General features: G+C 41.6%; 3 protein-coding genes and 6 long non-coding RNA genes across 16 annotated transcripts; 5 read left to right on the forward strand and 4 right to left on the reverse strand.

The window, feature by feature from the left end:
* The first annotated feature begins 7,428 nt into the window (after positions 1-7,428).
* LOC125635617 (uncharacterized) lies at positions 7,429-199,291 on the forward strand. Of its 4 annotated transcripts, XR_012668119.1 has the most exons (6): positions 7,429-7,706; positions 13,106-13,175; positions 23,753-23,872; positions 49,743-49,850; positions 75,738-75,893; positions 195,515-199,291. It is a non-coding gene; the product is annotated as an uncharacterized LOC125635617 (long non-coding RNA). The 4 variants fall into 4 exon arrangements; XR_012668120.1 differs by lacking the exons at positions 13,106-13,175; positions 195,515-199,291 and adding an exon at positions 151,375-151,708 and having other exon boundaries at positions 7,434-7,706; XR_012668117.1 differs by lacking the exon at positions 13,106-13,175 and having other exon boundaries at positions 7,435-7,706.
* Positions 69,253-75,111, reverse strand: LOC125635616 (myb/SANT-like DNA-binding domain-containing protein 7). Of its 2 annotated transcripts, XM_048847511.2 has the most exons (3): positions 75,027-75,111; positions 69,898-70,306; positions 69,253-69,309 (listed from the first exon to the last, which is right to left on the reverse strand). In XM_048847511.2, exons 1-3 carry the CDS (start codon positions 75,099-75,101, stop codon positions 69,263-69,265), a joined length of 531 nt encoding a protein of 176 aa, XP_048703468.2. In that variant the 5' UTR covers positions 75,102-75,111; the 3' UTR covers positions 69,253-69,262. The 2 variants fall into 2 exon arrangements, with proteins under 2 accessions (XP_048703468.2, XP_074983441.1); XM_075127340.1 differs by lacking the exon at positions 75,027-75,111 and having other exon boundaries at positions 69,898-70,589.
* On the reverse strand, positions 158,778-229,032 carry LOC125635618 (uncharacterized). Its single transcript, XR_007356319.2, has 5 exons — positions 228,826-229,032; positions 200,487-200,570; positions 160,450-160,598; positions 159,561-159,658; positions 158,778-158,921 (listed from the first exon to the last, which is right to left on the reverse strand). It is a non-coding gene; the product is annotated as an uncharacterized LOC125635618 (long non-coding RNA).
* On the forward strand, positions 184,244-193,138 carry LOC125623804 (uncharacterized). Its single transcript, XR_012668116.1, has 2 exons — positions 184,244-185,092; positions 190,445-193,138. It is a non-coding gene; the product is annotated as an uncharacterized LOC125623804 (long non-coding RNA).
* A 9,018-nt stretch (positions 229,033-238,050) lies between the features above and the next one.
* Positions 238,051-244,120, forward strand: LOC125635619 (uncharacterized). The gene is made up of 3 exons (XR_007356320.2): positions 238,051-238,360; positions 242,903-242,997; positions 243,586-244,120. It is a non-coding gene; the product is annotated as an uncharacterized LOC125635619 (long non-coding RNA).
* Positions 244,121-306,344: 62,224 nt separating this feature from the next.
* LOC125635621 (uncharacterized) lies at positions 306,345-322,494 on the reverse strand. Its single transcript, XR_007356321.2, has 3 exons — positions 321,889-322,494; positions 317,874-317,930; positions 306,345-307,538 (listed from the first exon to the last, which is right to left on the reverse strand). It is a non-coding gene; the product is annotated as an uncharacterized LOC125635621 (long non-coding RNA).
* Positions 322,495-343,294: 20,800 nt separating this feature from the next.
* On the forward strand, positions 343,295-354,213 carry LOC142071899 (uncharacterized). Its single transcript, XR_012668121.1, has 3 exons — positions 343,295-343,381; positions 348,585-348,744; positions 354,141-354,213. It is a non-coding gene; the product is annotated as an uncharacterized LOC142071899 (long non-coding RNA).
* Positions 354,214-355,829: 1,616 nt separating this feature from the next.
* On the reverse strand, positions 355,830-378,180 carry GASK1B (golgi associated kinase 1B). The gene is made up of 5 exons (XM_048847513.2): positions 377,924-378,180; positions 376,040-377,318; positions 368,085-368,299; positions 359,870-360,096; positions 355,830-358,330 (listed from the first exon to the last, which is right to left on the reverse strand). The coding sequence occupies exons 2-5, from the start codon at positions 376,998-377,000 to the stop codon at positions 358,123-358,125; spliced, it is 1,611 nt and encodes a 536-aa protein (XP_048703470.2). The 5' UTR covers positions 377,001-377,318; positions 377,924-378,180; the 3' UTR covers positions 355,830-358,122.
* A 17,965-nt stretch (positions 378,181-396,145) lies between these two features.
* On the forward strand, positions 396,146-425,999 carry TMEM144 (transmembrane protein 144). Of its 4 annotated transcripts, XM_075127767.1 has the most exons (13): positions 396,147-396,472; positions 397,458-397,608; positions 399,955-400,155; positions 401,766-401,888; positions 403,013-403,112; positions 403,631-403,711; positions 405,419-405,500; positions 406,655-406,731; positions 408,094-408,212; positions 409,852-409,971; positions 412,213-412,310; positions 422,233-422,286; positions 425,315-425,999. In XM_075127767.1, exons 3-13 carry the CDS (start codon positions 400,017-400,019, stop codon positions 425,396-425,398), a joined length of 1,077 nt encoding a protein of 358 aa, XP_074983868.1. In that variant the 5' UTR covers positions 396,147-396,472; positions 397,458-397,608; positions 399,955-400,016; the 3' UTR covers positions 425,399-425,999. The 4 variants fall into 4 exon arrangements, with proteins under 4 accessions (XP_048703527.1, XP_074983868.1, XP_048703526.1 ...); XM_048847569.2 differs by lacking the exon at positions 397,458-397,608; XM_075127768.1 differs by lacking the exon at positions 397,458-397,608 and having other exon boundaries at positions 399,958-400,155.
* Positions 426,000-565,299: the final 139,300 nt, after the last annotated feature.

The following is a 565,299-nucleotide window of genomic DNA, read 5'->3' on the forward strand; positions in this document are numbered from 1 at the left end:
GGGAACCTCCCAAATATATCTTGGGGTAGAACTGGGTCACTGACTAAACTTGCACTCCCTTTATATTGTAGGTCAACATCATCTCTTTTTATGGGCCTGATCTAAAGCCCAATGCCTCCATGGGGGTCTTTCTATTGACCTCAGTAAATTTTGAATCCTTTTATTCTAGTTACATTTTCTAACATTTTCTGAATTTAGGCCACATGTCTGCAATGTGATATGCAACCGATATGCAACTGAATGCTCTTATGATCAAATAATAATAGTCATAATACAGCTATCACCATTAAAAGTTAGGATTAAAATTACCATGCAACAATATCTGGAGTACCAAATTTGGGTTCAGTCCTGCTCCAATTGACATCAAATGGCAAAACTCCCACTGACTTCACTGATACAGATTTAAGCTCTTATTGTTGCCTATTCTACGCATAGAGAAATAAGTGCAGTATCTCACATATGGTACACGTGGTAACGGTTAGCAAATGTTGACTTTTCAATACCGACCACTGTATAGTTCAAGCACCACAGCTGCTCTTTTTGAAGGTTATATTTTAAATATAAAAATAATAAAATACCTTTACATTACATTAAAACCCCCAAGATACAAACAAAAACCTAAAGGTGTGATCATAAAAATGTATCTCATAGAGAGGTCAAAGAGCAGAGAATAATTAAAACAGAAAACATCTCTGAAAATTGTGCTTTCCATCCTTTCTTATGTGGGGAGAGATGATCTGATGTAGATGTTCTGGATGAATTAGTTTCAAACTTCAGGGATCAAGAAGTAATATGAGTTGAGAGGCTACGTCTCCTATTGTAAACATCTTATGGCTTGGTCATCCACTCTGCTGCCACAAGCAAAGGTGATGCAAATCTAGGACAGGTGTGGAAATGCAAATTCCATGGCATGCTCCCTTCTTGTCCTCAAAGGGGGAGGAGTATCAAAAGGAGACAGTGAAGGAGCAGGTCTATAGGAAAGAAAAGAACTTGGAGAGCACTGTGTCTGAGATCAAAGGAGGAGAAAGTGTTCTATTATATCAAAGGTGGTAGATGTGTTGGATGAAAGAATGAGGATGAAAAAGATGTCTTGCAGCTTGGCCAGAAAGAGATCATAGAAGAATGCAGTCAGGGGAGGTGCTTTAATGGAGTGGAGGGTGCAGACATGACTGCAGGTGAACAATGAGAGAGTTAGTAGGGTGGAAGTTGAGGCAGTGGGTAGAGACAGCAGGTGTACTTTCCAGCACTGTAGAGATTATACTTAGAATTCAGTTATTTTCAAGAGTAAGAGTGCATTGCCCGTGTATTTTTGAAATAATGTTTGTGCTTTTTATTTTGATGGTAAATATGCCAAGAAAATGTGAAAATGAAATTTGTTTCCAAAGCCTAATTTTGTATCCATTGTACACAAGGATATTGGTTGCTTATCATAGGGTTGCTCATGAGGGACCTTCTGGCATTAACTTCATTGAAGAAAGTGGAGAACATTGTTTAAAGTAGATTTGAAGGACTTTGCATCCCAGAGTTTTCTATCCAACTTCCAAGTTTTATACTACACTAATCATCATGCTAGCTAAGTGACAAAAAGATGTATAAAAATAGGTCAAATTTTGGACCTGTCACTCTTGACAATTTTCTTTACAAATAAGATAATTTTAAATATTTTTCAATATTTTAGTGATTTATTTACTCATTTCAATTCAATTCACAGCTGTCAATATACATTTTGGGCTACTTTACTATCTTCAAATGGTGGGGGGGAAAGTCCACCAAATTTCATTTTTCTGTTTCTAAAACACTAGACTCTTGTCACATTGCCAAAATTACTAAACAATATAAAATACCTTTGAGTTTTACTTGAACTTTTTTTTGCACGTGTTGTTGATTTTTGAATTTGTTTGAAAACACACAACCAAGTAATTAATTTTGTTAAAGTATTAGAAAATAAATCTTTTTGGAATATATAAATCTATTTTTTTTTGCAATCTCCTATATATTTCTTATATTGGGCATTTATCATTCTCTTCACTCTACTTATTTAACCTCTTCATCAACTAACCAGCAGAATCTTTGCCTCACTAAAAGAATTTGGAAGCCACTTAATAAACACAGTAGGAAATGACAAGGAAATGTGAGGCTCTTTGGTAAAATCCTGGCCCCACTGAAGTGGCTGGCAAAACTTCCATTAACTCAGATAGTCCAGAATTTCACCCGAGATGTTTACTAAATAATAAGCTAAACAATCTTCCTCAAAAGGGACAATTCAAGCTAGGGCAATAATTGTTATTGCCAGATGCAAAAGATGGTTTCTTGGGCCTAATAATTCACCACTCATTTGGGTAAAGATTGCACCTTACTTTCCACTAGGAAAGTAACAACTCCGCCAACAATGGATCCAAATAACCTGCCAGTTTAACTAGATATAAGGGTCATCAATCCAATTCATACCACAAGGTCCTACAGAATCTCTGTGGGTGAAACTGGCCAAGATTCATACACCTGCTTTTAGCTGTGGTAAGGACTATTCTGCACCTCTTGCTGCCATGGTCTGGCACAAGTTAAGAGTTTAACTGATCGACATAGACAATAGTGAGGCAAACATATCTCTTTGTTCATTAATAGATTGTTGAAATCAAAATCTCCTATGTAAATTCATATATAAACAAAATTTCCTCACAATGCACATATGACAGTAGCATCACTCCCAAATAATTGCTAGTCACAGATTAATTCTGTGGTGTTAAATTTGTTCAGTTCCTTTCCAAAATGCAGAAAATAAAGCAGATGATGATCTTCTTTTCAGAAGTAGTGGGAGAAATCCTGGCCTCACTGAAGACAGTGGAAGAACACCCATTGACTTCAATTGGAATGATTTAACTTAAAAAATTTTATTCACCATGGTGGCTGTACTTAATTGATACACTTGTTTGCCTCAAAACTGACTGATCTCAAAAACACTTGTGATTCAGTTTTGTCCTTTATTGTTCTCCCCTCTTGTTCTAGAAGAACTGATGATGTGTGATTAATTTATTTTTCTATAATATTTCATTTTAAACTTTCCATAGGAGGAATCTTTCTAATTTGTACTTTTAAACATTGTATGAGCAAGATAATGCTGTTTGTGGAGAGAGCTCTATTCCTGAGATCTTTTGAGGACTGTCTTTTTTTTTTTTTTTTTTCATATGGTGATTTTCTATGTAAGCAGGGGGATTATGTTTTGCTAAATTATTTTTTGTAGTATTGGTATGGTATTTTATGCAGCGTATACACAAATAACATCATGTTATTTATCAATTTTTAAAAACTTACTTTTATCTCATTTACACCAATGTAAATCAGGAGTAATGACAAACAGTAAAGTTACATTAGTGTACAACTGATGTAAGTGAAGGAAGAATCTAGCCTACAATAATTTATTTTCTCATTTTTCTTTATAATAACTTATATTTAAACTATTTCTAATTAGAAATAATAAGATGACCAAAATAGGTGAATTAATGCAAAACTAGCATAATTGTGAATTCATATAGGTTTGGAGTGAATTATTATAAATGATGGCATCAATTACAGAATAACACTGGACCTTGAGTACTTGCTATGTATTGGAAACCATTAGGCGAGCCAATAGATTTTCAGGATACACATTACAATGAACATACTCTGAGCTACTGAAGTCTCTTAGTGGACTTATAGAACAGATTCTGTGTCATTTAACATTTGGGAGACTGGCTAAATTCCAGGAGTTAGCTATTGCAGTCTGTTTTGTAGAACTTTTATGGGTGAGGCATAGGGCACAACTGCAGGAGTTAAGTGTAGGTTTCCTTCAACACACCTGGTTGTGACTCATGCTTGCGGGCTGCTTGAATCAATGCAATTACAAATCTGGAAGTAGAAAAGCCTTGGTAGCTCTTATTTCAACTTTTCATCAAAAAAAGAGAGATTTTAGTTTTCAGCTGAAAACAAACAAAAACATGTATTTGAAATGCCATCAAAGTACTTTTTGTAGTTTGGCTGACTCACGCCCCTGTTTTCTATGGGCAAGGTTCTCCAACCAGCCAGTCTCCCCATGGTGTATCATGGGTGTGGTAGTCTGGCAAGGGATCCCACGCTATACAGGAGAATGAGGACCTTCGGCACCATGGCACCCTTTCTAAATTGAAATTTTTGCTTTTCAGCTACAAGTTTTTGGTTTTGGAATTTTTACAGTTCTTTTTGTTTGTTTTCATTGAAATTTTCTGTGTCTGGGCATGTGTGGGCCAAGGAGAGGGGACATTTTCCAACCAGCTCTAACCTACAGGTTTTATTGCATACTTTGTAATATTCTTATTTGTATGGTTGCCTTTGCATTGTTTCCGTGTGTGTGTGTGTGTGTTTCTTTCTTTCTTTATTGATGTGGGGGTCAGATTGGAGATGGAGAGGTCTGTGCTTGTTTTACTTTATGTAATGAATGTTTTCTGACTGTAGTAAGCCTATTACCTATATTTGGATGTGATTCTTCACTTGTTTTGCACAATTCTGTATCCATTGGTGGTGTTAAAAGGACATTGCTGACTAATTTATCAATTGACTAATTTTAAAAAAGTTCAGTGTCTGACAGAAGACCCTTATAATTGTCTGGAAATTTCTTTGAAAAATGCTTTTAAAAAGTGACTCCCTTTTTGCTGCTTATAAGTACCCTTTCAGCAAGGGAGAAACTGACTACAGGCTCTGATCCTGTCTTTGGATTTTGATTAATGAACCCCTGTACCAGAGCTCCACACAGGGACAAGGGTCTGCACATGTGGATTCATTCACAGAATCAAGGCCTGACTGACTGTGCAGAGAAGTAAATGTGTTTAAAATGTGCTGTTAAATTCACAAAATAATCAAACTTCAAAAATAGAAAAAAAATATTTTTTCTTTTTTCCCCCATTGAGTTTAGCAATCTCAGTTGTTACTTCTATAGTTGATATAAAATGTTCAGATGTGAATATGAAAATCACATTCCTAACACGGGTTCTCTAAGCAAACTCATTTGGTTGTCCAGTCTTCAGTTATTAACTGATCATGTGTTAGCCCGGTGCATAAAGCACTGTACTCACGTGTCCATCAGTTTGTGGAGCTTGACAATATATTGGTTTATTGTTACTCCAGGTACTTGAACACCGTTCTTAAAAAGATCGCATGATATGTATATATAACTTTTAGGCTTGAAGTGCATATAGTCTGTTGGTCCCCTTGGTACACAAACAGTACACAGAAATGCTGCTGAATCATGGGGAGTTCTGTTTCCATTACAGACAGTCATGCTGCAGTGAGTATTCCTTTTTTTCCTTTTGATCTAGTCCTGGTATAATTTCAGAATGCTCTCAAGAATGTCTATTTGTGACATCTACAAGCTCACCAGTTCAAGGTCTAAAATCTAGCTTGTTCTATATTGTTATTTTAATATATGCATTTTTGTTCATTTTATTGTTTTTGTGTTTGCAACATCTCACCTATTTTATTCCTAATTAAGAACTGAAAGAGAATTGGAGCATGGAAACTCCACATATGCATTCCTGAAACTTGGTGTGAAACTGCTATCAGGTGTGCATAGATTTGATTAGCAATTTACTGTTTGAATTCCTCTAAAGTCCCTAAAGCTCACACAGTGCAAGTCTCTCATGGTTTGCTATATCTCCCCCTGGTGCTTGGGAAGCTGTTTTGTAACAAACATGCCTAGTTAACCATTAATTAAAAATGAATAATGATGTCGTTCAGATATAATGTTTAATTTACACATCACCATCGGGAATGCATAGTATTTTACAGGCATTTTATAGATCCCTAAGCTGATGACTAAGCTAGATGTAACACAAGAGATGACAAACACATGGAAGGTATGCAAGGATGAAAATCATTACAAGGAAATATTGTGGGTTGTGAGCATTGTTGTGAACATATATTTTAGTTCCTCTGTTGTCATTTTACATTTTTTTCATTTTGTTTTTGTTTTGTTTTGTTCAGTAATTTTTCTTTATTAAGATGCTTAATCACAGAGTACACAGCTAGAAAACAACAATATATAACCACTGCTCCCATCCACTGATGTTAATTGTTTAAAATAATTAAAACTATTTATCCTATCATGGCACTACCCAACACAGAAACAACCATTTCTCCCAGAGGACTTTAGCACTAGTGACTTTACTCAGTGTAGAATTTCCGCTTATTGAACCTTTTCCCCAGCATGCTTTTTTGGGAGCGTGTGCTTTAAGTTTGGCAGAGACATGCAACTACAACCCTAAAATTGCAACTACCTGTAGCTTATGATATCAACCTCCCTTTTGTCTGATAAGAATCCATAACTCGGGTGCCCCTTAGTTTTCCTGTTCTCAGTCTTGAGGGGATAACATGTTTTCATCCTAATTAAGATCCCAAATCAGCATCGGAATCATATGGCCAGCCTTAAAAATAGATACATTTGAAATCATATGTGAAGATGAGGTCATTTATTAATAACCTGTCAAGATCTGAGTTCAGGATCCTGTTTCCTCAACAATACATGATGCACTCAGCTCTGCTTGAGCTGTTATGTCATGCATGACTACAAGGGAAATATAAAATTAGATTATTCCAGGTTAAAAAAGACCTTTTAAATTCACTTATAGAATATTTTGTGTGTGTTTGTGCTAGATCAGCCATGGCAAAGTGTCTGTTTCAAGTGCATTACGTTATAGTCAGGTCTGTGACTTCAGCGCTTTCTTGGAGACTGCATTAAATAAATCATTTAGTGAAATACACTAAATTAAATCTTTCTGGTGGTGTCACTTCACGAAACTCTTTGGGCCTGAATATCTGGTTTAATTATGATTCTCTTTAGCAGAAAACTGCCAGAAGATTAGAGACTGTTTTGCTGCCTGGTCTCTGCGTTGATACTACCTGTGCACAAACCATTTGTTTTTTTAAATTATATACACAACTTTTGGGGGTAAATGAGTTGAAATCATAAGAAAAGAGTTTACAAATTTGAACAATTATATTTTTGTGAACCCAAATAAACCTTGTATTTCACTAAGTTGATAAAACTTCATACTGTTCTCCTCCAAGTTCATCTACCCTTATTTCTAAGGGTTAAAAGTAATCTAAGGTAGTACTGCAAATGATGAGTAATTATTTCTGGTGTACAATTTTTAGAGCAATCCTGAAAGGGTTGACACTTTTGATTGAAGTTCCCTTAAAAGATGCTCACATTTGATGATGAAAAATATAGATCAGCTGTAATAAAACCACAAGTCTGCAAAGTAGGGATGGATGATTAATATTATTTTTTGTTCAGGGCTTCTAAGCTCTACTATGATACAGACACATCAGGACCCCTTTGTGCTGTAGCAAGAAACAAACCCTGCCTGCAAAAGCTTACGGTCTTATAGACAAGACCCAATATGGGAGTGAAACAAAGAACTAGTGTAAGCAGGGGAGGGAGGGAGGATTAGGACTAGCCCATTACTTGGAAACTGGTGATATTTGTATTCAGGACAGGGAATATTCGGAAGACATTTGAACACTGAGGCTCTCCTTTGTCCATCAATCTATCCTTCACTCCATGCTTCATGGGAAGGAATGGAAGAAGGAACCCACCCATTCCAATAATGGAAAAACTCCTTTCCACTGTCTCACTTTGAGAGATGGAAGAAAGGGAACCCAGGCCTACAAGGCATAGTGAGTAGAAGCAGAGCAGACAGGTAAGTGGCATCTGCATAGTGTTGTTGTGAACTATTTAAATATATTTCAGAAATTCACTGCTCAGAGATACCACTGTAACAGCATTGACTGACACTTTCCATTTCAACGTGAATCCAGCAACAGGATAGTCCTTTGCAGGATTTTATGCTGCATTTTCTCAGTTTTCCTAAGCTTCTCATTTCTGACTACCGGTGTTTTGTTCTTAGTAAAACTGTGCCCTGCCTTCAAAGTTCATATCCAGCAGAATCATAATGAAAATATGAATACAAGAGAAGGGGGAGAAAAAGGAGGTTTTTACTTGACCAAATCCACTGACATAAATGGGCACAATTCCAGTGGTTTAAGAATGAGTACAAGTTCCCCTTCCTTTATAGTGGCCTGAAGTTGGAATACCCTGGGTAGGGACTCACAATCTAAAAAATCCAAAGTACTCAGTGTAAACAGGAAAGGAAATATGCTCAAGAGGAATGATTTCACATTGAAAATTCTATGCCAATGCATGAGGTCTGGCACTTTTAGAGAAATGACATATCTGAGATCTCTGACCTGCTTCATTGGATTTGTGTTTGGATTTTATGCTGCATTTTCTCAGTTTTCCTAAGTTTCTCATTTCTGACTACCGGTGTTTTGTTCTTAGTAAAACTGTGCCCTGCCAAGAACATTAAGTTGGCAAAGAGCAGCTTGCATGTCTCGTTATGCTGTTGCCAAAGAAGATGTGATTTTGAAGGCCCCTTGTGGGGGGCCTGGAGGCTGTTACTGCCAATTTGCTCTAGTATTCAACATTGCAAGAATAAGCAGAATCAGGATTTCTCTTTTAAAAACTGCTTCAAGCTTCTCTATAAGTGTATTGAGTAGATTTTTAACAACAATTTGTACATATAAAGTGTGTCTCATTTGAGGATCTCTGTTTACCTTTTTAGGACCATGGCTGTGCTAGGTGCTATACTAAACAGATAGAATTCATAATGTGTGTTTGCCTTAAAAACAATTTGTAAAGTTGTGCTTTTTAAAAGCTGAGTGAATAATGCAATAGGGCTGAAATCCTACAGCACCTTAATATATAGACAGCATATACAAACTTCTCATGGATCTTCCTAAATGCATGAACAGAGATATATAAACTACATTCGTTCTCTAGAGGGATGAGGAGTTATTTTAGCCTCCTTATTCATTCTGTCCTGAGGACATTTTCAATGAACAACATAAAATTGTACTGAATGGTTGGCAAAATTATACCTAGCATGTGGTTTATTTAAGTCTGTGCTTCTAATTGAGGTCTGAACAGAATAGGAATAGGCCTCAAAATTCTTTTAACCTTTGAATGTTGGGAAATGAAAATCAGTTACAATTTATTTTCATGGAGGAATATGAATTAGATAAGAATATGAGCTGGACATGGAATTCTACCCTGAGTCCTGTATTGAGCCCAATAACTTCATTTATCTTTTAGAAAAACATCCGGTCTTGACCAAAAGCCTCCAAGTAATAAAGAATTTGCCAAATCTCTAGGTAATTGGTTCCAATGACTAATTATCTTCACCATTAAAAATTTGCATCTTAATTCCCATTTGAACATTGTTGACTTCAGCTTCCAGCCACTGGATTGTGTTATGCCTGTGTCTGTGAGATTAAAGACCCAGCTGTGATGGGTTCTCCCAGGGGCACCACTTGGAACTGGGATCCACTGAGCTCGCCTGACCCACCAGCCTGGATTCCCTTTTCACTGTGCTGCTGTAACAAGTTCTCAAACTCCTTTCCAGCACACCCACACTGGTAGGAATACACCCAGCTGCAATTTCACAGAGATGCTGAGATCAGCTCTGCATAGGAAAGCTCAGCTAAGGAGTTGCCCAGATACTCAAGTGGACACCCCCCTCTAGAGTGCAAACCCAAAATTACACTATCTTGAACTTTACAGCATAGCTCATGAAATTCGCTCCCTCCCTCCATGTGAAAAGTGATATGCAACAGCTTTTTGCTCCCCAGTTATGAATTCCACACACTGGGTTAAGACAAAATAGAACAAGTTTATTAACTACAAAAGGTAGATTTTATGTGATTATAGGGGATAGCAAACAGATCAAAGCAGATTACCTAGCAAATGAAGCAAACATGCAAGCTAAGCTTAATATACTAAAAGAAACTGGTATAACTAGCAAATTCTCACCCTAAATGTTGTTTTAGGCAGATTGCAGAGGTTCTTGAAGGCATGCAAGTCTTGCTTGCAGCTTAAATCTCCAGGTATTTCTTTCACAGACCAGACACCTTCTAGCCTGGGATCAGTCCTTTCTTCCCCAGTTCAATCTTAGGAGTTTATAGCAGCCATCATGGGCAGGGAGACAGTGAAGAACAAACCACGATTATATCACTCCCCTGCCTTAAATAGATTTTACATATGGCCAGAATCCTTTGTCTTCCAGTGTGATTCCCACCCCTGGCCAATGGAAAAATACTAGTTTTTAACATGGAATCCAGTATCAGGGGACATGATCACATGACCCTGCAGCCATAACTCAAAGTCTATTTGCAGCATCCACAGGAAGGCTTTCCAGGAATGTGGGTGATTAGCATCTTCAAAGACCTATTGTTCTACCTAATGGCCCATTGACTTGTTCCCAGCTAGCCCTCTGGACTGATTGTATTCTGTCTAGTGGGCATTCCCCATGTATAAACACAATTTATAGTACACATACATAGTCAATATTTCTAACTTCAGATACAGAAATGATACATGCATAGAAATAGGATAATCATATTCAGTAAATCATAACCCTTCCAATGATCTCTTACATGACCCATGTCACATAAAATACTTAGTTATTCCATAATTACATTATAACAATATCTCTATGAAGAATATGGGGGCATAGTGTCACACCAGCTACTATCAGATTTCTTTTCCCTGTGTAGGTATTTTTAGGTTATGTTTAAATGGCCTCTTAGCCTTCTCTAAGATAACCTAAACAAACTGAGCTTCTTTATTCTTTCACTAACATTGTTTTCTAGACCACAAATGATTTTTGTAGCTCTTATCAACCATCTCCAGTTTTTCAGCATTCTTTTTAAAAGGTGGACATTAGAACTGGACAGAGGTACTATCCACCTCCTTGTCCATATTCCCCAGTTAATATATTAAATTATTGTGTTAGCTCTTTTTTGCCACCTCATCTCAGTGGGGTTCATGTTCAGTTGGTTATTTACAATAACCTTACAGATCTTAGAATATCCATGGGAGGGATGACCTTCCCCTCTGCTGACTGTGGGGAGGCAAGTCTAACCTGAATGATTTGGAGAGAGATCTGCAACCTTAAGGCAACAGATTTTGCTACCTAACTTTGGTCCTCTGGTGGCTTCTTGTTCTTGAGGGCATGATTTCAAAGAGCACTGGATACAGAAAACATGGAGAGTCCCTGCTGACTGTTTCTTGGAGCGTTAATGTTTGCCACCTCATTACCTCCCTAGAATTGAGATGTTATAATAACCTTCATTTGTAACAGCAGCCCTGTTGGAAAAGGGAGTTACAATCCCAAAAAATAAGTCACAGGGCCCCATCCAATTAACAAAAGGGGATATGAAACAGAAACCTTTTAAAATATCTTATTTTGGTGAGAAGAACAGTTTTGACTCTGCCCTTATTGAAAATCCTAATCCAAATCAGACTGTAAAAATTCTTGTAACATAAAATGCATCTTTCAAAAATTTGGATACTGTCTAGAGAAGGGACATTTAAAGTTCTCTGTAATATTTATTTATTCCCATTCTGAATGGTTAGTATTTTTACATCAATTTAGCACACATGTAAATTATCGCACAAGGTGCAAGTCTGCTTCTAGTGCTCTGTATTTGTGTCAGACTAGCAAGGGCTAGGAATCTTTGTCAGTTTTAATATAAACCAACTCAAATCTACTAATTAGCCAAGTGAGGGTCTGTTTATTACAGCTCTAATTCATGTACTATAATTAGTTTGAATCTATAATATTGATTTAGTAGTAATTACAGCTGTGTGAATGTTAAGATTATGTTTCAGAAACCTGTCTAGATTTTGGTTCCAGATAATGAAGCTTTCATTTAACTGCTGTTTAGAAAAGGCTTTGAAATATAGTAAAATACATATTATAGATAATGGAAAAGCATAAGCCAACCTCCCCCAACATTTTATGCTACCTGTTATAAATGAAATATGTTAGAAATAGCCTAATAATGAATGGACAATCACCATTTATATTCAGCTATCTAGTTAGTGATATAATAGACCTCATTGAATATACTCTCCCCAGGAGGTACGTGTATAACTCTCCTGTTAGCGTTAAAGTATTAGTTAACTACATGCACATTGAGAGAGGAAGACAACCCATGAGTTCAACATTGCAAATTAGCTTCAATATTTTGTGGATATTGTAATGTAATTTTGAGAAATTTTCAATTCAGTGTGCACACATAATGTACAGTCATTATACTACGAGTCAAAATTGTAGCACTGAAGAGTAATATTACTCTGGTAATGATAGAGCTTTCAACAAATTGTTTAGTCTGTTTTTAATCAAATTGTGTTGGTGGTAAACTTGATTTCAAATATCTACAGGCAAAAACAGAGAATACCCATTCAGATAACTCCCTTCCCAGAACAGTCGCCTAGTTTGCAATTAGCATGGCAATCAAGTCACCAGTTTTATATTAACTGAAATAGTAAATCAGAATGAAAAGCAAATTAGGAATGTGAATACTTGCAGCAATAATCATGGCAAATAGTTCACAAGCAAACACAGACTGAAAGATGTCCATATAAACTAGTGGTGACCAACCTGTAGCCTCAAACTGTGCCTTTCAGAGCAACTGGGCTAAAAAGAAAATACACATTTGATTATGCATTTAAAATACATCAGCTGAGCCCCACCTTATGAGTTTCAACCTCACATCTGAACCATCCCCATCCCTATGGAGAGGCAGTAGGGGGCCTTGATTCCCACTTATCCCCATGTAGCTGCAGGAGCATTGTAGTGTAAACCAGGAGCCCTTCGACTAGATGCTGTCCCCTGCAGCAGTTGCTCAGCAGGTCCACTACGGACTGCCCGCTGCATTGCAGGGGAAAGAGAAGAACGCTTTGGATCCTCCATTGCCTGTTTCTCTTCCAAGCGAGGGTGAACCCTGGGGAGGAGCAGAACAGAAGTTTGTCTGGCTCTGCCTGACCCTGAGGAAACATCTGTGAAAGGATGACTCCCTCTGTCCCAAATATCCAACCAGTGCAGCCCAGGAGAAGGGTAAAAGAGGAGAAGCTGAGACGAAACACCTATTTATGAATTATGATCCACCGATTTATATAAATATGTTATGTTTTCTGTATTATTCATTATCCTATTTCTTAGGCAATCTAACATCTCATTTACTTTTTTGATTGCAGCTGCACATTGAACAGAGTATTCACTGTGCTGTTTACAATGGCATCAGATTCCTTTCTTGAGTTGATACAGGTAATTTAGAACTGTGTAAGGTTTAGAAAAACTTTAAAATTTTCCCTCCAATGTGCAGGCCATACTTTTCATTTATTGATATTGAATTTCATATGCCATACAATTACCCATTTACCTAGCTTGATCATTTTTTTCTGAGGTCCCTCAGTGACTTCTCGGGTGCTGACTAACCTAAATAATTGTGTGTCATCTGCAAATTTTCCTGCCTCTCTACTCAGGACAATATTTTGTCTCTTGCCCAGGACTTCTTTAGTAGCCAACAGACTCAAAACTTTTATTTTTATAAAAAGGTTTCTATCTAGCCAACCTGGTTGCAAAGAAAAATATGAAAACGTGCGTCAAGTGTAAGTGATGCAGTGGTATCTACTTGAGTCTGCAGACAGCCTGAAACGATTACTTTGAAAGAGGTGAATTGCCCCCTGCATCTTAATAAAGTGTTCACTCCAAGATGCACTGCACTGGAAGTCCCCACCAAAATCCCCCCAATGGAGGACTCTGTGTGTGGCAGGAAAAGCGTGTAGTGGGGCTGACCCACACGCGGAGATGTACCCCAGTTGCTGTTCCTGTAGTGAAGAAATGCCACTGCAGGTGAAGGGTGGGTCCTAGGTTGCACAGGTGGGACAATGCTTATATAAGTTATTGGTTGAATCATGCTGAATAACAAACAAATTCATAAAAATTGTAGGTCCACTCTGGAGATGCTAAATGGGCCTACAGCTGGCAAGCTGGAACCTGGAGCTTTCCAGCAATTCCAAGCCCTGCTGAAGGACATGTCCAGGGAAAAGGGGTACGGCTTGGGGGAGATAAGTAAAGAGAGGCTCTTACATTGTGTTAGCTGTGCAAGGGCCTGGCCAGTGCAAACTAACCTCAAGATCTAGGGGCTGCAAAGCCACTTTTGCCACTTTACCCAGAATTGCACCAAATGCAGCTCTGTTCACCTAAAGGTTGTGTGAATAGCAGTATGCTCTAACGTGCTGCACTGTATCTCCCTCAGGTGGACACTGTGGGCATGAGCTGAAAGGTCCCAAAGAGCCCAAACTGCAGGACAGTATAGTCATGCCGTAAGAGTGTCAAATTTACAGTATCAGTGTAATCAGACTTGGATTAGAACAGTCTGGGGCCTTTAGCACACCCCTATCTGGCACCAAGGACACCACCTTCATTCTGGAACTATGCCTGCTTGGGGTGTGGAAGGTAGGGGCCAACAAGCTGATCCATCTGCTGAGTCGATGAAGGACCTACAACTTCTCTTGGTGTAAGTTGGGGGCCCCCTGTTCCCTGGCCCACAGCTTCCTGTCATGAGGTAGGCTAGGATCTGTCTCGGGGAAGGAATTTCTCCACACATTCCCCTCCCAGGGGTGGGAGCTAAACCTGCAGGCAGTCTACTCCATGTGTACTTCTCTGGCTAGCTGTAGTGACATGACTGACACCAACATGTGACCTCCAAATCTGGGAGTGATGTGTACAAAGCTATAGTGCACAATGGTCAATCTAGCCCTGTGTGGAATTTTCTATATACAAAGACAACAGATAACAGGGCCAGGATCATTTGTTCTGGCTGCTTTGCACTGCTTCAGATTGTAAAATAGCTTTACATGCAATTTAACTAGTTATATTGGGTTTACACCTGCTTTGAATCAGTGGCATGCAAAATGTCAGAGCATATCAGTAAATCTGACTTGATTTTACTCTGTTAAAAAAAATCCTCTAAAACAAAATTGAAGGATTTTCAAAGATTCTGTCAAAATACTTTCAAAGCTGGAGTGGGGGAAAACAAAGGGTTCTCTCTGTCTGTATGTGTCTTTTGCCGGGACCAGAGCAGGAATGCAGGTCAGAACTCCTGTAAAGGGTTAATAAGTAATCTCGTTAGATGTGCATTAGATTCTGTTTTGTTTAAATGGCTGATAAATTAAGTTGTGCTGAATGGAATGTATATTCCTGTTTTTGTGTCTTTTTGTAACTTAAGGTTTTGCCTAGAGGGATTCTCTATGTTTTGAATCTGATTACTCTGTAAGGTATTTACCATCCTGATTTTACAGAGGTGATTCTTTTACTTTTTCTTCAATTAAAATTCTTCTTTTAAGAACCTGATTGATTTTTCATTGTTCTTAAGATCCAAGGGTTTGGGTCGGTGTTCACCTATGCAAATTGGTGAGGATTTTTATCAAGCCTTCCCCAGGAAAGAGTGTGTAGGGCTTGGGGGGATTTGTGGGGGAAAGATGTTTCCAATTGGGCTCTTTCCCGGTTATATTTTGTTAGACGCTTGGTGGCAGCTATAAAGTCCAGGGACAAAGGGAAAAATAGTTTGTACCTTGGGGAAGTTTTAACCTAAGCTGGTAAAAATAAGCTTAGGGGGTTTTTCATGCAGGTCCGCACATCTGTACCCTAGAGTTCAGAGTGGGGAAGGAACCTTGACAACTTCCATAGCAAATATGCTCATTTGATAAGAAAAAACATGAGACCAATTCTGCTATCTCAACCTCATATTCAAGCTCATATTCAAGCTCAAAGCTTCCTTTAAACATATCTTCATAATAGCAAATCAGGCCCTCATTGACACCTATGCAACCCCAGTGGTTCCAATTAGTCTATTTGCAGCACCTGTGCTACCTCTAGTCCTTTCATGTGGGAGTCGCACAGTAATTTAGTAAACAAGATGTAAGAGAAAGACAAAACCTAGTTCACTCTGACTTAGTTACAGGGCTAAAAGGGCTGAAAAGCAGCAAAAGCTTGTATTAGTTGCTAAAGTCAGCAGCTATTTCTCTGAATAAACAGAGAGGGACAAATCCTCCTGTCTGGTCATGCTGTTTGGTGCAAGATGAGGGGAAGAAAGAAAATGTTAGTTTTAAGTCACCTTTGCCTCCCACAGATCCTGTGGCTGACCTGCACCAGTCTGAGCCCCTGAGAGCTGCTGTAACTTACACCAGCTGCCCATGGCAACCAAAGTTCACTAGCGTGTAGGAATGTCTTGTCTATGCTGCCTTTTCCAATACACAGCCCCTGCACTTGGTTCAGGACTGTACTGGCCCATGTAGAAACTGCCACCATATGTATAGTCTACATGAAGAAGCCTTTGACCTTAAAGAGCTGGTTAAATCACAGCAGTACAAAGCAGCCAGTTCAGGTCCAGGATCAAGGAGTACAGTATGTATGTTTGAGAAAGAAGGGTCCATTGTTACATATTCACATTTCAGACTACAACTGCACTTAATATGTCTGAAAAAGATACAAGGAAGTGATTTCATTCATTCTCAGAGTAATAAGTATTTTGAATTAAATAATGAACAAGTTCGAATGATAGAAGATTCAGGAAGAACTTATAGCAGCTTCCTAAGGAACATATTTTATTCAGAAAAATAACCTTAATGAATATTTATTAAAACTATTTTTATAATAGGGGCTTCTGGTAAATCATCATTTCAACATAAATATCAATAGTGAACTACAACAATTGTTGTCTATCACACCAAGTATAAAAAATATATGCAATCAAATTTAGAGAAGTTTTAAAAGTATTGTTCTAAAATCTAATAACAACAAAGCTCAGAAATCAATATTGAAAGAAACATTACACAAAAGACAGTGTAAAGCAGACATTGATAAATGCTGAGGAAGAGAAGTTTGGAACAAGGATATTACCTATTTGGTAACAAAAGAAGAACAAAGAAAACCAGGGAAACAAACTAGTTAACAGAGAAAAGCAAACAAAGAACACCAGGTGATGCTTTGCATCCAAGGGAAGATGAGGGGAAAAAAGAAGGTGTTTGAGTGATTACATTTGCTTTCTTTGCTTAGAAACCCACTACTCTTGTAGCCATGTAATCAAGATGGTCATTTGAATTATCTCTGGCTATAATATGAGTCATGCTGTAATGTTGGAGAAAGATCGCCTCCCAGAAATAACCCCATCTTCTGCAGGAAGTGTTCTAAAGATGCAAAGTCAATGGCAAACTTTGTTTCCTTCATCTCTTCAGAAGGAAGTAAGAACTGAAATGCCAATGGTATCCATCACAAAAGTGCCTGTGTGCAAATGAGTAGCCCAAAGTGCTTGGAAAATTAACTTGAGCAGTTTTAGGCCTATATATTTAAAGAATTTTGTAGGATCTTAGCAGAATTACTCTCATTAACTTGATGATTTAAAAATAAAATCAAAAAACCACCATATTTTAATGTAAATCAGATTTTTATTTACACTGAATACAGTTTTTTTTAAATAAAAATTTACAATTAAATTGAAATTATATTAAGGCCTAACTTTACTATAATCTATTAAAATCATTTAAATTAAACTTAAAAAGTATTGAAACAGTATGTTTACTGCTGAAGTTTCAAAGAAATTCAAACTACTGAACTGATGGAAGTCAATGGTTAAACTCCAGGAACCACAGTTTGCTAAAGGCCTAAACTAGCTTTTGACCGCAGTACCCTCTTGCATGGTGGAGAAAAAATATTTTCTTGTTTATCTCTGCCAATAAAAACTAGATGTAACAGGATGAGATCTACTAGTTCTAAAAACTAAAGACCAGAAACAATCAGTTCAATTAATTAACTACAGATAATGCTTCCTTCTTTTTAAATAAATCAGTTAGTTTTAATAAACTTACCTTTTTTCTTATGTATCCAGCATAGGCATCGACACAGAAAAAAATTAGTGGGTGTTTGGCATCCATGGGCATCCAACTCGAATACTGTGTGCAGATGTCATTGCCCCATCTCAAAAAAGATATATTGAAATTGGAAAAGGTTCAGAAAAGGGCAACAAAAATGACTAGGGGTATGGAATGGCTTCCATATGAGGAAAGATTAATAAGCCTGGGACTTTTCAGCTTGGAAAAGAGACAACTAAGGGGGGATATGATAGAGGTTTATAAAACCATGACTGGTGTGGAGAAAGTAAATAAGGAAGTGTTGTTTACTCCTTCTCATAACACAAGAACTATGGGTCACCAAATGAAATTAATAGGCGGCAGGATTAAAAGAAACAAAAGGAAGTATTTCTTCACACAGCACACGGTCAGCCTGCGGAACTCTTTGCCAGAGGATGCTGTGAAGGCCAAGACTATAACGGGGTTCAAAAAAGAACTAGATAAATTCATGGAGGATAGGTCCATCAATGGCTATTAGCCAGGATGTGCAGGGATGGTGTCCCTAGCCTCTGTTTGCCAGAAGCTGGGAATGGGCAACAGGGGATGGATCACTTGATGATTACCTGTTCTGTCATTCCCTCTGGGGCACCTGGCATTGGCCACTGTCAGAAAGACAGGATACTGGGCTAGATGAACCTTTGGTCTGATGCAGTATCGCTGTTCTTATGTTTTAATGGCTACCACCCAATGAGAATCAATCTTTGTTTAGGAAAATAACTAAAAAGTACAAATGCAAAACAAGATTAAATTGGATAATTTAAATAAAGGTTTCTGTTTACTGATTTAAATCATGATTAAAATCAGTAATTTAAATTGGTTAAGTTTCTTTAATTGTCAGTAAATCCAGTTCTTTTATTCAAGGTTTTTTTTCTTTATGAGCTTCAGATCCAAATTGCATTAATTCACTTTTTCGCTATAAAAATCCTTTAGCCATTTGGTAGATCAAACCCCTAACGGACATAGAAGCTGCCATGTTAGGTCAGGCCATGGTCCATCTTGCCCAGTATCCTGACTCTGGCAATGGCCCATTCCATAGCTTCAGGGGCAATGTATAGAACAGGGCAGTTATGGGAGGGATCCACCTCACTCTTCCACTCCTGTCTTCTGGTAGTCAAAGGTTTAGGGTTGCCCCATGCATGAGCTTGCATCCCTTAGCTAATAGACATTTATGGGCCTATCCTCCCTGAACTTAGTCAGTCGTTTTTTTGAACTGGGTTCAAAATTGCAATGATTTTCACAAGTTAGTTGTGCATAGCATGAAAAGTACTTCCTCTTGTTTGTATTAAACCTACTGCCTATTAATATCATTGGGTAACCCCTGGTTTTTGTATTGTGTGAAAGTATAAATAACACTTCTCTATTCACTTTTTCCACACCATTCATGCTTTTATCAATCTCTGTCATTTTCCCCTGTAGTTGTCTTTTTCTAGGATGAACAGCCCTAATCTTTTTAGTATCTTCTCATATGAAAGCCATTCTATACCTTTGGGTACTTTTGTTGCCCTTCTCTGAACCTTTTCCAGTTCCACTATGTCCTTTTTGAGATGGGATGACCAGAACCAGTATTCAAGGTGTTGGCGCACCATCAATTTATGTAGTGGCATTATGATATTTTCTGTCTTATTTCCTATCCCTTTCCTAATAGTTCATAACATACTATTAGCCTTTTTTGACCACTGCTGTGCATTGAGCTGAAGTTTTCAGCAGACTAACCACAGTAATTCCAGGATCTCTTTCTTGAGTGGTAACAGCTAAATTAGAAACCATTTAGAATGCATAAGTATGTTAATAAATTCTCCTGAAGGTGACTTAAGTCACTTAAGATATTAAATACATTCCCAGATTAGTGTTGCCAGCTACATTTTCCTTTCTATAGGCACAGCCCTGCTCTAAGTAATTATTAAGACAAACTGGAAAGGCCCCAACTCTAACATTCCCAGCTACTGTAGTTGTTTTTCTTATTATGTTTTCAGCAATGAGGCTCCTCTCTTGCATTATGTTGTGGACACTATTCTCATTCTAGCACTATGTAACTCCCTGAACGGTTGGCCTAATTTTGCCTGCACTTAAATGGGGGCAAATACCATTTAAGTAAGTGGGAGCTGAGCTTGTGTAAGCAAGGATGAAGGTTACGACTTAATGTCTTCACCCCTGTCATATCAAGGATTTATACACAATGAAATTATTTTCTTTTTTCATTTCTATTTTAAGGATTTAGCTTGGACTGTAATTCACATCAGCCTGTAACATCAGGGAGAAGCAAAACTAGGAATTTGTGGACAGCTATCTAGAAAAGGAGTCTGAGGCATGATCTACACACAGTATAAATATTTTGGATAAGGGGTAATATATTTATTTATTTTTAATACGAAAATAGTTATACAAGGGAAGCCCCTATTGTGGACCCACACATACTGATACAAAGATGCTTTATGCCAGTATAGCTTATTCTTGGGTATAGTTAAAGTGGCACAGCTTTTATGTGTACACAAATCCTGAGAAAGATGTACAGTTAAAATGTAAAACAAACTATCTGTTGGCAGCGTACCCCTATAAATTCCTCCAAGCCATGGAATAAATTGAATTTATCTGCATACTGTTCCACTACTCTATCCCTCTTGGAATTCAGTTGCATTGTATAAAATAAATTTCTCACAGCAACAAAACAAACAAAATCCTTCTGCCCTTTTCCTGTGACAGCCAGCCTGAGTTAATTTGAGTCTTAAGAGATCAAGAATGCTCCTTAACTAGAAGCTGAGTGTCCCCAACTCTCCAAACTTTTCTGACCTTCCACTAGGGTTTTTGGTGGTCTTTTCAATTGACTGAGGAGAAAGTCTTGATGGGTTAGGAATATTTTTGTCACTCATTGGTAAACTAGGCATTCAAAATTCCTGCTATTAAAAAAACTTTAAACTGCATCCTTTCATGTGATATATCCTGTAAAAATAGGTAGATAGACTATTCTATTGTCTAATTGCTAACAGTGGAGCTGATCAAGCATCATCAGCCATTGCCTTTGGTTATTCAAGAAATGGTTAGATCAGCACTTGAGTCCTGCCGGAATGCTCTGGAATGCCATTCTGGCATTTTGGGGGGAGCCAGAACAGCATTCTAGTACTTCTTATTACCTAGCCACCAAGTCTACTTCTGGAGTGGGGCTCTGGGTCTGAACTCAACATCCCCCAACCCACCCTCAAATTCCAGAAGGAGAGATGGTGACTTAGTAACCTGGGTGGCCATCTCTCCTTCCACAGCAGGCGCAGAGGAGGTGGGGGACGCAGCATGAGGAGATAGTGCCCCTGCTTTGAGATATACTTGGCCAGTGCCTCCATGAGAGCACTGGTCAATGATTGGACAACAGCCAGTCAGTTTGATTGAATTCAAGCCCCTCCCTGCAGCAAATCATCATTTTCCTCTCTCCCCTTCGACACCCTTCTCTCTAGTTTTAAATCCAAGTCCATGTAACATTCCCTGGGAGACTCACAACAAACACTAGTGCCCTATGGTGATTAACTCCACAGCTGGCACAGAAACACACCACCAACATCCTAGTATCTCAAGAGGATATTAACAATAGCTAATAAAGTTAGACACCCAGTATGTCTGGATAACATATAACCAAAGAGTTTAAAAAAGAGCTGGCTGAGGAGCTTGCTAGACCACTTTTTGAAAAGTCTTGGAACACTGGGAAAGTTCCAGAAGTCTGGAAAAAAGTTAATGTTGTGCCAGTATTTAAAAAGGGTAAATGGGATGACCCAGGTAATTATAGGCCTGTCAGTCTGACACCAGTCCTGGGCAAGATAATGGAGTGGCTGATATGCGACTTGATTAATAAAGAATTTTAAAAAGTAGAACAAAATTAATGCCAATCAGCATGGGTTTATGTAAAATAAATCCAGTCAAAGTAATTTACTATACATATTTTTTATGAGATTATACATTTGGTTAATAACAGTAATAGTGTTGATGTAATATACTTAGACTTCTAGAAGGCGTTTGATTTGGTACCATACAATGTTTTAATTAAAAATCTAAATCAACGTAAAATTAACATGGCACACATTAAATTGATTAAAAGTTGGCTATCTCAAAATGTAATTGTAAATGATGAATTATCATTGAGCAGGTGTGTTTCTGCTGGGGTTCCACAGGGATTGGTTCTTGGCCCTGTACTATTTAACATTTTTATCAATGACCTGGAAGAAAACATAAAATCATCATTGATAATGTTTGCAGATGACAACAAAATTGGGGGAGTGGTAAGTAATGAAGAAGACAGGTCACTAATACAGTATGATCTGGATTGGTTGGTAAACTGGGTGCAAGGAAACAATATGCATTTTAATTCAGCTAACTGTAAATGTATACTTCTAGAATAAAGACTATACTTACAGGATGGGGAACTCTATCCTGGGAAGCAATGACTCTGAAAAAGATTTAGGAGTTATGGTGGATTATCAGCTGAACATGAGCTCCCATTGTGGACACTTGTAGCCAACGGGCTAATGTTATCCTTGGTTGCATAAACAGAGGAATCTTCAGTAGAAGTGGAGTAGGATGTTGTATTCGGTACTGGTGAGACCACTGCTGTCCACAATTCAAGAAGGATGCTGATAAATTGGAGAGGTTCCAGAGAAGGTCCAGACAAAGGTCCTCTTTGCCGGGACACAGAGTAAAGGGTGGGCCCAGGTCCCACAAGCAGCCATTGGAGGAGTGACACAGTTGGGGCAGTAAAGGGAAGGTCTAGACCAATAGGAGGATTGGGTCAAAAGAAATCTGCACTTGTCCTTGTTGAACCTCATCAGAGCCCTGCACTTAGGATGGAAGAATCCTATGCACTGCTACAGGTTGGGGACCAATTGGCTAAGCAGCAGTTCTGCAGAAAAAGACCTGGGGATTACAGTGGATGAGAAGCTGGATATGAGTCAGCAGTGTGTCCTTGTTGCCAAGAAGGCTAACGGCTTATTGGGCTGCATTAGTATGAGCACTGCCAGCAGATCGAGGGAAGTGATTATTCTCCTCTATTCGGCACTGGTGAGGCCGCATCTGGAGTATTGCATCCAGTTTTTGGCCCCCCACTACAGAAAGGATGTGGTCAAATTGGAGAGAGTCCAGCGGAGGACAAGGAAGATGATTAGGGGTCTGGGGTACAAGATTTATGAGGAGAGGCTGAGGGAATTGGGCTTATTTAGTCTGCAGAAAAGAAGAGTGAGGGGGAATTTGATAGCAGCCTTCAGCTACCTTAAGGGGGGTTCCAAAGAGAATGGAGCTCGGCTGTTCTCAGTGGTGGAAGATGACAGAACAAGGAGCGATGGTCCCAAGTTGCAGTGGTGGAGGTCTAGGTTGGATATTAGGAAAAAACTAATTCACTGGGAGGGTGGTGAAGCACTGAATGTGTTACCTAGGGAGGTGGTGGAATCTTTATCCTTAACGGTTTTTAAGGCCTGGCTTGATAAAGCCCTGGCTGGGATGCTTTGAGTTGGTGCTGGTCCTGCTTTGAGCAGGGGATTGGACTAGATGACCTCCTGAGGTCTCTGCCAACCCTAATTGTCTATGATTCTATTATTAAGAGCCCCAAGAATGATTAAAGGATTAGAAAATCTGCTTTATAATGATAGTCAAGGGGATCAATCTCTTTATCTTAACAAAGACAAAGTTAAGGAATTCCATGGGCAGGGGTCATGTTGGATAGCATTTGATTCTTCTCATTGAGTGGAGTTGCTACCACCCATTTTCCACTTCTGCAGGTCCACAAAACCTTGGCTCCATAGCCGTAAAGAAAGATACGAAAGTAGCTCTGGGAGATCATGTTGCATATAATTTGTTTTCTCATAATTTGAGCAAAAATAGCGTTTTTCAGGTGTTTTTCAATATAAAGTATGTTACTGTTGTTCTTGAGGTTGAAATTCAGATCCAGCACTTGTTTTTTAGGACTCGAGCACTATGTGAGATGGAGCACTGTTGTGAAATGAAGTAAGAAGAGACAGAATAGATTATCTAAATGGTCTGCTCAAGGACAACAATATTTGACCACCACATTTAACACTTAGAGTAAGTAAATTTGTTCTTGTTCTGCTGATAGCAGAGTTATATATAAGAATTATATGCATTCATCCAGCTGAGGAAAAAGAGGAACAAAATTTTGGAGTTACAGCTGATCAAATAATATAAAAAGTAATTCACAAATATTTCAATGAGTGAAAAGTCATAAGTTTGGTTCACTGTTTTTGTGGGGTCATAATGATCATTATTCACGGATAGTAACATAACCATAATTATTAATCCTCCTAGAAAAGTCTTAGTCTTCCAATCACAGCAGAATCAACACAATGCATCTTAGATGACCACATCACAAATAATGCAGAACTGGTAGTCAAAGTAAATAATTCACAAATGGCCCATAGTTTTGCAATATTTTCATATGAAATATGTGATGAATGCTTATGAACCTGAACTATAGTTGTAGAAACCAAAATCAGTTTGCAAGCAATTATGAAGAGAAAAGAGAAGGTAAATTCACAACGAATTATTTTACAGCTCTTTGAAATATTTTCCCAGAGTGTAGCTGGAACAGAACCTATGTAGCTCTCAACGAAGTTTTCTTTTGATGGGTAGTATTCCAGTAACGCTGGGAAGAATGGTAGTGGCAAAGGTGGTAATTGTATGATCCTTTGTTGGTTTTTCTGGTTCATCAAACCGTTAAATTATGTGATTTTTTTTCTTCTTCGCTGTGTTTCACATTTGCTGAGAACTCATTTTTGTAATTTAATGGTCCATAGCAGTAGTTAGCTTCAAATATTAGATTCCACTGCGGTGCAAAACATATTGAAAGACAAAAAACTTAATTAAGACAGAGTTAAGGTTTTATATATATCAGTTAATTAGAAACAGCATTATGATGGATAGAATTTGGGATGACCACATTTTCTAATAAAGTCAAAGCCACAACGGAGTTATGCAGGTCATTTGAAATGAGTGCTAAATAATCTTTATACCACATCACACCATGATGTATCCTAGTTGTAACCCACATTTTAAAGAAAAAGCTATTCTTGAATGGTTTAGGGCATTGATTTTGGTACTATTTTAAAATAGCTATAACCTGTTTCTACAGTTTCCCCAAATCAATTTATGGGAAAATATAAAGTAACATTACGGTTGGAACTGGTAGTGCTGGTAGGTAAGGTCACCTGACGTTCCCACGATCAAACCCTGTTTTCAGTAGCTTATAATTTTGCCAAATATTAACCCTTTGGACTTCTTTGGGGAAAATTTATTTTATAGTCATGTATTAAATACTATCATAATGCATAAGCACAAGGAAGCTGAATTAATATTGCATGGGCAACCTTAATTTTGTCATTTCCTAACTTTGAGAGTTTGACTTAAGAATTTTAACATTATTTTAATGTAACTTTTGTGTGTAAAAAATGTATAAAATGTGTGATTATAGTGAGAAATCTATTAAACAGTAGTGGAAACATATCTGTTCCACCCCACACAAGACCTGGAGGGGTTAAAATGGCTAAGTTAGCCAATTAACTGACCAGGCTGTACCTGGGGAATGAGGCAGGCAGCAGGGATTTAATTAGAAGAGGCTCAGCTGGGCAGGAACAGGCAGGGCCTATATAAGCCAGGGAACATAGTGTGCTGCAGGGAAGGAGTCTGCAGTCATTTCTTGGGAGGAGATGGGAGGTGTATCTGGGGCTAAAGACAAGTAGCCTACAATTATTTCCTTGGAGAGGGGGAAGTTTGGGCTGGCAAACCAAGAGAAGAGGAAGAGCCAGAGAGGTAGGCAAGTGTCGGGGAAAAGCAGCAATGTATGGAGGAGGTCAGATCTTGGCTGCAGATGAGAGGGCCTCTAAGCTGGGACCCGGAGTAGAGGGTGGGCCCAGGTCCCCCTAGCAGCCGTTGGGGCAGTACAGGGAAGAGTGCCATTTTGTATGGAGGGTCTTTGATATACCCCTCCACCCTCAAAGGGGAAACACGTGGTGAACTGGCTAGAGGACCAAGTCACAAAGGGGGAGCCCCCTGAGTGGCAGATGGTGAGAGCAGAGGTGAAAGTAAGCCGATACAGCGTACCGGTAAGAATGTGGCCGAAGCATTCAGTACAAATGGGTAAAATAGGCTAGGTTTAACTGTAGAAATAACAAAAAATGAGATTTATTGCTTGAATTAAATATATTTTACATTCTCTAGAAACAAAATGCTCCCCTTCAGTTTTCAGTCTTTACTTCTTGTCGGGTGGAAGACATCCATGTGATTGCGAACGTTAGCTTTTGCGTGCCATCACGGGAACCGCTAACAGCTTATTGGTCAAGTTTGTCTTGTTAGGCGCACAATTTACAGTAGAAAGCACCCAGTGTGACTGTCCCCTCCATTGGAACAGTGTAATTAAATGTAGTTGATTGCAGAATCACACACTGCATAATTCAACCTTCATTAAAATGGAACAACTCACCAGAGCGGAGATGTTGCTGGAAGGAGCCCAGTGTTGTGAAATCCATGAAGGCAGAATGGATTGCTACAAACATCCCTCTCTGCAAGCAAACCGACCATCCCTAAGCATAGTTGGAGAGGGAATCAGAGTTGACCTCGGAGATTAGGGGAGCTGAAAGGCGGCAGGTGGGGGGGGGGGTCTAAGGAGCTCAATGCGAGCAGGACACAGGAGTGTGATTGTGCAGAAAGCCCCTTGCTCCCATCCCAGCTCACTCTTGAGCTGGTTCTCCTGCGGGCCGCCTGCTCTTCAATGTGCAGATCCACACACACGGGCCCTTGGGGGATGAGGCAGCTTTGGGAGTGAATATTGTGTGCACACTGCAGGACGGAGGGGTGGCTTTACACTCCGTGCCCAGGGCACTGCGCTCTGCTTCCAGCCCTTCATTATTCAGCCAGCTGTGGGAGGGAGAGCTAACCTGGCTGCAGTCGGGGAGTCTCTTCACCTGTTGCAGACGGATGTGGGGTGCCAGAGGCAGGAGCCAGCAGCGGGGGAGGGTCAAGGTGTGGGGCTTGGCAGCGCGCGAGCAGGGTTCTGAAGCAGCTGGTGCTCCGGGTGAAACCTCTCCGTCTCGTGCCGCTTTCCCACTAGGGGGACTTGCTGCTGTTTGCTGGTCTGTGACACCCCCCAGGCCTCTGCCCATCTTACTTTTATGTTTAAACATCCGCATTAGTGTGTGAGGAAATGGGGGATTGTCAGTCAAAAAGAACAGTGACAAATGAAAAAGCTGAAAGTCATCGACAAAAGGATATGTCTACACAGGCGATGCTGAAGCTCTGCCATGGCAGCACTTCAAAGTAGCAGTGGAGTCGTGGCTCCAGCACTGGGAGAGAGCTCTCCCAGCACTGTAATAAAACCACCTCCACCAGGGAAATAGCTACCAGTTCTGGGAGCGTGGCAGCACTGTCTACACTGCCACTTTACCATGCTAAAACTTGCATCACTCAGGGCAACACTCTAGAATAAAACTAGTAGACAGCCGCTGTATCAAAGTCGTGAAAAGGGATCCATGCAGTTAAATGTGTAGGAGTGGGGGTGGGAAGGGAGGTTACAATATGACCATACCGGTAAGAAATTTCAGTTACTTTCACCCCTGGGTGCGAGGATGATCAGGGAGTCACTGCCAGAGGAAGGGGCAACACCTTGCCAGAGCTAATCCCCAGGACAGCCATGAGGAGGCGCCACTACTGGTGAATGCATCCTGTGACAGAGAAAAAACACAATTTTTGCTTCTCATCTGGGAGGTTTGTCTATATGGGGAAAAAGCCCACAGTAGCCAGTGGGCACTAAGTATTCCACACTCTGTGGACACTCTTACAGTGCACTAAGTGTTTTGTGTGCATGAGGATGCCCTTAGAGCATTGTAAGAGTGTCCACACAGGAAGCTAAGGTGGAGTAGTTTGTGCACTTTAAATTCACACTCTAGCTCACTGCGTACTAACTTCCCCACATATACAAGTTTTGTCCAACAGAGAAAGAAAGTACATAACAAAGACCAGTCCCAAAGGGAAAAAATACAAAATGTGACTCCTAATACATTTTTCAGAGAATAGCCCAAATTACTAAGGCAACAAGCAGCCAATAGGTGGTACCTCTGTATTAAAATATTTGTACTCTAAGTAAATGGATAGTTCTCATTAAAATTTTCAAAGACTGGTTCAGAACATGTGTCACTCTATCTCTCACTTTACAAATGTGGTACGAAAGCAAAAGAGAAAAAAACATCTCTTTAAAGGAGTGGGATTATTGCTGCACATACAAAAGAAACAGCCACCCACACACTGGAGCCCTTCAAGCAGAAAGCACCTGACAGGAATTTCTAAGTGGTTTTTCATTGGGGAAGTCTGCATAAATCTACATAAAAGCCTTTCTCTAAGGAAGGGTATTATGAGATATGAATTGGATGAACATGTTGCATTCTGATAATTATTTTTATGCTGCTAGCTGTAGAGTCTAACGTTTTTATCATGATCAAAAATTGTTCACACAGCAGCTCAAGATTGGATGGGGATATGGGATGATTAAATGGAAAAGAGAACATAGTGCAAATAATAGATATTTTTCAATACAGCAATACCTTCCAGCATTCAAAATGTTGACTTTCAGTCATTAATTACAATATGGTAGTAGCCATTTATTATTCTCTTTTTTTAAAAAAAGCATTTACTAAGTGGTTAGTAAACATTTATAAATGTTTATTATTTGTCAGATGAAACAATAAGCATATATATAAGAATATCTTTGTTTCTTTTCCAGCTTGCATTCTAAGGAGATGGCACACTTATTACTATAATAAAAATGTCAAACAAACAAATGTTGTTCTGATAAGAATTCTATTGGTTCTTCTAACAAGTCTTTTCAGGGTCTACATATAGAGGTCTGTGGACCAGTGGGATTCCTAAATTCCTTATCCTCCGAACTACATGGACACATTAAAAAGACTTTAGTTTCTATGATGGTCATCTTTTGCTTATGAGTTTAGAGAGGAACAGGATGCAGACATCTTAAAATCTTACCATAATTTTGTATCAGCATTGCATGTCTTATGCGATCTAAATTCAGGTGTGTTATATTTTTATCCTGCTGTCTGAAAACTGAAGCTGAGCAGTAATTCATGTGTTTATTTTTGTTACCTTTTCATCATAAACAACAAACTACTAAATGTCCTGCTGACTTGTAATTTATTAGAGACTTAATCTGGTAAATGATCTCACCCAGGATTCAGTCCAGAGCCTGATTCTGATCTCCCATACACCTATTTCACGCTAGTATAATTCCAGTGACTGCAGTGCAGTTACTCCTGATTTACACTGGTGCAAAAAGAAGAAAAAGAATAGGCTTCTTAATCTGCTGTATCAATTACTAAACCTTCCTTCAAAGTCTTCAGTTTACTATAGGATTGTGTGCAATGTCTTAGAACAGCAGAGATTTCTCTTCCTGCCATGTCCAGTATAAATTAGCCCCTAAATAGCTGGTGTTTATTCTCTGCTCTTTGAAATTCAAATCACTTGTACACACCTCTTCAGTCCAGCCTCTCCTTTGAAATGCTGAATACGTGCAACTGGCTATTCACAAGTGCTGGGGTACACCCTTTATGAATAATCACCCATTAATAAGGCAAAGATGAATAACTCAGCCAGGTTAAACCTAGGATAACAATTAAATAATAGTCTCTCAAATTTCAGACATTCATAACAAACTGCTCACTGCATGTGCCATATTCCATCTTTATTTGCTTATATATATTTCATAGATGTGGAGTATGTATAAAGTACCACATACCTCAGTGTATTTTACCTCCTGTGGGTATATATTTCTTGATGGAACAAAATAAAATATACCTGTCTTAGCTGGGTAAATAACTGATTTTTTAAATTTTTGTCTTGACAGCAGTTCTGGAAAAAAAGATCAAGTTTAGGTTGAACCAACTCTGAACTTTTTTGGAATTTTTTGTTAATTAAACAAAAAAGTCTGTTGCGAGTCAAGTGAAGCAATTTGTTCAATTCAAAACATTTTGTTTCTGGGCATTTGTAAAGCACTACATGTTCAAAATGGCTGGAGGAGGCAGCGTCATCGCCCCTATAACTTTTAGCCTAGTGGCTAGGGCACTCACCTGGGCTATGGGAGAGCCAGGCTCTATGAATCTCTCCAGACAACAATGTTCCACTTGGTATAAATAAATTATTTAGAGGAACACAGACCTGAATTTTGGTCTCCCCACTTCTTAGGTGAGTGCCCTAAATTCCAGACTATACAGTCATTTGGACGCATTCTCTTTCTTGGTCCAGTAACTATTCAAATATTTTATACAAAGCAGAACAGCTTCAGCAGGAGACACTGAGAGAGACCCACACCAGAATACCTTAGAGCCCACCAATTGGGCTATTCTTTTGGGAAGTGGGAGATCCAAGTTCAACTCCCTGATTCGTTTCAGGTTGAGGTCTCCCACATCCCATGTGCTTGATGAGTTTATTTACCTTCTGTGATTATTCAGTGGATATCACATGCTTCTTAAGAATGGAAACTCTTAACTGGTAATGAACTTTAAGACTGGTTCTACATTAGATAGCTAAGTGAAGTTGTATGTAACATTAGGTATCTAGCAGCTTTCCAAAGCCTATTCATTAAACCCACACCTTACCTCACACAAACCAATCCTAAAAACCAATTCTGTAGTATTACTCACAGAAAATATTTGATTACACTTTAATTTTTGAAAAAGGAGGATCAGATGAAAACATGACAATATATAAACCAAATAAAGGCTTAATCACATTGCTGATCATGATCAGATTTTTTCTTAAACACTTCTCCTCACTGGTGTATGAGATATCATCTGTTGTCTTTCAAGTTCATTACAAATGGTTCTGGCCTTGCAGTTGGATCCCTGAATCCACATGGAAACTCACTGCCTTTTAGTGTGTGATCTTATTATAACCCTCATGCTCCTTTTCACTCCTCTCATGTCTATGACCTTCACTTGCTGTGACATTCAATTTAGACTATATGGTTCCTTGCTTATTTTGAGACACTCCTACTGTATTTTGGGCACTTGAAAAATAATTCTCTCTCTCTCATGTGGATTCAATGGAGTAGGAAAAGAGAGTGCTGTTAAGCAGGCTTCCCCCAGCAAAAGACATGGCATTTACACTGAATAGGAGTTATGCATTTTTGACTTACACTATGTTGATATGATCAATTTATTTGCAACCAAGAGGTTCAGGTTGTCCTCAAGAGCACACAGGAACCTAATTTACAATACCCAGGACTCTATGTCAAGAACACTTCAATGAACTGGAAATGGATTCTCTCCTGCAACTAGTGTCAAGAAATGGACAGTTTTAAATGCCTCAACAGAAAAGAATGGAAAAAGCAAGCTCAAGAATACCCTAAAGTGCTGATGACCATTCTTTCTTACTGAGATGAATTTGCATTTCTTTTCTTTTTCTTCTACATGGTATATTGTAAACCATTAGTTTATTCCACACATTCTTGAAAATATTAGCCCAGATCGTTTGCCCTGCCGAATTCAAATTCTGTTTGACTCAGATGAAGGGGGTGAGGTGAAAGTGATGTTAAGGCACAGTTTATAGTCTCCAAATTCTTGCATCAACTGAGGGGCTGGTCTCAAGGAGCATCATAGTACATTACATACTAGGCACCCCCCACTCCTGCCCCCTATGCTGTGGGGGCTAAAACAGAGAAGTGTAGAACTTGCCAAGCAACTTGTGTCACCTAGGGATTGTTTTAAGGCTGCTTTGCATCAGTATTATCAGAGCCCAGAATCTGGCCCATTGTAACAAGTTGCCATCTCAACTCCTGTTTCTTTACATCTCATACAGCCCCTTAACCATGGTACTTTTATTGTTAAGTATTGAAATGGGTTGAAAGCTATAAATTTGTAGGACCAAATTTTCATTAAATTGACCTAGATAAATGAAACCGCCTTTGCTCTTGATTTTCTGTGTTAATACTGTCTTGCTTTCAGTGCTACTGTGCTTTCAGAATAATCATGCATTCATCATTTTGTCTATTTTTATAGATGAAACCTTGGCCAGGCTTTATATTGTAGTGTACTTTCATATGCTCCCAAGGATTTTGTTTGTTATCAAGTGGAAGTAGCCACTCCATATTTAATGTACAATCTAACATCCTATTTTAAGCCTTATTTTCAAACCACTCTATGCCTAGCTTCCCAAAAAGAAACCATTCCCTTGTGCCTCATAGAATCATAGAACTGGAAGAGCCCTCAGGAAGTCATCTAGTCCAGCCCCCTGCACTCAAGGCAGGACTAAGTATTATCTAGACCATCCCTGAAAGGTATTTGTCTAACCTGCTCTTAAAAATCCCCAATGATGGAGATTCCACAACCTCCCTAGACAATTTATTCCAGTGCTTAACCATTCTGACAGTTAGGAAGTTTTTCCTAATGTCCAACCTAAGCCGCCCTTGCTGCAATTTAAGCCCATTGCTTCTTGTTCTATCCTCAGAGGTTAAGAAGAACAATTTTTCTCCCTCCTTCTTGTAACAACCTTTTATGTGCTTGAAAACTATTATTGTGTCCCCTCTCAGTCTTCTCTTCGCCAGATTAAACAAACCCAATTTTTTCAATCTTCCCTTATAGGTCATGTTTTCTAGACCTTTAATAACTTTTGTTGCTCTTCTCTGGACTTTCTCCAATTTGTCCACCTTCTTCCTGAAATGTGGCGCCCGGAACTGAACACAATACTCCAGTTGAGGCCTAATCAGCACATAGTAGAGCGGAAGAATTACTTCTCACGTCTTGCTTACAATATGATGTTTGCTTTTTTTTTGCAACAGTGTTACACTGTTGACTCATATTTAGCTTTTGATCTACTATGACCCCCAGATCCCTTTCTGCAGTATTCCTTCCTCGGCAGTCATTTCCCATTTTGTATGTGTGCAACTGATTGCTTCTTCCTAAGTGGAGTACTTTTCATTTGTCCTCATTGAACTTCATCCTATTTACTTCAGACCATTTCTCCAGTTTGTCCAGATCATTTTGAATTTTAATCCTACCCTCCAAAGCACTTGCAACCCCTCCCAGCTTGGTATTGTCCGCACACTTTATAAGCGTACTCTCTATGCCATTACCTAAATCGTTGATGAAGATACTGAACAGAACCAGACTCAGAACCGATCCCTATGGGACCCCACTCATTATGCCCTTCCAGCAAAACTGTGAACCACTGATGATTACTCTCTGGGAATGATTTTCCAACCAGTTATGCACCCACCTTCTAGTAGCTCCATCTAGGTTATATTTCCATAATTTGTTTATGAGAAGGTCATGCGAGACAATATCAAAAGCCTTACTAAAGTCAAGATATACCACATCTATCGCTTCCCCGCTATCTACAAGGCTTGTTACCCTGTCAAAGAAAGCTATCATCTCATCCCAAAGTAGAATTTTCCTCCCTCGCTGTTTCTTCAGTGAACTAGCATCACAGCTGTTATATTTAGACTTAATTTAGGCCAGCTAGCTTTCAGCCGGGGTTCTATCTCAATCAGGCATTGGGGAAAATAGAGGTTCTTTTAAAAAAAATCATAATCACAGAATCATAGAAATGTAGGTATGGAAGGGACCTCAAGATGTCATTAAATCCATCCCCCTGCACTGAAACAGGATCAGGTATACCTAGACTAGCCCTGACAGGTGTTTGCCCAAGCTGTTCTTAAAAACTTCCAGTAATCCGGATTCCACAGCCTCCCTTGGAAATCTATTCTGATGCCAAACTATCCTTAGAGTTAATTTTCCCCCTATTTAATTTAAATCTCCCTAGCTGCAGATTGTTATGTGGGTGAAGAAGTTATATTTGGGTATGGTGGGTTGGACATTGGCTTCGGCCCTATAATAAAGCAGATCACCATGTAGAGTTAGATTTTTGCTGTGCACTTTCTACCATCTGACCCATCAATTTAGTGAGGAACCTAGACCATCGGAATCATTGGCATGCCAGAGAGAGCAAGAACTGGTCCTTTATTCTTACCACCATGTCCTCAAGGAAGGGTGTGATTATGCAGAGCTAAGGATTATGCAAAGAATGAAATCACAGCTAGTCCCAATGCTGTAGTACTCTTACATGTTGATGTGGCTTGGAGCTTTTCTGTTCATTATTCTAATAAAGATATCTAAGGCTTTGCTTCGCCTTTATTGTGAGTGTCCTTGTCATAGACCCTGATGCTCCCGATAACATATTGAACTAATTGGTTTTAACTCTATGTACTCTGATTCTGGGATAGAACCGCATCACAGTCAGATCAACTGGCCATCAATACAAATATTATTAACCTTTAAAAAGGATCAGGCAACACATCACACCTTATCCCCTGTATTATGGTACAGTTACTACCACACCATAATTATGATTTTATTACACAATGCAGTTTTAACAGGCTTTTTAAACTTTTAAATTGTAAAATTCTCATTGGGAAATGGGAAAAACCTTAAGAGCACTGGAGTGTGTCAACAACAGCACTGTGGGCAATATGAAAATGGAAAGTAATGTACAAGTCTGTCCTCCTAATTTTCCTTACTTTTAAGATTTATGGTGGATGCAGTGTGTCATCATACAACTTGTACTGGCACTAAATGTAGTTCTTACTTGCTAATTTACAATGAGATGGCTGGCAGAGATCTGTTGTTTATGCTGTTATTGTAATATACTGTTTTACAAAATTAATTAGTGCTGAGATGAGTTAATAGCAGCTCTTTATCGGCTTTGTCATGAACATGTTTTGCCACTGCAATACGAAAAATAAGAGAAAAAAAAAGTAGCAGAATTCAGGACTTTCCAGGTCAGATTCATGGCTGGAGCAGAAATTGGTGACCAAGAGTAAAATATCTTCTTAATATAAGTTGTTTGTTTACAAAATGTTACAAGTCTTGATCACTGAAACATGGGTGGTCATAGACTGCAGACAGTCAACTCCCTCTTGCAGAAACCTGGGGTCAAGCACCACTTTTCTATCCCCATAAATAGCTACATTGTGCCTCTATACCAAACTCTCTGCTCAACACACAGTGCCATCTTCTGTCTCCAGTCCTTGTATTTTATGTGTGGGAAACCCCTCGGCCAAGGCTGCCCACTTAGACCATCCTGGAAAGATGAACCTGGTCATCTAGTCTCCTTTATTTTGCAGCTGCTCTGCAACACTAAAGAACCTCAGAGGTTTAACAGCCAGACAGAGAAGCGTGCTTAAACACAGCCAATAGCCTTAATGCATTTCTGGGTGCTGTTACTGCATGGCATCTTCAACTCTTTCTAGGGGGAGTTTCATCCTGGGTGCTTATAGATCCTTAGCCCCTAATGTGCAAACCATATTATTATTTCTCCCCCAAATGTTTGCAAACAAACACACAAGTAAAGTGAGTAGCAGCACTAACTGAAAGTCGTTCGTCAATCCATTGGTGGAATGGTCAGTAAAAATATCTTTTAAAAATTGTCTTTAGTTTTTTTTTAATACATGTTTGGGGTATCTTCTAAGAAGCTAAAAGAAAAATAATGGGTTATCCTTCTTCAGGAAATAATCTTTTGTGGCTTTTAATATTTCACAGATTATATGGGAGCAAGAACAAGGATGATTCTAAGTAAGGTCAGCAAAATCAAAGAAGAAAACCACTTCAGGCTGGCAATATTGCTGAGCACTTTATCTTCTGTATAATTAAAGCCTTAATATAACATACTGCAAGTAGGCCAAGGCTTATAAATAGGCTTGACTATTGTATAACTAATGGATGAATGTGCCTCTGTTCTGAGAAAGCTGAAGATTGTATACTACAAAACACAAGCATCAACTCAGTTTCTGTAGGAGTATGTAACCTTTTGTAAACTTTATGTTGAAATATTCCCAATTAATATTATGTTGTTAAAGATAAGGGTGCAACAAAACCCAACTTAGTTTGAACCTCTAGGTTTGTTACAGATAATTTATTTAGTAGAGGCCACTAGGCAACACTTTGAATGACCCAACCAAACTTTATTAAAAGAAAAACGATTAGTTAAACAAACAGGCATGCAATTACTATTTACACAAATGTTACTGTTATGCTCATCCTCAAAGATGAATTGTGTATTAATGGGCGATCAGTCCACTGACAACGGTGAAGTATAGCCTTACAATCCTAGGAACTAACGGTACTCTTTGGATGCTAATTGGAGCTTTTCACCTTTTATATTCCATTATAATACTAATTAACTTTAAACTAGCCTTTACTGTAATTATATTTCTGCCACCTTCTTTTTGGCTCTTTACATTATGTATCATTTAAATTAACATCTGCACCAATGTCCCGTCCCCCCCCACACACACACAATCAACATAGATAGTATTTTAATAAAACATTCACAATTTTCAAAAACACTTATTAAAAACCTTGCTTAAACCAGTTATATCCAAAACATAATGATCACATAATGCTGCGTCATGTCCTTGCTAACTCTTACTTACTGTCTCCAACATATCTCTAAGTTTTCTCACACTAGCAACTTCAATTTCCCATACTTCGCTACACTCAGGTTTTGGGCCTAAGTTGCCTAATGTCTACTTATTTCTTAGGCTAAACCATCCTATAGGCTACAACTGTGAAATTAGTGTTTCTTTGGTATTCAAACTCTAGTAGCTTGCATATTAATAAAAGGGTAAGTAATCAAGAAATAGTAGACAAGCTGGCTTAGAAGAGCTAATTGTGATGCTGCAGTCCTGAAGCCTTCAAATTGTTTCAGTCCTGCAAGGTGAATTTCATTGAAAAGAACTGAGTTCCAGGCAAAAGGCCACTTCCTGTCTTTTTAAAGCTTCAGGATTGTAATACCTTGCTGACATACTTAGTTCATGTCATCATCACTGCAACTAGTAATAAGATTGCTTGCTAGAGTCTGCAACACTAGCAGGCTCATACAGTAGATGAATCTAGGAGAGCCATCTGGATTCCTAAACCATGGGCCTTGTTCACTACACACACACAGAACCTAAGGATCTGGGCTTTACGTGATGGAGTGTGCAGAGGCTGGGGAGGTGAAATTCTCCCTTCCATCCAGGACAAGGGTGCTGGGTTACCACACAGTCCTCAGAAGGCCATTATTCCAGCCTACATAATCCCTTATACTGCACACCTTCTGGCTGCTGGTTGTGTGGTTTACCAGTGCCACTGGATTGATGTATAATGGACACCACTTAAAAGATGCAGAGTGTCTCATCCAAGCTGTCTACATTGGGGTGGATTTTGCTCTATATAAAAACCAAAGAGAGACATGCAACATGGAGACCACAAGGACTATCCTACCTTGAGAAATCTTCTTTTTTTTAATTCACTTTAAATCAAGGTGTTCAAACACATTAGTCATTATGGCTGATAGAATAATGCCATCAAACATCTATGTAAAAGTTGGAATATTTTGGTTCAAAGTGGTCCACGTGAACTTGTTGTTGTTGTTAAAATCATAAGGACTTGCACCCCTTGATTATCACTTAGGGTTTCAGGTGTGAATAAAACTTCGCTGAAACCACTCAGTCTTTGCTCTGAATGTTTACATCACTACACAGAGACAATATAGCTGGAAAACAAGAAGAAATACACCTTCAAAAAGCAGAAGTTGAGATCCATATATAAAGATAAAGTCTTGATACTTTTCCAATTCTATTTGTAAATTAGAAGTAACTCCACAGAAGGTCATGGAGCTACACTGGTGTAAAAACAGTGAGGGATAAAAATCAGGCCCTCTGTTTGCAGAATTGATTTATGTGTTCAAATGCAGGCGTAGCTCTCAGCCTTTCTACCTTTTTTGAGTTTATCCCATAGTATCGACTCCTCCATTCTGCTTCATAAAGGTACATAGAATCACATCCCTATTCATGCAGAATGAAATTATCTTTTTAAATCTGTGCATTCTATAAAGAAAGCCTGAAATGTACAGCTTTAGCATTGTGTTTAAAAAAAAACAAGGTTTTTTGATAGTCAATCACAATTCTGCTTCAGACATTGGAGACTTGCCCCATTGCCCATTGCAGTTTTATTTAAAAAGAAGCCAACAATTTGCAGTCATAGGTGAACTGCATCTGCTTTTAAATTAGCTCCAATCAATAACACAGTTCCTTAAGGGTCTATTCAATCCTCTTTGTAACATATATTAATGATCTCCTTTTTGTCTGTTACTGATCTTCTATTTACATTCATACTATGATGACAACCAGCCTTCAGGATTTGGTTAGACTGCTTTTTAACTAACACTGCCAAATAATGAATACTAAGTTAGCAAAATACGCTATCAGACTGGAGATATTAAAACTGCCTACAGTAATACACACTTGATAAAATGTGCAAGACAGTAATAGATCTTATGCATAGATACAGACAGGATAAAACAGACTAATGATAAAGTATTGAATATTTCAGGCTAATTTTAGACTGTTGTTTATTATTAAACTGCAGATCTATAAAGAGGCTGGTATTCTATTGTGCATGTAGTTATAGCTTTTCGTTCATATTTCATTAACTTAAAAATTGACACAATAGTTAGTATTGTTCTTGCTTATTTTTATTTAGTTGTATTGTTTTGCTGTATTCTCACAGTCAAGTTTATCCAGAAAGCCAATGGAATTTTCCCTTGCAGTATCATACTAGGCTTCAAGTCTGTTCCAGATTTTCCCTCATTATTTCTGTCAACTTGCTAGTTGGCAAAATGTCCCTATTATGGTCTTAACTTCCATCTGGAAGGGAATATTTCAATTTTTTAAATCTGAAACAGCAAATCTGTGGGTTAGCCACTAATTGCCAAAGAATGGTGTGGCAGGTATCCTCCCCCAGTTCTGTGCACTTCACCTTCAAGATGTTCCTAACCACCCAATAGCCCAAGTTAAGATGCAAAGGTTGCTACTTACCATGCATCAAGATTGCAGTGTGAGAATGTTTGATGTGATGTGATGTGATTATAAGCATACCACCTTGGGCTAGCCTCTTCTCTGGTCACAGAAACCAAGTAGTTTAACTTCCAAAGAAAACCAAGGGGCTAGTCAATGGCCCCTTGATGCCTAAACACATTTATCTTATATAATTTTTAAACTATATATTGTGGCAGGCATGTTGTTGCTGGTGACTCAGTACTGAACTAAGCATGGTGCTGGTGATTCTGAGCTACTTTCTTTTGGTTGAAAAATAAAACACAAGCCTTTGAGGTAGTTTAAACATTACACAATATTGTTTTTTTTCAAGTGTAGGGATGGTTTCATTCCATTTACTCCTGTAGTGCCTGCTGGATGGAGTAAGCTTCCTGGGCTCCTAAAACACTGTTTACATAATATTGTTGATGCATAGGTGAACACAGACCCAAACCCTTGGATCTTAAAAACAATGAAAAAGCAATCAGGTTCTTAAAAGAAGAATTTTAATTAAAGAAAAAGCAAAAGAATCACCTCTGTAAAATCAGGATGGTAAATACCTTACAGGATAATCAGATTCAAAACATAGAGAATCCCTCTGGGCAAAACCTTAAGTTATAAAAAGACACAAAAACAGGAATATACATTCCATTCAGCACAACTTATTTTATCAGCCATTTAAACAAAACAGAATCTAACGCATATCTAACTAGATTGCTCACTGATTTTTTACAGGAGTTCTGACCTGCATTCCTGCTCTTGTCCCAGCAAAAGCAACACAGACAGAGAGAACCTTTTGTCGTCCCCCCCCCCGCAGCTTTGAAAGTATCTTGTCTCCTCATTGGTCATTTTGGTCAGGTGCCAGTGAGGTTATCTTTAGCTTCTTAACCCTTTACAGGTGAAAGGGTTTTTTCCTCTGGCCAGGAGGGATTTAAAGTGGTTAGCCTTCCCTTTATATTTATGACCCCTCTGAACAACATACTAACCCACAGAATCCTTCCTTCCAACACTACAAAAAGAAGGATTCTGCATGGACTCCTCCTGAAGGTCGAGACAATAGACTGGACTTCTACATAGAGTGCTTCCATTGATGTGCACAGGCTGAAATTGTGGAAAAGCAGCATCACTTGCCCCATAAACTCAGCCGTGCTGAACACAACGCTATCAACAGCCTCAGGAACAACTCTGACATCATAATCAAAAAGACTGACAAAGGAGGTGCTGTCGTCATCATGAATAAGTTGGAATATGAACAAGAGGCTGCTAGGCAGCTTTCTAACTCCACATTCTACAGGCCAACTGAGGATTACCAAAAGAAACCACACCATCTGCTCAAGAAACTCCCTGAAAAAGCACAGGAACATATCTGTGCAAACACATGCCTAGAACCCCAACCAGGGTTATTCTATCTGCTGCCCAAGATCCATAAACCTGGGAAGCCTGGACGCCCCATCATCTCAGTCATTGGCACCCTGACAGCAGGATTGTCTGGCTATGTGGAGTCTCTCCTCAGGCCCTACGCTACCAGCACTCCCAGCTATCTTCAAGACACCACTAGCTTCCTGAGGAAACTACAGTCCATCGGTGATCTTCCAGAAAACACCATCCTGGCCACTATGGATGTAGAAGCCCTCTACACCAACATTCCACACAAAGATGGACTACAAGCTATCAGGAACAGTATCCCCAATAATGTCACTGCAAACCTGGTGCTTGACCTTTGTTACTTTGACTTCAACTTCTCTGGCCACTCAGTAAAAGCTTTAAGGGTGGCAATTTTGCAACAGAAAAGCTTCAAAAACAGACTCCAATGAGAAACTGCTGAGCTTGATTTAATATGCAAACTAGATAGCATTAACTTGGGTTTGAATAGAGACTGGGAGTGGCTGGGTCATACACATATTGAATCTATTTCCCTATGTTAAGTATCCTCACACCTTCTTGTCAACCATCTAAATGGGCCATCTTGATTATCACTACAACAGTTTTTTTCTCCCGTTGATAATAGCTCATCTTAATTAATTAGCCTCTTACAGTTTGTATGGCAATTTCCACCTTCTCTGTATGTGTGTATATATATATATATATATATATATATATATATATATATATTCTTACTATATGTTCCATTGTATGCATCCAGTGAAGTGGGCTGTAGCCCACGAAAGCTTATGCTCTAATAAAGAACACAAGTACTCCTGTTCTTTTTGCAGATACAGACTAACACGGCTGCTACTCTGAAACCTGTTTGTCAAGTAATCTTTCTTTTTAATAGCTCTTGAGAAATGGAACCTTGGTTTCTGATAGTAACGCTCCAATATTTTCATATGAAATGAAAGAAGAAGTAATGACATAGTCGTAATTTCAAGTTTGTTTCTCAAAGCCAGTGTTTCAGCAACACAGGATTATGGTGAGACTAAATGAGTTGTAGCATAGCTGATGGAGAGCCAAATAGTGAAGACAAGTTACATGTGACCTCAAAGAGAGTTACAAATTCTGTTTGCTAGCACTCAATGTCTTATAATGTACATTAGAGACTGAGGGCTAAGGAGGACCATGGAGAAAATCTATTCAGAGGTGACATTTCTGGCATGCAAGCTAGAGTTGCACATAAACATTTCCCTGCACTTGAGTACAAGCCCCTCTTATATGTACAGATTAGCTGCCATTTGTTTGGTATGTTCCTCATTTGAGTCCATTGGGCTTATGATGGAGAGTAAGCATTGAAATAAATAGATGCCAAAAAATCTAAGCTTTGCAGCCAACATCAACATGCTCTTATTGTGAATATGAGTTTTGCTTTGATGTGTGTGGGATGAACTTTTGGCTAGACTGGTTGACAAATTTGTTCAAACTGGATTTCTGTCTGTCTCTGTGGGCTCTGCTAAAGTGAGGCAAGGGACACAAAGTCAGGATAAACCAACAGACTGTATTTTTAAACCTATCTACTTCTAACATACCCAGCACAAATGGATTTGATTAGTCCCTACTGTGAATGGCAACAGAGACTCATAGCAATAAACTGACGGCAGCATTTTTGCTCACTGTCTACCAAGATTAATGTCTCTACTCTTCTCAGAGTTTGCATCATGTCTCTGTAGGAAGTGGTCAGGCAGACAATTCTGCCACCCTAATTTCCTTTTGTGCAATTAAATTGTGTTTGCTGCTTCAATCTTTGGCAGCTATTAAATTTTTATTTATCTTGGACTAAATATTTGAAGTTCTTATTAAGTTTATCACAGGCAAACTGCCATTGATTTTTGGTGAAAGTTTTACTGTGTAAAGACCTCAGGATTTGGTTTGTTCATTTACACTGCACTCAGAAGAAGGAAAATGGGTTTCAGGTCTTGATTATTGCAATCAATAGTCAAACATGCTTCAATTCTTGGACTGTAACATGATTTACATTTTTTAAATAGAAAATAAGAAAGTTTTCCACAAAGGTACTGCTGCTGTTCCTGCTATGGCTATATATAATGATATATGGATTAATTCAGCCTTAAAATGTGAACATGCTACTGGCTTCATCTGGAAGTTGTGCATACTTACATGAGGGAAAAACTTGGGTGATTTCCAATGAGTGGTGTGCAATGTCATTTAAAGATAACATTTAAAAACTCAAATGGAATCAACTGAACATGAATGGTAACTAGTGTTGGAGAAAACAGCATGACAATTATCTCAAAGGGACAATAGGTGATGAGGAAATTCTATTAGCAAGCACATTTGAAGGCCTACTGGTGAATGAATCTTCATCAATATTCATCAATAACATGCCCTGACATGTAAAACTACAATACACATTTCAGATTTTATAGGTGGTGTAGCTTATAGAAAGCGTTCCATCCTGCTGGTAAATTGCCACATCTTGCTGCACAGCTGCAGGCATGACAATCGAAGAAGGAGACAATTATTCCAGCACCTCACCTGTATAATTGTAGCAGGCACCCCAAATTATACAACCTAAGTTCATGTAAGTAGGTTTAGTTTAACCACCAACTTAAATGATGACTCTGCAGTAGCTAATTTTCAGCATCTGATTTGATGATTGTTTCTTCACAGAGTTGATTTTTTTTCCTGTATGGAAATTACAGCACAAGAGTAATGGCTGAAGAGCTGCATTAGGCTTTGCTATTTTTCTTACCCATTTGGAAAACAGGCTTACTAACTGTATTATTTTCCTCATTTAGTTATGGCTGTATTGTAATACAGAACAACATTTATGGTTACATTGGGAGGCATGGAATGTGAGAGTCTGTATATGGATAGGTAAGAGGGGAATGGAGGAGGAGCTGTATTTTGGCAGTCCCTTGGGAAAAGACTAAACAAAGCTTACATTACAGTATGTCTATCACTGTGATATTTGTTTTGCTGTTTATAGGACAGATGGGTTCCCGCTTTTCTAAATGTCTAGTTTCACTTCCCACCCAACATTCTCGATGCTTAAATATATCTAGGGTGACCAGATAGGAAGTCTGAAAAATCAGGACACGGGGTGCGTGGGGGTAATAGGAGCCTATAGAAGACAAAGCCCCAAATATCAGGACTGTCCCTATAAAATGAAGACATCTGGTCACCCTAAATATACCTCATTCTTCTCATGAGTCCCCATAAGTTCTTCTGAAATCATTTTGAATAGACAATGATGTTTAAGGCCTTTGTGGCCTTTAATAGACAAATTATTTTTGTATTTTAATTTCTCTGCTTGTTAGGTTGTAATGAACAGGCAACCGAGTGTCTTATTAAACTTGGAAAGGTAGCATTATTAAAGATATTCCCTCTCACTTTCATTATTTTGGCCATGAACTTTCTCCTTGCAATTATCATAATTTATTGTGAGGGACGATAGAACATATTGTCACAATGTGGTTTCAAAACCAAGCATCAATTTTGTCTGTGTTTGTAACCATACAGGTGTGTTATGTGTCTCTCCTCCACTGGCTGGTCAGCATAAGAGACTAAGAGTTAACTCCATTAGCTCGTAGCAGGGGTAATTTTTTTAGCTCAAGAGACAGAGACCCATGTTTAAGCACTGATGGTTCCAAAGCTTCAATCCCTGCTGATGAAGGGGCTGTGACACATGCACAAACTTTTGTGCTAATATCTTCAAAGTAGACATTTTCAATTGCACGTGCAGATTCCATTGCATCATACAGGCAAGTACTCATGCAGAAAGTGGAACAGCATTTGAGGTACAAAGCCTTTTATTGTGCAAATGAAACCTCCCCACAATCTACATGCTACTTAGTGTCATTGCATAAATACAACAGTTAATTGAATATATTAGCACACTGGAACTGAAGATAGGAATATTGCTAAACAAGAGGATCTAAAACCTTTAATCTGGACCCAGCCTTAAATATTTGATCAGTGTGATGTGAAGCAACAGTGAAATGTAAAGATGTGAGCAGAAGGCTGGATGGATCATGAGGTATTTTTTAGATTTTGGGGAGTGGGAGAAGAGAGAGTAAGAAATCAGATTTAGGCATTCAGTTAGAAGATCTTGTGCTCATGTTAATGACATTTCCAGATGTAACCCACAACCGAGTATTGTAATGGCTAACTAATCCTTTATTGATGATACAGATAAATGGGGAGGGCTCTGTGCCCTTTGACTAAGATCTTTCATCCAAGGACTTTGAAACATGGGGTCTAGTACTAGGCATTCGTTTGACTTGCTTTGATGCTTTATGATTGAAAATGACCATTCCTATCATTGCTGCTACTGCTGTTATGCAATTGCAACAACTCTTATACAAAGTATATCATGTAAAGTGTCAATGGAAAAGTTACAATCAAATATGATTATCCTAGTTAAATCCATGTATCATCTTTGTACCTAATGTAATGAATATAGGCTTTGTATTGGTATCTCAGATGTGCTTGTTCCTGGGTGACACCTTACAGATAGGTTTACAACAAGCTGTGTGTTGATGTCCCATTAAGGACACTTCATTCTAACAACAAACAATAGAAGAAACTCATCCAACCCAGATAGCTCTCCCTAAGAATGTCTCACACACCTAGGAGCCAATGGCCATGTCCTGCCAGCCAGCCAGCAAACCTTGTAAAGACATGTAATATGTTCATGAGACCCTGGACTCCATCTTGGGCCAGTAACTTTCCACAAACAGGGGCTGTGAGCTTTGTTTGGGACAGTAAGATTCCATGCACATTGCTGAGGATATAAAAGACCCCTGAGATATCTCCATTTTTAATTAATTCCTCGGGACTGAATTACTAACAAGGAAGTTCTAAACAAGGACTGATGACCCCCAGTCTGCTTGGGTGATTCTGGAGAGACTTTTGCAGGCTATCACTTTATTCTATTACTGCTGTGATCCTGATCTATGAACACCAAAAATTACTTATATTCTTTAACGATTCAATAACTCTCTTTTCATCCTTTTTTATATTATTAAACCTTTAGTTACAAAAGATAGGCATCAGTGTGATTTTGGGTAAGATTTGAATTATATATTGACCTGGCTAAGTGGCTGATCCCTTGAGATTGGAAGGACTCTCTGTCTGATGAAACTGATTTTCCGTAATCACTCATCATAAAGTCTAGTGGCTGGGTGGTGAGCCAAGGACTGGAATGCCTAGAGAGACTGCATTTTTGACCTCTTGTTAACAAGTGTGATGAATCAGAAGTTCAATTTTGTTACTGGATTGGTATAATCTAATGATAGACTAAGCAGCAGTTTAGGGTGAGTCTGTCCCATTTCTCAGCAGTCTGTCCTGAATTCAGCATCTTCAGCTGTGACCCACTGAGGCACGCTGACACTTACCAAGTATGTTTTTCTTCCTTTTGCTTCTCTGCTTTCACACAGATTTCTTACTATAACTCTCTCCTATACAAAAAAGTCTATTTTAAGGTTCTATTTTCTCATCAATACACAAGGTGATTAATGGGTGTTCTGCTCAAGAATCCTTTGTGCATTAAAAGGCAAACAGAGTAAACTTATATACTGAACTGCATGAAAAGGAATATTGTAAGTAATTAGGAATAATATAGAAAACAGAAACTGATGAAAAATGAACATTAGCAGATTGCCTTTCACTCAGAACAAGTGCATCATTGTAAAAACATTGTTTTAGGGTTGAGAATGGATTGAAGAAAATTGCATAGTATGAATTACCATCAAGAGGTGTTATAATGGAAAATTTCAAGAGCATTTGAGCAATCACTTAACACGGTAGAGTTTTTAAATTAAGATTCCCAATTATCTTAGAGCAGATTTGATGCGATGACAGTTACTGTATGTTACCATTAATGTAATATAGTTATCTAAGATTAATAACCAAAACTAAACATATCATGTAATTGGTTGCAAAACATCCTAAAACTAGCTGCTTAAATCCACTAATCAGGCAGGCTACTGTCATGTCTTAGGATTGTTTGCATCTTACCTTTACGCACCACAAAGTGGTCTCATGGTTCTTTTCAAGTCCTGGTATTAACTTTTCAGGCCTAGTCCATACTCACATGTTTTCTCAGCATAGCTATGTTGGTTAGAGGTGTGTGTGTGTGGGGGGGGGGGGAAATCAATCACATCTGTAACAGACATAGCTGCGGAGGCAAAAGATCTAATGTAGATGCAATTATACCATCAAAAAAGTCCCTTTGTCAGTATAGTTTATTTTGTTTGTTGAACTGGTATAAGCTATACTGGAAAAGAATTATTTTGCTAGTATAAGCTGCATTCACTAGGAGATTTTACAAGTACAGCTATACTGACAAACCCTGTCTAATGTAGACTAGGCCTCTAACCACACATTAATCATTCTGCTTTGTTTACCAAGTCTTCAGCAAAACAAGGTTTGTTTTCCTTTTCCTAACTAATAGCTAGTCACAATCAACACACTTAACTGTGAGTTTTGTCAAGTCAGTTTCCCCCCAAAAAAACAAAACAATCACGTAGGAAATGGAAGGAAAAAACCCAGATGTTCCATTTGTGGTCTGGTGGGAGTTGGAGGAGGACAACTGGCAGGGTGGAATTTGGGGTTTTTCCCTAGGCAAGCAGAGCCTGGTCCATCTAAAGTCAGGCTGGAAATACTAGTTTGGAGATGCAATCATGTTGCTGGCTGAAGTTTCTCCCTCTCTCCCAAGGGTAGGAATCAGTAAAATCCATGAAATGAACAGGTGGAACCAAACCTCAGACCACCCAGGGTCTATTGGTAACATCTGTAAATGCCATGATCTGAGGTGCAGTAGGCTGAATGCTCACTGGACACAATCTGGAGTGGAAAATAAAGACTTGTTTAGGAGTACACCAAAAAAAAAAAAATTACAGAAACTGATATTTGCTTTACCAAGAGAAATGCATGTTCCTTTAAAAACTTCTACTGTGTGAAAAGCATTACAATTAACTCCTTTTTACTTTGTTCCATTCATACTGATGCAATCAAAATGTGAACTAACTCCCCCCCGTAAATAACAATAGCAACAAAATTGTGTATGTCTATTTTCAGATGGAAAAAGCTGCTGTTTATGTAGTTGATATAAAACAGGCCAATTTGGAAGTGAGGTGAAGAGTCTGTGAGGGAGAGGGCGAGAGAGGGTTAGCACAACCAGCAAATCAGCACAGGAGAGAAAGTCCAGTCAAGACTCTTGATAGTTGTCCGAGATGTCCAAAGATTCCTGCTTTGGTGGCTTCTGCAGCTGCTCCTCTCTGCAGTCCCCCCTGCCCCCGGCAAACCTTCTTAGAGACCTAAGCAGCAAGGCATCAATTTGGCTCGTCTAAACTATTGCAGCTGGTGCTTTCAGTGCTGCTGTACTTCAGCCATTGCACCACATTTTCATCTCCTTAGGATAGCTATTAAAAGTTTCATTTAATTTTTTAAAAACTAATATTTTCTTTGCTTTCAGGTATATCAGATGCTGCTGTTTGCCCAAAATTAGAAGCACTCGTCAGTATTTGATATTTCCTATGTACTCAGTGTCCACTCTTCAAGTTATACTGTTTCAAATGTTTAACATTTGCAGCAAAATTGCCAATTTATATAATGGAGAATTCCACTAGAAACAAAACATTAAAATTCATACCATAGTGAAAACTACTACTACATTTGCATTTTAGGCATGATTTTCACTGCAACCTATATTCGTAATTCCATTTTAAAAGGGTTAGCATAGCGATATTGTGGAGAAAGTCTAAACAGGAGGGTCTTCGCTGCTCTGGAGTGCCATTGGGCATTCATTGTTGATAATGGATATTTCATTTAAAGGGAAGGTCATGAGAAGTTAAAATCACTGAGCAGTTTTGGGGGATTAATAATGGGATAACACAATTTTTAATTTCTCCTTGAAGTTGCTGGTTTGAATCCAGCCTTTTGTTGGCAGAGACTGAAATGTGTTAGCATCTGATGGCTATTTGGTATTCTCTGTGAAAAAACAGAGTTAGTGGTGTCAATCCAACTCCTCCTGGAAATGTGTCCACATGACAAAACTCACAGCTGTAATTAACGCTAATTGGCACTAGTTAACCGAAGCAACATTTGTTAGTTTGTTTGAACAGTGTAAACAAAAAGTGTGCAGCACTGAAGAATGGCCAAAAAATTTTGTATCCAAGAAGAAAAAAAATAAGAGTATCACTTAATGAAGCATTATCTATCTGAAATTCTTTATAATAATGAAATAGTGCTTACATAATTTCAGATAGATAATGCTTCATTAAATCATACTCAGTATTTTTTCCTCTTCTTGGGTACAAGAATTTTTGGCCCATTTTCAGTGCAACATGCATATATCATGGCATTGAAAATGTACTTGCATTAGTTTGAAAACACCGGAGATCCATTAAAATTAACTCTGCGCACAGAAATAGTTTAACAATGATGTTTCCCCCACCCCCAAAGTTAAATACATTGATATAAAACAAGGAATTTTAAGAACCTCTCTGCTCACTTAAATGTGCTTATTATTTGAATGGGGCAGTTTTTGTTTAATGTCTTGTTTATGTTTGACACTTTGATCTTCTGTTTTAAAGTGCATCTTCTGCCCAAAGGTAGACATTTTAAATTTATGCTGTCATTTCTGCACATTTGTTTTGCTTAGAGTGTATAAGCAAATTAACAAATCCTGGTTGGGATAAAATGGGAGATGTTACTTATTACAGGACAGTGATGTGATGGATTTGAGTTTATTCTTGATAGCATAAGTGCAGGGAAGAAAGAATTAATCCCAGTAGCCAACTACATAAATTAGTGATAGCAATGGGGGAAATGTTAAGAGCTTTGTTCTGTTCCAAAAGTGCAGCGCTTATCCACATCTTTTTAATGTCCATGCTGAACAGACAGTTCTTTAAAGATCTCATATGAATAACCCCCACACAGTTAATTGCTTGAACCATCACTTCAGTATTATTTAGCATTTAATCCCTTCCAACAAGCATTACACTTCCTTATTTGTCGGTAGCATAACTTCAGTACCATATAAATAATTATTGGAGTGTTTTTGGCTAGGGATTTTGGAAATCAGGGTGGGTATCTTATGAAATTAGGTTTTCACTTGCAATTTCAGTACTTTGCTTCCTGGCCATGCCAGAAATATCCCAAGAATCTGTTTCCTAACAACAACAACACACAGCATTCCTCATGATATTTCAGTATTGCCATGTCTAGACCTTGCTTAAATAAGGAAGTATAGGAGTTCATGTGTTAGAAAGCTAAATAGCTAAACCTCAGAAAAAATAGTTTGGATCATTTTGAACTCTGGGTGAAACTCTGGACACATTTTTATTTTATTTTCTGATGAAATATACCCAATTCAAGCTAATATCATTGTGCTGCTAAGAGGATAGGATGAAAAGGAAAAAATGAAAGAAAAGCCATATAGTAGTGATGTACATCAAAAGCACTTTCTATTACTACTTCTTGTGACTGATGTTCAAATACCAAAGCAACTAAAAATCAGTTTATATCACATGCAAATTTTATAGCATTCTGCATGAAAATTGTTCACTGGATTAGTCTGTAAACCTTTGCCAACGTTATGCACTATTACATTTTTCCTTTGAATTTTAGGCTGACATTCCCCATCTGCCACAAACTAGGTAAAGCAAGTGAAACAGCAGTTCAAGCTTCCTTTGCACTCCTCCATCCATGTGGAGGAATCATCGACAAAGCAAGAAGGTAGGGGAGTCAGCATGTCCATTAAATCATAATCCTGGCTCATTAGATTGCCTGCAAGATGCCAGATAATGTGAGTTATGTTGCCAATAAGAACTGGATTGAAACCATCAGATTTATTTCACCTATGTAACCAAACTGCAATCGGATGGCAACACCAGATGGCTACTCATTTGAGCTGGGTTCAAACAGAGTGCCCTGGAGATACAAGAGTCTGTATGCTTTTATGGATGCCTAAGTCATCCATTGCTATAAATTGTATGTAAATTTGGAAAATGTTAATAGTGGCTAGTAAATATTAATCCTTTATTCCTCTTTTTTGTGTATATTAAATTCTTTGCATATTAACTATTTCCCCCAGAATCTTTTACAATACTAGAAAAAAAAAAGAGTATGTCTGAATTCTAAGGCTCAGAGTGTTAGTTCTTAACCTATGAGTGTTCAATACTCAGGAACTTCATGTGATCAAGTACTTCATTATTGCTCGTGCTGCCAAGTCTGTGGGAATATAGATGTCTACGGAAAAGACCCCTCAAACTGATAAGTGTCTATAGAAGTATGGAATAAACAAGGGTTTCTATGATTGATAAGAGATACTTATTGCATGTTTTCTGTAATGGATGAAATAAGGATCCACTGAAAGATGTTTATAACTCAATAAGAACTGCTGGTTGTTACAGTTGTCAGTAATAATGACTGGATGAGAATTACCTTTAGGTTTACAGTTATGTAACCTAAAGATATCATAAAAGTAGTAGTTAGGTAAAACAAAATGAAAAGGAGTACTTGTGGCACCTTAGAGACTAACCAATTTATTTGAGCATAAGCTTTCGTGAGCTACAGCTCACTTCACGAAAGCTTATGCTCAAATAAATTGGTTAGTCTCTAAGGTGCCACAAGTACTCCTTTTCATTTTGCAAATACAGACTAACACGGCTGCTAATCTGAGACCTAGGTAAAACAAAAACGTCAAAACCAGAACACATCATGAAATTAATCACAGGAAAGCAATTTTCCCTCCAAAAATGAATGTCTGTTTTACACCCTATAAAAGGCAGAGGGCTTGAAAGTTAGGGAATACAGACGGCTGGCATCCCACCAGAAACAGATCAGAGAGACAGAGGCCAGCTCTTTACCTTACACCAACGGTAGTCATGTATCTCTTTGTTCTGTATAGTGCTGTACTAATCTCAAATTGTTCCATCTTGGATTAAATAATTCTATACAAGCCTGTTATTTGAAAATCTCAAATTGTTAGCTTCAAGCATGCAAAAAAAAGCAACCCCATGTTTTTTCTTCAGAACATTTCAGAGTCTAAGTAGGATTTTCAAGAGTGCTCAGCATTGGCCTAACTTTGACTCCTTTTGTAAGATCATCTTTGTGTGGATATTATGGTGCACATAGGACACAACATACTGGGCTTTCTTGGGATTCACCATGCGTATTAAAGCTAAGCATGGTTAAAGATTTAGAAGGATAGTAATGTCCTTGAATTACTCGAGGAAGTAATCTTTTAAATATGTGAGGTCGCAGAGTGATAATACAGCACTAGCCAGTCATCATTTGGTTAATGCTGTGATGTAACTCCTGGATGACAGCAGCCAATTCTCTAGAGGTAGTTCAAAAGGGTAAATAGTAAGATACTGTGAGGTACCCACCAGTCTTCATAGGTACTTGAATCTAACTACAAATCAGAAGCTCTGTTTGGATTCTCATTACTTATAGAATAAAATTAAGTAAGGGCCCCATTAAAAATTTAGGTCACTACATAAACAAGTTTTAAGATGGGAAAGTATGGAAAAAAATGTAGACACTGCCTTCTTACATTTCTATTTTTCTGTACACTGTAGTCACTGTATTGATTGAAAGGAGCTTTTGATACTGGTACAATTTTTTGCAGGCAAAGTAAAGGTTGATATAGTGGGCAAATACCTATTGAGCTCTTGTGAACTAAAGAATTTACAAATAATAGTCTCCAAACTACAGAAGTGTATCCGTTTGAATGTTTGCTATCTTTTAAAATGTGCTTTTCATAATGTTTATAACAGGAAAATAGAAAAATGCTATCAGCTATAAAAATTTTGGTTTACTCACTCTGTGGAATGCTGCTGGAAGAAGAGGAAATGTAATAAGGCAGGTGATTTAGAGGTTACGTGAAAAGAATAAAGGGATTAATGTACCCTTTAAATGATTATACCTGTTATACAATAGAGATGGCTCGACACATTTGGCAATGACAGAACATGTCACTGATAACCAATAACATGGCTAAGATTTGAGACCACCCAAAGGCCAACAGTGCTGACTGAAATCTGTGGATGCTACTAGGGTAGGGAAGCAATCTTTCTTCAACCTTATGCACAGCCACATCATAACATTTCAAAGAATTCTTTCTTCTATGATCATCAATCTGGCACAGAGCAAGACTTCCATCACCATTGTTCTAACCATCTTCCCATTTGTGTTGTGAGTGTACCATTATGAACTGTGTGGATAAAGCCAAGGAGGGAGAACATTTAGATGGTGTAGAACAGATCATTATGATGTCCCTAAACACCACTGGCAGTTCAGCACAAGAGTATTCAGCCACAGAACCCTCTGAAACTCAATAGTGTTCATTCACTTCTGAGGGTGGATCACCAAAATAGGTCCTTTGTCCAGACATACAAGAACTAGATCTATAGAGATATGTGGTCAAATTCTGCTTTCTGTTATGTGGTGCTATCCCACTAGAGTTCAACTAAACTGGAGGAAATAGAAGAGAAACATTCAGTTCATTACTTTTAAATCATCTGTCTCATATCAGTCTGGTGCTTCATTAATGCTGTTACACATTGCAAAGGAAGATACTGGATATTTATACATTATTTAAACATTAACACAGAAATTTGATCGTCCCAAATGAGATTGACTCTAGTACATCACTATATTTTCAAATTCAACAGAAAATAATATATTGTGGTAGATTTTATATAATTCATTATTCATGAAATTGCTGAATATCCTTTTTTTCCATTCACTGCTGTCTTTTGTACTTCTTATTTTAGACTCTTAAGAAGAATGCTAAATAATATTTTTAAAATAATTCTTATTCCAAGTAAAAGTGGACTATGTATTCTGAAAATCATTCTCTTGTAATGATATACAGTACATATTTGTTTTTTTATAACAAAAGTAGCTAAACTGTTACTGGATAATCTGTCTTTTATATAGATACCACTGAAATTAGTCTTCTCAATAGTGTGACAAAGCTCTGTCCTTGTCTCCATGGGTCCCACGTTTCCTGGTGGATTTTGCTAGCCTCAGGGGCTCACTGTGACCCTCCACATAGCCCTTCTCTATCTAGGGGCAAGGGTCACAGCTTACAGTCTCCATTGTCTACCAGTCTCAGTGAGTAATCAGGGAAGGGAGGGGGAGCCCAGGCTCACCCTCTACTCTAGGCTCCAGCCCAGGGACCCTAATAGTAGCAGCTACGGTAGCTGACTTTTTGGAAATAGGACATGTACAATTCTATGGGCCACTTCCCCACAGCAGCAGCCCCCCCAAATATCTCCTTCACCATTACCTCAGGGCCTCCTTCCTTGCACTTGATATAGATTTGTGCTGCTTAGTTCCTCCAACTAAGCATACCATTTCCTGATACATACCTCACTGACTAACTGGGAGGCTTTTAACTAGTTCCAGCCAGCCCTTGATTGGCTTCAGGTGTCCCAATCAACCTAGCTATACCCACTGCTTTCTAGAAGGATCTTAATGGGCCCCAGGTGTCTTGATTAACCTGGAGCAACTGCCACTTGGTTACCATGGTACCAGGGATTTGTTTAGCCTGGGGCTAACCTACCTGTTCCTCACTACTTTACTATAGCCATCTGGCCTTGCCCTGTCACAATAGTTTAATTTGGTTATTCTAAAACATGTACACATATTCACAAAGGTTGGTGCTGCAGTATTAGAATCTATCATTCTTTCGCCAGCACACCCAGCTGAAGGCTGTAGCATTAGTGTTATGGCAAATCGATACAAACAGAATGACAGCAGTGGTGCTTGGAAGTGGTGGTAGTATTATTCTGGTCTGGGCATGTAGAGGGCATAACAGAAATGTGAAGAGGAAACCAAGGGCAAAAACTAGAACTGAAATAAAAGAAACTATATAATAAAAGTTTACATTCAAAATCTAACCTATAAGAACTCTTCAGCCAAAGACTGTAAAGTGGTTACATATAATTTTCTCCATAACAGAAAAGGGGAAACTGAGGCACATTAAATGATTTCCTCATGGGCACATAGCCAGTCAAGATACAGAACACAGTCCTGACTTCCAGACTCTAGTTCTAACTACTAGGCCATTCTGCTCTTTTACTGTATATATACAGAACAATCTACCTATGCAATGAATCAGTAGATGATCTTTCCTTCCCTACCTTTGTGCAGTTAAGCATCTCAGTGTGCATTGCACTATGTTTTCCTGGTGACTTTTCTCAGGCATTTACTCTCAGTGATCTTTGCCTTGATGAACTATTATGGGACAGCAGCCCAGATTTTCCTAGAATACACTGGTTCAAGCGTGGTTAGGTAGCAGATTGCTATGGATATGAAATTACTGTTGACACTTAGATGTGATGCGAAAGAAAGTTACTCTGGGGACCTGACTCTATCATGTTTGTTTTATATCAGATCAGTTGAAATTGTCATGACTTGATAAAAAAATTCCACTTGTACTTGCAGTCCAGCCTTGCCTACTCCATATTAGTTCACATTCTATTCTTCAGATGCATGAAGAAAGAATACTTTTTATAATCAAAATCATATGAGTGAGTAAGGAAACTCAATTCAGTAAAGTAGATCTTGGCCAAAGGCATAGGAGGAGAGAGGGAGAAAAACAGGGAAAAGGACATGGTGTAATAATGTACAGCTTGGGGAGAAATAAGAAGCCACAAAACTTGAGGGAGAAAGACCTCCTAAAAAGGAATTAAGTTGGAGTGGAAAAAAGGTTGGCAAGGTGAAGGAAAAATGAGAAATGAATGGAGCAGGAGACTATAGGTGTGGCAGATAAAGTTAAGAAGGGAGTAGGATTAACCATCATGAATAAAATTATTAATGTGTCTAGACTGGTAAAGGACAGTACTTTGTGTTCAAAGGAAATTTTCAGAGGCTGCCAGGCCCCTTAAGAGGAGATGGGTCTAGCCCCACCTGTGACATACTTAGCTCACCTTCTCAGATAGAGAAAATGACCAACAGAAGTTTATGGAGAACCCAGGGAAATCCAGATAGGAAGCCCAAGGAGACTTTGTTCTGAGGAGACTCAAAGGAGTATAGGTGAGGCTGAGGAAGGAAGACAGACTTGCAGAAAGGAGGGGCTGGGCTCAATTAGAGACTGGACACTTCTGTGTTTGTTTTGGACTTTGATATCCCAGCAGAGGTGGACTTTTATTTTTAAAAAAATGACTTAGCTGGAAGGCCGAGTTACTGCAGTGATCAAATGTGATCAAAGTGATCAAAAGTGATCAAAAGTGATCAAACTTCAGATACAAAAGTGATCAAAAGTGATCAAAGTGATCAAAAGTGATCAAACTTCAGATACAAAAATGATACATTCATACAAATAGGATAATCACATTCAGTAAATCATAACCTTTCCAATAATACCTTATATGACCAATCTTGCATAAAATACATTATAGTTATGCCAGTCCTATCATAATAATATCTCTATGAATAATATGTGGTGCAGGGTCACAGTGGGGTTAGGTGAACGGTACACTTTTATCTGCAGGGTAGTCCCAGACATCTAATAATACAGTAGTGGCCAGATTAAACCCATGTCAAATGTCTCCTGTCCTTTGAGAGAGCAGCTCAGGTTCTGAAAAGACTGTGAGGTCCCAGCCTCGAGAGAGGCAGAAAAATACTAAACAAAACGCTCCCATTAGGAAAGGGGTCATTGGCAAAAATGAACTGCAGGCCAGAACCAAAGCACCTGCAGCAAGGTGGCCCAATTTCCGCAAAAACAGAAAGGGAAGGGGCCACCTTCACTGGAGCACAAAGAGAGAAAAACAAATTTTTCTAAAGGCATAGAGGCAGTAGGTGGGTGGGTAAGGAATAAAGCAAGTGCTTGTAAATATTTAACTAAAAATATTTCCCATTATATCTCCAGAAAGAATAGGCAGTTGTGTGTTGTATCAGGGCTTGTCAATAAGTGTTTATTACCAAGTGAATTTCTTCGTGTACCTCATAGGGTATGTCTACACTACGGAATAAGGTCGAATTTATAGAAGTCGGTTTTTTAGAAATCGGTTTTATAAATTCGAGTGTGTGTGTCCCCACAGAAAATGCTCTAAGTGCATTAAGTGCATTAACTCGGCGGAGCGCTTCCACAGTACCGAGGCAAGCGTCGACTTCCGGAGCGTTGCACTGTGGGTAGCTATCCCACAGTTCCCGCAGTCTCCGCTGCCCATTGGAATTCTGGGTTGAGATCCCAATGCCTGATGGGGCTAAAACATTGTCGCGGGTGGTTCTGGGTACATATCGTCAGCCCCCCGTTCCCTCCCTCCCCCCGTGAAAGCAAGGGCAGACAATCATTTCGCGCCTTTTTTCCTGAGTTACCTGTGCAGACGCCATACCACAGCAAGCATGGAGCCCGCTCAGGTAACCGTCACCCTATGTCTCCTGGGTGCTGGCAGACGCGGTATGGCTTTGCTGCACAGTAGCAGCAACCCCTTGCCTTCTGGCAGCAGACGGTGCAATACGACTGGTAGTCGTCCTCATCATGTCCGAGGTGCTCCTGGCCACGTCGGCTGGGAGCGCCTGGGCAGACATGGGCGCAGGGACTAAATTTGGAGTGACTTGACCAGGTCGTTCTCTTTAGTCCTGCAGTCAGTCCTATTGAACCGTCTTATGGTGAGCGGGCAGGCGATACGGACTGCTAGCAGTCGTACTGTACCATCTTCTGCCAGGCAGGCAAGAGATGAGGATTGCTAGCAGTCGTATTGCACCATCTTCTGCCAGGCAGGCAAGAGATGGGGATGGCTAGCAGTCGTACTGTACCATCTTCTGCCGAGCAGCCATGAGATGTGGATGGCATGCAGTCCTTCTGCACCGTCTGCTGCCAGCCAAAGATGTAAAAGATAGATGGAGTGGGTCAAAACAAGAAATAGACCAGATTTGTTTTGTACTCATTTGCCTCCTCCCCTGTCTAGGGGACTCATTCCTCTAGGTCACGCTGCAGTCACTCACAGAGAAGTGACTAGCCATGTATCAATCAGAGGCCAGGCTAACCTCCTTGTTCCAATAACAACGATAACGTAGGTGCACCATTTCTTATTGGAACCCTCCGTGCAGTCCTGCCTGAAATACTCCTTGATGTACAGGCACCCCCTTTGTTGATTTTAGCTCCCTGAAGCCAACCCTGTAAGCCGTGTCGTCAGTCGCCCCTCCCTCCGTCAGAGCAACGGCAGACAATCGTTCCGCGCCTTTTTTCTGTGCGGACGCCATACCACAGCAAGCATGGAGCCCGCTCAGCTCACTTTGGCAATTAGGAGCACATTAACCACCACACGCATTATCCAGCAGTATATGCAGCACCAGAACATGGCAACACGATACCGGGCGAGGAGGCGACGTCAGCGCGGTCCCGTGAGTGATCAGGACATGGACACAGATTTCTCTGAAAGCATGGGCCCTGACAATGCATGCATCATGGTGCTAATGGGGCAGGTTCATGCTGTGGAACGCCGATTCTGGGCTCGGGAAACAAGCACAGACTGGTGGGACCGCATAGTGTTGCAGGTCTGGGACGATTCCCAGTGGCTACGAAACTTTCGCATGCGTAAGGGCACTTTCATGGAAGTTTGTGACTTGCTTTCCCCTGCCCTGAAGCGCATGAATACCAAGATGAGAGCAGCCCTCACAGTTGAGAAGCGAGTGGCGATAGCCCTGTGGAAGCTTGCAACGCCAGACAGCTACCGGTCAGTTGGGAATCAATTTGGAGTGGGCAAATCTACTGTGGGGGCTGCTGTGATGCAAGTAGCCCATGCAATCAAAGATCTGCTGATATCAAGGGTAGTGACCCTGGGAAATGTGCAGGTCATAGTGGATGGCTTTGCTGCAATGGGATTCCCTAACTGTGGTGGGGCTATAGACGGAACCCATATCCCTATCTTGGCACCGGAGCACCAAGCCGCCGAGTACATAAACCGCAAGGGGTACTTTCGATAGTGCTGCAAGCTCTGGTGGATCACAAGGGACGTTTCACCAACATCAACGTGGGATGGCCGGGAAAGGTGCATGATGCTCGCATCTTCAGGAACTCTGGTCTGTTTCAAAAGCTGCAGGAAGGGACTTTATTCCCAGACCAGAAAATAACTGTTGGGGATGTTGAAATGCCTATATGTATCCTTGGGGACCCAGCCTACCCCTTAATGCCATGGCTCATGAAGCCATACACAGGCAGCCTGGACAGTGGTCAGGAGCTGTTCAACTACAGGCTGAGCAAGTGCAGAATGGTGGTAGAATGTGCATTTGGATGTTTAAAGGCGCGCTGGCGCAGTTTACTGACTCGCTTAGACCTCAGCGAAACCAATATTCCCACTGTTATTACTGCTTGCTGTGTGCTCCACAATATCTGTGAGAGTAAGGGGGAGACGTTTATGGCGGGGTGGGAGGTTGAGGCAAATCGCCTGGCTGCTGGTTACGCGCAGCCAGACACCAGGGCGGTTAGAAGAGCACAGGAGGGCGCGGTACGCATCAGAGAAGCCTTGAAAAACAGTTTCATGACTGGCCAGGCTACGGTGTGAAAGTTCTGTTTGTTTCTCCTTGATGAACCCCCCCTGCCCCTTGGTTCACTCTACTTCCCTGTAAGCTAACCACCCGCCCCTCCTCCCTTTAATCATTGCTTGCAGAGCCAATAAAGTCATTGTTGCTTCACATTCATGCATTCGTTATTCATTCATCACACAAATAGGGGGATGACTACCAAGGTATCCCGGGAGGGGTGGTGGAGGAGGGAAGGAAAATGCCACACAGCACTTTAAGCACAGCACTTTAAAAGTTTACAACTTTAAAATTTATTGAATGACAGCCTTCTTTTTTTTGGGCAATCCTCTGTGGTGGAGTGGCTGGTTGGCCGGAGGCCCCCCCACCGCGTTCTTGGGCGTCTGGGTGTGGAGACTATGGAACTTGGGGAGGAGGGCGGTTGGTTACAGAGGGGCTGCAGTGGCAGTCTGTGCTCCAGCTGCCTTTGCTGCAGCTCAACCATACACTGGAGCATACTGGTTTGGTCCTGCAGCAGCCTCAGCATTGAATCCTGCCTCCTCTCATCACGCTGCCGCCACCTTTGAGCTTCAGCCCTGTCTTCAGCCCGCCACTTACTCTCTTCAGCCCTCCACCTCTCCTCCCGGTCATTTTGTGCTTTCCTGCACTCTGACATTATTTGCCTCCACGCATTCGTCTGTGCTCTGTCAGTGTGGGAGGACAGCATGAGCTCGGAGAACATTTCATCGCGAGTGCGTTTTTTTTTCTTTCTAAGCTTCACTAGCCTCTGGGAAGGAGAAGATCCTGTGATCATTGAAACACATGCAGCTGGTGGAGAAAAAAAAAGGGACAGCGGTATTTAAAAAGACACATTTTATAAAACAGTCGCTACACTCTTTCAGGGTAAACCTTGCTGTTAACATTACGTACATAGCACATGTGCTTTCGTTACAAGGTCGCATTTTGCCTCCTCCCACCGCGTGAACGGATTTTGGTTGAATGCCAGCAAACATACACTGCAATGCTTTGTTCTACAGTGATTCCCCAGTACGTGTTGCTGGCCTGGAGTGGTAAAGTGTCCTACCATGAAGGACGAAATAAGGCTGCCCTCCCCAGAAACCTTTTGCAAAGGCAGAACCGCAAATGCCAGGGCAAAGTAGTCCTTTCACATGCTTGCTTTTAAACCATTTATAGCATTTTAAAAGGTACACTCACCAGAGGTCCCTTCTCCGCCTGCTGAGTCCAGGAGGCAGCCTTGGGTGGGTTCGGGGGGTACTGGCTCCAGGTCTAGGGTGAGAAACAGTTCCTGGCTGTCAGGAAAACCGGTTTCTCCGCTTGCTTGCTGTGAGCTATCTACAACCTCCTCATCATCATCTTCTTCGTCCCCAAAACCTACTTCCGTATTGCCTCCATCTCCATTGAAGGAGTCAAACAACACGGCTGGGGTAGTGGTGGCTGAACCCCCTAAAATGGCATGCAGCTCATCATAGAAGCGGCATGTTTGGGGCTCTGACCCAGAGCGGCTGTTCGCCTCTCTGGTTTTCTGGTAGGCTTGCCTCAGCTCCTTCAGTTTCACGCGGCACTGCTTCGGGTCCCTGTTATGGCCTCTGTCCTTCATGCCCTGGGAGATTTTCACAAAGGCTTTGGCATTTCGAAAACTGGAACGGAGTTCTGATAGCACGGATTCCTCTCCCCAAACAGCGATCAGATCCCGTACCTCCCGTTCGGTCCATGCTGGAGCTCTTTTGCGATTCTGGGACTCCATCATGGTCACCTCTGCTGATGAGCTCTGCATGGTCACCTGCAGCTTGCCACGCTGGCCAAACAGGAAATGAGATTCAAAAGTTCGCGGTTCTTTTCCTGTCTACCTGGCCAGTGCATCTGAGTTGAGAGTGCTGTCCAGAGCGGTCATAATGGAGCACTCTGGGATAGCTCCCGGAGGCCAATACCATTGAATTGTGTCCACAGGACCCCAAATTCGAGCCGGCAACGTCGATTTAAGCGCTAATCCACTTGTCAGGGGTGGAGTAAGGAAATCGATTTTAAGAGCCCTTTAAGTCGAAATAAAGGGCTTCATTGTGTGGACGGGTGCAGGTTTAAATCGATTTAACGCTGCTAAATTCGACCTAAAGTCCTAGTGTAGACCAGGGCATAGATTGTAAAGACTGAAAGGACAATCATGTGAATCTAATCTGATCTCCTGCATAATACAGGCCATAGGACTTCCCTGAATTAATTCCTGTTAGAATTAGAGTATCTTAAAACATCTCATCTTGATTAAAAAATCTCCAGTGATGGAGAATCCACCACAAACCTTGGTAAATTGTTCTAGTGGATAAAACCCCTCACTGTAAACCATTGCCCCGTATTTCTTGTCTGAATTTGTCTAGGCCCAATTTCCAGCCATTGAGTCTTGTTATGTTTTTGTTTGATTTGAATATCCCTCTGCTGTCAAATTTATTTATAAGTAGCTATTTATAGGCTACTTATAGACTTCTGGAGCAGATGACACATTGATGATGTCAGGCCTCACTCCAGATTTGAAGAAAATGTATGAAAAAGTTTGCTCGGATTTGTTACCCTGTCAAATGAAAAGAAATGCCCTCAGAATATCAAAAGGGAACATGAGGATACAAATTTCAATGTTAACTTCAACAGAAAAGCTCAAAAAGAAACCCCCCCCACACACACAAATCCTGAGCAACTCTGACAGATTGAAACTGAGAGACTGCTGCAGAAGGTAGCAGTAGATAAGAGGCATAATTCTTTAAAGAGAAGGCAATGAAAATGGGGATATCTCGCAAAGTAGCATGTATAAATACTAAAACAGTGTAAACACCAAAACTGGACAGAAATTGTTTAGGGAGCTAAATTAAAGAAAATTTAGGTTGACTATCAAAAAAATTAAGTAGAATAGTGTCCAAAGTAAAACCCCTCTGACTGGGAATTTTAAAACTAGACTGTATAAACCTCTAGAAAATGGAAATGAAATGAATGATCTAGTAGGTGTATTCCACCACTAATTCAATGATTCCTTGTAACACCTGCTGACAGAAAAGCTTTTTCCCAAAGCCTCAGATTGTGGCAGAAAACCAATTTTCAGGTACTGAGGATTTATCTTTGCTGTAATACAATCTATGCATAAAACATGCATATCACTCAATTTCAAACTTGTCATCCAAGTTTCACTCCTCAGACCTATTATGAAAATATAAAAATTCTGAAAATACAGTTCAAACATACTGTATTGTAAATTATAAACGCCCCACTATCATAATACATACAAAGATGAAAGCAATCTGTGTAAAATATACCTTAGTTTTCAGTCTCCACCAAAGACTAATTATAAAGTAAGGTTGTGAAACTGAATTAATTTTTGGGACAAAGTATAAGTTTGTTACCTATTTTATCTTTCAGATTAATCTTTATTTTAAAACAATTTAAAATGATAGGAAGGAAAATTCATTTGGTTGATCTATTAACTGCATTTATTTTGAAAAAAATAAAATTTGAAAAATAACTTTTTAAAATAATACAAACAATAACTTTTTTAAAAAAATCATCCATTAAACACGTACAAGATTTTTAAGGATTTATAGGACAAACAAACAGACAACTGTCTTAACCTTATGGGAAAGTGGCACTAAAAATTCAAAGATTTAGCATAGTGTCCTGACTTCACAGGATAGCTTATGTCACAGAAGACGGAATGCCTTCAAACTGTGGCCAGATCAGCTTCAGGCTGTTTATTTTCTGAGCATAAACCTTGAAGTGAAATTCTTTTCTCATTCTCCCCTCCCTTCCCCCCCAGCAGTTCCCTACAAATTCCAACTATGAGCACACAGGTTGACTTGAATAAACCTTTCTCTACACCATCTCACTTTCATAATTTAATGTGGCATGTTATTCAGTCAGAATAAATCAGCTTTTTCATTTGCATGTATTCACCAGTCAAACACAGTTCACAAACTCCTCTTAGAAAGTAACTAAGTGCTAGGTGAGAACCAAGAGTATTTTAGAAATACTTAGAGGGGAAAAAACCCAGCTAGTTAATGCACTGAATGAGGCTTGTATTTGTGTACTTATGTGAGGATAACATTACATAATTAACATCATTGTAACTAGCTCTTAAAATTTGAAATGTGCATGTCTACGCTATTACTAAAATGAAAGGGGAAAAGAAATAGTATCAGTATAGATTAATTATCCTTACCCTTACTGCAGCTGTGGATCTGTCTCAATGCTTCTTTATACTCCTGAAGAAGAGTTATTGTGAAACAACTTCAGGCAGTATAACATTCTTGCATTGGGATTACCTGATGATTTGGAATTAGTTTCTTCTGATAAATCAATTATGTTTTTAGCATTTATATTAAAAATTGAATTTATTCCTCCTCTCCAGATTGATAAATATTTGCACATTCCATTTAGGAAAAACACAATCCACGCCATGCCTACTTCTGTTGTTTTAAGTAGAATTTTAAGTGTCCCTTTTGTATCCATTACTTGATAGATGGTGTCAAAGTGCAAATGTGTTATGCAATAAAAGGAGACATGGCCAGGGTTACTCAGGCATGCTGAAAAATATTTTTTCAGTCTGAGTTTCTTTTACTGGGTATCAATTCTTCAATATTTTTTCTGGCCAAATTCTATGTTACTGTTGAAATGCAAGGATGTTGTGTACTTTTTTCCAAATGGATTTCAAAAGAAGAAGAAGAATGATAAAGAGTTCAGGCTCATTTCTCAGCAGTGTGAGAGCACAGCTCATTGTATCTGAATGAGGGTGGTGTTAAAGATGTGAGTAAACCCTTTGATCCTGGAGCTGAGTCATTCAGGCCTCTCTAAATTCTTTCCCCTTTGGCCTGCCCCAGTGCTTCCCTCTGCATTGGAAAGGCATCGCCGGCAGAGAGAGTCACTTCTTAGTGTGAAAGAGGTATCTAGGCTCCCCTATGCACCAATGCATTGGCTCCTTCTCTTCCCAGTCTCACAATGGGGTTTACATGTTTTGGAAGAGAGGGATAAATAATAGTAAGATAGAAAATATCATAATGCCACTGTCTAAATCCATGTTACACCCCCAGCTTGAAACTGCATGCAGTTTTGTTTACCCCATCTCAAAAAAGATATATTAGAATTGGAAAAGGTACAGAGAAGGGCAACAAAAATGATTAGGGGTGTGGAACAGCTTCCATGTGAGAGATTAAAAATATTGGAACTGGTCAGCTTGGAAAAGAGACTGCTAACGGGGGATATGATAGTCGTCTATAAAATCATACTGGTGTGGAGAAAGTGAATAAGGAAGTGTTATTTACTCCTCCTCCTAACATAAGAACCGGGGTCACCTAATGAAATCAATAGGCAGCAGGTTTAAAATAAACAAAAGGAAGCACTACTTCACACAACACCCTCAGCCTGTGGAACTCATTGCCATGCGGTGCTGTGAAGGCCAAAAATATAAAAAGTTCAAAAAAGAATTAGATAAGTTTATGGTCCATCAATGGCTGTTAGTCAAGATGCAACCCCGTGCTCCAGGTATCCTAAGCCTCTAACGGCCAGAAGCTGGGAGTGAATGGCGGGATGGATGACTTGATAATTGCCCTGTTTTGTTCATTCCCTCTGAAGCACCTGGCACTGGCCACTGCTGGAAAACCGGATACTGTCCTGGACCATTGGTCTGATACAGTAGGGTCATTTTTATATTGTTATGAGGCCTCAAGATATTTTTCATTTTGTCAGAAATAAGAAGTACTCAAATAAAAATATTCGTGTACCTTTTTTTCCTATTGAAGCAGAAAATGTACAGAGGTAACTCCCAGTAACAGTAATGGAATTACATGCATAAAATTTCTCATACATCAGTGTGAGAACACATACATCAAGATTGTTCAATGAGTCATGTATTTTTTACACTCAGATATGATATCTGCCAGTATATGAAAGCATTGGCAGAGTATTAAATGGGAGTACAGATCTCTTAAATATGTAAATCTTATCTTGTATATATGTGAAAACTTTCAGGTTTGTTTGGTCTGAAGTGTTTTCAGATGATTTCTGTGAGGATTTGCCTTGTGCAAAGCTCCTTAATGTGTGATGCCATGTATACTGTTAAAATAATACCACAAATCCTCATGGTTTTCTTATTTGCAATGTACTTGTGAAAATTATTTGTTCTGTTCCTATATAACCTTCAAATTATATTATTTATAGTAAATAAAATTCTATCAGTCTAGAACAGATATTAGTAATATCAGTGATATTCACTTTAATTCTTTTTGTAATTATTATTATTCAGCTCTCCCTTCTTATTTCTGTCTTCTCACTACTCTCTAAGAAAAGCGTTTCCTTATAGGATAGCCTGGACAGCGTCAGCAATGATTAACACTAGCTAATCACTGTGTCACCTCTGGCAAGGAATAAACAGAAGGAATGGGAACAGGAAAGGAATAAACTGTCCAAAGTATTTTGTTTCCAACATGTCCTTTTTCATCATCTCTTTAGTTTAACCTTTTGCGTGCACCTGTGGGCCAAATGGCATATTCTGTGCCCTAAACACTTCCCTTTTAAACATGTTTAACCACTCTTTAATACCAGGTTAGTATTTGTCTACAGTCTTTTCTAGGAGTGTCTACAGTAGAGAACAGACTTATTGCTCATTGAGTTGGGATGATTGAACCAATGCAAATAACAGTACAATGCATTCAAACTAGTCATCCTGTTTTGTGTGCAATTCTGCCCTAACTCCACACAAACATACAGCTCAAGCAGTGCAGTTGCAATGCCCCTTGGGTACCATACCACAATTCCCAGCCCAGCTCCCTGAAGCAGTGACTTTTCAGAAATTTGGAAGAGAATTTGTGAAGCCTAAGGTAATTGTGGGAGAAAGCAAGCTTACATAACTTCCTGAGAAGCACAGCCATTTATTTCTGCATCATTGTCTCAAAAGGGAGACTAGGTCCAATGATCAGAGATCAATGTTTGCTCAGAGAGTCAGTTTCCTACTGCTGTTCTTGAAAAGCTACCATGACCATCTTACGAGTGTCAGGCATAGAAGAGGAAGGTGCTCTGGCAGTACATATAGAGCAGTGGTTCTCAAACTTTTGTACTGGTGACCCCTTTCACGCAGCAAACCTCTGAGTGCGATCCCCATTATAAATTAAAAACACTTTGTAATATATTTAACACCATTATAAATGATGGATGAAAAGCAGGTTTTGGGGTGGAGGCTGACAGCTTGCAACCCCCAATGTAATAACCTTGTTTGAGAATCCCTGATATAGAGAGCTAGAGACTGAGACCCTGTGAAGTTATTTACAGTATGTGTATTATTCACATTGGGGTCAATTCTGCTCTCAATTATATGGGTCTGTCACAAGGTAGCTAGTTCCGGTGAGCAGACCAGGCCAAGCTCCCCTGTGTCAGAACAGAAGGGCCCAATTGAGCTATGTCTACACTACGGAATAAGGTCGAATTTATAGAAGTCGGTTTTTTAGAAATCGGTTTTATATATTCGAGTGTGTGTGTCCCCACAGAAAATGCTCTAAGTGCATTAACTCGGCGGAGTGCTTCCACGGTACCGAGGCTAGAGTCGACTTCCGGAGCGTTGCACTGTGGGTAGCTATCCCACAGTTCCCGCAGTCTCCGCTGCCCATTGGAATTCTGAATTGAGATCCCAATGCCTGATGGGGCTAAAACATTGTCGCGGGTGGTTCTGGATACATATCGTCAGGCCCCCCTTCCCTCCCTCCCTCCATGAAAGCAAGGGCAGACAATCGTTTTGTGCCTTTTTTCCTGAGTTACCTGTGCAGATGCCATACCACGGCAAGCATGGAGCCCGCTCAGGTAACCATCACCGTATGTCTCCTGGGTGCTGGCAGACGCGGTATGGCATTGCTACAGAGTAGCAGCAACCCATTGCCTTCTGGCAGCAGACGGTGCAGTACGACTGGTAGCCGTCCTCGTCGTGTCCGAGGTGCTCCTGGCCACGTCGGCTGGGAGCGACTGGGCAGACATGGGTGCAGGGACTAAATTTGGAATGACTTGACCAGGTCATTCTCTTTAGTCCTGCAGTCAGTCCTATTGAACCGTCTTATGGTGAACAGGCAGGCGATACGGATTGCTAGCAGTCGTACTGTACCATCTTCTGCCGGGCAGGCAAGAGATGAGGATGGCTAGCAGTCGTACTGTACCATCTTCTGCCGAGCAGCCGTGAGATGTGGATGGCATGCAGTCCTTCTGCACCATCTGCTGCCAGCCAAAGATGTAAAAGATAGATGGAGTGGATCAAAACAAGAAGTAGACCAGATTTGTTTTGTACTCATTTGCCTCCTCTCTCATTCCTCTAGGTCACACTGCAGTCACTCACAGAGAAGGTGCAGCGAGGTAAATCTAGCCATGTATCAATCAGAGGCCAGGCTAACCTCCTTGTTCCAATAAGAATGATAACTTAGGTGCACCATTTCTTATTGGAACCCTCTGTGAAGTCCTGCCTGAAATACTCCTTGATGTAAAGCCACCCCCTTTGTTGATTTTAGCTCCCTGAAGCCAACCCTGTAAGCCGTGTCGTCAGTCGCCCCTCCCTCCGTCAGAGCAACGGCAGACAATCGTTCCGCGCCTTTTTTCTGTGCGGACGCCATACCAAGGCAAGCATGGAGGCCGCTCAGCTCACTTTGGCAATTAGGAGCACATTAAACACCACACGCATTATCCAGCAGTATATGCAGCACCGGAACCTGGCAAAGCGATACCGGGCAAGGAGGCGACATCAGCGCAGTCACGTGAGTGATCAGGACATGGACATAGATTTCTCTGAAAGCATGGGTCCTGCCAATGCATGCATCATGGTGCTAATGGGGCAGGTTCATGCTGTGGAACGCCGATTCTGGGCTCGGGAAACAAGCACAGACTGGTGGGACCGCATAGTGTTGCAGGTCTGGGACGATTCCCAGTGGCTGCGAAATTTTCGCATGCGTAAGGGCACTTTCATGGAACTTTGTGACTTGCTTTCCCCTGCCCTGAGGCGCATGAATACCAAGATGAGAGCAGCCCTCACAGTTGAGAAGCGAGTGGCGATAGCCCTGTGGAAGCTTGCAACGCCAGACAGCTACCGGTCAGTTGGGAATCAATTTGGAGTGGGCAAATCTACTGTGGGGGCTGCTGTGATGCAAGTAGCCCACGCAATCAAAGATCTGCTGATATCAAGGGTAGTGACCCTGGGAAATGTGCAGGTCATAGTGGATGGCTTTGCTGCAATGGGATTCCCTAACTGTGGTGGGGCTATAGACGGAACCCATATCCCTATCTTGGCACCGGAGCACCAAGCCGCCGAGTACATAAACCGCAAGGGGTACTTTTCGATAGTGCTGCAAGCTCTGGTGGATCACAAGGGACATTTCACCAACATCAACGTGGGATGGCCGGGAAAGGTACATGATGCTCGCATCTTCAGGAACTCTTGTCTGTTTCAAAAGCTGCAGGAAGGGACTTTATTCCCAGACCAGAAAATAACTGTTGGGGATGTTGAAATGCCTATATGTATCCTTGGGGACCCAGCCTACCCCTTAATGCCATGGCTCATGAAGCCGTACACAGGCAGCCTGGACAGTAGTCAGGAGCTGTTCAACTACAGGCTGAGCAAGTGCAGAATGGTGGTAGAATGTGCATTTGGACGTTTAAAGGCGCGCTGGTGCAGTTTACTGACTCGCTTAGACCTCAACGAAACCAATATTCCCACTGTAATTACTGCTTGCTGTGTGCTCCACAATATCTGTGAGAGTAAGGGGGAGACGTTTATGGCGGGGTGGGAGGTTGAGGCAAATTGCCTGGCTGCTGGTTACACGCAGCCAGACACCAGGGCGGTTAGAAGAGCACAGGAGGGCGCGGTATGCATCAGAGAAGCTTTGAAAACCAGTTTCATGACTGGCCAGGCTACGGTGTGAAAGTTCTGTTTGTTTCTCCTTGATGAAACCCCCCGCCCCTTGGTTCACTCTACTTCCCTGTAAGCTAACCACCCGCCCCTCCTCCCTTCAATCATCGCTTGCAGAGGCAATAAAGTCATTGTTGCTTCACATTCATGCATTCTTTATTCATTCATCACACAAATAGGGGGATGACTACCAAGATAGCCCAGGAGGGGTGGTGGAGGAGGGAAGGAAAATGCCACACAGCACTTTAAGCACAGCACTTTAAAAGTTTACAACTTTAAAATTTATTGAATGCCAGCCTTCTTTTTTTGGGGCAATCCTCTGTGGTGGAGTGGCTGGTTGGCTGGAGGCCCCCCCACCGCGTTCTTGGGCGTCTGGGTGTGGAGGCTATGGAACTTGGGGAGGAGGGCGGTTGGTTACAGAGGGGCTGCAGTGGCAGTCTGTGCTCCAGCTGCCTTTGCTGCAGCTCAACCATACACTGGAGCATACTGGTTTGGTACTGCAGCAGCCTCAGCATTGAATCCTGCCTCCTCTCAGCACACTGCCGCCACATTTGAGCTTCAGCCCTGTCTTCAGCCCGCCACTTACTCTCTTCAGCCCGCCACCTCTCCTCCCGGTCATTTTGTGCTTTCCTGCACTCTGACATTATTTGCCTCCACGCATTCGTCTGTGCTCTGTCAGTGTGGGAGGACAACATGAGCTCGGAGAACATTTCATCGCGAGTGCATTTTTTTTTCTTTCTAAGCTTCACTAGCCTCTGGAAGGAGAAGATCCTGTGATCATTGAAACACATGCAGCTGGTGGAGAAAAAAAAAGGGACAGCGGTATTTAAAAAGACACATTTTATAAAACAGTGGCTACACTCTTTCAGGGTAAACCTTGCTGTTAACATTATATATATAGCACATGTGCTTTCGTTACAAGGTCGCATTTTGCCTCCTCCCACCGCGTGACTACCCCCTCAACCTTCCCCCCTCCCTGTGGCTAACAGCGGGGAACATTTCTGTTTAGCCACAGGCAAACAGCCCAGCAGGAATGGGCTCCTCTGAGTGTCCCCTGAAGAAAAGCACTCTATTTCAACCAGGTAACCATGAATTATATCTCACTCTCCTGAGGATAACACAGAGAGATAAAGAACGGATGTTGTTTGAATGCCAGCAAACATACACTGCAATGCTTTGTTCTACAATGATTCCCGAGTACGTGTTACTGGCCTGGAGTGGTAAAATGTCCTACCATGAAAGACGCAATAAGGCTGCCCTCCCCAGAAACCTTTTGCAAAGGCTTTAGGACTACATCTAGGAGAACCGCAAATGCCAGGGCAAAGTAATCCTTTCACATGCTTGCTTTTAAACCATGTATAGTATTTTAAAAGGTACACTCACCAGAGGTCCCTTCTCCGCCTGCTGGGTCCAGGAGGCAGCCTTGGGTGGGTTCGGGGGGTACTGGCTCCAGGTCCAGGGTGAGAAACAGTTCCTGGCTGTCGGGAAAACCGGTTTCTCCGCTTGCTTGCTGTGAGCTATCTACAACCTCCTCCTCATCATCATCTTCTTCATCCCCAAAACCTGCTTCTGTGTTGCCTCCATCTCCATTGAAGGAGTCAAACAACACGGCTGGGGTAGTGGTGGCTGAACCCCCTAAAATGGCATGCAGCTCATCATAGAAGCGGCATGTTTGGGGCTCTGACCCGGAGTGGCTGTTCGCCTCTCTGGTTTTCTGGTAGGCTTGCCTCAGCTCCTTCAGTTTCACGCGGCACTGCTTCGGGTCCCTGTTATGGCCTCTGTCCTTCATGCCCTGGGAGATTTTGACAAAGGTTTTGGCATTTTGAAAACTGGAACGGAGTTCTGATAGCACGGATTCCTCTCCCCAAACAGCGATCAGATTCCTTACCTCCCGTTCGGTCCATGCTGGAGCTCTTTTGCGATTCTGGGACTCCATCATGGTCACCTGTGCTGATGAGCTCTGCATGGTCACCTGCAGCTTGCCACGCTGGCCAAACAGGAAATGAGATTCAAAAGTTCGCGGTTCTTTTCCTGTCTACCTGGCCAGTGCATCTGAGTTGAGAGTGCTGTCCAGAGCGGTCATAATGGAGCACTCTGGGATAGCTCCCGGAGGCCAATACCATTGAATTGTGTCCACAGGACCCCAAATTCGAGCCGGCAACGTCAATTTAAGTGCTAATCCACTTGTCGGGGTGGAGTAAGGAAATCGATTTTAAGAGCCCTTTAAGTCGAAATAAAGGGCTTCATTGTGTGGACCGGTGCAGGTTTACATCGATTTAATGCTGCTAAATTCGACCTAAAGTCCTAGTGTAGACCAGGGCCTAGTGTAGACCAGGACCTAATTAAAAGGGGCAGGGCAACACCTGGGGCTATGAAGGCTTTGAAGGTCAAAGAAAAGGAAGAAGAGGCATAATTGGGACTGGCTGTGGAATCACATAGCTAATAGTGGGTCCCTAGAACAAGGGAGCAGCTATTCAGTGAGGTAAACCTGAGGTTGGTGTCCCAAAAGGGGAGTAGAGCTGGCTAGGACTGGGAAGCTGCAAGAAGCAGGATTACCTGGGACCACTGCAAGGGGAGGCTGTGGAATCTTAGGACAAATGGTGAGCTGAGGAACCGTATTTTGTTTGTTATGTGCTCATGTATGGGGACAAGTAAACCTACTTAAAGGAGACCAACTATAGCAGTGAATACTTGTTAAGCTGGGGAAAAGGCCTTCTGCATTACACCTTCCACTGAAACCCAAGGGATTTGCACCAGTGCAAGTGAGGTCAGGCTTGACTTTAATCACCTGCTGTAGTTAAATGCTCCACTTGAAATAGCATTGGTTCATTGCTCTTTCTCATAGCAGTACCATTTCATAAAGTATGGGGTCCCAGAGAAGGAGGGTGTACAGTGTTACAGAGCTGTTGGTCACCTGCAACATGCACAAATTTCTCCTTTCATTTAAGGGTCTGCCTGGAAGGATCTGATCCCCTGTACTGTATGGATTTGTAGCATGTTTGCATGCAAACCAGGACAGGTTGTATGATCTGTGGGTTGTTCAGTCACTCTGCTAGATAGATTACCAGAAAATTTAATTAAGTGAATGCATGATTTGAATTTTGCTCTGCTTTCCTGTGGTGTTAACTGGTATGTCAAGTACTGTCATTATTTTTATATGATAGTGCAGCAAACAGGTTAACTATATTATCTGTATTAAAGAACACTTAATGCGGCAACTGGGCAGGAATGACCAAGACTTTAATGGTAACCACTGTCTGTGTTATGTCCTTGTTTTTTTTATGTGTGATCTATCTTTGGTAGTTCTACTTTAAGAACATAAGGAACTTTTAAATCCTTTAATAGTTAGAAAAAACCCTGACAATCTGCTCTCTATTTTGTGCTCCAGCACAATCCTAGTGAAGCCAAAGAATTTACACAAATATGCCTTATTTAGCACCTTGTTACTTCTTGTTGTGCCATAAAGACAACACTTTTGTTCTAAGGGACTTTTTTTTTTTTTTATGGTACCAAAAACTGTATGAGGAACTTCACAGGTGACAAAGAAATAAAATGTTCCTGTCTCAAAGCCCAGATCCATAGAGGTTTTTTAGGCATTTAATTATGGGGGTCAGACACCTAAGTTCCATTTTTAGGCACCACAGCAATCACAAAACTCCTGCTCAGGTGCCACCTAACCCTGCAGGTGCCTAAATTCACTTGGCACATATGGTTTTTGTTTTTTTTTTTGCAATAAAAGCTCCATAAGAGGCCTATGCTTTTGCCTCTGGGCATGTGCACTATTGCCTTATTCCAGGTGTCCAGCTACTCATCTCCCACCTAAAGTTGAGAGGAATCCACAAAGCCAGGCAAGATGGATTTATTTATTTTTTTGCCTGCCTATAGCATGTATGGGGCCTGATCTGGAAGGCAGTCTCTGAGCATGTCTGTTAGATCAGACCCCACTCAAAAGTGTGTGTGTGGGGGGCCCTTATAACTCTTGGACTGGTGTTTAGAGCACTCACCTGGGATGTGAGAGACCAAAGTTTAATTCCCCTCCTGAGGTAGAGGGGGAGAGAGGACTTGAATAGGGGTCTCCCACCTCTTAGAAGTGCTCTAACCACTAAGCTATGAGATATTCTGATGTCTGATTGAGAGAGCTCCACCTACTGAAGTTGTTCCACATTGGATAAATTTTAAAGGGTTACTGGGCCCCAGAGTGGGAGAATGTGACTCTCTAGTCCAGTGGTTATGGCATCCAGCTGGGAGGTGGGCACCCAGGGTCCAGTCTTCCTACTCCAATCATGCTCTCTAATATTTATACACTGTGGAACAGCTTCAAGAGGAGGGACTGAGGCAGTTCCACATCAGAATATCCCATAGCTCAGTAGTAGAGCACTCTCTTGAGAGAAATCCCTATTTAAGTCCTCTCTTCCCCTCTGCATGCTGGGGAATTAAAACTGCATCTTCCACATCCCAGGTGATCACTGGGATAAAAGTTTTCTAATGCTGGCACTGCAACCATGACACTGTGAAATGAGACATGAGCCTAGCTCATTCTCACAAATAATGACTTAGCTGCCTGACTGATTCCAGGAGAGTGATTTCCAGCTGTAGAGACAAATCAGAAATATGTGCCTCCCTAGAGCCTAGACATATGCACTGACCTCTGTGAGAGGGGCAGATCTTAGGACATATTTCTCTTGCCAGCATCTCCTGTTGGCTAGTTTAGGCAACTCCTCACATAGCATGCAGGTTTCAGTGCCTTAGAATACAATCCACCAATCTCTTCCCCATTCATTATATAGGGAGCCAAGGTGACTAACTCAAGCTTTGTAGATTGCATTGTGTTCCTAAGTCCCTTTGGATGCAGGCAGAAAAGCTTAAAATGTAAAGACTAGATCTTGCACTGAAAAGAGGGAAACAATCCTGTTGAAAGGCACCTTAATCTGCATGTAGTACCATTGATTTCAATGCAGCTTCTTCTGGAGTATTGTACTCATTGATGGGAGTAAGCATCTCAGAATCTAGCCCTAAAAGATTGTATTTTTTTCACTTCTACAGTAAGCGGGAGCAGAACATGGCCTAGTATATAACTCTGAAACTCACTAACATTTCTGAAGAGTCAAGTCCTGCATACTGTTTCCCTGTAAGCCCTAAAGAGATGTGTATTTTGGCTTCATGCCAGTCTGAACAATCCAGAGAACACTTAAGGCTACTGAAAAAGGGAATAGCAGATGGGCTTTGGCCCAGATCCACAAAAGTATTTAGGCTGCTAACTTTCAATATTTGTTCTTCTTTCCCTCCCTGGCTTCTTTAATAATGCTTTTTGATCTAACTCTGTGCTCAGGCAGAGTAACATCACACATGTACACTGAGGGATACATTTATAAAAAAATATTTCCACTTCTCCACATGGTGTTTCAAAAGGCTTCAGTTCTCCTCCTTAGCTGACACTCCACTCTAGTCAGACAGGAAATGTGATTGTTGGGGGCAGAACCCACTTAAGGGTTCCTGGCTGAAAGGCAGCACCTTCTTCCTCCTTTCCCTCACCCATATTCTTGGAGCCTCCCACCTCCAGGTGCCTGAGAGGCAGGCTGACTCCATCCCCTGTGGCCAGAGGCAAGTCTGGGCTGCTGTAACTACTGTGTACAGTGGTGCTGGAACAGTCTTAATGGCAGAAACAGTCTTAATCTGCTGAAGGCAGAAATGATGTACGTGGGTAGTTGTTACTACTTGAAGCCAGCAGGTGCAGCAGCTATGCCTGTGTAGCTGCCAGTGAGGTAGGGAGCCCCATCTCATAACTCAGGCAGGCCTTTATGTTAGTGTATATAAAAGATTCTCCAACACTTACATTTTCAATTACTTACATTTTCTGTAATTTTAAATATATTATTTCAGGTAAGAAAATGCATTAATTATCTTTTGTTTAGTTTGTGAATTTTCCCTATGTAAGAGGTAGTTTTATTCCTGTTTTTTGTAACTGTAAAGTTGAGTCCAGAGGGGAGTCCTCTGTTTTAAACCTTTTATTGCCCTGTAAAGTTACCTTTCATCCTGATTTTGCAGGTGTGATTCTTTTACGTTTTTCTTTATTATAAAGTTCTCCTTTTAAGAACCTGATTAATTTTAGTGACCTAAAAATAAAGGGTCTGGTCTGTACTTATATTAAAAGCAATTGGTTGGTATATTATTCTCAAGCCGCCCCAGGAAAGGGGGTGAAGGGAAATATTTTGGGGAAATAGGGACACGAAGTGGTCTTTTTCCCGAATCTTTGTTTAAATCACTTGGTGGCATACTGTCCAAGGACAAGGAAAAGATTTGTGCCTTGGGAAAGTTTTTAACCTAAGCTGGTAGAAATAAGCTTAGGGGGTCTTTCATGTGGGTCCCCACATCTGTACCCCAGAGTTCAGAGTGAGGAGGGAACCCTGAGACCTGGGTTATGGAGCAGGTTAGACTACATGATCACAGTGATCCCTTCTGTTCCTAAAAACCTATGAATCCATAAAATGTCCTGTTTTCCAAAAGTTACTTACCCAGCAGTGTTCGTTTTCTTGTTTTTCTCTTTTCTTTCTGCTGTCACTTCCCTGTGACTTGAGTAAAATCACCATTCCATGGGAGACAATCTGTCATTTTAGAGACAAAGCAATTTCCCTTGTGGTGGAAGGAAATGTCTTTTTCCTCTAAAACATATCCAGTAAAGGAAAACATTCTCTGGTGTTTATGCTGATCTCCCTGTGATGGAGTGTCCATCCCAAACAAAGCCTGAAAGGGTTAAGGTGGTTAGTTGGGCCAGTTAACTCCCTGGGCTGCACCTGGAGCAGGATCCAGGGAGCAGGGATTAATTAAACAAGGCTCAGCTGGGTGGGAATGCAAAGGGCCTGTATAAAGCCCAGGATGTGAGAGCAGAAAGGGGTTCAGTGAAGTAGTCTGCAGTTGCTCCCTGGGCAAAGGTGCGTATGTTTAGGACTCTGGTGTGTAGTCTACAGTCCCTCCCTGCGAGGAGGGAGTTTAGGCTGGCAAACCTAGAGAGGGGGAGCCAGAAAAGTAGGAAAGGCTCAGGGGAAAAGTAGCCAGTTATTGGATAGTGCAGACCCTGATCAGAGGGTCCCTGAGCTGGAACCTGGAGTAGAGGGTGGGCCTGGTTTTCCCCCAGCCAGCCACTGGGGAAGTGGCATACTCCAGACAGTGGGGAGTAGACTGCCTGGGACAGTTTGCCCTGAAAGACTTTGGTTCTCCCCTTCCAGGGTATTCTAGTGACCAGGCTGGAGGGCCAAGTCGTACAGAGGAAGCGGGAGCAAAAAGGGCTGCAGGGTGAGAGAAGATGAAGAGAATGCCAGAGGAGGGTGCAGCCCCTTGAAGGAACTAAGGCCTAGAGTGGTAAGGAAGAGGCACCCATAGTGGTGAGTGCTCCTGTCATGCTCCCCTTTTTTGTATTGTTAATGTGAGCTTTGTGAAAGTTATCTTGATGTCACCCATTATGGCTTTCATAGCTTATTAGGCATCTGTGAGCTAAGAGCACAAACTCACTGAGTCACATTCATGTCTGATTATAGAAGACTACTTTCTACTCTCCTTTTACACCAGTGTAAATACAAAGTAAATCCCTCATTGTCAACAGAGTTGCTCTTAGTTTCTTTGGAAAAGCCAGAGCAGAATATATCCCACTGTAGTCTGAAAAACACCATTCAGATGCTTTTTTCTCTCTTTAATCTTCAGGGATTATTTTTCAGTTTGATTTCCAGTTTATTCTATTTTTCTACAAAAGAAGAGAAAATAAATATATATTTACGGAGTCCTAAAATTCCTGTCACGCAGTAGCTTTTAGAATGTTAAAGTGAACCCACAAGGACACTTCTATCTCTGGTTTATAATACCCCCTTTTTTAAATCATGCCAACATTAACTGCTTCACGAATAACTGTCTGCACCTATGGAAACACTACACCAAGAACATCTGCAATCTGTTCAAAGTAGCTATGCTGCATGTTCACCAGAAACTGAAATATTGTTGGGTTTTGCAGATTTTACGTAGGCTTCCAAGCCTAGATGGGAACAGTTTTTTTTATTATTTTTTTCAAATCACTTAGCTTTATTAGCATAATCTAGTTCTGGATTTGAGATGCATTTTATGTTTAAAAATATTGGCTGTGAGTGTTCATCTATGGATATTTTCAAGAAATAGGAAACTGTTACTTTATATGTAAGCCAGAGGTGAACGTTTTGGTAACAGCCCTGTGCTTTGCTGTACTGGCAGATGAGTAATGTGGAAGGAGCAACAAAAAGCCTCCCACAGCTGCACAAACAACCAAGGCCAGACAGAGTGACACAGAATGCTTTAAGCCTGACCTGTTCACCACAGCCCCAGGTGCCTAGTCTGCAGAAAGCTAGCTGGGGCACTGGAAATGTCAGTCTAAGTCATATGTAGCAGGTAGAGTCGAGCTGTAATGTACTTCCTGACATATATGGCACAGACTCACTATGAGAGATTCTGCTCTGTGCTTTCAAAATACCATTTTTGAGACAACACAGCCGTCTACCAACAGCTCTCACCCTCCAGGTGGCTGCTTTCTACACAGTCAAGATTTAATTTGGGAAATCTTTACTGGCAAAGTAGTAGACTAGTAAATTAGTGTGTGCTTTTAATAAAGGCCAGATGCTATATTTTTCATCTGACTCTCAAATTCCATCTAGCGTTTCCTTGCTATACGGCTGCTAGGGGAGAAGGTCTGAAACGCTACTTGTTTTTTCTCTTTTCTTTAATACTATCCTATATGATTATTTTTTTCCCCCATACTCAAGACCTTTATGCTTTTCCATGTTTGGGCTACTTTTAAAGTGAGTATTAACAGGAAAGTGTTCTCAGTGTTCAGTTAAGTACGAACATTGTCCTATAAATCTCAATTATACAGTATTGACCTCCTTCTGGAATATAATTCTACTATCTTGACAAAAGCAAGCCCTCTAAAGATACATTTAGATTTAATCTCACTGTAAATCATAAGGCGAAATTGTTTTTTGAACAATCTGTATTTACAAAGGTATCTTACAGTGATAGTTTTATGTATCAACTATCTAGAATAACTGAATAGTAAATATTCAGAATTACTGCTATTAATAATTACTATGTTGGTCACTACAGTTGATGACTTAGTAAAAGCAGAACATCTTACTTACAACTTGATAGAAGGCTACAGGAACATTCTGGGGTTTTTTTTCTTTGGATTGTGTGGTTTTGTTTTTGTTACAAAACAGTATAGAAATTTGAAACTTTCTGCAGTGAGCCATTATTTGACTAATACATAAATATATTGATGAACTAGAGTGGATCAGATACCAAACTTCTGCCCATTGTGAAGGTGGGGGAGGACCATTTTCAGATCTAGTATTTCAGTTCTTTTAAAGGCAATCTTCATGCCTCTTTCAGCGGTAATAAGTTTGTGATGTGTATCTGTCCCACCTGCCATTAATGAAACAGGAAGTTTTTCCTGTTCATGTTCATAGATTCCAAAGCCAGAAGGGACCACAGCAGTCCTCTGGTTTGACCTCCTGTATAATACCGGCCATAGTATTTCCTAGAGCATCTCCTTTAATAATAAGAAAAAAATCTTGATTTTCCATCATTGGCAGTTTTTAAAATCCATCATGACCCTTGGTAAATTGTTCCAATAGTTGAGTGGTTGGTGTACTCTTTGAAGTGTCCATATTCCAGAATGCTTCTCTGGTCTGGCTTTCATTGTTCAGAGATGTTCTTGTGTCCATTTTAAAATATATATATATATATATATATATATATATATATATATATATATATCTTGAAGATACACTGAGAAACCAGGTTGACTTTTCATGGCTAATTTCATCACTGGCCATATGGTTCCCTCTTCTATCAAAACCCAGCGAGAGGAACAAAATAATCCATATGCTATATCACATTTGGAGTGTAGCCACATGACACTCAGTCACATTGTAGCGGGACCAGTGGGCAAGCAGAGTGGCTTGGTGGTGAGACCACAATGAACGGAGGTCAGGTTCTAAGCCCTTGTGAAGTTGTGGAAATCCAATCCTCTAAGATCTCTAGAGCATAAGCTGCATTCAATTATCCTCCTTTTCATATGGAATTTCTTTGTAGAAGAAGAAAAACATACTGCCTAGACCATCTGTCCCCTAGCTGTATCCCACCATCCCAGATACTCACGATTTATTTCCTGGGGATAAATCATCTGTGGAAGGGAAAGTGATGGTTTGATATATAAAATGTTCTTATCCTCTTATAGTCTCTTTACAGAAGACAAAGTACATTAACTTACAATGTTGAGGGGAAGGGTATGAAAAGGTGACAGACTAAATTAGTCCAAACAAAAAAGCCTACTAATATAGCTCCAAAGACCATGTTAACATCATGCTTGATAAACAAGAAAATGTGGATCCAGAAACTAACGAACCAAAATTGGTGTCAAATATTAAGCCTAATTGGTGGGGAAAAAATGAGGGGATGGGCTTCTCCACCCATCACTCCCTTCTTGGGTCATGAAAGAAAAAATCCCCCCCAAGTCTTAAAAATAAATAGGCTACTGGAGCACGCTTCACCATCATAGTTGCCACACCGACAGTCTCCTGGATCCTAGACCACCTTTGCCCTAATCCTGAGGGACGTCTTGACCAGACTAGGCCCAAAAGAGGGTTCTGGATGATATCACCACCCTTAATCGTTTCAGCTGAATCCCAAACACCACCAGAGATTAAACGGATTAGCCTTTAACAATGGCTCCAGCATATCTCAACTAACTTCTTCTCTCTTCCCCAGAAGAACAGTTACCACCATCTTTAACCGCACTTAGGAGACTGTCAAACAAGGGAGCTTTCTCTTCTACAACTCTCTCCAGCTAATGGGAACAAAAAATGCTGTTAAAATGAAAGCTGTACTTCAGATACTTTTAACTGTTTTCCTCTTTCTGTATCTTTTAATAAAAGTTAAAGACTTTTAATGCTGTTTCAGCCGCATTACTAAGCAGGCTGAAGTCATTGTATACTGAACCCCAGAATTTGTTGAACACTGTTTAATGTTGGACAGTGGCTGAGTTTTGTTTGGTTTTTTTTTTGGCCTATTTATTCCATCTAAATTAATATAACAGACTTTGCTACGTACTTCAGCCTAAGTACAAGATCTAGGAAGAGAAACATTTGCAAAATTTACATAATTAGCTGTTTTTTTGAGGCTGGGTCAATATATAACATACTTATGGGAGACCTGAAATTGATAAATCCTTCAGAGAAATGCTGTTTCCTTGCCTTATTTGCCCTCCATCTTAAATACGATTTTAATAGCCTTGTTTTGTCATACAGCAGAATTTTTAACTTCACCTGCAGCTCTAGTGAGATGTGATATTCTGCTCCTTATACTTTAGTGGCTATACTGAATGGGGGAGAGTCTCTTTATCAAATGGATTAAAAATGATCTTAGTCTTTGAATGCCATAGTCAGTGAAAGGTGAGATTTCTGTATCTTCTGCAGTGGTTCATTTATCAGAAGTACTGTAGATGGTTTATAATAGAAAATCCTGGTATCTGTTAAAACTTTGTGGAAAGCAGACAGATTTTTGTAATTCCTCAAGCCTGCTTTCCTTCCCTCTCCATGTGGAAGAGTAATGATTGCATTAATGCACTACTTTTAGATTCTCTTCCTTCTAAAGCATTCTGGGAAAAATGTATTCCTATTGTGAGACTGCATTTCAAAAACAGCAATTAAATGCTCACTCCCTCTTGTCCTTGCTAATGTTTTAAACAAGCAGTTCCAGCAGACACAATAAGAGTGCTTCCCTTCTTCAGTTTGCTCTTTATCCTTGAAACATAGGTTTTTAACAAACAGTATGAGCCTGCATCCTCACTGCTTTGCACTTTATGGATTTATTTCCATCTGTGCAAGATGATGTAAACCACTGGCCAATCACCACCCTGACCACTCTACTTATTTGTACAAGTTTTCTCAACACACACACTCCATGTTGTTTGACCTATTCACACTGGCCTCTTTAAAATTTACGCTATTGCTACCACCAGTAGACTCCAGTAGTAGAAGTAACTATGGGAACAGATTGCTAGTGTTGGCCACCACTGATACCTTGTCCTCCATTGGAGCTTCACTTTTGGTAGCAATTATGGGAAGCTTTTAAGAAAAAAGGCTAAAATTGACCGTCTTTGTCTGCTATTAGATTGTCAGCTCCTTGAGGATGGAGCTGTTTTCTTTTCTGTTTGGAAAGCTCCAAGCATGTTATTTCCAAGTACACCCATAATCTTAACAGTATTTTGGCATTCAATTCAGATTTTACAGAGGTGATTTCAATTTTTAATTTAACTTCAGTGTATAAATTCACAACTTGTCCCTGTTCCCAAAAAATCAAACCCAGCATGATCTGAACCAGTTTTGTACTGTCCATCTGAAAACAGAATGTGATAAATCATTAACAATAAATTTTAATTCCTTTAATTTTTCTATGCTGCAGGAGCAGCTGTCACCCCTACCCTGCAACCTTGAGTACCTTACAATTCCTTGTTGAAGTAACTCCCACCTGGGCTACTCAAACAGCCTTCCAGCATGCAAGTCACAGCCGGAGTGTCTGTGTAACTGCAGCCTGCCAGCCACATTTGGTTAGACTGCAGGGTGACAACCCCATGCCCCCAATGCACACCCAGTCTTAGATTTTTTTTTCTACCAGAAATGTCCTGTTCTATCCAGCTCTTCCCTGGACAATACAAGACTTTTATTCCTTTGAGAATAATATACACACAACTTGTGACCCCCAAGTAGAGTTTCCCAGACACTTCAATTTAAACTCCTTGGATTAGACAAGACAATAAAATAAACTTAAACTAAAGTTCTCTTTGACTTTTATGCTTCATTACTTATACTCACTCCAAATCTTTATAAGAAAAATAAAGATAAGACATTTGCTAATCAACAAACTATATCATATTCAAGCAGAGTTTCTCACCACTTGCCTTCAGCAGTCTTACTGACCAAACCCTGTATGTCAGGTAAGGACCCACCTCAGAGTCCAACAAATTCTTCAACTGCTTCAGGGGCAGTAAATACAAAGGGGAGAAGAGAGGGGTGCTTTGAAGTGTTTATCCCTACTTTTTTTTTTATTATTGCTTCAGTTCCTCTCTTGGAAAAACATTTCCAGCTGGAGACTAGTAGACAATCTATGTGGAAGGATGTTCCCTGCTGGTTTTTTCACCTGTATGAACTTCCTTTCTTTCCTTCCTGCATGTTGACTCTGTTAGCTTAATTTGCATTTAAGCAATAGAGCACACCATTCTATTGTTTTTGCTAAAATTCTGTTTGGGCAGGGCTGTCACCAGACAGGGAGATCTTGTAACTTTACAACTATGTTGGGGCACACATTGTACCGGGAGAATACTTACCAACAAATTGCCTTTTCAAATATTACAAGGCATACTCTGCACAAAGATTATTATAGTAGTGTCTAGGGTGTGAATACAGGTGTATGATCTGTCATAGGATAAGTGAGATGAAGTCAATGGGAGGGAGAACTGTAGACACTCAGCACAAGTTCAGGGAAAGTGTAATACATGTCATTTTACAGTAGCCATGCCAAATTAGCCTTTTGGAACCACCAGAGTTATATGGGGGGAAACACATCCTAATGCTAAACATTAATTTGTGGGATCTGAAAATTGCCTGTGTTCTAAGAGAGAACTATTTCTTAAGTGTTTATTTCAAGAGCGATCTAGAAGACAGTTGAAGAGCTGCAAAACCTAAAAAAATATAGACTTGTCAGTCAAATCATCAAAAACAATTTTACAAATAATCCTGTGGAAAATAGACCACCATATGGCATCATAGGGGAAGGAGATGTGACTGAAAGGGTACAGTGGCAAAAAACTGATGTGAAGAGAAAAGAATGAAATAATTAATCTTTCGGAATTAAACCATGAATACAGGCTAAGCTTGAATATGAATGAGTAGTAAGCTGGCAGTTTTCCCAAGTTGAAAAATACCAGTTATCTTATCTTTTAGAAATGATGATCAATCAACTCTTCTGTTAAGAATAAACTGATGTGCAAAGGTGGTGTGATATAATTAAAATGTAATTTAGATTTGTCATATGACCATGTCCACTGAAGTCAAAAGCATAAATGTTAGGCTTGTTACTTATCACCAATGAGTTTTTCAATTAGTCAATATTAAAACCACTGCACATCTTTTCCTTAAAGATATGCTATCACTAAAGTGCCTGCAAATGGTTGGCTTTGGGTAAAGGTAATGTGTCCTTCCCCTTCTCCTAAGAAATTAATAGCTTAGGAGCTTAGGAAGGCTTGATAAAAATCCTCACCAATTTGCATAAGTGAACACAGACCCAAACCCTTGGATCTTAAGAACAATGGAAAAAGCAATCAGGTTCTTAAAAGAAGAATTTTAATTGAAGAAAAAGTAAAAGAATCACCTCTGTAAAATCAGGATGGTAAATACCTTACAGGGTAATCAGATTTAAAACATAGAGAATCCCTCTAGGCAAAACCTTAAGTTACAAAAAGACACAAAACCAGGAATATACATCCCATTCAGCACAACTTATTTTATCAGCCATTTAAACAAAACAGAATCTAACACATATCTAACTAGATTGCTTACTGATTTTACAGGAGTTCTGACCTGCATTCCTGCTCTGGTCCCGGCAAAAACAGACAGACAGAGAGAGAGAACCCTTTGTCCCCCCCGCCCCAGCTTTGAAAGTATCATGTCTCCTCATTGGTCATGTGCCAGCGAGGTTGTCTTAGCTTCTTAACCCTTTACAGGTGAAAGGGTTTTTCCTCTGGCCAGGAGGGATTTAAAGGGGTTTACCCTTCCCTTTATATTTATGACAAGCTACCTTGGCTGTTTTTCCTAAACATCTTGTTCCTTTTGAGAGCCATCTTGTGACAGAAAATTCCCTTTGTCTTTGCACAGTGAATTAGGTAGTTTTTAGTAGAAGAGAATTGACAAGGAGACACATCTTCCCTCTTTCTGTGGACAGATATGCAACAAGATAGCATTCAAATCAAGCAGCTATCAGTTTCAATAACAGGGATGGGTGAACTCAAATGGTGCTCAAACTGAGTCTATGGCTTGGATACATAAAGGAACTCAGGCATTGTATCATTTAGCAATTCAATGCCTCACTTCTAGGCATCTTGAAAGAAAATCATTGGACTTCGCAAAGCCTGGACTAGGCACCTAAGCTCCTCATTCAATGTTTGGAGAGTAATAGGTGCCTGATACTACCAATGTATACACAGTGTGCCTAGCCATTTGATGGCATTGTCATGAGTCAGGGGAGCCTGCTGTCAAAATAAGTCAGTGGGTACTTGTGAAGGATCTGTGACATAGTCTGAAATTGACTGCAGCTGCATCATGGGTCATTAAAAAAACCCTTGTTTACAGAGATTGACAGCACAGTTGCCCTGCCCTGTTCAAAACTGGGGCAGAGTTGACCACAGGTGCTTAGGCATTAGGCATGCAACAGTCTAATTTAGCCAATGCTGATGAGAAGGGTGTTTCCTAAGCCACTCCCCAGCCCTTTACAGGAAGTTAGGGGCCTAACTCCAGGTTGCAGGGAGTTGCTGATCCCTGCTTGTCATCCACAGGGGTCATGGCTTAGGCCTTTTCTTGTAAGAGGTGTGTGCTGCCATCATTAACTCCACACTAAACATAAGTGGGGAGAGGTAGCCTCCCTTACAACATTTAGTCCAGTGGTTAGGGTACTCATCTGGTCCAATTACCCTTAACTAGTTAATACAAAGTGGAACAGCTTCAGAAAGAGAGATCAAGAGCTCTGACCACCACAGTGCAGTGGTTAGGGCACCTCTCTTGGGAGGTGGCAGATCCCTGTTCAAATCCTCTCCCCACACCAAGTGGAGGCAGGAATTGAACTGAGGTTCCCCACATCCTATGTGAGCGGTCTAACCGCTGGGATAAAGGTTGTAAGAGAAGCCTCTAGCTCTTCTCCTCACCCCCAACTATTTTATATAGTTAGGTATCTGAGTGCTCCTACTGTATCAAGTCCCAGAGGTTAGTGAATGAACATCTATGTTCACCTGCTTTGAGGACTGTGCTGAGGCTTAAGCATTACATAAGCAGGCATCCAGGCCTGAGGCACCAGTGTGCGTGCCCAGGGGCAGAAACCTAGGTAGCATGAGGTCATGGGGCCATAAGCAGGGAACCAAAGGGGGTCACTGAGCAGAGAAACCCAGACAGCACGCACTGCTCCTCAAAAGTGTCTAGGGAGCCAACGGATGTAGCCCAGAGGCACTCTGCCTGGCTGCATGATTGAAGGGAGGAGCAGAAATAGGTCCCACAGTTACGGAGCACCTCTGTCCAGCATCCTCCTCCAGGTTTTATAGAGGGTCAGTGCCAGGAGGAGGTTGATGAGGAGGTGTCTCAACTTTGTGGTGCCACAGACAGGGTATGCATAGATCAGGAGGTGTGGGGGTAAAGTGCAGCCAGAACCTAAGGGGAAGGTCCTGGAGGAGCTGGAAAAGGGGCTGCAACCTTACACGTCTGTCTGGAGTGTACGCTGGGGTCTCCCTGATGCCACAAAAGGGGCAGGTGTCAGGGAAGGAAGTACACGCCTGTGTTCATGGCTCCATGAAGGAGCCACCAGCTGATATCCCTAGCGGGCCATGGAACCAAGGTGGAACGCAGACTGGTCCACCAGGTTTCCTCACCCTCAACAGATGGCAAGAGGTCCCACCACTTTGTATCAGAACAGGACACGAGGGTGAGGAAATGGACTGTATGGAGCACGAGCATGTCCAGATGCGCCCTTGGCTGCGGTTTGGAAATGAACTGGCTGCAAATCATGCAGCTGGCTCAGGATGTGAAGATAGATAGTGGGCAAGGGGCGCTCATGATGAAGGGACCCTTTGAAAAATGCCAGGGGCAGCTGGGGAGCACCATCTTGCAGGACCTGTTCAATATAGCCCTGAGACATGGGCAATAAGGCTGTCCTCGCCTCCTGGAGTACATGCCGGGGTATAAGGAGTGGAAAGCCCATGCACTAAGCAAGCACAAGGGGATCCACCTAATCCACCTGGTCATAGTCCAGGAGGTCTCAGATGCTGATGATTCCTGCCAGAACCAACCTCTGGTGCACTGAGGAGGACTCCACCACCTGCACACCAAACTGAGGGTTGTGTAGCATGGGCTCTGCGAGGAGATCTACCCCCTCTGAGACTGCTACAAACCTGATCACCAAAACCAGCTTCCAGGTCCAGAGGAGGTCCTGGTAGAAGACTGGAAGCTCAGAGCGGTCTCAAGGAAGACCCCTCAGATGAAGATAAGGGCTGCTGGCTGCATTGGAAATGGCAGAGGAAGGCAAGCACCAACATGCTCCACACTGGACCTGCACCATAAAGGAGTCTCTGCAGGGCCTGGAGGTGGAAGACATGGACCTGACTGTGGAGGCAGAGCAGGCCCTGTCCTCCCTTCTCCAGGGGAAGACTCAGAACCCCCACAAAGATCCAGTGCAGTCCTGGCCAAAAGAACCCCAAAGCTAACTTCTGGAGCAGGGCCAGGATACCCAGGGCCAGGCTCAGGGTGTTGAGCCAGTGCCAGAGCATGGACAGGACCAGCTGGTTGAGCACCAGTGCCCTCTTCTGCAGGGAAAGGCACCGCAGCAGTTCTGGCCACCTCCACAGGCGCTCTGCCTCTTGGCCCTCTAAATGTTGCCAGTCCTCCGGTGAGAAAGGATGGGTTGTGGAAAGGTAAATGTCCAGATAGTGTAGTGACCCCATGCTCCACTGGATGGCCTGAAGTGTGGGTGGGAGGGAGTTCACCTGCCACCCTTCCCCAGCCATCAGGCCAGAGCTCTTGATCCAGCTGAGCTGGGCAGAGGAGGCTGCCAAGTGAATAGCTTGGTAGATCTTTACCTGCACCTGGTCACCCAGGTCCTGGACCACAAGGAGTAAGTCATCAGCATATGCTGACATGACCACCCACAACTCTGGATTATGGAGCACCAACCCTGTCAACTGCCTTTGAGGAGCCGGAGGAAGGGCTCGATGTACAGCTGGCCTGACAGCAGACAGCCTTGATGCACCCCTTGACCAAAGCTGACAGGTTTGGTCAGGGTTCATTTGAGCTTAACTAAACACTGTGTGCAGAGGAGTATAGCACCTGGAGAAAACCCACAACCTGGGCCTGAAGCGGACAGCCCACATTCCACTTCTTCTATGATGAAAAGGCACACCTCTGCCCTCACCAGGCCAGCCAGAACTCCTGGAAGGATGCCATGAAGTCCACGTCCTCCAGCAAGCTGCTATTAAAATGTCAATAGACCCACCCTGGTCCCTCCATGCTGACAGAGGCTGTCACCACCACTAAGTGGTGGTCCGAGAATGAGGCTAGCCAGTTGTTGGAATGGGGCTGTGAAAGATAAATGCAGCCCAACTGTGGGAGCGGCACAACTGATCAACCTCCTCCCAAACATAAGTGAAGGTGGATTCGTTGTCTGGGTGGTTATAGATGTGCATTTGTGTGTGGGGCATGTTAATTTTTTTGTTTGTTTTTTTGTTTTTGCTTAGCTTGGTTTTGTTTTCTTGCCAGTACTTTGCACTTGTTGTCTTTGAATTTCATCTTATTTATTTCGGATCAATTCTCCAATTTGTCAAGGTCATTTTGAATTCTAATCTTGTTCTCTAAAATGCTAGCAAACCCATCCCAGCATGGTGTCCTCCACAAACATTATCAGCATACTCTCCACTGTACTCTTATCCAAGTCGTTAATGAAAATATTAAATAATGACAGACCCCTGCCGATGCCCCCAGATACCTTCCCCACCCCCAGAAAACCATTGATAACTACTGATTTTTTTTCCAACCAGTTGTGCACCTATCTTATAATAAATTAATCTAGACTACATTTTCCTAGTTTGCTTATGAGAATGTCCTGTCAGGCTGTGTCAAAAGCCTTAGTAAAATCAAGATATATCACATCTACAGCTTCCCCTCCATCCACTAGGCCAGTAGCCCTGTCAAAGAAGGAAATTAGGTTGCTTTGGAATGACTTGTTCTTGACAAATCCATTCTGGCTATTTCTCATAACCCTATTATAACCTCTAGGTGCTTACCTGAAAAGATATTGGAACAAATTATTAAAAAGTCAATTTGTATCAGGGTTAGGCTTGCTGATCTTCCATGCCTAATTATAGATAGAAAAAGCGTTGTTTAAAACCACCTAAGGAATTCTATAAATTTCCCTGCTGAAATTTGGTTAATTTTATAAACACATGAGTGTTCATTCATTTAACTTTAAAGAAAACTTGTACAGTTGGGCAATGTGCTGGTTAAATCTAATCTCATGTTTCCTTAAATGCTTAAGATGTCATATTCTTTTGAGATGAATATTTGCAAATATTTTGTATCTAAATGAAAGTCTCATAACATCAGGAAGTTATTATAAATAGTGAAATGCATGCATCAGTATAGCAAGGTCATTTGCTGTTTATAACTATTAATGTAAGAAGCCATTTGAATATAGAAGTATGGATATTAGTTGGAAAATTAGTTATCTGGTAATGATTAAGTAACTAAAAGACAAAAAGAGGCTTTCCAAAGATTGACACAATGCCTTATTTGATTATTTAAATGTAAAAACACTTAATAATTTTTTTTAAAAGTGACACAAAACCAAAGCTGAGCACTCAGAATAGTTCTCCTCCTTCCCAAACCACAGAAGCCCCCTACTGGATTTGAGATCCATAGATGGGGAGGTTGTCTATCTGGGCAGCCAACCTCCACAACATAATTTCCCCCTCCACCAACCCAAAAGTTGATTTATATAAATCAACATTCACTCACATATTGTTAGCTTAGGCATTGTGGAACCTGAAGCGGGAGAGGAGTCAGAGCTACTGGGGTGCTCCATGGTAGTGTGGCTCCTATATAAAGCATGCCACCAAGGTGCTGGTGCGTGGGATGTTCAGTGTGGTCCCTGTTCATCTGGTCTTGGTTTAAGAAATTCCTTCTAAATTATCAGACTATTTCTGCTAGGTGCTTTCCAAACATATATATGAAAACACCATTGCTTCTCCAAAGCACTTACAATCTAAGATAGAACTCAAGGGAGATGTTTGGGTTTTGAGAGTCTAAATCAGAGGTCATCCTGGGTGTGCCAGGCAAAGAATTCTCCACTAAGGAAACAATTAAATGGCAACTCTGAGTTTCTGATGAATCTGAGAACTTACTGTCTTCCTATACCAGTTTTATCCACCTAGGAAATGATTTACCCCAAAGAATTTAATGGTATTGGGAAATACAGTCCATTCTGAATAGCCACAAGACTGACTGTAATCCCCTGGATTTCCTTAATATCAGTCTATGCTACAAGGTACTGATTATAACTCCAGGTTTGGGGGAATGGCCCTCATTAAATCCAGTTCCAACCATGACTGAATATAATGTATGAAACAGCAGCTTGTCTTGCTAATTAATTAAATTACCAAAGTTTTTTTTACCATTTGAACAAATTATTTCACAGATGGCAGAAAGATATGTCATTGTCTCAATATGCTGCACAGTAAATTTCATTTTTCTACTCCTTCATATACTATAGCTAGTTTATACAGCCAGTCAGCTGATGACCAAAGCCATAACAGTACAAACTAAGTGACCCGAATCTGCCAACATAAATTGGAAACATCACTGTAACAACTTGCCCGATCCCTCTCCTCTCTATTCCTTTTTAATAGGAAAAAAGTGGGAAGGGGGAAACAGTCTTTCAAAATCTCCCGATAGAGACTATTCATTTTTAATTAATTTACCTTACTCTGAAGTTTTTAGTTCTTCACTATCTTCCCTTAGAGATAGCAAATAGTTCTTTAGCCCCATCATTCTATGTAACCACAGTGTTCACTCTGAAGCTCAACATCAGTTCATCACAAGCCATAATTGCTCATTGGTGCTATCTCTCAGATCTCTGTTGTTATACGTAAGACATAAGCAGTTAGTTAACAGTTTAACAATAACTGTTCATGAACATAAATTTAGGACCCGAGCCTGCACTCTTTGTTCAAACCAAACTCTCTGGTAGTTATGCCTGAGCAGGGAATGACAGGTCAGGTCTTAATATAGTTATTTGTTCCTGGAAGTGCCCATAATGAGTTAAGTACTGTACAAACATAAAGGTCTATATCTGGATGAGCGTACAGCTTAAGACAAAGGGCAGGGGAAAGCAGTGCGCTGTATAAGTAAAGTTCTCAAGGTGGTATAAACGGTCACATCTTGATAACACAAAGGCTTATTGCACTGGCTTCAGATCAGGCAGTGACTGACACAGGAGTTGATTTAGGGCTAGTCTACACTGGCAATCAAACAACTGTCTACACTGGCGCTTTACAGCGCTGAAACTGAAACTGTTTTTTTCACACCCCTGAGCGAGAAAGTTGTAGCGCTGTAAATTGCCAGTGTAGACAGTACAAAGAAATCTGGTAGTGGGCTAGCTAGTGGGAGAGATCTCAGGATTTTTGTCTGCTTTATGTAAGCAGACATGTCTCGGAGTCAGGAAATCCTGCAGTTTAATCCTAGTTCTACCATGGGACAAGTCATGTGCCTATCTCTCTCTTTCTCCACAGATAAAATGGGAATAATAATAGTTACCCCATATCCACCGCAGAGGAGTATTACAATGAATAGCTAATAAAAGAAAGCATTTTGAAAATGTCAGTGCTACATAAATTGTAAACATTATTACTGTAAGATTCTGTAATATACCAATGAATACCTTGCTAACCACCTATGAACCATCTTATCCACTAAACATGTTTCCAACTGGCCCAGAAGGCAATTAACTTATTCAAAGCTTGCTCTCTGATGCAAAGCAAATCCATTTGTTGTGTACACTTTCTGTGAATTTCCAGCCCTATTAGCAGCCCTTATAGTTTGCTTTGAACTATAAGAAAAGCACAACTGCATCCATGTCACTAGTTGGATAAAAAAACAAACTCAAAACATCTAAAAATATGCTTTAATGAAAACTGCAGCTTACATTTAAATATTTTATGGTATTTTAAAGTACAATACCACTTATAACAATTTGTCTCACAGAGGATGCTTCTACCAAGATCTGAGGCCTTGGTTAAAGGATTTAAGAAGAGAGTTGAAGACTGTGCATTAGAAAGCCTATAAGGAAAAATATTAATTAAACTATATTAATTGGCAGTGAACTTAATTTGAGTCTTGGAGGTTCTTTCTGAGCAAACCAACATGTTCTCTCCTGCTCTTGATCATAGGATGACAATTAGCCACCAATGTGATGTGGCTGTGGAAAAAGGCAAATGCGATCCTAGGATGTATCAGGCGAGGTATTTTCAGGAGATGTACAATGGCCTTAATACAAGGTATTGGTCACACCTCATTTGGAATATTGTGTACAGTTCTGGTCAACCATGTTTTGAAAAAGATGAGTTCAAACTGGAACAGGTGCAGAGAAGAGCTACTGGAATGATCAGGGGAATCTTTTATATAAAGAGACTAGAAGAGCTTGACTTGTTTAATTTAGCAAAAAGAAGGCTGAGGGGTTATGATTGTTCTCTAAATACATCAGGGGAATAAATATCAGGGAGGGTGAAGATCTATTTAAGCTGCATGGTGGCACAGCAACAAATGGGTATAAACTGGCCATGAACAAGTTCAGGCTGGAAATGAGGAGAAGGTTTCTAACTGTCACAGGAATGGAGTTGTGGGGCAAACAGCTTTATTAGTTTTAAGAGAGAGGTGAACAAATTTGAATGTGATTGTATGATGGGGTTGCTTGGTGATGGTAGGGGGCAGGGCTCAGCAGTCTTTGGGCTCACTTCCGGTTTATCTTGTGTTCCTAAAAGCGCATGCTTCAGGGTTTGAGCCAGCCACTTGCAGGGATCAGGATGAAATTTCCCTCTGTGTTGTGCATGAATGTGCGCGTTGTGCCCATCTCCTTCCTCTGAAGCATCAAAGATGGCCATGGCTGGAGATGGGTCACTGGATGGGCCAATGCTCTGAATTGGCACTTGGTTGGTTCTTGCACATATGCTCAGGGTCTAATGAATCAACGTATGTGGGTTTGGGAAGGAATTTCCCCCCAGGTTAGATTGGGAGTTACCTAAGGAGGGGAGATTTGCCTTCCTCTGCAATGTGCAGGTGACTTGCCAGGGTTATCTGGATATATTTCACTTAACCATTTCCCTGTCATTCCAAGGGCCCCGGGCATTGGTATCCTTCATTCTCTACCTGTGCCACCTAAGTGTAGCCTTCTCTGGGCTATAATATTTGGCATGGGCGGCGGGTATCGTAGGCAAGGGAAGGCATACACTACCCTAATAGCCTAGCATGGCCTTGCCCATGCTCCACCCCCAGGTCAGGCCCCCTCCTGCAGTTCCCAGAGTGCTCTTCCTTGGCTGGCCTGGGCTGGCTGGCCTGCCTCCCGCAGGGAGTCAGGGTGGGCCGTGCTGCCTGGCACACGGGGGCTGGCCAGGAGCACTGTTGGCTGGGAGTGCTTGAGGCCGTGGTGGGGGTGCTCTGGGTTCCTGTGGGGGAGGGGGAAAAGGAGGGAGCAGATAGGGGTGGGGCTTTCAGCACAAGGGGAGGGGCTGGGGGCTAGCCTCCCAACTGCTGGGTTACCAGCCGCCCATGATACTTGGTTTAATTTTGGTTGTTGGGTTTAGTGTGCATGTGATACACTGGAGGTCAGATTAAATGATCTGATGATCGCTTCTGACTAAAATCTCACAACTGCTATGCCACCAGCAAGAAGTTCACCTAATACATGGAACATCAATAAGTACACCGGCTTAAATCTGAATAAAGCATGTCCTGTTTTCCTGCATGTTTTCCTCCCTTTATTGTTATGTCATGGGTAAAGGCGAGAATGCAAGCTTCTTATGGCAAAGATGTGTCCTCTGTACTCTGTAGAGAGGCCAGGAAACTGGAGTACGGTAAAATAATGTAATTGATTTCATTGTGATTTTTGCCTAAGTGAAAACTGAGAAAGAACCTCCATGTTTGTCTCTAGGGAAAATACATGTATAGCTTCTGAAGCCCTTTAGGTTGAAAGGTGGCATATAAATGTAAAATATTGCTGTTCTTGTTGTTAGCCAAAAGATAAGAGTATCGGTAGGTCCGTTAGTGGAAATGAATAGTGAAACCCTGTTGCTAACATCCAGGCTTCACTTAAAATGTAAATCTCATCCCTTTAAAAAGAAAAGGGGGTTGGGGAAACTTTGTCTGTGCAGGCTAGCATAAAATTGCTCCTTTTCATTGCTAACATCATTTGCATCCCACTGCACGCTAACCCTCTCTTTTTTTCCTCCAATGCCTTCTCACAGCGAACAACAAAATCCTCAATTAGCACTAATGTGCAGGAAGGGCCTACTAGGAACCCAGAAGTTTTGAAATGAATGACATTTCTGGCTAGCTTATCACCTTAGTGCCAACATTGGGCTTCATTAGTAAGCAGAAGCCCTCTCAAAGTTAGCTGAAATTAACACCAGTTGGTCTCGAACCCACCATGTTTGATTCATCATTAATTCACACTTTTTGACTCAAATGTCCTGTTGAAGCAAAACTGAATGCCTTTAATATAAAACTAGTGTAAACCGGGAAGAAAGGAGAACAAAAGTTCTACAAAGAGATGAAATGGAATGTTCAAAGTCTCCTCTTTGCAAGTTCCCTGCTTTTATATTTTTTGCAAATTAGATTTTCAGCATTTTTTTACACTTAAAAAAAAAAGTCCTCTAATAGCTGGAAAAATCTTGCATCATATTGAAGAAAGAAAAATAAAATATCTACATTTTTAGACACACAGTGTAGCTTTTAATGCATTGATAAGCTGATCCTGAGACCCAGCTTGTATAGCATTAAAAACAAATATAATGCATTCTTCTATTAGAGTTTGAAAACAAGGATTTCACTATTATCATGAAAACTGTTCAGCAAAAGCACCAGGAAGCTGGGTTTCTAGTCTCGCAAAGAACATAGCCAGAATAGTCTTATTTTAATTTCAAAAGGTATTTCTCATTCAACTGTTGCTTAAGGCTAATGTTTTCAAAATGTCTTTGAAATAGGCAATACCTCAGACAGAAATTATGTGAGTAAAATTGGACAAAACAAATCCAAGGCATTGTATAAATGCCACAGAATATACTGCTGGGTGAAAGAGATTCTTAGTGGCTTGTTCAGTAAATATTATGGTCAACACCGTAGGTCGAAGGTGTGGCAGGAGAACTATAATGGTATCTTGTAGCACCTATAGCACCTTCCATCCAAATGATCTCCAGCTCTGTGGTAATATACTGATAAAGTAAGCCTCACAACACTCCTATAACAAGCACGGTTATGCCAATATTTTTGGATGGGGAAACTGAGGCACGGAAATTAAGTGACTTGTCCAAGGTCACTCAGGAAGTCTGTGGAAGAGCAAGGGCTTGAACCCAAGTCCCTAACCACTGAACCATCTTTCCTCCTTATGTCAGTTTTTCAACTCTCATAAGGTGAATTGTGGTTTTGCCCTGGGTAAAAAACATCAGAGATGGATGTATGTGTTTGTTACACAACTTAAATTATGGTGCTTTAAAATGCAATCATTTTTATAGTGATGTTGAGTGCAAGACTATGGTTGTAACAGGTTGGGTTATATATTTTCTGGCCTTTCCTAATGTAAAAAAGCCAGTGTTACTACTCACTTGTGCAATTACAAGTTAGTTTAACTTTCATAACTTAGCCTGTATTACATTAGCAGTTAGTAGAGACCCCAATCAGATTGGAGCGCTATTGTACTGAGTGCTCTTCAAATACATAGCAAAAGATAGTCCCTACCCTGAAGTGTTTCCAAACTAAAATGATGACATCCAAAAAGCTACTTTAAAAGAAGGTAAAAGTTGCAAAGTCAAGCACTCTGAATTTAGAAAATGCCAAAATTCAAGTTGCCTGTGCATCTTATCTTGTCAACTTTGTGCATGTAGATTGATAGTCTTTTTTTTTAATTACATCATGATGTTAATCTTTCTAGAAGACCCCTGCTTCCTTCACAGCACAGGAGAAATAATGCTCATTGAATGGGTAGCTGTTCTATCTATCTCTATCCTTTTGTTTAAATATATTCTCAAATGCATATGCCCAACCCTAGGCACATGCATTAATGCACAAGCATTTATTTTCATAATATCCATGTGAGGTATAATATTATCCCCATTTTACAGAGGAGGAAATGGGGTACTGAGAAGTCAAGGTCAATACCACCCACTATCGTTGCATGTCCAGTTTAAGACACCTAGTGCCTGGTTTGGGGGTGTGGGTGTGATAGACCCAGGCCAACTGGGTATAGCAGAAGGCAGATATACTGGCCACTGGCTTAGCAGTTTTCTGTTCCCTGACTGACTAGAGCAGGGGCTGCTCCAGGCTAATGAGAACACCTGACTACAATTAACCTGCAAAGAGTCAGGTGAGGCCATTAAGCTAATGTGACCACTTGACTCTAATTAAAGCCTCTCTGATAATATAAAAGGGCTCACTCCAGTCAGGCAGAGAGGAGCAGAAGTGTAGCTGAAGGGCTGGTTAATGAAGACACCCTCAAGTCATTGGTAAGGGAGCCCTAAGGTAAGGGAAAGGCAGGAGGGCTGTGGGGAAGTGGCCCAGGGAAATGTAGCAACTCTGGCAGGAAAAGGTTGGCTGTCAACAGCTGCTACCATTAGGTCCCTGGGCCGGAACCCGGAGTAGAGGGCGGGCCTGGGTTCCCCCCAGCCCACCACTACAGAAACACCTCCTGGGAGGGGAAAACAGGCCCCTGTCAAAACAAGAGGCTAAACTGTTTTGGCATGAGGCTGTAGGAGCAACAGAGACTGTGGGAGCTCTCTCACCAACCTCCATTGCTGGCTTATGATGAAAAGGACTCCATACACTGTATCCCTGGCCCTAGAGAGAGAAGGGCTATGTGGAGGGTTGCAGTGAGCCTCTGAAGTTAGCATAAACCACCTGGAAGCACGGGATCCATGGGCACAAGGTCGGAGCTCTGCCACAAAATAAATACATATAGTATTTTATAGCATTTGATGTGTTTAGAGTAGATCTCCCATTGAGTTTGCTTGGAGTTTCCAGTGTTCAGCACTTCTTCAAATCAGAGACTCCAGTCAGACATCCAGAAAATGAGAAACATGCAATTAGTGGCCATCTGTGTAAAGTTGGATTGACTTGCACAGCACTACACATTAACTCTGTCAAAGGCAGGAATAGAATCCCGTTTTCTATTTTGAATAGAATCCAGTTGAATGCCATGCTGGCATTCAACTTCCTTAATTATAAAACCATCATTTCTCTTCCTGCTGCCCCTGGCATCATTATTACACACCTTCCAACTTCTGCAGTAACTGAGGGAAAGATCCTAATGACAACAGCTTCCTTCCCTACATGTTCCTGACTTCCTCTCCAGAACAGCTTCCTCCTCTGCACTGAATGGCAACCTTGCCCATCTCTTCTCTTGCATATCTTGAGTAGGTCCTGCAGGTGGATTGCTCCCTACCCACCCCAGCCCTCTGGAGCTTGTCAATGGGCCCCTGCCTCTTGACTCCCTTCCTCTTCCCCCATCTAGCCCACCTGCGATGCACCACCTAAGCAGACTGTCTGCCATCCAGTTGGTCTGTTTCCAACCTATGTTCCACACCACTCCTCATGAAAAACTTCAGCCCAAATTGTTAGTCTGGAAAAATTATAAGATCATGTTTACAGTTGTTGATAATGGAAAGTATTAAACAATCTTCACTGTCAGTGTTGTAATAAGGTACCACAAGTTGCTGTAAAAACAAACTGAGGGTGTGAAAGAGGGAGAACAAGGGTAACAGGAACATATAGTCATGGTATCTTGTTTAATGCACAGTATATTGTGTATTTATATCTTTAATGGCTAGGCAGTTGCCTAGCCATTATCAGATGGTAATTAGCACAGACATCACAGCAAAAGATGCTCTTGAGGAGGATTTGAAGGAGGGCAGGGTTGCTGCTTTACAGATTAGTTCTGGGATATTCCATGAAGAGGGAGCAGCATGTAAGCATGCACAAAGGTATGTTTGTTCTGATTTTGTTCGTGTTGCATCTCTCTGGTCGGTAAGCACCTATTGGCTCTGACTCAGAAGATTGGTTGCAAACATCACGTTCATTGGTTTTGATTTGCAGTGTGTGAATGGATTATGCTCATGACCTGTTTATTATGTGTTCGTAATATGCATAGAAAAAACTGACTGGAATGCAGTGTTGCACTTCTGGGAGGCACAGCTCCAAAAATGACATTCTAGGGGGAGGTAGGGGCTAGGGTTGTTTTTAAAGCCACCCCAGGGATTCTGTATTCATACAAGGGGCTAGTGCACACTCCAAAGCAGCTCAGACACTATATAGCAGCTCACCCCACTATAGGGACTTCTTTCTCACACCCTGCCCTACTTCCAAGCACCTTTACAGCTGTCCTATGCAGTGTATGCACTGGATAAATCTCCCTTAACTGGCTGCAGGGCTCTTGTGGACCTGTAAGCAAGTGCAGTGGGCACAGGGCCTGTGGTGGAGGGAAGAATCCCTCCCAGTGAATTTTAGCACTCATGTCAGAGAACAATTTGAAAACACCGGATAGGGCTGGTCCTAGATGTGTTGCCACCCAGAGTGGAAAAAGCTTTTGATGTGCCCCACCCCACTCCACCCAAAAGCAGAAATACAAGGATTTGGCACTCCTGAATGGGACGATTTGGTGCCCCAAATCTTGGCACCTAGAGTAGCTGTCCTGATGGCGTGGCGCTGGCTAGAGCTTCCACTCTTCCAGTCTTTTGGTATCTGCTGAGCAGAGCCAGCCAGTCATGTCTATTCTATACAGTACCACGCTCCTCGTTGTAGTATCTGAGTGCCTTGCTATAGGGCATTAAGCAACATGTCTAACATCTGTCAGGTACATGTTCTCTCCTCCTGACTTCTGTGGGAGAATAGTGTGCGGTGATGATTGCTGTGTGGGGGGGGAGGGGTTGTGATGGTTGTTCTGGGATTTATTTGTACTACATATATTGAGATGTGAAAACTTGGAAAGTGTGAAAACTTCAAAGACTATTATATTGAGATGTCTGCTGTGGGCACACAGACTATCGGGTCAATAAGTGGTATGTGTATCTTTGTGTTTCTGGCTTCCTGTGTGTTTCCTGTGGAATCTGGAATCACTAGTGGGTAAGCAATGCAAAACCCTAGACAGATGAACAAGACTGTAAAAATCCTACCCTTCAGGGAAAACTGCTTATAGTGGTTCAGACAGTATTCAAGGGGCTCAGCAGACAAAGAACAAGAAATGGTATAAAGAATGAGCCTGACTCAGGGATGACATGCTGTGGAACAAAGAACTGACAGACTTGTGTACAGACCTACCAGGATCACATGTGGATGATGGGCAACGCAGTATGTATTTTAGATTGTTTGTTCTGCTTTATCCATAATGCGTCCGAGAAAGCTCTGTCCTGCACACAAACCAGCTTTATGCTTATGGTAGAGAGCTCTGTTGTGCCAGAGGAACAAAGCTGTCAACCACAGTTGTCATCCTGGAGTTTTAGGTAATCTTTTACATACCTTGGGCCCAGGCCATTGAGCACCTTGAAGATAAGGACTGAGATGTTGAACTTTATTCAATATTCTGCATGAAGTGTAGAGAGCAGAGGACAGGTCTGATGTGCTCACAGTACCCTACAAGCGTCCTGCACTAGTTGGAATTTCCTAAGAGCTAAAGGCTTCATGCCCAGATACATTGCATTGTAGTCCAGATGGGAGGTGACCAAAGAGTGACCTGGCCACAGTGGTACTGAGTCCTCTACCCAACCAGAGATATGAGAAAGCATTATTCAGAGGTTGCTATGTGAGTGCTTAGCATCAGTGAGGAATCTAGGAGCACTTCTAAGCTACAGACTGAATTGACCAATGGTGGGTGTGTGCCTCCATCCAAAGGAGACTGTATCATGGCTGCAAACTCCCCAGAGTGCTCTCCTCTTGCCCAGCTGCATTACCTCTGTCTTGCTCAGCATCAACATTGATTGACTATTCATCAGTGAGCTGATGTTGCCCAAGCAATGGACCATATATGGGTAGTGGAGTGGTGTTATGTGCTGAAGCATAGGTAGAGCTTTCTCTCCTCAAAATAACTGGGGAAAGCTCCTAACTATGCAAATCTATGGGTGACTGTTTTCGTGCTACTTGATAATTAGATTAATGCTTTGACTATTTAGGGTTTGTTTTTTCAATTCAAGTTCATTCATGCACTTTGCTCTAGATTTTTGTGACCTGTGTTATCCCACAGGGGTATGACTATTGGGGATTGGCAGTGGACTGGAACACACGCTTGACATGCAAGTTTATTAAAACAGTTGTGCCCTTAACATCCACTAAAGTAGGATGTGGGGGAATGTGTAAAATATATTTTATTTTGCTGTTCAAAAGTTCCTTTCTGAAAAGAGATACCTCTATGTGCCCTAATTTTCAGAATTAGTCCATTTTATAGTTTAGCAAAAAGTTCAATGTAGCATCCTCGCAATTTCACCCAACAGTTCATTTGACCAAACTACCTCTCTTTTCATTTTATGTTTGCACATTTTTGTCTTGAGCTGATTCTGCATGTTCTATACTTAAAATTTGATAGGATGGTTGGTTTTTGTTTTTATGTGCTGCTGACTTGTAACAAAGCTTCAGCTAGATCTTAAATTTTGAGAAACATGGGGTTTATTCTTCTAGGCTCTGGGTTAGAGAGTCATACAATTTCTCTGCTGTTTATGGCCAGTGTCTCTCGTCCCTCTAGTCTCTTAATGCCCATAAAAACTGCATCTCTGGAAGGACCTCGTCGTTAACAGTGGATTTGTATAATTGAAGAATCCTCTCATTTTCTCCTATGAATTACTTAAAAAAACCCCTACAAATAACTTCTATAAAGAAATCTGAACATCCGACAGAGGTCAAACTCTTAACCAATTTCTGATCCATGACAGTATAGTTGGGTGGCCTCCTTCTTAGTTAGCACAGCAGGCTGAGTCCTGGGAATGATGACACAGGCACGAGCTCAGTAACAACAAAACATGTATTTATTATTGTACGAGAGAACAAAGGCAGCTTCCCTCTTACTGCTTCTGACTCCACAAAACATTTTCCCTTTTCTGCAGGCACCACGCCCCGACCTTCCTCTCAGGATTATTTCCTTTACGGTCTGTTGTGATGTGCCACGCGCAGAGACCCAGCCAGCACAGTAAATTGGTTACAATACTTTACCTGTCACCTTTTAGTGACTTAGGCCCAGATCTTTCATTGTGAGCTGTAATGTAACGGTACACCCCTGCCACAGCACAGACCTACAAAAGCCAGTGGGGCTCCACACACACAGGCACCCACACAGTTCTCCTTGTAGAACTGGGGCTATAGTTTCCTTAAAAGCCTCTTGTGGGGTTTATGAAAGTTCCACCCCCCCCCCCAACCCCCTGTCAGTCTGCTCTGAACGTTTTTAATAATCTTCTAAGAAAGAAGGCAAGGTGTGATTTGCCTGTCATTGCAGACTGAGACACAATTCTGTAGTGTGGAGGGGGTGGGAACCTATAAACTCTAGTTAGGTCAGGGTTAAAAGAGTAGAAGTTAAGCCTCTGCTTACTGAGCTGCTGCTAGGCAACAAGTACCATTGCTGCATTCAGAACTTTATGGCCGTGTGACTAATTGATTCTTGACACAAGTCCCTGTTGGTTTGTGGAAATTGAGAACTGTTGCTGGAAGTACAGCGAAACCTCAACATGAATGTCTGCTTCAAGAGCAAACTTGTTAAGGGATATTTGCTGTGCATCGCTTCCTACAGAAAATGGAATTAACTTCTATAGGCAATTACATCTATTTAAATTAATACTTGATAAATTAATACAATTGTTAAATCTCACATCAGACATTAAAATACAGTGGTATTTTGTGTTTGGACATATACCCATTAAGTAAATCTGTTGTGCTCAGACGTGTTTTGAGGTTGCATATAAAACTGAATAAACCAAGGAAAAACAACCTTCCTTTCAAGAGTAATATATGGCACATACAGCACTAAGTGCAATATTAAAGTGGCCTCCACTGCATATAAGGTTTAAAAGCTCACAAAGGGGAGTGCTTGAGCTATAAACAGAATGGGATTTATTTGGGCTTTGATATCCTGGGGGAGTCAGGCAAGGAAGGAAAAGGGGAAGCTGCCTGCAGGAGAAAGGGAAAAAAAACTAGCAAGTGCCTGAGCATCAAAATCCTCTCTTATAAGAGGTTCACTTCTTAGATAAAGAGAGGATGCATTATGGTATTGACTATATGCCAAATCCTGATAGGATCTTACTCTCATTACTAACTGCAAGAATTGTCTAGGGACCAGGCATTGTAAGAACGGCCTTATGAATTAAGAAAAGGAGTACTTTTAGTCTTTAAGGTGCCACAAGTACTCCTTTTCTTTTTGCGAATACAGACTAACACGGCTGCTACTCTGAAACCTGTCCTTATGAATTAAGCTATTGTTCCTCATAAATAAACTCTGATTCCTGTTTCCTCATACATAATTTATTTCCTTCCTCTTTCTTGGACTGCCGAGGAATGTAAAGGCAGGGAGGGGAAAAGCTGAATATTTTGAAAATATTATGTGAAACCTGTATCAGCAGTTTGGTGGAGACTGCCTATTGTGACACTGGCACATGTTACGTGTATAGAAAGCATGTGCTAAATATTACGTGACATTTTTTTGCTTCCCTTTTTGTCATGTAAGGGAAACCAGTAAAGTGTGCCCACGCTCATGCAGACTTTTTCTTTTCTGAATCACAGTATTCTCCCTCACTTCTGTTCTCTTGATTGTTGTAATGCAGCAACTCCATATTCTGTTGGATAGCAACTGAGTTTCTGCTTAGGTCAAGTATTGTTTCTGTAAGCAGGTCAGAGATTGAGACTTTTTTTTCCCCTTTTTTTATTCTTTTAAAAAAAAAAATTCAACCATTTCAGGAGCCAGATAAGATCGTGTGCAACTACCTAGTAAATCCTTTGGAAAAGGTCTTCCATTTCATGTTGCTTTATGCATAGCTGCAACTAAATCTTTATTATGCTGGTGTGTGTGTCTGTCTGTATTTTGATTTATTAAAGGATATATCTGCCCATCACATAAGTGTCAATGGTAGACCACAAGCCAGGCGGAAATATTTTTGGGTCTTTTCTATACTGCAGTCTGTTACATCTGTATATCTATTACAGATATATGAACCGGGGTGAGTGTAAACTAGTGTCCTTTTTGTAATGTGCTGGATTTTCACTTTTTTTTTTAAACACCTACCTCTTAGTACCTTCCCTCCCTTTTTTACACTAAAACAAGTCTATTCAAAACAGCACTTAGCAATAGAATACCAGCTTGTATTCATGAGCCACAGGACATGCATAGTAGAATGAGAGGATACCCTGTGTATATTCTCATTTTAAAACAAAAAAGTGTCCCAGAAATTGTTAAGCGGAATTGAAGTCTGACCTTCTGCTATCTAGAATTCCTAATGGGAAAAGCTAAAGTGGAATGTACTACCTGAGAGAGTACAAAGAAGCTGAGTGAAAAAACAAACTGATATACTTACTCATTTTAAAATTATGCCCAACTCTCTCTTGACAAGTCTTGCAAAGTGATTATGCTAGTTTCATAAAGAGGCCAGAGTAGAAATGTCCAAATATCTCTTGGTGAACTTTACTCCTCCCCTTTTCCCTCTTTCTTTTTACAAATTATCTGCAAACACATTTATGATTAGCTAGCCATTACAATCTATCTGGGCTATAGACTGTTCATGAACTGTTCACAGCCTTTGAGTATTCAGAATTCATTTTATGATCCTTGAGATTGCTCACCTAAATTGCATGGTAAGGTTTCCCTTGCCTTATTGCATGGCTTATCTTTTTAAATAGGAATATCTGGCAAAATCAGTGGGGTGTTGAATCTCTTGGGGTGGGGGGAAATTGGGGAGCACTTTAGCGGGAAAGGCAAAAATGGAGATGAGCAAATTTATCCCTTCTGAAATTACACTGACTTAAGAGGGCTCACACTAAGGATGAATTAGGCCTAGTATATTTACTTTTTGTTAGATTTTTCTCTCTTGATCATTCTCTTCTTTTTTTGTTTTTTCCCACAATTTCTCCTGAATACATTGTTTCAAAAAACAAAGTATGGGTCCCTGTTGTGGCTTTCAAAGTTCAAAATTTGGCAAAATGGGTATATCTTTGCCTTCTGTAGAAGCACAAAGACCCACAATCAAACCCTAAAGTGCGTAGCACCGTTAGACACAATCATTGACTCCAAATTAAAAACAAGAAAAAGAATAGACACAGACCTTAACTGAGCATGAAACTGTCACCCTTTGCAATCAATTTATTCCTGGATTTAACAGGATAATTACCATATGCATTTTCTTGAGTCATTTTCAAGTATTAGATATTGTTGCTTTTTAAAGAAATATCATTTGTACATTTAATTGTTTTGGTTTTTTTTAATACTGGTGCATTGGCAATACAATGCAAAATACAGACTTAAATGTGTGAAGAAAATTTTGTTGCACGTCTTCTTTATTACAGAATCTTAAATAGGAAATAATTGTGATGATGAATTGAGGTAACTTCAGCCTAATGAAGGAATTGTAATTGCCTGTGTCTTGAATTCTAGCAAGGCAATAATATCTGCTGGGTTTCACCATCCGTGTGTAAGCAGTTGTGATGCTTTATTTATGACTGCTCCTGGCAAGGTTGTTATATTATTCTCCAAGGCAACTCTTAATGAAAATTCTGTCAGCAATCAGATGAAAATCTAAAAATATTTAAGTGAGGGAAGGTTTTTCACCTTCTAGACATTATCAGCAAGAAAAGATGCCTGGAGTTTCATACTGAGTCTTTATTAAACCCTTTTACATTGTTGCTTGCTCTGTGAATTGTTGCCACTGTGCAAAAATATACAGGCTCCCTATATTTTTGATTCACAAATATTTTCCATTGTCTGTTTTTTCCATATTTTGTCTTTTTAGGTGAACACTTTCAAAAAATGATCTCACCTAAGCCATTTTAGATGCTTTAAAAAGCCAAGATAGGAAAAGAGTTGGTTCAGCTGGGAAAAGAGTTGGTTCAGCTGTTTAAACTACAACATTAAAAACAGCTATGATATAGCTGATTATTTTGAATGTCGTGCCAAATTTTCAGAAGTGTCCATTAATTTTGGAGGCATTCACTTTTTGTGTGCTCAGTTGACAAGATCTAGGTGTCACTTAGAAAGGCTGAAGAACCACAACATTGAATTTAATTTGCAGTTGAGAATGCTCGGCACATTCAGAAAATCAGGCCCCAGATGTCTGAAGTTGGGCCACCAAAAGTTGAGAGAGCCAAAATGAATGGACCTTTTATGACCTTTAATTTAATTTTTTATGACCTTTAATTTCTGTGATGTTGTGGTGCTTAATGTGCTTTATAAACATTATATATAAAGATCCTCAGATTGATCGCACTATAGAAGGTAAAAATATTAGTAAAATCTACCTGAAGATCACACTTCTTGAATATTTTGCTGCTTCAATAAAATATGCAAAGAAGAATTTTCCTTCACATTTGACAATGAAGTGCTCCTTTAAAACCAAACTCAGATGATTTCTTTTTTGATGTTACAGTGAATGATCTGACTGTAATAAAACACACAATCTAATTCCAATGCTCGTTATGCTACGTTGTGTAAATTATAATCCCATATGTGTCTGGGTCACTTAGTGATTTCTGTAACCATTTATCTGTGTAGGGAATTACTATGTTAAACTAACCAACTTCTTCTGGTGGAAGGGACCTGCTTTCAAGCTTCGGAGAGATCCTCCTCTTCAGGGCTGAGCAACGTCCTGAGTGCCCTCAACTCCCATTGAAGTATGCTAGAATTTAGGGTGCTTAGCAGTTAGGGTGAGTTGGAAGAATGCAGTAAACTACTAGTATTAAGTCATCAGGAGCATTAACTTTATAAAATACTTCTATAAAATACAATCCAAACTCCTTGTATATTGTAGAAAGTAAATTAAAAAAATGAAATTGCAAACAAAATCAGAGATGGTAGAGGTATTTCCATAAAGATGTAGCCTTGTAATTTATAGCTTGTCCAAAAAAAAAAGTTGGGGGGAAATCGCATGGGGGGTGGGGGGTAATTTCCGGCAGTTTTAAAAATATCAAACTTCAAAATTTTGGATGTTTTGAGACAATCATTGGTTGAAAAGCAAGGGGGGGGGGGGGAGTTGGAATGTGAAATGTTTAATCAAATTTTTCTTTTGTTTTTCAAATGTCTAGTTTTCAAAATTAGAAATTTTAATCAATACTGGTTTCAGAGTAGCAGCCGTGTTAGTCTGTATTCACAAAAAGAAAAGGAGTACTTGTGGCACCTTAGAGACTAACAAATTTAAATCTATCCCTGTTTGCTGTAGAGGATGTTAGTCTCTAAGATGCCACAAGTACTCCTTTTCTTTTTAATCAATACTAGGTTTTTCCCCACACTTCAACCAACCAAACAGTTCTATTGGTAACCATTGGCATATCTTTCACTTCTGACATCTTGACACTTGCATCTCTGTAATTATAACTGTCATTCATTGGTGGCTGGTGATTGAGGTAAGTCCCACCAATAATTGGGGTTGGGTTGGGTTAGAAGGTGCAAAGGGGACTTTGGGAGGTTCTTAAGTGGGAGGAGATTGGGTTGAGGTGGTAGGTAAGAATGAAGAGGATATGAAGGAAATGGTGATGTATACGGTTTGTGGGGGAGATGGTGGGGTGAGAATTTCATTGGAGGGGACAGATTGCAACTAGGAGAGAACAGTGAAAGAATCAGAAATAAAGACCATTTTTACCATTATGAGTCTTACCCCAAGATGTCCCAGTTTTTTTTATTCAGAAAGCTAGAGAGAATGGATGAAGCATGAGGGCACTGCTTTTTCTTCTCACTTCCCCATCAACGTTCATTATCCCTCTCACAAAAAGCTTCCCAGTGACACTCTTGACCTCTGAATCACAGCTTTTCACTTTGAAAAGTTTGCCACATGCGGCTTCACCACTTATTTGGGACACCAGCCACTACTGTGTTTAGTACTTCAAGTAAATGGTATCTGAACATGGTGAGGAGAGAAACCGATAAATTTCTAGTTCTCTAAAGGCTCCAAATCTACTGGTAAATCACTTTAAAGTAGGGAAGAGTACACCTTAACTAACTGCCTATTCCCTGATAAATTACATTTACTTATTCTGCCCCATAAGGTATAAGTCTACTGGGACTTTGGAAACTTGTAAAAAATATCATCAGTGATGTGATGAGAAAAAGAGGGGAAATTCTAGAATGACCTTCTCAAGCATGAAACTGAGGGCCATTGGTTGAAAGAGCTGCTCAGCTACCAGTGTGTTTCAAAAGCTGAACTTTATTTCAGAGATAATACAACAGAAATCATTAGAATTGTACTAGAGATTTTTTTTTCCTGAATGGCTTCCTGTAAGTCAAAAAGTGAGGTTAAGCTAACGTATACTTCTATTTACCAGATAGCAGCTGTGCTTCTTAAAATGCATACAACCGCATTTTAAAAAGCAAGTTACCTTTTAGCAATAGCTGACAACTTTTATATAATTCACAGGCTCTCATCCTGGGAGTGACAACTACCCTCCATTTCTTTATGGCTAAATGGGATTGGAGGCCTGAATCTTTCTTCTACTTGTAAAATGGGGCCACAGTATGAAAAAGGTTGAGAACTATAGTTCCATATAACAGCTGTAAATGTTTTTGTACAAGTAACTATTCCACATATCACAGATATGTGCCTTCAATGCATCTTGATGGATTATAATCTGATATTGTACGAACAGGGCCATGCAAGAGTGCAATGAGCAGCTGTAGGGTATGCTGAGTAGAATGCACTTCTGATACCAACATAGCAGATCCCATCTATTGGTCTGCACCCTGCATTTTGGGGTTACACTTGGGTTGCAGTAGTTAGGGGGTGGGGGAGGTTTGGGGGAATATTTGCCATGCACCTGCAGATCATACTTGTGTCGCATTTCTTGGATTCATTTACAGCCATGGTCATGCAATGCTGCACATCTTGGCCTATATGTAGAGTCTAGGGAACCCAGTTCCACATTCTGTAGATGACTGTACATTAAGTGGAAACCCTGTTTATGAAGGTGCACGGAGATCATTCTACACCATGATCTCAATTACTGTATTGTGTGCTGGATGTGATTTATGGGCTGGAAGGCAGACCTTTACTTGATCCTTTTAGCTCAAGTCCCCACCCTTTTATTTGTGTAAGTTTGAATGTAATTATATAAATTTTGTATAAACTTTTTAAAAAAAAAAAATTATGGTGCCCCTATGTCATAAATATAAAGGGAAGGGTAAACCCCTTTGAAATCCCTCCTGGCCAGGGGAAAGCTCCTCTCACCTGTAAAGGGTTAAGAAGCTAAAGGTAACCTCGCTGGCACCTGACCAAAATGACCAATGAGGAGACAAGATACTTTCAAAAGCTGGGAGGAGGGAGAGGAACAAAGGGTCTGTGTCTGTCTGTATGCTGCTCTTGCCAGAGACAGAACAGGAATGGAGTCTTAGAACTTTTAGTAAGTAATCTAGCTAGGTATGTGTTAGATTATGATTCCTTTAAATGGCTGAGAAAAGCATTGTGCTGAATAGAATAACTATTTCTGTCTGTGCATCTTTTTTGTAACTTAAGGTTTTGCCTAGAGGGGTTCTCTATGTTTTTGAATCTAATTACCCTGTAAGATATCTACCATCCTGATTTTACAGGGGGGATTTCTTTATTTCTATTTACTTCTATTTTTTATTAAAAGTCTTCTTGTAAAAACTGAATGCTTTTTCATTGTTCTCAGATCCAAGGGTTTGGGTCTGTGGTCACCTATGCAAATTGGTGAGGCTTTTTATCCAACATTTCCCAGGAAAGGGGGGGTGCAAGTGTTGGGAGGATTGTTCATTGTTCTTCAGATCCAAGGGTCTGGGTCTGTAGTCACCTAAGCAAATTGGTGAGGCTTTTACCAAACCTTGTCCAGGAAGTGGGGTGCAAGGTTTTGGGAAGTATTTTGGGGGGAAAGACGCGTCCAAACAGCTCTTCCCCAGTAACCAGTATTAGTTTGGTGGTGGTAGCGGCCATTCCAAGGATAAAGGGTGTAATATTTTGTACCTTGGGGAAGTTTTGACCTAAGCTGGTAAAGATAAGCTTAGGAGGTTTTTCATGCAGGTCCCCACATCTGTACCCTAGAGTTCAGAGTGCAGGAGGAACCTTGACATGGTGGCACAGTGGTGGGATTAACCTGAAATCATCTGAGATCCAGTTGAGATTTTTTGAACTAGAAATACAGATTTTAAAAAGGAAATTTTTTTTTCTTTGGAAAGAAAGTCCAGAAAGCAGCTTTGAAACTGAAAGCAGCTTGGTTTCTCTCTGCTTTGTGGCCAAGCAGAGACAAAAGGGGATTATCTTGTGAATTGCAGGTTTTCTTTGCCTGGAGGCAGGGTACTTAACTCCTGCAGGGAAATTCACAGTCTTCCAACCCAGAGGTTTTTTTTTTCTCTTTTCTTCCTAAAAGTAAATAGGGGGTGTGTGTTCTACCCATTTGCTTTTTCTTTGGGCTGGGTAAGCAGGTTTCCAAGTAGTTGGAGGTTTTTTGCTTTAATTTGGGCCCAGAGCAGAGACAAGGGAATTGTCTTTTTCTGTAGGCTGACAATCACTATCAGAGAATAGGTATTCTATTCCAGCACAGCAAAATTTTACAGCCAAGTTTTGTTTGTTTATTTCTAAACCTCAGGTGTAAAGTTAGTAAAAACAGAGAGGTTAGAATGGCAAAATCCGCGGCTCGACTACAGCTCGAATTAGCCAAATTTCAGGCTGAGGAAAGACAAAGGGAACATGAAAGACAGATAGAACTCATGCAGCTGAAGAAGGAACAAGAAAGGGAGGCCGAACAACACCAAGAGGCTGCCCACAAGAGGGAAATGGAAGCAAGGGACAAAGAAATGGAAGCAAGGGCCAAAGAACTGGAGGAGAAGGAAAAAGAGAGGAAGCATGTGGAGGAGGTGGAGAAGATAAAGGCCCAGCAGAATATACCAACAAACCCTAGCAATCCTTCTCCAGGTACCACTTCCCATCCCAGAAAGTTCCCCACCTACAAGGCAGGTGATGATACTGAGGCCTTCTTAGAGAACTTTGAAAGGGCCTGCCTTGGGTACAACATCTCTACTGACCAATACATGGTAGAGCTGAGGCCGCAGCTCAGTGGACCCTTAGCTGAGGTGGCAGCTGAAATGCCTAAAGAACACATGAACAAGTATGAACTGTTTAAATCCAAGGCGAGAGTCAGAATGGGGATAACACCCGAGCAGTCTCGTCGGAGGTTCAGAGCCCTAAGGTGGAAACCAGACATGTCATTTACCCGACATGCCTACCACATTGTGAAACATTGGGATGCCTGGATATCAGGAGCAAGTGTTGAATCTCCAGTAAATTTTCCCTTCCTAATGCAAATGGAACAATTCTTAGAGGGTGTTCCTGAGGAAATAGAAAGCTCACCCTATAACAAGGAGAGCTATACTTCACAGCACTGTCGTGAGCTCCCCAAATCTTGTTCCTCTCTCTGTAACAAAACATTGCTATGGTATCATTTCTATCCTAGCCGCTCACAATATTTTTCAAACTTTGAAACAAATGTCTGCATTTGGGCAGGCTGCATTAGCCCCCACAAGATGAATGTTTTGGAAAATTTGAGTGTGTGAAAATTGAAATCTTTGTTTTGAAATATTTGTAAGCATTCACTTCAATATATTTATAACGAAATAAGAAGTATTTACAATTAGAAATCCAGTTAAAAACATGCTAAATTGTTCTTTGAATTCTTAAGATCAACAAACTGAAACAAAAACAGTGAGTTTTCCAAACATATATAATCTTCAGGAACAACCCATTTCCCCCCACTTTGACCCGCCCTCCCAAAACATACAACCCTACAACAATTCTACATTTTAGTATGAATTATCCATTGTAAATGTTGCTCAATTTCTTATTTTGTCTTTTATGTTCTGCATTTCTTCCTTTTGAACATTTCCTCTAGCCATCTTCAGCTAAAATACAGAAAGAACAGGCAAAATGAAAATTTGACAAAAGGTATCCAGCCTCTTCATATGCAGGAACAGAATTTGACTCTATCGGCAAAAATCACTTTTAATGAGATCACATCAATTAATATTTGGGAGAAATGAGATGATACTGTAGCAGTTCCTATTCAAGTTTGCTTAATATTTGTTATCAGAGCCATTCATTTTCAAACATATTAATGATTTTTGAAAGAATCTAATTAACCAGATTAATTATTACCGCACTATCTTCAGGGATATTTACTAACCTAGGCGATTCTCAAAAACCCAACATTCATTCTTTTCCCTTGGCAAAGTACCATGTTTAATATGAATTTTAGATTGAAGGACATCCTTAATTTAATGAAAATTAATCTCAAACTATTAAACGTATTGAGAGAATATAACGTAATAATCATGAGTACTTTGGAGATAACAAACACCGCTTTGATGGCTTTAATACTCAGTTAAGTATAATATGATCTTGGTCCTAGAATAAGAACAACAAGATTTAGGGCTAATTAAGTACTGTGGGAACATGAAGTTGTGTTAGTTTTGCACCCATCATCGTAACACATCACCTATATATGTGTGTATGTATACACACACACACGTACGTTCCACTGTCTCTTTCTCTAAAATAATTTTCTTTATTCAAAAATCTACTGCCTCTTTGACAGCATACATCAAAAGTTCCTAGTACGTAGTCTTAGGTCTAATGAGCTATACACTGACAGGGTGAAACAGGAGAATGGGAAGGAACATCACTTCCCCAGACTTGCATTGGTCCTTTTGTGTTTTTCTCCTGATCCTCTAGTGCTACTTTCTTCAGCTGCTCACTGTACTGCAGAGTAGAGGAAGCAGAGCCCTGCTGAAGCAAGACTACCTGAATGTTTGGCCCTATTCACAGTATCCGTTGCAGGGAAAGAGGAAACACTGCATCACTTACGTTTAGATAGGCATGAGTTATCAGAGTTCAATGCAGTACTGTATAAAGAACGCTGTTGCCTTGTGAAGGAGTCAGCAGGACTAGGATCACTTGGCAAAGGTGATTTCAGATGTTTGTCATGGAGGGAGCCTGGGGAGCATTTGGATTCTGACAGGTGAGGGGCCCAGGGAAATAATTAACATTATTTCTTTATGGCCATACCCAGGATAAGATATTGAGGATGGGTATATTTATCCCATGTATCTTCCAGAAAACACTCAAATGTGTATATTTGTAGCACTCTGGAGGGTAACTAGATAAAATACTGAATATGTATATACCTTCCGTAAAACATCGGGGAGTTGGCAGGGCATGCATTATGCATTACGTAGGAGGTAAAAATAAGAGGTAGCTGCTCAAATAGTATGAGTATGAGAAACAATTGCAGAAAATGTCTTTCTCTTGCAGAGCTGTTGAATAGACAGCTGATCAAAACATGTCAGCTCCGTACAAAAATCTGCACTTCCCACTCCATAAAAAATTCAAACCGCAGCAAACCATAGGAGGCTGATCTATAGGAGTACATGCTGCATCTGACTAAGTGTTTGATAAGCTAGCTGTGGGAGGTACATTTGTGAGGCTCTATTGCATGGTTGCTAAGAGCCTAAATGAAGACAGCTGTGATGACTTACTGCTAGCATCAGCAGGAGCTTAAATTCTGTCTGCTACATCAAAGCTGTTGTTGACATCTGAAACTAAAATATCACCGAGATGCCTAAAGTAGATCTGCATTCCTTTTTCATTTTGCCCAGGACAATGTTTTTATTTTTATATATATTTTAGATATTATTTTCTGTGTGTATGTGTGTGTATATATATATATAATATTCTCTCTCTCAGAAAATAACATCTAGAATATAGAAAAAGCAAGTGAGATCAAGACTATAACAGGGTTCAAAAAAGAACTAGATAAGTTCATGGAGGATAGGTCCATCAATGGCTGTTAGTCGGGATGGGCAGGGATGGTGTCCCTAGCCTTGAGTTTCCAAAAGCCGGGAATCAGCAACAGGGAATGGATCACTTGATGATTACCTGTTCTGCTCATTTCCTCTGGGGCACCTGTCATTGGCCACTGTCAGAAGACAGGATACTGGGCTAGATGGACCTTTGGTCTGACCCAGTGTGGCCATCTAATGGTCTTATAAGATAATGAGAATGTACTGGAATCAGAAATACTGTAAAGTGTGTGTGTGTGGGGGGGGGGGAAATCTTAAAGTAATGAGCATACTATTGAATTGGCATAGCAATGTGCAGTTATCAAAATTCCATGGGATGCAATAATCTGATTTTTTCCTAATATAATATATGGGGCCACATCTTCAAAAAAATCTCTCATTTTGTACATACAGTGAGTGAGTGTGCAAATGTATCCGTAAGGTGGTACTTTACAAAGTAGCTGGTATCGCCCCCAGTCCCTCAGGAGGCTGTACAAGGGCTGATTCAGTCTTTACTGTAGCTTATAGCAGCCCTGACAGATGCTCTGAATTGCACCCCAGCTGCAACAGCTCCCAATAGACCTTTCACTAACCAGAGATTGCTAGAGCGCAATGTGCTCTGTTCAAACTTCTTCTCAGATCTGGCATGTTCCCCATGCCAGGGGCTGAGTAGGAAGCTAATAGGGGGGTGTGACTAGAGTTGCCAGCTGGCTTTTTAGCTAGTCAGGAGCTATGATGGGGCCAAGGATTGAGCCCTATATATCTAAATCATGGATGACAATAATAGGTATTCACATCCACTCAGATACCCCAATACCAATGGCATATGGTTTATGTCTACACTGCAGCTGGGAGGTGGGATTCTCTGCACAGGTAGACAGACTTTTCCTAGCTCTGCTCAAGCTAACCTGCTAAACTATCAGCGTAGCTCTTGCAGCACAGGCTAGCCTCTTGAGCTTGGACCTGGGAGGGAGGTGGGATCATACTAAGGCAGCGAGCCTGAGCTCCCTTCCCTGCAGCAATGTCCACACTACTATTTTTAGTGTACAGACTCTCACTAGCCCTGCTCTACCTGCTCTGGGAATGCCTCCTCCCAGGTGCAGTGTATTAGGCTCTGTCTACCCTACAAACTAGGGGTGAGATTCCCCTGCTCATGTCCACGTTCCCACTGTAGCTCTCATGGAGTCAGAGCAAGTGTAAATAGCAGTGTAGCTGTGGTAACGCTAGCAGCAGCCGTGGAAACACTGCTCAACCATGCCTCCACTGGCACTACCTTTGCTACTGCAACTACGCTGCTATTTATACTCAGGAGTATATATGCACATGAGCTGGGGAATCATCGCTCCCTTTGTTTATAATGTAGCCCTAGCCTTAGAGGCAAACTGTGCTGTGACGGCTTTTATAACAAAGCCTTCAAAATAGTGGAAAGAGAAAATCCTGGCCTATAATAAATACCCCGAGTCTCTTCGATGCATAGTTCAGTAATTAGGCCCCAGAGTTCTGATGGGTTTTTGGGCATTGGATCCAAAGTATAGCAGAGCAATGAAGAATACATAAGAGGCATACACTTGAACAATGTAAATGTCCCACCTGTTAGAATGGTTAGTTGAGATTATAATAATCTTGTCATAAACCAAATGAAATTTTTGTTAATATATCACTCATGAAAGATTCAGAAATTACTGAAATCCTTTCTAGCTACACAAGAGAGAGGCCTGTCAGAGGCATATGATCAGCAATTCATTTAATGAGTTAATAAACCATTTCTGTTCACTACCGCTATGGGCTGGATTCAAATCCGCATTCTAAGGATGAAATCCCTTTTACAGTTCCTGAGCCATTTAGGATGAATATAGAGGCAGAATCTTACTAACTGTTGATTTGTCAGAATTCTCCCTTATTGCTATAAAATGGCTTTTTAGATTAGGACTTGAATAAATAAAGTGCACTTGTTTAACATTCCAGTGTCTTTTCCCTTCCCCAACCACCAGTTTTATATGAAACTCAGATTATAATCACAGTCCTGCAGAGGGTATATAAATCTTAATTGTGATACTATGATAAGGAATACTGTATTTATACAGTTTTTATTATACTGTTCTTACTCTGGTCTTTGGGCATTAATATAGTACATGTTCAAATTAACAGAACTTTGTCTATAAACTGGCACAAATCCCAATGAAAATCTGAGCCCCATTTCTATCCAAATCCCCTGAAATAATTTTTAAATCCAATTTCATTCATTAATTAATTACTCCCATTTAGGCTTCATGTTGTCCTCAGGAAAGGCACTATTTTATCAGTATAAAACTATAAGGAAGGATTTTATTGTAGCATTTACGTAACAACTATCAAGGGAATATGCTATTCATGTATCTGGTTTCAGTGATATTTTGAATAGGATTATCTTGAGGGGGAAGAATGGTTTTTTTGGTATTTTCAAGGGGATAAAAGGAATAAACATGGCCTAGTGGCAAAAACTGAGAGAGCGTGCAAGCGATCCCTTCAGTGAATTCATTGGGTCTCAGCCTGCTGGTAATTTCACTTTGTTACATAACACTTTAATCATAGCCTTATCACAGTCACTGTATAGTTCCTTACTGTAACAATAAGGGGACTGTGAAAGATTCTCCAGATCCAGAGAAAATATTTTCTTTTTACAACAAGTGGCATTTTTTGTTTGTTTTTGAGAAGTGCTTCAGGAAAGCACTTTCCAACTGACATTTTATGAAATTACAAATCCTGGTGACAATGGGAAAGGAATGCAGTGCCAAAGATGATAATATTGCTGGAAACGCATGCAATGACAGTGGCAATGTCGAAGATAAAGCCAGAAGTAATTTTCTCAAATCAAATATAAACACATTTGGGGAGACAAGCTCTAAATCAAGACCAGCAGTATGTAGTCTCATTTTCTGTCTGCCTAATCTAATATTAATCTTATATAAAACATTAGTATCTGAGAGCCTCAGAAAAATGATCCCAATAACAAAATTAGTCCTGCAAAGGTATAGTTTAATCTAGTTTTCTCCCTACTTCACTTAAAATCCTGATTCCCTTATCTGCTTCCTCCTTCCCATTGAAGAGACTCAGGGATGATAATGTTATGAGCCAATACAAACAATTCTAGATTTTTATTCCAAAAAGAGGGTTTTCTGTTCCCATTGTTATCCAGGATAAATATTGAAATATATATATATCCTTAACTTAAATTGCTCTGTTTCATTTAGCAGTGAAGTAGTGCATACACTTTCATATGCAGAGCTTCTAACCCTCAGATCCGTATTTTTCACAGTTCTGCCTGTATTTCTCTTCCCCTTGCAGTCAATGGTGGTAAACCATTTATTTGCCTAGGACATGAGGTGCTAAAGCATAGTATTCTATGTTATATTATACCAGTGGGTGCATAAATGTTGTAAATAGGGCTGTTGATTAATCATAGTTAACTCATGCCATTAACTAAAAAAAATTAATTGCGATTAAAAAAATTAATCATGATTGATTGCTCTGTTAAACAATGGCATACCAATTGAAATTTATTAAATATTTTCGAATGTTTTTGTACACTTTCAGATATATTGATTTCTATTGCAACACAGTGTACAGTGCTCACTTTATATTTTTTATTACAAAAAACTGTAGTGCAATCTTTTTATCATGAAAGTATAACTTACAAATGTTTGTTTTTGTTATATAACTGCACTCAAAAACAAAACAATCTAAAACTTTAGAGCCTACAAGTCCACTCAGTTCTACTGCTTGTTCAGCCAATTGCAAAGACAAACAAATTTGTTTACATTTATGGGAGATAACTGCTGACTGCTTCTTATTTGCAATGTCACCTGAAAGTGAGAATAGGCATTCGCATGGCAGTTTTGTAGCCGACGTTGCAAGGTATTTACATGCCAGATATGCTGAACATTCATATGCCCCTTCATGCTTCGGCCACCATTCCAGAGGACATGCTTCCATGCTGATGATGCTTGTTTTAAAAAAAAAAAAGTGTTAATTATATTTGTGAACTCCTTGGTGGAGAATTGTATCTCTCCTGTTCTGTTTTACCCACATTCTGCCATATATTTCATGTTATAGCAGCCTCGGATGGTACCAAGAAGGTACTAAGGTGAGATTTCTAGGGATAGATACAGCACTCAATACAAGGTTTATGAATCTGAAGTGCCTTCCAAAATTTGAGAGGGATGAGGTGTGGAATATGCTTTCAGATGTCTTAAAAGAGCAACAGAACAAAACCACCAAAAAAGAAAATCAACCTTTTGCTGGTGGCAACTGACTCAGATGATGAAAATGAACAGGCATCGGTCTGCTCTGCTTTGGATCATTATTGAGCAGGACCCCATCATCAGCATGGACGGATGTCTCCTGGAATGGTGGTTGAAGCATGAAGGGATATATGAACCTTTAGCGCATCTGGCACGTAAATATCTTGTGATGCTAGCTACAACAGTGCCGTGTGAATGCCTGTTCTCACTTTCAGGTGACATTGTAAACAAGGCATGGGCAGCATTATCTCCTGCAAATTGTAACCAAACTTGTTTGTCTGAGCAATTGGCTGAAGTAGAACTGAGTGGACTTGTAGGTTCTAAAGTTTTTTACATTGTTTTGTTTTTGAGTGCAGTTATTTTTTGTACACAATTCTACATTTATAAGTTCAGCTCTCATGATAGAGATTGCATTACAGTACTTGTATGAGGTGAATTGAAAAATACTATTCCATTTGTTTTTTACAGTGCAAATATTTGTAATCAAAAATAAATATAAAGCGAGCACCGTATACTTTGTATTCTGTGTTGTAATTGAAATCAATATATTTGAAAATATAGAAAACATCCAAAATATTTAAATAAATGGTATTCTGTTGTTTAACAGTGTGATTAATCGCAATTAATTTTTTTAATCGCTTGACAGCCCTAGTTTTAAATCAACCTAACTGATGCACAATTTAAGCTTTTTAAGATGGTTTGAAAGGATCTCCTCTCAAAATGGTTGGTTAAATCCTGGAGGCAATTCTGTTGTTTTTAAGTCATCCAATTTAAGTCAACTATAATACAGAATAAAACTTCTTTACTCTGTAGTGGGTCAGTGAGTCATAACTGCCTTGCCTGGTGTGATTTATGATTGTAATTCATTAATGACCTTGAGAATAATCAAATTAAATAATGTAAACATACAGAAGTTAAACTGAGATGCTCCATATAAGAATATTCAAACACTTTATTAACTTTAGAAACTGTAATATTCTTCCTAATATAGCAGTACTATAAAGGTATCAGGCATTTATAGAAAAACATTTTTAGGAAATTGTATATAAATGCCATCCATTTACAAGCAGATGGTTATGGTTCACAGAGCTGATCCTGTAAGTTGATGAGTGAGAAGCAGGCAGGCATAGTCTAATAAAGTTAAGACTCAGGCTGAGCACCGGGAATTCTTAAATTCTAAACCTGGCTCTAACACCTATTCCCTTTGTAGCCTGCTCAAGTTGCCTAACATCTCTGCCTACTTTTTTCCATTTCTAAAATGGAAATAATAATACTTAGCAGCTCCCATGAGAGGTAGCTTATGTAGGTAACTAGTGTGTGTAAGAATTTTGCAAATGCAAATGTCTATAAAAATGCTGAATAGTATCATTATGGAGGCTCCATAGGAAAAGCTTATAAATATATTTGAATGTTCTAAACATGTTGTGTATCTAACACATTATAAACCGAGACCAAATTGCTTTTGGGAATAGTTGCTCTTTTAAGATTCTACAAATATTACTACGGAAAGTAATTTAATTCAGTTTGTATTCTTTGTAGAGATTAAAGAGCAATGTTGGTCAACAGAATCTTTCAATATTTGGTGGCTTATTACAGCACTGAGTCTCTGCTTTCCCAGGCAGAGATCACACAGGTACATGCTTGTTACTCTGATTAAACTGAATAAAATAGTTACTTTTAAAAGTACTTATTAGACACAAGTTCTACAGTAATTTAATGTTGCATAATTAAAGACCTTGGGTTAGACCTATGGCTTGGCTCCACTGAAGTCAGTGGAGGCAGGCTAATTAGCTGAGGCTCTAATCCCAAACCGAAATGCCTAATTGCAAACACAGAGTTGAGGTTAGCATTCAACCATAACGTCTGTATTTGCCTGCTTGTATGCTTAATTTCTAAACTTAAGAAGGCAGTAACATTTGGTTCTCCCCCCCCCCCGCCATTTCCTTATACTTAGTGGAAATGCAACTTAAAATATCCAATAGTGCAGCAACATTTAAAAATACATTGTAATGTAAATTTGTTAAGCCTCAATTTTCTAGGTTAGATGATTATTGAATTTTAAGATACAAATCACCCAGGTGTGGAGGAGTCATGCTGCAGGAGGAATTCCAGCTGACTCAGTCCAGTGTGTCCACATAATGAAATAGCCATAATATGGCACATCTATGTAAACTTAATTTTAGCCCATTTCCAATGGCTTAACACAAACAAATACTCGGCATGCAAATGATCATGCAGACTTGTGATTTGCCATGAAGTCTCATGGTGATTCCACTGTGCTTGGTTTACTTAATGGAACAAAATAGTATTCTAATGAGGTTTCACAGTTAATCTTGCATGGTAATTATGACGTCTATTTACTTCATCACAGTCTGTTTGAAATTGTATTTATAGGTTCATGAGGCATTTATTGGGTTCCAACAGCAATCCAAAAATCAATCTTCTCTGGACAGCAATACTGTCTTACCAGTACTGATATTTACCAATACTTACCAGTGATACTGGTAAAGTAATACCCTTTGTGGACAATTCCCAGTCTGTCAGCAAAGCATCTGAAAGTTTGGATGGTTACCTGAATCTCTGATTTCTGCTTGTTTCGTTTGAACAAGCAAACTGGAAAGTGCATTCAATCAATAACTAAGTCTCTATAGAAAGGTGAGGTAAAATAAGATAAAGATTTCCTTATACCAGCAATGTATTTTCTGAGAGAGAGAACTAAAATAACAGTAGTCTATCATTTGGTCTTTCCTCTATCTTTCTGAGGAGAAAAAGTTCAAAGAAAAATATCCCCAGGGTTTGTTATGCTTTTTATATTACTCTGAACAAGACTAATACAGACTTATCAGAAACTCTAATTTAGTGAATCTATTATCTTTTTCCTTCTATGGCACTATAGTGAGTATTATGATTTGAAGTGCCAGCCTCAGATTAGCAAATAAACCTGTATAGACAAATGATATTGAAAGATCAGAGGAGAGTTCATTGTGATCATGCTTTGTTGTCTCCCATATTCTTAAATTTTAAAAGATACAAACCTTAAATACAGAAATAAGAGAACTGTCATTCTGGTCTCTAAGGCTTCTGCTACAATTGGTCTCCATTCTCTAGCCAAATCTGACTGGAACTCTAGAAGAGATGATCTCTTATTTGTTGCCTTTTGACATGCTTCTACCAAAACCCCTCGTCCCACTGATTCAAAATCTGATCTTGCCTGCTAAATTGATGGAAGAATCTTTACAGCAAGGAATATTTGAGACTCTCTCCCCAAATAAAGACAATGTGGCTTCATCAAGCTGCCTCTTCCCTACAATTCCACTTCTCAGGGCTTTGTGGATGCTGATCAACAAGAAAAACCTCTTTGAGGTCAGCTAAGCTACGATCAGGGTTTTCATTAATTACTTTTGCCACAATTGGTCAAACTCAGAACACAGCTCTTAAAACTAGTCTGTATATCTTGGTCTCTTGTGAAGGGGTCCAAAGTGAGGGAATGTTTTAAGGCTACCATAATGGGCAGAGGGGAAACTCTAATATTCAGTCAATGGTCATCAGCTGAGCTGATTGAATTGGTTGGGTTTCAGATAGGCCCCTTGCCCTGATTAGAGAGAAGACGATCTGTGGCCTCAAATCAGAAAAGGTAAGGTGTGACCATAACAAAAGTCTAATGATTATCCACTCAGATACCCAATCTAGCAGCAAAACCAGATGGAAATTATTGCTGGTTTTGTGTGCTGAGCTAGAAATCACCCTGGGCAGTTCCGCATTGACAAGCTGACCATTAAAAATATTAATCATCTCAGAGGGAAATCTAGGGTGCATCCTATTCACCAACACTAATAGTGGGGAGATCCTTAAAATAGGATGACATGTAAAATGGGAACACCTAACAGGCATCGATTGCTACTGCATCCACTGCAATGGATAATTTCTACATAATTTCTTAATCTGATCACCAATGTCATTAATCAATACTGCTTATGAAAGACACTTTGAAAAAAAAACGGATACCAACTTTCAAGTTCTGCAGAAGTCAGCAGCTTCAGTGTTCAAAAGAATGAAAGGAGGAGTTAACTGCATAGATATCTAATATTTTGTTACTGTTGCTTGACTTTGACTTGAAATTAAAGGAGAGAAATTAGGAGGAAACACTTAACTGGACTATTAGCTCACTCAAATATTGGGTTCCAGTCCCTCTCTTCCTGAAGCAAAGTACTGTACTGAGCCTATACGTCACATGGCCTTTTGGGACCATTGAGCAAACTTCCAGGCAAAAATAGATGTCTGACACGTATATATTTAATCTCCTAGCTAGTTGCAGATGTGAGAGGATCCCCACAATTATTGCACAAGGAGAATCTAGTTGATATCTCTTCCTCAAGCTGAGTGCAGCATCTACTCTTCCTGTTCTCATCCCCTGATTCAGAGTCTTTCTTTGAGTCTGCTGCAGTTGTATCTTTGGGAAGCTTAATGTACATTTAAGATATATTTAACATCTTCCATTAGATAAACATCAGTTATTTAGAAACCTATTATGCTATCAATATGTATGGTAATCAATAGCTGATAAGTATTAATGAATGTTTTTATCATGGCACAATATACATTTATAAACCATTTTACATACTGTGCAGAATCTAAGTTCTTCGCTGTAACTGTTCATCTCTGAGGCCTGGAAAGGGGGAGACCTAGATTCAATGTTCAGGTCTGCATCTGCTTCTCTGTATGATCTTGGGCAAACCACTTAAACTCTCTGTGCCACATGTAAAAAGGAGTTGATTCATACTGTGTACAATATAGTAGCTCTCAAAGTACTTTTACAAAGATGAGTAAGTATTATCATTCTGGTTCACTATGGAATAAATCCTGCCCCTTCCTCTACAGCAGTGGAAGGCTTAGCTTTGCAGAGAAGGTGGAGTTGCTGTTTTGGGGCCCCATGCAAAGGATGTGCAACTCCTACACAGCACAGAACCCTGACTCATCTTTACAGGTGATGGGTGAGGGTAGACCATGGATAAGTGTAGAGAATTATGATATGGATCTTCCAATCCATCCGGTAGCAGGGGCCACACCAAGGGATAAAGAGGCTACTCCAGCCACTAGGCTGGAGCCTCCCTGGAGCTGCTCTGTAGTGTAGAGAGGATTCCTTACCCCTTCATACCCCACATACACCTGTTGAGATGTACTAGCTAGGAATTGGGCTATAACAAAGTTATATTAATAGTTAATCATTCAGACAGTCAAGCCACAGTTCATATGCTTTAATTTACAGGGAGCATGTTGCTTTTATTACATATGGTATAGTCCCATATTGGGAACCTGTCTCTAGCAGCTGATATCCCATATGAACTGAAATATATCAAGGCATGATAGATTAGCTAAGGCTAGTTTCTTAGCTAAGGCTTTTTGGGAGTGGAGATGTTCATCTAAACAATATGCACTATTTCAGTACCAAAAAAAGGAAAGAACACTCCTTGGTTCCTATCATGTTCAAATCCCAAAGGGGTCTGTTTTTTTTTTCTTTTTAAGGAAAAAGACTTCAATACTGCAGCTATACTGTACTGGGTAACAAGGGCCTTGAATCAGCAAAGTATCTAAGCACATGCCTAACTTTTAAGCATGTGAGCAGCCCCCATTAACCTCAGTGGAACTGCTCCAGGTAACGAAAAGTATGTACACGTAATATATAAAATGTGTTTTGATTCTTCAGTGCCTTGCACCTTATATAGCTTAGAATGACTTGAATTGGAAAAATGTGTCCATATAATTTTGAAAAAAGTCAGAACAATTCTGACATTTCCCCTCCCTCTTCTACCACCTGTGATGAAGTCACTAACAATTATGGAAACTTGAGGACAAAGTGGGTTATTTCTGATTGGGTTGGGTTTTTCACTTTGCTCAAGTGAAAATGACTGTACAAGGTGCAATGGGGTGCAGAACTGGGCCTATAATAAACTATATATTAGGTCTGATTCACCACTATTACTCTAGTTTTATACCTGTAACTACAGAGAAAGCAAGAGTTAAATGGTGTAAAATTGGTGTAACTGGTGAATCAGGCCCACTTTATATATAGCAAGGTTGTGAGGGACAGATCTCTATCTTCTGAAAAGAGGGCAAGAATTTTATTAAAATCCATTGACAGTACCCGAAGTACAGTATTTATATAAAATGCATTCATTAACACTAACTTGACTATGGAGAGTTCACTATCTAATACAAGGTTTCAGAGTAACAGCCGTGTTAGTCTGTATTCGCAAAAAGAAAAGGAGTACTTGTGGCACCTTAGAGACTAACCAATTTATTTGAGCATGAGCTTTCGTGAGCTACAGCTCACTTCATCGGATGAAGTGAGCTGTAGCTCACGAAAGCTCATGCTCAAATAAATTGGTTAGTCTCTAAGGTGCCACAAGTACTCCTTTTCTTTTTATCTAATACAACTAAGTTTTATTTTATTCTTGGGCAACATTTACGATCCTACCACTGAATTTTTGTTCAGATTGAAAGCATTTGTTGGCAACATCAGATAAGGAATATTGGTAGTGATATAATCCAAATGTGGCAGGAAAATAGGTATTTGGCTTGTAAGTAATAGGATAGTCTTGTACTCTGGGGCATGAAACATTGACAAGCATAGGAAGCCCACCAGGTATGTGGATTTGAGCAGGCTGATGTCTGTTGGCTGTGCAGAAGTTTTCAGGAAATGTGCTGTGTGTCAGGTCTGGTGTAATAGTTGTTTAGCGGGATTACATTTGGAAATAAAGCAAGTTTATTTTTCTGTATTAATTTTCCTGCTATACATAAAATGAGGAAACTGCAAGCTTCTGTATCATTCCAACTATAGGTAATGGCTAATCTATAAAATATGGGATGGTAGAAAGTCTCTCTGGTTCATATTTAGTTAACTTATATTGGTTGGGATTAGATTCTACAAGGGTTTCATTACAACACGTATGCACCACTTACATAGAACTCTCTTTTATTCGCTATGGAATAAAATGTCTACCACTAAATGCAAATGAACAAAAATGTACATTTTTTTTTCTGATTTAAACTTAGCTCCACTTACTTCTTCTGAAAAATCTTTGTATCATTGATGACAAGAGAATATACTATGCTGTCAATAGATACCTGTGGGTTCTTCAAGTTTAGAAATTAAATAAAAATGTAATCTTTCAAGTTTTAACTCAATAAAACTTTAACAGTGCTCAAGTGAAAAGCAGGTTTCAGTGACTAAGGGGAAGATCTAAATTACTGAAATATGGTTATGTTGGATTTACATTTTTCTCAGTGGATGTAGGTTGATGTGAAAAATGTTACCAGCATCAGTGAGAGATAAATCACAGCATGTAGAATTTTATCACTAAAGCGGGGAAAAATTGGCATTGTAAATGATTTATACTTCAAATCATAAAGTGGATTTCATGAAGTCACGCCTAAACTTACCAGTGACTTGGAAATCATGCTATTGTTAAAGTCAGGAGATGACATTACAAAATGATGTACTGCAGTAGTGTGGGGTTTTGGTTTTTGTTGGGTTTTTTTGCGCTGTAAATCAATTAGCATTAGTGTTTTCGATGGCAGGCCTTTTATTTATGAAAACCAAACACTCAGCTCTCTCCTGATTAACAAACTCATTATTTGAACTGGGAGATCATGGTGTGTAACACGTTGTCCATTTCTTTACAAGACTAACAGGGTTGTAAGATGTCGTTCCACTATGCGGCTTGAGTAGGTCTCCTCTCCTGGTAGACAAAAGCAATTCTGCTTTGCTGGTCTGAATAAGAGTGTTGTGCCAAGTATGGAAATCAGGCACATATGGGCTAGATCCACAAAGGCATTTATGCACCTAACTGACCCTTTTATGCCTAAATACAAAATTTAGATTTTTAAAACCCCTGCTCAACTGCCACCTAACCCTGTAGGCACCTAAAACTTCGGCACTTACACTTCTGCTGCAAAAGTCCCTTAGGTGCCTAAAAATCTACTACTCAGCATGTGCACAGCCACCTGAGTCCTGATACTTAAGCCCTGGCCTTCTCCCATGTATTGGGCTGCAGGGCCCAATCCTGCAGGGGGTCTCAGAGCCTGCCTAATGAATTGAGAACTGCACAAAGGGGGTAATGGTGATGGTGCTGCCACTCTTATAGCCTTTATCCAAGTGGTTAGAGCACTCACCCAGAATATGGGAAACCCACGTGCAATTCCCTGGTCCAATGAATATTTAATTATTCATACAAAATGGGATATCTTCAACAGGAGAAATTGAGAGCCCACCCTTATAAATCCTGGACTAGCCCATAGCCTGGTGGTTAGGGTATGCTCCTGAGAGGTGGGAGACATGGGTTTGAATCCATGCTCCAAATCAAGCAGAGAGGCTACTGGAAATCTCTCCCTCTGTATAAGTGCTCTAACCCCTAGGCTAAAGGTCATACGGGGAGGGGCACTGTCCTCCTTTTTTGAGAGAAAGGGCTTAGGCTTCTGCAGGAGAAGGTGAATCCTGAGTAGAGACAGGCATTTAAGTCCCCTTGAGGGGCTGAGCTTAGGACCCATCCTTCAGCATTTCCTACTGGATAGCTCAGGCCACTGCCTGATCAGCTTGCTGAGTTTTGTGGATCACATTCTTAGGCATCTATCTTTCCCTACGCATTATGTACAGATCCTGGGCGCCTAACTCAGAGCTGTGGATTCTGTTAGGCAGCAGGGCACCTAAAGTTATGCATTGCAACACTGAACTTAAATCCATATTATGGACCAAGTCCAGTGACTTCTTTCATCTGGGGAGAGAACTGTATAAAACTCTTCAAGCCACTATGTTCAATGCTTTATGTGGCATCCAAGTGGAAAAACAATTAATTTAATTACAGGTTGATATGCAAAGCACTTGTGGCTTGTTCTTTCCCCATTGTGGTCTTTGGCAAGAAGCAGCTCTGACTTAAGGTGAATTGCCCTGACCAAGTTGGGATGTTTGCATGGTTCTTGTCATTCAGACAGGAGTAGTATGAATGATGCCTCACTCTCATGACCACTATCTCCCTTACGGAGCTGGAGTGTTTGTGACTGTGCTAAATGTATTAATAAACAACATATGTGTAAATATAAAAGAGTTCCTATAGAGTGTGTGTGTGTAGCAACTGTGCACATTGGGGTTCCCAACTATATAATAATTTAAATATTGGACCTCATCTTGGGACAAGAGCCTGTCAACTCTCAAAGTAATAACTGGGGATTCTTAAGTAATCAATATAATTGGGCAACACTGCTCCAGGGCTAGAAGGAGAAAAAGCATGATTTGTGTAAATGTTTCTTTCCTCAGCTGTTTAAAAACATGACTCAGCCTTCCCAGAATAGCAATACATTCTTTCTTTAAACTGAAGAATAAATATCGGCATATAAAACAGCAAAAACTGCACACCATCTCAGAAACACCCGAGATGGAACTTTTTGTTATATCAGGAAAAAAAAGTATTTATCTCATCTGGAAACTACTATCGTGTTTATTCCCATACCAGTTTTGATTCAGCTAAAATGATAACCACAGCTTACCTTATTAGTTTGCAATTATAAATTTTAGGCTTTCCTTTGTAAATAGACACTATTCCAAAAGTATCCTAAAAATAGTTTTGAAAAGTTGCAAGATGGCTCTGAGGACATTGCCTACCACTTGTAAATGCTTCTGAAAATAATTTATACCCCAAACTGCTTAAATATCAATTTTAAGGCTAAAATGTTACTGAACTTTTTGGGCGGGGAACTACTCTCAACACTAAAAATGCTGTTTTGTATATTAATCAGACAATAATATTTCCTTATCTAAAGTATTTCCTCAGGTCATTTTTACAGCAATGTGTGGCATGGGCCATAATCTTTAAATGGTATTGGATGAGACATTAGTTCACTTTAGGCAAGAGTACCCCCTTCTGTATTAAAACTTTCAGGGGCTTATTAAACTGGTAGAAATCTCAGCAGGGTTCACCTTGTGGAGGTTCTCCCTGGTCATTCTGCCAGATGTAAGATTTGCCCCCACCCCTACTTTCTCCATGGACCAAGTTGCAGGGCCTGCTGCCAAACATGGAGAATCCCCAGGGATCTACATGGATTTTATGTGATCAGCAGTAAACTGAAGCCATCCATACAGAGACCCATGCCAGCCAACACCTCTGACGGCTCCTACCCTGTTCTTTGGCTGTGCAACTCCAATGGTACCCAGGATCCCACTGGCAATGGCTTTCCCTTCATTTATTGTTCATCTATTGGTTTTTAAACAATTTATCTATTGTTTTAAACAATAGATATCATAGGCAGCATATGCTTGAAGATAAGGTTGCTTGATAACATAGCATATATATGCTATGTTAATTTAGTGGGTTATTAATCATTGCACTGTATCAGAGCTATGTTGTTACCCAAGAACCACTCAATGCCCACTGGCAAGGGGGCTCCAGTAATATGTTGATTCTAGTATGTACATTCTGGTTCACCAAAGAATCTCATATGAGGTTTTAAATGAAAGCTGAGGGGACACTGATCATCAGTAGCACTGTAAAATGTATGCACAGATACTGTATAAGGAGTTATTTACACATACTAAAAATGTTTTTAAAGTCTGAATCGAGACAGTCACCAGCAGAGGTGAAAAACAGGTTTTCTTCCAGAAAGGAGGTATGAAATGTGTGTCCCGCTGTTGGAGGCTCAGATTAAGCATTGTAAGCTAACACAGTGCATGCTCATTTACATATCAAGTCCAAACATTAACAAAGATGTAACATCAATATAGAAGCAGCATACAGGAAAAACAAGCCACAGGTAGTAATCCTGTCTCTGAGGACTGACAATAAACGATGAGTGTATATGTTGAAGGCAAAGATAACACCCCCTCATCCTGCACCTAGGCAGTAAACGGTGTATTTACTTCATGAAAACAGGGTCTCAGCCAACCTTGGCTGAAAATGCTGTAGAAGACTTTGGGTGAGAAACTTTAGACAGGAGGTTAAGGTTACATATAAAACAAAATCATAACATGCTTTTCAGAGACTAAACTTATATTTCCAGTATTCTTACTCATCTCCAAATCTCTAGTCTTTGATGATAAACTCATTTATAATGGGGGGAGGGGTGTCTCAGTGCTGTGGTGTTAAGCCAAGTTCTGGTCCTGAGCTGAATCTGACTATCTGGTTTGCACACTGGTCCTTTGGGGACCACAGACCTGGTATTTCTGTGAGTAGTTAGTGTAGGATTCACAGCGGAATGTTTCAAAGGGACTGGAGTGAACCGGTCCTTAATCTACAAGGGAAGGGCTGGTAGAGCCCAGAGGAGAGTGCTTGAGTGGCTAACAAGCTGGTGCCATTAGGGAGCTGACATTCATCTGAACACAAGCAAGATTCTCTCATGTTGGAGGCAGGCGTAACAAGGTAGCTCACAGTCCTGGGTATCCTGAGAACCATCAGCTATGTAGCTGACATTCTTTTTTTTTCTAAGAATGCTTATAAACTTGATGATATCCTTTCCACCATTTATACTGGTTTTATTTTTTGCATTTCACATATCTTGGGTTATGACACTAGTCGTATTCCTATTCTTTTTATATTTAGTTTCACTCTTTGGTTTCTGTAACACTTCAGGGCAACTGCAGCTGCATGCCAATCTTACACCTTTCTCAAGTGCTAAATTCAACTGAAAATATATCCAATTAAGGACATCTTAGTAATTGGAGCCCATGGAAACACTTTAGAGAAACAAAGATGCTCTCTTAGATCAGAGATTCCTAGTCTCTTCTAACAACTGTTATGAATTCCCTGGTTGGTGAGCTCTTCCAAACACACACACCTCTCAGAGAGCTTGTGTGCTGAAGAGTTCAACATGATAGCTCTCCAGGACATTTGCTGTTCATCTCGAGCTGAATTAAACTATTTGGCCCGCAGTGAAGTGTAAACTTGAAGAAAGTACTTATATTCAAATAGTCATGCAAGTAAATCAGAATAAAATTGCTGTGCAGTGATCTCCTCCTCAAGGTGACCTTTTTGGTGGGTGGGTGGGGGTATGATTTTAAGTGGTGACAGCAGCTGTGTTTTGCAGCTGCCCATCTGAACTCATTACTGCTTGGCACTTTTACCATAGTGTGATTGATTTGTGCTTCTTCAATAGCTAGCCAGATACTCCAAGCAAGCATGGATGTAGGTGTTTCCATGACTCTCAGGGAATGGTAGGTATGTAGCTAGCAATATCCAAAAGGCTTTATGTCTTGACTCCTTGCACTTGTTACATGCTGTTTCTATTTAGCTCTGAATTTAATTATTTTTAGAGGTTTCTGTGACTGCACCTGGAGGTGTTTGGTTTTATCTGAATCACTCGATGTGCAGGTGCAGGCAGAGGCATTCAGTGGGCTGATAGTTTTCCTGTGTGGGAGCAAAATGAGCTAAGTGCAAATGAGGGTTTAATAGATTGGCAGGATGTGAAAAACTGCTCTGAAGCCGTTACACAGGCAAATGCGTCATGACAGGAAGGACTATATTCACCCCCACCGACATGGCAGTTTTTGCCACCAGGGCCCACAATCCTGGTGTGCCCTCTTCTCCCTGGGTGAATTTAGCCTTATTCTGGAGAGAACTTTAGTTCCTGAACTACTTTAGGTGCATTCAGTGCCCTGTTCTTGGTAGAGCATCCAATTACTGGCCATGTCTACTGTTTCAGGATTATGAAAATAATGAAGAGAAAAATAAATAGCTGAAAATGCATTAAGACACATCCTGCCAGGTGCATTGTTTACATAGCAGGATATTTTTCTGCTTACTGGTAAAAGATACTTACAGTAGCATCTTTAAAACCTACTTCTCTTGTTAAATATAGATATGTAGTAGTAACTTAAATAGAGATGCATAGGCAGTATAAGAAAGCATTTTAACAAAGTGTAAGCAGGTCAGTATTCCTACTTGTTGATAATATAGTCATGCATTGTAATGTACTTGAGCCAGAGTACTGTAAATGCCTCATGATTCTGTCTTTACTTTTTGCATAGCTTTATCTGTTACTAAACATGAACATTATGCAGTGAGTGGGTGAAGAGTAAAAAAAAAACTCATGTGCCAAGATACAAGTTTGGTTTTAAACTTGATATCTTATTAAGGAACAACACTTTGTAGGGCTTCCTTTGAGGTGATACATCTTCCTACTACCTTTTGGGCCACGAGTTCAGGCTTTATCTTGATGAGGAAAATTGGTCCCTTTCTCTAGCGTTGAGTCAGGATAACATCTCTAGCTTGATTTCCATATTTTATAGTTTCCATATCCTATCACCAACCCTCTCACCATCTATACTCATGTTTCAGGAAACTAGGGTAAAATATAACCCTGTAAAAAAAACAAGCTAAAGGTGTTGTCCTGCCTCTATGCCAGGAAAAGAGTCTGTTAGAGAAACTAAACCACTTTTCGGTTCAAAACACATCTTTAAAGGCAAAACTGTACCATTAGGTACTATACTAATGACTGATCTTAGTTTTTTACTGATGTAAATAAGTCTTCATTGACTTTAGCAGATATTCACCTAGATTTACATCAGCACATGAGAGCAGAATTTGGTTCTTCATCAGATATGGAAGCAGATGATCTGCTTCACTTGAAAACAAGCTGGTGTTTAGTATCATGCCAAGTTCATACAACCAACATGACGTGTGCTTTATTTCTGAGTGTACATTACCTCCAATGGAGGGAGGAACCCACAGAGACTGACTGAAGTATGGATTTGGGAACTAACTTCTCATATATGTACCAAGACATTTAAAAAACTTTCTACAGGTTCTCTTCTTGCTGTTTAGTTCAAATTAATCCAAATTAGCTCTAGGTAAACTACTCACAACAATACTTCTACCAGCATATTTAGTTTTTGTTGTGTTTTTTTTTTTTAAATTCAAGTTCTCTAGGAACAGGATTTTTTCATATTTACTTATTTGCTTTTTAAAAACGAACTAATGATTTGTGGAGATATTTCACTATATGGATTGCTTCAATAGCCACTATTGTTTTGAGCATTCATTAGTCATATTTTGGTATGTGACTGGTAGCCTAATTTGCACAGAATTCTTCTGCTCCCAAGATTCACTCTCACTCTCACATTATTTATACCAGAAATCTATTTCACAGAAATATATAGTATACGGCCATGAACAGGGGCATGAATGCACGTAGAATGCAAACACTATTGAAAGAAATTCAATTTTTAATTTAAAAAAGTGTATCATTTTTTTCCGGCTCCTGTAGGAGCCAATGAGAGTTTTTCCCCATAGGAATTGGATTGAGTCCTAGTTGCCAGGTCTAGGAATAAACTTCCCCCTCTAGGCAACTTATTCTATAATTGTACATTGCAGGGTTTCATGCACCTTCCTCTGAAGCAGCGGCTACTGACACAAGTGCAGTCACAGGATACTGAACAAGATAGAAACAACGGAAGTATCAAACCCATTGTCTTTCTATACAAGATATTAAAGCAAGTAAATAAATTGTGGGCCTAAAATAGACACATGTAAAGAGGTACAAGTCCATTGAATTCAGTAGAATTTTGCCCATTTAAGACTTGATCCAATTTTCATTAAATTCAATGGAAATTGTTCCACTGATTTCAATGGGAGCTGGATCAGAGCCTTACAGTACAATTAAAGGTTTCAGAGTAGCAGCCATGTTAGTCTGTATTCGCAAAAAGAAAAGGAGTACTTGTGGCACCTTAGAGACTAACCAATTTATTTGAGCATAAGCTTTTGTGAGCTACAGCTGACTTCATCGAATGCATTCAGTGGAAAATACAGTGGGGAGATTTATATACATAGAGAACATGAAACAATGGGTGGTACCATACACACCGAATAGATATGTGGACACAGTTGGCAATGGGCTTTGTTGCAAAGATAGGTCCTGGGTTAGTGGTTCTGTTGTGTGGTTGCTGGTGAGTATTTGCTTCAGGTTTAGGGGGCTGTCTGTAAGCAAGGACTGGCCTGTCTCCCAAGATCTGTGAGAGTGATGGGTCGTCCTTCAGGATAGGTTGTAGATCCTTGATGATGCGTTGGAGAGGTTTTAATTGGGGGCTGAAGGTGATGACTAGTGGCGTTCTGTTATTTTCTTTGTTGGGCTTGTCCTGTAGTAGGTGACTTCTGGGTACTCTTCTGGCTCTGTCAATCTGTTTCTTCACTTCAGCAGGTGGGTATTGTAGTTGTAAGGACGCTTGATAGAGATCTGGTAGGTGTTTGTCTCTGTCTGAGGGGTTGGAGCACATGCAGTTGTATCGTAGAGCTTGGCTGTTGCCAACTGTGTCTGCATATCTATTCAGGGGACACCACCATAGGGCCTAATCACATCAGCCACACTATCAGAGGCTCGTTCCCCTGCACATCTACCAATGTGATGTATGCCATCATGTGCCAGCAATGCCCCTCTGCCATGTACATTGGTCAAACTGGACAGTCTCTATGTAAAAGAATAAATGGACACAAATCAGATGTCAAGAATTATAACATTCAAAAACCAGTTGGAGAACACTTCAATCTCTTTGGTCGCTCGATTACTGACCTAAAAGTTGCAATTCTTCAACAAAAAAAACTTCAAAAACAGACTCCAACGAGAGACTGCTGAATTGGAATTAATTTGCAAACTGGATACAATTAACTTAGGCTTGAATAAAGACTGGGAGTGGATGGGTCATTACACAAAGTAAAACTATTTCCTCATGTTTATTCCCTCCCCCCACTGTTCCTCAGACATTCTTGTCAACTGCTGGAAATGGCCCACCTTGATTATCACTACAAAAGGTTTTTTCCCCCTGCTCTCCTGCTGGTAATAGCTCACCTTAAGTGATCACTCTCATTACAGTGTGTATGGTAACACCCATTGTTTCATGTTCTCTATGTATATAAATCTCCCCATTGTATTTTCCACTGAATGCATCCGATGAAGTCAGCTGTAGCTCACAAAAGCTTATGCTCAAATAAATTGGTTAGTCTCCAAGGTGCCACAAGTACTCCTTTTCTTAGTACAATTAAAGTTGCCTTCATTGTCTCCTAACCTATGGAGGCAAACTTAGTTAGTTACGATGTTTTGGTTTATGTATATTATAAACAAATCTCTAACTGATCTCTAAAGAAAACAGGCTACATTTCCATCTTGGTTAAGAGATTGTTTTGGAAACTCATGGCAATTTCCTTTTTCATTCTGTTCAACATGTTGCCTGGTGTATCCAATTTCAGCAATGTGATCTGATTCAGTAGTGTTGTTACCACTTATTCTGGGGACAAACCTACAAAAAGTAATAGCTAGTGATGATATTGTTGTAACTGGAACCCTGAGGGTAGAGGCTCAGAGCCAGACCCATAAGTCTTTTGACCACAGATCCAGAGTGGGTGGATGAGATGCTACTATTACTGCCATTTAATGTTTTGCACTTGCCTATGCTGCTTTTACACACCATTTGGATCTAGACCTGTCCTCTCATGTGCCCACGTAGCTCCTGCTGACTTAAATTGGAGTAGCACATGTCTGAGAGAAGGACTATGTCCTTTCTCAGCACTGCTTCTCCTGCCAGTGCCTTCTCCCCTTCATCCAGACTTTGTGATTATTATTATGCTTTGAGTAGCAGTTGCTTCTCAATACTGCCTTTTACAAATCCTTTTCTGCTCTTGCACCCATTAGTTTTCTTTTAATTATTACCCATTTGACATACAAGTTTAACAGAGACAAGACAGGGCCCTTCCCCCACCCTACTGAATTCAAATTTACCATCCATTTACTGGGCTTTGTGCTATCTGCACACAAATTACTCTGAGCTCACCATCAGCCACAGCTACTGTGCAGTATTAGAGGAATGGTCAGTTTATGATATAACTAGAATGTTTCAAAATCTGCCAAATTTACTAATTTTGAAGATTTTTTTTGACTGGAAAGTCACCCAAATTGTGTTTCAGTAGCTATAAAATTGAAGTTTTTCAACTTTTAAATATGACTTTTTTGGTTAAATTGTTTGACAACACCCACATTCCCCTCCACACCAAATGTCAGGAAATTGTATTCAATAAATAATGTTGACTGAACAACCTGGACAGTCGCACTTCTTTTTTTTTTTTTTTTTTTTAAAGTTTTACTATAAAATTGCCACTGGAGATAGAGATCAGTAACTCTGTCACATAGCGGTATACAACTTTGTAAAGCTCACCTGTGTCATATGACTGGGCCCAGAATACAAAGAGCAATCTTTGACCATCACCCTTATTACCACTACATTTCTGTTATCCCAGATTACTATCCTGTGCATTGATCCTGCCAACAAACTGCAACAAACAGACATATGGAGCTACAAGAACTGTGGTCGGGTGACCAGCTAGCAAGTGTGAAAAATCGGGATGGAGTGGGGGGTGATAGGTGCTTATATAAGACAAAGCCCCATAAATCACAACTGTCCCTATAAAATTGGGACATCTAGTCACCCTAAACTGTGGGGACTCTGTGCTTCCTCCATGTATAAGTTCTGGTGTATGCCATCTGGCTGAGTTCAAAAGACTTGCAATTGGCAGTAGTATCAGCTGGTGTGGGGATAGAGGTGAGAGCTTGCTGGAAAAAGGGAATCCTCTTCCATGGGATTTTTTTTAATTTAATCCCAAATCAGGATGAAATGTTGAAGCCACAAACCTTTTCACAGAATGGATTTAAAATTCATTTTTGGAGAACTGAAATCAGCTCCCTGCCCTGCCCCCAAAAGGTTCCTATCAGTTTCACTTATGTAATTCACAAGAGCCTTCCAGCCTTGCTGCTGGAGAGGCAGAGATTCTGGGCATTCAATCTGATCTTGCAGCTCCAGGAGGTAGGGAGCCAAGACTCTCTGTCCCCAGAGCTAACCCTGCAGGAAAACTTTTGTCAGGTTCACTGAGAACACGCTGCGTTAAGTACCGAGAGTAAAATAATTTAGGCCGGGGCAGCACAGCAAACTTATGTTTACAAACAGTGGCATGGGCTCTTTAATATCCAGTGAAGGCCAATTCAATGGAATCTTGGGCCTCCAGTGAAACCATTAGATTGGGAGAAGGATAGTGTTAGTGTTATCCAAACTCCCCAGCCATGCCAAGGTGGAGGTACAGCAGAAAACAATGCATAAATAACTGGCATGTACATATGTGAAAATACATTTACAATAGTGAATGGAGTTTCCCTATTAAACAGGAACAGGGAATCTGTGATATATGCCAGCAAGAAAGGCAATAAAAAGGGTGAGCTCCTGATTCTCCGGAGGCTCAAATTTGTCACCATGGAGCTCTCAGGTAGCATGAAGCAGCTTATGCTCTTCATCATATGGCACTGGAAAACAGCCAGCAGACATCACTCCATAACCTGGTGAGCTGCTATGGCTTGATACCACTGTCTGATCAGCGCACTATCCATAGAGGGCTGACTAGACCCAATAGGCTCTGCAGTAAATCAGAGACTTTATACCTATCAGACCCCTTCACTATGAGAGAGAGCGCACTCATGTGTGCCTTCATCAATGCCCATTACTAATCATAATCCACTTTGTTAGTGAATCATTAAAATAAAAAAAAAAAAAGCATTAGGAAGGTGGTCTTAGTGAATCCCCATAAAGAAGTAGAAATCTCCTCATTATCCTATTATTGCTACAATTAAGTATTCATTCTGTGACTCTGGATATTTTACTACCTGCTCTTCTAAAAGTTCAAAATGTTTTAAGTATCATGAACACAAAAGCAGAACTATTTTTCTGCATAAAAGGAAGAGCATTCCCATTACAACTACAAACTTCACATAGTGCTAGTGGAACATAATCATAATGTTGAACTAGTAAATCACAAGGGTAAATCAAAATATTTTAATAGCCTGAACATCATGTAAAAGATTGTTCTTCTTGCAAAGGAAGGAAGCAAAAACTCCATAGCATACTTTTAGTTGCCTATGGTCTCTGAACAGTAGCCAATAAAAATAGTTATATTTTTAAAAAATCTATTTTCTTTTCATAGGTAATCTTTAATCTTATCTCATAAAAATGACAGCCTTTATGGACTAATGAGGCAGGTTATGTATTGCAGGGAATCTGTTAAGATTTCTTAAGTACTAAATATGGCTTTCTATCATGTTCAGGTATTGTAATGTATCTTACCAAGTTAAGTGAAGCCACCATAAACAATTTATATCAATAATGCACATATAAATTTACCCCAATGCTTAAAGCATAGCATAGTTGTCCAGAATAACTCTGCATTGAACAGTTGTGCAAAAATAATGAATAAAGATACCACTTGAATATTTTTATTATGTTCCGTTATCCTTTGGGTAAAGCCATCAAAGGGAGCCCAGAGAGAAATAAAGGACAGCATGATACTTTACAGCTATATAGCACCATTAATCTTTGAGAACACCAAATCCCTTCTCTAACTATACACACAAGTTCAGCAATAAGATGTAGCCACCTGTTAGATGGACAATAGCAGCCAGGTAGGCGACTGGTGTTCAACAAACTGCAGAAGTTACACTACAGCCTTATGCTATGCAACCTTTATTATCCATATTTTTAAGGTCTCTTTGGAAACATCTCATCCTGTTTCCAAGCTTGTGACCCCTAGAAGAGTTTAATTAAAGGCAATGACACATTTTAGGTAGGAGGAAAAAAAGTCAGGCAAACCCAAACATACAATCAAATTCTAGTACCACTTAAATGCATTACACCTGGGGAGTTCTGTGAAAACCAAGGGCAACAGAATCCTCCTAATAGGACCATATACACAAGCCTTCACAGCCTCTTCTATACTCTTATGTTACAGGGTATGCAAATGGAGAAGTTAGACAAAAACATAAAATACTGTTGATGGCAGACTGCAACATAACACTATTTTATTACTCAGAATGATAACCCACAAGAACCCCTAAACAGGGAACACACTGCTTTGTTTCTCTCTAAACCAAAGAGGTACAACTTATTTCATCTCTTATGGGGCTGGCTTTCTGCATTCTGACTGTGGCTCCCAGGCTACACACTTCATTACAGAACCTCCTAGCCTGCAAGCAGGGCCAGTTCTGTGTATTCCACAGGCGTCAGTAGTGGCTGCATTATCCCCACCTGAGCGGGTTTGTCATAATTCAATTACACAGGTACATTGGCCCCATTCCCCTCATCCGCTGACCTGACCTCCTCCCCAATCCTTCCCTGTGCATTGCCATGGAGAAAGCCAGGGTAAAGCATGCTTGATGGCTTGCAAAGTCTATATAGCCCTCTGCATGGCCTCTCTGATCTGCCTCCATATGCAGCTGAATGCTGGTAGTTCTGTTGCCTTTTGGGCTTTATTAGAGTGTTATGAGGTGGAAAGAATTTGGTCTGCAGTGATTAAATAATCTGGTGTCTTGAGATGAATCCATAAGCAACCTGCAATTATTCAGGGATAAAGATGCATCAAACCATAGAACATGTCATGTATTGTTGGCAGTAGTGGCACGTGGTTGGACAACTACCTGTCTCTCAGCAGAGGCTGTTCGTTACTGCTTGATAATATTGGCAAGAATATTAATGAAACTGGCATCTCCTCAATGCCTTGTGAGTGTACTCCCTCTGCCCCTCACCATATGCTGCCCTATTGAAATGTGGACTTTCTAGCCTCTCCAAAAAAACATAGCTACTACGAACAAAAAATACAGAAATAAAGATTTTTTTTTCTCCTTCACTGCCTCAATGATAAGCACAATGCCTGGGATCTTAGACCCCAAGACATGGGATTCTGTAGGGCAGGTGTGTACTCACACAGAGCAGGCTGCAGAATACAAGCCTTAATTCATCTTACAGGAACGTCAGGACTTAAGTGCTGCGCCGTGCCCTTGGAATGCGTTCTGTAGAGATTTTGTGTTGTAGCATGTTACCCAGAGCCAGCAGTCTCCGTTTTATTCTGGCACCTGGGGCACTGCAACATCTTCTGGATGCAGGTCTTCTCTTTCTTTACCCTTTAAAGTGTAAATCATCCCATGTGCACCGTATTTCACCTCCTTGGTTGGTTTACTTGACTAAACAGTAGTGCTGGTCACTGGTGGTACTTGCAGTACGTTGCTCTCCTACAGCTGGCTCAGACAGGTCAACTTGCAAGACGGATGTTAAAGGACTAACTGTCAATGAGCTCTGAACTTAGACATGCGATATCGGTCCTTACGGGATAATGATGGTCCTTCTCCCCTCTCTCTCCTGCCTTTTCCCAAAGGCCAGATTCTGCCACCCTTATTCACGTTGGCCCTGATCCAACAGCGATAACCCCAGGGGCAGACTCATGCCTCCACCTGGGGCAAAATCTGACCTTAAAACATTATTTTGCTGTTTTAATTGAGTGTAGGTTTTTAACGGGTTATGATTAGAATACTTTTTATGTTCACTTCAGCTAAACCTTATTTGCTCAAAAGTTAGTTATGCAGAATTTTGCTGAGCTACTGAAAAAAGTCTATTTTAAAAAATGTAAACAGCCAGTATTAGATCTGAAATGCATAGCAACACCTAAGCAAACAAAGCCAGGATATTTTCCCAGGCTACAACTATTTTATTCTCCTTGTTTAGGCTTTTACCCCCCAAGAACAAAGAACCCAGTTGTTGATAGCATTGTGATAGTAGGTCTTTCTCCTAGACCCCTATCCCAACATCTATATTTTATTAATGTGCTCAGAGCCACTGTTTAACAGAAGAGCTGCTGGAAGCTGTTAGAAAAGCAGGAAACAGTAGGAGAGTGGTAACGCGCTGGGTGTTAACTCTGTTTCATAATCACACTGTTTGGAGCATCATAATACTTTTCAGTGCCTCTTTATTTTCCTCACTCTGGCACCTTTAGAAAGTGAGGCATGGGTGTTTATAAAACCTTCCATCACATGAGATAGGTAATATATACAAAGCAACACTTATGTGTTGGGAATCCTCAGGTTAGTGTTGCCTTCGACACTTGGCATCAGAAATAGTGTCATCAGTTTCAAAATGTTGCCTACAGATCTTAAGTGTGTTTCTCAGGAGACATAGGAGTGAAATATTTGGTCCATACCTGTTCTTTGTCCCCTGAAATTGCATGTCACCTTTCAAAGGTGGCAAAATTGGATATAAAACACTAATGGCAGAAAGTTGAGAAATTCATTCTCTTGTGCCCGTTGTAACAAGTTCCCCTCTGTATTCTATAGGTGAGTGGGAAATTTGTGTTACCAGCTTTTAATATAAAAGCCAGAGTTTAAAGTGCAGTTTTGATCTAGTTTCCCCACTCATAACTTGATCATCTTTAGCTGGTGGTCTTTCATCTCTTCATGTCAGAATCCCCTTTCTTGTCACCTTAACTTTTTTGGCCATAACTGATTTTTTTTTCCCCCTCTATTACTTGTGCATTCTGTGACCAGCCAGTGAAATCAATGAGATCTCCTTGAATAAAGGGGGCTGGCCAGCAGCCCACACATACACACCATCAATGTTGTATTACCTTTCATTTGCTTTTTTATCTTTGGGATTTAGATGGTCACTTCATTAAGATAAGGGAAAACTGGTGTGACAACGTGGGAAGTGTCTGTACAATTTATGAATTCTGGTTCATATTATGAGTTATTTCTATATCACTGAATGTCCCTATGTAAATGTAGCTGTAGCTCACGAAAGCTCATGCTCAAATAAATTGGTTAGTCTCTAAGGTGCCACAAGTACTCCTTTTCTTTTTTCCTATGTAAATGTGGAATCCACCATTTGCTGGCAGGACCCTACAACAAGGCTGCACTACACTAAGGACAATGGGTAATACTTAATTTCAATGACTGTGCTTTGACTGGACTGTAGATATATTTGGAGGGTGAAAAATTGTTCTCCTTAAGCTCAGTGGATAGTCAATGGGCTTAAATTGCAGCAAGAGAGGTTTAAGTTGGACATTAGGAAAAAACTTCCTGTTAGGGCAGTTAAGCACTAAAACAAATTGTCAAGGGAAGTTGTGGAATCTCAATCACTGGAGGTTTAAGAACAGGTTATGCAAACACCTGTCAGGAAGGATCTAGTTTATTGTTCACTCCTGCTGTGAGTGAAGTGGACTAGATGACCTCTTGAGGTGCCTTCCAATCCTACACGTCTATGATTCTATGTGCTAAGGGTGTTACCTTCTCCAAGCTGGAACAACTTCCTTCTCTTGTCTGGGAGAATTAAGTGGAAAGAATGAATATTCCCTGACTAAGACAGAGAAACAAGAGGTTATAGAAGGACTCCTGGGAAAGGTAAGGTAACAGGAAGTTTGGGCAGGAGAGGAGAAGGGGACAGACCAGCCAAACTGGAGAAGAAGGATCCACACGTTAGCACACAAGTTGGATGCTACTGCACCTGAAAGATGTTGGAGAGCTGCAGACAACCATTGCCCCAGCCAAACAATGCTCTGGAGTGGTGAGGAAAGAAGCAGGGAAATGCATGTAGGGTTTAAAGTTTGTAGTAGATGTGTATTTCTCCTGTGACTAAGTAATGAGCAATAGTGTGTTTGAGTCTTGTGTAAACTTTGTGTTACACCTCATCACATGCCCCTTGCAGAGGTAACTCAAAAGGCTCATGGTTTTGGGTGGACTTCTAGGAGTGGGTGGGGTGGTGTCAAAGGAATCAGCAGTGGTACTAGGGACTGGGCAGTTGGACTGCATGGCTGAAAATCTCAGGTGGGGGAGATAGATAGAAGGGGCATGAGTGTGCTTAGAGGCCCAAAAAGTAGGGAGAGTGTCTCTGCTCTGTTCAGCCTCTGGAGGCTTAAAACATCTGGGATCCAGTAGCTGGTTCCCCTCACATCAGTCAAGTACATGGCCCAGAGAGGTGATGGTCATGCCTTTGGCTCACATATCCAACACTATGTTGAGGTAAGTGTTTAGATTGGAGAGAGCACTTCCATTCTCTGGTCCAAATCCTGGAAACATGCCCATGCTTCACTTTACACCTCTGAGTATTCCCATTGGAAGTGTTTCAAGGACTGAGATCAAAAACCCTATTTTCAAACTGCAATAAGTTTTTCTGACCGAGTGATCTCATTGTCATTACTCCTGTGATATTGTTCCCTCAGCTGCAATATGCTCTTGTATATGGAGCAGCTTGAAGTTTCAGTGCAGCTTTATTAGTATGATTTGTGAAAGTTTATCCAATTTCTGATGATCAGCAGTTTACATTAAAGGCTTAATCCTGCTCCCGATAAATTCCTTTGGGTCTTCATTATAAACCACTGTCCAAGTGAAGCAAGATTGGGCTCTAGGGACTAGATTCACAAAAGGACATAGGTGCCTGAATCCCAGGCCCCAACACTCTCCCCCGCCCCCCCACCAGCTGCCTCCCAAGTCCTGTAGGTGCTCCACACCTAAACTTTTGAAGTAAAAGTTCCTTAGGTGCCTACACTTGTCTCTGAGGATGTGCACTGCAGCCTCACTCAAAGTATCTGGATACTCAGCCCCAGCTCATTTGTCCACCCAAATTGCCTGAGTCCCAATCCAATAAGCATGCTCAAACCTTACCATGCAGATTGAGCCAGTAGAAGGCAGGAAGAGGACTTCCCTTATAACTTTTAGCCTGGTGGGGATGGGGGAGGGAAAGAGAGCAAGACATTTAGTAGTTTGGGCACTCACCTGGGATGTCAGAACCCTGATCATTCGGGGGGAGAAGAGAAGAGCGAGAATGTATGCATGTAAGTTTTGAGGAGGAGTCTGCAGCTTGGTGGTTAGAGCACTCACCTGGGAGGTAGGCAACCCAGGATCGACTCCTTCTGCTCCAATGACTTTAAAATTATTTATCCACATGGAACAGTTTCAGCAAGACAGATTTCAGGAGCAACACATCAGAATAGCCCAGTGGGTAGGGCACTCAGCGGAGAGGTGCCAGATCATTGTTCAACTCCCATCTCCTCCTTCAGGTGGAAGAGGAATTGGAACCATGGGGTCTCACATCCCAGGTAAGTACCTGGGTTAAAAGTTTGAGGACAGAGGATTGTTGTTTTTTGTCCTCTTGGCATTAGGTGCCTATACCATTTTGCAACAGGCCAAAGGGGAGGTTTGCAGCTGAGAATCACAAGCTGAGGATTCACCTCGTTGGCACATGAATTTAAGTGCTGAATTCCCTGTGAGAAGTGGGGCTTAGGTTATACTTATTACCTTGGCATATCCCACTAGTTAACTTAGGCAGGGAGCTACCTTAACATACTGGGTTTTCTGAATACCATTCTGAGGTGCCACTCCCTCCCCCCCACAATTCAGTGTACTGGGAACATATGTGACTAACCCAGTGATTTTCTAGGACTCTAAAAGAAATGTGTAGTGACACTCAGTATTGCCATGCCTAAGTTCCTTTGTGAATCTAGCCCTCTATTTCTCACCTTGCTTTTATTTTGCTTAAGTTATTGGTAGGAGAAATGGAAGGGTAACAGATTTACATACATTTATTCAGTCACTGCTATTTACATTCTGGAATACATTTATCTACTGGTGTTGCTAGGCAAAGTTGTCAGCAGAATATTTTGAACTCGGAGACTGTCTCAAATATTATGGAATACCTTAAAGCAAATGTAATTTATCTGAAATATGGAGACTAAAATTTAAAAGTGATTATCTAAAACTCATTTTCCATAAGAAGGTTAGGTACCTGAAACATACATGCAGACTTTTAAAAAAAAAAAAAATTCAGGAAATCTCTTGGTTTTTAAGAGAATTTGCGGATATTTAAAAAAAATGTTTTCAAAAATTGGGAATTTTTCACACCACTGACTCACATAAGTATGTCAGCCACTCTAACTTAGTATTGACCAGGCTAAGATCTCTTATTTACTGAGAGTCCAAATTCCTACCGGACTAGGAGGTAGAGGAACATTATAACTAATGTATTAAACTCTAAAATTCTTTTTTCTACATCAACATGTTGTACCTTGAAAAGTTGAATATCCCACCATCTTCCAGGCCTAGACAAGCAAGCTGTGTGTCCCAATATCCAGTAAGATAAATCTTGCATGGGTAGCCCTGAAGGAACATGACTTTTTCATTATTAATTATTATTATTATTTATTATTAAACCCGATATTAGAAATGGGCTGGATATCTCCCGTTCTGGGCCTCTGACATTTGCACACCTCCTAAGTGTGCAACACAGGCCCTGAATAGGACTTCCTGTCTGACTTTACCTATCCGATGATTTTTGTCCGGCCCTTAAACACCCAAAGGATGGCATTTTTTCTTCAAAATGTATCCTCCACACACTATGTATGCAAGGCACGATCTTGCACACAAATCTAGAATTGCATGACATACCACAAATGTCACAGCACATTACTTTCCTCAGACCAGTGTATTTTTTTTTTTGAGGAGATGGGATTTCACAATTGGTGGAAAAGTGTTTTATTGATAGCCACAATTTACATGGATTAAAATATATGTTTGAAGTTGCTCCATCAGAGATTTTGAATGTTAAAACTAATCATGGGGTGATGGATTGGCAGGCAAAAAGCAAGTGAAACAATCAAAGGTGCAGGAGGAATGCAATCACATGGCTCTAATTTATCACATACAAGCTGACAGATAGCAAAAGGTGCCTTTAAAAAATGTGCTATTTTTTAAGTTTCCTCCATTTCTAGCTGCATTCTCCATTAGAGAGAGAAGGAAGAATGTTGGAAATAGTAAACTCTTTCAAAGTAGTACTGATTTTTAAGTGTGTCCATCATGACAGTTGTGTTCTTTAAAACTTTCCTTTTACCATGTTACTGATATTCATGGTAATATCAATATTCTATAGTTAAAGTGAGGCATTAGCATAAATATTGGTACATGGCAGTTTTTAAAGGGCTTACAATGCTTAGAGTATGGAACGGAACTCAGAATTGTGTTCTGGTCCCTACTTTGTCATAAATTTGCTGGGGAACACTGAGTAAATTATTTAACCTTTCTGTATTTCTTTATACCTTTTCTACCTCTAAAATAGGTAGGAAAATACTTGCTTACGTCCTAGAGTTACAGTGTATTAATGTTAACTAATCTCTGTTTGAGATCCTTCAGTGAAAGCTTCTATTGAATGTAAGTGGAAAAAAGTAAAGGAAAAATAAGTTGTAGCCATTTTTACACTGTTTCAATAATGAGTAATTTCCTGTGTTTGACACTTACTGTCAAATTTTATGGTTGAATCTATATTACTCAGATATTGCAGATACTAAAGTGATAAACATTTTGAATTTAATTATACTTCACAACTGTCCTTTAATAATCCTCACTTTACAGAACATACAATTTCTTCACCATCCATCAGACATAAACTGTGTAATAGAGGAGGTCATGAAGGCTTATGTGCGCCATAAGATCTCCTATACTAACAGTGACTGCTTACTCAAGAATTCACTGCAGCATTCCATACCATTGTGCAATCCTTCATTTCTTGACAAGAACTACAAAGGGACGAAAGTAATATTGAAGTGATCAAAGGGAAGCTGCCTTTAACGAGCACACATGGAGTTCTGTCATAACAAATTACCACCCTGTGATGCTCATGATTAATTGTGCTGCCACTTGTTGTATGGGAGTACAGTAATATAAGCCAAGCAAGCATAATACAAGACTGTCTGTAAAATTAGTAAATTTCTTTAATTTCATATTTATCACTGTGTGCCAGATGTGACAACACTTCATCATATATGCTCTTGCCCGTAGTGTCCTGAATTATAATAGATCATATACAGTCTTGGTTCAGTTCAGCGTCAATGAGCCTATGCAAGCTGACAAGCCATAAGGTGTACAAATTAGAATAAATTTGTGCCAATATGCAACATATTATAACCAGCTTTAAAGAGTCTCTCTCTTTTGTATATCACACTTGTTCATGAATTACACCTGTGTGTTATTCATTATGCCAATGTTGAGGACCTGTACTCTTTTATTTGAGGTATTTTGCCCATGGTGGTGTTTAGGAGTATTTCAATTATGTCCCTATTTACAATTAGTGAGGAATGATATCTGACTCCTAGAGATAGGCCTGATCAACAAAGTTCAGATCTCAATCCAAACTTTAAAGTTTAGGGAATGTTGAAGTTGGACCCAGGATTTTGGGTCAGGTTAATGTATGAATTACAGTATTTAAACCAGGATTAAAACTCAGGAATCCATGCTCCCAGCCCTATGCTCAGACCTCAGATGAAAGTTATGTAACGATGTGGTTTAGACTATATATTAGCATCGTAAGTAAATATTTGAAACACTATATCAACAGTTTAAAGAAAAATGCTAAAACTTGGATTGTGATGCTTTGATTTACTTGAGGCTCACCTTCTGATGGGATGACTACATTGCATCTGATCTTTCAAGTTGGAGGAAATACATCTAGGTAACCAGTCAAATGATAGACTATGGAGATAAATTTAAGAATTACATAAAGGATATTTCCAGGGTGGGATTTTCAAAAGCACTCAGAGGTTACCTACCTCCAACTTCAGTGAGAGTTCTACCATTGCTGAAGGGGAGAAGTGCTAGGCCAAGAGTGAGTGTTTTTGAAAATTCTACTCCCATGAGCTAGTGAGCCTGAGTACATTGGTTTTATAAGGTGGTAGTTTCTCTCTCCTACACGATTTTGCATTTAATCAGTATAATGGAGCTAGAGATCCTAAGGGGTCTATTCTGATCCCTAGGAGAAGAAAGGCAATAATTTGGAAGAGTACTCCGGAGGTGTCATAAATATAAAGGGAAGGGTAAACACCTTTAAATCCCTCCTGGCCAGAGGAAAAACCCTTTCACCTGTAAAGGGTTAAGAAGCTAAGACAACCTCGCTGGCACATGACCAATGAGGAGACCAGATACTTTCAAAGCTGGGGCGGGGGGGAACAAAGGGTTCTCTGTGTGTTTTTGCTGGGACCAGAGCAGGAATGCAGGTCAGAACTCCTGTAAAAAGTCAGTAAGCAATCTCGTTAGATATGCATTAGATTCTGTTTTGTTTAAATGGCTGATAAAATAAGTTGTACTGAATGGAATGTATATTCCTGTTTTTGTGTCTTTTTGTAACTTAAGGTTTTGCCTAGAGGGATTCTCTGTTTTGAATCTGATTACCCTGTAAGGTATTTTCCATCCCGATTTTACAGAGATGATTCTTTTACTTTTTCTTCAATTAAAATTCTTCTTTTAAGAACCTGATTGCTTTTTCATTGTTCTTAAGATCCAAGGGTTTGGGTCTGTGTTCACCTATGCAAATTGGTGAGGATTTTTATCAAGTCTTCCCCAGGAAAGGGGGTGTAGGGTTTGGGGGGGATTTTGAGGGGAAAGACGTTTCCAAGTGGGCTCTTTCCCTGTTATATTTGTTAGACGCTTGGTGGTGGCAGCAAAAAAGTCCAGGGAAAAAAAGTAAAATCGTTTGTACCTTGGTGAAGTTTTAACCTAAGCTGGTAAAAATAAGCTTAGGGGGTTTTTCATGCAGGTCCCCACATCTGTACCCTAGAGTTCAGAGTGAGGAAGGAACCTTGACAAGAGGTCTCTCTGCACACAATAAGGCAGTGGTGGGCAACCTGCGTCCCATCAGGGTAATCTGCTGGCAGGCTGCCAGACCACTTGTTTACATTTGCACAGCCGCCTGCAGCTCCAAGTGGCCACGGTTCACTGTGCAACTCCCATTGACCGGGAACAGCGGCCACTGGGAGCTGCAGGTGGACATACAAATGTAAACAAGCGGTCTGGCGGCCCGCCAGCAGATTACCCTGATGGGACGCCACTGTGATAAGGGCTACACTGGCTCTTTTTTTTGTATACCTGCATATGCAGATCTGGTTTTTGATAGGGTTTTCATATGTTTTCTTTTGACAAAGTTTACTTCATACTGTTATACCTAGGTCTCCACTGATAGGTTTGTGTGAGAGACTTAAATCTACCCTACACTATTCAGTGCACAGTGAGATTCCACATTATTTCTTTACTAGAGTAATAAAATAATCCCTGTTGTGTCTATTACAAAGTTATAATCAAATAGTCTATATTGTATGTTACTTCACCCATATGTAAAATTCGTCAGAGTAGTTTGCAGTCTTACGGTATATAGCATGTTTGTTTGTAATGGGGTATATAGACCCAAATCTATATCTGGCTAAGAGGGGATTAACACATTAACCTTGGACAGGGAGGTGAAAATGGTATCCCCCCCTCATTGCAGGGTCTGTTTAAGAAGTAGCCATGAGGGAAAGAGGTTAGGCTCAGATGGGAACTATTTTTCCCTTCAAGAGTACAGAGAAGGAGAGGGTTATAAAACTTACTCTGTCTTTGGGAGTTTTTTGAAAAGGGTCAGATGCTCCTTGTGAAAAAAGACTGCAGGAACCTTGCTTCTGCAAGGAAATGCACCATTAAGCTGGATAAGAGGGCATAATTAAGCACAGTGGATAAAATTAAGAAAAAAGAATAAACAGGATGAATATCCTGGAAAAACAGAACGTAATCTCTATCTGCATTTAAAAAGCAGATTGTAGCAAACACTAGTAAGTATGCATTGAGGGACAATCCTGCATTAGCATATGGATACACTAGGTTTTTTTTAGTCTTTTCATGCTTCCATCTCTCTTGGCCTCTTTGATACTTTGCATGGAAAGACTCCACCCCAGGAAGTAGTCTTTTTAGTGTATTTTATTTGAATTCTTGGTGCAAGAAGCTCTTTAAAGCGTGAGCTTAGCCCCGAGAAGTTTGGTTTACATCTAGACAGTGTCACTTAGCTAGAAGCAACTGGACAGTTAAAGTGGGTTAGTAGATTTCTGCCCTGAACTGATAGCGGGTTAGTCACACCTTTTATAATACCTCTCAAGAAAGCTGAAGGCATATCACAAGCAGGCTTTGTGCCATGTCATCATTCAGGTGTCATTCATCTGCCAAACCACAGAGGACAGACATGCCTTTCAATGCATTGGTGGAGACATTGGCATCAACTATTACAGTCCACTGAAATGTAGTTATAAGTACTCTTCCCCCACATGGCACGCAAACTCGTCAATACAAAAAACTGTAATTTGAATTATTCAAATTTTGTCACTCATTCAGTTGAGAAACACCTCAATCCACAAATAGTCCCATTAATTTCTCAGGGTGTTTATTGCTCAGACATCTCTTATAACTGATTCCACTGTGCATCACCTGGTCACTCCACCAACATGTTTGACATATAGCAATTAAGTCAAAGAGAAACCTTGGCAATACCCTCTTCAGGGCAATAACTTGTCACCCTTTCCAGCACGTTAAGGGGGCGAGGAAGGATGATATGGCTGAAAATGTACTAGACCTGGAATTTAGGGTTTTGCTACAGACTTTGTGTAATCTCAGAGCCTCAGTTCCCCATGAGTAACATGTAGATAATGAGAATAAATCCACTGTTACATGGTGTGCTTCGATATTACAGTAATGAGCACCAGCGAAAAATCCATAAACAGACAGTAGCTATCCTACCCTAACTCCAAGTGAATATAGAAGCTTCTGCTAAGCCCTCAAATGAATATGGTTCATTTTTGGATACTATTTGTACATAGATCAGTGTCAATCCTGATTATGCTCTCACCACCATATTCCACTGATTTGAATGGATTCACTCTATTTTTACATCAGTGAGAGAAAGAAGTTCTGAGACCAAGTTTTCAAACTTGATGCTTATAGTTAGCAAAAATCCATATTTAGATGCCTAAACTAGGGTCTGATTTTCGGTGAACAGTCTTGATTCCCATGAAGTCAAAGGGATCTGTGAGTGCTCTGCACTGCCAGGCCACTTTTATTTAGATATAGCTTTAGTTGCCTACCAAATTTGACTAAAATATATAAATTCTGCTATAGAAAAGATACAAGTGTGTTTGGCTTTAGAGAAGCTAAATTCCATGTAAAATAAAAAGGTAAAGAAAAAAGGTTTAAGACTACTGTGTTTTACGATATCATGCCTCATACCTGATCCGCTGCAATAAGAAATTAAGGGTGATCACTTCCTTCCTTCCATCCCGATTTTTATTTAACCACTGCTACATTTCTTCTGAGTATATGGATTTCTTACCTGTAGCTGACGTGTATTTGTTTATGGGGTTTAACTTTACCTGGAAATTTCACTGTGCAGTTAGCATGTTTGGTTACAAGGAAGAAAGAGTAAGTTCTATTAAAACAGCCAATTATCTAAAGAGATGAGAAGTTTTCTCCTCAGTATGGTCCTGACACCATTGTCTGCAGTCTCTCTGCAGGCATGAAATAGAGCTGTATTTTGTGAATGAAGTTTGATTATTTTTCCAGAAAAACTACAGCTTTTTAATACACAGAGTCCCATTGTTTACAAAAGCAACAATTCATAATGGGAAGATTTGATTTGAATGGAGCAAATAGGGATACTCTAGGCAACCATCAGCTACCATGATGATTTAATCGCATAGTAGATGAGTATAGATCAACTAGGGGAAAAGATGGCACAGGGACCCCTTTCCCTATGGAACTGCTACGCAAGAGGCAGCCATGATTTGGCTACTTTCAGTTTGGGAGCTTAACAAAGGGAAGCCAGCCTGTGCTGCCCATAGCCATAGTGACGGTGTATCAGGGTTTTTCCATGGCTTTCCCAGCTTTCTGGTAAGCATGGGCTGAGCTGAGGAACTGCAGATAATGTGTTTCACAAGTGTCCTGGGGCTTCCAGCATAACTGCTCCTGGCAGAGCCTTTAGAGGCATTACACCTGTTCCTGGCCTCCACAGGCCTAATGGCTGCTGAAAGTTCCCTTCATGAACTCCAGTAAAGCTACATTCTGTTTTGCCAGTCAGACCTCACTCTAAGCCTTAGCCACACCTGTCAAACATTTTGGATTTAATCTTAATAAATGGAACTAATCAAGTACAACTGTGGTGTTGAGCCTCTGTCATTTTAATTTCTCACTAGCTAAAAGGCTTTGGGCTAGATCCCCAAAAGGACTTCAGCATTCCAGTGCTGAGCATTGCAGTGCCGAACTTTTAGCCTGGAATTCTTAGTCCTGAGTTAGGCACCCAGATTCCCTCCTTGGGGAGAATTAGGCATGTAAAAAAGTGATACACAGCCAGCCAGCCCCCTAAATTCTCAATCTGGTCACGTCTGGCTAAAGTAGCAATTAGGCACTTAAGTCCCTTAGTAAATATAGTTCTTTGTTCAGTCCTTTCAGTTGTTGACCTAGACACAATAGCTCATGGGTTCATCACCTCTGAGATGGATTACAGATCTCCCTAGCTCAGCCTAAGCAAGAGATTCACAAGAAAGCTTCAACTGGTATACAAGCCTGCAGTCCACCTCGTTAGTGGGAAAGAACACAGCACACTAAAGCTACAGACTGCACTGGTTCCTCAAGCACTAGTACATCCAGTTTAAGGTCCTAGTACTGATTTACAGAGTCCTCAATAGGCTAGGCACAAATTGTTTCTCAGACTACCTCTTCCCCAGAAACTTCACAACAGCCATAATCTAGCATGCTACATTTAACCAAACTGAGCGAAAAACTCATGAGAGCAATAAAGTTGAGTGTTCTAGGAGGAACCCCACAGAAGCTGTGACCAACGGAAGTCTCTGGAGACTGCCAGAGTCTCAAAGCAATTTTTTTAAAAAAGGCACTGCTCCCTCCCCCCCCCCCCCACACACACACAGATAGCCATGGCCTCCTGCTGATTCCCGGGATGCAGGATGTTTATGGAAGAGTTCCTTGGCCTCTAAAATGGGAGGCAAACACTGCCTCCCAATCACTGATCAGATAATGACTCTGTGAGAGGGGGCCTTCATGAAGATTTCCTAAATTGTGCCCCCTCCTATGAGTTTTACAAAGGGTGCAATTGGCCTTAGGCTTCCAAGATAAAGCCTATACAATTCTTTCTAAACTTTAAAGCTCAATTCCAGTTATTAATCATCTCCATATCTTTTTCCTCATTTCCTCAGAAATAGAGGGAAAGGAGGGAACTAAAATAGCTAGGCCAGAAACCCACAGATACAAACAACTTTAAAGAAACCCACCAGAATATCACAAAGGGTCAATTTGACACAAAGTTTGACCATGTAAAATATCGTCCCGTATTCAAATGCCTCATCTACATACCAGATCAAGTTTAAGATTCATATTCTTTCCTTTAAGGCTCTCCTCAGCCCTTCCCAAGTCTGTGCTCTTGTTTGTTATTTTAGGCCACTGAATGATCTTCGCTCTCCCAGTGAAGGCTATCTCACTGTTCAGTTCATTTCCTTTTCCTACCTTCTTCCATACTTCCCCATGCCTGGAGTTACTTCCCTATCAATCTCTCCTGAGAAACTACCACTTTCAGGAGCCCTATAGGCACTAACCCATGTCCACACAAATACCTTGACATTCACATTTATTAAAAATTTCATGTTTAGATTTTTAGAGATTCTAACCACCCTTTCAATTTCCCAGTGCTTCTGTCATAAATATAAAGGGAAGGGTAACCACCTTTCTGTATACAGTGCTATAAAATCCCTTCTGGCCAGAAGAAAAATCCTTTCACCTGTAAAGGGTTAAGAAGCTAAGATAACCTCGCTGGCACCTGACCCAAAATGACCAAGGAGGGGACAAGATACTTTCAAATCTGGATGGGGGGGAAAAGGTTTTTGTCTGTCTGTGTGATACCTTTGCTGGGAACAGATCAAGGATGCAAGCTCTCCAACTCCTGTAGAGTTAGTAAGTAATCTAGCTAGAAAATGCGTTAGGTTTTCTTTGTTTTTTGGCTTTTAAATTTGCTGTGCTGGAGGAAATGTGTATTCCTGTTTTTGTGTCTTTTTGTAACTTAAGGTTTTGCCTAGAGGGATTCCTATGTTCTGAATCTGACTGCCTGTAAGATTATCTTCCATTCTGATCTTACAGAGTTGTTCTGTTATCTCTTTTTTTTTTTTTTGTTCTTCTAATAAAGTTCTGATTTTTTAAGAATCTGATTGGGTTTTTGGGCCCTAAAAATCCAAGGGGTTTGTGCTCATCTTGTTTGTTCTCAAGCCTCTCCAGAAAAAGGGGGTGTAAGGGCTTGGGGAGATATTTGGGGGAAATAGGAACTCCAAGTGGTCCTTTCCCTGTTCTTTGTCTAAAACACTTGGTGGTGGCAGCATTTTACCTAATCCAAGGGCAAAGACTTTGTGCCTTGGGGAAGTTTCAACCTAAGTTGGTAGAAATAAGCTTAGGGGGTCTTTCATGCAGGTCTCCACATCTGTACCCTAGAGTTCAGAGTGGGGAAGGAACCTTAACAGCTTCCTTATCTGATCTTTGCCTTCCTTTAGACTAATGTTTGGAGCCGGTACAGTGCTTTTATTTGTGCTTCATACAGTTCTGGGCATACACTTGGCATTTAAATAATGTAATATTTAGAAAGTAAATTAGTTTAGACTAAAGACAATCAACTTAGATTGAAGCTAGAAAAATTATATGTATAAATTTCAACACCCACTTTAAACCATAAATTGAGATGGGGTGGGACTTTGAAACAAGGGCCTGATCTTGCATTCCTTGGGCACTTCAGATTCCCATTAGTTTGTGTACATCCCCCTTTCATTGTCATTTCTTGGTCTGCATGTAGGATTTAACGGCAACCAATAGAAGTCACATGCATGGAACAAGCTCAGAATATGCATTGAAGAGGAAAACTCCACAGTGTTGGTCAGAATGGAGAATATTGCCTACAGACTGGAAGTGTCATTTGATGGCAAAGATTTTATACAGTGGTGAACTTTCTGCTTAACTCAAAGCCTACTTTTTGCCTTTGAAGCCTTTCTTGATTTTATTTTATTCCTTTGTCCTGCCTGTAGCTATTTCAGTTTTTCTTTGATTGACACCAGCTAAATCACATCTGTATCGTCATCAGGTCAAACAGTAAACAGAAAAAAGGCAACAAGCACTTTGGAAACATTAAACAGTGTTTGTTTTTTTTTAAATTCTATTGTACTCCCTTGTTGCTGTTTTGCAATCCTGTACTTTGCCTTATTCAGGTTTTAGATACTGAGGTGTTGTGTTTTTTTAAATGACGTACAAGGGATGCTTACAAAGAAAAGGGAAGGAGGACATACTTTCTATAGGCTAGATTCAGACCCCTTTACTTGCATTGCGTCCTCTTTTCAGAAACAATCCCATCAATTTCACTTCTATTTGTTGTAAGCAGCAGAATACGGATTTTTTTTGTTTGGTTTTTAAACTTTAGTATAGGACAAATTGGAATATCCGATTCCTTTCTCATTCCACACCAATTATCCACTTCCAAGACAATTGCCTCCAGTCTTGCTGCTGACCTGTCACCCACCTATATGTTCTGTTTTCCTCTCACATTCTTACAGCTTCCTGACTTACACCTTAACTTCACCAGTACAAGACACTGTCTCAGATCTACACATGCATCATAAACAGTTTTTTTCTGTACATTTAATATTGAGTACTTGTCTAAGGTGGCTGATTATGAAAGTCTGGAGTTTAGATAGTGAGGTCTGAAGTGTTCAGGTTCCAGCACCATATAGGAAGACTGACTTTACAATGTTGGTAAAAGTTTAGTGTGGAGGGCAAGATTTCTTTCTCCAGATCAGCTTTAGAGCACCTCTGGCTTTTGTTATTCTGGCTTTAATAATTTTGTTCATTCCACCCATTGTACTTACCATGCTGAAAAGAGATGTGGACCTCTTTTATGTCAGTCCCAGAAAGCATTATTGGTGTTTCTCATTTATTGATTCTCATGGTTTGTTTTCTCTGGGTTGATTTTCAACCCTACTAAATTGTGCATAGATCTGGAGATAAATTTGTTTTGGCTTGCTTGTTTCTCTTGGTATGGGATAGCAAGTTGATGCCATCTGCAAAGTCAAGGTCCTCTAACTTCTGAGTGAAAGTCCATTGTATCCCCTTTGGTTGTTCTGTTGTGTCTCTCATTACTCAGTCCACTATCAGTAAAAAATGTATGGGTGACATTTTTGATGACCATAGTAACTTCAGATGTCTTAGTCAGTTCACTGTTATGTCACTTGGCATGTTATATTTTCACGGACACATGCAAATCATTCACAGATTTCTGAAGGATTTCATAGTGGTGTAGCAGCTTCCACAAAACTGTTCTGCCCATTGCATCAAGGGATTTTAGAAAATGTATAAAATTCATATAAAACAATGACTGCCATTCAATTGTCAGTTCTATACCAGACACATGGGGGAAAGGGTCATATAGTGAATCTGCCAAAGTAAGAGACCTGAGTCCGTGTAAGAACAGGAGGGAGATTCTACTGTTGTCTATTCCAAGAAAGATATTCACCCATATTATTCTATACAGAACAGAGAAAGTGGTAGATTCAAAAGTTATGACAAGAACAGACAAGAGAAGTCATGTATAGGTCAAATAATAACCATATATAGGATCAGTGTGCCTAGGGAAAGCTTAATTAAGGAAAAGGGAAGATCTGCAGATATAAAGAGGGAAAGTGAGAGGGAGAATGCTGTGACTAGTTATTTTAGGAAGATCATTCCTATAAATGTGGCCAGTTGAGTAAGTGAGAGGGTTTCAAGTGAGGTGCTTCCTGGTTTCTGTATAGTTAAAGCAGTAAACCCCCTTCTGTAGACACAATTATATCAGTTTTAAAGTGCTTAATACTTTACATTCAAGAAGGGAAATACACTGTACCAGTATAAGGTACCTATATAACTGCATCTATACCAGGAGTCTCAAATGTTTAATTATATTGGTAAAAACAAATCACAATCCTAACCAAAATAGCTATGCCAGTACTAAAACTGCGTAAGCCAAGCCTGAGAAGTGTTTGGATGTGCACTAGAAATGAAAAGAAGTGTGATTTTTTTTTTATGTTCTAACTTTTTAAAAATTAAATTGGAGAATGGCACTTCAACCCTGCAGTCTGAGTATTGATGCAGATTGATAATCTGGACTAATTGTTTTAAAACAGGTGAGTTATTGTTCCTTCAGTGACCCCTGCCCACCTCTACTGTAGGTGCATTGTTCATAGTAGATGCGATATGGTGTAAAATGAAGTATTGGATTCTTTTATCACTGGTCAGTCACTTCAGGTTCAGCCTTCTCATCTTACATAGGTTACATTTTCATGCACTGTGCTATAACTTCAAAATTAGAACTCCTATTATTAAAGAACTAGAAACAAATTCCCTGTAAAAATACACTAAAATATATGTTCTACATTCTCTTTTTCAGTTAAACTCATTTTCTACTGGTGTATTTGTATTAACTTAAATAGAATTACTCCTGATTTACATCAGTGTGAGATGTTATATTGTATTAAATCTAGGCGATCAGTATCATTCTGGCCAAAGAGCCAGCAGTGAGACTGTTGTGCCTAGGCCTTGTACATGATTTTTGGGCAAACTTAGTCTTTTGCAGAGATTGGTGCCAGAAAGATTTTCTCTGTTTTAATAATGCAAAAGTTCCATACATAAAATAACCTGGATATTGATTTTACTAAGAAGGCAATGTTCTGCTTTGCTCAGGTCAACTGGGCTCAGCATTAAATTTTTGGCAATGCTTGATCATTTTTATGCTTTCAGTGTCACCCCCTACCTTTCCATTCTAAGCTGCTGTTCAATGACTGAACTAACACTGGTTCATTTTAGGATGACAGATCAAATGAGTGGGGTATTATCTCCTCAGCCATCACTACAATGCCATTTTAACAAGCTACAGTGGTTTATTGCTGCCTTTCTGCATCAAAAAAGGCACTTGTTCATCAATGGCAGCAAAAGTACAGCACTAAACTCCTGAGTAAAATGGCACACTCCTGCTCCAAGAAAGAAGCCAAAGACCATATGAATTATGGCATAACAAAGGGTGGGGTATAGGGAATTAAATATTATTCTCTGCAAATCAGAGGCCTCCTCCAAGGTAGGTTGATAGCACCATTGTTTTATAGCAAGGAGCATTCTAACAGAGGTGCAGATCATTTTGTTAGAAAAAACAGAACCTAAAGAAAGATGGCCATTCTGTTATGGTACATGTTCAAGGTGGATGCTATAATGGAATTTGGGAAATGAGGGTTTACAAACTTTGGCCCAATTTGAGCTCAATAGGCACTAGTTTAAGTATGAACTGCACTCGTGTGCTCCAGCAAGGATCATGCTCAAGAAGGTCCAATTTATCTGAGTTCCACAGTGCAGGGAGAATAGGGGAAACTGCATTCTTTCATTCTAATGGATAGTGCATGGGGAGGCAACATTATGTCCCCATGTTCTTCTCTCGGGCATTTTGCTCCCCAATGGCCAAATAGAGGGAATACAGAGACTGCAATTGTACCTAACAGTGCAATAGCATATTCAAAAAGGAGGGAGGGAAAGATTTTTGCACTATCTTACAACTTGCTGCCTGCTCACATACCCACATGAGAGTGAGGCATGATCTGGCCCTGTATGTGTAACCTGTAACTTTAATCACTACAACTCAGACTTTAGATAAAGCTTCAGATTATTCTTTTATAAGTGGAAAGGAGACAAACTGGCTTAAAACTTCAGCTATTCCTTTGAACATACAGTTACCATTTGAAAGCGATGGAGTGATATTGTGGTATGATTCCCTATACTATTGCCATTAAGATGTTGAAATTATTTGCAAGTAATTAGCATAACCCTGATACTTCAAGTATTCCCAATATAATTACCATTAAAATATTGACATTTACCTCTTGAAAGCAATTGATCTTACTATTTGTTATCTCTCCAGTGCCTACTGCAGCTACATATTTTGAAGCTAAAAATTTATTTGAAAGTAGGGCTATATCTTGACCCTAAATATTCAATTTTAGGCCTACATACCCCTATTTCAGATTCTGCTGTCTTCATGCTAGTTAAAATCAATATATTCAAGCTTAAAGGTTAGTCTACCTTTGTGATGGAATAAAAGAAACATATCACCATCCTGAGACGTAACATTGTGGGATGGACGCATATCCCACTCATGTCTCCCAACGTAAAAGGTCACAAAGAAAACATTAGCATTCAGAAACATGGCTTTGGATGCTCCCTGAGGAATATGTCTGGCAGCTTGTAACTGAAAATTGCCTCCATCTGTCTTCCAAAGCACAAGAAAATGTAGTGGTATTCCTCAGAAGCATCAAGAGTTACTTTCCCAGCATGAATAAATTCAGAACCACTGCAGAAAACAATTACTCCAGGAAGTCAGTTTTTCTCGTTTATTTTTTGTGACCAAAGTCTTGCACCTCTAGCATAACTATGTATTAGACTAGTTATTCTCTAAAATGTCTAGCTTAAAGAGACTGTTTAGACTGCCAAACGAGGCTTTATCAGCAACATGCACTTAACTCTAGCTCCTCATACACGCTTGGTTGAAAACTAACCATATACTTTGGAAGGTGTATAGTACTAAAGCAAATCTAGTTTTGCCTGATGTTCTCAGACAGTGTATCAGGGGCTGAATAAGTTTCTGATTGTTGCAAAAGTAACTGGATTCTAGGCAGCCTCTGAATGCCTGAAAGACTCCTTTCCCATCTCTGATTGGCCAAGAGACATACGGGGGGAAAGGCAGTGTAGAAAGAGGAGCAGAAAGGACACAGATGTCACAAAGCTAAGGACACTAAGGGGGAGTGGGAACTGGACTTTAAGCCACCTGTACATTTTCAGGTCATAGAATATCAGGGTTGGAAGGGAACTCAGGAGGTCATCTAGTCCAACCCCCTGCTCAAAGCAGGACCAATCCCCAATTAAATCATCCCAGCCAGGGCTTTGTCAAGCTTGACCTTAAAAATATCTAAGGAAGGAGATTCCACCACCTCCCTAGGTAACGCATTACAGTGTTTCACCACCCTCCTAGTGAAAGTTTTTCCTAATATCCAACCTAAACCTCCCCCACTGCAACTTGAGACCATTACTCCTTGTTCTGTCATCTGCTACCACTGAGAACAGTCTAGATCCGTCCTCTTTGGAACCCCCTTTCAGGTAGTTGAAAGCAGCTATCAAATCCCCCCTCCTTCTTCTCTTCTGCAGACTAAACAATCCCAGTTCCCTCAGCCTCTCCTCATAAGTCATGTGTTCCAGTCCCCTAATCATTTTTGTTGCCCTCTGCTGGCCGTTTTCAAATTTTTCCACATCCTTCTTGTAGTGTGGGGCCCAAAACTGGACACAGTACTCCAGATGAGGCCTCACCAATGTCCAATAGAGGGAAACAACCACATCCCTCGATCTGCTGACAATGCCCCTACTTATACATCCCAAAATGCCATTGGCCTTCTTGGCAACAACGGCACACTGTTGAGTCATATCCAGCTTCTCGTCCACTGTAACCCCTAGGTCCTTTTGTGCCGAACTGCTGCCGAGCCATTCGGGCCCTAGTCTGTAGCGGTGCATGGGATTCTTCCGTCCTAAGTGCAGGACTCTGCACTGGTCCTTGTTGATTTCTTTTGGCCCAATCCTCTAATTTGTCTAGGGCTCTCTGTATCCTGTCCCTACCCTCCAGCGTATCTATCTCTCCTCCTAGTTTAGTGTCATCTGGAAACTTGCTGAGGGTGCAATCCACACCATCCTGCAGATCATTTATGAAGATATTGAACAAAACTGGCCCGAGGACCGACCCTTGGGGCACTCCACTTGATACCGGCTGCCAACTAGACATGGAGCCATTGATCACTACCCGTTGAGCCCGACAATCTAGCCAACTTTCTATCCACCTTATAGTCTATTCATCCAGCCCATACTACTTTAATTTGCTGGCAAGAATACTGTGGGAGACTGTGTCAAAAGCTTTGCTAAAGTCAAGGAACAACACGTCCACCGCTTTCCCCTCATCCACAGAGCCAGTTATCTCGTCATAGAAGGCAATTAGATTAGTCAGGCATGACTTGCCCTTGGTGAATCCATGCTGACTGTTCGTGATCACTTTCCTCTCCTCTAAGTGCTTCAGAATTGATTCCTTGAGGACCTGCTCCATGATTTTTCCAGGGACTGAGGTGAGGCTGACTGGCCTGTAGTTCCCCGGATCCTCCTTCCCTTTTTTAAAGGTGGGCACTACATTAGCCTTTTTCCAGTCGTCTGGGACTTTCCTGGATCGCCATGAGTTTTCAAAAGTAATGGCCAATGGCTTTGCAATCACATCCGACAACTCCTTTAGCACTCTCAGATGCAGCGCATCTGGCCCTGTGGACTTGTGTCCGTCCAGCTTTTCTAAATAGTCCCGAACCACTTCTTTCTCCACAGAGGGCTGGTCACCTCCTCCCCATTCTGTGCTGCCTAGTGCAGTAGTCTGGGAGCTGACCTTGTTCGTGAAGACAGAGGCAAAAAAAGCATTGAGTACATTAGCTTTTTCCACATCCTCTGTCATTAGGTTGCCTCCCTCATTCAGTAAGGGGCCTACTCTTTCCTTGAGTTTCTTCTTGTTGCTAACATACCTGAAGAAACCCTTCTTGTTATTCTTAACATCTCTTGCTAGCTGCAACTCCAGGTGTGATTTGGCCTTCCTGATTTCACTCCTGCATGCCCAAGCAATATTTTTATACTCTTCCCTGGTCATTTGTCTAATCTTCCACTTCTTGTAAGCTTCTTTTTTGTGTTCAAGATCAGCAAGGATTTCACTGTTAAGCCAAGCTGGTCGCCTGCCATATTTTCTATTCTTTCTAGACATCGGGATGGTTTGTCCCTGTAACCTCAATAAGGATTCTTTAATATACAGCCAGCTCTCCTGGACTCCTTTCCCCATCATGTTATTCTCCCATGGGATCCTGCCCATCAGTTCCCTGAGGGAGTCAAAGTCTGCTTTTCTGAAGTCCAGGGTCCGTATTCTGCTGCTCTCCTTTCTTCCCTGTGGCAGGATCCTGAACTCTACCATCTCATGGTCACTGCCTCCCAGGTCTGACGGCCAGATTCTCCAACATCCTCTGCTGCTTTCCTAGAACCATCAGGATGTAACTGTAGCCACTGGAATCAACCCCCCTACAATGTGATATTTTATAACCCTGCCCCAAGTCACCACTCTCTTACCAGAGTTCTCATGTGCCACAATAACCTTCCCTGTAGTGTGAAGAGGCAGCTACCAGGACGCAAACAGCCATGCATAGGGTAAAATGTCCCTCTTTCTGTCTTTCAAGAGCTGGAGAGTTTGGCAGATGTGGAAAGTCCTGCCATAGTCACCTGTGCACAGAAAGGTAAATTCTATTCTGAATGAGTTAAGCAAGCAGGAAGAAGGATTGCACCAAATCCTTTTTCTAGCAAACATACTTAACAGTGACAGTAGTCATTTTATACCCTTCTTTTCTCACTGTTCTTCTCTCTTTAAAACCTCTTGTGCCCCAAACCATATACTGATATTTACACTTTAAACCGATCTATTGGATTATTAGATACATCTATTTTGCAAATGGAGGAATAGATTGGAGATCTCTAAATCAGTGCAAATCAATCCGAAGTTCTGTCCATTAATCTGCTCAACAGTCAAATTTAGCTCTTGTATGAGATGCAAGTGGGTAATTACCGCATACTCACATATGGAATCAGTAGTAAGATACCCAGCTCGAGACAAATGTGCCAGCATTGTTCCTGCCTCATCATCAAATCAACCTCAGTTATGCATGCAGAAACAGGAGTCTCATCCTTAAGAAGATACTGATAAATTAGCCACTAATCTTGCATTAAACAGTATGAAGAAAAGAACTGATCATAGACATTTTCAAAAGTAAAAATAATAAATGCAAATGAGACTAAACATCTCAGTCTTGGTTTATGCCAAATAATGGGCAGGAGGAGACAGGGCAAAGCAAAAGTGCACATTACCTCAAGGACTGAGCACTCAAGCCCCAACAACCAATCCTTTGCAGGTCCTCCATATCTTCATTATACAGCCAGCAGCATTTTCAACCTTTTTGCATACCCTAAGGTAATAAAATAAGGAAGGTAGCTTCCCAAATAAGAACCTTCCCTCGGTCAAGCCAGAGACCACCTGAAAAAAAACACTCCTATTCTCCAAAGGACTACCAAATTCCCTTCTACAAACTTTTCCCACGACCCCCTGGATCTTACAATACCACAGATAATTAACACCCTTTGATGTTACAAATTAACACCCCAGCCTTCCTAATTATTAATATCAATTTATATTAGAGTAGAGGGTAGAGCCCCTACCCAGGGATCAAGGTCCCACTGTCCTAGACACTGTATCAATATGATCCCCGCCTCAAAGAGCATCCAGCTAAACAGGTCTCTTGTCTCATGTGGGTGAGCTAATGCTACCCCTCTATAGCCTGTCTGTCACTTGGATCAGAATTATAGCCAAGAAGTAGAGAGAGAACCATAACAACTTGTCTCCCTGGACCTCTTCCATCCAAGAAGAGGTAATATGATCTGACCATATTCAGCATGTCAATTAATTTGAAAATAGTCTCTTGTCTGCTCTCACTTAAATACTTGACCTGAATGATTGCAGGTCATCAGTTGGAAAGCTGGTGCAACTGAAACTTGGTTAATACATAGCCTAAGTACACAGTAACTTTTTTTTGGACAGTATCTTTTTAACAAGTACATATATGCCCCACTCAGGTATTTAGTACAAAGTCCATGCACATTTAAAGAGTCCCCTTCTCTAACACATTCATCATTGTATCTTAATCCCTAGCAACAATATTATACACTGAACAGCCAATAATGTGTGTGCATTTCAACATACCTGCATTCATCAACAGTATTTGTTTCCATTGTCTTCTCAATGAAAATGGAGACACAATATTTTGCGTGAACTTCTCAAATAAGTTACCATGAAACTGATGCTGAGCCTGGAAAAAATCAGCTCAAAAGGTCTTCCAAAGTTATGAACACCTGAAAAGTGGAGCAACAAGGTGGGTGAGGTAATAGCTTTTATTGGCCCAACTTCTATTGGTGAGAGAGACAAGCTTTCAAGCTAAACAGGGCTCTTCTTCAGGAGTTGATTACGGAAACTGTTTTGCAGCCTCATAGCAGTTCTCAGTAGGGGGCCAGTCTAAGAAATTGATTTTATCCTATCTGGATGAGGGAAGACATGGTAAATAATTGTGTACACAAGCAGGGTCATACAGTAGGACATACAAAAGTATGTCTTAATCAGTCTCAATGATTCAGAAAACAAATTGATCCCAGCCAAGTCTTCCCTCTCATCTTTCAAACTGTAGAAAACCTTTCAGAGGCCAATTGGGCATTCTGCTTAAAGATATGATGACACAATATAGCTCCAAGCGTGCTTATTTCCTCAACCTCTGGGTAGCGTGCTGCTCTATCACCATTATTTTTAAATTCAGTGGGTGAAATCCCACTCCTATGGCAAAAACTCCTATTGTCATTGGGGGTAGGATTTCACCAATATTGGTTTTTATTTTTAGGAGCTGTTGGTCACTTTTAAAATAGTTTCCTCTTTATCTCTCTTTCCTTGAGCTATCCGGAAGTTCTGACTGCTGGGTCCTGTATTGTCATTCTCAGAAGGAAAGCCTAGCGCAGGGTTTAGACAGGGCTGTTCTACACTACAAAGTTAGGTCAACTTAACTACATCGCTCAGGCCTGTGAAAAGTTTCATGCTCTGTATGATGTAAACAAGCTGACCTAAACCCCGGGACAGACAACACTAGGTCAATGGAAGAATAATTCTTCCTAGCCTCTTGGAGAGGTGGATTTACTACAGCGATGGAGAAAACACACTTCTGTCTGTAGTAAGTGTCTGCATTGCAGCGGCACAGCTGCCATGTTTCAGCTGTGCACTGTTGTGTTTCATACTCACACTAGCTTCAGGAATAATGGCAAGTTGTCACGTACTAGTAATAAAATACTTCTCATCTCTAATTAATTGTGTCTCTCATTTTCCCTACATAACATAACACCGATGGGATGAGGGAAAGAGATATGAGAAGAGGCAGGTAGCCACATGCATCAAGAATGACTATCAAGTGATTTCTTTAATCCTGTTGTCCCACCCCCTCCTCATTTCATGCTGTAAAACAATATATTGCTAGATTAAGTGCCCACTAAAACCACTTTCATATTTAGAAACCTATTGTCTTATTCCATTCTGTTATCTGTGCACAAAAGTATGTGCATTCATCATAATGACAGCTGAATATTTTATTAACATCCAGCAGAAAGCTATGCTTTTGTCAAAATATTAGTTCACCCAATTAGTGTATGTATATATGGGATCTTAAGCCTCCCACCCCATGGGGAAGGGTACTCATCTCTGCAAAAGGTTGACATGGAAGACTAACAAAAAACTATTTTTACTTCTGGCTTTCTGAAGCTAGATATAAGAACTTTAGAGAGAGGGCTGAAAATGCTGGGTTTTCTGTTTTATGTGGAGTCTGACCCCATGCTCATCACCATGCCTTCCAGACTTGCTCTAAAATGACCTCTGAGCATGCCTAACAGATCAGGCCCACAGGCAAGATAAGCAGAGGAGCACCTAGTTGAGAGTCCCAATGGGTAAGGGCAGGAATTAGATGGGAAACAGCTCAGTGTTGTCAGGGGTGAGGTGGCTTTGAGCAATGCCTACTGGCAGAAATTCAGGCATCTTAGGGAGTTTGGACAGCAGCTGAGCTGCTGCTTTGAGAATCTAAAGTTAGGATTTAGGTACCTAAAGTGGTGGTTAGGCACCTGAGTCATCCTTGTGAATCCCACCCTTGTTTTTCAAGAGTCACACAACTGAAATTTCAGAATAGCAATCTGGTTAAAAAGAAGTTAAGTGGATAATGTCACAGAGCACTCCATTCACTGCAAGGGACCATAATCCTTATGGCCATATCTGGGTATTACCTTCACTCAGGTCTGATGCCCCCTTCTGCTGCTTGATGCACATGCTGCCATCTCTCTTGCTCCCAGTGTACTCTGAGTCACAGAGGGCCAACTCTGGAAGAACAGCCAGGTCACTGTAGTCTTCCCCTTCCAGGGTATCAAACTCTTTTCATACCAATGGTGACAGGTGATCTTTTAATGCACTGTGCTGATGATGCTACTTTCCCCATGATTGGTAGGGGGACCTGGGCCTGCCCCCTAATCCAGTCCAGGGATCCTCTGCCTAGCAACTGTAGTCTGCTTTTCCTCAGACTCTGTTACCGTTTCCTTGGACTCCTTCCTACAGCTTCTGGTTCCCCAATCTGGGTGTACCAACTCAAATTCCCTCCTCAACTGTAGACTGCTGAACTCCATTCCCCCAAAACACCCCTCTTCCCCCCCCCAGGAGTGACACTAGACTATTTCCTTGCAGGGCCTTTCTGTTGCCAACTTCCTGGCTTCATCCTAGCCCCACCTGTTCTTTCTCAGCTGGGCTCCATCATCATTCAGGGGACTGTTTGGCCACCTAAATCCCATCAGCTATGGCCTATCTGATTAATTGGCTTGTTCTCAGCCTCATTAACCCCTTCCAGTCTGATATGGGGTGAACATCTCACCACAGATAGATAAATAAAAGGAACTTCAGAACCATCAAACCCAAGATCCCTTGATATTGATAAATTGGAGAACTGGCCTATAGAAAGCAAAATGAAATTCAAAGACAAAGCAAGGTGCTACACTTAGGGAAGAAAAAACAAATGGTGAGAATACAGCACTGCTGAGGAGTATTTGGGAGTTTTGGTTGATCACAACCTCAGCAAGTCAATGTAATGCTGTTGCAAAAACCAGCAACTGCAATTTTAAGCTGTATTAACAGAGGCATTGCTTGCAAGTCACAGGAAGTGATAAAACTGCACTACTCTGCACTGGTTAGGCCTCAGCTAGAAGACTGTGTCCAATATTGGTCACCAATTTATAGAAAGGATATGGAGAAACTGGAAAGGATCCAGAGGTGAGTGACAAAGATGACCAAATTAATGGAATGCAAGCCATACGAGCAAAGGCTGAAGGAACCGGGTATGTTTAATTTGGAAAAGAGGGATAGCTCAGTGGTTAGAGCATTGGCCTGCTAAACCCAGAGTTGTGAGTTCAATCCTTGAAGGGGCCATTTAGGGATCTAGGGCAAAAATTGGGGATTGGTCCTGCTTTGAGCAGGGGGTTGGACTAGATGACCTCCTGAGGTCCCTTCCAACCCTGATATTCTGTGAACACAGGAGATTGAGAGAGGGACTTGATAGCATTCTTCAAATACTTGAATGGCTGCCCAAAGAAAGATGGAGAAAAATTGCTGTCTTGCCACTGAGGACAGGACAAGAGGCAATGGGTTCAAACTACAGCATACTAGATTTAGATTAAATCTCAAGAAAAACTTCTTAACTGTAACAATGGAACAGACTGCCGAAGGGAGGTTGTGGAAGTGCCTTCCCTAGAGGCTCTCAAAAGGAGGCTGGATAGCCATCTGTCCTTGATGGCTTAGACACAACAAATCCTGCATCTTCACAAGGGGGTTAGAGTAGATGACCCTTGTGGTCCGCTCTAACTCTGTGGTTCTATGGTCCCCTCCCCTCCATACCCATTAATCCCTGAAGCAGAGAACATGGCAGTTAAAACTCAAAGATTCGGCAGTAAAAATAAATATATTTTATGTCTAATGTTATGCTTTTACATACATATCAAAGCGCCTAAATAAAAATGGACTACATTTCAGAGCTTACATGTTGCTTTTATTTAGATTTTTAGTTAAAGTTTTTTCATCCAGTTTTCTATTCTGCAATTTGTAGGTTCCTGTCTCAACCCACTTTTTAGTTCCTGAGACCAAGGATGGTTGAGGCAAGACTCAGTTCAAGACTTCCAATTATCCCATTGCTGCAAAACTTATGCATGTGCTTAGCTGTATGTACATGAGCAGTACCTGGGAAGTAAACAGAGGGATTCAGACACATAAAATTAAACACATGCATATGCAGTTGCAAGATTAGATAGATACAAAAACTGACTCCCATAAGAAAAATGCACATTCTCACACAAAGTATTTGACCTAGAAGCAAGTTCCTTCAACTGGAGTAAAATGTTCATTTTAAAACTGCTGACATTTACAAAATATTTCTATAGTTTCTTATTTACACACCACAAAATTAATGACATAGCACTTGATTTAACTGAATAAATCAGTAATGAACATTATATTTTTATAGTTTTTAAATATTTTAATTAGGACAGAATGTAAGAAGTGAAATAAGATTTAAATGATCATAGTTTGCTCTTTTAGATTACATATGGGTGCCATTATAAACAGGGCTGGCCCTAGTGGGGTGCAGGGTCTGGGACAAATCAGCCTCCCCACTCTCCTTCTCGCTGTCCGCCCACCCGCTCACCTCCTCACCCACCTGCCCACTCCTCGCCTTCCCGCTAGTCTCCTCACCATCCATCCGGCGGGCACACACACCCCGCTGCTCTCCTCCTTGCCATCTGCCCGCCTCCTTGCCTGCCCCTCGCCGCCCCGTTTGCCTCCTCACCCTGCTTGCCCACCTGCCTCACCTCCCGCCTCCTCACCTGAATATCGGGACAAATGGTGTCCAGATTGTACATAGGTTGGGATGCGGGAAAAAGGACAAACTATTGGGACAGTCCCAATTTTATTGACACGCAGAGCCCCCCAGAGCACAGGGCCCAGAGTGGTCATCCCTATTCACCCTACCCAAGGGACAGCTCTGATTATAAATGTTTATGCAGCCAGTGTAAAGATGAAGAAGGATAGTAGGTCAAAATGTAGGTAAATCCACTATAAGTGTTTTCTTAAAATAATAAACTGTTCCTTAAAGATACTGCAGATAGACTAAACTGTTGCTCCTCAATAATTATTTCAGTAATATCAGTGATAGGTGTTGGTAGGGTTCCAACTCCCTCCTCCCTCTCAGTTCCCAGACACAGTTCTCTGGAAAATAACAGTCCAGTCTGCAGGCAATTCGAGGGGTTTATTAGGGCTAAACAAGCAAATGTATTCCAAAGACCTTCACACCAGTTAGGTTCTCTCTATATGCTGATAGAACCCCCTTCTTCTCCTGACCCCTAGCTCCACAGGCTGACGGTGCTCCCTCTTCCCTCTCCTTGGAAAACTTAATTATACTTGTAGTGCCCCTCCCTGGTACCACCCCTTCCAATATATGGTCATGTTCCATTCTGTGGGGTCTGGAGTCAATAAGACCACCTCTTCTGTACCTGATGGGAGGGATAGGGAGTGGGGTTACTTTTGGCCATGGACACTTTCTTGCAGACTTTGTGTCTCCTCCTTACATCTACCAATTGCTTGATTAGCCCCTTATCTTCTCTTGTTACTGAAAGGCAAGGCTACCAGCTGGAGGCGTGGGGAGGAGGGGGGTGCAGCCTTTTGCTTTCACTTACAATCTCTTATTACAATCTTACAATCTGCTTATTCAGCCCGTTTAAACTAAAAGCAAGGCCAGAAGCAAGATTATTATTATTTAGTCTCTACCCTATTTACTTCATATTCTCCTAACGATAGGTGTAGTACTAGCCCAGAGGTTGGCCTATTTGAGTGGTGGGTATTCAACAATTTGGCTGAAGCACTATGACATTAAACAGAACTGTATTCTTGAATGAATGATCACAAGATGCCAGCAGATAGAATCCAAACAGAAGGTCAGAACCCAAAATAACTCAGCACCCATAATAGAAAGCCCTCAGCGATTCCAGGATACTGCTAGGCTCTCCTGTCAAGGATTCAGCCAATGAAGTGAGCTGTAGCTCACGAAAACTTATGCTCAAATAAATTGGTTAGTCTCTAAGGTGCCACAAGTACTCCTTTTCTATCAGCTGTAGATGTGGACAGAAAGCCTGTCCCCCCTTCCAAGACAGCCACATTACATTTTGTGACTCCCAAACTACTCCTCCTCACCAGATACAAAGCCTGTAACTGCCCAGGTTAACTGCCATATATGGCAATCAGGCACCGAAAATAAAAAGGTCAGTGTTTCCTCAGCCTCCATCTGAGTGTATTGGTTTCTTCCCCCAACTGATTGACAGCAAGGGAAATTGAACTGGACTGTGGTTTAGGCTGCATGGCCGAGGCTGACAACTCTAAAATAGCTCCATGTTATTGTGCAGCAACGTGGGCATGTTTGCCACATAAATTCAGAAAGGACAGAAAATCCTCAAAGCAATCTTTGGAGAATTTTTAAAGTGGTGTTCTACTTTGAAAAGTGGCTTTGTCAAAATGGCACCCCCTTAGTCAGAGTCTGCTGAACTGAGAGACAAAAATAAGCTTGGTTGCTTTTTACTCCTATTAGCTCTGAAGAGGCAATGCAGCTAAGAGAGACTGACCTGCATTTTTGTTCTTTCTTGTACATCAAAGGAGTTGTTTGCAAAGTTCCAATCAATTACCTCTGTCATTGGAGAGCATGACTGGGAGAGTTGCACACCTGCTACTGAGGAGCAAATTCATGAGATGGAGAGGATCCAGCTTGACTCTGAGCCCTGATGTATCAGTAAGGATGCAAGTTAAAAGATTTGCCTCTAAAGGCCCAGATCCAGCAAAGCGATTAAGCGCATGCTTACTTTTAAGCATGTAAGAAACACCAGTCACTGCAAGCTGGGAATCAAACAATGCATATTTGATATACAAATCATTCAGAAAGAAAAAACATGGAGAGCCCCCCCCCCCCAACCCCCAAATACTATTTCCACCATTCCTTTTTTCAAAGCAGAATAAGGGCATTTTAAATAAAATAGCCAACTGATGTGTTAAATTGTCTCTTTTTTTTAAGATCATCTCACTGTTCAGATACAGGCTTTGTGTTTTGACTTTAAATTAAATATAAACAGTAGTATGAAAAGTAGATCTTCTTTAAGACTATTATATTAATTAAGAATAGATACAAGTTCATGGTGGAGCACACCCTAACCATTATTTTACGTTTCCCACAATCATAACTGTGTTTCAGGAATCTAAAATTGAATAAGCTAAAACAATTGCAATTTTACTGCAGTAGAGAACTTCAGTTGTGTATAACATATGCATTTGTCATATAAAAATGGCATTGATAAATTGTGTAAGAAACATTAATTCTTTAAAGCCAGAGCTGTAACGACAACTTAAATTATAACAGCTCTCAAGCTTCATTTTAAATGAAGACTTTCATCTAATAAGAAAAACTTACACTTTCACAACATTTGTGAGAGCAAAGTAAGTAAAACATGCTGCGTATGTTGGTTTCACTAGGGAGTTGTGATTAAAAACCAGCCATACAATATAGCCTATCATTAGCCCAACAATATTCATATGGTGGGTTTTGGCACTTGGTTCCCTTATTTGAGCCAAGGAAGATCAATGTATCTGAGTAAAATCCTGATTTTAACACCTCTTTTTCATTTTCTCTTATGCCTGAGTTTCAATGAAAACTTTAAGAAATTTCAGTTCAAAAACAAAAAACTTAAATTTTGGATGATTTTATGAGTAGTGTAAAAGGATTGCCATTGGGGGGGCATTGATGCCCTCATCTGAGGTGAAAGTCCGAATAGAAAGAGCTGAAATGCCATACAGCAGTGATACTCAGACTGAGGCTTGCCATACTCAAGTGGCTTTTTAAATGTGTCTCCTGCAGCACACGGTATCAAAACACTGTCATTTAATTAACAACCAATCAGGATGTTTTTACTATGTTATTAGCCAATTGTAGTTGATAAAATAAGAATACTTGGTCTGTCATTTTGTTGTGAGAAAATTAGAGAGAGAGAGAGTGTAAATGAAACAATGAATTCACACTACTGTGGCTTTTTCGGGTAACGTTGATCACTAATTTAGCTCCTGACCACTGAGGATTGTGTATCACTGCCACACAGTAACCTCAACCAGAGAGTCATTAGGAGCTTGAGTAAGTTAACTCATTCTCCTGTGGTCGTGCACATAAAGCTTTGAGATTCCTTTGCATGGAAAAAAACAGATGCCCAAAGGGAGGGCTGACTTCAGGTTCATTGTTCCAGACTATGTGCTCTGAAGGGAGCTTGGGGCTAGAGAGGTTACTCAGCTGTAAAACTCAAGGACTGGAACAGGAAAAGGGAAACTGTTTTGTTAAGATGTCAGCTTTGGCTGTCAGTCATGTGCAAGTCCCCGGAGGGAGGCAGAGGCAAGAGAGTTACTGTTTTGGGACATGGCTGAGGTGCTTTCGACAAGGTTTCTGCCAAAGAGAGTTTCCTGTGAAATGTTCATTACTAACCCTGCTTCAGAATACAGGACTATGTACATTTTATAATTTAAAAAAGTTACACTAGGAAAATATTTGATTTGGCATCGCCAATTTCTTCTCCAAATAATAATACCTAGCTCTTAGACAGGACTTTTTGTCTTTAGATCTCATAGCACTTTACAAAGGAGGTCACCTCCATTTTACAGATGGGGAAAGAGACACAGAGAGGGAAGTGACTTGCCTGAGGTCACACACAGCAGACTAGTAGCAGAGCCAGGAATAGAACCAGTTCTTCTGAGTCCTAGTCTGTTGAGTTATCTACTAGGCTACATTGCCTTCAAGGCAGCTGATCTGCAAGACCTCAGAAATCTAATACTGCTTGGCAGAGGGGTGACTTCCCCTGACCCAGGATCACAAGTCTCATTTTCAAAGAAAAATGAACTTTTAATCAAACTACTGCCATATAATTGATATAAATCCTTTGCTAAACAAAAAGCTTTACAACTGAAAATGCATCAGATAACCAACAACCATTACCTGCTTCTACCTGCAGGCAGCAACAGTATGCCCACTCCTAAAAATAGTCAGAATGACAAATATATTGCTATTCAGCCCACATATAGCATGATTGAAGCCATGCATTTGTGGTCATGTAGATGAGGGAAATGGATCCAAGCGGGGTTAGTTAGGGCTGGTTAGGAGTGATTGACACTGATTAGGAGAGGAAGTCTTTTTTTTTTTTTTTTTGGTGGGTGGGTGGGTGAGAAGAATGGTAGTGAATGTTGGATTAAAATTCACCACTCAGCAGATTGGATTAACAAACCCTTATTAGTGAGGAAAAACACTAGCAAGCAATGACCAGATACTTACAAGTGGGAACCTCTCTGGGACAACACCATACATGTCCTCCTGACCAGTTAGTTCCCAGCATCCCTGATCTTTTGTTAGGCTGACTAAATTTAACTTTTTATTACCTTTTCTTATACATATGTATTAGTTCCTCATTTCCCTGGTAGTTCTCCTGCCCTGTCAGTATGTATGGGGAGATTTTAGTTTGGTGACCTTTAAGGAGGGGGACTGTATGGGGAGATTTTGGCAAACCAGTAAAAGTGCCTGAAACCACTATTGCATATTGCTAAAAGCAGCCAAGTTGGCAGGCAGTAAAGTGGCCATGCAGCAGGCTTAGCATAACCAAGGCAGGGGGAGGGGAGGGGTTTTTGGTGCCACAGAAAGGGCAGCTTGATCCCACATCCTTCCTGATAAGAATTGTGTGGAAGTTGCTGATGCATGCATTTTAGAAGAGCAGGATGTACCCTCAGGAATGTGTCTAACAGGGTCTCAAGGCTGCAAATTCTGGGGAAAAAAAACCACACCTGGTTAATCAATAATCAGAAGAAAACTTCTTGCTTGACCATTGAAACTGCTTGCATAACAAGTTTTCTTTAAGGGACATGGCACTGTGTTACTAATGTATAAAATAAGGGGGGGGGGGGAGTTTGAGGTAGTGGGACTCTTCGGACTGGACTCTCCCTCTGGATGCATCTTGTGTTCCACGCCGGCAGACAAGCTTCCGCTGTGCCACTCGAGAGCCGCACTCAGCTTTGGTAATTATTGAGGGTTGGGGGTGTTTTACTAACCTGTTGCAGATGTGTGTAAGTGCTTGATACTAAATAAAGTTTAGCTTTAAGTGAAAGCACTCGTGTTGCCCTGTTTGTGCCAGCCACCTATCGGTCGGACGGCCGTGTCTCCCCGATTTATCTCCTGACACCACTTCACACAGAGTAAAAGTTACCAAGAGCTTTGGGTTGAAAGAACCCTGGGTAACAAGTACAGGTTGTGTATTAGCTCAAGCTGTTTTTTCTAGTTTTTTGAGTTACTTTATCTTCTGTTTTCCTCACACACATGATTACTCTGCATCTTTCTTGCACATATGCAATTTTAGTTGTGCTAAGATGTTAGACTTATCAGAGCAGGCTCAGTCTGGTTTGAATATGCCTTCATTCCCAACAGTAAATAGAACATCCAAAAGATAACATATAAAGCTCTAGTTCAAGAAAGCACTTAAGCACATGTTTAAGTCCTATTGAAGTCAACCTGTCAAAGAGACTTAAGAACATACTTAAAGTGAAGCATGTACTGAAATGTTCTTCCTAGATAGGGATGTGGTCCTGAAACAGGACCTAGTAACACAAACTTTCAGAGTTTCTCTCTGTATCTTTTGACTAGTCTTCCCACTAGTTACTTTGAATGAAATTTCATTTATGTTTTGGAAAAAAAAATCACACAAGAGGGCAAAAAAAAAATAAAAATCAGTTGAAAATGGGTCAGCTATTTTATTACAGGGCTTTTTGCTCTGTTTCAATCCATGTGTGACAGGGACCCGGGGAGCCACACTGAGGTTACGTAATTAAGGTAAACTGCAAAGAATGGGACAGACAATCCCCACAGCTGGTGGTCATTCCAGTACTTAGATCCACCAAGGTAGCTTCAAAACAGCTTCTGTAATACCTTACTGGTTACCCAGAAGCCAAAACACAGTTCCCTTATAGCAACCCAGCCTTGGATTTCCACCCAGACACCAAAGTCAAATATGAAAGTTCTACCAATTCCAAAGGATCAGACACATCACCTCCCAAATTAATATATATTTCAGATCTTACCCAAATACACGCTTACAGCCAATCCTTATTAACTAAACAAAAATCTATTAAAAAAGGGAGTATTGGTTAATAGATATGTATACAAACAGACATGTATAGTTTTGAGATGCATTTCATAGTAGAGATGGTGAGCTTTGTACTTGCAGATGTTATAATCTCCTTTTGATCTCTGAATTAACAGAATACAGAGTAGACAGGAACTGTTTATTACATTGTTAACCTCTAACAATACATACATAAACACATATTATCTACCAATATGTCCCTAAAGGTTGAATTGGGGTAATTTATTCTGCAGGATGCTTAACCCTTTCTGGCCCTGTTTCACCCCATGATTCTTTCTTATCTTTAAAATTTTGCCAGTGACATTGAATGGACCTCAGACAAACTTAAAGGTCATTGAGTGAACAGCAATGACAGATTTTGATGAAAATTTAGTTTGTGCATTTTAAACAAGTGAACAATAATTGCCACATTTTTATTACAATTACAGTCCTCTCCCCTCCCTTCCCCCACAACTTTTATTACAGTAACCTTTAGTTCCAGAGGGGGAAATGGTTTTTGCAGCTTAATTAAATCTAATCCTTTCATGCTAACATTGCCCCCCTCCCACCCTGCCATTAAGTTAAAAGTTAATATGTAAACTTTACTGACCCTCTCATAACAAGCAGAACAGACAATGTAACTGTGTGCAGTTACCCCTACTGGGTGGCTTATATAAGGTTGGCTGCTGGTGATGTGGGGCGGGAGGAGAGCTAATAGTAACAACACATCTCTGGAGCCAGTCATGCTTGCACTGCAGGGGAAAGGAAAAGAGCTTTGAGAGACCGTGGGTGAAATCCTGGCCCAATTGAAGTTAATGGGAGTTTTACCATTGACTTCAACAGAACCAGGATTTAACTCCATATTAGCAATATGCACAAAGCATGTCGTCTGTTTGGTTCAGACCATCTAAACCCAAGCATCCTCAGCCTCTATGTATTTTGCGATCTATGTCTTCCCCTCTTTTCCATTGCAACCAGCCTCATATCCGCAAGGAATGCTACTGCACAGCTTTGGGAGGTCAAAAGCAAGGGATATTTTCTTCTAAGCATTCCTCTTCTCTGCTCTTTTTGCTGGAAGGGATATGCCTGACCTTTAGATTTCATATTTGTTTGCAGCGTTGTTGTAGCTGCGTCGATCAGGATATTAGAGAGACAATGTGGGTGAGGTAATATTGTTTACTGGACCAGAAGTTGGTCCAATAAAAGCTACTGGATTACCCACCTTATCTCTTTATTTTTCATAGGCATTTGTACTTTGTCTGACTTTTTCCATCTAGTTACTTTTTCCAAAAGATATTCTGTGTCAGAAAAGGTTCATGGGGAAAGAGAAACAAAATTAAGTGAAGTAGCATTTTTTCCCAGATTTTCAACTTTGTGACCAGCAGTCTCATCAACTATGTATTCTCTCCTTTATGTAGGATGGTAGTAATCACAATGAGAAAACAATGTGCGCTGATTTGCTGTCTGTTATTCATACTCTCCAAGGTCACTTGGTAAAAATCATTTGCTTTCTGAAAAATACCAATAGAAATCTATAACCAGTTGTATTTTTTTGCTATGTTTTGGTCCTCAGAGGTAGATCACAGTCTCTTGTGTTTGCAAATGACATGCAAGTTAAGTGACCGTTGATGCACATTTGTGTCCACTTTATGGCAAAAAGAGCTCTAACCTTTCAAACATTTGGCTCAGAATCTTAACTTCAAGGCTAATGCTAGCCAAATCTAGTGGAAATGGACTTGAGGAGGAAGAAATGACGGAAGAGAAGAATCAGTTGCTCTGCAGCCTGCTCCAGTCTTCCACTGTTCACAGAGAAGCCACATTCAGGCTCTGCATGACTGTGGTGGCCATGCTGGGGTAGGACAGATGGGAGGGGAAACCCACTCTTCTGTTTCAGATGGGGGGAAAATTTCCTTCTAGAGGATAATGATCTGACCATCTCAGCATTATGGTTCCAAGCTGCTCCCCCTCCCTACACTAGATTCCCCCTAAGAGGAGGGTCTCAGGCATGAGACATGGTAGTATGGCAGCAGTAAGCAGTGCAGTGGCATTAACTTCTACACCACAACTCTGGTCCTTACATATTTATGTTGAAATCCACAGGATTTTACCACAGCACTTTGGTCGGTTTGATGGCTTTTGACCCTTCCCCTTCCATGAGAGGAGGAAAAGTCACCTACCCCTCTCCTTGAAGGAAGGACTTGATGGAAATGCTACAAGTTGAAACTCAATTTTCTCATCTTTATGTAGCTTTTACCAAATAGGGAATAATCTTGTTCTAAATGGATATATGGACTTTTCTCAGAGGGCTTCCTACTTTGTTGTCACATGGCAAACTACTAGCCTATCCAAATTGACTGGATACAACTTTTCATTTTGAAAGAACACTTTTGGAAGATATATTTTTAATAATCAATCTGCATTTGCTTGGAATTGTAATACAATTCTAAAAGTCTAAAAGTAACTCCAAGAGCATAAAAAAAATCTTTCAAAGTAATAAAAAGTTACGAATATATAGCTTTATAAGTGCAATTAGAAATGAGCTCTCCCCACCTCCAAAAAGTATTATTTTTAATCACAACATAAAATCCTACATATAGGTGCCATAAATACATGGCACACTGTGCATGAGAGTGCAATAAACAATGAAAGCCTCTGCAATTTACTTGCTTTCATGTGTATTAAACAATGTATAATAAATGTTGGAAAGAACAATCTGCCCTCTCTTCCATTATCTAGTGTTAACAGCCGCACACCTAGGTGATGGCAAACCAAACCTTTTGCATCCTTTTTATGAGCACATATTTAAACAGATTGCATTGACAGGTGGTGCTCTGCAACCCTCTCCTTCTTCACTGAATTTTCACTAAGCTCTCACCAACATCCTTTGCATTTAAATGACATAACTGTGGGTCTCTCTCCCTCATGACTGAATACTCAACCTAATTTCCTCCTCAGCCTTTTCAGCAGTCCATGCACTAGCAGCATAAAAGAAAATCAGAAATCTCAAAGACCATTTTGTTTCTTCATTTACATCATTCCTGTTTATTCAGTATAGTCAATGTTCTGCAGTTTAAGTGGATGGATAAACAAAAATGGCCCATAGCGACACATAATAAAACACAGAACTACAAATAAAAACAAGATATATTTTCATTATTTCTCATCTGATACCACTAGCATGGTACAGATATGAAAGGTTGTTTTATCTGCTCAGTACTGTGTATTCTGGACATTGATTTTTTTTCATTGAAGTATTTGATATTCAGCTTAAGCAGCTTTATGCATTTATCACTGACAGATATTTGTGGGGGAGGTGACTTATTGATCTGTTAAAGAGTGAGCAATGTTTGCTCAATTATCACACGTGCCCTGCTATTACAACTGCTTTTCCTTTGTGACCTAAAATTCTGCTTGGGAGATTTCACAGACTGTGAATGAAAACTTGATTCTGTAAAAGCCTGTGGTTAAAGCAAGCATAAATCAAATGCCTGAATACCCTTAAACAGAAGATTCACTCATTATATAAGCAGACTATGCTCAAACTACAGGCAAACTAGGCAGCTGCCTAGGGGAACAGATTCCTGGGAGAAGTGATTGAAACTGAGAGGAGAAGGAAATGATAGTTGATAATGAGTGCTGGGAAATGTAGTCTCAGAGATCAGTGGATGCACGGCTACAACTATTCCCTGTCCCCATCAGTACACACTGTAATCTGTGCATGCCCAATATGGAGCACAGGGTGCCCAATAAAGTTTTGCCTCAGGTAGAAGACTGTCTTGAGTTGCCTCTGCCTAGAAGTGTTACCCACGCGAGTTCTTGAAGGATGAAATTCACCTCCCTGCAGAAGGTGAGTTTGGGGACTTAAGTGATGACTGACCTGGTGCTAGCCTTCAGCACAAGGTCAAAATTAAGGGCTAGTCCAGACAAAATTATGTACACCATTCTGGGCCACATTTCCTGGCTCCAAAGCAGGTAATTCCACCTTGTTACCTCCTTCCATAGTTCCTAAAGTGTTTTTTCAATTTCCAGTTTTCAGTTCAGCTTCCCTCGTTTCCCCATTTGAGAGCATGGGTCTAAGGTGACCAATCACAAATAACTACAGGCCTGATCCAAAGTCCACTAAGTTAATGGAAAGATTCTCAGAGTTCACAAAGAGAAAAATGGGTTAATTTTGTCAAATATATTGTTCAAAGCAAATCACTGGAGCAGCTCCTATCTTTATATGCAGCCAGACAGACTGACAACAAGGTTTTCAAATGTGATATGTTCTGTCTAGTAATAGCATGATTACCAGCTTATTTAATGCAAACCACTAAAGGACACTCAGAACTTTTGAGAACTACCAACTTGACCGTACTTAAGCAGTGATATACTGTTCCAATAAGCCATCTAGTGTCTCTTATAATGAAAATACGTTCCTTCCATAAAAATCAACCTGTCTGCTATTTTTCTGACAAATTCTTCTCCCTTTGATGTGTGCTGCTGAATTTTATGTCAAGTAGGAGTTTCGTGACAAGTGGAGAAAAGGGTTTTTTTTTATAATGATTGAAAATAAAGAATCATGCAGTAAGTGGCTCTCTTTTTTCCTTAAATCCCAGAACCATAGACTTTTTGTTTGATTAATATGGTCCTTTCTTTTGGGTATCCTTCACGCTAACACCTAGTAAGAGTATAGATTTAGATTTTTTGACAAGAATCTGAATGATAACATTATGTAGAGTGTTCAGGGCTCACGTGTAGTCTCAGATACAATAGCTGCACATACTCAGTGCTAATCTTCTAAAATCCACGTAGGGAGAATGTACACACATCCAGGGGAACTGGTTTTACAAGACAAGTGGCAAAGCGATCCCAGAGGTCTAGAGCTAGAATCAAGCCTATAGAATTTTGCCAGTTATAGAAATCACTTCATTATGGCTTTGGAGATGACAAGCACAATATGTTCCAGGAGGATATTTTGATTAGAAATCTACAATAGACAATTCAAAAGCGAAATAGGCAATGGACAGAATGTAACTAAAATCAAAGTTATTTTAAAAAATCCAATATTGTCATTTATTTCAGGGAAATTTTTTCTGGAGCTCCACAGAAGACTTGCTACCAACGTCAGACTGCAGCAATGAGTCACTCCAGATGGAGAATATTACATTCCTAATTAAAGAGCACAGCCAGTACTTCCTGTTCTTAGTGCTTTTAAACAACCTCACTGGTCATAAAAATTATGCTAATGTGTCTGTTAGGGGGGCAGAGGAAGAAGCACTCCTGACAGCTACACTATGCACGTGGGTGAACAGCAGCTCCATCACTACAAGTAAATGTGCTTTCCCAGCTACAGCAGTCCTCGTTTCTACAGAAATCCAAACCTCTGACACTACAGTGAACCTAAAAGTAACCAAGATTGTGAATTGCATTCTCCATTTCACTAACAATTAGTGTAGAGGAATCTGAGTATTATTTCATGAATTCAAAATTTGAATATATATTTATAAAATATTATTTATGGAGAACTGCTACCCTGCTCCTTGGTTATAGTTAAGAGAATCTTCTTACCTCAATAGCTGAGTGAAGTTGGGGCTCATTGATCCTATGTCCTTTTAGTTCATACTAGGAAAGGGGGTCACAACAAAGGGCTTGATAAGAATACAGGAATGGCCATACTGTGTCAGACCAATGGTCCATCTAGCCTAGTATGCGGTCTTCCAACAATGGCCAATGACAAGTGCTTCAGAAGGAACGAACAGAACAGAACAATTAAGTGATCTACCCCTTGTTGTCCAATCCTAGCTTCTGGCACTTGGACATTTAGGGAGACCCAAAGCATGGGGTTGTTCCCTGACCATCTTGGCTAATAGCCCTGGATGGAACTATCCTCCATGAATTTATCTTATTCTCTTTTGAACCCTGTTATACTTTGGGACTTCAAAACTTCCCATGGAAACAAGTTCCTTATGTACTTCCTTATGTTCGTTTTAAACCTGCTGCCTACTCAATTCATTGGGCAATCCCTGGTTCTTGTGTTATGTGAAGGGGTAAATAACACTTCTCTACACATTTTCTGCATACCATTTGTGATTGTATAGACTGCTATCTTATACCCCACTTTAGTTGTCTCTATTTAAAAAAGACTTAGATTGTTCATCTTAAATCTCTCCTCTCTTGGAAGCTGTTCCATACCCCTGATCATTTGTTGCTCTTCTCCATACTTCTTCCAATTCTAATATGCCTATTTTCAGATGGGGTGACCAGAACTGCATGCAGTATTAAAAATGTGGGTGTAACATGGATTTTTATATATATATATATACATATAGTGGCATTATGATATTTTTCTATTATGTACCTCTTTTCTACTAGTTCAGAACATTGTTAGCTTTTTGACTGCTGCTGCACATTGAGCAGATGTTTACAGAGAACTATCCATTATGATCTTACACTTGAAGTCAATGGCAAAAGTCCCATTGGCATCAATAGTGCAAGATTAGGTCTAAAGTGTTCGGACTCCCTAGAGTTTAGGGGAGCTATTATCGTGTTGCTCAATGACAATGATTTATTAAAACTGTTCTAGAGTAAGACAGGATGCCCTTTATTAGAGTGCAATTGAAACAAAAATGTATGGAAATTGCAGCAGAAGTATCTGAAGGAAGGATTACTAGTTCCATTCTGTTTGCCCATAGACTGTCTACAAGGAGCTCAGAAGCTCTGGACTACAACCTAAAATTTAGAACCAAATCCTTGTTGTCTGGAAAAATACCCCTTGTGGCAGAAGATTTTTTTTAACTAAATTTTAATCCAGATATTCAGCCACAGCTTTCACCTTCTCCTGAAGAAGGTGCATACATGCACTACCTTTTAATATCATCCCCCATGGTTAACCAGGTACTCTTTGACTGTCATTGTTTTGAAAACTATATTTCTTTAAATCAACTTACAAGAGCTTCCCTAGCACTTCTCGCTAGCTCTCCTAGCCCCTTCTTACCTACAGATTACTCGCTATATAGTATATCTACAGTCAAAAATGGCTCAGGAGGTGTAATAAGTAAGCATGGCCCTCCTGATAGTTTATTTCAAAAACCGCAGGTTTGTAAAACCTCTGTTGAAACTTCTCATCAACAAAAGATGCTGCACTTGTGAAGACAGTATAGCAGGTAGTTCTGAAGTTACTGAACTACAGGACCTTTTGACTTTGTAAATATATGTTCCCCCACTTTTCAACAGAAATTAACAACAGTTCTCTCCTATACGTTGTATTATTTTATTCAACCAAATATCTACCTTCCAGACTCAAATGCAACTTGCTATTTACTATCATTTTCTATCTGAGTCACTACAGCACAATCACTTCTGTTGATGCACCTATATTTATATTAAGTGGAAGGTCTGTGTCAAGTTGTCCCAAAAAAAGAGCAAATCAAGATGGATTTGTTCCACTTGTGTCCTTTTGAGGCGCTATTAGGCTTTCAAGTGCCTACTAGCTACCATTACTGCAATTTGAGCTAAAGCAGCCACAAACCTATAATAGCTTAGAAGTAGCAAGAAGGCATCTGTGTATATAGTTATTTGTAAATCAGGCCTTTTTTTTGATAGCCTTTGCCTTATACATAGAGGTCCAGATCCTACAAGCCCTCTGATGCCCTGATCCAGCAAAGCACACAAGCATGTGCTTGACTTTGAGCACATGAGTTGTTCCATTTACTTAAGTAGAATTACCCATGTGCTTAAAGTGAAGTGAAGCACATGCACATTTCAATGGGTTTGCCCCACTCAGGGGAAGCAAGATCTGCCAGACATACACTTCAGGATTTGTCAAACACTTCAAGCCCAAAAATTATCCTTTTCTTACCCACACATGCTTTTACTTAGCATAAAGACTGCTACTTTTTATTCTACATAAAGGATCTAGATTCTAAGCCAAGTTTTTAAAAAAACAGGATCCTAAAATAATCCCTATTTAGGCACATGTATAAGTGACCTGATTTTCAAAGTGCTGTTTGTGACAAATTGGCCACAATCTGTCTGTACCACTTCTGAATTGTGGTTTCAGAGTAGCAGCCGTGTTAGTCTGTATCCGCAAAAAGAAAAGGAGTACCTTAAAGACTAACAAATTTATTTGAGCATAAGCTTTTTTGAGCTGCACTGTAGTTCACAAAAGCTTATGCTCTATTTGAGAGAAAACATTAAAATAAAAACCTATACACATGCTAAAAAGTTTACCAGGGGTCATGCTGAATTCCAACCTAGGGCTCTGGTAGGTTTTAGTCCCTCAAAACCCACAACTTGGTTTTCCCCATAGTTACAAGTTCATCCATCTTAGATCCAGAACTAGAACAAAGGTTGGACAGATCAGCTATTGCTTTATACAGCTTGGACCTTTGTCTGCTGACTGCCTGTTACAAAAGGCGAGACTCCAAAAGGCTGGGGTTTTGAATAATTGGAGATGGGGAATTTGTATTTTCTTCCTAGGAATTCCTCAGGAAATCCATTTAACATTTATTGTCCCCATGTCCATAAATTGCCTAGCAATACAGTCTTTTGAACTCCAAGGCCTTACATCTGTCACATCTCCTGCCCCCTTCCCTAGAGTGACAAGGTGGATGAGGTAATATCTTGTATTTGGTGAAAGAGAAGTATTCGAGCCACACAGAGCTCTTCTTCAGGTCTGGGAACGGTACTCCAAGCATCACAGCAAAATGCAAGGTGGAACTGGTTGTTTTGCTGTGATGCTGGGAGTACCTTTCCCAAACCTGAAGAAGAGCTCTGTGTGGCTCAAAAGCTCATCTCTCTCACTTTCTTCTTAGCATATGCGCAATATGCCTCAGTTAGCACGTGACTGGGATTCATCACCAAATTTGGTCAGCGGGTAGGATTGGGCCGGGTACTGACTGGGAGCACAATGTGAACACTGATCCATTCCCAACAGAAATTAGTCCAATAAAAGATATTACTTCATCCACCTTATCTCTCTACCATTCTGGGACCAACACAGCTACACCTACACTACATACATCTTCCCCCTAGAGAGGTTACATACAATCACGCTTCACAATAATACATAAAATAAAGTTTTTCAATGATGCAAAAACCTGCCATATCTATCTGACTTGAAGCATCTCAAATGGACCTCAATGGGAGCTGATGGGTGCTCTGAACTTTGGAAAATCAGACCACTCATTTATTGCCCCAGTTCAGGAAAACATTTATAACCATGCTTGACTTTAAATGGTCTGATTTTAAAATGAATGGGATTTAGACATCCAAGTACTTTTAACAATCCCACTAGGTGCCCACCTGTATCCTTAAATGCCTAAATAACTTTAGTCTGGCCATAGGAACCTAATGTTAAGCACCCATGTTTTTTAAAATGGCCCTAAAGTTAAGTGATGCTGCAGTACTCATTATGTTTTTTGACTGTTTTACTGTATGCTGTTTTCATATGCACTCATCAAATGTAAGTATGAATACATCATGCCTTAAATTCATAAAAGTAATGAGCATTTTTGAGAGAGACATTCAGAAAGACAGGCCCATTTCTGAATACTTATTTCTGGAATGTCATTTTTGTCATGCAAATCTGAAAATAAGCCGACTTAAGGTCAGATTTGACTATAATTTTGTTCAGTATAAATAAGTCATGAAAAACAACCTGAGGCAATAGATGCTCATTTTCAGATTAATTTTTAGCATTCTCAATGAATCACAGTCTATAAAAATCCAGCTTTCATGTCAGAAAATAATTTGATTAAAAAAATCACTTATTAAAAAAATTAGGAAGTTGCTCCTTTCCCCCTTTCTTTCTTCCTACGGTTCCATTTTCTTCTTGTTTTTAAATTATTTCACCTTTTCTGATCTCAATACCTTCTTATGTGTTTATGTGCCTTCCTTTTGATGATAAAAGTTCCAATAAGTTGTAATTAGAAAAACTATATCATGTGATTTGTGAGACTAGACAACACTCAACAGATTTCAAACATTAATTACTAAATGGTCACAGTGAACTTTTGGCAATGTATGTATTGAAAATCTACTACAAAAATTAGAGAAATTAACTCAAATATTGAATAAATCTGAAGAAACTGCAATCAGCCTACAGATAATCCACATGCAAAAGAGAAGGATAAACTCATTCAATTCATTACAAATTATTCATTCAACTCTGAATTTAATCAAACTCTTCAGCTAAAATGCATTTTAGAAGTTCTCAGCTGTCTTTCACACTTCACAGTCTAACAGGCAACAAGCAGTTATATAGTAAATTAACATTTGAAATAGATGGAGAGTGGGGAAATACAAGAATACATATGTGGATCAAGGCACTTCTGAATCCAAAACCAAAAGTATATCATACTGTAGATAATTTATGTGCAATATTAGCACGTTATTGGATTCTGTTTATTACTGTGGTTTGTATATTTGTACCAGCCCCTGTTATGACCGCAACTTTGCCAAGAATGCCTCAAGTGCTACTGGCTACAGGCCACACCACATCCCACCTCAGCAGGTCCCCAGCCTATGCTACAATTTCTGAGGCCCAGTATGAGCTGAAAGAATTCTCCCTCCGCTTGATGCATCTTTTGGGCTAGAATCTCATTTCAAAAGGCAGTGAGTAGTGCAAGATCATCTACAAAAGAAGATTCCAGGTTTGTCACTCTGAAACCTAGAATGTCTGTTGAGTCATTGTTAAGCGATGGAAACAGCTACAAGCAACAAGCATGGCCATGAGTTCTTTTTGTTTAGAATATCACCAGGTTCAATCATCACTGGGATCTGTGGTCTGTTATTGTCCAATTTTTAAGTGCTCAGCAATTTTGACTTTACAAATTACAACTGAGTGACAGCACAGGCTTCCAGCTACAGTAAGGCATGTATGCATGCCACGCAAGAGTACTAGACCACTGAGATTTTAGCGGTAACTCAACTAATTCCCACCTTACTCTCCAGCTAATTTGCATGCAGTTATTTTGTTGATTGTATGAGTAAGACTGCACAGATTATTTGTGCAACTGCCACAGTTCTTACAGTACAAGCTTTTACCCAGTAGTTTTATAAAGGACAGGGATAAAACTATATCTTATTTTTTCTCACTTTGTGTGTAATACAAAGTGGAAAAATAGCTATCCTAACTACCCTGAAAGCCATCCACCAACAACCATAAATATAAGTTCCTACAAAAAAAGCTAACATACCAAAATATCCTTGGAACACTTGATTTTGCTGCTTGAAAGAGAATTCCCATTAGAATTATCTTGCTAGTTTGGCAGATGTGTTCTTTTACAGAATCTCTCAAGGACCAAAGGGAACCACATTGGGGGAAAGGAATGAAGTATATCTGTGACCTATGGAAACATTAATCTAAGGAAGTCAGAGGTAGTACACTGGAAGGAGCATGTGGACTAGTATCCTTCTTCTCAGGAGTAGCACATACTCCCCTGTAGAGCTCTATATCTGCTAGATGGCATGTAGGGCAATGGCCAGGCCCTGGCCTAAGCCTGCCTCTGTGGGGCAGTGTGTGCCTTCAGCAGCATTGGACAGTTGCACCCATGCTCCAGAGCCCAAGCACCCAAGTTATGGTTGCATCCTGCATGGGTGCATTAAACAGGGAAAGAAACTCTGTATCCTCTTTCCACACAGAGCACCCTATGTTAGAGTTGCCACAATTTGGCCCAAATGGTCTTCAATCTAACCATGAAGACTTGAATACATAAAATTCTGTGTTCCATGAATCCACCGCCTCTGCTGTGCTCTGACATTCCCTGTATCTACTCAGAGGAGAAAAGCACAGTTAGAATTTTCAACTAAGTTACAAGGGAATGGGATGTATCCATGAAACAGAAAGGTGGAACAAGTGGTTAAGTAAATAGACCAGCACAGATCCTCCTGGAATTTCCGTAGTCAATTGGACTCCCGTGTGGAAAGCCTCGTGCTATGTATTTTACTTAACCTAATTCAACGCATTATCTCAAGATTGCATGCTGGAATTATCCATGTCTCTAACCTGTGTCAGCACTGATTGGTCCAATGAAACCAAAACTATAATGCAAAACTGAGAGCACTGAGCTTTGAAGAGAACAAAAGCAGCCATTAGTGTAGTTCTACCTTTTCAGAGTTCCCTAGTACTTGTTGAATTAAGAAGCATAGGGGGAAAAAAATCCTACTCTCGCTATTTAATTCTTCTCTGTATCCTAGAATAGATCACAAGAGACATTTTATGCCAACTTTCTGACAATCACTTGGCAACACCATTCGTTTCTGAATAAACTACGAGATCATACTGTAGCTGTTAAGCTTTCCACATTATGCAGAGTGTTTAAATTTTAATGTACAATTTTAAATGCACTCTGCCGCTTTGCTAAGGCTTTAGTTAGTTCAGCACTAGCAATTAAAAAAAAAATCTGTCAGAGCTGGCACCAAGCTGAGCTCCTTCTCCCCCCAATCTTAAGAGGCCTGTTGGAAACGCTTTTCAGAAATAAAGCATTGTGAAGAGTCAAATCAGGCCTGGGAAAGCAGGATGGGTGCCTCTGTGGTGATGTTACAGAACAAGAGCTATGTGTGAGGAGAAGGAAAGAAAGAGCAGCAGATAGGAAAGGATGGGGTGGGAGGAATGAGCAGCACCGGGCAGAGATGGAAGATGTGAAGAAAACTAAGAAGGGGGATTGGAAGAAAACACTCCTTGATTTTCTTTTAAAGATGTGTCCGTAGAGACTATGAACAGTAGCCAAACATCCAGCCACAACATTCAAGTTTTAGAAGAGATTCACAAGCTCAGCTTTATAACAAAAACAATTTATTTGTTTGATATTTATGTTAACTACATAACAGGGCATCCATCCCAGGCTCCAGACACCCCTGACAACCACACAGAAATACAATTAATATATAATAGATCTTAACAATGGGCCCACTGAGAGGACTACCCTATCAGCAACATGGATGTAACAAACACTACCAACCAAACCACCACCAGAGACGCTGTAGCCAGACAGCCAGCCCCCCGCCCCCTCAGACCAGCATTGCTGGAAACACAGGAGGAAGCAGGAACAGGGCACTTAACATATATTCCAGCACAGCCTTTGAAGCACAGGTGTGCTGCTACAATGTGCCTCTGGGAACAGATACGACGATTAAGCTCACAGCAGGCAGAGGCCCTGTGACAGACATGGCTCTTAGCCCCTACTAAGTAGCGTGATGCACACACACCAACATCCTAGGTGGGAAAATATTTACCCTGATAAAAGAAATGTCCAGTAGTCGAAACTTATTGTTTCTCTCCCTTGCAAGTGTAAACTACTCTTGCAAAAGCTGGCGTCACCCCGACAGACCAGCCTCAATTTGGCATAAGAAAGGAGAAAGAGAATAAAGGAGTACAGAGGTATAAGTAGGGGACCTACAGCACCATGATTTTTGAGTGCTTTTCACTATCTATCTGCTGGTCAGATAAGTGACAGCCTCCCAAGGCTTCTGCAGCTAAGAGGGTCCCTACACCTTGTCCCTTATTCGTCTTTCCGCGGAATTGAGTGACCGATCCTGGCTTGGCACCGCTGGAATCGAGAGATGCAAGGAGGGTAAGAAGCACCCACACCTGATCTCCTATCTTTAGAGTACACATATTTTGAAATAGAGCTCTATACTTTGTTTTCTTTCTTTGGGATTGTGGCTTCAGTTTTGTAACTTGTTTGTGTGTGTAACATCTCTACATTTAAATAAGTAGGCACTAGCAATTTTGTAACCACATGATTAGAATCTAGCTTAATAAATTTTGGTAACCATTTATGCATAAGCCTGACTTGTTTTCTCTGGTTTACTGTAAAGCAGCCATCACAATTAAAGAACCTCAGCCGTTTTGGCTCTAAAGCCTGGCCATTAGGTGAGAGTACTAAGAGCCTAGCGTTGAGTTGTGCCGCCTCCACGGGGCAAACTCTTGGGGCACCTGTCAGTCAATCCTGGCTGCCCGCTGCGAAGGAGCTCTGAGCTCTAGCAGTTAAAGTCACGGGTGGTTAGGACCTTGGGGCATCCGTCAGCCTAGCCCGGGCTGCCCGCTGCGAAGGGACAGTGCGTCCTAGCGGTTAAAGTCACGGATGGTATAAACGGGCATAGCTGGCACCTCACCAAACATCCTTGGCCGTCGGCTAACAGAAATTGGCGTCACGAACAGGATTGTGATATAGGCTGCAGTACAGTAACACAATGAAACCAGTCATGATAAACACCACAGAATTCCCTGAGCTAGAGAAAAGTTTGACCCAAGAGGGATGGGGAAATCCTCTGTGGAGCAAAGAACTGCTGGAGAAATATTGGGGGAAACCAGCAGAGATCTGGCAGCATTTCTGTAACTGGAGAACTGCCTGCAAGATGAAGAAAGGGAAAGGAAAAGGTGCTTGTATATGGCTGCTTACTAACATTTGGCAAGCTGCCTGTAAGGATTATCATAGTCTGGCAATAGAATTTAATAGGCTACAACAGGAAAGGGACACACTGCGCAAGGAATGCCAGAATTTAGATACCAGAGTAAGAACACTGAATAGGGATATGGAACATCTTCAGAAAAGATTACTTCCCTTAATTGAGAAAGAAGGGATAGAACGAAGGGAAAAGCTGGAGACTAAAACACGCAGTATCAACCGGGCTAAAGTTGAGACTGCTCTCTGGCTAGACCCTGAGGAATGGGATGGAGACATTTGGGATTCAGCAGATGAGTCCCCCTCCTCTGAGGAGGAAGGTCCCTCTGTAAAATTAAGACCAGCTATCACACATCACAAATCAGAAGAACATGAGGAAAATTTGAGTGGGGCAGAGCTGGATGAAGAAGGGGATGACAATTATCCATCCACCTCTTCAAAAACAAAGAAGGGAGGTAAAAAGGGAAAAGGGAGTAAAGCTCCAACACACTTTACCAAAATTACCACCCACCAATATACTCCCATGGAGTTAAAAACAATCCAGGGAGATTTTGCTAAAAAGCCTGAGGAAGGTATAATAGAGTGGCTGGTCCGCCTCTGGGACACTGGGGGTGGATATATACGCCTGACAGCCCAAGAAACTGAGCGCCTTAACTTAGGTGCAGGAATATTCCTGGAACACTCAGAGGGGAACACCCCTAAAACACTTTGGTCTCTGGCTTGTCAATGGGCAAGAGGAATTTACCCAGCAGACCGAGATGAACCCACAGTAATGCACTGGACCAACATAGATGAGGTAAAAACAGCTCTATTAACTGTGGCTGTCATTAGCATGCTTGGCCAAAACCCTCAAGGGTTAGCCTATGAAAGCCCATGGGAGGGTCAGGTAGATGTAGATGATCTCAGACCCCTGCTTAAGGGAGTTCCGAGTAACCACAGGGCTATGGCACTGTCCCTTAGATCAGAAGCTGCAGCACATAACAGTACCTTTCGGGCACTGCTAAACCTTCTGGTGTCATACTTTAGAGAATTCGGAGACATCAGAGCACTGACAGGCAAAGCTAAGATGCGTTCCCTTCAAGGAAACAAGGGGGCACCATCTAAAGGACATAAAAACAAGCGAGAGCCAACCCAGGAGGAAAAGGAGCTTAGAGCCAAGTTGTGGAGACAATGTCTGGCTTTAGGTTATCCCAGAGATGTGATAAATGGACTGCCCACAGAGCGGCTAAAATTATTCACCACCTTTAAAAGAGCTGACTGGGAGACAACTAATGCTACTCCCAGTGCACCTCTGCAGCTCTCTCCTCTTTCCCCACCTGCAGACACCCTGTATACTCCATTGCTGCAGCAACTGCAAGAGTTACCAGAGCAGGGAAACTAGCTTGCGGGGGTCAATCTCCTCTCCTAATAAACCAGCTTAAATCCAAAGAGGAGAAAACAACAGCAAAAGACCCCCGGATACATGTAACTGTAAATGACAAACACATTATTCCTTTCTTAATGGACACAGGGGCTCAAATGTCCATGATTAAGCGAGAAAGTTTTCAGGGCTCGCCACCTACTGGCCGAAAGCAGATACTTGTTACAGGAGTAAATGGCAGTACCATAACTTACCCATTAGTTAAGATAAAACTGGATATCCCATTGCAACCCCACCATCAGCCCCGAAAATATGAGGTGATTTTGGGCAATGCCAACATACTGGGCATGGATGTTTTAAGAGGAAAGAAGGGAAGGATTAATGGGGAAAGATGGGCTTTTGGAGTCAGTTCTGTTCCTCATGCCACCCACCTGGAAGAGGAAAGCCCTCCCCACTATTCTGTAAACTTACTTAGCAGCGCGCCTGCTCTCCCGCTCTCAACAGTAACAAACATAAAGCAGTATAATGTCCCAGCTGAGGCCATAAGCCCTGTTACTGACCTGATCAAAGATTTGGAACAGCGAGGAATTTTAATTCGTACCCACTCTCGCTTTAATTCGCCTGTGTGGCCCATCAAGAAACCAAATGGCAAATGGAGACTCACTATAGACTATAGGAAGATAAACAGTAACACTGGACCATTAACTGCAGCAGTCCCTAGCATAACAGATATTGTAAACACCATACAAACCTGGGATAAACCCTGGCTAGCAGTATTAGATGTAAAGGACATGTTCTTCATGGTCCCTTTGCAACCAGCTGACCAGGAAAGATTTGCTTTTACTTGGAAAGGTGTACAATACACTTTTACCCGAATGCCACAAGGGTTTAAACACTCACCCACTATTTGCCATGGGGCACTGGCAAAGGTCCTAGATGACCTTATCCTGCCACCCAATGTACAAACTGTGCAATACATTGATGACATCTTAATAGGTGGGAAAACCCCAGAAGAGGTACAGGAGGCTATGAATCAAATCAAAGGAGCACTAGAAGCCCTTAATTTAGAGTTACCAGCTGAGAAATGCCAAGGTCCCTCCCAAGAGATAAAATTCTTAGGTACTGTATGGATGGGAGGTAGGAGGTCTGTGCCTAATGACACTGTGCAAGAGCTAAATCAGGCACCCTCCCCTGAAAGTAAAGATCAATTGAGACAGATTTTGGGAACCCTGGGGTTTTGGAGAAAACATGTACCTGGCTTTGCCATTATAGCCAGACCATTGTACAATTTGTTAAAGAAAAGTGCTGCCTGGGAATGGGCTCCTGCCCATGAGGAAGCCCTCAGGCAACTGATAGGGGAGATACACACCTATCAGGCTCTGGGTCCCATACATCCTGAAGCCCCATTCCATTTGTACCTAACTGTGGGAGCCACTGGAATGTCTTATGCTCTCTGGCAAGAAAGTGACACTGCTCCCAGACGACCAATTGAGTTTGGTTCCAAGTCATGGCAAGGGTCACAGGCTAACTACACGCCTTATGAGAAGGTGCTTCTGGCAGCTTACACAGCCTTGAGAGAAACTGAGGAATTAACTCAGGATAAGGACATCACAATTCACACTCCTCTTCCAATCATTAAACCTATATTGGAAGGGAAAGAGTTACCACCTGGTGTAGCACAAAAGATGACTATCCAAAGATGGGCACTTTACATACACCACAGGGTAGGTAGTGCAGACACTGCACAAAACCCCACTATGATTCAGGAATCCCTATGGAAAGTAGGAATGCCTGATGAATACCGCCTACCTCCACAGCAGTCTCCCATTAAGGATGCTGCCCCATTTGATCCTTCTAAGCCTGAGGGAGTATGGTTCACTGATGGCAGTGCCAGGCTGGTTAAAGGAAAATGGAAGGGAAAAGCTGCAGCAGTGCCTGCAGACCCCTCTGCAGCACCCCTAACTGCTGAAATTGATGGGTCAGCACAACTTGCAGAATTAGCTGCAATTAAACTGGCCTGTGAAGCAGGAGCCACCGCAGTATATACGGACTCCTATGCGGTGTGGGCAGGTGCCACTCAGTGGATCACTAACTGGAAAAATAACCACTGGGAAATAGGAGGTAAACCTGTCTGGGGACTGGAATACTGGAAGTGGTTATATCAGCATGCCCTGCAACAACCCCTGTCTATAGGACATGTCTCAGCTCATCAGAGGAATAATACCCCAGCTGCACAGTTAAACAATTTAGCCGATGCAGCTGCCCAGCTCTTTACCACACAAGTAGAATGGGAACGCTTATATTCATGGTTACATGATAATTTAGGACACACAGGAAGTGATGAGTTAGTGCGGCAAGCACATATCAGGGGGTGGCCTATCACCCACAGACAGGCTAGAGACCTGGTGCAAGCCTGCACTATTTGTGCTGAGACTAGAAAACATATAGCAGAAGGACAAAGGTTTGCCAGGCTAAGAGATGGAAAAACACTGTGGGCAACCTGGCAGGTCGACTATGTCGGACCACTGCCCACTACAAGGCAGACGTGGAAATACATCTTGACTGGGGTAGAAATTGTTTCAGGGATTGGTTTTGCATATCCAACCCGACTGGCAACAGGGTTGTCCACAGTTATGGGACTAAACCGCTTAACAGCAATTGTCCCAATGCCTCAAGAAATCCAATCAGATAATGGTTCGCATTTTAAGAATAAACTTGTAAGGGAATGGACCCTTAACCATGGAGTCCAATGGACCTTCCACCTTCCATATCGACCTCAATCTAATGGCATGGTCGAGCGCTGGAATGGGTTGCTAAAGAATCACTTGAAGCCTACTGATGGCACATGGGGAGACAGACTGGACGAAGTGGTGCAGAGATTAAACAACAGACAGACTCCTACAGGAAGTCCAATCAGCAGGGGATTCTTCCCTACAGGGAAAGCTATCTCCCCTGCCAGAACACCACTGCACAGTTCCAAGTATGCTCCCGGAGACACTATTGTGATTAAACACCCAGCCCTGGGTACCTTTACCTGCGTTTTGCACGCCTATAAAGAGAAAGGTGTATGGAGTGCCTTAAATGCTGATAAAAGGCTAATAACCATTACAGAGGCTTGGATCGCATCCAAGACCGGCTGACCATGTGATTTATTGCAGGAATGGTCCCATGGTTCCGAGCAACCTGCCAGCTAACCTGTCAGCAAAATGGACCATGCAGCAGACCTGTTTGATCACTAGAGACTACTATGGACTGTTGATATATTTGACATTACTTATAATAGCAGGTGTAATTTTTGCTTTTGGTTTTAAAATAAGTTTTTTAGCTAGAACACGACCCACCAGAGATATGTTCCTGCAAGCCCTCATGATCCTTCTGTTGGCTCCAGTCACCTTGGCAATACCAGAACATCCTCTTCGGGGAGCAATCCAAACCATCGCCTCAGCTGCTGGTGCTACAAATTGCTGGATGTGCACCTTGCTAGATTCAACCAATGGACTGGGACTTGAATTTGTACCACTCAGCCTAAATGATTGGTGGAACAAAAGCGACATCTTTCAGTGGGGACCAGCATGGTACACCAACAACCCTCACAATGACTTGGGGGAGGTGGGACAATGGCATCGCACTGTTTGGGGACAGCCTGTGGAATATGTAACGGGATCATCTAAAGAAGTATACCCTATTTGTTTTGAAACTCAGGGTGACATAGAAATGGGTAGTCTAGATAAGCAGCAATGTGCCCATACAATTGTATTTGATCAGAAAAGTGGGGGTTGGACTACCTACCCACCCATGAGCGACAAAAGGACTTTAAAATGTTGGAAAGGTCCCATCAATGGCACACTTGAACATAGACCCCTTTTTAGCATACATAATGCCACAATTGTTCCCCTGAATATGAGTAGATACCCTGAAAGCAGAGATTGGTATGACCAATCACTGTTCTTTATTCCCAGTTCCGGACACATTTATAACCCATTGCTAATCAAATCTATTAACTCCTTATTAGATCAGTGTAATGAAAATGGACTTTTTCGCTCAGATCAAATTTTAGAAGATTTGTTAATAGTTTTGCTCTGTACTAACATTAAGATGGGATATTGTGTTCCATATCACCAACCCATACCTAAACCTGAGGGGGGCAGGTGGCACAGAGGACCTTATTCACCTATTCTTAGTAAAGAACCTGGCTTGTTCTTTATTTGTGGGGACAAGGCATATAAATATCTACCTGTAGGTTGGACTGGAAGGTGTTCACTGGGACATGCAGTACCCGAGGGACTAACAGTACACCCTCATGTTAATGCCCCCAGAATAACAAATCTGGGAAGTTTTATACATCGGTCCAAACGAAAGTTCACCTATAACCCCCTGATTGAACGGCCCTCTGGTTTTCACCGATTTACACGTGCACTTATACCTTGGTTAGGTATAACTGAGCTCGAGATGGCAATAGCAAACGTTTCTGGACAATTGGAAATTGCTCTGAATCATACTGCTGATGCATTAGGGCTTTTAAATGAACAACTTCAGTCTGTGGCCCGATATGCTCTGCAGAACAGAATAGCACTGGACGCTACCCTAGCCCAGCAAGGAGGAGTGTGTGCTGTCATCAACCAATCTTGTTGTTTTTATGTAAATCATTCAGGGCAAATAGAGCAAGATGTGGTTGCTATTAAAGGTGCAGTTAAAATTTTACATGCAGTGGCTGAGAATGGACAAACCTCATGGATGCAATGGTTAGCTCAACATTTGGGATTTTCCCTCTCCCCGTTTTTACATTCGGTTGTAAATACTGTTTTAACCATTTTAATTATTGTAATTGTTTTTTGTGTAACTTTATGTATTATGAAGCGTTTGATTCAAACTGCTCTTTCCTCCACGCAAATCAGATACCTAGAGCTAAAAAGGGATCCTAACCAATTCCGCGAACCCTCATCCTCTAATTTGGTTGTTGGGTATTTCTAGATTTCCCCAAGGAGGGCAAGAGGTGCTGGCATCACCGCCACCTTGCAATCTGGGATGTAGTGTGGTGCATCAGGGGGTGGAATGTAGCCAGACAGACAGCCCCTCCCCCCTCAGACCAGCATTGCTGGAAACACAGGAGGAAGCAGGAACAGGGCACTTAACATATATTCCAGCACAGCCTTTGAAGCACAGGTGTGCTGCTACAATGTGCCTCTGGGAACAGATACGACGATTAAGCTCACAGCAGGCAGAGGCCCTGTGACAGACATGGCTCTTAGCCCCTACTAAGTAGCGTGATGCACACACACCAACATCCTAGGTGGGAAAATATTTACCCTGATAAAAGAAATGTCCAGTAGTCGAAACTTATTGTTTCTCTCCCTTGCAAGTGTAAACTACTCTTGCAAAAGCTGGCGTCACCCCGACAGACCAGCCTCAATTTGGCATAAGAAAGGAGAAAGAGAATAAAGGAGTACAGAGGTATAAGTAGGGGACCTACAGCACCATGATTTTTGAGTGCTTTTCACTATCTATCTGCTGGTCAGATAAGTGACAGCCTCCCAAGGCTTCTGCAGCTAAGAGGGTCCCTACGCCTTGTCCCTTATTCGTCTTTCCGCGGAATTGAGTGACCGATCCTGGCTTGGCACCGCTGGAATCGAGAGATGCAAGGAGGGTAAGAAGCACCCACACCTGATCTCCTATCTTTAGTGTACACATATTTTGAAATAGAGCTCTATACTTTGTTTTCTTTCTTTGGGATTGTGGCTTCAGTTTTGTAACTTGTTTGTGTGTGTAACATCTCTACATTTAAATAAGTAGGCACTAGCAATTTTGTAACCACATGATTAGAATCTAGCTTAATAAATTTTGGTAACCATTTATGCATAAGCCTGACTTGTTTTCTCTGGTTTACTGTAAAGCAGCCATCACAATTAAAGAACCTCAGCCGTTTTGGCTCTAAAGCCTGGCCATTAGGTGAGAGTACTAAGAGCCTAGCATTGAGTTGTGCCGCCTCCACGGGGCAAACTCTTGGGGCACCTGTCAGTCAATCCTGGCTGCCCGCTGCGAAGGAGCTCTGAGCTCTAGCAGTTAAAGTCACGGGTGTGGAGAGGCTCTTAGTGCTGCCATTGGGGCACCTGTCAGTCAGTATTGACTGCCCGCTGCGAAGGAGCTCTGAGCTCTAGCAGTTAAAGTCACGGGTGGTTAGGACCTTGGGGCATCCGTCAGCCTAGCCCGGGCTGCCCGCCGCGAAGGGACAGTGCGTCCTAGCGGTTAAAGTCACGGATGGTATAAACGGGCATAGCTGGCACCTCACCAAACATCCTTGGCCGTCGGCTAACAGACGCCTACTTCACCCATCTCCATTCCCAATAGTCCAGGAAGAAAAGATTGGATTTGTAATGTGCCATGAAAAACTCAAGCTGCTCCAGATTCAGGGAGAAGTTCCAAAAGCTTAGATTCCTAATGGAGAATACCCTGTTAGATACCTTCTCTTTTTCACACAGACAGAACTTCATCTCAGGGGCCTCCACTGACTGCAAATATGACAACACCTCATGAAGAGAGAAATGGTCTCTGAGACATATATGTCTCAAGCTATTGAGGGCTTTATGGCCCAAAGCTATCATTTTAAAAAACAACAACAAAATGAAGAAAAACAGTGACCTCTTGGTGACTGATGAAGATCAAATATCCACACTGATATTATTAGCTCTGATTTCTACCTTTGATACCATTGGCCATGAGGTGGTGATGACTCATTTGGAAACCACTGTCGGCGAGGTTGGGGTTACTTTTGTGCACTTTGTTGGGTGTTCTTTTTTTAATGCTTTTCATCAAAGGATCCAAAACCACATCAAACATTAATGAATGAAGCTTCACAAGACTCACATGAGGCAGACAAGTTGTATTTCCATTTTACTAATGGGAAAACTGGGACATAAGTTTAAGTGGCTTGTCTAACTCACATAGCAAAACTCTGGAAGAGCCAGAAGCAGATCCCAGAATTCCTGGCTCCCATCCATGCACTTAAATCACTAGTATCCTTTCAACATGGCACTATCATCTTGTATAATAGTATTCATGAAAAAGAACTGTGGTTATAATTTTTACTACAAGTTTTTGAGGTTACGAATACATCGCTCTGAGCTGGGAAATTCACAGCCTTGGGTTCTTCAATTCAACATAAATTCTAATGATTCAACCCCATGAGAAGTGAAAAGATTCCAAGCATGATCAGTAGTGCACATCAGTTCTATTTTTGTTTTAATAAGAAAATCCCAAGGGATCTTATATAGTCTGTTCTTTCCTGCTTTTTAGATGAATACACAGAAAGAACAAATACACTCCTACTTTGATCTGAACTTCTCTGTAATTGGATGCCACTAATGGAACTAGTGAAAATTATAGAGTGGAGTGACATCTTAGGTAAATTCATCCTATGCTGACTCAAAACATGGGGCAAATAGGATGCACCACATTCAATACATTCTAAAATAGGATTTTTTTTTAAAAAAAACTTTGGCTAGCTGGAGTCCAGCACCTATCTCAAGAGGTGTCTTCCTACCTCCCCCCTTAAATTGAAGTGTCTCCATGATAAGCTTCTTGTTCATATTTGGTTTTAACAAAGCCATAATTGGTAATATTTTAGATAAGTATTTCATAGTACAATACGAGGTGATACAGACTGATCTAAAGTGTAGAAATTAAGGCCTCCTCAGGGGGAGGGGGAAATCTTACTTTATGCTTCTACTTTTATTTCCCATAGAATACAATGACTTTATCAAAATACTTTGAGACATTTTCAAGTTAAAGGACCCAATTCTCATTTACAATAAGACCCCTTTAAACCATTCTGTCAGTGTAAAACAGATGTAATGTATATTCACTTTAGGACTCTTTTATACGATACCAGGGTTATTTATACCACCCTTAGTGTAAGTGTGAATTAGACCCATATCATAGAGTTTATATACAATAGTCTTGAGTTGGCCAGTTAAAATCATATTTGGAATGAGGATAAAATAAATAAGCTATCATACAGGGATCTGACAGGAATGCATCTTAAGTGACTTTGACATGTTCACTATTTAGTTTGCTCATGATGGAGGGAAAAGGGTATGATTTTTAAACTATCAGGTTATGAGTTATAAAAATGACTGACAATGATCTGTCTCTAAATAAGATCCTTTCTTTCAATGGGCATGGACCTCTAAAACTCATGAGGGATGTTAGTAATATGTTTGCTTTTCCCGCAGGTGAAATTCCAAAGGAGGAACTTTAATCCTGTTTGTGGGAAGGTGGAGTGGAATGAACAACACTTGTTAGAACAAGAGCATACAAAGGCATATAACTGACACTGGTGATAACAGAATGGAAAGGACAGAAGCTGGGAAATGTCTCTTGGAAGGAATGTAATGAAGGTACAGACAGACAGCACCATCCTTCATACCAGCATGCTGGCAGCTGCACACAACCCAACGGTCTGTTTCAGAAGACCGAAGCAACACAAAATGATCTAATTAGAACCAAGATGACAGCCTGGAAAGACTCACAACAAATTAAGAGAGAAGTACAACCATTTTTAAAATAGTATATAAAACCTATATTCAGCTGTATATGCAGACCCAGTGGAATGGTTTGGATATTCGCTATGGGAAAAGTTAATTCCCCCCACTCCTGTCCTCTGCAACCCATTGACTAGAACAGCAGCAGCTGCCATTCTGTATCTCTGTTTTCTGCAGGATCTCTGCAGCCTCACCCTCTACCCCTTAAGCCTGCTCTCAAATCCCCCTTATGCACTGGCGTGTTTGAGGCCAGCACGTAGACTTCCTCTGCAGCGTACAGAAAGTGCAGAACCTTCTCCCCATGTCTGTGCTTTCACTGTTACTGCATGACCCAGTGCAAGATCACTGCATGGTTTGAATGCACCAGAAATCCCTTGTAAGGCCCTCTAAGGCCCTGGTGAATTTCACCCTCAGTTTACATCTTATGGAATCAAAAGCCTTCTCAGAATTATGGAAGTCTGCGTTGCTAACATAGGAAAGCAAAGGTTCCAGTGCTAAGAAAGCAGCATTAGTTCAGTCACAGTGCACATAGTGAGCTAGATTCTCTTCTCACTTTCTCTGGTCTATGTTTGAAGTAAGTCAAAAGAAGCCAATGGAATTACACTAGTGTAAACCAGTTTAAATGAGAGGAGATCAAGCCCAGTGTATATAATCCTTTGTATTTATATAGCACCCCAATTAACTATCTAACCTGGAAATTAAACACTGCATACATACAACATTGCTGAGTTCATATTGCTAAGCTGCTGCACCAGTAGTCATTAATGGCCCTTGCTAACAATACCTGGTTCCTATGTGTGGATAGTTTTGTTATAGTGATCCAAACCTATAAAATAAACTAGGGAAGAAGGAAGTAATAAGCAACCCAAATACAGGCAACCTCCTCAAATTACTTACCTACCCTGTTATGCTGCGATCGCAAGAATTTATAACTAGAGCTGGGCAAAAGTTTTTGTGCACGTTTTTTCTTTTTCAGATAAAAATGCAGATTCAGCAACACCGAAACATTTGTAAGTTTGTATCTATTTCACCAAACTGTTCTAAAAAGATATCAAAGTTTTTCAATTTGTCATATTCAAAATGAAATGTTTTGAATTTTTTTATCTGAAGTGTTTTTGGTTGTGTCAAAGTTTCCTTAATTTTATTAACAACCAATAAATGGCTGTTTTAAACTTGTGAAAATCAAAACTGAATATTTCAATTTCATCAAAACAAATGTTTTGTTGTACCTGAAATGAATTATTTTGCTTTTTGGAATTACCAGTGAACTGAAACTCATTAACTGAGCTCTATGTATAATGCTGTTATAGAACTATATTAAAGTACTGTGATATCAGAAGTGTTATATTATATTATGATAACCCCAGTAATCTCAATCTTGCTTCCACTCATTTCAATGCAAGTTCTCATTGACTTCACTGAAAGCTGGACCAGGCCTAATGTTAGTTTGTTTATATAAGCCCACCTATTGACCCTGAACTTCTATGAAAGAGCTCTTAGAACTAAAATGCAATGAAAGAAACACTCTTGCATGAGGTAATTTAGTGACAATAAAGGCAGAAACAATTTTAAGTAAAAAAGAAACATGTCAATAATGAAATGGGCCTGAAGAAAAGAAACAGATAAAGTACTTAAAGTAAAATAGGGTTAAAAAAATTCCAGAAGTGAACAAAATAGACCTATGATGAAGAAATAGGTAATTACTGGCAGTGACTCAGATGCTAATGATAGAGACTGGTAGACATCTAAGGCGGGAAGCTCTCTCTTAACGCATCAAGTTAGCAGTAAAATCTGTTCCCTAGTGATTCTTTTCTACGTTGGGGGAAAAAAAAAAAAAGAAGAGCAAGAGAGTTGCCTGTGAATTTTAGATTAAAATAAGACCTTCTTAAAAGGAGCAAAGTGGAGCTTGGGCAGGATGTATAAACAGGGTCAAACTCAAAACAAGGATTTTTTGTTTTTTAAAAGGCGTACTCGGAAGGTCACAAACTGATAAAAGTCAAAATGTTACTGGTTTCAGATTTCAGATGCATTTATTTGGATGGGGTTCTTTATTGTTTTGGTAGACTTGGGTGTGGAGGGAAAAATATATGTTCTAAAGTTCGTTGAATCATACTGTGTTTTTCAAAGTGTCTGTCTGATTAAAACATTTTTTTTTAAAAAAAAGCAAAAACAGAATTGAAAAGTCTACCTAGGTAGCCAGATGTTTAGGATCAGGATAAAATAAAATTGTTTCTGCCTTGACTTGTTTGTTCATATTTGCTATCAAGAACATAACCCTGTATGAAATGACTCCAGATAGTTCTGCCTGACAATCAGAAAGCTGAAACAGTCACTCTCCCACAAAATGTGTACCCAATGTCTTTTAGCTGATCACATAATGGGAGATCTTACAAGTGCTTGCAGATGGCTGAGATAAATTAGTTCAACTTCTAGTTATCACAGGTTGATCTGAATTGAACAATTTACACCTGTTTGCTTTCAAAAGCCAATACTTTGCCTTTTGTTTTTTTACAAGGAGTAGGGGCCCAGAGCAACTGATTTACTTTCATCCATGTCTTCTGAGAAAAGTTGTTCCCTGAGGAACTGAGTCAAGATTGTCAATTTCTCTATGCAGAAGTTATGGCACATTCATTCCCCATGTCATAATGTGGTGCTGTTTTTCCCTCTTATGATTCTAGAGTCTCTTAGCAGCAGCATTGACCCTAAGATCTGGAGAGCAGCTCTAATATCAGAAGCTGTCAGAATCAGCTGGCTGTAAATTATCACTGTAGATCATTAATATGAACACCAAAGCTGCAAAAGAAGTGCAATCTGCTTGACTCTTTTCTCTAGAGAGCAAGTGCACCACTTTTGCAAAGCTCCTAACTGAATAATAATCATGGTATATTATAAGAAATGGATAAAAAAGCAGAAGGTTCATATAAATAATATTCAATCTTTGCTGAACCTTGCATCACCTTAGCCATGGAGGCCCAACCTTTTAGAAGGATTTGGGTGGCGTTCAGCTGAGTACAGCAATGCCTCACCCACTACCTAGTGGAATTTTCAGTCCTAAATTAGGCAGCTCCATGACCCCTCAGCTCCCTATGGAATTCATGGGGAGAATTAATCACCTAAGAAAGATTTTCAGAAACTGGCCTGCTGAGTGAGGAGCCACCTAAGCAAACCAGGAGTGAGGTGCCAAGGAGAGGAGCTTAGATGTTTAAGCATCTGATCTGGCAAACCTGTTTGATGAGCAAGGGATAGAATATTGCTATGCCTAATGCAAGAGCACCCCATGAATGGAAAGCTTCCAAGGGATTTTCATTGATGCCAATATATAGAGCTCAAGGATAACATCATAATTACAGTCTTTGGAGTGCAATGAGATTTAGTTAAATATTGTAACAAATGTAATACAGGGATGGATTTTTGACATACCATTTTCTTTTTTCATTATACACTTTGTTGGAAGAATGAGTGCCAGAATTTCTTGCATCTGATAAAACACTTCATATAGGTGATTAATATATAGTGGTGTATTACCATTTTTTATTTGATCAGTTAACCAGTCAGAGTTCTACCTGGTTACAGCTTTTCTTCTCTATACGGTGATTGCGAAGTGCCTCGCCAATCATATTTCAGAAGTTATGGACATACTATTATGGTACTATATATCAATGTTCCCTCTAATTTTTGGCAGGCTGTGTGTGCAAAAAATTTCTTCTGTGCAAATTGTTGTGCCTCTGTGCACATTTTTGTGCACGCGGTGTTTTGCCGTGTGCGCGGGGTTTAGGATCTGTGCACGCACGCACACGCACACAGCTTAGAAGGGGAACAGTGCTATATATGCTTTAACAGACTAGAGAAAAGATTTAGAATTTGGTCTTCTCATTTTCAAAAGACTGAAAAGAAAAAAAATTCAGCTAACAAGTCTTAGAACCCATATTCTTTCTTCAGACTCATGGGCACATCCCAACTTGCAAAGATCCAAACACAGACTGAAGATCCAAGATGAAGGACAAAAGAAAACAAATGACTGAAGATTATTTTTAAGAATAAAACATGTAATAAAATCATACTTTCATGATTTTGCATTATAATGTAAATACTTTATAAAAGCAGAAAATATTTCAGTCAGATGTAAATTTGATTCTAAAATGGACATTTGAAAAGGGCTGACCCCATGAATATTTTTACTTAGTTTAAACTAAGATTTTTATGCAATACTCTCATCAACAACACATGTGAAAGCTGTATGTCGCTGTACTGAATAAGATTCACATCTTGGCAATCAGAAGCTCTCTGAATGGTTCAACTCAAGCCACAAAAGTACTACCAAGAAGTCTAAGTTCAATACTTAGTTCTGGCAAAGATTTCCTGCAGGACCTTGAGCAAATCACCTAATATCTCCGTACTTCTATTTCCCATCTGTAAAATTGCACCAAGCGATTTCTGCCTGAAGGTCATAATGTCTGTCTGAAAGACATGCTCAATCTTAGTAAGAGCCTGAACTGCATCCCACCATGTTTAATGATGAAACTGTACTTACCCCAAATTGATTTATGCTTTCTACTAACTGTATAGCAAGAAGATTTTTCAAGGTCAGCTGGTAAGACACATAGTGGGAAGCCTACCCCCATGTGATTGGAGGGGTATCATGTGATCAAGAGTTTTAGCTTACCTGAAAAATCTATTTCAGTGAGGTTATTTCCATCTCTTTCCTTGAGAAATTGAGGCTCCACTTTAGCTGAGATCTAGGATGCAACTGGAAAAAAAATCCAGAAAAAAGAGTTTTTTTAATTATAGGCAACAGTTCTAAAAACACCTAGATCTATCCATTTCTGTGGCTGCTTTGCCTCCAGTCCCTTACCTGCCTCCTTCCTCTTCCTAACACATTCTTCAAATTAAAAAATAATTAGGGGACTGGGCTTATGAGACTGGTAATGGAAGCCTCCATCACCATCTAATAGTTCCTTGATGGCTGAGAGCATGTGAAATATGATTTGGTGGTCTCAGTCCAGTCCCTGGGTGTTAATTGTAATGCCTGTCCCATTAATAGGTCTTGTAAGCCACCACCATAATGGACACTAATTGGCAATAAAGGCCAATTTACATGCAGATTGAGTGGTCCTCATGTTATGCAATTGTTTCTTCCAAGTCAGGAATGAGTCCAGTTGCAGGCATCATGGAGAAACTTACAATGCAGTTTCCTCCTGCTGTACCTGTTAAGTGGTTATATAGAGGACTGTAGTCTACAGAGCAGTAAATCCAGCAAGTTCGCAAGCTTTCAATTAATTTTTGAAACAATTAAACTAAGTTATTTTCAAATTGTATGCTTTAAAAAGAATTCAATGCTGGCCTGAGACCTGCAAACCAAGGTTTAGCTCAAAACACATTTTATTGTTGAGCTGTTATAAACCCTTGATATTAAGGATTTATAATGCAAATGCTGACACAACCTTAACTCTGGTCATCTGAGTGCACCACTATAATTAGATGACAATTTAATTATTTCAGCTGCAGCGGAACTGAACAAGTAGTGCAAGAAAACAAAAACTGCAGCATTTATATAAGCTATGGGTGATACAAACTAGTAGCAAACCAAGTATAAATGCATGCACGTATAAAACCTGACAGAAATTGTGTTAGAAGAAAAAAATTCTATTCAAGTATCACTGACTCAAGAAGAACTTAATAAATAAATATATGGCACCCAGCTTTGCTTTTGGTGTGGAATAGAATTAAAAAAAGTCATAATACAGTTAGCTAGTCCTTTTATTCTTCTTCATATGAGAAAGATTTGAGGCCATTCCGAGCAACACAGGATGTGTTAAACTAGAGACCAGTGACTGACTCATCAATAGATAAAAATAGATTTAAACTGAGAAACAACAGCTAAGAAAAATGGGTTTGGTAGTGGGTAGCAGATGAAAGAAAAATCAAGCCACATGAGAAAAGTTAAAGAAAGTTGTGAGAGGATATGTTTCAGAATATGCCTCTCCCTTCAATTTATTCTACACCCAATGTTAAATAGAATATTATATATAATGCTACTAATTATGTATAATATTGTTCATCAGCACTTGAACTGAAGGGAAGATATTTATTATGAAATAATTAGAAGCCCAAACCGCATATTGTTTCCTGGACCATATCTATGCAATAATATATATGCAAAACTACCACTGGCCACCCTGATGGGGATGACGTTAAAGCTACCTTAAAAACCATCAATGGGACTATAGGCATGAGCACGACATGACAGATTAAACTGCTGATGAACAATAAATTGAAAGGGTAAAAACTTATTTTGCTGTAAGTAGTAGTTTATCACCCATTAGGTTATGATCACTTCAAGGCTAACAGATACATAATTGGAGAGGAAAACGAGTACTTGTGGCACCTTAGAGACTTGGAGAGAGCAGTCAGTCAGCATGAATTCACGAGTAGCAGAATGAACAGCTAGCCAGAAGGCATAATGAGCTCTCAAGTGTTTCTCTTTGAACTTCTCTGACACAAGGCATGTCTACAGGGCAACGTAAGTCCATGCTTGAACCCAGCCTCAAACCTAACACCCCTTACATCTACACTGCAATTGCACTAATCCTGGTCTCCGAACCAGAATCCCAGGACCTTGCAGAGCAGAGGGTCCAAGCTCAAGTCAAGCCGGAACCCAGGGTCTGAGCCCTATGGTTTTCCACTGTAGGCACAGTTCTGCTTGACTCAGGTCCCAGAAGTCAGCCAAGTACCCCACAATTCCCTAGGACAACTTAGTCCTCTCTCTTTCAACAATCGGCAATCCACTCTACTGAAAATGGAAGCTGCCCTCCCCCCCGTTTGGTGAACAGCAGCAGCTTGGGTCAGCATTAACCCATTCTCTTCCGATCACCAATCTGGAAGCATGCTATCAGAGAGCCTCACATGGGTTTGCCACGTAGAGCAAACTGATCAAGCCTTTTTGCTAAGTGAGCTGCTTCATAGTCATGGAAGCACAGCCAGATTTTGGTGAATCTCTGGTGTGAGGCAAGTAAAACTGTGGACTTCAGCAAAAGCACCAGGAATAACAACACGTACCAGCAAATAGCTAAAAGGCTGGCCATTCTGCACATTTTCCAAACAGGTGATCAGTACAGGGAGCGTATTAAGTACTTAGCTGAAGGGCGAGTACTGGAAGATCAGGGACAAGAACTGCACCTCAAGCAACTTGCCAATGAAATGCCCATTATATGACAATTTTGACCAGGTTCTGGGCACCGCACCCAGGATGGAGCCAACCATGCTTTATGACAACCTGATCAGCAGCGATGGTTCCCTGCTGGGCCCTGAATGCACCATGGGGACTGATGGGAGCCAGCAGCAGGCTCCCAGTAAGGAGCAGAAAGTGATTCTTAATGAAACCAGGCTTAGAGGAGGCTGTGGATCAGGATCAACAGCAAATACTTGGTCCCTATTTGGAAGAGCTGTTTGATTTTCCTTCCCGCCCCCACAAGGAACAGCCCGCTGATGAGCCTGCAGAAACTCCAGTGGAGACAGAAGTTGCCCTGGAGCCCAGTAAGTGTATGGCTCAAATTTAGAGTTTATTATTACAGTAATGGGAGGGATTTCTGCTGTAAGAAAAAATGCAAAAATGATAAACCCTGGCTACCAGCATTTGGCCACTAACGGCGGATTGTATCACAGCCTAGTATCCCCCATAATGAGGAGTTAAAAATGGTGACTTAGAATTCAAAACATTCATAAACAACTGTAAAGGTTATTTTAACAGTTAAATCACAGGTGTTTGGTAAGGTCATTCTGGTTTTCCTTTTCAGTTACAAGAAATTTGACACTTTGTAATCACTCTTCCTGTGTTTATGGAGCCACTTCTACTTCCAAATCCAATGCATTTCAGTTAGGATCATGCAGTCTGCAGGTCACAAAATCATTTCTCCAGAGTATGAATGTGGTGTCAGTTTTCTCCCAGAACTGTGCCAGGTGGAGTAAAGCTGCAGAGTTAAGCCATGTGTGAGCTAACACTGCATCATGTTAATTCTCTCATGGCTGCTGATTGCTGCAAAGTTCTCCGGAAGCAGGAACTCCAGATAGTTAGTTTCATTGTGGGGAAGGGTGAATTAGAACCAGGCTCCTGCTGCATCACCACCACCACAGCATGACCACCCTGCAATCTGCCGTCAGCCCAGCAGCAGCTTGGACATCTCCATGTTGGGGTGGCCCAAGCATTCAGGGCTCATGAGCAGCTGGACAGGGCAACTACACTCCATGCAGGCTTCCTTCTTCAACGGAAACCTCTACCCACTTCCCCTGCTGTCAATTGAGGGGAAAAGGGGCAAAGAGTGGGGACATGCAGTGGTAGAAAGATTGTGTTGGGTATTAACTATTCTTTGCATGTGGTTTTATAATGGCACCTGGACTTCCCAACTCTGAGTGTTTTTGTCTTTTTAAGATGTTTACAAATAAAGCAGGTTATGTTTTCAAGAAAATTTACTTCTATCACTGCATCACATTCTATAATTATGATTTGAGTTAATAAAGCTAAAAACATGTTCTTGAGCAATTAAGTATTAGTAAGCAAACAGTATTCCTCCGTTTAGCTAGGTACAGCAATTAACATTTCAATAAATGCCATCTATACACCTACTCTGCCCTTTTCTCCCCCACAACCAAATTCATTATTCATCATGTCATTCAGACTTACATTGCATAGCAATCAAGCCCACACCCCTACCAAGCACTGCCCCCCCCAAAATGAGCCACTTTTCGCCCCACAAGCACATTCGTACAGGTACTATTCCCCCTCTTCCTTTGGTCTATGCAAGTCCAAAATGGGAGCGCTCAAAGCATCCCCGACTTTTGCTGCATGACTTCTGTACACCCCATACTTTCTGGCTGAGGGAACATAGGTCCCATTCAGGGGGAAATGACTCACCTCTGGTTTCACAAAGGTTGTGATTAGCACAGCAAGTCCCATTAACAGGGGCAGGACTGATGACACAGGAATCCAAATGGATTTGTAGACACCTCCAATGTGATTTTAATCTTCCAAAAGCACATTCAGTAGCCATTCTACAGCTGCTAAGAGTACAATTAAACCTTTTTTTTATTTTGGTTAGGGCCTCTGAAATCAGGGAAGGGTTGCATAAGCCAAGGCAAAAGTAGGTTATTCAGGGTCCCCCAGAACAACAGTGGGGACAGTAACACCATTTATGTCAATATAATCTGGTGGCAATAGTGCCCCAACCTGTCCATGAATATAGGCTCCAGAGAGGCAAAAAAATTCTGGGATTGTGAACTTTTCCTGTACAGCCCACACTGACATTCATAAAAATGCCTCTGTGGTCCACGAGTGCCTGCATAAAAATGGAGTAGTAACCTTTGTGGTTTATGTACTCGTGTGCTCCTCAATAGCCCTGGAACAATTAGGAAACCCCATTCTCTCAAAGCCAGTAATGTGCTGACTTGTTATCATATTGGCTAATTTCACAGTTAACTGATTTAACAGCATGTTCTGGAGATCAACAAATCTGGGCTCCTTTTGACTAAAATGAGGAGTAAATTCCAGAGTCAAGGATGTTTCATCCATGCTTCAACATGCTACAGGTTAGTTTCTGTAATGATTGTAAAAACAACGAGCAGTCCTTGTGGCACCTTAGAGACTAAGGTGCCACAAGAACTCCTTGTTGTTTTTGCTGATACAGACTAACACGGCTACCAGTCTGAAACCTGTGATAATTGTGTTGTTCTTTACAGAAATCTGGACTCAAATCATTTAGGGCCCTAAAGATCAAAACTAATACCTCAAACTTTATCCACCAGGTAACTGGAAACCAGTGTGTATTACAGAGCTTGAGTGGTCTCCTTGATTTAAACACAGTTTAACAATTAACATCTGCATTTACAAAGGTGAAATTTTCTAGTCATCTTTTGATACATCCTCATGTTGAACACATTTTTGTAATTCATTTTTGAGCTGACAAAAAATTAGTTGTAGTATGAGTCACATCATAGACAACATTGCAATCTTATTGCCAAGTGCAAATTAAAAACAAAGTTATGGGTTACTGCTACAATTTGGGTATTCAGAAATTACTGAGGATCCAACATGATCAATAAATTGCAAAGCTGAGTAACAAACAGTGGGTATGCTCCTTCAGTTGAAGAATATTTGTGGTTGCTTCTCTAAATCTCAGTGTTAACCAGAATGAGTCCCATCCAGCCAGATCTCATCCAAGCTCCAACCTCAGCTAAAAACCTACTAAAGTATTGAATGTACTTCCTGGGTCAGATGTCATAGAAATAAAGAGATTTATAATTGTTGGGCATTGTGCTAAAGAAAGAATAGACATGAGTGGACTCGAAGAGCTAACTGAGCTTTTCAATATTTTTGAGAGCTAGAGACTTGCCTTCCTCTGAAGCAATGAACAGGGAACACTATTGCCTAGAATTAGGTGATTATTTTTCCATTAAATCCTTTTCCTCTGATTGCTGAGGTTGGATTCCAGAAGTTTCTATTCCTATCGGACTTCTTCATCTACTCTCTTAATAACGTTATGCATTCTTCTACTAAGGGTCCTGAAGACAACTGCTACTTCAAATTAGCATTGACATTTTATATCTGCTTCTGTGTTTTTCTTGGGTATTCAGTCTGTATGACATTTCACTGCCTAGGGTAAAAACACACGCACATATATATATATATATATATATATATATATATATATATATATATATATATATATATATATATATATATATATATATATAATTGATCTTTCTACTGTTGCACTAAAACCATAATATGTCTGTTTTCTACTACCAGTTTCAAAGTGAGATTGCAATAAGACACTATTTTCCAGCTAAGCATATTTAAATATTGCATGAACCTGACTCCTTTCCAATGCACATTTTATTAAAACCAGCTGTGAGGTAATTATTGAACATGCTAAAAATGGCTTTTGAGAGCAGAATGATGAGTTTTGTCCATTTTGAATTCACAGGCTGAGCTTTGACTACATTTCATATTCCAGGAATTCACTTGCCTCTCACAGCAGATCAGCTTTATACACCGAAGTCTCTTAATGACTTCAGAAACATCATTTCTGAGAACTGCAGGAAATCTAGGTCAAGGTCTGATTGTAACAGAATTTACTTTCATGAGGCGTATGCTCTTTATGAAATAATAAATAATATGAATACAAGCCTCAGTGAAGTCAGACTGTGAATAAAAGCTAAGTAATGTAATTATATTTGAAAATAAAATAATACAAATAGGAAAACTAATTTATATACATAAATTATCTGATGTTCTGAAAGTAAAACATCTGTTGGGATTTTAGCCTAGTCATATACTCAAATGGATTTCCTCCATTCCTGGTGGATTGACCACTTGTTATATTTTACAAGAAATTTTAATTCATCTTCCTACATCATATAAAGTTCTAGGAAGCAATTTCATCATCAGCTCCAAAACATTCAATTTTATGTACATCAATATAAAGCATTTTCTCTGGGGATAATTTTGACTTCTTTATGATTACTCATTTGCAAAAAAAAATTTTTGAATATTCTAACAACAAGGTTATATTCGAGTCCACATTTGCATACTAATGGACATCAGTATTTCAGTTTTTACTGTTAGCTTACTGGTTGTATACAGCCCACCTCTTCAATGTCAAATATGTTTATTAGAAATTAATATTACTATTTTATGCATTCACAGCCTGAGAATGGTAATATATGGATAAACATCATTCCTAAAAGAAGCATGTTTGTGAATACTGTATTAAATTAGTGCTCAAGGGGAACAATGTAAGAAGAGAAAAATACTGCAGCTGAATTCACTTTGCAATTGTGCTGATACTAAATACTCAAAGATCTAATTATATGTATTCTTCTAGCCAGCAGAATCTGTGACCCGGCAATAAGGGTACACAGAGAAGACCTGTGATCTGGAATAAACTTGAGATACTCTGACAGAGTTCTGTTCAGTTCTATCTATTGTCTTATGCTTTGCCTATCACCATAATATCTTAGCCCCTTCAAATATTTAGATAATCTTTCTACTATATAATGACAGGTTTCAGAGTAGCAGCCGTGTTAGTCTGTATTCACAAAAAGAAAAGGAGTACTTGTGGCACCTTAGAGACTAACAAATTTATTTGAGCATAAGCTTTCATGAGCTACAGCTCACTTCATCGAATGCATTCCAATGAAGTGAGCTGTAGCTCACGAAAGCTTATGCTCAAATAAATTTGTTAGTCTCTAAGGTGCCACAAGTACTCCTTTTCTTTCTACTATATAGTGGCCTTTCGCCACAGTAGTAATGCATCTGATCCCAAGGAGAGGCTTGCGCCAGCATTCCCAGGGAGAAACCATATTGGATAACTTTATGTTGATGGGGGTATTCTTCTGTGTTCCCAACCAATATAAAATTTGGAGCTAGAGATTACATACCAAAGCTAGAAGAACAAATGTGTGATCCAGATTTAAACAAAAAGGATGAACCTCTAAATTCAAAGCTATTATCTCATCCCATTCTTCCCAGGCCCCCCAAGGAGCAGGCTTGTAGGGGACAAAGGGGTCATATCTAGAGCATCCTGTGTTCCAGGCACCCCTGGCCTCAGTAAAGGCACCCCAAAGAATTGGGGAGCATAAAGCATCTTAGAGATACCTTTGTCCCCTTCTTCAATGGCACCAAGCAGAGCTCTGATTTTGGATATCTTTAAAACTTCAGTCTGCAGCTCTGAACAACTGGTTATCCATGAGCATAAATGTCAGCTATTGAATGAGATCTGATGGGGACAATAATCAGAAAGGTCATTTTTGACTTCTCTGAATTCCTGAGAGAAGGACTTATTTTTCCCTGCAAATGCAAATTACAATTCTGCAAAAATATCAGAGAGGATTCAGCCCAATTGTGCAGCTCACTCTCTCTCTCACTCACCCTCTCCTCCACCCCATGAAGTCAGTATGAGTTTTGAGTGAAGAGTATGGGGTCAGGTCCTATATTAGTGAATACAGAAATGGTTTCTCAATATTTAAAAACTAAAGAGACATATAACAACACAAACTGAACAAAAAATAAACAATGGACAAAAAAAATGTTTAGGCTGCCACGTAGAGAGGAGGAGTGGATAGTTAGGTTTGCTTTTGAGAATCTCAGTTGAGGCACCTGATGAAAGTCATGGTGGCAGTGATAAGAAGTACAGGAAAGACCCTTTTGTGGTCACATTAATCTTGTGCTGTATATTTTTTTGTATTAAAAAACTAATAACTTTCTCAGCAGAAAAAACGCAGGTCTTTAAAAATGTAGCAGCATGAAGAAGGAAGTGGGTTTTTTTCCATACACAAATATTTTCTCCATTGTTTACTCAGATATGTATCATCCTTCTTTGGAACATTCTAAATGCATTACTGGGAAACTTTTTAAGTTCACAGTCATTTTCTGTCCTTCACCCCCCACCAGAAAGAAAAGTAAAAAAGAAGAGAAAATTGCCAATAAAATAATTTTCTGCTATAAATTTGTTAGAAAAAAGGCCATCATCATAATAATTTGGATTGAAAATTGTATCCATTTCTAATGGTTAAATGATAGGAACATTCAGGCAAAAAGGAGGCTCTATGGCCTGAAGAACCTATCTATTTTTAATCTCCCAGTCACCGTGCTCTTGAGGCACCAGTGGGAACAAGCAAATTGACTCGAACACTGATAGACTGTGAGCCAGGAGGAAAGCCACTTTAGCTCTCTGTCTCAATACTCTTATTAGTAAAGTTAAGCTAGTAATATTTACCTAACTTTTAGGGAATCTGTGGGAATTAATTAGGTCATGTTTGTACAGTGCTTTGTACATTACTCCTGGGGGGAATTCTGCGCCACTGCATGTGCACAGAATTCATGGCCCCTGGAGATTTTTTTGCTTCCCCGCAGAAAAATGACTTTCTGACAGGGAAGCTGCAAGAGCAGTCACGCACCACTCCCTAGCAGCGCAGGTACATCATTTAAGGCACCCAGAGCAGCTGGTGGAGAGGTAAATCACTGCAGGGCTGGGGACACCGCAGCCAGTGGCTCAGGACACTGCAGCCAGTGGCTCTTACCCTGAGCTGGAATCAGCTGCTAGTTCCAGCTGGTCTGGAGCCAAGAGAGGATGGGACTTCTTCTTCCCCTGCAAGGAGTGGCTGGGGCTGTCAGATCCACCCCCAGAAACCTCCCCCAGCTGCAGGAAGCTCAGCATCCTTCCCTGCTTCCTGCCCACATCGCTCCTCAGCTGCAGGGGGAGGAGACGCCGTGTGGGAAGCTGCTCCGCATCTGCCCAACCCTTGTGCATCTGGACCTCCCATACCCAGACAGCCCTTCCAAGCCTCACCCTGTACACCCAGAACCCCGCAACGCTCCATACCCAAACCCCACACCATTGGACCTCAATCCCTGCATCTGAAGCCCCTGCAACCAGACCCCCTATTTCCAGACCCCCACTCCTGCACCCAGACCACCCCCTGCTGAGCCTCAACCCCCCCCCCGCATAACCCTGGGGCCCCACATCCAGACCTCCACATTACTGACCCCCAACTAGATGCACCCAGACCTCCACCCCACCAAGCTCCACTCCTTCCCCAGCACCCAGGCCCCTCTGCTGAGCCCCAACCACCTTCACCTGGAACCCCCTGCAGGAACCCTCCCAATGAGCCTCTGTGCATCCAGATCCCACCACACCTAGACCCCACGGTGAGCTGCCTGCACCCAGATTGTCCCATACAGAATCCTCTCACCCCACAACTGGATCCCCCACACACACAGCCCCTCCACACTTGGATCTTGCCTGATTTAGCCTGCCTGCCCCACACCTGGTGCACCAGGTGCAGAGGGGCAGAGCCTCAGGGTGGTTCTGGTGCAGGCCCAGGCCTTGTGCTGTGACAGGGTTGGGTGAAGCCTCACCACTGAGTCCGTGTCCCAGGGGTGGGGGGGGGGGACTGTAGGGTGATCTCCCACCTTTGTGCAGCCAGTGGCCTCTGCTCCCCAATGCAATGCTGGAGCCTCTGCATTTATTTATTGACAAATAAAATGTGCAGAATTTTAAAATATTGTGCACAGAATTTTTAATTTTTTGGAGCAGAATGCCCTCAGGAGTAGTACATGTAAAGTGCCATATAAATATAAAGTACTATAAATTATCATCATGTTTAGAAATGACTTTATAATGATTGATTTCAGAGTAGCAGCTGTGTTAGTCTGTATTCGCAAAAAAGAAAAGGAGTACTTGTGGCACCTTAGAGACGAACAAATTTATCTGAGCATAAGCTTTCGTGAGCTACAGCTCACTTCATCGGATGCATTCCAATGAAGTGAGCTGTAGCTCACGAAAGCTTATGCCCAAATAAATTTGTTAGTCTCTAAGGTGCCACAAGTACTCCTTTTCTTTTTATAATGATTGTCAGCCATATGTATAGTTCTTTTTCCTTTCCTTGGATTGTTTTGAGGATGTAATGTTTCTTGATTTGTCATAGACTTTCAGGATAAAATGGATAGTAATCTGACATGACTACCAGCTGGTTTGGATGCTACAGAAAATAAATTAAACTGCAAAAACACAAACAATTTATAAGTAAATAAATATGTTCCTTAAATAATAAAAGGGCTTTTCCTGCCCTCACATTCATTTTTAATTAGACAGCACCGTCTCTTGCCACAACTAATTGCTGAGTTTCTCAAACGAGACGAGGTGGCAAGTATTGATTTAACTGTCAGTTGAGTTCATCTGCAACCAAGAAACATGCCATTTTTGTTAGAAGCCATCCCAAAATGGCAAAGTTATAACATGCAGTACTGAGACTAAACACATTTCATGAACCGTGGCAAGTAGCAACCACATGCCTAGACTTTCACATCTTATTAAGATCTGTTTTGGGGGAAGCATATCATAAGCCTTTTCTTATTTTTGGCCCATAGCCAGCCCAAAAGGATTGTTGAAGGCAGTGAGCAAAACAAAACCAAGTTTCCATATTTTTGGACACACTACATGAGAAAATAGAATATGAAGTGTCCTTTGCAAACCAGAAGCTCACAGTTTGGCAAAGAGAATTTAACAGAGCTGTGGCTGGTTTTTATTAAACTTTTCTTTTTTTCTCTTGCTCCTTTTAAACAAAAATGGCTTTGTGGCTGGTTTTTTCTTTTCCTTTTTTTGACAAGGGACAATTTGACTGATTAAACTAGGCTGCCGCACATATAATATGCAGCCAGTTACTATGGCAACAGTTTTACGTTGACACACAGCTTAGCTTGTTTTAAAGAGTGTACCCTGTTATGTCAATTTGGAACACCAGCATTTTTCCCCAAAAAAGAAAAATTAAAATTAGTTCAAGAACAAAAACTAAGCTGGATCCAGTATGTTATTGAATCACAGAAATTAGAGCTGGGAAAGCCTATTAGGCCATCTATTCCATCACCTTGCCAGTGCAGGTTTAGTCCCTGCCCAATATCACAATTCCATTATTGTTTTATTTCTTAAATGCAATAAAGTCCATCAGTATCAGTACGATGTAATGGATGTACATAGTAAGTCAGGTAGCTCAAAGTTATGGTTCCCTCAACAACTGTAACTCAGCCCCTTGCATATTTAAAGGATTTTGTATTACTGTTCCTTGCCAAAATATGTACAATATGATACAGGTACATTTGTCTGGAAATCAGAAGTTTTTTAATTTCTTGATGTGCATCTCATCTATAGTTTACTATTAATGTAGTTCACTACATTCAACAAATAAAACTTGATTGAGACAGATATCAGAACCCAAGTTTACAATGAAACAAGAATGAAAATTGATTTTGATTCCACTCAAAAGGCAAAAGATAAATTTGCTTTCTAACAGTTGAAGTTTCAATATTTAATCCAGGTTTTCTAGAACTATGAAGAAAAACATTACTGAATAAGCAATTTGGGAGGGGGGAACAAAACTTATGGTGATAGAGGAATCAATTCACATTAATCCTGAAATCGAAGAATTATTACCACACAGATGAAAATTCTAACTAGTTTTATGTTGAGCAATGGAGAACCATCAGCTTTGATCTCTGAAATACACCAGATTGGAAAGGAAATGTAGATGCATATTTTTGAATCCTAAAATTTATATTTTAGTCTTCTCCATGTTAATATTCACAAAATCACTTACACATGGTCTCAGGAGGGATGAACAAGCCAGCAAGGATGAAATAAAAATTGATGCTAATCTCTCTGTTGCAGATAAAGTGAACCAAACCCCAAACTCTGAGCTTTGAAAAAAGTTCATATAACATTTGTTCCACAGTGAAGCTGGGGCAGCAGTAGTTAATAAAGACTTTGGATCTATCCACTTCTGAGATTTCCCCTAGCCCTATTCTCCAGCCACCCTCTCCACTCATGGATTCCTAACTTTGAGGAGGGCCGTCTGCAGGGCCTGGGGGAAGGGATACTCAGTGCTGAGGACATGGTTGACTATTTCAGTGCAGGGTGGGAGATATCTGTAAGTAAAGGGTTCATGGGGAATAAGGAACACTAACAGTCAGTTCTCCCATGATTTCCAGAATTTCAGATAAGCATCTTGACTGAATCTTCAAGCCTTCTAAGGCATTCCTATTATTAAACTATCTAGATATTTCTAGGTTTGATCCTTTTCCTATAAACTTTGCTAACATCTGTAAATATGAATCCTAGGCTCACAGTAAGTCATTCTTTTATTTGTGAAATGAAAAGTGTGCCCCCCCTACTGCTCCCTTTAGTCCTGAGTTCAGTGTTGTTTACCTCTACAACCCAGCTTCTTATAGAATCATAGAATCATAGAATATAAGGGTTGGAAGGGACCCCAGAAGGTCATCTAGTCCAAACCCTGCTCGAAGCAGGACCAATTCCCAGTTAAATCATCCCAGCCAGGGCTTTGTCAAGCCTGACCTTAAAAACCTCTAAGGAAGGAGATTCTACCACCTCCCTAGGTAACGCATTCCAGTGTTTCACCACCCTCTTAGTGAAAAAGTTTTTCCTAATATCCAATCTAAACCTCCCCCACTGCAGCTTGAGACCATTACTCCTCGTTCTGTCATCTGATACCATTGAGAACAGTCTAGAGCCATCCTCTTTGGAACCCCCTTTCAGGTAGTTGAAAGCAGCTATCAAATCCCCCCTCATTCTTCTCTTCTGCAGGCTAAACAATCCCAGTTCCCTCAGCCTCTCCTCATAACTCATGTGTTCCAGACCCCTAATCATTTTTGTTGCCCTTTGCTGGACTCTCTCCAATTTATCCACATCCTTCTTGAAGTGTGGGGCCCAAAACTGGACACAGTACTCCAGATGAGGCCTCACCAATGTCGAATAGAGGGGAACTATCACGTCCCTCGATCTGCTCGCTATGCCCCTACTTATACATCCCAAAATGCCATTGGCCTTCTTGGCAACAAGGGCACACTGCTGACTCATATCCAGCTTCTCGTCCACTGTCACCCCTAGGTCCTTTTCCGCAGAACTGCTGCCTAGCCATTCGGTCCCTAGTCTGTAGCTGTGCATTGGGTTCTTCCGTCCTAAGTGCAGGACCCTGCACTTATCCTTATTGAACCTCATCAGATTTCTTTTGGCCCAATCCTCCAATTTGTCTAGGTCCTTCTGTATCCTATCCCTCCCCTCCAGCGTATCTACCACTCCTCCCAGTTTAGTATCATCCGCAAATTTGCTGAGAGTGCAATCCACACCATCCTCCAGATCATTTATGAAGATATTGAACAAAACCGGCCCCAGGACCGACCCTTGGGGCACTCCACTTGATACCGGCTGCCAACTAGACATGGAGCCATTGATAACTACCCGTTGAGCCCGACAATCTAGCCAGCTTTCTACCCACCTTGTAGTGCATTTATCCAGCCCATACTTCCTTAACTTGCTGACAAGAATACTGTGGGAGACTGTGTCAAAAGCTTTGCTAAAGTCAAGAAACAATACATCCACTGCTTTCCCTTCATCCACAGAACCAGTAATCTCATCATAGAAGGCGATTAGATTAGTCAGGCATGACCTTCCCTTGGTGAATCCATGCTGGCTGTTCCTGATCACTTTCCTCTCATGCAAGTGCTTCAGGATTGATTCTTTGAGGACCTGCTCCATGATTTTTCCAGGGACTGAAGTGAGGCTGACTGGCCTGTAGTTCCCAGGATCCTCCTTCTTCCCTTTTTTAAAGATTGGCACTACATTAGCCTTTTTCCAGTCTTCCGGGACTTCCCCGGTTCGCCACGAGTTTTCAAAGATAATGGCCAATGGCTCTGCAATCACAGCCGCCAGTTCCTTCAGCACTCTCGGATGCAACTCGTCCGGCCCCATGGACTTGTGCACGTCCAGATTTTCTAAATAGTCCCTAACCACCTCTATCTCCACAGAGGGCTGTCCATCTCTTCCCCATTTTGTGATGCCCAGCGTAGCAGTCTGGGAGCTGACCTTGTTAGTGAAAACAGAGGCAAAAAAAGCATTGAGTACATTAGCTTTTTCCACATCCTCTGTCACTAGTTTGCCTCCCTCATTCAGTAAGGGGCCCACACATTCCTTGACTTTCTTCTTGTTGCCAACATACTTCTATCATTATAACCTACAGCAATGAAACAAAAGGCATGCTTTTTTTCCAGCAATTATAAAATTACTTACTTAATTTTACTCAATGTAATTAGTTCCAAATCCATTGATGGTCACTGCCTTCTGTGCCATAATTGCTAATCTTACAAGTTAGTCTATTGTGTAACTGTGTCCAATACCAGCTAGTACAAATTGATTACCTGCACTGCTTCATGCCTGCCTGCTTTCTGTGCTATCACCCCAAAAATTCCACTAGACTTGTTAAACATCCACTCTGAGAAACCCCACGGGCAAAATATCATCAAAGTGTATTTCTCCAGATGTTGTACAAGCTCTTCTCTTGTTATGTCTCTAGGATCACTTTGCCACAGAGGTTTGACGTGAAGGGCTATCACAGAAATGTAGGACTGGAGGGGACCTCAAGAGGTCATTTAGTCCAGTCCCCGGCACTGAGGCAGGACTAAGCATTATCTGGACACCCCTGACAGGTGTTTGCCTACACTGTTCTTAAAAACCGCCAGTGATGGAGATTCCACAACCTCCCTAGGTAATTTGTTCTAGTGCTTAACTACCCTGACAGTTAAGAAGCTTTTCCCTAATATCTAACTTAAATCTCCCTTGCTGCAATTTAAGCCCATTACTTCTTTACCTGTCGTCAGTGGTTAAGGAAAACAATGTATCACCCTCATCTTTATAACAACCTTTTACATACTTGAAAATTAATTCCCCCCCCCCACCATCTCCCACACTGAATAAACCCGTTGCTGTCAATCATTCCTCATAGCTCATATTTTCTAGACCTTTAATCATTTTTGTTGCTCTCCTCTGGATATTCTCCAATATGTCCACTTCTTTCCTGAAGCATGGAGTCCAGAACTGGACATAGTACTGCAGTTGAGGCCTTGTTAGTGCTCAGTCGATGGAAGAATTACTTCTTGTGTCTTGCTTACAATGTCTATAAACATTTCCAAGATGCCCACAATATCATGCAATTGTAACAGCAAGTTCTATCCAAAGACAGACTAAAATCCTTCGTCCTTCCTAAAGTTCCCAGCTTTTCTCCCATTCCATTATGTTGGCAATATCTTTGCAAAGAGAGGATGGTCAAATTCAGAGATGGGGTAAAATTTGCAAAAAAGTATCTAGGGTTCAGATTCTCTAAGGTATTTAGGCATTGTTCCATTCAATATTTAACACCTAACCCCTTGGCAACTTGCTACTTAGTGGAACCCCCACTCCCAAGTTATGCGCCCAGGCTACCCATTTGATACTTTGGAAGAGTTAGACCCCTAGAAAGGGATCCTCAGAAGCCAGCAAGCTGAAACCATACCTTAGCAGCTGAAACTCTCTCTCTCTCGGTCTCCCCTACTCGTACTCAATATTTCCATCATGCTTACTTTACATTTCCTTGTGCGCCCTGCCCCTATGTTTTTGTGCCAGCACTGTGCTGTCCTCACACCCAGACATCCTAATGCAGGGTTTGACAGGATCAGGTCTTCCATGATTGCCTATATTGACATGATGGCCCAATCTCATTTTAGGGCCTCCAAGGGTTTGGCTTGAGCTAGGGCTCCAAGTAGCTCATTAGCTGTAAGGCAGTGTCAGGGTTTAGGTAGCTTTGCAAATCCTGACCAGTGGCAATTAAAAGCCATGAGGATTTAGGAAGTTACATAACAATTGAGCAGTGATTATGAGAATGCCAGTGGCATCTGAATGGTGGTTTGAGGCATTTGGGTACCTGAATACTTTTGCAGATCTGGGACTAGGCACTAAGTTGCTTTTGAAAATGTGGCGCTTAGGTGCTTTTCCAAATTTTACCCAGCATGTAAGTTTCCCAATTGGTCCATCTTAAGTTACTTACACTGCATGTAAAGATTTCATCTTGTACACTGTTTGTTCTGGCATAAATTACTTTTCACTCTTCATTTCTATCTCTCAACCTCTGGTTGCAAACAAAAAAAAAAATCTCACTTCAGTTGTATCTAGTTCACTGCATTAACCCTTGTTGATCCTCTAACATTGCTTGTCAATACATACTGACTAAATTATGTTCAGATTTGCTTCTTGAATATTGAATCCGAACATCCAAGGTGGAATTTGAGATCCAGACCCAGCTCTGCTCTCTTTGTGAGAATGGGAGTGACATATTGATTTTTTTAATCCATCAGTTATTTAAAAACAAGACAAAAAAATGCACCATTATTTGCTCATCAGTCCTTTTTTTAGCCCCCTTGTTCTTGTATTTTTTTTTTAATTCTCTGATAACTATAAAGAAGTCCTAAAATCCATCAGCCTCAGTCTTAGCCTTTTCTGGTGTTGTTTGTGGGTGGTACAGTAATTTCTTTCTGAACATACATTATAGAGAGCTTTATTTCACTTCCATCTCTAGGCCCCCTCATTTCCATTTCTCATTTTCTTCCAACCTCACTCATGACAAGTGAAGAAAGATAATAAAATATGAAATAAACTCTTTTCCTTTAATGAAGACCTGCTGCCACTTTTTTTGATGCTTTGTTTCTTACATGTGAGTAACAAATGCAGCAGAGTATAGAGATAGCTCAAACAAATGTATTTTTAGTGCAACAGCCTTTTTCTGTGCTTCATACAGCCACAAAGAGAAACAAAATACGTATCAACATCAAAGTCTGAAATGATACAACACTCAAGGCTGGCTCTAGCTTACAGGGGCAAAATATGTTGCCTAGGGGAATCAACGAACATCAGGGTTGCAAGGGACCTCAGGAGGTCATCTAGTCCAAACCCCTGCTCAGAGTAGGGCCAATCCCCAACTAAATCATCCCAGCCAGGACTTTGTCAAGCCTGACCTTAAAAACCTCTAAGGAAGGCGATTCCACCACCTCCCTAGGAAACCCATTCCAGTGCTTCACCACTCTCATAGTGAAAAAGTTTTTCCTAATATCCAACCTAAACCTCCCCCACTATAACTTGAGACCATTACTCCTTATTCTGTCATCTGCTACCTCTGAGAACAGCCTAGATCCATCCTCTTTGGAACCCCCTTTCAGGTAGCTGAAAGAAGCTATCAAATCCCCCCTCATTCTTCTCTTCTGCAGACTAAATAATCCCAGTTCCCTCAGCCTCTCCTCATAAGTCATGTGTTCCAGTCCCCTAATCATTTTTGTTGCCTTCCAATGGACTCTTTCCAATTTTTCCACATCCTTCTTGTAGTGTGGGGACACAGTACTCCAGATGAGGCCTTACCAATGTCAAATAGAGGGGAACGATCACGTCCCTCGATCTGCTGGCAATGCTCCTACTTATACAGCCCAAAATGCAGTTAGCCTTCTTGGCAACAAGGGCACACTGTTGACTCATATCCAGCTTCTCGTCCACTGTAACTCGTAGGTCCTTTTCTGCAGAACTGCTGCATAGTCACTCTATTCCTAGTTCGTAGCAGTGCATGGGATTCTTCCGTCCTAAGTTCAGGACTCTGCACTTGTCCTTGTTGAACCCCATCAGATTTCTTTTGGCCCAGTCCTCTAATTTGTCTAGGTCCCTCTGTATCCTATCCTTACCCTCCAGCATATCTACCACTCCTCCCAGTTTAGTGTCATCTGCAAACTTGTTGACGGTGCAATCCATGCCATCCTGCAGATCATTAATGAAGATATTGAACATAACAAAATGGATATGAGAGGCAGCTAAATGTTTTATGACTGCTATTGGGTGGGTGTCTGCAGGCATGAGAGTGCACAGATGTTCTCCACTCCATCTGTGTGACCAGAGATTTTGCCTCCGTTGCCCAAAATGCCTTACAACACTTTAAATGGGAAATTTTCAGAAAAACCTCGGAAAGTATTTAAATTCAGAAAAATTCTAATTGCTGCTTAATTTGGACATAAAACAAGTGGTAATGGTATCAGGACCCTTTGGAATGCTTAGGATAGTAATTAGTTTTAGGAATAAATCTTTAAATAAAAATTAAGAATAGTTTAAATTAGAAACATCTAGTAATGCTGGCTATAGGGTGATGTAATATAGTGGGCGATCCCATTTCTAATATAGGGGTCCATTACCTATGATGTAATGAGTCCACTTCTTATGATGCAATGGCAAATTCCACTTCCTGTGAGGAATGACTCAGCAAAATCCCATAGAGATACATTGAAGCCCATAGGAATACATGGAACTTTCAAACAGGAAGTAGCTAGGGTTCATCCAAAGGTCACCTGAAAAACTCGATAGGCATACATTGAGAGGAGGATGAAGGAGCTACTAAGACACGTGACTAAGTAGCATATAATTAACATATGATAATCTCTGGAAACCGATTGGCTGAGCTTGAGTGTCACATATTAATACATGTGACAAATTAGCATATGCAAATCCCTGAAAGCTGAATTACAATAAATTATCGCTAATAAGCTGCAAATTGTATAAAAAGGCAACATCCAGCAGAATAAAACTTTGTAGGGGACAGGGACCTGTAGGAGAGCAGAACCCTACAGGACACCTGGAAGAAAGATGACACTCAGAGCTGCAGCAATCACACCACTGGAACCCTGCTGGGTAAGAAAGCTAACTATTGCCTTAGCAGCAGAGTAGCTAGCTACCCATGATCAGAACCATTGACAATGCTCGCTAGCCCCAGACAATGCTCACTAGTGGCCATTGCTCACAAAGCAGCTACTACTTCAGAGGCATCACAAGCCATAGCAACCACTTCTGTAATAGCTAATTATTTTTCCATCCTAGTCATGCCGCCCAGTAGCAGTGCAACCCAGGCTCGCTAGAATCGTTCCCAGGCAGCTCTTGCAGCAGCAGTAACAGCAGTCCACCCAGGGTTCCAAGGTTGCCCCTGGCAATGGCCGTTTCTGCCACCGAGCCAGCAGTGGGCCACCGCAGCAACTACCAACAGGCGTCCGTCTCTGCCACCACAGAGCAGCATTTATCTCAGCAGCAGCTTGTGGTGAACTCACCAGAGAACCTGCGCTACCTAAATTTACCAATGATCCCTAATTTAAACAGAGCAGAAGGACCTTGTAAGACCGTTCAGAGGGATTTTGAAGAAGGCTTCTGTAAGTTCAGTTTTCTTCTACTTTAACATCCTAGAGCATATGGGTTTCGATTTTAAATAAAGCTGAATGTCTGTGGTCTGAGTGAGATCTCCTCCTACCCATTTAGTAACTGCCATGCCAGCGTTTACTAGATGCTTAGTCTTAAGTGTTTAATATTGAATGTTTAATTGATGTATTGTTCAATGTTTAATTATATTGTTATAAGGTATAGAGTATTAAGTGAATTATATTGTTATATGCCATAGAGTTGACATTCTTACTGTAATGTTGCTTTTTTATTTGCCGCGCCACTTTATTCCCTTAACTGTAATCCTATTTTATTTCTCTACTCTTTTACTGTAACCACTCGCTTCTAAATAAATATTTTTGTTTTAGAAGATTTCCTGCTTGCTGATCTATTCTTGATCGGAGGGCTGTGTCCGTGTCCCAGTTTTTGGAAAGAGACTTTGAACTGTTGCATATGTATCCATACTGCAGCGGGTGGTGTACCTGGCTGCAAAGCACTTTTCCCACACAGATGTGCTCATTTTACATTTTCTATAAATACTTCAGTGGTTGGAGATAAGGAGTTGAGCTTTGGTATTGCCATGGTACCTTTGGCCATTTCTGCTGCCCATAATTTGTACTGTGCTTCTGACATTGTGGCACAATTTGATTGTCCATAGCATGCAGCCATGAACGTGGTTGCCAGCATACCATTGCCGCGTGGATGTCACCCAACTGAGAGAGGTGAGTATCTAGCTTGAAGAATCAACACTTTGCCCAGGTCAAAATAGAAAAAACCATTATATCTCAGCCTGAGAGTGCGTGGGCAGCTAACAAGCCCAGTACAATGTTCCACAGTTGCTCTACAATAAAATGGATGTCTATTACTGGGTTCCATAATCACTAAAGACGTTAGGTCACATTCAAAGTATATAGTGCAAGAGTAGGACAAATGTCAGTGCCATCTGGTAATACTGATATTCCCATTGGTTTCTCTTTTGCAATCAACACCACTTGTTGTATAAGGATTTTTTTTGGCTTCCTCGTGTGAGGGCCATATCTTCTTTGTTGAACACCACACCTACATAGTTATTTTAACAGCTGTGTTGTCTCTGCCTGCGACGATTAGTTTGTGCTTCAGTGCATGTTGGTGGTGAAACTTCTTGCCTGGAATGAGTTCTGTACAAATGATGTCAGTCAATTGTTTCTTATTTTCAGTAAACATAAATACAATTTTCTGTGGAGGTGGCGGTGTACCTGTACTCAGCTGATGCACTCTCCTTGCTTCTGTAGCTTTGCTAGATCTTGTGACACTCTATCTTGAAATCTTTGTACCTGTCAAAGATGAGGTATACATCACCTGCTGCTAGTTTATGTTCAATACTACAAAACTGTTCATGACATACATGATGATATCACTTGCTAGCCAGTGTACTACCCAAAGAACTGTGGAACCATCACGGACTCTGCCGGTGACTTCTTGTGAAGTATGTTTAGCTGAGACTTCTGTCTGCAGCTGATTCCTTAGGTTAAACTTAGCCTTTGCAATATTCATGTCACCAGAGTCAGTGAACACTGATGTTGGCACATGAGCCAACTCATGTAACAAAATATTCTTAATGTCAGCCTCTTGTGAACTTGTGCATCACCACCCTTGAATAGATGAGCTTAGCGTTAGATACCTTTGATGGACCAACCAGTACATGCTTTTTTGTCACTGCCAATGTCTCTGTCATAGAACCTTATGGGCCAGCTACATTCAAATTCTTGCATTTTGCAAATTCATATTGGAAGTGCATTGTCTACATTGATTAATGGTGATGTCCTTGTTTATTGGCTGTTGCTTCTGGGTGCTTACTGGTGTCTAAGGGACCAACACACAGTTCTAGCTTCCAACTAATGGTTTCTCTTTGCCTTTCATTCACAGCAATTCATAACTTCATTTCTTCTTTGTGGATCTCTTGTATTTGTGCCTCACGGGTGTAATTTGTGTTTGCAATGTCTTCCACCTATAGGCTGCATATGTGGAGGCTAAGAGCCCAAGTCTTGAGTCTCTCTGATTTCAGGGTTCTTCCAATGATGCAACCATAGCCTTCGCCATACCTCATGATGGTGGTTTCAATATACATGTCACTCCAGAAGCATAAACGAAAACAAAAGGTGAATGAAGAAAACAGCTGACCATGTGTTAAGTTTATAATCTGTGAATGTCTGTAATTGTCCAGTATTTGAAAATTAATTCTCATGAGTGAATGTGAGAATTAGTTGAGTGAATATGCTCAGAGTACAAGAAGAATGTGTCCGGGTTGCGGGGGTAGGAGAAAGAAAGTAGTATACACTAGTATGCCCTAATACAGACATAAAACATATGTACCTCCTTGCTAATTATGTTCCATAATATTAGTGTGAAGTTTTAATTAAAAAAAATAATTAAAATTAAATTAAATAAGTTCACTGTCACCTGGCTTGTGAATCAGGAGTTATAAGTGCACATATTTCAAAATGCTCAATAAATGACAAGCTGTCAGGCAATTTCTTTAAAGGTAGAGTCTTGAATTTCAGAACACACACACCACTGTATGAACACTAGAACAAGGCACTGACAAAAAACTTGCATTTCGGTACCAAACTATTAGGTTTTCAAAGTGCTGTACCAACATTAGCTAATAAGTCCTCACAACAACCCTATGACACAGGGAATCATCTACCCAATTTTCTGATAGCTTCTGTGTTCAATTTCTCTAAGTCAAAAAAATTTCAGTTTAAGTAACAGAGAGATGGCTCCTCTCTCTCACTGTAAGTCATCCTCACAAACGGGCTCTTTTCCTTCCTGATCAGGCCTCCTCTTTTGGTGTAGTAGAAGCTATTATAAACCTATCAGAGATCAAATGAACTCATCTCTTTAAAAATTTAAAAAAACTTTTCAGCTTCCCACCATTTAGTGCCTCACAAAATATCCATTATACTTTCATTATGATGAAAATCACTAATCTTGAGCGAAGAGAGAGAGAGATGACCTGGTCTTGAATACTGCAGGATGTAACTATCTTGTGATATACTTTGGGGCAAAAAAATTTGCAGAAGTACTACAGCATCTTAAATTTTAAATATTCATTCAATAGGCTCAAGAGAGGGAGTTCTGGGATCTACCATCTCTGGTCGCTGTCTGAAGAGAGGACACAATTCTGTGACAGCAGTGATTTAGCCCATGTGACCATCTCTACTATTTTGTCCTTTGGGAGATGGGAGAGCCAGGGCTTCTGTTGGGATTGGGGAAGGACCTGAAGTGGAAGGAGTGAACTGGAAGTAGTGTGGGCCTCCCAAAATGCTTTGATTCAGAAAAGTATCTCGATTCAAGAAAGCATTTAAGCCTGTGCATAAATGTAACCATGTGATTAAGTGCTTTCCTGAATAGGGGCCTGGATACTTATAATGAAGCAAATGTTTGAAGCTCTATCAATATGTTTAATTTATCCTAAACATCACTTCCCTTTCCCGTCTAAGTATGTGAAAATTTGAGACAACATTGCCAGTCAGAACTATCACAGGATAATTGTTAATAATTCATTATAGAAGTTTAGCCACTCTGACAATGAATTTGAGGCCTCTATGTATTTTCCTCACAGTAAAAAACAAACCTACAACGTACATAGCCCTCATGATCTAATGGAACTGTAAAGTTCTAATCCTGCCTCTGCCACTTCCTCACTGTATGGCCTTTGAAAGAGCTACCTCGAAAATATACAACTGTTACATACGAGTATTCTAGCCCTATTGCATTCCTTAACTGGAAGGTTTCCGCTGTATGCATTTTCTTACTGAATATAAAACTGCTTGTTACTTTCATCTCTTTTGATTGTTAATATGATGCTGGTAAACCAGGTACCAGCTCTTGCCAAGTCTGTAGCCATCAGCTGAGCACTGACAAATTCATAGCTGTAAACCAGACCAGCTCACCGATATGTTAGTATTGTTCAAGATAGGTGTTAGACTTGAAATAATGTTTTTTGTGTACAGATTCTATAAAATGCTTGTAAATTGCTGCATGCATTAATCTTACCTGTAATGTCTGTATTCCCTGCTGCAAGATACATTATCTTTGTTTTATAATAGTACAAATGCCTGCTCTGAACCCAGACAGAAAGAGTGCCTCTCCCCTCCCCTTTCCAGGAGGGCTATTAAAATTAATCAGGCCTTTAAGACAAAAGCTTTGTTGATTGCCCCATCCGCACATGCAGAAGTACGTACAGAAGGCCTCATCCCGTTGGTTTGAATGCTGGAAGAGGGAAATAAAGACAGTTGACATGAATACCTCTTTGCTGTTTGGACTCTTACAAGGGCTAGTGCTAAGAATCAAAAAGCAGAGATCCCCAGGGTCAACCTGGCATAGCCCTTAAAAGACATTCAGCACTGATCGGTTACTACATCTGTCACCTTTTGAGACATAGATTTAACTAATTTGTGCATATATGCTGCCTGCTTTAACCTGTAAATAACTCATTTTTTCCTAGTTAATAAATCCTTACTTAGTTTACTATAAGATTGGCTACCAACATTGTCTTTGGTTTGAGATCTAAGGTACAAACTGATCTGGGGTAAGTGACTGGTCTCTTGGGACTGGGAGCAACCTGAATATTTTGTGATTTTTGGTGTAAGTGATCATTTATCACTAAGTCTAGCTGGCCTGGGTGGCAAGATAGACTGGAGAGCCTAAGTGAACCGTCTATGGTGCACGGAAAGACTGTTACAGTAGTCCAGGAGTTCACAGTCGTTACTGGGCTGGGGAAATCTAATTATAGAACATACCACCACCATGCATTTGTCAGTCTGCCCTGAGGTAGGCATGTGCAGTCATGAGCCATTTCAGAGAGTGTAACAGTTATCACTGCCTTTTCACTTTCCTTTCGATTCCTGTGCTTTCAGCTCCCCTTTTCTTTTCCTGATCTCCCATCCTTTGTGCTGCTCTTTCCTTGGTGTCCCTTGCCTTTTTTTCAGCAACAAATTTAGGAATTTAGCAGCTTAACATCCTTCACTGCAGCATGCTAAAATGACATTAAGTGAGAGAATATTGAAAGATCAATGAGCTATAGCAAATGGGATGCACATTTGACAAACTGGTTCAAGAGGTAGTCCAACTCCACTAGCCAAATTCAAGCACAGTCTTTACCAAACCAAATGTGTATCAAGATTGTCAGATGTGTGAAACATCTTCTAGACTATGTATTTTCAAAATTAAATTTCTCAAAGCATTCTGGAGTCCAATAATAACTGTTCTATACTCTCAAAACAAAATGAGGTGGGAAAGGCTTTCTTTAAAGGAAGAAAATGATCAGAAGTGGTGTCTTATTTTTACTTATGCCTGGCTTTTAAGATACCCATAATTGATGTCCAAGTTCCCATTTGTAGCTGATCATTATCATTATCACATTCTCAAGCATTTGTGACAGCACTAATCTCCCTGGTAGGACTGGATATCCCATAGCAATTACACTGAATAAAATCCAATTGCAAGAGAAGAAAAATGGTTCAGATGTTGGTGAGTATGTTGTAAAGTTACAGCAAATTGAAATGCCATTTAGAATTTTTTCAGGATTTCTCCTACTTAGGCCAGCACAGTCATTCAGCTTGTTCTCATTACCTCCTTTGATGCTCAAATTTGATAGTTTACCGCTGTGCATATCACCACACTGCATTGGCAATACTTTGCAGTTGTTTTTATTGAGGAATCATTTACAAATATTTTACAACATTTCATAAGAAAATAAAATAATTTGTGAAAGCTAAAAGGGACACAGCAGGAGCTCTCTCTCCAATCTCACTTTTGCAATTCAATCTCCGAGCACGGAAAAGCAAAACTGTCAAAATTATAAAACTATTAGGTTTCTCTGTCACTGAGTTCAGTTATTACTGTTACTGCAAATGTACTATGCTCCAGTGGCAATTCATTGGTAGCAAACAATGAGACAAGAGCTCAACTTTGATTAATATTCATGACCAGCCCACATTTCATATGTTGATTAAGCACACTGCTAAGTCTTAGAAGAGGATATTAAACCAGGAGATATTGGAACTGTCATATAATATATGGGATGGAGCAAGCAAAGTAAATAAAACTGGAGCTACCTTGAACTACAGCGAAGCTCAGCCGCATCACCTACATGTAATGCAGAATTCCTTGGCACAACGAACGTACATCAACCTGTCTGCTCCTACATACTGTGAAACAGATAGATTCTCTAGTGGCACTGAGCATGGTTCAGCCATAAGCACATTGGTACCCCAGGCCAAGATGGGATTCAATGCCCCTTTCTGCCCGATTACTTTACCCACTGTTGTGAGGGGATGCTATAGTTGCACTACAATTACAAATTTTCTACACATATACATGCATACGTTCATAACCATAATCTATATCCATATCTCCTACTGATCATTAAGTTTATAACATTACAAGCTTTCGTAAGAGACCTTACTTGACATAGTTATACTATTACTACTACGACAACAAAAACATTGTATACAACTAGTTGATTCAATTGCTTATTCTCTAGGGTTCAGACCCTGTTCTCCCCTGGGGGTGTCTGGACGATGACTATCACACCCAGTATCAGTACTGGTGGAGGAGGTGGACAGGTCCTGTGAAGGAAAGGGTTTTCCATGTAACATTTCAAAGAGATACATGAAACATCAGATGAATCTTCAGAGAGAGAGAGCGAGCGGTGTTGCTGAAATTCAGAAATGACTGGATTGACCTTAAGCGGCCCAAGGAACCGAAAGTCCAACTGGTAAGCCAGTCTGTCTGTGCAGAGATGCTCCCTGGAAAACCTCACCTTTTGCCCCACTGAATAGGTGTGGCCTTGCTGTTGAGGCTGGTCCATATGCTCTTGTTTTTTCCATGTGATGCTTAACTTCCTTCTGTGACCGATGAATCGTCTCCACTAGGTCTGAGGTGGCTAGTTTGGGAGACGATGCCGGTAATTGCAGGTGGACTCAGAAGTGGTACTCAGTTGGTAAAAAAGGTGCTTTGACCCATACACACACATGCACTGACACCAACTTTGTTCTTTCCCCAAGGGGGGCTCGGCCCCTTTTTCCTCTCTTCATTCTTATAATGGATTGTCTACACAGTTGGTGAGACACATGAGGGCATCCAGACTCACAGGCACCTATAAATTTCTTCTCACGGGCCCCATCGGAACCGGTACAGCTGTGCTGCCTCATTCCCATTTGAATCAGCCACAAGGTGGCAGAACTGTGCTGCACAGGAGGCTAGGAGTGCTCTGCCCCTGTCGGAACTTTGTTTAGGCAGCCTCTGTAGGACTGAGACTGCATCATGAACAGGAGGCAGCATTGGTTTATAAAACCCTAGAATCACCTGCAATCATCATCAAACCGTTCCAGCAGATGTATTGGAGAACAGAGGTGTGTCTCGACTGCAGCATTTTTGGCAAGCAATTGTCTGATTTGCTCGTGCAACAACTGGCTCCCCAAGGTTAGCTGGATGACCTGGGCCTGCAGGGCTTGGTTGTACTCCTAAAAGTGGGCAGCCCACTCAAGTGTGTCCAATGCTCCCAAAAGGCTAGACAGCTCCATTCTGCCAGCATCGGGCTCACTCCTGTGGCCTAAGTGGTCCATGCAAGCTGCAATGACTGGGATGTGAGCGATATATCCTAGTGGTTGGAGTGGGAGTTGGGAGCAGGGCCAGATCAGATACCAGGTCAGAGTAGGAGACAGACCAGAAGGCAAAGCAAGAGAGTCAGGAAGCAGGCAGGGTCAGGTTACCAGGTGGTCAGAGTCAGGCAGTAGGAGCAAGGAACTGCAAGGGAATCTGTCCTAAGCAGGGGAAACCCAGTTGCAAGACAACTTCCTGTTCCTGTGCTCAGTTGTAATACAAGCAGGGAACCAATCAAGACCCGCAGCATTCTGCCAGTCAGATCCCAGGATGAGTCTTCTGTCAGAGTTCAGCTTCTAGCTCTAGCAACTGTTGGCAACTCAGAATTTAATGGCTCCAGAAAGTGCTCTGGACCAGGGTTTGAGATCCATAGTCCCTGAAACCACCTTAGTGTCCAGTTTACATATGAAAAGTTAAGATTTTTACAAAGCAATTAAATAGGGGGGAAAAAAACCCCTCTGCCCTGCCTTAACCTCTGTTCTTATTTCCTACCATCTTCACAAATGAACAGGTCTCACTTGTCCCTTCTTTATCTTTTTCTCTTGAGCCTCTTTTGACATTATGCCTTTTTCTATACTACTCCAAGCCCTGGGACTCTCCCTCCCTCCCTCCCTCCCTCCCAGTGTGACGTGAACCTACCCTCTTCCCCCACCCCCACCCCGTCAAAGTAATGCTACAAAATCCACTTCATACTAGACAACATTTCACCGCCCTGCTAATCCCCATCACTAAAATGCTGTCACTTACCAATTATGTTGGTTTCATTTCTCCTTATCGCCTTGGAAACAGAGCTTTGCCTCCACAATACCTTTATCTAACAAGAGGCTGAAGGTTCCAAAGATCTGATGTCACTTCTGTACCTAGGTCAACGTATCTCACTTTTTACTATTCATTAGGCTATTGAATCAGTCTGGATATATTAGCATGAAATATTACTTGATTTTTAGTAGGAAAGCAATGTCTTTATCAAAATGAAAGGTTTTTTTCCCCAGACATGCGTGAGCTGAAATGACAGTAGAACACATTGTTGTGGGATGTTCTTAAATCGTAGCAGAGAACAGTAACAGCCTCATACAATAATAAAAAGTCAACATATCTAGGATTAAAAACCACTTAATAATAATTCCATTTATTCACTCTGTACTCCCTGTTCATCAAGTGGTACAAGATTACAACTCTTACAGTCTGAGTCCACAGACAGGACACTAATATTGGAACAGGGAAAAAGCCCCTCCCTTGAAAAGGGCATCAATTCCCAACAATTTTGCTGGCACATGGTCCAAATGCTACCACCAATGCTGAGTAGTGATGAGCCCCACTGGAGTCTAGAGAATATCTTTTAAACATATATTTTAGTTTCCTTTTAATGGTCACCAGAGTAACCACAATACAGGAAGCATATTGCATTCTTCAAAAGAAATCCAGAAGGAAACTAGAAATTAACACACAAGCAGTGATTCAAAGAGGTTGCATCTCTTATCTTTTGCCCACAGTTACTATTTCACTTTTAAAGGAACATTTTAAGTTCATTTCTGTAAAACTAGCAACTTTGGGGGTGTGTGGGTGATGATCATAACCCCCATAACACTCCTTTCAAGATCCATGGATCCTATACATGCCTATTACACCATCCAGTGCACTAAATGCACCAATAGCAACTATGTGGGTGAAACCAGACAATCTCTATGCTCTGGAATGAACTCACACAAGAAAATGATAAGACAAAAAACACCACATCATCTGTGGGTGAACACTTTTCACAAAGCAATCACTCTGCATTTGACCTATCAGTCCTCATCCTCAAAGAAAATCTGTACACATCTTCAAAAGACAAACCTGGGAGCTTAAATTCATAACTATGCTAGACACTAAAAGCCATGGACTGACCAGAGATGCCAGATTTATGGCTTATTACAACAATCTATAATCCACTAAACCCCCCCATCCCAATCCCACCCCCAGATTTTTCTCATCTTCCCCTCATATGATTGGAGATATGGGCCATTTCACCTTGAATGGTCTCTTGAAATGTGTTAACCACTTACGCTAAACAATCTGTTGCACCTTATATTTAGCTGTGACATGAAGTACATTTCCCAGACCTGAAGAAGAGTTCTGTGTAGCTCGAAAGCTTGTCTCTCTCACTGACAGAAGTTGGTCCAATAAAAGATATTAGCTCACCCACCTTGTCTCTCTAATATCCTGGGACCATCATGGCTATGACACTGCATACAATCTGAGAAATTTCAGTTCTACAGTAGGTTTAGATTTAAAGCAAATCTAAGTAGAAATTCTGATTATTTTTACAGTTTATTAGAAATACCTGTTTTAATAAGACAATATCCAGAACATGGACACACTGTCGCCTGTTGTAAAGGTTATGCAAGAGCAGAAAAAACAAGAGAGTTTTCAGACACTGCAGTGTCCTGCTCAGCAGAGACGACTCAAGATTTGATAGTAATGAATATACAGTAAAGGATCTTTACTCAGTCTGCTGGTTTCAGACAGACTGTAGTTCTTCATGTTTCAGAGTAGCAGCCGTGTTAGTCTGTATCCGCAAAAAGAACAGGAGTACTTGTGGCACATTAGAGACTAACCAATTTATTAGAGCATAAGCTTTCGTGAGCTACAGCTCACTTCATTGGATGCATAGAATGGAACATATAGTAAGATATATATACATATAGATAAGTTGGAAAAAGAAAAGGAGTACTTGTGGCACCTTAGAGACTAACCTTAGTACGCCTTTTCTTTTTGCGAATACAGACTAACACGGCTGTTACTCTGAAATAAGTTGGAAAGTTACAATACAAACTGTGAGAAGCTAATTAGTTAAGATGAGCAATTATCAGCAGGAGAAAAAAAAACATTTTTGTAGTGATAATCAAGATGGCCCATTTAGACAGTTGACAAGAAGGTGTAAGGATACTTAACATGGGGAAATAGATTCAATATGTGTAATGACCCCGCCACTCCCAGTCTCTATTCAAACCCAAGTTAATGGTATCAAGCTCAGCAGTTCTTGTTGGAGTCTGTTTTTGAAGCTTTTCTGTTGCAAAATTGCCACCACAGCCTATTCTGCCAACTATCACCATATGGGATCTTTCTAACTTCACCCCCACTCTGCCTTCTCCCCTGCAAACTTCAAAGAAGAAGCAGCAGCAGCAGCCTGTATCTTCTGATCTAAAAAGTAAAGAAAAAAGACAGAAGGAGGTTTTGTGTTTCAATAGAATTTACTGCCTTGGGGCAGGGAGGACAAAAGTGGCTTTAAGCTACTCTTACACCTTTCCAGCTCCAGCACAACAAGTTCAGAAGGCTATTATAGTTACTGCTTCCACCTTGAATTTCCTAGGAGGTGGCAGTGCTAGAATGCCTGTAGCTCTCTGGGCCCACCTCTGACATGCCCCCTTCCACCCACCCCTGCGGGAACCAGGACTTGAAAGGAGGGAGATCCATGTTGGGCTACTTAAGTGGCCTTACACAATGCCTGTGTCAGGGAAAACCCCCACTGAGTGTTTTTACAGCTCCTATATGTGGGCTGTAGCAAGGTGACAATCTCACCCACAGTGTGCAGTTTACCCTACTGTAATTAGATTGGAAATCTCTGAAGTGTAAGTAGATGGCTTGATTCTGAAAAGAACTGGCGAGATCAGAATCAGGTACAGAGTTTGTTACTGTAGATATAACTGTTTCTATATGTACTCCCTGTCTGTCAGGGGGACTCTGTTTTTACACTGTGGATAACCAAAAATGGAACAATAAAATCAACCAAAACCTGAAGATGAGATTTGGCCTAACCTAATCATTAGCTATGGCTAATGAACTAGTCTGGCTTGGAACAATGATTGTAGAGCATTAGTAGCGTGAATGAACAAAGTGTGTGTAGGAGTAGGAAAAAAACAGCATTATTTAAGCCAGCCCACCAATTGAAATACTGTTACTATTAAAAGCAGATTAATTATTCCTATTCTTTAATATATTATTTATATGCCAAATGTTCTAGGAAAGCCCAATTACTTGGCAGGGTGAGGCGTTTTACCCCTTTTTGAAAGCACTGCCAGTCTCAAGAAAATGAAGTGAAATCAGATTCTGTATTCTCAAGATAAAACAGATCTGTCCAGCATGTGCAGCATACAGACAACAGATCAATATGCTTTCAGATTCAGAGCTGGCAACACTTAATGGCTGGTAGAAGATAATATCAATGCTTTGAAGCAATTCTATGGGAGTGAGAAGGAGTCCCTGTCAAGTCTCTATTTTAGAATAAAATTCCCTACCTTTTGAGAAATACCAGCAATCAGATAAGTCCTCAGATATAATCTTTTATTAGCCCCAGAATCCAAATACCTTAAATACATTTGTCAGGCTATTCTTTCAGAAATAACCAGAGAGAATGAAATGGATTGCTAATGAGCTATAGACCTACATTTTTTTTAAATGATCTTAATAAGCCAAGTATTTTAAAAGCACAAATTATAAAATTCTGTAGATAACAAGAAGAGATAGTGGGTAACATTTTCTAAAGGAGCGTAAGTCACTTGGTTGCTAAATCTTAAGGGCACAATTTTAAAGTTATTTAGGACCGAAAGATGCAGTGAGGCAACTGGTGGAATTTTCAAAAGGCCCTGAAGTTGATGGGAGGAAGGGACCTATGTACTTTTGAAAAGCCAACCTGGTACCGATCTATAACTTTTAAAATCTAGCACTACTCACACTGAAAGTCATGTCGATGGTTTTTGGGACATGTCTACACAACAAACGGCACAGCTACAGCACTAAAGCTGTAGCACCATAGTGTAGACATGTCCTGCATAGGACATTTGCGTAGCCTGTTGTAAAATTAGCCAAATATTTAGAGGAGTTGGTGTACCCCTAGGGGTATGTGTACCCCTAGTTGAGAACCACTTTAGCGCACTGGCTCGAGTAGAGCTAGAATGAGTCTGTATACACTCCCACCTGCATTTTACTCATTATATTAGACACAACTTTCGGACTTATGCTATTGGAGTGCAAAGCAGCCCTTCTTTTCCTTTCACTATAGTGAGGAACTATACTGTGGCCCTCTACCCTCTGGCTTAGGAAGAATAAATGGGACTCTCTTTAAAGCCTCTTACTGCTGTTTGTTAGACATAGATGTTTTTCCTCAAGCAATACAAGGAATACCCTACCTTCCTGGAGGAAAGGGTCTAGGCCTCAAATATTTCCATGCAAAGCACTTCCACTAGGTCTCCATAAATAATGCTCTATACATGAAGTGCAAATACTTAAACACCTCCAACATGACCAGATCATTAATGATGTTTGTCGTTATTGGTCTTTCATTTATATTTTGATGTTTTTCCTGTCTTGCAGATTTAAAGCTGGTCGTTTTATTAGCTTTTTTTGACATTCAGCCTGGCATTACTAAAAAGTCTCAAGTGCCTTTTGCCATTGATTTCTTTTGAAATATATCTAAAATGATTTACAACAGTGTTACTCAAAGTGTACGACTGATCTCCCTGGGACGGCTCCAGCTTGCAGGAAAACCATAAAAGCCCAATCCTGCTTCCATCAAAATCAATAGGAATTTTGCTGTTGGTTTTAATAGGAGGAGGAACAGGCCCTAGGCAAGACAAGCTCCACACACACACACACACACACTAACTTATAAGGAATATAAGCAGCATGTATGTCCAGGGTTTTGATGTAAAAAATTCAAATGCATTCTTCATATGGACCGTCTGATATCTAAGAAATGAAATAAACATTGCTGCATTTATTTCCATATTTACCATTCCAAATACATGCACATCTATCCAGAGCCCTGCAGTTAAGAATGTAGTGGAGTCACAGACACTACATGTCCATGCACTAACCTGCTTTACAGAAGTTTTAAACGTTGGTTTACAAAGAATACATCTTTCAGCTGCTCCTGCTGCATTGTATTATTTGAAGCACCCAATGTGAAAAACTTCATAACTTAAACATAATTTTACCAAGACATTTACCTTAAACTTAACAAGCAGAAAACATTTCAATCCAAAGTGTAATATGTTTAAGTGCCTGAAGTCAGGGCATGAAAGAAACTGCTAGTTCAACTGTAACTATTACACTGATGTAATTAGAATATCTTATAGTACATGCAAGGTGTTTTGAAAGGCACTTTGATTCCATATAAAATGAAAGTGATTCTTGTGTCTTGTTTCCCTCAGTTTTGAACAGTTTGCCAGCTGTTTAATTCTAACATTCTGTATTGCATTTAAAATGGATCCAATTAGGGTAGATTATTAAAATTTTTATATACACAAAACAAAGCAACTTGTTATAGAAAAGGACGTTATTAAATATGTAGCAGTTTCTTCATTGTTTAAAATCAACTTGTTTCTATAAGAAACAGGAAAGATATGCAAAAAGAAAAGGAGTACTTGTGGCACCTTAGAGACTAACCAATTTATTTGAGCATAAGCTTTCGTGAGCTACAGCTCACTTCATCGGATGCATACCGTGGAAAGTGTAGAAGATCTTATTATATACACACAAAGCATGAAAAAATACCTCCTCCCACCCCACTCTCGATATGGATACAGACAGCAAGATTCTTTCTACAAGAGACAAAATACTATTGCTAATGCAAAATCATATGAAAAAAGTGGGTGTATATAATAAATATATAGATATAGTAACCATAAAAGAAGAAAGTGAAAATGCTTAAATGGAAGCATTGAGAGTGAAGGATTCTTATAAATCTATAATATAATAAGGTTATTTTGTGATCTCCTTTTGGAATTTGTATGACAGACTGACAATTTCCTGAACAAACCTTAAGGAATGAAGATAAAGGTTATTGAATTAAGTTAAACCTTACTGAATTAGCGTTGATACCTTTGGTGTCCATTGTATTAAATGTGCAATTGTGTATGTGTTATTATATGTATTTTCATGGGACGACTAAATCAGAGAGCAGCAGGGCGTGATTAGGTGATTGTGGCATCTCCAGAGAAGCCAGCCCCCTGGAAAGGTATGCATATACTGGTTCCAGTGGGATTCTCGAAGGATCACTGACAAAAAACAAACAAGCAAGCAAACAAACAAAAAAAGAGTTTTGGCATAAATAGCTTTGTTTTAAATTGGCTCAAGGCCTTATCCTGAACTAGCAAATGGACAGGAGCCTTGGGCCATGGAGGGTCCCAATCCTTAGAGAAAGGTTGGAAGGACTGGGCCTTCTGAGGTCTCATAAGACTGCATGCTTGTTCAGAGCTGAACCTGTGATGAGTTTGTAGCCATAAGGACTTCCCCTTGGGTGGGGCATTGAAGAACCGCTCCTGCCAGAATCCATGTTAGGGTTGGGATGGTATCTAGTAAATTGTCTAGGTTCTTTTAATGTTTTTAATGTTTTTAATGTTTTTAATGTTCTTTTAATGTTTTTAATGTTTCTCTGTAATGCTTTTTTACTTTAAGAATAAAGCAGGCTTGCATAGGAAGTGCTGTTTGGTACTGTATAACTAGCAATTACACCCGTTCACCAGCTCTGAAGAGAAAGTAAGCAGGTGGCCTTGGGCAGCCTGTCTGTGCTGGGAATTAAACTGAAGACAGGAAACGGTACAGCCTGGAAAATCAGAAGGGAGAGAAATGCAAGTATCCACCCAGAAAGGCAATGGCTGGGCAACTGGAAGCCTGACAGTGGGTATTCTTGGTGGATACTAAAGGGAAACACAGGTGCAGTTGCCCTGAACTGGGACAAACAGAACAAATGAAATCCTGTGGTTTTAGAATTCTGACGTGTCTGCTACAGTTGGCATTGGCAGGATGCTGAGCAGACCAGCCATTTGCCCTTTACTGGACTCTAAGCTTCCTTCAGAACAAAAAATGAATAATCAAGAAGCTGCTGCTCCAGCTACCAGGATAACATGCCACCTTAATCAAATCTTGTTTCAAGGGCTCAATCTTGCAAACACTTATGCCCATGAGTAACTTTACTCAAATAAGTAGTCTCATATGCATCTTTGCATGATTGAGCCCTTGGTCTTTGCAAATAAGCTTTTCTTTTTTTTTAAAGGAGAAAAGATTTTTTTTTTTAATCCTGTCTTTTAAAAGGTACAGTTTGAAAAACACAAATAGATGGCATAAGACTAGGAAGTTATTGAACATAAAAATACAGGAAGTAAGTTCTCGCACCAGAAGGGGGAAAAACAAGGCAATTGGCAGGATACTGAAACATTTATTGTTATTTATTTATTATACAGCAGCACCTAGTGACCCAAAACAGAATCAGGGTCACTTTGTGATGAGCTGTGCAAAAATAGAGGATGAGGACAAAAGCTTATGCACCAAAGAATCTACAGTTACCAGCCACAAACACTTACCTACATGCTTAATTTCAAGCAAAAAAACATTGACCTCAACCTAATTAACCTAACCTAGTTTCTCAGCCTCATATTACACCATTTATCAAAATCAGTTTTGTAACCTGTAGTTTCTGGCCTAAATATCACCAGGTTCCTTTTCTTATTCTGTTTCTAGAATATTAATCAGAACTAAATTAATTTAACAGTAATACAGATATCAGACTATCTCCCTATCATCATAGCACTATAATAGTGCATTAATTAATGATGGATTATAGTGGAATCTGATCACATCTCTAGTCTTGTATAAGTGACATCTCTTTTACCTTTGATGAAGATGGTGATAGTGATAATTAATGTTGTGCCTCAGAGAAAGAAATATTTTTCTACTGCAGACTGTACTGTATTATGACAGCACTTTGTATTTTAAAAAAGAAATCAAGAAGATCTGTGTAATCTCAAAAGCTTGTTTGCTTCACTGACAGAAATTGGTCTAATAAAAGATTTTACTTCACCCACCCTGTCTCTCAAAGATCATCCAAAGAAATCGTATAGCCTTCATTCCACAGCAAGATTTGAGTGACAGTGCAAGATCTTGAGGATTATCATGGTGTCAAGCTTTCTTCCTGCTTGAAGTGCAGACAACTAACATCTGTATTGCTCAGCAGTATCCTTTGCTGCAAAGTCTCCAGTTGTTTCTATCTCAATCAAATGCATTTGTCATTAGATATTGTGAAAAGAAGTTCAATAATCATGCTGTAGACGCGTCCTAGAATGAATGGGTCAAAATGCTTCTAGGTTACTCAAGAGAGAAAGACTACAGCAGTAATTACAAGTAGAGGTGGATGGGGATTCAAGCATAAAAGACCTGTAAACTTTTCTGAAGTTTAGTCAATTTGTCTACACATAATATAGCATACAGCATATATTTTCACATGCATACACCTCTTAAAATCATCACCCTCAGTAAACCACTCCTTAACTGACTATATTTCGTATGTTATTCTGTCTCAGTAACGTTGCTGCTCTTGTTTAGGAAATTAGTTTAAATAATTATTTTCCTCCTTCTCTCCTTGTTTTTTGTTAATTTGATAAGTGCTTTCAGCTATGAACATTTCAATCCCTCTTCACCTAGACCTGAGGCACACTTTAAAAATTGAAGTATATTTAACCATGACAACTACTTTGAAGTCACACTGAAGGTACAGAATAAACAGAAAAATTACATTGTATACATAATACAATATTATTGTGAGTCCTAATAAGGATTCATTTTAGCTGTGCTCCTTCTCTGTCTTTTATGCTACACTGCCAGTCTTTCTCCAGGATGTAGGAGTACACTTTACATATATTACTACTGCTTATTGTTATTGCAGCTTTTTGCCAGGACTAGGTTGCCATAATTTGTTGCAGCATTTCATTTTCTCTACTTGATGATAGTTAGAGTATGCATAATTTTTTTGTGAGCAAAGGAAGTTTTAGGCTGAATGTTGAGGGGGCAAGGGGTGGAAATTTCTTATGATTAAGTCTGTTAAGCCTCCCCGGGAGCAAAGAAAACTCCATCACTTGAGTCATTTAACATTAAAATGGAGAGAGTATTCAAGAATATACTGTAGAGAGCAATTCTGCATTGGCAGTTTGGCAGCATCCAAAAGGCAGTATGAAAATAAACCAGGATGCACAAAAGAATTTGCTCACATTCTTTGTGTGACTGCATCTCACCTTCTATTCTGTGTCCTAAAACTTAGCACCTCTTTCTTTTCTCTCTCAAGATAAAATGATAGAAACACTTACGACAAAGGCTGGGAGACGGGTATTATCGTACAGACAGCAATTGGGGAGCGCAACTTGTTTTACATTTTTCCAATCACACTAAATCACCAAGTAAACCTCATGGAGCTGGTCTGCTGCCTGGGTCTGTGAAAAGTGGGAACAAGCTGCTGGGAATGGAAGAAGAGGTAAGCTGGATCAGCTCATTAGGTGGGATATGGCAAAATGCTTCTCCTTTTATTAGCTCGGATTTATTTTCTTGTATGGCAAGGCAAGGCATTTTAAAAATAAGCCGAATACATTTGTACCAAAACCTCTCACTGTGAATTCAGTACAATGTTTGTAAAGGTTTGGGGGGGGGGTTACTGACAATCACTGAAGAGAAGAGATAGCCCTTTAGAAGAAGATGCACATCCTTCTGGCCTCAGCCCTTCCTAATTGAGGGATGTGCAACTCAGCCCTGCAATGAGATCCACGAGCCTGCAGATAGCCCAACTGAAACAAACCAAACCACCAGGCTTGGGGTCTCATTGCTGGATTGGAGAATTTGTGGAGCTACAGCCAGTAATAACTATTTTTAAAGTACCAAGAGTGTGCTAGGCACTATAGGGATTAGACACTAGTAGAAACCCTGCAACAAATATAAGAGTTGAAGTATCCTGGGGTAGTATCTTGGGGCCCTATCCAGCTCCTGAAGCTTGTCAATAAGATTCATCGTATTTATGTGTATAGTGAATTTATCTTCAGAACTCACAGGTCTGAGTCCAATGGATAAACAGCCTGGACTAATCAACCTTCTGGAATCTCAAAGCAAAAGCCCTGTAGCCTACAACGATAAAAATTGAGACCAAAGAGAAAGACCTGGCCAGTCACTCCAACATCTAGTCAGCAGAGATCCTAAATAAGGACATGTGAATTATGTAATATTCTAATATAATTTAAGATGATGATTTATGGATACAAGAACAAAAACATTAAAATGCAGTTCCACTCTAGAAAGTTTTCAGAGGAACAGCCGTGTTAGTCTGTATTCGCAAAAAGAAAAGGAGTACTTGTGGCACCTTAGAGACTAACCAATTTATTTGAGCATGAGCTTTCGTGAGCTACAGCTCACTTCATCAGATGTTTACCGTGGAAACTGCAGCAGACTTTATATACACACAGAGAATAGAAAGTGACTATCAGTGGCACCAGATGCCCTTGCTGCTGTGTATTGAGAGCCATATATGCTCAATTCAGTGTAAAGTTTTATACTGCCTGCTACCCTTGCAAAATCAACACAGCTAAGACTGAATGAGCTGCAAATTCCATTCCATCTCCTACATTAAGAGAATTTTGCACTTGGTTTAATCACACCTTTGCCAAACCCACTGAAAGCAACAGAGCTCCACAGGTCTAACAAAAGGGTATCATTTGCCTTGTAGAGCTTTTTATTACTGGTGTTAATGTGCAAGATGGAAAGAACCCAGACTGATTCTTGGAGTCCAGGCTGAATTTGCTGAGCTGCATTTTTTGCGGGAGGAGGGGGGGAAAGATCTGTACTTGTTAATTGAATACACATTGGTATACTGAGAAATAAACATGCAGCCTGTGATGCCTTGGGGATTCCCCCAGACCAGTAAAGTGTTCAGTAATTGCCTACCCTATAACCCTGGGTGCCTCTGTGCTATGCAACTTTGGATCAGAGCCCTGACAGAGCCCAGAAGCATGCTCACAACACAGTGATCTCACCTTGGCTTCCATCAGTCCAATTACTCCTTGCAGGGTGATTCCCCACAACCCTCCCAGTCCTGAGTTTCCCCCAGACCATATCCCCTGCAGCATCCTGATCCTCTGACTGGACATTGACAGAGGTAACATCAAGTTCACTGTCTCCAAAAAGCCAGTACACACAACAGCTTGTTGTCTTGTATTAAGGGGGAGTGTATAACCCCACCTGAGCTATCTCAGTATTGCACAGTACAACAAAGAACACAGAATTAAGTGATTTTTAAGCCCAAGTGAGAGAGATATGAAAGGGTTGCAAACAAAAAAATTACATGCTTTCTAGTGTCTAAAACTTAATTATAGCAAGATATGGTTTTGCCTAACACAATGTCTTACTCTTGCCAAGTTGTTAGCATTCTCCAGCATGACTGGCTGTCCTGCCAGGATCCAGACCTTACAAAAATCAAAGTGTTGGTTTCTTTATTCCCCCTGGAGATGGATGCCAAAATGGCTTTTTGATTCTGTTTTTATTACCCAAAACTCACTTGGTCTCCCGAGTCATCACCAGGAGGTGACAGAGCTAACTTCCTGGCATAGCTCTAGGAATGACTTTGGGGAAGTTCTATAGCCTGTGTTATACAGGAGGTCAGACCAGACAATCCCAATGTTCTCTTCTGGCCTTAGAATCTATGCAAATAAATACATATATGTACACACACACTTATGCTGTATGTCCACTGTTAGACAGGAAAAGGAAAGGACGGAGAATTGACAATAAATGATTTGTTTCTAACAACAGTTATTATGATGTGCTACCTTATTGTATGAGTGCCAGCTGGAACATAGGAGAGCATATATGCTTTACAAAATAAGCAATAGTAACATTTGTCTTTGACAAATCAGACCATGGAGACAAGGGATAAAGTTAACCCATCTATACATGCAACATTCAGGAGTAACCTTGACGAAAGCCTAAAGCTTAAACAGTTTAAAAAGAGGTGCTGAAAATGAGGTTGTGCACTAGATGACAAGCAATGGGCTGAAGGATGCAGAATTAAAGGGGGAGAAGGTACACAGCCAAATTCTTGGATGCAAAAATGGCAACCCCCTGGGAAGAGGAAAAATGAATCACATGACTTCTTGGAGGAGGTTATTCTAGAAGTTCTTATTTGCTTCAGTTTTAATTAGGCGCAGGGCCAGATTTGGGCAGGGGTTTTAGTGACTGCAGCCCAGGGCCCTGGCTCAAGGGGGGCCCCACAAAAATAAATCACCAACTCCAAACCACTAAAAGTCCCGCGGCGCAGCAGGGCGCTCATGCCATGGCCCCACGCTGCCCCTGGAAGCGGCCGTCTGCTAGCACATCTCTGCGGCCCCTGGTTGGGGGAGAGGGGTAGGTGGCTCCACACACTGCCCCTGCCCCATAGCTCCCATCGGCCGATTCCCGGCCAATGGGAGCTACAGGGGAGGCACTTGTGGGCAGCACATGGAGACATGCTGTCCCCGTCCTCCCCCCAGGGGCCGCAGAGATGTGCTAGCAGCTGGCCACTTCCGGGAGCAGTATGGGGGTATGGCAGGCAGCCTGCCTGAGCCCTGCTGCACTGCTGACCGGGAGCCACCTATGGTACCCCCTCCTCCACCCCAACCCCCAGCCCCAGATCAGAATCCCCCTCCTGCACCCAAACTCCCTCCCAGACACCGCACCTCCTCCTGTACCCCAATCCCCTGCCCCAGCCCCCTCCTATACCAAACTCCCTCCCAGGAAAAAGACTTGTATACAGGGGCCCCACAAAATCTAATAGCCCTGGGGCTCACAGGAGAGTTAATCAAGCCCTGACTAGGTGAGCTATTTTCTTTTAGATTCACAACTCCATGGCTAATGAGGTTTTATCTCACTTTACTTCCCATCCCCCAGAGATTTGATTACAATATATTTGTTTTTATAATTGTTCTTTGAAGAAGGGAAAAGGGAATTAATGGAAAACAAACAAAAAAGTCTATAAAGAACATAAGAACAACCCTACTCGGTCAGACCAAAGGTCCATCTAGCCCAGTATCCTGTCTTCCAACAGTGGCCAGTGCCAGGTGCCCCAGAGGGAATGAACAGAACAGGTAATCAAGTGATCCATCCCCTGTTGTTCATTCCCAGCTTCTGGCAAACAGAGGCAAAGGACAGCATTCCTGCTCTCTAAGCCCTGGTCTACACTAGGAGTTGAGGTAGAATTTAGCAGCATTAAATCGATTTAACCCTGCACCCGTCCACACGACAAAGCCCTTTTTTTCGACTTAAAGGGCTCTTAAAATCTATTTCCTTACTCCACCCCTGACAAGGGGATTACTACTGAAATCGGCCTTGCCGGGTCAAATTTGGAGTACTGTGGAAGCAATTAGACAGTATTGGCCTCCGGGAGCTATCCCAGAGTGCTCCATTTTGACTGCTCTGGACAGCACTCTCAACTCAGATGCACTGGCCAGGTAGACAGAAGAAGGCCCGCGAACTTTTGAATTTTAATTTCCTGTTTGGCCAGCATGGAAAGCTGCAGGTGACCATGCAGAGCTCATCAGCAGAGGTGACCATGATGGAGTCCCAGAATCGCAAAAGAGTTCCAGCATGGACCGAATGGGAGGTACGGGATCTGATCACTGTATGGGGAGACGAATCTGTGCTATCAGAACTCTGTTTCAGTTTTTGACATGCCAAAACATTTGTCAAAATCTCCCAGGGACAGAGGCCATAACAGGGATCCGAAGCAGTGCCGCTTGAAACTGAAGGAGCTGAGGCAAGCCTACCAGAAAACCAGAGAGGCGAACGGCCACTCTGGGTCAGAGCCCAAAACAGGCCGCTTCTATGATGAGCTGAATGCCATTTTAGGGGGTTCAGCCACCACTACCCCAGCCGTGTTGTTTGACTCCTTCAATGGAGATGGAGGCAACATGGAAACAGATTTTGGGGATGAGAAAGATGATGATGATGAGGTTGTAGATAGCTCACAGCAAGCAAGCAGAGAAACTGGTTTTTCCGACAGCCAGGAACGGTTTCTCACCCTGGACCTGGAGCCAGTACCCCCCGAACCCACCCAAGGCTAGCTCCTGGACCCGCCAGGCAGAGAAGGGACCTCTGGTGAGTGTACCTTTTAAAATACTATACATGGTTTAAAAGCAAGCATGTTTAATGATTAATTTGCCCTGGCATTCGCGGCTCTCCTGCATGTACTCCCAAAGCCTTTGCAAAAGGTTTCTAGGGAGGGCAGCCTTATTCCATCCACCATGGTAGGACACTTTACCACTCCAGGCCAGCAGCATGTACTCGGGAATCATTGTAGAACAAAGCATTGCAGTGTATGTTTGCTGGCATTCAAACAACATCCGTTCTTTATCTCTCTGTGTTATCCTCAGGAGAGTGATATCATTCATGATCACCTGGTTGAAATAGGGTGCTTTTCTTAAGGGGACATTCAGAAGTGCCCATTCCTGCTGGGCTGTTTGCCTGTGGCTAAACAGAAATGTTCCCCGCTGTTAGGCACGGGGAGGGGTTAGCCATGCACTGGGGGGAGGCAAAATGTGACCTTGGAACAAAAGCACACGTGCTATGTATGTAATGTTAACAGCAAGGTTTACCGTGAAAGAGTATACCCATTGTTCTATAAAATGTGTCTTTTTAAATACCATTGTCCCTTTTTTTTTCTCCAACAACTGCATGTGTTTCAAGGATCACAGGATCTTCTCCTTCCCAGAGGCTAGCGAAGATTAGAAAGTGAAAAAAATGCACTCGCGATGAAATGTTCTCTGAGCTCATGCTGTCCTCCCACACTGACAGAGCACAGACGAATGCGTGGAGGCAGACAATGTCAGAGTCCAGGAAAGCACAAAATGACCGCGAGGAGAGGTAGTGGGCTGAAGAGAGGGCTGAAGCTGAAAGGTGGTGGCAGCATGATGAGAGGAGGCAGGATTCAATGCTGAAGTTGCTGGAGGATCAAACCAATATGCTCCAGCATATGGTTGAGCTGGAGGAAAGGCAGCAGGAGCACAGACCACCACTACAGTCCCTGTGTAACCAACCGCCCTCCTCCCCAAGTTCCATAGCCTCCTCACCCAGACACCCAAGAACATTGTGGGGGGGCCTCCGGCCACTCCACCCCAGAGGATTGTCCAGGCAACAGAAGGCTGGCATTCAATAAGTTTTAAAGTTTTAAACTTTTAAAGTTCTGTGTGGCCTTGTCCTTCCCTCCTCCACCACCCCTCCTGGTGCTTCGCTCCTCCACCACCCCTCCCGGGCTACCTTGGCAGTTATCCCCCTATTTGTGTGATGAATAAATAAAGAATGCATGAATGTGAAGCAACAATGACTTTATTGCCTCTGCAAGCAGTGATCAAGGGGAGGGTGGTGAGCTTACAGGGAAGTAGAGTGAACCAAGGGGCGGGGGGTTTCATCAAGGAGAAACAAACAGAACTTTCATACCGTAGCCTGGCCAGTCATGAAACTGGTTTTCAAAGCTTCTCTGATGCGTACCGCGCCCTCCTGTGCTCTTCTAACCGCCCTGGTGTCTGGCTGTGCGAAACCAGCAGCCAGGCGATTTGCCTCAACCTCCCACCCCACCATAAATGTCTCCCCCTTACTCTCACAGATATTGTGGAGCGCACAGCAAGCAGTAATAACAGTGGGAATATTGGTTTTGCTGAGGTCTAACCGAGTCAGTAAACTGCGCCAATGCGCTTTTAAATGCCCAAATGCACATTCTACCACCATTCGGCACTTGCTCAGCCTGTAGTTGAACAGCTCCTGACCACTGTCCAGGCTGCCTGCGTATGGCTTCATGAGCCATGGCATTAAGGGGTAGGCTGGGTCCCCAAGGATAACTATAGGCATTTTGCAAAAAGAAAAGGAGTACTTGTGGCACCTTAGAGACTAACAAATTTATCTGAGCATAAGCTTTCGTGAGCTACAGCTCATTTCATCAGATGCATTTCAACATCCGCAATGGTTATTTTCTGGTCTGGGAATAAAGTCCCTTCCTGCAGCTTTTGAAACAGACCAGAGTTCCTGAAGATGTGAGCGTCATGTACCTTTCCCGGCCATCCCACGTTGATGTTGGTGAAACGTCCCTTGTGATCCACCAGTGCTTGCAGCACTACTGAAAAGTACCCCTTGTGGTTTATGTACTCACCGGCTTGGTGCTCCGGTGCCAAGATAGGGATATGGGTTCCGTCTATGGCCCCACCCCAGTTAGGGAATCCCATTGCAGCAAAGCCATCCACTATGACCTGCACATTTCCCAAAGTCACTACCCTTGATAGCAGCAGATCTTTGATTGTTTTGGCTACTTGCATCACAGCAGCCCCCCCCCCAGTAGATTTGCCCACTCCAAATTGATTCCCGACTGACTTGCTGTCTGGTGTTGCAAGCTTCCACAGGGCTATTGCTACTCGCTTCTCAACTGTGAGGGCTGCTCTCATCTTGGTACTCTTGCGCCTCAGGGCAGGGGAAAGCAAGTCACAAAGTTCCATGAAAGTGCCCTTACGCATGCAGAAGTTTTGCAACCACTGGGAATCGTCCCAGACCTGCAACACTATGCGGTCCCACCAGTCTGTGCTTGTTTCCCGAGCCCAGAATCAGCGTTCCACCACATGAACCTGCCTCATTAGCACCATGATGCCCACATTGCCAGGGCCCATGCTTTGAGAGAAGTCTGTGTCCATACCCTCATCACTCTAGTCACCGCGCTGATGTCGCCTACTTGCCCAGTTTTGCTTTGCCAGGTTCTGGTGCTGCATATGCTGCTGGATAATGCACATGGTGTTTAATGTGCTCCTAACTGCCAAAGTGATCTGAACGGGCTCCATGCTTACTGTGTTATGGCGTCTGCACAGAAAAAAGGCACAGAACGATTGTCTGCTGTTGCCTGACGGAGGGAGGGGCGACTGACGACATGGCTTACAGGGTTGGCTTACAGGGAATTAAAATCAACAAAGGGGGTGGCTTTGCGAGAAACAGAATGGCCCCCTCAAGGATAGAACTCAAAACCTCAAGGACAGAACTCAAAACTGGGTTTAGCAGGCCGTTGATTTCATGGAGGGAGGGAGGAGAAAATGAATACAAAACAAATCTGGTCTATTTCTTGTTTTGAGCCACTTCATCTATCTTTATAGATGCAGCAGACTGTGCAGTACGATCGCTAGCCATCGTCATCTCCTGGGTGCTCGGCAGAAGACGGTGCAGTATGACTCCTGGCCATCATCTTCTGCGGGCTGCTGATTAAAAGACAGTGCACTGCCGGCAGGACTGAATCACCATGAGACAAAACTTAGAAGGGAAATGACCTGGCTGAGTCACTCCCAAGTTTGCCCAGGTGCCCCTGACCTCATCGAGGTCGGTTAAAAGAGCACCCAGGACTACATCGACGACGGCTACTAGTCATACTGCACTGTCTGCTGCCAAAAGGCAATAAACTGCTGATGTGTAGCAATGCAGTATCGCGTTTGCCAGAACCTAGGAGACATACGGTGATGGTTAGCTGAGTGGGCTCCATGCTTGCCATGGTATGGCGTCTGCACAGGTAACTCAAGAAAAAAGGCGCAAAACGATTGTCTGCCCTTGCTTTCACGGAAGGAGGGAAGGAAGGCGGGCCTGATGATATGTACCCAGAACCACCTGCGACAATGTTTTAGCCCCATCAGGCACTGGAATTTCTACCCAGAGTTCAAATGGGTGGTGGAGACTGCGGGAACTGTGGGATAGCTACCCACAGTGCAACGCTCCAGAAGTCGACGGTAGCCTCGGTACTGTAGACACACTCCGCCAACTACATGCACTTAGAGCATTTGTGTGGGGACACACACAATCGACTGTATAAAAATGCTTTCTACAAAACCGATGTCTATAAATTCGACCTAATTTCGTAGTGTAGACGTACCCTAAGAGGCTGTTGTTCTGGAACTGGCAGGACTGTCTTGCAGACATCAATATCACAGAGCTTACAGTAAGTATCAGAAATCATGGAAATATTGAATAACTAACAGTTCTCGCAGATTGGTAATGTTCACGAGACAGCGTGTATGAGACAATAAAATGCTTTGGGGACAACAAAATGGCCAGACAGGGCTTTTAATCATATATTATTTATTTACAGTATATGGCACTTATGCTGTGAGAATTAGGACCTTAATCTGTTTTTAGTGTTTTGTATAACACACCAACCCAAATGTGCTGCATTAGATAAAAATCACTAATACCCATTTTTTTTTTCCAATAGTGATCACCCAAATGTCTTGAATTAACTAAACAAATCACTTGGCTCCTAAATAGGATGATGGTTACCCTAAAATGCCTAAATAGCTACCAAAACAAACCAAACAACAAACCAAACCAAACCAAACCAAAAGACCCACCAAGTCTAAGCTCATATAGGTTAGCACAGCCCCTATGAAGGCAATAAAGCTTTGGTAGTTTACACCATCTGAGGATGTGGCCCCAATTTTCCTAAATGTGTCTTGCTTGGTGAAACCATGCACAAAATATCCACAATGCCAACAGTTGTCCCGTGAATTCAGGTCTTCAAAACTTATCTCCGACCCTCACTGGAAAAAGACAGAGGATCAAATGCTCCAAAAGGCCTATCACATTTGTAAGAGGTACAAGGTGCAGAAGCCCTCACCAAGAGTATCTCACTTGATTTTAATGAGCATTGACTCAATCCCTAAATATACTTTTTCCTAGCCCATGCATTCTTAGGGCACCCTGGGCTCAAGGCTGAAAACCAGCTGCATCAACTAATTCACTTTTGCAATCTGGAATTATGTCACATGGGATTCCAGGCTGAGGCTTTTATAACTTTCTCCTGGTTACAGGGCAGGACTAAACCTTCCCACAAAGGAATCAGCCTTGTAAATCTGCTCAGCCCTTCACTTAGAAGTGACAGGGAACATGCACTAAACACCTGTCTCAATGGAATCATGCAGCCACTGTATAATCATACTGTACCCTCTACCCCTTTAACTTGAGAATGAATATTTAGTCACTTCCTTAGGTAAAAAGTTAGACTGTTTACAGATTACATTGATTTCTTACATAAATCTTCAATTGTCAGCAAACTCTCCTGCTGTTCAGAATATTGAAAAATACTTTTCAAACACCCACACCTCTCTCCCATTCTGAAAGTTAGGATAATTCATTATTCTTAACACAGCATCTTCGGCTAACAAAATGATTGATCTAACTACTCTGTTCAGATAAAGGAATTTAGTAAAAGGGCATTGCATTATCAGTTAAATTAATCTATTGCATTCAACAATGTGCATAGATCTTACATTGCCATCTACAAGATAGCAGGAGATAAGATATGAAAAGGCAGCATGCATGGTTGATTTAACAACTTATCTTTGATAACAAACCTTGAATTTGGGAATATTCTGAGAAGATCCTCTTCAAGGCTACTTTTTAAAGTTACTTTAAAAAAACAATCCAAGGTACTATTTTTATGCGGCTCCAAAAAGGGAGAAATGGTGGCATTCAAATTTTCAAAGAGAAGGGAAATCATCATCATCAGTGGCTTGAAGCATAGATGTAGCCTATATTCTTCACTTGTCTCTGCTTTTGCTAATTACATTGCCATAATGGTCCAGTGTATCTTTACTGATTTGTACTCAGTTGTGATCCCCAGGCTAGGGTTCGGGCTGTGGTTAGTACTGCTCACCAGGCTAGGTTTACAGTTACAAATGGTAGTGATCATAGAATCATAGGATCATAGAATATCAGGGTTGGAAGGGACCTCAGGAGGTCATCTAGTCCAACCCCTGCTCAAAGCAGGACCAATCCCCATCTAAATCATCCCAGCCAGGGCTTTGTCAAGCCTGACCTTCAAAACTTCTAAGGACGGAGATTCCACCACCTCCCTAGGTAACGTATTCCAGTGTTTCACCACCCTCCTGATGAAAAAGTTCTTCCTAATATCCAACGTAAACCTCCCCCACTGCAACTTGAGACCATTACTCCTTGTTCTGTCATCTGCTACCACAGAGAACAGTCTAGATCCATCCTCTTTGGAGCCCCCTTTGAGGTAGTTGAAAGCAACTATCAAATCCCCCCTCATTCTGCTCTTCTGCAGACTAAACAATCCCAGTTCCCTCAGCCTCTCCTCATAAGTCACGTGTTCCAGCCCCCTAATCATTTTTGTTGCTCTCCGCTGGACTCTTTCCAATTTTTCCACATCCTTCTTGTAGTGTGGGGCCCAAAACTGGGCACAGTACTCCAGATGAGGCCTCACCAATGTCAAATAGAGGGGAACGATCACGTCCCTCGATCTGCTGGCAATGCCCCTACTTATACAGCCCAAGGTGGCCTTCTTGGCAACAACGGCACACTGTTGACTCATATCCAGCTTCTCGTCCAATGTAACCCCTAGGTCCTTTTCTGCCGAACTGCTGCCGAGCCATTCGGTCCCTAGTCTATAGCGGTGCATGGGATTCTTCCGTCCTAAGTGCAGGACTCTGCACTTGTCCTTGTTGAACCTCATAAGACTTCTTTTGGCCCAATCCTCTAATTTGTCAAGGTCCCTCTGTATCCTATCCCTACCCTCCAGCATATCTACCTCTCCTCCTAGTTTAGTGTCATCTGCAAACTTGTTGAGGGTGCAATCCACACCATCCTCCAGATCATTTATGAAGATATTAAACAAAACCGGCCTGAGGACTGACCCTTAGGGCACTCCACTTGATACCGGCTGCCAACTAGACATGGAGCCATTGATCACTACCCGTTGAGCCCGGCAATCTAGCCAACTTCCTATCCACCTTATAGTCCATTCATCCAGCCCATACTTCTTTAACTTGCTGGCAAGAATACTGTGGGAGACAGTGTCAAAAGCTTTGCTAAAGTCAAGGAACAACACAACCACTGCTTTCCCTTCATCCACAGAGCCAGTTATCTCATCATAGAAGACAATTAGATTAGTCAGGCATGACTTGCCCTTGGTGAATACATGCTGACTGTTCCCGATCACTTTCTTCTCCTCTAAGTGCTTCAGAATTGATTCCCTGAGGACCTGCTCCATGATTTTTCCAGGGACTGAGGTGAGGCTGACTGGCTTGTAGTTCCCCGGATCCTCCTTCTTCCCTTTTTTAAAGATGGGCACTATATTAGCCTTTTTCCAGTCGTCCGGGACTTCCCCCGATCGCCATGAGTTTTCAAAGATAATGTCCAATGGTTCTGCAATCACAACCGACAACTCCTTTAGCACTCTCAGATGCAGCGCATCCGGCCCCATGGACTTGCGCTTGTCCAGCTTTTCTAAATAGTCCCGAACCACTTCTTTCTCCACAGGGGGCTGGTCACCTCCTCCCCATGCTGTGCTGCCCAGTGCAGCAGTCTGGGAGCTGACCTGGTTCGTGAAGACAGAGGCAAAAAAAGCATTGAGTACATTAGCTTTTTCCACATCCTCTGTCAGTAGATTGCCTCCCTCATTCAGTAAGGGGCCCACACTTTCCTTGACTTTCTTCTTGTTGTTAACATACTTGAAGAAACCCTTCTTGTTATTCTTAACATCTCTTGCTAGCTGCAACTCCAGGTGTGATTTGGCCTTCCTGATTTCACTCCTGCATGCCCAAGCAATATTTTTATACTCTTCCCTGGTCATTTGTCTAATCTTCCACTTCTTGTAAGCTTCTTTTTTGTGTTTAAGATCAGCACGGATTTCACTGTTAAGCCAAGCTGGTCGCCTGCCATATTTACTATTCTTTCTACACATTGGGATGGTTTGTCCCTGTAACCTCAATAAAGATTCTTTAAAATACAGCCAGCTCTCCTGGACTCCTTTCCCCCCTCACGTTATTCTCCCAGGGGATCCTGCCTATCAGTTCCCTGAGGGAGTCAAAGTCTGCTTTTCTGAAGTCCAGGGTCCGTATTCCCAGGACCATGGCTGGGTTTGGAGTCAGTAAGGTTCCCCAGCCTATGGTCAGTGTTACAAAAGGTAGTGTTGCCCATGCTAAGGTTATGGCTGGGGTCTCTGATCTAGGGTTAGAGTTACAAAGGGTAGGACTCCCTGGGCTAGGCATTGTTCAGTTTGCTGGCAGAGAGTTTGGGCTGGTAGGGCTCCCCAGACTACTGTTAAAAAGGGTAGGGCTCCCTGAGGTTGGGTTTGGGCTGAGGCCAGTATGGCTACACAGGTTAGGATTACAAAAAGTGTAGTTTTCTTCAGTCTATGGTCAGTGCTAGTACCAGTTGAGCTTCCCAAGCTATGTTTTGGGTTGAAAAGGAGAGGGCTTCCTGAGTTAGAGATGGGACCAGATGGCCTCGTCTGACGAGCATTAGAGTTACCAAGGCTGAGGTTCCCCTTGTGAGAGTTAGAATTACAAATGCGAAAGTCAGTAGATTGGGTTAAGGCTGGGGCCTGTGTGGCTACTTGGGCTAAGGTTAGGACTTGGTCCAGATAGGCTCCCTGGGTTAGGGTTAAAAGGGGATTACAAAAAGGAGAACCTCAGGCTACAAGTAGGGATGGGAATGGTTGGTCTCTGTGGGCTCAGGTTAGGACTGGTGCTGGTTGGGCTCCATGGGCTAGGGTAAGGGCTACAAAGGGGACAGCTCCCTAAGCTAGGGTTAGGGCCAGGGTCTGTTGGTTTCCCCCAGCGAGTGTGAAGTCTGGGTCTGGTTGAGCTCTTCAGGCAAGCGTTTGATTTATAAAGGGAAGAGCTCCCAGGGCTAGGATGGGGGTGGGAGCTGGTCAGCTTCCCCAGACTAGGGTTAGTGTTACAAAGGGTAGTGCTAGGCTCTTTAAGCTTGGCCATGTTAGTGCTAGCACCGCAATATGTAAGGCTTCCAGGCGAGGGTTAAGGATGGGACCCGTTGGGCTTCCTAGGCTAGGGCTAACATTATGAGGGAAAGGGCTCCTCAGAACAGGGTTAGGGTTACAAAAGGAAGAGTTCCCTTGGTTAGGGCCCATTGGGCTTCCCAAGTGGTGCTAGGATTACAAAGAGTTATGTCACCAGTTGTACAGGTCCCTGGATGAGGGCTGGGGATGGTCATTGTCCCCAGGCTAAGGTGAGGTTTAGAAAGGGTAGGGTTACCAGGACTAGGGGTTGGAATTGGTCCTCCCCCAGATAGTGATAGGGCTGCAAAGGGTAGGGCTCTCTGAGCTAGGGTTAGAGGTGTTGAGCCAGCACCAGCCCTGTGACATTAGCACATTTTCATAAAATCCTGTTGCATGCAATGCGTGAATATAATTTATCTGGAATATGCTTCATGCAAAAGGTCTCTTGTAAGGTACCATTACAAAGCTTATAATCCACTGAGTGTGGTCATCCTATTTGTATAAATGTATCACTTTTGTATCTGAAACTAGAAATATGAAATATAACTCTAGGGTCCTATTGTAGTTATGCAAAGTAAGGGAGATTAATAGTGGTTTGGAATCTTGATGGCTCCCATTAACCAGGACAACTGACTGTGAATGGCTCTGTTTGCTTGCATGGCTGAGGTTATGGGGCAAGTGATGCTGCTTTTCCACAATTTCAGCCCATGCACATCAGCAGAAGCACTCTATGTAGAAGTCCAGTCTGTTGTTTCGACCTTCAGGAGGAGTCCCCCCAGAATCCTTCTTTTTGTAGTGTTGGTAGGAAGGTCTCTGTGGATTAGTATGTTGTTCAGAGGTGTATTGGAAATATTCCTTGAGTTGGAGACATTGAAAATAGGATTCTAGGTCACCACAGAACTGTATCATGTTCGTGGGGGTGGAGGGGCAGAAGGAGAGGCCCCGAGATAGGACAGATTCTTCTGCTGGGCTAAGAGTTGGATAGATTAACAATATTGCTGGGTGGGTTAAGGGAACCATTGCTGTGGCCCCTTGTGGCATGTAGTAGTTTAGATAGTTTAGTGTCCTTTTTCTTTTGTAGAGAAGCAAAGTGTGCGTTGTAAATGGCTTGTCTAGTTTTTGTAAAGTCCAGACAGTCTGTTCCAAAAACAAAATTTTCTGTGCCTCTTGTGTAGTTTCTCTGTGAGTCATGAAGTGTAATAATATTTTTGTAACTCATTTGGCTTCTCTAATGAGTCCCATACCCATTCAATACTTTTCACTGCTGTTGTGTCTCTGACTGAAACTCCCTAATGTTTAACTCCTTGGAATAAGTGGGAATAATTGACTGACAAGTACAGTCAGCCCACTTTGGCTATGTGAAAAAAGAAAAGGAGTACTTGTGGCACCTTAGAGACTAACCAATTTATTTGAGCATGAGCTTTCGTGAGCTGAAGTGAGCTGTAGCTCACGAAAGCTCATGCTCAAATTGGTTAGTCTAAGGTGCCACAAGTACTCCATTTCTTTTTGCGAATACAGACTAACACGGCTGTTACTCTGAAACCTGTCATTTGGCTATGTGGAGACTTCAAGCCGGAGACATAAATCCAGCTGAAGACATACCCTCCACTAGCTCTGAAAAAGGACAGAGCTGTGGTGACAAACGGCAGTGGGGGCTAACCCGATCAAATACGTACCCATCTAAGACCACAGATATGCTCTTGGAGTGGTGAGTTCCCTCCTGATGTTCACTGGCTATGCTGTTTTTAGCATGCTAGCCTGACCACAGCTAAATCTCCAGCCTGAAGTGTAGACATACCCTCAGTCTGTTCTAAGTAACTTAAACTGAACTCAGAATACAAAAAAGAATGGCTTTCCTGATGTGTCAGCACCATCAGTCTCCAAATTAGTGAGACAGTTATTTTAAAATGTTGGAATCCATGAATCAACTATCATTAGATTATATAGGGATTCCTAACATTAGCACTCTTGAGTACTACATTTTCAGTTTGAGGCTTTCAGCAGCACACTTTGTTAAAATTAATGGAAATCCCTGAGCACAATGAAAATTTACCTATGAAAAGAAAAGGAGTACTTGTGGCACCTTAGAGACTAACCAATTTATTTGAGCATGAGCTTTCGTGAGCTACAGCTCACTTCATCAGATGCAACCTATGAAAGTATTTTAAATCATTGACATAAAGCCCAGTGTTTCAGCAGGCTGAGCACCCTCAGCTTCTGCTAACTTCAGTAGGAACTGAGGGTGTTCAGCAGCTACTGGAAGGAACCCAGTGCCCCAAATGATCAGACCAATAAATAATCCAGTATATTTCCTCCTTTAGAAACTTCACTTACATATAGGAGCAAAGACCTAGAAAGTGTGGCAGAATATAGCTACTGCAAAATATCTAGTGTGAGATGGGTAACTTGAAAGGGATGGAAATTTGAGTCTAATAAATGTTTTAAACTGAATTGTACTTTAAGTGTAAACACCTGTTATTGAGGCTGTTTTATAAAAAGCTTGCCCTGAAGTGCAATTTAAATTTAAAACGGTGCTTAGCAGTCGCTTGACTTTGGAACTCAGCCAGATTCACTGGAGGTGAGCATGTTAATTTGTTGCTACTTCTGCAGTAATTTTGCAGTTCTGGACTACTACTAATTTAGTCTAGGTGCAGATTATCTAATATTAAATAGTACAGTCATCGTTTGTCTTGATGTAATGTGCCAAAACATTTCAAGAACAATAATGCCTATACTACTTGCAAGGCAACATTTTGATTGTAATTAGTTCTTAATAATGTAAAATTTTAGGAAGAGATTTGGTCCTTTGTCCAAGTAATTTGTAATAGCGACCTTGTATGCAAAGTGCCCACAATTTCCACTGAGTTCTATCTAGGTATTTATACTGGGTTCATCACTGCTTCATTAGCAATAAGATGTGGCAGGCAGATTTATACAAAAGATCTTAACTGAGCATGCAGAGGCTCGTGTTACATGCTGAGAGGATTATGGTTGTCCCATTGCAGCCTGGCCACAAGCTGGCAATCCTGATGTCCAGATGTCACCGCAAACCAGGTCCTTCCTGAAACCTGACCCTCTTTCTCCAGTTCTGCTCATTATATATCTATGCTCTCTGAGCAACTTACCAGATTTCTTTATTTAAATTTTAAATTTTATAAAAAAAAGTGAGTTTGAAGAAATTTAGCAAGGACCACCGGTGGTATTCAGTGACCATCCAGTTCTTAAGGTGCTTGCAAGAGCTCGGCTTTATTGTCTAGTTCCACATCGCTGTCCATAAAAACAACAAGAGCTTCACAGTCCCCTAACTATAGTGTCAGGTTTCAGAGTCACAGCCGTGTTAGTCTGTATTCGCAAAAAGAAAAGGAGTACTTGTGGCACCTTAGAGACTAACCAATTTATGTGAGCATGAGCTTTCGTGAGCTACAGCTCACTTCATCAGATGCATACTGTGGAAACTGCAGAAGACATTACATACACAGAGACCATGAAACAATACCTCCTCCCACCCCACTCTCCTGCTGGTAATAGCTTATCTAAAGTGATCATCAAGTTGGGCCATTTCCAGCACAAATCCAGGTTTTCTCACCCTCCGCGCCCCCCCCCCCCCCCCCACACACACACAAACTCACTCTCCTGCTGGTAATAGCTCATCCAAAGCGATATTTGTGCTGGAAATGGCCCACCTTGATTATCATGTACATTGTAGGGAGAGTGGTCACTTTGGATGAGCTATTACCAGCAGAAGAATGAGTTTGTGGGGGGGGGGGAGGGTGACCACAGTTTTGGTCAGTGACCCGTTCCCCCAGGCACATTTGGTGCTGTTTTCTTGATTTTTGTTATCCATCAGGATAATAGCATTTGATTACACCAAACTCAACAACTAACCAAAATGCCCTAAGCCGTCTCATAACTGAAATGCAAGTGAGGCCATTTGGTTATTTTCCCTTGCTCACCGATGCATGCTGGCAAGAAACTCCTTCCCCCCATGAAGCCTCTGCCAGCTGGAATTATCAAGCAGCTTCAAGCTAATCTTTTCCCTATGCACCTACAGGTCTCTACAGAAAGACCCCTACTCTCTAGGCCATAGGGCTAATCCACAAAAGGGTTTCGGCATCCCACAGCAACTTTAGGCACTTGAGATTGTCAAAACCCCTGCTCATCTCCCAGCTAACCATGACAATCCCTACATTCCTACCATTAGAGTCCCTAAGTTTCTTCTAGTGAGCATACACACTACCACCCATTTCATATTGAAGCCCCAGCGGGATCCTAGGCATTCTCTGGCCTACCTTGCCTGTGGGGCTTGATCCGGTAAGTGTTGTCTCAGCATGCAAATCCCTCACAGGGGCAGAGGTGATAGCTCTCTCCCTTCAACTAGTGGCTAGGGCACTCTTCCAGAACACCATGGCAGAGAGAATGACTTTATAAACCAGTGGTCAGGGCAATCACCCATTAGGTAGGGAAACCCAATTTAAAATCCCTTCTTTACAGAATACTGAGGAGGGAACTGAATGCAGATCTTTGTGACGGGATACTTCACTCACTTCAAGTTTAGCACCTCCTCCTGGACCTGATGAGTTATTCCCCAGAGTGACAACACACCTTTCTGCAGTTGCACACCATCTCTTTGCTTCTCACTCTCTGCATCTGCACTGCAACCCCTCTCTTGCTCCACAAGCTGCTGCTGCTGCCTCTTCATGACTCAGTCCTCCAAGCAGGTCACTATCTGCCTTGTCCTCTTCCAGGGTATCAAAGTCTTCATTCAGCAATCCTGGGCAGTCTTCCCATTTGTTACCATGTAGCTCAGCTCCCTCAGTCACTGGCAGGAGAACCCAGGCCTGCCCTCTACTCCAGCTTCTGACTCAGGGACCCCCCTGCCCAGCAGTCAAGGCCTGTTTTCTCTTAGACTTTACTACCTTCCTCACCTCTCTGGGTTTGCAAGCCCAAATATACCTCCCTTCTCCCAGTGAGGGACTGCAAAATTTTCCCACAACCCCCTTTCAGTTTCCAATTTTCTGTCTGTAAATCACAGCCCAGCTTACTCCTCCCTAACTGCACTCCCTCACTAAATCCTGGGAACACTTAGCCACTTGATTCATCTCACCTGTGGCCTGTTGGGTTAATTGCCCCCCTTAGTCTTCATTAACCCTTTCGGGGCAGGCTTGGGGTGGGCAGCACATCACAGTCCCCTATGTCCTAAGTGAATGCTCTAACGATGAGCTAAAAATATAAGTGTGAGGGTGCCCCCCATAAGGCTTTATGGAAATATGCTTGTGAATGTATATATGACATAACTGGAATATGTCATATGCTACAAATGCCGTGTAACATATCTCTAAAAAGGTTATGTTCTACTGAATACATTTCTCCTATTTGTATGCATGTATCATTTTTGTACTTGAAGTTATGAATATTGGTTGTATACTTCCTTGATTTCTAAGTAAGCTTTGTAAGGCATTTGGTCAGCTTCTTTAGAAAGGAATTTGCAAAGTTAAGTACCCAATCAAGAAGCACTTAAGGAACAATGGATCTTGGAATACTCCAATCCACATAAGAAGTCTACTTGAGGATGTTCAAGGTAGCATGTGAACCATGGCTGCTACCTGTAGTTCTGAGTCATGCAGGGACATGTGACTGGCAGGGACATTGTAGCTGGGATTCTATACAGAGGAAGGGGTATCCACTCACAAGAGAAAGTCTATTTAAACCCCAGGGAGACCCCTCCATTTTGTCTTCAGCTGGCTAAAATAGATTTATTTGGGGTTTGGACCCCATTGGGGGTTGGGCATCTGAGTGTTAAAAACAGACGCACTTCTATAAGCTGCTCTCAGTTAAGCTTGCAGTTTGTGGTTCAGACCTGGGTCTGTGTTTGTGGCCAGCAAGCATGTCTGGCACAGCCAGGCAGGGTTCTGGAGTCCCAAGCTACAAGGAAGGCAGGGGCAGAAGTAGTCTTGACTCATCAGGTGGCAGCCCCAAGGGGGTTTCTGATAGTGGTAGCAACAGCAGTATTTCTTAGGCACCTAATTCCAGGAGAGAATTCACAGCTGAGAATCCTGAGCAAAGACTGGTGCATAACTCCTTTGGAGGGATGGAGCTTAGGACTCACCCCTTCCTCTGCATTTCCTACTGGTTAACTTAAGTGGCTCAGTTTGCTGGCTTCTGTGGATTCCAGCCTAGATCCACAAAGGGACTTGGGCACCAAGAACCCAAGATTTAAGTGCTATGGAGATCCACAAAAATCCCATTCAGCTGCCATCTGAACCTGAGGCAGCCTAAACTCATTTGGTAACTAAATTTTTACTGTAAAAGTTCTCTATGTGCCTAAGTTTCTGCTTCTTTAGGCATGCATACCGCTACAGCAGGCAGTTACCTCAGGTGTCTCTCTCTGACATCTAAGCCCATGCATGATCATCAGATCAAACAGAGAGGTGCATCCCCTCTATCTTACCTCTAGGGCCTGATCAGATGGGCATGTTCAAAGCATACACAGCTCCACACAAAATAGCTGGTGGGTGAGAAAGAAGTGTCCTTTCTTATGATCATTAGCCCACTGGTTACAGCACTCACCTGTGATGTGGGACACAGTGGCTCAATTCCCCTCCATCTGACATGGACTATAGATTTCAACAGGGGTCTTTCACTCCTCAGGTAGGTGCCCTAACCACTGGATTAGGGGATACTCTAATGCGAGTCTCTCTAAATATCTTGTTGAAGTCACTCCCCTTTAACTAATTTAGTTATTTAATATTTAAGTATTAATTGGACCAGAAAGAGTGAGAATGACTTCATAGTCTAGTGGTTAGAGCACTCCCTTAAGATGCAAGAAACATAGTTCAAATCCCTTCACATCAGACAGTGGGAGATATTAAACAGGGGTCTCCCACATCACAGGTGAGAACCCTAACTACTGGGCTATAGGTTATAAAGGAGGCCTCTGGTGCCTTCTCTTCCTCCTCCTCCTACCATTTTGTGGGGAATTAGATGTGCACAGAACTTGCCTACTGGACCAGGGGCCACAGGCAAGATAGGTGTGTGATTGTCTTTTTACCTGATCTGAGGCGTCTGCTGGAGCATAGATGTGAAATAGGGGTCTAGATAGCTGCCTGAGGCAGCAGTGCATATGGTCAGAACAGGTTTCAGAGTAGCAGCTGTGTTAGTCTGTATTTGCAAAAAGAAAAGGAGTACTTGTGGCACCTTAGAGACTAACAAATTTATTTGAGCATAAGCTTTCGTGAGCTACAATTCATGATGAAGTGAGCTGTAGCTCACGAAAGCTTATGCTCAAATAAATTTGTTAGTCTCTAAGGTGCCACAAATACTCCTTTTCTTTATTGTCAGAACAGTTTTTGTTTGCTGGAGGTGTCTGAATGCCAGGCTTAGGCACTCAAGTCCCTTTTCAGAGGAACAGCCGTGTTAGTCTGTATTCGCAAAAAGAAAAGGAGTACTTGTGGCACCTTAGAGACTAACCAATTTATTTGAGCATGAGCTTTCTGTAGCTCACGAAAGCTCATGCTCAAATAAATTGGTTAGTCTCTAAGGTGCCACAAGTACTCCTTTTCTTTTTTCAAGTCCCTTTGAGGATCAGGGCCAAAATGTCTAGTACTATAGACACCATCTGAGTAGACAGCCCAAACAGTAACTTGCAGTGGAGATTTCCAATGTAACCTGAAGACACCAAACTGCCTTTTCCTCCTCATGTATGCTGAGAATGTCTGAGAATTATGTCTGAGAATTTCCTTGGAACAATTTTATTCAAATGGGCTAAAAAGAAGGCTCTGATGGATACAACCATATACATTTCAAAAGGTATGTTGCCTTTCCAAGAGCTTGCAGAATATTATCACTGGTGCTACCATTATGAGAAAAGCCCTGACTATTTTTCTGAAAGTAAAGGGCAAAAGATTTGTAAGACTGGGTCCTAAAATAGGGGCCATACAAGAATTAGGAGGTAGGTAAATTTCTAAGTTCAAACCTTACCTTGATTTTTATTATGTCCTGGTTTTAATAGTTATTATATATCAGAATGTATGATTTTTTAAATGGATTATTTAATCCCTAGACAGTCAAAATAACATTTGCATAGAATCAGTATAAACCATCTTTAGAAAAATATTTATAAACAAACCCTATTTGATTCAGAGTAGTCAATTTCCATATTTTAGATTATATTCATCTAAAATATGATTGGGACTAGATTTAAATCAAATCAGATTAAGTAAAAAGAAACAAAGTGATGGAAAGCATTTAGCAATTAGCACCTTCTCACTGATGCAGGCTGTCTTGTGAATCAAGGCAATGTAGTCTGCATCCCAAAATAATATCCTGCTAGTTTCTGCTGAGCCATTGGGGTGTAGAGCTGTGCAAGTAGCTGATTTTTTTCAGCTTGGTGGTTGAACCAAGAAAATTGTTTTAGGTTTACCCAAAAGGAGGATTTTTTTAAAAATTAAATTTAAACAAAACAGACACCACACACACCAAAAACACCCACAAACAAACAAAAAGAACAACCCATAAATGTGGAAAAAAGAAAAGGAGTACATGTGGCACCTTAGAGACTAACCAATTTATTTGAGCATGAGCTTTCGTGAGCTACAGCTCACCATGAGCTTTCGTGAGCTACAGCTCAAGTGAGCTGTAGCTCACGAAAGCTCATGCTCAAATAAATTGGTTAGTCTCTAAGGTGCCACAAGTACTCCTTTTCTTTTTGCGAATACAGACTAACACGGCTGTTCCTCTGAAACCCATAAATGTGGGTTACATGAAATGTTTTCTTTCAGTTCAGAAGTGTATTTAATTTTTTTTTAATGACATTGAAGGAAGTTCCAAAACAAAGCATCTTTCAGAAATGAAAAGTAAAGTGTTTCTTTTCCTTTCTCCTCTCCCCAACTGAAAGATTCATTGAAATCAACCCAAATCTGCACTTTTCAGCAAAAAAAACCCAAAAAACTATTCTCATGAAAAGTGTTGTCCAGCTCTACTGGGAAGTGCCTCACCATGGAAACCCAAGAAACAGAGGCCCAAATCTGGAAGGTGATTATCACTTTCTGCTAGGTAGTGAGCGCCCTTAACCACTAATGAAGTCAGTTTCACAATGTTACCGTTTTTTCTTATCCAGTGACCCCAATGGGAGGAGCTGCTGAGTGGGATTGGGCCCTGATTAGGAATTTAATTAATATTAATTAAGGCAGTCAGCCAAATATATTTAGTAGTAGTATTACAGTAGTACCTCAAGGCTCCAACCTGGATTAGGGCTTCATTGTGCTAACCATGCTAAAGACAGATCTGGCCTTGTCTACACATTAAATTGATACAATTTGTGTGATACGGGTATAGTTAAAGCAGGACAGTCCACCCCTAGCATGGATGCAGTTATATCAGTATGGAGGTGCCTGATACTGTTATTAGCTATTCCTGGTTGGAAAAGGGAATATAGTAGTTTTACGTACTTTTGTGACCCTCCATGCAGCTTCATCTCAAGCCATTTTTGTTTTAGGCAGTTTCCCAGGATTAGTCAGCACTATTTATAGCATTACGAAAAGCTAGACAGTCAAATGCTTCCTTGTCATTGTTAGCTGTAGACTCTCAAACCACAAATAACTCACAGAAATACAGATCCCTAGACACAGAAATGTTGCCAGACCAGAGACTGTCACTTTCCTTCACTTGAAAGTATCCTTGTTAGCCCAAGGGTATTTTCAGTAAGCAACTGCTAAATTAGATTACCCATTTGAGCGCATCTTTACAGTAAAAGTATCATTTCGGTTTAAACACAACATTTTTTATTATTCAGTATTGTCCTGTAAAGGCAATAAATATACACTTCCAGCTTCCACTAAAGAGAGAGATACTCAGTCACTGACTAAACCATAGTACATACAGGTACATTATTGTTGGTATCACACAACATAGCAGCACTCAATTTAGTTTGCCATTAGAGAAAATATGACAGTATTCTAAAGTACTCATCCCATACACCACAGTAAAGTTATTGTGAACTGTGGGGCCAGAGCCTTGGCTACCCCAAAGGAGCACCCGTAAATATGATGGAGGGTGGGGCATGCAAGGGTAGTGCACTGCAAAGCTTTCCTTTGCTCTCCCTTCCCTGATCCTGGGGTTGCTGTGTGCAAGGTTGATCCCTGGCATAATTTGTAGCATTCTGACATCTACTCAGCCCCAAAACAGTAGCTGAAAATTGCTGGGACATAGGAAAGCTTAGGCCACGTCCCCTTATGCTCAAACCATGGGTGGGGTGTATAGCACAGGACTTTCTGTGCCTGCTGTTTGTCTCCAGAGTAATCCTCTACTCTATGGAGTTTCCCATGGAGAGTTACACAAGCACTATGTCCAGTGAAGTAGCCTTCTGGTTCAGGAGGAGCCAGACTAGGATTTAAATCTGGGTTCAGTTCTTGGCTCTGCCATAATCTTCCTGTGACCCTGTGTGTGCTACCTGCGTGGAAAAATACAGCTGGTGGGGGGACTGATAAAAAGGCATGTGATGTGAAGGACTGGGTCTTGTTCCTTTGAAGTCAAAGGGGAAAGGAGCAGAACATCATTTAGCATAAAGTTTTTCTGTTCTTTTTCAAACAAGAAAGTGAAAAGTTTTAGTACAAATGTCTGCATTAAAGCTTCAGACATCTAGTCAAGGAGGACAGATGTTTTGTCTTATGTCGGTAATACTGGTATAGTTATTCAGATAAAGGGGTTCCCCATGTAAACAAGCCCTTAATCGATTCAGTTTATAAAAATACAAAGCCATTTCTCAAAAAAACTTCACTTGGGGGTTTTGATCTGTTCTTAGCACCCTTAATTATTTCCTGTTATCTGACATTATGACAGTTTTTTGCAAGTCACCCACTGCAGCATATTCAGATGCTCCCACCAATTACTCCCTCCATTGATCTTTCCATGTTGTACTTCTTGCCCTCGTGACATTTTATATGATATATGCAATCTCCATGCCAAATCCCTTATGATGCCAATTTAACCTTAACTTTTTTCTGCTAAAGCTGCCACAAAAAGGTGTCATTTGCGATGGTGCTCATTGCAATGGGCAAACTCATTTCACTGTAGTATCTCAGGTCAAAAATCAAAGAAAATACATACCAGAAAGAAACAGATTTTGTATTTCAATTTCAGATTAATGAGGTACCCAACCATTCTAGTGTAAGCCTGTTTCCCTCCCTAGGCTTCAGAGCCTGAGCTGCAGCTTCAAAGCCCTGTCTACGCAGCTGTTTTTAGAGTACTAGCACAGTCTGTCAGCCTGGACTGGGAGGCTCGCTGTTTAGACATACCCCCTGCCTCTACAGTTACACTCTAATTGCTTGTACAGTGCTGAACAAGGAAGGAGCTCCAGGAAACGCAAGGGTGACAGTATTTTCTCTCTCCACCAATGGTCAATAGCAGATGCTTCAGAGAAGATGCAAAAATAAATAAATAATATTCAGCACTAGGCAGTTATGGAATAATCTATCCAAACATCAGAGTTTCTTCCTGGTACCTCCCATGCCCCCCACCCCCTCCCATTGGTTTAAATCATGACGCATGAGAGTTTTTGGAAGAGTATTTAGAGTTGCATCCAAATTTTGGTTTTCTGTGAGTTTAATTTATTTTTAAACCTTATTACTACAGTTGAGAGGTTTTCCTGATCATGAAATGTTTGGTTGTTTTTTAAATACAGATCAATACTTGGACTCAGAGATAGCCTCTGGAACTCACTGCCCCAAGGTAAAAGGAAATAACTGTACAACATGTGAAAAAGTATCAGTTTTAAATGTGTTACCTTGCAATTGTATTTAGTGTCCCTTTTGTTCTTGAATTATGAGACAGGGTGAATAAAAATGCTCAACCTGTCTTCTCTATCCTATTCAATATTTATTACAATTACTATCATCATCATCATCTTTATTTTTCTCCTCTCTAAAAAACCCTGTCTTCATTTTTAAACATGAATTAATCAATCAATCTTCATTACATCCTGTCAGAAAATGAAGCATTATTTCCCCTCTTTTACTGAAGGATAAACACAGAGGTTAAGTGACTTTCCCAAGGCTACACCACAGAGTCAGTGGCAGAACCAGGAACAAAGAACGAAGGAATCCTAGCTCTTTGACTTCCGTTCTGATAACTTTTTAATAGTCTCTTTCCTGGGCAAAGTACAAGTTTAGATAAGGTGAAAAATAATTAATCTATTCAGTAACTTACAAAAACAGCTGCCATGTCATGATCTAATTACTATATTAAAAAGTGGGTCATAGTGCTGCTCTAAAAAGAGCATAATTCAGGGCATGATGGTGACTGAAACTATGCGTTCATGTTTCCATTACTACCATAAGCAGGTTACAGTTTTATAACAAGATTAATTAATTTTAGACACCAGTTCTGAATTCTTTACCACCCAATCCCCTCTCCCCAATTTCACTAGTTGTTTTGTTCATAATACTGCATAATAGGATCCTTAATTTGTAGTTCCCTATTCTCATTTAGGACACCAAGCACCTTCACATATGTGGCCAGATTGCTATAAAACTGTGTCAAGTTTTCAACACTATGTGATAACTATATAACCAAATGCCCAGCTAGATGGATCATTTGTGTGTGCAATTACACGACTACACATATGATAACAGCAGCTGTATATTCACACACTTTTCTAAACAATCTGGGCCATGGCACTGGAAAATTAAACACAGTTTATCACAACTAGTTTGATTTATCCAAATAACTCCAAGAGCCAAATCAAATGTATAAATACAAATAAGAAATCCAACAAACAACAACAGCGCGGGGGAAGGGGGTGGTGGGAGGAGGGGAGAGAAAGGGAGAGGAGACACCAAAACAAAAAACCTTGAGTTTTCACCTGCCGGATGCTATTGTCAATTGATGTACCCTATTGAAAACTGAATGGAAGAAAATTCCAGCATTATGAGCCATGGGGATATGCATTTAGTGCCAGACTGTGAAAAGCTGTTACCTGTGAATGGTAGAAGCTGCAAACAAAGGCCTAGATTCACAGGGAGGACTGAGCATTGCAGTGCTGTACATTGCAGAGCCTAACTTTTAAGCATGCTGCTGCCTAGTAGAATTCACAAGCCCAGGTTAGGCACCCAGGCTCCCTATACAATGCATGGGGGAGTTAAGCACCTAACACAGAGGCAGCTCCTTGCTAAGTTAGCTGGTATGTAATGACTATGGGAGCAGTGTGGCCTAACCCCTACCCCTCTGAGTCAGTTAGGTGCCTAACTCTAGGTTGGAGGAAGATGCCGATCTCCACTTGGGATTCAGAGCTGTGAACCCTGTTCTGGGGTTAGGTACCTAACTGGCTTGCACTTTCTCAAGTAAAAAGGGGGGGAGGGGTGCTGACCCTCTAATTAATAGCCCCGTGGCTAGAACGCTCACCCAGTATATGGGGAATGCAGGTTCACATGTGATTCAGAGCGGGAACGTTAAACCCAAGTTTACCAGGTGAAGTCCCCTAACCCTAGAGGAGAGTATTCTGTGGTAGGTCTTTCAGTATCTCCTGTTGAATCTATTCAGTTTTGTACAAAATACTTAAATCATTAAACCAGAGAGACCAACTCTGTAGCCCAGGACTTACGGCACTCACCCAGGAGAATGGGGTTCAAGTCCATACTCCAAATCAGGCAGCATGAAGATTTGAACCTGGGTCTTCCACCTCCTGAGTGCGTATGCTAACCACTAAACTATTGTCACCTATTTTTCCTGGCTCTCTCTTGTGCAGGTTTAGGGGTGCTTCAAGCATACTTTCTGGATCAGGCCCCACAAGTAAGATAGGCAGGGGAATCCCTTGTTTGTGTATCCTGCTGGGGCTTAGGCAGGATTTAAGCATCATGCTCCTTGGCAGTGTCATGACTTGGGTGGCTTTGTGCATGCCCACTAGTAGAAATGCAGGGGTCTTTAGTGGCAGAAACATAGGAGCCTAGGGACTTTGGGCATCCACAGGGCTAGATGGCAGCTGAGAGGTGATTGGTGCATACCAGTAGCACCTAAATGTTGGACTCAGGAACCTAAGGCCCACTTGTGAAACTAGCCCAAAGAGCATCTTCCCTTGGGCAGCCTGGATAAGAGCCTGTAACAATTGCAGTGCCCTTTGCTTAAGGGAGCAGTGAAATCCAAAGGAGGCAAGGAAGATGGGTAGTTCTTACTGCTGGGAGCAGGCTGCATCAACTGTGCAGTCCCATTGCTCACCAAGCCACCCAGGAAGGAATCATACAAGAAGATCATAGGGTGTGCTGCTCCACAGAGCCCCTCTATATGAGCAAGGGTTGAATGCCATGATTTAGCCTTTAATATACTTATAATATTCTGACAACATTCTGCTTTTCCTAATCCCATTACAAGTAATATAACTCTGCCTTCACAAGTGTTACATTATGGTATGCATTAAATAGTTTTGTTGCCCTACAGGACTGTTTGCTTTCATCCATCCCATATGCACATTGTGTCTCTGATCCTGTCTCCATTTTAATAGATATATTTTAAAAAACTGTCTGGAGGAGTTTAGTTAAGCCTTGAACAGTCTAGACGGACCGCTGTGCAAACTGAATGAAATGTGAATACAAAGTTACAAAATTACTTATTTTTGTAAGTATATTGGGTCCTAAAAATCATCCTTGACACAATTACCATGTTACATGGCACAAGTTACATGTTATAGGCAACGTAACGTTCAATCACCTTTTATATCCTAAACTTCCCATTCTAAACTTTCTACACTGAACAGTATTTTTTTTAATTAAGCAAAATGACTGACCACATATTGAACTTGAAAAACAAGGAATTATATGGGCCAAGTGATTACTAATTGATGGATCTTCCACATAGGGCAGCAGTTTAGCTGAGAGACTTGATAATATGAGCTATGAGAACATGAGCTCTAACATACCACCAAGATTGACTAACAGCCTTGCTGTTTAGTGGAGTGCTCTGCATTAGCATTTATAATGTGCAAGATGCTTTTCAGGTAATGAAAAATGCAAACAAGCAAACTGAGGCAACTATCCAACTGGTTTTGAAAAACTATTCAGGATGACAAAGGATGTTCTTGTGAAACAAATCAGGGAAAACTGAGAAGGGCTAGTGAAGAAAGAGTGGAGGGAAATTGTTAGTGTGGTGTTTTTCCAAAAAAATAAAATAAAATCAGAACAAAACAAAACATTTTCTGTGCAATATATTAGCAGTTGTTTCAGGGTAAAATTTTCAGAAGCACCAGTGGCTCAGGGGCATATGACCCATTTTCAAAAGCAATGAGATTTTGGCTCCTAACTCATTGGAGCTTTTGAAAAATTTATCCTCAGACTTTCAATGGTACATTATGTTCCTATCTATGCCGCAAAGTGAAGGTGAGCAAATCCACACGATTCCTAGCCCAGTTTTGTAATGTGTCATTTTCTGTGAATGGAAACACAGCTTTTATTTTAGTTCTCCCATTTCTCATGTTTCTACACAGAATATGATGATAACATGGCATTTAACAATTTGTTGGTATTTGCACCAGACACCGGTTATAAAAAAAACAAAACACCTCACTAACAGTGGTAGAGTGACCAGATGTCCTGATTTTATAGGGCCAGTCCCAATATTTGGGGCTTTGTCTTATTTAGGCACCTATTACCCCCCACTGTCCTGATTTTTCCCACTTGCTACCTGGTCACCCTAAACAGTGGGTACAAGGGGATTCATCTGTGTAAGTCTCATTAACTTTAATGGGAACTGTCTGCAGAATCCCCTGTACACCGTGCTATAAACTTACCCTAGTTCTTGCCTCTCAATTGTAATGACCTCAGTGTTGACTTTCTATGACCTGGATATGATCATTTTCTGAAAACTATCTCTGCACCACATTATGTACTTTGATGTCTACTCACTACATGCCTTTTTTAAAAAAAACCTAAGTGAATTACAAATTGGTACCTAGTTAAAGCCAAGTCTGACTATTACATGGGCTTTGAACATCTGAATCAAATTTACACCACATTTAACCACATCTGACTACAATATAATATAAAAGCATTACAGTGCATATCAGAGTGATGTAACTGCCACAGAGCATCCTGCAGTCTTGGGATACACTATTTAGTTCATTTTCTTCTTTCTCCAAATTGACACATCCTCAGTTTCAAGTTCTATAACTGAAAGAGTTTAATCCATGGGTAGCCTTTCATAAATGAGAACACTGTTTAGGAGCATATGTCTGCTGCTTCCCACAAGGGGAAAGCCTACATCAATTATTATAGGGCACAATTTTTGTCTGAGCTTTTCAAGGTCTGTATTTAAACAGGCTAGGCAGGAATGTAAACTTCTGGTTCTATGAGTACCAACCACACTTAAGCTGTATGCACTTAAGAAGAATTCTTGCCAACAAGTAGATATTCACCCATGGAAATTTCTTCCAGATTCATTAGGTCAAGAAATTGGCTAGATTCTTGTTTCAGCATGGCAGAATTCAGAAATCATTTCTTTTTTCTAGAATTATCCACCCACCCCACCCCCCAAGCTATAGTTGACTCGAAGGGGGGTGGGGTGGGCGGATGGCGGGAAGGGGTAGCTTATTGAAAGTACTGGGATTGATTCTTTACAGCCTAGTCATTTACACTTATGCTAAATGGGTGTAATATTGCCATCTTAATACGGTAGGGCTTTACACCCATGTTGTACATGGCAGTCTTGTGGTTAACAGTATTACCAATCTCCAGCATTCAGAAGTAGAGAGTCAGCCCTCATCCCCCTCACCCCATCATAGAAAGGCTTTATAAAAAAACAGGTACATTTGTGGGTTTATTTGCCTTAGGTTTGTGCCTTTAGAGTCTGTTTAGGTCATGTTTTCCAATTTCTCTTTGCAACCATAGGGGCTAAAAATGGACTTTTGTTTTTTAATGAAAGCTGGGATTTGTCATGCGATCCCATGACTCCAGGATCTGGAGCTTTGAGGAAAACTCCAAATATTGCAGAACTCAGCCATACTGGGTATGCTGAAATGAATCCTCCTTGACTCCCTAGAATAGGCAGTTGGGTACAGTGAGTGTGGGAGTTGGGGAAGGCACAGGTAGACCCACAGTTCTTTCTGGAATCTCAGTTTTTGTTATTTAAAAAAAAATGTCTCTAGCTGATATGGCTGGGGGGTGGAGGGGGGAGAATCTTTGAAATGTGAAGCAAGTGTAACTGATAAAGAAACCTCTACCTGAGTTTGTAGAGAGTTTGGAACAATGGCTTTGAGGTATGAATAAGGGTATGTCTACATTTGAACTGGGAGATGTGATTCCCAGTTTGTGTAGATAAATGCATGCTAGCTTTGCTCAAGCTTGTGCACTGAAAATAGTATTATAGCTAGGGTAGCATGGGTGATATCTCAGGCTAGCTTAGCCAGTACATACCAACCCAGACCCCTGCTATTTCTAGTATGTACCTCCCCAGACCTACACTGCTATTTTTAGCATATGAACGTAAACAGAGCTAGTGTGAGTATGTCTACAGAAGCTGGGAATCACACCTCCCTGCTCAAATGTAAATGTACTCCTTAGTTGCTAACTCAGGTGCCAACAAGGTCAACATTGTTGCGAATACAGACTAACACGGCTGTTACTCTGAAACCAATTATTTCACTACTCCTCAAAGCAGGTATGAAAGGAGAGGATGAATCATGTTACCAAGAGCTACATCAGTGTTTGGCATGAAGGGTTAGCTGGGGCAAGAAAGCATACAGATTTTATAAATGAAGATGTGGTAGGCCTTTAGCACATGGCAGGGTTGGGAAAGGGGCATGACTGGTTTCATTTTCCTGAAGGAGGCTTGGTTTTGTGAAAAACACGCCCCTAGAGAATTCTTCACTGAAAGGAATTTTGCTTTTCATCTTCAACCCACTGTCTTCCTTGGGTATGGAGAGGGAGAGTCGTAAGATCAGTCAGAACATAGCAAAAGAATAGAGATATTGTAACCAGCTTTGATATGTAAATGTTTGTGAAGAAAATAAAGCAATTACTGAGTTTCAGAGGAACAGCCGTGTTAGTCTGTATTCGCAAAAAGAAAAGGAGTACTTGTGGCACCTTAGAGACTAACCAATTTATTTGAGCATGAGCTTTCGTGAGCAACAGCTCACTTCATCAGATGTTTACCGTGGAAACTGCAGCAGACTTTATATACACACAGAGAATATGAAACAATACCTGCTCCCACAGTGGGGTGGGAGGAGGTATTGTTTCATATTCTCTGTGTGTATATAAAGTCTGCTGCAGTTTCCACGGTAAACATCTGATGAAGTGAGCTGTTGCTCACGAAAGCTCATGCTCAAATAAATTGGTTAGTCTCTAAGGTGCCACAAGTACTCCTTTTCTTTTTGCAATTACTGAGTGTCACTGTTACAAGGTAACTGCATTTTTGACCCCTTTGTGGTCTCCTTTATGTACTCCACTTAGGTGATGGTGAGAAGCCTGAGACCTCTCTCAGGGAGGAATCACATTGTAGGGGAGAGGGGTGGATTTATGCTGCAGACTCCTGAAGTTCACTGTGACTATCTCAAGTCTGACTTTAGTTCAGCAACTGCCATCATGTGCTCTCAGGGCAATGAGAGTGTCAACCAGTGAGCAAGAAGCCTTCACAAAGCAAAGTATTACTTATTCAGAACAAAAGCATTACAGAGAAAATATATCTTAAAAAAACATGTTTCTATGCATGCCTAGCTTACAATGGGTCACCATCTTCCACATGGAGACCCTGGCAGATTTCAAAGTACATCAGACCCTTTCCACAGGGTCTGTCACTCTTGGTCACAAGTTCATATTTGTCATTTCTTGGAAAGCGTGTGGCCGTTTTCTCAGATCAAGGTGATCACTTTATACACTTCACTGTTCTTTATTTTCCAGGCATCCTAAACTAAGTGAAACCCATATATGTTATTTCCCCCAGGGAGTGAACCTTCCACAGACATGTTACCCGCATTAATGATTTGCATTAATTAGCCCTTAACGACCTTAGTCAGTAATACAATCACTATCCAGCCTATAAAGATACATAAAACACTTATAAAGTTGATATAATAGTCTTGGAATATTCCATATGTCCAAAGCATCACATCTGTCACACAGACCAAAAATTCCACTTTAACAACAGAAGAGTAAATAAAAGTTCTTATGGGAAGTATTTCAGTTTGCCTTTCATCTTTGATGTTTGGAGACTAACATTTGGCAGGCAAAGTGTAAACACTGTGTGATACAGTATAACTGTGAAAGAACACCAGAAACCTGTATTCATTTTTAGAAGTCTACCTATTTAAGCCCAAAAAGTTGATGAGCGATGCTGATCAGAATTAGGGTGCATCACATACTGATTTTACTGCTGGGGCACAGTTCATCATGAAGGAGCAACTGAAGCATTGGCAGGGGTAGCTACAGTAGGAGAAAAATTAAAATACTGTGACAGGGTCAGGCCAGATGGCTATAGGAGAGTAATTTTTTTTGAAGCAAAAAAAGGTATTTTTTATTTGCATAACACACTTACAAAACAAAACAACAGCATATGCAATGTGTAACACAGCAACCAATCACAATTGTTTTCTCATTAACTTCAGGGGAGGGAAGTGTTCAAGCTTGCCTGGGCCCAGAGCAAGGGGGCTTCATCGACTCTCAAGGTCTGCCACCCCCTCGAGTTACCTGGCGCCACGCTCAAGTGTCACCAACAATTCCCTCCTCTGAAAGCACCCAACAAAAGGGGCAGGCTGTGGGGTGGACAACCCGGGGAGGGGGGGCATATGCACCTACGTGTGAAAGGACCCCTTTAAGGTGGTGGTGTCCGCAGCAGCAATGGCTGGGGCTGGGGTCCCTTACTCTCTCCCCCAATCAAAGGGTCAAAACAAAGGGAGCCGGATGGGGACACCGAGCAGAGAGCCTCGGACAGTGCCCACCACTCCTCAAAAGCATCAAGGGAGTCGGTGGATGCCGCCCAGAGGAACTCCGCCCGGATACGTGAACGGACCGAGGATCGGAAAACAGCCCCACAGTCACAGAAAACTCCATCGGCCAACCTCCTCTCTCTGGTTTTATAGATGGCCATTTTAGCCAGGGCCAGGAGGAGGTTAACTAGGAGATCCCGCGACTTTGTGAGGCCATGGATGGGGAGTGCATAAATAAAAAGGTGAGGGGAAAAATGCAACCAAAAACGTAATAAAAGATTTCTGAGGAGCCGGAACAGGGGCTGCAGCTTGGCGCACTCCAAACATACGTGTGCCAGGGTTTCCTTCACACCGCAAAAGGGACAAGTACCAGGGATGGGGTTGAACCGCGCCAAGTATGTGCCCGTGGTCACAGCTCCATGAAGGAGCCTCCAACTGATGTCCCCGACGGGCCTCAGAACCAAGATGGAATATAAGCTGGCCCACCGGGGCTGCTCACCCTCCAAAGGTGGCAGAAGGTCTCGCCAATTTGTGTCGGGGTGGGACACTAGGGTGAGGGCATGAAGGGTGTGGAGCACTAGTGTGTATAGATGTTTCCTTGGCGCGGTTTGGAAGCATACCAGCTGCAGTTCATGCAGCCAGCTCACCGTAAAGGGGTGAGGGGGTCGATTGGGTCTACGGGGCAGGGGTCCAATTGTAAGGTCTGGTGGGCCTGGGGTAGAGGGTGGGCGGGGCGTGCCCTCAAGCAGGACCCAATCGAGGTAAGCTGTAGCAGCGGGTGGCAAAGCGGCCTTCACCTCCTGAAGTACGCGCCAGGGGGTACCGAGGTCTGGAGAGCCCCATGCACCGAGCGAGCGTCAGGGGATCCAGCCAGTCTCCCCGGTCGTAGTCCAGGAGGTCTCTGACTCTCGTGACTTCTGCCAGGATCAAGCTCTGGCGCACTGAGCGGGACTCCACCACCTGCACACAGAGCTGGGGGTTGTGTAGCAGGGGCTCCGCGAGATCTGCCCCCTCAGTGGCCGCCATGGACCTGGTCGTTAAAAACAGTTTCCAAGTCTGGAGGAGGTCCTGGTAGAAGACCGGCAGCCCAGAGAGGTCCAGCGGAAGACCTCCCGGACAGAGATAAAAGAGCTGCCGGTCATATCGGAGACCTCGGATGCGGCGAAGGATGGCGTGCGCCAGTATGCTCCATGCCGAACTGCCTGCACCATAAAAGGAGCCTCTGTAGGGCCTGGAGGTGGAAGATGCAGACCTGAGTGTGCAGGCACTTCAGGCCCTGTCCTCCTTCCTTCAGGGGTAGATGAAGAACCCCTACAGGGGCCCAGTGCATTCCTGACCAAAAGAACCCCAGAATCGATGTCCGGAGGTTGGTCAGGAAACCCAGGGCCGGGACCAGGGTGTTGAGCCAGTACCAGAGCTTGGACAGGACAAGTTGATTAAGCACCAGCGCTCTCCCACGAAGGGAGAGACATCGGAGTAGTCCCATCCATTTCCGGAACTGCTCTATCACTCCGCCCTCTAAATTTTCCCAGTTCCCCAGTGGAGAGGGATGCATGGCAGAAAGGTAAACGCTGAGGTAGAGCAGCGGACCCGCGCTCCACCGGATGGTCTGAAGCGAGAGTGGGAGGGAGCTCGCCTGCCACCAGTCTCCTACCACCAAGCCAGAGCTCTTGACCCAGTTGACCCGGGCAGAGGAGGCTGCTGAATAGATGGCTTGGTAAGCCTCCACCCGCGCCAAGTCGCCCGGGTCCTGGACCACGAGGAGCACGTCATCAGCGTACACCGACAGGACCAGCCGCAGCTCTGGCTCCTGCAGCACCAATCCTATCAACCTCCTGCGGAGGAGGCAGAGGAAGGGCTCAATCACCAGAGCATACAGCTGGCCCGAGAGGGGGCACCCCTCCTGTACTCCTCGCCCGAAGCTGACCGGTTGGTCAGGGTCCAGTTGAGCTTAAGCAGATGTTCTGCGGAGGCGTACAACACCCGGAGAAAACCCACAAACTGGGGTCCGAAGACAAATGGCTGCAGAGTACTCTGGAGGTACCCGTGGTCCACCCTATCGAATGCCTTCTCCTGATCTAGGGACAGGAGGGCGAACGACAGACCGTTTCTACGCCCGAGTTCCAAAAGGTCCCGAACCAAAAATAGGTTATCAAAGATACTGCGGTCCGGGTCGGTGTAGGTCTGGTCCACCAGCACAGACCCTAGCCACAGCAAGATTGCTTTCGCTACGATTTTGTAGTCCATGCTGAGAAGCGAGACGGGACGCCAATTTCGTAAATTGCGGAGGTCCCCCTTCTTCGGCAATAAGGCGAGCACGGCTCACCTGCACGAAAGAGGGAGGACCCCGCTCTGCAAAGATTCGGCCCAGACGGTGACTAGGTCTGGGCCAAGGACGTCCCAAAACACACGGTCGAACTCCACGGTCAGCCCGTCCATGCCTGGAGACTTGTTAGTAGGCATACAACAAAGGGCTTCCGAGAACTCGGCCAGAGTGAGAGGCAACTCTAGCCGGTCTCGGTCGCTCGCGCTGACCGTAGAGAGCTCCTCCCAGAGCACTCTGCAAGCGCCAGGGTCAGTCGGATCCGGGGAGAAAAGGCTTGCATAGAAGGCTCAGGCCCTCCCGCACATCTCCACCAGTTCCGTGAGGAGGGTGCCGTCTTCTGCCAGGAGGCAGGTGACGTGTTTCTTGGCCCCCCTCGTTTTCTCCAGAGCATAGAAGAAGTGGGAGCCGTGATCCATCTCCCGAATGCGGGATCGAACAAAGGTGCCCTGGGCCCGATGGTCCTTGAGGGCCCGGAGCTCCTCCCGCTTCTCCCGGCACGCTCCACAGAGGAGCGGGTACTCGGGGCTGGTGGCCAGACGCCTCTCCAGCTCTAAGACCTCCCATTCCAACTGCTCTATCGCAGCATTTCTCCGTCGGCTAGTGTCCCGGGTGTAGTCGTGGCAGAAAAGCCGGGCGCGCACCTTCCCCAGGTCCCACCATCGCTGCGCCGAGGGATAGGCATGCCACTGCCCTCGCCAGGCCAGCCAGAATTCCCAGAAGGACATCACGAAGCCCTCATCCTCCAACAGGCTGTTGTTAAAATGCCAATAGGCCGGCCCCGGCCTCTCCGCACAGAGGGAGGCTGTCATGGTGGCTAGGTGATGGTCAGAAAATGGGGCCAGCCGAATGCTGGAGGAGTGGGCTCGTGAGAGATGGAAGCGTGATAAATAAATGCGGTCCAACCAGGAGTGGCTTGACTGATGGGCCTCCACCCAGACAAAGGTGAACGTGGAAGTGTCATCCGGGTGGTGGTCACGCCAGATGTCCACTAGGGAGTGGTGTTCGACTATCTCCCGGAGGGTGTTCGTGGCGGCCGGGCTCTGCTCGGTCCCTGACTGGTCCCGCTCCTCAAGGGTGCTATTAAAATCCCCTCCCAGGACCAGGCACTCCTGAGAATCTAAGGTGCCGAGGAAGGCAGACGCCCGCTGATAGAATTGCAGCCGCTCCGGGCCCGATGTCGAGGCATAAACGTTAACGAGGTTAACCACAAGCCCCTCCATATGGACCTGGAGATGTAGCAGGCGACCTGGCACAGCCTCGGCGACCCGTAGCACCTTGGGCTGTAGATCGGGGGAGAAAAGGGTCGCCACTCCAGCCTGTTGAACCGTGGCATGGCTAAAGTAGACCCTGTCCCCCCACTCCAGCCGCCAACTGTCTTCGGTGGTCGGATCCGTATGGGTCTCCTGCAGGAAAACCACAGAATACCCTCCCTCCCGAAGGAAGGAGAGCACCTGGGACCTGCGGAGAGCCATCCTATAACCCTGGGTGTTCGACGTTGCGATGGTGAGAGGTGTCATGGGGACGGCTGGGGGGGATCCTCACTGGCAGGGACACTCGCATCTCCCAGCAGGCCGCGCAGCAGTCCGTGACCCATCCCGTAGGTGAGTAATTGTTCACGGAAGACACGGACCCGCCAGTAGGCCGCAGCATCCTGCTTCCCCGTCCCTTTACCTTCCCCCATGAGGGCCCTTGTGGCCCGGAGGATTTGAGAAAAGTCCCCCATCGCTGGAGAGCAAGGTGTACCTTGTTGCGGGAGCCACGGACATCCTCTAAAAACTTCCGCAGCTCTCCTCGCAGCTCATGGGGGGGTGGGGTTATGGTTTCCCGGTTGTTCCCTGGCGGGGCCCCTGGTACAGCCCCGTGGTCCACTAAAACGGACAAGCAGGGTGCGGACCCTCGATGCGGACCTACCTGAAAGGGGGTTCCAAAGAGGATGGCTCTAGACTGTTCTCAATGGTAGCAGATGACAGAACTAGGAGTAATGGTCTCAAGTTGCAGTGGGAGAGGTTTAGATTGGATATTAGGAAAAACTTTTTCACTAAGAGGGTGGTGAAACACTGGAATGCGTTACCTAGGGAGGTGGTAGAATCTCCTTCCTTAGAGGTTTTTAAGGTCAGGCTTGACAAAGCCCTGGCTGGGATGATTTAACTGGGAATTGGTCCTGCTTCAAGCAGGGGGTTGGACTAGATGACCTTCTGGGGTCCCTTCCAACCCTGATATTCTATGATTCTATGATGGGGTGCCTAATGGGCTGGAGCTTCTAGGCCCGCCTCAAGCTCTGGGGCGATAGGGGACGGTGGAGGGAAAATAGCAGCTCCTAATGGGTCGGGTCAGGAGAACACAAAGGCTGCTCCCTGGGGGTCATCAGTTGGGAAAGGGAAGGAAACAGCCACGGGGGCGGCAATGACATTGCAGGAGGTAAATTGGATAGGGGTAGGGGCAGGGGCAGAGGCAAGGTTCTGGGTTTTGGGAGGCAAGCAGCTGGATGGTGGCACCTCCCGATCAGACTCGAGGATTAAGGGGGTGGGGAGGGAGCTCTCAGTGACACTGGATTTAGCAGCCACAGCATCAGGAGGTGGATTATCTTCTGTAGGGCCCCTGCCCAGGAAGGAAGTCGATTGCTCCGCACCAACAGGGGGTGCCTCTGGCGACTCGTGTCCCGTCCGCGTGGCACCGGCTGTCACCTGAGTAGGCTCGGTGGTCATCAGCGGGGTGCCATCAGTGGCCAGATCGATGGAGGAGTCCTCGGAGGTGGGAGTGGAAGCAGCAGTTAAGGGGAGGGAGCATGGGGAAAAGAGGGGTGGAGTGAGGTCGCCCAGATCGAGGTTTGCTGGCAAAAGGTCATCCTCCCCCTGGGCAACCAGGGTCAGATCTAAGGCCTCAATCTCCTCGAACATGGAAGAGAGGACACTTTCCGCCGCCCCGGGGCTCTCCCCGCTGGCACCCGCCACGACGGTTGCCTCAGGGTTCACGGGGCCTTCGGGTAGCGTCAGGACAGAAGGGGCTTCCTCAAGGGTCTCAGAGGGGAGGGTCTCCTGTGGAGGGGAGACACTACCCTCCAGTGCTGCCACGTCTTTCCCGGCTGATACCGGTGGATGGGATGCACTCATGGGAAAAGCGGAAGCTTTGGCATCGGTGCCCCCCTTCCTGGTCTTCCGGGGGGCCTCCGCCTCGGGTAGATGAGGCGGAGCTTGAGCCTTCCGCTTGCCTCACTTCCCTTGGACTAGGGCCCAGCCCTCCATGGCATCATCTGGGGGCTGGTTAGCAGGGGTCATGTCAGGGGGTAAAGGTGATGGCTCGGGGACTTGGGGGGGTTGGGAACAGTGAGGCAGCATAAGGAAGGGAGGATTCTCCCTGGGGAAGGCTCTCTCCCATGCCTGGTGGTATCTCTGCCACACCCTCCTCCATAGGCCCCGCTAGATTGTCAGCAGTGAGGGCGGGGCTCTCCTGCTCGTCTGGGTGTTGTAGGGGAGGTGCCCTTTGGGCCTGAGTGGGAGTAGTGGTGGTCCGAACAGGAGCGGGGGCGGGTTCAGGTGGCCAGGGGCATCGGCAGTGATGGGGCTGATGTCCTGCTGGGTCTCGGGGATCCCAGGTGCCCCTCCTTGCTGGGCTAAGGGGCAGTCCCTCCGGACATGCCCCGACACCCGGCAGAGGTAGCACTGGGCTTCCCCCGTGGAAAAGTACACCCAGTAACGGTGCCACTCCGTCACGCACCGCCGGCGGCAGTAAAAGTTGCACTTGCCGGCGGAAGGAAAAGATGTGACGGAGGGTGGGGTCCTTGCAGCCCAACGGGAGAGGGCTGATAACAGAAACAGGTTAGCAGCAGTGGGGGTGGCGCCTGCCATGGAGGGCCCAGTGGTTTTAGCGGGGCCCTTCCCCTTCTTTGTGCCCTGGCCTTTCCCGCCAGCTAGGGGGGGCTTCCCTAGAGTCTGGGGAGGTGATGGGCATGGCAGCGGCAGAGGTCACCCTGGTGTCCTCCATTGCCGATGCCCCAGCGGGGGCGGTGGCAGGTGGTTAACAGGAGTTGGGGTCAGGTAGAAAGGGACAAGCTGTGGGGTGGACAATTCAAGGTGGGGGACACATGAACCACCGTACGCTTGTCCAGAGAGTCCTGTTTGGTTGGCTGGTGCTTCTGGCCCACACAGTGGAATCAGGGCAAGCAACTGAGTCTAGAGGCAGATGTTAAACAGCCAGCAAAGATGGCGGAGTGGGGGGTGTGAAGATCGTAGTGTGGGGGTTGGGAGGACACAGATGGATCTGGGGGCAGCTCTGTGCCACACCCCCTGTGTCCCTACAAACACAGTTAAGACACAGTCAAGGCCTCCCCCCACACGAGAGCACAGTTTGAAAGTTACTCAGTCTTAGGCCCCCTCCATGGCGATTCGTAGATTCCCCGGGCGGTGTTCCTCCGGTGGACGGCTTTTTCTCTGTCTGTTCCGGGCTTTCTTTTTTGCAGAAACAGCATTCCAGAAATGCCAGAGCAAGTGATAAGAGTCCTCTAGACTGGAGACGGGTCCGCAGACAAACAGCAAGCGGCTGGATCTGGGGGCTGGGTCCTTCCACTCCCTCCCTCCGGGGAGCGGGTCAGCAGGCCACCCCCCTCAGGGGGGGGTTTCAGCTGGAGCAGCAGGAGGAGAAGAAGGGGGGAGAGCGTCTGGCCCAGTCGGGGGGGAAGTCGAAAGCAGGGGCAAACAGCAAGGAAAGCCCAGGCCAGAGGGCAGCAAGCAGGAGCTATATTAGCCCCAGGATAAGTAGGTCCCTTTTCCCTGGGTAAGGTAACAGGGAAGATTTTTTTTTCATGTTTTTGTATATTTATTTCTACAACCATGATGGCTAAAAAAACACTATTTCGTTTCAAACAAAATTGTACAATTAGGAACCACTGAATGTTCCCCACAACACACAGTTTTTTAACAGTTGTAACTTCTCTTCTTCCCCCTCACCTACTATTAAGGATAGATTGCACAAAGAAGAATTTCTCCGATAGATAGCAGTACATGAAGCTGTAACAATCTGCTCATCGAAGGCAGATATATTAGCCCCAGGTTAAGTAGGTCCCTTTTCCCTGGGTAAGGTAACAGGGAAGGTTTTTTTTTTTTTTTACGTTTTATGAGCTAGTCTTTAATTAGGTGACCACAGACTATTTTTTCCACAGGACCTCTTTTAACATATATATATTGTGACAGGGTCAGGCCAGATGGCTACAGGAGAGTGACAGAAGGCAGATATATTAGCCCCAGGCTAAGTAGGTCCCTTTTCCCTGGGTAAGGTAACAGGGAAGGTTTTTGTTGTTGTTTTTTTCATGTTTTTGTATATTTATTTCTACAACCATGATGGCTAAAAAAACACTATTTCGTTTCAAACAAAATTGTACAATTAGGAACCACTGAATGTTCCCCACAACACACAGTTTTTTAACAGTTGTAACTTCTCTTCTTCCCCCTCACCTACTATTAAAGATAGATTGCACAAAGAAGAATTTCTCCAATAGATAGCAGTACATGAAGCTGTAACAATCTGCTCATCGAAGGCAGATATATTAGCCCCAGGTTAAGTAGGTCCCTTTTCCCTGGGTAAGGTAACAGGGAAGGTTCCAGAACAATCATGAACCTTCTGGAGACAATTAAGATAGACAGGCTGATTGGATGCACATGTTCTAATCAAGAATCTGCTAGAATCAATTAAGGCAGGCTAATCAGGGCACCTGGGTTTAAAAAGGAGCTCACTTCAGTTTGTGGTGTGTGTGAGGAGCTGGGAGCAAGAGGCACTAGGAGCTGAGAGTGAGAACATGGACTGTTGGAGCACTGAGGTGTACAAGCATTATCAGACACCAGGAGGAAGGTCCTGTGGTGAGGATAAAGAAGGTGTTGGGAGGAGGCCATGGGGAAGTAGCCCAGGGAGTTGTAGCTGTCACACAGCTGTTCCAGGAGGCACTCTAGACAGCTGCATTCCACAGGACCCTGGGCTGGAACCCAGAGTAGAGGGCAGGCCTGGGTTCCCCCCAACTCCTGGTCAGACACAGGAGTCATCGACCTGGACTGTGAATTCAGAAAAACGGCCAAGCTGAGGGCTGCCATAAAGCTCCAAGGCAAGCAAATACACCAAGAAGTGCAAGACCCACCAAGGTAGAGCAGGAACTTTGTCACAATACATAAAAAAAGAACCACATGTTTGTATGTATATGTACAGATAGTTAGTAGGTTGAAGACCATAAGAGTAATGGGAGAGTGAGAATGGAAAGGATACCTAATAATTCCCTCTTCTACACCTATACTGTTGCAGAGTCTACATTTGCTCTGTTGCTCCCATAGGAGAAGGGGAGGAATGGACCCCGCTTGGACTTTTATAAATGTCCTTTTATTTTGTTGCTCTTTTCCTTTCTCGATACTGGGCCACTTACTCTCTGCTGCTCCAAATATGAGCGAGGTGCAGCAGAAAGCAAGATGCTGTCATGAGGCCAGTTGCAGCTCGCTGATTCTCAGCCATGCTGCAGTTTAGAGCAACTCAAGGGCTGCTCTGAACTGTGCCAGCTGGCTATGGGCATCTAGGGCTGCTCTAAACTGCACCCAGGTTGAGAATCTGGCTCTATGACAATAAGATATATATAAGCTGTAAAACCTTAAGCTTATGCCAATAGGGGAAGTTGGAGTCGGTGTCTTGCTGCCTGCCTAACTTCTGCCAGGGGCATGTGTTAAGGAAAAGAAAGCCAGAACTGGCACTCTGGGCCTGTCACTGTTCACTGCACCTGAGCTCAGGGCTTGAGCCAGTTATGTTTTTGATCTCATGTGTCTCCAATCCTGATGGCTTAAAGCAGATGCATACTGTTTCTTTACCTTTTATTCCTTATATTATTACCCAAAGAATCACACTTCATTCTCAAATAGTCTGTCCCTGCTACTACATATACTTTCAAAATACAGCACCAGCCTTACACCTCTTCTTCCCTTTCTATCCAGAAGGATTTTCTAGCTATTTATAACTGTCAATTGCTTGAAATGTGGTTTTCTAAAAGAAGTGCTGACATCTTCCCTACTGTAGAGTAGTGTTTCATTAGCACTGATTGTATTTAAATGGCTAGTGTGCTTTAAAGCTCATGCAATTATTAAGATGTTACTTCACTTTCTCTTTCTTAGACTACAGGAAGAAAGAGATATTTTAACCATGCATAACAAATTCATTACAGTAAGTTGCTTCCATCTGACTCAAATTTATGAAACATAAGGACTGAACTGAAAGGCTGCCTGGCTCTTTAGGTTTAGAGCTGGATTTTGGATGGGTTAATGCAAAAAATGCAGTCTACTCCAAATTCTTATTAGAATGATCTGTAAGCATCTGTGCATTAAGTTTTTCTTAGAATGAAAGCTCATGTATTCACTTAAATCTCATTTTCAATATTAGCTACAATATTGTCTACACTGTGACATTGTCAACTTTTAAAAGCTCTCCCACCCCCACAAAAGACAAAAGTTTTGCCGATGCAAGTGGCAGTGTGAACACAAAAGTGCCGACAAAATACCAACAGAGCGTTCACACACGCTGACTTTAAGCGACAAGGCTGTGTCAACACAGCCTTGTTGCTAAAAGCTGCGTAGTGTAGACAAGCCCTGTGTATTAAGGTTTTTTGGTTGCCTCTAGGATTAATAGAGGGTATTACTTTCTAAAAAAAAAAAAAAAAACCTATTTCAGAGCAATAATCTCCAGCCATCTGTCCATATTTGCCAGATACAGTTAGTCACCATTAAAAATATTAAAGATGACAATCACAATAGCAGGACATTCAAAAATTTTACTTTTAGAACAAGATTCAGGTCTGTTTAAAAAAAATAGCTCAGTCTCTTCGCATTAATAAGCATGAGGCACATTAGTGCTAGAAAATGTTGCAAGTCCTGCTAGGAGCCTACATGGCTCATTAGCTTCTCATAAGTTATTTTATCTTACGGGGAGTATATAAGACAACTCTAGCAAGACAATGTTCTGCTTAAAAAAAGTGCATAGAAAGACATTTAATATATTTTAGATATTGCATTTAATTTGTTTAGCTGTGTAGATGGTTGTCAAAAATCCTACTAGAATAAACACAAGCCATGTATTCTATTGTCTTTTGAAACTCGCTCATGCCTGCAGCTGAGACAAGGTGAGTGAGAAAATATCTTTTATTGGACCAACTTCTGTTGATGAGAGAGACAAACCTGAAGAAGAGTTCTGTTTAGCTTGAAAGCTTGTCTCTTTCACTAGCAAAAGCTGGTCCAATAAGAGATATTACCTTACCCACCTTCTTTCTGTAATATCCTGGGACAAACATGGCTACAACACTACCGCCTGCAGTATGTATAGTCAGTGAGGCATGTGCAAGATGGATTGTGCATCTCATTAGGAGCAACTTTACATGTCTTCAGAACTAAATACTAGTCTTGTCACATTGACCAGTTTGCATCCTTCCATAAATGCAATTGCTTGTGCTGCTTCCAAAGCAGTTCTTGTATGGCACATTCTCAGTTGGGTACCTTTCAAACAGAGTAATCTGATTGCTGAGAGTTAGATTAATAAAACTAATGTTTAGAGACCTGCTAAAATAAAAAGTCAATGATTTCAGCTCTTTGAACATTAATATTTCAGATAAATGTACGTCCACAACAGGGAAAAGGGTGTTGAAACAGTGTGGGGATATATCTACGTCAAATGTGAACTCCATGTTTGGTGAAGCTCATTTTTGTTTCAGGGGCTCTACTTTGTACTGTAACCTTCATTTTGGAGGTGTCCTGGACGTTGCATTGCAACCTCGTTTGTGGATTCTTTAGAGCACCCATTTTGTAGCAGGGGCTTGCTACCTAATGGAAACACTATGTCCGAGAAGATGACAGAGCCATCAATGTTGAATGTCTCCCCTTCTGGAAAATGAGTTTTCTATGGGGAGGGCCATTAAGAACATAAAAGCGGCCATCCTGGGTCAGACCAATGGTCCATCTAGCCCAGTATCCTATCTTCTGACAGTGGCCAGTGCCAGGTGCTTCAGAGGGAATGAACAGAAAATCATCCAGTAAGCCATCCCCTGTCATCCACTCTCAGCTTCTGGCAATCAGAGGCGAGGGACACCCAGAGCATGGGTTTGCATCCTGACCATCTTGGCTAATAGCCATTGATGGACCCATCCTCTATAAACTGATCTAATTCTTTCTTGGGCCACATTATAGTTTTGGCCTTCACAACATTCCCTGGCAACGAGTTCCACACACTGTGAGTTGTGTGAAGAAATACTTCCTTCTGTTTGTTTTAAACCTGCTGCCTATTAGAAGCACATGATCCAGAGATGAGGTCCACTCACAGACAGGGGTCTATCCAGAGGGTAGATGGGGCAAGGCTGTGACAAATATTACTTCAGACTTTGTTGGAGAATTAACAGGTGTCTCAGCTAAATGAAAGCTTGCAATATTTTTTCTGCTTTCCTTCTGGGTTAAAAATCCAGCTATTCTCTACCAATGTTTCCATGGGATAAAATGGGTAAACTTCCATTATTTATATTGTGCCCTATAGTGTTACAATGCTGGCTCTGAAGGGCATAGTGTGAAATGGCAGTGGTAGATTGCTGAGCTGTGCAAAAGTACAACAGCAACAGGAGTTGGTGAGCATACAGCCCAGGTGGACGTTTTGGCTTGAGGGATGGATAAGACAAATAAAGAGATGGAACTGCTTTCATATGTAGAAAAAATAGCCTACTTTCAGGTCACCAACTTGGCAGCATGGGGAAAGCTACATACACATACTCCCACTCACTCCCATTGACCTAGCAGACTAAAAATGTTAATAAAGCTGTAGTCATTTGGGCAGTGGTGGCAGAGGCTAGTCCCCCCAAGTACAAACTCTCTGGACTCCACAGTACGTTCTTAGGGCAGCTACCTTGTGCCACTGATAACTGCTGCCCATGCCACTGTATCTACACTAAAAGAAAAGGAGTACTTGTGGCACCTTAGAGACTAACCAATTTATTTGAGCATGAGCTTTCGTGAGCTACAGCTCACTTCATCGGATGCATACTGTGGAAACTGCAGAAGACATTATATACACACAGAGACCATGAAACAATACCTCCTCCCACCCCACTCTCCTGCTGGTAATAGCTTATCTAAAGTGATCATCAAGTTGGGCCATTTCCAGCACAGGTTCCAGGTTCTCTCACCCCCCTCCCCCACCCCACACACACACACACAAACTCACTCTCCTGCTGGCAATAGCTCATCCAAACTCACCACTCTCCTTACAATGTGCATGATAATCAGGGTGGGCCATTTCCAGCATAAATCCAAGTTTAACCAGAACGTCGGGGGAGGGGGGGGTAGAAAAAAAACAAGGGGAAATAGGCTACCTTGCATAATGACTTAGCCACTCCCAGTCTCTATTTAAGCCTAAATTAATAGTATCAAATTTGCAAATGAATTCCAATTCAGCAGTTTCTCGCTGGAGTCTGGATTTGAAGTTTTTTGTTTTAAGATAGCGACCTTCATGTCTGTGATTGCGTGACCAGAGAGATTGAAGTGTTCTCCAACTGGTTTATGAATGTTATAATTCTTGACATCTGATTTGTGTTCATTTATTCTTTTACGTAGAGATTGTCCAGTTTGACCAATGTACATGGCAGAGGGACATTGCTGGCACATGATGGCATACATCACATTGGTGGATGTGCAGGTGAACGAGCCTCTGATAGTGTGGCTGATGTTATTAGGCCCTTTGATGGTGTCCCCTGAATAGATATGTGGGCACAGTTGGCAACGGGCTTTGTTGCAAGGATAGGTTCCTGGGTTAGTGGTTCTGTTGTGTGGTATGTGGTTGTTGGTGAGTATTTGCTTCAGGTTGGGGGGCTGTCTGTAGGCAAGGACTGGCCTGTCTCCCAAGATTTGTGACAGTGTTGGGTCATCCTTCAGGATAGGTGGTAGATCCTTAATAATGCGTTGGAGGGGTTTTAGTTGGGGGCTGAAGGTGACCGCTAGTGGCGTTCTGTTATTTTCTTTGTTAGGCCTGTCCTGTAGTAGGTGATTTCTGGGAACTCTTCTGGCTCTATCAATCTGTTTCTTCACTTCCGCAGGTGGGTATTGTAGTTGTAAGAATGCTTGATAGAGACCTTGTAGGTGTTTGTCTCTGTCTGAGGGGTTGGAGCAAATGCGGCTGTATCGCAGAGCTTGGCTGTAGACGATGGATCGTGTGGTGTGGTCAGGGTGAAAGCTGGAGGCATGTAGGTAGGAATAGCGGTCAGTAGGTTTCCGGTATAGGGTGGTGTTTATGTGACCATTGTTTATTAGCACTGTAGTGTCCAGGAAGTGCATCTCTTGTGTGGACTGGACCAGGCTGAGGTTGATGGTGGGATGGAAATTGTTGAAATCATGGTGGAATTACTCAAGGGCTTCTTTTCCATGGGTCCAGATGATGAAGATGTCATCAATATAGCACAAGTAGAGTAGGGGCGTTAGGGGACAAGAGCTGAGGAAGCGTTGTTCTAAGTCAGCCATAAAAATGTTGGCATACTGTGGGGCCATGCGGGTACCCATAGCAGTGCCGCTGATCTGAAGGTATACATTGTCCCCAAATGTAAAATCTACACTATTATTTTTAGTGTGCTACCTCCATGATAGCTAGCATGAGCATGTCTATGAGAGCTGGGAATTTACACCCCTAGCTCCAAGTGTAGACATAACCTTAATGTCCCTTCTAATACCCTCCGGGAGGGGGGGGGGTGTTGGGGGAAACAAAAAAAAAACCCCACACCACCACTCATTACAAAAAACACTTAGCTCATTTCTAGTACAGATGTCTACACTGCAATTAAAACCCCATGGCTGACCCATATCCACTGACTTGGGCTCTGGAGCTCTTTAATTGCAAGGTAGATGTTTAGGCTCTGGCTAGACCCCACACTCAGACCCCACAAAGGGAGGGACCCAGATCTCAGGCTCCAGCCAGAACCCAAACATCCACACAGCAATAAAAAACAGTTCCTTAGCCCAAGTCAGCTGACAGGGACCAGCTGCGGGTTTTTAATTACAATGTAGATATACCCTGAGAATCTCACCATCAGAGATACACCACCTTTCTCTCTGGATATCAAGCATAAGGGACATGGCAGGATGACTGCTGGAGAAATTCTAAAGGACAACTTCTGCATATGAAATAGGTCTGAGCTGCAAAGTTCAGATCTAGATCTGGGCCTAGACTTAGAATCATAGAATATCAGGGTTGGAAGAGACCTCAGGAGGCCATCTAATCCAGCCTCCTGCTCAAAGGGACTTCAAGTGTCTGAGTTCAGTTTATTATAGACATCAGCTGTAAAAGTCATTCTAACTTCAGAAGAGTTTGGATCCAGGCATTTTGGTCTCACTATTCTGTGCTTCACAGCTGGTAGGAGGGAGGGAAGAAGCAGGGCACAGTTTTTCTCTTGTGTTGCCATTCAGTAATCTTTATGCTCACACCTTGGTTTTACTATGCCTAAAACAGGACAGTATCCTACTTGTATTATAGTTTGCTGAAGAGGAAATCAAACAGGAGATATTTTAAATTACATTTGGCTGGACTCATTTACATGAAATAAGACCCAAATTTTCACCCAAAATTTTAAACAAGTTATTTCTGAGATTCAAAAAGTTTAAGTAGTTCCCCCACTCCCTATGTTTATGCATGCACAAACTACAAAGCCAAGAGGTTCAGACAAACAACTAGGTGATGAATAGAAAATAATCAAACCATGGAGTCTTTTGAAGCTTATTAATTTAAAATCAGGTTATGAAAAAACACTTGAAAACATGACTCTTCTTTAGAATTGTGGTTAAACTTAGCAGTATACCATGTATAATATAATACAAAACATCAGGATTACTTTGCATGAAATTTAAGGATCCTTCCTTTTTTCTGAAATTGTGTTGAAAGCCAAGTTTCAGAAGTCGCCCTACTTAAACCCAGTTCACATAAGGGTAGCCTACTTGCATCTGATTACTTCTCCAAATTAGCACACACAAAACAAGAATCTTAAAAGAAAAAGCACTGAATAGGAAAATGATTCTCTTGCTTGGAAAATTATTCCCGTGGCTTGCACAGTATTAGGGCAGCAATGTTACCATTTGACATTGAATACAAAATGAGAGTAAAAGCCTTTGTTACTATAGTATATGTATATTTAAGGGACTCGATGTGGATTTTTGGAGAGGTGCAGCTCTCTTTTCTTCTTCTCTTCCATTACTGCAATTTGACTGTGCTGGGTTCCTGGAGAAAAGAAAAACATGAACGTCCAGATTCCCAGTCAATGTAAATTGGAACTTAGGAAAGTTCAACTAGATAGAGTACACTCTCGCTAGAACACACTTCTTTATTACAAACTTTTGCCTATAATGAATCCGGACCCTGGATCCCAATAACAGTTGGCGGGGGGGGGGGGGGGGAGGGAGAAAGGATGTTGCACATGTGTGCACAATTTTTATCCACTGAAGCTGGAACCCTGCTACTGTGGGGGCTGACAGTGCGGAGGTCACCTAAAAATCACCCTCTGTGACCAACTTGTAGCCTTAGTTATTATAATTATTAATAACGCTAACACCTTTATCCAAAGCCACCTCATTAACTTACTCCAGCAGTTTATGGTCCATTTTGATTGCCCTTTGCTATAACAAACCCCTGGCAATAAAAGAAGAAAAGGTTTGGATCCCAACAGATTCATTATAGCGAAGGTGTACTGAACAAAGAAACTTGCAGAAGCAGAAACTCTAAAAATTAGCCCAAACTTTATGAAACACTTCACCCTGATGGGGTTTGCCCCATAACAGCCATTGCAGCTCAAGAAGCCCTTAAAAATATTGAAATAATCTCCCGTAAAAGAGATCTGCACTTTCCAGGCTTGTGAAAGAACAAGTAGGAGGCCTCCACATTCTGTAGATTGGTGCAAAGACTCAGGGTCCTATGCAACTCATCACTAATCTCATAATGATCAAGTAGCATTAATGGCAAAGATGGTTTCATCTGCAGATAATGAAATTTTGCCCCTTCCTCCTGGATGAAGATTTGTCCACAGCTATCTACTCATTTGTCACCGCCACACTACATTATTGGAATTCACTGCACCTAGGACTGAAGCTGGTTGCAATGCAGAGACTCCAGCTGGTGCAGCGTGAAGTTATTTGCATTCTCAATGGGACAAGCCATGACATGTCATCTATATGCTCCAATGCCTCCATTGGCTCTCAGCCCACTTCCATTACCAGTTTAAGGCCTGGGTCCTCTTCATCTAAGCTATCAATGGATCAGGACCAAGCAAAATCGATGACCATGGTTCCAACCATGACCCAGCAAGGTCATAAAATACTAGGGGGAGGGTTAAACCAAATAACCCCAAACTTTTCAGCTCAAAGCCAAAACAAAGAGTTCAATATTTTCCTTACTACAAAAAACCAACCAATCCAACAAAATGTTGCTTTTTAACAAAAAGAAAGCAATTGTTTCCCTAGGAAAGCAGATACTTAACATGAACATTTTTACATGTTTGCTTAGTTTTGATGAAAAATTTTCTATCAGCCCTAATGAATACAGCTGTCAAAGCCCATGAGGGAAAAGACATTCAGAGGAACATCCAGAGACTAACAGACTAAGCCAGAATCTGACCACCTTCAAAATAACTTGGAAGTTCCGTCTCTTTTACAAAGCATTTCCACCATAACAGAATGGTGAGTTTAAGAAAAAAAAAAAAGTAGATGTCTTCCCCAAGCAGTCTCTTGTAACCAGGAATGGGAGAGACAGGGAGGACATTCTGTGAAGTCTTCTAGGGCCTTACCACGAAGATTTAATTTACCTGTAAAAAAAGACCCACAAAACTTCAATACAACCGTGATGATTTCTACAGAAAACTTTTAGATAGATTTCCTATCAGTATTTCTGACCATTACAAATGCCTTTCTATTTCTTATAAGTCCTTGATGTTCAGGGAAAAACCCCTTACAAAGCTGATAATAAATTAATAAAATTACAGTGGTGTATTTCTGTTTCAGACTACATAAGAGGCCAGATTTAGTCCCCATTTAGTAAAGTGTCAACCCAGAGTAACTGGGCCCAAATCTGATCTCATTTATACCAATGTAGTTCCTCCATGGCTGTATCCTGATTTACACATGAGATCAAAATCTGGGTGCTAATGTATAATGGTATAATGTATTCAGGCTTTTCAAAGAAAGAATAAAGGAACAAAGAAAGGACTAGATATTAGTATTCCAAATGGGATTTTGTTGTTGACTGATAAAGCAAAGTGTATTCTTGTTAGGTAATTGGCTATAGTGAGTATAGACCCGATTAAATTGTAGTGTTTGACGGAGCATCTGTAATAAATAGGATATAACAAACACCGTACACCAGTGCACAGGAACAAGAGCTTTTGTCCAAAGCAAACCACCTCATAGCAAGCATTAAACTTTAGAGAAGAAACCAAATATCTGACACAAACATCCATATTCAGTCACTGAGCTGCTGTGTGATTACTCAAATCAAACTAAAAACTAGAGAAATGGCACCTCCGTATTAACACAGGTTAGCCAAGTCAATCTCCACTGTCACTGAAAACTCCAACAAAGTCACTTAGGGCCAGATTTTTTAAAACTTGTTAGGTACCTAGGTGCTTTTCAAAGCCCCATTAGAAACCTATTTGCATCTTTGGGTACCTAATGAGCTTTGACAATGTGGCACCCTTATCTGGTTCCCATGTACAATTGTTTTTTTAATTACAAATCTGACTAAAAAGTAAAGGCCTGTTCAGATTTCCCTGCAAGGAGTGCTCTGAGGAGAGGCCACAAGAGGTGCCTTCACCAGGTAGGGCTTCATTTTGCAAGGCGCTCTATCTCCAGACCAGTAAAGCACAGAAGCATGTGCTCAATTTTAAGCACTTGAATATTTCCACTGAAATGGGATGAGACAGGTGCTTCAAGTTAACCAGGTGGTTCATGACCAGAGTGCTGAGCACCTTGCAAGATCAAATCCCAGTACACTTCTGCAGGAGGTAGCCAAGATTTGGTGGCTTGAGTCCCCAGAATGCTAGTGCTGTTATTACTCTAGAATCCCAAAGGGGGATTTCTAAATGAAAGCTCAGACTTAAAGGCCAGAAGGGGCTATTACAATCATCTAGTCAGACCTGCTGCATAACACAGGCCATACAATTTCACCCAATGATTCCTTCACTAAGCTCAGTCAGGTGATGGCCCATGCTCACACTGCACACCAGCTGGCCTTAAGATGCAGCACCAGCTCTGCCTGTTAAAAGTTGTTCCCACTCCTCTGTGCATCTGAATGAACTAAGCCAAACTCTGTTCTCAGTTATATGGGGCATGCACCAGGAGAGCTCTAGTGAAGCCAGGAAGTTATTTCACATGGAATTGCAGAGTTAACAGAGCAGAATTTGGTACAATTCCTGTAGCTACTACCACTTTCCAGCACAACTCAAGCTTCTCGAGCAACAGAGTCTAAAATTTTTACATGACAGATGTTAATTCACGCAAGCGACAAACCAGTAGAATAGGCTATTCACACGTTTTTTTTTTTTACTTGCTCTCTCATTCTCCAGCACTGTATCACACTGAAATTGAATGGTCCCAGCCAATCAGATTGCAGACGCACAGTCCAATATCTGACTCACAATATGTGGGAGGTTTTAGTAACCAGTCAGTATTCAGATTCCTACACTCTGATTGGTTTTAACACTCAGATTTCAGCATTTGTGCTATTCCCAACTACCTCAGTTTAGCCCCCAGTTAAAACAAGCAAACATTTTAGAGTCAATTATAGTAGGTCTGATGGAGTAATTAAGACTGACTGTATGCAACTACTGTATTGTAAAAGATTATACTATTGTTCATTTCAAGGTATGTTTACATATGCATTTGGGAAACAATAGGAAAAAAAGCAAAGAAAACCCTATTTCTCACGTATTTCGGTATTAAGGCTGCCATTTTCAAAACTGCCTAAAGGATTAAAGAAGAAGAATGAGGTGTCTAAGTCTTGTATGTGGCTTTGAAAATCTGATTCTAGGAGCCTTAATCATCAGTGTTGTTCTGGTAGGACTAGATTTTCTGATCCGTGTTTGGTGGAGTCATATTCCATAAATTGAGACAAATTTATTTTCAGCCAAGCTATTTCACTAGCCCAGGACACAATTTTTACAAAGTGGCCTATTGCCCGGCCTGCGGAGTCAGCTGGCTTGACTAGGGGTTATAAGTGACACCTCACAAAGTTGTGTGGCATTGTGTGGGGAGAGGAGTCCATCCACTGTGCCCCCTGGAACAATCATGCCCAAATATGAGCAGATGAAGACATGACTTCTTTATCTGAAAAACAAGTTGCTTAAGATTAATCTAGGAAAAATAAATCTGGAAGCCATTTTTTAAGCAGAAAGCAAATATGTATGAAGCTGGCATAACTCCAATATGGCAAGGTGATTTTGTTCACATCTTCCACATAAACACTACATTTAACTTTCAGGTTGAGAAAAGGCAAGAGAAGAGTCAGCCAACAAGCCTCATCGAGAAGTTCATCCCAGTCTCTCACAGCACACACATCCCAAATGTGGATCCTTCTAGTCTGCCTGCTACTTTCTCTATGATAGGACCAAATGGTTGTGGTCATTCACTTCTTCAATCCTCTTTGGGTCAGCTTTGTCAGTTCTCTAGGCCCCTTTCTAAAAGAGGCTTCTGCTCATACATCATCACTCTGGGAAAAAGCCTGATCTTAGTCTCCATCCCTCATTCTCTGCAGATTTCACTTCCGTCTTGCACATGCCAGGCAAAAGACAAAGGGCCCAATTTTCAATTGAAGTAAATTGGCTTAACTGCATTGATTATAATGGAGCTACACCAATTTACACCCTGCCTTTAGCAGGCATATTTGTGTAGTGTTCTTGTGCTCCATGTCTACAATTCTCCTTTTCTGGCTGCTGAATCTTGCTAAAGCTGGTTACATATGAATCAATTAAAGCAACGTATAGTATTTACACTATTTTTGCCTCACTCCCACCCCCTATTTCTCTCATCTAACAATGTCTTCTGAAGTCTGAACTACTTAGAGTGTGACACTTCTAGTTCTGTGTTGCACTGCTTCTCACTGTCTTCACCATTCTTTCACACTAAGCCTCACCATGTAATGTAGTTTAAAAAAAAAAAACTGACCATAGGATGTTCCCCCCTCCCTTCTTACTTCTGCTCACAAAGCTTCTCCGATGTCTCTGCTCTGGAAACTTCTAACTATCTGTAAATAAGGCTGGTAACCTAGCAACATCAAGTGAACATGTTTTCCCTGCTGAATTGCACTGGGCACAATCAGATCAGCTTGTTCTATTTTATGAAGCTTTAGACACGGTCTTCCAGGTACAGATACATATATTTCACATACTTTAGCATCACTCTCAATTTAAAACACTTTCACAGATTCTTTTAGCTCCTTAGGGGTGACGTGGGGCTTTCCCAGGAGCCCTGGGCAAAGATGTAAAGAGCAGCCCAGGATGCAGATTTTTACTCCTGGGTTCCCCTTGCTTCAAGTGGAAGTGCACTGACTCATCTCTATACCTAGTGCAGCGTAAATGCCCTGGAGCATTGATCCACTATGTTGCCAGTGCCTTTGGGGGGTGGACAAAGACAAGGCTCCACCCATTCCCTGCCCCATCCCACCCACAGGCGTGAAGCAGGTGTGGCACCTCTGAGGAGACTATATCTCCCCCAGGTTGCCACCCACATTATTAGGTAGCCGATGCAAGGGTGTGTGTGTGTGAGAAAGGGTCCATTCCCCACCTCTGCCACCTAGTGGTCAGGCAAGGGAGCAGAAGGCACTCTTCTATCTTGGCACCACCTGCTGACAGATTGTCCCTGCGCTACAGTGGTCTGCCCCCTTCTGTGACTCAGCCCTCCAGATGGGTCACAAGTTGTTTCCACCCTTTCTGGAATTTGGGAGCAAGCCTCCCGGTCTGAGTGGACAGATTCAGGCTAGCAGGGCTTACACTAGTCCTCCTTGGGCTTCAGAACCTGAGCTCCAGTTCAAGCCAGGACTTGAAAGAGCTGCCCACACAGCTATTTTTAGGGCAGTGGTATGAGCCCTGCTAGCCTGAGTCTGTTGATCCAGGCTGAGACACTCAAGCTAAAATATTGCATAGACATATCCAAAGCATTCCACAAAGGCTAGTTAAACTTCACCAAGCCAGAATCAGGATGCCCTGATCAAGGTCTTGATAGTCCTGGCTGTCTGGTAGCAGGTATAGGTTTTTCACCACCAGCCCTGTCAGGGGCTGGGTAGAGGATACCTAGCACACCCTCTCCAGCAGATTCTAATCCACATCCCAAAGGTACATAGTTGAGTCCTGCACCCTGGATCACTTCCTACCAGCCTCTCCACACAACAGGAAACAGCAAAGACATAACAAAATAAATCAAATAATAAGTCTCCAACCTTTCAAATGCCCAGCATCCTTTGCCCTCAGCAGGTTGGGTAGACCATTAAGAAGCAGAAGCTCCAGCAATTAGGCCTCTCATAGTACTCTTTTTGCAGAGCTTCAGAGTATAGATCCATTCACCTCCACTAGCTACTTGCAAGTAAGCTACTCTGGTCACTTTTTAAGCTCCTCCTCCAGCTTGTGCATGCATTTCAGGTGTAATGGGGTGGAGCTACCTTGACCCAAAGGTTCCTTAACTGCTTCCTCTCCAGTGTGGGGCTTTGTACACCTCATCCCAGGGTGCCTTATATCTATTCATTCCTCTGTACAGCAGTGCAAAGTGAGCCACAGGTGCTTTCTTTGCAGATTACCTCTTTCATACCAGAATGATATCTAAACAAAGTTCTCCATCTGTACCATACTATATGCAGCCTGTTGGCTTGCCATCCTTTGAATGGTTTTATTTTGTGTGGGAACAGAAACATTACAAAACTTTCCAGATGCTGAATCACTGTACCTCACAAAAGGGACTCTTTGTCCTGCATTTTTAATTAACCTTTTCTAGACTGACCAAGTTTGATTGGGTGATGAACGAGTTATTCCAACATAATGGAATCACAGGATAGAGTCTGATTCCAAACACAAAAATAGCTCTGGCATCTTTCTCCCTTCTCACTGATTAGTCGGTAGGCAGCAAGAAATCAGCCTTTGTTTAGCCTTTGCAAGCCTGAGCAGTTTTTATTTAGGGAAGTGGTATGTCTTTTTTTCAGATTAATGCAGCAACAAAAATAAGAGATTAGTCATGAGGGTGAACCTGGGAAAACCCACTCAGTATCCAGTAAGATTTAAGGAAATGGAGAAGCTGACTATAGACATTTTGAAATAGCTCTATCCTTAGTTATATATTAATATAACTTTTTTCATACAATTTTAAGAAAGCCCAAATTCTACTCTCAGTTTTCACCGCTAGAAACATTGATCAATGACCTGAGTCAAGGAACCATGTTTAAACTCATTGTATACTCAGTTCTGGCTGACCAATTTGGACAGGTCAGAACTAGGACAGAGAATGATTTATAATCCCAACTATACTGTTGTTTGGCCTTGTCTGCACTGTTTAAAGCAAGTCTGAGTCAGCTTCCTTAACCTGGTGCACAGACCGATGTGGATGTGAATTGGGATCATAGATTATAGAAATGAAAAACAAATGCATTCATTCTCTAGGTTCTAATTCCAGGTTCTGGGAACTAAAAATCTTTGTGCCATAAATAATTGTATTTGTTTGTCACTCTTTGCTGTCCAAAGCTTCCTGTTCAGTAAAATCATTGCTTGCCACACTGGAACAAAGACCTGAGCAACAGAATGATGGGACATCCCTGTTTACTGGGATTGTTCCAATTTGGAGTCACTGTGGTATCCTTCCTGGTTTTGTGGATATCAAGGTTTTGATCCAGTTGCAGTGAAACCATAGGCTATCTGGCCACCCAACAAGCCATCCACCTCTTTCCTCTCTCCGTTTTGCAAAGCATTATTACCACTAGCCATCTCTCCTCCCAACAGCTACCTTTCATGCTGTCTGCCACCATCCAGCTGCTAACTGAAAGTCATGCCTGCTTCCAGCTACAGCTGAGGGAAGCTAAGATGAGAGCTATGATAGGAGGGCTATAGCCATGGTAGCTCCTTGCCCAGTGGGAAGGGAATTTAGGGGCCTGTGAAAAGCTTAATGGCAAGGGAAGACCAGGGAAGGGAGAGTGGAGAGGTGGAATAGGATGAATGCTGAAGCCTAGAGAGGGTTAATGGGGGGAGAATACAAGACCTGGGGTGGAAGGAGGTCTCTGGTGGGCAGTGAAGCATAGGAGAGTAGACCTTAGGAAGCAAAGATAGATGAAAGGACTGGAAATACAAGCAGGCAGAGACAGAGAACATAGACAGAAAGAGAGGAACGAGAAATAAGGTAGAACTTGCAGCTAGGCAAGAGAGGAAAATGGAGAGAGATAAAGCACAAAAATGGAGCAGGGACCATAGGCATGGGCGGCACGTGAACTGCCGGCTGGGGGAGGCTAGCCCCCAAGCCCACCCCTTCTGTACATGTGCACACACTCCGCTGAAGCTCAGAGCCGCGCTCCCCCCTCCAGGCTAGCACACCCATCACAGGAGCACAGGGAGGGTGGGTGATGCAGCCCCAACCCCCCGAGCCCTGAAGCACTGGGAGGGGAGGCGGTGCGGCCCCAGCCTCCGCAGCCCCAGAGCATTGGGAGGATGGGCGGCATGGCCCCAGCACCAGTCTCAGCCTGAGCCCTTGCTAGGACCACAGCACAGGGACAGGGGAACTAGCAGGAGGGGCTGGGGGCAGAGCATGGGCGGGGCCATGCCTGGCTGTTTGGGGAGGCACAGCCTCCCCCAGCCTATGATACCCATCTCCCATGCCTATAGGTCAACAGAGTAAAAATATATTAAAAAGTGGAAGGAAAGCAACTGCAGGGAGGAAGTGGAAGTGTAAAGAAATTAAAAATGTTATGAACGGTGTGGGGTGGGGGAAGGAAAACAGGACCAGGAAAAAGTGATAACATAGCCAGTTATTTGTTGCCCTCTCCTTTTACCATTCTTTCACACTAGGCCTCACCATGTAATGTAGTTTAAAAAAAAATCGACCTTAGGATGTTCCCCCCTCCCTTCTTTCTTCTGCTCACAAAGCTTCTCCGATGTCTCTGCTCTGGAAACTTCTAACTATCTGTAAATAAGGCTGGTAACCTAGCAACATCAAGTGAACATGTTTTCCCTGCTGAATTGCACTGGGCACAATCAGACCAGCTTGTTCTATTTTGTGAAGCTTTAGACACGGTCTTCCAGGTACAGATACATATATTTCACATACTTTAGCATCACTCTCAATTTAAAACACTTTCACAGATTCTTTTAGCTCCTTAGGGGTGACGTGGGGCTTTCCCAGGAGCCCTGGGCAAAGATGTAAAGAGCAGCCCAGGATGCAGATTTTTACTCCTGGGTTCCCCTTGCTTCAAGTGGAAGTGCACTGACTCATCTCTATACCTAGTGCAGCATAAATGCCCTGGAGCATTGATCCACTATGTTGCCAGTGCCTTTGGGGGGTGGACAAAGACAAGGCTCCACCCATTCCCTGCCCCATCCCACCCACAGGCGTGAAGCAGGTGTGGCACCTCTGAGGAGACTATATCTCCCTCAGGTTGCCACCCACATTATTAGGTAGCCGATGCAAGGGTGTGTGTGTGTGAGAAAGGGTCCATTCCCCACCTCTGCCACCTAGTGGTCAGGCAAGGGAGCAGAAGGCACTCTTCTATCTTGGCACCACCTGTTGACAGATTGTCCCTGCCCTACAGTGGTCTGCCCCCTTCTGTGACTCAGCCCTCCAGATGGGTCACAAGTTGTTTCCACCCTTTCTGGAATATGGGAGCAAGCCTCCCGGTCTGAGTGGACAGATTCAGGATAGCAGGGCTTACACTAGTCTTCCTTGGGCTTCAGAACCTGAGCTCCAGTTCTGTTGCCCTCTCCTTTTAAAATCAGTCTTTCCAATTCCAAATATTGAATATGTTCACTGCCCTGAAGTCATGGGGGAGCTGTATCTTCTAAAATCCACTGAGCAGCCTCCTTAAAACCAGCCTCCTTAAGAGCTGTCTGCTGTGCAGAGGAGTCATTCCTTTAGAAACAGGGAAGTGTCACGACATCTAATGAGGACTGTTATTTTCTTTCTGTAACTGCAGAGAGCTGGATATCATTTCCATATAAACTCAGAAAGATATGGCTGGGAATACAGAGTGGGGAAGACATAAAGACAATGAAACCTGTTTGCACTTTTACAAAAAATTCCATGTGCTAAACAAAGAATGACCTAAATTAGGTCCACATTGTGGGTGCAGAGGCTAAGTGATGTGCTGAGGCTGAAAAACCAAGTTCCACGGATTCCAGTATTAGGAGTGGGTGGAACTCAGTGGGTGTTATGTTCAACAGTATCTCAAGCCTAACCTATTAATACTTATAATGAAAAGTATTCAAGGAAAATGCAAACACCTGACAAGGAAAAATCAGATAGATTCAGTCTGGGGACTAAAGAGCATGCTTAAACATATGTTTATTCAAATGCTCTCAGGGCTATATAAACTTTAATGCTCAAGATAAAGGAGGATTCAGAAGCACGATAATGAATTGTCATTGTTCTGCCATCTTCTGCTCCCCCCATTCCCTTTTCATACCAGGAAACATTCATTATTTTCTGGAATGTCTGTTACAAAGCACCTTCCTTCTTCAATACTCCAGTGCCCCCTAGTGCGCCAAAGGAGATGTTCTGGCTTCCATCATCTGTACTGTAATCAAAAGAGAAAGACACCATTTTACACTGCACAGTAAGACAATGGTGTCTGAAATCTTCACAGCACTTCTCTCTCTTTTAAACAAAAGCCAGCTCCCCTCCCCATGTTTCAGAGCATTCAAATGAGTATGTTAGCTAGAATTAGGAAATCCCTTACCGATTCCTGCCCAGAACACTGTAACAGCCAAAGAGACAGTCCTGAGAGACGAATCCTGGCTGGAGACTTAGCTCAGTGACTTTGGGACAGGACCCTGGAAGATTAGTCATTGCAGAGTGAATCCTCATGCCCCACAGACATGATCAATAAAGTTCACAATTCTGTACCTCACTGACTGTCATCGACTTGATTTAACAGCTTCCCCGCTAACATGGGATGATATCACTGGAGCCTTGCCGGTGCTCTCTGCTTGGAAGAGCCTCTTTTCTCTGACACCACCTCCTTGTACAGACCCCTCACAAGATACAAAAATAATGTAGCTGGATCATTCCTCAGTCACGTTCGTCACTTGGAAAAACAAGTGAGAAACCTGTACCCTATTGCAAATGGTTGCACAGACGCTATGGCCAGGGAGAATAGTTGATCATGTGATTCTGGATGATTTTAAGGAGAAATCATGATTAAGGGCCTGCCTCTCTGTCATCTTCTCCAAGATCAGGTCTGATTTGTTGTACTTCAAGCTTCCTGAATTCCTCCCTCCACTGTATTTTCGACACTGGACACCAGCAACCAGCTTTTATTCCACCCTCCCAGGAGTTCCAGCAGCACTTGCCAATCAACACAAGCGCTTGCCTGAGTACAGTGGAAAAAGAAGCTCTCTGCAGAGCCAGAAACTATAGAGCCCAGAAAGCCTGGTCTACAATTAGATTCAAATGTTATGAGTAGTATTTTCAAAGGAGACTAAGGCAGTGTTTCCCAAACTTGGGACGCTGCTTGTTCAGGGGAAGCCCCTGGCAGGCTGGGCCAGTTTGTTTACCTGCCCCATCCGCAGGTTTTGCTGATCATGGCTCCCACTGGCCGCGGTTTGCTGCTGCAGGCCAATGGGGGCTGCGGGAAGCGGCGAAGGCTGAGGGACGTACCAGCTGCCACTTCCCGCAGCCCCCATTGTCCTGGAGTGGTGAACAGCGGCCAGTGGGAGCCGCGATCAGCTGAACCTGTGGAAGAGGCAGGTAAACAAACCGGCCCGGCCCACCAGGGGCTTTCCCTGAACAAGCGGCATCCCAAGTTTGGAAACACTGGACTAAGGGAATTAGGTGCCCAACTGCCATTAAAATTGTGCACCTGACTCCCTTAGGATATCACAGTAAATTAATATATAAAACAATAACTCAGCACTTTCACTCTTTATAGTATCCTCAATGTTTCCCCACCGGGGAAAGTGCCAGACAAGTTCAAGGATGGAGACAAGGGCCAGGGAAAGATAGAAGAGCAGAGGGGGTAGAGAAAGCTGCATGAGTCTGGATCCACTTTGACTTCACACTGCAAATATGCTGCTATAGTTAAAGAGTTGGGCAGTTTCTTGAAACCCACTTTGCCTCCCTTCTTCTGTGGTGGCCCCTAATGTGGGTGACCATGAAAACAACTCATGTGCAGGAGGTTACAGGCTCAGGAAGCAATTCCCTGGACAAAGCTTCATATCTCTGCTCTAACAGCAAACAGTTCAGCTGTACTCATGAATGCCCTGGCCCCACAGAACTGACAATGGATGCTCCTCTGGACTCACAGCCTGAGCATCAGGTAGCATTCTGGGGAGTGAGCAAAAACAAGGAAAAGGGAGACAGGGAAAAGAAAAGAGAAAAGCAAAATATATAAATATATGTATATATAAAGAAGAATCATGATACCTGAGGTGTGAAGGGACACAGGAGGAGAAATAGTAAGAAGGGCCCAACTGCCAATCAATTATCCATTGTAAAATTTTAACGTTCAATATTCCTCTGTATACCACTGCCAGACTCATGGTAGGTCTAGCAATGGCCCAATGGATTACATCGTAAGAAACACAGGAACAGATTTAAGAATGACTTTTCTTCTCTCTGCCTACTCGGGTGCATGGTCTCTATACTGTGGCTGGGGAATTGGAAGAGGTTAACATAGAGCTAGGTATGATAACTGCTGCTAGTAGGTTGGAAGAAACAACCAGAAGAAATGGCAGAAATTCTCTCTATCCCCATGATTGAGGGAATTCAGTGTTTATTGGCAACTCAAGTGTTGGGGGTCTGGCTAAACCAAACACTGCAGCTCACTTCATCGGATGCATACTGTGGAAACTGCAGAAGACATTATATACACACAGAGACCATGAAACAATACCTCCTTCCACCCCACTGTCCTGCTGGTAATAGCTTATCTAAAGTGATCATCAAGTTGGGCCATTTCCAGCACAAATCCAGGTTTTCTCACCCTCCACACCCCCCCCCCCCCAACTCACTCTCCTGCTGGTAATAGCCCATCCAAAGTGACCACTCTCTTCACAATGTGTATGATAATCAAGGCGGGCCATTTCCTGCACAAATCCAGGTTCTCTCACCCCCCTCCAAAAACCACACACACAAACTCACTCTCCTGCTGGTAATAGCTTATCCAAAGTGACCACTCTCCCTACAATGTGCATGATAATCAAGGTGGGCCATTTCCAGCACAAATCCAGGCTTTCTCAGCCCCCCACCCCCATACACACACAAACTCACTCTCCTGCTGGTAATAGCTTATCCAAAGTGACCACTCTCCCTACAATGTGCATGGTAATCAAGGTGGGCCATTTCCAGCACAAATCCAGGCTTTCTCACCCCCCCCCCCTTCCCGGGGACACACACACACACAAACTCGCTCTCCTGCTGGCAATAGCTCATCCAAACTGACCACTCTCCAAGTTTAAATCCAAGTTTAACCAGAACGTCTGGGGGGGGGGGGGGGGGGTAGGAAAAAACAAGGGGAAATAGGCTACCTTGCATAATGACTTAGCCACTCCCAGTCTCTATTTAAGCCTAAATTAATAGTATCCAATTTGCAAATGAATTCCAATTCAGCAGTTTCTCGCTGGAGTCTGGATTTGAAGTTTTTTGTTTTAAGATAGCGACCTTCATGTCTGTTATTGCGTGACCAGAGAGATTGAAGTGTTCTCCGACTGGTTTATGAATGTTATAATTCTTGACATCTGATTTGTGTCCATTTATTCTTTTACGTAGAGACTGTCCAGTTTGACCAATGTACATGGCAGAGGGGCATTGCTGGCACATGATGGCATATATCACATTGGTGGATGTGCAGGTGAACGAGCCTCTGATAGTGTGGCTGATGTTATTAGGCCCTGTGATGGTGTCCCCTGAATAGATATGTGGGCACAATTGGCAACGGGCTTTGTTGCAAGGATAAGTTCCTGGGTTAGTGGTTCTGTTGTGTGGTATGTGGTTGTTGGTGAGTATTTGCTTCAGGTTGGGGGGCTGTCTGTAGGCAAGGACTGGCCTGTCTCCCAAGATTTGTGAGAATGTTGGGTCATCCTTCAGGATAGGTTGTAGATCCTTAATAATGCGTTGGAGGGGTTTTAGTTGGGGGCTGAAGGTGACGGCCTGGATTTGTGCTGGAAATGGCCCACCTTGATTACCATGCACATTGTAGGGAGAGTGGTCACTTTGGATGAGCTATTACCAGCAGGAGAGTGAGTTTGTGTGTGTGGTTTTTGGAGGGGGGTGAAGGGGTGAGAGAACCTGGATTTGTGCAGGAAATGGCCCACCTTGATTATCATACACATTGTGAAGAGAGTGGTCACTTTGGATGGGCTATTACCAGCAGGAGAGTGAGTTTGTGTGTGTATGGGGGTGGGGGGGGGGGTGAGAAAACCTGGATTTGTGCTGGAAATGGCCCACCTTGATTATCATGCACATTGTAGGGAGAGTGGTCACTTTGGATAAGCTGTTACCAGCAGGAGAGTGAGTTTGGGGGGGGAGGGGGGGCGGAGGGTGAGAAAACCTGGATTTGTGCTGGAAATGGCCCAACTTGATGATCACTTTAGATAAGCTATTACCAGCAGGACAGTGGGGTGGAAGGAGGTATTGTTTCATGGTCTCTGTGTGTATATAATGTCTTCTGCAGTTTCCACGGTATGCATCCGATGAAGTGAGCTGTAGCTCACGAAAGCTCATGCTCAAATAAATTGGTTAGTCTCTAAGGTGCCACAAGTACTCCTTTTCTTTTTGCGAATACAGACTAACACGGCTGTTACTCTAAATTCAGAAGCTGAAAGTGGTGGAAAAAGCATCTGCCTTGGTTAGCAGGGCATCTATAAAGAGCATCAGACACTGCACTGCATACCTGTGAGCTTTCAGATGATTTTAAGGCACTGGCATGGACATATAAAGCCCCAAATGACCTGGGAAGAGCCTACCTCTCTCCTCATGAGTGGGCAGTTGCAATCAGCAGAAGCACTGATGCTAGAGTCTTCTCTGGATGACAGAGGGAATTGCAAGAAGTGCATTCTCCATCCAGGTAACCCAGCTTTATTAACTTTCAGGGAATGCTGCAGGGCACATTTGTTTCACCTGACCTTTGAAGAAAACTAGGGGATATTTGAGTGGGGGTCTGGGCATTACAATTTCATTATAGGCAGCTGCTAGGGGAATGGGATAAGCTGATTAAACTGTATTTTGTTTGCAATTTTAAACAGCTGACAAGGTGCTCAAAACCTGTGGCATTTTTTACTGTTTATAAATCAAAAGCAAATATATAAAATAAAATAAACCCATAGCTAAATCTTGGACGTAAACAGATGGAACAGAAACATAATATTCACAATATACATGTGTCAAACAGGAATGCATAGTTGCTGTAATGTGCTTGGATTCCTATGTAATAATTATAACTAGGTTCTACTTCCTCTCAGTATGTTCTAGCTTAATTGGAAGCCAGGATCCAGCACAAAACCAAAACAACATTCAAACACGCATTTATGCACTGGATTCAACTTCAGCATTTGCATGATCTCAATTTGTTCATTCAAAATGATACTACAGATACATTTGCAGGTAGAATATCCTGCCTGTTTATGTGATTACCCATGTTTATACATGCTATGTTTATCTTCAAGCTTTTTTAATAATTTAAACTAATTAAAGTTAATAGTCCTTGGATGTTACAAAAGAGAACTTCACTGGTATTCACAAATGAATGCAAACTAATATGATCCCTATTTTGTATTAAATGGTGTATTATTATATATCATTAATCTACAAAAGCTTTATCTGACTTGCAGAAATTAAGACCCAAATTAACAGCAATTAATGTCCAACCATAAACAGACATTAGTGTACTATAACATTGAAAAAGGTGTTAATTGCATTAATACCCCAGTGTAATAGGGATAAATTGGATTTTACTTAAATTACTTTTTACTTAGTGAGATTAGTTACCTTAGTGGCAGCCACTCTGCCCTAGCTGCATAATCATCATTTTTCATGATTCCCATTATTTTTCCTCCATCTAGGACATGAGTTACAACATTATTATACAAATGTCACCATCATGCAAAGTTGTTTTGTATTATGGACTCCTTGAAGGCTTAACAGCTAGCGCAGAGCTGCCCTAGTTTGAAGTTAGAACGTGCTAGGACTATGAATCTTCAGGGGTGCAGCACCTTCTACTAGCTGGTACATAGGCAGCGTTGGGGCCAGACAGCCCTTTGAGGGATCTGTCCTGCTTTCTTAGGAGCAAAGGGATTACAATTGTGCCTAGCTGTTTGCACAGGTACAAGGGTGGGGGGTGTCCTTTTTCTGGGAACAATCTGACGTTAGAATACATCTGCACTGCAAAAAAACCCCACCAACCTATGGCAGTAAGTCTCAGAGCCTGAGTCCACAGACTCACGTTAATGGGATTCACACAACGGCACTAAAAATAATAGTGCAGATGTTTCTACTCAGGCTCTGAATCCTGGGAAGGAGGGTGGGTCTCAGAAACTGAGCTCCAGCCCAAGCAGGAACATTTACACTGCTCTTTTTAGAGCTATAGCCCAAATCCACGTCTGGGCTCCGAAACTGTCACAGGGGGGCGTTCTTTGCAGTATAGACAAACCCATCATAGAGACCCTTCAGAAAACCTTCCCCATGATACTTCTTTTACACTGAGATTAGCAATCGTTTCTGAGTGCCCAAAAGTGTGAGTCACTTCACAGGAAGGTTCTTGTCCCACATTGTTTATAATCTAAACCCACTGATGTGAGGTGACATATGTGCTGTCCCAGTATATTTATAAATGACAGTCCTCCGGGCCTAGTCAGAACTGACTCAAAATCAACAGAAGTGTTTTGCAAGGGACTGCTCTGTTAAAAGAACTCTGAAGATCTTGGAAAGGTTAAGGGAATACAGTTTCCATTTCAAAAGCAGAGCATGTGCGAGTTTGAATGTATGGCCTTGTTTTCTAGTCTTACTCACACCACAGAAATTATTGCTGGAGCTGATGGAAATATTGCATCACTAGTTTTTTTTAGAAGCTCCAGCAAAAACTGTTTAGCCATAAACACACTGCTTTGCCCATGTTAAAATAATTGCTACAACAACCATGTAATTGAGCAACGCTAACATCTGTATGTTTTGGAGCAGGGACTTGAAATTTGCCAGGGAATTTGCCCTCGTGTCAAGGATGTTTTTTACTCTTTCCATGAAAAACTGCCCAAATTTGGCTAAGCTATAAGTCTAGAAAATTTCAGTTCACACACACTCATTAGAGACAAGTTATAGTATGGCAGCTAAATTCTTCATTCTTCTGCACTGAGTATGCTCCATCCACTCGCAGATTGTAGGTCTGTTCCCACAGAGTGACTGAACATACTCCATCCTGGGGAGCAGCACTTTCCCTGCAGTTCCTACTTCTGGTTGCCAGGAATTACTGTGGTACCAGAATTGAGAGCGGGGAGACTGTCTCTCCTGTGCTCTCAGTGATGCCCCGATCGAGTCCAGGCAGCATGTAGGACAAGGAGCAAATGGTGTGACTGGAATCTGGAGTGGTGATGAATGCAGAAAGGAGGAAAGGGGAAAAGAAGCAGAGCAGGGAGATGGGCAGGTGCTCAGGGAGACTAGAAGTCAGGGTGGGGGAGAAATTAGGAGCAGGAACAGAGCTAGGAAACTGAGGACAGGGATGGAGGGGGGTAGAAAATGGGAGATAGGAACAAGAGGGGAAGAGGGGCAGGAGCTGAAGATGAGCAGAGGGACGGGTAGGACCTGGGAGGAATGCAGGGGGCGATGGGGCAGGAGATAGGAAGGGGGAGATAGGAGCAGCAGGGGACACAAAGAGGCTGCCGGAGCGCAGGGGCTGTTAGGTCTATAACAATGGGAGTGCACTTGCTTACAGAACCTGAAACAGAACCCATTTTGACTTTCAGTAAGATTCGGGCTCCTAAGTGTCTATGTCATTTTGAAAGTGGGACTTAGGCATTTTTTGAAAATGTTACTTTAGATCTTGTAACTAAATTGTTTTTCGCAGCCCAAGCTCAGGACAATTGGATATCAAGAACACTAAAATTCATGGGATTTATAAAGGAGATGGACAGAAATTTTGAAATATATTCCTCTAAAAAATACAAAGTACCTGAAATTAGAGAAATGAAAGCAGACAAATATACACTGAGTCAATAGATGGTACTGTTCTGTATTTATTTATATTTATTTTAAAGCTTTTTAGAGAAGTAGTTAAAAATAGCTGCTGTGTGATTTTCAGATAAGTGCTTACTTGTGCTTACTTGTGGAGTGAGCTCAGTTGTATTTTTAGCAGTAAAGTTGGCCATAATTATAAATATTTTTGTGGTATTTTTAATTTTTGTATTTCATATTTTATTTTAGGCAACAGGACTATTTAGATATTCCCAAATCACACAGCTATCATTTAAGCCTTTTTCCAGTAATTACATTTGAATTTTGTTTTCAGCAAATATCAGCAAATATCCTGTTTATACCAAAAAAGTGTTTCTCATTCTTATTGCCTTGCAATAAAACAAAAACACCAGGATCTGCAGATTTCCTGAGATTTCACTCTACAAAGAACAAAGCAGCCTAGCCCTGATCTGGAAACAAGCAGACCCCTGAGTTTACATGGAGATGAATTCAGTTTATTGTCCACCCATGCAGCATCAATTGCGGGACTGTGTTCTGATCTGTCCCTAATCATCTTTCACTAATGATCTAGTTCAGCAATCTGGTTAAACTCACATCTATAAAGGTGGAAACAAACAATAAAACATTTAGACATTAGATGGCAGCAAACATCTGAAAACTGAGCTCTGCCTGCAGTCTGACACATATGTTATAGGAATCTACAGAATCCTCCAACTGTGGAGTCTCTTTGGTTCAGCTGTTGGAGAACTATCTTGCCAAAAGAGCCAATATTTTTTCAGCCTGCTCCTACAGAGCTTAGAATCTCAGTTTTGCCAACACGGCTAAATAACTCAAAATGACAGCACTCCCCGACCACTCATAGTTAGTCCCTTCACTAATAACACACAGTAGAACAGAACAGAACTTAAAGGGTTTTTTTTAATCACTTTTACTTGTAAGTCCATGCAGGTATTTTTTATGCTATTTGACTGTATAATTTTAGGAACAGACTTTTACAGTTATCGGTTCAGTATCATTATGTTTATTTAGTAACCGCTTTTCCTAATGAGGTTGCAGTGTAAGTAAACAACAGGCATATTTTTCACTTGACAAAATGTTATCTTGAAATATAATTTTCCTAATAAAGTTTATTGCATTATTAATGTACAACATTTATTTCAAGCTAACAGATTCTTCTGAAGTCATGCAGAAGGAGTTAACCAAGAGCTTCCTACAAATTCTGGAAAGCCAGATGTTTCCTAATGATTTATATTTCCTTTAATTAGCTAAAATAGAAGATACAACTTTTGTACTCTAATCTTACATACTGCTCTTTCACTATGTAGAAGTATTGGCCTCAGTTGTCAAAGGCCACTTTTGAACACATACAGTTGTGAGTTAGGTAGTCATTGTGTATGCACAAGGCATATGGTCAAATGAGCCCAGGGCCTGATCCAAGAGACATAGAAATGAATGGGAACCTTTTCAGTTGCTTCACTGGGAGTTGGATCAGTGCCTTAGCGTGTAAGCAGTTGCACTGAAAATTGGGCTCATAGAGTGTATGCACACAAGCTGCCAAGTTCCCTGGGAAGCTTTTGAGTTCTGTGTGCACGCAAATTAACCGCAGAGGAGGGAGTTGCATAGACTTAGTGGACCTTCTGCAGCCTGCTGTAAATTAAATCAAAGTATGTTTATAGACACAGCTCTGGCCCACCTTGCCCATATCTGATTGATGAACATGAATGAAGAGAGGAAACTGTCAATTGGGCAGTCAGCAGACATCTCTCTCATGGTAGCCCTCATCATTCTCATTAATCCCACATATATCCCATCCATTCTAGAGAGGTGAAGAACTTCAAGCATAGATGCAAAGACCTGAAAAATGGACAGCTGCAGTATCTCTACCATCTCCAGGAACGGTTCATGGAAAGAAAACCCCCAGTGTCCCTTAGCACAGGCTGAGAGGGTCTCAGGAGGGTGGACAACACACATGCAGCAAATTGTGGCCTTGTGTGCAAATAATCAAATTCAGATGCTCACCCAGAACAGTGGGGACAGACTATGGCTGAGTAAAAGTGGCAAGAGTAGTAGCCACCGAGCCAGCAGGTTAGGTAAATACAATGGCAAACCTGAGTTTCCCTCTGCACAAGAAAAAGCTCACTGTCTGCTGACAACTCCACTGCATCCAAGTCCAGGTTCAGAGAGCATGTGCTGGGATTGACAGATCAGAAGGTGCACTCTTGCTCTGCCTTCCACAGAGCTCAGCATTCAGACAAGCACTCATTTAGTCACCTATAAATAGAAGCAGAGTAACTCTAGCAAATGTATCAAAGGGCTTTACAAAGGCAGCCTTTGTCAGAACATACAGATAGGCCACACCAAACATGAGACATCCAGGCATTGTACAACAGTAGTAATCATTGTAAGTTTTCTTTTGCAGAACTGCATCCCTCCCCTACCTACTCCATCTTTCAGGGTAATGTGAGCTTTAGACATTGTTGAAACTTCAGTGGAGACACCTTTAAATGACAACAGTGACAACCCAGAGAACAAAGAGGAGCATTCCTCTCCCTTTGTCAGCCAGGACCAGATCTCCCGATACCATCCGGCTTCATTGCCCAGCCTCTGTTCCTGAATCTATCTGCCTGCCCCTTTGGTACTTGCCTTTTCTGCTTCGGAATTCCTCTGCCCTTCTACTATTGCTCTGCCACCCCTGGACTCAGAGTCTGCTATTTACATGCAGAAATCAGGGAAGCAGCAACAATTAACATCAGGGAAGGCAGAGAAGGTTTGGGAGTGCTGTCAGTGGTTAGGGTTACTGTCAGTGATTCTCAAACTTTTGTATTCGTGACCCCTTTCACACAGAAAGCCTGTGAGTGTGACCCCATTTATAAATTAAAACATATGTTTTATATTTAACACTATTATAAATGCTGGAAGTAAAGCGGGGCTTTGGGGTGGAGGCTGATAGCTCGCAACCCCCCACATAATAATCTTGCAACTCCCTGAGAGCTCATGACCCCAGTTTGAGAATCCCTGGTTTACCTGAAGAACAAACTAGGAAATCAGGTGCTTTTTAAATTAGGCTTCTTTCTGGGTTATAATATGACTAGCTAATATGATTGTAACATGTTAACCTGTGTCCACATCACTAGATGCTAAGGGGGTTTCAAATCATGTTAGCTAACTTGAGGTAGTACCATTTCCCTAGCTTATTCCTTGTGCAGACAGGCTTCTACAGGGAATAATGGGTTTAGCAACTGGTAAATAAGTACTTATTTCACAGTCTAGATTCAGAAGTGATATTGATCAGTATGATTATCAGTCTTCCAGGTTTTTCCAAGGTTGTAAGGATGGTGTTGTGAGTCATGTCTGGAAGAATCACTCACCTTAAGGAGCAATTGGAAGAGTTTTGTTTGACAGATTTTTGAATTCAGTTCAAATCCATTGGAGCCCAGCATGTTTTTAGAGTGATGACCATCAATTACTTGTATAATTTCTCCTTGGTCAATGTCAAAGTGACAATTTCTCCTATCACTTCAGCACTGAGGTGTGTTTTTTGTGTGGAGTGAGTTAAGGAAAAAAAAAGTCATATTAAGACGAGTTTGGTTCTCTGTGATGTTAAATAAATAAAGATTGACATAAAACTTTTTAAAAAATACTTTTTCTTCTTTATTGATTCCTTGTTCCATGGATGTGTTTTTTAGCCAACAGAGAGCCCTGCACGGGAGCAGCCTACTCAGTCTGGCCACCATTGCCGAACTCACAAAGAAGCTAGCAATACTGATTTTTGCCATAAGGACAGTGGTAGATTTTAAAAAAATCTAACCTACTTCATTTTATGTATTTCATAAATACATCTTAAAATCAATCCATGTTCTGAATTTAGTTTATTGGGAAATACTGGCTGGCACTATCAAAAAGAACATTCACCCTATTCCCTTATGAGGAAATAAGGCAAAGGCCACAGACGACTCTAGACTTTTCTCCAAAGTGGTGACAAAAAAAAATAACTGCAGGCATAATGTGGTCACAAATGAGCAAAATGACCTGAAAGTAACAGGCACTGCCATAGGTTCCCCACATGTCATGAGAGCTATGGGCTAGCCATGTGTTCTTCTCCTGCTAAAACTCCTCCTCCTTCCTGCTATTCAGCTATAGAACAAAAGAGGAGACAGACAACTCATGGCCTAATTTCCCCTTTCCAATAACTCAGGTCCAGAAAATTTTAAGGCCAACTTAAGTTCTTCTGTCTGTCATATTGACTTGACATGTTGAAATTGTTCTTACTGGCAAAAAATTATGCTACCGTATATGAAACTGGAAGTGCATACAAAAGTAGTTTTGTTATTTCACAGAAAAACAATTTATTATAGTGGGTTTACTTTTTTTCATTAAAACATTTTTTTAGTGAACATGACTTTTCAAACAAAACAAATTTTTACAGAAAATTTGCATTTGGGCAAAAAAATTTCAGTTTTTCAGTGAAAAACTGGAAGCTAAAAACTAAACATTTTTTACAGAAAAATGCTATTTACATTCATTCCATGCTTTTCCCCTGACAGCTAAAAATACTAATGCCTCCTATTTAGAGGGGTCATTTGTAACTCCAAGTCACCTCTCTTTACCATCTTGATTTACAGTGAGATCTATCTGACATATGGTCATGGTATAATAATGTTGGGACAGATGGCAAAACTGTACTGGCTCCTGGATATCACTACTATATCATTCAATTTCTTGAGCAGCCCTCAAGAGTCACTATCATCACTAAAGTGCCTTCTTGTGTATTCAAGACAAAAAATGGAGGATGTCAATTTCAAATGTCCAACTCGCTCTAGAAGAATACCCACTGATGCCAAGGAGAGTTCTGTGCACGAAGGGTGAGATGATTTTAGAATCACAGACAAGTTTTCAGAGCTGAGAAGATAACGTTGCTTTCCAATATGTCATGTTGTATGGCCAAGCAAAATTATCCTTTCTTAACTAAACATTCTGGATGGTGGATCGTTGAATATTTAACTGTCAAACTCAAAATGCAATGCAAGCTAATATAAATGAGCCACAACATTATCTGTATACCCGACATGGGAACTTTTAACAGATATCTGATCCTTTTAGAATGGGAATTTCATATTAGCCATAAAAAGTTTAAAGCATGAACAGGAAGATTTTTTTACACTAAGTATTTCATAAGAAAACTGGTATTTTTTACTTATTTCTTACTATTTCTGCCATAGCGTCCCTACAGATTTTCTTCTCTATTAATCCACATTTAAGTGTAGATGTGAGCTAGCCAAGATGAAAGCTTTGCCAAGGGCAAAGAAAACAAGAATAGATGAAAGCTCACAGCACTCCAATGCCAAAGTTTACATTTTAAATGCCTTACTTTATGTGGCAAACACTCAAGGGGAAAAAGTGACACTGATGCAGACTTTAATTGTCCAAGCTATTTTGGGCATAACACTGTTATGACCCACACTGATGGCAAAGTTTCCTTAGGTGGGATGTGACTCAAGATAGTGCTGCTTCCTTTTCCTTAGATTTGCAGGTTCTGTACTCATGCGGTGCAAGCTGTTTATCATGTTAATGGCATAATAATAACTCTTTTTATTAGGAAATGGCCTGCTGGAGCAGTGCCTAGCCATTGTGTCACTACACCCGCCTCCCTTCCCCCTGCAAGCTGGATCAGAACTGCAGACAGAGCCTCACATTTCCTCATTAATTCTGGAAAATTCCCATAATGAATATCGTAATTTGGGGCTTTTCTTGTTGCTTCACAATTGCTGGAAGAATTTCAGTTTATACTGCATTACAAGGATTTCCAAATTAAGGATCAAATAGTGTTTGTTTTGGAAACCATGCCTATATATGTTAAAACTAGATAACCCACACAGGATAACTATTATCTTGAGAAAAGCATAACATAAAGGACATGAATGTCCACCTTTAATTCTCACTCCAACATTTAAGTTGCACCGTAAATCCTCATATTTTGTGAACTTGTGAGTGAAAAACTTGTGAGTCAGAAAAGTGTGGTGTTTCCCTTCAGTTCAGACCTTCAAATGCAGTTATACTGTGAAAAATGACTCTACAAGAGTCATCATGAGGTCCAAATTGTTTATTTCCTCTCAATTATTTCCACTGTAAGTCTGCTTAGTTTATAAGTAAAAAGATTACCTTTTCTTTATAATTGACAGGTCTGCAGACTCAGCCTAGCATCAAAAGGTGAAATAAAGCTTCTGCAGTCCAAATTATACCCTCATATCCACCTGTGCAACCCCACTGTCTCTGAATTACACCCTCAACGATACCTATCTCTCTTAACCATCCAAATAAGCAAACTTGGGCTGGAAATCTTGTGAGAATAGTCCTGCTTAGTAAATAGTGTTTCTGTCTGGGCCAGAAATATCACAAGAACACTCTTCATTAGGGTATATTAAGCATATCATTTTATACTCTCAGCTGCAACTAGGACATGCAGACATGCAAAAGTCATATCCCAATATGGTAACGACTTTAGAGATGAAGCAAAAGTATTATGACAGTCATTCAGTGGCCATCCAACACTTCAGTCCATCTTTACTTTAGACCATACTGACAGTTGGTATCACACAGTTACGCATTCCAATTGTAATCTAAATTTCTCCTCAAAGGGTAACAATTTGAAGCAGTCTGTTACCATATACTCCTAAATCACTGTGAGGAGTCTCCAAAGTACATCATTATCTGTCTACAGTATCTTAGACTTTTATATGGTACCTATCATTGTATTGTGTAAGCATAGCACAAAATGAAGAACCAGAAAATGACGGTGCTTCCCCTTTGGATTTGGCTGAAAAGAATATCATGCAGCTGGCAGCCACCCTAACCTATCTGTGTCCAAGGGGTGGGGATATATAGTCTGCCCAATAATGCTCACGTGTTGAGTTCACAAAAGGAAGATTTTTCTAATCTGTTAGCCTTTAATATTTAGATAATTGATTATATTGTTACTCAGTTACATATATTAGTATAACACGTAAGGCTACTACCACTCCTAAAGAGATTTTGGGAAAGTTTATTTTAAGGTAATTGTTGGGGCAGAAGGTGTCAAATCCTACTCTCACTTAAAACTATAAGAATATTTTCCACTGATTATCCTCGGCATGTTTGTTACTAGAGAAGTACTGAATCCCACATTAATTTACTTTTTCAAAATAATTATCTTGAGGGTAGATTAGAGATGCTTCCACACTGGGAAATTTATCCATCATTGTTCAAGTGGCTCAAAGTTGCGGGCACTTTTAGATTTTGGTCTATTCTTCAAATATCCGATGGAAGCCTGGGCCAAAAATACCTTACACCTACTTCAGGTAAAGCATTTTTTACTATTTTTCACTTATTTGGATGTTTCTACAGTTATCCAAACCTTTGTGACCTATAGACTAGATTATTGCTAGAATCTGCTCAGGAAGAGAACTCACATGAACCTGCCAGTTAGTCACAATGAGCATCTTACACCAGTTCTTAGACAACTGCACTGAATCCCTATTCATTTCCAAGTAGATGCAATTCAAGCTGTTGACTTTCATTGATGGTATAAAGCCCTACATCAGTGATGGCAAAACTTTATTGTACCACATAAAAATTACAAAAGAAGAATTCAGAAGGCCAAGATGCAGAGGCAGCTGTGCAACACTCACTGGGACTTCTGTTCTTCAGGGCTGTTTGTGGGGGAGGGGAGAGGGAAGGGGGACTTTTAATTCTAGTCTGGTATTTTGTATCTTACATTCTACTCTCATCAGTTGATTCCTGATGTCAGACTTGAGTAAGTTTATTGTTTAAAACAGTTGTTTACATGGACACATTGGGCCAAGGGGAATCAACATAACTATGACTATTTTTTAAGGAATAAAGAGACTGAAGAATCAAGCCGTGTGTTCCCAGTTTGCAACATACAGTTTTGGGCATGGATTGATTATTCTGTTTAATCCCATCATACTCAATATTTTGCAGCTGGGTACTTAAGTTCAACTATCTTTGTTTTCCAGATCTTGGAAGTTAACCATCACCAGCAGTAGCTTTGAAAACAGTCCAGTTCTCCAGATGTTTCCTCAATAAAAGGGAAATGGTTTTGCCTTCCAGTTTCCAAGTCTTTCTTGAATATTCCCAGTTTCAACATGGGATGACCTTCTGTGCACAGAACTCAGAGCCCCGGCAGGAAGGGGTTACATTGGTATTTATGCCACTTTTACACCTACGATATTATGTGCTGCTGCAGACGGAGTAGCCTCTCACCTAAAGCAGACAGCTCTGAGAGCTAATCTAATGTATGGAACCCCCTACAGGTTGCTAATGGATTTCCCCACAGCTTCAGCAAATGAGAATCCCTGTAGCTGGCATAAGTACTGGGATTCAACTCTGGCCTCCGCCACCTCCCACGTTTGCTTTCCCTCCCTTCTCCCTGCAACATGCTCCTACACCTACACCTGGACTTTTGAGGGAGCTTCTAAGTGCTACTGTAATACAACAGATCAGTAGTAATAATAACAAAGTACACTACTTGATTAGTGATACCTGATGTGTAAGGCCCTTGGTTTTCACTTTCTATTTTGGAATTTATAGGTTTAACTAGAAAAAATTTAAAACAGGTGAAAAATCAGTGCAAAAATTAATTTCTCACTTTTCTGTGTAAATATCACCTTCTTCTTGGGTTTTTTTTTACAAAACCTGTAAAAAAGTGCATATGTTCTGAAACACAGTCAGATACAGTTTTTCATTTGCAACCCATTTTAGCAGGAGAAGTAGCTCTCTATCTTTTATTTGCTTTGAATGGTGCTAATTAATGCTGTTAACTGTAGAGGTTACAGAACCACAATTTCTCCTTCTGGAACAGGCCCAGAAGCAGAAAAGGTGGAGGAGGGAGCATGAGGAGATGGCACCCTCACATCCTCCACCTCCATCTTGTCCAAAATTTGTGTGAAATTTTGTGTGAAAAAAAATTCTTGCCCATCATCGCTGCTCAGATGATGGACAGGAATCAAAGACTTGTAGCCTTCAAGATATCCTATAGGGAAGGGTTGTTTTTTACATGACTTTTCACTGCTTACCTGTCAACAATAATTAGTATTATACTCTCCTAGCTCACTTTCTGTTTATTAGGTCCTGCCCTCCTACAAAGCTTTCCTTCGCTCACTAATCCATCAGTATATCTCCCAGTAGTTGAAGGTGACATCCTTACGAAACATAAATCAAAGCTCCTCAGCATCTCAGAATATCATGCTGAGCTTGGCAGTCTTACAGGAAGGAAGTCTCTTGAGGCTCATCCATGCTATGGAAGGAAAAATACATTTTGCTCAGTTTAGATTCTTTTCATAACTAGTGCTGTTGAAAGATTCTAAAAAAAAATTTTTCTTCATTTTAAGGCTTCCAAGTAATTTCCTTTTGATTACAGAATCTAAAAAATTATAATATTTTAGAAGGTTTAGATGGGGGGTAGGGTGTCAACAAAATTACTTCTGATCCAAGCAACTCTGATTCTAGGTCTCTTTATTTTTATTTAAGTTTTGAAAATACTTTCATAGTGTTTTCCCAGTTCATGGTAGAATGAATGGTAATCTCTCTGTACATCCAAAATAGGCAGTAGTTTTCCAAGTCTAGTTTTCCAAATAATCATATGGCTTTCTCTGTACTCAGCAGTCAATATTCACATGCACAATGGCCTTGATATTGACATCAGTAATAGTCACAGAGTGTGTTTCCTGCCTCTTCTAATGAGCCTTAAAGGGTACATAAGAGTAAGAAATTCTACTGTGGTGCTGGGAATTAGTACAGTGTTTTTTCACACAGAAAAAAGAGACATGTTATTCATCAGATCTCTTGGCTGGTAGAGAGTGCACCCTTACACAGATTTCTTGGTATAGTTATTTGCATGTTTATTAATTAAATTGGAACATATTTTATGTCTGTCTTTTTTTTTTCTGTCCAACCAGGATTCCCAATTTCTAGTTAATTTTTTATTCAATTAATAATATAAATGCTTCTAGTTTTTTTCTGTCAATAAAGAATGAGGACTGACTGATATATATTAATTTAAAGGCTCTACCAGATGCATTTTAGAGCCCAGTTTTACTGCAGTATAGTAAATTATGTAAAGACTCATGACACAACTGATTAGCAAGATTTCCACCCATGGCTTTGAGGGCCACAGCAGAACCCTCCATCACTTAAGCTAAATGTGTTAGCTGGTAACTGTAGTAGGCCACTATCCTCCATGTAGACGAGTTACTAGAAGAAGACACAACACACACTGCAACACGTGTTGCTATTACTTTCTTACCTGGCATAAGCACACCTAGTAAGTGAAGTTGTTAGAGGTTAAGCTGTGGGTTCAGCTTGAAGGAGTCCACGAAACGTATGTGAACTGAAGACCAACACAAAGGGTAAAATTTTTGAAAGCACCTAAGTGAAATAGGCACTTCAGTCCCATTTTAAAAAGGGACCTGGGCACTTATGAGCCTATTTATTTTCACTCAAGCCCTCCTTTATTCATCCCTTCTCTATCACTATTGGCACTATCCCAATCCTCCCTTTCCTACAGCCTTGTAGTCATTTTCTATACCAACGCCATGCCTTCTGAGGACTCCCCTATATCAGAGGCTTTCTCCAGGGGGTCGTCATGGTTCCTTTACAGTTAATCAAGTCCTTAATCTTCAAACTTGTCGGTAAACCATCTTGCACACTTTAGGCACGACATAAGAAAAACTACAAACAGAAGCCACATACCATCTGCACATTTCCTGCTCTTCTGTTTCAAACACAGAGATTTATTGTCATAATTCAGGGCAACCACACCTGTGCTTCCTCTCTATGGTACAGAAAGGGCACTAAATCTCAAGCTGCTGGTTCCCTTGTCTGTTGCCTTTCTTAGGTGGAGGCATGTATCTCTCTGCTTTCTGACCAGGGTATTTCCATGTTCAACAGGTCCCCGACTTCACTGTGTTATTCCTGTCTTGCCTTCTCTTCAGAGACTAATAACAGAGCGATTGCCCACCATGATAAGGTAACACACACCACTTCCTATGTAAGCCTATTTTATTCTTAAGGTAAAAGCACTACAGAGAAAACATATTAAAAACACCAAAAGAACCTACATGCATGCTAATAAGCTTAGCAGAGATCAACCCAACTCTAACATGGGCTCTGGTAAAAGCAGCCCTTCAAAATCACACCCAAGGTTTTCCTTATGGGTTCAAGTTCATCACAGCTTCAGCTCAGAACAAGCCTCAGTAGGCCCAGTCTAAGATCATCTATTGAATTCACTATGAAGAGACCCTGAAGGGTTTGCTTGGTTCAGTGCCTGCACCTAGAAATACAGGATGCAGAGGCTGGTCCATGTAGCCATTATGAAGCAAACCTTGCAGGATTTAAGAAAGCCTAGTCCAACAAAAAATAAGTGGACTTTTTATGATGTTTTAAGAAGGATTTGATGTTTAGGGGAGGAAGCTCTTCTGTTTAAAAAAAACAACACTAGAAATGCAAGTTTTAGGTATCTTGATAAGGGTGGAGAGGTTGGAGTTTAAGCAGGTGGAGGAAGATATTTTGGGGAATTTAGTTTTGGGGAGTTTAAGAGCAATAGGACTTGATGAGAGCCTGGGGATGTGAAGGAAGAAGATAAGAGAGAAGTAAAAATAATCTTCTGAGGACTCGATGACAAGGTTCGATGACAGGGAGCCTCATAGAGTTGTCAAAAAGGTGGAGGAAGGAGGGAGAGAAGACGCAATGAGCTAGAAGATGAGAAGCTCATTTTTTGATCCAATTATTCTGAGAAAGTGAACTATGAGGAAATTGTGGAGAAAGATTTATCATTACTAATGCCAGCACCTGGCTGTAGTGCGAAGTCCGTGTGGCACTGGCAGCAGTACATGCATAGATACACTGGCGGATGTCTTACGTTAAAGCAATCTTACCTCCATAGACCAGAATGCCGTGCTTCAGACCAGCTCTGTGCATGGGATGGAAAAGTGCATATTTCCACTCCTTTTAGAGACCCTGATCCAAAGCTCACTAAATCAGTGGGCAACTTTCTATTGACTCGTTGACTGATAGCCTTTGGATCAAGTTCAAAAGAAGCAGCATGTGGTGTCATCTAGTGCTTGTTGCTGATATTTGATTTAATGCCTGCTCCATTTGACCATGCAGTTTGCTTTGTCACACTAGAAGGCTGTAGTTGTCAGTGCATGATATGCAATGTGGCAAGATTCTGTTTGGCAGCCATATCATGTGTAACACTGCTTGCATACTACAGAATGACTTCTTATTCCTTTTTTTCTTTATCACCACCCGTGCTAGCAGGGGTAGTGTTTACCCTTACATTTTATTGAATGGCTTAATACTGTCTGCTTCACATTAATATATATGCAATGTTCTTGTAGCCTTGCAGATCCCAGGATATTATAGAGACAAGGTGGGTCAGGTAATATCTTTTATTGCACCAGCTTCGGTTGGTGAGATAGACAAGCTTTCGAGCTTAAATATGAATAGTTAGACACCAGAAATAATAACTACAAAAATGTGCTTGAGAAAAAATCATACAAGTACTCTCTGAACCTAGAAGAATAAAATAAAGATTTTGTGTATACCTACCTCCAAAACCGTCTGGTCAAGATTCTGCCGCGCACAATCCCTCTGTCCCTCATCTCTCTACATAGCAGAGAAACAAAATATTGCTCCAATAAACAAATGTCAAATACACACTGTTTGCACTACCCAGCTACATTCTTCCAGACATTATTCTTGGTGAAAAGAAAAGTTGAAGCAGACAACCATGACAGTAATTTGCCTATTACAAAAAATACTCCACTGCATTATCTCATTTTCAGATCTTCCTGTTGTTTAACGTTAACATATGAAAATAACTTCTGCTGTCAATTATTCTGACTGATTTTTTAATAAAATGTGAGTAGCTATCCTGAGATAGGAAAGTGACTGCACCCAATAAAGTACCTCTGTAGGTCTCAGCCTCCCTGCAACATGGACCACTGCACATGCTGTGACCCTGAGTTTGGGAAATTTACATTTTTCAGGGTATGAAAAGGATATATGTATCTTGTGTGAGATCTAGGAATGGTCATTTTTCACTGTCTCTTTGCAGATTTATGAGCCCTTGTTACACGTAACAGATGTCTCCAGTTACATCAGGGAAAATAAAGTTGGATAATTTATGGGGAGGGAAGCATTTTTACATGGATTTTTTTTAAACGCTCCACACTGTTTTCAAGTAAGGAATGTGACCTCTGTGTGAAAACAGCCTGCATTTTTTGTAAGTACAGCCCTCTGAATGGAACTATCAGCACTGTGAACATTACACATATTTCAGTAGAAAGCAAGAAAAACAAAAGAATTTCTGAATTTGACACAGACGTTTCAATGGAAAAGAAATTCTCCATTAAAAAAGGGGACTCAGGGGTGAAGCCACAAATGTTACATTGTTTTCTGTTCTGCTGTGTCCGCTCTCTGCCCTGTTGACCCCACTGCAGCTTTTTGCCCTCTGACATTTAGCCAATGGTTGCAAAGCTAACACAATCTCTGGAAGGGTTTCAATTAGCCACCTTCATGAGATTCTCAGTACTATTAAGGAATGAGCTACACTCGGGAAATATGACCCCCCCAAAGTAGAAATAAAATGATTTATAGACAACTTGATTATCAAAACTTTAAAAACCTCATAAATCCAGGAACATATATCTGAACATTTATTTGTTGACATTCAAATACTGTGCTTTATATATATATATACCAAATACTTTATATAGATATATACTTTATTTAACACTTATTTTAAGGTTCAGTCCTGCTCTCCTATATGTGGGCTTATATTTCTGTGCAACCCTTATAATACATGATAGTACAAGATACATGGTATTATGCATGTAAATGCCCTCACTCAAAAGGTGTAATGGCCCCACTGTGCCTGTAAGTTTACCACAGGACTGTAGAATCACTGATACATGTGCATACTTCAAATATAGAGCCCATTTTTCCTCTCAGTTTTTTGAGAGCAACTTCAGAATTGACCCTTGTTATCTTCTTAGTTCATACACGATATTTGTATTCCATATCTGATTCTAAGTGTAAACCCCTCTGGAATTGTGCATACCAATATTACACTAACAAGGTTACCATACAATATATAGATATGAACTGAATTTCAACATTTTTTTTAGGCATTTTTCTTGAACTTGGCAGTTTGTCATGTCTACCCAGCAGGAAAAAAAATACAGCATTTTTTCAGTTGCACTGAAATAACAGCCAAAAATAGGTTCCAGATTTTGACCTTAGTTTCTCATTTCTATATTGAAGCATAAAGGCTACAATATAGGCTTTAGTAAACTACTAATTTTTGTTGGGATAGCCCATAGCTATATGTGGTGCAGAATTATTCTAGATTCCAATTTTGCTCTTGATGTATACATGGAAATTGGTGCTGTGTGTGATCAACACTAGGAAAAATATTTTCCATACAGGCTCAAGTCCTTTCATCCAGTACATAAAACCCAAATACTGTATCTCCAGTCAGAGCGAGGTAGAAAGGAATTCTCTTCCTTTGCTCTGTAGTCCTGAGACCCTAATACTCCCCATGAGGATCTTCAACTAGAACTGGTCAAAGTTTTTCAAATAAAATATTTCTCAGTGAAACATTGTCTTTTTTCAAAATTGGAAAGTGTCGCAATTATTCTTCTGATATTTTTTATTTTTTCAGTGAAACAGGAAAATGAAAATTGTTGCCATTTTCTCAGTTTCCATTTTTGGTTTTCCTCCCCCCACCCTTTTTCTTCTCCCTTTTCAGTGGCGAAATGGAAAGAAGGGACAAGGGAAAAGAAAAAAAGGGGAAGGGAGAAAAAGTAAGAAAATTTTAAAAATTCTAAACCAAAAATTGTTGTTGACCATTTTTGGTGAAAAATATTGACTAAGTGAAAAAAATCTTTCCTTTTTAAAGCCTTCAAAATGAAAACATCTTTGACATTTTTGATTTTTGGACATTATCTCCATTTTTTTTATCATTATAGCAAGTAAACTCAATGCAATGTTCCCCTGCCTGGCCCACTTGTGCAGTGGGGAACCACAGCTGGGCCCCTGAACCCTTGCTACACCTTTGTGTAGCAGAACCATACCGGTTGTTAGCAGAAGGCTGACAGTGTTATTTTCCAGTGTGAGTCACTTTTTCAGCTGGAGGAGCAACTGCAGTCTCTAGGTTGTAAATGTTATTGCTCCTTTTAAAAATGTCTTCATACTGAAGCTTCAGTTACCTTCTATGAAGCTATATTTTAGTTAACCGGGTTATGTGACCCTCCAGAGAAGTAGTGGCTATCTTCTTGGATAATCAAGTAAATTTTTGTCTCGATTTCTGTCCCATGAGCTCCTTTTAAAAATGTATCCCCACCATTGAGCTCTCCTGCATTTGTCCTAAATGTCCTGAAGAGTCTATTTTAGGTCACAGGTTTCATGCTGAGGGTGCCTCAGCTAATGGCTAACTGAAAAATCAATTGATCAAATAGGATGGCAAAAGTACAACTCTATTTTCTGCCACGTGACCCTGCCTAAGCTGAATTTGTGCATCTGGTCATGAATTTCCTCAGTGTAGTACATTTCCTCAATGGGGGTCACCCCAAAGTGTAACAGCCCCATTGTAGTAGTAGGTTTACAACAGCCTCCAAAACTACTGATAGAGTTGCATACTTTGTGGCCCCATATTAATACTCATTTGTAGTAGAATACAATGCAATAATAATTTGTGGTGGTTTATTTTAAAGAGTCTGCTAGCATAAGTCACAAGGGAATAACTCAGATTGTTTATCAAACAGTGGCAGAGCTTCAAACAGTCATATAGCCCTGTATTTGCCAGGAGGCATATACTCACATAGTAATTATAAGTAGATATTTTTAAACTTTTTTTCTTTAAACATGCCATAGCTACTGCAGCACAACACAATGTCCCATGACTCTGGAAGGGAAGATGACACAGGTCATCTCTGTACAGTTAAGTCCTAATAATTTTGACAGTTTTTTCTTTAAACTCAGTTCTTGTTTGTACATGAATTAGTATTTCATAATGATACTAAAGATCACAGGTAGCACTGTCATGGAAACAGTACTCAAGATTCCCACCCATCAGGGTAGATTTAGAAGTGAATTGATGTGGGAAAATAACACAAGTCCTGTCGGGAATTAAGTTACAAGTCAAAGGACGACGATCTAGCAACCTCAGTATTAAATTGTAATATCATTCTGATTAGAATAGACGGCCATTATAGGATATGTCGTCACTAAATGTAGCACCTGCAGCAGAATTTTTCACAGAATTGAAGAGAATATTTCCCACATTAATCCTTTACAGTCCGATTCAATAAAATTCAGTAGAGAAAGTTATGCTGAATACCACGTTTTAATGTAACTGAGGAGGTTTAAGTCGTACTAACCATCTGTTGTGATTTGCAATCTAGGAACAAGGCTGCAGGGAGACCCACGTCTGTAGAATCGATTCATAAAAAGATCATGTCATTTCATTCTCCCATGCCATGAGTTCAAGCCTACCTCTACATGTCTCTGAAAGTTGGCTGTAGGGAATAATATTACTCCTCTACAAGGAGCCTCATCCTACCTTGCAATGAGCCTTCACAAAGTCAATGTCTTCAGAGGTAGTCAGACTTTCTTCGTAAATTGGCCAGCTGGGGCATGAAAGGGTCCAATCACCAACTTACTTTCAGGAAGGAAGGAGTAGCAAAAGACTACACTTAAAACAATATTCTCCTTTCCCTACATCCAGCTGGAAAAGGAAGTGAAAGATGAAGGCCAAAATTATCTTCAGGTCCACCCTGTACATCATGACTTTGAATCCTCAGCTTTTCCTGTTTATAGGCCACACATTTAATCAACAAGCACAATCCAAATATGCAGGGAGAGCAGACTATCAAATCCAAAAACTACCTCAGAGATTAATTTTGCCTCAAGAATTTAATTTTTTAAGAAATATGTTTTCAGTTCAAATACCTTCAAAACCATTTTCAGGAGCTAAAAAATGAAAAACATTTAAACTGGGCTGGTTTTACATTCCACTGCACTTCAGTCACAACACTAGCTGCAACGAGAAGCCATATTTCAGGATGATATCTTTTAAAAACAAAGCCATTTGTGCAATGCCTTCTAAAATAATGGTGTTCAGCATTTGAATTCTTTTTCAATGATATTCTAAGGGCTCCTGCCTTTAGCCGAGAGCAGCAAGGAGGCAACAAAACATGGAAGAAAAAAAATCACTTTATTTACCAAGCTTGATAGAGATTCTAAAGATCCTCATGGACTCAATAAAAATAGATCAAAAAATTTAGCATTTGTACAGACAAATGTTAAACAAAAAATCAAAAGCAGCAACACAAGTAATCTGATGGGCACACTCAAAGGAATGAGAAAGTCAGAGAGTGGAGATCAGAGCAGATTGGCAGATGTTGTTTCTTTGATCTTTACTTTCAAGTGATGGTGCAACACATGCTACAGCTTTGAAAACTTTCATTTTCACCCTAATTAAGGCTGACACTGACACTTGTGCTTACAATTTGATTTAACGATTTTTCAAATCTAGCCCCCAAAATTACTTTTACAGAGGAAAAATGTCTACAAAAAATGCTGGTGGTAGAAAATCAGGTCCCAGAATTGCCTATTAGCACCTAGATAGTGACAAAGTGAAATAAAGAAACATGTTAATATAGAAAATAAGAAAAAATACTATTGGCTTTAACTAGTGTGATGAGTGAAGTATCTGTACTTTCCTTCAAATCATTGTTTGCTAGATAATCAGTGAGAGAGGGAGAGAAAGAGAGAGAGACTCTTTAATATTGTGCTAAATTCTACCATCACTTAAACCCACACAAATCTATGGCTACCCATTGCAGTCAGTGAGGTTTACACAGGTGTAAAGGCAAAATGTGACCCATATTTTTTATTTCTGTAACTTCCAGAAGTGAAGAGATATAGAGTGTAACCTAATGTCTGTTTTGTGTATAAATCATTCACTTCATACATTGCACCCAGTGCACTTTTTACACAAATACGCCTCCTATTATTTTAGCTAGAAAAAGTCAGTGATGAGTGACATCCAATCTCCTTCTGAAAGCATCATAAATTTTTATCTCACTGGTCCCAGCTTTGTGTCCTCAGACCAAAACCCAAGAGCAACAGCCAGACTTGTTCTCAAACTGAAATTAGTGTTCCCAAATAATTTCTCCCAAGTACCATCAAAAGGTATTCACGCTGTTCTTGAAGACTAACCAACAGTAGCATCATGATGAAATAGCTAATTGATGGTAAAGTGTATAAGAAGAATAGGAATCACATGGTAAGAATAATATTAGATTCTGAGTAATGGGTTGATCTAAAAATATTTGTTAACATAAAAAATCCTCCTCTCACCACAGCCCCTAACACACTGCTCTCCATTCTGCAACAGCAGATTTCATCAGTGCAAAATGTGATGATGGGACAGTCTACCTTCAATACAGTTTGTGTAACTCTGGAGTAATTCCTTTGAAATTAATGGATTTATGGCAGACCTACCACATTTGTAATTTAGAGTATTTCTACCCTAAGTGCTGTACCTCTTCAGTGTAGACACTACCTGTTTCAGCAGGCGGGGTTTACCCTTACTGCAGGAAGATAATCATCCAGTGATAATTAGACATCTAATCAGAATTCTAGGTGTGAACATGCATATGGTGGAAATACACCATCAATTGGTGGAGTAGACATAATCTTTGCCCTAGCTTACAGTGGCTGTCCCTAACCTACCAATATCTGTCCAGTTTTTCCTGAGTTAAGCCTCAATTACTTCACTGTTTCTCATGCACCAGTCTCCACCAGACTCTGGGAAAGGCACTCAGTTGTACTGCCTGTATCAAAAGAGAGAGAAACATACAACTGGATGTCATCAGCATATTGAAGACATCACAAGCCATATGTAGTTTGTAAGTATGTTAGAACCTATACACATATGCCAACTGTATAAAATTCTAGCGGTCAGAATATTTATTCATTCCTATTACCAAGGTGAATAACTTCAGAAATAAGTATCTCAATGTCTCAAAAATCTTTGCACTAGAGCATTTTCAAGGGCTTTTGAGTTAAGCAAATTTGACGTTTCTAGGCTAATCCATTTATATGAGACATACAATCAATAAGTGCTAGAATTCTTTTCAAAAAGTGAAATGCATCTATTACCATAAGACTGTTTACTCAGTAATAGTTCTGTGATTCACCTCAGATTAAGCCAAAAATTATCCCTTCAGCATAGACCACACATGCAAAGTTCAAAGTACATAGAATCAGTTTAAAGGAATGTAGAGGGTGTGCCAAAAATCAGCCTAATAATGATAACCTAGTTACAACTTTAACTATGGTGACACTGCTACATTCACAAACCAATGGTTCTGATGAATAGAGGGGGGTTATGATAGTTTTGGAAGTTCTTCAAAATAGATTGACCAGGCCACTTGGTCTCTGGAGAGGAGAAAGTGGGGGTAGAGCATGTAAATTATTGTTTTAGGCTGAGAAAGGTGGGTGGAAGGGTTGACTGAGTCAGAGGAAGACTGCATGTGTATGGGAACTGGAATCCACCCAAGCAATTACTAATTACAGTATTTCAAAATGTATAGGACTGGCTTTTTCGTTGCTTTCTACCATCTTGACATCACAGCTATTGAAAGTGATGGCATCAGGCTGTAGCAGTGGGAGTTGTCAAAGCTTATTAGTTTGCAACAAACCAAAAGTTGTGCTTGTGAAAACACTAAAACAGGATTTTGTGTTCACAAAAGTGCAAACCGTTATAAATGTATGGCTTGTGATTTGCACACAAGCCAGACTGGATTTACAGGGAGGTTTGCAGGATGCTGTGTGAACCAAATTCTGGAGGAGTACCAGCCACTGCCAGTTAGTGACAAACTATTCCCATTACATTTATCACCAAGATCTCATCCTTTATTCATCTTTTTTAGGGCTGTGACATGTTGTGAGATTCTCATTTTCTGCCCCGTAAAGGTTTAAAAATCTAAACCTTTCCACTGTCATAAGGGAGCTCTTTGAACAATAGCACTGTTGTTTCTGAGTTAACTGACAATTTCTTGTGGCTGAGCAGGGATTTCAAGCCTGTCCAATCACTGGAAAGAAGGCAGCACCTTCCACTTATTTCAAAGGTCTGTATTAAAATTTAATTTAACTATTTCTGTGTTCAGCTCTCTCCTTTTCACTTTTATCAAAAGCAAACACATAGTCAAGCACTCCAAACAGCTCTGCACAGTTCAAACTGAAAGATCTGCTGTTTTTTAAAACCTGATTTATATTTACTAATCACCTAATTGCTTCAGCTATCCGTCCCACTATTCTTGTCACCTGCCATTATACCCCACACCCATATTTTCTTTGAGGAAACAACAAGGCATACCAAAAAATGAAATATAGGTCACTGCCTGTTGGTGGGTGAGGTGTATGTCAAAGAATAATGTTTGTTTCTTCATTTTGCTGATCATCAGGTTTTATCTTTTGGAGTTAGTATGTCTTGGAGCATGAAAATGTACTGGTAAAATTGATGTTTTAAAGCCACTGTATCTTTATTCTAGAATGATAGCAGCTAGTGGTGGCTAATACTAAATAGATCATTTATCCCATCTGTGATGGAGTTTGAGCTGCCCTGTGATAATGTATAAACATTATATGTTGCCCTGTTATTGGTGTGTTTTCCATATGACTATATTTGTTTAACTCAACAAAGATCTGTCTGAAAAAAACAAGTGGGAAGGAGAAGAATGGCCCCAAAGGGCCACCTCTCTGCAAACACTTAAGAATTAAGGAATAATGCCAGAACTATCAGTTTCTGTAGGTTGTCTCCGGCAATGCCCCTCTGCCATGTACATTGGCCAAACCGGACAGTCTCTATGCAAAAGAATAAATGGACACAAACCTGACATCAGGAATCATAACATTCAAAACCCGGTAGGAGAACACTTCAACCTCTCTGGCCACTCAGTAAAAGACTTAAGGGTGGCAATTTTGCAACAGAAAAGCTTCAAAAACAGACTCCAATGAGAAACTGCTGAGCTTGAATTAATATGCAAACTAGATACAGTTAACTTGGGTTTGAATAGAGACTGGGAGTGGCTGGGTCATTACACATATTGAATCTATTTCTCCATGTCAAGCATCCCCACACCTTCTTGTCAACTGTCTAAATGGGCCATCTTGATTATCACTACAAAAGTTTTTTTCTCCTGCTGATAATAGCTCATCTAAATTAATTAGCCTTTTACAGTTTGTATGGCAACTTCCACCTTCTCTGTATGTATACATATATATCTTCTTACTATATGTTCCATTCTATGCTTCCGATGAAGTGGGCTGTAGCTTATGCTCTAATAAATTTGTTAGTCTCTAAGGTGCCACAAGTACTTCTGTTCTTTCTACAAAACTGGTTTGAATCAAGATAGGAAAAGGCCAGCGAATACAGGAGATCAAAAGAACTCTGATTAAAAAGGGCAGTATTTGTTCAGGAAAACCACGCTGAAGCACAGGAACCAGAATGGATGCATCTGAAGAACTTAGGCCTGCCTACATTACCATCAGGGGATGTCAAGACTTTAGGTACGACAGACATGCATGTAGAATGTTCATTGTAAAATCATTTTTCTCTAAATGCTTTGTTCCTATGCCAAAATAAACAACATCTTGGTTTTCAGAAAGCTGCTTTGTCACTGTATTCCACTGGTCACAGATTCCTGAAGGGAAGAACTACACATGCCCAAACTCAGCCAGATCTGATGGGTAAGAATGGTGGATATAGAGGGTAATATCCCCCAGAGCATGGGCTAAGAGTCGGAGCATTGCAAAATTCCATTTCAGGATAGGTAAAAGCACAAGGCCTGACACCTGAGGGGGTGCACTCAGAGAGACCAGGAAGGGGGCAGAGGTGCAGTTAACCCTGGAAACATGACACCATCTATCTACCAAAAACAGATAGTTCCCTTCATGTTTTAGTGTATTGTGCAGCCTAGTTTTATTGTGTGAAGTACTGGGGTCTGCCACTTTCCTTGGGAAACTTTTCTATAGCCCAGTGTTTCCCAAACTTGGGACACCACTTGTTCAGGGAAAGCCCCTGGGAGGCCGGGCCGGTTTGTTTACCTGCCGCGTCCACAGGTTCGGCCGATCGCAGCTCCCACTGGCCGTGGTTCGCTGCTCTAGGCCAATGGGGGCTGCAGGAAGTGGCGGCCGGTATGTCGCTCAGCCCACGCTGCTTCCCGCAGCCCCCATTGGCCGGGAGCAGCGAACCACGGCCAGTGGGAGCTGCGATCGGCCGAACCTGTGGACGCAGCAGGTAAACAAACCGGCCCGGCCTGCCAGGGGCTTTCCCTGAACAAGCGGCATCCCAAGTTTGGGAAACACTGCTCTAGCCTATTACATTTCACTGTTAGAAAATGTATTCCAATATTCAACTTAATTTCCCCCCTCTTAGTTTCATCCGAGTTCTCTTAGTTTTCTCCTATTTATATCCCCGTGTTCCATATGAAATATTGTATTCTTCTTTCATGTTTATACCCTTCAGATGTTTGCAGATAGTTATAGCTCCCTTAACCCCACACTTAATCATCGCTTAACCAAGTAATACATAATATTTAGCTCTTTTAATCTTCATAACCCAATCCCTCCAGCCCATTAATCGGTTTGGCTGGTCTTCTCTGAATTCTTTTCAGTTTGTAAAAAGAAAAGGAGGACTTGTGGCACCTTAGAGACTAACAAATTTATATGAGAATAAGCTTCCGTGAGCTACAGCTCACTTCATCGGATGCATTTAGTGGAAAATACCGTGGGGAGATTTATATACACAGAAAACATGAAACAATGGGTGTTACCATACACACTGTAATGAGAGTGGTCACTTAAGGTGAGCTATTATCAGCAGGAGAGTGGGGGGGAAAAACCTTTTGTAGTTTGTCTATATCTTTATGCTAATAAAATAACAGAACTCAATGCAATATTCAAGGTACAGTTGAATCAGATTCATAAAGAGCGAGACAATTACCTACTGTTTTCATGACACAAAGCATTTATATTTACATCTGAAAAAAAGCATGTTGCAGCAGCCAGATCACATTGCAAATGTATATGTAATATGGCATCCTCCATCACAGTTAGGTCTATTTCAGCATTGCTGATTGATATATTTTCCCTCCCGTTGAATGAATGGAGGAAATCTTGGCTCCATTGAAGTCAATGGCAACACTCCTTTTGACTTTTGTGGAGCCAAGATTTGACCCTACGTGTTTCAGATTATTTTTTCTTAATTCATTGGTCTGCATTTTTTCCACACTGGAGCATTTTTTTAGTCCCAGCCATGTTTCTAATCTGTCTAGGTCCTTTTGTATTTCTTCCTTGTCCCCACAGGTATTTGTGTTTCCTCCCGAGTGTCATTTTAATTACTGTTATTTTTTATGCTCATCCACATCAATAATGATGATGTTAAATAAAACTGCAATATTAAGGATTACAATGAAATTATTTAATATCAAAGCACTATAAAGGTATTAGCATTCATACATGCTATCTTCCTTATTTGCATCAGGATCTATGAGAATGCAAAATTCATGCAAGCTAAACATCATTTATTTGACAAGCTATACATCAATTACATCAATTAAAAAGGATCTTAAGAATGTTACTGCATTTTACCTACAATTTATAAACACTTATTAAAATGGAAAAGGAGCTGTATCTGGTGTTACATGGCTTAGAGTCTATTAAAAAAAATGCCAAAAGAACAAAGTTCCAATGCTCATAGCACAACGGCTCCTCCATCAAGATCAATTTTGTACAAATAGTAATTGTAACTTTTTCTAGCTTGACTTGAATCATGACTGTGACTCTAATATTATAGTATAAAGTGAAATTGGATGTTCAATAAGGTCAGCAGCTAGGGTGGGGATGAGAGACAGAAAGGAAGATTTTTATGTTAGGCATCATCTGTCCAAATGAATCTTGGCAGGAGGAAATGAGGAGGGAGTAGATTAGAGTTCTTGTTTATTGTGTCTTCTGGCTCAAAGTGGACCCAGAGAGTGGGAAAATAGCTAGGAAAGAAGCAAAAGGAGAATGGTACATTTAGAGCTGACATTGCTCTCCAACCCAGCAACACGGTGGCAAAACATAATCAAGGCTGAAGTGAGCACACTGTAAAGTACTGGAAATTATTTTCATGGAGGTTTTTAGGTAAGCTTTGGCAGCTTTCCTTTTAATTAAAACAGGGAGAGAACTGGCTACCCAAGCCAAGTTTTTCATTACTTAAATAGAGAGGTTCCCAAACAATAACTCTAAGTCATGTTAATAGATTAAACATAAATAATAGCAGCTGCTTTTTCATCATGTTGCAACTAATGTCAGTGTTTCTCCCTGCCTTTGTTTTTTAATGTCAACAATGTCTGGACAAATGGAAGAACAGTAAAAGTAAACAGTAATCTCTGGTCTTGTCTATGTTTTTCAGTATAACCAATATAGTTATACCAGCATAACCCCCTCTAATTCTGGTATAAAAGCACCTTTTCTTGATTTAGCTTATGTCGCTTGGGAAGGGTTTTTGCCTGTATAACTGTATTGATATAACTGCAAAAAAAAAGAAAAGAAGTACTTGTGGCACCTTAGAGACTAACAAATTTATTTGAGCATAAGCTTTCGTGAGCTACAGCTCACTTCATCGGATGCATGCAGTGGAAAATACAGTGGGGAGATTTATATGCACAGAGACCACGAAATAATGAGTGTTACCATACACACTGTAACGAGAGTGATCAGGTAAGGTGAGCTATTGCCAGCAGGAGAGTGGGGGGGGGGGGGGAAGAACCTTTTGTAGTGATAATCAAGGTGGGCCATTTCAAGCAGTTGACAAGAACATCTGAGGAACAGTGGGGGGAGGGGGGAATAAACATGGGGAAATAGTTTTACTTTGTGTAATGACCCATTCACTCCCAGTCTTTATTCAAGCCTAAGTTAATTGTATCCAGTTTGCAAATTAATTCCAGTTCGGCAGTCTCTCATTGGAGTCTGTTTCTGATGTTTTTTTGTTGAAGAATTGCCACTTTTAGGTCTGTAATTGAGTGACCAAAGAGATTGAAGTGTTCTCCAACTGGTTTTTGAAAGTTATAATTCTTGACGTCTGATTTGTGTCCATTTATACTTTTACGTAGAGACTGTCTTGAATAAAGACTGGGAGTGGATGGGTCATTACACAAAGTAAAACTATTTCCCCATGTTTATCTCCCCCCTTCTCTCCCCCCACAGCTGTTCCTCAGACATTGGTGTCAACTGCTGGAAATGGCCCACCTTGATTATCACTACAAAAGGTTTTTTGCCCCCCAGCTCTCATGCTGGTAATAGCTCACCTGACCTGATCACTCTCGTTACAGTGTGTATGGTAACACCCATTATTTCATGGTCTCTGTGTATATAAATCTCCCCCCACTGTATTTTCCACTGAATGCATCCGACGAAGTGAGCTGTAGCTCACGAAAGCTTATGCTCAAATAAATTTGTTAGTCTCTAAGGTGCCACAAGTACTCCTTTTCTTTTTGCGAATACAGACTAACATGGCTGCTACTCTGAAACTTGATATAACTGGTAAATCATTCCCATGTAGACAAGATCTTAGATTTCCTGGGTTGTTTTTTATACATGCAGTAGCTATGGCATCAAGAATGTAGTGAATAAAGTGAATGCTGACAAAATTTGCCCAGATAACATTTTAAGTTTTCTGCTGAGACATCTTAAATTGTCATTTGGATGCCACATTTAATCAAATCCCAATAAATACAGTTAATTATAGCAATTAAATTATTAATATTGGCATACTCCCCTCTCAAAATGCCATAATCACTGATGCTGCTGATGCTGATAGCTATAACTTCATGGACTTCAAAGGAATATAGCACCTGCTTAACCAACAGTGAATTTGTGCCAGTGAGAGGGAGCCATCAGTATGCTAATAAATCCCTGTGAGCTGAGTACAGTATAAACTAGTCTCCCAAAACTCTTTAGTAAATTAACTTCTCTATAGTCCATTTTTTAATTTAATTTATTCCCAGGTTGCTCAAAATTAGGCTTCTTTTTAGGAAAGCTTTTTTTCCCCAACTTGTCTAGGTGCAATGGGATTTTCCAGTGTGCTATATATATTGTACCAGGGTAGCCAGTACGAACAAATTCTGATAAGAAAGGAATTAATTAGTCTTAATTTCCTTACATTTTCCATCCTTGTGAGCAAGCCATTACAGTGTTTCTATGCATTAGAAATAAGGAACAAACATTTTATCTCTGTAAGTACAGGAAATAATGTTTGGAGAAGAATCAAATCAATTCTCCATGGGAAAAAAGTGGTAGGAACAAGAAAAAGACTTGTACTTCCCCCGCCCCGCCCCAGTTACTATAAAACATCTTCACCCTTCCCCTCAACCCCTTACACAGGAGAAAAATGAAGTTACCTCCTCTGGCCTCTTTTCTAAAGATTTATTCAGTCATACAGTACATTGTGTAAATGAAATGAAACCAAAACACCAACGGCTTTGGAATAAAACACTTTACTGTCTTATTGTGAAGTTCTTTTTTTGTTTGTCTGCCATCATAAAACTAGGTTTTCATCTGAGCATGAAAAAACACAGCAGATCCTATGAGAGGCCAGTCCCCACGCTGTACACACGCACTTAGCCAGAGAAGGGCTGATCACTGCCACCTGCTCACAGCTGTAGTTGTATGGGGAACTTAGCTGGGAAATAGCATTAGCAGCATCAAAATGATACCTCCCGCCATAGCCCAGCTGTACCTTCCGGACATCAACATTTCTGTCCTCTTCTTTCTTGGTTATTATTGTGGTTTGTTTCATGCTGTATAAAAAGACAGAAAAACTGTGCAGGAAAAACCAAGTTAGTAGAGGATTGATTGATATATTGTTTTGTTTCTGTTCATCTGCCATAATTTGAAGCTGCATGCATGTAGATATGTCACATACCTCATAACAGCTGTCTGATGCAGTTATACTTTACATTCCTGATTTTTGCTATATCGTATAGTACTTCTATTTTATTACTACCTAAGGCCTTAATTGTGGAGCTACCACCATCCCCAGTTAAGTAGCAGCATGGAGTTGTGCCCAGGGCCAGACTGTTCACAGTTTGGTCTCAGGTTTTCTGCTTGCTGTAAGGGAGAAGTACTCCGTGCCAGACTTTATTTGGTGCACAATATTAATACTTCCCTCGCTTTGCCAGCTCAGCCATGTGGCCTGTGCATTGGATGGGTACAGACAAGGCTACACATACTTGCACACCTACTCCCTTACCACTTGTACTGGAGGAGAAGCCCTGTGGAGGTTCCTCTCCTCCCTGCATTGTACCCCATGATGTCGGGATGTCCTGCTGCCTTTAACTTCCATTAAAATCAGTGGGCCATATCTTCCTCTTCTGGGTGAAAGCAAGTGAAAAGAGAGGACTCACATCTCAAAAGACTCAGCTTCTGATGAAACACAGTTCTAATTGCATCATCTTTAATGAGTAGTCCCAGCAGTGGTTCACAACAGGTATAGGGTGTGATACCCACACATGGACTGGAGAGCTCTGTGACAATACGCTCGCAACGCTGCACACTTCCAGCCATCTGCAGCTCCTCCACAAGGCTCCCAGACTCTCTCCTCACCTAATATGGGCAGCCTGGCTGGTATGGTCATCCCACCCACAAAACAATTAGAAGCAACAGAAAAGGTCCAGGAAGGGCAACAAGAATGGACTTCATAGAAAGAGGAATTGAAGGCATTAGAACTTTAGTTTAGGGTGAAGAACACAAAGGGACATTATAGAAGAGGCATATCTGAAATAACGTGTGGTGTCGTGAAAGTCAGTTGCTATTTACCCTTTCACATAATACAAGAATAAGGAAACGCTAAATTAAGTTAAAAGACAACACAATTAAAAATGGTTAAAAGTAATGCTTTATAGGGCCTGATCCTGAAAATATTTAAGCAAGTGAAAAACTTGAACACATGAATAACTTGATTTTAAAGTGTGGGGGGACTTGGCAATTACACAGCATATAGTTAACCTGGGAACTCACAGCCATGAAATTGAGGCAAACAACTTAATGTTATTAAAAAAAAAAAAGGATTAGACACTTATACTGAATACTAATACTGTCACCTACACTAATAAAGATGAAAATATATAGGGGATATGGCCCATGAATTTGGCATAGTACATATGAAAACACGAAATCAATACCATCATTAGGTAAAGGTTACTTTTATTCTCAGAAGATACAGTACTGTAGTTGCTTGCCAAAACACATGGCCTTCCTCAAGAGTCAAGGCAAGTTCTAGCTCATTAACAGGTGTCAAATATATATTAATATGTGTCAAATGCTACAAATCTATATTTTATTCATTATTTATCATCTGTAGCTTTTTTTGTTTGGTTTGGTTTGCTTTTTTCATCCAGCTATAGAGCTGGGTAAATTATCTGTCAAAAGAATGCAACAATAATTGATTTGGTGAATGCCCTTATATATTCTGAATAACATATCCAAAGACTATTTTTTAATTACTTGTCTGACTCTAGTCAAGACTACGCCATATGGCAGATGTGGACTGCATTTTCAAATCCTCCTACACACATATTAAGGGCAAGATGTATCAAGCCATCGTCAGAATAAATTAATTTAAAAAATACTCCACAGTTTCAAACAATGTTGCAATTGTATTATTGCCAAATTCTTCCCGGACCACAGTGCTCTCTAGAAATGATATTTTAATGATGATCTGTCAGACTTGTTACCCTGCAAATCTAAATTTTACTGTTTGTTTTTGACATAATTGCACTTCCGGCGATCAAGTTTAACAGGCATATCCCGGATGTTTTATTTCTCAGGAAAGCAACCACTTGTATAGTTTGGACTAATAAAACACAAATTGTGTCCTCAGTTACACTGGTGTAAATCCAGAGGGAATACTGAAAATTGACACAGTGTTTTTCCCTTTTTTAAAATGAATTGTGTTTGCACCACGTCAGCCGTCTCTATCTGTGAGTACTCTAGCAAACGAATTTTCTTGCAAGAATATATAGGACCTTTTTCTAAAGAATTAATATTGATTAACCACGTGGATTGCTTAACTTCTCTTTTTCCATTCCATCCAACTTTTAATACACAGCACACACACATCACAGAATGGACTCTGTGTGCCCTTGTGGGCGTTTTCTGTTTTAACTTCTTCCATTTGTATGATTATACTTAAAAGAAAAGCGCAAATTGGCACTTGTGCTCTCTTCATAGTATACAGAATTGTGTGGCTGTACCAAGGAAATTACATACTACCGAAAAGGTTAGCTCGCTTTTCCACTGGAAAAACATTTCTAACTTATCCTTAGAGGAAAAAATATCACCAGGTTCATTCTATCACACAGTGTGAAGATTTACCACTAGATGGTCTAATCCTTGCTAATACAGTAGGATACTGAATCCATTTATTATTCACTTTTTCAATATACTGCACTGTTGAATAGAATTAACAATTATTTTTTCTTTTGTATTGAATGTATTACAATTATAAGTACACCTCTATATTATACAACATGGGTGAAATCCTGGCCCCACTGAGGTCTATAGAAAAACGACTCTTGACTTCAGTGGAGTCTGAATTTCACCCCATAGATTCTCTCTTACAAAAATATTAAACTAGAAAGAGTCAGCTCTGTTGAAATTTACTGTATTATGTAGGAACTGGTAAATAGTTTCATTGTTAAGGATATTGTGGTTTGCTATTCTAATGATTAAATCCCTTTTATTATGTACACATAATGTTTATCATCACCAAATTCTTTTTTGGAAGTTACAAATAAATTTGTCAGTAGTTTAGGCCTTAGCAGTTTAAACTGACTCCTTCAAAACTTAAGTCTAGCTTTGCCCACTCCCACAACCCTCCCATCCCTTTAGTTAACAAATGGTTTGGTTTAACAGCTTGGCTTGACAAATTCTTATACATAGGCTCTGAGATACAGGCTACTTTTCATAATAATAGAGATATTAGCATTATTCATAATACATGTTTGTTTATTTTGCTAAGGGAAGCCAACGGATGATTCATGGTCATTAAAACAACTTGCTTATATAGCGAAACAATAGCATTTCACCACCTGAACTATAAACTAAACCCTGATCCCCAGCCAGAGTCTCTCTTTCTGGCTCATCATACCCTAAGTAACTCCCTCTCATTAGGCTTCAGCCAACCAGCACTCAGTGTGTCCCCATCACCCTAGTCTTGCCTGACAACCCTACCCAGCACCAGGGACCTGAGAGGGAAGACAACAGCAGCACCTCCCTGCACACCCTGTCCCCACACCTCCTGATGATATGCTAAGGTCTGCACCAAAGAAGCACCTCTGTGGAAAGATCTTTGAAAGCATGACTACCCTACTGGAGGGAGAAGGGGAGAGAAAGAGAAAGGGAGAGAGACACACACACACACACAAGAAATACCCAAACAAAACACTTGGGAACCTTTAGGTTATCATGGTAAAGTATATTTTCCATCAACACCATCACCAAAATTAAAGCCAATTAGGAATTAAGGGGATTCCACGCTTTACCCTTGTCCCTTACTTACTGAAAATATTGTACATACCATTACATAAATTGCCAAAACAAACCTAGATACATTTTCTTTCTGCCCTGTTAATCTTTTTAATAATACATTATTAGAAGTGAGTAGAGCTGGTTGGGAATTTTTGGACAAAATGTTTTTTCATCAGAAAATTCCAGTTTGTCAAAACTGAAACATTTCCCAGAAACATTTTGGTGTCAGTGAAGCTTTCTTTGGGAAGGTTTCTCAGGTTCAAGGTGGAATTTCTGGTCAAAATCATTGAGAGAGAAAGAAACACAGGAAGGATTTGAATGTAAGTCCCCCACATACCAAGGGAGAGCACCTCTCTCCCTCTCTCTCAAAAAAAGAGGACGTTCTTCTTTTCATACCAGTGAAGAACAAAAATAAATTTTGAACTTGCTAAATATTTTGCAAAATGATTTTTTTTCAGCCAGCCCTATAAGTGAATGTATTTATATATTTTATTTACAGGTGGTGAAATGACAATTTGATTTACATAATATAAGATCATTTATATACACATTTTTCCTTGTACTTAGTGTGATGGGTTATTACAGCACTAAAAGTGGTGTTTTGCTGGAAGGAGGGAACATAGCTTTATAATTTTCTGCATATCTTGTACAATGATTTTCAAATTTCCATGAAGCACCAACTCTGTAGATGGGGGTTTGATTTATCATTGGATTCCTCCAATTTTACCACAGTGCAACTCCTCTGAAATCTCAGTGCCTGCACATAGCTTCTGTAGAATTTTGTGGGCAAAAAATGTAGGGGAGGGATGCTAGCTGTTCCAAACGGCCTTGATGACAGCATGTAATATGAATTTTCAGCTTTGCAAGCAGACCAGTTCATATCTTGCTCCGTTCTGTCTGTCACAGGTCTCACTTAGCTACTGAGAGACACTTTTAAACTCACACTAAAATATCTCCACTAAAAAAAGAATTGATGCATTACAGTGAAGTCCAGCGAACGCCTCTCCACTGCAAAAAAACCCCCCAAAAAACAAAAAATCCACTCTTTGACAAAAATTCTACATATTTAAAAAAACCCTATGTAATGAAAAGCCTTGAACAGAACAGCTGGGGCATCCATTCAGTTCCCCATTTCTACAAAATCCATTATTGCTCTTTATCATCCAGTTCAACTCCCAACCTGGATCTTTGTCCCCATTTCACATGCCTCCTGCACCCCCTTCATCTTTCTCTTCTTGACTCGCCAGTTTATTGTCCCTTTCCATGAACTCCCTCTTGCAATCTCCTCAAATCCCTCCATTCTGAGATGGGGGAGTATATATCCATATACTCCCCAGACATCTATCCCCAGTCCAAATCCCCGCGGCTCCCATCCCACTGTTCTATTTCCCCAAAACACCCTCCCCCCCAAAGGATTCTCACTTTTAGTCCTTCAGTAATTCACCCCAGTCTCAAATCTCCCCATCTGCACTCCCCACACATCTAAAATACACACAAACCCCATTGGCTCAGCTCAGCAGCCCCCTGGACTGGAGGAAAACCTGGAATCAGGAGTAGGGTGGTACTGTATTATAAATATTTTATCTATATGAACACATTTATATTATCTATATTTTAAACTTTGCCCTGTATACATACAACTAGCTCTCTATATCCTTGTATTCCCAACTAAAATTAAAAGACACTTCTCAGCAAGCCAAAACAAACAGTGAATTTGGTGCCCGATGAGCTTAACATGGCAGGAATACTTTAAAAACCTGAACAACGAGGAAAATTTTGAAACACCATATCTTCCTCTCTGATTTTTCCCAAACTTCCCAGAAAAACTCTATCTTATGGTGACACATAGCATATAAAATATTTGCGGGATTAGTGTCTTTTTGGATCATTTAGAGTGGTTGAAATTTGCTTATATCTGACATTATTTTCAAAATTAACCATGGAATGGCTACAGCTGATCCATAAAAAAAACAACAACAAAAAACAGTGGGAATTTGTATTATATAGATGTTCTGCTTTACCCTAGTTAGTTGTCGGACTCCAAAAAGCATATAAGGCCTTCCTCCTCTATATAAAAAGTACAACTAGTAAATCCTGTCCTTCATTATTATTATTACTATGTCCCCTCTGTGGTATGATGATAATAAAGATAGTGTGAGCATCCTTATCCTTCTCTACAAGGCTTTTGTTTAATTAATACTGAAGATATTTTTTGTTATGCAGCATAACTGATAATAGAACTATACGTCTCCTGTATTTATACAAAATTGCTCAGTGGCATGGACAGTTTTCTCACTGCTTTTACAAGATCTCCCAATCTTAGTTGATTGTGGGTGACAGCCTATAATGTTTGCTGAATAGAATCTTTGCTGATCAGTTCTGATAAAGCAAGAACAAAGATTGCAAGGAGGTTCTTTATTGGATTCATTTTGCAGTTGCTGATTTGACTCACCATACACCATTACAAGAGCTCTGTAATCCTAAGCAAGCTTGAGAAATGGAAAATGAAGTCTTACAGTTATTTAGACAAATCGGTTCATTCCTACAGAACATGCATTGGCACAGCTCCAAACAGCTGGGTTTGCACAAAGAAGTCTCTTTTTCTGTAAGAGATTCTGGTGTAATTTTGTCTCACTCCATAAAAATTGCTTCTTCTTTTTTTTTAAACAAAAAGAAAAGTTCATCGGCTAAGCTTTGCATGATTTAATTTAATTTAGTTCTAAAAATGCAAGACTAAGACTGATTTAAAATTGTTTAGGAAGGCAAATGACACAGATGTGCACCATAAACTTGTTCTATTACTTACCCTAGATCTTGCATTTATTGCACATTCAGAATTTCTATGGAGGTCTATGAGAGTTTTCAGTGTGCAAAAATTGCAGAACAGTCCCCCACATATACACAGGTTTTCCTAACAGTATTCCATGTTATTGCAGTAGAACTACCAAGAGGAACAATTTAGACAGACTTTTTGCGGATGCTGGGCTTGGATCACTGCATCACAAAAGTATTTTAATTTCCTGTGAAACAGAAGCTTCATCATTCCATGAAATCAACAAGAGAAGTAGAATGGATGTGTTTAGCAGAATGACTTTTAGTTACACTTCTTTTTTGCTAGGAATAAGGGTTGCACTAAGGTTTTCCTTAACAAAATAATTCCCCTTCTATTAAGAAATCAAACAATTCTGATGCATTATTTAATTTCAGTTAAGGCCTGATCTTTGTTTCATTGAAATCAGTGACAAAATTTTCCTTGACTTTAGTGGGAGCAAAAAACAGCAGTATATTTATATATATATATATATATATATATATACTGCTGTTTATATATATATACTGCAGAGATGAATTTGGCCAGTATTTTCTAGTGGTTGGTCTGGATGTATTTTAGGAATTTGATCACTTATAGAATCTTAGAATCATAGACGATTAGGGTTGAAAGAGACCTCAGAGGTCCACCCCAACTACATAATCCCAGCCAGGGCTTTGTCAAGCTGGGCTTTAAATACCTCTAGGGATGGAGATTCTACCACCTCCCTAGGTAACCCATTCCAGTGCTTCACCACCCTCCTAGTGAAATAGCTTTTCCTAATATCCAACCTAGACCTCCACCACTGCAACTTGAGACCATTGCTCCTTGTTCTGTCATCTACCACCACTGAGTACAGCCGAGCTCCATCCTCTTTGGAACCCCACTTCAGGTAGTTGGAGGCTGCTATTAAATCCCCCGTCACTTGTCTCTTCTGCAGACTAAATAAGCCCAGTTGCCTCACCCTCTCCTCATAAGTCATGTGCCGCAGCCCTCTAATAATTTCTGTTGCCCTCTGCTGGATTCTCTCCAATTTGTCCACATCCTTTCTGTAGTGGGGGGCCCAAGACTGGATGCAGTACTCCAGATGCGGCCCCACCAATGCCGAATAGAAGGGAATAATCACTTCCTTCAATCTGCTGGCAATGGTCCTACTATATGCCGTTAGCCTTCTTGGCAACAAGAGCACACTGTTGACTCATATACAGCTTCTTGTCCACTGTAATCCCCTGGTCCTTTTCTGCAGAACTGCCATTTAGCCAGTCGGTTCCCAGCCTGTAGCGGTGCATGGGATTCTTCCATCATAACTGCAGGACTATGTACTTGTCCTTGTTGAACCTCCTCAGATTTCTTTTGGCCCAATCCTCCAATTTGTCTAGGTCACTCTGGACCCTAACCCTACCCTCAGCATATCTACCTCTCCTCACAGCTTAGTGTCACCCGTGAACTTGCTGAGGGTGCAATCCATCCCATCATCCAGATCATTAATGCACTCCTCAAAGTATTTTGTCACACTCATGTTTGGCAGTATTAGATTTCATCCCAATTTGCATAATAGTTGAGAGTGAATATATATTTACTACTGTAATTGATTGCTGTTCTCCACTTTAAAGTATTTAACCTTAGCCAAGAAAGGACTCACACTAATTACTGAGGGGTCAAATTAAAAAACACCTCTCTAAGTTAATGTGAGAGCTACATACCGGTCTTCAGTTTTCTATGGTGCCTATCACTACTTGGATTTTACCTGCCTCTTCTGGAGCAAACTTGATTGCACTTTTTAGCAACCAACTTTAAAGTATATTGTCAAATGTTCTTCATGTCTAAGCATATCACTCAGTTTAGTCTCAAAGTTATCAAAGAACCACACAAATGTGTCCCCTCACTTGCGGAAACTTATTCACATCAGGAATAACGAATCATGAAACAGGCAGACTGAAGGCAGAAAGCTCCTGAAATGTCCCCCATTGCCCTAGTATCTGAGCACCACACGACTTTTAATGTATTTATCCTGATGATTTAACTGGGAATTGGTCCTGCTTCGAGCAGGGGGTTGGACTAGATGACCTTCTGGGGTCCCTTCCAACCCTGATATTCTATGATTCTATGATTCTATGATTCTATCCTCATGACAACCCTTGTGAGGGAGGGAAGTGCTATTAACCCCATTTCACAAATGATGAACTGAGGCACAGTGAGACTATGTGAGTTGTCCAAGGTCACACTGGAAGCATGTAGTGGAGCAGGGAACAATCCACTGACTCATCCTTCTCCCAGTCCTGCAGCATTTAAAATTCCATCCATAAATACTTTTTTTTTTGTGGTTTGGGATTATTTGCACACCCTGTGCCTCACATTTAGGCTTTTGCAGGTTGAGAGGTCTTAGGTAAAGCAAAAAGTAAATGTAATGAAACAACCATGTGATAATTGGATATAGATCCAGTTAAAGTCCAGATTCAAATCCAAATCTGAATTTGAAAACCTCAAAGTTTGGGGAGGGGAGGTTTCATATCAGTGATATGAGTTTGGTTAATTTTGAAGATGGGGACCATCTGCAAAATTCAGATGCAAATCTAGGTACATTAAAATTTTGGAATGATCAGATTGGAGGTTTTGTTTCAGACCTGTCTCATGTCTAAACTTGTCCAGATCCTCTAATTTAATTAATACTCCTTTATTCTGTGAAGCCCCAGTGGTGCTTGAGAAATTGCATAAAAATTTACAGTTTATGATTGTGTCAAAACCTCAAGAAACTGTCCCAGGAAAAAAGAAAAGGAGTACTTGTGGCACCTTAGAGACTAACAAATTTATTTGAGCATAAGCTTTCGTGAGCTACAGCTCACTTCATCGAATGCATGTAGTGGAAAATACAGTGGGGAGATTTTATATACACAGAGAACATGAAACAATGGGTGTTACCATACACACTGTAACAATAGTGATCAGGTAAGTTGAGCTATTACCAGCAGGAGAGCCGTGGGAGGGGGAAACCTTTTGTAGTGATAATCAAGGTGGGCCATTTCCAGCAGTTGACAAGAACATCTGAGGAACATTAGAGGGGCAGGGGGGACCGGGGGGAGAAATATGGGGAAATTGTTTTACTTTGTGTAATGACACATCCACTCCAAGTCTTTATTCAAGCCTAAGTTAATTGTATCCAGTTTGCAAATTAATTCCAATTCAGCAGTCTCTTGCTGGAGTCTGTCCAGTTTGGCCAATGTACAAGAGTACCCAGAAGTCACCTACTACAGAACAGGCCCAACAAAGAAAATAACAGAGCGCCACTAGCCGTTACCTTCAGCCCCCAACTAAAACCTCTCCAACGCATCATCAAGGATCTACAACCTATCCTGAAGGACGACCCATCACTCTCACAGATCTTGTGAGACAGGCCAGTCCTTGATTACAGACAGCCCCCCAACCTGAAGCAAATATGCACCAGCAACCACACACCACACAACAAAAACACTAACCCAGGAACCTACCCTTACAACAAAGCCCATTGCCAACTGTGTCCACATATCTATTCAGGGGACACCATCATAGGGCCTAATAACATCAGCCACACTATCAGAGGCTCGTTCACCTGCACATCTACCAATGTGACATATGCCATCATGTGCCAGCAATGCCCCTCTGCTATGTACATTGGCCAAACCGGACAGTCTCTATGTAAAAGAATAAATGGACACAAATCAGATGTCAAGAATTATAACATTCAAAAACCAGTCGGAGAACACTTCAATCTCTCTGGTCACTCGATTACAGACCTAAAAGTGGCAATTCTTCAACAAAAAAACTTCAAAAACAGACTCCAAGGAGAGACTGCTGAATTGGAAATAATTTGCAAACTGGATACAATTAACTCAGGCTTGAATAAAGACTGGGAGTGAATGTGTCATTACACAAAGTAAAACTATTTCCCCATGTTTATTTCCCCCCCACACACACACTGTTCCTCACACATTCTTGTCAACTGCTGGAAATGGCTCACCTTGATTATCATTACAAAAGGTTTCCCTCGCAGCCTCCTCCTTGCAAGCTGCTAATTGTGTTAGTACATTCTAAGACAGAGTCTGTTCTCAAAGCAATTCTTTGTAACAACAACTACTCACACAGAGAGAGATTCAAAGCAATACTCTGTAACAACAGAAACAGGACACACAGACTACCCACCCTGTTATTGTATTTATCTCGCTTTGCTAACAACTGTGATTAAAATAGAGATAGAGGATGTATGTGGATGGATGCTTGGTGTGGATAATAAATGAATGGTCAGGGCGGTGCCAGCCTAAAAATCCAGTGTCCATCAGCTGAAGAAGGCGTCAAGTGGAAATAACCAGAGGGCCCCCAATGGGCAGACTGGAATCCACCCAACAGCCTCAAGGATGGGAGAACCAAAGAGTAAGATAACACTGGCAGCATGGAGCCGTCAGGAATGTGCCATCTGCTGATTGATTCAGCGACAGCATGATAAAGCAATTCCCATAGACTGACATAGGAAGAAATTCCTATAGAAATGGACTCTAGAAAGTGAGAACTTTGGGGTCTGATTCTGGAAACCAATTTCCAGGAGCATCAGATGTGCATCTGACAAGGCCCTGCTCCCTCCTCAGGTCCAGGCCACCTGGCCAGTGGCTTTGCATGAGCAACTCTAAGGCTGGTAACTATGATAACAACCTTCCAGAACCTCTGTGTGTGTGTGTGTGTGTGTGTATGAATGAATGTGTGAATAAATATGAAATCGAATGGAATGTTATAGCTATAACTAACTGCTTACTATGATTCTTTCTGTATTCACATAAATGTGGTATTTTGCCTTTTCCCCTTTAATAAGATCCTACTGGTTTTTATTTTATTGGTATAACACCCACTGTATTTTCCACTGCATGCATCTGCTGAAGTGAGCTGTAGCTCACGAAAGCTTATGCTCAAATAACTTTGTTAGTCTCTAAGGTGCCACAAGTATTCCTTTTCTTTTTGCAGATACAGACTAACATGGCTGCTACTCTGAAAGCTGTCCCAGGAAAGAGGCTAGATCTTGTGTATGACTTAGCAAACCTATCAGACAAACAAAATGTGCACAGCTCGGACCTTTGGGCGGAAGCCTGGGCATCACCTTCTACTAATACAGACGTTTTTCCACCCTTTTAGCTTCAGTAAAAAAAAAAACACTCTGGGAAGCAGGTGCCCAAAGAGATATAACAAGAGAAGAAAACCTTCAGAAAAGCAGGAGATGAAAGGGAACTTTTTGTTGCCAAGAGCCAACAGTCTTGCACATGTTTCTCTTTTAAACATTTTGGGCCAATTTAGGCCTTCACTTACACAATCCAACCCACTGAAGACAATGAGTTTGTGTAGGTGTAACTGAGCCCAGAATTTAGCTCACTATTTATCAAAAATGGTCAGATTGAAGATTAACTTGCTTTGTTGAATATTTATTAGTGTTCCACTTCACTTGAAATATGAACTGCAAGTCCTTCCATAAATAAATTAAAGCTGTCTAGTTTAAATGTGGTGTCAACAAATCTTTGAAGCTTGTTATAAGTCTGATCCAAAGCCTGTTGTAGTCAACGGGAGTTTTTCCATTGATTTCAAGGGCTTTGGATAAGGGCCTAAGTGCAGTGAGCTGGTATAATGAGTTATAAATAAAATTTTAGCAGGTCTCCTTGCTATAGCAACAATGCTGCTGGAGTGTATTTTTCCCAGCCATGTGACAGAACAAGTGTCACAATATTGGAGCTGAAAGGGAGTCTGAACCCACTCATTTCAGTGTGTCATGCAGTTAAAATAATGCAACCCTAAAATGGTAATGTTCCTAATGCTTATATTAATGACTGGACCTTTCTCTTTGTTGTTCTTTTCAAACTTATGTCATTTGACATGGCATATAAAACTGCCATGTCTCCAGGAAAACAATACATGTAGACTCCATACCACAGTCCCCAAAAGAGACTTTACAAGGAAACAGTAAGTTAGGGTTAGTGGTCATTTCTCCCCACTGTGGGATATTTGCTTTTCATTGTGTCAAGCCAAAATGATTGACATAGTTTATTATTAACCGTAATTCAGCACTAGAGGTGCGCTGCCCCGCTAATGGCCCTTGCCTACTTCAGCAAGCATGTGGGGCTCATTTCTGCTCTCTGTTTACAAAAAGTAAACTGATAAAAGTTGCAAAAAGAAAAGGAGGACTTGTGGCACCTTAGAGACTAACCAATTTATTTGAGCATGAGCTTTCGTGAGCTACAGCTCACTTCATGCATCTGATGAAGTGAGCTGTAGCTCACGAAAGCTCATGCTCAAATAAATTGGTTAGTCTCTAAGGTGCCACAAGTCCTCCTTTTCTTTTTGCAAATACAGACTAACACGGCTGTTCCTCTGAAACCTGATAAAAGTTGCTAAATTTTGGTATATGGTATGAGAAGCTCAGCTGCGGGAACGTCTCTGTGCTTCCTTCTTCAAAATCTAGTTCTCTCTTTCATATATCTACTATTATTATATGTAGGCTTGTTTTGCTGCATATATTATTTTAAATCTCTCTGTGTGCCTTATTCTGGCTACTTATCTGCAATGAGATTCCTATAGTCCCATTTTTATCATTTTACCTGACTGTAATTATTAACTAAATAATTGTGATCAGTATTAGAAGCCTGATCCAAAGCCCAGTGAATTCATTTGGAGTCTTTCCATTGACTTCAGTGGGCTTTGGAACAGGCTCTGAATGAGGAATAAGCTTTGCCTGAAATGGGAGCATCCAAACAGTTTAGGCAACATATGTTTGAGCCGGAAGGAAAACATACAGAGCCAAATTCCCTCTGGGATACGTATCACTTTTTCCAGACATAGATGTAAATTTATAAAGATTTTAATGGTGACCATATACCTGAGCTATATGCACTTGTCTTTTGGTTTGTAGCAGTTGGTAACATATGGCATATGCCTTTCAGCAAAGTAACAAGCCAGCTGTGAAATCCCACAGACTAGAGGTAGTATTCCTCTGTCAAAAATTCATAGCACTACATGCTTTTCACTACACGGAGAGGCGAACCACCTCTGAGAGAGTGATGCAGTCCCTTCTTGCAGATTGTATATGCAATTTCCATTCTGTTACATCCTTCCACACAGGGTGTTTTGAAACAGTTAAATGAAATGAAAAATAATTCGAAATTATATTAGTAACATCTGTGGAATAATACTTGGGTTACTTGTTAAATAAAGAGTATTACCAATGTAACATCAACTGCAGATGGAAAACTACATATATGGATGATGACTGTACTCCACTCATTTGTTTATGCTCTCCAAGTCCCTCAGTGTATACATGACCTCTCTCAGGGATGGATTTTGCATTTAGAATTAGCTGAGAGATGTATAACACCGCATCTGATCTAACAGTTCCCTATTATCAACTATGCTTCAGAGAAGACATTGCTTATTTCAGCACATATATGGAATATATTGTGCTCATGAAATGTGCCCGGAAGACTTTCGGTCCTCAGGGTCATTTATGCTCTATTGACACCATTTATATTTACACCAGCTTTAAGGCCCCTTTACTCTGCTCTGCCAGAGCAATGTAAAGAAACCTCAGTGGTAATGATAACCAGAGCCATTAGTTTTAGGCAGGAATATGTGAAAGACTCAAACGGTCTTTTAATCAAACCACACCCTGGGCCAAGAGAACTCCCCTGCCTCTGCCCAGAGGAGGAGAATGTATGTATTCTCAGCTTTTAGGGAGGAGCAGGTACCACAGTAACTTTATTAACATGCTTAAATTATCTTAATCTTACCTTCATGTTACAGGTTGCTCAAGCTTGGAGATGCTTATGGACTGAATTCTTCTCTTCCGATTTTCCTAATTTCTCCTTTCCTTCTTAGTTTACTTCTTTATTCTCTGTCATCTCATAATACACACTTTTTCTTTACTTGTCCTTATTCCACTACTGTTATTTGTACTACCGTAGCATCCAAAAACACCAGTCAAAGAGCAGCGTCGATTACACTTAGGCACTATATCAACAAGCAGAAAAGACAGCACTCCTGATTCAGAAACTTATTCTCCCAGAGATTCAGTTCGACATCTAAAAGGTAGGAAGCTTCTCTAAATCTTGTTTGTACATCCTGAGTCTTCAAAACTGATTTCGAAATCTGTCTGTGGGAGCAGACTCTCTTGTAAGATTTGACTTTTTCTCGTTAGGGCAGAAATTCAGCAAAAATCAGGTTCGGCAGATGCAAAAATGCTTATCCATTCAGCAGTAACTTATTGAATTTGGCAATACAGAGCCCCACAATCCATCTTTTCCTGAGGTGGATTGAGAGGCAACAGCTGGTGAAGGAGTCCTGAACAAGGGACAGGATGGAGCTGTGAGGAACTAGTACAGTGGCATTGAAGCTCTGGGCAGACAGCCCTTTGCCTTTGCATATCCTACAAGATCTACATAGATCTGCTATTTCTGTGGGGTTGGAGGAATTCTTGGCTCCCTCCCCAGTGGAAAGATGTAAAGTCAACTCCATCAGTGCAAACCATGAAAGTTATACAGATTTGTATCCTGAAAGAAACCAAACTTGCTATTGCATTATTTCACACGCTACCTTAATCCTTAAACTACCAAATATAGACACTATTAGGAACCGATGTTGTTTTTAAGGACATCTTAATTGTTCTCTGAAAGTGTGGTTCTCTGTAATAACATAACTAAGAAAAAGACACACTCACTCCCACTGAATTTTAGCCATTGCTTTTATGTACAGACAAAAGAGTTAGTCTTAGAGCTTTCCCCCACAAAAATTCTGAATAAAAAAATTTTCTTTTGAATATTTTCAACAGATGGATGAACATCAAGAGAGTTAGACTGAGACAGAAAGACTCCCATTTATATCAACAGGAATTTTGCCACTTATGGTCAGGATCAGGGCCAAGGTTTAGCAGATCAAATCTGAATTGTGATGCCACACCATGACAAACACACTCTGGTTCCAATGCCAGTAAAGTCCACGCTTCAGGGATGGAGTGCAGGCAGCAGGAGCCTGGAGCTGGCCTTATGGGAAAGCATAGCTTCTCTTTTCCCATGCACTCCAATTAAAGTCTTCCAGTAACCAGGACTTTTCCAGGCTGCAATCACATTGTGAGGGTGCAAGTGTCATACTTAAACCTGTGATGTTTCAGTTCAGCAGATTCTAACAGAGTTTATTCAGAGGGACTCTTTTTTTGTAACCACTCATCCTGTTCTTAAATAAATATATAACTATGGCATTGACTTCATCTGCTATACTTATGAGTGAATATCACAGATTCAATTCTGTATATGAAAATGGAAAGCATATTTCACTTTGGTGACTCCTAAACAAGAAACTTAATTAAAAGAACTGACTGGCTGAAAGAGTAATTCAATGGAGTCCAGTTAAAACCCCAAGAAAATTACACATAATTTGCAAAAATGCCATACCCCAGGAAGGAATCCCATGTTAAAAAGCTTGGAAAGCAACAGCTAAGGGATCCTGCCATCCCCTAGTGCCATAATATTCTTCAATTTTCAGTATCATGACTTACATCATCCACTCAACCGCCGGGTTTAACCACTAGCCACAACCACGCTATATATGTTCTCCATTCCCTGCCTTTAGGGTCGAGGGTAGGATTCTGTTATTCCTCCTAATCCAACACTTCCTAGTTCCACCACACAAGGCTCTTTTAGTCAGACTTTGGCGGAATTTTACCCATCCACAGGAAGTAAATGGATTTATTTTTCCTGTCTATAATTACAGAGACATGGAGCATTTATGCTGAAAATATGGACCTAAATTATGAGTGGAAGGTGGGGTGCCAAAAAGCACTGAAACAGATGTAAGTTTTATTTTCTTACTAGGCAAAGCAACCATTGTGAAAGCTGAAGGATATCACCAATGGGTGGTAAAGCTGACAGCAGAAAATCAAAGAAATCTTAGCACTAAGGCAACAATGTAACATAAAAAAAATGTGTCAGCTCTCCATGGCCATGCAGATTATCACTCACATCATGATGGAAGGTAAGAATTGTTTCCCAGTATGGAGTTGACACTGCATGAGCTTTAATCTGTTGTTCTTTGCCTTTCAGATCTCTTGCTTCAGAACACAAACACTAACAAGATGACAAAAGCTGTATTTGAGCATTATATCTACTTGCAAACTAGCATTTCAAGTTCAAGTTTAGACATACTAGGGAACAAAGCAAAATGAAGAGGAAGGCTGTGATTTTAGTGGGGCTTTAACCTCTTTTGTTCTTTGACCTTTTGTAGCGCTCAGAATATATCAACACTTCTGTCGCATGAATTACCTTATCAGCTTAGTTGATGCTGATATAGCCATTTATGCATCCAATTACAGCTAGAAGCATAGATTTTGGTGGCTTTTCATCCCATTTCCAGCTGCAGGTGTCCCAAAGCACTAAGCAGTAAGGCCCAAATCCTGTGAGTCGGCACACAACTCAAGCACTGGGCTAATGCTAGTGATCACTGCAAAGGAGGAACGGAGAGAAGTAGTATCATGCCCAGAGTGCAGAGTGACTGTTCAGCAGCTACGACTGCCATGAATCTGCCGAAACCCCCATGTCTCCCTTATCTCTGCTTTGTGGAGGGCCAACGCGGGTTGGGAGAGTCAGAGAAAAATGTATTTTATTGAAATACAGCATTTCACATTATATTTTTTAAACTCTAAGTTTGCATATAATAAGACTTATCTTCAACATTCTCTTTTTCTCCCTTTTATAACAAATTCAGTCCTTTGATAGCTGCTGGACTGACAGCTCCAGAACGGAAGGTTTTTTTTCATAGCACAGGCAACAACATGCAAGCTTACAATTGTCCAGGAAAGGTCTCTTAATGGAACACTCACTAGGAGTGAAAGGGTAGTTCAGTCTCTCTGCCCAGTCTCTTCTTGGTCTTTCTATACAACTGGTCAATCAGGATTTAGCTAATGGTAATTTGTGGGCTGGTTGACTGATGGACTTGATGAATGAGAGATGATAGATAGGGTGGGGGTAGGCCATGAAAGGCCTTGAAAGTAAACCAAGTAGCTTACCTTTGACACAATCAAGGCAGAGCCAGTGGATGGCTGCAAACAGAGGGATGACATGGATCAGTGACAAGCTAGGAAAATGATCGTTGCAGCAGCATTCTCAATGCATATGAACAGGGCAAGACTGTATGTGTAAAGGCCAGAGAGAAGGATGTTGCAGAAAATCGTGCCACAAGATAAGGGCCTGTGTGAGTGTTTTAGTTTAGTAGATAGATAGGAAAGATTGTGTCTTAGAGACAGAATTTTGAGAAAGAATTGGCAAGATTTAGATAGAGCCTGGAGGTGGGGACTTAGAGAAAGATCTGAATTATAGATGATGCCCGGGATACAGTCCTGAGTGACAAGCAGGATGGTGGCATTGGCCACAGTGACTGAGAAAAGAAGTAGGAGGGTAGGTTTGAGGGGGAAGGTTAAGACCTCTGTTTTTACCCACTTTGGGCTTGAGCTCATGGCTAGACATTTATGAGATGTCAGAGAGACCCCAAGGTTGTCAGAACGAGAGCTTGTTGTGTTTCAAATAGTTAATTCTTTTATCTTCCCTGAGCACAATGCTTTTATAATAAAAAAGTACTTGCTGTTTGGGTATCAGCAGTTTCCTGTGTTTAAGTTTACCACAATTGCACTACAGCTACCTTGCTAGTGTTCTTTAGCCCTCTAACATTTTTAGCGATAGGAGTGTGCATTTCCTTTTCTGGAGAGACTGGAGGCAGGAAATGCTGTCCATTTTTATCTCTGATATGTCATGTATTGTAGAGAATTAAGAAGTATGACCTGTTGTTTTTTGAAATTCCCAAACCAAAAAGGCTTATTGGAGCACGAGCTTTTACCATCTGTCAGGCATAATTCTCACACTTCATAAAACTGCCTCTCACATTGGTACCACTTTCTGTAACAGTTTGTTAATAAATTCCATCCAAATCTTGAAGTGTTTCACATGACAAGCTGAAGAATATCCCTGATAAAGCATGCTTATTCTGCTTAGCAGCCCTCCAGGGACTGCCAGGCTTATGTTTTTGTGGAAGGAAGCAGAGATAACATTCCTTAGCAGAGGATGCCAAGCCTACATAATTAAATGACAAGTACAGTGCAAAGGGCTAACAAGGAAAAGGTCCTGAAATCTGAGACAAACAATTTTTAGAGAAAGTTAGATTCACCGATTTCAAGATCAGTTTTGTTCATTAGATGCAGTGAACAGGATATTATTGCTTGAAAGATCTTCAGTTCAAGTTGCTCCCAGCTGACCTGTCATTCTCTGTGCATTAAATTATAGTGTTCATGTAAAGTGTCTATTCCTATTAGTATTACATACAGCGATCACCAAGGAAGAGAAGAATGAACTAAACTTCACAGAAACATCTCTAAGAGGACTAATGACACTGGGAGACACCCACATGGTTGATCTATGCTATACACATACATTAGGAAGGAAGAGGATATCTACATTTTTATTGTACAAAATTTCATTGAGATTTTCAATGAAAATATGTTTGGTACAATATATGATCAATCACATCTTGTTCCAAAAAATAGAATTCTTAGGAAGTACTTTGCAAAATCGTTATGAAGCTCTCTATAAACCTGAAATGATAAGTTGGAAACAGCTTGTCTTCTGGACTCTTTCAAGTGGGCATGGAGTCCAAACTGCTCCACAAAATTGAATCTTATCCATCTTTGGAAGAACAGAAATAATTTCTCATATTCCTGTAGTTAAAGAAAATGTTGGCACATCTTGAAAAATTACAGCTTCCTTCATCTCACTGAGTACTTGTCTCACTCTGCAGTTGTATCATAACATATGGCAAGAGATGCAGATGTCAAGCCATTATGTATTTCATTTTAATTACTGATCTTAAATGTCCAAATTCTAAGATGGATCATCCAAATTCTTCAATAAGATTTGGGGGTGGAACTGACTCTGGAGCCTGCTCAGAAACCTTGCAGCTCCCGGGAGACCTGTCTGGAGCCCAGAGTATCAGCCAGAGTTGAGTGTTACCTGACTGGAGGCCCTGTCCTCTGCTCCAGCTCATATCCCAGGCAGCTCCCCTGCCTACTCCATTGGAGTCATGCTGCCAAGACTTCTCCGGCCCCAGTCCTTTAAAGCAGGTTCCTGGTCATAGAGGAATCCCTGGGGTTCCAGGGTATATTACCTTTTCAATCTAATCTCTGCAGTGCCAGATGACATGATTTGTGTTCCCCATCTCTGCCCACACACAACCCAGTCCCCATCCCCTTTCCCATACAGAGCAAGCCATCAATGTATCCTCGGAAGGGATGGGATGGTGCTATGGAGGCAATTGACTGGACCCATCTGCATGAAAGGTTTGACATCAGAAGTGGAGGTTCCCCTCCATGCACAGAATTAGCGTCACAATCTGGCCCTCTGCTCTTGAGTATGCTACTGTAAATCTGAAGTAACCCCAATCAGTTAAAATCCTGTTCTTATTGACAATCTAATTAATTCAGTACAGTCAATTTATAGCAGTATATACTCCTTAAAGTATAGGTGAGGGGACAATTTGATCTAAAATATAGAAAAATGTTAAGACAATCAAATGCAAAATTATAATTAATTATAAGAACTTCAGAACAAGAATGACCATACTGGGCCAGACCAACAGTCCGTCTAGCCCAGTATCCTCTCTTCTGACAGTGGCCAATACCAGATGCTTCAGAGGGAATGAACAGAACAGGGCAATTATCAAATGATCCACCCCTATCATCCAGTCCCAGCATCTGGAAGTCAGAGCCTTAAGACACCCAGAGCATGGGGCTGCAAATACAAAAATACGAATTGTAAAACTATACAGATCATAGTGCTGCCTATTAGTATATTTTTGGCTTCTGAAGAAATGTACACTCCAGAGACTTTAAAAATAAAAACTCTTGGGCTACTTTATCTGCTTAGCTGCTATGAGACAGGGATTTCAGCCCTTTGTTCCCAAGCCTGTTCACTCTGTTAAAACTTCACTACTACAAATTATCCCTTTCCATCATCAGAACATCACCACACATGGATGTGGGTTTTTCTTTTCAAATTTTAAAAAATTATTCAAACAAAAACGCTTGAGTAAGACTAGGCTACAGTAACACCACAGTACTCACAGGCTTCATTGCTAGTCAACCCCATTTAGTAAGAAAGAATTATAAGTCTCATGAGTAAATGGCTAGAAAATGTTTCCACAGGAAAAGCTTCATAATCTCATGTGGATTGTTTCTTGAAAGAAGCATCTTCAAGACTATAACTCTTTTAAAAATACCATCCCATCAATACTATACTGTAGAGTCATAATTACTTCAGATCTTGGTACTATTGCAAATCACAGGGATCCCAACTAAAAATCCCAGTGAACATACTCATTTTATTCTTTATAGTCCAGGACACACAAGGACACACAAGGACACACACACTCCAGAAATAATTGCCTAAATGAATCATTGCCTATGACAATTTTTTTTAGTGTTAATTAAAAAAAGACACCACAATGTCATTTTTAAAATATTCAAAGAGAAAAGAGATTCAGTGCTGGATGTAACACTAAATATAAAGTTTTACAGTACTAGGCAACCATCTCAGAACTAATATGCTACTGTTAACTAAGAACAGCCATACTGGGTCAGACCAAAGGTCCATCAAACCCAGTATCCTGTCTTCCGACAGTGGCCAATGCCAGGTGCCCCAAAGGGAATGAACAGACAGGTTATCATCAAGTGATCCATCCCCTGTCACCCATTCCTAGCTTCTGTCACTTCACACTCAGATAACAAGCATTTTGTCATTTTTTCTTCATTTAATAACTAGAAGATTTCTTATACAGAAATATTATCAAAGGGAGATACTGTACTTTTTAGAAGAAAATTTTCAATTTGTCATGGGTATACAAATCGGCATTTGTACTCACAAATCAGGCAATTGTACATATAAACACCAAACTGCACACACAAATCAGTATTCTACTTTTTAGAAACAAGCTAAGGTATTTACATATATTTAAAGAGGCATTCCCAGAATGTACAGGTACAGAGTTACAGGCCAACTGGAAATTTGTCCCTTAATTTAGTCTCTCTATATATGCATATATACACACTGTTTTGAAATCATGTAGTTTATGGACAGTTTTTGAGCAATATCCTGTATTTTAGATAATATGAAAAAGAAGGAGGAATATTGCTTCCACTATGATAAGCAAAAATTCTCATCTTCTGTACTTCTGAAAAGATTCAAGATTATTAAACGTGCTGACACACTGCTGAGGAGATTCAAGGCATCTGTGGCTATGCTACTTGTTTTATACTCTGTCTTTCAATACTATTAAATCTATGATAGTCTTCTTAGTTTTGTTTTTTTTAATTCCATTTTATGTGGTTCTAGTTTTCAGACAGATTCAAGAATGACACAAACGCCTTCCTCCACCCACAGACCTTGGATTCCTGCCATTGGTTACACCCTTCCAACTAATGTGGAACATGAAGCTGTGTCTGGTCCCATATATCCATAAATGGAAGGAAGGCCAGCACAGACGATGTAGGAATGAACAAATGAAGCAAGCATCCACAGTTTCTTTCCTGACTGTGGATCCCTAACACAGGCACAGCAAGGCTTATTTTTAATAGATTCATTTTATTCTGATTTTCAGACAGGAGTGTCATTTCATTGTCAGGTTGTTGTTTTAAAAATGAAGTAAATTAATCTAACTATAAGCTTTATCCGAGCTGTTGAGGTGAGAGCAGATCTCTTCTGTCTGAGCATATTAGCAGCAAATAAACTATGCAGAATGTTTGTTTGGCTGAAACCACTGCATAAGCAGTTATATAAGTGCACTTGAAATGTACGGAATTCTTTTGTTTACTGAGAAATCCTTCACCTTTTGTAAATTAAAAGCTCAAAGTTATCCTTACTTCAGCTATTCCTTATTCTTATGCCCTGTATCAATCATTATTCTTTGGATTATTAACAATACTGTATTTAGCACCATATTAAACAATCATAGGCTAAATAATACCAAATATGACAGTTGCTTCCCAGGGTTTGTATTTATCATCACCAGTATTAGTAATAATTTGAGGCCTGATCTTATGTCCCATTCTCATATCAGTACTCCTTAAAGTCAATGGGAGCATCTGCATGAGTGAGGGGTATGCACTTCAATATGGGGTACAAGATGAGGCCCTTAAGCTGAAGGAAGGACTATATATAGAAACATTAAGGCACAGTGATGTTGGGGAACAATGTGCAGGTGCACCACCCTACACAAACACCAGAAAGAGCGGTTGCTGAAGTAGACACACTATTTGAATCCCTGCATCTCAAAGAGTGCTGTTGTTCACCCTTGGAAAGAGTAATGTCTAATCCACTGTGTGGCTAGCCATGGTTCCACTCACTCTCTATCCTCCCTCACCCAGTTTGGAGAAGTTAGCACTGGCAGTGTCATTGGCCTGACAGAAACCTTACACCCTGCAGAAGCTGCTTAGGGTATTGACACTGCATTTGGCAAAATATACAAAATGTGTCACACACAAGCATGGGATAGTATCCCCAGGGAAACAGAACCATACAGAGAGCAATAGCAAAAAACACAATGAGTTCATTCAGGGATGCTGGAAAATTTGTATAGTGGGGGTGCTGAGAACCATTGAATCAAACTGTAAACCCTGTATGTGGTGTGGCCATAGGTGCTGGAATTTGGGGTGCTGGGGGCGCTGCTGCATCCCTTGTCTTGAAATTGTTTCCATTCTATACAGGGTTTGCAGTCTCGTTCACTGGCTCTCAGCTTCCCCACTATACACATTTTTTCAGCACCCCTGGTTGCAGCAGCACCCGCGATGCCCCTTCTTCCAGCACCTATGAGTCCATTAAAAAAATCAAAATTCTCTCTGAATTCCATTTATTTCTCCTCCTTGATCACTACCTTTCCCTAGGCTTTGGTTCATCTGGTCCATAAGTTAATGCATAATTGAGGGCCTGATTTTCCTCTCATGCCAGCAGAACTCCACTGACATTACTTCTGATTTACACTGTGTTAAATGAGAGTAGCGTCAGCGGAAAGTGATGGAATTCAACTCGTTTAAAACTTTTTTTAATGAAAAAAACCCATACAACAGTATTTAAATTACTCACAATGGAAAAATACTATTGTACATACGTTGTCAGAGATGGGTACGTATAGAAACATGTAACATGCTCCAATACCTTCATACACTTCCAAAGAAAAAAAGCTTTCTTGAATGTCTGTTGAGTACTAGGAGGCAGCTATAGGATTATGGTATTCAACACTGATTTATGTTTTATCCCTGGAAGCACATTAAGACCTAGGAAAAGTCTTATTCAAAATGAATGGTGGACAATGTCTCACTTTCCCAATACCCCTCTATTCAGAAATACTTCTGACAGATCTTCAGCTGGTGTGAATTGTCATAGCTTTTTGAAGTCAACACAGCTACATCAATTTAAACCAGCTGAGGATATGCTCCATTGATGTTTTATGATTCGTCCCATCTCTAATGACAAAGTATCTTCTTGAAGAACAGTAAACATTCTTAATGGAACACCAAAGGCTACATTTAGAGCTAAGAGAGTACTAGAAACAACATTTTCTGTTCTAATTTTAACATTCATTCCCCTTCTGTGTTTGCTTTCTGTCAGAATTCTAGAAAATGAGTTTATTGCCAGGAACATTTGCAGAAACAAAAATACGTACTCTAATATAGCAGACTATACACAAAGTTAATATTGAATTTATAATCACCATTAGCTGCACTGGAAATCTGATTCTTGGAGTTGGATTCAGTCCAACAGGGAATAGAAACCTAGCATGTGATCCATAAGTACCAAACAATTTAAATGGAAAATATTTATTACACTCAAAAATGGCACATAAACAATCTGCAGACCAATATGGACAATCTGGGGACCAAAAAAAGTCAGATTTGGTCCAAATAAATCATTGGGGAGGAAGTATTTGTCCTTCCCAAGTGCTGGCATAAGCAGGCTATTGATAATGGGTTATTGATAAATTATTAATTAATTGATTACCCCAGTAATTGATAACAATTTTAACTGTGATTATATGTTTATATGTCTATATGTTTAATGAGAGGGGTTCTTTCAAATCTGGATTCGTTTAATTATTAACAAACCTCCAATAAGTCATCTTTGATTGGATTTACTGATTTAACAGTTAGTAAAGACATAGTTACCAACTACTGCAGAAGACCTTCCCTGTAGTTCTCTAATAGCCTGTGTTCAATCTCCAGATGATCTTACTTTCTCTTGATTTCTTAGGGTAATTATATCCTTATTACTCTATTGTTTATCATTCCAACCCTTATTTATTCCTTTTGGTACATTCTTCTTATCTTAGGTTATTTTCTAAGTTCCCTGTTCCCTTGTAACTTTCCAACTACCTCAACTCCTTATGGTTAGTTATTATTTATTTCCTTTGTTAGGGTAATGATATTTGTTATACCTCTTCCACACTTTTGTGTTCAATGTTACTAAAATATCTGTTGCAGCAATTTCAAAATATGCTAACGGTTACTGCTTAGTAAAATTTCACTCCTTAAAGTTATCTTAACTGCAAAGTGTCCTGGGAATCTTGTTTCCAGGCAAAACTTAGATTCTTTCTTTGACCTGTTTTAAGTGTCAACAGTGCCAAACTTCCATTGTCTTCAATGGAAGTTATACATGCTTGCCAAAGAGCTGAATTTGGTCCCTAGATCTCACAATATCACATATGCAATAAAAAAAATACAAACCATAGGAGACACTGGAAGTTTGTGTGTTCTAAAGAAACAAAAAAGAAAGACTGCAACTCCCTGAATTAATATTCTCTATTAGAGGTGTGGTTATACTTTGAGACTGGGACTTTCAATCAAAAGTGCTTAGCATTGGCTTAAGGTCTGCTCCCATTTAAATCAATGCTAAAACTTCCATTGACTTCGAGAAGAGCAGTTGTCCAAGGCTGAGTGTGTTTGAAAAATCCCACTCTTAATTATGAAATACCTGGTAAAAGAATCCAGTGGAGACAGATCTGTCCTTAACTGAGAGAATAAAAGAAAGTTTAGAAGATTGAGAATCCAATATTTGTATTAAATTATTGCATTGTTTATTACATGCTTAGACATCTTTGTTAGGAGAACACAGCAATAAATGCATTTAAGAAAGATTTTAGAGAAAGTTAGAGAACTGGCACTTTTATACTATATAACATTTTTTTCAAATGTCTAAAAAATAACAGGCTTACCAGTTTACTGTTATGTTTTGGAAATTAAAAGAATTTTTAAAGAAAAAGAAATTTTGCCATAAGTTCTTGCCTTATATAACTGTAACTCTTAGAGTTAGGGAAAAAAGACTTTCATTCATTCATGGGTAATACTTTGGCTCCATGTGCATTTATATAGGTAAGAAGAATTTTGGCACGCCTTTCTACCACATCAATAAGTTTTTCAATTCCTCGGCGACCTCCTTGGCTCTCCCAATATACTTTGTCAAGGAACAGAGACTGAAGAAGCTTCTCTCGCAAGCGCTGGCTTTTCAGCACTGAAATTGCAGATTCAGGGAACCTGAAAAAGCATATAGGAGTTTATAAGCCTTGGCATCACTCTGAACTACAATATTTATGTTGTGGTTTAACAACCAATTCCATGGATTCATCAAGGTATTTCAGTGCATGCTTAGCTGTATGTACACAGTCCCATTTATTTCTACTGACATGCTTAAAGTTAGACACCTCAGCACTTTGGATGAGTTGGGGTCATAATCACTGATACTGTCACTGATTCTCCATTCTAGCCGACCGGCTGAACAGCTCAGGATGGGGTGTTTAAAGATGGGTGCACTCCCTGATTCTGGAGCTACCTGGGCTGCTAGGGATCAATCAGGCACAGATATATCCTGGCCACACCCCACATTCTGGCGGCCAGGAAAGGGGGATGTAAGAGCTGCTATGGAAACTCTACATCATCTAATGAGACCCCTATTCAGACCCTCCAATGTCCAGTTAAGGCAGTTTTCAACCACAGGAGTGACCCAAATGTGCCAATGAATCAGGCCCACATTATTCAAAACTATCCTAAAATCCCCAGGCTTTTTAAAAAAATGTCTAGATTGTTTGAAATTTCATATATCAATAGCAGTTATAACTGTACACTGGACATATTTGCGAAATATTAACTGGCCCAAGAGCAGCTCAGCAAAAAATCATTAACTATTGTCAAAAATGCTAATAGCCACTGTACATCCGCTTTTCAATCAGATTCCCCTTCAAGATTAATTTCTTTTGAAATACCCACAGAAGTCAGTCAAAGATACCTTTTATTTATATTGCTTTAAAGTGAAGAAGAAACATAATTCCACCACAATAAACACTTGCCCTAAGTAAATAATCATGGCATTTTAGGGCCCTTGTTTATAATGGTTTTTTTTTCCTCTTTTTGTTTTGTTTTCTTTGAAAGCAGTGTGAACTTCAGATGTAAATGCCTCCAATCTATATAAATGGGGCTTGCACTGATGCAGTTTATTCCAGTAACTGACAGCATGTGGTGTTTCTGCGTTGGGGGCTTACTGCAGTAACTTACTCTTCTGCAGAGTGTCTACATTAGAGGTTTCCACCATGTATTGACATCAGTGAAGTTAGACTGGTGCAGATTTTCCTAGTCTCTATAGGCTTATTGATCTCACGCCCCCATCCTCCTTTCTCCTTCACCCCCTTTTGTCAGTCATGCCTTTGGTGGCAAGGATCTTGCTGTATCTGTTCTATAAAGCACCTAGCATACGTGTGATGCTCCAAGTAATAATAATATCTGCCTGGACACAAAAGTATTTATATCCATACCTTAGTTTAGTCAAATTTCCATATGGAGGAGACATAGAAGAGACACTGAGGCTACTGCAACAATGTCTTCTTTGTGAGTGGGGAAAGAAAAGAAAGCGTCCTCGTCCCATTCACAACCTCCTAACCCCTGGGGACATCCTCAGTGCACAGCCCTTTCGCTCAGGCTGTGTGTTGAAGAGACAGAGAGGAGAGACTCTGATCCTAAATGAAGAGCTAGGAAAAGCCTACTGAACCCTGTGCAAATTTGTAGGGATTTCCTAAAACTTACTCTTTGATTCCTTGTAATATTTTGAAATCCAGATTGTCTTCGCTTCTGTCAAAGAAACCTTTATTATCTATAAAGACCAAGTGCCTAGGGTCATGCCTTCTCTGAATAATGTGTGTCAAGTCAACAGAGTCTTGATCTTCACATTTCTGCTTCAGTCCTTTCTGAACACAGGAATCCTCCTTGCGAGGTTTGAACCCACAGCAATTTCTGTCCAGTCGATTGTAGACCTGGAAATGAATATAACAGATGACCAAAGTGAAACGCAACAGGATGCAAAGTTTGACTCTTAGATATACTGGCCTGGATGCAGAAAAGGAACCAGGTGCCCAACTAGGTCTTAGGTTCCACTGTAGTGACCAAAATGCCCACTGAACCTTGTAGGCACCTAAACTCAGCACCTAAGCTTTTGCAATAGAAGGTCCTCAGAAGCTTACATTTCTGCCTCTGAGCATGCACACTGCTGATTTTTTTAGGCATCTAGTTGCCTATCTGCCACCTTAGCCCCAGAGCAATTGACAAACCTGGAGAAGCCAGATGTTCAATCAGCTGAGTCACATGAAGGTGACTGAGCACACTTAGGCAAATTCACACAGTACAGATGGGGGAAGGAGGGAGAAGCAAGATCTCCCTCATAACTTTTAGCCCTGGTTATGATTCCCACCTGAGATGTGGGAGACCACCAATCAGAGTCTGCCAGCCACATGAAGGAGAGAAGGAATTTGAACAGGGATCTGCTACCTGTTAAGTGAGTGGTCTAACCACTGGGCTATGCTGAGGTGCTCAGTAAGTCTCTCTGTTGAAGCTGTTCCACTGTGGCTAAATAAAGAGTCATTGGAGCAGGAGGACTAGATTCCCCACATCCCGGGTGAGCGCTCTAACCTCCAAGCTAGAGTCACTGATGTTTGTCTCTCCCTCTCTGTCCCAAATGACTCTTTAATTATTTAATCTAGAATGCGACAGCATCACAGAAGAGACGAAGAGAGCCTCACATCAGAATATCCCACAGCTGGTGGTCAGAGCGCTCACCTGTGAGGTGGCACATCCACAGGTGGGGGGAAGGGGGATTTGAATCAGAGGCCTTCCACATCCCAGATGAGTACCCTAAGCGCTGAGCTAAGCATTATGAGGGAAGGAATGTTGGCCTCCTTTCCCCACCCTGCTGGCTTCTTGCAAAAATGACATAGGCACCTAATTCCACAGTGGGTCCCCAGCTGTGAAATGCTAGCAGCGATAGGTGACTCCCTGCAGCTTGGACTTAGGCACCTATCTCATGGGGGAAGGGATGCTTACCACAAACCTCTCTTGTCAGCATATCCCATTGGCTAGCTTAGGTGTCTCCCTACCTAATGCCATGGTTTTTATGAATCACATAAAGGCTCCTATCTCTCCCCATTCATTGTATAGGAGCTTAGGTAACAAATTTGGGTTTTGTGAATCACATATAGGCATTTAGAAAATCAAAGTTATGCACTGTGATGCTCAGCATCACCACTCCTAACTCCTGTTGTGCATCCAGGCCACCTATTACTTAGACTTGTCGGAGTTTGGAAAAAGCTATCATTCCTTACTAAACAGCGCCCCAGCGTCATGAATACAGAGCAAGCTTAATTAACGTCAGTGGCGGGGAGAGGGAAGAGCTCAGTATTGATCATCCACAATTCATCTATTATTAAAACCCATTTCCTAGTCTCCATGTTGTACCCATAGGTCCTGATTCACTCCTCTGTTATTCCAGTCTTGCACCAGTGTAACTCTATCTTAAAATAATCAATGGAGTGACACCAGTGTCAAACCTGAGTAACACAAATGCGGAAATCAAACCCAAGATTTTTCAGAAAGCAGCATCCTTTTTAAATCTCTGAGCTGGAATATAACAGAACTGATACAGACTTAAGTACACTAAGGAGAGGATTGCGTCATATAGCATGTAATAGGTAAAGTGAAGTACTCAACAGTTAAGAAATGCCAGAATGAAGGTTGCCTGTGCAGCCGTAAGTCAGCCTTGTTTCGCGAATGCATTATGATACAGGCTTCTTCTACATACTATTTTTTCCACAAGACCACTGTCTCATTCAGTGAACAGGACAGATGGCAACCAATTAAATGAGTAGCTATTCGATATTTCGTTTTATCTTCATTGTTTGAGTTGTGGCCATAGGCCTGATTTACTGTACATTAGTCAAACCCTGTTGTGAGTACAGAATTATCAATTTCCTCACGGACATGGTGCTTTACAAAACATGAATTTATATTCATAACATGCCAGTGAGGTGAGGTGATATTATTATCCTGATTTTACAGAGGGGGAACTGAGGTACAGGTTAAAGAGTGTCCATTTACTTTGTATTTATGTAATTACCGATTGTATCAAAATTCATATGCACAAGAGGTCTGAATTAAGATTCAGACAACTCTAAATCTGGCATGTCCTCACTTTTGAGTGCTTGACTTTGCAACTTTAACGTTTGAGTGTGGCTGATGTATTTTTATATTTTGTGTATCTAATATATTTATCTAGTTTTAAATGACTCACGTGGTAGACATTTTACTTGAAAAAAACTATTCTATGGTCTAGCAGAGTGCACTCCTTGCACACTTTTCTTGATATGCAGACTATTTTTCTCTTTGATCAGTGTCATCCCATCAATCCTTCATATATCTACCAGGATCACCCTGCACAATACCCCTGCTTTCTTGACATTTACATATTTCAGCTACTTGTAACCTGTTACCATACCTCATACCTCTCCAGTCATCATTTAACTGGGCTATACATATTGACTTATTTTAATCTTTCCTCATTAATCCCTTCAACTACTGTCCATTGTTCTCTGATTCCCTCCAATTTCTCTGCATCTTTCATCTCAGTTCAAACTCAAACTTACGGTATTACACAAAATCTTCCCACAAACAGAAAATTACTCCTTTGATTTTTAGTACCACTTGTGCTACTAGTTACTTTACTAGGACTCAACTCAGGAAGTCCTTACACAGATATGCCATACTCTTCAGGGCATGTGACTATTTGTGTAATTTATATGATGTACTCAGGTGAATAAGAGGTATCAGGCTCTTAGTTAAGATACTTTTTTCTATAATCAAAGTAAGAAGATTTCCAACTTTAGAGGGATCAAGGGCAAGCTAGCTGGCAATGGCTAGGATCAGGAAAACCTCAAAGTGGATAAAGGGTAGCCAGTCACCATCTCTTGCACAAGTAGAAAACAAGTGAGTATCAACATGTTTGCAAGTTATTCAGGCAAACCAATCTGCTTACTAGTACTGGAATAGCTCAGAGGTTAATACGCAAATGCAATACTTGAAAAGCAGTTAGAGAATCACTAGTCAACTGAAGGCTTCTGGGTCCATTTACATGCAATGGATGTTGATCACTTTGATCACTTTTACTAGAACATTGATCACTTTTACTAGTGATGAATACAACCCATTATGTTGGTCATGTCACCTCAGCTTCCCTTGTTCATCTGTCCCTTTTTATTGGATTTTTCAGGAATCCGTGCTCTCCTGTTGAAATGTCTCTAAAGATAGTTGTATGTTCAAGTACATCCTGAGAAAGTATGAATCATGCAGAATGAGCAGATTTCTCAAATACATATTCAGCTGCTTGGCATATACTTCTGACAATTGGCAGGGCATTTGCTGGAAGTGTAGAATACCCCAGATTTGTAGCCTGCCTTGTAAAAATGATTTGCTTCCTTTTTATTTCATAAATGGCTCAAGCCTGCTGCATCTCATCTAGGAGTTAACATTTATTTCTGGATAACAGCAGAGATAACAATGTTCATTGCTAAATTGCAGTCTTTACTCTAGAAGATACTAAAATTAATCAATACTTCTGTGCATCAGCACAGGAAAAAATCTATCTTTTACACCATTAAATGCGAAAACATTAGCACTTTTAGATTAACAAATCAAAAGCCATTTAAAATGCTCTGACACACACTGTGCTATTCCTATAGGGTTATTGCTATGTTTAGGATCAATATAATCCACATATGACTTTATATCAGATTACAAGCATTACTCACTCGTAATAGGACTGAGGATGGAGTCATTACACAAATGACAACCTATTTTAGGCAGAAAATTCCCATTCTATAATTACCACAAGCAGTGTTGCATAAATATAACTCAAAAAGTGAAACATCCATTCGTCCTCGTCAAAAACAAAAACTTGTGAAGGACAGAGATAGACGGTGTCTAAGCAAATGCAATGATTTCTACATTTTAAAAAACATGACTTTCTAGAATGTTGAATTGTATGTGAGAGGAAATGCTGCATATAAACAGGGATTATTGTAGCTTCTAGATGCAGGTGCCTGGTGGGGGAAGTGCAAACATACACTATACTAACAGGACCTCCTGGAGAAACAGTGTACCCACATCTCCATGTTATGTAGGAGAAAATGAATGATGTGCCACCTTATAAGAGGGTGTATCATGAAGTTCCCTCCACATCCAAGCACTTCTGTTAGCCAATGTGAGGAAGAGGTGGGAAAGTATAGTCTTGAGGTGTCTAGTGCTGCTACCCCTAATTCTCATTGCGCTCAACTGGTTGCAAGGGCTAAGATTATGACTGAACCCTAAAATGGGGAAACATAAGCAGGGGTAAGTCTCCTTGAGCCCTCCCACTCCTTGCACACCTGTTCAGTGGTCAATTATAGTCTAGTCCATGAGATTATATTTGGTCAAAGTATGAATTTAAAATATAGTTGGCCAAATTATTCCCTTAGTTACACCTGTTCATTGGATTTCATGGGTTGCATACTCAGGACAGAAGAATTATGGAGAGCAGCCTATTGTGCATAGCGTAAAAAGAATTGTGGAAATCAGAGATGGAAAACACTTATTAGGTTGTCTAATGCAAGGATTGATCCCTACAGTATATATGTAAGAAAATCTTTTCCAAACGGTTGTGGTGGTTAAGGATACACATACCTTTGGTACTCTTTTGCACTGGTGTACTAGTATGGATCAGAAGTTTAGTCATTTGTGGGGTTAGGATGTTGCCCTAAATCCTAATTTAAGTGGGGCAATCTCATTTTTCAGACTATACCTGTTATAACTGCCAGTGGCTGTCCTGTTTCTTCACACAAGCCCAAATCTTCATTCACCAATCAAGGTTTTAAGTGGACTTCTCACACTGGGAAAATCTACTATCATCCAGACTTCAGTCAGTATGGAACAAACTGCCAGCCCCTTTTGATCCATCAAGTTATATGGCAGAAAAAAACATATCTTGTAGACAGAGGGACCAGGCTTAAGGGGAGGAAATAGTAGCCCTGCTACAAAGATGAAGTAAATGGACTAAGTCAAGACATGGACTGCTGTGAATGGACTAGGTAAAGGCACGAGTTGATCTGTGAAGTGTTCCTATCATCTATCCCTTTTGTGTGTGCGCCTGTCTGTGTTAAGGACTAAGGTTATGACTGTACAGTCCATGGTCATGTAATGTAATTTGCCTGATCTCCATTGACAAGCCATGGCTTACGTAATGCTTAAGTTTTTGTTATCAGGTGCCTTATCTCCAGTTTACCTTTGAGCTGCGTGTGAAGAGTTGGCAATCAGGTTTGTAAATTTGGTTCATGTCTACTCTTAGCTACTGCCTTCTTTGCTAAGAGCAGGATTTGGTGCTAGGTGTTTGAAACCTACCCCAGTCTTCTATTTTAACTTCAAATCACTTCTGAGAGGAAACAAATGATTAATGAAAGGGATTGAGCTGCTAGGGAGTACTTGTATTTCTGATTATGAAACTATTCAGTCACTTGTTAGAATAGGCTTGAAATCTTTCAGACTGAACATTTGATCCAAAGCCCATTAAGTCAATGGGAGTCTTTCCACTGATTTCAAAGGAGTTTGTGGTAATCAAACTAACTCATGGGATTAAGTCCCTTACTCCACAAGTAGCTCACTGCAAGGAAAATGAGTAGGAGCAATAAACACTTTTGATGCCAGTAGAAATTACTCAAGTTTCACTTTTCAGGTTACCATGTAGTAAGGACTGGGTCTAGCTCATAGCAATATCTTACTTAGCAAAATAATGGGGACAATTAAAGAATCATAGAAATGTAGTACTAGAAGGGACCTCAATATTTATCTCGACCAGTCCCCTACACTGAGGCAGGACTCAGTATAATCTAGACCAGCCCTGACAGATGTTTGTCTAACATGTTCTTAAAAACCTCCAATGACAGCGATTCCTCAGGCTCCCTAAGTAATTTGTTTCAGTCCTTAACTACCCTTCCAATTAAGAAGTTTTTCCTAATGTCTAACCTAAGTCTCCCTCGCTGCAACATCAGCCCATTACTTCTTGTCCTGTCCTCAGTGGATAAGGAGAACAATTTATCATTCTCCTTTTTATAACAAATTTTGATGTACTTGAAGACTTACCATGTTCCCTGCCATCCCAGTCTTCTCTTCTCCAGACTAAACAAACCCAATTTTTTTCAGTCTTTCCTCGTAGGTCATGTTTTCTAGACATTTGATCATTTTTGTTGCTGTCCTTTGGACTTCCTCCAATTTGTCCACATCTTTCATGAAGTGTGGGGCCCACAACTGGACGTAAGGCTCCAGTTAAGGCCTAATCAGTCCTGAGTACAGTGGAAAAATTGTTTGTCTTGTCTTGCTTACAACACTCCTACTAATACATCCAAGAATGAAGTTCACTCTTTTAGAACAATGTTACATTGTTGATTCATATTTAGTTTGTGATCCACTATAACCTCCAGATCCTTTCCTACAGTACTCCTTCATAGCCGGTTTCCCATTTTGTATTTGCGCACTTGATTGTGAACTCCTAGGGGTGTGTGAAAAGTACATACACACTACATAGATTATAAAGCCAGAAGGGATGACTGTGATCTTCTAGTCTGACCTCCTGTATAACACTGGCCACAGAACTTCCCTAAATTAATTCCTGCTTGATCTAGAGCATCTCTTTTAGAAAAGGATATCTGATCTTGGTTTAAAAATGTCCATTGATGGAGAATCCACCGCAATCCTTGGTAAATTGTTCCAGTGGTTATTCACACTCACTATTAAAAATGTGTCTTATTACTAGTTAAATTTGTCTTGCTTCAACTTCCAGCTATTGTATCTTGTTATATTTGCTTGCTACAATGAAGAGCCCTCTATTATCAAATTTCAGTTTTGTGCATAGGAGGTATTTATAAGTCAGGATCAAATCGTCCCTAATTTTTCAACCTTCTTGTTGATAAACTAAAAATATTGAGCTCCTTGAGTCTGTCAATATAAGGTATGTTTTCAATTTTTAAAATAATTCTTGTTGCTTTTCTCTAAGCGCTCTACAAGTTTTCAACATCCTTCTTGACTTGTTGACACCTGAAACAGACACAGTATTCCAGCAGTGGTTGCACCAGTGCCAAATACAGAGGTAAAATATCTTTACTCAATATGCCCCTGTTGATACATGCAAAGATCGCATTAGCCATTTTGGCCACACCTTCACACTGGGGGCTCATGTTATACCACTTGATGTCCTCTTGGCTGAAGAAGGAATATCATTTATTCTTTTTAAAACATTAACAGGAAGACATAAGACCAATGAGATCCTCACATCTATGGCTGAGTAACAGCAGCCTTTTGCTGGAGAAGGGGAAATGAAGAAACTGGTGTCACTGCAGGTAATTCTCTGCCTTTTTCAAGAGCATGTGAGACTGGCACTGCAAAATAACTTACGGCCAGATCCTCAGCAGGTAAGTTCTATTAAGTGGAATGAAAATGAGTCACATCAACTAAGGATCTGTCCCCATGACTTAATAATAGAGGTCCTGACTCTCCAGTGCCTCACACCTTTGTATATTCATTTACACCTGTACAAAGTACGTGTAAAATGCTACCAGAATGGCAGCAGTTTTCACTCACTTTCCACAAGTGTAAATGAATACACAAAGTGCAAGGCAGTGCAGAATCTGAACTATTGTCTTTTATCTTTTGGGGTTGTACAGTGTACCAGAAACAAACCAAAGGAACACAAACACATACCTTTCTCATTAAAGACAAAAACTGAAACCACCTTTTTAAACACTCCCCTTCTGCGAAATTGCAACCCAGAGTGAATTTTATCATTGGACATATCTGTGGAAATTGTTTATCCTTAACCAGACTGGTGCTAAAATAAATCTTGCAAAGGTTGGTATTCTTTGTGTACAGTAAACATTTTACATTGCTCCCTTACCTGCAGAAGAAAATCAAAGAGTGCCATCTTGGACCACTCATGGTGATGGATCTCAGTACAGCCCCACTCAGCTTTGGGCACTTTGCCATTCTGCCAGCACTTCTGTTTCAATAGATGCTGATAGGCCCCCCAGTTTAGCCTCACTGAAGAATGGGTCCTATTATTTGTTGGAGCCAATGAGGAATCCCAGAGAATAATAGGACATGGCAGACCACCTGAGAAGAGGCAAAATAGAATCATTACCATATATGAATAATTCTCTTATATTGGAAACTAAAAGAACTTGATAATTCTTTAGACATTGTCTCTGGCATCACTAATTACAGCATTTGTTTTTAAAGAAGACATTTCAGATGTGGCAGGAAAAAGCTACCAAGCCCCAATAATTTCACATCCTTTGGTTTATGTGGTCATATTCCACATCTGAAAACAGCCACCACAGAAAAGGAAAAACCCTAGACATTATAGTTCTCTTCAATGTCTGAGAAGAACTGCTCTCTGTTTGCTGTCTGCTTAAAAGTCTCTCTACCTTTGGAGGCTATCTATTAAATCAGTTTTAAAAATTTAACATCCGATCCACAGCTGGGGTAAATTAATGAAGCAATGTTGATTTTCACCAGGTGAGGATCTAGCCCACTGTTTCTCCCTTTCTAAGGCAAATATATAAGGCAAATCCTGGAGTCCAACCAAAAAGTGGATTTATTTTGTCATCTTTAGAGTTTTAGTCCTACAGATATAAGATTTCACAGCTGTAAATAGAAAGGTTATAGATAGACCATATGAGGATGTGGCATGACTTTGGCTTTATCATTCATGAGCAATATGTCCTTGCCAATGAGTCATACAGTTCATCCCAAAGTAGTGCTGATAAGACCTTTATTCAACCCCACAGTGTCATATATTCTTCATATAAAATATATATTTTACAGAAAATCCATTTTAGTAATATTTTAGTCAGTTTTTAAAATGTATATAAATAATATTTGTCTTATCCCTCCAGATGTAAAACCAGGTGCTTTAGATATGATGAATCCATCTGTACAGGGCTCAGAGAGAGAGAGAGAGAGAGAGAGAGAGAAATTATAATCATCATGTTATGTTCACTGCATACACACAGAGAAGCTAGATGAAAAAATCAATAGTTTTGCTGGAAGGTTTAAGATAACACTACTTTAATTCTTAGAATTCAGAGTGATAACACACAAGAGAGAGAGAAAACAAGCTCATCCCTAAACCAGTGAGGCGATCTTGTTTTTAAGCTGGCTCTTTCCAGATTGACTGGATAGGATGCATTGTTACAGAGCACCCAACCCCACAAGTAGGACTGGGAAACCCTCATCTCTGCTCTTAAAGTGGTAGCTTGGAATTCCAACACAGTCCTCAATACACCACATACCAATTTTAGACACCTCTAAAAATTACCCCAAACTGCCATTTGCTATATAATAATGTCACCATATTTGAGTCATATATCTCAGAACATACAGCAGCAGGGCTATAAGTAAGTGGTGTGTATCCTATTGGAAAAAATGGGATAATTTTCTTTCCAATGGTACAAAAGTTCTTGTTGCTAACTCTGATGTCCTGCCTGATGCTTAAACCTGTCACTGAACCAGGGCTGAATACCGGTGTTGCACTTCAAAGCAGAGTAATTTTTTTGAGGTGGGGCAGGGAGGGGGGCCAGGAATTTACATGTTTGTATGCAAAGAAGGAAAAATTTATATGGCAAGTTATTAGATGACAGTTACTGGAATATGATCAAAGGTTTGGAATTTTTGTATGTTAGTCCTGAGCAGTAAGCAAGAAAGTGCAGGCAAAGTGGTCAAATTTTATGCTACATCCAAATGATCACATTGCTACCACCCTGACATGTGTTACGTTGCAGAGCAAATCATCTCACTATTTCCTTCATGTACATATTGAACCGGAGAGGTGGCAAAAGAAAGTTGTAGCACCCCACATGAGAGTACTCCCAGAAATGAGTCCAACAGCGCTCTCAGCATCTCTCTGAGAGCAAAGAATAGAACTACTTAAGAATGAGTCTATCCAGTCCTGCCAAGATCCGCAATTGAGTCAGTAAAAGTCAGAAGATGCTGACTTGCCCTAAAATAATCAGCAAGGACAACATATCAGCAAGGACAACTGATGTTTGCCCATTATTAGCAAAGGGTCATCTGCCAACAAGGTCAGTGCACTTTTCATACTACTGAATTCTCCCAGGACAGAATGACCTTGAGCCATCCTAGACTGAATAAAAACGTGCTCAACTTGTTTCGGAAATCTGCTTCGGAAAGCAGAAGAATGGGCTGTACCACAAAGACCAGATATATTTCTAACTTCGCCAAATCCTGGTACTTACACACACAAGGTGATCACACTCAAATGAATCCAGTGTACAGCTCGAACCACCTCTGGAACTGTCCTCCTGTTTGCCTGTTTTCTTAAACTAGGCATCTCCAACCCCGAACAGATCTTTCCTCTTATGCCCTCCCATCTCTTTCCTTTCACTACCATCACTGATAATTACGCTATCCTCCCCTATCATATTCAGCTTCTTTCTGTTCTTTTTCCCCAGAAGTCAATGGGTGATCAGCAGTTTTAAAAAGTAGGACACTTATTTTGTTGCCTAAATAAGGATTTAGGAGCATAACTTTCAGGAACTTACATTTGAAAAGCTTGGTCCAAATCTTCCATATGCAATCTAGTCTCCCAGAACTCTCTCATTCTGGGTTCCACTTCTGACTCTGTCACTGACTTACCTCTTGACCTTAGCCAAATGACCTCTCAGTGATGCTTTCTTTATTTGCAATAAATGTATATGCAATAGGGATAGTGACACTTACCTTCCTTTGTAAAACACTTTAAAACCCCCAGAAAAAAAGCTCTATATCAGAGTTAAATATATTATATATTGATGGGACCTCAATTTGATCTTGTTTCCTTATATCAATAATCAAAGTTCATGTAATTATTTATGGGTTTTCCCCAAAGCAGATATATCAATGCTCTCCAAACAAAGCAAACCACCTCCCCACGCACCCAAAATGTTCAGCATAACAACCAACACCTCACTGTTATTTATTATTTTAACGTTATGACAATATCATGCCAATTTCCATTCAGATTTTTAAAAAGGTTAAACACAGGAAATGTTTGTGATTCACAGGAAACAAAGATGAACCACAACAAAACACTTCAACTTTATAACACAAATGGAATTATTGGAGCATGTCTTCGTAGCTGGAGTAGAGAGCAGTAACCCAGATTGCTGGCTGCTGCAGGGAAAATGTGAAGGCAGTGAGTAAAAACAGATAAGGGGCTTCATCCTCAGATGGTATAAATTGGCATAGCCCCATTAAAGCCTGCCAACTTACACCAAGCAAGGCTCTGGCCCAATTTGAATAACAACAAAAGGTAGTTCTAGGCCTGACCCTACATGCTGTTGAGTGCAAATTCAGTTGATTATGGTAGGAGCTGAGATGTCTCAGAACCCTCCAGGATCAAGCCCATTATCTCCCACTGCTGCTGGGCCTCTGCTCCCAACCTTTCCTAGAGATGCTGCTGCAGAGAGGTGAGTTAGAACCCCTTTCTTGCTTTCAATGATGCTGCTGCTCCTTGCAATCCTCTCCAGAGACATCTATGCTCCACATCACTGTAGTACATGAATCTCTCTCATACATATAATTAACATGTATCCTCTCAAGCCCACATGAGGAAAGGAAGTAGTAATGGAAGCACAGACTGATGTAAGTGGCATGCCCAAAGTTTGTTAATTAGAAAAAAACAGAATGAAAGTTGGTGGGGAGAGGGACACACCTCAACGTGGCTTATATCAGCAAAAGAGTCTTTTGCTAGTTTAGCTTATATCATTGGGGAAGGTGGTCTAACTATAGTGGCAACCCACACACACACCTCCTTTTGCTGGTACAAGCTCTGTCTCCACTAGGGACCAATAGACCAACCTGGCAAAGCCTTCTCCATGTAAGGTAGCCCTCTGAACAGTAAGGAAATGGTGTAAGCCACTTAAACAGATCTCAAAAGTGTTGACTAAAGTATTTCCCCTCTTTCTTCCACATCTTAGCTATAAGCATTATACACTTCGGAGAAATCTTGGAAGGGACGAAAATCTTCTGTGTGTGAATGCAGATTTTAAGGAATCTGTGAGGGGTGTATAAGTATTGGATTTTTATGTAACACACTGTTGTGAGAATATGACCTCTGGTCTCTCACTCAGATCCAGCTATATGGCAGCAAGCAATTCAAAGCACAACTCAATCTGATAAAGGGCACACAAAAGAGACATCATTTAAAATGCATAAGTAAGACTGAGTTCTTATTGCCCTGACATTAATAACGAGTGTGCCTGAATGTTCATAACTTTTGATGTGATGGAAAGAGCATGCTAAGTATGTTGGGTGTAAGAGAAAATCTGTGGCTATCTTTCTCATTGTGTAGAGGTCAGTAAAGAAACATGACAACTCTAATCAATGGAACTTTCTATCACACCTGTGCCAAATTCCCAGCATCCATTTGCACATAACCTGTGATGAAGTGAGCAGAAACAATGCTACTCAACAGGTGAAGAAACTCACTGTGCACATGCTGTGCAGCCATTTTGCTTGGCCAAAGTGCTGAGTAAGATGGACTGTGCCCTGACACCAAACAACTCCCCTACTAGTAGGTATCCCTGCCTGTTTTGGAGATAAGGGGGCACAGGATATGGGCAAGGAATGACCTGAAAACCTCAGGGCAGCATGTGGAATAGCTACTGATCTACTGAGTAGCCGGGATATGCACTGGAAGTGATATGGCCTTCTCCAGGGCCCTTCCTACCTCTCTGCAGGAATCATTAATGGTACTTGCTAAAAAGACAAACTCCTGTACATTTTGTCTTTCCCACTGAAAGATTAATGGGAGGAAGAAGTGTCCCAAAAACTCTCTGAGTTACATTTTACAGCATCTAAGTCATTCCTGACAGGTTTCAGAGTAGCAGCCGTGTTAGTCTGTATCCACAAAAAGAAAAGGAGGACTTGTGGCACCTTAGAGACTAACAAATTTATTTGCACATAAGCTTAAGTCATTCCTGTATATGAGACAGTGTTTTGAGGCAGCACAGAGGGACTAGAAATGTAGCCTTCAGGCTGTATAGTCCAAGGATTCCTGGTGAAATCCAGATCCATCCTGGCCGACCTGTGGGAGCTTGCAACGGGCAGGCAGTACATCCTATACAGAATTTTGCTTGCAAATCAGTTTGGTTTGGATGGAAGCATGCCCTGTAAATGAGATACTCCCTAATTCCACACCTCCACGCTGACATTACCAGACCCTTTAAAGCACAGATTTCCAGGGCTAGGATGTGGACTTCAGAAGGCTTGGATGTACGAGGATCATCCACTATTTACTCCAATGCCCTTACCACACATTTATGCCATTTTCCCACTTCTTTTCAGCCCTTGCTTTGTTATTTATATCTCAGTACCAAAGGAGTTCTTCCAGCTAACACCTACTGCTTGAACACTGGGAAAAAAGTGGTATATATATTTGCATATGCATAGAATTATTTTTGCTTGGTTTTCAAATCAAAATTGTGGAAGGCTTTGTCCACCTTTAGTCTCCATGCCCATGTTATTTTTGATAAGTCACTGGAAAAGAATATTGAGGAAACAGTTATTGTGACCCAACTTTCCATTCTGGCAAGGCAAAAATGTCACAGGATAATTTAAAACTGTGGCAAATGGTTCACTTTTGATTAGGGGAGTGGCAAGCAGAGAGCTCTGGTACAGTATTTTGCTAGCCTCTCCGTCACCTGTCAGGGGAGGAGCTGTGGAAACAAAAAATAAACCCAAAGTTGTTTGGGGGTTTACAAAGCACCTCTTTGAAAAGGCTTTTAACAAAATGAATGGCGGTTTTGTGGAGCCTATTTTTAAAAAGATTTTAATGCTACATCAGGCATGTCTTGTTACATTGATTACATCATGACTGAGGCAAGCTAAAAGGATACGTCAGCTTAGAACTTGTTGAGGAGTCCAGTCCTACATTGCTTTCTTTCTCATGAGTAGTCATGACTCACACAAGCAGTCCCACTGAAATAATTTGGGCAGCCCACATATAGATTACTCAAATGAGTAGAGGCTACAGGAGCAGGCTCATGAATTGTTCGTCCTGTTTTCTAAAATAATTTTTCATTCCTTTCCTAAACAAGAAGAGAACAACAAATGAGGTGTTCTCCGCTGACATTTGTGTAGTTAATTAACAATCCAAGTCAAATACACTCAAGCAAGTAACTATGGCAACCAAGGCAGGCATTTGAAATCCAGCAAGTTTCAAGATTAATGAAATGGAGAGAGGTAAGGTGCTGTGGCTGTTCCAGAAGCTGAACTCGCCCTTTAGCTGGAAAACATGAAAAAAGACCCAAAAGGAAAAATGACTTTTTTTCTCCTCATTACTTAGCAACACTTTTCGTGCTCTAGGAACATAACCAATTACAGGGAAAAGGAGGCTGAAGAAAATAGAATCTCTCTCCCAGCCAATCCAAAAGATGTTGCAGGCTGAAGACATTAAGTAATTCAGTCTACACTTAACCTAATAGCAGTTTCCAAAGGGGCTACAGTCTGTCATCTGTGCAGCCATATTATACAGAATTCTTGAAGCTGAACTGCCTTAATGCCTTATGACAGCTCTATAGCAATAAATCCTGTTCCTAAAAATAGAGTATGCATAATGCATCTTCCATGCTCTGCTGCTATGAATAATATTCAAAAGCCACCAAACTGTTATTCCTAGAGATTCATTCATATTGTCGTAAAGGCTGCCAAAGGGAAGGTTTATACAGTGTTGATAAATCACAGATCAGTACGTTCTTTTCCTGCCATCAACTTTTGCTTTTGGACATTTTCACTTTACCCTTTCTTTGATAAAATACAGGCTGATTTATAAAATATTTTGTATAAAATAATCTTCTTCAGTACTAAGAAATGAACAGCAAAAACAAATAGCAATGATTCAGTAAAATATAACACAGCCCTTTCAGCTTATGATCAGTGTGTATATAAAAATAGCATTTAGGCTGAAGACACATTTAACGAGACAGTAATGTTTCAGATAGACTTATCAACTTACACTGAAACTATTAAATATAATTTTAATTTCATTTTAGGAGAAGAAAAATATGCTATTCTGTTAAAAGCAATTTGCATTGTACATTCTACAACCACAATGAAGCATCTATAGCAGGTGTATTTATTTAGCTAGACACAGGTGTGTCATGAGCTTTAAGTTGTCAAACAGAAGAAACCACTCAGACTTCAGTGACTGCACAATTTCGGTTTTAATTTCCAGAGGCATTTGTGCTTTTGGGATTTTGCCAAAGGAGTTCAAGAAGGAGCTCTAAGACCTCCCACAATAGGTGCTTGGGCTAACAGAAATGTGTCCCCTATCTGCTACTCGTGGCAAATGAATTCCAGTGCTGGTTTTCCGCGATATCTTGTGAAAGTGAAATCTAGGGGAGGTGAAAGAGTAAAAACTAACCTCTGAAGCACAAAGCACTGTGCTGAGAGACTTCCAGACTGTGCCCTTCTTCAGTTTCATTTTGATCAGTCTATAGAATTTCATATTCACTACAAATGATATGTAAAAAAGGATCATCCCTTTTCTCCCCTCACTCAAATTAGTCTTCTATGGAAATGAAGTTGTCTGTATGCTCTCAATAACTCTATTATTCTATGAGGCAGCCAGAAGCATTGATAAACTCTGGGTGTATTACATCCTTCAGAACAGAACTATTACACTGCAGAGGAGCCCTGAAATTACATAAACACATATTCCAGGTTAAGTTCCTTATAACTTTGCTCTGTAGAGTTAGTTCTCAGACTATCTGAAATTAAAGCCTGCTGTTGCTCAAATACTACACACTGGAGTCCCCCAGATGGAAACTAAAAATCAAGTGAATTTGTTACCTTGGATGAACTCCGATTTCCTGCTTACAGAAGGCAAGGTCTTGTTCAGCCCCAGGATTCTGTCTAAATGGAAGGCAAACACCTCACTCATATCAAGGGGTCTCTTGATGAGGCCACAGTACCCTTGACTGCAGGCTGCTCCTGTGGCACTGGGATTCCTCTCAAACACCAGTAGGACTCCATGCTGAGAGGGTGCTTCTTGGACACTGTCTATCCGGGAATCCGCCAGCAAACACATGCTTAGGATGTCATCTTTGCTCAGCCAAGAGGGGAACCTCTCACTGTATATCCTGATATTGCTCTCCCGAGCCTTGGGCTGCACATTTATACCTCCTGAAACCCCAACATGTCTCCGGTGTCCCCTGCCCACTGCTTCCCTCTCTCCATCCCAGTGCTTCTTCAGTTGGTGCCTTGGTGTCTCTGGAACTACTACTTCCCTCATTAGTCCCATGGAGTATCTAGTCCGCCCCTGCTGCTGGGGCAAGGCCTCCTCCTGCCCAGTGACACCTACTGGAAAGCGCTGCCCATAGGGCAAAGGAAATGCATGCTTCTTCCTCAGCTTGGGTTTCACACTGCCTCGGATGTTGGTGGGTTTACTGCGCTTGGACCGCAGTGTGATGTACACCACGTTGGGTGGCACTGAGGTCCCATTGCCACCCATCTGGGGCCCTTGGAGATCAGGTGGGGAGAAAGTGCCATCCAGTGGGATCCCCAGAAAAGGTGTCTGACCAGCATCTTGAAGACTCCTGGAACTGACCTTCTGGCGTCCCCCTCTGTGCTGCGGTAAAATGTGACCCACTTGACTGACCAGAAACCCCAGGTATATCACACAGGCTATGCCCAGCAGCAGATTCCTCCTGGTCCTGGGACGCCTGCCACTCCAGAGCCTCAGCACCCGTGGGGTGCACAGCAAGCAAACAAACCAGTTTATGATTTGGCCTGGCTGATCTAAGAAGGTCATTTCTCTGGTGAATCCACATGTTGAAAGCAGCTTATAGTCTTCAGTGGTTTCCAGCAAGGAGGATGATGCATGATTTCCCTTCACAGATCTCTATTTCTTCTTTTCCAAATAGCTTCCAGTGCGAGCGGTGCACAGGGGCCAGTGGTGTGGCTAGGAATGTGTTTAATACTAATGACTCTGACACTCCACCTCAGCAAGCTGCTAAACTCTTATCAGCCAGCTCAGGGGAAGTGACTTGTTTCAGAGAATGAATGGAGTCAACTGTGTAAACAAAGTTAAAGGAATCACAATCCAAAATGTCTGAGTTTCCTCTGTGAGCTGTGAAAGGAAAAAAATTGCAAATAATATTCCATTATCCACATGGATATAGAATGTGGCATCTCTCTTTCTCACTGTGTAGCTCTAAAGATAAGTTACTGATCTAGAGACTTGCCATATTAGAGATTTCAGATTAAAATGAAAAGATAAATAAAACCCCAACATCATGGAACACAAGTTACAATTTACAGTCCCGAGTAACTGAACTCCAGCACTAGGAGGAAAGCTTGGAAAAGCCAGACTTTCCTCTCCTTGTGTTTATGACAGGCAGGTCCTCAAAGTAAAACCACATCTTTTGTTGCCTCATGTTAGTTTTAAAATATAGTGCATTAGCCAGCCCAGTAACTGTACCAATTCAAATATGAACATTTCCACTATCAAACAATGATTACACCCTGGCCCAGTAACAGTTCACATGCTTCATAATCCTACATTAAAGATAAAATATTGTTAATTCTATACTCTTGTGAAGCTATAAAATAGCATTTCCTAAATGACTGACTATAATCTTCAAATAAAATAAAAAGCACTGTCATCTCCTCTTAAGGAAGAAAAAACATAAATGCAGAGTTTATTGCACTACAAAGATATAGAAATAGTCTTACCTATTCAGCTTGCCCCATCCTTGGCCGTGGTAAATCTCTTATGCTAATACCAAGAATTTAGTAAAAGCAGCGTTTCTTAACGTACTCTAACTCACATCCCAGATTTAAGTGTGCTCCACATTTTAGATATTTGATTGCAGGCTTAATGCTCTTTGCAAATGGACTAGCTGTACAGGAAGGCTGTTTGCATATGAACTGCTACAAACTTACATGAACCTTGTTATAAAAAACCCTTCTATTTTAAATTCTGCAATGAAAAGTCCTGTGAACAGTATGCCTTCTAAAAGTACATTCCAGCCGTTTCTAACTCCTGAGGGCCCTCTAGTGCATTGCATGCAAATGTGTTTAAGAAATGACAGTCTTCCACAGTAATAGGGAAAACTAGATCTTTTAACATATCAGAAATCATACATCCTTATATCGAAAAAGGTAACTGGCTTTAAAAATATAAGAATAATAATATATAGCAGTTACATAGTGCCATTCATCTGTAGTTCTAAAAGGGGACATATCATTGGCCTAATTTTACAGATGGGAAACCTGTGGCACAGAGAAGTTAAGTGACTTGCCCAAGGTCGGACAACAAGATAGTGGCAGAGCCAAGCATAGAACCCAGGACCTCTGATGCCTCCTCTGGTGCCCTATCCAACTAGACCATACAGGTTCCTATAAAATTAATGCTATCTGTAAAAATAATAAAAACTTCTTCATTCCACTTTCCTTATGACTCATAATAATGGAGAGAATCTCTTTTCCATTACTAATAATAATGGGAGAAGCACTCAAATGTGAACATATATTTAAGATAAATTCCAAGATTACTTACAATATTGTATGATTTGAAGTGGTTTTATTTTAAACTAAGTTGGCCTTTGTAGTCTTTATATGTGGATATTTTCTAAGTTAAAAGAAAAGGAGGACTTGTGGCACCTTAGAGACTAACCAATTTATTTGAGCATGAGCTTTCGTGAGCTACAGCTCACTTCATCAGATGTATACCGTGGAAACTGCAGCAGACTTTATATACACACAGAGAATATGAAACAATACCTCCTCCCACCCCACTGTCCTGCTGGTAATAGCTTATCTAAAGTGATCAACAGGTGGGCCATTTCCAGCACAAATCCAGATTTTCTCACCCTCCACCCCCCCACACAAATTCACTCTCCTGCTGGTGCTAGCCCATCCAAAGTGACAACTCTTTACATAATCAAGTCGGGCTATTTCCTGCATAGATCCAGGTTTTCTCACATCCCCCCCCACCCCCATACACACACAAACTCACTCTCCTGCTGGTAATAGCTCATCTAAACTGACCACTCTCCAAGTTTAAATCCAAGTTAAACCAGAACATCGGGGGGGGGGGGGGGTAGGAAAAAACAAGAGGAAACAGGCTACCTTGCATAATGACTTAGCCACTCCCAGTCTCTATTTAAGCCTAAATTAATAGTATCCAATTTGCAAATGAATTCCAATTCAGCAGTTTCTCGCTGGAGTCTGGATTTGAAGTTTTTTTTGTTTTAAGATAGCGACCTTCATGTCTGTGATTGCGTGACCAGAGAGATTGAAGTGTTCTCCGACTGGTTTATGAATGTTATAATTCTTGACATCTGATTTGTGTCCATTTATTCTTTTACGTAGAGACTGTCCAGTTTGACCAATGTACATGGCAGAGGGGCATTGCTGGCACATGATGGCATATATCACATTGGTGGATGTGCAGGTGAACGAGCCTCTGATAGTGTGGCTGATGTTATTAGGCCCTGTGATGGTGTCCCCTGAATAGATATGTGGGCACAATTGGCAACGGGCTTTGTTGCAAGGATAAGTTCCTGGGTTAGTGGTTCTGTTGTGTGGTATGTGGTTGTTGGTGAGTATTTGCTTCAGGTTGCGGGGCTGTCTGTAGGCAAGGACTGGCCTGTCTCCCAAGACTTGTGAGAGTGTTGGGTCATCCTTTAGGATAGGTTGTAGATCCTTAATAATGCGTTGGAGGGGTTTTAGTTGGGGGCTGAAGGTGACCGCTAGTGGCGTTCTGTTATTTTCTTTGTTAGGCCTGTCCTGTCGTAGGTAACTTCTACCTACTACAAAAGCAGCATCACTTGCCCCATAACCTCAGCCATGCGGAACGCAATGCCATCCACAGCCTCAGAAACAACTCTGACATCATAATCAAAAAGGCTGACAAAGGAGGTGCTGTTGTCATCATGAATAGGTCGGAATATGAACAAGAGGCTGCTCGGCAGCTCTCCAACACGAGTTTCTACAAGCCATTACCCTATGATCCCACTGAGAGTTACCAAAAGCAACTACAGCATTTGCTCAAGAAACTTCCTGAAAAAGCACAAGATCAAATCCGCACAGACACACCCCTGGAACCCCGACCTGGGATATTCTATCTACTACCCAAGATCCATAAACCTGGAAATCCTGGGCGCCCCATCATCTCAGGCATTGGCACCCTGACAGCAGGATTGTCTGGCTATGTAGACTCCCTCCTCAGGCCCTACGCTACCAGCACTCCCAGCTACCTTCGAGACACCACTGACTTCCTGAGGAAACTTCAATCCATCGGTGATCTTCCTGATAACACCATCCTGGCTACTATGGATGTAGAAGCCCTCTACACCAACATTCCACACAAAGATGGATTACAAGCCGTCAAGAACACTATCCCCGATAATGTCACGGCTAACCTGGTGGCTGAACTTTGTGACTTTGTCCTTACCCATAACTATTTCACATTTGGGGACAATGTATACCTTCAGATCAGCGGCACTGCTATGGGTACCCGCATGGCCCCACAGTATGCCAACATTTTTATGGCTGATTTAGAACAACGCTTCCTCAGCTCTCGTCCCCTAAAGCCCCTACTCTACTTGCGCTATATTGATGACATCTTCATCATCTGGACCCATGGAAAAGAAGCCCTTGAGGAATTCCACCATGATTTCAACAATTTCCATCCCACCACCAACCTCAGCCTGGTCCAGTCCACACAAGAGATCCACTTCCTGGACACTACAGTGCTAATAAACAATGGCCACATAAACACCACCCTATACCGGAAACCTACTGACCGCTATTCCTACCTGCATGCCTCCAGCTTTCACCCTGACCACACCACACGATCCATCGTCTACAGCCAAGCTCTGCGATACAACCGCATTTGCTCCAACCCCTCAGACAGAGACAAACACCTACAAGATCTCTGTCAAGCCTTCTTACAACTACAATACCCACCTGCAGAAGTAAAGAAACAGATTGATAGAGCCAGAAGAGTTCCCAGAAGTTACCTACGACAGGACAGGCCTAACAAAGAAAATAACAGAACGCCACTAGCGGTCACCTTCAGCCCCCAACTAAAACCCCTCCAACGCATTATTAAGGATCTACAACCTATCCTAAAGGATGACCCAACACTCTCACAAGTCTTGGGAGACAGGCCAGTCCTTGCCTACAGACAGCCCCGCAACCTGAAGCAAATACTCACCAACAACCACATACCACACAACAGAACCACTAACCCAGGAACTTATCCTTGCAACAAAGCCCGTTGCCAATTGTGCCCACATATCTATTCAGGGGACACCATCACAGGGCCTAATAACATCAGCCACACTATCAGAGGCTCGTTCACCTGCACATCCACCAATGTGATATATGCCATCATGTGCCAGCAATGCCCCTCTGCCATGTACATTGGTCAAACTGGACAGTCTCTACGTAAAAGAATAAATGGACACAAATCAGATGTCAAGAATTATAACATTCATAAACCAGTCGGAGAACACTTCAATCTCTCTGGTCACGCAATCACAGACATGAAGGTCGCTATCTTAAAACAAAAAAAACTTCAAATCCAGACTCCAGCGAGAAACTGCTGAATTGGAATTCATTTGCAAATTGGATACTATTAATTTAGGCTTAAATAGAGACTGGGAGTGGCTAAGTCATTATGCAAGGTAGCCTGTTTCCTCTTGTTTTTTCCTACCCCCCCCCCCCCAGATGTTCTGGTTTAACTTGGATTTAAACTTGGAGAGTGGTCAGTTTTGATGAGCTATTACCAGCAGGAGAGTGAGTTTGTGTGTGTATGGGGGTGGGGGGGATGTGAGAAAACCTGGATCTATGCAGGAAATAGCCCGACTTGATTATGTAAAGAGTTGTCACTTTGGATGGGCTAGCACCAGCAGGAGAGTGAATTTGTATGGGGGGGTGGAGGGTGAGAAAACCTGGATTTGTGCTGGAAATGGCCCACCTGTTGATCACTTTAGATAAGCTATTACCAGCAGGACAGTGGGGTGGGAGGAGGTATTGTTTCATATTCTCTGTGTGTATATAAAGTCTGCTGCAGTTTCCACGGTATACATCTGATGAAGTGAGCTGTAGCTCACGAAAGCTCATGCTCAAATAAATTGGTTAGTCTCTAAGGTGCCACAAGTACTCCTTTTCTTTTTGCGACCAGCAGGAGAGTGAATTTGTGTGGGGGGGTGGAGGGTGAGAAAACCTGAATTTGTGCTGGAAATGGCCCACCTGTTGATCACTTTAGATAAGCTATTACCAGCAGGACAGTGGGGTGGGAGGAGGTATTGTTTCATATTCTCTGTGTGTATATAAAGTCTGCTGCAGTTTCCACGGTAAACATCTGATGAAGTGAGCTGTAGCTCACGAAAGCTCATGCTCAAATAAATTGGTTAGTCTCTAAGGTGCCACAAGTCCTCCTTTTCTTTTTGCGAATACAGACTAACATGGCTGTTCCTCTGAAACCTGCCATTGTCTAAGTTGTGCATCAAGCTAGGTACCCCCTATATCTATAAATTTTCTGTGAGGACAATGCTCCTGTGAACTGTTTCCTCTAAACCTGATTTCTCTTTGTACCTTGGAAGGGAACAAGTGATCTGTAGACAGAAGAAAAGTTTTCTCCTTCTACTTATGGTTCCCTCTCTCTTGTTCTATTTCAGGTTTTTACTGAGAACTTGAACTGACATTTCTCAAACTAGCAGGATTAATTCAAACAAGCTAACGAGGTGCATTAACAACTTTGCACTAATCTTGTTAGTACTTTTGGCTATACCACCCTGCTCTAAAGACTTGGATAGTCTTGGTTACTTATGTTTTCCTTTAGTTCATCCTCTTTAAACATTATAACCCACACAAACCTAATCCTACAGCTCTTTATAAAAGAGTATTGATGATTTGGAGCACAGTTTCACTCCCACTTTGCTTTGTAGGAGGAGCCCATGTAGTTAAAGTGGTGATGATCCGACAGAGAACATAGTTTGGGATTGTTGTTTTTCTGATGCTCCCTTAATACAATTATAGCAGAAATGCTTCCATTATTCTTGTGCTCCGGCAATATTGTTCTTTCTTGAAATGCAGCACCAATAATTTCTTTGGAATGGAAAGATGCCAAGAACTTGACTAATGTCTTCTAACCTGGGTGAGATCTTTTTCCAAAAATGTATACTTTGGCCTGACCTTTAAGGGACGCCCTTAAGAAATGTTCGTAGTTTTTCGACTCCCATGACATGCAGCCATTCTGCCTTGTGCTGGGATCCTATTAGATCTCCCAGTGCTAATCAGTATTGAACTGGATATGGACTTGTTTAGAAATCTATCAAAGAACACAAAGGACGGTCCTGTAGCAAGTGTTATTTGTGTTTCCAGAGATGGCTCTCATCTCTGAATCAATACTGAACCAAAGCCCCTGCATAGTGCTAAAGAGGAACTGTTCCACTGGAGGTGCCTTCTTATAGAAGGGGTGCAAAAGCCAAGGTCCCGAACGCCGGTGATCATAGATATTTCCTGAGTGTTATTTGAAAGGGTAGACTTATTAACTCTGGTGTTCTGGTCAAATTCCAACTCGGCTAATTACACTTTGCCTCCCTAAATTTCTTCTGCAATTTCAATGAGATTCTGAATTCATCTTCACTTCCTGTCCTAAACTATTTTGTAGAATTGCTGTATGCCACTGCCAATTCATCTTCTTCCCATGTCACTAATTAAGTTATCACCTCCACAAATCTCTTCCTTGGCTTCCTTTCATTTACTGCATCAAATTCAAGTAACTTATCCAGAGCTTCATGGCCCTGCATAATTTTGCCCTCACTCCTGATCTCCTCTCCTCTTATTCATTACACTTGTTGCCTTCTCTTAATCCTCTCCATTTATGAATCCCCACTCTCAGCTTGTACCTTCTGATGCCAAGCAGCCTTCGGAGCTGAGAAGCTAATGGCCATTGCCAGTTTCAGAGATGCAGAAATATCAAGGCTAATATAAAAAGTAGTGTCTTGCCCTTTTCATTACAGACAGCCTTCAAAATGTAAACCAGTGGCTAGAACATAAGAACGGCCCTACTGGGTCAGACCAAATATCCATCTAGCCCAATAGTCTGTCTTCCTACAGTGGCCAGTGCCAGGTGCCCCAGAGGGAATGAACAGAACAGGTAATCATCAAAAAGAAAAGGAGTACTTGTGGCACCTTAGAGACTAACCAATTTATTTGAGCATAAGCTTTCGTGAGCTACAGCTCACTTCATCGGATGCATAAAGTGGAAAATGCAGTGAGGATGTTTTATACACACAGACCATGAAAAAATGGGTGTTTATCACTTCAAAAGGTTTTCTCTCCACCCACCCCACTCTCCTGCTGGTAATAGCTTATCTAAAGTGATCACTCTCCTTACAATGTGTATGATAATCAAGGTGGGCCATTTCCAGCACAGGGTTTAACAAGAACGTCTGAGGAACACTTCCCGGACACTACGGTGCTAATAAGCGATGGTCACATAAACACCACCCTATACCGGAAACCTACTGACCGCTATTCCTACCTACATGCCTCCAGCTTTCACCCAGACCACACACACGGTCCATTGTTTACAGCCAAGCTCTACGATACAACCGCATTTGCTCCAACCTCTCAGACAGAGACAAACACCTACAAGATCTCTATCAAGCATTCTTACAACTACAATACCCACCTGCTGAAGTGAAGAAGCGGACTGACAAAGCCAGAAGAGTACCCAGAAGTCACCTACTACAGGACAGGCCTAACAAAGAAAATAACAGAACGCCACTAGCCGTCACCTTCAGCCCCCAACTAAAACCTCTCCAACGCATTATCAAGGATCCTGAAGGATGACCCATCACTCTCACAAATCTTGGGAGACAGGCCAGTCCTTACCTACAGACAGCCCCCCAACCTGAAGCAAATACTCACCAGCAACTACATACCACACAACAGAACCACTATCCCAGGAACCTATCCTTGCAACAAAGCCCGTTGCCAACTGTGCCCACATATCTATTCAGGGGACACCATCACAGGACCTAATAACATCAGCCACACTATCAGAGGCTCGTTCACCTGCACATCTACCAATGTGATATATGCCATCATGTGCAAGCAATGCCCCTCTGCCATGTACATTGGTCAAACTGGACAGTCTCTACGTAAAAGAATAAATGGACACAAATCAGATGTCCAGAATTATAACATTCATAAACCAGTCAGAGAACACTTCAATCTCTCTGATCACGCGATTACAGACATGAAAGTTGCGATATTACAACAGAAAAACTTCAAAACCAGACTCCAGCGAGAGACTGCTGAATTGGAATTCATTTGCAAATTGGATACAATTAACTTAGGCTTGAATAGAGACCAGGAGTGGCTAAGTCATTATGCAAGGTAACCTATTTCCCCTTGTTTTTTCCTCCCCCTTCTTCCCCCCCCCCCCCCCCCACTGTTCCTCAGACGTTCTTGTTAAACCCTGTGCTGGAAATGGCCCACGTTGATTATTATACACATTGTAAGGAGAGTGATCACTTTAGATAAGCTATTACCAGCAGGAGAGTGGGGTGGGTGGAGAGAAAATCATTTGAAGTGATAAACACCCATTTTTTCATGGTCTGTGTGTATAAAACATCCTCACTGCATTTTCCACTTTATGCATCCGATGAAGTGAGCTGTAGCTCACGAAAGCTTATGCTCAAATAAATTGGTTAGTCTCTAAGGTGCCACAAGTACTCCTTTTCTTTTTGCGAATACACACTAATACGGCTGCTACTCTGAAACCGGTAATCATCAAGTGATCCATACCCTGTTGCTCATTCCCAGTTTCTGGCAAATAGAGGCTAGGGACACCATTCCTGCCCATCCTGGCTAATAGCAATTGATGGGCCTATCCTCCATGAATTTATCTAGTTCTTTTTTTAACCCTGTTAAGGTCTTGGCCTTCACAACATCCTCTGGCAAGGAGTTCCACAGTTTGACTGGGTGTTGTGTGAAGAAATACTTCCTTTATTTGTTTTAAACCTGCTGCCTATTAATTTCATTTGGTGACCCCTAGTTCTTGTGTTATGAGAAGTAGTAAACAACACTTCCTTATCTACTTTCTCTACTCCAGTCATAATTTTATAAACCTGAATCATATCTCCCCTTAGCTGTCTCTTTTCCATGCTGAAAAATCCCAGTCTTATTAATCACTCCTCATATGGAAGCCATTCCATACCCCTAATCATTTCTTTTTCTGAACCTTTTCCAATTCCAATATATCTTTTTTGAGATGGGCAACCACATCTGCACACAGTATTCAAGATGTGGGCGTACCATGGATTTATATAGAGGCAACATGATATTTTCTGTCCCATTATCTATCCCTTTCTTAATTATTCCCAGCATGCTGTTCACTTTTTTGACTGCTGCTGCACATTGAGTGGATGTTTTGAGAGAACTATCCACAATGACTCCAAGATCTCTTTCTTGAGTGGTAACAGCTAATTTAGACCCCATCATTTTATATGTACAGTTGGGATTATGCTTTTCAATGTGCATTACTTTGCATTTATCAACATTAAATTTTATCTGCCATTTTGTTGCCCAGTCACCCAGTTTTGAGAGATCCTTTTGTAGCTCTTCGCAGTCTGCCTGGATCTTAACTATCTTTAGTAATTTTGTATCATATGCAAATTTTGCCACCTCACTGTTTACCCCTTTTTCCAGATCATTTATGAATATGTTGAATAGGACTGGTCCCAGAACAGACCCCTAGGGGACACCACTATTTACCTCTCTCCATTCTGAAAACTGACCATTTATATCTACCCTTTGTTTCCTATCTTTTAACCAGTTACCAGTCCATGAGAGCACCTTCCCTCTTATCCAGTGGTAGCTTACTTTGCGTAAGTGCCTTTGGTGAGGCTTTCTGTCAAAGGCTTTCTGAAAATCTAAGTACATTATATCCATTGGATCCCCTTGGTCCACATGCTTGTTGACCCCCTCAAAGAATTCAGACAACAAACTTGCCCCAAGGGTCATGTAATCGCTCCTCCTCCACCTGGAGAACTCCCTCGCAAAACTCCCCTGTTAGCCACTCCTGTTCGCTAGCTCCTCTGGTCACTGTTCACTAGCTAGGAATGTCAGTTTGTTTATTGACTTGTGAAATCCACCACCATCTGTACCTGAGTATTTGGAAGAAACCCAGCCCGATTTATGGCTCTAGGAGACAGTGCCACCCAAGCTGCTATTGCTTGTGCTAAGACTGCTTCAAGCTCCTGACCAGCTGGAAGCCTGCATCTACACCAACTTTTCTACTAGGCAGTCAATGTGGCCTTTGGCCAAACTGTGGGCAGTTCAAATAGCATGAGCAGCAGCCTTCTCCAGCAGGCTAGTGGATTAGACATGGGACTGAATGTTAAGATATCTGCATTCAAACCAAAGCTCTGACCCAGACCCGTTTTGTTGTCTTAGGCAAGTTACTTAATCTCTCTGACTCAGATTCCACATCTCTAAAATTGGGATGATAAATAGTTACCTATTTTACAGGGACGTTGTTATAATTAATTCACGAGAATGCATGCTAAACCTCCAGTGCATGTGGCCTATGGTTGGAACAGCCTCCCACATACTGACAAGCCATACTCTGTACTCTGTGTCCCTCTTAACATTCAGGATTTCTTCCTCTTTCTTCTCACCTAAATCCCTCCTTGTGGCCCTTTCCTTCCTATATCTTCTCTGTATATCTGTATATCTTTGTTTGTCTAGTCCACTTTACAATGTAAACTCTTTATGACAGAGCACGTTTCTTACTCTGTAAAACAAAATGCATATGAACAGCACAAGGGAAACCATTTATAATTACTTAGTGATAATGTTACTATTATCATGACAGCCTGCTTAACAGCTGTCATATTTCATCCCAGAAGTGCACAGTGCATGCCAATGTTGTCTGCCTAAGAGTGAATGAAATAATCCCTGACGAGTTTGTAAAGCACTTTGCAATAAAAGGTGCTCTATAAATGGAACTGCTTGTAATATTCAAAATTTGGAAACTCCCTCCCAGTTTTGTCATTTTCCATTTTAGTAAATGCTACATATATTGATTCCATTCTCCTCACATAGAAACCCTGGGATGCTGGGAGAAGCAATGAAGCTGAACTACACATGGCTGTTTTTGTTAAACTACATGGTTAATATACATAATATCTTTTCATATTTAACACTTTAGGTTGTGGAACAGCTTCCTCTGTGATGTCCACACATCCCTGGGAATGCTGTTTAGGGAAGTGCTGCTGCAGAACCAGCAGAGGGAGCCCAAAACATTCAGTTTGATTATTCCCAAAAAATAGTGACATGAGCTAAGGTTTCAACTTTCTTTTTAAAAAGAAAAGGAGTATTTGTGGCACCTTAGAGACTAACCAATTTATTTGAGCATGAGCTTTATTTGAGAAAGCTCATGCTCAAATAAATTGGTTAGTGAAAGCTCATGCTCAAATAAATTGGTTAGTAGAAAGCTCATGCTCAAATAAATTGGTTAGTCTCTAAGGTGCCACAAGTACTCCTTTTCTTTTTGCGAATACAGACTAACACGGCTGTTCCTCTGAAAACTTTCTTTTTGTTCATTTGGCGTCATGTTGTTATTGGCTCCCCCCTCTCCCCTCCTCCACACATTTTAACCTGCTTGCTGGACATGGATGAGACAGACAGAAAATTCAAATATAACTTTTAATTCCCATTTACATCTTTTGGAAACCCTTCCCTCCCTCCAGGTCCCTGGTTTGAGGGTAAGATAGGCCTTAGGATATACTGTGACCAATAATATATCCTTGTGGGGAATCTGCCTTAGCGTCTGCCGTGTGTTAATTAACCCACATTATTACAGGACCCCAAACTCCTTTCTATACAGAGCAATAAAGGGTCCAGAGGGATCCATTCTGTTACCCCTTTTGTTCAATGTGTATAGAAAGCCATTGGGAGGGTTAGAGAGAAGACATGGGCTATAATGTATTCAATACACAGATGACACAGCTCTACAACTTCATCATTTCTGTCATGGTAGCTGCAGGGAACAAATAACCGAGTGAGGTGCGGGGAGCAGGGGCTGGCTGAGGATCAAGCTAAACAAGGAAGAGGTATTAGAAATTAGAGGAATTAGAGGAATTAGAGCTGGTCAGAATTTTTCAGACAAAAACTAGTGACAAATTTTTTGCAACAATTGCAAAATTCCCCATTTTTGGACAAGTTCCAGTAGTGACGGTAGGTGGGAAGACACTATCTTTTATCTTGGACATCTGGAGAGGATGTGGGCTAGAGTGCAACATATTGGCTTTGTATTGGGGTTCTCAGTGTGTGAGGATTGGCATTATATCTGAGTAGTTCAATGTTAAAGATTTTTACCATTTTGCATTAGTATATAATTATTAAAATCATGAAAAAGGAACACTGCATCTGGAAAACAGATCCATCTCCTTCACACAGCACAGTATTTGAACATTATAGTGTGGCCTTTTGTTCCTCTTGGATACACTGCAGCTAAATTGTTTCCATAGAGACATCATCCACTTCATCTCCGTAAGTGTCACACACATACACTGTGGTGAAATTGACTGATTTACCACCTCCTATCTATGCCTTACAGTTATGAATGGTTCTGAGGACCTATTAGCTGAAAATGCTGTATGTCATTACTAAGGATGATGTAGATTTGTACTTTGAAATATGAAACATTTTACTTCTGAAGGTTTATGCTGTATTTCTAAAGAGATTGATTGGAACTGCCATCTGGAAACAATATTCTAAAAAGATAAAAGGAAAATGTTTGTTTCATGACCAAAAATGCTGACTAACAGTCTAGGCTTTAATTGGTCTGGGTAATATCCTTACAGAGGGATTTGTAAAAAGCCTCCTGGAGGGTGCTGAAATCCCCTGCAGAGCACCTGATTTTGGCACTCAAACAAACTGGAGGATTTTCAAAGGAGTACTTATTCTTTGCAGATCTGCACTCTGTTTCTGGTGCTCAGGTTCAGCTGGGATCCCAGCCAGCAATATTTTCTAAACATCACTGCTAAACAACAGCATCGTCTCCAGGCAATGCTGTTTCTCAGGGGCATGTCTGACTGGCTGGGACAGTAAAATGACCTCAGCGTACCTGACCTGATAGAGGGGAGAAGAGAAAATGGTGGAGGAGAGAAGAAATTGGTCACTTTTTCCTCAGAGTTATATCTGTTCTCAAATGCTGCAGAAGTGGAATGTGAAGCAGATAAGAGACAGTAACTGAGAGTTGGGCCCTTAGTACATTATAGTGGCCACGGATTTCGGTATTGACTTTGTGAGGGTAATGGATTTGGGCTCCCACAGTGCCCCTGTGGTAGAGTTGCCAACTCTCCAGGATTGGCCTAGAGTCTCCCGGAATTGGCATCGACCTCCCAGTGACTATTGGAAGCAATCCGGGAGATTTTAATAGGATATTTTAAGAAAATGACATTACATCATGTTGAGGGGGAAAATCTCCTGGAATAGCTTCAGTCAGAGTTGGCAACCCTACCTGTGGGGTGCAACAAGTCCCTGTACTCACCCTCTCTTCAGCATCTAATGGCCAACAGCACAGTTCCAGATGTGGGAGACTCAGTCTTCCAGCTGGGCCCCATGGGACTCTACCCCTTCTGAGGTTATCAAAGATCAAACAAAAATAACCACCGCAAGCCCTTTGTGGAACTCCCTTCCCTCAGTGGGCCCTCAGCAGGGCGCAGCACATTTCAGCACCCACTGGCAAGTTACTGGTAAGAGTTCTAGAGTATTAGTTCAGTGTCTGGCCTTCTTTCCCCCAGGGGACTAAGACAGGCAATGGTTGTGCACACAGTCCCTATTCCCAGCCACACTGTATTCCACAAGGCTGAAACCAAGGCTGCTGCCAACTAAGCAGAGTTTCTCCTTCTTAAGGCCCCTCCTGCAGGCCTGACCTGGCTTGCAGGTGTGGTGGGGCAGGGATCTTGAGCCCCTAGCAGCGCCTTAAACACTTTCCTGCCCCCATTGCGGGCTTTGTATGCCCCATCACTGGGGCCAGTAGTATTTAGAAAACTATTCAATATAATACATAATCATTTTAGAATATACTTGTACTACTATGGCTGTTTCTTACTCTGAGTTTTACTAACAGGAGGGGGGCCCCCAAACTTAATTGGGGTCTCTAGGCAGTACCATAATGCAAACAAATTATAATGTTATAACAGTTACTGATTATGACAGTTTGCTTTCACATACTGTCTCACTTCGCCTCAGAAAGGGGCTGCATATACCAATACTCTAGGTTGGGGGGGGTATATTGTTATACTATTAGATGTTAATGGCTGCCATCAAGCATGTCTTTGATCTATAGGTACTCACAGAAACATAGACAGGTAGCACTGGAAGGGACCTCGAGAAGTCATCTAGTCCAGTCCTCCCCCAACTCCTTGTCATGCTGAGGCAGAACCAAATCAGCCTAGACCATCCCTGACAGGTATTAAAAACCTCGAACAATGGGGATTGCAAAACCTCCTTTGGAAGCCTGTTTCAGTTCCTAATTATCCTTAGCATTAGTCCTGATCTATACTACAAACTTATATCAATATGTCACTCAGGCATGTGGAAAACCCACACCCCTGAGCGACGTAGTTATCCCGACCTAACCCCCAGTGTAGACAGCATGATGTTGACACGAGGGCTTCTCCCATCATCTCCCCAAGAGGCAGTAGCTAGGTTGGAGTACCTATGCCCAGGGGAGAAACTCTCCCCTCAGCATATGTAGCATCTTCACTAAGCACTACAGTAGTCAGCTGCACCCAGTGCAGCGCTGTAAGCAAACCCTCTGAAGGTTTTCCTAATATCTAATTTAACTCTCCCTTGCTGCAGGTTAAGCCCATTACTTTGTATCTTACCTTCACGGAACATGGAGTACAGTTGCTCACTGTCCTCTTTATAAACAGCTTTTAACATATATGAAGACTTATCAGGTTCCCCGGAATCTTCTTTTCTCATGACTAAACATGCCCAGTTTTTTTTACCTTTCCTCAGAAGTCAGGTTTTCTAAACTTTTTATCATTTTTTGTTGTTCTGGACTCTCTCCAGTTTGTCCACATCTTTCTGTAAGTCTGTTGCCGGAACAGGATAAAGTACTCCAGCTCAGGCCTCATCAGTGCCGAGAAGAGCAGGACAATTATGTCTCATGTCTTACACAGAACACTCCTGTTAATATACCCCAGAATATTTGCCTTTTTCACAGCTGCATCACATTGTTGACTCATTCAATTTGTGATCCACTATAATTCCCAGATCCTTCAGTGCAGTACCACTGCCAAGCCTGTTATTCCCCATTTTGTAGTTGTGTATTTGTTTTTTCCTTCCTTTGCACTTGTCATTATTGAATTTCATCTTGCTGATTTCAGACCAGTTCTCCAATTTGTCATGGTCATTTTGAACTATAATCTTGTCCTCAAAAGTGCTAGCAAGCCCTCCCAGCTTGGTGCCATCCACAAGTTTAATGAGCATACTCTCCCCTCCATACTCTCCACTCCATTAACCAAGTCATTAATGAAAATATTGACTAATACTAGACCCAGAACAGACCCATGCAGGTTCCCACCAGAAACATCCCCCCAATATGACAGTAGACCATTGATAAGTACTCTTTGAGTATGGTCTTTCAATCAGTTGTGCATCCACCTTACAGTAATTTCATTTAGCCCACATTTCCCTCGTTTGCTGATGAGAATGTCATGTGGGACCGGGTCAAAAGCCTTACTAAAAATCAAGATATATCACATCTACAGCTTTCCCCCAAGCCACTAGGCCAGTAACCCTGTCAAAGAAGGAAGTTAGGTTGGTTTGGCATTGTTAAAAGCTGATGGGCCTGCTAATCACCCTTCATTCAGGCTAAATGAAAGATGCAATAGATCTCCTTTATGGCGTAAAATAGGAGGAGACAATAGAAGCCTAAGGCACTAGGCTGCATGCAGGGCCAATTAGAAGTTGAGCCATATGGGCCAAGGGGGGTTTCTGGGGCCTGATTGCAAATGCAGGAGCTTAGGCATTGATTGGTTGCTGGGTGGAGAGAGCCAAAAGAAAGCCAGAAAAGCAGTCATGAGTGTGGGCCTGACAGGGAGCAGAGTTTGCATCAAAGAAATACCTGAAAAGGAAAAATTGATATTTTTCCTTCTAATGGAAATAGCCCGGCTATGCCTCAGATATGGACTAACCACTCAGCCCAAAGATACAACATATTATTTTTACATTTGTTTGATATTTTAAAAATAGTTGTCCCTAATATTTTTACAAATTTTTAAAGATATTTGTATCTGGCAAAAGGTTGGTTCACAGCATGCTCTCTTTCTGCTTCAATCTGCAGCAATGTTATAATGATGCCTTTGTCACAACTCTACCGTTCCCTGTGCATCACATTCTAATATCACAAACAAGGATCCAGATAGCCTCACCCAGACCTGTGCATGGAGGCCCCTCCCAAGTGGATTTCACCTATCCCATGAAGGAAGTGTGTACATATGTCTATAAAATCAACCAACGACACTGCTCTGTCCCCCCAATCCTTTCATGTGATCACACAGATGGCTTTCCCAGGGTCAGTCTGTGTTGGAGCAAGGATTAGGAGTTGGGTATACAATGGGGAAGAGGGTGGGAAATGCAATCATCCACCAACTATTCTCAAAGAGTAACTAAAAGAGTTGATACAGCGATAAACTACCTTTCCATTTAGCCAATCCAGATAGGAAACAGCAAGGGCAGTCACAATCAAAGGAATCCTGATGGCACGGTTGCTCTATCTCAGCCAGATTGCCATGGAGCGGGTTGAGTGTGCTGGGGTTCCAGCACCAGTGTAGAGGCACCGGATCTCCATACCGCTGGCTCTTGTCCATGAGGATTCCAAGGGTATGAGTAATTTGGGGAGGAATCTCAACTAATTTCTTGCAAGGGGGTGAGAGGAAGGTACACACATGCAAACATCTTCAAAGATTTGTAGAAAACTTTGCACCCTCCAAGTATTTCAGTATTGCAGGATCAAGGCCAGGATTATAACTTCATTGTGGAATCCAGCCTGGCAATGCAAATACCATTAGATCGAAGGCTATATCATGCACTGTAAATACCATATCCCAAAACTACAAGTGGGAATTCAGCCAGTTATTAGTGCCGCATGTTTTGTTTCTATCTAAATGTTCTCCTCCATTCCTATTTACTTTTGCATAAAAATTTGTCTCTACTTGGTACAACCCCACAGTTTTCCAAAAGGTGAGTGAATTTAAATTACCAGTGGGAGCCGCGATCGGCCAAACCTGCGGATGCGGCAGGTAAACAAACCAGCCCAGGCCACCAGGGGCTTTCCCTGAACAAGCGGCGTCACAAGTTTGGGAAACGCTGGTCTAGAGATACATCTGTACATCATGGCAAGCTGTGTGTACCATATCCATGTCATCCTCAGGCAACCCACAATCCACAGAACATACAGAATAAATAAAGCAAGCAAGATTTTGCTCATGAATATCTCCACTTCTAAGAAATTATTTCAGGCATTAGCTTTGCTGTTTTATTTAGAAAATATAAGACAGTTGAAAAAGAACCTGACACTCTCAAATTAAGGTTCAATAATATCAAAAATAAAAAGTGAAGAAACAAACAAGTTGAAGATACTGTATACTTTAAACCTGAAGACAGGTGACAAAAGTGGTTAAGCAGCAAAGTGGAATGGGCGGGCAGGAATGCATAGGAGCAGAGGGAGAGTGCGGCAGGAGTTTGGGCGAGAGTGGAGGAAAACAGAAGGGGGAAATTGAAAATGCCAGAATTAAGGCACAACCTTAATTCTGTCCCCTTGTGAATTATGATACAGTCAGTCTCTAATTACATGATCAATCACTAGTTTTTCCACAAGACCCCAGCCAGGTAATTCCATTCAGGAGAACAGGATTATTCTATCCCTGCTTCCACAACAGAGTGATACTGGGCAAGTCATTTAAACCAAAATTTTCCCATGTGATCACTAATTGTGTGTTCCTCATTTTTGGGTTCTCAAGCTTGATTTACCTGGGACTAGATTTGCAGAACTGCTGAGCGCTCATTACTGCATATGAAATAGATTAGAGTGGTGCTTTGAATTTATGAAGTGGTATAAAAATGTTAAATCCTCTGAAAAATCAGGTCCTAGGCATTTCAAATTGAGCACCAAAAAGTACCGGAAACTTTTGATCTTAATCTCTGTATGCCTCAGTTCCACATCTGTAAAATGGGGATAATATCACCCCTGATCTCACAGGAGTGATGTGAAAATAAATATTGATGTTTGTGAAGCATTCAGATACTGTAGTGATAAGCGCTACAGAAACACCTGTGAGGAAGTTAACAATTCTGTTTCCAGAGCAAGGGTTGAATAGCATGCAGTAAATGGGGCCACTCATTGAACAATAAGGAGAAAACTGAATAGTGAATAGCAGCTCATTAACTGAGCACCATTCTTGTGCACAGAATGATGCATGAAAAAATAGCATGTAACCATGTAATTAAGGGCTGTATTGTAATGCACAGGCACAAGCGGGGTGAATACAGGTTGCACAGGCAACCTTCAATCTGGCATTTCTGAAATTTTGAGCACTTGACTGCCACCTCAATAACGTTCTTTTAACTATTTTTGTGTGCATATGTATCTCCACAAAAAAAAACTTAATTAAGATCTAGTTAAAGCTGCAGGCACATATCAGTGTTGTGAGTGCCTATTTCCATTCAAAGCATTTGAGGGTTTGGGGTTTTGTTTGTTTGTTTGTTTGTTTTTAAGAAGCCTTTAAGCATTAGAAATCCCCAAAATATAGAGTTAAATTAAGCCTGCACTTCCGAAACGCTGCACCGAAACTGCCTGCAGCCCTTACTCCTCCTCCTGCTTCTGCTTCTGGCAGTGCCCTGGACTCGTGATCAGACCCAAGCACATGACATGAAGCAGCTGCTGATACAGCGGAGCCACAAGAGGGAAGAAGACGGGAACAGAGGTCTGAATCAGAAGGCTGTTCTGCTTCATTGGCAGTTTGGGAGTTATCCCTTCCCCTCTCAACACACATGTCGTATGACAAGTTCCCTTCAGTATTAAATGTGCCCAAAAGATAATAAATGAATGAAAGAGAAGGACGGGTGGGTGGGAGCCTTGATCACATGAGGAGAAGCAGGAACTGGAGCTGGGCACCGGCAGTTTCTGCAGAGCAAGTCCGTGCAGGAAGTCGGAACTTCAAAGAAACAATTGTAAGTAAAGTCACTGTAAAGGAAAACACATTTATGTGCCTAGTATTTTGTAATGTGAGCAAAGTGATTGCAAGGAGAGTCACATAGATACACTAGTAAAAGTGGAATATTAAGGGGAGACACATTTATAAAGCGCAGAAGTAAAGGAGATGTGAATTTCAAAAATCAAATGGGTAGAGAGAAATGAAACTATCCAGCAGTTGGATTGACAGAGTAAATAGGTAAGCCCATATTATCACTTCATTAAAATCAAAGTAAGATACTGCCATTTAAATTAAACAATTTTAAATAATATCAATACTTTTTAATGATATGATCATGTAAAGGCAATGAATGAAGTGAATGAAAGCCCAAAGGAGAGGATGTACTGTGCCTATAATGAAAAGGAGGACTTGTGGCACCTTAGAGACTAACCAAGTTATTTGAGCATAAGCTCTCGGAAGTGAGCTGTAGCTCACGAAAGCTTATGCTCAAATAAATTGGTTAGTCTCTAAGATGCCACAAGTACTCCTGTTCTTTTTGCGAATACAGACTAACACGGCTGCTACTCTGAAACCTGTGCCTATAATGCTTCTGTGGGTATGTTAATGCTTCTCTCAGTGTGGTAATATGCCTAATTAATGCTTCTGGAGTGAGTGAGATGAAAGGGGTGAAATATCTGCTGATGTAAGTGAGCGAGGCTACACGGAAGTCTCTAGAGCTGAGCCCACTTCCAACAAGACACAATTTCAGCCTAGGCCCTCTACACAAGAACGCTGACTGTGGAAACAAATCCATTACAATCGTAATTATTAAATGGATTATCATCCATGTTGCTTTTGTTTGAAAAGGGAAAAGGATAACAGAGAGTTTGAGTTCTCAGTTACCATTTGAGTTACATTTTTGAAGAGTCGCACAATATTTGCAGATTCATATGTGAAAAAATAAATGACATGTGCCGTTATTTCATTTGTGACTGTATTTGTGATTACTTATTTCTGGCCAGATTCCACCATCGGTATTCTTGCTGGGAAGTCCTTTACTCTGAGTTAGTTCCCTTGACATCATGGAATAAGGTACTACTCAGCATGAGTAAGGGAATTAAAATCTGGCCCTTGGTGAATTGAACTGCATATTTTTTCTATGAGAGAAAAAAGGTAAGTGAGGCATTGTCTTTTACTGGGCCAACCTACCTTGTCTCTCAAATATTTTGGGACCAAGGCAGCTACAACAACACTGCAAACAACTGTTTTTTCTATGACAGGTTCAGAGCAGCAGCCGTGTAAAAGAACAGGAGTATTTGTGAGACCTTAGACACTAACTAATTTATTAGAGCATAAGCTTTCGTGGGCTACAGCCCACTTCATCGGATGCATAGAATGGAACATATAGTAAGAAGATATATATACACACATACAGAGAACATGAAAAGGTGGAAGTAGCCATACCAACTGTAAGAGGCTAATTAATTAAGATGAGCTATCGGCAGGAGAAAAAAACTTTTGTAGTGATAATCAAGATGGCCCATTCAGACAGTTGACAAGAAGGTGGGAGGATACTTAACATGGGGAAACAGATTCAATCTGCGTAATGACCCAGCCACTCCCAGTCTCTCTTCAAACCCAAGTTAATGGTATTTAGTTTGCATGTTAATTAGAGCTCAGCAGTTTCTCCTTGGAGTCTGTTTTTGAAGCTTTTCTGTGGCAAAATTGCCACTCTGTTATATTGTTTGTTTGGGGGGGGGGGGTTTGTTTTGTTTTTTTTACAAACATATAGCAAAATACTGTAAAAACTCTCTGAAACAGCTTGCGTTCTAAATAGACCAGACAGACAAAGGATGTGTGGGAAAACAGAGGCCTAGACAGGTGGAGTAAGTTGCCCCATGCTCTTCTCATGGTGGGGTACCTTCTACTCCAACCCTAAGGAATCTCCTGGTTTTTTCTTGGGTGTTCAAAGAGAAGACACCCCAACACCCTCCAGGGGGAAACATTTAAATAACTACATTCATTTCGCTCCATGTGGAGAGTAAACTTTTCACCTGCTGATCCTAGTTTCAAGCAAAACCTGTCACTCTGTTGCCGCAGTGGATAATAGGGTCAGTCCAGGAGGAATGGATGTGGGGGAACACAGCTCTTCCTCCATTGCTGAAAGCAGAGGGAGAGCTCCCTCTCTTCTTTGGCTGATCATGTAAGAATTCCCCATCTGGTTTCAACCTGCTTTAACCACTGAGGCCAACTAAGGAGCATTTGCAGTATTACCAGGATCCTAGCACCAGGAGCTACTACTTGGAAGATTGGCCAAAATCTCATCCACAAAATGAAGCCCCTCAATAAAAATGCCCTGATTTTCACAGGCCTGAGCACGTCTGAAATTCAGGTCACTTATTTTGATGACTAATATTGGAACCCAGGTTTGGAAAATTATGGCCACTGTTATTTATAAATATGTGCTACTTTTCCAATAGCAGTATTTAGTGCATCTGCGTGTGGAGATGCCAGACTGCACTGGGATGTTATTTTAGTCTAGTATAAAGAGTGGTACAAATACAGTGGTACCACATCACTATCACACCAAATACTCTCCTTTATATTTAGTTTTTGGAATCTTTACACATTAAACTTCTGCTGTCATGGACAAAGTTCAGTGATTTCGTGTGAATGAAATGTTTTACATTTCATTGCCACCTGGGGCTATTTCCTGATAAATTCCCAGCATTAGCTTTTACCCATAATCCTCTAAATGTGGTGTTTCTAATGTATTTAATATTTGTTACACGCGTCTACCTGCATGAAACAGCATTTCAGTAGTGTCTGTGACAGCAAACACTCTCTGCAAGCTTTCCCTCACTGCCTTCTTCCCAAAAGTTTCCATGGAGGTTTAAGGAAGAAACTTTATGACTTCCCTCCCACACATTCCGCAGAAAAAAACCTAGGACCCCTTAAACTCCATGGATTGTAAGAGCTGCAGCAATCCTAGGCTTCCATCCTGGCTCTGTGGAACAACTGCCCTGCACACCTTCCCCTCCATTCTGGTTTCTAGGCAATGTGGTGTGACTAGAGTCTCACTGCCAAGACTTCTTCCACCAGAGGAAGAGATTGCACTGAATTGCCTAATACTTGCTGTCAAGCAAACCCAAAAGACATCAGCCTGCTTGGTTCCAGGCAATCTCCCATAGCAACATTCTGGATCTAGGATCATTCCAACATTCCAGTATTAGCACCTGTCCATAAAGAACCACGGGCCTTCCCTTAAGCCAGATACATTTGAGTAGTCATAATTCTGTATTATGGCTGTGTCTGTTCTCTAACTACTCATGTTTTTCTCCCTAATCAAAATTTTATGGCGGTAGCTCATTAGGCTACATTATTCCTTACAAATTTTTTCAGCTTTTGGGAAGTAGAAAGCAGGACTTTTTAAACCCCCACATTACTAAAAATCAAACCCCATTAGGACTGCTATGATCCAATGACATATATTTATTTAATTCTCTTCTCTGTTTTCAGAAGCTGCCTGAAAGGATCTTCATTTAAACAGCATCACAACAAGAAGCATTTTCAGAACAGAAATGAACAGCTGGAGAGCAAATAACAGCTCCGTCAACAGCAATGGAACAGATCTCACTATTGGCTTTATGTCTTCTGCGATAGCTGTCTTTTTATTTGGGACAAATTTTGTACCTGTTAAGAAATTTGATACTGGTGATGGTAAACAATCTGTTTTTGTTTTTTAAATAGTTTTACCACTTGTAAGAACAGTGTTTTAAGTTTTACACACTTTCAGTGAGAATATGGAATCTGCTGGTTACTGAAACTTCCCGGCTATGTCTACATTCACCCCAGCACAGCCTTAAGCTACAGAGAGAGGTGGAAGAATCACAGCATTTTTAATTCACAACAATTCGTTTTGTAAATGCAATAATAAAAACGCCAGGAAGTGGAAAAACTTTGAGAGCCCCTTCTTATATCTTGCCATCCACTTACGAGAGATGGAGTATACTGCAGGATGCTGCAAGATGGAAAAGCAAAAAGTGAAGGGCCTTTCAGTCCCCCGCAGTTTGCACATTCTCAAATACACACTTCAGTGTGTAGTATTTACCCTTTGTAGCTGGTGATCTATTAAATATCTCCATCCCGTGAGTCACGTTATTGTAGATAACATTAAAAGCAATCAAAAGTAGAAACTTGAGTACTTCTGTCTTGGGAATATGATAACACGAAACAACCCCTTTAGTTTCTTACTTATGGTTTATGATTTTGCCACAGCACTTCACTTGCTTTATACGGGGGTCATGCTATATCTAGGTATATGTGAAGACATTATTATTATTTGTTGGTTATCAGAGTCCCACGATCAAAAAAGGCTTATCCCAAATTACTTTTCTGTAACCATGTCTGCATTACAGGGTGGATCCTAGCCTCTGTTTTCTCCCCTATTTGTGCCAATCCAGCACTGCAAAGGGGACAAAAAAGTGGGCTTAAATATTCAGCAAAGGATTCCCCTTGTGTAAGGGAAGTCCTGGGGAAGGAGGGGCATAAAGCCAGAAAATACTTCACCCACTCCTGGCCCCTCCGAGTACAGGATCTGCTGGGAGTGAGAGGAAATTTGGCCAGAGTGTACAACAATCTGGCTATCCTGTGTTACTGGTACAGCTCCAGGACTGTCCCACACAGTGCAAGTTAGAGCAGGGGTTCTCAAACTGGGGGTCGGGACCCCTCAGGGGGTCACGAGCTGTCAGCCTCTACCTCAAACCCCGCTTTGCCTCCAGCATTTGTAATGGTGTTAAATATATTAAAAAGTGTTTTTAATTTATAAGGGGGATCGCACTCAGAGGCTTGCTATGTGAAAGGGGTCACCAGTAAAACAAGTTTGAGAGCCACTGAGTTAGAGTAATTTCTAGGCTGTTCTAACATGTTCATGGTTCGGAGGGAAAGTAACTTAAGTCCATCCTCTTCAAGAGCCAAGCAGAGCTCATGTGCACCTGAGGATCTGGGCACTATTAACTCTGTCCAAGCAAGTGTAGTTACCAAGCATATGGAGAATGTGAGAACCCAGAAAAAGATGACTGGTTGACTGCTAACATCTTGCCTCAAAATATAACCTTTAAAAAATATTGTAACATGGCTACATAAACATCATAAGGCATAGTTCTCTAAAATATGTGACCAGATTTCAATTGTATCTGTATAATTTATCTGAGACATATTATATGAACAAGAAACAACAGGTTCACACGTACAATACTTGAAAGAAATCTTTTTTTTTTTTTAAACCATTGATGGTAACATATTCATTAGTTTGTCTGTTTTCTCCCCAGGAATGTTCTTCCAGTGGATTCTCTGTGCTGCAATATGGATAGTATCATTGGTGGTGAACCTTATTCAGCATAGCCCTACGTTTTGGCCTCTTGCTATGGTTGGGGGAAGTGTATGGGCTACAGGTAATGAGGAAGAGATCCTACTTCTTCAGAGGCACAGTAAAGCTAATTCCTCAGAGGAGGCAGAGATAACATTGAAATATTTGATATACTAAATGGATCTTTGTTATTTCTACTCTGTGGATCTCTTATTGTATGTATTACTGTGAACATGATATTTTACAGTTTTATCATTGACAGTGGTCTTCAGCAGCCTTATTTAAAAACCTAAAGTAATACAGGTACCAAATAATATCCATGTTTTAGAAGGGCTTAAGAAATAAGATGCTAAAGTTACCTTAACCATATAGCAACATAGGCTGAATGCTTACATTTTAAATGGCTATAAGAAACCTATTGGTCCAAGTTTTTTGAAAGTCCAAAGTTAAGCTTCTAAATAGGTGACCTGATTTTCAAGAGTGCTGAGCATCCAGCAGCTCCCACTGAAGCCAGTGGGAGCTGGTGGGTGATAAGCACTGTGTATTTCCTAATTTTGTCCTCAAATTGGATTGATATAAATTAAACCTTAAAGAAACATCCACCCCAAAAAAAAAAAAAAAGCATGAAATGACTAGACCCTCTAAGCTGTAGTCCAGTGCAGGGCTCTTTAATAGGAAGCATCACTGAATAAGACAGATTCTTCTCCTTAGGGACAGAAATATCTCTAAAACCTCTTTGCAGAATACAGAAATTTTCAGTTTAGTAAGTATATGGGAAAATATAAAAACTCAAGAATACTGGTCTCTTCCTATTCCTAAAACATGATTATTGCACAGTTAGACATAAATGGCATTCTCTTCTTGAGAGAAATTTAGGACCAGATACCAGGCATTCTTGTAGGGTTGAGGTGCATTAAAGACCTTACATACAATGCCTTCAGCACCTTCCTTTTGTAAGCACCAAATTCACACCAAGAATAGCTTTCAAAATTGTGGATGATGAAGAATTGAAGAAATTGTGTTTGTGTGTGCGTGCATTTGTTAAATATTTAACAACAACATCATGTCCTGCATATTGACTGATGTTGTTCAAAAGATCTGAATTTACAAACCATATTGAAATTCAAAGTACAAATATGAGCACTCAATTTTAAAACCAAAATATTTTGGCAATAGAATAATTTTGCTTTGTGTTTTTCCATATTGCAGGTAACATTACAGTTGTCCCCATTGTTAAAACCATTGGTTTAGGTCTTGGACTCTTAATCTGGGCTTCTTTTAATTTGCTAACTGGCTGGGCAAGCTCAAGGTAACTGCATTTGAACTTTAAACTGCACAACATGAATGCTGTCATTTCCTCATTAACAACTCTAATGAAAATATTCAACATGAATGCAAAAGATGTATCAAATAGAAAAGATTTTTTTTCTCCCAGTGAAATATACAGGTTAATTGTGATCCATTGTGCTCCCTTATTTGTGAGATTCTCAATAAGAGGAAAATGTTTACTGGATCTTCTTTGCAAAAGAGCCTAGATGCTCACTCATCTGATTAATTAAAATCATAGTTTTCATGTGCAAGTAAAATGCTGTTTATTTTCTTGTTTTCTTTATCATCATAATTGTGCATGGTTAAATTAATTTCTTTTAGCCTGGACATTTACATTTACATGCCTTTTGGCAAAACTTCACTAAGCATGAACCCAGTCCTGATAATCTGGACTTCAGTGGGACTACTTGCATTAGTAAGGATTTCCAAGACTGGAATCTAATTTTAAATTTAATACATGTAAATGGAATCAAATAAAGCTGTGGTTAAATATTCCAGGTTCGGCTGGTTTGGAATTGACCCAGAAGAGGTATCAAAACCCATCTTAAATTATATTGGAGCTGGACTTTCAGTGTTAAGGTAAATACTCTTCCTAATAATAAACAACTTCTTTGATTTAAAAGATCATAGATTTAGCGACTGAGGAGTTGATTTAATAGGAGAGGATGTGTGTTAGTTGAATACATTTTGCAAATGCAGTTCATTTAAAACTTAATAAGTTGTCCTATCCAGTAAGACAGAGAAATATTTTCAGAATTAGACAAATGTTAATTCCAATTCAATGGCAAAATAGGTCTTCATAAATGGAGAAGCGCATTTTTATGCCAATGGACATGTTAAATACCATCCCAGATGTAGACTGATTGATTGTCATAGTTAAATTCTTCAAATATTTCACTTTGCAAATTGTTGGGCAAAGCCTTCCCTAGAAAAGGCTATGATCTCCTGGTGGAATTTGTCTCTCATTAGTCCTTCAGAGAGGTGGAGTTTGCTGCTTCTTTGCCCCTTTCCATAGACTAGGCCACAAGACCCTTCCTCAAACCTGGCAGACTCCATAGATTCAGCTGAATCCAGGACCATCCACACCACCTCTTGCCCCCAGAGGCTCTGCAATCCCCAGCAGTGAAGCTCTGAAGCCATACTGCCAGAATTCCCCAACCATGTCATCCTCCAGGACCCCCTACAGTGCCTCCAATTCTTTATTTATATATGGGAGCAGCTATTCTATGCAAGACACTTTCCAGACACTTAGGGAGGATGGAACTCACAGTTTAAGCATTTCATCTAAGCTTCATAGGCCTGGAGGGGGAACAATGTGTGTTTGCCTGGTCTTCATGGGGGAGGCTGAAATCCCCCCTTCCCAATATTCCTTCCTATCCCCTCAGGAGGGGGAAGAACCATGCATGATGGGGACCCGCGCCATTCCTTGGCATTAAAAACCAGATTCACCTGATCAAATTTGAAAGTTAAATATGTTGGTAATTACTCCTATTTAAACCTCAATGTCCCACACTCCTACCAATAACAGAACTAGGCTTCTGAGGAGGGGCTTAACATTTTCAGTTGAGTTGAACTGAAAAACATGTAAGGCTATAAAAAACAAAACAAAAAACAAATCCAAGTACTGCCTGAGGAAATGGACCTAGAATTTCTATTCTCAGTTTATGTCCCAGGCCAAACTAAGTGCAGTAAGCTGTTGAGTCTGCTGCACAGAAGCTGTAAATGTAAAGGTGTGTTAAAAACATCCTTATTATAAACAGTTTAGTTACCATCTAGAAACACTAATTCTGGTACATGTAATATGCTTTTGCTTTTTGAAAAGAAGATCTCATTCATTTTCTCCTCTCCTTATTCTCCACCTCCACCCCATGGAGGGTGTATATAGAATTTCCCTCAGGATATCCCAGTGTACATCTGCTATAGTTTGAAAATGCGGTACTGGGCTATGACAACTGTCTTTAGAAAAATAATATAGTGATATATCAGAACAGTGACATTTACATCCTATTAATATGACAAGAGATAACTATAAGGACTGTACTACGTTTTTAAAAGTGGATTTGATCCGATTATTTACTTGTGTTTAAATTAATTAATAAGATTAATCAAGCTAGTTAAGAGTTCATTTCAAGATATACTGAAGTGTGACATTGTCAAACCAAGGATGAAAAATAAGGAACAAAATGAAAATGTGGATTATGCCTTCAACTACTTTGTTTTTGCCCTGGGGTATTAAATTTTATGAAATGATGTTTGGTACATGTTAATGTACTTTTCTCTTCACAGCACTATCATATTTCTTTTTGTAAAAAGTGAAGTTCAAAGTTCTTCAACTTCATTAGAAGCCACCCCATTACTGAGAGAGAGTGTAAGTACACTGACTGTTGTTTTACTTCACTGAAAATATGCATCAGCATAAAAAGAAAAGCAATTACTTGATGTTACCCGGATTTGCCAACATTCATGGTCAAATGGAGATGCCCATTTATATGAACTTCAATTTATGGGTCTTGTAAGATCGATAGCATATAGCAACAGAAACAGCTGTTTGCAACAGTCTGGTTGTTACTGGCTTGGCATGTTTTATAAGTTCACAAGTCCTTTTCTGTTATGACACAGGTTTTATAATGATTGAGAATATCCCCCCCATGTCAGAAAGGGGAAATAATTTTAATTACAGCAATTGGAGCTAAAACTGAACTGTAAAAGTAGAATATTAGATAAAAGGAAGCGAACAATGTGTCTTGGCAGCCAGATTCCCTGCTGCACAGCAGAGTGGGGAAGCTAGCAGGCAGGTAATTATGACTTCCTGTTTCTTGACCCTGGCCTTGGCACAGGTTAGAGACCTGAGGCTGGTGCCAGATGGCTGTTGTCCCTTAGGGAGCATGAACCAGGGAAGGATAACTGGAGCACAGCAGCACGCTTCAGTCAATCTCTATCCCCATTTCACTATGCTGCCTGAACTGGGGACCACAGGAAGGGAGGCATAGAAGCCAACTATGCCCACTGGATTCCTCCATATCAAGGGAATCCTCAGCAAGGGATTTGTGGGTGGAGCAAAGAAAGCAGAGAGTGGCATAGAATCTGCTTGTATTATAGAGAAGGATTCAGTGTGTGCATGGGAAGACGAAAATAAGCAGAAATGGTTATGGATCTGAAACGATACTAGTGATGGCAAAGGACCCACACAGTCAACAACAACACTGGAAACAGAGAACAAACAAAACCTCTGGATTTTAGCACCCACCAAATTTAAGGGAAAACATGTTTTGAAATCCAAATTTGTGTTTGGATTCTCTCTCTCTACAGTGTGTTGAGTTAAGCCCCAGAGTCAGACACCCTGAAGCCTTTGAAATCCTGAGCCAATCTTTTTGCTTTGGGCCTATCTGTAAACCCATGTCTCCTGACTTTCGTTGGGAAGATTTTTTCCCCTGATGTGTGACTGGTCTATTTTAAAACATGCACTTTTTTTTGGATGTTTTCCAAAACATTTGACACTAAAATTGTAACTGTTGTCAACAGTCAGTCAACAATTCTGAAAATACCTGTTCTGATGCTTCATGGGTAGACAGTCTTTCTCCACTACGAAAAAGAGTAATGTAAGTAGCTACCATTTCTTTTCTTCGTTCTTGCTAGTTGATCTGGGTTTCTTGAAGTTGCTACAAAATAGTAAAGGAACTTCTGTGTCCTGTACTGTATGAAGCACACTGTAACAAATGATTGATAGTTTTTATAAATGTTAGTACTATAATGAAGAGGTATAACTGCAAAACTACTTAGATACATTTTAACTGCTAAAAGTGTTTGTCCTTCTAATTCTTCAATGTGCTGTCTCTTACCTGCCACAATATTAATTACAATTACAAATGATCTATACTGTCTTGTGGAGATTACTTAAAATAGATTTTCAGTGACTTTTCAATTGTCCCAATATGTGTTTATGCCATCATATGCAGAGATTACAGAAACACAGGATGCTGTGGTCAGTTTTATGCAAGACTGTGTTTATTTTCTCTTGACACAGACTTAGTTTAAGCTTGAAATTAGGCAAAGGTTTCTAACCATCAGAGGAGTGAAATTCTGGAACAGCCTTCCATGGGAAGCAGTGGAGGCAAAAAACCTAACTGGCTTCAAGACTCAGTTTGATAAGTTTATGGAAGGGATGGCATGTGGCCCATTGGCAACTGGCAAAAGCAAATATCCCCAACGGCTGGACACAAGACACTATATGGGGAGCATTCTGAGTTACCACAGAGAATTCTTTTCCAGGTATCTTTCTGGTAGGTCTTGCCCACATGCTCAGGGCCTAACGGATGGCCACATTTGGGGTTGGGAAGGAATTTTCCCCTTGGTCAGATTGGCAGGGACCCTGGGGGTTTTTCACCTTCCTCTGCAGCATGGGGCAAGGATCACTCACAGGTTTGAATTAGTGTAAATGGTGAATTCTCTGTAGCTTGAAGTCTTTAAACCATGATTTGAGGACTTCAGTAACTCAGCCAGAAGGTAAGGGGTCTATTTCAGGAGTGGGTAGGTGAGGTTCTGTGGCCTGCAATGTGCAGGAGGTCAGGTTAGATGATGACGATGGTCCCGTCTGACCTTAAAGTCTATGAGACTTTTACCTACTTGCTTTATGCCTGTTAGTGGTCACTCTGTATAGTGGATCTAAATGTTCACAGCTACCAGCACATCTTAGTAAAGTTCATTGTTGTGTCTTGTCATTAACCTTGATTGTACACTCATTAGCTCTTTGTTACATGCTTGTACAGCACCTAGCTCTGTGGGGCACTGGATAGGGCTCTAGGCACTACTGTGATTTCTATATCATTACTAGCAATTTGCATGTGCAGCGTGTTTTACATAGTATCATTCTCGACCTGTTATGTCTTAAGTATATTATCTAATCTACTGGTTAATAATGGATTCCTTTCTTTCTCTCTCTCTCTCTCTTTTGTTTTTTTAAGAGGCTGTACCCTAGCAGTAGTAGCTGGAATATTCTATGGTTCCAGCTTTGTGCCCGTGCTGTACATCAAGGACCATGGTAGAAGAAATGAAACGCTATACAGAGGAGCAAGTCAATTTGGTAAAGGCCAATGAGCCATTTTTATTTCACCTTATAACTACTGTATGTCCTATTGATTTTGTAAATTGATTTGGTGATTTTTGCCATGTCTCCTGGTGTTATGTGGTGACAAAGGAGTCGGTGCACATGATTCTCCACTACCTTGCCCTGTTTGTAGTCACTTACAGCTGGGCAAACTGGGTGCAATCACTCCCATTCTGATCTGGTAGTGTTTTACACCCACTTTGCGCAGGTGTAAATCCCTACACAAGATGTGAGGCAATAGCCAGTCAGGCCCAGTGAATGCCAAACTTCACTGATGTTTAGACACAATTTCATTCACAACAAAATGTTTTTTCTTTGAAGCATTTTGAAATGTAGTCACATTTTCTACTTATTTTTCTTGTGAGAGGTCATATAGATTCGCACTGCTGCATTGGTAGGCAATATTCCAAATATGTAAGGAGCCTAATTAATATAAATGTTTGGTTTCTTCATCCATTTTTCAGCTCATGCTCTGCTTTTACTGTGCAGAAAATATATTTATATGATGATTATATGAATTACCCCCATTAAGTATGGGGATAATTATCAATTATGGGAAAATATAGACACCACCTGCTTTAAAAGTGGAAATGCATTCAGCTGCAGCCAAACAAGACAAGTTCAATTTTCTCTCTCAGTTGCAGGCTTCCAGTGGCATTAATTCCACCTGGGGTGGATGTGAGAGAACACAAGGGCTTACTATTCTATGTTCCTCCAGCCTGGCCAGCATAGCGCCAGAAGTGAGTAGGTTGAGGGCATGAGCCCAGCCCAGGCAGGGCAGAGAAACTGATTTAGTGCCTACTAACGGAGCTGGAAGGAGCATTTCAAGCCATCCTTCCCCAGGCTTGACCACCCCCTACTTTGCAGCCCTATCTGCGTCTCCTTTGTCTTCCAACAATTCATGCAAGTGTATTGTACCACGGTCATTCTCTTGCAATTTCTTGTGGGAGTGGGGGCTTCATAAATTGTCTTCCTCACAGTGCTGCAGTAATAATGAACCAAAGTCTCTAATTAGACAGGTGGACAACGAGCTTCTTGGCTCCTGCAGTCTTCATCACACGACAAATTCACATAGAGCAGAGGACCTAAGAGATAGCACAAATAAGGAAAGAGTCTGTCTACTCACATAACAAGCTTAGGAGTGTAGCATTAGGACAAAAACAAGGGATTCCTTTTCTTCTTGAGACAAAAACATTGGTGCTTAAGTGTGAGGTTTAGGCACCCACATCCCACTTTTAGGCTCTACTGTGATCCATACTCTTGAGGTCCCTTCTAGCCCTATGTTTATATGATTTTATGGCATAGTCAACTCAGTGAAAGTCCCTTATATAATTTAACCTGCATGATTGAACAACTCCATCTATAGTAATATTTGTAGTCATGTTTGGGTCACGTGGATAATGCAACAAGCTCCCTTCCTTTGTTTTTCTTATTTTTGGTTGTTGTTTTTTTTAAATGGATGGACAATGACCAAACTTCAAGTTGTTAGTATTAGTGTCTTATGCATTTTTGTATTTATGCACACTATGTATGAAACAGCATAGAATAAGTTTAGTAAAAATATTTACAGTAACTGTGATTTTAAATCTTTACCTCTGTGCCATTTCTGTTTCAGATTTAGATTATGTCTTTGCACACTTTAGTGGAATCTTTCTTACAAGTACCATATATTTTTTGATCTACTGTGCAGTCATGAAAAATAAACCTAAAGTTTACCCTGAAGCCATAATACCAGGTATGACTATTCAATAAAATAGTTATTAATTTAAGTTACTTCCTGTAATCATTTCAACTGTACTACTATAATGATTCCAAATCATACTCTTGGGATTATGGTTAATTTTGGAAGTACGTTCTCTTGACTTTTGGTATCTTTTGAAAGAGCACATGTGAAAAGGTTGGGAGACAATGAAAAATTGTGGTCCAATTTGGAATGTGATGTTGCATGTTAAAGATGTTCTGAAATTGACACTTTGCCAGAACGGAGAACACATTGCCCGGAAAATTATAACTGAGACCTATATATTGTACTGACCTTTGAAAATTTTAGAACTTCTGTGAGGAAGGAGTGAGAAGAAAAAAAAAATATCCTCTTTGCGAAAGGCCAGATGGTGATGCGGTGTCACAGCAAATGTAAGAAAAATAAACAGAAACTGAGTCAACAGAAATAGCTGTAAATTCAGTAGTGGTGAGTGCATTTGGATTCCATGTATTTTTCCAGAATTCAGTATCTAAGCAGAATTTTTGTGACACCCATACAGTTTAAATAGTCTTAAGCCAAAAGACACTTTGACCTCAAACTCTTGTCCTGCTATTAAATGATCAGTGATTAACTGATTTTTTTTTCTAATTTAATGCTGTGAATAATACCCATTGAACAAAGCAAAACCAACAAACAAAAAGCCAGGCTAAACGTTTTCCAGACTGACATATGAATGCAAAACCACAATTTCCTATACAGCAGTATAATAGTAAAGCAATTAATTACTCCATGTATGTGCTCTTTCACTTTGGTAATAATGCATTATTTTACTATGTTATTGCCATTTTCTGTAAGTGTTCTTTGCTGTAAGTCTTAAGAGAACAAAAGTATAATAATTTAAATCTGCCTGGGACAAAGACTAAAGTCTGAAAGAATGATTCTTTTGATTTCAGCAGAAGTTCTTCTCTTTCCAGCCCATCCTATCAATGTTTACTTTTGCTAGGAACATTAAGGCACATATTGTACTTCATATTTTGTCTTTATGTTGAGTAACAGAAACATTTAAGATACCAAATTTCACGATCAATTTTAAATGCAAACATTGTATTACGAAACATTATTCTAAATCAGTCCTGACTGTTTCAGTCAAATCCTACTGTGGATCTTAGAAAATCTGCACAATGAGATCAAGCCATATCTCCAACCAGGACTGGGCTAGCTGTGACAGATTAACAATATCGTGTAATATCCTGAACAAACCTTATGGAATTAAGATAAACTTAAATAAATAAAGTTAAACCATATTGAATTAGGTTTAATACCTTTGGGGTATGTTATATTAAAAATGCAGTTCTGTATTTGTTATTGTATGTACCTTCTCTAGGACGGAGGGGAGTGCTAATATACTTTCTCCATTATCAACCTTTTGAAGGAACCAACAGGCAAGAAAAAGGTTTTTGATTGATAACCTGGTTTTAAACTGACTCAGGGCCTTCTTTCTGATCAAGCAAATGGACAGGACTCCTGGTCCACAGAGAGTTCCAATCTTTAGGGTAGGGTTGGAAGTACTAGGCCCACTGGGATCTCATAAGACTGGGTATTTGCTCTGAGCTGAACTTATAACTACAAGGAATCCCCTTGGGAGGGAGATTGAAGAACTGCTTTCTCTCCAGGATCCAGTTAGCATTGGTAAGCTTATTAGTACGTGTGTAGGTTTTTATTGTTTTTAATATGTTTTCTCGGTAATGCTTTTTACCTTAAGAACAAAGTAAGCATGCATAGAAAGTGCTTACTGTAACAATTACACCTATTAACCATCTCTGAAGAGAAAGCAAGCAGGTGTCCTTGAGCAGCCTGTCTGTGCTGGGAATAGTAGAGTGTAGGCAGGGAACCGTGTCACCTGGAAATTCCCCAATAAGAAGAGAGAGAGTGACACAGAGGTCCATTCAAGAGCAATGGTTGGGAAACTGGAAGCCTGACAATGGGTGCCCTTGCTGAACCACTGAGGGGAAATACAAATGCAGTTTCCTGAATTTTGACACCACCTAACTGCTCACCCAGAAATACTTCCTGTGGAGTTACCATTCTATGGCCATTTCTCTTGGAGAGGATGATTTTAACCCTTAATGTTAGATTTAGATAATAATCGTCAACATACTATTCAGATTCTGATTTACATTTGCACGTAGTAAATTGTAATGTCTTTCACTGCCTGCTGTAGGTGGCCTATATTTTGTTGTAGATAGTTTTCTGATTGGAATTTGTTGTTTCTAGGGTTTGTTGCTGGTGTACTTTGGGCAATAGCCAATTGTTGCTGGTTCATAGCTAATCACTACCTCAGTGCGGTGGTCAGCTTTCCAATAATCACTGCTGTGAGTACCTTTTTAAAAAAGTTGTTAATTGTGTCATTATTATTTAAAATGAGGGTTTTCTTTTCCCTTTTGGGGGATAATTTTCAACTTTGAGGTGTGCAGTCTGTACAGCCAGTCTGTAGTTCTAGTTCTGTGTCTCCCCCATTGCCTTTGGCTTTTAGGAAAGTATAATTATGACAACAACCATCTAGGGTGGCATCAAGGGTTGAATTAATGGCCTCCACATCTAAAAGAATGAGTAGATTTTAAGTGAGAGAGTCAGTCTCTGTAAAAGACCCTCATCCTCTGTAGATGAGGCGCCGAGGGAGGAGACACTGATCAGCCAGTTACACTTTTCACTGTATTCCTCACAATTTGTGATATTTTCTGTCTTTAATATTTATTTTGCATAAAGTTATGAATTCAGATATTAATCCTTTTGTGTGTTTTCAATACAGTAACTCCTCACTTAATGTTGTAGTTATATTCCTGAAAAATGCGACTTTAAGCGCAACGATGTTAAGTGAATCCAATTTTCCAGTAAGAATGAATGTTAATAGAATCCTCTGGTCAAAAACTTAAAGTTACAGAAAACAGGAATAAACCTCCCTCTTAGCACAGGGAAAAGTCACAAGAAAAACAAAAGAGAAACTAATCCACCTTGCCTGGCTTACCTATACTGGTTGCAATATTGGAGACTTGGATTGGGATGGGTTGGAGAAGATGGATTTCTGTCTGGCCCCTCTCAGTCCCAGGAGAGAACCTCCACACAAAACAAAGAGCACAAAAAAACCCTTTCCCTTTACACCCCCCCAAGATTTGAAAGTATCTTTGGTTCTGTTGGTCAGGTGCTAACCCGGTTATCTGAGCTTCCTAACCCCTTACAGATAAGGAGGAATTCTAGGCTACCCTTAGCTGTATGGTTCTGAAAGGGGGGGTTAGGTTCCAGGGAATTTTTTTTTTTTGCCAGACAAAAGACTATTGTTTAAAACTTATACATGGTATAAGTTGTAAACAATTTAATACTGTACACAGCAATGATGACTGTGAAGCTTGGTTGAGGTGGTGGAGTCAGAGGGTGGGATATTTCCCAGGGAATGCCTTACTGCTAAATCATGAACTAGCACTCAGCTGAGCCCTCAAGGGGTTAACTCGTTGTTAATGTAGCCTCACGCTCTTCAAGGCAGCAGGAATGGAGGGAGGGAAGACAGCATGGCACACAGACACACACACTCTGTGTGTTTGTGTGCGAGAGAGAGATGCGCATTTTCCCTTTAAGTATGCTGACCCACTCTTAAGTACACTGCCTTGTTAAGTTAATCAGCAAGGTGAGACCACAGCTGCCGCCAGGAAGCTCCCTCCGTCCTGAGCCCTGTCGTGTGTCCCCCTGCTCTATGGAGATGTGGTAAGTGGGATGCAGGAGCTAGCGGGAGGGGGACACCCTGACATTAGCCCCCCTCTTCTCCCCCCCAGCAAGCAGGAGGCTCTGGGAGCAGCTCCAAGGCAGAGGGCAGGAGCAGTACATGGCAGTGGGGGGAGGGACAGCTGAACTGCCTGGCAATTGATAGCCTGCTGGGTGGCTGCTGCACAGGGAACTTAGGGGAGCGGGGAGCTGATAGGGGGGCTGCCAGTCCACCCTGGTTCCAAGCTACCACCAGCTAGCTACAATGGGCAGCTCTGTCTAGCTGTGGACAAAGCAGGTGGCTGCCAAACGATGATGTTATAAGGGAGCATTGCGCAACTTGAAACGAGCATGTTCCCTAATTTATCAACATAACAACGTTAACCGGGATGACTTTAAGTGAGGAGTTACTGTACCTAATACATGCTCTTTGTTACAAAGATTAATGGCACTATTTGTGTGACTGAGGCTATATCTACACTATGAAATTAGGTCGAATTTATAGAAGTTGATTTTGTAGAAAGCGTTTTTATACAGTCGATTGTGTGTGTCCCCACACAAATGCTCTAAGTGCATTTAGTCGGCGGAGTGCATCCACAGTACTGAGGCAACCGTCGACTTAAGGTCAGGCTTGGCAAAGCCCTGGCTGGGATGATTTAATTGGGGATGGGTCCTGCTTTTGAGCTGGGGTTGGACTAGATGACCTCCTGAGGTCCCTTCCAACCCTGATATTCTATGATTCATAGAATCATAGAATCATAGCATATAAGGGTTGGAAGGGACCCCAGAAGGTCATCTAGTCCAACCCCCTGCTCGAAGCAGGACCAATTCCCAGTTAAATCATCCCAGCCAGGGCTTTGTCAAGCCTGACCTTAAAAACCTCTAAGGAAGGAGATTCTACCACCTCCCTAGGTAACGCATTCCAGTGTTTCACCACCCTCTTAGTGAAAAAGTTTTTCCTAATATCCAATCTAAACCTCCCCCACTGCAGCTTGAGACCATTACTCCTCGTTCTGTCATCTGATACCATTGAGAACAGTCTAGAGCCATCCTCTTTGGAACCCCCTTTCAGGTAGTTGAAAGCAGCTATCAAATCCCCCCTCATTCTTCTCTTCTGCAGGCTAAACAATCCCAGCTCCCTCAGCCTCTCCTCATAACTCACGTGTTCCAGACCCCTAATCATTTTCGTTGCCCTTCGCTGGACTCTCTCCAATTTATCCACATCCTTCTTGAAGTGTGGGGCCCAAAACTGGACACAGTACTCCAGATGAGGCCTCACCAATGTCGAATAGAGGGGAACGATCACGTCCCTTGATCTGCTCGCTATGCCCCTACTTATACATCCCAAAATGCCATTGGCCTTCTTGGCAACAAGGGCACACTGCTGACTCATATCCAGCTTCTCGTCCACTGTCACCCCTAGGTCCTTTTCCGCAGAACTGCTGCCTAGCCATTCGGTCCCTAGTCTGTAGCTGTGCATTGGGTTCTTCCGTCCTAAGTGCAGGACCCTGCACTTATCCTTATTGAACCTCATCAGATTTCTTTTGGCCCAATCCTCCAATTTGTCTAGGTCCTTCTGTATCCTATCCCTCCCCTCCAGCGTATCTACCACTCCTCCCAGTTTAGTATCATCCGCAAATTTGCTGAGAGTGCAATCCACACCATCCTCCAGATCATTTATGAAGATATTGAACAAAACCGGCCCCAGGACCGACCCTTGGGGCACTCCACTTGATACCGGCTGCCAACTAGACATGGAGCCATTGATAACTACCCGTTGAGCCCGACAATCTAGCCAGCTTTCTACCCACCTTGTAGTGCATTCATCCAGCCCATACTTCCTTAACTTGCTGACAAGAATACTGTGGGAGACCGTGTCAAAAGCTTTGCTAAAGTCAAGAAACAATACATCCACTGCTTTCCCTTCATCCACAGAACCAGTAATCTCATCATAGAAGGCGATTAGATTAGTCAGGCATGACCTTCCCTTGGTGAATCCATGCTGGCTGTTCCTGATCACTTTCCTCTCATGCAAGTGCTTCAGGATTGATTCTTTGAGGACCTGCTCCATGATTTTTCCAGGGACTGAAGTGAGGCTGACTGGCCTGTAGTTCCCAGGATCCTCCTTCTTCCCTTTTTTAAAGATTGGCACTACATTAGCCTTTTTCCAGTCATCCGGGACTTCCCCGGTTCGCCACGAGTTTTCAAAGATAATGGCCAATGGCTCTGCAATCACAGCCGCCAGTTCCTTCAGCACTCTCGGATGCAACTCGTCCGGCCCCATGGACTTGTGCGCGTCCAGCTTTTCTAAATAGTCCCTAACCACCTCTATCTTCACAGAGGGCTGTCCATCTCTTCCCCATTTTGTGATGCCCAGCGTAGCAGTCTGGGAGCTGACCTTGTTAGTGAAAACAGAGGCAAAAAAAGCATTGAGTACATTAGCTTTTTCCACATCCTCTGTCACTAGTTTGCCTCCCTCATTCAGTAAGGGGCCCACACATTCTATGACTTTCTATGATTCTATGATTCACATTCTATGATTCTATGACTTCTGGAGCATTGCACTGTGGGTAGCTATCCCACAGTTCCCGCAGTCTCCGCCACCCATTTGAATTTTGGGTAGAAATCCCAATAACCTGATGGAGCAAAAATGTTGTTGCAGGGGTTCTGGGTACGTATCTTCAGGCCCCCCCCCTTCCCTCCCTCCATGAAAGCAACGTCAGACAATCATTTTGCGCCTTTTTTCCTGGGTTACCCGTGCAGACGCCATACCACAGCAAGCGTGGAGCCTGCTCAGCTCACCGTCATCGTATGTCTCCTGGGTGCTGGCAGACGCGGTACTGCATTGCTACACAGCAGCAGCTCATTGCCTTTTGGCATTGGCAGCAGACAGTGCAGTATGACTGGTAGCCATCATCGCCAGGGTGCTCTTTTAGCCAACCTCGGTGAGGGCAGTCAGGGGCGCCTGGGCAAACATGGGAGTGACTCAGCCAGGTCATTTCCCTTCTAAGTTTTGTCTCATGGCGATTCAGTCCTTCCGGCAGTCGTACTGCACCGTCTTCTAATGCACAGCCAGGAGACAACGATGGCCAGCAGTCATACTGCACCGTCTTCTGCCAAGCACCCAGGAGATGACGATGGCTAGCAGTCGTACTACACCGTCTGCTACCAGCAAGATGTATAAAGATAGATGAAGTGGATCAAAACAAGAAATAGACCAGATTTGTTTTGTATTCATTTTCTCCCCCCTTCCTCCCTCCCCCCCTCCATCCATGAAATCAACGGCCTGCTAAACCCAAGGTTTTGAGTTCTGTCCTTGAGGGGGCCATTCTGTTTCTCCTTGATGCAAAGCCATCCCCTTTATTGATTTTAATTCCCTGTAAGCCAACCCTGTAAGCCATGTTGTCACTCGCCCCTCCCTCCATCAGAGCAACGGCAGACAATCGTTTCGCGCCTTTTTCAGCACAGATGCCATAGCTCTGGGAACATGGAGCCCACTCAGATTACCATGGCAATTACGAGCACTATAAACACCACACACATTATCAAGCAGGATATGCAGAACCATAACCTGCAAGAAAAGCAAAACCAGGCAAGGAGGAGGCGACTGCAGTGCGGTGATGAGAGTGAGGAGGACATGGACATAGACTTCTCACAAAGTATGGGCCCCTGCAATGTGCACATCATGGTGTCAATTGGGCAGGTTCATGGCGTGGAATGCCAATTCTGGGCCCGGGAAACAAGCACAGAGTGGTGGAACCGTATAGTGTTGCAGGTCTGGGACGATTCCCAGTGGCTGCGAAACTTTCGCATGCATAAGGGCACTTTCATGGAACTTTGTGACTTGCTTTCCCCTGCCCTGAAGTGCAAGAATACCAAGATGAGAGCAGCCCTCACAATTCACAAGCGAGTGGCGATAGCCCTGTGGAACCTTGCAATGCCAGACAGCTACCAGTCAGTCGGGTATCAATTTGGAGTGGGCAAATCTACTGTGGGGGCTGCTGTGATGCAAGTAGCCAACACAATCACTGAGCTGCTGATATCAAGGGTAGTGACTCTGGGAAATGTGCAGGTCATACTGGATGGCTTTGCTGCAATGGGATTCCCTAACTGTGGTGGGGCCATAGACGGAACGCATATCCCTATCTTGGGACCGGAGCACCAAGGCAACGAGTACATAAACCAAAAGGGGTACTTTTCAATGGTGCTGCAAGCACTGGTGGATCACAAGGGACGTTTCACCAACATCAACGTGGGATGGCCGGGAAAGGTACATGATGATCGCTCGCATCTTCAGGAACTCTGGTCTGTTTCAACAGCTGCAGCAAGGGACTTTCCAGACCAGAAAATAACCACTGGGGATGTTGAAATGCCTATAGTTATCCTTGGGGACCCAGCCTACCCCTTAATGCCATGGCTCATGAAGCCGTACACAGGCACCCTGGACAGTAGTCAGGAGCTGTTCAACTACAGGCTGAGCAAGTGCAGAATGGTGGTAGCGTGTGCATTTGGGCATTTAAAAGTACGCTGGTCCAGTTTACTGACTCAGTTAGACCTTAGTGAAACCAATATTCCCATTGTTATTACTGCTTGCTGTGCGCTCCACAATATCTGTGAGAGCAAGGGGGAGACGTTTATGGAGGAGTGGGAGGTTGAGGCAAATCTCCTGGCCGCTGATTACGAGCAGCCAGATACCAGGGTGGTTAGAAGAGCACAGGAGGGCACGGTACGCATCAGAGAAACTTTGAAAAGCAGTTTCAGGAATGGCTAGGCTATGGTGTGACAGTTCTGTTGGTTTCTCCTTGATGGAACGCCCCTTCCCCCCCCCCCCCCCGGGTTCATTCTACTTTCCTGTAAGCTAAGCACCCTCCCTTCCCCCCTTCGATCACCGCTTGCAGAAGCAATAAAGTCATTGTTGCTTCACATTCATGCATTCTTTATTTATTCATCACACAAATAGGGGGATAACTGCCAAGGTATCCCAGGAGGGATAGGAGGAGGTATCCCAGGAGGTATCCCAGGAGGGAAGGACAAGGCCACACAGCACTTTAAAACTTATTGAATGCCAGGCTTCTGTTGCTTGGGCAATCCTCTGGGGTGGAGTGGCTGGGTGGCCGGAGGCCCCCCCCACCGCGTTCTTGGGCGTCTGGGTGAGGAGGCTATGGAACTTGGGGAGGAGGGTGGTTGGTTACACAGGGGCTGTAGCGGCAGTCTGTGCTCCTGCTGCCTTTCCTGCAGCTCAACCATACGCTGGGGCATATGAGTTTGATCCTCCAGCAGCCTGAGCATTGACTTCTGCCTTCTTTCAGCAAGCTGACACCACCTCCCATCTTCAGCCCGCCACCTCTCCTCGCAGTCATATTGTGTTTTCCTGCACTCTGAGATTGTCTGCCTCCACGTATTTTGCTGTGCTCTGTCAGTGTGTGAGGACAGCATGAGGTCAGAGAACATTTCATCACGAGTGCGTTTTTTTTTTGCCTTCTAATCTTCGCTAGCCTCTGGGAAGGAGAAACATATGCAGCTGATGGAGGAAAAAAAGGGAGAGTGGTAGTTAAAAAGACACATTTTATAGAACAATGGGTACACTCTTTCACAGTAGATCTTGCTGTTAACATTACATAGCACATGTGCTTTCATTACAAGGTCGCATTTTGCCTCTTATTGAGGGTATGCCAGTTTGGTGTGAGAGTGCCGGGCAACAGAATTCGGCTTGCAGGTAGCCATGGTAAGCCACAGTCTTTTGGATTCTTTAACCTTCATAACATGTGGGAATGGTTTCAAACAGCAGCCCCCTCATTTCCCATACGAAGTAGCCATTGGGTTGGCCATTAAAAATGGGTTGGCAATTTAAAAGGAGGGGCTGCCGTTTCCGGGTTCACGTGCAGCAGAAACCCAACTAACCCCCCCTCCTCCACACACACACACCCAGTTCTCTGGGATGATGGCTTCACCCCTCTCCCCACCGCATGGCTAACAGCGGGGAAGATTTCTGTTCGGCCACAGGGAAACAGCCCAGCAGGAATGGGCACCTCTGAATGTCCACTTACTAAAACCACCCTATTTCAACCAGGTGACTATGAACGATATCACTCTCCTGAGGGTAACACAGAGAGATAAAGAACGGATGTTGTTTGAATGCCAGCAAACACCAGGACCATACGCTGCAATGCTTTGTTCTGCAGTGATTCCCGACTACGTGCTACTGGCCTGGCGTGGTAAAGTGTCCTACCATGGAGGATGGAATAGGGCTGCCCTCCCTAGAAACCTTTTGCAAAGGCTTTGGGAGTACATCCAGGAGAGTTTTATGGAGATGTCCCTGGAGGATTTCTGCTCCATCCCCAGACACGTTAACAGACTTTTCCAGTAGCTGTACTGGCCGCGAATGCCAGGGCAAATTAATCATTAAACACGCTTGCTTTTAAACCATGTATAATATTTACAAAGGTACACTCACCAGAGGTCCCTTCTCCGCCTTCAGGGTCCGGGAGCCTGCTTTGGGTGGGTTCAGGGGGTACTGGGTCCAGGTCCAGGGTGATAAACAGATCCTGGCTGGTGGGGAAACCGGTTTCTCCACTTCCTTGCTGTGAGCTATCTACAACCTCCTCATCATCATAATCTTTCTTGCCCCCAAAACCCGCTTCCGTGTTGCCTCCCACTCCTTGGACGGAGTCAAGCACAGGGTTTGGGTAGTGGTGGCTGCATCCCCTAGAATGGCATGCAGCTCATCATAGAAGTGGCATGTCTGGGGCTCTGAACCAGAGCGGCCGTTTGCCTCTCTGGTTTTCTGGTAGGCTTGCCTCAGCTCCTTAAGTTTCACACGGCACTGCTTTGGGTCCCTGTTATGGCCTCTGTCCTTCATGCCCTGGGAGATTTTTTCAAATATTTTGGCATTTCCTCTGTTCAAACGGAGTTCTTCCAGCATGGATTCGTCTCCCCATACAGCGATTAGATCCCATACCTCCCGTTCAGTCCATGCTGGAGCTCTTCAGCGATTCTGGGACTGCATGGTCTCCTGTGATGATGAGCTCTGCATGGTGACCTGTGCAGGTGAGCTCGCCACGCTGGCCAAACAGGAAATGAGATTCAAAAGTTTGTGGGCCTTTTCCTGTATACCTGGACAGTGCATCTGAGTTGAGAGTGCTGTCCAGAGCGGTCACAACTGAGCACTCTTGGATAGCTCCCGGAGGCCAATACCATCAAATTGCATCCACAGTACCCCAAATTCGACCCAGCAAGGCCAATTTCAGTGCTAATCCCCTCGTTGGGGGGTGGGGGTGGGGAGGAGTACAGAAATCGATTTTAAGAGTCCTTTAAGTCGAAAAAAAGGGCTTCGTCGTGTGGACGGGTGCAGTGTTAAATCGAGATAACGCTGCTAAATTTGACCTAAATTCGTAGTGTAGACCAGCCCTTAGATAAGCGGCAGCTGGCCTATTTTGCCTATTTTATTTAAATATATGATACAGTACATATGAGCAGTTAGTCTTTTGTAGCTGCATAAGTTTTATCTTCCACTAGATAAAGAGCCACTTTGCCAGGTACTCTGTGTCAGTGTAAGAGATGATGTAGTAAATGAGCTTATGCTGTTAATGTATGTTTCTTTTTGTATAGGGGAACTGTAGTCTTGTGGTGCCAATCATGCTTTTGGCTTTGGATGAAATGCACTTTTTTTAGTTTGAATCAACCTCTCTACTCCATTTCAGAGGGGTTGGCATCTTGGGTTTCCAGCCAGTTCACTGTCACACACCTATTATTGACACTCTTCCCCACTTTATTCACCTTGCATGTATTAAGTGTAACATGAGAACTCATTCATTGCTCTGTATTTTAAGTGACATATTTTTGTTCATAGTATGATGATTTCCTGGTGTGTATTTAATAATTCTTTCCTTCAGGCATTGGAAGTCATAATATAGCTTTCACTGGGAAAAGAATGGTATTTCCAGGTGCTCTTCATTATCACTAAGTTTGCTGTCAGCTAGGAAAACTGTAGTATAACATCATTGATCAATGGTAGTTTTATGACCTGTTCATCTGGCCTGACTATGGGGATTATCCAGATTATTGCTAAATAAAAGAGGGTGTATTTTTAGTCTTTCACTTTCACGACAAGTGTTTAAGGCAAACTTTGTTCAACTGGTTAGTTTTAATAATGAAATAAGTATTAGGAATAACCATGGTAACTGCTAAGATCATGTGCAGAAGCCTGAGTAGCCTCCTCCAACCTGGACTGCAGATGAAAATCTGATGTGAGACTTACTAGTTGGAGAATATCAAGAATGAATATAGTGGCAGGTTCAAGATTCTGTCTCTGCAATCTAATTTAGGTCCAGATCATGCCCTCTCCTCAGATTTTCTCCCCCTTTTTCTTCCTCCTGCAGGATTTACTGACCCTTCCTTTGAAATCTTTACAACGTTTCTGTTTTGTTCATAAGCATTTACAGTTGCATTACACAGGAAGGAAAGGTCTGAATTAAGCATTGAGGAAATTGCCCATTTTTAAGAAATGCTATTTATATTAACAAAGCTAACCTTGTTCTTTAGGGCCCTGGTATTGTAGCGGCTATGTGGGGAGTCCTGGTATTTAAAGAAATAAAGGTAAGTCCAATGGTGTCCTAACTTTTTACCTGTAACTGACTTCAAGAATTGCATGTGAAATCTGAGACTTGAGGATACATGGTACAATGCTGTCTCCATGAGACTTCTTCTGCACCTGTCAGAAGTGGGCAGATGCAAGATGGAGCTTTGACCATTGTCATGCCAGAGTATTTTTTCTAAGAAAAAATTTGATGCGACTTTGGGGAGCTTTCATTCACTTTAGAAGAATGAAAACTTGAATTCCACATCTGTATAAAAAGCAGTGAGAAAGCATGAGGGACTTTTTGCAGGATCAGGAGGCAAGAGCCCAAGAACAAATGGATTATTTAAGAATATAACCAAAAGACTTTTTGGATATTAAACATGTTTTCGATTGACAAGGACAAAGGTAGCTATAACATGTTTTAGATTAATGGAGTACTATTTTTGGATGTCTGAAAGAAGATTTTAGAAGTCTCATGAGTAGACAATATACTTTGCTGTAATTTTAAAAATTGTATACTTTAGAAGTCCTACATTTTGAAAGATTAAAATGGGAATACCGCTAAAATTAGTCTCTGCTGTTTAGAGAGATTACTAAATGCTACCACTGTAACTGGAGCTGGATGAAATATTTGTCATACTTTCCCCCCCCCCTAGTTGAACAGTTGCTTGCGTGTAGTTTGTGAAATTTACATAAAACTGAAGAGCTTTGATTTTTATTTTATTTTTGGAAAAAACATTGAAAAGCCGTTTTCACTTTAAAAGTCTCCCTTGTGAAAGTTGAACAAACTTCTAGAGCTGGTGGTGCCACTGTCCCATGAGTCACATTGTCTAGTGCATTAGGCAAATAGACCCATATAAGGGATGATGCACCTAATTCCCATTAAAATCAATGAGAGTTAAGCGCTTCTGTTGGGAAAGGGCCTAAGACCCAGATCCTTAAAGGTATTGGCACTTAAGATCATGCAAGTACATGAAAGTGTCATGGACTTCAAAGGGACTACTCACATACTTAAGCATGTTCTTATAGGTACATCCACACTGACCTAAAAACCTGCAGCCCAAAATCAGTTGACCCAGGCATGCAGGGCTCAGGTGTTGAGGCTAAAAATTGCAGTGAAGACATTCATGCTTGTGCAAGCAGCCAGGCTTTGAAAGCCACCCCCCTTGCAGTGTTTCAGAGCCCAGGCTCCAGACCAAGCCTGAACATCTATACTGCAATTTTTGAGCCCTGTGAGCTTGAGTCAGCTGACCTGGACCAGCCACGACCATGCCACAGGCCTCGTATTGCCGTGTGTATATACCCATAAGCACATGCTTAACTTTACTTAAAGTTGGTAAATATCATTGTCTGAGCTACATATATGAGGAAAGTGAGGATCAGCCAACCTCCCTGAGCCAACATCACACAGCAAGTCAGTGTCCAAACCAGGATTAGAACTCAAGTTGCCCAGTTAATTTGTAAGAATCTATTCAACTAATTTTGCCTCTTTTGCTGTTTGAGAATTGCCCTGGAGTAGAATGAAATTTCTCAAACACATTCAAAGTTATTTGCTGAATAGTTTTTGTGACTAATTCCTATATAAAAATATATATGGCTGTGTAGATTACTCACCATGAGCTGCTTTGTGAACATTCTTTATGAACCGAGGCCAGCTCCCTTTGAAGTCAATGGAAAGACTCCCATTAACTTCGTAGGCCTTATTTAAGCAATGTTTGGCTGGGTTTGAATAGACACATCAACCATGTTCGGTTCCCTGACTGGAAGAGAGTAACTCTTCTGTTGTAAGCACTGAACTTGGGATTCACTTTCCATGAGTATTCACTTAAAATTTGTTTCTAATAAATGTCATTCCAGAAAACTCAGTTATTCATGTTTCAGAGTAACAGCCGTGTTAGTCTGTATTCGCAAAAAGAAAAGGAGTACTTGTGGCACCTTGGAGACTAACCAATTTATTTGAGCATAAGCTTTCGTGAGCTACAGCTCACTTCATCGGATGCATACTGTGGAAAGTGTAGAACTTTTTATATACACACAAAGCATGAAAAAATACCTCCTCCCACCCCACTCTCCTGCTGCTAATAGCTTATCTAAAGTGATCACTCTCCTTACAATGTGTATGATAATCAAGGTGGGCCATTTCCAGCACAAATCCAGGGTTTAACAAGAACGTCTGAGGAGGGGAGGGGGGGAGAGGAAAAAACAAGGGATTTGAAGTTTTTTTGTTGTAACAACTTTCATGTCTGTAATCGCGTGACCACAGAGATTGAAGTGTTCTCCGACTGGTTTATGAATGTTATAATTCTTGACATCTGATTTGTGTCCATTTATTCTTTTACGTAGCTATTCAGGGGACACCATCACAGGGCCTAATAACATCAGCCACACTATCAGAGGCTCGTTCACCTGCACATCCACCAATGTGATATATGCCATCATGTGCCAGCAATGCCCCTCTGCCATGTACATTGGTCAAACTGGACAGTCTCTACGTAAAAGAATAAATGGACACAAATCAGATGTCAAGAATTATAACATTCATAAACCAGTCGGAGAACACTTCAATCTCTGTGGTCACGCGATTACAGACATGAAAGTTGTTACAACAAAAAAACTTCAAATCCCTTGTTTCCCCCCTCCCCCCCCCCCCAGACGTTCTTGTTAAACCCTGGATTTGTGCTGGAAATGGCCCACCTTGATTATCATACACATTGTAAGGAGAGTGATCACTTTAGATAAGCTATTAGCAGCAGGAGAGTGGGGTGGGAGGAGGTATTTTTTCATGCTTTGTGTGTATATAAAAAGATCTTCTACACTTTCCACAGTATGCATCTGATGAAGTGAGCTGTAGCTCACGAAAGCTTATGCTCAAATAAATTGGTTAGTCTGTAAGGTGCCACAAGTACTCCTTTTCAGTTATTCATGCAATCTACTGTGAACAATGCAACTTCACCTTCATTTTACTTCCCCCCCTTCTAAAAACAAACACTGCTTTATATACATGTGATGATATTACATTTTTCTTCTCTTTCTTTGACTACATAGGGATTGAAAAACTACCTGTTACTCTCCATAGCATTTTGCGTCATTTTGGCTGGGTCACTCTCTACAGCTTTTTCTAAAATTTGAAGGGATTGCTTGGACCAGCAGATGGTGCTACTGTTTAATAAAAACACTCTAAGAAGACGGAAATCTGTGAAATTTTCTAAGCTGATTAATAGATCTTAACGCTAACAAGAGACAGGCGAATACTCATTGTTCAAGATTTTTTTATGCCAACTGAGAAAATTCAGCAGTTTGTTTCAGGCCTGAAACAAGTGAAAGATAGTGTGAAATATATATTTTTTAATATACTGGAAGATGCCAGTGTTGTCTTTCTGGATGATTGGAGGAGCAAAAACTGGCCTTCAAAGGGTTTCAGATATTTTTATAATTTTCTGTGTTAGAGTGCATTGGTCTATAAGTTATCATTGAATCAGGATATGTTTTAATTCGCCTTTGCAGGTTGGAGGATAAAGGGAATGTTAATTCTGGGTTCTTAATATTTTACTTCTTTGCAAGGCAGAACACTTGTTTTAATATATTGTTTGTTCTGGTGTATTAGGGCTGATATGCAAAACAACCTGTAAACAAAGTAACCATAGCATCACTGAAGCAAGGTTTGTTGGAGTGGGGCGTTGTTTTGTATTGTTAGGACGTTATCTATTAAAGTGACATTTTTTATGGTAAACTGAATCTGCTATTCACTTTATAGTTTTGAATGTAAAAGCTTTTGTTGTTGTTCAAATAGTCAACAATGTTCATTGATTATCATCTTGTTTTGTTTGACAAAGAAGTAGTTTACAGTTCCATTTAAATTATGCAACTATTAGTACCTTGGGCATCATTCTTGAATTATTTTCTAAAATCTACTCAGTTGAAGTAGAATTGTGAGGAACTATGTAAATAACATTTATTCTGGAACTGGAGCAAAACCTTCAACGTAAGAAATGTAAGTTTGTTGCCAAATTACATATACAGTTAAACGTTTATTGACAGGCACCAATTATTGTGCATTTTCTTAATAGTCGGACTTTTTCATGCAGCACATTCCATATCAAAGCTGGCTGTCACGGTAACATTTTGTAATTGGTTATACTAAAAATTCATGGTCATTTCTATGTTATCAAACAGGTTTTGCTGAAGGGCAAATTGCATGTGATGTATCATGATCCGATTTGCACATACAATTTCAAAATAGAGTGAGACTCCCCCTAGTGACCAAACAATTGAAAGGACCAAATGCTGCCTGAAAGGGCTTTGCTTCATGCAGAAGTTTCCAGGGACAGAGGGATGAAATCCACAGCCCCAACCTGCCAGGCTACTCTGTAGCTGGGCTACAGCAACTAATCCAGACCCTAGGAAAGAGCAGCATGTGTTGCTTGTACAAACGTGGGGTTTAAGGCTAAAAGTCATCACGAAGTGTGTGGAAGCGTATGATTGTATCTCCATCGCACCCACAATTCTCTCCCCCCCTACCAGTGATGTTGCAGAGATCTTCTCCATGGCCTGTGGCAGGGATGTGTAGAATTATATTGTTCTAACCTCAGGCAGCTTCCTGAGACCCTTAGGAGTACTGCTGGTCAGAAAATAGGGAGGTTATTTTCCCCCGTGGAAAATATATATGGAAAAGGAATAAAGAACTGTGTGGGGATGAATTTGTTTTCCAGTGAAAAATTTGTGCAAGCCTAGATTTCTGGGCCACACTGCTGTCGGAATTTACTTAATGAACGGAACATATCTTCTGATTTTAAACAAAATTAAAGTATATGATGTCTGTTTTCAAAGGGCACAGAAATGCAGGACATGTCAATATGAAAGCCTCATGCTTTTCTGTTCATCACTGTTGGCAGAACCTGCTGAGCAGGGTCTCCACTATTGCTGCATTGCTGTCTGTTCATATAGCCACCTACATATAGTTTCTCACACACACAAAACTTTGCCTGAAGTGAGGCACCAAAATCCAAATAGACACACCTAAATAAATAGTCTAAGATTTTCAAACATGCTGAGACTTTCCAGTAAAACCAAGGGGAGCTGTATATATGTGCTCGGCATGTCTAAAAAACGTGGTCACTTCTAGGTACCTAATGTAGGAGCCCAATAAATTGACATACACTCTGACACGTGTATGTGTGTGTGTGTGTGTGTGTGGATATAGAGGTGGGTACCTAATGGATTATGAGGGGGCAATCATTGAATGTCTGGCAGTGTCTTCCCCTGTCAGTCTCTAACCTTAGGCTTGCCCAGTTATTAATCCCAGCCTCACTCACAATGTACAAGTTATATCAGTAGGAATACACAGCATTTCTGAACACTTCTTATATTTAGAGCTTGTTTCATAGCAGTAATGAGCCAGATCCTCAGCTGGTAGAAATCGGCAAAGCTTCATTGATCTCAACGTCATACACAGATTTAAGCCAGGTGAGGAACTGGACCAATATTTCTTGCTGGCGTTTGAAACAATAGATATTAGAAACTAATAACCAGGACAGAGACACATTGTTCTTATTAATCTTAGAAGCCATTGATGTGGAGTTATGTTTCCCCAAAAATAGAATTTACAGAACATTCAGCTCTCTGACACTGAGTTGCCTCTGCTCACCACAATCTCCAGCTGTATCTTGCTTTCTGAACCAGGCAGACAAGCAAGAATAAAGACCTTCTTGATCCTTTAGGTTCATCCTGGACCCTGCATAAGAGGCAGTGAATGACTGGGCAGCCCCAGGAATGAATTGTGACTCTGTCACAATTTTTCCCCTACTCCCCTCTTGCTCCATAGGGAAGGAAAGTAAGTAAGTACAACCCTTAAGCATGCAGCTCACTTCACTCCTCACATTTGGCCAGCAACTGTGGAGGGAGGGGCAGCACAGAGTCAAATCCCCATAGTGCCAGTATCTGGAAAGTAGGGGTTGCCCTCCATACCACACCCAAGACCTGGGTGATATTTTTCTGAAATGATTATAATGAAAGAAGAGAACCGCATTACAGAGTTTTGATTTTCAGACTGGATGGTTCAGAGAGAGGCTGCTTATCGCATTACCACCACTTCTAGGTAACAGTTCTAATCTGACAGATTAGTAGTGACCCCAGCTCTTTACCATTCAAGTGCCCCTCAGTAACCTATGTGAAGTTAGTTGGAGGTTTTTCAGTCTGATTCCTAGTAAGCGGTCAATCATGAGTCTCAGCAGAGAGCCCAAGGTCTGAATGGCAATGGAGACTAAACTAATCTCTAAACTAATAAACCTGTAGGGCATGGTTGACGGAGATTGGCAAGACATGAAGAGCCTTGTACTGATCTGGCCTGTGTTTACCTACTTTATTTCAAATTCCAGTCAGTCTGCTACATTTACAAATTAGTGCATTTAAGGCAAATTGGAGGTGTCCAGTGGTTATGCTATTTGTCATGCCCATTTCCCATTACAGTATGCCAGCCCTGACAAATGATTTACACAAAGAGTGAAGCTACTGGATTAAGTTACTTTTTTTTTTTTTTTAAAACTACAACCCTACGATTCAGTTTGTTTTATTATTCAGAGCAATCCGAAGAGGTGAAGATCTTGCCTTAAATATATTTAAATGACTTGCTTGCTGTCCTACATTATATGTATACTTGATATTATAATATAAAAGAATAGGACCACAAAGAAATAATGCTGGAGGGTTTTTGTGGAGTGAGGGGAAAAAGGAGGGAATATATCACTGCAGCTATTTTCAAAAATTTCTTTGTCTATCAATTTGGGTTCACCTATCACTATCTTGCAGACTATATTCAACTTTATTTCTCTGCTTCTGTCCACATTAGTCTTGGTGTGGCAATCCTTAGAAATACATGAAGTTTAAAATTAATGGCATGTATAGATTTGTAAAAAACAAAAAGTGTTAACCATGTAAGTGGGGGACTACCATCTTTGCTATTATCCTTAGCACCATGTAGATTTTCTTATGCTTGCCTGTTGCTTCTCCCTATATTATCTGGATATGATTCTAGACCCTTCTGTGTTTTGACTATTTGAGCAGTTCTGTAGGTTATAAAAGGAAGTGTAAACTCGGGGCATGTCTATATTTACTTTTGGAGCAATCAATCCAGCATGGGTCAATTTATCGCATCTAGTGAAGACGCGATAAATCGACCACCGAGCGCTCTCCCATCGACTCCAGTACTCCACCAGAGCAAGAAGCAGAGGGAGAGGTGACGGGGGGAGCATCAGCAGTCAACCTACCACAGTGAAGACACCAAGGTAAGTAGCTCTAAGTAAGTTGACTTCAGCTATGCTATTTTTATAGCTGAAGTTGCGTAACTTACACCAATTTAGCTCACCCGCCCTCCAGTGTAGACCAGGCTTAAGTTAACAATATACAGATGCTGCCATCTAATCAGCAAAACTGGCCATTTTTTTTGCATCAGTAGGGACATTTATATTTAAATCCTGTTTCTAATATCTCCTTCACAATTTTCTTGTTAATCCAGAATTAAAAATTCAGAGTCTAACTTGAGCCTTTTTACAGATGTAAAAATGAAATGTCAACTGAAATTATGACTACCATCAAATGACTCAAATGTCAAGTTTAATTATTTTCAAAAGCAATTCAGTTTGAAGGTGCACTACGCAATTGCTGTGTGACAAACTGAGTCCACTTTCTTTTAAATAAAATTAATACAATGCTTGGTGGCTGATCAAAATGTTGCAGTTGACTGTAAAAGTGTACTTATGTTAAACTGCAAAGTTGTTTCTCATGCTCTTCACAAAATGTGTATTGTTTTGTACTAAATGTTAATGTAAAAACAGTTCATTTAATGAAAGCATACTGTGTACTACCACCTTTGTAAAATTATTATTTGGAGCGCATATACCGTCTTTGTTCTGTGTTTGTACAGTGTCAGGCATAGTGGGGTCCCAGTCCATTACTAAGGCTCTGATCATATAAATAAGCAGTCGTATATTGAGTATAGCTACATGTGATTTAATTAATAAGCTTCTAACCTTGCTGGGCCTCCATCTCCCCCTCAGTAAATACATTTCTATTTTACAGACTTTTTACCTAAATTATGTTTGTAAAGTGCTACGCAAGTGTATAGAGTAGTAGAGTGCAGACATCCAGGCTCCCAGCTCTGCGATTTACCCGCATCACTGCATGGCTTTTGGAGAGACGATAACATTTCAGTCAAGTTGAATTTGAGAAAAGTGAAGCAGTTTTGACAGAATTTTAACAGACAGGATCACTAACTAAACTAAAATATCACATTGCAGGAATGGCTGAATTGTCTTTGTCAAAAAATCTAACCAGCTAGCAATGAAGTGTTCATGTCCATCTTCAAATTAAAATCAAGCTAAGTATCTAAAGTTCCATTCCAAGTGAGTAAAATCTTACCAAAAGCCATGCTTGACAGACATTTTGTACCCTATTAATTTACAAATGAGATCTCTATTTTAAATAGGTAATCTGTAAATACACAGAAAAACTCTAAAAAGGCTATATACACACAACATTCTGACTTCAAAATGGCAAACTACTTTGTCTTATATTTAACCAGGACTTTGGATGAAATCTTGGCTCCACTGAATTTAATGGCAAAACTCCCATTGATTTCACGAGGGTCAGAATTGCACTCCTTCAGTGTGAGTGTCTGTAATTCACTGTAGCCTGTAAAAAGAGAGGGATACCGTAGACATTACATGGTCAGCGTTGTCTAGCAAAGTGATTTTTCATTTGATGTGTTATGTGGATATTATACATGGGTCTGTTTTCATAGTATCATTGTAAGTGATGAAAGCTCAGGGGTTTTTTGTTCTAGGAAGGAGTTATACCACCTTCCACTTTAATTGCAGCTCAACCCAATCGTGGAATTCACTATTGCTTCATCTAGCTGAACATAGTAAACACTGAAACAATAGGCACTGATTTGGGGCCACATAACCTCTTCCCTTATGCAATGTGTGTAGAGGGGGGAAGAAAAGCAGGAATTCCACTTCAGTCCTCATAAAACTGGATGAAGAATAGGCACAACCAGAGATTAAAGTAAAGGGAAACTGGGATGAATGCAATTCTCACTCCTTTCCCTGGCTTGGGTAAGTAGCACTCTTCCACAGCTCCTCCACCTCATGGTCTAGCATGGAAAGCGTTCCTTCTTCTCCTTCAACCTATTTTACCATTGGAGAAAATATGGCAACTGTCCCCCTTCTTCCTCATAAAGTTCCTATGGGCTCCTGCATGAACAATGCATGAAGGACATGGGAAACACCTGCAAATGAATATTATACATACACCTTTGTTTGCTATATGACTACCAGGGGTTAATTCCAGTAGAAGTTACTTACTCATCTTCAGGAAAGGAGACAATAGCTTCAGATTGTCCCTTTAAGTATTGGTGAATGGGGCAATGCAGGCATTATTCACTTTAAAGTTTACCTCTGACTCTGTGGAGATAGACTGCTTAGCAGGGGACCCTGGAGCTTGTACTTCAGGTAGGAAACAAAGTCCCCAGATGTGGGGGTGCCTGGAAGAAGCTAGACCTATCTAAGTTTTAGGTAAGATAGATATGCGTGGAAACTTATGTTAAAATAGTCCCTTGCTACACTTTGATCCTACTGTTGAGGTTAAGCTACGCTTGGTTTTGAAAAGACTATTTTGAGTGACTATTCACCTGCTGGTCACAGTTTCTAAAGGGAAGCTTGCTGTCATGGAACCCAGTTGGCCTTGCTGTGCTATCACAGCTGGTATAAAGGGTTTGTAGAGGACAGTCTGAAAGTGGGAGATTTACATATTTCCAAACAGGACAGGTGGGGACAAGAGGCCTGGGTGTATTTAATGGGAGTGGAAGACGGCTCAAAAACACAGGTAGCCTTGAACTGTGACATAGTGTATGGTTGGCATTCTGCAAGGTCAGAGTGAATGGAGTCAGTGTCCAGCTGCACTACAATATATAGCAACATTCCCTAGCAAGCCTACAGAATTGCTCCAGTTCATAGTTCTTCTTGCAGTGCTAACTAACTGTCATGCTAAACTTTTTCTTACTCTGTCACCATGGGGTCCCAGCCCAAAGTGAGACATTTGAAAAGGACAATGCGTTTTGCAGAGAAAACATTTCATTTTTTAAAAAATTAGGTGAGCTGTGCTGCCAGTATAGGAGGGACCCATGGTGGACTAAACTCAGATTTGCAGGGAAATTCTGAAAACCATGGCATGTCACTTCATGCATCTAGAGGGCTATGACCCCACTGCTTCTGCAGGTCAGGAACGCTCTTCCCATCTGCCTCGTGTGCTTAGGAAACTACAACCCACTGTCAACTTGTCACATTTTTTCCTCCCACAAATTATTTTTTCTTCATGGGAGGGATGATTTTGCCTTAATCTTCTATTAATCTTCTTAATCTATTCAAATAAAGCTAATACTTTTCAAGCTACTTAAGGATTTATAGGTTCTGCCAAGCAGCTGGCAACTCTATACCAGTTGGCCTATTCAGCATAATTTCTTTGTTGCTCTCCAAAATTGGAGCATGTAAACAAAGGATTTGTTGTACAGTATTTGAACTCAAGTGTTGGGATGCTGGGGTGAATTTAGCTGACAACTCTATATTAAGCCTCACCTTATACATAAGAAAAATTAGTGTAGAAGAAAAGCTTTGTTCATACACTTTCACAGATATTTAGCAGGCATGTTTTGAAGTGCCATTACAAAATGTGTGAAAAGTATCTTTCTCTTGCCTTTTAGGTAAGACTGGGAATTTAGTAGAAGTTTAACATTTTTCTGCTTTGGAGGATGGTTTTACATAGGGATTGATTTGGTATGCATTAAGATAAACTCCCCTTATAAACACCTGTCTACTACACAGGTTTTATGCTGGTGATTGAAGCTGCTTAAGCTAGTGACGTAGAATTTGATGGAGGCTTTTTGGTCGTTTGAGTTTTCATATGTCAAAGAGAGAGCTTGAAGTGATCCAGAGAAAAGAGGTCCCATGAGAAGTAGCATGACAAGTTCCTAAAACAAAGACTTTTATAGAACATTGTTCACACATCAGAGTTCATTCAAATTTAAGGCCCACTCCTGCACCAATTGAGTTAGTAAGAGCAGGATTGGGTCCTAATTAGAAACCAGTACACCAACTTTTTATTTCCTTAAGGCTAGATGGTGGAATTTAGCCACAGCTTTGAGTAAGGGGTGGCATGTAACTCTGCCAGTCCAGGGTACCTCTTTGGATGCAGGTAGGAAATAGTGTGCTGAAGCCCTCAAGGGTGCAGCTTACTTCCTCCCTTATGACCAGCCCACTTTACTGGCTATCATATGGGAGGGGACACAAAGATGAAGTGACTTGCTGCAGGTTAGCAGCAGGGCCAGGACTAAAACTCTGGTCTCCTGAGCCCTAGTCCCAGCGCCCTCGTGTCCTAGTCCCAGCCTCCTAGTGTAATCAGGGGGAGAGGATACTTGTCCCCTGCTGGAGGCTAGTCCATATAATAGGCTTATGAATTTGCTCTTGCTTGGCAGCTGTGGGATTTAGTCCTATAACACAAGTGATGGAGGTTTATGCTTTTAGAATTAAGATTCTGGGTTCAAACCTCACTATTGGCCCAGATGAGGATGGTAGAACATGCAATAAACATGCTACTGATTCTGGTGCTATAGTAGTGAGTTGCTTTATATATGGTACTCACTGCAGATGAAGAGGAAATAAACAGGACAAATTTCCTTAATGCTCTGGAACTTGCTGTCCAGGAATGGATGCATAGGTTTTTTTTTAAAGTGTGAAACAAGGAAACATTGAGAACTTTTAAAAACTGTCAAACCAGACAAGTGGAAAGCATGACAATAACTCATTTTGAATTTATAAGTAGCCACATAAAACTAAGAAAACTGTACATTCATATTCATAAATGGAATATCCATTTGAGAAAGACAAGAAAATGTGGGCTATCCCTCAAAATGCAACAGCAGCATTTAATCAGGTTACTGCATGTTTTACCCTTTATGGTGAAAAGTTAATAACTAACCCTGTATATATTTTTAGCAATTTCCAGATCTCTTCACTGTAATCATTATCTTGGCAGAGGGTTTGATATAGTGGTATCTCTTAGAAGTGGGGGGTGGGGGGGAGGAGAGAGAAGAGAAGGGGATTAACCCTCCAGCTTCTGGATCCTAGCAGTCAAATCTTCTCTTCACCCTACAGATTATAACCTCTTTGGATAGGGGCTCTGTAAGGGTCAGGGGAGGATGGGATGTTGAACCCACAATGTGCCAAGCCTGATCAGAATACAAATAATTGACAGACAATTCAGATCCATATGCTCATGTTTTTAGTGATGCTTGGACACTTCAAAGATTAAAATTACTAGAGCTTTTTAGACAAATAGTGGTCACCTCTAATCCACCAGTAAACATCTCCCTTTGCTTGGCTGAGGATGTGTCTACACTGCAATTCAAAGCCAGCAGCTGGCCTGTGCCCAGCACAGATGGGATCTCTGCAGGAGACAATCTTTACCAGATATCTGCCTAGTAAAATTAATTTTATTACAGTCATGTTTCTGTGATGAAAAGCCCCAATGAGCTAGACTCTGTGGAAGAAAACACCAAAGTAACTTTTAGCTAACTTGGTAAATTACACACACCCAGTAAAAACAATACCCAGATTTCTGCATTTGCATTCAGCCCCCAGTGAAACCCTTCACCCCAAGCTCAGTTTCCGACCAGCCTTGCATGGGGCCTGGGTTTGGGGTAGTGGCATCTATTGTTTCAGCTATCTTACTTCAAAAGGAGATTAACTATTTCTTTACATTTATCCTGAATGAAGGGCAGCTGTTATGCTCACCAGCTTCAACGTTTTGCCCAACTTTCAGCACCAAAACCTAAGTAACTCAGTTTTCATTTTTCCTTGGTAGGTCTCACTGAATTCACATAAACACTGCTAATGATAAAAAAATAAATTCTGACAGCTGGAACTTTTTGAAAGAGGATATAAAATGATTTGTGATCGACACTGGGCTCCTACAGAGCCACAAGACGGTAGCAGTATCCAAAAGCCTTTTTAAAAATAAATAAATTCACAGTTTAAAACACACACTGCTTCCTGCTGATTGAGCTTTCAGAAAGATGTGCTCAAGTACAACCTTCTTTCCAAGCATGACACATTAGCTTTAATTCCAAATGTGTTCATCTTCACGGTGACAACCTTATTTGCTTGACAGGCAAATGGATTAATATGAAAGGACTTGCTTATTTAAACTGGATTTTTTTTTTACCCTATTCTTCCCTGCTGCCCTGAACTAGGGGCCCATCCTTCTCTATAAGGCATAGGATAATCCTGCAGAGAGGACTAGAAATTGAGTGTCAACTAACTCAGTTTCCTGGTAATTCATCTGCCATTAAAATTGCATTTCTTGGGGAATCCATGAGTGCACCAAAGGATGTCCATGTTGAGGCCTTGCATCTATTCTGCTTCTTGGGCTCCCTGGAGTTCCTCAGTCACACAATTTCTAAAAATAAGTTATGCTGTTCAGGGCTCCCTAGTCTACAACTGTTTCTCCAAAACCCGCTTATCAGAGAAGTTACATTGTCCTTGTCTGAGGGTAACTTTGTTTGTCTCATGGGTTAGAGAGAATCGAGCACAGAATGGTTAGAGCCCCACAGATGGTCTTCTGTGCACGTGGAGGGGATGGAAAGAGAAAGCTGTTACCCCATTCCTTGACCCTTCCTGCCCTTTGCAGATCCATGGTTCCACTAGCTGAATCAGAGCATGGGATTCCTCCCCAACTTTTGCTGTTGTTTCTACAAATGTAACAGTCCTCTGAAATGTGAACACTGGAGGGTAAATGCAATCTGTAATTCCAAATATTTGAGCAATTGAATTTGCATTTCCCTACCATTAAACATATGGTTACACACAGTATTTGGTAACTCCTAATTTCAAACCTAATCCAATATGGTTTTATTAAGCATTTAGAAACCACTCTATTCATTAAGCTGCTGTGTCTCCCAGTATGCAAGGATGAGACGGATCGATGTCTGTTTGTATATGGTTTGATGAGTGCAGATGTAGAGCCATCTCTAAAGTACAATTTTTCCATTTTAATCAAGAGGTGTTTAGCAGCAAAATACATTTCATTAGATAGTAAAGCTGGTTAGCAACTAAGGACCAAGAAAGAGATGCAAGTAGACAGGGATACAGATATCATTCTGCTCGAGATACATCAGGTACAGTAGTATCCTTGCCTTAGTTCTCCAACACTGGAGCATATTTTCTGCACCCACATCCCCTTGACTTAGGCGTTATACTCTTTTCCAGAATTTGGAAAGGTACTTTTAATTTTGTGATTACTATTCATCAGCCACACAAAACATGAGCAACAATCTTCTCGCAATACCATTTGGTGGAGAAAAACTTCATCCTCCTTCTCTTGAAGTGGACATTTCACATTACTCTCGCCCTCAACCTTATTCTAGTGATATGATAATTTCCCTTCAATATTACTGTCAGCCATCACCAAATCACAAATGGAAACTTAATGGATTTCATATCATGACAGAGGTCTTTATTAAGACAAACAGAATATGACTAAGGCTATTTAACAATCTGGTCCTTTGGACCCCTTAAATAAATAATTACTAAGCAGGTAGAGTATTTTGTAGCTAATGAAAGTAATGCTTTGGGTTTTTTCACATTTCAGTTAAAAATACAAGCATTTAAACACTCCCTTACAAATCCATTGTGTGTATCCTTAAATTTTACCCATACCCTTAAACTTTCATCAAGCCCCTTTTAACTACAGGATTTTCCTACCCATTTTTCTCCTACTCATCCAGATTTAAAGGGATCACGTCTGACTGAAGGACAATTATCGGATATGGAACATTTAATAATAATGGAGCTCTAATATACAATGAAAGGCTTGTCTAAATAAAGTCACTTCTATTCCAGAACAGAGAGTGTCCAAGGGAGTTATTCCAGCATAATTATTCTACTGTAAAAATGAGGAGTCCTTGTGGCACCTTAGAGACTAACAAATTTATTTGGGCATAAGCTTTCAGAGGATCAGTTTGGGTAGAAGAAGCCACTTATCTAGGTATCTCATACCCCTTAAGCAGACAAAATCTCACTGAAGTCCAATTTACAAGCAGGCAGCTAGGTGCAATCCCTGCATACCACACAGTGCATCAGCTACCTCCCTTAGCAAATTATTCTATCATCTCAGTGGCCTCACTATAAGAGCTTTACCCTAACTTAAATACTTGTATTTCCTTTCAAGCTGTAAATCCTTGTTATACCAGACTTAAATATCTGCACAAAGCTAAGCCTCTTATGTTACTAACACAATTATGTTTGTGTGTACTCACAACCCCATCTCTCGCCTTTATATCTTATTTTTCATTCCCCTCACATAAAGCAAATGTATGTCTCTTACCATTGTTATTATTCTACATTTTTAACTGAAAGATTTTATTGGCAATTACAAGTAACCCAGGATTCAGAATTTATCAGATATCTTTCATTATTTCTAAAGAGAGTTTTACAGAGAAAACACAAGATGCGGAATACTAGAATAAGTAGGCAGAAGCAATAGCACACCACCTTCTTGCAGAGGTGAGAAAATTAAGTGCCACAGAAGAGTTTAAAGCTGACAGTAAATATCACCCTCATTGAGACTGGATCGCTCATCATTAAGATGTACTTGAAAAAATAAGAATCTCACTCATGTTGAAGGGAAAGAAGAACATTGCAATCTGTATATTTTTATATCATATCATTTTAGCACCAATTATAACATTCTGTGACATTTCTTGCATATTATTAACCATAAATTGAGTTACCTCAAGCCGCTAAACAGAAGCTGATCACTAATTTCACAGGAAATGGTCTGGGCCAGAGGTGTTATTAAAACATATTGTGTTTTATTTTAACATGCTACTTACTGTAGTTAAAACTAAAACAAACTGAGGTGACAGCTCAGTGGTTTGAGTATTGGCCTGCTAAAGCCAGGGTTGTGAGTTCAATCCTAGAGGGGGCCACACCTTTTTCACAAGTTTGGGGGGCGGGCGGGGGGGGGGGAAATGGTTACTTTTTCTCATCCATCCGAACATCTGGATTGGGCCAGGAGCAGAGAATTGAAATATTATGAGAAAGCCAAGTCTTTTCACAGCTAGAAACCTAGAGGAAGCAGATAACCTCTTAAGATTTCTGGCACACTTACTAGCACCCCACTCAGGTTTATGATCCCCCTTCCTCCCCCAAGTCTGGGCTGCAAGGCTTCTTGGCTGGGGGAATCTTCCTGCACTGGGCCTGCTTCCCAGGGTCCCCCTCTCTCCCCAGCTGCTCACTGCACCCAGCTCCAGAGATTGCTCCAGCCCCAGCTCCAGCTCCACTTTGCCTCAGCACTGCTACTGCTTTGCCTCCAGCTCGCTGAGCTACTTTTCTGGCCCCTCTGGCTCTGGTTGCTGCAGCTCTGCTCCCAGGACAGGTCTGCTCTGTGGGCTGCTTCTGTGGCTCTGGTCCCAGCATAGGCCTGCTTTGTGGGCTGCTTCTGTGGCTTTTATTGCTGTGGCTCTGCTCCCTTAGCACAGCTTTGCTCCCCAGCTCAACTTGGGCTCCTGCTCCCTCCTTAGCTCAGCCCCACTCTGTCTGACCCAGGCAATTCAGCTCACACGGACGACAGGACCTCCCTGACCCCCTCGTTAGCCTGCCCACCCGTCAATCAAGCTGACCTGGAGCAATGGCCTCTTCCCGTTGTTCCTGGGGACTGTCAGTCTCAGGGTCCTGATTTCCCATCCACTCTTCCCTTTGGGTACTGGGAGCTAGCCAACCAAAAAAAACCCACTGAGCTTTAGTAAGGGGCCAAAAGTCCACTGACACATACACGCTCTCTCACCCTGGGTATCTTCCTTTCCCTCTCAAAGCCCAGAGAGGGGCTACAAGCTCCCTCACTGCAATCCCCCCCCCCCGCTTCTTTTCCTGTCATTTTATCACACAGCAGCCTCAGCATGTGAGGCTATTACTGCCATCTACCACAGTTTTCACACAAGGGGAAAAAAAACCTATATCCTCTCACTCAGTCCTGTATCATTAAAAAGAAGTGAAATAATGTGGGGTTTTTTAATGCTACCCCACTTTCCCTAAGCACTCACTAATCCTTTCAGAGTATCTTCTTTCACTTTTTCTGCTGCATACTTCCTGGCTTTATATTAGCCCTGCCTGCTCCTGCTCAGCGGGGCTCCATCCTCAGTCACTGCTTGCTCATTAAGCCTAATTCTCCCTCAAGTCTGGCCTATCAGATTACTTGGCCCCTTCTGAGCCTCATTAACCGCTTCCAGGCTAGTGTGGGGTGAGAACACCCCATCACAATGAGACTTTCACTGGGGCCATATTATCCCACAAACGCTTATTATTGCAGGGTTTCTTGTACTTTCTTCAGAAGCACCTGCTGCTGGTCACTGTCAGAGGCAGGCTATTGGGTGAGGTGGACCATAGGCCTAATGCAACATGGCACTTTGTATCATAGCAATGGTTGGATGGGTCAGGTTCTATTCCTACTTGTGCCACTCACCAGCTGTGTGATCTTGGGTAAGTCATTTTGCCTCTGCTTCTCCATTTGTAAAATAGGGATAATGACACTGACTTCCTTGTAAAGTGCTTTGAGATCTACCAAGTAAAATCACAGTATAAGAATGACAGATTTCAGAACAGCAGCCATGTTAGTCTGCATCCACAAAAAGAAAAGGAGTACTTGTGGCACCTTAGAGACTAACCAATTTATTTGAGCAAAAACTTTTGTGAGCTACAGCTCACTTCAGCGGATGCATGTATTTTCAGCGGAAAATACAATGGGGAGATTTTATATACACAGAGAACATGAAACAATGGGTGTTACCATACACCCTGTAACAAGAGTGATCAGGTAAGATGAGCTATTACCAGCAGGAGAGAAAAAAAACCTTTTGTAGTGATAATCAAGGTGTGCCATTTCCAGCAGTTGACGAGGAACAGTGGGGAGGTGGGGGGGGGGGGAATAAACATGGGGAAATCATTTTACTTTCTGTAATGACATATCCATCCCACCGTCAACCTCAGCCTGGACCAGTCCACACAAGAGATCCACTTCCTGGACGCTACAGTGCTAATAAGCGATGGTCACATAAACACTACCCTATACCAGAAACCTACTGACCACTATGCTTACCTACACGCCTCCAGCTTTCTCCAGACCACACCATACGATCCATTGTCCACAGCCAAGCTCTAAGATACAACTGCATTTGCTCCAACCCCTCAGGCAGAGACCTACAAGATCTCTATCAAGTGTTCTTACAACTACAATACCCACTTGCGGAAGTGAAAAAACAGATTGACAGAGCTAGAAGAGTACCCGGAAGTCACCTACGACAGGACAGGCCCAACAAAGAAAACAGAACGCCACTAGCAGTTACCTTCAGCCCCCAACTAAAACCTCTCCAACGCATCATCAAGGATCTACAGCCTATCCTGAAGGACGACCCATCACTCTCACAGATCTTGGGAGACAGGCCAGTCCTTGATTACAGACAGCTCCCCAACCTGAAGCAAATACGCACCAGCAACCACACACCACACAACAGAACCACTAACCCAGGAACCTATCCTTGCAACAAAGCCCGTTGCCAACTGTGCCCACATATCTATTCAGGGGACACCATCACAGGGCCTAATAACATCAGCCACACTATCAGAGGCTCGTTCACCTGCACATCCACCAATGTGATATATGCCATCATGTGCCAGCAATGCCCCTCTGCCATGTACATTGGCCAAACTGGACAGTCTCTATGTAAAAGACTAAATGGACACAAATCAGATGTCAAGAATTATAACATTCAAAAGCCAGTTGGAGAACACTTCAATCTCTTTGGTCACTTGATTACAGATCTAAAAGTCGCAATTCTTCAACAACAGAAAACTTCAAAAACAGACTCCAGCAAGAGACTGCTAAATTGGAATGAATTTGCAAACTGGACACCATTAAATTAGGCTTCAATAAAGACTGGGAGTGGATGTGTCATTACACAAAGTAAAACTATTTCCCCATGTTTATTCCTCCCCTCCGCCCCCCATTCCTCACACATTCTTGTCAACTGCTGGAAATGGCCCACCTTGATTATCACTACAAAAGTTTTTTTTTCCTCTCCTGCTGGTAATAGCTCACCTTATCTGATCACTCTCGTCACAGTGTGTATGGTAACACCCATTGTTTCATGTTCTCTCTGTATATAAAATCTCCCCACTGTATTTTCCACTGCATGCATCCGATGAAGTGAGCTGTAGCTCACAAAAGCTTATGCTCAGATAAATTTGTTACTCTAAGGTGCCACAAATACTCCTTTTCTTTTTAGTACAAGAATGAAGTATTGTTATTCTAAAGGCTTAGTTAAAATGTTATTAGTTTTATATACAACAATGCTGTCAAATCACGTGTTCTGTGGGCTAATGATCATAGAACTAAACATATGCATATACAGAGGGCACAAGTTTATTTTGCTAAATTAAATGTCAACCCAAAAATATTTATATTATGTACCTGTCATAAATAAAGGGAAGGGTAACAACCTTCTTGTATACAGTACTGTAAAATCCATCCTGGCCAGAGGCACAAAATCCTTTTACCTGTAAAGGGTTAAGAAGCTCAGGTAACCTGGCTGGCACCTGACCAAAAGGATCAATAAGGGGATAAGATACTTTCAAATCTGGAGTGGTGGGGCGGGGGGGGGGGGAGAAAGGTTTTCGTCTGTCTGTTCTGAGTGCTTGCCGGACACCGATCAAGGAAGCAAGCAAACCAACTCCATTAGAATCAGTAAGTACTAGCAAGGGAATGCATTAGCTTATTTTTGTTTTGGTTTGTGATTTTCTCTGTGCTGAGAGGAAGGTGTATTCCTGGTTTTCTTTTTGTAACTTTAATGTTTGGCCTAGAGGGAAATCCTCTATGTTTTGAATCTGATTGTCTTGTAAAATTATCTTCCATCCTGATTTCACAGAGGTGCTTCTCTTACTTTTTTTTCCCTTTATAATAAAGTTCTGTTTAAGAATCTGATTGGGTTTTTAGTGTCCTACAAACCCAAGCGTCTGGTTTGTGCTCACCCTGTTTATTTTTCAAGCCTCCCCAGGAAAGGGGGTGTAGGCTTGGGGGGGATATTTTGTGGGAATAGAAACTCCAAGTGGTCCTTTCCCGGATTCTTTGTCTAAATCACTTGGTGGTGGCAGAATACCTGAGTCCAAGGACAAATAGAGATTTGTGCCTTGGGGAAGTTTTTAACCTAAGCTGGTAGAAATAAGCTTAGGGGGTCTTTCATGTGGGTCCCCATATCTGTACCCTAGAGTTCAGAGTGGGGAGGGAACCCTGACAGTATCAAAACCATATAATTCAAGTTCAGGACTGCCAATTACCAATAGCATAGTTTCTATTGATGCAATGTTTTAATAATAGAAGCAAAAGTTTCTAATAGCAAATGATCATTGCTGTCTTCACACCCTTTGCAGGTATATTATCAAAATGACAAAATATTTTCAGGCATGGTTAATAAGGCAGAAAATCAACCCCCTTATCTCTGACTATGCAGCATTTTGATAACAGGAAAAACTAAAATGGCTTTTCCAAAGCAAAATGCATGAAGGAATATATTTTAAATTATTCAGTTACAAATAAAGAGGCTTAATATAAAGGATAAGCTCATCTTCTGATTGACAGGTGGGTGAGAAAAGTAAACTAATAGAGAAATGAGTATTGCTTTTAGAAATCCCTCACTAAAGGTTTGCTTTTTGCTCAGCCCTGGTCTACACAAGGAGTTGAGGTTGAATTTAGCAGCGTTAAATCAATTTAACCCTGCACCCGTCCACATGATGAAGCCCTTTTTTTTGACTTAAAGGGCTCTTAAAATCTATTTCCTTACTCCACCCCCAACAAGGGGATTAGCACTGAAATTGGCCTTGCCGGGTCGAATTTGGGGTACTGTTGATGCAATTAGATGGTATTGGCTCCGGGAGCTATCCCAGAGTGCTCCATTGTGACTGCTCTGGACAGCACTCTCAACTCAGATGCACTGGCCAGGTAGACAGGAAAAGGCCCGCGAACTTTTGAATTTCAATTTCCTGTTTGGCCAGCGTGGCAAGCTGCAGGTGGGTGCAGAGCTCATCAGCAGAGGTGACTATGATGAAGTCCCAAAATCACAAAAGAGCTCCAGCATGGACCAAACGGGAGGTACGGGATCTGATCTCTGTGTGGGGAGACGAATCCGTGCTATCAGAACTCCGTTCCAGTTTTCGAAATGCCAAAACATTTGTCAAAATCTCCCAGGGCATGAAGGACAGAGGCCATAACAGGGACTCAGAGCAGTGCTATGTGAAACTTAAGGAGCTGAGGCAAGCCTACCAGAAAACCAGAGAGGCAAACGGCCACTCTGGGTCAGAGCCCAAAACATGCCGCTTCTATGATGAGATGCATGCCATTTTAGAGGGTTCAGCCACCACTACCCCGGCCATGTTGTTTGACTCCTTCAATGGAGATGGAGGCAACACAGAAGCAGGTTTTGGGGACGAGGAAGATGATGATGATGAGGAGATTGTAGATAGCTCACAGCAAGCAAGCGGAGAAACCATTTTTTCCGACAGCCAGGAACTGTTTCTCACCCTGGACCTGGAGCCAGTACCCCCCGAACCCACCCAAGGCTGCCTCCCGGACCCGCCAGGCAGAGAAGGGGCCTCTGATGAGTGTACCTTTTAAAATACTATACATGGTTTAAAAGCAAGCATGTTTAATGATTAATTTGCCCTGGCATTTGCGGCTCTCCTGGATGTACTCCCAAAGCCTTTGCAAAAGGTTTCTGGGGAGGGCAGCCTTATTCCGTCCACCATGGTAGGACACTTTACCATTCGAGGCCAGTAGCACATACTCAGGAATCATTGTAGAACAAAGCATTGCAGTGTGTGTTTGCTGGCATTCAAACAACATCCGTTCTTTATCTCTCTGTGTTATCCTCAGGAGTGATATCATTCATGGTCACCTGGTTGAAATAGGGTGCTTTTCTTAAGGGGACATTCAGAGGTGCCCGTTCCTGCTGGGCTGTTTGCCTGTGGCTGAACAGAAATGTTCCCCGCTGTTAGCCACGGGGAGGGGCTAGCCATGTGGTGCGGGGAGGCAAAATGCAACCTTGGAAGGAAAGCACACGTGCTATGTATGTAATGTTATAGGCAAGGTTTACTGTGAAAGAGTGTAGCCATTTTATAGAACAATGTGTCTTTTTAAATACCACTGTCCCTTTTTTTTTTCCTCTACCAGCTGCATGTGTTTCAAGGATCACAGGACCTTCTCCTTCCCAGAGGCTCGCGAAGATTAGAAGGCGAAAAAAAAGCACTCGCGCTGAAATGTGCTCTGAGCTCATGCTGTCCTCCCACACTGACAAAGAACAGACAAATGCAAGGAGGCAGACAATGTCAGAGTCCAGGAAAGCACAAAATGACCAGGAGGAGAGGTGGCGGGCTGAAGAGAGTAAGTGGCGGGCTGAAGAGAGGGCTGAAGCTGAAAGGTGGCGGCAGCATGATGAGAGGAGGCAGGATTCAATGCTGAAGTTGCTGGAGGATCAAACCAATATGCTCCAGCGTATGGTTGAGCTGGAGGAAAGGCAGCAGGAGCACAGACCGCCGCTACAGACCCTGTGTAACCAACCGCCCTCCTCCCCAAGTTCCATAGCCTCCTCACCCGGACACCCAAGAACACAGTGTGTGGGCCTCCGGCCACCCAGCCACTCCACTCCAGAGGATTGCCCAAGCAACAGAAGGCTGGCATTCAATAAGTTTTAAACTTTTAAAGTGCTGTGTAGCCTTTTCCTTCCCTCCTCCACCACCCCTCCTGGTGCTTCTCTCCTCCACCACCCCTCCCAGGCTACCTTGGCAGTTATCCCCCTATTTGTGTGATGAATAAATAAAGAATGCATGAATGTGAATGCAATGACTTTATTGCCTCTGCAAGCAGTGATCAAGGGGAGGAGGGGAGGGTGGTGAGCTTATAGGGAAATAGAGTGAACCAAGGGGCGGGGGGGTTTCATCAAGGAGAAACAAACAGAACTTTCACACCATAGCCTGGCCAGTCATGAAACTGGTTTTCAAAGCTTCTCTGATGCGCACCACGCTCTCCTGTGCTCTTCTAACCGCCCTGGTGTCTGGCTGCGCATAACCAGCGGCCAGGAGATTTGCCTCAACCTCCTACCCCTCCATAAACATCTCCCCCTTACTCTCACAGATATTGTGGAGCACACAGCAAGCAGTAATAACAGTGGGAATATTGGTTTTGCTGAGGTCTAACCGAGTCAGTAAACTGCGCCAATGCGCTTTTAAATGTCCAAATGCACATTCCACCACTATTCTGCACTTGCTCAGCCTATAGTTGAACAGCTCCTGACTACTGTCCAGGCTGCCTGTGTACGGCTTCATGAGCCATGGCATTAAGGGGTAGGCTTGGTCCCCAAGGATAACTATAGGCATTTCAACATCCCCAACAGTTATTTTCTGGTCTGGGAATAAAGTCCCTTCCTGCAGCTTTTGCAACAGACCAGAGTTCCTGAAGATGCGAGCATCATGTACCTTTCCCGGCCATCCCACGTTGATGTTGGTGAAACGTCCCTTGTGATCCACCAGTGCTTGCAGCACTATTGAAAAGTGCCCCTTGTGGTTTATGTACTCGGCGGCTTGGTGCTCTGGTGCCAAGATAGGGATATAGGTTCCGTCTATGGCCCCACCACAGTTAGGGAATCCCATTGCAGCAAAGCCATCCACTATGACCTGCACGTTTCCCAGGGTCACTACCCTTGATATCAGCAGATCTTTGATTGCATTGACTACTTGCATCACAGCAGCCCCCACAGTAGATTTGCCCACTCCAAATTGATTCCTGACTGACCAGTAGCTGTCTGGCGTTGCAAGCTTCCACAGGGCTATTGCCACTCACTTCTCAACTGTGAGGGATGCTCTCATCTTGGTATTCATGCGCTTCGGGGAAGGGGAAAGCGAGTCATAAAGTTCCATGAAAGTGTTCTTATGCATGCGAAAGTTTCGCAGCCACTGGGAATTGTCCCAGACCTGCAACACTATGCAGTCCCACCACTCTGTGCTTGTGTCCCGGGCCCAGAATCGGCATTCCACCACATGAACCTGACCCACCATGATGCCCGCATTGCCAGGGCCCGTGGTTTGAGAGAAGTCTGTGTCCAAATCCTCATCACCCTCGTCACCATGCTGACGTCACCTACTTGCCTGGTTTCGCTTTGCCAGGTTCTGGTGCTGCATATACTGCTGGATAATGCGCGTGATGTTTAATGTGCTCCTAATTGCCAAAGTGATCTGAGCGGGCTCCATGCTTGCCATGGTATGGCGTCTGCACAGAAAAAAGGCACGGAACGATTGTCTGCCGTTGCTCTGATGGAGGGAGGGGCAATTGACAACATGGCTTACAGGGAATTAAAATCAACAAAGGGGGTGGCTTTACATGAAGGAGAAACAAAAACAACTGTCACACAGAATGACCACCTCAAGTATTGAACTCAAAACCCTGGGTTTAGCAGGCCAATGCTCAACCCACTAAGCTATCCCTCTGGTATTTCAGGCAGGATTGAATCTCCATTAAAGTTCTCAAGGCGCCCCTGACAGACCTCACCAAAATGATTGTCGGCCGTTGATTTCATGGGGCCGGGGGCAAATGAATACAAAAAAAGTCTGGTCTATTTCTTGTTTTGATCCATTCCATCTATCTTTTACATCTTTGGCTGGCAGCAGATGGTACAGTAGGACTTCTAGCCATCCTCATCTCCTGCCCGCTCACCATAAGATAGTACAATAGGACTGCCTGCAGGACTAAAGAGAATGACTTGGTCGAGTCTCTCCTAATTTAGTCCCTGCGCCCATGACCGACCTTACAGAGGCAGCCAGGAGCACCTCGGACATGATGAGGATGGTTTTCAGGCCTATTACACTATCTGCTGCCACAAGGCAATGGGTTGCTGCTGCTGTGTAGCAATGTAGTACCATGTCTGCCAGCACCCAGGAGACATATGGTGACAGTGAGCTGAGCAGGCTCCATGCTTGCCGTGGTATGGTGTCTGCACAGATAACTCAGGAAAAAAGGCACAAAACGATTGTCTGCCCTTGCTTTCATAGAGGGAGGGAGGGAGGGCCTGATGACATGTACCCAGAACCACCCACGGCAATGTTTTTTGCCCCATCAGGCATTGGGATCTCAACCCAGAATTCCAATGGCAAGCAGAGACTGCGGGAACTGTGGGATAGCTACCCACAGTGCAACACTCTGGAAGTTGATGCTAGCCTCGGTACTGTGAAAGCACTCCACCGAGTTAATGCACTTAGAGCATTTTGTGTGGGGACACACACAATCAACTACATAAAAACGATTTCTAAAAAACCAACTTCTATAAATTCGACCTAATTTCATAGTGTAGACATACCCTCAGAGAGTGAATGTTGCAGTGCCTTGCAGGGGCTCACATCATTTGTAAACAGTCAGCAGTCAAAGTAGTAAAAACATGCAACAATATTTCAATATCATTCTTGTTTCAAACTATTTTTTGGAAAGAGTATCATTGCAACCAAGTTGGAATGGAACAGAAACTGCACACTACCTACATTTGACAAATGATCGTGGTAACAGTGATAGCTCTTACATTTGCATAAACCATAATTCTTTATACGGATGTTAAAAGCTCAGATTTTCAAAGGAGCCTAAGGGAGTTTGGCACTTATCACCTCTTTGAAATTCAGAGGAGTTGGGCTACCTCCCTTAGGTTCCTTTGAAAATCCTAGCCTGAGTGTTCTTTCAGATCCAGATTCCACCTGGGCCTTCTCTGAGTGCAGAGTTGAGGATGGAGGAGAAAGAGCTGTCCAAGGAGCCTTTTTGCACGGCCGATCTCTTGCACTGCCTGTAAAAGGACAAAGTACAGTTGCAATCCTTGTGCTTAGATGAGCAAAGAGATTGTTCTTTCCCTATTCCACTGGGATATGCAAAAGAGGCCAGGGCTGCCTGCCTCCAAAAGCACCTTTCTCCCTGACCCTGTGTGGGTGGATGTCAAGATGATGCAGCAAGATATTAGCTAATGCTCAATTAATGTATAGTATAGCTTTATTGAGGCAGCAATCTAAAACAGAAAAAGCCAAAACAAAACTTGTCCATATTACTGATCAAAGTTTTACAAATGTTGATTGCTTCTAAACTGTCAGTAACACTTTATATTTCAGGTAAGCATTGTACATGGCAATAAAATGATATGCATCTAATAGTTTTTATGTCTTGTCAAATATTTGTTGACTGCATCATGATCCTGCATTTTGCTTGTGTACTAAATACTACTTTAGTGAAAAATAGTTTTTTGCACCTTATTTTTTCAGACGTTTATGTACAAAGCAAGGTAAAATGGGAGATTTCACATACACAAACTAATGAAGCTAAATACGTTTGAGTGTGACACAGTCTAAATATACTCGTGTTTTAAGCCTGCTTCAGTCTTCATTTTTGTATTTAACAAGAGAAATCTTTGTTTTGGTGGTCCATATGTAAATATTCTGGCCTGTAAGGAAGGAAGTTCAACTAATTTAATTGCCCACGTTTCTAGATTTTGTTTTGTTAAATACAGGACATTTTCCTTACAAAAGGTGTCAAGATAAAGGAAACTCCCCCCCCTCCCCACCCCATGTTGCCAGAATGTATCTAGGCTACTACTGCACTCAGAACGTTTTCTGCTGCAAATATAGGTGGTTGTTATTTTTGCCTCTGTACTGAAAACAATTTGCTAAAATAGGAGGAAGCACTTGTTTATGTTACTCCAAAACACTGCTGTCCATTTGAAAGCGTCATGTTGTTTGGATCTGGCCTAATTATTACTGTGTCCAATACTGCAAAGATGCACAAGTGGTGAGGGGGAGTGGGCAGCAAGGCACACAAGGACTGCTTTGAGAGCACAAGAATGGATTTAAAGTAGGACAGACAGCTGTACTAATCTCCTCAAAAGACATGGGTAAGGGAAAGAAAAGAGGTGATGAAGCTATTCTCCTGTCCCCTGTACTAGCTAATATAGCTGGCCTTACTAGAACGGAATGCAGACTACAACCACATTTCTCCTCTGGGAATCTAGAGGCCTTGAACCTGCCCCATGAACTCCATTGGGTATTGCCTGTAAGGACTGAGGGGAAACTGAGGAAGATTTTCCTTGCAGAGAGATTTAGCATTTCCAGTGAGGTCCTATAAACTAATTATTTCCTTGAGTTAATTCTTATGATGTGCCAATTAGCTACAATAAAGGTTCTGATAGTACAGTGAAAATGTGACTTATCTTGATGACTGGAAGGGTTTTAAAAGAAAATGCTAGTGAATTAGAAATAGTGCCATCATGACTAAATAGATAAGCTGCTCTAAACTTCCTAAACTAATGTTAAAAAAAATCATTAGAAACTTTACCTATTTAAAGTCATCACACTTTTTAAACTACAGTTTCACTAATCCACCCACACCCAGAGCCAACCCATAGAGTTGGCTAAACCAGTAGCAAAATTACTGCCCTCCCTACCTGCACAAGTTGAGCTGAGCTGGCTTGCACAAGACTCTGCCCACTTCCCTCTTTCTCGCAACCCACCACGACATTACCTGACTAACCCTGCATGTTCAGGCCCCCCAGGTCTGGGGAGGCTGAGGAAGAACACAGGAAGAGTATTTAGTCCTCATTTAGCAATTGCACAAGTGTGCAACCCAGCCCACAATCTGGATCTAAATAAAATAGTTAAGGAAACAGAAAATAGCATCATACAGGCAGCAAGTGATTTTTAAAAACTTTAGTAGGGTGACCGTTCTTCAATTGTGTGGGTTTTTTTTTAATACAAAGGTTTCTAGTTCACATTGATACTAACTGCATGAAAAAAATTAAAGCTGTTTCTGAGTTATAAGAAAGCAAAAAACTGTAGCTGGACAGAGCCACAGCACATATAAATTTTGGATTTTCTTCAAGAATTCGTCCCCTTTCGCTAGGATTAAAAACAAATTAATTTTCCAGGTGATAAATCATCTTATTAGAAACCAAATCAGCTCACTTTATTTTGTTGTTATAAGAGAGAGATGGTTTCTCAAAATATTCATTGATTGCTCTGTATGATATGGTTCTCTTCAAGAACTTTATCCAAAGCAGTGGGGCAAATTGCCAGCACTACTATGATGGGTCTCACATGTTCTCTTCTTGGGGCAGGGAGGAGGCAGCAGTTGTTCAGGGCACCATTTCTTGCCCCTGAACTGAGGTATTAACTGCCCCACTAGAGAGGGACCCAAGCCCACCCTCTACTCTTGGTCCCAGCCCAGGGACCCTAGGGATAGTGGTAAACCACTAGAACTAACAGTTCCTTCCCCTGGGCTACTTCCCTCTCCTACCCTTCAGTTTGTGGAGCTTCCTGCCCTCCCTCTGCACAAACCAGGTGTCCCTTTACCTAGAGGCTTAGTCTTCTTAGCCCACCACAGTACTTCTTCAAACTGCTCTCTACTCCAACACCAATCCATTCTGCTTCAACTCCTCCTCTTGTCTGATTGAAGCAGGAAGTTTTTATCATGTGACTGGCTTCAAGTGCTTTAATTGGCTTCAGGTGCTGTAATTATTTATAGCAAACTTTCTTCCCTCTACAGGGAAGAAGGTTCCCTTCTGACACTCTCCTGCTGCCCTCTGGCCTGGGCTTTCCTTCCTTTTTGCCCCTGCTTTCAGCTTCCCCCCTGACTGGGCCAGATGCTCTCCCCCTTTCTCCCCCCCCCTCCTTTTTTTTCTGCTGTTGCTTGGGTGCTGGTTGGCTGCCAGCTGCTGTCAGCCCTCCCCCCCCCCCGCCCACCCTCGGACGCTGCTGCCACTCCAGCTGAGCTGAGGCCCCCTGAGGGGGGGGGGCCTGCTGGCCCGCTCTCTCGGAGGGGGGGAGTGGAGGGACCCAGCCCCCGGACTCAGCCGCTTGCTATTTGTTTGTGGACCTGTATCCGGCCGAGAGAGACTCTTATCTTCTGTTCCGGCATCCCTGGAATGCTACAGCTGCAAAGAAAGCCGGAAAAGAAAAGGAAAAAGCCGTCTACCGGAGGAACACCGCCTGAGGAATCTACAAATCACCATGGAGGGGGCCTTAAGACTGAGTAACTTTTGAACTATGTTCTTGTGTGGGGAGAGGCCTTGACTGTGTTTTGACTGTGATTATAGGGACACGGGGTATGGCACGGACCTGACCCCCTGATCCATCTGTGTCCTCCCAACCCCCACACTACTATCTTCACCACTGCCCCCCTCCACCGTCTTTGCTGGCTGTTTAACATCTGCCTCTGGACTCAGTTGCTTGACCTGATTCCACTGTGTGGGCCAGAAGCACCAGCCAACCAAACAGGACTCTCTGGACAAGCGTACGGTGGTTCATGTGCCCCCCCCCAATTGTCCACCCCACAGCTTGTCCCTTTTTACCTGACCCCAACTCCTGTTAACCACCTGCCACCGCCCCGCTGGGGCATCGGCAATGGAGGGCACCAGGGTGACCTCCACCGCTGCCATGCCCATCGCCTCCCCAGACTCGAGGGAAGCCCCTCCGGTCGGCAGGAAAGGCCAGGGCAAGAAGATGGGGAAGGGCCCTGCTAAAACCACCAGGCCCTCCAGGGCAGTGACCACCCCGACTGCTGAGGCCCCACCACCGACCATGGCATCCTTCCCCAATGCCCCCTCCACCAGCTCTGCGGGTGTCCCTTACTCAGCCCCCAGGATGTATTCCCGGGCGGCAGCAGCCCCCCGCCTGCTGCCTCATCATCTCTCCCGCCCACCGCCTCCGCCATCATCAATAGCGGCCGGGGCCCCTTTCCCACCATGACAAGGAAGCACGGTGTCCAATGCCTCCTGGTGCCCGCCTCGCCCCATGTGGAGACCTACATGCGGGCATTGGCAAGGGTGGTGGGGCCCTCAGCCATTGTGGCAGCCTCCAAAATGTACGGGAAGGTTGTCTTCTTCTTAGCATCGGAGGCTGCCGCCCAGGAAGCAGTGGAGAGGGGCCTGGCAGTGGGGGGGGGGTGTTTGTCCCCCCAGAGCCACTAGAGGACCTGGGCGTCCGCCTGGTCCTGACCTCTGTCCCTCCTTTTCTCCCCAATGCTGCCCTGTTACCCGCCCTTTCCACCCTGGGGAAACCTGTTTCTGTTATCAGCCCTCTCCCGTTGGGCTGCAAGGACTCCACCCTCCGTCACATCTTTTCCTTCCGCCGGCAAGTGCAGCTTCTACTGACGTCGGCGGCACATGATGGAGAGGCGCTCGAGGGGTCCTTCCTAGTCCCCCACCAGGGGGCCCGTTATTGGGTGTACTTCTCCACGGGGGAAGCCCAGTGCTACCTCTGCCGGGCGTCGGGGCATGTCTGGAGGGACTGCCCCTTAGCCCGGCAAGGAGGGGCACCTGGGATCCCCGAGACCCAGCAGGACATCAGCCCTGTCATTGCCGATGCCCTTGGCTGCCCGGTACCTGAACCCGCCCCCCTTCCTCTTCAGACCACCACTACTCCCGCTCAGGCCCAAGGGGCACCTCCCCTACAATGCCCAGATGAGCAGGAGAACCCCGCCCTCGCTGCTGATAATCTGGTGGGGTTTATGGAGGAGAGTGTGGCAGAGATACTATCAGGCATGGGAGAGAGCCTCCCCGAGGGAGAATCCTCCCTCCCTTATGCTGCTCCACTGTTTCCCCCCCAAGTCCCTGAGCCATCACCTCTACCCCCTGACACGACCCCTGCTAACCAGCCCCCAGATGATGCCATGGAGGGCCGGGCCCTAGTCCAGGGGAAGCAAGACAAGTGGAAGGCTCGAGCTCTGCCTTATCCACCCAAAGCGGAGGCCCCCCAGAACACCAGGAAGGGGGTGCATGGATGCCAAGCCCTGCGCTTTGCCCACGAGTACATCCCATCCACCGGTGTCAGCTGGGAAAGACGTGGCAGAACCGGAGGGTAGTGTCTCCCCTCCACGGGAGACCCTCCCCTCCACGGGAGACCCTCGAGGAAGCCTCTTCTGTCCTGACGCTACCCGAAGCCCCCCGTGAACCCCGAGGCAACCGTCGTGGCGGGTGTCGGCAGGGAGAACCCCGGGACGGCATAAAGTGTCCTCTCCTCCACGTTTGAGGCGATTGAGGCCCTAGATTTGACCCCAGTCACCCAGGGGGAGGATGACCTTTTGCCAGCAAACCTCGATCTGGGCGACCTCACTACACCCCTCTTTTCCCCATGCTCCCTCCCCGTAACTGCTGCTTCTGCTCCCACCTCCAAGGAGCCCCTGGACTCCTCCATCGACCCGCCCGCTGATGGCACCCCGCTGACGACCACTGAGCCTGCTCAGGTGACAGCCGGCGCCACGTGGCTGGGACACGAGTCGCTGGGGCACCCCCCTTGGTGCGGAGCAATCGACTTCCTTCCCGGGCGGGGGTCCTACAGAAGATAATGCACCTCCTAATGCTGTGGCTGCTAAATCCACCATAGAGCCCACGCCCGGTGTCACTGAGAGCTCCCTCCCCAGCCCCTTAACCCTCGAGCCTGATCGGGAGGTGCCATCATCCAGCTGCTTGCCCCCTGAAACCCAGAACCTCGCCTCTGCCCCTGCCTCCGCCCCTACCCCTATCCAATTTACCTCCTGCAATGTTATCACCGCCTCCGGGGCTGTCTCCTTCCCTTTTCCAACTGATGACCCCTAGGGAGCAGCCTTTGTGTTCTCCTACTCAGGGACTGAGCAGAGCCTGGCCGCCACGAACACCCTCCAGGAGATAGTCGAACACCACTCCCTAGTGGACATCTGGCGTGACCACCACCCGGATGACACTTCCACATTCACCTTTGTCCGGGTGGAGGCCCATCGGTTGAGCCACTCCCGGTTGGACTGCAATTATTTATCACGCTTCCATCTCTCACAAGCCCACTCCTCCAGCATTCGGCTGGCCCCATTTTCTGACCATCACCTAGCCACCATGACAGCCTCCCTCTGTGCGGAGAGGCTGGGGCCAGCCTATTGGCATTTTAACAACAGCCTGTTGGAGGATGAGGGCTTCGTGACGTCCTTCCGGGAATTCTGGCTGGCCTGGCGAGGGCAGCGGCGTGCCTTTCCCTCGGCACGGCGATGGTGGGACCTGGGGAAGGTGCGCGCCCAGCTTTTCTGCCTCGACTACACCCGGGGCACCAGCCGACGGAGAAATGCGGAGATAGAGCAGTTGGAACGGGAGGTCTTAGAGCTGGAGAGGCATCTGGCCGCCAGCCCCGAGGACCTGCTCCGCTGCGGAGCGTGCCGGGAGAAGCAGGAGGAGCTCTGGGCCCTTGAGGACCATCGAGCCCGGGGTGCCTTTGTTCGATCCCGCATCCGCCTTCTTCGGGAGATAGATCACGGTTCCCGCTTCTTCTATGCCTTGGAGAAAATGAGGGGGGCCAAGAAACACATCACCTGCCTCCTGGCAGAAGACAGCACCCTCCTCATGGAACTGGTGGAGATGTGCGGGAGGGCCCGAGCCTTCTACGCAAGTCTTTTCTCCCCAGATCCGACTGACCCTGGCGCTTGCAGAGTACTCTGGGAGGAGCTCCCCATGGTCAGCGCGAGCGACCGAGACTGGCTAGAGTTGTCTCTCACTCTGGCTGAGTTCTCGGAAGCCCTCCATTGTATGCCCACTAATAAGTCTCCAGGCATGGACGGGCTGACCGTGGAGTTCTACCGTGAGTTTTGGGACGTCCTCTGCCCAGACCTAGTCACCGTCTGGGCCGAGTCTCTGCAGAGCGGGGTCCTCCCTCTTTCATGCAGGTGAGCTGTGCTCGCCTTATTGCCGAAGAAGGGGGACCTCCATGATTTACGAAATTGGCGTCCCGTCTCGCTCCTCAGCACGGACTATAAAATCATAGCGAAAGCAATCTCGTTGCGGCTAGGGTCTGTGCTGGCGGACGTGATCCACCCAGGCCAGACCTACATGATCCTGGACCGCAGTATCTTTGATAACCTATTTCTAGTTCGGGACCTTTTGGAACTCAGGTGTAGAGTCAGTCTGTCGTTCGCCCTCTTGTCCCTAGATCAGGAGAAGGCGTTCGATAGGGTGGACCACGGCTACCTCCTGAGCCCTCTGCAGGCGTTTGGCTTCGGACCCCAGTTTGTGGGTTTTCTCCGGGTGCTGTATGCTTCCGCAGAGTATCTGGTTAAGCTCAACTGGACCCTGACCGAGCCGGTCAGCTTCGGGTGAGGAGTACGGCAGGCGTGCCCCCTCTCGGGCTAGCTGTACACTCTGGTGATCGAGCCCTTCCTCTGTCTCCTCTGCAGGAGGTTGACAGGGTTGGTGCTGCGGGAGCCGGAGCAGCAATTGGTCCTGTTGGCGTACGCCGATGACGTGCTCCTCGTGGTCAAGGACCCGGGTGACTTGGCGCAGGTGGAGACTTGCCAGGCCATCTATTCGGCAGCCTCCTCCGCCCGGGTCAACTGGGTCAAGAGCTCTGGCTTGGCAGTAGGAGACTGGCGGCAGGCGAGCTCCCTCCCACCCGCGCTTCAGACCATCCAGTGGAGCGTGGGTCCGCCGCTCTTCCTAGGCGTTTACATTTCTGCCACGCATCCGCCAAAGAACTGGGAAAATTTAGAGGGCGGGGTGATAGAGTGGCTCCAGAAATGGACGGGACTACTCCGATGTCTCTCCCTCCGAGGGAGAGCGCTGGTGCTTAATCAACTAGTCCTGTCCATGCTCGGGTACCGACTCAACACCCTGGTCCCGGCCCCGGGTTTCCTGACCAACCTCCGGACATCGATTCTGGGGTTCTTTTGGTCAGGAATACACTGGGCCCCTGTAGGGGTTCTTCATTTACCCCTGAAGGAAGGAGGACAGGGCCTGAAGTGCCTGCACACTCAGGTCAGTGTCTTCTGCCTCCAGGCCCTACAGAGGCTCCTCTATGGTGCAGGCAGTTCGGCGTGGAGCATATTGGCGCATGCCATCCTGCACCACATCTGAGGGCTCCGATATGACTGACAGCTCTTTTATCTCCATCCAGGAGATCTTCCGCGAGACCTCTCCGGGCTGCCAGTCTTCTACCAGGACCTCCTCCAGACTTGGAAACTGTTTTTAATGACCAGGTCTGTGGCAGCCACCGAGGGGGCAGATCTCCTCGTGGAGCCCCTGCTACACAACCCCCAGCTCCGTGTGCAGGTGGCGGAGTCCCGCTCGGTGCACCAGAGCTTGATCCTGGCAGAAGTCACAAGAGTCGGAGACCTCCTGGACTACGACCGGGGAGACTGGTTGGATCCCCTGACGCTCGCTCGGCGCATGGGGCTCTCCAGACCTCATACCCCCAGCACGTACTTCAGGAAGTGAAGGCCGCTTTGCCGCCAGCTGCTCGAGCTTACCTCGACCAGGTCCTGCTCGAGGGCATGCCCCGCCCACCCTCTACCCCAGGCCCGCCGGACCTTTTAATTGGACCCCTGCCCCGTAGACCCAATCGACCCCCTCACCCCTTTATTGCAAGCCGGCTGCATATGCTTCCAAACCACGCCAAGGAAACATCTATACACGCTCGTGCTCAACACCCTTCATGCCCTCACCCTAGTGTCCCGCCCCGACACAAAGTGGCGAGACCTTCCACCACCTTTGGAGGGTGAGCAGCCCTGGTGGGCCAGCCTATATTCCACCTTGGTTCCGAGGCCCGTCGGGGACATCAGTTGGCGGCTCCTTCACGGAGCTGTGGGCACAGGCACGTACTTGGCACGGTTCACCCCCATCCCAGATACTTGTCCCTTTTGCAGTGTGAGGGAAACCCTGGCGCACGTATATTTGGAGTGCGCCAGGCTGCAGCCCCTGTTCCGGCTCCTCACAAATCTTCTATTATGTTTTTGGTTGCATTTTTCTCCTTACCTTTTTATTTATGCACTCCCCATCCGTGGCCTCACAAAGTCGCGGGATCTCCTAGTTAACCTCCTCCTGGCCCTGGCTAAAATGACCATCTATAAAACCAGAGAGAGGAGGTTGGCCAATGGAGTTTCCTGTGACTGTGGGGTCATTTTCCGATCCTCGGTCCGTTCACGTATCCAGGCGGAGCTCCTCTGGGCGGCGTCCACCGACTCCCTTGATGCTTTTGAGGAGCGGTGGGCGCTGTCTGAGGTTCTCTGCTCGGTGTCCCCATCCGGTTCCCTTTGTTTGACCCTTTGATTGGGGGAGAGAGTAAGGGACCCCAGCCATTGCTGCTGTGGACACCACCACCTTAGAGGGGTCCTTTCACACATGGGTGCACATGCCCCCCCCCCGGATTGTCCACCCCACAGCCTTCCCCTCTTCTTGGGTGCTTTCAAAGGAGGGAATTGTTGGTGACACTGGGCGTGGCGCCAGGTAACTCGAGGGGGTGGCAGACATTGAGAGTCGATGAAGCCCCCTCGCTCTGGGCCACCAGGTAACTCGGAAGGGTGGAAGACCGCGAGAGTCGAGGAAGCCCCCGCCCTGGGCCCAGGCAAGCTTGAACACTTCCCTCCCCTGAAGCTAATGAGTAAACAATTGTGATTGGTTGCTGTGTTACACATTGCATACACTGTTGTTTTTGTTTTGTAAGTGTGTTATGCAAATAAAAACACCTTTTTATGCTTCAAAAAAAAAACCACTCTCCTACTGCCTTCTGCTGTATCACAGCAGGCAGAACATCCCAGAGATAATTTCTTTCCAGAAAATACACATGAAGTAGTTATTCTGCACAGCTCTCTCTTCCCAGGTAATTTTGTTTCATTGCTAATCTTTAAGAAAAGGAATCTTTGTCAAATTAGAGTGCTAATTTTCTGGTATATTTAAGATGAAATAATTAAATTTAGTTCCTGAATTTAAAAAACTATTAACTGAAATGAAGTACAACTGCTATTAAAACAAGCTGGGAGAAAGACAAAGCCCGGGCTGATGAGAAAACATTTGGAAAACAACAGTATAAACCCTTCATCATCATTGTACAGCTTCATGGCAAACAAAACATTACAAGGCATGTTATGGAAGATGAATAATTTTTTTATAAAATCTGTAGTGCTCATCATTTATCAGGGAAAGAGGAGTTCAGTTGTTGAACTTCATCACTACACCCATGGAAGATATGAAGTAATCTAATGTCTGCCATTATTCTTTATCCCATTGGTGCTCAGATTATGGAAAATGAAGCATCAGTGGTATTATCAGTTCTTGCTGGTGGTTCAGAATGAAGTATTTTCAGATTTAAGCATCTATCTAAATGTTCCTGAACAGTGACTATTAGGTGCGTGGGAATTTGATGTAATAGTATTCACTAGTTTTAGATACACAAACTTTTGGAGGTTATTCTTAACAGTATTCATCCAGATCTTGTCTCTAAATACTATGGTGTCAATTCTGCAAGGTGTTGACAACCCTTCTCTTCTACTGGCTTCAATGCAAGACAAACCTTGTAAGATTAAGTTGCAATTCAATTGTTCCGGCTTCTAGGTAACTAGACTCATTAAAAAAAAAAAAACCCTGTTCACCCTGCAAATCACTGAAGCAGGCTCCCACAGTACTATGAGTGTTCTACCCTTTACCTGCCATGCTTATACAAAACCTAGCTCACATGTGCCACAATATCTACTGCTTATCTACAGAAAAATTGGTGAATTAACTAAGAAAGGAGTTTCAGACTCAACTCTGCATTTTCTTTTTGTGTAGTGTCAAGGTTCCTTCCCCACTCTGAACTCTAGGGTACAGATGTGGGGACCTGCATGAAAACCTCCTAAGCTTACTTTTACCAGCTTAGGTTAAAACTTCCCCAAGGTACAAACTATTTTACCCTGTGCCCTTGGACTTCCACTGCCACCACCAAACATTTATCTGGGTTTATTTTTATTAGGAAAGCGTAGTTTGGAAACGTCTTTTCCCCAAAAAATCCTCCCAACCCTTGCACCCCACTTCCTGGGGAAGGTTTGGTAAAAATCCTCACCAATTTGCATAGGAGACCACAGACCCAACCCTTGGATCTTAGAACAATGAAAAAAACATTCAGTTCTTGAAAAGAAACATTTTAATAGAAGAAACAGTAAAAAGAATCACCTCTGTAAAATCAGGATGGTGAATACCTTACAGGGTAATTAGATTCAAAACATAGAGAATCCCTCTAGGCAAAACCTTAAGTTACAAAAAAGACGCACAGACAGGAATATTCATTCTATTCAGCACAGCTATTTTCTCAGCCATTTAAAGAAATCATGATCTAACACATACGTAGCTAGATTACTTACTAAATTCTAAGACTCCATTCCTGTTCTGTCCCCGGCAAAAGCATCATACAGACAGACACAGACCCTTTGTTTTAATCCCTCCTCCCAGCTTTTGAAAGTATCTTGTCTCCTCATTGGTCATTTTGGTCAGGTGCCAGCGAGGTTACCTTTAGCTTCTTAACCCTTTACAGGTGAAAGGATTTTTCCTCTGGTCAGGAGGGATTTTAAAGGTGATTACCCTTCCCTTTATATTTATGACATGTAGCAAGGACTCCGATTCCTAATATTAATTGGCAGTGACTTGTGGTTTAAGAAATATGAACACTCCAGAGCAGGGGTGACCAACCTGTGGCTCTTCAGAAGTTAATATGTGGCTCCTTGTATAGGCACTGATGCCAGGGTGGAGCTACAGGTGCCAACTTTCCAATGTGCCAGGTGGTACCCACTGCTCAACCCCTGACTCTGCCACAGGCCCTGCCCCCACTCTACCCCTCACCTGAGCCTGTTATGCCTTTGCTCCTCCCACTCCGAGCCTTCTGCATGACACTAAACAGCTGATCGGGAGGTGCTGATTGGCAGGGCTGCCAGTGGGCAGAAGGCCCTGGGAGTGGGGGGGGGGAGCTTATGGGGGGGGCTGCTGACGTATTACTGGGGCTTTTTGGCAATGTACATTGGTAAGTTCTGGCTCCTTCTCAGGCTCAGGTTGGCCACCCCTGCCCAGAGGAAAGTTACTAGTTTGTTAGCTTTTTGTTTTGGTTTCTGGCATTCGGTGTTGGTATGTAAAGCTGAAATGAAGTCACTTGTTAAAATGGATTATTTTTTCTTCACTGTACTTTATTGATATTTAGAATGCAGCAAAAGTGCGAGGGATTAAGTTTGTAGAAAAAATTGTTTATTTTTACTATTTTAAAAGCAGTTATTACACCTCTTCCACAATAGGCACTTTAAAGGAACAAACAGATTTCCTGATTGTCCATTTCTTACAATTGATTAATAAAGGGCATCTTCTTAGAAATCTGTCATTTAGTAACTACATGAATTTTGCTGCAGCGGAAGACTCCTTTGGGGTTCATTGTGCTCTTACAGCCTTTACAGAAAATCGATCACATGAGTATCTTTCCAGTTCGTTTGTTTACAGAATGTAAAACTGATTGATTGTGGGAAGTGTTTAAATGTTTTAACTAACTATTTTTTGCACTCTGCCAGAGGGTTTTGCTGTATTGCCATGTTAAATACAATATTGAAAAATAATTACAGTATAAGCCTAGTTGTACAGAACTGCAAAAGTTTGTTACCTCAAAAAATAATGTAGTGGAAAACAGCTTCAGAAAAACTTCCATTATTTTTATCATTCATTAAGTGCCAACAGTGTGCTTGTCATGGTCTCTGTGTCAGGCAGGTTAGAGTCTAAAAATACAAAATATGAGATGTCCGCAACTTAGGAGGGTCCCTGAGGATTTATTTGCCTGTGACTCTGGAAGGCCACTGGATCATAATTTGAACTCCTTCAAGAGGAGAGCAATATTACATATGAGATCAAGTGGGAGTGTTTGGGGTGATTCCATCTAGGGCTCTAGTAGTTCAATGGAATGATTTGTACACCAATGGTAGACTTATCTCAAGCTATGTACACACTACAACTTAAGTTGGTAGAACTCATGTCCTTTGGGTGTCAATAAGCCACTCTCCAAGCAACTTAAGTTACAGCCACATAATCACCCATGTGGACAGCACAATGTGGGTGGGAGAGCTTCTCCCATTTACATAGCTACTGCCGCCAGCTGGGGCTGGAGTAATTAAGTTGATGGGAGAGCTCTCGCCCATCAGCTTATGGCATCTGTACTTGCAGCACTACACAGGTGCAGCTGTGTAGATAACTGTAAGCTATCTCATGTAGACATAGCCTCAATCTTGCCCAGGGACTTCCAAACAAGGTGGACACAATCAGATCTAGCCCTGGGCTAGGTGACCTTGTATATTTGCAATCTGTTGGCACACTGCCTTCCTGATCTCCCCTTGCCTCATGCTGAATCAAAACCTGACCAAAGACAACTGTTCCAACAGTAAGCCGGCAGTGTCATTCAGCCAGGCCCCAATTATACATGCAGAGTTGGGGGTCTCATTTTTGAACAAATCACAGATGGCAGTAACTGTAACCAGTGACCTTGCATGAATCAGCGTGGAGTGAAGAACAAGATCCCTGCTTGCTGACATCCTGTACTCCTTAACATTAATACAAGGGAAAAGCCAAAGGAACAATGATTGTAGTACTTTGGGCTATATGTAAAAGCATATCAATTTTAAAAGATGCTTTATTATGTGACCTACTAGTGATGAGTGCTCTTATTTACTTTGACATTCAAAACCTCTTACAGGCCTACTCAGCTTTCAACTGTTACGAATTTTGGGGGGGACAATTGACAGTTTCAAGGCGTTCACCTGTGCCATAAATAACCCATATCATTTCATTGTTTTAACGTGAAGAGAAGTGAAGTAAAGATGAACCTCTCCAAATCAAGCTGCAGTATTGACCTGGAAAACATCAGATAAATGAGTTAGCTTTCAGGATTTGGAGGAGGATCGATCTTTCAGATCCGCATCTTATGAATTCAAATGATGACTATGGCTGGCCAATACTGGAAAGATAGTAGGCTGGCTGAATGACATTTGTGAAAGAGCAATAAGCTCAGCAGAAAAGGACAATGTGAGAAGAACTTGGATGGCACTGGATAGTAGTGATGCACAGCAGAGATTGAAGATCTTTTTATGCAGTGTATTCAAAATGGTTCATTATTTTAATCCCTTGTTGGATTCATTTTGATAAAACAAGCATTTGAATATAAGCAACATCTACAATTATATGCATGGAACCAAGGCAAACCTGAGATGACCTATTTTTCCATTTATACCTCATTTTGTTTGTTGGTTTGAAAATCACTGCCTAGAAATACATTGTAAGCATTTAAAATTAAATCAGTGGACATTGGAACATTGTGTCATTTTTGGAGTGTGTTATTTCAGTGTCGAGATTAGGCTGAATTAGCCAAGAATTAGTGCTCTCTAATCTGTGAAACTGTTCCATTGAATCTTTCAAGCCATCTTTGAGGATATGCAAAACCAAGGTCCTAACTACTTATGATATGAACAAGCCCAAGGCATTATTTGTACAAGTCTTGGTTTTGTTCCTGGCCAAATTCCAATATTGTGGATTACATTCTGCTTTCCTGCAGATTTTATGTCAAATGGATATAGCATTCTTCACTTCCTCTCCTAAATGGTTGTGTAGTCTTTCTGTACACTCTTAAAATAGCTCTATTTCATCCCAAAGATGGCTTTCATTTAAATAAAGGTGATGTAACTGTTTTATATAGGCTAGTAATAAATAAATGTCTGGAAATCAGTTTAAAACTATGAGTGCGCCTTCTGGATTATATGTATGTAATTCCAGGGTTTTTTTATGATGATGATGATGATTTATAGAGTTAGAACTTGTGCTAAAAGAAGCATTGTGAATTGTGCTAAGCCTTTTGGAGTAGGCTTTTTTTTTTTTTTGTACAAACTGTCGATCACATTCTTTTAGAACTACTCCAAAACACTTAGCACAATTCCCAGTGCTTCTTTTTGTCTGAATTTAGTGGTTGTAAAAGGTGCTGGGTTGTACCGGTTGTGATTTATACATACAGAACAGGTTCTGCACAAGCAGTAGTAGTAAAAGTTTCCCCAGACCATCCTGCCAATTTGTCTCCTTGTTGACCTCGAGTGCTCACCTCTGAAAATAAGAAGGTAGTTCAGGCTCTAGGGCCCATTCTGCTCTGCTTGCCAGTACAATATCTATTAGTGCCAATTGTGGTTGTATGTTTTGCCATATGGACAGTTGGGGCTAAATCCTTACTCTCACGGAATTTCCTTTGCACCGCTACATGAGTCTAATCTGGGATACAAAGACCGACACTACACTACCAAAACCCAAATTGGGGTGAGAAGGCTCTTTACTGTGGAAGTGCTGGGGATGTCAACATACATGCACACACACAATTTTTCTGCTTAAAGTCTCACGGCTGCCATGACAACCCTAAGACTGTCTTAGCGTGTTTTGGTTTTTTCCAACTCACTTAGGGTATGTCTACATTTGGAGCTGGGGGTGTAATGCCAACCTAAAGCAGATATATTGTGTTAGCTCAGATAGAGCTAGTGTGTTTAAAAACTGAGCGGCTGCGTAGCCACAGTGGTGCAAGCAGAAGAAGAGGGCTAGCCATCCACTATGCTAGCCCTCCTGCTACTTGCACTGCCATGGCTATGCTGTATTTTCAACACACTCTTTTCATCAGAGGTATGTAGGTATGCCTCCTCACCCTGGGAATTTCACCCCATCTTGGAGTGTAAACATAACCATAGATGGTTGTATTCTGGACATGGTGCATGAGATGGACTGGAGGATGAAGAGGAAGCAACTACTCAGTTGCCGTCAACTATCCACTGTCTCTGTAGGTGAGAGAGTAAAGCACAACTTTCTTACTGGGGAAAATAAATCCCTTCTGATAGTCCACCCACAGCAGGCAACCGAGCCTGTGATCTGCCACAGCATTTGACTGCTCTTAGTAATATGAATAATCACAATTAATGTACAATAGCCCTGAAATGTCCTCTCACCTCACTTCCCTCTCATACATCATCACGGTTTATACAGAAGACCTGAGGTGAGTAAAGCAGGAAGATCAATGACCTGAGCTCCATTGGCAGAAGTCTCATGAAGTATCCAACAAATGGTGACAAAGAATGTTATAAGTTATGTCATGGCTGTACAGGAGGAAAAGGCAGATTTTTTGGCCACATCAGTAGTATCTGCAAAGTCTCATACAGTGACAGTATTCTGGATTGGGGGCAGTCTGGTTAATCTGGATTTCTGTCTGTCAGTTACCAACTCAAGTTTGTTGCCATGATGAATCATGGTTTTTTACAGATTCAAAATCACTGAGAGCTGACCTGACCTGTCCGTTTTCCTGTTTTTCCATGGTGACAAGACAATTATCTCCAGGACACACATGCTAAATAAATCTTCTCTACTTCAGTTTCAGCTAGTGTTACTCACTCATGTAATGGGATGCCGGAAGTGCTCCGAGCTACAAGCTATAAATTGAATCCACATCCTTTCCAAATGTTGAAGGCCTGTAGGGAAGTACAGGATTTGTTGTTGGTCAATATTATGAATAGCTCCCTGAAGGAATGGGAGAAGGGGGTTTCTTATTCTAAGGATGCTACGGTCTTGTAAATGAACCTTGATATTGCACCTCATATTAACCAATGTCCAATCTGTGTTTTAGAGGGGACAGAAACTTGCTGAAAAGATTGTGGAGGGGCAATTCTAGAAGTATCTGAGTCCTTGGATTTCTATACCCTTCTCCCAGTCAGTAGTTTTACGCCTGGGTATGAAATGTAAACTATCCTGATGGCATTACTCAATCTTCTTGCAATGGAGATGTCTAGGGCATTTGTGATGAAGGGCCTTTGCATGTGAAACTCAGTCACCCCCTTGGTCTGTCAAAGGCGGGATTTTTTTAACTTTCTGCACCTGCTAAAAAGCCCATATTTTTTCCTGGGCTACCTTTTATTTACTTGAAAACTGTTCTGTCAGTCTTCTCTTCTCCAGACTAAACAAACCCAATTTTTTCAGTCTTCCCTCATAGGTCATGTTTTCTAGACCTTTAATCATTTTTGTTGTTCTTCTCTGGACTTTCTCCAGTTTGTCCACATCTTTCCTGAAATGTGGTGCCCAGAACTGGACACAATACTCCAGTTGAGGCCTAATCAGTATGGAGCAGAAGAATTACTTCTCATAGGCTGACAACACTCCTGCTAATATATCCCAGAATGATGTTTGCTTTTTTTGCAACAGTGTTACGCTATTGACTCATATTTAGCTTGTGATCTACTATGCCCCCCAATTCCCTTCCTAGGCAGTCATTTCCCATTTTGTATGTGTGCAACTGATTGATTGTTCCTTACTAAATGGAGTACTTTGCATTTGTCCTTATTGAATTTCATCCTATTTCTTCAGATCATTTCTCTAGTTTGTCCAGATCATTTTGAATTTTAATCCTATCCTCCAAAGCACTTGCAACTCCTCCCAGCTTGATATCGTCTGCAAACTTTATACACATACTTTCTATGCCATTATCTAAATCATTGATGAAGATACTGAACAGAACCACACCCAGAAATGATCCCTATGAGACCTCAATCAATATGCCCTTCCAGCCTGACTGTGAAACACTGATGATTACTCACTTGGAACAGTTTTCCAACCAGTTATGCACCCACTTTACAGTAGCTCCATCTAGGTCAGGGGTGGGCAAACTTTTTGGCCTGAGGGCCATATCGGGTTGCAAAACTGTATGGAGGGCTGGGTAGGGAAGGCTGTGCCTCCCCAAACAGCCTGGCCTCCACCCCCCCTGCTCCTTGTCCCCTGACCACCCCCTCCTGGACCCCCCCTGCCTCTAACAACCCCCCCCCGGACCCCACCCCCTATCCAACCCCCCCTGCTCCCCATCCTCTGACTGCCCCCCCCAGAACCTCCACCCCACCCAACCACCCCCAGTTCCCTGTCCCCTGACCACCCCCCCAAACCTCTGCCCCATCCAACTGCCCCCTGCCCCTGTCTCCTGACTGCCCCCCAGAACCCCCTGCCCCTTACCCAACCCCCCAACCCCAGCCCCCTTACCATGCCGCTCAGAGCAGCATGTCTGGCTACCACGGTGCCTGGCCAGAGCCAGACATGCGGCCACGCTGCCCTGCATGAGCGGGCAGCCCCACCGCCCAGAGTGCTGCCCGTGTGGTGGCATGGCTGCGGGGAAGGGGGACAGGAGGGGAGGGGCCAGGGGCTAGCCTCCCTGGCCAGGAGCTCAAGGGCTGGGCAGGATGGTCCTGTAGTCCGGATGTGGCCCGCGGGCCGTAGTTTGCCCACTTCTGATCTAGGTTGTATTTCCCTAGTTTGTTTATGAGACGGTCATGTGAGACAGTATCAAAAGTCTTGCTAAAGTCAAGATATACCACATCTACCACTTCCCCTTCTCCCATCCACAAGGCTTGTTAGCTTGTCAAAGAAAGCTATTGGGCTGGTTTGACATGATTTGTTCTTGACAAATCCATGCTGACTGTTACTTACCACTTTATGTTCTAGGTGTTTGCAAATTGATTCATTATTTGCTCCATTATCTTTCTGGGCACTGAAGTTAAACTGACTGGTCTGTAATGATACTTATTTGCAACCTTTTTTTTTTCTCCCAGCTATGACCACTGTCGGGATTCTTAAGTGGTAGAAATTGGTCAGTTATGACATTGGTCATACAGAACCGGAGTGACCATGCAACACAATGCCAGCAAATGAACGCTTATTATCTCCACTGTTCCACAGACATAATGAACAGCAAGTTCATTATGCAACTTGTCAGCAAGTTAAGGAAGTATGGGCTGGATGAATGCACTATAAGGTGGGTAGAAAGCTGGCTAGATTGTCGGGCTCAATGGGTAGTGATCAATGGCTCCATGTCCAGTTGGCAGCCGGTATCAAGTGGAGTGCCCCAAGGGTCGGTCCTGGGGCCAGTTTTGTTCAATATCTTCATAAATGATCTGGAGGATGGTGTGGATTGCACTCTCAGCAAATTTGCAGATGATACTAAACTGGGAGGAGTGGTAGATACGCTGGAGGGGAGGGATAGGATACAGAAGGACCTAGACAAATTGGAGGATTGGGCCAAAAGAAATCTGATGAGGTTCAATAAGGATAAGTGCAGGGTCCTGCACTTAGGATGGAAGAATCCAATGCACCGCTACAGACTAGGGACCGAATGGCTAGGCAGCAGTTCTGCGGAAAAGGACCTAGGGGTGACAGTGGACGAGAAGCTGGATATGAGTTAGCAGTGTGCCCTTGTTGCCAAGAAGGCCAATGGCATTTTGGGATGTATAAGTAGGGGCATAGCGAGCAGATCGAGGGACGTGATCGTTCCCCTCTATTCAACATTGGTGAGGCCTCATCTGGAGTACTGTGTCCAGTTTTGGGCCCCACACTACAAGAAGGATGTGGATAAATTGGAGAGAGTCCAGCGAAGGGCAACAAAAATGATTAGGGGTCTAGAACACATGACTTATTAGGAGAGGCTGAGGGAGCTGGGATTGTTTAGCCTGCAGAAGAGAAGAATAAGGGGGGATTTGATAGCTGCTTTCAACTACCTGAAAGGGGGTTCCAAAGAGGATGGCTCTAGACTGTTCTCAATGGTAGCAGATGACAGAACGAGGAGTAATGGTCTCAAGTTGCAGTGGGGGAGGTTTAGATTGGATATTAGGAAAAACTTTTTCACTAAGAGGGTGGTGAAACACTGGAATGCGTTACCTAGGGAGGTGGTAGAATCTCCTTCCTTAGAGGTTTTTAAGGTCAGGCTTGACAAAGCCCTGGCTGGGATGATTTAACTGGGAATTGGTCCTGCTTCGAGCAGGGGGTTGGACTAGATGACCTTCAGGGGTCCCTTCCAACCCTGATATTCTATGATTCTATGATTCTAACTCAGTGAAAACGCTATCGTAGTGCCCCTTTCCTTCACTGGAAGGATGGAAGAGAACACCACCTGTACCCCCAACTCCTTCACTGTTACTCCTAAAGCCCTGTAATCACTTCTGATCTGATCACAGTCATACCTCACAGTATCATTAGTGCCCACATGGATGAGTAGCATGGAGTAGTAGTCAGAGGGCCAGATGATCCTTGACAATCCCTCTGTAGCATCTCAGATATGGGCCCCTGGCAGGCAGAATACCTCCCAGGATGCCATGTCAGGCCAACAGATGAGGTTCACCAGCCACCACTACCCTAGGTTTGTAGTGTATGATACTTCTCAGCTATTAAGTGACTGGATTATAGAAGCAACACTAATTGCGCTAAGCAAGTAGTATCAATTTAAAATTTAAGATGTACATCGTAAATCCTTCAGATTACTTCATTCACCTCACTGACCCATAGGCTACTTTCAACAAAAACAAAAGTGGCAAACACATCGAAACACCATTCAAAACATGAGCTATAATTACATTTTGTCCCTGCATCAACATAAATATGTGTAAGTGCAAAACTTGGATCTTATAAAACCTCATTCTTTCACATTCAGAAGTTGCATTCCAAAAATACTACATGTACAACTGATTTATTTCAGCTTATGAAGTTTTTTTCACATTAAAATATCCCAGATTACTGTACTACAGGATTCCAGTTCAATAACTCTCACAATGACTTCATTCCTTACAGAGCATGAATTTTCAAATTCATATAAATTACAAGTGCTTCATAAGTAAAAATATTCACTTCAGAAGATTTTTTTTTATAAATAGAACAGAAACATTCTTAACAAATGAGTAGCTGGCATTTCTGATGGGAGTTGTACTTTATAAACACAAAGTTCTGACTTTCACCTCACCTATTTCCGTCTCCTGGCAGCAGGCATATAATAAGTATTATGTTAGTGTTACAGAGCGTAAATCTTTTCTCTTGGCAAAGAATTTAAATTTCCACCCTCTTCAATTAAGTTAACCACTAAGTACAATCAATTTGCATGTTTTCATGGAAGCACTATGTGGGTGCATAAATATTAAAATATATTCATATCCTTCTAAATTACTTTAACATAGAACTAGTAAAGTAATATTAACTGGGTTTTGTTTTGGTTTTTGCTACAGATTTAATTGGGGATGTTTACAATATCATCTATTGTGATAAAAGGTGGCATTTTGAATCAGACAGAACTACCTAATGAAAGCTCTACCAAAAATGGAAAATATATATAGGGAATATGCAGTATAATGTCTGATATAGGAAATAATGCAACAGCAGTGAGAGGTAGTTGGGAAAAGATGAACTATTGTAGGGTCAGAGGCCAGATACATAATTTACTACAAGAATATATGCTTTGGAATGACAAGGACTTTCATCCACTCCTTCTAGTGCTGTAATTCAGATAGCTGAAGCATTTTGTAAAGCAAAAGAAGAATTACTCTTATGGAATTCAGCAAAATGCTTTCAATTTTCTTTTCTCTTCTAAATCTTTTCCTCTCTCGTGGGCTTTTGACTTTGAAAGGCTCTTCTCTTTTAAAGAGGAAGCTCTCAATCAGCTCTATTATTTTTACTGGGGCTTTGCCTTGGTTTCACATTTGAAATTAATGTTTTTATATATTATCCTGGGTACTGTTGAGGTCTTTCAGATATATGTTATGCCAGACCAAACTAATTTCCTTCTTTGACAAGGTTATTGGCCTGGTGGATGGGGGGGTGGGGGCAGTAGATGGAATATCTTGATTTTAGTAAGGTTTTTGACACAGGCCCACCTGAATTCTAAGGAAGTTCTACTCTAATCTGAAGTGTGGTTAAGGCCCATCTATATTCTTTCATGGCAATAGGTCCAATAGTACAGTAAAAGCACTACACCTGGAAGTGGGATTACCATATCAGACAATAGTGATTGACAAAACAACAACTATTCAACATTAGCAAGCAGAGATAAGTGACACCGTGGAAAAAAGCAACCTGGAGTACCTTGTGGCAAAGTGGGTATGCGTGGAATATCCATAAATAGAATAATAATCTTATGGTAATAGTTATGCAAAAACCTTGGAAAGTAATGACAAAAAGGACAAATTTCATACAAATACAAGGAGAAACCAAGAAGTCAGAGATTGTTTTGTATTACACTTATTTTTAGTGCAGAAGTAGAAAACAACACATGCTATGAGAAAAATGTTGAATGCATAAGTTATCACTATGGATCATTGAAAATTGCAAATTTTCCAAAATTGCTTACAGAAAATAAATCAGTTTTTCAATGAAATACCAAAATCAAAGATTTTTTGTTGTTGTTGGCAAAAATGTTCACTTCATAAAAACAAACTATACTAAAAATAATTAGGTTTTATTGGAAAAAAACCCAAAACCTCAAATTTTCATTTTGGTCAAGAAAACTAGTTTTCCTGCAAAAAAAACCCCTCTGTCTATTTTTTAAACCAGCTTTTATATCACACCATGCCAATAAATTACTGGAAAGCATTGTGGTTACAAGTGATGTGAAGCCTGGGTTCAATAGCTCTCTGCCACTGGTTGAACTGCTTGACTTTGAATGAGACTCAGGCCCACATCTTTAAAAATATTCATTAATTTTGGATGCATCAGTTTTTCAGTACCAAACTGAGCACCCAATAATTGACATTTGAATCAGAAAATAACTTGGAGTACTGAGCCGTAACCTCTCTGTGGTTCAACTTCACCATCTGAAGTGGGTACAATACTTAAGTGACTAAAGTACTTTGAGATGTAGGGGATTGGAGGGAGGGAAAAGATCTTAAGCTGGTGTGAATTGTCATAGCGCCATTGAAATCAATGGAGCAACAACAATGTACACCAGTCGATGATCTGCCCCAAGATGAACAGCGATATTGTATATGTGCAAAGTAATATACCAATAAAATATAAACAGGGATGGGGAGAGAAGTATTATTACAGCTTTCACAGAGTCCAGTGATCTGATCCCCTTCATTATGACAGTGTTTTCATTGAGTTAATTATTATTTTTCCAGGCCAGCAGTGGAACAGTGGAAAGTATAAGGGTCCATTTGCATACATCCTGTTGCATGGTCACTCCGGTTCTGTATGACCAATGTCATAACTGACCACTTGCTACCACTTAAGTATCCTGACAGTGGTCATAGCTCAGAGGAAAAGAAAGGTTACAAATTAGTATTATTAATAGGGTTTGTCTTGCTCACAGCAGTACATCCTGACCAGTCTTCAAAGTGCAGAGTCTGATCCCACATCTGCAAGTTAGCAAGAGGATGGTTTCCTGTTTCACACTTAATTATTTATTTTTATTATATTTGACAGTTTTGCACTTAAATTTGTTTTTCTATTTTGAAGTTAGCTGAGGGACTCCAAAATCTGCAGTTGGTTTTTATAAAAAGCTATGTGAAAGATAAAGAAAAGTCTGACTCCTAGCATTTTTCTCATTGCTACATCTGATCCAAGAAAATTGTTCGCTTTGCTGTCCAAGTTCAACCAGAGCAAATGTTAATACTCTTCCAGAACTATTTATATGCTGAGATTTAATCATTAACCATTTGTATTCTTCAAATCCCTTCAATTATGTCATTGTGGAAGAGTCTTTTGTTGAATGCAAAGTCGCTAACCATTATAACATTGTACATGTTATCAAGAGCCACCCATACTATTTGTACCCTGGGTTTTGACATACCTTTCAAAAAGAAAAATATCAGATATTTAAAAGCGGTTTTCCAGATTTAATCCTCTTTTGAGCTGCCAGTTCCAAATAAGTCTGGGTTTGTAACTTCAAGACAAATCTACCTCCAGTATACATATGTCTACTTTTTGTACTTTTTTAGGGTCAAATCCTACGTAGTCTTCACTCAAGGGTGGATTGTGCATTCCTAACACAAACACTCTCATTAATGCAAATGGAAGTTTTGGAAACAGACAAAATGCAGATCAGGCTCTCAAGCCCTTATTCAGCCAGGAACTTAAGCCGGTACCTAACATTTAGCATCTGAGTAGTCCCAGTCCTTACTCATGCAAAACTCCCAATAACATTGATTTGTTTTCTTTTTGTAATTATTGTGAAATAAAATACCATATTGAAAAGCAGAACCAGCTGGCAGAAGTCTCCTCAGTCACAAATCTTGTTTTGTTTCCTTCTCTGTGAATAGTGGTGATTCTTGTCTAGACCATAGTTTTATATTAGGGTCCAGATATTTTAACATCAGTCTTCATTGAGGCTTTTTGCTTTTATTTATGAATTAGTAATGACAAAGCAGCAGAAATCAATAAAAGATAAGAAAAGTAAAATAATATTTATAAGCAGAGTATTTCTTTGCAGGCAAGTAGATGACCTTGCCTGCAGAACCTTATTCAAACAGAATGAAACCAGCTGTTACATTGGAAGATCAGTTCTGTTTTTGGCCATTTCCTGAAAGATTGTTTGAAATTCAGTTGGGTTCATAATTTTCCAAATTGTACAGAAGATTCAGGGACTGCAGAGCCTTTCACCTCAGAGTCACTAGTTTTCAAACACAATCCAAGTCAGTTAGTGACAAAGGGTATGGCTACACTGCAATAAGAGACCATCAGCAGGCCCAGATCAGCTGATGGAAGCTCGCAGAGCTATACAATTGCAGTATAGACCTCCAGGCTCCAGCCTGAGCCCAAACATATACTGCTATTTTCACCTGCAGCCTGAATCAGCTGGCCCTGGCTCTGAGATGTGATGCCTTGTGGGTTTGTCTACACCGTGACAAAGTCTAGATCAGAACAGCTGTTCAGGGGCTTATATATAAAATGGTTAGTCTCAGACAAGTTCCTAATTGCCAGATGCACACATCATAATTGGCGGCCTTTGAATAACACATCATAAACCAGTGGTGGGCAACCTGCAGCCCATCAGGGTAATCCACTGGCAGGCCATGAGACAGTTTGTTTACATTGACTGTCCGCAGACATGGCCGCCCGCAGCTCCCTGTGGCCGCAGTTCACCATTCCCGACCAATGGGAGTTGCGGGAAGCAGCACTGTCCGCAGGGACGTGCTGGCAGCCACTTCCCACAGCTCCCATTGTCAGGGAACAGCAAACCACAGCCAATGTAAACAAACTGTCTCGTGGCCCACCAGTGGATTACCCTGATGGGCTGCCCACGTGGGCCGCAGGTTGCCCACCACTGTCATAAACAGTTTAGATGTACAAGGCAAACTGCCTGTAACTCCACTATGACAAAGGACAAATTAATGAGGATCTAGCTCATTAATATTTTCCCTTTGCTACTAATAAGGGCTTGCCTATACTATCCACCTGATCGGTGGGCAGCAATCGATCCAGCGGGGGATGATTTATTGCGTCTAGTTTAGACATGATAAATCGACCCCCGAGTGCTCTCCCATCGACTCCACGGGAGTGAGAGGTAAAGACAGAGTCCACAGGAGAGTGTCAGCAGTCAACTCACTGCAGTGAAGACACCGCGATGAGTAGCTGAAGTTACGTAACTTAGATAGACCCCCTCCACGTGTAGGCCAGGCCAAAGTATCAACTGCACTAGACATGAATTTGGAGAAGGGAGGCTTAGGGGAAGAGAGTTGTACATAGAGCCATGAGCCTTACACCAACTGAATGGCTCCAGAGGGGCACCCAGATTTCTTTGTCTGAAGAACAGAAATATAAGCACTATGAAGCTTACCATGGCATCCACAATTTGAGACTGATAGTAGACACTTCATAAGACTTGGAGCTCAGATTAGGTGTAAGTATGATGACAGGATGCCCCTAAAACATTTTAAAAATAAAAATACTATATTCCAGTGAGATGAGTGAGTCTTTCAGTACTTCTGAGACAAATTCCAGAGTGAAAAAAAAAAGAAGAGCTCAATGGGAGCCACTAGACACGTTCCTGGTTTCTATTGCATGAGTGTGGGGGAGCAGGCTTCAATTCACCATAAGAATGTGACACTTAGGGAGTCAATGAAGAGCTGATCACTCAGCCAGCTGCCCTAAAAGCATAGATTACCAAAGCAGGAATGGGGGAATGGACTTCCTGATCATTCCTAAAGGAGAGCTTCCGATACTGCAAGAGATAGCAAACTACCAAACTTGATCTTGAAAAAAATAAAAATAAAAAAAAAATCTGATACTAGAAGGAGGAAGAGAAGGTTAGGGAACAGAAAGACAGTGGGAAGATTTTTCTAGGGGCAATATTAGGACATCTTCTCGCTCTCTCTCTCTGAGAGATAAGTTGTCTGTGGGCAGAGGAGAGGTGCAGTTTTTGTATGGAACTTTCCTAAACCACAAAAATGTTCAGTTGTAGAAACCAGCTGTAGACCAAATCTTTATTTTAACTAAACCATTTCACCCATCCCTATTGCACAGGCAGAGCATTACTACACAGCAACTGTGCTGAGGTTACTGCTTCTTTTGCAACTTACATTTCCTAATAACTGTACAGTTCCATGGTCAATGCATGTGTTGGAGAGTTGTTATTCTGCTTGGATGACTGAAGCCATTTTGGCCTACCAACATATAATATGCAGTAAGCAAGTAACAGACAGAAATAGGCTCTATGGTCAACAATGTTGTGGTAGCCATGTTGGTCCCACACCGGAAGAAGAGCGCTCTGTAGCTCAAACGCTTGTCTCTTTCACCAACAGAAGTTGGTCCAAAAAGATGTTACTTCACCCACCTTTTCACTCGTGGTCAGATCAGGTTGTTTAACTCGAATGCTTAATATTTTAAATCTGTATTTATTAGTAGCACCATAGCAAGTAGGGCAGTGACTTTGTGTGTACACATGCTATTTTCTCAAGATTGGCAAAAATGAAATTTCAAAGTACAAAATGGTGGGGGAAAGGTTGAGGAATGACCTAGCACAGATAGTCGACAGATAGCTCAGCTCCCCCCACTGTAGAACAACATTCTGCAGTATTCCTTCAGGGTCAAACTCTGCCTTCATTTATACCAAGGTAAGTCCAGAGTAACTCCAATGACTTCAGTGTAATGGAGGGCAGAATTTGGTCCTTACTCAGACAGACTCCCACTGAAATCAATTGAGTTATTAGATCAGTATGCAAGTGACATAAGAACAGGAGTCTACTGTGAGAAACTAGCTGGCAATGTTCAGTGGAAAGAAGCAGGGAAGCAAGACTGAGTAAGCCACACAACAGAAAACACAATAAATTAGAGTAGCTTTGGAAAGAAGAAATGTAAACTTCCATTTAAAAGTGCTCATCTGGTTACATTACTTTTACTGAACAATGAAAACAGACCAAACTCTTGATCAACAGGCATGAGCTAAATTAATTACTGAGACTTGTCGTAGAAACTCAGGTCTGTCTAGAAAGTGACAGGCAGCAGAACCACAGCCTGAGGGACAGATATACTCCATAGTGGCAGTGGGGTGCAGGATCATTGTTTTCAGCACTTCACAAGATGATACAGAAGTAGTTGGAAATCTCTAAGGTTCTGATCAGACACGCAAAGGAAATAGCTGTGGAAGTATGCTTGTTCCCCTCACCCTACCCTGACTTCTCCCTATGTACATGTTACAGATCCTATAGAATACCGACCATATAGCCCAAGAAAGATGGTGAGAAAGAAAAGTGTGCTGATTGCACTCATTCTTGTAGACCTAAAGTCGCTTTTTTTTAAAGTAATGTCCCTTCCATACTGGGAAACATTCCTTAAAGGGGTGGAAGTTGCCATTGGAAGCCTTAGTAGTACAACTCCATTGGACCAGCACTGTCCAGGAACCAGAGGAGGAACAGTGGACCTCAGAGCGAGTGAAGAGGAACCATGCTGAGGTTGAAAGACATATCCCCCACCTACAAGGCCTCTTCCCACAGGTTTATGTATAAGAGGGGGCAATCTGGCCTTCTGAAAAGAGTAAAGACTTCGTCACAATACTATGAACTATGGAAAAAAGTACAAGAATAGATAAAACAAAAAAATAAATTGTTACTTAAATGCATCCAAATACAAGTGGAACACAGAGGAAACTGAAGAGGAGTATAATGCTGTATATTCATGCCCTAAGCAACATTTGATGGCATGAGAATGATGCAGATTCAGACTGTGGCTTTCATCGTCTCTCTTGAATTTATAATGAAAGAGAATCACAAAGGATATGTGTAATAGATACACTTTCAGGAATATTATATATATTCTCTAAGAAGGATATTTTGTTCCAGAATGAAGAAATACATTAAAGTTATTGGCAGAGTCTGAAGACGAGGCAATGCAATATGGATCAGTCCACTATCTTAACACATCAGGTTCTTGGCACCTCAATAAGTGGCCAAAGTTTTCAAAAGTGCTCACACCCAGGAGTTACTGGCTTCTCAGCATTTTTTAAAACACTGACTACTTCATTTAGGTGCCTAAAGAGAAGCTGGGCTTTCTTGAAAATCTGGCCATATCTGAGAGTGTTAAGTACATCTGAAAATCTGGTCTGTAATTACTATGCATTAATTTAATTACAATTCAGATGCCCCTCAAAATATCTGCCTTTCTAGAAAGGAGAGACTCATTTTAATCTTGTGGTCTGATTCTTTCGGAATCAAAAATGCATGCTCAGGCAGCATCCCTCACCTAGGAAATGCAAACAAGAATTCGGGGAGAGCCTGCAAATTTGGAAGATTGTCACTGGATAATGAGAGTTATGAATGAAAGATTGGTGGGATGACCACACAGTCACAGAGACTGTTCCCATTAATGGTGGCCATTGAAATTCATGACACAAAAATTCTTGCCTACACTTCTGTGGAATCATTTTGCATTCCTGGCACAATAGATATAGAGGAGAGAGAAAGGAGGGATACAGCTGTTTAGGAACAGTAGAACAGGTTAGCTCAGGCACCTGGACAGAGGGCTAAAAGGTAAGGAGATGACTGGGAAGCAGGGGCTTGAGAAACATGACGCATCCCTAACATCACCTCAAATATTTTGCTTGTATGTTTGTCCAGCAAATAGAGAGCTATTTTAGGACTCATTTTCATCTCCTTAATACAGACACACTCAATTTCTTCCCATAATCTCTCTTAAAAAAGAATCTGTTATTACCGTAATAGTTGCAAAAATTCCTTAGTTTTTATGAAACAGTACTATTTATATTCTGAATTCCACCTCCTAGAGTTGAATTTTTATTTCATTCTGCCAACAAGAAACCCTTTACTGAAATGTATCAGCTTTGGAGAGTCATTACAGGTGCTATTCCAAGTGAAAAGGATATTGTGAAGAAAGAAATGATATTATAACTGTTTATTTTAAATGATGAATAGGTCCAAACTCTAACAGGACTCCAGGTGGAAGGACAGAAAAGACTAAGAGAGACAAAGCTAGGGTAAAAGCAAGGAGAGGAAGAGAGGTGGCAGGGTTAAGAGAAACAGTGCTAAGGAGAAATAAGGGAGAGGGAAAAGTCATTATACTCAGATGGGATAATAGGGTTGCCTAAGATTTCCTGCTTCCACTTGGGCCAAGTAACTCTCAGTGGGCTGAAGGCTGTTTGTGTGTCTGTAGAAAAAGGAGTAGACAAGAGGAAGATTTGATAAGGGAATAGGCAGGAGGAGAAGGGATATGGGAAAGGGATGGGGATTAGCTAGTGAGAATTTCAAAAAGGTAAACTGGGGTTTGTGCCATGCCTATCACAATTGGGTCCTGGTCCATGGCTGGTGCTCTTAGGGACTACCACAGTACACATATATAATGGAAAACTTTCTGATGGTAGATTAATGCGTGGGACAGATTGCCTTATGAAGTGGTCGTGGTTCCAAAGCATTCCTCAGAGACCCTCAAATCAAGGTTAAGTAAGCACAGTACATGAAAAGAAGATGACCCAGATTGCCCTTGCCAGCCCTATGAACTAAGATTATTCAGCTCATGGTTATTTTGCCTTGCTCACTTGCTGAAGCAGACTGGCAAAAAATGCAAGCCACTTGGGAAAAAACCTGCAAAATGTTAGCTCTTCAGTTCTTAAGCTTTAAATCAGAAATGCAGTATTTCTGTGAACTGGGGCAGAAACTGACACTGGCCTGGGAATCTGCAGCTGGGTACATCTCTCAGAAGCAGCCATTTAGAAAAGGATTAAGACAAGCCTCAGCCATCCATAAGCTGTCCTGCTGATGGGTTTTTAAATGTTTCCTCAGTCTGTGTTGTAACCATTTTACTGCAGTTTGGTAAACTGATCTGCTCTCCTTCTCCTGTTCCCCTGTCACTCGCTGCTTTTCCACTCCCACCTTCTACCCTGGGTCAGGAGGGACTTGCCTCTTTTGCTGGGGCTGGGAGCTGCAGCCACCCGATGCAGGTAGGAGGTGGCCGCAGCTGAGTAGGGGCTGGAGGGGGTGATGACTCGGCGCCTTCCTGCCTCCCCCACCCATCCACCCACAGACTTTGGGTGCCTGGTCAGTAGAGCTGACCGGACACTATAAGGTCCCCTTTTGATCAGACTTTCCAGTCAAAAACCAGGCACTTGGCAACCCTAGTTCCACTCCATGGACCCTCAACCCAGCAACTCAGGTCTTTACTCTCCCAACCCTTACTACTCCTTCCCTGGACTGCTTCCTACAGTCTTATTTCAGGATCCTACATGCCCCACCTCCTTGTATCAGGGACAATGACTGCAGGCCTGGCCTCCCTTCCCTGTTGCCAGCTCCCTAGCTTTATTGAAGTCCTGCCTGTTTCTGCCCTGGTTAGCTTCATCCCCATGATAAGCCTCATTGTGCCCTAGCTCCCCTTCAGGTGCAGCCTATGGCTAATTGGCTTCTCTTTCCTATATTAAACCCCTCCAAAGCTAGTGTGGAGTGAATGCCCCATCACAATATGATATATACATACACTCTGTACACAATACAGGGCCCAATCCGCCAGTGCTGTAAAACACACACATACACACACACCCTGATTTGTTCGATGTACAACAGAAGTGTTATCATCATCCTTTCTAGAACAGAAGCAACACTAAACCTCTTGCTGTAAACATTTTGTCTCCAGACACCAGTAAGTCTCAAACATTTAAGTGGTTGTTTTTATCAGGATGCGCTTTCCTGTACTACCAGATCATTTGGGCTGAGTGGGAAAAGAAAACTGTGACTGAGCTCTCTGCTCCTTCCCTCTTAACAATACCAGTCCACCTCTTCACACTTTTCCAACTGAATTTTTACATAACACTCAGCATCACCCTCCCCTTCCTCCTCTGCCATCAATCATAGTTTTCCATATGGTCAAATTTATGGAGATGCATCTGATAAATTGTGGTTTCTGTCCAACTTTTTATGGGATGGGCAAAAAGCAAGAATTCATTCATTCATTATCCTTTGTGCTTGAAAATGTTTATCCCCTTTTTATTCTGATATCTCCACTGCATAGCAACAAGTGGTTCTCGCCCCAACCCCAAACAAACAATAACTAACATTTGGATTTGTTCTAAGTCCAAGTGGCCATCTGTGAAAATTCCACAGTAGAGAGTAAGATCCTCAACTCCCTGCTATGGCTGCACTGTGTTAAATGATGCATTAAACTTACCATTCAGTCACCTGGCAGAAAGAATATGTCAAAATAACTTTCACCTAAGAACAAGAAGTCCTTGTTCTGAAATCAGTCCAGTGCAATACTGCATTGTTATGGTGTGCTTCCTTTCTGCCTGAGTTCTTACCGTGGCTTCCAAATCTTCTTTCCTCCCTTACTTTGTTTAATCCCTGGAAAGCTATAGTATGTAGGATCCCAGGTCTTTTATTTTTAAATCTTGAGTAATGCAAACATTCGCAATACTTTTTAGATATACTTTTATTTTATTTTAATTCATCCACTGGAGATTTGTTTTCACCAAATGGTAGGGACATTTCTCCAAGAGTTGTCTTAACATTCTGAGAACATACAAGGCTCCACTCCATTTTCAAACAGACACATTATTAAGAGGCCAATATTCTGTGTTGGGATGTGCTAATAGGCAAGTAAAACAGGCAATTGCATGCCTAATTAGTGGCTTGAGCCTCCAAATATGGCATTTGGTTTCCCTGTATCCTATTCTTTATAGAAATTCGATTCCTGTAGAAGTATGCTGAGTGGGAGAAACACATTTGACACAAAAGCTCTATGACCAGTTCTACAGTATCTCTAATTGCCTGCAACAGATGCAGGTTCTCAACACCTGACAAGTATTTCCACAGATTCCTTCTCAACCTTCTTGAGTTTTGTTAAGTTTTGGTTTTTGTTCATTTTTGTTTTATTTTGTAGTGTTTTACAAGATCCAAGAATGAAATATCACTTGCTGCATGTACAGTTTAAAAGGGCAGTGGAGGAATGCTAGACTTATTAAATACAGTATTTACTGCTCAGAGGATATCTCTTCCCTACACACACAGAATTGTACTCTGTTGCATGGCAGAGTACAATTCTCAGCCTTAAGGCACAGTACAATCCTTTTAATTTACAACCTTGCAAAAACCAGATCTGTGAAATTCCTCCCTCTCCATGACTGATGGGGCTCAGCAAGTAATGCACCTTTGCATAGAATTCCTGATGATAGTTATGGGGGAAAATGTTGTAAAAAAAATAGAAGCTTGAGAATTATATACTTTTTTGTTTGTTTGAGTGGTAACTCCTACATCAAGGGAATTTCTAAATATACTGAGACTTTTGGCTCAGTCCACATCTCCATTATAGTCAAGTCTTGTTCACAGTAAGTAGCAATTGCTGGCAAAGACACCTTTTCTAAGGGCCTTCGACTGCTGTCATCCAACTTCCCCTGCCTCCCCTCCGACACATTAATATAGCATGCTCAGACACAGTGCTTATAGTCTGAATGAATTACACCTCCTGACCACCCTGATACTTGTAGCAATTTGCACAACAGACCTGTCAAGCACTAATAATTAGGGCTTGTTTTTTGTTGTTGTTGTTGTTGTTTTAAATACCAGGCTTTATTTTTAAACACATTTTCTAGTCTTTAAATTTGAAATAAAAACAGTTTAAAAAAAAAACTGCAGGCAGTAAGCCTAAGCCAAAAAAAGTTTAATCATTTCTTTTTGGGAGGGTTGTGGTAGTGGGGTTCCCCCCCCCCATCTTATTTACCTCTCTTCAGCTACCAGTAGTGTGGTCAGATGTCCAAGAAGCTGTTCTAATATTGAACTACAGGGGGTCCTCAACTGAGCAGCCTTCCCCATTTCCCATCATTGGTAATGAGACTGGAAATGGTTCCTTTACTCTCCACAGGAGTTGGTGGGTCAGGAAATAGCTTCAGTCTGCTGCATAGGGCAGCAAGCCTATGTCCAAGGCTTTTCAGCTGCCTCTGGAGATCCCAGGGTTTCAGAATGGGGCTTTTTGGTTTAATCTGAAATTGCCACCTTTACTTTCAGGAGTGTCTTATCATTATTATAGTCAATTGAACTGAAAATCAAGGCCTAATAGGAAAATAATAAAATAAAAATCATAATAATAAATAATAACAGGAGAAGCACTTTACACTTTTAGAGCATCTTTCATCAGCAGATCAAGAAATAAATTAATTAAACCTCACATCTGATCTGTTAGGTAAGTAACTCTTACTATACCCATTCATTCTAAAATAACTTTGCTACTAATTAGTGATAACTATCTGGTAATTTTTGTAACATACAGTAACCTTATTCTAATATCTAAAACTGCCTGACACAGTGCATGGCAATTAGTCTTTGAACTCTTTGACAGTATCATTCCCCAGTAATCTGTAGGAAATGATAATTAATATATATTTTGTCAAATATATTAACAGTACACTTCAGTGACATGGAATGTGGTCCTATAGAGTAAAATATTACCAAACCATGGTACAAGGTGATCTTGGTCAAATTCCATATCTCTACTATATCGGCATTCATTGGACTTTGCATGTATTAGGGCTACAGTATCAGCTTAACTGAATATAGTGAGCTAGATCCGTGGCTGGTATAAACTGGGTTCAGTGGAGCTACACTGATTTACACTCAGAAAGCATATGGTGCAGTCTTGTCAATGTTGGAATGATGCCAAGACTCACTTGGGCTAAATATCAGTAATTCCGCAGAGTCCAGCTTGTATCAATATAGGAGGCCAGATTCGCTTAAAGTGGACCCCCTCATTCCTGCATATGAATTCCAACATTTCTGCACCAATCTTCCAAAAATGTATGTACATGCTTAACTTTATGCACTCCTATTGGAGTGTTGAGATCAACACTCAGGTGTCTAAACAGGTCAATCTGGCGATGTTTCTAATGTAGTTGACTCTCCTTCTTCCTCTTCTTGGTTTGCCTGCTATCTTGCCCAATAGCATGAATGATGGAAGTCATTCTGTGATCAGTGAGCACCATGTCTGCAGAAAAATGTTATTCTTTTACCTACGGGCTCCAATATGGGGGCTCTTTTAAAAATCATCCTTCTCATCACCTCATCATTCATAGTTTTGGTTATCCAGCTAATTTTTAACATTATTCTCTAAGACAAAACCATAGTGGCACCCCATTTTCCTGCCAAAAGGGACTCTGGAAAGGTGGATGAACCCAAATGGGTCAATGGCATTACTCTCAAAATACAGTTTTGGACCTCACTGTGAAACTCTATCCCCAAGTAAATTACCACCAGAAAAGAATTTTAGTCTATAGAATTCTTATTTACAGTAGTTTTCTGGTAACTTTTTACAACAGATTATAAATGTAAGAGAGACAGCATATCAGTGTTTTGCAGAGATCCCTATTGACCAGGCAAATTTGTTTCTCTTTTCCCCATTTCGCTTTTGAAACTAGTTTAAAACATTTTTTTATCCCTATTCTAGGGATGATGTTGCATTCTCTTTAGTCACTTTCTGATTATTCCAGAAAAGTCAATTTATCTTTAAATGAATATCTATTTTCTTATTCTGATTGCATTTCAGCCTGACATCAAGTTGCTAGGAATTGTAATACTTTGGGAGTTGACCTGTGAGGGATTCATACCCTGTGTTGCAAAAGGCAGCTAAGTTCACATTAGCCATCACTTTTCAGTAAAATGAATAATGTATAAGATTTGTGGCATATACTTTTTAATAAAATGTGGATTAAAAATAGATGGCTGAGGGGTATGTGATACAGAGCCTCTAGATGACTGGTATGAATACAAATTAGAATGGTAGTGACTGAAAGTCATTACCACAGATGCTTGGGTGTCCTATATGAAATATAGTGGTCTCAGTTCAATTCCAGCAGACAAGTCTCAGCATAACAGCTACCATTATTTAGCACAAATTTCCTCTTCTGTTGAGCATCCCAGCAGAGAAAGCCAGGGACCAAACTGGCACAGGAAATGCACTATTATCTCACGTCTATGAACGAACATTCCAGAAGAGGGTTGAGGCACTTGGACAGGGCAATATGCAGAAGGTCTATACTGTCATTGTCCATGGTGTATCTTTCCCGTCTTATGCTATTAATCTAGAACCTTCACAAAGACTAAGTTCACAAACAAAACTTTTCATTGTAAAAATGAAACATTACAGAGAACTATGATAGATCTCAAGAGCATCTGTGTTCAATGACACTTTAGCAAGGTACATGCAGTTTATGTTCTTTTTCCATTTACAATATGTCCTTTCATTTAATTCACTTCCTGTGAATAGGGGCCTTTATATTAGTAGAAATCAAATATATCATACTAAAAATACACTACATTCTTTTGTTTTCCCTTATAATCTTTCTATAGTGTTTACTAACTGATAAATCTTGTTGGTTTAAATAGACACTGTCAGTTTGATTTTTCTTTTTAGCTGACCAGATGTAAAAATAATCTGGTTTTGGTCAGAGCAACCTTTAAATAGCATATCCTGATTTTCAAAAATTCCTTTGAAAAAAATGTACAAAGGTTTTTTGCTCCTTATAGATATTTATAATGGTCTTTCAGCAAGGAAGAAACTGACTTACTACACAGGGGAATTAGTGACTGACTGTACAAAAAGTGATGTTAAATTCACAAAGAAATAAACAGATTTACCCCCTTTCCTTCGCCTCTGACTAAGCACAGTTATAGCAATCTGTGGTGATACCTATAGCTACAATAAATAAATAAATAAAAATATTCATACAGAAAATGTGATTTTAAAAGTTCATATTGTCCTTTATATAAAGATGTATTTCTTCTCAGTCCAGTTTCTGCTATTCAGGTAGTATCACAATTTTTCCATGGCAACAAACTGATGTCAAACACAGAATTATGACCACTGGAGTATCAAGCAGACTGTGATGTTGGGCTGAGATTCAGAAAAGCCTGAAGACATTTTCAAAAATTAAAAAGGAAGCAGAGGAAAATAGCCAAATCCATTTATTCGTGTATTAATGATCTCTCCTTTCAAGTTTCCTATTCTATGAAAGTCCCACTTTAATGAGCATTCTATTGTATATGTGCAAAACTGCTGCGGGAAAACATGCCCATTCTGGCAGCAGCCATGAAACTGTAAAATTGGCAGCTTCTTGATATGTCTGCTTCCTTTCTATCTTTGAGATGAATTTGTTTACTTTACTGACAGGGCTACTGTTAACTGTAGAGCTAATACAACTGTAAATGGGTGAGCTAAATTCTTCTGCACATGTAGAGTTGATTAAATATTTGTTGTGAATAAGTTATCTGACAACTTTAACTTTTCTTCTCTGGGCACTATTTATTCACAAATGATCCTCATTTCTGTAAATGTAGTTATTTTTCACACGTCTTTGTCAAATGTCAGCCTCTGGGCTGCTCACAAGCTGTTCAACTGATTGCTATTCATTATTTATAATGCATGATTGGACACGTGAGTTCCATTAGATCAGTGGCTCTCAAACTTTTTTACTGGTGACCCCTTTCAAATAGTAAGCCTCTGAGTGCGACACCCCCTTATAAATTAAAACCACTTTTTTATATATTTAACACTATTATAAATGCTGGAGGCAAAGCGGGATTTGGGGTGGAGGTTGACAGCTCACGACCCCCCCGTGTGAGGGGTCCCAACCCCCAGTTTGAGAACCCCTGCATTAGATTGTTTCTATTCCCTAACTGGATGACTGAAATTTTTAAACATAAAAATAATACTAAGAATCCACTTGGAGCCAATGGGTGTTTCCATACATGTGCATTAATAAACTGAATGATTTTGATATGAAAGTTAGGGTGAAAATAAATATAGAATCCAACAATAGACGTTTTACAATCACTTTAAAAGAACGCAGACCTTTTGGGACCCAAAAGGAAAATGCTTTAAGTAGCAGAGCTCATTACGTTTAACACTGGGTAACTTCCTTAGCAATAAAAATGGGAAACTAGCAGAAAACTTAAGTTCTTACTTACTAGCTAGAAAGAGAAAAGGCAGTCAGCAAGAATGCCATGCAAAATGGATACCCTAGGACTCGGGGGAGTGATAGCTCAGGGGCTTGAGCATTGGGCTGCTTAAATGAGGGTTGTGAGTTCAATCCTTGAGGGGGCCCTTTAGGGATCTTGGGCAAAAATTGGGGATTGGTCCTGCTTTGAGCAGGGGGTTGGACTAGATGACCCCCTGTGGTCCCTTCCAACCCTGATATTCTATGAAGCTGTTTGATTTTGCCAAATTTAAAGTTTCATTACCAGACAGGCATGCTGGGGAAAAGTTGCTATGAAAGGACTACCTTTAAGTATGAAAAGTTAGTGAGAACCAAGTATTTACCAAGACATAGTTCTAGGAAGGGGACTGAGTTTGTGATGGGCACATAGATATACACTTGTTGCATCTGTAACATTCTGCAAGAGAAGTTATTTCACACCTTCACAACAATTTCACCAAAGAGGTATGATATAGAATTCCTTGGGACAGAAACAGATGTACTACTATGTAATTAGTTTCACAGGACTTTTCGTCACTATGGCTTCATTCTCCATTGCTGTACACTAAGTGTAGTCATTTATACCTGGGTAAAGTAGGTATGAGGTCCTAAAAGGATTTTCAAAACTGGTGCATTTTTGCAGATAAGAACATCCACAGTTACCATTTCAAAAACATTAAATTATGGGGAGGTATAAAAAGCCTCATGCATAAGCCAGCCTTCAGCTGTTGCAGGCTAGGAAGAAATTTTTCCTGAGAGCAGATTATTCCATAACTGCCAATGAGAGGATTTCTTGCACCTCTAATGCAACTGTTGTTGACAACTGAGTGGGAGACAAGAGATACTGGCTTAGATGGACCACTGATATGATCAAGTACAGTAATTCCTATAATCCCATAAAATGCTATCAATCTAATTTGGTAACATTTTACAGCCACTTGGCACTCAAGCCAGTGGAGGATCAGGTCTACAGTATTCCACTAATTCTTGGAAGAAGGCCATTCTTTACTATTGTGCAAGTTGTACTCTATAATATTTGTTCTCTTTTTCAGAACAAAATTGTGAGTGAAACACAAAGAACCTGATTTGTCACTGATGTATATTGCTGTACCATAAATCAGGAGTAACTCCAGCAGAGTTACACCCAAGTACAACTCATATAAGAAGAATCAGGCCCTGGCATCCAGAGGCAGATCAGGTCCAGGGAAGAGTGTCACCTCGTGAAAGAACTGGTCCCTTAGGAAGAATGAATTGTTTATGGACTGATTCTGCAAGGGAGCTCTCTCTTGGTTCCCATGTTAGTTAATACTAATTCCACATGATAAACACTCTGTAAATTTGACACACAGATTCAGTAATACACATCAATCTCTACACACTCAGGTGCTCAGCACCTTTCAGGATTGGATGCCCCATGTTCTGCTATTGTTCTTTTGTCCAGGATACCCACTGAGGTTAAATGCAGTTTTGTTTAAAAATCAACAGCTGGTTTCAACCAATTCAGATAGCAAGATTTTTTAAAAGCCACTGGTTACATCCTCCTAAGTAGGATTTTATTGAGCCACTATCTGGCTTTGTAACAATGTCTCTCCCTTTGAGCTTCCTTTCTATAAGTTAGTTAAACTCAATACTATTTGTGTATTTTTAGTTATTATGTAGGTAACCCTTCTGCCATGTGGTGGTGAGAGCATCAAGGGATGGACTCAATATCTAGAGATTCCCTCTCAACATTACAAAACAGAACCAGCTTATGCACCCCCCCAGAAATCTGGCAGAACTAAAACACGACCCCAGGTACCTCTAAGAAGCAATACTTCCCTATGAGCAAGCACTGACAGTGTATAATAAAAATGAATGTTTATCACAAGAAGCTAGCAGCATTAATTTAGAACAACGCTGCAACAGTGACTTGGAAGTATTCAGACAATAAGTAAAACACCCACCCCATAGTATCTTGGGTGGTAATCCTTTACCTTAATTTCCCACCTTTTAGTGTGAAAGTCCAACAGGCAAATGTCCCATTAAACACCACTCCCCTTTTCTCTGCACTGTGCCCCACTCTCAGTTTGTGGTTAGTCACATCTCAGAGTCCCGGGATTTGTTCAAGTGGGTTCACCTCCTAACTGGAAGGGGCTGGGATGCATGCGCCTTTGCTCACCACTGTCTCTGCCATTGTCACTACCATTGCTCATTGTTTAGCTGCAATGCCATATTGTGAGGTTCCACTACCTATGGATTTCAGCTCTTTAATGATTTAACTGGCTAGGGCAGAACCTCTCTGCAGCTGCTTCTTTTGTGTGGTCTTTTCTCTGTTTCCATATCAGGTCAAAGGCTCAGTCCCCTTAGATCAGTTCATAAGTGATTTCAGCCCTAGTTATCACTGAGGAAGAACCAGGACTATCAACTGAGCCCAGTCAGATCTGTCTTCAACCACTGGAGGGGGATGGTCAAATGGCTTCTAGGATACTTTTAAACAAGTCCATACCATCAGACAGAAACACTCCCAGCCCATCTGGCTTTCCCTCAGATTTTCCCTGCTCCACCCCACTTGTGAATGAGGTTAAAATTCAGGGTGCTCCCCCTCAATTAGGGCATATTAAGTACAGTGCTGCTGCCCTTTATTCATACAATAAGGATAATGACATTTCATTATCCCTGCACCTACAACTAAAGTGAATGTTAACTCAAAACGACCAAAATTGATCACTTTGGCAGATCAGGTTGGTCTGCTGATCCCTAGGAAAAAGTAGGTGTGCCTATGCAAATATGGTCTGCTTCTGACCCTCTCAGGGATTATGCTTGGCACCACGCACTCATATAGGGTGAAATTCTGGCCTTCAAAGTCAATGGAAGTTTTTCCACTGACTTCAGGGAGGGTCAGATTTTCATTAATAGTGAAGAGATGGTCCCTGCCCTGAAGAGCTTACACTATAAGTATAAGATGAGACAAAGAGTACTAGTGGATTTTGATTTATTTGCTCTAGTTGCTGGGGAAAGATTTCCTGTTGTACAATCATGGAGGATTTATGGAACTTCAAATGGCTTTATTTAATCAGGGAAGCCACTTAGCCTGCTCTGCACAATAGCACTGACCTGAAAGGTAACAAGTCAAACGGGGAGCTCTACATGAAATCAAAGTAAAAAATGAAAATTATGCATGCGCATTGAAAGTTATGTGTGAAGTCCCTGAAACAGATGTTTTAGAAATACTCATATTGTTTCATTCATATTGTTTATAGTTAGTAACAATTTTGAATACTTTTCTTTTTGCTTTGTTTTATTTTTTGTTAATAGTGATATAAATTCTATAATAAGAGAAATGGGAACTTCCCCTTTAAAAATAGGGTCGGGGCAGAAGAAGTGAGCTCTTGAGGGTGCTGGAGTGTTCAGCAGATCTGCTGGTGCTGCAAGAGTCTGGCCTGTAGGCAGGCCGTGAGGAGGGCTTGGTTTTCGAGATACTACTAAAGAAAAGGAGTTGGATTCCCAGCATAAACAAAGTTCTCCTTCAAAAGCCAAGTCTTATGATTCAGCATGTAATGAATCTACATGTTCACATATGTTACAGAGGAGATGACCTGTTCACATCCATATCTTTGATCTGTAAGTATTAAACAAGTGTCATTGAAAACTGAATGAAAAACAAGACTCTTAAATATGACAGCTGGGGAGAGGGGCTTTCAGTGTTTCCAAGCAGTAGATATTAAAACGTTGGCAACAGCTCCCTCATAAATAGTTCATAAAGAATGCATAAACCTTTTCTTCCACTGTTTGATTTTAGCATGTAGCTCTATTCTTCAACACCAGTGAGATCTCATTCAAATAATTAGTTCACTGTTCTCTTTTCTAAATCCTATTCCTTCTCCTCGCCTTCTATTAAATGAATAAACAAGTTTACCTCATTTACATATAATGGAGGTGCATTCTGTTCTGTCTGTTACCCAGCAAAATGCTGTACAGAAGAATTCAAAGCATCCATAGGTTGGATGAAAGCCTAGGAACTCAGGTACTGAGCCTAAAGCGTACTGATCAATTGCCCACCTCCCTGGGACATAAAATCTGAGTCACCTTTCCAACCAAATGCTATTTTACAAAGGCTGTCTGTTGTGAATTATTGAGGGGGGGGAAATCCTATATTGCAAGTTAACTGGAAATTTTGCTAAACTCTGGGTTTTCTTCAAGGAGATCATAATTCAGCCATAAAGATTCATTCAGGACTCAACCTTCCTTAAAGTCTAAATTTTGTAAAAGTACTGACGTATGGAATCAGACAGTTATTTTTGTTTTTTATTGTTTATTTGTGAAGCACTTCATACAAATTTTAGAGGGGAAAAAATCTTCATGACTCTCACCATAAAGACACTTTAAATGCCTTTACATTTCATGTCTCATATTCTTTCTAAAATCATAATAAAATGCTAAATATTAATGTAAATCTAAGTGATCCTATGCTGAAAGCAATGATGAAACATTTTGTCTTGTAGAGGTGTTCAATGCCTTTCAACTAACCACAGTCATTATACAAGGCCCAGGACCCAATGTGATTTTCACACAGAGTTTGACTAAGTTTACAAGAATATGATTGGGTCCTGAAAAAACTCTACTCCCTCTGCACGACATTCTGCCATTAGGGATCTTCCCTATAGGCAAAATATCCAATATGATCTTTCTCCATAAACTCACTGTACAAGAAGGAAGTGGAAAAGCCAAATCAGTTGTGTTCAAATTGGCATTTGGTAACAGGATATAGAGGTACCATTATTCAGGTTTTCATATGAGAGTCCTATATATCAGGACTATATTTCAGGATATCACAGGGCACCACCATTGCTAACCAGAAAACCTAATTGCCTGTCCTGTTCAGATGGTTTCACAGTCACAAACACACACTGGGCTGTTTATCTTGTATATTTATCTCAATACTGTGCAATACAGGCTTACAACAAAGGTAGGCATACCAGCAACCCTAACACCCCAGCCCAAACTACTTTCTAAGCTCCTTCTTGATCTACTCCTCTGCTTCCTGTTTACGCTTCTTATATTCTCCCCAATTACCTTGTTAGCCCAGTGATTGTCACCCAGGTGCTCACAATCCCCCCAACAGAAAGTGTATATTTGCCCTCAGCTGCACCTACAGCCTTCTCCAGGCTGCAGCAATGTCAGTGATCAGGGTGCTGCTGATAGCACCCTGTCACACAGGGCGTATCATCATAATTAAATAAGGTATTGCTAATCCTTAGCCTCTAGTGAGTCCAGTTACTCCAACTAAAAGTACAAATGAGAGAAACAACTCCAATTTTATAAGAACACAATCCAGATGACAAATCTTCCAAGGTTGTTTGAAAGAGTATCCGACTCTTTGTCCAGGTGAGAATGGAGCAGAAAAGTCACTGAGATCTTTTCGAGTCCTGCAACCTCATGCTGAGGCTTGTTGTTGAAACACAGCTTTCAGAAACAACCCAGAAGATTTTCTGATTTTTTAAAATTTTGATTATGCCCTCTAAATTTATTATAGGCACTCCAGAAGGCCTACTAGAGTTTTGGGCAGATCTTGCACTTATTGGAGCCAATAGCAAAACTACCATTGACTTAAGTAGGAAAACAATTGGGCCTATTTTGATTCAATAAAAATAAATCTTTATTCTGAATAAGAGACAGAGTTCAAGTGCCTGGTAGGGATGGGTGACTATGTTTGGATAAAATAAGAATGATTCCAATGCTCAAATTGAACCAGATTTTGAAAGAGTTATGGGTCTAATTCTCATCTCATTTACAATGGCTGAACATCTGTGTAATTCATTGATTTGGGTAAAGTTATTCCTGACTTTTACCAGTGCAAGTTAGAGAAAAATCAGGCCCCATGGCTTTTGCAAGCATTCTACTAAGAAGGACTGTTGCCTGCACAAGTCTCATTGAGCTTGGGTGTGAATGCACCTTTCAATTAACATAATTGTCAGAATAAGTTAATCACAAGCTCCATCTAAGAAAAAAGGGGTACGTGATCCTACCCAAGCGTTTTGGACTGTTTGGGTGGTGGGGCTTTGCTGCGTATTGTTTAGGTGTGTGAGAGAAGGCAGAACACAGAACCAGAGAGCCATATAAGTAGTCTAAGGGCTGGTCTACACTACCCCAGTATATTGACCTAAGTTACTCTCCTCCAGCTATGTGAATAACTTAACTAAAATCAATGTCACTTAGGTTGATTTACTGCAGTGTCTACACCACACTGTGTTGACGGGAGACACTCTCCCACTGACTTACCTTACTCTTCTTGGGGAGCTGGAGTACTAGAGTCAATGGGAGAGTGCTCTGCCATCGACTTAGCGTGTCTGATCGACACTGCTGCATTGATCGCAGCAGTGCCTATCTACCAGTAAGTGTAGACATGGACTAAGAAGCAGCTGAAAACACAGCACATGATCCTGAAAGAAAACTGGGGAGAGGTTTCTGGGTAATGGGCAGTGCTTAATTTGTGCCAGGACTTGCCAGAGCTAAGCCCTGGCAACTTTGGGCTTGGCAGTTCATAGCCCCAGCATCTCTAGGCTTGCCACGTCAGTTATGAAAGTAAAAAAAATTGCTTAAGCCCTGGCACCTAATTATTTGAGCCCTAGCACCTCTTTCATTACAAATTAAGCATTGGTAATGGATGCAAGCTAAAAAGAGTATTCTTGGTGTTTTGAGCAAAAGAAGCTGTTTCTTGTTATTTGAGTCCATCTATGTTGAGAGACACAGGATTTTGTATGTTCTTTATAAATAAAACTGCATCATGAAAATACATGACTATCACCAATTTCTCCTTGTAACTGCAACAACCTAATAAACCTCAAATATTTGACTAGCCACACAGGTCAAAAGAGATAAACAAGCATCTCAAGGCTGACCTTAGGCTCCCAGCTCCCTGGTTATCACTGGCACAAAAACAAAAACAGCACACGAGGCTGGAAGCTCTTTGGTTAAGATCTGTATATTCTTCCCATACTTTGGAAAGTCCTAATCCAATGTAAACTGTGCAGCTTGGGCCCATATGTAATCCTGGTGCTGATCTACGTCTACTATTCACAGCCCCCTCCTGATTAACATCTTCAAAAAAAAGTGAACTTTGAGTGCCATTGCAAGACAATGTCCATTTTAAAAAGCATCTTTTCAAGAGAATAGCTGTCTCACTTTTTGTCATACTTCTCTGAAAATATCAGTAAAGCAGGACATAAAAGGCCAAGGCACACAGCACAAATGCAAACCACAGAAGAATAAAAACACATTATGCAGATTCAGAGTGGTACCAAATACTTTGATATTCTCTGCTCTTTCTGTGAAGTGTTTGGTTTCAAGATAAGACCAATGAGACAAAAGTCTCACATTTACCAGAGTGTTAGATTATTGCTGCACGTGACATTCATTTCTTACATCTTCCAGCCCAAATTATTTTTCTGGATTTTATGTTTTAAAATCCATAATATTTTTGTGTAGATGATGCTTAAATAAAAGCCCTATAAAAAGTACATTGATTTAAACTCCCATTTCTTAATCCAAGGTATTAGCCTGAGCACAGCATCATGCTCATATCTCATCCAACCTTGTCCATGAAACCTGTGTCTCAGCAGTATATGTATATTACTAGTTGATCAGCATAGAGGAGAAAATGTTGGCAACAATCGGTTGCACTGTATCTCCCCCTCCAGGGCCTAGCTAGATCACTCAAAGTGAGGAAACTCTGACATAATTTAGTTTCTCCTTTAAGGATGTCGACTACTAGAAATCTTGAATGTTTGAAGGGATATTCAGACCAGCTATCATCTATAATTTGACAGAGAAGGAAGCCTAAGATATCCAGGCCAGCGGGTTACATTAGCCCGGGCAAAGCTCACATTGAAGCAAAATAAGAATTTTACCCACACAAAGCTCACAGGCAGGCAACTCAGCATGTCTAATGGAATGATAATCAGAGTTAAAATATCCTTACATTAAAAGAATATAAAATTCTTTATAATATCATTAAAATATCATTAAAAGAATATAAAATTAATTACATCAAAGGTTCATAGACTCATCAAGCAGATGTACGAGTGGTTCAACAATCAGACCCAAACTAATAGTTTAATGTTGTGGCTCAGACCCATTTATAGTGAAAATAAGGGCCCTGAAATCAATAATTTCCTATTACCTTTCTGTGTCAGATCCTTGGGCACCAAAGCTGGCACATCATTTTTAAAAAAGCAATCTTCAAACAGATGGGGAACTGCTGGAGTTGAGCCTGCCATTAAGGCACAGCTATGGAGACATGCCAAAGTCTGTGTGATGTTATTTACTGTGTAGATTAATGGTGAGTCTCTCCTACAACAATAGTCACTAGCGGCTGTGTATTGAACTGTGCAGTCTGACCCATATTCAATTTGAACTTCAGACGTGAGAGGAGCTATACCACCCTTTCAATCAGCTATGCAGTGCTTAAGTTATTGATAGGAAACAAATGTTATGGTGTATTAGGAATAGTCCTGTTTTGTTGTCTATGTTACGCTCAGCTAAGACATATTGGATGAATCCTGGAGACTAAAAAGGGCCCTTAAAACAGAACTATGTAACAAAGCTAAAAAATATTGGTTAAAAACTACACTAAGGTTATAAAAATGAATGATGGTATAAATGTCAATACTGTTAATTATTTCACAGTTGATCCTTTTAGCAGAAGCATCTAGTTAATATGCTTTTCCATTACTGTTGAAAGCAGTGGCTGATATTAGGGTAGGGAGCAGCTGGGGAAAGTAAGAGTTCAAGCTTCTCAAAAATGTTAAGTCATCTTGAATGCTGTCCTACAGGGAAGGAGCGAGAGGATATATTTCCGCTCCATTGGTAAAACTCTCAAAACCCCAAACACCATCCAACTTCCACAAGTACCAAAAGTCCCAGCTGTCCCCTATCCAGGTGTCAAAACTAGAGCTGGTCGTAAAAGTTCCAATGAAACAATGCTTTCGGGCAATAGGCAAATTCTGACAAAAATCAGTATGTTTTGCCGGGATCTGATTGGTTTTATGCCAGCTCACCTACCCAGCTCCTTGGAAGGCAGCTGGGGAGCCCAGGCTTCCAGGATCTCTGACTCTGGAGCAGCTAGCCATGTGCTCTATTCCCTTTTGGGGAGAATTTCTCAGTTTCGGATTTTCATATTTAATCAGAATGAAACAACATTTCGAAATATCAAAATCTTCTGCAAAACAGCTCTAGTAAAAGCCTCAAGGTTCCCCCATGACAACTTCTATAATGCAGTTGTGCACTGCCAATAAAAAAATCTGACAAACTGAAAGTTTGGGAGAGTATGTAAAAGAAGCTGACTGCAATTTCAAACCATGACCCAACAAAAGGTAAATTGATAGTGTCATAAATATAAAGAGAAGGGTAAACACCTTTAAATCCCTCCTGGCCAGAGGAAAAACCCTTTCATCTGTAAAGGGTTAAGAAGCTAAGATAACCTTGCCGGCACCTGACCAAAATGACCAATGAGGAGACAAGACACTTTCAAAGCTGGAGGCGGGTGGAAACAAAGGTTTCTCTCTGTCTGTGTGATGCTTTTGCCGGGACCAGAGCAGGAATGCAGGTCACAGCTCCTGTAAAGAGTTAGTAAGCAATCTAGTTAGATATGCGTTAGATTCTGTTTTGTTTAAATGGCTGATAAAATAAGTTGTGCTGAATGGAATATATATTCCTGTTTTTGTGTCTTTTTGTAACTTAAGGTTTTGCCAAGAGGGAGTCTCTGTGTTTTGAATTTGATTACTCTGTAAGGTATTTACCATCCTGATTTTACAGAGGTGATTCTTTTACTTTTTCTTTAATTAAAATTCTTCTTTTAAGAACCTGATTGCTTGTTCATTGTTCTTAAGATCCAAGGGTTTGGGTCTGTGTTCACCTATGCAAATTGGTGAGGATTTTTATCAAGCCTTCCCCAGGAAAGGGGGTGTAGTGCTTGGGGGGATATTTTTTGGGGGGAGACATTTCCAAGTGGGCACTTCCCCTGTTCTTTGTGTAACACTTTGGTGGTGGCAGCGTTTAACCTAAGCTGGTAAGAATAAGCTTAGGGGGTCTTTCATGCAGGTCCCCACATCTGTACCCTAGAGTTCAGAGTGGGGAGGGAACCTTGACAGGTAGATTTAGTTATTTTCATATGTAATTCAAAAAAAAATCCTCTATTTTTAATATTTCTGAAGTTACTACAGAATGTCCAGTGTGCTGCAAAATTTAACATTGCTGTGCCTCAGAAATCATGTTCCTTGCAAAAGAATGTAATTCTTGTTTATCTTAGTATACACAGGGCCATGATTATTATTTATAGAACACTGCTTATCACTGTATAATTTCCCTAAACCAATACATTTCCAATGTAAATTATAGACAGCACAGTTTACACATATGTACTCTGTGGGCTGGAAGGCATTTAAAACATTAATGTAGTAGGTTTCACTACAGTTGGAAGTTATGTTGACCTTTGGTGTTATTTCCAGGTTATTGCTAATAAAGTATTTCTCTCTTTTAACCACGTGTCTCTGTGCTCTCTGATCTGGGCTGAATCACAAGGCAGATACATCAGGTGGTACAATTTAAAATAAGAAAACATAAATTATCTACATTTGGTGAGCTGCTATTGAAAGCCTCCTGAAAGAAGTGTGTTGTCAAGATGGATTTAAATATAGAGAGGAAATCAAGAGCGTGGAGTTTCTAATGGTTGGCACAGCATTATAATGTCCCAAGTTTGGTATAGACACCAAGGTAGCTAACTGGGAGACACAGCCCAGAAAACTCCAACAAATGGAGCTTTACTGTAGTTTGATTAGAGATCATTCTATCTGCACCATAAGCAAATATGGAGGTGACTTACTGTGACTGAAAGTTCTTTGAGATGTGTGGTCCCTATCTGAATTCCACAGGTGGGTATGCATGCTTACCATGCGCCTGAGTCTGGAGATTTTAACAAGCAGTATCCATTGGCCCACACATACACAATTGATCTCCTCGTGCTCCCAAGCGAGGGTATAAGAGGAGTGTGGATTGGCACCCTCTTGGTTCCTCTTCTTACTGTGAATCTAAACAGATCTGAAGTAGAGTGGATGGACGTGGGTAGTGGAGTACAGATAGGGACCACACATCTTGAAGAACTTCCAGTTACAGAAAATAATCTCCATTTCTTCTTCAATGCTGGTCCCTATGTGTATTCCACACACAGGTGATTGGCAAGCAGTGCTCAGACGAGAGGTGGGTGCAAGGAAGCCAGCAGCAAAGATGCTTGCAGAGGCAGCAGTGGGAGCTGGAGCACTGGAGCAGAGTAGTGCATAATGTCTAGCAAACATGTGTATGGAACTCCAGGTGGCTGCTCTGCATATGTCACGCATCAGGACTTCCTGCAGGGATGCTGCAGCAGTGGCCTGTGCTCTCATACAGTGTGCTGTTACACTACTGGGAGGCAGAATATGAGCTAGCCTATAGCACTTGATGCAGCCAGAAATCCACTTAGAAATTCTTTGAGAGGATATGGCTTGACCTTGAGATCTCTCTGCTATTGTGATAGAGAGTCTCAGTGACTTTCTGAAAGGTAGATTCTTTGCAGGTAAAAAGCCCGTGCATGCCAGGTGTCGAGGGAGTGAAGTCTCTTCTCTTCAGGAAAAGCGTGGGGGAAGGGGGTGTCGAAAAAACAGGCAAGTGAATGCACTGGTTGGTGTGAAATTCAGACACAACTTTTGGGAGAAATTTATAATGGAAGATGAGAACATAAGAACAGCCATACTGGGTCAGACCAAAGGTCCATCTAGCCCAGTATACTGTCTTCCGACAAAAAGAAAAGGAGTACTTGTGGCACCTTGGAGACTAACCAATTTATTTGAGCATGAGCTTTCGTGAGCTATAGCTCGCTTCATCGGATGCATACCGTGGAAACTGCAGCAGACTTTATATATACACAGAGAATATGAAACAATACCTCCTCCCACCCCACTGCTGGTAATAGCTTATCTAAAGTGATCATCAGGTGGGCCATTTCCAGCACAAATCCAGGTTTTCTCACCCTCCACCCCCCCACACAAATTCACTCTCCTGCTGGTGCTAGCCCATCCAAAGTGACAACTCTTTACATAATCAAGTCGGGCTATTTTCTGCATAAATCCAGGTTTTCTCACATCCCCCCCCCCCCCACCCCCATACACACACAAACTCACTCTCCTGCTGGTAATAGCTCATCTAAACTGACCACTCTCCAAGTTTAAATCCAAGTTAAACCAGAACATCTGGGGGGGTAGGAAAAAACAAGAGGAAACAGGCTACCTTGCATAATGACTTAGCCACTCCCAGTCTCTATTTAAGCCTAAATTAATAGTATCCAATTTGCAAATGAATTCCAATTCAGCAGTTTCTCGCTGGAGTCTGGATTTGAAGTTTTTTTGTTTTAAGATAGCGACCTTCATGTCTGTGATTGCGTGACCAGAGAGATTGAAGTGTTCTCCGACTGGTTTATGAATGTTATAATTCTTGACATCTGATTTGTGTCCATTTATTCTTTTACGTAGAGACTGTCCAGTTTGACCAATGTACATGGCAGAGGGGCATTGCTGGCACATGATGGCATATATCACATTGGTGGATGTGCAGGTGAACGAGCCTCTGATAGTGTGGCTGATGTTATTAGGCCCTGTGATGGTGTCCCCTGAATAGATATATGGGCACAGTTGGCAACGGGCTTTGTTGCAAGGATAAGTTCCTGGGTTAGTGGTTCTGTTGTGTGGTATGTGGTTGTTGGTGAGTATTTGCTTCAGGTTGCAGGGCTGTCTGTAGGCAAGGACTGGCCTGTCTCCCAAGACTTGTGAGAGTGTTGGGTCATCCTTTAGGATAGGTTGTAGATCCTTAATAATGCGTTGGAGGGGTTTTAGTTGGGGGCTGAAGGTGACCGCTAGTGGCGTTCTGTTATTTTCTTTGTTAGGCCTGTCCTGTCGTAGGTAACTTCTGGGAACTCTTCTGGCTCTATCAATCTGTTTCTTTACTTCTGCAGGTGGGTATTGTAGTTGTAAGAAGGCTTGACAGAGATCTTGTAGGTGTTTGTCTCTGTCTGAGGGGTTGGAGCAAATGCGGTTGTATCGCAGAGCTTGGCTGTAGACGATGGATCGTGTGGTGTGGTCAGGGTGAAAGCTGGAGGCATGCAGGTAGGAATAGCGGTCAGTAGGTTTCCGGTATAGGGTAGTGTTTATGTGGCCATTGTTTATTAGCACTGTAGTGTCCAGGAAGTGGATCTCTTGTGTGGACTGGACCAGGCTGAGGTTGGTGGTGGGATGGAAATTGTTGAAATCATGGTGGAATTCCTCAAGGGCTTCTTTTCCATGGGTCCAGATGATGAAGATGTCATCAATATAGCGCAAGTAGAGTAGGGGCTTTAGGGGACGAGAGCTGAGGAAGCGTTGTTCTACAGTTCTGTGGTGACCTAGAATCCTATTTTCGACGTCTCCGACTCAAGGAATATTTCCAAAATACCTCTGAACAACATACTAATCCACAGAGGTCTCCCTACCAACACTACAGAAAGAGGGATTCTAGATGGACTCCTCCTGAAGGTCGAAACAGCAGACTGGACTTCTACATAGAGTGCTTCCACCGACGTGCACGGGCTGAAATTGTGGAAAAGCAGCATCACTTGCCCCATAACCTCAGCCATGCGGAACACAATGCCATCCACAGCCTCAGAAACAACTCTGACATCATAATCAAAAAGGCTGACAAAGGAGGTGCTGTTGTCATCATGCATAGGTCGGAATATGAACAAGAGGCTGCTCGGCAGCTCTCCAACACGAGTTTCTACAAGCCATTACCCTATGATCCCACTGAGAGTTACCAAAAGCAACTACAGCATTTGCTCAAGAAACTTCCTGAAAAAGCACAAGATCAAATCCGCACAGACACACCCCTGGAACCCCGACCTGGGGTATTCTATCTACTACCCAAGATCCATAAACCTGGGAATCCTGGGCGCCCCATCATCTCAGGCATTGGCACCCTGACAGCAGGATTGTCTGGCTATGTAGACTCCCTCCTCAGGCCCGACGCTACCAGCAGTCTCAGCTACCTTCGAGACACCACTGACTTCCTGAGGAAACTTCAATCCATCGGTGATCTTCCTGATAACACCATCCTGGCTACTATGGATGTAGAAGCCCTCTACACCAACATTCCACACAAAGATGGACTACAAGCCGTCAAGAACACTATCCCCGATAATGTCACGGCTAACCTGGTGGCTGAACTTTGTGACTTTGTCCTTACCCATAACTATTTCACATTTGGGGACAATGTATACCTTCAGATCAGCGGCACTGCTATGGGTACCTGCATGGCCCCACAGTATGCCAACATTTTTATGGCTGATTTAGAACAACGCTTCCTCAGCTCTCGTCCCCTAAAGCCCCTACTCTACTTGCGCTATATTGATGACATCTTCATCATCTGGACCCATGGAAAAGAAGCCCTTGAGGAATTCCACCATGATTTCAACAATTTCCATCCCACCACCAACCTCAGCCTGGTCCAGTCCACACAAGAGATCCACTTCCTGGACACTACAGTGCTAATAAACAATGGCCACATAAACACCACCCTATACCGGAAACCTACTGACCGCTATTCCTACCTGCATGCCTCCAGCTTTCACCCTGACCACACCACACGATCCATCGTCTACAGCCAAGCTCTGCGATACAACCGCATTTGCTCCAACCCCTCAGACAGAGACAAACACCTACAAGATCTCTGTCAAGCCTTCTTACAACTACAATACCCACCTGCAGAAGTAAAGAAACAGATTGATAGAGCCAGAAGAGTTCCCAGAAGTTACCTACGACAGGACAGGCCTAACAAAGAAAATAACAGAACGCCACTAGCGGTCACCTTCAGCCCCCAACTAAACCCCTCCAACGCATTATTAAGGATCTACAACCTATCCTAAAGGATGACCCAACACTCTCACAAGTCTTGGGAGACAGGCCAGTCCTTGCCTACAGACAGCCCTGCAACCTGAAGCAAATACTCACCAACAACCACATACCACACAACAGAACCACTAACCCAGGAACTTATCCTTGCAACAAAGTCCGTTGCCAACTGTGCCCATATATCTATTCAGGGGACACCATCACAGGGCCTAATAACATCAGCCACACTATCAGAGGCTCGTTCACCTGCACATCCACCAATGTGATATATGCCATCATGTGCCAGCAATGCCCCTCTGCCATGTACATTGGTCAAACTGGACAGTCTCTACGTAAAAGAATAAATGGACACAAATCAGATGTCAAGAATTATAACATTCATAAACCAGTCGGAGAACACTTCAATCTCTCTGGTCACGCAATCACAGACATGAAGGTCGCTATCTTAAAACAAAAAAACTTCAAATCCAGACTCCAGCGAGAAACTGCTGAATTGGAATTCATTTGCAAATTGGATACTATTAATTTAGGCTTAAATAGAGACTGGGAGTGGCTAAGTCATTATGCAAGGTAGCCTGTTTCCTCTTGTTTTTTCCTACCCCCCCCAGATGTTCTGGTTTAACTTGGATTTAAACTTGGAGAGTGGTCAGTTTAGATGAGCTATTACCAGCAGGAGAGTGAGTTTGTGTGTGTATGGGGGTGGGGGGGGGGGGGGATGTGAGAAAACCTGGATTTATGCAGAAAATAGCCCGACTTGATTATGTAAAGAGTTGTCACTTTGGATGGGCTAGCACCAGCAGGAGAGTGAATTTGTGTGGGGGGGTGGAGGGTGAGAAAACCTGGATTTGTGCTGGAAATGGCCCACCTGATGATCACTTTAGATAAGCTATTACCAGCAGGACAGTGGGGTGGGAGGAGGTATTGTTTCATATTCTCTGTGTATATATAAAGTCTGCTGCAGTTTCCACGGTATGCATCCGATGAAGTGAGCTGTAGCTCACGAAAGCTCATGCTCAAATAAATTGGTTAGTCTCTAAGGTGCCACAAGTACTCCTTTTCTTTTTGTGAATACAGACTAACACGGCTGTTACTCTGAAACCTGTCTTCCGACAGTGGCCAATGCCAGGTGCCCCAGAGGGAATGAGCAGAACAGGTAATCATCAAGTGATCCATCCTCTGTCGCCCATTCCCAGCTTCTGGCAAACAGAGACTAGGGACACCATCCCTGCCCATCCTGGTTAATAGCCATTGTTAGACCTATCCTCCATGAACTTATCTAGTTATTTTTTTAATCCTGTTATAGTCTTGGCCTTCACAACATCCTCTGTCAAAGAGTTCCACAGGTTTGACTGTGTGTTATGTGAAAAAATACTTCCTTTTATTTGTTTTAAACCTGCTGCCTATTAATTTGGAGGCAAAGGGTACCTTCTCTTTCTGAAAGACCTTATAGGGATGGTTTGCCATGAGGGCTCCAAGGTTGCTGACCCTCCTGGCCCAAGTGATGGCCACTAGAAATGCTACTTTCATGGTTAGGTAAGACATAGAGCATGTCACTGTGGTTCAAACAGAGGTCTGATAAATTTCAAAAATGGAAAGTTAAGATTCCATAGCAGTGTAGGTTTAATAACTGGTGGGAAGGCCTTGATGAGGCCCTTCATGAATTGTGTCATAATTGGATGGGTAAAAACTGTCTAATGTAGGGAAGAAGGCATTGATGGCTGCAAGGTGGACTCATAATGAGCTAATCAAGAGACCAAACTTCTTGATTACAGGAGGTAATCTGAAATGATCAGGTGTTTGTTGTGACTGAGTAAGACTGATTGTGCTGTGCAAGCTTCCATTTAGCTAAATAGCAGGTCCTAGTTGAATCTTTTCTCCTCTGGGCAAGTTGAATCTTTTCTACTCTGGATGGGGTATGAGCAGGAGCATTCTACTTCCGACACTCATCCAAAAACCAGGCATTGAGGTGGAGCGAGCCTGGGCTGGGGTGTTTGACTCTGCCCCTGGTCTGCATCAGGAATTCTAGGAAGGAGTGGATCTTGACTGGAGGGTGGGCTGACATTGACAGAAGCTCTAGGAAGTAAAACTGTCTGGGCCAGTAGGGTGCTAGGAGAACATCAAACATGCCTCCTAGAAGGGTGCTGGGAATGGGTCATGGTTATGGTGATAGAGGGGCTAAAAAGTGGGGCCTCTGAGACTTCTGTTATTTGGGTGGAGGCTTGGCAGGATGTTGGTAGTAGAAAGCATGAGGAGGAGGAGGAAGCAGTCCTGGTCTGTAGGTCTGACTCTGGCACTTCTTCCTTGGGGCTGGTGTGTAGATCCCCAGGGAATGGAGGGTTGACCTTGAGTCCTTTAACTAATGAAGAGAGTCATCAGTTTTCTCATTAAAGAGGTACAATTCATTGAATGGAAGATACTGCATAGTATTCTGCACTTTCCTAGGAAAGCCTGAGTATTGCAACCAAGAATCCCTTCTCATAACAATAAAAGTGGCCAAACCTCTGGATGCTGTATCCACTGTAGCCTGGAGGGCTGGTTTTGCCTCCAACTTGCCCTCCTCTAGAAGGGAGAGGAATAGGGCTCTGTCTTCAGGGGAAAGTTTATCCTGAAAGGCCACCAGCCTAGACTAGTTGTTGAAATCGTACTTAGCTAGCTGAGCATGATAATTGGCTGTGTGGAATTGCAAGCCTGCAGAGGAGATGACCTTTCTCCCCAGGAGGTTCAGTCTCTTGGAGCTCTTGTCTGATGGGGTGGTCCTTAGGTACTGAGTGCTAGTCCTTTCCATAGAAGCCTGTACCACCAGGATATTTGGGGCAGGCTGGAAGAACAAACATTTGCCGGGACAAAATAGCATCTCTTGGCCCTTTTAGGTGTGGGAGTGCAGAATGTTGGGGTGTGTCAGATTGAACTCACTGGTTCCAATATGGCCTCATTAACCAGAAGGGCCATGTAGCGGGGTGGTCACCCTGTTCCGGCCCTGAAGGGTTAAAACAGCCCTGGGAGAGGGCTGCCCTGGGGAGCCAATAGTAAAAGCAGCCCTGGAGAGGGCTGTGGCTGGGGCAAAGGAGTGAAAGCTCCTGAGTAGCTGACCACAGCTGTGGCCAGCTCAATTAGGGCTCAGCTGGCTCTGATAAGAGGGCTGTGGGCCAGAAGCTGAAGGAGTCTCACTCTAGCCCTGGAGTGAGAAGGGCTAGCTGCCTGGGAGCAAGGTACCTGAAGTGGAGCAGTGCTGGGGAAGGGCAAAGGGAGCTGGGGAGCTCCAGCCTGGTAAGCCCCCAGGCTGCAGGCCTTGGAGAAGGTCCACACAGGTACTGGGGTTGCAGAAGTGTAGCCTAGGGTTAGGCAGAGGCAGCTGGTCCAACCTCCTTGCCAATGATGAGTGGCCATGACAGACTGCAGGCTGCCCCAGTGAGTGGGGGCTAGATGATGACTGGCAGTAGCCACTGAGGCAAGGTAGGTTTAGAAGGTTGGGGGTTCCCCTGGGAGGGGAAACCCAAAGTAAGGGGGTACTGCTGGGGCAGAACCCTGAGGTAAAGAGCACCAGGGTCCGGGAGGGACAGGGGGCCAGCGGCAGGCGAGACACCAGCCTGCAGAGGGTGCTCCGTATGCTGGGAAAGAGCTAATTCCCAGGACAGCCAGCAGAGGGTGCCGGTGAGTTCTTGCCCCGCTACAGGCCACCTAAGTTAGGCCATGGGGCTGCAGAATGCTCAGTAGTCAGTGGTATGGGTCTTGGTATCTGGAGATTGTTAGCCATTCTTCAGAACAACTCCTGGTATTGCCTATGGTCATCTGGTGGGGACAGAGAATAAGGGGAGAGACTACCTGATCCAGGGAAGAGGAGAAGACTCTTGCCAAAAGGTTGGTACCTATGGTTTCAGTTTGATATGCTCCTCCTCACCAGTGGATCCAGTTGTTGGCGAGAAGGAGAAGAGTGGTAAGACTCCCAGGTGGGTCCCAGGCATCTCCTATAGGGATCCCATGGTCTCCCCAGTAAGGCCAGAAGGAGAGGCCAACCATTTGTGGGGGACCCCATGACATGGGGTAACATCAGTCTTTGGGGAGGTCACAGCTATAAGGGTAGTGACCTTAAGTCCTGGATTGCCTGTCAGGGCTTGGCTCTTTCTGGGGGGATGAAGGAAGAGCCAGCACATCAGGTTCATCCAAATCTGCAATGGTGAAGCCTATCCTGCATGACGGTTGTGAGATGGTTCCTGGGACACCAAAGTAATATTTTTGAGTGTAGTAACGTCTGTCAGGAGAATTCAGCCATAGAAGATGGGCGGACTGCAGGTAGAAGAGGAAGATGTCATAGGGTGCCATGTAGGTCTCTATATGTGCTGTTTTGCCAGGGGTTCTGATTGTTGGTATAGCGGGGCAGTCACCCCGCTCCAGCTCAGCAAGGGTTAAAACCCAGCCCTTAGAGAGGGCTGGGGCTGAGAGCCAATCAGAAAAGGCTGAGAGGCAGCCAATCAGGGCCAGGCTGGGCCCTATAAAAGGACTGCAGTGCCAAAAGGCATAGAGTCTTTCTCTAGCTGTGGAGAAAGAAGGACCTAGTTGCCTGGTAGCTCAGGGTACTGGGAGTAGAGCAGTGCTGGGGAAGGGCAAGAGGAGTTGGGGAGCTCCAGCCCGGCAATTCCCCAGGCTGTGGGCCTTGCTAAAGGCCAAAGCAGGTACTGGGGTTGCAGAGGTACAGCCTGGGGTTAGGTAGAGGCAGCTGGTCCAACCCCCTTGCCAACGATGAGTGGGCTTTACAGACTGCAGTTTGCCGCAGTGAGCAGGGGCTAGATGATGACTGGCAGTCGCCACTGAGGCAAGGTGGGTGTAGAGGGTTGGGGGTTCCACTGGGAGGGGAGACCCAGGGTGTGGGGGTACTGCTGGGGCAGAACCCCAGGGTAAGGGGCACTGGGGTCCAGGAGGGACATGGGGCCTGAGGCAGGCAAGACATCAGCCAGCAGAGAGCGCTCCAGAGGCTGAAGAGCTAATTCCCAAGATGACCAGCAGGAGGCGCGGCGCTGGTGAGTCTTAGCTTCGCTACAGTTGGCACCAACTGTACCAGTGTATCCCTGGGTGTGCTGCAGTCTTTGGGCAGATGGTACTAAGGAGTCTGAACCTGCACTAATAGATGGAAGTAGCGGATGATGGGCCTTATACTTTGGCACTGGAATCATTGACGGAATTGATGATCCTTCTTTCTACACACTTTACCCTCCAGTCCAGAGGTTTTTGGGGTCTGCATGTGAAGCCCCACGCAACCTCAGCAGACTCAGGGAAGCAGCACATCTCTCATGGACTGTCCTCGACAAGGCTCTTTCCTTGGACCATAAGAGTACCCCTAACTCTCATGGGGAAGTGCTGGAGGAAGAGTCTTTGAGCTTAGATGCTGAAGGCTCCACTCTTAAGCACATACACGGTGGGTGCTACTCATTTGTTGAGACTGATGTACAGGGGAGTCTTCCAGGCACGAATCAGAGAGGGGCCTCAGAGCCTTCTCCGTCACATGTTTCCTAAGGCAAATCTCATGGCTTCATAAGTTCTGGTGGAAATGAGTGACAAATACTGCACTTAGCAGAAATGTGTACCACCCAGACAGCATCACTGATGGAGAAGCATTGAGAGCAGGATACACAGTTTTTGAAGCCCTGGGCATAGTCCTAGGCCATGGGAAGGGAGTCACCAGTCTGGGGAAACAAACTACACTAAAAATATAACTGTACTAAAGCTAAGAAGAATAACTACTAACAATTTGTGCAGGCTCTCTGAAAAGCTGAAGGGGACACTAGATTCCAATTCAGGCCATGTGGCAGTAAAAAGGAACTGGGGGGGTGTTGACCCACACTGCCTCTTGTGCTCCTGAACAAGGGTATAAGGAAACAGGGGTGGCTCCAGGCACCAGCTTTGCAAGCAGGTGCTTGGGGGGCATTCAGAATGGGGCAGCAGTCCGTATCCCGCGGCGGCAATTCGGCGGCAACTCTTCCGGGCGTGGCAGCAATTCGGCGGCAACTGCTTGGAGCGGCAAAATTGGTAGAGCCGCCCCGTAAGGAAACCTACCGCAAACAGGTACTGCCTAGTAAAATCTCCATGTGGAATACACATAGGGGCCAGCACTCGAAGAAGAACCAGCCAGTTATACTTTCAGGTGTGTGTCACATGCTAGCAGTCCACTACAGGCCTGGAAGAAGACATGAAGAAAACAGTAGGAAAAAGATTCACATGAGAAGATTGCTAAATAACAAAAATGACCTGGCTTCAATCCCAAATATCCCCCAAAATGACTGAACACATGGGAAAGGAGGCAAATATTTTTCTCTGGCCTGTGTTAACCAGAATTATGCAGTGTTGTTGTAGCTATGTTGGTCCTGGATATTTGAGAGACAAGGTGGGTGAGGCAATAGATTTTATTGGGCCAACTTCTGTTGGTGAGAGAGACAAACTTTCAAGCTAACACAGAGCTCTTCTTCAGGACCAATAAAATATATTGCCTCACCCATTTTGTCTCAACCAGCAATAGTCAAGCTTAGTGTAGTGGGGTTCTGCAAAGTCTGTAGAAGAGCAGTCTTCCCCTTTACAGGTTGCATAGTGCATTTGATCCTGCAAAATGCTGAAAATTCTCCACTGCTGTGAGGGGCCCAGCCTTTTAAAGAGACTCATGCCAGCTATACAACTGGCTCTGCTGAGTAACTTAACAATTCTTGACAGCAAGAATGTCCATTGTGCTCAGCCTCTTTAACTGGCAGGCAGGAGTAGGAAAGGCTCTTGATATCCTCTCCCACACTTACTTAGCAATGCAGGAGCTAGACACCAATCTGGTTCTATAGTGCTGGATATCCATAATCATAACCATAATTCTCTCAACTCTACTAGGTAAATTACATTTATCACTGAATATAAAACCTAATAGAAAATCTCCTGAACATGAATTTACATGCAATAAAAAGAATTGGAAAATAAAAGAATAGGCCACATCCTCTACTGGTGTAAATCAGCATAGCTCCATTGTCACTAGCAGTAGGTCAATTTACACCAGTTTAGCATCTGACCAAGTTACCAATTTCTAAAATGCAAACTGAGAAGTGAACCATTGCTCAAGTTTGTAACTTGGACTACGGATTGAGATTTCCAGAATGTGTTTTCTAGGGTAAAAACAACATGTTAATCAGCTGTCACTATGTGGGCTTTAATGGGAGGGAAAGAAAATGGCTATCTTGGCATCAGAATGCTAAGTGATTTCCAAGAACTTGTATGACTTTTTTTAGTCATGGCAATTTCATTTTCTCTACATTCATGACCATTCAATTCACTATTGGTTAACCAAATTAAAAATAACAAGCTATAGAACCCTGGAGTTCTTGTTCCCAGATTATGTTAATGTCAATAAAAAATCTGAGCCACAGACTGTAGCTGCAGAAGATATATTTATTCCCACAAGAACAGCATTAACAAGAGGAAATCCTCTCAAACTGGCTTGGTATCTTTGGAAACCTCTTTGAAGCTTGTTTTTGCCCTAGCTCTAATTAATTTTGTCCTTATTAGGTCATTTTCATAGGACAAAATATTGAATTCCATGGGGCCAGAACTTTAGCTCAGCAGGAGAGAAAGTAGCTGTAAGACTTCTTTTCCCTTCCCTGATCCCATGACTGACTGGGGACTGCTCTGATCCCAGTACAATTCAATGCTGCTTTAAATGATGCCCGTGAAATGGGCCCAACAGCCTCCTAGGGACCATTTCAAAGTTGGAGATTCCTAGAATTCAGACGTATTTGGGCCATGCCCTCTTCCCCCGCCATGCACAACCAAAACACACCCCTACACCAGGACCAGGAGGGGGTGATGTAGAGCTGACTACACTGGTTCCTGAGGATTCTCCTAGATTGTGGAGATCCACAAGCAATGGAATCAGCCATTTTTATGCCTTCCTATCATCTGTCTACTGTGTTTAGAGGAAGAAACAGTGTAGATCCTGATGAACATATCCTATAGAATGGTATTCGAGGGAACAATCAATAGGAAATAGGTATTTCAGAGATCACGTTATTCATAGATCAAAAGTGAGTTGCTGCAACCAGTCAATGTTATGTGATAATACCTGTTTGGTATCAGATTTATGGTGCAGATATACATAGTTTTACAATTTTGAAGACACGAATGAACTGGGGGGGGCGTGGTCAAGGTTCTCTCCCCACTCTGAACTCTAGGGTACAGATGTCGGGACCTGCATGAAAGACCCCCTAAGCTTATTCTTACCAGCTTAGGTTAAACGCTGCCACCACCAAAGTGTTACACAAAGAACAGGGGAAGTGCCCACTTGGAAACATCTTTCCCTGCCCCTCAAAATATCCCCCCAAACACTACACCCCCTTTCCTGGGGTAGGCTTGATTAAAAATCCTCACCAATTTGCATAGGTGAATACAGACCCAAACCTTTGGATCTTAAGAACAATGAAAAAGCAATCAGGTTCTTAAAAGAAGAATTTTAATTGAAGAAAAAATAAAAGAATCACCTCTGTAAAATCAGGATGGTAAATACCTTACAGGGTAATCAGATTCAAAACACAGAGACTCCCTCTAGGCAAAACCTTAAGTTACAAAAAGACACAAAACCAGGAATATACATTCCATTCAGCACAACTTATTTTATCAGCCATTTAAACAAAACAGAATCTAACGCATATCTAACTAGATTGCTTACCAGCTCTTTACAGGAGTTCTGACCTGCATTCCTGCTCTGGGCCCAGCAAAAGCATCACACAGACAGAGAGAAGCCTTTGTTTCCGTCCCACTCCAGCTTTGAAAGTATCTTGTCTCCTTTTTGGTCAGATGCCAGCGAGGTTATCTTAGCTTCTTAACCCTTTACAGGTGAAAGGGTTTTCCTCTGGCCAGGAGGGATTTAAAGGTGTTTACCCTTCCCTTCATATTTATGACGGGGGGGTTAACTGATGTTTGAAATTTTAGAAAGTTTTCATATATTTCTCTTTTCACACGTAACTGAACAGTAACATGATAGGGCAGTACTTTTTTCTCAGGGTTTACTTTTTTCCTGAAAAAGATAAAATGATTGCTATATAGAACTCTTAAAGGTTAGTAGCTCCTGATAAGCTGAAGGTCTGAAGAATAGCTAAATAAAAAGCTAAAATGTCAAATGCTTTGAGGAAAAAGGAAAAGTGATTAACTAAACATTTCAGGGCTTTTCAAGCCAATGGGTGTTTTGACTGTGTGAAGACTTTTAGGCAGAGCCCTTAGTTGAAATAATTTAACCTATTGCATAAGGATGCTGCCACTGTACAGTAACTCCTCACTTAAAGTTGTCCCGGTTAACGTTGTTACGTTGCTGATCAATTAGGGAACATGCTCGTTTCAAGTTGTGCAATGCTCCCTTATAACGTTGTTTGGCAGCCGCCTGCTTTGTCCACGGCTTGCAGGAAGAGCAGTCTGTTGGAACTAGCTGGTGGGGGCTTGGAACAAGGGTGGACCGGCAGCCCCCCGCTCCCCTAAGTTCTCTGTGCGGCAGCCACCCAGCAGGTCATCAATTGCCAGCAGTTCAGCTGTCCCTCCCCCCACTGCCATGTGCTGCTCCTGCCCTCTGCCTTGCAGCTGCTCTCGGAGCCTCCTGCTTGCTGTGTGGAGGGGAGGTGGGGAAGAGTAGGGCTAATGTCAGGGTGTCCCCCTCCCCCCTGCTCCTGAACCCCACTTACCCCATCTTCCATAGAGCAGGGGGGGCTCTAGGGCACAACAGGGCTCAGGATGGAGGGAGCTTCCTGGCAGCAGCTGCGGTCTGAGCTTGCTGATCTACTTAACAAGGCAGTGTACTTAAGAGTGGGGTCAGCGTACTTAAAGAGGCAATGTACATCTCTCTCTCTCTCACACAGACGGTGTGTGTCTCTGTCTCTGTCTGCCGTGCTGTCTCCCCTCGCTCTTCGTGCTGCCTTGTGGAGTCTGAGGCTACATTAACAAAGAGTTAACCCTTGAGGGCTCAGCCAATTGCTAGTTCATCATTTAGCAGTAAGGCATTCCCTGGGAACTATCCCACCCTCTGACTTCACCACATCAACCAAGCTTCACAATCATCATCGCTGTGTGCCAATATTAAATTGTTTGTTTAAAACTTACACTGTGAGTGTGATACAAAAGAGCCTGGGAAAAGTGCTAGAGGGGAAATATATAAGCTCAAGACTAATTAAGGTGTGGTTCCCTGTGGACTAGGGAAGGTGGCAGCAGGAGCACCTGCAGTCAATTAAGGCCCTGTTAGGAACCTAATAAAATCCCCTGCATCAGGCAGACAGAGGAGGAGGAAGAAGAAAGGACTGGAGCTTGGAGGTGCGTTGAGAGATTTGGAAGACCTGAGAATTGGAGTAAGGGAGACCTTGCCCAGCAGGACTGGGAGACTCCCTTCCCCCCAGCATCTAAGGACCGAGGGTAACCCCACCTAAGGAAGACAAGGGTAAGAAACCCACAGGGGTTGAGAGGGGCTGGGACTCCGAGCGAGGAGCAAACCCAGACCCCCTCCCCCGCTTCCCTCCTCTACCACCTTCCTGGGCTAATAGCGGGGCCCTTGGCACCCAAGAGCAGGGGCAAAGGGTGGCATCTTAGCTCCCCGCCAAGAAAAGCGCAGGACCCACCAAACTAAAATCGGCCATCTTGCCACAATACATATAATAGTCTTTTGTTTGCTGAAAAAAATTTCCCTGGAACCTAACCTCCCCCCCCCCCCATTTACATTAATTCTTATGGGGAAATTGGATTCGTTTAACATTGTTTTGCTTAAAGTCACATTTTTCAGGAACATAACTACAACGTTAAGTGAGGAGTTACTGTATGTAGAAAAAAAGTTAAAAAATAAAGTTCTCTCTGGCATGAAATCAACATGAAGTCTTTTACTTGGGCCAAATAATATAAAGGGGTACTAGATTCTTTCAGCCCTCATAGCAAACCCAATGAATGCTGAGCAAGGGGGAAATAAGAAAGTACATCATCCTCCAGGGGCCAAATCCTATTCTGAACATCAAGCCAGAGTAGCCAGGTAACGTGAGGGTAAGTTTTGCATGGGGACAGAATCTTTCATAGCTTCAAGGCTATAGTGGCCCCTGTTGTTGCTATGCCATCCTACCTCTCACCCCATCTTACCCTCCTCCACACAGTGGAAATGGCGAGTGGAACAAGCAGGTACAGAGCCACCAGTCATGACTCCCATTCCCCTCTCTGGCCCCTCCCCAAGCGATCTGTGCATTGGGATACAGGGAAAGTTTGCAAAACTGCACTTAAAAGTACACATGGGTTTGCATGCCCTGTGCTGTCTTCCTGAATCTGTCCCAGGCTGGACAGTGAAACCAACCTTGCTTCCATTCTGTTTAAGCACATTCCAGGCACATCAGCTGCAGGGCATGAGTTGCTCCCAAAAGCTATAGAGAAAAAAAATGCAAAAATAATTTATATATCACAGTGTGACAGCAATCTGATCCCAGCTATTGCTTTAGAATTAAATGTAATTTCACCTTTCAGTGTATTGAGGAAAGAGGTAGCTGCTTAGCTTTTTAATAATAAAGAGAAAACCAATATGTATTTAAATGTTTAAAATAAGACTTCAGTAAGATATCAGAGTCCTTTTCCCTTTCTTACAAAGAATGAATAACACTGGACAGTGAAATTAAATGGATTTCAGCGCTTTGAAATTATAATCTTCTGTAGCAACCAATTAAATTTATTAATAATGGGTCATTATTTAAACTTCCCATCATACGCTTGTTATCGGTATTAGGAAAGAGTTAAGAGATGGGATTTGAGAGGAAATAAACATTTTGTTTTCAAAATCCTTTTTCTCTCTGCCAATTTGTTTTGAGCTGCTTCCAATTTTCACAGCACTGGCACTTAGATTCTTGCAAAAACTGACTTGAAGTTTAGAGAAGCTGATTTGCAGAGGTGCAGAATTTGGCAGGAGAAAAAAGGTCACCTGTTATCAGCTTATAACCCACTATTAATCAGTGGAGAAGTCCTTTTTTAGTCAAACCGCATTTTACTGGTAGATATTATTTAGACTAAGTATCAACGATGGAGGCCATAGTTATGATATATACTATAATCTGCTTTCCACTCAGCTGGTTTTTCAGACCAGTTAGTGTTGCTGGAGTTTCAGACTGCACTGAGATATCAGAAAGGAAATATTTTTTTGGCTATTAGCCATTACATGGCTGACAGTGAAGCCATTTAAACAGACTTTTTTCTCACACATAGTACATTTTGCAATGGAAATTAGATTTATTGCTTAAATGACCTGATCCTTTTCACAGTTGGATCCATTTCGGTTAATTTTTTGAAGTACTGTACATCCTAGGGCAACATGTCCTGCTGATACACTAAATTATTTCTCCCAAATATTAGATATACTAGAACAAAGTCTGATAAAAATGCATACATTGTATATACTATAATAACAGAACTGATGCCAATCCCAGCTCATGAGGAAATTATCTACATTAACTAGAAGGCATTTTCCCCCTCGTTTGTATAACTGTTCCTTATATTAAAGTTATTGAACCAATTTTAAGTTTTGATATTCTGCAGCTTCTTGGCTGCTGTTTTCATAAGACATTATTCAGCCTCCCAAAGAATATGTTCTTCTTCCAGGGAAAACACTGATACTATTTAGTAATGTATTACTATTTTTAATTAAGTGCCTCTAAAATGTTCCAGATTGACAGGCCTAGAAATTAAAGTCTTTGTGTGATGTTTTGGGGGATCACCCAGAGTCCAATAAAAGGTTCCATCACCACCTGCCATGCAACCTTGGGTGCCTTTATGCTGTGCAGCTTTAGTTCAGACCCCCGACACCAAAGCCTGCCCACAAGCTCAGGGGCTCATCCTAGCTTCCACCATCCTACTTACTCCTTGCAGGGTGACATCAACAGCCTTTCCAGTCCTGAGTCTCCCCAAACCAGTCCTCCCTGAGATCTTAACTACCGGACTCTCAAACTTTTCCTCTCAGGTTAGTCAGCCCCGAAGGTGCCAAACCAATCCCCAGACACAGCTTGCTCTGGCACACACATTCCACACAGTTTGCACAACAGAGTCCCACTTGGGGTAAAAATAAACAGAAGGTTATTTCACAGAAAAGCCACAGATTCAAAGATGAAATAGTAAGCAAGAGCCCACATATACAAGTTTCACAGTAAATGAACATAAAAATGCAACTTCAGGCTTTACACTTCTACACTAGACAAAATCCCATTTCTAATACAAAAAGAAAAGGAGGACTTGTGGCACCTTAGAGACTAACCAATTTATTTGAGCATGAGCTTTCGTGAGCTACAGCTCACTTCATCAGATGCATACCGTGGAAACTGCAGCAGACTTTATATACACACAGAGAATATGAAACAATACCTCCTCCCACCCCACTGTCCTGCTGGTAATAGCTTATCTAAAATGATCAACAGGTGGGCCATTTCCAGCACAAATCCAGGTTTTCTCACCCTCCACCCCCCCACACAAATTCACTCTCCTGCTGGTGCTAGCCCATCCAAAGTGACAACTCTTTACATAATCAAGTCGGGCTATTTCCTGCATAGATCAAGGTTTTCTCACATCCCCTCCACCCCCATACACACACAAACTCACTCTCCTGCTGGTAATAGCTCATCTAAACTGACCACTCTCCAAGTTTAAATCCAAGTTAAACCAGAACATCTGGGGGGGGGGGGGGGTAGGAAAAAACAAGAGGAAACAGGCTACCTTGCATAATGACTTAGCCACTCCCAGTCTCTATTTAAGCCTAAATTAATAGTATCCAATTTGCAAATGAATTCCAATTCAGCAGTTTCTCGCTGGAGTCTGGATTTGAAGTTTTTTTGTTTTAAGATAGCGACCTTCATGTCTGTGATTGCGTGACACTATCAGTGGCACTATCAGAGGCTCGTTCACCTGCACATCCACCAATGTGATATATGCCATCATGTGCCAGCAATGCCCCTCTGCCATGTACATTGGTCAAACTGGACAGTCTCTACGTAAAAGAATAAATGGACACAAATCAGATGTCAAGAATTATAACATTCATAAACCAGTCGGAGAACATTTCAATCTCTCTGGTCACGCAATCACAGACATGTGAGAAAACCTTGATCTATGCAGGAAATAGCCCGACTTGATTATGTAAAGAGTTGTCACTTTGGATGGGCTAGCACCAGCAGGAGAGTGAATTTGTGTGGGGGGGTGGAGGGTGAGAACCTGGATTTGTGCTGGAAATGGCCCACCTGTTCATCATTTTAGATAAGCTATTACCAGCAGGACAGTGGGGTGGGAGGAGGTATTGTTTCATATTCTCTGTGTGTATATAAAGTCTGCTGCAGTTTCCACGGTAAACATCTGATGAAGTGAGCTATAGCTCACGAAAGCTCATGCTCAAATAAATTGGTTAGTCTCTAAGGTGCCACAAGTACTCCTTTTCTTTTTGCGAATACAGACTAACACGGCTGTTCCTCTGAAACCTGTCATTTCTAATACAAGTTACCTACAGCCTTTAAACAATTTCTTAGCATACCACCTAGCCTGTGGGAGGATGCAGCATTTCCCAGACAGCACTCACCAAGTGACTGGATGAAGACCTTAGTTTCAAGCTTTGTTAAGGGCTTTTTCATTTTTTCTTTTTCCCCTCTCTCCTAGCATGGTGACTCACGATTATTCAGAATTCAGGATTCTAGCAGAATGTATCGATGTCTTCCCACTAACTCTAATGGCCTATAATTTGTCTTTTCCTGGCTTGCACAAGGTTAGCTACTTGGAACTAGTGTCATCTGGCTGGGGACACAGCCCCTCCCAGACCTACTGCACCACAAATTATGAGCATTTTCCTATATACCCTATAACATAAGTTCATAATCACAGGCTGTATACTTATCCCATAATGACCATTAAGTTTAGAACATTACAAACTTTCATAAGAGACTTCATGAGACATATTTACAACACAATAACAGTGGATATAATCAGTTGGTTCAACTGCTTGTTCTTTAGGGTTCAACACCCCTGTTCTCCCCTTGGGACCCTGACTCTCAGACTTGTATTCATTAATTTTATCCAGAGGACAGGTATGGCACCACCTGTAGTAATGCAAACTTATATTGCCCTAAAGTAACACTTGCAAAGTGAGATGGCAGTTCATTCTCTGTACTCAGTGAATTCTTGGTCTCTCTATCTGAAATCTTAGCAAGGGGGCTGTAACAAGCTGACCTCCTCCCCAGCTCAGGAAAGGCCTACTGCCACACCAAGTCTCTTTTCCAGGCAGTTCATTTTCTTCAAACATAGGCAAATACAACAAAACAGTTCCTCAGCACACCCTGGGCTACAGCTTCCAGGGATTTTTTCCCCCTTTACCTCTTTGTCCTTCCTCTTCAAGCCTTCCAGCAGGACTCCTCCCTGCTCTGGTCACTTTCCACCCCACCCTGTCCCCAACATGTTCCCAAGGCCTCCCTTCCCAGGGCACTCTACCAGCCTCTCTCAAGGAGCTCCCTGCTTCTGCCCTGTCTAACTGTTCCCAAGGAACTGGCAGTGAGAGCCTTCTATCTGCTCTCTTTACCCCTTTTCTGACTGACTCTCCAGGCCAATTCACCCAGGCTTCCCCTCCTTCAGACCCCAGTGCTTTTTCTTTTAGCCCAATTGGGATGAGGCATAGGCGCATCGGTGCTGCTCCCTCTTAAAGGCCCAATGTCACTCTGTGACAGAGGCCTTGTCAATTGGGGTGATGCTTTGCTGCCAGCACCTGTTCACTGATCCTGACTGTGGAGGAGAAATTGAGAATGTATTTTTACTGGACGTGGAAAACTGAATCCTCTTCCAGGGTTTGTCATTTGTCTGTGGGTGAGGGACATTATGAGAATGGCAGGGAGCTCATGTTAAACGTAGTGGTGAAGAGAAACTATGTTGACTCTGGAGGTCTCTGCAAAGTGGCAGGTATTGTGGCAATGGTGGGAAAGGAGTCAGTCTATACAATAGCTTCATTACCAAGAGGTGATTCACACTATGTAAATGTTTGGGAACCCTGATTTACAGGATTTTAAAAAGAAAGACATGTTCCCACATCCTAAGCCATTCATTGAAATAAACCAGAGTATTCTTCATCAGAAAACCCCCCAAACAAAACTAAATATATTTGTTTCTGCTGTGGAAATATATGTAAATTGGTACATGAGATTATAATTTGAACAGCATTACAAGTCCCTCAATATTTACAAACACAAAATATTCTTTTATTTATTCAGGAATAGGGACAAAAACAAATCATTTTGGAGGCAGAATTCAAATCTGAGTCTGAGACCTTTCTGACTGCAGAAGGGAATTTAGCACAGGTGTCTTACTGAGAATCACCCATTGATTGAATTGCAATTAAATAAAAAAATAGAGAGACCTGGGGTGAATACTGAGTCTCCTTCCTTCCCAGGCCAAAATTATGACTCCTGACTGCATTCCTATTAATTGCTTAGGACCCATTCCAGCAGTGCACTTAAGTATGAAATCAAGGGACATAGGCAGATACTTTAGAAGTGCTTTGCTGAATTGGGGCCATAGTGTCTTAATTTTCTTTTTATCCATTCTTTCCATATTTTTAAGAAGAAATTAGTTCAGTGGAGTTAGAACAGGGATGAATTTGACCAACATTTTCAAATCATCTTTTGTCTCCCACCATGATATGGCCTGTCATTTGAATCTCAAAATATTGCAAATAAATATGTAAATAGAACTGAAATATTATTTCCTCTTTTTCTGTTTTTTTTTTAGGGTCTAGGTTAATTATTGTACCTCTTTTCTATGAGTAATATTTGGAAATATCAGAATAGCTGAAAAGTGTTCATTGGTAGTGCTCCTGTAAGTATGATATGCTTAATTCCAAAAATCCACAGTGAAGTTAGCTGGGTCAGCTTTAAAATGTGATTCTACTCTGAGAAGTAACTTTAAAAAATTGACCCTTGTTACAGATCTGTTCCTTGTGTGTTTGCATATGTTCATTGTTGTTTCTGCCTTCCTTACTGATTAACATAAGGTTTTTTACTAGTTTCTGTTCCTGCTAGCCCTGCAGAGTGAACTAGCTCTGAGAGAGTTTCTCCTTTGGCCTTTTAGGGATTTTGATTGTATTTGATTACACAACAGTTGTACTTTTATAGATATACATATAAAATATGCAAATAGATGGACGGGAGTGGACTTATCTTCCAATGTATTTATCTTACACCGTTAGTCTATTTTTATATGTTTTAAAGCATAAATGACCTGCAATGGAAAATAGCTGTGTTGGACCTTGAACATCTGACATCCTATTCTCCTGACCCAGAATATGAGTAACACTCATTTACGTGCACAATAGTGGGGGGGGATAGTTGTTGAAAAACTAAAAGCCAGAACACCAAAATTGTGTTTATTTTGTTTTGTTTTTTTAATTAAAAGAAACAATAGTGATTTTAAAAAACTGTAGAAAATACTTTTTTTACACAGTAGTCTTAATCCTAATATCATGCCCAAATTTCAACTCAGATGATTACAATTTTCCTCTCTAAATTTCCCCTGCAGTTTCAATTGGATGCAGTAATATTCTTCAATTCCTGTCTTAAACTGTTGTGTGCACTTTTGAATAGCTGTTGCATTCCACCCCAAAGATGGATGTTGTTCAGGAGAGGAGGAAGACATCCTTGTATATCAGTTTATACGGCATTTTAGGATCTTTTTGGATGAAAGGTACTACGTTAAATTTTGGATTATTGTTTTCTCATCTTCAGGGCAACAACAACAAAAATCTCTAAACTGCAGCTTGCCACAAATGTAAAGTTGCAGTGGGGGAGGTTTAGATTGGATATTAGGAAAAACTTTTTCACTAAGAGGGTGGTGAAACACTGGAATGCGTTACCTAGGGAGGTGGTAGAATCTCCTTCCTTAGAGGTTTTTAAGGTCAGGCTTGACAAAGCCCTGGCTGGGATGATTTAACTGGGAATTGGTCCTGCTTCGAGCAGGGGGTTGGACTAGATGACCTTCTGGGATCCCTTCCAACCCTGATATTCTATGATTCTAAAGTGGGAAATTCAAGCTCTTGGACTCAAATATTTCAGAACTTTCCCTTAGCCCTCTGATGTGCCAACCAAGCAACTGCTAGGGTTTGATAACATTCAGCACATTGCAGACTTTGTTAGCCGGAAAGCTCTATGACTACTATATATTTATCTACTTGTGTTTTCATTTGACAACCACCGTGTCAGAACTGCCACCAAACGTGTAAATTTGCAGAGATGACTTTGTTTCATTTCCTTTCTTGCTGCTTGTGTGAAATAAGGATTCAGCCCAATTACAGTAGGGCATAGACCTTTGAAAAAGTGTAAGAAAGTCCTAGCATGCACATTTGTTTTTCTTAAATGTTTGAGGTGACCACAGAAGTAGACAGTGTTTGTGGAGCTCCTTGCACATGTAAAGTAGAATACATTATTTTTTAAAATTAATTCTTGTAAAATAGGTGCACTTTGGGCCAAATTCTACACTCATTTGTACCCAGGTAACCCCTTGAGTGCTGATTTAAAAAAAAAAAAACATAACTGATTGTAACAGGACATGCTGGCTCTTTAAGGCTGGAAAAGGGGGCAAGGATGTAAATAAATCCCCTGTCCTCATAAGAGATGACAGACCAGGAAAGGAACAAGGTCTGCCATGTGTTGTTCCACTGAGAAAACTGGGGAAACTGTGGGTAAATTTTGACTTTTTAAATAGCAACCGTTCCCAAATTATTCAACTGGAGGACAACTAGGTGATTTTGGATTGCTAAGTGACACCAGGATTGAGAGTAGCAGCCTTAATATGCACTACAGAAGGGTAGGTGGGATCACCTCTGCTTCTTCTATGGCTCTCCATTTTTCAATAAGTGTGAAACAGACAAAATATTGTTCCATTAGCGTTGCCTACAGAAGCAGGGAAAGGACATGAGACATAATTAAGATATATACAACAGATACAGAGAGACTGAAGTGACAAAGTTATAAAGATATCAAGTAACCAAAGGATTGTCTTCTTTAAACAAAAGCTTTTAATTCCAGTTTTGTTTTAGCAGCTAAAGCATAACTATTGGCACTTAAAATTGAAATTATACTAAAACTTTAAAGAGCAAATCTTGAGACTAATACCACGTTAACCTATTCTTTTGCACTAAAACTATCCAGCATATTTTAGGGCATCACTGTTCTTGCATTTTAAAAAAACTAGCCTTTCCAAACTTTCTATACTCCTGTATTATGGAACTCTGACTATGTAGTTGTTACTATGGCATTCAGAGTTACACTTCCTTCCCCGTGCTCCTCCTCGGACAGCACAGCCACGCACTGTAATTTAATGAGAGAAACCTAATGGCTCAAACGAGACCTAAAACTGAAGAATATTCACTTAGTCTTGCAAACTTTTGAAAGTAAATTTTTATTCTTAAATGTTTGGCATGCTAAAATTGTTTTTATTCAGGTTTCAGAGTAACAGCCATATTAGTCTATATTCGCAAAAAGAAAAGGAGTACTTGTGGCACCTTAGAGACTAACCAATTTATTTGAGCATAAGCTTTCATGAGCTACAGCTCACTTCATCGGATGTGAGTGAGCTGTAGCTCACGAAAGCTTGTGCTCAAATAAATTGGTTAGTCTCTAAGGTGCCACAAGTACTCCTTTTGTTTTTATTCACTTCATCTAAAAGAGAGAGAGATACTCTACATGTTTGTGCATTAATCCCAGAGTTAGACCATAACTGCCATGCCAGAGAAAGCCACTGAACTTGATGTCTTGCTATCATGCAATTGGATCTAAAAGGGACAGGAAGGCTACTCTAGCTGTGAGACCACTGGCTTAGTACTCAGAAGACCTAGGTTCAATTCCCTGCTTTGGCACTGACTTCTTGTCTGACCTCAGACAAGTCTCTCTCTGCCTCAGTTCCCCAACTGTAAATTGGGATACTAGTACTTCCCTACCTTAAGAAGGTGGTGTAAGTATATATTAAACATTATGATACACTCAGATACTACAGTACCTTAGATTCTCCCATGTTTGTGTCAGGTTTATGTGAGTAACACACCAAAAGGTGCCCCAATGGGAGAACAATCCCCTGAAGACACAGCAAGCTTTCACTAATCTTTGCCTTCTGACAAGTCTAATGTAAATAGCTAGAGTATTATCATGTCCTCAGCTCCCAGTGCAGCTCCAGCTACTCTTTTCCCAGGCGTTCCTCAAACACCCCGCCCACCTTATGGGCGCAGTAGGCAGCTCCAGTCATCTCAGCAATATGGTGGTGACGTGAGGTTTGTGCATTTGTACACTTGCTCCAGGCAGGCTTCCTGTCGGGAAATCATCTTCTTCACTAATCAACACTTGTTTCCAGTTTTCTAAGGTTGCTTTTATGCTTTAAATCCACAAATTCTATACCTGCTTCTTAGCTATTAATAAAAATAACGATTTATTACCAACTTTATTGATACATTAGGCCCAGCAAACATAAAGATGACATAAAGACTTTGGAGTGTCAAGTCATGAAACATATTATGGAACAGAATCCAGAAGTTACGATTAAATGGGCCGCTATAGAGCATAATAAAACTGTGACTTTAAGCATTTAAAGCAGTTTGATGGTATGCCTGGCTGTACCTTTCTGACAAAATTTTAGGAAGGAAATTTAATCTGTAGGTAATGAAATACTACTTTTGGATATATATGTTTCAAAGTGAAGATTTATGTAATGTAGACAACACTTTTGCCCAGATATATCTCAGAATCACTATATCTAAATCACTGCTCCATGCTGTGAAGTCACTTGGTATTTGTTGTTTAGTGAGCCTGGAAGGATGGGAAAAAATGTTGACAGGAATTTTTTTGTTATATTTGCCAGCTGAAAAGGAAACCCTACAATCTTTTAGTGAGATCTCTGATCTGAATAGACAAACTGTGTCCCTATCATTAAATGATTGAAGGGACAATTCAGCCTTACGTTGGAGCTGACGGGCTCAAGCAGTGGAAGGGAGACACCTCTTCTGGTCTGGCCAGTAACCACTTCAGCCCCCAGTTCAAATTGGGCCACTTTAAGGGCTGCCCTTACTGCCTCCATTACTAGGGTCTTTGTAAGAGGACCATAAAGTGCTGACACTGTGCCAGATGGACAAGCCCACTTTCTTAGAGTGATTCTTCCCGAGCAGAGCAAACGTAAAGGACCCGCAACACAAGCATGAATCGGGCACAAGGTGACCATCTAAGAAACAGTCTAAAATTCTTCAGTTTCCTTTGAGTGCCTATCCCTTTTCAGTGGATAGCTGGGATTGAATTAGCCATACTATTGGAATCCTGGCCGGGAAATAATGTTCTACTGATTCTACGCCAGTTTTACAGTACTATTGCCAGAATAAGACTGAGCCTAACAACAGCAGTAATCTTATCTTTAGTTCAAGATGACAGTGTGCTTATTTTCATAGTTCCATTTTTGTATGACATTTTATGCTTTTTTCTTTGTTTTCCAAAATTTTATCAAAAATATTGAAATTTTCCATGTATTAAAAACTGTTTTCCAGCCAAACAAAACACTGACACACACCAAGAAGATGCAAGAGAGGCATATTAGTTAATCAGAAAATCACTCATTGGCTAATTAATTGGCAAGACTGCTACTCAGCTGAGAGTTGAGAGCTGTTTAAACCTCTTGCGGGTTATACATACACCACATGAGGACGGCAATGTTGAGTCAGACCAATGGTCCATCTAGCTCAGTATTCTGTCTTCTGACAGTGGCAGATGCTTCAGAGGCAATGAACAGAACAGGCAATCATCAAATGATCCATCTCCTGTCACCCACTCCCAGCTTCTGGCAAACAGAGGCTAGGTACACTCAGAGCATGGGGTTGCATCCCTGCCAATCCTGGCTAATAGCCATTGATGGACCTATCTTCCCTGAACTTATCTAGTTCTTTTTTGAACACTGTTATAGTTTTGGCCTTCACAACATCCCCTGGCAAAGAGTTCCACAGGTTAGCTGTGTGTTATGTGAAGAAATACTTCCTTTTGTTTGTTTTAAACCTGCTGCCTATTAATTTCATTGGGTGACCCCTAGTTCTTGTGTTATGTGAAGGAGTAAATAACATTTCCTTATTCACTTTTGCCACACCAGTCAAGATTTTATTGACCACTATCATCTCACACCTTAGTCTCTTTTCCAAGCTGAAAAGTCCCAATTTTTTAAATCTCTCCTTATAAGAAAGCTGTTCCATAACTCTAATAATTTTAGTTGCCCTTCTCTGCATCTTTTCCAATTCCAATATATCTTTTTTGAGATGGGGCATGCAGATCTGCACCCAGTATTCAAGATGTGGGATTTATATAGAAGAATTATGATATTTTCTGTCTTGTTATCTATCCACTTCCTAATGGTTCCTAACATTGTTAGCTTTTTTTGATTGCCCCTTCACATTGAGCAGATGTTTTCAGAGAACTATCGACAATGGCTCCAAGATCTTTCTTGAGTGGTAATGGCTAATTTAGACCCCATCATTTTTTATGTATAGTTGGGATTATGTTTTTTAATGTGCATTACTTTGCATTTATCAACATTGAATTTCACCTGCCATTTTGTTGCCCACAATAAACTACAACCGTTAATGATGAAGTCAGTCTAGACAATTTAATGTCCTTTGTTGGTAATGAATTATTGTGACAGAAAGTGATTTGCTAATGGAATTAACATTGTCAAAATTTATTTTAAATGCAAACATCAAGTTCATTACATTCTCTTAACACATTAATTAAATCAGACAACATGTTTTCCTGTCAGATGATGGATTTCCACCTCAGTATTCAACAAGTCAGGCATCACTGATTTCCAAGAATATTAAAACAACAAAACTTCTGTCATCTGCTTTGTTTCAAAACCATTTAATATGTTTGTAGCATACAGAGGTTAGTTTCAAGGAAGAGATAATAATTCAGTTTTAGAATTCTTTGACCTACTAGTTTAGGGCCTAATCCAAATCCCATTAAGGTAAACAGAAAGATTCCTGATGTCTTCAATGGGGTTTGGCTCAGTCCCTAAACTCTCTGTACATCAATTTATTGTTCCCTTACATGTATACAGTATTTTTCATGGACGGCAGTATCTAAGAGCTTTACAGGATATCTATAGGTGTCTGAAAATGCAGCTATTTCTGGGCTGCAGCCTGACAGCCATTCTGTGCCAACAGCACTTACATACGTTTACTAGGAGGAGAAATGAAAATTAACTTCTTCAACTGACGCTACTGGGATAACTATAACGGTCAGAATGTAATTACCTAACCGGAAAGTTGTTTGAGATACTGATACTCTTACAAAAATGTCAGCCCAAACTTACTCCTTATTTGCTATTGACTTCAAAAGGCATTGGGATCAGGTCCACTGCCCTGTGATCAGAACCTCCATTTTATGTATCATCTACAACATCAGTGCTCCAAAGCTGTTGCCTTCCTCTTAGGATCACAGTCTAGGAGTTAGCAAATTGATCCCCTTGTTAGAGACCAATGGATAGAATTCACTCGTCAGAAAAGCAAGATAAGAGACCAAATATCCCAAAGATTCAGTTACCTCCCAACCCATAAAAAAAATCAGGAAACCCACTACTATATACAGGACACTTTTCCCACTGTACTACTTTGGCTTCCCCGCCTAAAAGCATTCTGATAATCAAAGGGGTAGATGACACAGCTCCATTCTCAAGTACTTGTTCTTTTAAACAGTCTGGCAAAAGAATAGACCACAGAATCCCTTAAGCCTAGAGTTGGAGACTAGCTTATTATCAGTCACATGTGAGACATTTAAAGGTCCTTAGAATCAGTAGTGCAAGGACAAGAGCTATGTAGGACCCTCATTTACACAAGCTACCTTTCTCCCAGCAGAAAGTAAGTAGCTCCTTTGGCTGTAGTGAAGTAGCTGGCTGTTGATAGTTGCTGAATTCAGCAGCTAAAGGGTTAATTCGCATTAAGCCAATGTCTTACACAGCTATTAGCATAGTCCCTATAATACCAATATGTCATTATGTCATAAGTACAGTCCCTCTCACACTTTAGCTAAAAAGATCCTTACAATTAACTTCTAAAAATGTAGTGATAAACTTGGCATACTTGAATACTTTGAGAAAATGCCAGAATTCAATAAGGTCTGCACCGCAGTCTTAATAGACTTCCATCAGGCCTTTGATTCAGTGCATCTAGCAACTGTGAAGGATCTGATGAAGCAACTTGGCCTCCCTGAGAAGATAATGTCCTTGACAGAAGAGTTCTCCAATGAAACGGAAAGCTACATTTGAGTCAATGGCACACACATGGCATGCTTTCCTATCTCCACAGGAGTGCAGCAAGACTATATTCTGCCATCGTAGCAGTTCAGTATCGGTATTGATTGGTTGATGGATAAGCTTGTGGAGGCAGCTGTCAGTGGTGTTGACCTGGACACTATTCTGCTTTGAGATCTTGAATATGTTGATGATATTGTCTTATTGGCTCAGCATGGTGAACTGCTGCAGCTGATGGCTGATCTAGTCAGGCAAGAAGCATCATGCATTTGTCTGGTTATTAATCTGGTTACTACCATCAGACAGCCTCCCGCTCCAGACTGCAATCATCTCAGTATTCACCGGTCACTACAGAACATCCAGCAGTTGGCATCTGTCAAATATGTTTGCAGCACCACAGGCAGTGCTGGAGCATGCTCAAAAGATGTGGCTGAGCATACAGCTGCTGCTGCTGCATTCTGGGCCCTTCAACGGTCTCTGTGGGGAGGTTGGAACGTCATTCTTGCTACAAAGCTGTAGATCTAGAGAACCGCAGTTATACCAGCTCCATAGCATCGACTGCACTGTTAGCACTGAGAAAAGCTGACAGACACCAGACTGATTCCGTTCTTATCATCTTAATCAGCTACCTCATATGAAGTTGCAGGATGAGACCAGTCAGGAGGCTGTTCAAAGCTGAACCCAGCAACCACCTCCAGCAGCACTGGTTTGATTTTAGCAGCTTTCTCAGTATGAACATATTATAATGGAGGACCAATGAATTCCAAAACGTTTTTACCGAGGAATGTTGCTGTAAACGTGCCTCTGTGGGTCACAACTGAGGATGCCAAATTCAGGACAAACGGCTGAGAAACAGGGCAAACAGCCCAAAACTGGTGGTTATTCTTCCATTACGATATCAAACCAACAACCAAAGTAAACTTCTATTTCACCACACTGGCTAATCAGAAGTCATAAAAGCAGTTTCCTTAGACATTCCAGTTCTTCTATCACCACCAAAAACACTGGATTTAGAGATAAGTGGTTCTTTAAAACCAATCTCTTCAAATAAAACATTCTTCTGATCCCAAAGGACCAGCCACACACGCAGGTCAATACATAACTTAGAGCTTACCCAAAAATCATGCTGATGCCAATCCTTTAGTATCTATAATCTAAAGGTTTATTCATAAAAAAGAAAGAATGGTGAGACTTAAAATTGGTTAAAAGAATCAAATACATACAATAAATGCAAAGTTCTTGGTTCAGACTTGTAGCAGCGATGGAATAAACTGCTGGCTCAAGTCAAGTCCCTGGCTGCTTCCAAATCATTGGAAGGTCCTCAATTCCTTGGTTAGAATGCTTCCATTGATATAAGTTCATAGTCCAGAGGCTGGAGCACAAAAGAGACAAAATGGAGGGGTTTCCAGGACCTTTTATATTTTCTGCCATGTGGAGGGAAACTCATTGTTCCAAACAAAGCCCTCAGCACAGCTAGTAGAAAATTACAGATGACAAGATAGTGTTTGGAGTCACATGGGCAAGTCACATGTCCATGCATGAAGGTTTGGACACAGTAGAAGCCATTACCTATACCTCAAACAGCATGTTTGCAGGACAGTCCATTCAGTGTAGATGGGCGTCTCCCATGGTCCACTGTCAGTTAAGTGTTTCTTGATGAGCCACTTAATTAGAATAGTCCCTCCAAGATGTGCTGGCTAACTACCTTGTGGGCGATACCCCAAAAGCAAACATTTGAAATCCAGGTAGAGAGCCAATATTCATGACTTCAAATACAAAAATGATACATGCATACAGATAGCATAATCATAACCAGCAAATCATAACCTTTCCATAGACATCTTACATGCCACATTTTGTACAAGATTTGTTGCAAATATATAACAGTGGTTGCAACAATTATCTGTTTGGTCATATTTTAATCAGCTAACATCACAGTTGCTTTTTGGTTGGCAATCACGTAGGCTTCAAAAGCTTCAGTTGTGCAACAAGACTGCCTGTGATAGACATAAACTGTAAATAAAGAGTTAAACCACCTTCACTACCTTACCAGAGATCGATCCAGATGGTGCTCAATTGGCAAGGAGGCCATGTCCTTTTGGGATGTTCTATGATGATGATAACTTGGCATACATTAATAAATATAAATATTTGTTTTTTGCAGCAAATCACAAACTGTCTAACATGTTTTGACATATAATTTTACTTGATCAGTTAAGCAATGCAGAAGCAATTCATTGCATCTTTAGAAGATGAAAATCTTCTGAGGGAATTGTTCACTGAGGGGTGTTTCTTAGGAGTACTATTTGATCTCTGGCTGCATAGCAATGACAAATTATCACCAGAAGGGTGTGGTTCTTGTCAACAACTATAATAAAAATGACAAATAATTGGAGTATAGCAATGGGTGAATTAAAAATGCATGGGTACAGGCCTACATTATCCTCACAGGGTGGCAAACTAGTTATTAAAGTAACAGGAAAAGCAGGCTACTCCAATTCAGTGAAGCTGTATACATAGACTCATACCAATATAAATTTAAAAATACAGATTTTCTGGATAGTTGTTTTTGGTCTTTGTAGGGCACAGTATCCAGCACCCTCATTTCCACCTGTCGGTCTAGAACTGAACAGCATCTAGTCTTGTATCTATTACTGAAGAATGTATAGTGACATAGATGCTGAAGGATGCCTAGTCATGGAGTAAATAACATTTGGATTATTTTATGAAATGTAATTGATTTGCCTTTTTTAACAAACTGCTTAATTTCAATTATGTGCATTTCAAAATCCTATGATGGTGGGAGTTTTTTGGAGGGGGATGTTTAGATTTAGTTTACTCTGTCTACTCTAGGCCAAAAAAGTGATCCAAATCCAGTTCTGAGTTTTCTTCAGATTGAAACTCCTTTTTTACCCATATGTAGAACACAATTTCAGCCTTTTGGAAGTGAGATCAACACCATTATTGGTCTGGCTCTCTTAGCTGGAACTGATGTAGCTGATCACACTTTCTCCATAGTGTAAATGGGAAGTTTCTGAATCAGTTTTGTTGTCCTTCTTGATTCCCACTTTTCTTCAATTGGCAGTCTTACAAAGCAATCCCACATTTTACAGGGAATGCTCTATCTCCTCCTTTTATGCCACCTGTGCTTTGCATCACAAGGCAATGCTTACAGCATAACATGAATGCTGGTATGTATAATCCAGAAATCCTTACTATACAAGCCCCATCCATTTCTGTCAGCCATACGAGCAATGTCTATGAAGAGTCATTCATCTAATTGTGCCAAGATCAATCTGAGGATCATACTTATGATCTGTATTATTTTTCTATTTGGCCAAATTCCTTTCCATTGTGAGACATCAGTCTTTAGACAAATTCTGTACAAACCTCCTCAATCAGAAATCACACCGTTTATAGTTTCAATGAGTTACAATCCTTCCACAAACTTCTATGTGCATATAGTATGTACAGGCTGCTCTGTTCTCTAGAAGAAGGTAGCCTATTTCTGCTATCACACTCCCTGGGCTGGCACAAAGAACAAAACCAGGCTCATCTCCATCCCCCCCCACCCACTCAGGGAGGCTAAAGGCTGGCTTTTATATGGACCTCATAAGAGTGGTGGAGCCTACTTTTGCTCTTCTTCTTCCCCACCTGTAAAAGATCAGCCCCCATCTGGTTCTAGATTTCTTAAAACAAAAAATGCCGAAATGTAAACCTCTCCGTGATCCACAGTATCCCTAACTGCCTTGTGCTTTGTCCTCCCAGCTCTCAGCTTGCATGGTACAAGTGTTCTGCACTGAATAACTGGTGTTTATCATTAACAATTGGTGACTGGTGTGTTTTGTCCACTTTGATCACTTCAAAGAACAGGGAAGGATAATTAATGTTTTCCCTTTATCCAGATGCTGTTTGAGATCAGGATGTTTTATTTTATTTTAAATCAATAGCAATTATTACAGTGCCATTTTAAACATTTCTAATAGAAAGGCTGCATGTTGAGGCTGCTCAATACACCAAAACCCTAGGATGCCAGTAACATGCCCAATATGCCACCACTTGGAGGCAAGCACTGTAAGTACTTCAGCAGCTAGACCTTGTTGGTGTTAGCCCTGATAAATCCCAGTAACCACTCAGACACTTGGCTAAGGGAAAAGTTATTTTACTACAGTTGATAGGAAAGGTAAAGGTTTCAAATGCCCTCGATACAAAGGCTTAAACAGTTACAGTTCAAAATGAGCGATGAAGTAAATGTTTAGACCCCAAGACAGGCCAGTTGAGAGTCAACTCTCCTTAGGCCTAGTATCTGGGGTGCCCTCTCTACTTCAATCTCTCTTCCAAGCAAATAGGCACTTATGTATTTCCAAGCCAGGCTTACTTAGTTTCTTTCATTGGGGCCCCTCTACACTGGCTCTTTGCTCAGCTGATGCTGCTTCCCCATAAGCCCTGCACAGGCCTGCATCTAGCTGTAATTTCCAGTAGTCACAGCCTGCTCCACATAGATTTCTGCATACGGTTCCTGGAGAATCTTTGCTACCTCCAGTTCCCCTGCAGCTCCTGGCTAGCCATGCAGCTGATACTTTCAAACAGAGCTTGGCTGCTTCTTGGTTCAGGCCTGTTCCCTACCAGGCCAGGAGGATGGGGACATGCCGTGGAGAGAGAGATGGTAGGAATTGTAGTCTCCTGCTCAACAGATCCATCACAGTGCATTTTGATCTGTAGTGACCAAAGCCCTTGGGGCTTTCCTACTTGTCCATGTCTCCAATCCTCTTTGGGTTTTTTCCTCTGTCCTCAAAGAGATACAGGTGCTCTGTACTCCCTCTGTTACTCACACTCTCTCTATGGCACAAATTCTTCTCCAAGTCTGGGTAAGAGCAGGCGGGGGTGCTAGAGTAAACAAATAATTTTAAAAACTTTTGAATACGGCTTCAGTGAGTAGTTTTGTACCATAACTAAATTTGTGCACTTCTAATAAAGTGAAATAAATGATCTTCTGCTCCAAACTCCATGCTTCCTCTATTTACTAATGCAATCTCTAAAATCTTGGGGGGAGCTAAAGCCTCAGCATAGCCCCAGTTGTCTGCACATGATTAGCTAGAGGTAGCTCTGGTGAGATATGTAGTGGGCCCAGGACAGAAGAATCCTCCTTTCCAGGGCACAAAGCAGCTGCAAAGTTCTTCCATGGAGGCTGCGCTGACCCAGTCATTGGAGAAATCAATGTGATTCCTTACACAGCCCCTCTGTATGGTATAAAAGGAACAGGAGGATTCTATAGGCTACATCTCTTCAGAGCACCTATGTCTCACACTCTCTGGACTCTGCTACACAGGGGGCTTATTTGGAACCATGTTCTGCACCCACTCATGTTGCTCACCCACTGCACAACCACCATTGCACACAGCCTCAGCAAACACACCTTCCACAGAATAGCCATAATACCATTTCCACTGCACACTCTCAAAACTATCAGCTAAACCATAACAAAGGCTGAGCACTCACAACTTCCTTTGATTGCAGGCATTGTGAGCTCTCTGTGAGATCTGGCTCTTTTGCCATTCCTGAGCTCATTTTCTAGACCGCAAGGCTGATTTGCTTTTTATCCAACTGCTCCATAGCAACAGTTTATCTGCAAAATACTAGCGGAGAAAACACAGTGTTACCAGCTCTCATGACTGTATCATGCCTTGCAATATTTGGTGTTTTTCTGAAAGCCCCAGCTGATAAAATCAAGAATCATTGGATGAGAATTTCAGTTTTCATTCTTTTGAAAATTTTTTAGCAAGTATAACCTAAAGGCTCAAAAATCAGAAGACAATATAAACAACCCACAACAAAGTGTTTTAAAGCAATCTCATGACTGTTTTCGGTTCTGGCACCTTTTTATTATCTTATTAATTATATTAACTTTTTACCATAATCTTGTAATCCTGCTGTAACTGGGTAATTTCATTTTATTACATTTTTAAATTTTATTTTACAGTGAATTACCTGTAAAACAAAAGAGATAAGCAGCTGTTGTAAAAGCCCATCCACATAGCCTTCAGAATGTAAAATAAATTTAAATTCTTTCTGATGCCTACTGCTAAGTTGATATTTAAACTCAGCCCTGTCTTATTATCATAAAGTGTTGGGGGGGTGGTCTATTAATAGCCTTTAATTTCGCTATCTATTTATCTTAAGTGAGTTGCAGACTACTTCTAATGCAATTTTAAAACTACATTCCTAGCAATTCTTCCTAAAGATAATTGTGTACAATGGTTGCTTTCCACCCAACTTTATCTTTAATAAAACACAGCAATACGAGACATATGCAAAGAGGTAGTAACATGTTTGTAGATTTCTGCACATTCATATAGGAAAGCTTGGTTGGAATATTGTCTTGGTATGCTATCCACTAAATTATGGCTATATTTAAATTATTAAATATGAAAATCCATTCTTGAAATGCACATTTTTTCTACTACACAGTGTTGCTGTAGTCATGTTGGTCCCAGGATATTAGAGAGACAAGGTGGGTAAAGGTTATAAACTCTATTGGACCAACTTCAGTTGGTGAGGCAGACAACCTTTCAAGCTTACACAGAGCTCTTCTTCAGGTCTGAGAAATGCATTCAGGGCAGATCTACACTTAAAATGCTGCTTTGGCCCATCCGCACCATAATATCTACACTGTAACACTTCAGTGAAGACACTACTACACCAATGGAAGGGCTTCCCATAGTTAATCCATGAGAGGCAGTAGTTATGTCAGTGGGAGAAGACCTCCCATTGACATAGCACTGTCTACACCAGGGGTTAGCTTGGTGTAACTGCATCACTCAGGAGTGTGACCTGTCTTCACAGTGTCACAGCTAAATACAAGGTGGAACAGAATGTTCAGCAAAAGTAGTTACATATTTCAAGGAACCATTCAAGGTGAAGTGGCTTGTTAATACCACTCCATTCACGGGGTCAGGAAGCAGGGGCAGAAGGGTGAGTGGGTTATAGATTATTGTAGTAAGCCATAAAGCCAGTGTCTCTATTTGGTCCATGATCACTAGTGTCTAGCAAAGTTATGAATTCAAGCTCCCAGGCTTGTCTTTTGAAGTGTTGTGCAGATTTCCTTTGAGAGGTCAGCTTTGTGAAAAGTGTGATATGATGTTTTTGTCTTATTTTAATGTGTGGGTTCATTCAAGAGCATAGTGGTTGTCTCGTTTCACCCACATAGTTGTTATTGGAGCATTTAGTGCACTGGATGAGTACACCACATATGCTAGGCATGTGTAGGACCCATGGATCTTGAAAGGTGCATTGTGGGGTTGTTGATCATCATAGCAGTGGAGATATGTATACAGGTTTTGCATATGTTGTTCTGGAAGAGTCTGGTGCCGCTTTGAGTTAGTGTGTCCTGGTCTGTGGAGAGCTTGCTTCTGATTATGAGCTTGGAGAGGTAGAGGGTGTGTGGAGTGGGAGGTGACAATTAAGGGTGTGCAGTCAGAGAGGGATTTATTTTTGTATTGAAGCAGGTTCCTTTGGGGTATTTGGTTGGCCCATTCCATGACACATTCTAATTTTCTGGTGGAGTGCCCTTGTTTGGGGAAGGCAGTGTTAAGTGTATATGCTGGACTTTCTCCTTGGCACATATTCTTTGGTATCTGAGTGCCTGACTGTAGATAGTGGATTTCTTGATGTGTCTGGGATGGTTACTGGATCTGTGAAGGTAAGTGTGGTGATCCCTGGGTTTTTTGTATATAGTTGTCTGTAGGTATCCATTGTTGACGCTGATCGTAGTGTCCAGGAAATTGACTCTAGTGTGGGAGTGTTCTAGAGACAGTTGAATGGATGAGTGACGGTTGTTGAAGTTGTGGTGGAAATCTATGAGGGAGTTCAAGCTGTCTGTCCAAAGGATGAAAATATCATCTATGTATCTCAGGCAGATCACTGGTTTTGTGGTGCATTTGTCCAGAAATTCTTCTTCAAGGTGGCCCTTGAAGAGGTTGGCATATTGGGGAGCCATCCTAGTATAATGGCTGTTCTCATGGTTTGGACAAAATGTTTGTTGTTGAATGGAAAATTGTCATGGATAAGAATGAAATGGATGAATTTGGTGATGTGTTTCAGGTGATATTTGAGGGTTGTCCATTGTCTTATAAAAATTTGAGGAAGGCAGCCATTCTGTCATTATTTCTAATACAATTTTGATTGAGATGCATTCTGGAGTTTTACAGAAGGCCTCAACCTGCCCAGTAGAGTCTCTGAATTGCTTGCAATACTTTGTTGTACTAAATCTACAATGTGCCAGGAATCATACAAATGCATCTGCATCACAGGCTATATCTTCACTATGACCTAGGGTTGTAATTCCTCTGCTGGTATTCCAACACTGGTAGCTCCATGAGAGCTAGTGCAAGTATAAATAGTAGTGTAGCCCTGGTGCCATTGGTAGTGGAGACACAGCTGAGCCATGCCGAGTATGTACCCACCGTTAATTTTCAGAGTAGAACCACACTTAAAGGAATAGAAATTTCTAACAATAATTAATAGATTTTTGCAATTTCAAATGAAAGATTAATTCCCGTAACTCAAAACCAGCTCTTGTTATTTTTTAAATTATTGTACTATTGTGAACTAGCCCCTTCAGTAATAATACAAAATAGATCTTATTATTCGAAATTTATCTATTGCCAATTGATTCTCTCCATGAGCAATAACTCCTTCTTATGATGCAATTTAATATGTCTCACCATTTTACCCCTTTTAACAGCTCCTTACTACACTCTGTCAAGATGTCATATAACCAAAACAAAAAAGCCATTATTACTAGATATTGTGCCAAAGATATACTGTTCAAATCAGCCATTAGTCTGTAGTTTCATGTCTTGTTACTTTGAGTTCCATTTTGTTTTGAAATACTGCTATAAAAGGGCAACTCAAAACAAAAATTAAAAGGAAAATTAAATGACAAAAGTTAACATTAAAGGTCTAATTTCTAATCCCACAAGAGCAAGGTACAAAAGTAAAACTCCATCCTTCTCTTAACCCCTGGGCTTTCAAAGGCTCAAATCCTGGTCACTGTGAAGTCAATATCAAACATTTCATTGACTTCACTGGGACTAGGCTTAAAACCAAACATATTAGAACTATGCAAAATACTAAAGGGGGGAGTGAGGAGAAATCATATTTTACCAGTTTAAAGAAGTAAAATCTTTTGCAGATAATCCAGTAACTAAGTGCTAAGAGTCCTCCAATAGCACACACTCCAGACTCCCACTACTTTAGCCAACTTTGAGCTGGTATAAGCGGATGCTGCTTACACCAGATATGAATTTGGCCCCAAGCTTCTACTGTGTTTCTGTTAGAAAGGCAGTCACACACAGATCAAAGGCATTTGTAACCCCTGAAATGCTACATATGATGATCAAAAGCAGCTGTCCTGGAAAACTGATTGAAAAGAAACCTGGAAACCTGTATGACTCTTGGTCTGATTTCTCTTATTCATTGGTGAATCTCTGAACAATACAAGTTAGCATTAACAAGATCCACCTGGATGCTTTTAGTGTTCAATAAATGCCAGGAAACATTGTTCATTTCTGACTCACATTTCTGACAAAAATGAAAGACAGTTTCAGGGACACAGGTTTGTGGGGTTTTTGGTTTTTTTTTTTTTTTTTGGTCATTTTTTTTTTCATAAAATTTTCTTTTACTGTGAAAATAATGAATGTAAGCCCAAAGAAAATGTTAAGCAACTCACAGTTTTGTTAAGGAACAGAATTTTGATATTTCTGCTGAAGCAAATGAAAATATTTGCCCTGCATTCCATTCCTGGGGAACTGCCTATTTCCACATTGTATTTTCAGATTAAAATTATATTTTCCTGGGAATTTTACCCAGGAAAATAAAATTTTAATTTTAAAATACAGTGTGAAGCTTGGCAGCTTCACACAGTTCTAAACGGGGAGAGGTCAAGGCTGATGGATTCAAATATGACCTTAGTGGGGGAGAGGAAATGGCAACTATAATTTAAAATGCTCTGTGCAAAGCCTGCAGTTTAAGGATGAGTTCATATTTGGTCTTGTTACCTTCTTCCAATCCATTAAGCTAAAATAGGTTTAGAAAGTTCCAAACACTCTTTGTCTTTATGTATCACCTTCCTCATCCTAAAATCAAGTTAAATTGTAATGTTTAGCTCTTATCTATATACAAATTGACTAGTCACTTTACAAACAATAAATAAGAGAGTACACGAATGTTGTCTGCATTCTGAACCAGAACAGAACACGTTATCCCTAAAATGTAATTAACTAAAACCACTCCCACAGATGGATATTTTCTTGTTGGCTAATCAATAGCGAAATGGATGACACTGAACTCTGTAAAGAGCAAAATTGTTTTAAGAGGCAGTTATTACTGAATGTCATCATTCAGGTAGTGCTATTGTAGAGATAAAATCATAAGGCCATCTTGAATTCCTCTAAAGGACAACTGGGCGTCCATCTTGTAAGCCCTTCTTGTCCCCTCCTACCTGTAGTTTGGCACTTTTTCTGTTTTGGTGGGAAATGACAGTAGCTGTCAATCACCTAATCTGCCTAGTGACCAAAAGTCTATATAAGGCAGTGTTCAAATCAGATCGGGGCTGCTCATGTGAGTGGTAGTGTCTGGTTGAGACAAACTCAGTAACTGAGGGTAGGCCATTCACTCCACAAGGGTTACTTGTCATACTTACCTACACACACCTGATCCACCTATATAGGATTCACTCACTACACGCACGACGACGCAGGATAGGTAGTGGGCGGGTTTTAGCAACTTACCTGAAGAAGCACTCATCTGATCCTGTTCTGGGTTCCCTGGTTCCATCTGAGTTATCCTGGGAGTTCTTGCCACCCTCTTTAATAAATTCTGTTGTACCTTTATTGGTTTGAGTTTTATGTAAAGATTACAAGCCCCCAGTGATAGATACAGGTAGGAGACGAACCTGAGACCAAACGATCTGGGCCGCTTTTCATTTCAGCTCCTATTTCGGTCAACACTATCATTTAACAGTTGAGCTCCCTCAACTCCCGTTCCTACTCCTGCCCCAAACAGCTTATAAAGATAGCTAGAAACAAATCACAACAGTTCAAGTAAGACAGGGTGTGGAATGATTATTGGCGAGGAGACAGAAGGAAGATGATTTTGGAAGAAAATTTTAAGGTGAGGGATTTGAAGAAGGAAAGAGAACTTGGCAGAATGTAGAGGACTATTAAAAGCACAAGGATAACATAAAGAGAGGCTCAAAATCTATAAGATGAGATGGAGGGAGAAGTAAGAAGACAGAATTGGGAGAGAGCTGAACAAAAGTTCTTGACAAAAACTTTGGGGGGCAAAAATGCAGATTGGATGACACTAAAATATTTTGTGAATTTGTGTCAATTTTGCTAAATTGTTTCAGTAAATAAAACCCTAAAAATATGACGTATTCCATTTTGAAGATTTCTTTGTAAAGAGTTTCAATTATTTGTATTCAAAATGACTTTTCATTTCTAAATTTCCTTTAATCTTATTTTAAACAGTAGAGAACATTAGAAAAGGCTTTAAATCAAAATGAAATATTTTGTTTCATTTGATCCAAAAGCAAAAAGATTTTTCCCCAGAATTGCCAGTGAAGCAAAAAATCCATTATTCATCCAGCTTTAGGTAGGAGCAATACGGAGAGTAGGAACAATCCAAACACAAATGTGGGATGGAGGGAAATTATGTAGGACCTTGAAAAAGAGGATAAGTAGCTTGAATTTTTTGCATCGAGACAGGAATTTAGCAGAGGGATTAAAGGAAGACAAAAAAAAAAGATGTTTTGCTCTGAACAGCAAAAGAAAATGACAAACTCCAGTGGTGTTTTGGACAGATTGGAGGGAAGAACAGTGGAAAAATAGGGAGATTGGAGAGAGGAAGTTTACAGCATTCAGTGTAAAATAAGATTAAAACAGGGGAATCAGTAAGAATAAGCACAGAAGTTACCCCTTTGAAGTAGTAGGAAGGGGTATGTTATTGGTATTGCCCTTGGCAAGTTTTAAGGGGCGATACATGTGGGAGCAGAAATGGAAAAAAATCAAGAGGCATGTTGAAGAGAAAGTCTAGGAGGCAGCAGTAACCAGCCTACAGAAGGATTCTGGCGAGAAAATGAAAGGGAAACTACAACAATGGTAGAAGAAGCAAGCAGTGTTTAGGGGACATGTTGTCACAGAAAACAAGACACATGCCTTTAGGCGGTGAGTGGAACCGGAGAAGTTAAAGATTAAATGAGAGTGAGGGGTTGAGTGAAGAAGTAGCAGCATGTAGGAGTTGGGTGAAGGAGGGTAGGAGGAGAGAGAGTTGAGGTGACAGGTGGAGGAACGAGAGCCACACAGTAGAAGGGAGACCTCGGAGCCACGCCAGAGTGAAGGAGAGAGAGTGGAGTTAGGAGCGCAATAGTGTCAGCCGTGTTTTGGCAAGAGGATTGGCAGAGGGGGAAAAGGAGACTAGGGAAAGGGTGAGGGGAGAAAAAAGCCAGCTAAAGTCAAGAGAGAGGGAAAAAGTGGGGAGAGAGAGTGAATTGGGGCAGTCGGTAGATAATAGCCACATCAGGGAGAGATGGGGAGAAGCAGCACACAGGACAGTGGACTTGAAAAGAAGTAAGGGTGTGGGATGAGGATAAGGGGAGGGTTGAAAGCAATAAGGAGGTTGCCTGGCAAAGCATTTTATTTCTATTAATACTCACAGACAGGAAGAACACAGGTTAAAAGAACTCACTGTTTTGTGTGTGCTCTATGTAGGAGTGAAATAGTTGAATAAAGGACAAATAAATCACTCACTAAACTATAGAGTGATAATAAACAATTTAATTAAATGTTGCTCACCAGATATCCTGTGCATCGAAGCATGCACAAGCCTTCCATGTCTGAACTATTTTCTTCACTACGTATTAACTTGTGTCTTTCAGTTTGGCTCTGAAAGGTCACATTAAAAGGATTATAACATCTCATTTGAAAAAAGAGAAGTTGAAGGGAGCAGTCTAGTTGGAAGACTTATTGGCTGTTGCAGAGCCATCATCCCATTAGAAGTTTATTGGCCATTGACCTTCAAAATCAGAAACTGGCGAACAGCCAGTTATGCCTTCCTGGTCTGTTTGTTTGGAGGGATAGTTAACAGTTACATCGTAAATGGTTTCAGAAGGACAAGTTCAGCTAGGGCCCAATCCTGTGACGTGCTTAGCACCTTTAGCTTCCACTGAAGAAGTTCAGTGAGAGTTGAGGGAGCTCAACACCTCCAATAATATCTAATAGGGCTGGGTCCCTAATTAGCTTATTCTTCTAGGGATCTATCAAACAGCAAGACAGTTGTTTATAAAGGTGTTTTGTAATCACACTTTAAAAATGTAAGTGAGAATTTTATTGATTTTCTGTTCACTTGACCAGATTAGCTCTTTTTAAAGGAAATGTGTCACATTTGAAAAAAGCATAGATTCCAAAAAATCAATGTATTGTAATATTCTCATTGTGACTCTATATTGCAATTGTGTTGTGATTAAAATTCAACTGCTGAGTTGCAGTTTATTTATACTAAACTTCCCCCTCTTTTGAATGGGGGGGGGAAGTGGAAAATGAAGAAAAAATTAAACAGCTATCTTCAAAGTCCACCTTGTGTATTGGCAGTGTGTGACATGAAACCTAGCTCACGGCCAGCTGCTGAATTAAAAATAAATACTGTCAGTAAATTGTCTATCACTTTTTTTAAATGTAAAATATTCTGACTTAAACAAATATATATTCAAATTAATAGCATAGCACTTAGCTATGTAGAGAAATAGTGTAATGTGTACGTCTAGAGTTGTATGCACAGGAGGCGAAGAGCCCAGCTCAAGCCAGAATGATGTTTTCTGGAATGAAATCATGATTTCTCTTTTAGCAAAAGAACTGAGTAACACCCCAGTTCAACATGGTATTTGGGCACATGCCTAACCATACACATGGAAGTAGTCGCAGGTTCCTTGCTGAATCGGAGCCTAAGGCCCCAATGTATCCAATGTCACAGCAATACATGTGGAACACGTACCCAAAAATGGCATAATGTTCAGAGAATCTTGAGTCCTATGTAGCCTTATCTCTTTGGCCTGGGGCTGTACTGTGGAGATACAGAAAGGCCACATCCAGGGAGAAGACCGGGGAGAAAGTAATAGTATTCTTCCAAGCTCCACACACAAAATAACATCCATCCATGTTGTCATAACTATAAAGGGAAGGGTAAACCCCTTTAAAATCCCTCCTGGCCAGAGGAAAAATCCTCTCACCTGTAAAGGGTTAAGAAGCTAAAGGTAACCTCGCTGGCACCTGACCAAAATGACCAATGAGGAGACAAGATACTTTCAAGAGCTGGGAGGAGGGAGAAAAACAAAGGGTCTGTGTCTGTCTGTAGGATGCTTTTGCTGGGGACAGAACAGGAATGGAGTCTTAGAACTTAGTAGGTAATCTAGCTAAGTATGTGTTAGCTTATGATTTCTTTAAATGGCTGAGAAAATAGCTGTGCTGAATAGAATGAATATTCCTCTCTGTGTGTCTTTTTTGTAACTTAAGGTTTTGCCTAGAGGGATTCTCTATGTTTTGAATCTAATTACCCTGTAAGGTATTCACCATCCTGATTTTACAGAGGTGATTCTTTTTTTACTTCTATTAAAAGTCTTCTTGTAACGAAACTGAATGCTTTTTCATTGTTCTAAGATCCAAAGGTTTGGGTCTGTGGTCACCCATGCAAGTTGGTGAGGATTTTTACCAAACCTTCCCCAGGAAGTGGGGTGCAAGTGTTGGGAGGATTTTGGGGGGAAAGATGTTTCCAAACTACGCTTTCCTAATAAAAATAAACCCAGATAAAGTTTGGTGGTGGCAGTGGAAGTCCAAGGGCAAAGGGTAAAATTAGTTTGTACCTTGAGGAAGTTTTAACCTAAGCTGGTAAAAGTAAGCTTGGGAGGTTTTCATGCAGGTCCCCACATCTGTACCCTAGAATTCAGAGTGGGGAAGGAACCTTGACACATGTGAATTACAGCAGTGAGAAGCTGCTCATAATAGATTGTTCAAAACATGATTGGGCTTGCTCTCTGGGCTGCACTGAGCTACTTAAGGTCCCCCTTGGCAAGACATGCCCATGGGCTCTGTGAGGCTCCTTGGGCTCACTACCTACATGTACACCAAAATGAGACACTCATAGCAAATTGTGCAGATCTGTGATCTTCTCTCTCCTTTCTTTTATGAGGAATGAAATAGTTAGCAATGGTAAACATTTAAATGATCATCACAGGGCACATGAGTTAATCCCAGTCACTGAGATTAATGCAGCAGTTCACACATCTCAGTGCTTGTCTACACAGCAAGATACTGCCCTGACAGCCAGGATGTGACTCTACAGTTCACCAGTTTCCCAAATAGTAACATCACAGCACAGTGAATATCCTGGAGTGAGGTTTGAGGCATTAAGCTTTCAAGTAGTAATACACTAACTACTTGAAAGCATAGTACATCAAGCCATCCTCCAGGACATTCACTGCACTGTAGCAATGTCCACATGAGAAAAGTTACTGTGAGGCAAGCTGGTGTGCTGTTGATTCACACCCTGGCTTGCTGTGTAGTAACTTGTCTAGTAGACAAGGCTTTAGAGTTTTATTCCACACTCTGCAGACTCACACAGACATCCTTTCATTGGTTATGCTCAGTTCAGATTTGAGATTTTCTTCACAACCATAACTGGAGATTTGATGGTTGGGGTGAGGGGAGGGTTATTTGGTTGTGTTCTTTTGTTTTGGCGCAGGTTTGGTTCAGTTTTTTTTTTTTAAATAAAGCTGAGATTCTGGAGAAGACATCAGCTTCAGAGAGATGCTGGTATGGCATATGGCTATGTACTGACTATTTCTGAGTTATGGCCAGGTCCCAAGAACTGAACTGCTGCCTTAAACAGATTTATGGGAAAAACTGGTCCAGAATATAGCCTCTGGGCCCACATTGTCATTTAAGGAGGTAAAGACAAAGGAGAATAGAGAAATGTTTTCAGCTAACAGTTGAAAATATATAGGGCCTGATTACTTAGTGTAAAAGGGAAAGAAGCTTTAAAAAGGTGTTAATGTAATTTACTCCAACTTTCAGGCCCCTTTATATTGCCAAAGTGGTTTAAAGGGGACTTAATGTAAATGAGAGTTAGGTCCATAGAGTTCATGCAGTGGGGAGATGCAGAAATGCTGTTCCAGGTGACAAGGGAAGCAGAGAAAAAAGGTCTTGCACCAAGAATGGAAATAGTGTGAAGGCGAAAGAGGAATCTGGTGCAAGCTGAAAAGAGGGAAGGAGCAGTGTAGAAGGAAAAATCTGTGAAGGAGGCAGGAGCTATCCCAGGGAGGAGCTGGCAGGGGAGGGTGTGTTTTAAAAGGGCAGTTTAAATTGGATCCTAAAATTAGTTATTATAGAAGATATGCTAATATATACTGAGAAATGCTGTCAGATTCTCATGAGGAGAAAAAAGAACAGGAGAAAAGATTTAGGAGGAACATTAATTGACGCTTTCATGAATGCCAGCGACTGCGAGCAGGTGGCCAGCAGTTAAGAGGGAAATGTGAAGTGGAGAGTTTTTATCTTTGCTGATTTCAGTCCCTTGATTCAGTCAGAGACAAGAACTCAGAGACATTAAACAGGATTTCTTGGATGAATGAGAGGAAGGAGCTTTACTGTTCCTGGCCAAACTTCTTATTAATTACAAGAAAATCTTTGTACATCTTTTGGGGGACTGAACATCCATGAATATTTTATTGGAAAGGTTAAGAGAAAAAAAATGCATCTCAGGAAGGAGTGTGAATCTGACTGAAAAGAATGATCCGATTATTTGTATTACTTTCTATTTTTCTCCTTTCCATTCAGTGATGCATTGAAAAGATTCTCAGTTCATCAGAGCATTGTGGGAACTGTAAAATTTTTATATTTACAGGAGAAAACAATTTATAAAAGTATCTCCAAAAAAAAAAGTTATATGAATCAATGGCCTTCATCTATTATACTTTTATGTACCTTTCATTTTTAATTGCAACACTTAAAAGATTTAAAATGTATTTTATTTTGGTATCGGTTTCCTATAACACTAATCACTAACCACAGAATGTTAGGAACCATTAGGAATCAGGCAGAAGATATCATAGTGCCACTATATATATTCACGGTACCCACACCTGGAATACATGAAGTTCTGGTCACCCCATCTCAAAAAAGATGTATTAGAATTGGGAAAGGTGCAGAGAAGGGCAACAAAAATGATCAGGGGTATGGAACAGCTTCCATATGAGGAGAAATTAAAAAGACAGGGACTGTTCAGCTTAGAAAAGAGGTGACTAAGGGAGGATATAATAGAGGTCTATACAATCATGACTGGTGTGGAGAAAGTGAAAAAGGAAATATTCTTTACCCCTTCACATAACACAAGAGCCAGGGGTCATTCAATGAAATTAAGAGGTATTACCAAACGTAAGGAAGTACTTCTTTACACAATGCATAGTCAACTTGCATGAAGTGAGGAGGCATGGCCTCCCTCAGAGGAGGACACGGAGGGAACACCACAAGCCGGCTGGTGGGTGGAACCAGGAGGGCCACGTTCTGCACACTGGAAGCAGAGGGGCAGGACAGGAAGAGGCGGTATAAAAGGCAGACCCAGCACTTCAGTAGAGAAAAATCTGCTGAGGGAGGCAAATACTCCTTCCCTGCTGTTGGAGTGGAACTCCAAGGAGAACCACTGCTGCTCCAAGGACCAGCCCAAGCTTCCAGAGAGCCCTGCCGCTACCGATGCTGAGGAGCTGCTACTGCTACCCCTGGCAGTATATCATGAGAAGACTGAGGATGACCCCTGAATGCAGGTACCCCCAAGGGGGAGAATAGGAAGCAGCCATGGGGAACCAGACTACCATCGGGCTGTGGTGCTGCTGGAAATAGAGTCAGCGGGTGGAGGGTGGATTCCCTGCTGACCAAATGGCAGACCACTCTGCCACAGTTAGGGCCCTGGGCTGGGATGCCGTGGAGGCAGGCGGGCCTGCATTCCCCTACCCCTGCCACCCTACTCTTGGGGTGGCAGTACTCTCCCTCCTTAGGCCAGGAGGCTCATGCTCAGTCACCCCTGCTGGAGCGCATAGACTGTGTCTGGGGGGCTCTCCCCTTACCTGACTGCAGGCCAGAGCCCTGACTGTTTGCTGCCTTGCCCTACTTGAGGGTTGGGCTTATACTTGCTATAGCTCTGCCTGATTGCAGGCCAGAGCCATGACTGTTTGCTGCCCTGCCCTATTTAAAGGCTGGGCACATAAACTGATACAGCTCTGCCTGACTGCAGGCCGGAGCCCTGACTGTTTACTGCCCCTTCCTGCTCAAGGGCTGGACTTATACCTTAGTACTGCTCTGTCTTAAGCACCGGCCACAGACTGTTTGCAGCCCCTCCCTGCTTGAAGACAGGGCCCATCTAGTCCCACTATTTCCCCCTTTCTTTGTTTTGAGTGTACTCTAACAGACCAGACAGTGAGGAGGCGTGGCCTCCCTCAGAGGTGGATACGGAGGGATGGCCAAACCCACTTACACTGCAGAACTCATTGCCTGTGGATTTTGTGAAGGCCAAAAGTATAACTGGGTTCAAAAAAGAATTAGATAAGTGCCTGGAAGATAGGTCCATCAATGGCTATTAGCCAAGATGGTCTGGGATGAAACCCTATGCTCCATGTGTCCCTAAACCTCTGACTGCAGAAGCTGGGACTGGACAACATGGGATGAATCACTCAAGAAATGCTCTGTTCTATTCATTCCCACTGAAGCATCTGGCACTGGCCACTGTTGGAAGACAGGATACTGAGTTAGATGGACCATTGGTCTAACCCAATATGGCTGTTCTTATATGTGACCGATGCAAAACTATAAATGAATTTATTGTTACAAAACTGCTAAGAGCTGGGGAAGTACTACCCCATTCTACAGATGAGGAAAATGGAGGCACACAGAAACTGAGCAACTTGCCAAAAGTCACACAAGAAGTCTGTGGCAGGGCTAAAAACAGAGCCAGTTTGTAGAGGGGTAAAGTCACGGTTCTGCCGCTCATCATCCACCCACTGTTTTTGTGGAGATTTGGTCATGCAGCACTTGCACTGCATTCCTCTCGTACCCGGAGCCATGATCCAGGCAAGTCAAACACAAGGAGCAAGGCACCTTATTTTCCCTACCTGTTTGCAGCCATGTTTAGCCTCCACTACAAGTTAGCCCATTGTCACTAGTGATTTAGCGTTTTCTTATTGTACATAAGGAAACTATATTATCTGTTAGAAGAATGAATAGAAAATTTTCATTTTCATCCCATAGGATTTACCAATTTAGGACATACGTTGGTCACCATTTCAGTAAGTCAACAAGATATCTGTTGGCAAATGTAATTACCAGAGCTGTGTCCAGTTTGAAGTAGAGGGGTAAAACTGTGGTATCTCAGATAAGGAGGTAACTATGTTGGTAAATACTGACTTTTTAATTGTACCATTATCAGGGGGCAAAGGAGTGAGAGAATAGATTCTTTCAGCAAATTTAAACCCATTTTTATCTAATTTTTTTAAGGTCACATAACCTACATTAATCAACATGCTATCTCTGATGGTATCATTCATTCCTTGTACAATACACATCAATATGCCCAGCAAAATTTAAATTTGGTCTGAATATCTTGTTCACTCCTACTTTAAAAGGAAATGTCTCAGATTTATTTTAAGGTACTTTGACACCAAATCTGAATTTATTTCCCTGATTGCATTTGGAAGGACAACTGGTTAAGCCATCATTAGCATAAGGAATTATATATCTATTCACCACTTCCAGTGGTGATTCTGCAGATGTCTGGATTATCCCTCATCCTCTGTACAAACTATTCCATGAAGATCATGAATAGGATGTTGGGGAAGGGAAAAAAGAACACCATTTCCTTGTCTTCATTCTGTTTTCATGGAAATATTGGGGTATCCTATACATTACTTGTTGACTACCTATATACTGTTGTCCCATTTAGGAATTTCTCAGCTGCCTTAGTGATCAAACAAATAATAATACAGTATTTCCTGTAATCCTGAGGTAGTATTTTTATTGAGTACTTGGGACATGATAACACAATCTAGTTATCAAAGGCAAAGTTTAGCAGATTTTAGGGCCAACACAGTCACGTGGGTCTAAGTCAAACAGGACTTAGCATGGTACAGGATTTTCCCATCTGTCTTTCATTATTGGGTGTTCCAAAGAAGTGATGATTACTCTGTGCACTTGGGTTTCTTATTCTGAATACAAAACTTCATATCCTTAGTTTCATGTGATGAAATTCAGTTCTCATGCACATAGGTGCATCTCCCACTGAAGTCAATGTAATAAGAGCAGAATTTGGCCTTTATGGTCTTTGTCTTATAATGTATGCAGCTATCATAAGCTCAGTCTTTCTGGTTCATAGGTTCTCATTTTAATGCATTTGTATGGACTAATTACCAGAAGCTGGCTATTGTGTTTGACAGTCAACTCTGACTCTTTTGTCATGTATTATGGATGCAACTCAATTCTCAGAGGATTTTTAAATTTAAAACATACAGAAAATTGGGAAGAGGCTTTACATTTTAAGCATATGCATTATCACTGAACAAAAGCAGTAGCAATTGATTGGTTGACTCAGGTCCATAAGCTCTCTTCTTCCAACACAGCATGTACAGAAACAGAAGGGCCCTAACTGCAAGGGGAGATGGGATTGTACAGAAAGGAAAGGTGGTTGCATAGCTCTTTCCTCCCTGACCCTTTTTATGTATCAGCATTGCCTATATTATTCATTTTCCCTATTACTTAGGTAGCAAACTTAGACAGATAAACCTTGGCACACAATCTTTTTTTATAATAGCTTAACTTTCTAAAATGAGTCAACTCTTTTCCCCTTATGAGTTATTTTTGGCATTTCTCCATTCCCCTTTTTTTTTTCATTTTCTTTGTGCTCTGACACAATTATTTCACTTGTCCATCAAACTCATTTTGCTACTGCTTAAAGTGCAATTCTCTTAATTGAAGAAAGAGAGAGATACATCCATGTAGACCTCAGAGTAAAAAAAAAAAAAAGCCTGTCCAGTGCCACTCTTTCTACTCATTGATCTTATTGTCCTGACTATAGTAATACTATATAGTAGACTAGCCTAACAGCAGAATGGGAGTACTACTCAAGCTATGGAAGCTACTAGATCGCATGCCCTGATTCTCATGGGTGACTTTAATTTTCCTGATATCTGCTGGGAGAGCAATACAGCAGTGCATAGACAATCCAGGAAGTTTTTGGAAAGCTTAGGGGACAATTTCCTGGCGCAAGTGCTAGAGGAGCCAACTGGGGGGGTGCTTTTCTTGACCTGCTGCTCACAAACCGGGTAGAATTAGTGGGGGAAGCAAAAGTGGATGGGAATCTGGGAGGCAGTGACCATGAGTTGGTTGAGTTCAGGATCCTGACGCAGGGAAGAAAGGTAAGCAGCAGGATACGGACCCTGGACTTCAGGAAAGCAGACTTCGACTCCCTCAGGGAACGGATGGCCAGGATCCCCTGGGGGACTAACATGAAGGGGAAAGGAGTCCAGGAGAGCTGGCTGTATTTCAAGGAATCCCTGTTGAGGTTACAGGGACAAACCATCCCGATGAGTCGAAAGAATAGTAAATATGGCAGGCGACCAGCTTGGCTTATCGGTGAAATCCTAGCGGATCTTAAACATAAAAAAGAAGCTTACAAGAAGTGGAAAGTTGGACATATGACCAGGGAAGAGTATAAAAATATTGCTCAGGCATGTAGGAATGATATCAGGAGGGCCAAATCGCACCTGGAGCTGCAGCTAGCAAGAGATGTCAAGAGTAACAAGAAGGGTTTCTTCAGGTATGTTGGCAACAAGAAGAAAGCCAAGGAAAGTGTGGGCCCCTTACTGAATGAGGGAGGCAACCTAGTGACAGAGGATGTGGAAAAAGCTAATGTACTCAATGCTTTTTTTGCCTCTGTCTTCACTAACAAGGTCAGCTCCCAGACTGCTGCGCTGGGCATCACAAAATGGGGAAGAGATGGCCAGCCCTCTGTGGAGATAGAGGTGGTTAGGGACTATTTAGAAAAGCTGGACATGCACAAGTCCATGGGGCCGGATGAGTTGCATCTGAGAGTGCTGAAGGAATTGGCGGCTGTGATTGCAGAGCCATTGGCCGTTATCTTTGAAAACTCGTGGCGAACGGGGGAAGTCCCGGATGACTGGAAAAAGGCTAATGTAGTGCCAATCTTTAAAAAAGGGAAGAAGGAGGATCCTGGGAACTACAGGCCAGTCAGCCTCACCTCAGTCCCTGGAAAAATCATGGAGCAGGTCCTCAAAGAATCAAGTAAGGTTTAATAAAAGCTCTACACTCTTAACTCTAAATCATAAAGATTATCTCTACCTTGGAATTTGTCTCTCCTGCCAAAAACATTCTGAGCAGCATATCTTTGTAATGGAACTTGTGATGTGAAGATTAAGTGGCGAACATCTGTAAAATGGCTTGCAGATCTATGGGGAGGATGCCATGCGATATACTGAGGGTTTTATAGTGTAACAGTTATTGTCTTTCAAATAATATAAAATATTCTCTTAAGCCATATTGGCAGTGATTTTCTTTGCAGTAAAGCACTCATAAAGATGTTATTTTGTGTTTATAAGGTAAATAAATATGCTGTCATGCCCCATTAAATGTGCGATACATCAAAAAAGATAACTTTTAAAATAAATCCAATGTTAAAATCTTCCCAGCAATTTTAATACTTTTTTCCTCTTCAAAGAGAACTGAGTAGTCATGTACTCCAATTGAAGTTACCACTATTATACTCCTCAGCTGGATTCATAGGCAGCAGAATATGAATCTCAGTATTTGAAATGTAATCTCACCCTCAACTGACTTTAAACCAGTGGAGAATTATACAGGATCATTGGAGAGAAAGAAGGGATGGATTAAATGTGAAGGGACTGCAGAAGAGGTAGGAGTAAGAAATGGAACCTGCATGTTTTTCCTGTAACATCCTCCTCTACAGAGCCTGCTTTTTAAAAGTGAAATAATGTCATTACTTGGTGAGGAACAGAGTACCTTTCTCATATCCCCTGAACATTATGATAAAGAATTGGCCATCTTTTGGCTGCATAAGACAATGCCACAATAGCAAAGACCATAAAAGCAAGGAGATCTCTTATTGTTTCCTTGGAATAATTTCTATTATGAGGCTTTAAAGGGAAATTATACTAGAATTTCACTAACTGTTTTTAATGTCATTATTGTTGCAGTGCCGGAACACCAGACATGAAAGGAAGTTATAAGGTTTATGTCAGATCTTTGCCAGAAACACTGAGGAATTAGCTATTAGGCTATCAGTGTACCAGGCCTGAAAAAGTGATGAATGAAATAGTGACCTGAGATAAACATAGATGTGGTGGCCAATATCTCTCAGTGGTAACTTTCCCAGTATATCTAGAGAAAGTCAACACAGTCACGCTTGTGATGACACTTTTTTTTTTTGGAAATTATGGTTGGCTGAAGATACCACTCTTGAAGCAGAGTCCATGATTTCTAAGTCAGTGTCCCGGGCAAATGTAACTATCTTTCTGTTTTAGGATTTTGCATTATTATCTATCTGTATGCAACCCAGCAATCTATGCTACCAGGTCTGACTGGAGGACTGAGTCCTTACTTGTTTAACTCTACCCTCTTTACAGGAAGAGGTTACCCATAAACAAAAATGTTTTTGTTTCATAAACAACAAAATTAATCTTCATTCAACCCTCTCTTGCAGTTAACTTATGTAGGCTAAGGAAATAATCAATTCATCAATCATCATCATCATCATCCTCCTTTAATGCAAAAAATTTCTCAGTAAAGCCACATTCTTTAATTTAAAAAAAAATTCACAGTAAACTGGAAACTCAATAACTACATGTCTTGAAAGGCCTACAGCCAGAGTTCACACTACCCTCCCAGTTATAAGAACCTCTTGTTCGAGCCACACCCCTGTTACAGAAACCCCTGTTACAAGAAGGACTCTCTTAGTAAACAGAATCTTCTCAACATTCACTGGCCATGCTGTTGCATAAAAAACCCAAGATAAGGAACCTTTAGCAATATATTAACTGTTACATTATACAACAACTTTCTCAGTTGCATGCTGTAATTAATATCAGCCTTTTGTTTACTTACTCTAGCCTAAGTAAAAGCAACCCACTCATATGCTGAAAGGCCCTTCCAAAGATACAGAGCATTTTTAAATAGCCATTTTACCTAACATACTACATTTCATAGAATAATTTTCACTGTTTCAGGATTAATCCAGGACACACTAGAAACAGCATAATATATTTCTTCTTTGGAACAGCCTGAGGTCCTCTAAGAGCATTCACTGTAACTAGATCAAACTAAATTCACTTGTAAATAACCAGAAAACCTCAATGTCATATTTAATTTTTATACATAGATTGCTAAAACTAGGGTATATTACATTTGAGATATAATACATATATCCACTATGTTATCCATCATTTTTGAGTTGTGTGTTGTGCACCATGACTAGCAACTAGAAACTACCTATATGGAGTGATCTAGAGAAGTTTATCCAGAATCTAGTATTATCTTCTATAGCAGCATATTTTAGGAAGACCATTCTTAAGCTATTTGTTGCTCCAGCTCTTCACCCCTTCTTGTTCTTGGAGTTTAGTTAGGAATCCTAGTAATGTATAAAATACAAACAGTACTAAGAAACAAGGTTAAATTGAAAATAAACACATCCATTAAAGTTCAGAGATTTAAGCAAGACATTGTTTAACAATCAGTGTACAATGCTGAAAATTATTTATTATTTTTCAAACTACTGGACTGTAGATTTTCCCAAGAAAAGGACAAAAATCAGACAGATGTGATTAGATACAGATTCACTTTGGAGATGAAGTCATATCTTCCTTGCAGTCAGAAACCTTTATCTCATTAAAATACATATTTGTATCAGAAAATGAAAAGTTTCACAGGATATTGTTCGATGAAGAAATAATTTTGGCAAACCAATTAGCTCAGACTAATACAGATAGGTCTGGCTGTATTATATTGTTACATGGCATTAGGAACAATTCTGGTCAATATAAGTAAAGGCGCAAATATAAAAACTACATTTTTGCAAATTGTTCAGATCTGTCCAGTACTTTATAAATGACTGTTCAGAGCTGCCATCTCATTCACAGGACAATTTTTCTATCAAGAGAGCTGATGTTGTCCATCACTGCTAAGGAAGGAGTTTGTTTTTAGCAAACAGGGTTGCTGTCAGGAGCTGGTCAACTATCCTCATTTTGCATCTGGTTCCTATTTCTGTAGCCAAACCAAAACCCCAGGACCAAACACCCACCCACACCCCATCTAAACTTTGGGAAAGATCATATCCAGACTGGGACTATGCAATCTGATCCCATCTCTAATTCCTGTAGGTAATTTTGTAAATGCTCCAGTCATGTTGAGGAAAAAAAATTAACCAAGGTAGACCATATCAGTGTCCATAAAGAAACAGCTGTTCATAAGTAGATGAACCTGAATGTTTTCGTAGATCCACCACTTAAATTTGCAGGGCATATTTATTCTGAGCTGCCTCTGAACTCTTCCTTTCCCTGTCCTCAAGGATGATTATTCTGTCCTATATTTTGGACATGCTGGGTGTTATGTATGAGAGATGCTATTCATATCATTTAATGGACTTCTGGAAGGTGCTGAGATACTATGGTGATGACATCTGTATAAGAAGCTGAATAGAATTCAACAGAACACCTGCAGTGTAGTCTAAACCTAGCACAGTTTATATTGTTGGAATGTTACTTCATTAACTGACCACTCTCTGTGCAGAGATAAACTTAAATTCGTAGGTATTGTATTGTGTCTCCAGGCTTTAGTATACAAGAGATATTTCAGGAAGGGTTTGGAAGGCACTGTTATCAGGAGATGGCAAGAGCTCCATCTTATCTTTCTGTATTCCATCATAGGGATCACATCACCATGGTGTCTGAGCACTACCCAAAATGTTCCAGGGTGCACAAGAAGAAAATCTGTCTCTCAGTGCTCTAATCACCAGGGACTGACAGAACATGCTTCTTTCCCCTACGTAAAATGAAGCTTTTGTCATAGCAAGTTCTGTTTCAAAGTAAGCTTGAAATAACAGTAGTGATGCAATTGTGTTTGTTCTGTTTCCTACATCAGCCTTGCTTAGTGGCTCCAAATAAAATACACATCTGAAGGTGCACCTCTCTTTTTTCCAGCTCTTGATCACACTTTTATCTGTTGTGAACTATTAAGCAACAATATTCTGTAGGCTATTATCTGCATTGTACTAACCTTTTTGTTCATTAACTTGTGAAACCAGCAACTTCCTTTTAACTGCACGCTGATTAGGGCTGGCCTTTCGTTGAGGAAGGACACAAAATGTTCAGCCCATGCTAAAATGTGCACTGTTCCCTTGTGGTAAGATCATCTGAGGAATACAGTGACTCATCATTTTGAAATACAAGGGCACTTCATGTATCAAATTCTCATTAATGTCAATGAGATATCCATGGTGAATGAAGTAGTATCTCTGTGCTGATCTGGGGTTCAACCCAGATGAGTAAGGGGCTGTCTCATTGGTGCCTGTGTGCAGTGCAGCTTTGGTTTAGAGCTCTGACACCAACAGTCTGCTTACAGCACACTGACCTGTGTAGCATGCGGAGGTGACAACCTTTACTGGCTTTACCAGTATTATGTGTAAGATCTTATAATTGAGACATTCATCTTGTAGTATTTGTGTCCTTCACCTATTGATGAAATGCTGTTTAATGAAATCCTCTAATGCAGCCTTAACAGGTTAGTCTTCAAAAGGTACTTGCAAAATCCAGATAGAAAAGTTCTAAGCTACATGTGCAAAACTCTTAATTTTAAGAGTCCATAACTTTAAAGAAATACATTATTTCCTTCTAAATTTGGGTTGATATTTTTGATTGACGCCTACACGGCAAAGTATAAAGGTAGTTAGCATAACAAAGAGAAGGTTAAGAAAAAGTAACTTGATCAATGTCTAAAATTACCTACATGGGGAGAAGACTTCTGATAGTAGAAGTCTCTTTAACTTAGATGGAAAAGGTACAACAAGATTGCTCAGGCCAATATCCAGGCTGAACAAGGGCGCATGCTACTTTCAAAAGCTCCAGCTCTGGACTCATGGCACATACGAATAACTTATCAGTGGAATACAATAGGTACCATCACTTGAAGAAGAACTTGTTGATCAGTAATATGGTAAAATGCATGGAGCAACATTATGTGTAAAGAGGCTCAGGCTGCAGGAGGGGGCTCCAGGCAGGGGCAGGGGGTTGGGGTGTGAGAGGGGATGAGGGCTCTGGGCTGAGGGTGTGGGCTCAGGGGTGGGGCCAGAAATGAGGGGTTCAGGGTGTGGGAGGGGGCTCAGGGCTGGGGCAAAGGATTGGGGTTGTGGGGGTGAGGGTTTTGGCTGGGGGTGTGGGCTCTGGGGTGGGGTTGGAGATAATGGGTTTGGGCTGCAGGAGGGGGCTCTGGGCTAGGGTCAAGGGATTTGGAGTGCGAGAGGGGGTTCCAAGCTGGGGCAGGAGGTTCAGGGTGTGGGCTCCAGGATGGAGTTTGGATGTCAAAGGGGGCTCAGGACTGGGGCAGGGGTTTGGAGCATGGGAGGAGTTCAGGGGTGCAGGCTCTGGGCGGCACTTACCTCAGGCGGCTCCCAGGAAGTGGTGACATGTCCCTCAGCTTCATCCTCCAGGTGGAGACATGTATTGTTTTTAATCTTTTTACTGTGTATGCCCCGACTCAGGAGTGACATCTTGTCTGAGGTTGTTAGATGTCCAGTTTTTGACCAGAACACCTGGTCAAAATGGGACTCTGGCGGCTCAGTCAGTACCGCTGAACAGGCCATTAAAAGTCTAGTCGGCAGTTCAGCTCCCCGGAAGTGGAGACATGTCCTGCAGCTCGCTACGATTTGCGCTGACTCCGCCCATGAGCGCCACCCATCCAGCTCCCATTGGCTATGGTTCGAGGGACATGTTGCCACTTCCGGGGAGCTGCACTGCCAACTATACTTTTAATGGCCTAGTCAGCAGTACTGACTGAGCTGCCAGGGCAACCTTAGACAAGATGTCGCTCCAGAGTAGGGGCATATACAGTAAAAAGATTTAAAAAATACACGTCTCCATCTGGAGAATCCAGCCCTGCACACTGTCCTTCACAGAGAGGATCTATGTTCCTGCATCTCATGAAAAGAGAACAGCTACCTCAACAGAAAATGTGGAAATGGTAGAAGTGCTAAATGACCTTTTTCTTTCAGTTTTCACCAAAATGTTAAGTAGAAATTAGATATCTAACTAATGCCAGTGAAATGAGGTAGGATCAGAGGCTAAAACAGGGAAAGAACAAGTTAAAAATTACCATACTTAGACCAGTTAGAGGTCACCAGGGTCTGATGAAATACATCCTAGAATACTCAAGGAGCTGACTGAGGAGATATCTGAGCCATTAATGATTATCTTCTAAAATCATGGAAGACAGGAGACATTCTAGAGGACTGGAAAAGGGCAAATATAGTGCCAGTCTATAAAAAAGGGGGGAAAGGACCACCTGGAGAATTTTAGACCAGTCATCTTAACTTCACTACCCAGAAAGATAATGGAGCAAATAAATAAGCAATTGATTTGCAGACACGTGTATAATAATAAGGTGATAAGTAACAGCATGGATTTGTCAAGAACAAATCGTGTCAAACCAACCTAATAGCTTTTTTTGACAGGGTAACAAGCCTTGTGGATAGTGGGGGAAGTGGTAGATGTGGTATATCTTGATTTTAGTAAGGCTTTTAATACTGTCTCAAATGACCGTCTCATAAGCAAACTAGGGAAATACAACCTCGATGGAGCTATTATAAGGTGGGTGCATAACTGCTTGGAAAACCATTCCCAGAGAGTAGTTATCAGTGGTTCACAGTCAAGCTGGAAGGGAATTTCAAGTGAGGTCCCACAGGGATCAGTTCTGGGTCCGGTTCTGTTCAATATTTTCATCAACGATTTAGATAAGGGCAAAGAGAGCACACCTATAAAGTTTGCAGATGATACCAACCTTTGGAGGATAGTATTAAAATTCCAAATGATCTGGACAAACTGGAGAAATGGTCTGAAGTAAAGAGGATGAAATTCAATAAGGACAAGTGCAAAGTACTCCGCTTAAAAAGCAGCCATCAGTTGCACACAATCAAAATGGAAAATGACTGCCTAGGAAGGAGTACTGCAGAATGGGATTTGGGGGTCAGAGTGGATCACAAGCTAAATATGAGTGAACAACATAAAACTGTTGCAAAAAAAGCAAACATCATTCTGGGATGTATTAGCAAGAGTGTTGTAAGAAAGACACGAGAAATAATTCTTCCACTCTACTCCACACCGATTAGGCCTCAGCTGAAGTATTGGGTCCAGTTCTGGGCGCCACATTTCAGTAAGGATGTGGACAAATTGGAGAAAGTCCAGAGAAGAGCAACAAAAATTATTAAAAATATAGAAAACATGACTTATGGAGGAAGATTGAAAACACTGGGTTTGTTTAGTCTGGAGAAGAGAAAACTGAAGAGGGGACATGATAATAGTTTTCAAGTACTGTGACATTCTATATCTTGGGGGAGCGTACTATAACCCCCATATTCCTCATTTTCATATAATCGTGATCTTACATATAAAGCATGCCTTGTAAGGTATCAATGGAAAGGTTATGATCTGCTGAAAGTCATTTCTCTATCCATATATGTGTATCATTAATGCATATGAAGTTATGAGAATTGTGTTGTATGGTGGTCACTAAAACATGCTGTAAGTTGGGAAATCAGCCAGATATTAGCTCCCTAAAGGCAACAGCAAGGAAAGTAACCAACACCCGGGTGGGGTGTCAAACAACCCATCAACTGCCATTGTCCAGCAAGGGAGCTAAAATGCAATGACTCACCTGCATGAGGCCACACCAGGGGAATTACTCAACCTTGCTCGGAGAGACTCAGCAATGCCCCCCAGACATGCCTGGAGTTGTGCTCCCCAAGCACATGGACTGAGGGTATAGAACAGACAGAGTGGGCCCTTCTCTTGCCCCCACCTTCACTGCAAGCAACTAAGACACTGAGAAGACAAGACTCCAACAGAGGAGATTGTTCCTTAAACCTGGGCCAAACCTTTATATGAAGGACTGCAGTATACAATGGGGTGAGAAACTGCTTAATCTAGATGTTGCCCAGTCTAATTGGGTTGAGAGTTTAGACTGCGTGCTTATATATTATTTTATTTTGGTAACCACTCTGACTTTTTGCCTATCACTTAAAATCTATCTTTGTAGTTGATAAATCTGCTTGTTTGTTCTACCTGAAGCAGTGCATTTGGTTTGATGTGCGTCAGAGACTCCACTTGGGATAACAAGCCTGGTACATATCAATTTCTTTGTTGAATTGATGAACTCGTATAAGCTTGCAGAGTCCAGCAGGCATAACTGGACACTGCAAGATGGAGGTTCCTAGGGTTGTGTCTGGGACTGGAGATATTAGCTATTGTCATTCGACTGCACAATCTAAGGAGCAGCTTACATGCAGAGGCTGTGCTTGAACAGCCCAGGCGTGGGGGTTCTCACAGCAGAGGAGGGAAAGCTGGCTCCCAGAGTCATGGATTGGAGTGACCTAGCAGATCACCAGTCCAGATAACACCAGGGGAACGTCACAAATACATGAAAGAAAAATAGTTATCTTTAACCTCTGAGGATAGGACAAGAAACAATGTGCTGAAATTGAACCAAGGGCAATTTAGGTTGGACATTAGAAAAAACTTCCTGTCAGTGTGGTTAAGCACTGGAATAATTGCCTAGGGAGGTTGTGGAATCTCCATCAGTGGCAATTTTTAAGAGCAGGTTAGACAAACAACTGTCAGGGATGGTCTAGATAATATTTAGTCCTGCCTTAAGTGCAGGGGACTGGACTAGAAGATCCCTTTCAGTCCTACAATTCTATGATTATCCATCAAATATGCCCACGCCAAGTATTTGTCCTTAAAATTACATTCATTAGTTACTATTTATTGACGCTAAAGAAGGTTTTACATAATATGAATATTACAGAGAATAATAGCTCCTGTACATTAGATATTCCATTTCCTCTCAGAGAGATGCAGTACGGTCAGCAGCATTTGCTCTGTACACTGTGTATAAACTAAAGGTATACATTAGATCCTGTGGGATCTAAACAAGGGGTGGGCAAACTTTTTGGCCTGAGGGCCACATCGGGGTTCCGAAACTGAATGGCAAGCCGGTGTAGTGTATGATACTGTTCCCCTAGGAATGTTCTACTTATGGTGTACTACTTATGGCTGCCAGTCCTGGTGCTCTGAGCAGCCTGGCGCTCTGAGTAGCGGCCAGTCCTGGTGCTCTGAGCGGCATAAACCAATAACCTCCCTGCCCCTTATCCAACCCCCCCCCTCCCGCAGTCCGCTCATGGTAAGGGTGCGGGGAGCGAGGGGGTGGGATAAGGGGTAGGGAGACCTGGGGGGCAATCAGGGGACAGGGAGAAGGGGATGGTTGGATAGACGTGGGAGTCCCGGGAGGCCTTTCAGGGGGTGGGGGTGTGGATAGGGATCAGGGGGTGGGGTCCCAGCAGGAATGTGCTACTTAAGGTGTACTATTTACGGCTGCCAGTCCTGATGCTCCATAAGTAGCACATTCCTATGGGGAGCAATTTAATACACTACACCTGGGTAGGGAAGGCTGTGCCTCCCCAAACAGCCTGGCCTCCGCCCCCATCTTCCCCCTCCCACTTCCCGCCTCTTGACTTCCCCCCTCAGAACTCTCGACCCATCCAACCCCCCTGCTGCTTGTCCCCTGACTGCCCCCTTCTGGGACCCCTGCCCCTAAGCGCCTCCCCAGGACCCCACCCCGTAACCCAGGCCAGGAGCTCAAGGGCCAGGCAGGACAGTCCTGCGGGCCAGATGTGGCCCGCAGGCCATAGTTTGCCCTCCTCTGATCTAAACCCTTGGAAGTGTATCAGAGCTTTAATATATTCAGCTATCTTGGGCCTGATCTCATTTACACCAGTGTAAATAAAGAGTAAACTCACTGAAGTTACACCTATGTAAAACCAGCATGGATCAGAATCAGTCTCATGATATTACTAACTACTTGATTCATCCTTAATTTTTCTGTGAATTTTGGAGCACAATTCTACAGGAAGGGGTGATTCCAAGTCAAATTCTATTGCCATGGAATACCCAGGGCCCAATTTCATGTGATCTTCTGAATACACACATAAATTATATTTGTTTACCCAGTTTTGACAGCGGTAAGTGAACCAGTCTGCATAAACTAATAACCTCTCCAAACTTGCACCCAAAATTTAACTGCCCCTTTTTTTGGAATTATGGAAATGTTTGAATGTTTTATTCATTAGCGCATGGAAGGACCAGAAATCTCACTAGAAACACTGATTCTGTGAGATTACCATTCTATTTTCCAAACAAAAGAGTTTTAGAGAGTTCATATAAGTCTCCAGATTTTGGGGTACAGATCAAAATCAAACCTGAAAACAAACATGCATATGCCATGCAAAGTTTTGATAATGTAGTCCTACCCTTATTCGTCATGCACAGTGGTACAGAACTTTACGGTTAGTCAATACTTTTTGTTGGCTCAGTGGGCTCATAGAAACATTTACTAAAATGCACAAGTTGGCATAGACAAAGGAAGACAAACACATAACAAAAGTGTCTGCTAAACTAAATTTTCTCACTGAGGACCATCAACATAACATGGCTGACATCTTTATTGTCTGTGTTTAGCAACCCTTATTTTAATGCTCTGCCTAAACTAATTCTGGATAGGAGTAAATGCAGCATCCTCATTGGTAATTGTGCCAACTGAATGTCTTGTCTATGTACAACAAAGAATCTGAGTTGTAAGCCAAGTGCCAACGAACACAATGTTTTAGTGAATTCAGCTTCTAGATGTTTACTGAGAAAGAAAGAATGGTATTTTACTGACCGCTTGCGGTTACGACTAAAGACCTCCGGACTGTTAAATTGGATGGCACCCTTTCCCTTCTGCTCATGCTGTTCTGTTCTATGTGGACAGTTTTAGAACTGGAAAATTAGAAATGGATCTTAAGATGTTACATCTAGGCAACTGGATTTTGAAATATCTATTACCCTGAAGGGTAATTCATTGCATATAGTACATTACATGACTCCACAACGTTGCTTCATTTACCACTGGAAATAATAATGCATATCAAAGGCACATACTGATTGTATTTCTCAAGTGTCTTCCTTTAGTCCAGAGGTTCCCTTTGTCTGCTGGAGTCTTCTCATATGATACATTGGCAATTAAGTGCACCTCATCTCCAAGCCCTCTATTCTTTTCCCTTCTCATGCCCATTTTCCCCCTGCACATTTTGTTTTGTTTTCTGCTTTTATTCTCATTTTTTCCTCTGTCTTATTTTTAATCCTACCCTTCTCCTTTGGAGGCTCCCACTGCTGTTCTGTTCCTTTCCTCAAACCCCAGTTAAGTATATGCTTGCTAATGACTCTCACTGAGGTTTGGAAGTACTGGGGTGCTTTGGGCTGCAACCTACAACCCACCTTCTTCCTTGTTAGTGAGGCCTAGTGAGGAGGTATTTGTCTTTTGTAGGTAGATTGTAAAACATTCTTCTTTTCCACTGTGCAAACAGATTATCTTCTGCTGAGCGTGGAGATAATGTTTTTATCGTTTGCTTCCTTGGTTGCAGCATCGCTGCTGACACTAGTCCAGATCTGGAAATTGAGTTGGTTAACTGTGCTGGAGCTAACATAGGAAGAATAAAACCAACGACAACATTAACTAGTAGAGTGCAAGCACAACTCTTTACAGGAAAGTGTACAAATCTCTGCACACACAAAAATATCTTGAAGTCTGCACTCTGGCTTGCAAAACAGTAGTAAAATAGGTATGTTATGTTTCAGAGGAACAGCCGTGTTAGTCTGTATTCGCAAAAAGAAAAGGAGTACTTGTGGCACCTTAGAGACTAACCAATTTATTTGAGCATGAGCTTTCGTGAGCTACAGCTCATTTCATCTGATGAAGTGAGCTGTAGCTCACGAAAGCTCATGCTCAAATAAATTGGTTAGTCTCTAAGGTGCCACAAGTACTCCTTTTCTTTTTAGGTATGTTATGTAACTGGCTGGTACTTGAGACTAAATCCTGCTCATGAATGCACATGTACAAAAAGTGGAAACATGAACAAATTGTTAAGGATGAGTAAAAAAAGAATAGTTCAAGCTGTAAGGATAAAATCAGAAAGGCTAAGGCACAACATGAGTTACACCTAATGGGGGACACAAGAGGCAATAAGATATGGTTCTATAAGTACATTAGGAGCAAGAGAGATGAAGGAAAGTATAGGTCAACTACTAAGCAGGGAAGGAGAGCTTGTTATGGGAAGAGGGATGTGTTTAATGCTTATTTTGCTTTAGTCTTCACAAAAAGTTAACTTGTGACCAGATGCTTACCACAATTAATATTAACAGCCAGGGAGAAGGAACACAAACCAAATTTGGAAAGAACTGGTTAAAAATATTATTGTAAATTAGATGTATTCAAGTCACCAGGATGTGACAACATACACCCTTGTGTACTTAAGGAACTAGCTTAAACAACCTCGGAACCAGTAGTGACTACCTTCAAGAACTCATGGATGACAGATGAGGTCCCAAAGGACTGGAGAAAGGCAAATGTAGTACCTATCCTTAAAGAGGGGAACACAGAGAACCCAGGGAATTATAGATCAGTCAGCCTAACTTTAATACCTAGAAAGATAGTGGAACAAATTATCAGTCAATCAATTTGTAAACACTTAGAGGATCCCAGATGATAAATAATAACCATATTGGATTTGTTAAACGCAAATCATGCCAAGCCAGCCTAACTTCCTTCACTGACAAGATTACTAGCCTGGGAATGGGGGAAAGCAGTAGATGTGATGTATCTTGATTTTAGTAAGGCTGATTTTATCCTTACAACTTGAACTATTCCCCATGACATTTTCATAAACAAACTAGGGAAATGTAATATAGATGAAGTTACTATATGGTGAGGGCAAAACTGGTTGGAAAAACTGTATACAAAGAGTAGCTATTAATGGTTCATTGTCAAACTGGGAGGGTGTATCTAGTAGGATCCCACAGGGTCTGCCCTGGGTCCAGTACTATTCAGTATTTTCATTCATGACTTGCATAATGCAGTGGAGAATATGCTTATAAAATTTGCTGTTGATACCAAGCAGGAATGAGTTGTAAGTACTTTGTAGGACAACATTAGAATTCAAAATGACCTTATCGTGGAGAATTGGTCTAAAGTCAACAAGACAAAATTCAATAAAGATAACTGCTAAGTACTATACTTAGGAAGGAAAAAAATCAAATGTATAAATACAAAATGGGGAAAGCTGGTTACGCAGTACTGCTAAAAAGGATGGGGGGGTTATAGTGGGAAATAAATTGAACATGAGCCAACAATGTGATGCGGTTGCAAAAAAGGAAAATATTCTGGGATTTATTTACAGTGGTGTTGTGTATAAGACAAAGGAGGTAATTTTTCCACACTACACATTGCTGGTAAGGACTCAGTGGGAGTACTGTGTCCAGTTCTGGGTGCCACATTTTAAGGTGCGGACAAATTGGACAGAGGCCAAAGGAAAGCTGAAAAAGTGATAAAAGCTTTAGAAATCCTGAGAAATGAGGAAGAGTTAAAAACTGGGTATGTTTAGTCTTGAGAAAAGACAAGGGATTTGAAAACAATCTTCAACTATGTTAACAGCTATTATAAAGAGGACCGTGACCAACTGTTCTCCATGTCCACTGAAGGTAGACATTTTATAATTGTAAAAGTATTCTGCAGCAAGGGAAAATTAGGTTAGATATTACCAAAAAAAACCTTTTTAACTATCAGGCTAGAATGCACTGGAATAGGTTAGCAAGGGATGTTGTGGAATCCCCATCACTGGAAGTTTTTAATGTTAGACAAACTCCTGTTAAGGATGGACTAGATGACCTCTCGGTGTCTCTTCCAGGTCTGCATTTCTATGATTCTATGTGCAACACAGCCATTCCAACTGGAATAACTTGGAGCTGCCCAAATATCCAAGGGCATAATCTGACCCTTGCTGTGCCCTAGACACTCTCCTAAGTAAGTACCCAGGGTTTGACCCAGGAAGCCCCTCAGTACCAACTGGCAGAAGGCACACCATATCATAACTCACATCAGGTATAACTGACACATTCCTCTTTGCCCCAACTCACTGTTGTTATGATCTACCTAAAAGGTGTGGTGTAAGGTGTCATCTGCAAACTGGAAAAACACTGGTCAATAATAATATTACATGTTTGGTATGTTTGGGCATTGTGTAAAGAATTATAGATGTGTGCTGGAAATATGTTTGGCAGACAGTCCCTAGGCATAGCCTGTCCTAGACAATGGAATGTTCTTTCACAGGTTGACTGTGTCTCCAGTGTCAATTAAGCAAGGTGTGACCTAAGACAATGAAAAACACACTTATATGCAAGGTAAACAAAGCCATCTGGCAAGCAAGTGGGGGAAGATGACCACTTAATCTCAATGCGGGATGCACTCCCAGGAAGCTTTCCTACCTCTTGAAACTAGGTCAATTAACTTTGGAAAGAATAAGTGGTGGCAAAAAGATATTTTGTCATGCATCACTGAGGGGACAATAGAGTACAGTGCCCTTCAAGCCTATGAAAGTTGGGTCCCCTAGCCTGGAGGACTAGGGGTGCTGATAACTTGACATAAATAAGGAAATTGCTTAGTCAAAGATTGTAATTTGCTACAGTTAAGTTTTAGCCACTAGAAAGTGTGTTTTGTTTGTTTTATTTGTAGCCTTTCTTATCTCTTTCACTCTTACTTGTAATCATTTAAACGTATGTTCTTTGTTAATAAACATTCTTGTTTATTACAAAACCATCTTAGTGCTGTTTATTAAACTGAAGCGTTAGTCGTCAGCCAAGCTAGCAGGCTGATGTGTGTTCTATCTCTTTAGACACAGCAAACTAGGTAACATCTATGAGAGTCCAGTGGGAGGGACTGTATGCTGCAGGGGAGATGATTTTGGGGAGAGTCCGGACTGGAGGGGCTGTTGTTGTCACCCCACAAGGAGTAACCAGGCTGGTAGAAGCCAGGGTGAAATCATTATGCCGTGAGCATGCTGCTAGGGTTAGGGCTGTAAGCCAATGCAGCACAGTATAGAAATACCCAAGGTTAAAGGTCAGGGAGTGATCACAAGCACTTACTGGTCTGGGTGAAACCCCAAAGCATCACAGAAGGGTCTTAGAGGAGGTAACCTCATGAGGATCCCCAACCAAGTTGTGATTTTCCACAGGGCTTAAGGGGGATAATACACCTAATCAAATTCACAAGCAAAAACACTTTTTTTTACCATTTGTTAAGATTGCTCTCATCAATAAACTAAACTATAAAAATAGGAATTACAAAATTAAGCATTAAAAAGTTGCAAAGTGAAGCAGTCAAGTTAGAAAATGCCAGAATGAATGCTATCTACAGAACCTTTATCATACAGCCTTTAATTATTGCAGAAGCGACCAGCTGTGAATAGTTTGGTGTGATTTGCCCAGCCTCACATAAGAACTCAGTTGCCAAGGTATGAACAGAATTCAAGTCTCTAGGGAAGCATTTGATTGCCCTAACTATGAGACCAGCCTTTCTCTTCCACAATCCCCTGCCTCATTCACAACACATTCCAAGCCTGCAGTCTCCCAGAACCACAATCGGTATAAACATTCTAATTTCTGCAGCAAATGAGCCAGCGGTCCTATAGACAGACTCCATCACTACACAACCCTGATTCATCCCCTGATCCATCCTAGGTACTGAATGAGGCAGAGGTCCTGTGGAAAATACAGAATGTGATCACATAATTAATGACTGCATGTGCACAAGGAAACTGAATTAAGTTTACAGGGGCAATGTCCATTCTGGCATTTTCTAATTTGAGAGTGTTTGACTTTGCAACTTTTTAACTTAGTATGGTTTAGTTTATTAAAAAGAGCATCCTTAACATCAAATAAAGTTTTGTGTTTGTGAATTTCCTTAGTTTAATAGAAAGAAAATCTTTTATATACGTGCTATTTAAATCAAGTGCTTACAGATGTATTGTCTTCAGGGTACACTTTGCCATTGTTATCTTTGTGAAGCTCCATATTTCACCACTCAGTGACATGTTGACCAATATATTGAAAGTAAACTGCATTCAGACAAAACTTTTCTAATGCAACATCAGTTTTACTACAACTTCTAAATTATAATTTTTTTTAACAATGTAACAGAAAACTTAGTAGGGACTCATAGCTACAATTCCCTGCTTTTTTAAGAAGGTAAATATTCACAGAAGTCATAGCCCACAGTTTGTAAGCAGTATATTAAGAGGAGCATGAAAAGGAGCTGGAATTTTGTATCTTATTTTAATCTAACCCTTTTGGAGGGAAGTTATAAACAATTACCCTTTCAAAAGAATCAGTGTAACTTACCCCCAGTACAAACCCAAAGGAGGACCACCGGGGCTTATGCAAACCCAGCCTGCTTCCATTCCAGTTCCTTCTTAGACTTTTCTGAGTAATTATGTTCCAGTAGTCTGAGGAACAGACTACCAGTTATCAAAGGCAACCATTGTTGTGACAGCCGGGGCACCAGTGCCTTTAGCTACTTGAAGGGGGGTTCCAAAGAGGATGGAGCTAGGCTGTTCTCAATGGTGGCAGATGACAGAACAAGGAGCAATGGTCTCAAGTTGCAGTAGGGGAGGACTAGATTTGATATTAGGAAAAAACTATTTCACTAGGAGGGTGGTGAAGCACTGCAATGCGTAACCTAGGGAGGTGGTGGTATCTCCATGCTTAGAGGTTTTTAAGGCCCAGCTTGACAAAGCCCTGGCTGGGATGATTTAGCTGGGGATTGGTCCTGCTTTGAGCAGGGGGTTGGACTAGATGACCTCCTGAAGTCTCTTCTAACCCCAATCTTCTATGAGTCTGTGAATAGTGACTCTCCGCAAGCATGCAAAGGAACTGACTGGAGTGATGAAGTGGCTGGTTTTCTCTGATGGTACAATGCAGGAGGGGTCAGCAAATCTACACTGTGTGGAAAAGAGTCAGGCTTTACCAGTGTTCCAGTTTTTCCCACGTTTCCTAAGAAAGCCCAACATGACAAAGTATAGACTGGAGGTTATTTGTCACACACATTAATTAGTGGGCTGAACTTTGGTTCAAATTCCCCATGCAGGTTTACAAAAAAGGGTTCAGGAAAAAAGGTGAGATACTTAAGTGATAGACCCTCTGAAACAAAAAATTCTGATACAACCTTACCTACGGTCTCACAGTAATGAGATCATAAGACACCACCTTATACAAAGGGTGTTGATCACTACAGTACCATAAAGAGGCTGGTATGTAACTAGTGACAAAGAATCATGGCACTAACACAAACATTTCTCTCCTACTTGATAGTGGGCCCCATGATACCCAATTCAGAGGCCTCATCCTTAAAACCACCCAGGTTGTCTCCAGAATTCTTCGCATTTCTTTAGCCAATAACTCCAAAAATGTTTTAACATATAATGTGGTTTGTTATTTGTGCTTTTTTAATGTACATAATGGCAATGTGTGTACTTTAATTCACTGACAGTGATACTTAATGAACACTTCATGAACTGCACATCATCCAATGGTATATATTCAATTACTCAAATTACTGCACCTAGTTAGCAAGGTTTTCTTCACAAAATTCTATAAACATCTTTCAAAAAAGCTTAGCTTCTTCAGAAAATTTTGCATCCCCCAATTTTTTTGCATCCCCCTCAATTTTTTGCATCCCCCAATTTTTGCATCCCCCTCAAAACACTTTGACCTCAGGGTTGTGTCAAAAGACAAGGAAATCCCAATAAAATAATGAATAAATAATGATATTGAAAAAGCAGGATGTCACTTAGAACACCTAATAGATTCCCCAATGTTAAGTTAGAATGAAGGTTGCTGCAGTAATTAATAGAATCCTTAAGTAAAATACATAACTATAGTTTTATGGACAATAACTATAAACATTAAAAAGATTGGAAAGAGTATCCATAAGTTCATATACTTGGTTAATGACAATACTGACATGAAGAAATTCACCTTACACATTGTGTTAACAGCCTTAATGTTGATCTACAAAATGTACTTACCAGATTACACACTTTCAAAAGTAATTATTCTAGGGAAACTCTGTGGCCTGAAATCAGACCAGACGATCACAGTGGTCCCTTCTGGCCTTAGACGCTATGAATCTATTAAACATACAACAGCTGGAATACACATATGCGTAAGTCTTGCTGATCTACAATATAACTACATGTTTTCACCCCTTCCTATGGGTCTGTGGGGGGAAAACTGCCATCCGATTAGCTGCCTTTCCCCACTCCCCAGCTAGGGAAAGATCGCTACCCAAACTGCTGCATGTGGTTAGCAGACCACCCCAGCTTGGCACCTCTCAGAAATGGA

This window comes from Caretta caretta, chromosome 4 (assembly GCF_965140235.1).
Source record: "Caretta caretta isolate rCarCar2 chromosome 4, rCarCar1.hap1, whole genome shotgun sequence".
NCBI classification, from domain to species: domain Eukaryota; kingdom Metazoa; phylum Chordata; order Testudines; family Cheloniidae; genus Caretta; species Caretta caretta.

What these genes read in the sequence shown, in the direction of transcription:
- LOC125635616 (XM_075127340.1), bottom strand. Translation starts at nt 70,480, where the DNA reads ATGCAGAGCTCATCAGCACAGGTGACCATGATGGAGTCCCAGAATCGC. An exon ending in AGGCGGAGAAGGGACCTCTG is followed by an intron (nt 69,310 to 69,897) that starts GTGAGTGTACCT and finishes TTTCTCCACCAG; the next exon opens with CTGCATGTGTTTCAATGATC.
- GASK1B (XM_048847513.2), bottom strand. Translation starts at nt 377,000, where the DNA reads ATGACCTTCTTAGATCAGCCAGGCCAAATCATAAACTGGTTTGTTTGC. An exon ending in GAAATCGGAGTTCATCCAAG is followed by an intron (nt 368,300 to 376,039) that starts GTAACAAATTCA and finishes GCCTCTTCTCAG; the next exon opens with GTGGTCTGCCATGTCCTATT. An exon ending in ATATTACAAGGAATCAAAGA is followed by an intron (nt 358,331 to 359,869) that starts GTAAGTTTTAGG and finishes ATGCTTTTTCAG; the next exon opens with GTTCCCTGAATCTGCAATTT.
- TMEM144 (XM_075127767.1), top strand. Translation starts at nt 400,017, where the DNA reads ATGAACAGCTGGAGAGCAAATAACAGCTCCGTCAACAGCAATGGAACA. An exon ending in GAAATTTGATACTGGTGATG is followed by an intron (nt 400,156 to 401,765) that starts GTAAACAATCTG and finishes TTTTCTCCCCAG; the next exon opens with GAATGTTCTTCCAGTGGATT. An exon ending in CCCCATTACTGAGAGAGAGT is followed by an intron (nt 405,501 to 406,654) that starts GTAAGTACACTG and finishes TGTTGTCAACAG; the next exon opens with TCAGTCAACAATTCTGAAAA.